Source organism: Sturnus vulgaris, chromosome 9 (assembly GCF_052056855.1).
Source record: "Sturnus vulgaris isolate bStuVul1 chromosome 9, bStuVul1.hap1, whole genome shotgun sequence".
In the NCBI taxonomy this organism is placed as follows: Eukaryota; Metazoa; Chordata; class Aves; order Passeriformes; family Sturnidae; genus Sturnus; species Sturnus vulgaris.
In genome coordinates, this window is record NC_142251.1 from 11,533,969 (window position 1) to 12,041,276 (window position 507,308).

Sequence of the window (507,308 nt, forward strand, 5' to 3'; positions counted from 1 at the left end):
AAACAACAGCTCCTGTCTGGCTAATGGAAACAGAGGCTCAGTGATTAAGTCACATGCTTTTTATCAGGCTGTGAGAAGGGAAGCTTAGGATATGCTAATCAAATAGAAACCAAGTAGTGTGACAGGTTCAGGAATTTGTCTGAGAAAAATCTGCTAGGTCTTTCGAGACTTGTGAAATATCATCTGTCCAGAGGACATTGTCCTACACGTAAAAAACCCAAATGGTATGTGATAGGTTTTCCCATACAAATGCCTTTAAAGAATGAGTTTGACCCTATCCAGAAAAACCTGGAGTTTTAGTTGGCCCAGTTAGCAAAGAAGTCATCTAAGGGGAAATCTTATTCAGATAGCCATATAGTCATTTTAAAAAGTGGGCTGTAGTTTTATAAGGGCATGAAATGCTTACCAGCTCCTTTAGGGAGGTACCAAAAGGAGAAACAGAACAATGTAGGTCAAGAGAGGATGAAAGCAGAAAATGTTTTTGCACCTTGGGAGAATTCAGAAGACCATTAGCACACAAAACCATAATCCAGTTAGAACTTAATTCTAAAACATTTATAGAGCGCATGTGTGGGAGTTTGACCTTGGTCTGCTTTTCCCAGTACAGAAGGGGCTTGTACATCTATTTTGCTTCCAGCAGGTCTGCTGAAGTTTAGTTGTAACACTCTGCTGTGACTGATGCTTAATGCTCCCCTATACAAGCAATGTTTTACTTGACTCTTAGCCACTAAAATCAAGTTCAAAATCCTCTTCAGCCTAGTCTGGCTGAAGAGACTACCTAGGCTACAAGGGTGACATAGGGGCATATTTTTAAGCATATCAGTCACCATTTAGAAATAATTTGCTATCTATATAGGCATATTAGGAAAAGATTCTTCTTTTTCAGTTTACTGCATTTCTCTAAACCACAATTATTAAAGCAGTGTGTTGTATGATTCTAGCACTCAATTTATCCTGACAGAGAGAGGGGAAAATTATACCACACGAGAGCCTAGCAAATTAAAATGGGTGTGTCTGAAAATTTTAGAGGGAACTGGTTTCTAAAATATTTACTAATTACATTAATTACATCCTCTTTCTGTGCAGGAAGCATCAAGATGATTATATGGGGAGGGTAGGAGGAAGAAAGGATGTTAAGCTAGCCCATTAATAGACCATTAACTTCTTCCTTTTGCTCTTGTGAAACCTATGCTCCATACAGATTAAAGGTGCAAAATGGGAAAAAAATAAAGAAACTTAATTCCATGTTCATGAACAATGCACTCAGCTGAAGTCTCCAAAATCATTGGAGCTCATGGAACCATCTATCTTGCCATGGTATTACCCTGGAAATGAGTCTAGTATTCCTGATGGTAATGCAGCTTACATCTTACCCAGCCCTGGCACCACCTTCTTCTATATAATATTATTAGGAGTATATAAAAGCACTCATCACTTTTCCACTACTCAGGATAGGAAATGAAACAGTAACATACTGGCTGTTTTAATAACGAATAGTTCCGTGCTCAACCAGTAGCTTAATCTTCCGATATATGTGAAATACTCCTCAGTGGGACAGTGTGTCATGCACTGACAACAAAAGATGAAAAATTTAGGGTTTTCCCCCCCTCATTATTAAAGAAATTACTCCCTGCATTTTCTGTGTATAAGTACTTTGCAGAATGACTTATTACGAGAATTTCACTGAAAAACTGAACTAACGGGATTGTGGATGTTGAAAAAAAGACAAAAAACCCCCCAATTTATCAAAGTAATTGGAGTTATGACATAAGGTTTGGACTTTATTCCAGATTTTGGGAGTTTGAAACTGGGCTGCCTTTTTTGTCCTGCTGAAATTATTGTAGCAGATGAGGCAACACATCTCTAGACAGGAGGCAGAGGCTTTACCAAGAGCTTCAGCTCGGATGTGCTTGAGTCAAAGGTTGCCCTTACAAGGTAATTGATTGTTAATCTGTGACTAGATACCTGCCTGGAATAACAATGACATTAGTCTTAAGAGCAGCAGTCCATTGTATGGACATAGGCAATTTAATACTGGAAAATAAAAGGCTGATGTTGAATTTTGCATCACAGTGACACCAAATTAGAATTCTAGCAGAAAAGGCTTACAGTTTGACCACCTCTTCTGAAACAGGACACATTCGTTTTCAAGAGAAAGACGAATACCTAGCATGAAGGCACAAAGATTAGTCTTACACTAACACAAATTTATTTTTATTTCTTTTGGCTCCTAAATCTCATTAAAAGGGCAGATTTCAGAAAAGTAGAAGTGTTCAGAGCACTGATTGTTTAATTAATGCTTCTAGTGGAAGAGTATAGGATCATGTAAGTCTACTCTATGCTGCAGCATTTCTGATCTTGCCAGGAGGGTATAATAACATAAGGCATCCTTGAACCACGTCAGTGTTGCTGCATCTTGTGGATTCTTTCCAGATTCAGTTCAGGAAGGTTTCTGACTGAAAGAGGCTGAACCTGGACACTTCAGGGCTTGCCCCTTCTCTTGGATTTGGTCTCGCAGATATTGAATTTCTAGCTGCTGCATTTCTATGATTTTTTCTCTTTCCACCTCTGGATTCAACCTCAGGACATCTGGGCTGGACAGAAGTTCACTGGAGGGAGCTAGAAGATAAAATAGAGAGGACATAATACAGTAACAAAGGTCCAGCTCATACAGTTCTTTAGTATGAACAAGGGAAAGCATCTTTCAGGGCTGAAGGAGTAGATCTAAATAGTAAGAATCTACAGGATTTAGCAGTTTCTACAATTAACATTAAAATGTAACAGGTACCACCAGGGAGACAAGCTAGAATGAAATACAGACAGTAATTGTTCACCAAGGACAAAAAGGGCTTCTGACCTCACTAGTAACAATATGGAAAAGACACAAGAACTATTCACCTGTGTCTTGAATTGCCTTTTTGTTCTTGTTTAGTCTCAGTGCTGACTGAAGGCTGTGCACCTGCGCATTGGCCACCCTCAGTTCTTGCCGTAAGTCGTTAATTTCCTTAATCAGACTCACATTTTCCTGCAAAAACAACATGCTCTGTAAGGAAAAGCACGGGTACTATCTGACTGGGCAATATGTATCTTCATATCTTTGAAAAAGACACTGGACAGTACAGAATCAGTATCCCAAGCAGAAGGTGCCAGGCAATCAGGAGAGTACACAACATTTCAGGTAACACCACAGTAGATGTGACACAGAACATGACAGTGTTCAAACCATGTTAGCTCAAGAAACTAATACTTGTTTTGCTTTTCTGACTGCAACTGCACTCCAAGGTATCTTCTTCCTTGCCAATTCCAAAGGGAAGCTCAGGGCCTTCCTAAACTGATCCAATTAATTCAGAATTAATGTGAAGAATTCCCATGTCTCCCTCCAGTGTGTATTATTTTGCTTTTCATTTGTCACCATATATTAGTTCACTTAAATTATATTTATCTCCTTGAAATCATTCAAAACCCTCTTCATTAGTTCTGACAGACATCATTTTTCCACGCATATATTAGGAAATATATAAAGCATGTGGAGACTGGAGATAACTTCTGCTAACATGCTGTTATAAGAAAAAGTTAGCAATGTATTAATCTTTTGTTCTTTTTTTGTATTAGTCAGTTTTCAGCCCATACAAGTTCAATCCTCCAATTTTTTAGTAGCCTACCATGAAGCATCTTGCTGAAGGAGCTGAGAAAATTCCAGTAAATATAATTTACCCATTGTTGCAACAGGTTTAAAGACTTCAGCAAAACCAGTATGGGTTAATACTAGTGAAGGATGATAACCCTGCTACTCATCATGTAGAAACAGGAGCACCATTAACTAAATATTTCTTCTCTGTATTCAAGAAAGTGAAGTGGAATTGTATATTTGCCTCTTACAAGGACAGTGAAAATCAATGACTAGGGCAATTGTTAAACAGCTGCCAGCATACTTGAACCAAGAATAGCAACTATTTCAGCTACCTGTGGTGTTTTTTCAGAACTTTTGGAACACAGTGGCAATATTTTAAAAATATAGATGGCAAAAAGACATATTTAGGGTACCTCACAATGCCAGTCTCAAGCAGTATGGAACCCACTAAAACAACAGGAGATAAGGATAAGGATGAATGAATTTTTCCCATGAAAATGGTGTCTTCAAATCTTGTTTTTTGCTTTTGTTTTAATGATTATTTTGGTTGATAGAGATAATTATGTTGCCACAAAAGATTGTGCGAAGCATATGACTCAGTTCCTTCGAGTATTCTTCTTAAAGTGTTGGCACCACACACCTGCAGGCTGGTCAGTAGTGAAGTACAAAGCTCACTGCACCTCCCAGTATGTGGCTGCACTCAGGGAGTTCAGGTTGGCAGCAATAGCTCAGGGCACGTGTGTGGCAAGATTATCAAGACTTCACACTAAGACAAGTACAGCAGCTGTGTTTTAGTTTCTTCTCAGCTAAAAATCACTGACTGGAGGAAGAGTGTGGGATTCAATAACATCTGAACTTGTTGGGCAAGAAGAGTCGCTCTTGCAGTGGTTATGTTGGACTATAAATGCAACAGCAGTTGGTGTGCTCAGGCAGCTCTGGAACTGTAATATTTTGTTGAGTCCGACTTGTCTAATTCAAGCCTTTAAATACAGATGAAATTTGACACTATGCATTTATTCCAGAGCTTGATCCCAAAAGAACACATGAAGAGAGTAACTTCCAATAGTCAGTCAAGGTAATTTTCTTTTGACCAGCTTTTGGGGTTGGGTCCTAGCATTTCCCTTTAGGTGTACTTTAGTCATGAGCATCTTCAAAAGTTCAGTCCAAGTGATTACTTGCTGCTGTCAAATGAAGATCTTGCTTTTGGTCTATCAGAAAATATAATACAAAGTATTTTTGTATGAAGCAATCTGGGCTATGTAGAAATGTCTTTGGTTTGTGTTTGGTTTGCTTGGTGCTGAAAGGCTGTTGGTTGACACTGATAATATTTTCCTGAAGAAGCCTTCTCTCCAGAGAGATTAGCCTTTAATTCAATATTTGCATTCTGACAGAACATTTGCACTGCAATGCAACGTCACAGAACGGATTAAAATAAATGTTCATGGGAAAACTCATTGTCACGGGATGTTATGGCAAAGAACCAATTGTTTCAGAAAAGGGACTGATCAAATGCATGGATAATGAGACCATCAGGCACAATGACACATCATATGGATGCAATCTACAGTCTAGGAAGTCCCTACAGTGCTGACTGTCAGAGACAGGTAGGACACATAGAAAATTTCATCCTATATGGACTTCAGTTTAAGCAGCACTACTTCAAGGTTATTCAGTGTCTCTGTTTTTATGTACCCAAAGAAGCCCTTACAAATGCAGAAGGCTGAAGGAAAAACTAATAGTTGAGTAACAGGCAACTTGTCAACTGGTAAGAATAATTAAATTATCTTGACAATTCTAATCATCTGTTGCAGCAGTCACTAGTGGAGTGTACCTATGAATAATCTCTCAAAGAGGAGGGCATAGCTCTGAAAATGTAAGCACAACTGAGGAATAATAGAGATACAGAGCTAGAAGACTGTTAAGATGTCATTTGCTTTTTCAAAGCAAATCCTCACAGAAGTTTCTCTAAACTAGTCTTAAAAGCCCCTGTGAAAGACTGGAAGGCCATGATAATTCCTGCTGGCTGTAAAATCTCATTAATCTACTGGACTTCAGAGAACTGCTTTTTCTTTGAAGAAACCAGGCTGGTTAGAATCTTTGATATCTTCATCTTCCAGATGTTTTATTAATTTGGTTTTAATCATCATTTCATGTTAGGCTTTCTGATCCAAGACATCAAGTATTATCATTATGAACACCATCTGTCACCCTATTCCAGTAAGGAAATTCTTCAGGTTATTTTCTGAACCCATCTCCTTTTGTGCCAAAGGAAACATCTAACTCACAGAAAGAGTAAAAAAAAATTAAAATAGCAGCAGGGAAGAAGATTGCTGCTGTCTAGCCCTGAAGAAGCAAATTATGAATAAATAGCAAACAACAGATGACTTAGGAGGGGACTGAGATTTAATGATCCTGAGGAAGCATAATAAAGTAACAATGCAGAAAGGGCTACTGAGGGGAAAAGGAAATGCTGACTGAGCAGAAGGAGATCATGTTAAGGAGAGACTAGAAAAGCTGTCCTTCTAGGATGTGTGGTGTGGGGCTCTAGGTCCTCCCACTCCAGATGAAAACAAATTGGATCTTTGACCCCAGAAGTCATGAGTTTACTTTGCTTAGTAAGAAACAAGGCTTCTGAGCAAGAGATCTTAGCACAAATAGACATATTCCCTACATATTTCTGAACTTCCTTGAAAATTTTGGATGTGAAAAGCAGAAAGTTCTTCTGAATTCACATCAATAGGCGTGGGACTATGTGACAAAGAAGGGATTTTATTTCTTCCTCCAAAATTACTTCCTAAACATTACATAGCAGATACAGCTTGACACCCAAACAAGGGCAAATTGACTATGATGGCAATTATAAATACTGTTTGAAATAAAAAATAAGTACATTAATTTCCTTAAAAACATCCATGCAGCAGAAGTTCCCCATCTCCTTTTAGGGAGTGGGAGATAAACAAAAGTATCTACAAAACAGCAGCCATTTCTGACTTCAGAGGTCTTGCTCTTTTTGTTTAGAAAAGTTAATAGAAGCGCTTGAAAAATTTAGGAATTTCTGGCAAGAAAGCCAAGCAAAACTATTTCAAAGTCCTAAGAAACCATAACAATAAGGTTATTAAAGTCTCTTTTGTGCAACCACTTCCTTTGTTCCCCCTCCATACCACAAGGAAAAGGCTTTTTACCTGTATGATGCGCAAGTAAGCAGTGTGGTGCATTTCCTTATCTTTCGTCACCTTCTTCCTTAAAACTGTCAAATTCCTCTCGTTATACTCTTGCTGTTTCTTTAACTGCTGCTGCAAATCTGCATCTTCTGCTTGAGCCCCCACCTGAGAAGGCACAACATATTGCCTCAGTAATTACACTACCAGACAAAGTCATGGGCAAGGAGAAGACAAAGGTCCCGACTCACCATGTCTGATTGATGCACATACTTGGTGTAGAGTTCACAGATACTATCTTTCATTTTTCTAGGATGGTGAATGAAGCTCACACAATGATGAAGATCTGCCTTAAATCGTTTGATGAGGGTTTCCATATCTTGTTTCTGCAAGAAGGATGCAGTCACATTCTTATTTGGTTCATCAGAACACTCCATCATGCGATTTTCTACAAAGTCTAGTAGAACTGGTGAAAACTCTCATATACTTTTTTTCCACGTAATTAAAAAAAATTCATTAAAAACTCACTGGGAATGTGAGCACTATATGTTGAACAGCAGTGATAGATCTTAGGAGTCGTAATAAGCCAAGATACTTTTATTATGTAATATCAGTGCCAGCCTCCAAAGATATCATCTGAAAAACAGAGTTGGAGGAGACCCACCACGATAATTGAGTCCAAGCCCTGCACAGGACATCCCCAGGAGCCACATGATGTGTCTGAGAGCATTGTCTAAATGCTGTCCTACCTTCTTATTTATAAACAACACACCAACAGTTAAGAAGAGAAGGCAAGGGACAAAACATATCAGATACATGCACAGCTTGCTGATTTCACATCAGGATTGCCTTCCCATTCTCTCTTGGTTTCTGCCAGGCCTCTCTACCTGCTTCCTCACTCATGCACCTCCTGCTAAGCTCCTCCACCTTCACCTGCCAGGCCCTTTTCCTCCCTCAAGTCTGGTTTGTTGTCAAACAAGGGGTCCTTGACTCCTCCATCGATGAGACCTTCCTTTATGTCATCCTACTAATGCCTAAGTGGTATCCTTCATGCTGCTCCTGTTTAGGCCAAGTGTCCCCACATTTCAGGCTTGGGCAGGAACAAGTAGTTCAGCATCCACCTCACTGTTCTGTTAAACTCAGGACAATATGTGTTGTCCTGGATTTTTTTTTTTTAATATCTGGATTTTTTAAAATATGAATGCTCTAAGGTGGTTGCAGGCTTGGAAGTTTTGTGTCTTTGTCCCCACTGAGCAGAGACTCTCTTGGTCCTTGGACACAGCACCCTTGAAGTAACTGTTTGCTCAGATAAATGCTTCACCAGTGTTTTGTCCCCACCGATGTCATTCTGTGGGACCTGCATGGTAGGAGTACCCCATACCTTTTCCATCTCTCTGTGCACCTCACGAGCAGTTGCCTTCTGTTTCTGTTGCAGTTGTGTGATATTCAGCTTCAGCTCTATGCTCTCCTTGCGGAATTGTTCCAGCTCCTCCTCCATCTGAAAGGAAGCAGGAGGAGGAAATCAGGGCTAAAAGAAGACGTGAAAAAACAGCACATAACAGGAAAACCAGAGACTTGAGGGAATAGGTCCCCCTTCAGGCTGAATGACAACATGAGAAACATCAATTTTGTAACAACACTGCCCTCTGTCAGAATATATAGAAACCACAGAAATGAATGTCCAACTGTTGAGTCACATTAATTTAAATTATGTGATACTTCTTAAATTACTTGAGCTGAACGGGAGCTCTGCCATTCCATCTGAATAAAAATGAATGAGATGGAAATGGACAGTCAATACTGGAAAGAGTAAGGGCAACAATAACTAGAACCTGATACTGAAAAGAAACAAATGGATTGAAAACTGTGGATACATATGCAGAACACACAGGAAAAACCAATAAGGATATTACATCATTTACTTATGGTGCAAGATGATGACCAGAAAAGATAACAGGGATTTCACCTTGCTAGTCTGAAGTACATACAAATTGTTCATTAGTTTGCATTTTATTTAAAAGACTATGTCACCATAGTCCTAGTTTGGCTGAGCTAAGGATACATCTATGCAGAGATCATACAAAGTTTTCTATCATAAGTAAGTTCCTTCAATGAATTTGCTACATGCTAAGTATGAATACATTCAAATTTCCCACGCATCAACTGATAAATATCATTTGTCCATGTACCTAAGCCCTAGCAGAGTTATGTTTGCATAAATCTGCAACATTTCTGAGAGAAGAAATGTACTCTCTTCCACCAGGTCAGTAAAAGGAGTGCCTTGCAAATGCTATAGGGTACATGGACGGCAACCACATAAGTATAAGATCTACTTTTAAGCAAAATCTAGAATTACATACAGAAACTTAAATAACTATGTTGATCACTGGTAGCCTGTGATAGAAAATTAAATAGCTATTGTGTACAGATATCTTTATTTAGCTGCACGAGTATTGAATAAGTGCTGTGTATCCTTGAAAGAAGTCAAGGAACAACCAGGGTGGAATCTTTCATGGACTTGTTGGGTCATCTTTGTATTTAGACAATAGGCTTAGTAGCAGAGGCCAAATGAGTGTTACTCACCTCACTGATCTGTTTCTTCATTGTCTCAATATCATTTTCACGTGACTCTATTTGCTTCTTAAACTCCTCTATTCTGTAACTCAGTACAAACTTGAAATTTTGCAGTTCCTGATTTTTCATTTTTAGATCATTTATATGCTTCTCCTGGAAGAAATAGGCAGAGATTTGAATCAGACTCAGCACTCAAACAGATCCCTAGGACAAGGAACAAATATGGCAGAGGCAAAACCAGCAGTCACAGATGTTGTGGAAGATTGTACTCCAGTTGCAGGTTAGACGGGAGGGGGCAAATAATGCTGAGCCATCTACAGATCCTAGAACAGGGGATAGGAAAGTCAATATCCTGAACTTGAGCTCCCCAAGAAAAGCTTAGAATGCCAACTAAAAACCAAAATCCCAAACTAGAGAGCTTAAATTCCTTAAGTTGAAATCAAGTTTCCAGTCATATGACACTCTCAAAAAATACTATTAAAATAAACATCTCTATTTAATTCAAGGAGGTGATTTTGACCTCATCCAATTGTCCACTTTCTCACCTTCTCTAGGATAGTTTCAGTTCTCTCTTTAATATCTGTCTTTAGTGCCAAGATGTCCTTTCTTAGTGATTTAATGATGTCTTGCAGCTTCTGCTGTTCCAGTCTCATTTCCTCAATATCCCTGTTTCGGTCCTTGAGCTCTTTCTGTAGGCTGTTCAACTAGAGAGGCAAAGTAAGAACTTAACAGTCTCCAAAAGCTGTGCACAACTTGGTCCTCCTATGCTATAGGATACCTTGTAGACAGTGTGGGATAAAGGATATCAAGATATGATGAAGGAGTAGCACATCACTTAAATACCTGTAACTCAAAAGCGGGTTGAGTATCTTCTTTTTTTTTAATGTATATTCTGACAAGAATACCAACTGCACTAGAAGGAAGGAAGAAAATTGCATCCAGCAGCAAGAAGAGTATGGATATTATACCTAAGCATCAGCTGCAGATAACATTCAATGCCACATATTTACAGACTAGATTAATGGACTAAATTGACATGCCATTAAACACATTCAATCTTCAGTTATAGGTTTTCTTGTGCAGGTCTGATACTAGCATAGAATGAAAGATACCCTTTTATTCATGACTCCTATTTCTCCTTTCAGTTGGATGTTGGACTCCTTTTCTTCCACGAGCTGTCTCTCATACTTGTCTTTGAGTTCCAAGATTTCTTTGTCTCCCTCTTCATAAATTAGTTTTTCCATTTCTTCATGTACTTCAATCTGCTTCCTCATATTCTCCTTTGCCTGCAGTTAAGGCAAACCAACATTAGAGAAGGCAAGAGTAAGAGACCAATAAAGGAGAAATACAAAAGGTTAATTGTAACTGTGTTTTTCCTAGGAGAATCTATGCTTCATGGAATATTCAATTGCAGAAATATCATCTACGATAACATTTTAGTGGATTAAAGTAACTTTAGAAACTGATAACATACACAATGAGGTTCTTCTATTTTCTTTTTAAAAAATAATTCTTAAGACTTGAAAGCTTCAAGTTAGGAATATGGCCCAAATACTAACATCAGCAAACTTGTTCTGGCTGCAGAAATCACAAACCAGTATCACTTAGGATCTTTAAAATTGCTGTTTCTGATGCATTAGGACCAATAAGCATTCAGGTTTGCCTCAGTCTCTGTATGCCTCTCTTCCTTCATTCTTTTCAAATTGGTATCACAATACAGGGCTGCAAATAGTAATGGTGATTGGATTTTATGACTCTAAATATATAAGTTATATATATATCAGTTATTTGGCTGCCTTTTGTCAAGCCAAGTCTTTGGCCTCAATGTGCAGGTGTTTTTTAAATATTCAGGATATTTATCTTTGTTCCTCAAATTATGCAGGTAAGAACCTCAAGGACTCAGGAATGTAATTCACCATTTTCAAAATGTTCTCTTCACTAGAACAACATGGTTGAATCTTTCTTTCTTCAATTAATGTAAATGTATCATCTAAGTCACATTAATAAACAGGAATTATAGGATGTAGGAGAAATGGAGATGAAGCTGAGAAAGCCCAAGGATATTAATCCCAGCAAGTTACTCAATGTATGAAACCCTAAAAAGTTGGTAACTCAGCTGGATCTTCCTTATCACTATTCTACCTGTCAAAATATTTTCCCATGGTTACAGGCAGATTAGGATTTGCATGGAAGATGCCAACCTCTCCTGTCCTAGGGAACATTTTATCACAGTTGAAGATAAACTTGGTCAACAAATCAAACTGCAAATCAATTTTCCTACCTCTTCCAACAGAACAGATTTATCTTTAAGTTTTTTCTTGTAATGTTCTTTTAGCTCCGCCACAGCCATGGTTTTGCTTTCCTCCAAACTGTGCAATTGTTTCTCGTATTCTTCCTCCATCTTCTGGGATTTCACCTGAAGCTCCTGGTATTTCTCATTTTCCATTGAGAGTTTCTGACTACTCTCAGATTCTTTTAACAGGAAACATATGGAATGGATAAAACTAATAGAAAAGAGGAGTGAATCCTATCCTTCTGCAGCTATCACTACTGTCTTTTTGGCAGCTGGTTGCAATAAATTGCAAGTAGAAGAATTTCACCACTTTCTTCATCAGATATACAGGGGCTTTAGACTCTGTAGCCATGCAAAACTGACAGCTTGGGATGACAACCATGGCAGAGCTGTATAAGCTCAACTACTACCAAGCATGAATAGGCAATGGACTCATTTATGGGGGAACTCTTTGGTACTAATTTGTAGTACTTTAATCTTGATTACAAATCTGGAGTCCAGGTATTTCCAGGCTGTGTGCACCTCCTTGCTGAATTGAATGACTGCACTGTTCTTGCACAGTGAGCTGTGCATAAATAAATAAATTACTAATCTCAAGAGCCAAACCTCTAAGATACAGGGCCCATGTGCATGTTCTCATCATGGGCATGTGTATGGTGCAGTTTAGACATACATTTGGTCTGCACCAAATACCTACATGACATACATCCATTTTTCTTTATACCTCTACTCGAGTAATCCCTCCCTGTCATATCATTTGCTATCAATAAAGCATTTCCCCCAGTTTCTAGTTACAAACACTTGTTAGAGTCTCACCTAGCTGTTGCACCTCCCTGGCCTGTTTCTCCATCAGCTCAGACAGTTGAACCTGGTGTTGTAGTTCCTGTTTTTCTTTCTCTTCCTGTAAAATCTGGGATAAAAAAAAAAAAAAAAGTTTTAATTTGAAACTAGACAAAGCAATGTCCAAATTGTGCTCTTGCTCCTGGTGAGGAATACATACACAACAGAAATACATTTGAAATCTCTCATCAAAATTGAGATGCCACGTGTCATTAAAATAAGTTTTTCCATATATTAGTTTGTTTTGACAAGTTAAACTAAGGAAAGCTACGGAAAAGCAGAAAACAGGGTTCATATAATACCAGGTACTGATCCTAATCTAAAAAGAAAAATTTGTGAGCTTGAAAAAGCCTCCACTCCTTTAAGTATGCCTGCCTGAGGAGAATTTGCAGTTCCATAAATTATTGTCCAGATATTAAAGTTCAAGCTGCTTCCTGTCTCACTTGAAGCAACATTGAGGTGCTAAAATGCTGACATTTTCATAGTATGACATAAACCTAAGCAAGAGTGAATTTTAGATGCCATTCTCTTGGAATGTCAGCCTGCCACTACAAATTACTTAATCTTCTAAAAAGGCACAAAGAACTGGAGCAAGAAAACAGCTGAGAAATTTCCCAGAGATGGTAGGAATTGTACCATAGTTACAATATTTTCATTTTCTTCTCACAACAACTGTATACGTCTTGCATAAGCAGAAATAATCCATTTGTCTGATGGATACAACTAGAAAGGTTAGTCCCAAGTCTAAAGCTGTCATTCAGTTTAATCTTAACATGCACTTGATACTTGAACAGGAAGTACAACTTGTCTGCCTAGAAAACTTTTATTCACCTTCAAAGGCATTTGTTTGCAAACCTATAATACAAAAATCCAAAGAATTTTTAGCGTAGCTGAGATTATTATAACTTTATAGCCAAGCACTACTTATCAAAAGATCTGAAGAACCACAGAAAAAAACCCAGCAGAGATAAAACAGAGGTAGAGGAATCCACAAGAGTTTAAATGGCTTTCTTGTACAAGCTTAGGTTCTACAAAAGAGAGGAAAAATAGAAAGGTTAAAATTCAGGTTATTTAGACAAAAAAAAAAAACAAACCACAATGAGACAAGCCAAAGAGTCTGAAAAAAATACTTGAAGAAAACATTAAAACACATAATTAAACCTCCTCAAAAAATGACTGTCAAAAACCTACTGGAACAATTGTAGGTGCAAAAGACAAGAGAGGTATAAAAAGAGCACTTGAAAATTACAAACCTGTAAAATACTACAACTAATAAGTAACTTGGCAAGCTTTCATACTGAACTCCTTTATGTGGACTCAAACAGAAATACTGCTTGAAGGTACTATGCACAACTCGACAAAATAAGCAGTAACAAATCACCAGAACAGGACAATATTCACCCAAAAGCTCAAAAAGAACATGAGGTTGACAAGATTGACTCATGTGATATATAATCCCTTACTTCGAGTTGTTTTACAGCCAGAGAAATTACTACTGGATCCCTTACCTTATACATCTAAAAGAAGTCCAGAAATATAACAAATTACAGGTCAGAAATTCAGTGTGTGCACCAGACAGATGGACAGAATAGCATTATCAGACACAGATAAATAAGACACAGGGAAGAATTATCACAGCCTTTGCTTTTCAGGGGAGTCCTGCTTCAGGACCACAAAGAAATCAATAAGCACATGAACAGAAGACATCCAGGGAATATATCTTACTTTTATTTTCAAAAAACATACAAGAAACCTCAGCAGACATTTTGAAAAATCTAGGCAGATTTTTAAGGACATAAAGAAGGCAGCATTAAGGAGAATGATTGTTAGTCCTGCAGCAGCTGCAGCCTTATATGGAAAGGAGCTTTTAAAGCACAGTGCCATTTCTACTACTGATCCTCAGTCTCAGGCACTATTTATTGTGCTGGTTTTATGTGAAGACACTTACAGGCTACCTAGAAGAACTCTTGCATCCCCTTGTACCTATAAGATACTTGACTCAAAGGTAGTTTCATGCTTTATAAATATCAAGAACATCTTAAGCTGAAAAGGAATGATTTCAGATGCTGTATGGCATTTCTATATACGTAATGGAAGGTTGAATTCAATTCTTCAGTGAAAGATTTCATAGTATTTGGTTCTGCAACATGAGTCATACCTGGTGTTTAGTTTTAAGGGAGTCTATTTCCTGAGTGAAATTCTCTTCCAATGCTTTTATTTTTCCTTCACAGTACAAGTCCTTGAGACGTAGCTCATAATCACTTTCTGTCTGTAGATCTTTCACACAAATCTGCAGGTCTAGTATTGCCTGACTCTGTTAGGACATGGATGAGAAAACAGTCTTAAGAGAGAGAATATTTGCCATTAGCAACAGCCTGCTAAGGATGTTTTATTTACATGGACATATTATGAACAACAGCCTTTACAGATAATCTTCAAACAGATGATCAAGAAGTTCTAGAAGTGAAGTTCCTTTGTTGTCTTACAAGATGGTTTATAGAAAAGCATCTTTTGACTTCTCTACTCCATTAAAAGTGTTTTCAAGAGATTGGGGAAAGTATTAGAGAAAAATCTAATCCACACTTGCTGTTCATGCAATGCTGTTTGCATATTGACAAGCCACTGCAGCAACTCGCTGTAAACTCTTTGACCAAAGCCATGCAAGCCATATAGGACTGACTGGTAACATGCATTATGCAAATGCAATTCACAGAAATCCTACTATTTATGTTCACAAGTTGCTCCTCCTACCTTCTCGTCTATATCTGATCTCATGATCAACACTTCCTCAGCATACTCAAGTTCCTGTTCTCTTTTCACTCCCCCACCTTCTTTATCATGCACTTTCCAGATAAATACACAGCCATCCTCTGAGGCAGTCAGTAGAAATTGGTCATCACTTGTTACTGTCATCTTAGAAGGAAGGGATGACAAGATAATAGATGAGACATGGAAGAATGGAGACAGTTTTATTTTACACCACATTTTTTTCCCCACCCACATACACTCTCCATTTCTACCCCAGAAAGTCAGCTGTGGAAATAATAACACAGTCCCACCATCAACATTTTGATTATGCCTCCTATTCCTGTTCCACCTTGGTTGAAACAACAAAGGGAAGGGAAAGAATATGTGTAGACATTGGACCTGCTTCGGGTCTCAAAGCCATAGGAAGATTTTTGAAAACCTGAAATAAAAAAGATCTTCTAGACAATTATAGCACAGACAGGCAATTTGTATGGCAATTCTGAAGGTCTCTAGGGTTTTTCTTTGAAAAGTTGCATGAGCTACAGGTGGCTAAATGTTTTCTTTTGAAACTACAACTAAGCTCACCAAGAACTATGTAGTAGTAACTGCTGTCACCTCCTTCAGACCTCCTGTGACTGTCTAATCTGGCATTGAGTACCTGGGAGCTGATACAGCTTGTAATTGAGGTGAAAGTAGAGTTACAGTAACTGAAGTTCATATTCTAATGTTGGACTGTGCAAGGACAAGTCAAGGTGCTGTAGTTGACAGTGATACTTACAATACAAAAATTATGACCCATTTAACAACACAGAATATGTGGCTTCCTGGAGAATGGGGACCTACCAAAGCACACTGAGGGAGCTGGCAGAAGTGCTCACTGAGCCCTTTCAGTCATATGGCAGCAGTACTGGCTCACTAGAGAAGTCTCAGCTGTCTGGAAATGGGCAAATGTGATGCCCCTCTACAAGTGGTGCAGTCACCATCCCTGGAGATATTTAAGAGATGTGTGGACGTGGTGCTTGAGGACATGGTTTACTGTGGATTTGGCAGTGCTAGGTTAACAGCTGCACTCGATGACCTAAATGATTCTATGACAAAATTATCTTCCTCTTTCTAGAAGAGCTGTATCAAAGTTCTCCGTCCAATATGCCATGTTTTGTAATCTGGTGCAAGCCACTTTTTAGCCAAAAGCTTATTCCCTGACATATCTAGAGACAGGACTTCTATGAATGCTGCAATATTCATTCTCCATGCGCAGACTCAGCCTAATTTTAACATATTATGCTATGAATTGTGAAGGAGAATCAGCCCTAAAGGAGCTATGTGCAGCTGGCACCTCAGGGAAAAGAAAGAACTCTGTGCTACCTTTGTAACAGCACCTGCATGTGCCTGGTACTCGCTGAAATCCTTCTTCAGAGTTAATGGGTACTTCATAGCTCGAATTGTCCCCAGGGATGTACCAACAAATATCGTGCGCCCGGAACGCGAGACAGCGACAGTCGTATAAACGACGTCAAAAGCAGGCACCTCGTGCTGGATCTAAAGCATAAAGCAACAGCACAAACCACCACACAAAACATGAATATTACATCAAGTATATGATTTCCAGTTGCATGGAGCAATTGTTATACCTCTGCCTGGGGTAGCACATAATGTAGTTCAAAGAATCTATATGCCTATAGAAGTACAGCATGAACAGTAATTAGTATTAAGTTTGATACAGGAAAAAAATTAGATTTAAAAGAAGTATTTAGATATAGAATCTCTATATTCATTATAGTTGCCAGTATTAAAATGTCAAGCCAAGTTATGTGTGATCTAAAAGATGTAATGGTTATCACATACAATTTACTACCTTTCTGGAAAAAAATGCATGTAGATACAGTGGTAAATGTGATACACTTGTATTTCAGCAGAATAGTTGATACAATATTGCCTAGTTAGCTTGTCAACTGGATTAGAAGATTTCTAGGTAAATCCAAGTAAAATTACAAAAAATAAAACTACAACAAAATCTCAGGTTTCGTTGTAAAGGACATAAGAACACAAAAGTGCCAGTAAATACCAGAGCTTTTAAAACCAGACCAATTCCTATTTACCAAATGGATGCTAAAGAAAGCAAAGAACCAGTACCCTCCCCAGAGAATGGAGCAAAATCCTGGAATTTGTTAGCTCACCGTAGACTCTGAAATTTCTTTGAGAGTTTGGTCAGATCCAACAGCAAAGATAATTTTGGCATCATAAGTCAGGGAAATGCTGCTGTAGATGCAGGTCTTGAGCACACACTCTGACTCCTTTTTACCTGTCAACAAATTCCACTCATACACAGCACCATGTGTGTCACAGGAGACGAATTTAGTGTCATCTGCACTCCATTTAATTGCATGTACCTGACAAAAGCAAAACACGCCAAGGAGCTTGATGTGTAGATTATAGACAGACAGCATGGAGTCATTGTACTGGTAAAGCCATGACAACTTCAGAATCACACTTCAAAGCCTTACTGAAAAACCTCTAGGTGTTTCTCAACCAATTATATTTTAGCATTAGAAAAAACCAAAAGCAGTAAGAACTATTTTATGAACACACTATCAGGGAAAAGTTAAATTCAATACAGAGTAGTAGATTTTATTTTTATATTATATTACTGGGATATTTTATTTTGTTCAGCCAGCTGCCAATCGTTCACCTCCAATTTAAGGGCAGACTTTTCAAATGTATCTAGTGCATGAACATTTTGCCTTCTGACTAATGAAAACTGAGTTTTCTATTTCTGTTTTTACGTTTTGGGGCCATCTCAAGATCCCAAATTGTACTTTACCTCTTCAAAATCAATTAGTTAATATATTAATAAGTTCTACTGTATAAGATTTGTTTACTAACCTTCCCAGTATGCCCTTTCAGATTAGTAACATTCTCAAAGGTGATGCTGGAATAAATTTGAATCACATTTCCATTAACTGCAGCAAAAAGATGGCCTCCATTACTGAATGAGCACTACAAAAAGAGCATAACCACCCATTACTGTAGATGGAATGGATAAAAACATTCATGCATTGAATTTCAATTACATCCTTTAAGATCAAATTGTTGCATGAAAAGAAAACTCCATTACATAATTAGCCACTTATAGTTTTCTTAATCAATGCTTTCCCCTGTAAAATTCAGTTCTCGAGTATTTTTGAGCAAATTATCCCTTCTGCTGCATTCCAGGCCCACACTTACACATCAGCCTCTGAGCCTGTTCCCCAATAGTCAGAATCAATTTCTCTAAGTTTGATATAGGACATCCTATATCCTACTAGGATGTACTGGAGAAGTTTTTATTTTCTGTCATATTCTTTACCACCCTGCTCCCCATAACCCCTCAATTTCATTTTTGCACCACTCCTTACCTCTCTACATTTTTTCACAGCAAACTCCTTGAAAACATGCATGTCCTCATACAGCAGACTTATAAATCGTAGTTTGTCAGAAAACCCAACCAAACAGAAAAAGCCAGTGGGATGAAGTGATACTGTGTATGCTTCCTCCTGATACTCCTTACACAGCTCCAAAGTGCTGAAAGAGAAAACCATTGAGCTGTATGGAATAGGACAAATTCCCCATTGCACACTTGACAGGATATTATCTGGCCCAGCAAGGACACCTGCAGCTAAAATCTGACTCTGCCTTGTCCTTGAGGAAGTGTGTTGTTATTTAGTTAAGTAATGATCACAGAGATGTTACAGGAAACAAAAGCAAATTTGACTTTCTGGTACACAGAGAAGGCGTGGAAGTGCAAGAGCAAATCCTTGTGTACTGTAATATAATGAAGAAGGTAAATGAATTGCTGATTGCAATCCTACACAAGCATCTCTTGAGATTTGTTTTCCCCACCAGGGAACCTCAAGATCTGGAGTCATTTTGCTTAAGAGCTATGCCTAAGAAGCAGGATATGGGACAAGAGTATCTTAAGACAAAGCTGAATGAAAGAGTTTTTTCCAAAATACAAGAAGTCACAAAAATACACAAAAATACATAAAAATAGCTTAATAGAAAAAGCTTTGTATTCTTTTGGCACCAGTTTTAAAATCACTGTATATTCACACTCCCCAAATCATGTCAGTAATACCATTTACATCCCACACCACACAATAATTTTACCAGAACAACATTCATTCATATGAGATTGCTGCTGCTGCCTCCTAAATACAATATACAAAAAAGTAAGAGGTAATTACAAATACAAACAATTCTTTACTTTGTCTTGTAATTCCAGATGCGGACAGATCTATCCAGGGAACATGTAGCAAGAACGGGTTTCCAAATACACATGTCCAGACCAGTGATTGAATTAGAATGCAATGGGAAATTCATATATGCAAAATAAGATGTCTTCTCCTGAGAAGGAATGAGAACATTAAGAAATCACAAAGATTTCATTGCAGGCAGTTAAGTCAGATAAAAAAAATCTATCATGGGTCTTTGCATACAGTTGTAGAATAGACTTGAGGGAACCATTTAATCCTTTCACTGAACTAGTCTGAACACAGCAATGTTTAAAACCTAACAATGTTGGTTTTAAGTTTATAATTAATAATCAAGAAAAGTGATGCAGGGCAGAGCAGTGAGAGCAGAACATAATTGTAGGTATATAAGAAAGGCAAGTTAGATAAATAAATAAAATTGGACCTACAAGAATTCAGTTAATACCTTCTGGTCATGCACATATTTTAAAAGAAGTCAAGTGCTGAGTGATGGAAAACTTCACTAGGATGTCCAGCTACCACATGCTGGAAGTGAAGCACCAATAAAGTTTTAGGCTGCATGTGGAAATAGGACCCCTAACTACAATCCCTCTTCCTGTAAAGATCTTTCTGTATACCTGTACACAGGTTATGTACTCAATTCCATATAAGTCTATTTCATGATAATACATTTTTCACTTGTCTTTGTATTATTTCATTCCTTCAGAATAGGGAAGGCTTTCCATTATGTTTGTATTTCACAAAGAGGTTTCACTTCTAGCTAGGACTTCAATAACTATCATTTTAGAGTTGAATGAGATTCCCATGGCTGTTCCAGCTTTATCATTGCAATAAAGTTTCTGCATATTACATTGGAGCAGGGACCATGCATTGAGGATACATTGAGGATATCTCAGTTAAAGCCTTAGTAAAGTGGTTCAGCAGTAACAGGCACCCTTAAATGGTCTTAAGTGTTCTCTATCGTTCTGCTGAATAGCATGAGGTATTCACAGGGAGGGACGCTTGAGCAAGGGGCTACAGAAATACTGCCCTCAGAGAAACACACCCAGCACTTCATATCTTGAATTTAAGGATTCATTTGAAGGATTTAATGAGAATTCATCACAGAAAACAACACCAACTAGCCTGTATAATTTCAATACTGGACATGAAATCTGTGGAATGTGCACTTACCCTTATAAGTTTGGTGGAGAACATAGTAAACATGTAGAGCTGATTTTTATTTGTGCTAACTACCATCGTTTCCTCAGAGGGGCTGAAGCATATACATGTAATGTCCTGTCTGCTTGACTTTTTTGGCTCAGTGCTGAACAGGTCCTGAGGAAGCTGAACAAGAAAAGCATCTCATGGGTGGTGCCAGGTTTCTATGATTTGGTAGTAGGTATGCATACACACAAACTTCTGTTGTAATGCTCCTCTAATAAGCACAGACATAATATCAGCAAGACTTGGATATTTAATAGCACATAACTACTGCAAGGCAGGAAGTAGAGAACAAGAGGACAGCCTAAAGGTATCTATAACATTACAGCTGAAATAAAGTATCAGGGGACATTTCAGCAGTAATCTGAAGTGTTGCACTAAACAAGAATTAAAATGGTAGTAGAAAAATATCAAGAAAAAAGCTAGAAAGTGTCAGAATGAGAACTGCCTAAAAACTGTGATTGCAGAAAAACAGTTCTTTGTAATGTATCATTTACGGTAGATAAGTCTTATTACAGGGTCTCATGCATAGGGAAAAGCTGACCTTTCAGAATGGGAGTATGAAGTCTTGACCAGCTCATTAGAGTTAAATATTCTTATGCAGATATTTCAGCAGGTCAACGCATACAGTTTACTATAGAACAGTTAGAAGGATTATTTAAGAATGCACATGTCTCATGACAGCTCTAATAAACACCTGAGGGGAGAAAAACTTCTCCTTGGAAAAAAAAAGCAGCCAAGTTCTTCAAAATTGATGTAAACTATCTCTTAGTCCCAAAAGTCTCCACAGATAAAGGTTTCTTAAAGGTTTCCTGAAATTTAGCAGCCTTAAAGCACATTTTATATGTGGGAAGGGAACATACAAAACTACCTTGCAAAAGGTCATCAGGCACTGACTTTCAGTTTGACCTTTGGCAACTCCTTTCAACATCACCAGGACAGTTAGCTAATCCTTACCATGCAATTTAGCAGTGTGCTAAAATTTATCATTAATAACTGAACCAGAAACACTCACAGTTCTCTAAACAGGGCTCTGCTGCATAATTACTTATAAAAACTTTTTTCCTCCTTACCCAGACTTCTTGACTCTCCTTGAAGACCTCCTTTTCCTTGGTCTTCTCAAACAGAAGAACAACTCCTGGGCTAGGTGAACATGCAAAGCCTTTGGAATATGCTGCAACTGCAGATATTTGGGGCAAAGAATGCTGCTGTAAACCATTATCTTCAAAGGCCAATCCACTAGAAACACCAGAAATGCAATTAAGAAATGCATAAAGACTTAAAAATAAAGAAGCACAAATAAAAAAATGCTAAGCAGCAACTGACATCATAAACTGGACAAGAAGGAATAACTAATCTGCAGGCAAAATCATGGAACTATTACTAATAATATTTAACAGATTTACCTTTCATATTCTTCTGTTGTTGTATCTTCTTTTAGTTCCCTGGGTGGTTTTCTATACTCCAAACTTGTCTGCCAGTGCAGCTCTCCAGTTTCAAACAAGGTAAGTTTGCCTGTGTCAGTGCCACATATAACTTCCTCCTTGGACAGCCAGGCATGGCACAAATAGTTTTCTGGTTCTCCCCTTTGTAAATTCATCTGCTTTAAATATCCTTCACTGTACTTGAAAAGTTTAAAAAAGCCATTTCCAGTGATACAAACCTGGGTATTGTCTTGAGGATTAAAGCTCACCTATGGAACAAAAAAGAGAGGAACTATTTTTTTCAACTATGTTCACAAATAAGCAAATATTTTACCTGTTCTGAAGAATTTCTATACCAGATACAGGAAAATAAACAAGGCAGAATGGTTCATAGAAACATACAGGAATACCAAAGAGAATAAGAATTAGCCACCATAACTACAATCTGCAGTTCTCCCCCTTTCAAAGAAGTGTCTATCAAAATTAAATTACAGAAGGCCAAAATAACTCTTTACTACTAATTAACAAATTTTTCCAGTAGCAAGCTTCCTGAAAAGTGGGACCATTTGTTCTCAAAAGGCCAGGAATAAATTCTTTATTCCTGTATTTCAGGCTACCACTATGCACATGAATTCATGTAATTAGGTGTTTGTTTGTGAAAATGATGGAATAGCCATTTCAATACTCAACATGAACGATACGAGAGGTAATTTGAAATAATTTTTATGCTTAAGGGGACTTTAGACAGCCAGAGTCTTTATACTGCCCTCTTTTTAAGAACTGAGCTCATGAATGAAGTAGTTCAGCCAACCACTACTTGTAGCCATACCCCAGAAAAAATGGCAGCTGGAATTCAACCAACACATGTACTGAAAGTATCTGACCTCTCTACATGGAAGACTCTAAAAAGGAGCACCCAAAGCTGGATGAAGAAATCATTTGTGTGGCATCAGTCTGCTCTTAGCCACTCTTCTCCTCTGACTTGAACACAGAAGACAGCAGGAAGAAAAAGGTGCACTGAGAGCTTCCAAGAAGTGTGTTACAACTACTGAGCACAGGCAATATATTTAGAGTGTGCTTTTGCAGGGACACAAGGGATACATTACACACTCACTGGCCTGTTGTACTGGCCCTGTAACATAGATCTCATGTGATATGAGAGAATCTCATGTGATACAACAGATACATTAGAATGTTCATTATGGGTCAATGCAAAACTTTATTTAGCCTAGAGTGCTATTGCTGAGGGAGGCCAACAGCAGATGTCAAGAAATGTCAGAGAAACTGTATGATATCTACGGTGTGGAGCCCTCTCCTCCTCTTGTCGTGGATAAAAGCCATGTGGCCACGGGAAAATGCACTGTGCAAGTCCTGAAGGATAAACCTATGTCCAACCTCGCGCCTGCTAGTTGTTGGGCTAAAGTTTGATCGTTTTATCCCCCTGTTTTGGAAAGTGAAGTATGCTCCCGAAGAAGCAGTCAGCTGCCAAGGGGAGTGTTAATAATGAGCCGCAGAGACGCTGGCACAGCGCGGACTCGGAAGTTTTGGAAGCAGGCGGAGCTGGAGCCGTTACCTGGCAGGGGCCGTCCCCCGCGGCCTGGACACGGACGGACGCCGCCAGCTGCTGCTTCTCCCAGAGCCAGCAGGCGAGGTGCCCCTCGGGGGGGGCCGTGGCAGCCGCCAGGAACCGGCTGTCGGGAGAGAAAGCGAGGGACACCGTCTGCCGCGCCGGCAGCTCGGCGGAGGCCAGCACCTTCCGCCGCCGCGCCCGCTCCGCCGTCAGCTCATAGACCGCCAGCACCGGCTGCTCCCCCGCCGCCTCCGACACCGCCAGGAACCGCCGGTCGGGGCTGACGGCCAGCGCCTGCACGCCCCGGCTCTTCTCCGTGCCTGCGGGGAGCAGAGCGGTCAGGGCGGGCCAGAGTCGGGACCGGGGTTGGGGTCGGGACCGGAGTCGGGGCCACCTGGGATGAAGTTGTGCCACTTATGCTCGAGGTGCAGCCGCAGGCAGCCCGCCCCCGCGGCGTGCAGCACCACCTGCTCCTCTAGGAAGCACACACCGCCGGCCACCCCCGGCCGGCAGCCGAACACGGCCACGGGCAGCACGGCCGCCCCCGCCATGCTGCCGCTAACGCTGTCGCCGTGGTGACCGCGGCCCCAGCGGCCCCAGCGGCCCCGGAAGCGGCGCGCACGAGGTCGGAAGCGGTGGTGGCGGCAGCGATGGCGGCAGCGGTGGCGCGGCGTGGCTCTTTCTCGGATTCCGGCTCGGACTCGGAGGATTCCTCGCTCTCGGACTCGGAGGTGAGTCCGTGGCCGCGGTGGCCAGGCCGGTGGGGAAGGGCCGCCTGGTGCCGGCGGCGCGGACTGATCGAACTCTCTCACAGCTCCAGGAGGCCTTCGCGAGGGGCGCGCTGAAGCCGGGGCTCAACGTGGTGCTGGAGGAGCAGCCGAAGCGGCGCAACGACACGGTGAGCCGGGGCTGCGGGACCAGGGGAGCCCTGCGGGGCGCAGGAGGCACGGCGGGGCTGCGGGGGTCGGGGCCGGGCGGACTCCGGTGTTCTGCGCTGCGGGGGGGTCGGGTGTGTCCCGGCCGCCCCGAGGAGCAGCCCGCGGTGTGACCCGGACCCTGAGCGGGCCAGCCGTGCGGATCGGTCCGGGCGGTGCTATGCTGAGCTCTGATTTTTCCACAGGACGGCCTGAAGCAGTGCCTGGCCGAATTCAGGCAGCAGCTCGCGTGGGTGGAAAGGCTGGACGTGACTCTGGGCCCGGTCGCGGATCCCGTTTCTCAGAATGCTTCTACGTCTGATGCCGTTGACCCTGAGAATGATTTCCAGAGAGAGATGAGTTTGTAAGTGTCGAAGGAGATTTCATGTGTGTTGCGTTTTTGGAGTTACGGTTCACCAGACTGCTACACTGGCTGTTACTGTGGGACTCTTGTCCATGTTATTGTACCTTCGCTGGCTCTGAATGTTTTCCAGAATAACTACAAACTAGTGCTATTATATTTAACTGCTGTGTGACTGAAAAGAAATAATTTCCCTCTTCATAGTAGACTTCACCCTTTGCTGAGAAGTTTATTTTAAAAGCTCCTTGGTAGAAGGACTAACTCTTTAACACAAGATACGGATTTTTCTTTGTGGATTTGTTTTGGTGCTCTTACAGTTCTCTTGTTTTGCTTTGCCTTTTATATTCCAACATAAAAAAAACTATAACTGGCAACAAGATAAGTGTGTATGTGCAAGATATAAATGTTAATATTGTATTGGCTCCTGAACTGCTTTCAGTAGCGCTGCATGTGCACAGAATGTTGATATAAATCCAGACTAATGCTTGCTAGGTCGCAGTATCAACCTGCTTGTGTGAGCAGTTTGTGTCAGCACTATGAGCTGCCTGCCATGCGGTGACAGGGCCGGTGTGGTGGCAGAGGCGGTGCAGTGACAGGGCCGGTGTGGTGACAGAGCCCACTGCAGTGACAGGGCCGGTGTGGTGGCAGAGGCGGTGCAGTGACAAGGCCAGTGCAGTGTGCAGTGACAGCTGGTGCTGTGCTCTCTCCCAGCTATCGGCAGGCACAGGCAGCTGTCCTGGAAGCCCTCCCTAGGCTGCGTAAGCTCCAGGTTCCTACGAGGAGGCCGGATGATTACTTTGCAGAGATGGCCAAATCAGACCAGCAGATGCAGAAGGTACGTGCAGTGAATGTCTTTCTTTCCTGTGTAATGTGTGCATTTTAGCCTGTGGTAGGCATTAAATTTAAGGTGTGATGTGTGAGTGCTGAACTTAATTTCTTTTCTGATTCCTATGGCAATGACTGGGTTTGAAACTTTGTGACAGGAGATTTCTTTTTGTTTAGGTATTTCGGTGCAATGTGGGGATTTTTATAGCAGGTTGTATGATAAAGTAGAAAAGCATGATTTATACTTTGTTTTGAATGTATTTAATATTAAAAAAAGAGACTTTTTTCGTAGTATGTGTAACAGTGGATATAAAGCTGCCTGTGTTTCTGCTCTTTATCATAAAACTTGCAGTTGAATGTGGTTTTAATGCAATCTTTTTTTCCTATTTAAGTATCACCTTTTGTTTATTGTCAGTGTGTTCTGGTTTTCTGTGATTTTAAACTGTATATTATTGAACGAATCTATTTTGGATAGAAAATTAGACTGGTGTAAGAAATAAGACTTTCACACATTTCCCTCTTGACTGTAGTCTTTGTTCAAAATGGAACTCTTTTTTGCTTTAGATTTGGAAAAAAGACTACATTGTATAAATTAAACAAACATGAGTTGGAGTCTGGTTTGAAGGTTCATGTATCATTGGCTCACTGTTTTGCTTTCTGATGGAACCTTTCTAGATAAGGTGAAAAACGATAATATAGCTCGCACTAAGGCTTAAGTCAGTCTTGCACATTACTGTTCTCTTCTTTAGCTGACTTTCATTTGAAGAATAATTTTTATCTCCTACTGGCGTCACTACACTGAATCATGAAGATCTGTGCTGAAATCCTTGTAATTCTTCATAAGACAGCAACTTTATATAAAAACCGTTTGTGAACAAGGAGGGAACAGAAAAGATGTTTTCTTCAGGACTGTTGACTTTTCTTCAGTGCTTTACTTTTAATAATGACACCCACATAGACTGACGAAATACTTTCAGTTCCATTAGAGCCCATTATAAGGCTTTGTCTTCTCTGTTTTCTGAGTTTTGTCCTTTTAACCAGATTTTGGCTGTAGATAAGTTCAGGAATTTCTGTAATAACTACTCCTTGCGCTGAAAGGATGGTATGCCTTATAGGCATTATCTGATTGAGAGATGTTTTCTTTTTTACTCTCATAGATGCTTCACAAATCCTGGCTTCAGGACTGTACAGAAATCATACAATTCTCTTTTTTTCTTTTGTTTTACTGATAAATTTTGCTTTTTCTATTCCCCAATTAGATTCGACAGAAACTTAAGAGTAAACAGGAAGCAATGGAAAGGTCTGAGAAAGCAAAACAACTTCGTGCAATGAGAAAATATGGCAAGAAGGTGAGGAGCTACAAAAGGGACATGTGCAAAAGGATCTGTGATAAGAGTTTAGAGCCTGAATGGGGAGCTGAAAGAGTGGGACCACAGGAGTCTGGCTAAAACACACAGAATCTGTCTAGTCTTCTGTCTAGCTGCTCTGAAGGAAAACAGAACAAAAGATAGGATAGCTTCAAAAAAAATATGGGACACTGCAAGGAACAACACTAATATTCTGCTTCTAATCTCAGGTGCAAGTTGAGATTCTTCAGAGGAGACAAAAGGAGAAGAAAAATATGTTGAATGCAGTCAAGAAATATCAGAAAGGTAAAGTCAACTTGTCTAAGAGAGCAAATGCGTAAAGGCACTAGTGGTGGGTGAGCAGTGTGGAGCAGTGTGATATGGTCACTGCCGCTCTAGTTCTGGACCTTGAGGTTGGAAAGCTGCTGCTGTGCAGAACTGTGTGCCAGTGGCAATGAAAAACCTCCCAAGCAGCTGTCCTTCAATGAGGGTGACCTGCTGCTATTACTTGCTTAGACTGAAAATCTGTGTTTTCTGAGGTGTAGCTGTGATGTCTTCACTCTTGCAGGTCTCTCTGACAAGCTGGACTTTCTAGATGAAGAGCAGACGTCATCTCAAGGGAATAAAAAAGGCAATGCAAGTCAACGGACAAAGAAGGGGTGAGACCAGAAATGAAAGCTAGTTAAACATAGAATGTGTGATTTTTTTCGGTCTTTTTAGAGGATAATTTTGGGGAACAAGAAAACTGTTCTGTTTAGTGTTAAAATAAGTCCAAGGTGGTTTTCTGTCCCTAAAGAGAAGAAAACTATGGCCAAAATGGAACAGAGATTGAAATGTGCTAATTTCTGCATCTTTGTTAAGATGGGAAAGGTTTATGATGGTTGATGGGAGACTGTGAGTATATATATGTGTATCTTGAGAGGCTTGTGAAACAAGGAATGTATGCAGTGATGCTGGTCGGTTGTTTTTCAGACCAAATGCCAAAAGACGATACAAAAATCAGAAGTTTGGTTTTGGTGGGAAGAAGAAGGGCTCAAAGTGGAACACAAAGGAGAGTTTTAATGATGTATCCAGCTTCCAGTCAAAAGTGGCTCACAACAAAGGCCTAGGAAAAGGAGGAAGAGGAGGAAAAGGAGGGAAAAAAGCCCTTAATGTAAGTAAAATGTTGCATGAAAATTATCCTGTTTGGATAGGAACTCAGGCCGTGTCTGGCAGGGAGAGACAAGTGCCTCCAGCACATGATGGGTGCCTCCAGCATCTGGAAGTGATGCCTGTCTTTGGGAGCTAAGCATAATTCGGTTACTAACAGTACTGGGGGCAGCTGGTTTGGTATCAGCAGGAAAACAAGAAGAGGAGTTAAAAAGTGATATTTGCTAACTGTGTGCCAAAACCTCCCTCTCCAGATGTTCTGACAAATACCCTCTCCTTGGTATGCTCCCCAAGCTATAGAGCTAGAACAAAGATGGGGACCATGAAAATAAAGATCTGAATCTGTCCTTTTTCTTCACAGAAGAGACCTGGAAAAAGAGCAAGGCAGAAAATGAAGAACCGAGCCCGCTAAGAGAACTGTGCTCCCCAGTGGGGTTCCTGTGTTTTTTTGTGTTGCAACATGTGTTTCTGCTGTCATCAAGCAGCTAACTGCAGAACAAGCTGGATGCCTTGCAGTGGCAAGGAAAAAAAGTCAGTGGAAAGCAGTGCCTTATCACTAATTTCTTCTCAGTGTATGTTTTGTTGAAGGATTGTTTTCTACTTAAACCTCTGGTGTGTGAACGCATTAAATGGTTTGCACAGAACTGTGTGTAACTCATGTTTAGCTGTTCAATGAGTGGTGGCTGGAGCCTGCCTTTTGTTCCCTTCATTCTGACAGCTTTTTCCACCATTGCTGTTAAGATGAAGTTGGTGACCTTGAGTTCTGGGTCATGTTGCCAATGTCAAAATAAGAAGTCTGAAGCTTTTTGAGATGCTAGAGTGTTTTTTTAGACTATTTGTATAGAAACAGCAATGAGACAAATACAGAGCCTTACAGATAGGTTTGTTTGTGCCACTGTTGTCAGGTTGCAAATCTGGACAGATGAAAGTTTTCTTTTTTCTATTGTCTTTCACTAGAAATCTGCCAGACTTGCTAGATAACAAGCAGGGCCTAACACATTAGATGTCATTAACATTCTGTCTGTGCTTTTCCCGCTGTACTATTCTTTAGACTTCTCTCCCCGTGGTGCAGGGTAGCCATGGACAGTAATCTCAGTTTTCCAGCGTGGGCAGTAGAATCTAATATCGCTGCGGTCCAAAGGAACCTGGGAAACAAAAATGACAATCATGTGCTTTGACTAAAATTATTATTAGTAGTAGTCCCTCCTGGGGAGAGTGATGCATGGTGTTCTGCTGCTGAGAAATGTCTAAATGATAGGAAGAGCAGGGTACCACTGTACTGTTCACTATTCTGTCATGGTCAAACCTGCCAAATAAAGAAAACTTAACAAATTGAACATCATGAGTTCTGACTCTAAAAATTGAACTTGTTTCCCTACACACAGGCAAGTTTAGTTGCCTCTACCCTGCCAGACTGATCCTACCAGCAGTTCCTTAATACCATAGAGCCCAGATGAGATGTCTGTCTCTACCCTTGTCATGAGTAACTAGTTTATTTGATGTATAATATGAAAAATCAATGAAGACTGTCTTATTTTCTTATTATCTTAGTTTTCTTTATAACAGGCCAAAATTTGCCTTTCCCAAAACACTAATCTGCAGTCACTCATCATCACAATTGTTTGTCAGATATGATTGATGTCTCAGCTTGTTAATCATATATTTCTTTTCCTCCTATTTATTCACACTTCCCCAGATGAATCCTCAGTGGTGTATCTGCTTTGGGTATACTTACATGATTATTAATTTTATGGTTCTGCTTGCAATTTGTTTGAAAGATGCTGTTCAGCAGCATGTTTCTTTGCACAGTACTTCTGTATGTCACTTCACATTGCTCACTACACCATTTCTCATGGCTGAATGCTTTAATAAACAGCCCTGAGTATATCTGTGGCATTTGGCAGTATGTTGTCACTGTCATTGTAGATGTTTTGCAGTCAGGTTTCTCAAGGGAAGTGTACCGCTTCTCTGTTCACAAGTCTATGCCAGTGTGAAGAGTCCTCTTAGGTGTAAATTTTAAAAGCTTTAAAAACTGTTCTGTGAACAGCTTTGCTCATTCCCTGTAATTCGTTTTCCATGTTTGTCACAAATTGTTTTTCTGTATGAGTATTTTTCAGTGTGGCAAGCTTAATATCTCTCAGTCCTGTAAAGAGCTGAATCTGTAAGCATCCTACTCACCAAAGGTGTTGCATGCCAGCCAATTTCTTGGCTTTCAGTTTGTGGCATTGAGTATTTCCTTCTTGGCACCTCTGCTGCACGGTGAAGAAGATTCAGAAATTCATCTGTTGTTTTAAGAGATACAAATACAAATGAAAGTGTGTTTAAAAATCAGCCACCTGTGGACATGTGTTAGAATGAGACATCTTAACACTGTCCGAGCAACAAGAGCACCACGGGTAGAGGCAGCCTCTGTGCTTCTGTGAATGATATTGTCAGAATGCGTGGTGATGTTTCTACTCGAATATTTCCTGAGGAAGTTTCAAGATTTGCCTGACAATAGTATCCTGTTAATTCTGCTATCCCTGTCTACTGTACTGCAGCATCTTACTTTTCCTATACCACATCTAGCACAAGCCAGTGCTCCATGACAGCTTTCAACTTTCTCAGTTGCCTGAGACCTGCAGCCTTTCCCTGGTTTGGTTTTCTACCCTCCCCAGTCCTTGAATAGAGCAGACCAACCTTATCTGACCCATTAATGTTTTTAGATAAAATTATCATTTTAGAAATAAGGGAGCAGCTGCCATATGGGCTCTTATTACCAGTGCTCTAAAGTAAGACTGGGCAGTCATTTCAGCAGTTTATCCTGCGTAGTGGTTAGGTAGAATCTGCAGTAGCAGGCAACATGTACATATAGAACATGATTATAGATATTTTTGTTTTCCCCTGAGGGGTTTAGATTCTCAACCAAAATTTTATAGTATGAATATAAGGAATTTTATATATTTTATAGTTTATATATATTTTAATAAAAAACAAAAATAAGAGCATAATTGCATGGATGCAAACTTTTGCTGAAAATGGAAGGTAATGAGAAAGAACCTTAAAGTGGAAAAAAACCTGCTTTACAAACAAAAATCATAAGTGAGTTTAACTTACATGGTCACAGAGGTGTTTCCACATGATATTTTAAGACTGATTACAATTATTAAATCTTACGTGTTAATGATTTGCTTATGTAGTTATCACAAGCTTTTCAGAGACTTCTTACCATTTACTGGCTCACGTATGTTCTCATGCCAAGACATTGGCTTCCTAGCAACCATGTGAACTGGAAAGAAATGAGACAGGTGAATGACTTCAATCACAGCCAGGTATAGAATATGTACTATTGAACTGCACGTGCACAGAAGAAAATGAGTACAAGTATTGATTAATGGCAAGTTCTAGGAAGGGCATGATAAAGTGTGATAAAGGCCCTTCAACAGGATGCTCCCTGTGCTCACCATATCAGTCCTACCCCACCCAAGGAGTGACCTACAGAGTGCCAAGTCTCAGGAAATTATTTTCCTTTGTTGTTTTATTGTAAAACCTAAACCTGAAAGAATCTACTCACATCACCTGCCTGTGCTAGCACAGACTGTGAATTGGCAGGTAGAAAGCGGATCAGGACCTGAAGGAACTTGGTGTAGCGTTGGGGCCTTCCACCCCAACTTGGTTCTGTATATACCCAGAATTTGTAAGTTCCACATCCTAAATAGTTGCCTCACTTCTACGTGGTTACTAACGGCACCATCTGGGCAAGTGGGTCGTGTCTTTGTTCCATCTCTGAGTGTGCAGACCGGTTCCTCAGGCAAAAGGAAAGTACACCAGTTGCCATTTCCCGCTTTACCCCTCTCACTGGCGCCTGCTGCCACACTTGGGTGCAGCTGCTTGTCCCCCACTACAATCCCCCCACGGCTTGTCTTGCCCCCGGGGCTTTAGCCAGTTCTGTGTGGCCGCGAGGCCTCACTGGGATGGTAGGGGTTCACGGTGTACTGCGTGAAGAGCAGCTTCCACTGGCGCTCCTTCTTGGCCCGCTCGGCGTGGAAGCGGTTCTGTAACGCGTCCGGCGGGTCCCTCTCGCCGCGCCGAGCGTCCATGGCCGCGCCGGCTCCGCGCGTCCCGCGGCCTTGGCAACGCCGGCCCGCTGCCGGCGAGCCCGCTGATTGGCCCGCCCGGCGCTCCGCCTCGCGCCCCACCCTTCCCGGCTCTTATTGGCGGCTGAGTTAAAACCCCCGGCGCCGATTGGCGGCGGCGCACGCGGCGCGTTTGAACGGCCGGCGGGGCGATGGAGGCGGCGGAGCTGCGCTGCACGGCGGCCGTGGAGCAGCCGCTGCCGGGGGGACTCGCCCCGCGCCGCCGCGTGATGCGGAACGCGACCGTGCTGCTGGGCCGCAACGAGCTGCGGGAGCCCGTGCTGCGGGTGGCCGGCGGCAGTGGCGCGGCGGCGGCGGTGCTGAGTTTCGTGCTGGCCGGGGACGCCGTGAGGCTCTTCACGCGGTTCGCGGGCGAGGGGCGAGCGGCGGTGCGGGTGGGGCCGGACGGCGCCCAGGTGCTGCTGTCCGACTGCCCCCCGGACGCGCTGCGCCGCTTCCTCCGCCTCCTGCGGCTCAAGGTGGCCGCCGGGCCGCGGGATGCGCCGCGCCGCCCCCGCCTGCTGGAGCGGCCGCCGCCGTCCTTCTCTGTCATCAGCCCGGTGCAGGAGCGGGACGTGCTGAGCGGCCCCGGCCGCCGCTGCGCCGGCGAAGAGCGGGGGGAGCGCCCCGCCGAGGTGAGTCCCGGGGCGAGGGGGCGGCTCCGGGGAGCGGCCCTGCCCTCACAGTTCACCCCCACCTGTCCCGCAGGTGTCCCGCGCGGAGAGGCGGCCCCCGGCGAGGCTCTCGGCGGAGCAGGAGGCAGTACTGGGCGCCGTGCGGAGCGGGAAGAGCATCTTCTTCACCGGCTCTGCAGGTGAGGGGCCCCGGAGACTGTCATCGGCTCCCCGGGGATAGTCCTGGCCATTGACCTGTTGCTTCTCCCTCGAAGGGACTGGGAAGTCGTTCTTGCTGAAGAGGATCGTGGGCTCCCTCCCTCCGAACATCACCTACGCTACAGCCAGCACGGGAGTGGCGGCTTGTCACATCGGTGGCACCACTCTCCACGCCTTTGCAGGTGATGGCCTGCCCGACAGAGAAGGGCTCGGAGCTCTTACTCCCTTCCCAAAGAATCAGAAACATCTTAAAGCATTGCTTTTTTTTGTCCTGTGACAGGGATCGGCTCTGGGAAGGCACCGCTGGAACAGTGCATTCAGCTGGCAGAGAGGCCAGGGGTGCGTCAGCATTGGCTGGCCTGCCAGCACTTAATTATTGATGAGATCTCCATGGTGGATGGCAAGTTCTTTGACAAGCTGGAGGCAGTGGCAAGGTGAGCAGTTATCAGGTCAAACTAGCATAAATTAATTTCCCTAAAGTTCCAGTCTGCTTATTTTCTTTAGTTTTGTGAATGGATACAAGGCAGCTGCTATAAGAAAGTATGAAATCATGGAATCTGGGACAATCTTTACCATGAAATAGGTTTTGGTCATGTCCACTCCTCAGTCACAGCTATGGCTGTTTGGGTTGTTCTCTGCATCTCCTGAGCTAAGTGTTGTCTATAGACCTGAGTCCAGAATATACAGCTGTGCCCAAAAGGTCTCTCTTGGCAGAGAGAGGTAGCTGTAGTATAACAGCCACTAAAGAACCAATACTGGTAATGACCTCTGGGGTAGATAAGCAAAGCAAATTTAATATCTTGTATTAGCATTGCCTAATTATTTGAGCTCTTCTGAAGCATCTGGGGATAAACATCTTTCACTGCAGGTTGTCTAGATTTGAATATATTGACAGATTAAGAAGTAACTTCCAGGACATGACTATATCCAGATTCTGGAGGACATTCAAAACTTCTCTTCTATCCTTTTCAGGGCAGTCAGAAAACGAGATGAGCCTTTTGGAGGAATTCAGCTAATTATCTGTGGGGATTTCTTACAGCTACCCCCAGTCTGCAAGGCTAATGAAGAAACCAAGTTCTGCTTCCAGGTACAAAACTGTTCCTAAACTCATTCTCATACTTAAAGTCTACCTCTTTAACAAGAGAATTTTTTTTTTCTTTTTTTCAGGCAAAAAGTTGGAGAAAATGCATCCACATAAACATGGAGCTGACTGAAGTGCGGAGACAGACTGACAAGACCTTTGTCTCACTCCTCAGTGCAATTCGTTTAGGCAGGTGAGAAGAAACTCATCTCTCTTTGTAATCCCTACTCCCCACTGATGGAGCAGAGGAAAGAGCAGTTTGTCACTTTTCTGTCCTCTGTCAGGAATGTGTAGCTGTGGGCAAAAGCTATAAATGCCTTCCTTAATGTAGACAGGTTTCATATATGCTGCTCTGGTAAGGAAGGACAGTTCCTAGGGTCCCTCTGCAAATTAATTCAAAGAATCCTGAGCTGGCAGTGGCCAGGGCAGGGCTGGGGCACACACTGGCTCTGTTCTCTGACTTTATCAGGCATCTTTCTCTGTCCTCTCTGGAGGCCTGTACCTTGCACAGACTGATCTAACTGTGTGGAGCTGACTGCTGCTCAAATCTGCTCCTGATCCCTTTAAAGAAGAATTTCCTTTTCCTGGGTACCAGGTGCACAGAGGAGGTTACCAGACAGCTGATGCAGACAGCCACTCACAGGTCTGAGCGTGATGGGATCCTGGCTACAAGGCTCTGCACCCATAAAGATGATGTGGAAGTAACCAATGAGAGACGCTTGCAACAGCTGCCAGGTGAACTTGGTGGAGAAAACTGCTGGCTTTGGGGCTGAGCTCTGCAAGGATGCAATGGGAGTACTGAGGTGTCAGGTGGAACTAGTGTTCTGTCGTGGACAGCAGCATCAGTTCAAGCTCTGTGTGTTGGAGTTAAGGTATCTAGGGAAAAAATTCAGTTTTTTTGTTTAAAAACCCATGATATCACTATTTGGTTTGTAAGAGATAGCAAACTCATTGCTTTTTATGAGGTAGGGTGGGTAATTTATTGCCTCCACATCCCTGCTTTTTCTTTCTATAGCATCTTAGGCCGTGCACTATGCAGCCATGACTTGAATTGAAGGCTATTTAATTTTTTGCCTCCCTTGCTGGCCCTTGGATTCTTCCTTAGTCTCTTTTGGAGATCTGGTGTTGGTAGTAAGTGAAACTGCTCAAAATGCTGTCTGCTCAGTTCTTATTTATTGCTGACCTTTCATTTCTGTGCCTTTTCATGCTCTGGAAGTTATATAGGGAAGAGAGGCAATAGTGAGCTTTCTGTTAGATATGACAAGGTTTGTGTGAGGATGTCTTAGGAGCAGAGCAGAATGGATATTAAAAGAGGCATTGCTGTTAGAAATATATGCTCAACCCCTGAAATGCTGTGTAAAATGTGTTCAACAGTTGTAAGTTCTGTCTTTCTTAACAGGAGAAGTGCATGTGTTTGAGGCTTTGGACAGTGACCCAATGCTAGTGAAGTTAATTGATGCTCAGTGTCCTGTGGGTGGTAGAGTTGAGCTAAAGCTCGGAGCTCAGGTAAGTGTGTATATACATGTGTGATAGACCAGATCAAATGGCATAAGAAAAACGGAGGAACATCAGAGAAATGTATAGAGTAGATTAATATATAGAATGCAAAATCAGTCTAGAATGGCTATGCCAGGGCAACAGAAGACTCTATCCCAATCTTTGTATTTTTACTGCTTAGAATCTTATGCAGACAGATGATGAGTTCAGGTCCATGTCTTGGGGACAATTGTGATTGCTGTGACTTTGACAGACATGCCCAATCAAATTTAGAAGATTTCCAGTAGCAGAGAACACAGAGGCAGTCCTTGCCTGCAGTCTCAGCTCCAGGTACAGCAGCCCTCCCCACCTGTAAAGGTATGGCACAGCTTGCCATATTTGCTGGACTGGGCACCTAGCTCTGAGCTAGGGCTGTCTGGAAAGGATGTAGGGTTGTACTTAATAGTAGCACTATTTGCTTTGAAAACTTGTTCCTTAGCTGTTCCCAGAATCTGTATGTGCATAGGCTGGTGATGCCTGGCAAAGGGAAAACTGCTCCCTGGATCTGAGCTCGCAACTGTGGACAGAAATAGCTCAAGTAAAGTGTTCAGTGCTGTAAAATGATGTAGTTAGGAATCCTAGGAAGGAAAGGGTGTGAAATCATTCCAATCAAATTGGAGATGGTGCTGCAATAGGCAGGACAGGATGATCTGGATAAATCAGTCTAATGTACTTATGCTTCCTGGCAAGAAGTTTAGCTGCAGGTAGCTGAATGGGCTGTAGAAGAAGTGCATTAAAGACTTTTCTTTTTCTCTGTAGGTGATGTTAGCAAAGAATTTGGATGTGTCTCAAGGGCTGGTGAATGGGGCACGAGGTGTTGTTGTAGGGTTTGAAAGTGAACAGAAGGGTAAGTAAGCCTTGTGATCTTTTATTGAAAGAAGTGGGAAAATAACAAAACAGTTTGTCCTTGGTGCGTAATGACTTCTTAATTTTATTTACAGCTTGGTAATAATTTGAGGGAAAGCAGAGAGATCCCTGCAAGCTTGGGGCTCTCATGACCTGTGATGTCATGCACTGCATCAGCTATAGCTATCTGTAGGCCTCTTGTGTTCTGTATTCTGTATGCAAATGTGTATGCTCATTTGAATTTCCTCTTTGTTCTGTTGAAGCAAGTTTTGATGGATTTTTGTTTTTCTCAAAGAATAATGTTCTGCTACCTACAAAATGTATTTTTCTCTGCATCTCAACTGGTAAAATACCTGCCTTTTATTTTCCTGCTTAAGTCGGTCAAACAAAATTTTAGGACATGCTATTAACTGTCTGTGGATTTAGGTTTAGTTTAGGCAGAAAAAAGGTGTTCTTAAGCTGCTGACATCCTGGCTGTTGAGTGTCAGGAATATATCCCTGTTTCTTTCCTGTTCCCATTCCTAAAGGTCTGCCTAAGGTGAGGTTTCTCTGTGGGGTCACACAGCTCATAAAAATGGAAAAATGGGTCATCAAAGGACCATCAGGAGTTCATCTGAGTCGTCAGCAATTACCTTTAAAATTGGCATGGGCCATTTCCATTCACAAGAGTCAGGTGGGTGTTCTTGTACAGCAGTCTATAGACTTTTACACCATTATAAACCTCATTTTCTGGGTGAGCTTGCATTGCTGGTGAAACAGGAGGGAAAGCTGAAAGGCCCTTGTTGGGGAGGGGAACTCCAGAATGTGTCTAGCTGCAGAGAGATAACATCTCTTTTGCTTGTGGGGCTGTCAGTACTACTGGGGTTTCCTTAAGGGCACTGCCATCTGCAGAGTTGGTGTTGGACTATAAAGCAGCATTATTTACCACTGTAGGCTGGTGAGGGTAGTGCTCCCCTGAGAGCATTAGGAACCCTGAGCTCTGCAGTGCAACTGGGGAAGCTGCTGGACACACAGCTGTACTCTGGGCTGGACTTGCCCTTTGGTGTGTGGTGGGGATTTTTTCAATATAACTTTCAATGTAACAGTGTAGTATTTTAAAAGTTCCTTGCTTTCCAGAAGACTTCATACTTGATAAGTACTGATCTTAGAGACCTGTGGATTTATTCCCATGCCACAGTTTAAACTAGGCTATGCTGTAAATTCTGCTGCACCTGGGACAACCCATGAGACAGGGCTGGCCAGGCCTTTCCCAAACTCTGTCAGGTCTGCCAGAAGACTGCTTGAGAATGGTGCCTGCTCCATTAACTACTAAGAGTGAAACCAGTAGGATTTCTCTACCTGCTGTGTTGATTAGATGGGATTTATGGAGTTTCACACAAGAGCCTCACTGGGTTTAGTTAGTGGATCCTACTATCTACTAGAAATTTTCTGACAGTGGGAAAATAATGCCTTTCTACTGATTCCCTCTTTTAAAATCAAAACCTATCACCAAAGATAGTACCTTGGACACTCACTGGGACATGACAATGTTCTTGTTTGTTTGCTCTGTAACAAAGTTCTCTGTGCCTTTGATAGGGCATGTCGTTGGACTATGTGGAAATCTCCCTGTCTCGTGTCTTTGAAAATGGGCAGGCTTATGTAGCCCTCTCCAGAGCCCGAAGCCTTGCAGGGCTCCGTGTTCTGGATTTTGACCCAAAAGCAGTGAGAGCTGACCCTGCTGTGCTGCAGTTCTACAGACAGCTGAGACGTCATCAGCTGCCAACCCAGGTAAAAAAAATCTCATGCTAGCAAAGCCTGCCTTGTGCAACCAGAATGAGAGATGTGGGCATCAAGATGTTTTTCTTTTTCTTCCTAAGCAGGATCAACACTTGTAGTAGCAGGAGAGATGAAACTGCAGAGAGGGCATATAACAGGGCAGCTCTTGGGGAGAATATATCCACTGTAACGTTGGGGTTGTGTAACACTACCTGGTCCTCTGGGTGAAAGGATGGGTTGGGATTTTTTGATCCTTCTCTTGCAGTAAGGAATGAAGTGGAAGTTGGCACAAAATAAATTTGTTTTTGTTTTTTTTTTTTTTTCTTCTCAAAGGGTTCACTACACACCTATTCAGATGCTGATGAGAAGGAGAACTGGAAATGCAACTGAGAATGCTCTTCTGGTTTCTGTGAGGTGTCAGCAGAGATTGTCTATGTTATCAAATATACACAACAACAAGATCACTGCATTTCAGCAAAGTCAAAGGAGATTTTTTAGATCTTTGCTTCATTCAGCTGACTGGATATGTAGAACTATCTCTACCTCACATTTCTGGAATTTGGACAGCTTCTGCACACCCCTTCTGAGCCCCCAGCCTTGAGTACTCCTGCGTTGCAAACACAACTCTAGCAAACAAAATGACTGAGCAAGGATGTATCTGAGGGATGTTTCTACAGTCTTATCTTGTCTGAGGGACCTTCCTACTGTTCTCTCCTGCCTGCTACTTGTATTTTATTCTCTGCACATATAGACTGAAACCTGTGTGCCTTTCTTCAAGTATTGAGAGATGGAAAGTGTGTGTCCTTTTTGCTTGGATGGATTGTTCACAGGAGCTGCTTACACAAGGCAAAACAGTGCTAAATATCTGGAATACTTGATTTGCCTGCAAGAGCAGAGCTATTCTTGCTGCCTGACGCCAGGAGGCTTTGCATAACTTCTTCCACAAGTAGAATTGTCAGAGTTGCACATTGCCTGTTGTGCTGATACATAGTATTTTTATTAGTCTGTTGCATACAATGAGAATTCTTTTTTAACCTTTTCAGATGAGCTGGCACTTTTTAAAAATAGGAGGAAGTCCTACATCTACCCATAATTATGGAACTATAAGAACTGTGAAGATTCATTACCCCATGAGCAAGAAGAAGGGGGTGAGAGGAGATGGGTGCTGGTGGGACCCCCTCCTGTCTAAACACGTGAGGCTCCCATTCAGATGGGAGTTTCTCCAGGAAAAAATATGTTTGACTAATAAGGTGGAAGTTGAGTGTGCAATAGAGTAATGGCTAAAGACATGTGAAGTGAGCTGTAACTTCACTTGTTTCAGCAAAAGCAGAGACGAGCAGAACTAATGAATTGTCTTCTTAATAAAGGAGAAGATTTGGTCTTTGTATTTTAGCACTTTGCTTAAAGCTAAAGTAACTTGTATATTTTAAAATGTTTTCCATATGGGAATAATATGAAATAACATCCAGCTGGAACTTGTCTCTTGCAGGGGAATTCTCTAAAAAAGCCTTTGCTGTGCAAGGAAGTTGAAGACTGTTTCTTGGCAGCTGCTCTCCTTAAAGCCAGGAAAGGATGTTGACTAGCCAGTGGTTAACAGAAAACAGACTTTGATAGGATTTAAAATGTATTTTTAAGGGTTTCTTTGTTATTTTTTTCTGGGCTTGAGAAGGTAGAGTCTTGGAGGAAACAAAAGTATAAGGCAGAAGTGTGACTATTATTCAGAGAGGTTCTTAATATATCAGCTCGTTGTTTCTTCAGAGAAGTTTGGTGGGGAGTGGATGGAAGTACCTGGAGGTGGAGCTGGAACCTATGGAAGGCAAATCCCAAACCCTGTGCTTGGCCAGGGGGCTGGTTTCAGTTAGCATTCTTGGGGGTTTTTAAAGATGACATGCTGCAGTATAATGAGGGCTTTGTGTTGCATTGGACTTTAAAGTGTGGAATCTGAAATACCCAGAATGTTGAAGTGAATTTTACTATTGGGGTAGACAGCCACGAAGAATATGCCAGGCAAGTCCAGTCATTGACAATACATTGATTTTTTTGACTGGTTATTTAAGAGCAATGAGATAATGCAGGTTCAAATCCTTTAATACGTCTTAAAAAGTTCCTGTACCCCTGTAATTGCAAGATAATTTAGAGTGTAAGAGTGGTGATCATGTACAATGCAAATAAATTTTCATGGACTTAAGGACTTTCTTATCTTTCCAGTTCAACTGGAGGGGGTGGGTTGATGCCAGTTTGAGATAATTTCATCTTTAGGTTCTGTTTAGCATTTTATCTATATATATTAATATATATTAATCAATACTTCATTTAGTATTAAATCTACTTGAAATATTATAAATACATTCTCAGTGATGGAACTGTGGAAGCAGAATCACTGTGGCATTGGAAGGCCTGTCAGCTGTTCCGAGGCCAAAAGGTGTCCATCTGTAAAATTTTCCAGCTAAAGCAGATCCAGGGATGTGTGCTGAGTTTGAAGGCTAAAAGAAGCAGTCAGGACAAATCTGAGCTGTCAATCCCTTCGGTCAGGATTATGATGAGGCCTTTTTAAAATTTAATAATGCTTTTCTATACATGACTAAAAACTCTTATTTAATTATACAATAAATATCCCTTCTTCCACACACTAATTTTTCTTACAGAGGTACTATCTAGAGCTAGGACTCAATACATCATCATAGGATTTAAAAAAAAAAAAATCACAACTTTTTATTGTGGCGATTGTACTGGAAGAAGAGAGATGCTCCTCCTCCTCTTGTCATTAGTCAGTCAAAAGAAGAAGACTCTGAAGACCCTGCAGCTTTTTAGGGGATGCTGCCCAAGGCCAGCCTCAGCATGTCTGGTGCTGCCCTAGCTTTTAGCTGCTGTGGAGAGGTAGACTCAGCAGGCTGGTATGGGAAGGTAGGCTCTAAGGATAGTGTAAAAAGAAATATTTCCCAATGAATTACAGCTGTACTGATTGCTGAGGAGTGGAAACAGCCTTGCCTGCCCAAGTTATAAAAGTGTGAGCTAGCTGCTCAAAACTAAGTTGCAGTTGGAGCTTGGGATGGAGTCTGCTGGCTGTGCTGTGAGGAGGAAGGGACAGGTGCTCTGTTAGGGACAGATGTAGTAAGAAGATGCTCTGTGAGTGACAGACAGGGTTAGGTGGTCATGCAGAAGGAAGAAGGAAACTGCCTGTAAGAAAAGGACTCAGAGTTGCCTGAAAGAAGGCATGAAAAGCTTTTAATGAAGGACTGAGTGGTGATGGTGTCAGTCCAGTCTGTCTCAACATAATTAATACAGGCTGGGTTTTTGCAGAGACAGTTCACGTAGTTCATGAGAGAGTAAGCACCGGTGCCATCCTCAGCTTGCACAGCCGAGAGCTTGTGCATGTGCCACGTCCTGCATGGATCCTCTCCAAGGTTCTGCTCCTTCATGGAAGAGCCTGCTTGGCCGCGGTGTCCCCGGGGCTGCAGCGGGACCGGGACCGTCTCCTCCCCTGCCCTCAGCGCTCCTTTCTCCCACCTTTTCCTCACACCTCGCAGTTCCCCCGCAGTCTGGAGCTGGCCAGGTTGGGCACGGGGCAGTCCCAAGCCCCTCTCATAGAGACCCCGGCCAGCCCCTGGGCTCGGACAGACGGAACACTGAGAACACCGAGAGCGGGGGTGTGAGCAGGGCCCCGCCGCCAGCCCTGCTGCAGGATGTGCTGGGCGGCGAGGGAAGGGCCCAGGACGGATGGCCCGGGAGGAGAGGGAAGGGCCCCAGGACGGATGGCCCGGGAGGAGAGGGAAGGGCCCCAGGACGGATGGCCCGGGAGGAGAGGGAAAGCCCCAGGACGGATGGCCCGGGAGGAGAGGGAAAGGCCCCAGGACCGATGGCCCGGGCGGCGAGCGAAGGCCGCAGGCGCTCCGGGAGGGGACAGGGACAGGAGGAGCTGGCCCAGGTGCCGGGACAGGCTCCATGAAGGCGCTGGGCTGTGGACTGATGTGATGGCTGGGTCCTATCCCTGTGGGAAAAGGCTTCCATGACTGTACTCCCATAAATACGGGAAATGAATATTGTCTCGTCACAAACTGAAGAGAAAGCATTTAAGCATTTAAACATCTGCCTTAACTGCAGCTATCGTTAAGTGAATTAAACTAAGAGTTTGATTCATAATTGGTATTTCTGTTACCACGAAGTACAGCCGTTCTCATTTTGAATACATTAAACCATAAGAAGCTGCTTTATACCAGCTAAAGCTCCATAATACATTTATGTATTATTGGAAGCATAATTCACAAACAGAGTGTTATTAAAACCTTACCAGCTTCCAGTTTAAATCTTTGTATGGTGATATAACACCCTTCTCGTTTTTATGTGGCCTTTTCATTATAATTAAACATGGATGTGTCCTCACAGTCTGTGCCCACAAGTCCTGTGAGCACAGGAAAGGCAGCAATATTCCTGTTGATCTTGGATGCTGTAATAAGATTGTGTCCAGGAATTAGACCTTCATATCCAGAATTGCTCTGAATGCATAAAAAAATGCTACTCTTAAGTAATGGAAATACAGTACATTATTGGTTGTGCTATGAATGCTAATAATGCCATTTTTCTTGTAGATATTACAAGTTTCTCATTTTATATTAGGCCACTCCGTGACATGTAATTGTCTTCTGCTGTTAAATCTAAGCAGTTCTATTACTAGCATGAGAAAAGACCTGAATTGCTAAAGATTGCATTTAGATGTGTAAAATTTCTATTTTACTGTTTCCCATATGACTATTTTATGCTTGTTTCTATTACAAATCATAAGACATTGTATGGAATATTTTAGCTGAGCTACTGACTAGTATATAATTTATGAAATCTGGTTATAGAGGCAAAAGAAGTTGATAGTAAATCTAAGAGTAGTTTTTCACTTACAGTTATTGAATACTGCACTATTTGATTTTTTTTTCTTTGAAATTTGTTACCGTGTTGGTACAGGGGGCTGTCAGATGTGACCAAGAATGTATGAGAGCCTTTCTGGGGTGGCAGCTGCATTGGCACCAACAGCTTCTTAACTGGTACCACATGTGGGCAACTAGGTTCTGAGGTAACACAGGCTTTTACTAAATTGTTTATTATAATATTTCTACAATGAGAGCTATGATAAAGATGCCTCTGACAGAAATTTAAGATTTTTAATTAAGTTTTTTTAATTGTTATATGGACTTCATAGGGTTTTTTCCCCTCTTATTTCTCAAAATATATGGGTTTTTTTGTCAACAAGTTGGTGAATGTGTACAGGAGCCATACCTCCCATCTACTGCTTCTTAAGCCACTGGCTATCAGTTTTCTGTAGGACATGTAATATTTTTTTTTTTCAAATTACTATAAACACCCTGAGAATTACAGGGGGATTTGCACAGACTTTCAGCTGGAACTTAGGAGCTAGTCCAGGTCTTTAGATTTTGGATTCTGTTTTGTTTATTGAAACATTTGTGATTCCCTCTAATCAAATATCAGATTAGAGAGGGCATAACATATTTGAAGACAATGCTAGACATTGAATTAAAAAGATAAGTAAAATTTCTTAAGATTATTCCAGTAGCTAATAATTCACAAAAAACAAGGCTGGACAAGTAAAGGCTGGACAAACTTACTGAATGTAACAAATCAAATATGAAAAACATTGATGTGAATTAATGAGAATAACTTGGATTAAAAAACAACTTTTACAGGTTGTGATTTATCTGGGAAGAGAGTGTGTAGTGACCAGCCTGTTTTTAAGTTGTTAATAAAAAAATTCCAGGTAAGTTACCTTTGTTTATGTTGGATTAATAGGACATCTTGTAATAAAATATTTTACTATAATAACACCAGGCGCTTTCAACTGACACTTGGAAATACAAAATAAATTTTAAAACCAGACCCTGAATCTTGAGCAATGAGCTAGTAATTAATTGCCAGAATGTCAATGCATAATGCAGAGGGATGTTACCAGATCTAATTTAATAATAAAGAAGGAAGCTTTGAAATTATTTGGGTTTTACCTGTTTCCTCTCCAGATGAGAGAGACCTTGCAGTAACTTTTACTTGTAAGGGTAGCAAGCTATGGCTATTTTAACATGAAAACCCCACTGAAAATATAGCAAATCAGATGGTTCATTCAGGTCAACATGACAAACTTTCATAAACTGTTGTCCCTTTGTCTTCATTAGCCGTAATTATTGCTGTCAGTCAGACTTTGGGACAAATACTACATGCCTTCCTTTTGTTTTAAAAATAAAGGATAAAAATGGCTCTGTAAAAACAATTTTAAGTTCATGTTCAAGAGACAGTTAATATTTTTGACAGATTGCTGTGAAATCTCGTGTGCTCTCAGATCTCAAGAAGTACAAGGTCAAAAATATTGTTTGTGATGGCCTATATATTTTAACAGAAATATTGTCAAAAGAAATTATAATCAAGTTTTGACACTTGTCCTGAAAATGTCAAGGCCTGCATAAAATGTAATACCTCAAACTTCAGGAAAAAAGTCATAAGTGTAATATTCATTCAGTAACTCTGTAGGGTATAGATCATGTTGCAGTACTCAGTTTTGAGATCAGGGTACTTATATGAGAAAGAGGTATCAGCCCCTTAACAACCTTTGCTATGGATTTCATGAGTTGTTCTTGAAAAAAAGAAAAAAGGAGAAAACCTCCCCAACCAAACTGAAAAAGTCCAACCCCCAAAAAAATATATTCAGCACTGTACGAAGAACTAACAGCTCCTGCAGCAGGGCACTGGGAGTGGGATATCAAGCTGAGGTGAAAACTATGTCAAAGACAGAAGATGAAGAGCTCTCATAGCATCTGAAGAATTCTGTTTAGAGCCAGAGAAATGGAATTTCATTAGGAATATGCCTGGCTCAAGACATGCAGGTGAAGTAAATATAGAATAGTTACCAAGTATTTATCCAGATTCACTAGTGCCTTTGAGTCTTTGGGAGAGTTGAGAGATCCAGTATAGTCCAAAAGCGTCAGAAAGAGCAGGAGGAGACACAAGATCATCCTTCAGCACCTTTGGTGTCGCTGTGGAATGGCAGCAGTATAAAAATAGAGGTGATGATGCCGAGGAAGGAGGGACAGGAGGCAAGGGCCATTCAGCAGCACTTGCAATGCTGTGCACAGAAGAGACATGGGCTCAAATTCAAGAGGAGCTGCTGGCTGTGTTCTCTGCTGCAGAAGAGTTTGTCAATTCACCTTGGGGCGCCAGGTGGGCAGCCTGTTCAGAAGCCATTGGGAAACATTATGGTGAAGTTGGTGCTGGGGGCACACAAATGACTACAACCCAATGACTACATCGCAGTCCAATGAGGAGAGGATGAGGTGCTCTGTAAAGAAGTTGTGGCTAGGACAGATACATGCAGACAAGTTTTTGGAACAGAGGAAAACCTAGCAGCGTGTTTCAGTATATCTTTTTTGACTCACATGAAGTATGTTTTGCTATGATGGACTCCTTGAAGAGGGGGAGGTGGGTGGAGAAGGCATTTCTAGGACATTTTAGAGATGACAAAAAATATGTGCTACATGTTAAGTATATAAAATACATGGGCTCATGATATATCCACAGGCTGGTTATATACGAATAGATTTCATCTCAAACAAGTGGAAAAAGACACAAAACCCCCTGTAAAACTTACCAAAAGGGAAGATATTTTATTTCCAGTGCTCAGTTGGTGAATCATATTTTGTCTTTACCTCTCAGTTCATAAAGACCTCGTCTTGCTCTCACTGAAGATACTTTCCAGAAATCAAGGTGAATTCTCTGCTTAGCCTGCTGACAGGGGAGAAAACTGCCTTATATCTCCTTTTTCCCCCCCTTCATTTAGAGTTTGGCTGGGGGTTCCTTATTTCAAAGGGAATTTACTTGTGCTAAACCACTAAATGTGTACGCTTTCTATAGTGAAATGAAAACCACATTTTTTTCTAGTATTTGTTTTGCATACTTTCCAATAACTGAGGGGGGGAAATGCTACCTAACACACATTTGAATAGAAAATGCTGCTCAGGAAATAGACTAAAACCCAGCCCTTTGTTGGAAGCGAAGTGAAGTTGGTCTGATGTAACTAAACACTCCAAAGTGAACAGTTCCTGTTCAGTTCATGTTTTCAGAAGTGTGGTGGGATTGTTTTCAGCCTCTGAAACATGCAGTTTCATTGAAGAGAAGATAATTGACAATAAAAGCTGGGGAAGAATGTTCATTCTCATCTTAAATGCTACGGAAGTGATATAACATCAGATGAAAACTGCACTGCCTACTCAGCAGGCTGGAAGCTGCTCTTATTTTCTATCTAACAAGATTTTTTAAAAAATCACTATACAGCTTATAAGTGGTATGCAGGCTTAATTGTTTCCTTATGCTTCATTCTGCAAATATACTAAACGATATCAATCAATTAGCTATTGGTGTGCCAGACGGTTTCTTAATGGGAAATGCCTGCTGTGTCTTAATTTTTGCCTTGAACAGGTATTTTCACAGAGCTAATTCATAATATCTTACAGACTCAGTATAATCCCAACTAAACATTTTGAGACTTAGTCCCATGACTGCCTCTTGGAGTTCTTGTGCCCAGGGGTTCCTCCACAACCTGCCAGGGAATATGACATGTACCTCGGCATGTGCAGATGCCACTGTGAGACAAGTCATGTGGAATGCCTGAAGGATGCAATAAATATTGCATGCAATGCAAATTCTGTTGACAGAGATATCAGAGGGAGGGTGAAATTCTTATCTGGCTGTTTGGAGGACTTTGTATGGAAATGAACCACTGGTAGTGCTCTAGGAATTGCCATATTCCATCAGAACATCGAGCTTGATTTCTTACCCTCAGCAATGCCTACTCTTTTATAATCTGGTTATGCAGAGAATGAAGGACTACCCTTCTACAAATATGCCAATCTAAGTCACTCAGAAAGCAGCTATACTTGTTCAGGGATGAGGAGAATATTCCTTGTTGATGATTTTCTTTTGCAAGCCCTGACCTTCTTCCCTGAAAGATAAGAGTACAGTATCCTCAAAACGTGTGCACGTTGACATGGCTACAACAGGTCTAATTACTGCACTTTAAAACAAATTCTGCAAATATGTCGTGTCCACTTTCTTTTAACTACAATTTGTAGAACTTGGTACCTGATCCATCTTATCTGGCATTTCCCCTGTACACCAGCTGAGGAAAAGCATACATTTCTCACATTTCTTTTTCAAGTGTGTCAGTTAAAACCCTTTCCTTCAGTTGCTTACTGTGACTGGTGTTTAGAAAAACATAAATTTTCTTGAGTTTGGCAGTTTCAGCAGCAGTCTGAGCTACTGGGCAAGATGGATCAGGCTTATAGGGACTGCAGCTGGGAGGCTGGATGAACGGGGTAAACTGTTATCTTCATTCAGACATAACCAGTATTTAGACATATATTTGGATATTTCAAACCAAGCAAGTGTAGCCTCAGTGTACTTTATCAATTTGCTGATTAGGTCCCCTGCAAAGTGTGACTGTTATGACTAAATGACACCCCCTGTAGACCTCAGTGGCAGCTTTGCACAAGGGTTTGCACACAGCTTTATGATCCACCATAAACATGAACCACATGCAAACTTCAATGGCACTGTTACGTTCTCCTTTAGCCTAAATAAATCTGTTCATTCTAAGTATCTTTACTTATGTTTGTTTTCTAATTATTCCTCTTCCTTCAATTTCTTACAAGGAACACTGAGGACCTATAGTCCATTTAATCCAAATTTATGCCAAAGCATATACAGATTTGTATGTATATTTTTAAGAGAATATCAGAATATAAGTTTTTTTTCCATGCAGTTTTCACTAACAGCTGTTGGAAAACAGTTATAGCCAGAGAAAATATATAAAGATATAAAACTCAGGGCACACTAAATGCAATGCTGATTAAATTCATAGCAAGATCATTTCCTGTTCAGCAAAGCTTGCTCAGCCAGCCAAGAAAAAACAAGAAGACAGATTTCCAACCTGCCTTTATTTTCAGTGCTCAAATCTTGTGCATTTCATCCTTAAGGTTCAACAGTGTGTTTACACTAAAGCTTTAGTAGGATCTGTATTATTGAAAGCCTGTCCTGGAGAGAAGCTCACAACACATTACCACAGAAATCACCCCTGGCAGAAGAAACCTAAATGCTGCTTAATTGCATAAATATAGGCAAAACTCAAGGCATCTACAGGCTGCAGCAGGGGTGGCTTAAAATAACATGTTCACAAATTGCTCAGCTCTGGTAACAACTGATAACAAGCATTAATGCATAACACAGCAAAGAAATTATATACATTTATATCTATTTCCTCTCTACAAAGAGCCATAAATGTTATTCTTTCAAAATGTGTAACTGCAATGTGTGAGACTTGACATTGGTGTGATGAGGTAAACTATTTAATTGGGTTTTTAGCATACTAGCAATGTACTTATCACAGTATTTGGCATTCAGACTAGGGAGCCATGAAAGATTATCTTTCCTGAAGAACTAGAAAGTGGCACCTCCTTTCCACTTGCTGTCCTCTAAGCCTCTTCTGAATGTCCTATTTACCTTTTAGAATCACCTTGTTTTTGTCTGTGTCCAGTTTCCAAGGGGAAGCTTGTCTTAGAGTTGTTCTTCCAGGTTAAATACATTGCCTCCATCTATTTCTCTAGCCAGATGAAAGCCAGTACTTATCTAAAGGTGTTTGGGGCTGTGTTAATTTGTGCTTTTTCTCTTTCTGCAGTACATTGCAGTTGCCTTCTGAATGCAGGCAATCAGGGTGGCTTTGGGAGTTTACTGCCTGAAAGATTTATGGTGTGGATCACACTGAAAGAAAAGGAAAAAAAGAAAAAAGCTTCATGTGGCTGTCCAGTGGTTCTCACAGGTTCTAGGAGAATCCTACTTTCCAGACGTGTATATTTAAACTTTCGTTATTAAGTAGGACAGGTCAAGACACTTTCATCTTAAAAATATTGGATGAGCTACAAAGTATCTCTCTCTCCCAGTTTTATGTTTTACATCCAACAGAATGAGGCTTTTAAAATTTTTTTACTGCTACATACTGGTGTGGTCCAGTTTACTCAGGCTCTCTGCATTTCCAGAGGCAGAAAAAATGGATCGCAATTGAGAAACAGCAGCAGGACACAGGTGAAGGCATTATCTACTGTTATGTAGTCTTGAGGATGAGGAAAAGTAAAGGAAAAGTTAAAAGAAGGTCAGCATTGAATCTTTCCAGCCTGACAAAACCGTCTGAAGTACTTTGCTTCATTTTCACATTTGTGGACATCATTGATTCAATCCAGAGCCTGCAGTTTGATACAAGTGGGAATGGGCTAATTTACAAACTCAAAGCACTTGTGACATGTTGCTGGTGTTTAATATACATATGCTCAATTCCTCCTCTTTGGCCACCAAAACCACAAAACCTTAGACACATTTCCTTGTTGGTTGTAAAGGGGAAAAAGTAGAGTGTGACATAGTTTTAGTATTTAACTATATAATGTGTATCACTAGGATCATCTTGATAGAGCTGTAGCTGTCAGTGGGTGAAGCAATTACTAAATGAGGGCACAGAAATAACCTTGAATCAAGATTCTGCAATAAACTGCCATATTCATGGGTACTAGAGAGAATATATTTTGTAGTAAAATATGATTTATTATATTTATGCAGATTTGGAAACTGCTGAACAGCTGGGCAGACAAGTCACAGGGTTGTGTATGTGGGTATCTGCTTATGCTTTACCTTCTGCAGGAATACAAGAATTCCTACACCAACCATTTGCAGAGATGGGTTCTACCAGCTGGAGAACATACTGGCCTTCCTTTAGGTACACCCATCAAGCATCTGTCTAGCAGTCACCTTAAAAACCCAGCTACTGCAACACTTACCACTTTTTCCCTCTTCACAGATATTTCTTACCCCTAGATTCTTAGAGTGCTGAGTTTTATGCCTTTCTGAGGAGTGGGACACAGATCAGATCTTTTTTACGTTGGGTTCAACTTGTTTTCCAAAAATCATTGACTCTTACTAGACAGTTATTGTCTTCCATACTTTCATCCCACTGGTCGGCTTTCTGCGCCTCTTTGATTTAAAGAGCCTGATCTTCTGATGTGCTGACCTCCTCTCATTCCACTTGGCTGCAGCTGGCATTGTGAGCACTGTACTACTGTAAATTAGTCTCCAAGTGTGCAACTGGTAGCATGTGTTCTTTGTAAGCACTGGCTCACTTGAGCTGAGCTGCTGCTTTAGTAGCTTTGAACTTTCTTAAGTCACTGAAGCACAAGTCATTTCCTATTGGAGTTCATGATTGTATGGGAAAATCTTTATCTTGTGAGAGACAAAGGGAAGGATGTACTAGGTTTGTGTTTTAAACTCTGTTTGCATGATGTCATGCACTGCTCACTAGTATCTGTATAGGTTTATTGAATTTTAATTCACAAAACTAGCTGGAATTGTAATCTTCTCCATCCTATGTTTTCCTAATATAATTTTCCTAACACATCCTGTTAGGCAGAACACTACCTTATATGACCTGCAACCTAAGGCTGACAAAGACACTTTCTAAATCATATTGGCTTAAATGTGTAACTGCTTATATGAACAGAAATCAATTACTTTCTGCAGTGGGCAGACCTAACACATCAAGACTGTTTCTGCAATTCTGTGGTCACACAGTTTTCAAGTTATTTAACCTTACCATCTCTAGAGCTGAGCTTCCCAAGCCAGATATGCAAGATTCCCAGGAAAATTCCCAGCTTGCTTGGAGAATCTCTTCTTTGCTATTTAAGACACTGAACTTTTGCCTCTACTCAGGCTGGTAACTGGTGATAGTCACAAGTGCTGGCTACAGCTGTGTGTGCTTGTTCCCAGAACACAGCAATGCATTACCAGCCTGCCTAACATTCTCATCAGCAAAGGCTGCTCATGAGCTATGCCAGCTAAGCCTGTTTGTCTCACCTATATTCCACTGTAATCCAGCTCCATTGTTTCTGCAGGAGTCAGTTGTTCTGGCATACTGCATAACCGCAGTATTTCAATCACATAGCACAGTGGATGTTAACTAATGGGATTTGACATTCTTTCAGGTGTTACTGAAACTGGATGGCCACAGCAAAATGGCTGTGGGGCAACTGTTTGTAGCCATATAAAAGAGATGCTGGGATGCACAGTAGCTGCAATGATTGCCTGCTTAGCATATACCAACATAATTCATCCTGATAGCTTTGTCCCACGGCCAAGACAGGCTAAATGATCTTGCAAACACTGCTCATAGAGAGAGATGGCACTGCAGTCCTCTAGCTGGGTCTGCTAGCAAGAACAAACCCTGTGTAGAAGATGGAGGAAGAAAAGCAACGTTTAATTGCCAACTCATCCTTCATATTTACTGTTTCACCTGGAAGCAGTGCCTTCTAATGGAACAAAGATATTTTCAGAACAGAATAAAACCAGCATGGACATGAATAGCTAAAAGGCGGGTTGAGGTTCCAATACCATAGAAACATATTAGAGGAGGCAGAAATGGAATATTTTTTTTCTTAGTCCCCCCACATCCTTTGTTTGCATTACAAGAGCTTTCCACTATAGTATTATGTGGCCTGTGATTATCTGTTGAAAGAAAAAGCTATGGAACACTTAAGTCACAACATAAAATCATTCACCAAGTACAGTGGTCATGCTATTTCTTGCTCTCCAAGACCGTGGTAGTAAATGAGAAAAAAACTTGGCACTTCTAAAGAATTTTAATATCATTTATGTGTTATAAAAACAATTAGTTAAGCTTCTTCAGGAAAAACATCTGTGCCTTTTGCCTCCCACATCTTTCCCTTTTGCAGTCAACTTTCCAACTCTGCAGATCTGGGAAATAATTTGTATGAAACAATTTGGGAGCGATTCTCTGACATAGCAGATACAACTGGCAGGAAGGGCAAAAAAAGATGTTGTTTATTTTTTCATTTACATTTTGGCTATTCAATTGATCAAGAGAAGAGAAGTTAGGGACTACTCCATTGTATGACTGTTTCTACAGTGATTTACTATAGGTGACCTTGTGGTTAAGAACAGCATTCATCACTGCAAATGCAGCCCCAGATGTGCCAGCCCTGAGTAGTAGCTGACCCTTTCTCTCTGCAGGAGGAACTGAGGAGCTTTGCTTAATCAGTCCTAAACAACTTTATAGAGGATACTTTCCTCCTGTGTGGTTGAAATATTTTTCCAGAGAGACATGTGAGGGAGGGAGGTGGTGGACTTGCCTGGTGCAGCAAAATTGCTTTTCCTAAACTTGGACAGATTATGAACTGGAAGAGTTTCTAACGATCTCTATAAGTAAGTGGTCAGCTGATGGCAATATCAGCATAGTTTGATTACCTAAATTAGATCCCAATTGCCCACCTTGGTTTTATAGCATCTACTTTAAAAACAAATTAAAGGTGAAATGAGATAGCAAGCAGAGTCCCAGCTGTAAGCTACAAATAGAGATCAATTTGAAGTATGTAATCTAACATGAAGGAAAGAAGAAGCCAATACATACCAAGAGAGCCAAGGAAAGGAAGCAAAAAGAACCTGACTGGAGAAAGTGACAAAAATGAATTGTTTGTATCAAATAAGAAGATTAACTCTAACTGGAGCTGGGAGATTATAGTTTGCACGGAATTAAGGCCTAGAGCTGTAGAGAGTTAGTTATCTGAATTCGGTTGTAGTAAACGAGTTATATGCCTAAATAACGTTGAAAACCAAGTCCTTTAAATGCTTCAATGTATATAGCTGTTACATAATTTGTAAACATCCCATAGTTATTAAAGAAGTGAGCAGGTAGAACAGTACAAATCCATTGGCTTTGCAGAACAGCTGGAGAGCAGAAGCTCTGATTGTGACAGTCACAGCTAGCCCAGGATTACCCAGGAAGGGCTGGGCTGGTTTATTTGCTGCCAGGCGCTTCCCCAGCAGGTTGATCTCCATGGCTGATGTAGCTCCAATCCAGGGGAGGGAGCTGCTTTCTACTCCAACAGCTTCTCACTCAGGGTTTGCACTGAGGAGACCAAGTTGAGCATTATGCTGGGTAAGTGTGGAAGGAGTAGGATGTGCTGATAAAAGTTGGTTTGCAAATGAAGCTGTGTTGGTGAGGTGTTGTTTAGGAGTGTTTTTTTCTTGAGACATTACGTGTGCAGTGCTGGCTTTCTACTACTAATACATTGCAGAATATCTTCACTTGTGTGGGCTATAGTGTCTCTCAAGCAGGCCTGGAGATTCATATGCGTGTTCGAGGTAATGAATGCATGTTGTATTTATTTCCCTTTTTAGGAATTATTTTTTCTTTGTATTATAAATCCTTTCACTTTGTTTTAAATCATTTTACTAATGTAGATCTTGAAGTGTCATGAGGATTAGCTTAAATATTTTTACTGAGCTTGCTTTGAAGATGTAGAATACTATTCAAGTGCCAAGATTTAAATATGGGCTGTGAAGAAAGTGCTTCTGATTGAATTTTTAGAGGCAGTGTGTTAGATAACGCTGAGTTTGTTATTTAAAGGTAAAATGAAAGCCATGGAGAACTGCAAAGTATGAATAGTAGAAAAAACTTCTTAATGACTTTATAGAAAACAGTATGTCTTTCTTTTATGGATGCTTAAAAGCCTTTGGGATTTGATATGGATTAGGATACTTAAAGAATTGTGATGGGAACGGCAGTCAAAGCCCATCTTTTGGCCTGAGACTATCTTGTGTTGCTATGGATGACAGAAATAATTTATGATTTTTTTTTTTCTTGTTTTAAATTTTGATCCATGTATGCAAAAATAGAATAAAGACACAAAGGTTTTACTATAGTGCTATGTGCCCTATACCCCCAGAGGACAAGGAAATAGAGATGAACAGGCCTTAGATGGAAGGGTTATAATTTTTCCTGTAAATGAAATATCATTCTGTAGAAGAATATGGCACAGATATTAATGGGTTAAAGTATTCTGCTAAATATGCTGTTAAGGCTCCAGGAGGGAAAAAAATCGCAGTTTAATTCCAGTTTTCTTCAGGGGGTACTAGTATATGTATTGTGGTGTATTCTATGCAGCAAATATAAAACTCATGTGGCAAATTTTCTTTCATTAATAAAAAATTCAGTGGAAACTTATTAATGTGCATATGGATTGATGTGTTTCTAGTTTTTCTCTTTAAACAGAGAACATTTTAAGGTCTGCCTGAAAAACATTAATGACTCTTTTGGAGAATATGCAGTAAATATTGAAAGTGTTTCCTCTGTTAGTGTCTTCTGCCACATTTCAGAAGGTTAAAAATTTCAACTATGAAATGCTGCCTTCTGTTTTGAGAAGGGCTTTTTTGTTTTTTCCCCCAAGAACTGACAATATTTTTGACTAATTGGAAATGAGTTTTTGTGTTCCCCAAGCAACCCGCAATATCAATTATTTGCATAGCCTTAGTCTTACTGTGTATCATCTGCTATTGTGTGTTCCCAGGAAGACAGTACTTCTTGGATGGGCTGGAACTTTTCCAAGAAGCCTAAGTGGTAGCTTATCTCAGTTTGATTCTGTGATTTACAAAATCAGCATAAAGATGGAAGCAAATCTATTTTCTATTTGTTTCAGCAAGCAGCTTTGTTTCACATAACAGTATGTTACCACACTTCATCTGACATAGAATAATCCTTGTAACACATTCTGAATAGGATGCTGGAAGGATGTTGTAAAAGAAAGGCAAAATATGTTCTCAAAGGGACCAGCACTTCTGAAGAGAATGAAAGGCCAATGAATAGTTCTTTAGAATTTCTGCTGCCTTTTCCTTCACCTTTCTCCTGAGATTTTACAAATATATTTTGACAGATTACAGCTGTCAGCACTGTAAAACACAGAATGCTTGTACCTTGCCAAAAATGTGATATCATAGCGCAGAAACTATCAATAATAAGGTGTATTTTCTATTTAAGAGGGCTCCCTAAATCATGACCAGGAGTGAAAAATCTAAATTCTTGATTCCCTGCAGGCCTAGGCAGAATTTAAGCATTATTTTTGTTGATTAGCTAAAGAAACTGATGTGTTATGTGAGAGTGTGCTGAATTTGGAGAACTTGTAACTGAGATAAGAAGGCTGCAGCATGAAAATATCCAGGGATGGCAGCAGTGGGTAGAGAGCCTTGTATTGGCCAGGAAAGACAGGTAGCAAAATCAGGAGAACTATAGACAACACGTATTTATTGTGTACTTGGTAAGCTTGGATCTTTATGCTGTGTTGGATATTTTTCCTACAGACAGATGGCTCAGACTCTCCTTTGGTTCACTGCAAGGTTTCAATTTGAAGTTATGGGTCAATATTGATCTCATTTGGCGTGCTTGGCATCTTGTGGGTAGGGGCACCCTTTGAGATTTTGGCAAGGGAAAGCTTTAGAAAAAGGTGATCAGTGTTGGAAGTCCATTTATGTACTGCCAAAAAGCTTATTCAGATGCTGCAGCAGTGACAAGAGGGTACCATTGTGGCAGATGGGCAGCAGTGAAACTGTGCTGAGGTTTTTTTCCCTAAGCTCTTGCCTGGCATTTATTACATTGATATTTGGGTGCTTCCCAGACATTAGATCACCTGTATGCAACATCCAGTGCTTTGCCAGCAGCAGCCAACAATTACAGCTCCTAGTGGAGGAGGAGGTGAACACTGCTCAAGCTTCACTGGTGCATGTGGGTGACTTCTCCACCCATTCTACTTTAGCTTCCCAGGGTAAAGCTGCAAACTTGCTTGATGATTCAAAACCCCTCACCTGCAGATGGATGCCTGCACTGCTGTCCACTGGTAACCCTGCCAGGGCCAAGCTGAGTGTGTGAGATGGAGATGCCCCCACAGAAGAACACGCTAGGGTTGTTATGCTCCCTCTGAAGGTTTGCAGAGGTCTCTTTGTCCCTAGCAGTTGTTCTGCAGCTGGCTATTGCACAGGAAGAAGGCAGCAATAACTTTTTCCCTTGTTTTTAATGGAACAGATTTTTACCAAAAGAATTGTAAGTATCTACCCTTGGCAGTGTGTGACCACAGAACGTGATTGTATGAGATCTTCATGGCTTATGAAGTCTTGTAGCAAGCTAAAGGCATCATTTTAGCTAAGGGTGGGGGGAGTCATTGAGTAAGTACAATGGAAGCACATTAAATTGTGCAATAATCGCTGTCCCCATCCACCTTCATTCTGGAGACTAACATCAGTCAATTCAAGGCTGCTTAACCCCTCAAAATAACAGAAAAACAAATAATTGATATAAAATATGATCATGAAATTCAGTAGTAGAAGAAAAAGTGTTAGGCTTTGCTTTCAGGTAAAAGTCACTTGATTACTGAGAAGAGCTATAATAGGTGAAGGCTTTAATCTTTCTAGAGACATAAATTCTGTCAACAGCTTCCCTATGAGGTTCTGAGTGTTAAGCTTGGGGAAAGAAAATCTGGAATTAACTCAATTAGTTATATAAGCATATGTGACTATTCTTTTCCTACAGGGAGTATGCTATAAATGGAGTTAATCCAAAATGGCTCAAGGGCTTTTTGGTTTGTTTTGCTTCTATCAGCTTGTAAGGGTCACTTGTGAGCTCACAGCTTCAGAGAACAATCACATGAAGGGGCTCTGGCAAACACTGGGAAGACACAAAACACAAATCTGAAAATGTTCATCAATGGCCATCTATTTCTCATCTGTTCCTTAGAAGGACAGGAATTTTCAACTGATTTGAAACGTCACTGATCAGGGTGTGTGAGGATCAGCTACGGGGCAAACAAATAGACAGTATTTTTCTCAAAAAACCTTCCCAGGGAGGATCACAAAAAGATAATTAATTCCAAAGGACAACAATTCCAGTGAGATAATTCACTTTTCTCATATGTATGTTATGAACTGCTGCCACAGCAGGACTGAGCGATATAAAGTCCAAATGACACGATAGATTACTTAGGGGAATTCTGAAAAATGAAATGGAAAACATATGGAGGCAATATGAATGTCTCCTTAGTGTGAGGATCCAGACTAGATCATTGCAAAGGGGTGGACCTCCTTCCTGTGATCTTGCATCATGTTTGGTTAGTCATAGACAGGAGTATTGCCATGATGCAATTTCTGCTCTGCAGAAAAGACAATCATTCTTCAGAAACTGAAGGATCCAATTTGAATCATGACTCTGACTATTGAAAGCTTATTTGTTTTAACCACATGCATTTTTCTGTGGTTTATCTCCTAATAACTGTGAATACTTTAGTGGAAAACATCAGTTGTTTCCAACAGTTAATTGAAGTGAGAAATTCAGACAGACAAAGCCATTCTATTATTTCATTCCAACAAGAAATGGTACATTGGCTCTTGGTCCATATTCAACATGCTACTGATATTTGCTCTAGGATGCCCAATGTCTATTAATCCTTTATTACTCTTCCTCTTCAGTCTGATTTCAAAGTAAGACAAGACAGGCCCAGGTGATCCTGGTCACCTCAGTGTGTCCCTGACAGTTTTTGCTTTATAATCTGATGATGTGGTCCATACCAATGAATGTCAATGTTTTTAAAAATTATTTTTATGTTTGGGGTTTTTGTAAAAATAAAAATACTTTGGTTGCCCCACAAGTAACATAGGAATATGAATGTAATCTGATTCAATTTGTTCTCTAGACTGGTGGAATTATTTGAAAATGTAAAAATATATAATGTCTGGCTAAGTTAGGCTGAGTTCAGATATTTTGTGCTAACAGAATACTGCACTTGAGACCACTGAAAAGGAGAGGAGAGCAGCAAGGTCAGAGAGGGCAAGTTGGAAAGCTCTGACTCGGAAAAGTAATTCAATCTTCTCACCTGGAGAGTCACTGTTAAGTACAAGCCACGAATTGCACTGTTGTAGTTCTGAATGGCATTTAAGAACTGCAGTGAGCTGTTGTACCAACCAAATACCATGAAGGGGAATGGAGGTCAGTGTATGTGCTTGGGTGCCTTTTGAATTTGTCACTTTAAGGTGTACATTCTCTGAATGCTGCTGCATGCATGCTCCCAAGCAAAAGCTTTCAGTGAGAATTGGAGGGCTCAATGTTAACATGTTGATTCTCCTATGTTTTTTTATGTTTCATTGCCCTCTGCTGAAATCTTGACCAAAATGTAACTTTTCTCCCATGGTAGTGATTTGCCTTTGAACCCCCAGGAGGAAGACCATGGCTGTAGGAACTTGAGCACTCTGTCTAATAGCACAGAGTAGCCCCACCACAAATAATCTGTCTTGGAGGTTGCTAGTGCCAGGCTCTACCATTGTTCTTGTGTTCTATTATTGCCAGAGTGCTGTTCGACTAAAAATGCTGTTTATTATCCTTTTGGGGAGGTTTCTTCTCTCTTAGTTTCCAAAACAAATCTAAGTGTTCACTATTTAAATTCTTACTTCATTAGGTAACTAAGCCATTAAAGTCTGAGAGACGAATACTATGAAACAGTTTTGAGGGCTAGTGTGAAGAAACTGAAATACATTCACAGCCACAGAAAAGGAGCTAATTATATGAGGACTTTATATACATGTGTGCACATGTATAGACATACATGTGTGCTCAAAACCAGACATATATATATGTACCCAATTAGCTGGTGGCTAATTATGTGTAGATCATTTAATAAACTCCACTCTTTTGGATCTGTCTCTTCTTCTGAGTAGCAGTGTCCATATAGGAACATCTGATGCAAAATTTGCTAATCTAAGGTGAAGAGACAAGCTCTTCTAGTTTGTCATGAAATGCACCTAGGAATATTTCTGTTGTATGATTCTTATCAGTGTTTCAAATACCAAGATATTTTTATTTAAAAAGGAAAAAAGGTTTATAGCATATTTTCTCCTATTATTCTCTTACTGCCTACAGAACAACACTGGTTGCAGTGGAAAATGCCCTTGTTTTTCTTTAAAATAAACAGTTCTATTTATAACTGATTATTGGTAGTACTATGTGCAAGAAGAAGGAAGCAAGGATCCTGTTAAGTGTGAGTATCATGGATAATCCCAATGAATAATACTGCATTAAAACTGGAGTACACTTGAGGCTAAAGCAGAATAATCTTCTAACAGGGTATTTGCTGCTCAAGACAAGTGGCTCTCCTGATGATAATATAATTAAGAGCTTTTTTTAATAACCAACCCTGCCAACTATACACTTAGTGAAACTACTGGCCCTAACACAAAAGGTGCTTTGATGTCTGTGTAAGTAGTTGCCACCATTCCTTGAATTGCTTTATGGTGCTGTGCAGGTAACCAGTTTGCAGCTCAGTCACTGTTGCTTTTCAGCCATGTCTTGAACACTCTGTCGAAAGTAACAGGCAACAGAACAGATTTGGCATAGAAGATGTTTAAATAACTTTTTCTTAGGAAAGAATTCTGTTCCAGCAGCGCAAACTGTTAGATTTGCTTGCACTTACCTCACTAAAAATGCAAGTACTTACTGTGAAAGGGGGGGGGTGACATGACCACCTAGTGGGGCTTGTTTTTTCAATGTGTAAATAATTTGCTTTTAGAGTAAGATGTTCCAGTACTTCCACTGCGTCCTGAAGTGAGAACTGAAAGAGCCAATATAAACCTGAACTCAGAGATTCAAGTTGTTTTGCGATTTTTTTTTTTTTTTGTGATTTCACCACATGCAGTATAATCAGTCACTATAGTTGGTGTCCTAAGCTCCTAAACTCTTTAAGAGCAGATCCTGGCTTCTGTGAATTATTTTATAGCACATTTAGGAACTTCCTGAGCAGTTCTTGGATTTTTCTTTCTCAGTGGGCTAAATCATAATACTGTTTACTTGCATTTCAGCCATGATAAGGAAACTTTCTGACTAGTCTTGGAATAGGTGAATTTAGACCATTCCTGTAAATAGATTAGTGTTTGAGAATAGTTTCCAGTGATTTTCACACATCATGGAAATTCTTCTGTAGTTTTAGAAAGCACTGCAAATATATGCTAAACACTTGAGCAAATGCCTCCTTGAAATAGTAATTAAATTAATATAGAAAATAAATTTAAACTTTAAAAACTTTAAATTTCCATCTATGTCATGACGAGAGCTGTGTGTTAACAGCCTTGTCTCGTGGTCTTCTCTCTCTCAGGTTCTTCCATGCAGACTTGCAGAGTCCTGACCCAGTTTTGTTTTGCCTCATTAAAGTTTATTTTTGTCAACTGTTGACTTTTTGTAGATTGTTGCTTGCTCCCCAGCTGATATTATTTCCTCTAACAACCCATCTCCCCTTGCTGTACCAAAATAATTTTTTTCCCAGCATTTACCTGGGTATACTGAATATGGTGCTACGAGGGTGATCTCTAAAACTATTCTAGTTTGGCTGTGGCCAACATCCTTCCTGCTGCTTTGAGCTGGCTTGGAGACAGGGAAGTAAGGATGAAGGAGAGCAGGAGGGGGAAGGTGGAAAGCTGGGGAGAATCCCACATATTTCTGCAGCTGTTCTCAAGGAGAGACAGGATACCATGATAAAACTCAAAAAGCTTTGTTCAAAGTACAGCAGAGCTCCTGTTTGAAATATATTTGGAGCTAAATTCTCCTGCCCCTCCAGTGAACTTACTCTGTATAGCAGTGTGTGTTTTGACTGGGCTAAAGAAAAGCTTCAAGCGATGCAAATAATGGCCTTCTGAAACCTGGATAGAAATAAACTGGGCACGCTCTAGAAATGTAAATGTCAGTAAAATCTCAAGTAGGTGTAAGAATCTGCTTTGAAAATTCACAGGTTTGCTCTCACTTAGCCAGGCCTTCTGTTGGGGAAGTTATGTTAAAGGAAGAGATTTTCACTTTAGCAAAACAATCTCCATCTCTGTTTGATAAAACAGAACTAAACACAAATCTGTCAGCTCTTTACCCAGCCCTGATGCCAGTCTGTTGAACTATGGCAGTCAATGGCCTGGTGCCTTTACCCTTCTAGTACAGGGCTGCTGTCATCTTGGAGGAATTCCTGATGCTTCACTTTGTGGGATTTTAAAATAGTAACCAGGGGAAGGAAGGAAATGCTCTTGAAGTTGCAATTGGGTAATTTTCTGATTGTCATTTTTCTTTATCATCCCACCATCTATTAATTATTCCAAGACCTTTAGTCCCAGCTGAAACCTTACTAATGTTACAGCCCTTAGCACACTACAACCACAGCAGCAAACTGCATGGCTCATAGAGGAGAGTGTGATGGCAAAGCCTGATGTCCTCAATGTTTCCAAAAGGGAAATCTTTACTGGTTGCTGTTATATTTGACTGATTTTTACAGGACCCTAGCAATGTGCAGTTCTCTTTATTCTTATCAGGGAAAGATAGAAAGATGTTAAATTGCAAAGCAAATTTCCAAGAATACAAAGGCTATGTCTGAGCTATGAGCTGAAAAAGCTGTCCCTCCTTCCTCCCACTTAACTTCTGACCCAGTTGCCTCTCACTTGTTCATGACTTCACCTAATAGTCAGGATTTTTTCTTCCTTCTAATGAAAACTCTCAAAAGATTTTGATTTATACCATTAAGGATGTAAATATCATGCTGGACAAATTTCAGTGGATCTGGCCATTTCTTCTGTGGCATCTGCTTCCAGAATGATAGTTCATTAAGGAGATTACAGGAGAGGATTAGTCCAATATAATAAAAGCTGCCTCTATCCCAACTCCAAAGCTATGCAAATCTACTTCAAGGGCCTTTAACTGCAAAAGATAACTTAATTTCAGATTAATGAAATGGAGGAACTCTGTGTCTGTAGATAGGTGTTGCATTTAGTGTGTCACAAAAAAAAATCTAGGCAATCCATATGCTCTGACACTTTCTAGTGCTAGCAGCCATCCTGTTTGTATCTGAACCCCTAAATTTGAATCAAACCACTCTTTAAAATCCTTCATGGACCTTGTCCTGACAGCTTGCTTCCATGACTGTTATACAAAATGCCGAAACAGGTGTAAAGTAAATCTTAGCTACTAATGTGTGTTTTTTTCAGTCAATGAAATCTGGTGCTGCAGCTTCTCCAAATGCTGTTCTAAATTTTATTAAAATGGAAAGCCAGACACAGTAAATTTATCTCCAACTATAAAGTATTTTCTTTATCATGTACTGCTACATTATAAAGAGACAACTCAGCTATGGGAAGAATTACGTCACATCTTGATAAGGAAAATCCTTATCAAGGTCTAAAAAACAATAAAAATGTTATAAATCTGTACTATTATGCTGTGCATAATAAATTACAAGTTATTTTTAAATTTGATGCTTTCTGGTGGATTAACAGAAATACTGTAGTTTTATTGAGATTAACACTAATTCTAGTAATATGTCTCTGGGGGAAAATGAAATGAATGTTACCCACCTGAGGACGATTAAAATGATTTTCTATCCAAAATGTTTTCTATTTAAAATATGTTTCTATCTATGCTTATTTTCCCGTCCTGGATGTCAACATGCAACATCACTTGTACTTGTGGTGCAAAAGAAATAGGTTGTTATGTGAGAGGAATGTTAAATTTGTCTTTACAAATGAGTTGTGGATCAGCCTGTAGATAAGGCTAGCACTGAGAGATAAAAGAAACAATGGGATGGATTCCACTGATTGATGAATGGAAAGAGATATTTGCCTTTACAAACAAACTGTAGGGCTGCTGATAAATGAAATTGGATATCGAAAGATGAAAGAAGCAACGGGGGGAAAACTATGAATTCTATAAGAATTAAAAATTAAAAGGGAGGGTTATACATTAGAGGGGAATTTCAGGTATCAGGCGTTCCGGGAAGTCTGTGCCTCTCAAGTACCTCAGCCAATGGGGAAAGAGAGAGGGAAATGCGGCCGGGAAAATAGGATAAAAAGGAGGCTGCGTCCTCCGAAAATTTGAGAGATCCCAGGGGAATGTCCCATGGCCTCTCCCTTTATTCGAATAAAGCAAAAAGGACTCCTCTGTCTCCTTTTTGGACATAAACCTCTGGTGTTTGTGGATTAATTTTCCTGACAATTTGGGGGCTCGTCCGGGATCTTTCCACCGTCCGGGGCGGCGGGCGGCGAGCGGAGCTGAAGGCGCGCCTCACCCAGTTTCGGTGATCAGCTCCCCTTGGTGCCGGCTGGCACCGGGCGATTGATTGGGTTCCCGAGACTGTCCAGGAGACAGACGAGTGGCGGACCAGGGGGGTCCGTGAAGAGTCCGCAGGGAAGGACTACTGAAAATCTCACCGGTGAGTAAAATGGGATCTTCGGGGAGCAAACCTGGGAGGGCACCCATGGAGGGTAGCACAGGTAAACCTGGGAGGGCACCCATGGAGGGTAGCACAGGTAAAACGGGGCACCCAGAGAGGGTTGGAAAGGTAAAGCCGCGAAGGGGCCCCGGCAAATGGGATGACGATCCCATAATACCCCCGGAGAGTCCCTTGGGGTGAATGCTGAGGTCTTGGGAAAGATTGTATATTCACCCAGAAGTAACTATGGAAATTATGGTAAAATATTGTTATTTTGTGTGGCCAGAGTATAAGTTGGCAAGGGGACTTATATGGCTACTTATGGAACAGATAAAATTCATTTGTGTCGAATTTTGTGAAGGTATTTAGAGGAAAGTGGTGAGGATTAGAATGTTTTTCAGCACCTTCCCCCGTCTTGTCCTCCAGTGTTGCCAGCTGCAGGTCGTCTGTATCCTCAACTTTCAGAGCAAGGGGATCAGGAAAATGTTATTCCTACAGCCCCACCTGAGAAGGATAATGGTGTAGGGGGAGGGGAGCAGCATGTTGTATCACCCCCCAGAACTAGAAGAGGAACTCAGTTTAGGGCATCAGAAGCCCCCCAAGAGACAGGGGTACACCAGATGCCACTCTGTCAAGTTCCTTTGGGGGGTCAAGGGGGAGGATTTGGGTTTGTAATTGTACCACTCACTACCCAGGATATAAGAGGGTTGAAAAAAGAATTACCCCCATATTTGGATGATCCCATAGGGGTGGGGGAAAAGATAGAGGAATATTTGGGAAATGCGGATTATACATGGAAGGATTGGGATTTTCTTTTGGGAATTTTGTTTGGGTCATCAGAGAAACGAATGATTTTGCAGAAAGCTCGGCAGCTGTGGGAGGATGAACACCCACAAGCAGCAGGGGGGGCTGGACCCAATGCACCTACGGTGGATGATGCCATCCCCCAGGCAGACCCCCAGTGGGACCCAAATAACCAGGCCAGTCTGGCTCGCCTTTTCGATTACCGTGCTTATTTGATCAGGGCAATCAAGTCTGCGGCTCCCAGAACTAACAACAGAGCTAAGGCTATGTCGTTAGAACAGGAGAAACAGGAAAGCCCTCATTGGTTGGAGAGGATTAGGGATGCCTTGAGGAAGCACGGGGGGATGGATCCTGAAGGGCCAGCCTTCAACACATTGCTTAAAGTACAATTTGTTACTAAAGCCTGGCCTGATATACGGAAGGGGTACAAAAAGATAAAAAGTGGCAAAATAAGCCTCTAAAGGAATTGGTTAGAAAACCGCAGCAGATATGTGTAAGAAGGGATGAGGAAAAGGCAGAAGCTAAAGCAAAGATGATGGCAGAGTTTTTGCAGCCCCAGAGGAATAAACCGCAGGGTCCAAGGGGTCCCCAGGGACAGAGGGGACGGGGTCGGCCACAAGGAAGTGGCAGAGGGATTCCCTCCTCGGCAGGGGACAGCCGACCCAAACAGCGGCTGGGGAAGAACCAGTGTGCTGTCTGCAGGGCAGAAGGGCATTGGAAAAACGAGTGTCCGCAAAAACAACTGGACCCTCAGGAGGAGGAAGTCCAGAGAATAAAAGAAATGGATTGTTAGGGGTGTCAGGGGCTCCTATTATACCAAAGACCCACCACTCAAGAGCCCTTAATAACTTTTAAGGTGGGTCCGGATCGAGAGGAGGTGTGTTTTTTGGTAGACACGGGGGCCTCTCGGTCCACCTTAAATTTTATACCTAAGGGGGGGAAATTGTCAAAAAGATCCTTGGTTATTCAAGGAGTAAGCGGGAAGGATGAGCGACTGCATTTTATTCAACCGCTGTTAATAGATGTGGGGGACAGATTTGAACTGCATTAATTCTTGTTTGTTCCTAATTGTGATTGTAATTTACTGGGAAGAGATTTGATGGCTAGAATGGGAATGCAAATTAGTATTGTACGAAGTGACACGGAGTCCGAAACTGTGATATCTTTGTGTAAAATGTCTGAAAAGGCTTATGCTAAAATAAATCCGAAGTATGGGCAGCTCCAGGGAAATATGGGAAACTGGACATAGAGCCTCTCCAAATTACTTTGAAGCAACCAGGACAAGTGGTGTCTAAAAAGCAATACCCTCTTTCAAGGGAGGGAAAGAAGGGGTTACAGCCTGTTATTGAGTCCCTGCTAAAAGCAGGTCTTTTAAACCCGTGTATGTCTCCCTATAACACCCCTATCCTGCCGGTTAAGAAACCGGATGGAACTTACAGAATGGTGCAGGATTTAAGAATAATAAATGAGATTTTCAAACCAAGGCATCCCACAGTTCCAGATCCATACACAATCCTAAATCAAATCCCTTCTTCACATCAGTATTATTCTGTACTGGATTTGAAGGATGCTTTCTGGGGGTGTCCAATCACAGAAGATAGTAAACAGTATTTTGCTTTTGAGTGGGAACAGGAGGAAGGAGGGAAAATGATAAAACAACAATTGACATGGACAGTACTCCCTCAAGGATATACAGAGTCACCAGTTCTGTTTGGGCAAGCTTTGCAGAAAATATTAAGAGAGTTTACTCCACCCTTAGGAGTCAAGTTGTTGCAGTATGTAGATGATTTGCTCTTATCAGGGGAACAGGAAAAGGTGGTTGAAGAGGCTACTGTAAAGCTGCTTAATTTTCTTGCAAAAAAGGGACTTAGAGTATCCAAAAAGAAAGCACAGTTGGTAGAAAAGAAGGTCAAATATTTGGGACACATTCTGTCCGAAGGGTTACGGTGTATTAATCCAGAAAGGATACAAGGGATTTTACAGGTACCATTACCCCAGACTAAAAAGGAGTTACGGCAGTTTTTAGGGTTGGTGGGGTACTGTAGAGCATGGATCGAGGAATTTTCTGTGGTGGCCAGACCTTTATATAACTTTTTAACTCAAAACAGTCCTAATGTTGTGGTATGGACACCAGAAGGAGAAAAAAGCTTTAAGAAATTAAAAGACAAATTGGTTAAGGCCCCAGTCTTGGCTCTTCCAGATGCAGAAAAAGAATTTCAGCTATATGTGGATGTCAAACAGGGTCATGCTAAAGGAATTTTGGTGCAAGAGCATAGGGGAACACGGAGGCCTGTTGCCTGTTTTTCTAAGTTGTTAGACCCGGTGCCAGAGGCTGGCCCCATTGTCTGCAGTACTTTGCAGCCACAGCTCTGATGGTGGCTGAGGCCCGAAAGCTGACAAGGGGAAGGTATCTCATTGTTAAAGTCCCACATCAGATTAAAGCTTTGTTAACTGAGAGAGCCTCTAAGTGGATGACGAGTGCTCGATTATTACAGTATGGATCTTGTTTAATGGAACAGGAGGATTTAGAATTTAAAGGTGGGGAAATTTTTAATCCAGCCTCTTATTTAAATGGCCCTGGAGAAAAGGGGGGCCAGAAAGAAATCCATGATTGTATCCAGGTTATAGACCTCCAGACACGGGCTAGGGAAGATCTACGGGATATTCCCTGGCCTGAGGGAGAGAATGTGTTCATTGATGGGTCCTCCAAGGTGGTAGAAGGGAAACGATTTACAGGATACTCTATCGTGAATGGGAAGCAATTAAGGGAAGGGGAGAGGTTACCACACACCTGGTCAGCTCAGACAGCAGAGCTGTACGCGCTTGTGAGAGCCTGTGAATTATACCAGGACAAGACAGTAAATATATTTACTGATTCTAAATATGCATATGGGGTAATACATGCATTTAGAAAACTATGGGAAGAAAGAGGTTTATTAAGCTGCAAAGGAAAGACATTAGCTCACGAGAACTTAATCTCTCGCCTATTGGAGGCAGTGAATTTACCAAAAAAGGTGGCGATAATCCACATTAAGGGGCATCAGGCAGGATGGTCGGAGGAGGCAATAGGAAACCGACTGGCTGATGAAGAAGCTCTCAAAGCTGCATTGTTGCCAGAAGTCTCTAAGATCCTGCCTTTGCTCCCAGTAACTGCACCGCTGCCAGAGAAACTCTCTTTTCCACCAGAGGAACTTGAGATAATTAAAAAAAGTGGGGCAGAGAAAAGAGAAAATAATTGGTTTACAAGGGATGGTAAGCAGTGGATACCAAAAGCTCTAGCCTTACAATTGTTAAAAGAACTTAATGAAGGGAGTCATTGGGGCTCCCGAGGACTGGCAGAAGCCTTCCTCAAAATGAACACTGCTGTTGGTCTCTTTAGCCTGGCAAAGCGAGCCACTGAAGGCTGTTTGACTTGTGCTAAAACCAACAACAAAGTTACAAAGAAACTGGCCAGGGGAGGGAGGCGTTGGGCAGTACGTCCCTTCCAGAGATGCCGGGTGGATTTTACTGAAATGCCTCGAGTGGCAAGATTTAAATATCTTCTGGTAATAGTATGTCAATTAACCGGGTAGCCAGAAGCATTTCCAACTGTGTCAGCAACTACAGGATCAGTTGTTAAAATATTTTTGGAACAAAAAAAATTCCAAGATAAGAGATGGTGGAAGTGATAGATTCAGATAGGGAAACTCATTTTACAGGAAAAATTCTTCAAGGAGTTATGACTGCTTTAGGAATACGGTGGAACCTCCATACCCCCTGGCACCCACAAAGTTCGGGCCAGGTTGAGAGGATGAATGGAGAAATAAAGAAACATCTCCTGAAGCTGGTAATAGAAACTAAGATGCCGTAGGTATGGCTCCTGCCCCCGGCTTTAGCAAGGATAAGAGCCAGACCCAGGGAAGATATTCAATTATCTCCCTTTGAATTGATCTTTGGAATTCCTTACCCTTGTAATTCTCAGCCGAGTGGGGGGATAAAGATAAATGATGTGTATTTAAAACAATATATGGCTCGGATACTGTCTCTTGTGAAATCTCTTTGACAGGAAGCTCAGCTGGCACAAACCTTGCCTTTGGACTTTTGCTGTTCACAACATCCAACCGGGAGACTGGGTCCTGGTTAAGGAGTGGGAAGAAGCACCACTGGTGGCCAAGTGGCGTGGACCTTTCCAGGTGTTGCTGACCACAGAAATAGCCGTCAAGACAGCTGAACACGGCTGGACCCATCACACTCGGGCCAAGGTCTCTGCAGCCCCAGAGATTTGGACATCTCAGCTGGAGGAGAAGGACGGGAAGCCGCGACTGACACTCCACAGGAGTGGACTGGAGCAGCAGCCAGTGCGTCGACATCGGGGGAAGCCTCGTGTGCCCACCCACAGAGTGCCTGCTGAAATAGTCTGTGTGGGCATCCCTCCTCTCAGATCTCCAGTCACTGGGGGCCAACCCTTGCTGTCATTGTTTTCTTTATATTAAGCCGTTTCTGTGCCTTCACTCGCCACAAGTGGTGTGAAAGACAACGTGAAAGTAAAAATTAAGTTAGGAAATTAGATTACACAATCAGAATGTTTCTCTTAATAATGTTACCTTTATATTATCAGTTAGGTTGGAGCCAAAAATGGGAAAATAATTGTTTTGACCTTAGGAGAAAAAGTAGCAAAAACCTTTATGGGAATGGGACATGTTTTCTTGGCTACCTGGTGGACTATAGGTTAAACAATTACTTTTTTTTCCTCTTATGTGCTGTAGCAACTCTAATCTTTTTACCATGCACAATCCCTTGCTTAGTACAACTTATTCAACATGTGATCAAAGGAATGCAGGTAATAGCCACGCCTACTGATCCAGAGATGGTTACAAAAGGACAGAAATTGATGTCACTCCAAATAATTACAAAACCAAAAAGAACTCAGGAACAAGAAATTAAGTCAATGATAGCTAAAGTTTGTAAAGACAATTATTAAAAATAAAAGAGGAGGGATTGAGAGGAATGTTAAATTTGTCTTTACAAATGAGTTGTGCATCAGCCTGTAGATAAGGCTAGCACTGAGAGATAAAAGAAACAATGGGATGGATTCCACTGATTGATGAATGGAAAGAGATATTTGCCTTTACAAACAAACTGTAGGGCTGCTGATAAATGAAATTGGATATCGAAAGATGAAAGAAGCAACGGGGGGAAAACTATGAATTCTATAAGAATTAAAAATTAAAAGGGAGGGTTATACATTAGAGGGGAATTTCAGGTATCAGGCGTTCCGGGAAGTCTGTGCCTCTCAAGTACCTCAGCCAATGGGGAAAGAGAGAGGGAAATGCGGCCGGGAAAATAGGATAAAAAGGAGGCTGCGTCCTCCGAAAATTTGAGAGATCCCAGGGGAATGTCCCATGGCCTCTCCCTTTATTCGAATAAAGCAAAAAGGACTCCTCTGTCTCCTTTTTGGACATAAACCTCTGGTGTTTGTGGATTAATTTTCCTGACATTATGTGACCTGCTAACACTGATGGTATGCTCTCAATAATAAGAATAGACAAAAAAAAATTAGATGCTCATAATCATCTAGAAAATATAGGGGCAGGAAGATCTTTACTTGTCGTGCACATAAATTTTAAAAATCTGCATTATGAACGCATTTCACTTAGATGTTCTCAAATTGGCTGGATCCAAGTTCTGATTCCTTTGCTCCTGACATGTAGGCTGTAATTATAGAGCAATATTAATAAACTTCTGGAGATATGGAATTTGCTTGCAGTGAAAACTTTGCAAAACCTGGTATTTTACACCAAAGGCCACTGTGTCCATAAAGTCTCTCACATGGCTTAGAGTGATCTATGGCAGGATTGCATTGCTCATAAGAAGGGTTTATTTAAAACAGTCAGACTACCAAATCTTAGTGTTTTGTCACTATAGTGAATGTGTGAATCTTCAACTTTCAGTTTGGGGAAGCTGTTAACAGAGGGCTTAATGACTTTTTGAAAATCAAAACCAACTTTGAGCAAAACATCAGGGCCACCAGAAGTTATAAAATATCAAAACAAACCACTTTTGTAATTTTCCAAGAACCACTGTATGGACTTTATTTGGACTGTTAAATGGACTTACTCTGACTGTTTCTGTTCCTTACATTATCAGGACTCTTAAAAAGTGTGGCAGCTTTAGGTTGTTTGGGTTTTTCTCTTCTGAAAAGTTAGCATAGCAATGGCATACATTCTTTCTCCAGTTTCTGAGAAAGAATACAGTGCTAGGATGACTGAAGTTGTATCCTGTTCAGTGGCTGCATTGGTGGATCCAGCACTCAGTAGTAACTAGACTGGAGTGTGCCACAGGACAGGATCCTCCTTTCTTTGCTGCTCCCACCAGTCAGGGAAAGGCTGTGCCTCGTATTGTAGGTCCAGAAGTGGCTGCTTTTGTGTGACTTGGTTTCTCAGGAGTGGGAGTCCTGGATGGTTCTGGAAGTTAGAAAACTTTACAGTAGTACATGACAGGGTTGCCAGTAATGGCAGGAGATGGAATTCGTGCCTCTGACTTCTGAGATACAGAAACAGTATTAAATAAGAAACGTAAACATTCAAAATTTTAAATGCCAATGGGATTACCTCTGCAGTCCTAATTATTAAAAATTATTTATTATCTAATATCTTAATTGTTGGTCTAATTATCTTCTAAACATAGTTTAAAATTATATGAATAATAACATGATTTTATTCTAGTGGTTCTGACTTGTTTATGTTCATGGGCTGGCCAGATGCAGGTGGAGAGCAGCTATTTAATATTCTGTTTGCTCTACCATGCCCCATTGTGGCTCTGTGCCACTGTTATTTCATGACAGTGAAAGCACTTCCTGAAGATAGGTTGCCTAATTTCCTAATGGACACTCTCATGCCATTCACTGTAATATGACACGTTGACATTAAAAATTATTACTGTTTTTAGGAAGGAAAGTGAGTCACAGGGAAAAGAATTAATGTGTCCTTTTATGCTGCTGTCCAACATTGGGTGCCTAAGATTTTTTTTTTTTGTTCATAGTGCTCAGCATTATGTATCAATTAATATGATCAAAATGTAACTCCTATTACCTTCAATTGCAGCTGCAAGTACCCACTGCATTGCTAAATAAGCCCTTGTGGTTTCAAATTCCAAATCCAGAAAATGAGGGAAAATAATATCAGTGCCTAGCTATTAAATCAAAGACCATTGCAGTGGATTTCTGTTAGAGACAAGTTCAAAATCCATAGCAGCTTTCAATGATTTAAATCATCAGACTTCTGCAGCTTTTCTTTAAAATGCATGGTATCATTTTTTCCAGTAAATGAAGCAGTGATCCTGTAGGAAACAGCATATTCATGTAATGCTGATTCAAACTCATCTTTTGGAAGTTTCATCTTTTGAACTAGAAAAAGTGGACAAATGGAAAAAAAACCCAAACCTCTCTTCCTCACTCCAACTAAAAAAATCCCAAACAAACCTAAAACCAAACAACAACCCCAAAACTTACTTTGGGGAAAGAAGGGTGTGATGATGTAATTGAACAATTCTCAGATCTGTACTCAGGCTGAATTCCTGTATTTCTTTAGTCTTGTGTTCAGTGCTGCAACTTTAACTTCAAGGTTACTATATGGTCCAACAAGGCAATATTCAAGTTCTTTAATTTATTAAACACGTTAAGATCCCCTTATACATGCATATTTTTATTTTCTCAGTCACAATTACACAGCAGTGTAGACTACTGTCAAAGGTGAAACTGCTGTCAGCTGTAAACTTGTAAAATTGTTAATTAAAACAATTGCATGGGGTAGATTTTGTTAAAAATTTTTATGAGAGTTGTCAGATTTTTCAAAATATGTAAAGGTGATTTCCTTGAGGACACATTTTAATAGTTTGAGATGGACTCATCAAAGTATGGAAATGCTTTGCTACTGGCATCTTTTATGGGTGAAAACAACTTCAATAACAAGATATTTTCTTCACTGTATAGCTGGTGGAGTGAAATCTGTTGGCATTAGGGCACAGCATAATGGCTGGTTAGATCCTCTGAAGGCTCCAAGGAGGGTGTGTATTTAACAGGGCAGTAGGGTAGAGGTTTATTTGGATTCAGAGGAGTAAAGCTCATGATTCCAGATCTATAAGCAGCTTTTGCTGTTGCTCACATGCCATGGCTAAGTAAGACATTAAATTTGCCAAGTACAGGATTTCACAGAGAGAATCTTAATGGAAAGAGTACAGTTAGATTTCAGTATAGTTCAATTGGTTTCATAATCAGGAATCAAGTACAGAATGAGGTTTAAAAACAGGAATAGGTTTTTTTTGTGACTGTCTGATCATCTTCTGTACAACTCCCCATATGACACCTCTGCTACCAAGAAAATGTTGCTTACTTTTGTGGTTGCACAAATCAAATTCTTTTCTGCATGTCTAAACATCATGGCCAAGACAGGAAAAAAAGATCTGTGAAAACCTTTTTTATATTCCTGAGATTATGGTAATCATGTTAAAGATAGATTTATAGCATGCTAAAATAATGCTAATTCATACCATTTCCTGAAACAAGACCATCAGTTACACTCGGGGCTAGTTTATATCCTGTTTTGTGATGGTGTGAGCAGGATGTTGCTGAACAGGGTGGCTTAGATCTGACATTGCTGGGGTTGAGACCCTCTAGGTGTTACTTGAGAGTGGTGTAAAAATCCACCCTTCCCTCCCCTGCCCTGCACCAAAATTAATTCATTCCTGAATTAATTATATTTGTCTTTTCTGCTGCACTTTTAAGCTTTTCCTTTCAAGTGCAAAGAAACATTAGATAAAGCCTTGGGAAGAGAGAGGGAGAGGTTTGTTTGTTTTTTTTTTAAAGACAAACCGTTTGGGTAATGACAGAGCTTAGCTCACAAAAGCAGGCTGGATCTTTGGAGGAACGAGGCAGAGTATGTCCCTTCCTCTTTAGTTCAGGAGAGGCATTTTCCTAAGCTGAAATGCTGCTTTTATATTTTGTTCTAATTTAAGGCCTTCCACGCCATGATTGAAGTTGTCACGGTTCTTTATCCTAAACTCCTTTTATGTTCACAGCTATATTCTCTGGGATAAAATCTCATTAGAGAATAAACTGACATGACCATATTGCAGTGTGAAACAGTATCAGATTTTTTCTGGTGTTAGTTACATCTCATAAAAACAGTTGGAGTGTAAAACATTGCTAGTAGAGCAAAGAATGTAAAAACTTTATAGTGGAGAAACCAAATACATCCTTTACTGAAGAATGTACAAGAAATGCCTATTGAACAACCATATCCTCTATTCAGCAGTTACCTGCAAATGACAGCACATTTTCAAACACATCATTTAGCTTTTGAACGCCCTTCAGAATATTACTGGTGGGTCTTCTTCTCCTGGAGACTGCAGCAAGTTATAAATTTGTTTATCGTACTATTTTTATACAGGCAAAACATCTGGTGGCATAAGCAGACACAGCACTCTGAAGAGTTACTTAGTCTGTTTTAATTAGAGGAAAGCTGTCTGGGACAGACACTGTTCTTCTCTAAGCATGTGGGGATTTTGTTTTTTGTTTTGGTTTTTTTTCCCTCTGCATTCAAAAAAATCCATTCTGTTAAAACACATTTAAAGAATAAATACAAATAACAGATGATATACACTTTTTCATTTATATAAAAAAAAAGCCAAACAATCTGTAGTTCAGTGTAAAATGATCACTGGTTACTAATCATCTTTGAAAACAGAAACCTGAAGCTCTCAGTTGAGTATGCATTGAAAAGAAAATGTCAACAGTCTGAAAAGATTACTGATTTGTAGGGTTTGCTTTTTTCTGCTTCCAGGAACTTCTACAGACCTTTGTGTTTTAATCTCTGATTATTCATGTATTGTTAGGTGTGGCCAACACTTGATTTTTTATTGGTTTTGGGGGTCTATTTTCGCTTTATTTTTTTTTGTTTATTTGTTGTTGTTTTTGTTGGTTTTGTTTGGTTGTTTTTTAAATATAATTTTTAGTTGAAAGAAAGGTGGGAAGCCTTGATTTGAGTGTTTGTCTGTGCATTAGAATGGGTCTGGGGGAACACCAGAACATGCAAGGTCTGCAAGTGCTGTGTGGCTGTGCTAAATTGTTTCCATGACACTGAGTAATAGTGAGGTGATGAGCTGAATTTTGAATAGCAGGAATGGTGCTGAGCAATCCTTGTCTCCTGCCAGTGAGACATGCAGAACTATTCCATGACTAAATTTTTTTTTTAATGGCTCTGGGTTGTCCTGCAGCTGAATAAGGTTCAGATGAATTGTGCTGAGAAGGAAGCTGGGCAGGGCAATATATACTGACTCTTTCAGCAACGTGCACATGGCAAGCTTGCTTTAAGCTGTAAGGATATTATGAAAAGTAACAGTGGAATTTAGGCAGTAACAAGCCTCACCTGTTCTCCTCAGCTTCTGCACTCCAGAATGCAGCAGAGGTTCACCTCTAAAATGAAGTACTCAGGCTTTATTAAGCCTTTTTTCTTACCTGGAAAATCAGCATCATTAAGAATTTTAAATTAAAATTCCATGTAGCATTTGGAAAATCTGGTAAGATTTCCTGTTCAAATCATAACCTGCTGATCTCATCCTCTACCTCTGCCATGGCATTGGACTGCTGGGTACCCTAAATTTCTTAGAGTGGTGAGTTACATGAGGTAAGGATAACTTGATACAGAAGGCTGGGAAGATGAGATCTCTGGATAACAGCAGAGAGGATCTGTTACTCTGCCACTGACTCGGGTTGCACCTGAAGGGTGAAAAATGCCACCTTGTATCATCCTTGTCTGATAAAATTTTGTAGTGGCAGCAAGTGTAAGAATAGGTTCTTCCTTTTTGGCACATTTTCACTACGTGAACAAGTGTCTGATTTCAATGATCAGTGAGACAATAGCTTTAAGACTTTCTCTAAGCCTGCACTTTTAAAATACAGATGTGCAACTAAAACATTAACTTACTGTTTAAATCTGCGAGGTTTTGGCTTTGAAGCTGTTACCACAGGTGAAAGTGCAGCTTCATCAGGCACTGAACAAACCAACAGTTCATGGCACAGCCTGCCCAGCAGAACTACCCACACTGGCATTACACACTCCTGCTTGGATGCTGCGATTGTGTAGCTGAAATAATCTCTGCAAATTAAGGTTTAACTAGCCTTCTCCACAAAGGATTGATTTCTTATGACAGAATTAGTTTTTAAGAATTAGAACTGAAAAGGACTGCTGCCCACACAACCATATTTTTCCCAAGGTTATGTCGCCATAGGAATTTATCAGAAGGGTTTGGACTAGACGGAAAACATGCAAGGTCTTTGTCCTCAGAAGTACAAGTAGTGACTTTGTGTGGCCTGTCACAATGACTCAGACTTGAAAAGCAGATTCACACTGCCTTTGACATCCCCACCAGGCAACAACAACCGTGTTAATTTTGGATAGAAAGCTGCAAGCACGACTGAAATTTATGTGAGCTATGTTTGGCCTAAAGCTGATTTCAAGAGTATCATAAGTTCAGGTGAAGCACTTCATGAGACTCGTGGAATGATGTGCTTACAATGGCTCTTTGCTTTTATAATTTGGTAGATGCCTTTCCTTGTGTAGTTTCTGAGGTGAAATTTGCTCAGTCTAAGGCTGGACTTTGTGTTGCTCTTTGTGGTGATGTCAGCTCTAGTCACACCTTCAGTTTTGTCCCAAGGAGAAAATAAAGTGAAATCTCATATCCCTCCTGAAAGAAAGAGGGAAGGATAGCTGTTGCTGATGTCTAGTAATGATGAAATATTTTTAATATCAATTTACGAAAAGTCTAAAAGTCAAAGTTCACCACATTTTGTCTGATGTGATGTTTAGAATCAAGGCATGTCAGAGATGCTTAAAACAAGACAACTACTCATGCCTCTGCCTTTCCCTAAGGAATATAATTCACTGGAAATCCCTCAATGCTTTGGACATGTTGAAATGGTTGACCTTTCCAGGATGGTTTCTCTCCAGTCTCATTCCTTTTATTCTTTACAGAACTGGTAAGGTAGAAGGTGGGAAGGGGGTGGAATATTTTTCATTTGAAGATGAAAACTTCTTCCATCCCCACCACACAGGTGAAAGGAATAGTTTCACTCCGTGGAAAACTAGATTCTTGACTGCTGGAGAGAAAAATACACAATTATTTTTTATTCAGGAAATAATGAACTATTTATTTATCTTACTCACTAAGAAAGCTTTATTACAAAACTCCTTATGAATAACTAGTACTTAAAAACCACAGGAATTGCTATCCAGAATGATCTAACACTGGTTGGTGGTAGCTTCTAATAAAAAAAGGTTGTAAGTCCCTCCTTTACCACCTTCTTCCACTGACTTGTCATTTAGATATTTCCTTAAATTAGTCAACACAGAAACTTCACGGAGTTCTTTTCCATTAGTCTTCCCAGCAATACTACAGTTTTCAGCTTAAGATTTGTAATTGAACAAGGAAGTGGATTTCCAGTGGTGAGAGGTGCTGAGGAGTTTGCAGGACCTGTGTAAGAGTTCAGCACTTTGGATGCTGATGCAAAGGCCAAACACACATTGACATCTCCTCTGGAAATGCACAGGAAGGCAGCTAAGGAGTGTGATCAGGAGAAATCCCCCCAGGCCCTTTCTGGGGGAGGATTTGCCCTGCATACAGATGAGAACATGTAGTTCCTTTAGTTTGGACCTACTTACTGTCTGAGGGATTGCACCTGCATAGGAGAGGCTTGCCAGGCAGGGAACAGTATTGGTTATTAAATGTTAAATGTGCAGCACAGCACTAACCCCTTCTGGCTGCCACACCTTGAGGGGCTCTGTGGTAAATGGTTCCCTTAACATGAACTGGAGAGTATTGCCTACCTGTAAACAGGTACCCTGAGTTGCTGCAGGGAGGATGAAGACACCCACTACAAGGAATTCATTAAGGGAGCCAGAGAGCCTTTGGTACCAAAGCAGCAGGAGTGAAGCAATGTGGCACAAAAGGAATACAGGGAAGGTGCCAAGTACAGAAAATGCAAAGGGTTCCAAGATGAAGTCATGAGAAGTACTGAGAAAGTGTAAAAAGGGAGAAAGAGACTGCAGGAGAAGTGACAAATATGAAGTAAAACCTTTATGATATACAGGGTATGTTATATAAGAGAAGAATTTGAGTTTGATGAGATTATGTTAATTGAAAGATTACTTCAACAGCTGAATGTATTCATCTGCACTTTACCCTATTATCTTAACAAGGTCCAAAGAAAGTTGCACAAGCAAAAAACCTCACAAACGAACCCAAGCTTTCCATTCCCTGTGATGGATGCCAGCTCTTTACTCCAAAGGGCGTGCACAGCACAATGCAAACGCCTCTCTTGGGATATTTGGGCCGGTTGCTAATAATGATTATTTCTCACAGGGCAGCAATTTAGACAAAGGGAAGCCTGCTGTACGGTGAAAAGGGCCGAACGTAAAACAACACTGCACTCTAACAAGCAGCGTAAGGATTTTTACAGCCCCAGTAACAGAGAGAGTTTGGACTCTTCTGCCCGACTGTGAGCAGCCGTCTCCGGAGCACACCGAGAGGGCTGCGCAGGGATTAATTATAAACACGGCACTTGATCCGCAGGCAGTGCAGAGCCCCTGCAAGGCACAGGGCGCTGCTCGTAGGTACAGAGCTGCCCGGGAGGGTCCCGGAGCCGCCGAGCACACGCTGGAGCCATGAATCAAACCCGGTCATGTGATGGAGGGGCGGCGCTGGGCTGGCTCCCAGCCAGTGGCAGGAGCCCATGGGTGGGACGAACCGGGCAGAAAAAGACTAATATGACTAACGGAGCCTGGATGCGTGGTACCTTTATTTGGATCTACAGGAATGTAGGCTCTAGCAGTTCTGCAGCTCTACCAGCCTCTTGCCTGACACTGGAACTGCTGCTCACAAAGTAGAATCCTGCTGCTCCTTGGTAGGAAGGATAGAGAAAGAACATGGCCTGCATTTTGAAGGTAAATCTCTATCTGTTGCTTGAATGCATTGTTAGATAGCCCCTCGCTGCTCAGAGGCATGGATTTGGTATAGTCCTATTGCATCGTCGTTGTCTTTTTGAAAACTGGCTTTGTTTGGTAAATGAATATGGAGAGATTCTGCAAGCACAGCTGTGCTCTGCTTTCCTCTGCCATTCTTTCTCATTTTTCCCTGCATTGTCAGAACTGTGAGCTAGCGGGAAGAGAAGTGTGTACCGAATAATGGGAGGGGGGAGACGGGCTCTGGTTTGTCTCAGCTGACTTGGTCTACACTGAATTCCTTCAGGAGCAATAGCATTTGGGCAACAGACTTCCAGTACAAAGGACAAAACGGGCAACTTATTTTCTTTTTCTAACCATGCAGCATTTACTGCTCTTAAAGCAACGGCTGCAGATGTCCACAGCTGTCCCAGTTGCTCCTTAAGCACACGCTCCCCTGCTGAATCCGCTCCAGATCCACATGCTCCACACAATCAAACTCAGTATTTAACCGCATTTTCTAATTAACAATCTATTTGATAGCGGGTTTCCCCCCTTCATGCCAGCAAATACAAGCATAAACTTACCGTGTGATCACATGCTTTCTCCAGCCTGCTTCCCTCACCGAGGTAAAAGTATTTGGAGCCCGCCTGCCATGGAGATGGAGGGAGCATCAGTGGCTGGGATTGAATGGGAGGGGAGGAGGCGGAAGTGCGGTCAGTGGAGAACAAGCCGCGTTTGTTTCCTTGCGGCGCTGTCACTTGCGGGGGTCACTCTCCTGTGCCCCGCTTCGGAGCGCTCCGCTTCAGCTCCGTTTGTTATCTGCCTTGCTGCTTTCTGTGCATACTTTGTGTATATTTGCGCTTTGTTTCTTTTAGCAACTAAAACTGATCTGTGAGTTCTTTGTTGTTTGCAATCTGATCTTCTAGCATAGAGTTGATTATCTCAAACTTTGCGATGGTCTGTCATAACAGTTGCTTTCAGTGTATTAACGAAGTGGATATATTGCAAAACTTTCAAACAGCTTCTGGATAATGAACATTTAGGTATCTCCATGAATCCAATCCTTAGCACTACTTTTGAGCATTTAACTTTGAAAAAAATCTTGTTATTTCGCGTCATTCTTTTCCTGATTCGTTCGTTCATTCATTCTCAGCTAGTGGTATGTGGATGTTTTTTTGAATTGTCTGTCTTGTAGGTTGTGGTAGCTTATGTTAATAAATATGGCAAAGTCTCCTGCGAGTGCAAAAACTTTGCTAAACTAGCAGATTCTGCTTGGAGCTAGATGGTAACAAACTCCTTTAGTCAGGCAGCAGTAGTGCAACTGAGAGTTGTGATTTGAGATGAGAAGATGTGAGCTCTGCGAATGGAGCCTGGTTTCACAAAGATGAGCATGTAAACTCCTCTTTAAACACTCCCTAAATGACTTAGGTTGGATCTGCCAGTGTTCCAGAAAACAGAATTTCTTTTTTTTAAGTCTGTGGCAAGATCAATGCAAAATTTTCCTTTTGGCCATAAGAGTTAAATAAGAACCTTTTACAAGAAAACTCCAGTTTCTCTTTTGCCCTCCTAATTGTTTCCTCTGGAGCCTGGTGACATAGCCTGCGACAAGCATGACTTAGAGTTTGAACTGTAATGTAATAAAAACCTTCTGTTTGCCTGGGCCAGGAACTCCATTTGATTGTTATTCTGATGATTAAATCAATAGTTTAATTGGTATTCCTTGACAGACAGCCCTCTTCCAGTTTAATTCCTAATCTTGTTAATACAGGCAGGTGCAAGGATAAAAAGTGAAACAGATCTGAGAAGATTAGCATTGCCACAAGGCAAGCTGGATTTTCTCAGACAAACATCCCACAGGAGTAATTTAAATGTCTAGCTCAAGATACTTACTTGTATATAAGTTTTTAATGTAATGTCTACAGCTTTTTTCCTAACAAGGAAATTCAAAATAATATGTATATTTTGACATGACACTAAGCTCCTTTCTTCCTGAAAATATAAACGTGTTAGCTACACACTTCTCCTTTCCCTAGGGTTTGTCCTGAGCTTGTGTGGAAACAGGAAAAAAAACCCCAGGAATGTGTAGATATAGAGTTGGAGTAAGTGGTGTCACAGTCGATGGGAAGCCAGAACAACTGTGCATCCTTTCCACTTCAGCCCTGAGTGTCTCTCTGACTCTGCCTTGTGACTTACCCTCCTCCCTTCCTAGATTTTTAACCTCCTGACAGTGCTGTTGAGATTTGTTGAATATTGGAGTTCCATATGATCGAGAGTTTAATAGAAATGCAGTTGGATAGAGGTGTCTATAAAGTGCAAAGAACAGGGATGGCAGTTAATAATTAACTGAAACTACTTAGAGTGGCTAAGAGTGTGTTAGAAGAGGTGCATCACCTTTAGATCTGAACATCTGCTTATGCTATGACTACTGCATGCAATAATCTCTGTGTGCAGCCTGTGCAAAAATGCTTTGGAAGGGGATTCTCCCTAAGGGTGCCTGCTGTCTCCCTGGTGTTTGTTGTGCACTCTTCCTAGGTAAGAGTGATGGGGCTGTTACTGATCGTGGCTCCAGAAGCTTGGTCAGTAGTGGGGCATTCTCAATAAAGCCGGTGAAATTAATATTTTGAGGCATTCTCTCTTTTGTTAAAGAAAAACAGGGAAAGATGCAAGTTCTGAAGTGCATGATGTGTTTTTATTTTCTCTGTCAAGACTTTAAAAATCACGGCAAATAGGTGAATCAAGTGTAGGCATTTTTTGGAAGCAAATAGTTGATCTTATGCTTTTTAGTATGGCAGCTGCATGTCACATTGCCAGCTACTAGATTAGCACTGATTACTAGTTATGCAGTCACTCTTGTCCCTAATGATATTGAAGTCCCTAAATTCCACTGTATCAGCCAGTGACTCTTGAAAATGAGGACAGATTTCACTCAGTAAATTACTTCATACTCCATTTCCTGCATAATTGAAACATAATACTTCAAAGTATGTGTCATTTTATGGTAAAACATGAATGATAACACTCTGTAAAACCATGATATCCCCCAGTCAAGACTGGCCCATGATATTTTAAAGCAAACAGGACAGGTAACTTAGTTTGCACATGCTGCAGTTTGCAGGAGATTGTCTTACCCTGTTCCCAAACTCTTCTTTTTGAATGGAAGTTTTGAAGAAGATGATGGAGATGGATTATGTTGTCACCTGAGTACAATTTTAACTGTGTAGGCTTAATGTGGTAGAGCTTAATAAACAAAATCTGTGTGTGATGGGCCTGTACAGTGAGGACTAAGAATGAAATCTAGGAAGACACTTCCTTCTGGTTTGTGTGCTATGTATTTACTGTGCAATGAACAACGAAGGTTTAATGTGCCTGGGGGCTGGATGTGACCTTCTATCAACAGGGGTTACAAACTTTCAGTGAAACTCTGTGGTTTGAATATTATTTGCATAATGTGAGGCAATGTTCTTATTACCACAGCTGATTGAGGGTCCTCTCAAAGTAAGCAGGTGGCCAATTAAAATTCATAGCCTCTTTAATATTTTAAAAATCTAATTTAAACATTGAAAGAACTGTTTTGCAAAGCATAACTTACAGGTTTCAAACCAAACTCTTCAGCACAGGCTTGTGACTCTTCTGCAGGATGCTGTCGAAAGTTGACAGTACCTGTGTGTTCTGCAGTTCTTTTACATGCTTCCTCTCCACTATCTACACTGGTTGAATTAAATTCACAGGTTGCATTTTCCCTTAATGCACATAGTGAACTGTTTTTGTCAGGAATTTTCTTTGAGAGTTTTTTCTCAGTGTTCAATGGCCTATGTCTGATTGGGGTCTTCAGACACTGCAGTAATACAGATAACATTATTATCTACAAGCATATGCTCCATCTGCACTTTTGAGACTAAAATAGCAAAGTTGATCTCATTACACTGAATTTTTCACCCTAGCAAGTAGCAGTTCAGGAGGGAGAGGCAGAAGGTCTGAAAGGATCTGATCTCAGTGTTTGGATGCTTGTAATCTTGGATTTTTAGTTATTAATTGGATTTTTTTTTTACCTCTAGGTACGTGACAATAAGTGTAGATATTTCCTCTCACGTTTCTATATCATCAAAGGCATGTTCTCTATTTTAGTCTGCTCTGTTGTGCAGGGTAGGCTGAATCTCACTATAATTCCATTCTCTACTAGAGATTTGCAGGATGCAAGCATTTCCATAGAGTTGACCTCTATATCCTGCTTGAATCAGGTCCAACATAATTCACATTCTGCCTTGACTGTTAAGTTGCCTGCAGCAATGTTTATGCATGGCACCCATCCGTTTTCCTGTGCTGAGAGTTGTGCTTGGATCCTGTTTGATTCTCATGCTGTGCTCTTTTTTCTGACTCAACAAGAGATGGAGACATCCTTGGAAAAGGAACAAGGGTGACCTCCCCTCCATGTGGGAGGATGCTGCACTGATGGGTCATTTCCCAGCATTTCCCAGCTGCAGGTTTGTAATGTGAGCTCTCTCCTCAGCCTGTCTTAACCTGATCAACAGTTCTGTGGGCTGCAGCATTTCTCTTATAACTGGAATAATTCCTAGGATTGTATGGTTGTATCTCTAGGGAGAGAAGTTGTAAATATGCAAAGGTGCCCCTTATGAGATGTGCCTAAATGAGCTGGAAACTAGTGGGTGGATGCAACAAGGAGTTAGAGAGAAGAATCAGGATTTCTGAGGTAATAACCAGGTTTTCTTTGTGGATCACTCCACATTTGTTATGGGTTAATGTTCCCATCCTTTTTCACCCCACCCAACAAAACTGGCTAACTTAATTTTTAATTTTTTCTAATGCTCCTTCTCCATTGGATATTTCTATTTTAAGTACATTTCTTACAATTATTCTGTTTCTAAATAAAATACTTTTTTTTTTAGTTTTTGGTGGTTCTACATTGTTTACCTCTAAATTGCTCCAAAGTAAATGAAGCTGCATTAATGAACCTCCCAATGTGCAGGGCTAGGATTTGCTGTATCATGGTCCAGTGGTGCTTAATTGCCATGTAAGATTTTATGGAGTGCAGTACATGGACTTTTGTAATTTGTTTTTTGTTATGTTCACTTCTTGAAAATATAAGGGAAATTAAATTCTTAGAAGTATAAAACCACTTTTCACTCTTGCTTGCAATGACCTTAAACTAATCATATTTTAAGGATAATCCATTAACCCCCTCCCAGAAAGAGACAGCATCTAGTCAGTCTAGTCGTGCAAGAAGACTTGCTTTGGTTGAATGAATTTGATTTTGATGCCCATGCAGCTGAACCAAGAAAACTTCCAATTTTCAGTGCACTTCAGTTGGTTTAAAACTGGAGATTTGTGTCTGACTTGGAAGTGTGAAAAGTAAAACCACAAAACCAGCATGAATTTATGATGGATCTTATACATTTTAGTAGTTATTTGATAAAGCAATAATGGGGAAAGGTTTTTGCCTTGCAGTTCATCTTTAAACAGTGAAGCATGTGTCACCCAGATGTTTTAGGCTGCCCCCCTACCAGAGGCACACTGGCTTTGTGTGCTGTTGGAGCAGCCTGGTTTAAGGAAATGTGTCCCTGCCCAAATTGCCCAGTCGATTCTGTGCTTCTGTGATTGTCAGGGGTAGAGAATCACATATTAAACGGACTTGTCTCAAATTTTTTTTTAATTTCGGTTTTGAAGTCCTGAATGCCACATAACTTGGCGTGTTAGAGTATGACATAAACCATCACAGAAAGCAGCAAATTGCTGTACTTTGACATAACATATTGAAATTCCTTGAGATAAAGGACAGATGTGCTATTGCCTATTTCTAGTGATATGGCAGCCAAAAGAAAATCACATCTTGTTTTCTTGCCAAACATTGATGATTAATTTAAGGGAGTGTGAAATGCAGCTAAAAGACCCCATATTTTAGGTTATAATCACATCTATCACAACATCTGTGTGGTTAATTTAAAAAGGCAGAGCTCTTAGCATTTTGTCTGTTCCTTTGCCATGTTTCATTCCAGCAGTATCTTATGTGCCTTCCAGAAGTGTAATTCTGGACACAGTGATCTTTCCAGGATTTGTTCTCTCATCTTTTCCCAGGAAAGCAGTATCTATGCAGCAAATTGACTTTTTTTTAAGAGGATTTTTTTTTCCTGTGGCTTAAAAAGGAAAAGAAGTTTTTTAGGAGAGGAAAGGTCAAATGCTTACACATGAAATGGAAAGTGAATTTCTTTATCTTCCTGATAGCTAATGGATAAATATAATTTTTGGACCAATCTGCTCCCTAGAGCAGCTTCTACCGTAATATAGAGAGCTATTTTGTGCAAGAAAAATTACTGATTCTAAATTTATTTTGTATTTTTAGTTTTACTTTCAGATATTAAACAGATAACTTTTTTTGTGGTTGTTACCCATGACACTTTCTTCTGCCTATCAGCTACTCCCCATCCATATCTGGATTCATAGCATAGAGGGTTGGAAGTGTGCACATACGTAACAAGAGGTGGAGGTGTGTTTTATCTTACTAGTGATTGAGACTTCTCTGACACCTCTGACCAGGAGCTAGGAGAAATTGATCTTTGTGGAGATCTGTAAACAAGGTGGGTAAAGGCAGCTCCGTTTATTGGATATATTCTCAATAAATAAGCAAAGCTCTGCCTTGGGCCTGTCATCCCTTAAAGCTGAGGGAGCAGCTGCCTTGCTGTTGTCAGCATCAAATACTCATATGGAATTAATTTGCTGTTGCTTTGGAGGAAAAGCTGCATCTACTGCATTTTTTTGTGGAGGTTCTTGTAAATAACCTGCAGACTCCTGAGAGAAGAATGGCCACTGCTCCTCCAGTGGCTTCACTGGTTTCTATGAATAGGAAGTATAAAAGGACAATGTGTGACTGTAATGTGTGTTGTGTTCCTGAATCTGTGGGCAGAATACATTATGGCTGGATGAGGTGAGAATTGCTTTGTGTGATCTCAGGAAATGTTAAATATTGAGCTGCCTGTTCTCTGTACTCCCGCCTGCCCCTTCAGGAACATCCTGTGCTTATGCAAATACTGCCTTTAGACGGTTACATACCTGCTTTTGATTGCAGTGCCCCAAGTTATATTGAGTAAGATATCCTTATGCTGGTGCATTCATATGCTTTCTGAGAGCTGTACAGGTATACTAATTAAAAAAAAATTAAGTCAGTCAACTAGCTAAAATTATGTTGTGAGTACAAAATTAATATTAATGGGATTTGTATTTAAAATAATGTCAGTTATTTTGGTTCTGATTATTTTACCAGAAGCACCTGAAAAACATGACAATTTTACGTTTCTGTATTTGAAAGTGGATAAAATACCATGCTGGATAGTCTTTTTCATATTTACTATTAAGAAGAGCAAAGGTGAGGCAGGAACTGAACTGAAAGGGTTTACAAGATGAGATCCAGAAGTGATGCTGTTCAGGAGCAATGGTTCATGTGATATAAAAGCAGTCCTGTTAAGCAGTTCTTGTTTACCTGCATAGCATGTCTGACATGTAAAATTAACATGGGAGCACTACACTTGCTAATAATTAAATGAAGCACTAGCTTCTTATGAAAGATGTTTTCAGCAATTTGCATTAACAATAGGCAGAGAAAAGCTGGCCTAGGCAGGTAGGATGACTGGTATGGAGAAGTTGGAAGTAATCAGAAAAAAACATGTTTATTTCATGAGAACAGCAATTTGTCTAGAAGATGTGCGAATGAATTATTTATAGTTCCTGTCTCTTCTAATGATGTGTTCCTTGCAATGTTGGTTTGGTGTAGGATTGGGTATCTTATGTCTCTCTCTTAAATTCTTTTCCTTAAAATTATATATAATCTCAATACTAGGAAAAGTTTGCCAGGGCTTTGGCAAAGAGAATGTCCCCCTGAGCATGCAACAAGATGAAACTTTGTTTCATGAGGTTTGGTGATTCAGTTCTAGATAGGAAATACCAGAAACCAAATACCAATTAATTTTTTTCTTCTAAGTTTCATAACCTTTTATTAGTTATCAGCTTTTAGTTTCCTCCAAATCTTTTGTTTAGCCAGATTTGAACATAATTATTTTCTTGGAATGATGGGCTGCCATTACATTTAAGAAATAAGAATGTGTATCTATTAACCCTTTAATATATACAGTGGTATTATTACTAGCTTGTAGAGTGCTTCTTGGTGTATTTTCAAAAATTATTATTACATTATTTTAAATTATATTACAAAATTATGTGCTTGTGCTTTATGTATGTGCTCATCAAAATTACTATGATCTGGCCCTTCTCCGTAGGTGGAAATCACTTTATCTTTTAGATTAATTCAAAAAGACTAGAGGCTTTTGTGTTTTGATGTGTTGCATTCTGCTGTGGGATGCAGTTACACCAGAATAAAGTTCCTATAAAATTTTGTTTGGTTTCATTTGTCAGAGGACTAAATATTTTAATTCCAGGTTATATGTGTTCACAATGGTGCTTATGTGATTATTGAAATTCCTTCTGGTTTTACTAAACTTTTCTACCTCAGACCTTTGAGCCATGTGGGTAAGTTATTTACAAGTTACTTCATGTCAGCTGATCTGTTATAGTTTTCCTGTGTTTACATTCAACTCTGAGAAGCTAGGCATGTTAAAATCAGCTGTTAACAGAAGAGAGCTTTCTATTAGTGCTTCTTGTGTGGAAACAAAAAACCCCATCATTTTAAAAAATGGAATGGAGAATGAGATTGAGTCATTCTGTGGGATCTTTGGGAGCTGTGGAATGTGGGGAAAAAACTAGTGGACGACACATCTTTAGTAACTGGGGAATGAAGTTTTGCCAAAAGAAAAGCTTTTGTAACTTTTTTTTCCGTATGATTACAGAGAAAATTTCAGACAGCTGTCTCCGTGTGTGTACCTATTCCTTTTCTGTCTTCTTTTCATTTTCTTCCATGGCGTATAAAAATATTTTTTAGAGAAGAAGTAATTTTACCCTGCTAAATGTTTTTCTTAAGAACGGCAGTGGGAAGAGAAAAGAATACTCCAAACCAGAGAAAAGAAATGGCACCTTTTGGGGACACTTCTTAAAGAGCATCCTTTCTTTAATGTTCGTGTTCTCTAAGCCAATGTTAAGTTCTCTGTACCTGTTACAGGGACCTGGAAATCTGTCTCTACAGTTCACAACTCTTATTATGAATTGAAGTTTATACTGTGTTTTTTTACTTTGTGTTTGCTGCCACTTGCCCATTCATATTTCATTAAACCGATTAAAGTATCTTAGTGGTTTTACCAGGTTATTTAAGGTGAAAACAGGGAACTGAGGACCTGGAAATGCCATCTTCCCCCATTCTAGCTACTCTTCCTGTTGGGAATCTTAAATATGGAGGCTCAGTCGCCTTGTCTGTGACTGCTGCCTTAACCAGAAGAACAGAAGAGCCAAGTGTGTAATCCAAGAGTCAGACAGTCAGCACATGGGCTGTGTCCTGTGGAGCAGCATGTCTCACATCTCACCCTCTGCTCATGGACTGGTGCCTCTGCAAGACATCTACAGCTGCTCACCTCCTCCTCCTCTGCAGTGCAGCACAGCAGTTATATAAACTAAAAGTACAACTGGATTGCAAGAACTCTTTTTTCTTTCTTGAGTGTTATTTTAAAGGTGAATTAGTTTCCTGAGTATTGCAGGGTTGCATTTGGCCCAGCTGAGAAGGTGGTGCAAGTATGAGAGAGTAGCCTAGAAGGGTTCAGGAAATCTTTGAGGTTCCTTCTACCAAAATACTCCTGCAAGAGTAGGAGCTCATACTCTTAGTAAAGATTGCTTGCCAATGTAGGCAATAAGCCCAGTTTGGATCTAGCCACCATTTAAATGGGACATTCTGTAGCAGAAATTCAGCTTTATTCTGTGTAGGCCCTGCTGCCCTGAGTTACACAGGAGGCAACTTTGCACAGTTTGATAAATTAGTGCCTGCTGAGTGCTGGAATATGGTTTTAGTGTGCCTAGAATGGAAAAGAGGGAGTGTTCCCTACTTAATGTGATCCTGATGGAGGTCACTGTTTGTCCTGGGCTTGTAGTACCTGTATAACCTTTCCCAGGTGAGCTGCTTCCACACTGTCCAGCTTTGCTATCTTTGGATAATGCCCCTGGGCCATCTCCCATGTCCATAGGTGCCACCACCTCCTCCCCTGCAGCCCTGCACAAATTCCAGGTACCATGAAATATTTGCATTCTTAACTTCCACACTTGACTGAATGTGAGCCTAATTTATTTAGGAAGCAGTAGTGTGTTCTAATAGCACAAATGCTGTAGTTTTAGATAGTAATTGTACTCAAGCAGCCTAATAGACAGTTAGTGACTCTGTCTGTTGAATCTATGCTTTTAGGCCCTTTATTTCTTCAGATACAGTCTCTTACTCAGCAAATGAGTGTATATATATCTGTATCCTTAAAATGTTTGTTGTGCTTTTATGCTTCCTATTTCTACAGATCATAGATTTTATTTCTATCACTGTGTCCCCCAGAAAAAAATTTTAAATTAAGAGAATGATTGAATGATTACCCATTATTGTGTCAGTCAGAGATCTTGGAGAGGCTATTTGAAGTCCACTCTACTTCAATATGTTGCAAAATGTGGCCAAACAAGACTAGACTTGTTGGATCCTACAAGAGCAAGAGACAACAGTGACTACTCTGTAGGTGTTCTTTATTGAAAGAGTGATGCTTGTCTGACAAATAAAAAATCATCTGAAATTTCTTGTGGTCTTGTGTTGTGCTGAATTCTGAAGACATTTTGTTTCCCTTGTTGTTTTAGTAAATGCCATTGGTATTCCAAGTTTGACCACTTGTTGGAAAGGCCATGTGTTAGTTCCTCTGCTATCTCCCATGGTTGCTCGTGCTTTTGAGACATGAGATGAAGCTCAGCTGGCATTTTATTAAAGCTTTACTTCCATGGTATTCTTTGCCTCTTGGTGAGGCTTGTAAAATGAGTGTTTCTGAAAATTCAGCTTTCGATATTTGCTGAAACTAATATTAAACTTGGTGGCACTTACGAATTAACAAGAAGATTGACTGTGCTTTTTTCTCCTCTGAAATCTTGCATGAGACCTTATTACCACTCCCCATTCATTGATTCCAGGGGGAGAAGCTGACTTTGGTGTACTTATTCTGAATGCAAACTGTGAGAGCTCTTAGAACTCCTCTATTTTGCCTTTTACCTCAGATTCTCAGTTTCAAATCTGCCTGAGGCCATTGCAGTGACGAACAATTGTACAGTGAAAAGCACATCCCCCAAAAGGCAGATAGCATGCAGGTCACAGATACTGTGGAAATGGATTATAACTTGTTTTTACCTTTAAAATCTGCAGGAAAACGTTATCAGTGACACTGAAAGGAAAATGGGATTTGACAGTGTTGCTCCTTTTTAGTTTTTTGATTTCTGCCACATCTTTCTCTCAATGGGAAGTCCTAAGCCCCTCATGAATAAGGCCAGAGTTGAATTTCCTTCTGCGTCTCAAGGCAAGGTACCATGGCTTGTCAGGATTTTGCTAATGGCACCATTAAGCAACCCTTGTGTTGGCAAAGTGTCTTGTGAAGCATTACATGAAAGTGCTATGGAAACCAAGCTATGGAAAAATGTCATCCATTTATGGAAATAAGCATTCTTGAAAGAAGGAAAATGGAAAACTCATCAGTATTTTAGATAAAACTAAGGAAGCCTGCTTGAGGGATGTCTGTGTGGAACTAAAATAAAACAAAAACCTGAACATTCAATTGATTTTAAAAATATTTACTGGGAGGAAATTTATTTTCTTTTATTTTCTTGTGCTAAATGGAAATGAGTTTTGTAATTGTTCAGTCTCCAGCTCTATGACTCTAGCAGCCTGAGATGTGTGATTGCTAGTCATATATTTCTTCAATTAGTAAAGTGTTCTGTAAACAACTGTGTAGTTTATTAGTTTTTTGTTTTATTGTTTATCAGCATTTTATTAATAACTACAAAAAAATCGCTGTTTTCATAGGATCATAGAACGGTTTGGGTTGGAAGGGACCATTAAAGGTTGTCTCATTTCTGGGATCAGAAATGTTATGGTAACATCGATCTAATGTTTCCCTTTAGTGGACATAGGATTGTTTTGGTTCAAAATAGTGTTTAATCATTTTATATAAAGGAGTTATGCTTTGTTTTTCAAATCAACACTTGTGACCTTTCATCCAAACATAAAGGGAAAAATTGCTTTACTTACATAGCACTAGCATTGCTTTACTTCATCTTTCCTACCATCTGTAGTTGGGAAAAAAGTGAGATCATGGGTATGGTATTCCAGGCAACTGGAAAGACTAAAGCTATTTTGCATACTTCTGTAACTACTAGACAGGCAGAGTACAGAGGAATGTAATTGGTAACCAACTCACTGTCTAGATGATGTTCTTTAATATGCCTCAGAGCAAAAAGCATAAATTATTTTTGTGCTTTAATAAGCATGTTTCCTTTCAGGAATTTAAAAATAAATTATAAATTCAGTAGGAAAAGTATTAAAAACTTCAGAGAATGAATCAGGTTTTGCTGATCTTCTGTGAAAAGTTCCTTCCTAATATTCCATTTATATGATTGCAGACTATGATAATAACTTAATTAGCGTGATACACGTACAGTTTTGTTATGTATATGTAATATACTTGCTTAATAATTTTGCTGGTTTTGTACTTCTATTAGGCATCTATTTTCCATGCAGTCCATGAGGAAAGGTAATGAAGTATAATAAAGGCTGTATCCAAAGCAGTGGAAGGAAGTAATTAAACCTAATTGAAGTAATTTCTTTGAACTATAATAGCAGATGCAAAGGATTAATTCAAAGCAGATTAAGGCCAATGCATGCTTTGAATTGCCAGCCTGCAGATAGATAAGTATTACTGTTATTTAAATGAAGTTATATGAAAGTATCTTCTGAAGGCTGAGTATGGGAATCAGGTCTAAAAATAGACAGTTGGGTTAGGTTTTGATAAGGAATGTCACTTCTATTTCCTAATTCATTACACTCTGCCAGTCAGAAATGAAATCTTGGAAATGCTATGTGCATCTTATCAAACAATTGCAATAGAACTGGGAATTAGCCTGGGCTATCCCTGAAGGTATTCTCTGAATGGCAACTTAATCATCAGCTGTGACAAGCCCTTGGCTGGAAATTACAAGAAAAACTACTTTAATGATTTGGAAGTAAAATTATGTTGTATTTAGAAACGTTACTTGAAAAGTTATAAATTTTCTTCTATCTTTGTACTGTTATATTCTAATGGATTTCACAGTCCGTTTTACATTAGAATTTTAAATTAGGCTTATTTGAACGATAAACAGGAAAACATATATTGCGTAGGGGACTGAATATGAAAATTTATATGAAAAGGAGGAACGATAAAGTTAGTTTTTACAGCACATTGCTTTATTTCTTTGCAGAACTGGTGCAAACAAGACAACCTTAAACATAAATCTGAAGTTTTGGTTTCTTACTCTCTAGAATTTTACAATTGGTAATTTCTTTCCAGCTGCACAATGATCCTAAATAAAATAGGATGTCAGGTATCTCAACTGACTAACTGATCAGTCAGACTCCCAAGTAGCTAGGTGTGAGCACATCCTTTTCTTCCCAGACCCACAATGTGGGGGAAAATAGGAGTGAGAGCTGTGAAAGACAATCATCCCTCTCTGAATTTGGCTGATGGGCTGAGTGTGGTGGTAGGAACTTAGGCAAAAGCAGGGGCAGTCTCTGACTGAATGTGGATGGGAGGTTTCTCCAGCACCGAAGTGGGAAATTGAGATAAGCCATACACAGACTGTAAGATGTCAACCATTAGGAGGAAATAACAGAATTGTAGTCTTTTTTTTTCTTCCCTATTTTAATCTGATTGTTGCTGTTGAAGCGCTAAACAAGTGTGGGCAACTACAGTAAGATTTACTGCAGAACTGTGAGAGGGACTGCGCTTTGAATGTTTTCTTGGTGTTAATTTGTAGCTTAGACTTTTGGTAATTGATGGCACAGGTGGGATTGCACGACACTGTATGCATAATGCCACAGACAGCATCAGCAGGGCTCCAGAACTCTTTTAATTGTGAGAGGAGAGAAAACTTGGCTTCTCCTTTATATGTTACAGCAGCGTTTGTTTTATGTGTGTTGGTTGACTAAATACGTCTCCAAATGTTTTGTTTTGTTTTGTTTTGCCTGTGGCAGTGCAGGGACAAGCCGTGCTCCATGGAGGCCATGGTGTGCAGCGAGAGCCCCGGGCCGTGCCAGGGCCAGGCCGCTGGGGCTGTGCTGGGGCTCTCTGGAAGCCAACAATGGGGAGCACCTGGGGAGCCTCAATAAATGAGGCTGCCCAAAGGCACTGCTCGTAATGACAGCCTGTCATCTGGCTTAATTAAGGCCTCTCTTCAAAAGAGAGGCTTTTAACCATGGATTTCTAGAGCTTGCCTCTTCCCTGGTAAGTGTAGGCACCCAGTGGAGATCAGGGCTCGCACCTGCTCTTTTCCTGGCCACAGGCCAAGAGTAATTCTGAAGTGTGGCAAAACAAATGGAACAGATTTGTTGGATCCAGTTTGTGCCCCTCAGTTTAGCAAGGACATTGAGATGCTCAGACACGTCCCAAGGAGGGCAACAAGGCTGGTGAGGGGTTTGGAACACAAGCCCTGTGAGGAACGACTGAGGGATCTCGGGTTGTCTAGCTGGGGTTCTTCCTCCTGGAAGAAAGAAGGCTCATGGCAAACCTTATCACTCTCTACAACTCCCTGAAAGGTGGTTGTAGCCAGGTGGAGGTTGGTCTCTTCTTGTTCTTGACAGAGCGAGAGGATACAGTCTTAAGCTGTGCCAGGCAAAGTTTAGGTTAGATGTCAGGAAAAAAATTCTTCACTGAAAGAGTGACTGGACACTGGAATCATCTGCCCAGGGAGGCAGTGGAGTCACTGTCCCTGGGCGTGTTTAAAAAGAGAGTGGACGTGGCACTCAGTGCCATGGTTTAGTTGAGGAGAAGGTGTTAGGTCATAGGTTGGACTTGATGATTTCAAAGGTTGTTTCCAACCTAGTTCATTCTGTGATTTTGTGATCAACTGCAATGGAAGTCTGTCCGCTGCCCCCATTCCCTAGAACAAATAGCAGGCATGTCTGTGTGTACGGGAAGTTGGGATGTGTGTGCCTTCTTTTAATAGGAACTAAAATTAAAAGTCCCCAAAGTCTGAGGTGTATTCATTGCAAAGGATAGTGGGAGGCAAATAACCACCCACTAGTGTCCTAGATGTTAGAAAAGAAAAATCTTGTGAGTCTGAAGCAACTGGGTTTGTGTAGCCTGGAAAAGCGAAGACCTGGGAAGCAGCTTTTGGCAGAGTGCTACCTCCAGAAAGATTAGAAGAGATGGAAGCAGGTTTTTCTCACAGGAACACAGGGAAACATCATGAGCTGCAACAAGGAAAATTCCAACTGAATATAAGGAGAAAAATACACAGCAAGACTGGAATATTACTGGCACAGGGGCCTGGCAAAAACAGCCTTGGAAATACTTGGAAATACTCGACATGATAAGGCCCTGAGCAATCTGATGTGACTTTGCGATTAGGTCTGCTTTAGGCAGAAGGTTTGGCAGGATGATCTCCAGAGGTGTCCCAGTCTTAATTATTCCTCAATTTTATGATTTCTTCAATGCTGCTGCTGCCATTCATAACGTTAATTGTAGTGTACCATATGTAGTGGATTTACTGAAGCATGTCTAATAGCTGTGTTAACAGAATCACCCTCACCTGTGGGCAGGCCAAGAATTTTTGGTTCTTTCATTAATCTTGCAGAGATACAGTGTTACCTCCAGAAGGTAAAAATGCTGGAAGTTTAATTTGCATGTGGAGGGGTAGATTGAAGAAATGGAAGCAGTTGCCCCTCTGTCATTAGTAGAGAAACCATTTACCAATTGGCTTAGGACACAAATTGCTCTTTGGCTATCATGAGTATGGCATCCTTGATCTTTCTTTAAGGTCTCTACAATTAAGTGCAAGCTTCTCCTGAAAGGAATTACAATTTGCATTACTCTTGAGAATTCTGCCAAATACAACCCTTCAAGCAAATTTTAATGTGACAGAGATTTTTGTCCTAGAGCCTAAATTTAATTCGTTCATGCATAATGCACTCAGTTGAGAATTTTCTGAAGTGGTGGAGTGTAATTCTTTCTGCCTATGTTCAATGAGACAGGAATATCTAGCTAAACTGATGAGCCTCTAGTAATGTGATGGTTTGTGAAAGAGTGAGTGCAAACTCAGTCCTTTTCAGCTTTTCTTTCTGCAGTTCACTGTCTCATCCTGCCCCATTTTTCCCAAAGGACGCTATTTAAAACCTTTATTCAGGGTTATTAACTTTTTCACCAAGAAGGTTAAGCTTGATGTAATTACACAAGAGAGGCTACCTGCAATGAGGTTTATAGCTTATTACTGGTATGAAATTCTGTAGAGGTTTTCTTTAATATTAGGGAAGAGTGAGGAAATGCTTGATATGTATGCTATTAATAGATATGAGTATGATAAATAGGAGTGATTTATTCCAGTTGTCTGTTTCTGCTGAAATCCATACCTTTCTTTGTTTCTCAAGGGTTGTAGTGCAGGCTCAGGAAACTCTGAGTTCTGCTTAAGCCAAGCTGTGCATGATAAGACTGTGTTATTTGAATTTCACAACATTGTATTTACTGGAATTGTCGAATGTACAATGTTGTTTGTGGATTATAACTGCTAGATGTGCCCAAACAAAGTCTTATGGGTTTCAGACAAGTTAGAGAAATGCTTTGCTTTGTTCTCATCTTAAATTTTTCTTGAGGATTATGATGCAAATATATTGTCAACTTTTTTTTTTCCTTCTATTTGCCATTTGTTCACCATAGCTTAAAATCAACTGTCTGCTTAAGTGCTTACTGGTAAAGTTGTAGAATGTTTGTTGGAATGAAAGGTCAGTCACTTGGTGTCTGAAGAATGAATTCAGTCTAACATGATGGTCACAATTCTTTGCTTCCGTGCGATTTTGGCTCTCTTGTAAGCAGCTGCCATTTGTCATCTGGAAGGCTTCAAATGACCATCCTCTGGCTAATATACTGCCATGTTTCATCTGTTTGGACTGAAACCTAAACTTAGTCCAGGTTCTCAGAGAAACTTTGTAAATGGTGGGAGTTGTATGCTTTGCATCCTCTGATTATGGAAGTAAATTATTTATTTTTGTTTTGGCACAAAGACAGAAATGAAACACACAAGTTCTAGAATTTATTACAAGATCCCACAGCCACAGAATCAATTTTATTACCGTTTTTGCAGACTCACTATCAGTGGCCAATTTGTGCAATTTAAAGAAGATTTGTTTGTAATACTGGCCTATAATGTGTGTTTGCATGCATATCCACATTCTAGTGGACAGATAGGAAGGGCCAATGTCACTACAGATTTTGTCTCTCATATCCCCTGTCTTTCTGGATGTTTCTGGCTTCTCAATGTTGTTTTCAGTTCCTAATTTTTTTTTTTTCTCTCAGAGATTCTCTAATACAGATACACTATTCTTAATATTTTCTGAATTAGACTGGAGGCCATAAGTGGATTACTATACTTGACTAGAATAAAGCTTAATTTTTAGCAGTTCAGGCCTTCATATTCAAGAGCAACAAAATACTCCAGATTTTTCAACTGAAAGGTTGGTGTTCCACGTTGGAGAAGCTGTGAATAAACACTACTTTCTTGCAGTTTGTTGGTTTAGTTGCTGTTCTGTGCTTAATGGATTTTCTGAATTTTTTCTTCTGTGGCTTAAGGAAAAACTCTTTGTTAGGTTTGCCCCCCTGGAGCAACAGTCAGAGATTTTTCTAGTCTTTTTCCTCACTCCAAAACCTTTCAAAACCTTTTAGTCAAGGATATAAATTAAAGGACAAGAGAAACTTGCTTTACTGACACCTAGATTGAACAATACTGTTATCTCCTGCAGCTCTTTCTGGTATTTCAAGGAATACTTACTAAAAAAAATAATCTGGCAAAATAATAAACAGAAACTGGACATAAGTCAGAATAATGTTCTGTAATTTATTGTCTCTCGTTTGGTTTTCATCTAAGCAAACATGGGTTTGATTCAATTTCCCAAGTGATTGTATTATGTGCAAGTCTTCCTTGGCTGTCAAGGACAGTATCTCAAAAGGGTCTTTTTGAATAATCTGCTCTTTTCTGAGCCATCTACTTAAATTTAGAATCTAGAAAAATAGGAGACTCTAGATAATTTATTTACATTTTTATTTTCTAATAGGACAAGGTATTTTTTTCACTGCAAACGGTTTAGCAACAACAGAAATTTCTGATCAGCTACAAGAATTTGAAGTTTTAGTCTCTTAGTTTGAATTCTTATTGTCTAGGCTTTTGCATATTTCTAAGAAACTTGTGCAAGGTCAGCTCTGACTGTACTCAGATGGGATTAATTAGCCTGCTTTCTGTGAGGCTTGACCTATACTGCCCAGAAGAAAGCAACTCACTTCTTTCTTAAGCTCTGCCTTTTAAAGGAGTATCATAACAAAGCAATATAGTAAGTTTAAAAATAATGAAAATTTGTGCTCTTAATGATTTATTCACAATTCTTGGTTCATCAGGATTGTCTTTCCTGCAGATACATGCAGGATTTTCAGTTTCAATCATGAGACTACTTGGTTATCCTGACATTGGGAATTGGATATGCCTTAAGCGTTTTAAACATACTTTTAGTCATGCAAGAATTTGAAGGCATTTTGTGTTATTTTGTTGCTCTTGAAGCAAACTATGTGCTCCAGAGGACAGAGTGGAAAAAAATTTTGAGATAGGAAAAGAATAGGGAGAGAATAGTGCTGGGACAGAGAAATAAATACAGCAAGTATTTTGAGCAGTACTGAGTCACCCTACAGAGGTGTTGACAACAGGCTTGCATGCTTCTGTAAGTCAGAACACATTTCCATGATATAAAAGATGCAGCATAGAGCTCCTTAAAAATGACTATTATGGCTTTGCATATTTTATTTGCTACCAATAACCAGATTTCTGGGTAAATAGGCACAACTTCATTAACAACAGCAAGGGTTCACTGGAGTAAGACTGAACAGAATTGAATTCTGCAGAGCTTCTGCTCTTATTGAAGCTTCAAGGTAGCAGCTAAGCTCTGCACAGCATTTCCAGGAAAAAAAACCACAGCTTAATTGAAATCAGATGCAGTGACAAAGCTGTGTCCCAAGGTCAAGGTGGGTGGTGGTCATCTGCCAGGAAATATAGCAGTGGTTACACCTGCATCTTTTATTTAGGGGCATGATGGATGTTTGAATAACGAAGAATCAAAATATTACATTCAAATCATAATTTAACAAAACAAACAAAAAAAGGTGTTTAATACTACCTTACTTGATGGGCATTTTTTTTTTCTGGTAAACTTTTTAAGCTTTGTGAAAGTGCTGGGATCTTGATGCTTTAACTGTGTCATATCAAAGGTACTGCACCAGCCTGCTTTCTCAAACTGAGTCCAAAGCTCTGCTCGCTTCTAAGGCATAAATACACTGTAGAAACAAAAGGTAAGCTTTGAAAATCTGCAAGGGAAACTAGCACGTCTTAAGGTGGTTGCCAGAGTTCAAAGACAAATAAGAACCAGCCCCCTGTTTTAAAGGGTCCTTCCAGGACCAGTGAAAACAGGGATTTTACTCTGGAAGTCCCCCAGGGCATGGTGTTCATGTGGTGTTTCTCTACCCTGCTGTTCAGTTCTGCTGGATATCCAGAGGAATGTCTTCTGTCTGAGGTCAGGATAGCCTATAAATTGTTAATACATTCATCATAAGCTATGAAGTAGTTACTGCAAAGAAGACTGGTGCTATTTCAACTGCTCTGAAAATGTGTTTGTTTTGAGGGCTGCATAACTTGGAATAAATGTTTCATTAAATGTGTTATGAATGATGTATTTAACAACTAGAGCAGGTCAATAATATTCAGAATTAAATTTAGTGGGTTTTTATTAAAGGTTGCCTGTTTCAGTGGTGAATAGTTTAGTAAGCATGTGATGCTATAAACAAATGCTTCATATGGTCTGTTACGAGTGCTTTATTAAATGGTTAGTCAATAGCTTCATTTACCAAATGAACTTAATTTATTATATTTATTTTTTCCTAAGGGTTTCGCAGTTCATTATAAATGATTTATGGAACATATGTAAAGCAGTTTAGTAAGCTATGTTCTGCTTCTTAAAATGAATGCATTGCTAGTAGAGCTTGGTACTGCTAACATTTTATAATTGTTTGAACAGTGTTTTTAAGTTACTAAAACATCATCATAAAACACAGGTTTGCTTTTTGGACTTTTTTTGCTTTTTTTTCAGTTCCTTGGAAGTCATTGTAGATGATGTTTAAAACATTTAGTCAGTCTGTAGTGTGGTGCTTTCTGTAGTTCACACTTACTGGTAAAAGCAGTTGTGGGGACTCATCCGTATACATTAGTACTGTTTTCTTAGGCAGCAACAATGAATTCAACGTGGCATGTGGAAAAAATGATACTAAAACCTTCTACATAGGAGCCATCATCTAGGAAAACAATGCATGTGGCACTCTGACGTTTTGAAAGTTATCATGTTTTATATTCCAGCCAAAGATGGTGCTTGATCTATTTGAAGACTGATACTTGAAGATGGATTGTTACCTTTCTCTGAGAATAATTTCCTTTCCTTTTTTTTTTGTCTAGCATACCTGTCAGCAAAGAAAACAGTTTTTCTGCTTTAGAGGCCAGAGCAGTCTTCAGTTAGAGAAAGAATAAATAGGGCATATTCTCATATTCAAGCTGATCTGCATGGTTGTGGTTAATATTACTGCTAGCTGGGCTGTGAATTTCCAAAAGAGCAAGTTTGTCTGGCAGAGCAACGTTGGTGAAGGAAACAAGAACTTGAAGCAGAAACAAAGTCAGAAATCCAAGGACAAGGTGGGGCTGGGAGCTGCACGGACTCTGCTTTGGGGCAAGGTCCTCATCCCATTCTAGCACTCATGTCTTTTTGTTTCCTTTTCCAGCAGTGTTGTGAATTAACAGGTTTAATTATTACATTTCTTGGCTGACCCTCAAACTATTTTGAGTCTCATCCAGTTGGTCTCATCACCTGCCAGTGTGTCTTTGTCTTGTGGAAGCTAAAGAAGTCTGATTAGAGCTCCATGAATGGGATTTGTATGTGGGAGTGACATCCGAGACAGCTTTTAAGCATACTGTGGATGCAAAAAGTATTTTTGTTGGCATCATAAAGCCTACTAAAGGCCTTGTCTGAGGCAAGGATATGGGACTACAGAGCTGAGTATGGATATTTATAAGCAGCCTACAAAGTAGAAGAAACCCCACACTTAATTTTGATTGCTGTTCTGTGAAATGGTGTATATCACACATGAATAATTCATAATTTAAAAGCTTAGCTGAAAATACCTTCAGAATGTGCAGCTGTGTGTGGATTGCGCCCCTGGTTGTTTAGTTGTTTGTTCTTTTTTTTTCTTTTTTATTTTCTTTTTTTTAAACAATATATGATGAAAATTAATTTGAAATTGTAGTATGGAAGCAGAAACAAATGTCAAAATATTTTTTCAAGGACTATATCTGGAGAGGGCATACAAAATTCTAAATGTAATACCACAGAAGAAATAAGAGTAAACATGAAAAATGCTTTCTCTATAACTGTGTCCTGGAAGCAGAGGTAGCAGATAGTGAGAGTGTTGGAAGCATCGTGTAGTGCACTGTTGTCATTACTGAGAAAGAGCATGGAAATACAGGAGGTTGTTCACTCCTTCAGATAAAAATGAAGATGCTTATATTGGCAGGGTATGTTCAAATGCAAAGCATAGGTGAGCAGGATGAATCCATTTCTGCACACCATTCCATGTCCAAGAAATGGCCTACAGCCCATAAATTTAAGCTGCTTGATGAGGTATTAGAGATTTTTGACTCTGTCTTGTGGTTTCTTAAAGCTCCAAAACCAAAAATACCCGTGTTCTTGTAGGCTGTCTTTCTGAACTTCTGTTCTCCTTTCAGTTTTCATTCATTTTTGCATTTCCCACAAGTAGTTGCTGTACAGTATTTTTAGTACAAATTTTCTGCACCCTTTGTTAAAGTAATGACTCGAATATGTTGTCCTGAAATCTACACATAGAAAAGTGCTTTAAGTAAAGGAACGTTGTAAAAGACTGGATTCCTTTCAGTTATTGAGTTCACAGAATCACAGAATAAACTGAGTTGGAATGGACCCACAAGGATCATTGACTTCTGACCCTGCACAGGACCATCCCCCAAATTCACACCATGTGCCCGAGAGCATTGTCCAAACTCTTCTTGAATTCTGTCAGGTTTGTGCTGTGACCACTGCCCTGGGGAGCTGTTCTAGGGTTCACCCACCTTTTGGGTGAAGAACCTTTTTCTAATATCCAACCTAAATCTCCCCTAACATAACTCAGGCCATTCCCTTGGGTCGTCTCACTGGCCCCCACGGAGAAAAGATCAGGTAGCTCAAGCTTGGAGGAGAAATGCTCTCTCCTGTTCAGACTTTTGAATTCTAGTTTGGCTGTACTATGATGTTATCTTATGAGCATTGTGAGCACACAGGAAATTATTAGACCTGTTGTTGTTTGTATTGGTTATAATTTGAATGAATCCTGTTCAGTTCTTTGTACACTAAAACAAAATGTCTGGCCTGACAGTTTGATACTGGGTCTGGTTGTACATGTGCAAGTCTGGCTTGTTCTGTCCTGACTCCCTTCCCTCTTCTGCTCTCGCTGGAATGTAAAGGCTGTTTAGGTGATTTAAGTGAATTCAGTCTTTAGGACTCCTTATTATATTTTAGTGTGTCAATTACTGACTGAATAGCTCAGTAATTTGGCTTTTTAAGGTCCAGAATTAATTTTGTCTCCTCTCCTCCCAGCTATTTTCTACTGCTGTTAGCAAAATCTGCTTGCTTTCTGATTCAGCAAATGGATGTGCAAAACCCAGAAATAATTTTCTCTTTGGATGGTGACAAGACAAATGCTGCACAATGTGTGTTGGCCATGACACATAAGGGCTTGAGCCCAGAGCTTGTGAAAGACAATGGGAAGAAGCTTATTGACTAGATTGAATCTTAATTCAATCCTCTTGCTAGCAGAAAAGGAAGCTCAATGGTATAAGAAATCTTGCATGTCTGATCTTGCATGAGAAAATATTTGTTCCTGATACATTAGGAGAGTCATCATCTTCTCAGCAGTGTCAACACAACTGTGTGCAATTCTTCTCAAGACATTGACATTATTTGGGTTAGATTTCACCTTGTGCCTGTTACTCATTTCTTCTGTGAATATTCTATTAACCCATCTCAGAAGCCTCGGATCCTTGTTTTATGCTCCTGCCTTGCTATCTCCCCTTTTTAAGATGGTATGGTGTTGACAGATCTTACAATGAGACTCTTATTTGCTACAGATTTATGTCTTGCAGCTGTTCTCATTCCCCGTTTGATTTTTTTTTTTTTTTTTCAGCCACTTTGCTCTTTTCCTCAGATCTGGTTTGTCTGTTGCTCTCCATATTTGTACCACAAACAGAATCCTGGTTTTTTTACAATAAGGTTGGTGATGAACTGGAGAAAAGGCTCTTTGATTCCTGATGGCAGAGGCCACACAGAAGCATGGTGGATATATGTGAAAGGTGCACATAGCACAGTGGTAAAATCTGCATTGTTCCAGTCTCTCCAGTCTCTGGTAGATGTGTGTCTGTGCCACAGGATCATCTCATCTGCCACAGGATGTCCCAGAAGATAGCTGGGAGTGGTGTCAATCTTTTTGGATTATATAGGACACATTTCATAGCAACTGCAGTCTCTGGGTTGTGTAGTTTGGCTTTTTTGTTTTTTCCCCCCTTCTATCCAGTAATCTGTTGGGCATTTTTGCCATACAGTCTTGATACCAGAGTGTGGATGGAAGGAGTTGTGGGGAGAGCAGGGGGATCAGGTTTTGGGTTTCTTTCCTTCTTTGTGAACCTGCTTTTGCCAGTTATACTTCTACTGCTGTTAGAAGAACTGAAATCCAGGTCCTGAATTTTAGAAATTAGGAATATTAACTGAAAATACTGATCAGTTGCAGAGACTGCTCTATGGATATGAGGGGTTTTTCTGTGGTTTTTTACTGTCCTTCCCCAGGGAGCCTTGTGAGAGGTGTAAGGAGGTGTCAGAGATAGTGGGTATCCAAGCCCAGCATGCACTGTTAATCAGGCAGCTGAAGAGGAGCCACATTCAGATTGCTGCCAGATGCTTTTCTCTGCACAGATTTTTCAGGCTGTGAAGCCAGGGCCCTGCCAGGACTGATAAGGCTAGGCATAAAGTATTGGAGATGGCAGGACGTTGGCCCAAAGGGTAACAGTACAAAAGCCTGTCCTGCTTGGGGTTTAAAATAATTTGCAGGATTGCTGGGACTCAGTCTCATTTCTGAAAAGCAGTTTAAGCATTCAGGCAGACAATAAGAAATATCCTTGGTGCCTGATTTCTATTTCTCTAATATCAGTGAGAATTTAGGTCATAGGACCTTGTGTGTAATCTGTAAGGCTCCCGAGTCCTCTGAGTTGCTTTTCAAGTATCTTACCTGAAGTGGTGTTTATTTTTGAAGGAGGTAGTTTAAACAGGTACTTGTAGATATGACTGAGCATTTTACAGCTGCTATGTGGGGTGCTCTGAGCAGTGAGATGTGGAGATCTGAACCTCCTGTTCCCATTTCTGTGCAGGTGCTGCAGGGCAACCAGCAAGGCATGGATGCCTTTCATGTTGTAAGCAGGTGCTTATGGAGTTTGATGCTCCAATCATCATAAGCACTTTAGAATATCATTGTAATAATAATGAGGGAAATTACACTAATTCACATACAAGGCTGTGAAAGGTGAGACCAAAGGCCTACTTGGCAGAAATAAAAGACCAAATCAATCATCAGATAGCTTTTCCCCTGCAGTCTTCCAGCTCAACCATCCAGGAGGACAGATCTCCTGAGTGAGCAGTTGTTTCTGTTTATTCCAGTCTGCACAGTCTGCTCATGAGCCCACAGAGTTTTATCACGTCCTGTGTCAACGACTGCCATGTGCACAGGAAACACCTCTAAATTCACTTGGTGCACCCCATTTCTGTTCTTGAAATGGACACTGAAAAACTATCCCTCCTTAGCCTCTTCATACCACTCTGAATACTTTTTCCCAGCTACTTGGAACATTGGGGAAGGAAGATACTCAGCATAGTTTCTCTGTTCAGTCTAGAGAAGTCTACCATTACCTAAAGAGAAGCTCCTCTTTCAGTAGAAGAGTTGTTTGCAAACTTTTACTTTTTTTGGTGGAAAATAGTACTATAGCATTCCATCTGATTAAATATGACACTCACCTGGGTAACATCTAGATATTATGTAGCTCCTCTTGTATTTAAAGAGGTTGATGCACTTTAAGGCCCCAAATGTGGCCCTTGGAGACAGGAAGTTTGTTGCTATGTAAGTAACCCATGTTCTCATTACTGACCATTAGGCTGGGAGATGGGAAGTCCTGCATTTTAATCCTTATTCAGGTTGTTTTCTTAAATGTAAGACAATCTGCTGGTATTCACTTTTCTCAATTAACACTCCCCACCCCAAATTGCTTAGAGAATAGTATGTTCTTTTATCATGAGAATCAACCAGGCAGCATTTTGTAAACACAGAACAGCATTCTTTAAGTAATTTTGATATTACTGATTCTTTGTTTTCTTTTTAAATAATACTGCTGTTAAACTGTCTTCATGTGTGTCTGCATTAAGACCTTGTAGTAAATAATAGAGAAAAGGCCATATATGATATTTAAATGTTAGAGAATTTTAAAAAAGTATTTTTCTGTTGAAAACTTGCAAGTAGTGTCTGTAACCTTCAAGCTGTCTTTTCAAGTCACATTTTGGCTAGGAAGATGAAATTGCGGCATCTAATGGATATAAATGCCTCAATATTGGGAATATTAAATAAAGAGATAAACATCAATATCTGTTGCATGTGAACAGTGGTTTATAGCCTCCCATTGTCTAGAAAATATATTTTCTTAACCCTTAAAATCTGACTTTTTGATCTTTTTCTAGGTATTCAAAAATCTTAAGCTTTCCAGACAGCAACTTAGATATTATTGGGCATATAAGGAAAATTAAACTCTGCTGTGAAACCACTTTTTATTACTAAACCCACTGGTACTAGATCACATCCCTGGAAGAAGAGTTTTGTTGATGAAAAATACAGTCCAGAAACAAGAATGATAGGAGTGTCTTTGAAATAATGAAGAAGGGTTGTAGTTAACAGATCCATCTATATATATTTTGAAGCTCCCTTGTCCACAAAAAAATAGTCTCCATTCCAGTTCAATAACGCTATATAGCTGTGCATTTATTTTAATGCCATGGCAAGTCTAGATTTATTAAAATAAAACTCTGGATCAAGGAGAGGCATCCTCCTTTCCAGTCTCTGTGGATGGGGTCAAGTGACTTGACCTTTTTTGTTCTTAAAATTTTATCTTATGTCCTTACTCGATGACAATGCTGAGCTGAAAAACACCCCCCACAAAATTGGAAAAGAACTCTCCCGAAACACTACTGCCAACATAAAAGCCCCCAAAACCCAACCCCCAAACAAGTATCTGAGAAGTTTTGAGAGAATAGTGGAAGATTAGTGTGAAAAATAATTGGTTTTTTACATCCTGCTAGTGAGCAAGTTGAAGATCTTTTTCATAGGGGTCCATACAGAATGGCATGATTTAAAATAGTATGGAACACATCAAAGTCTTTCTATCCCTTAAATGTCTACATTTTTCATTGCAAGTTATGACCTAGATTCTTCACTTCTTGCCTACAGCAAAGCTTTTTTCTGTGCCACATAAAATGAGGGTTTAAGAAAAGCTGCCCTGTAACCTGTCCTTGCAGTGCAGATCCCTTTTGGAGGAATTCTGGAAGTGTCACAGGCTGACTAATTGCTTCCAACTATTTGTAAGGCCAAGAGAGATCTGTCTGTAACAGCAGCTATTTTTTGTCCTAGTAGAAAGTTGCTAACTAAGTAAAATACTGGATCTAATTCTATTAATCTTGAAATAATGTCAGAGGTGGTCTTGGTGAAGCCTGTGATCACTGCAATAAATATTTACTTACAGCTCCAAGATGGCAGTGCGTATTTATTTATTTACCCTGCAGTCTCCTTTTTGTTTCTTGACAAATTCTCAAGGGCATTTGTTGCATGTAGGATTTGGAAGGAGGTTGTTTTCCAGATAACTCTTGTATTTGCACTTGGAAGCTTTAATATGACCTTTGTCCTAAGCAGGTCTTAAGCTTTTTCCATAATTCTTAACAATTGAATGTTTCATTCTTTGAAGCTCTCTGACTTCCATTCCATTCCATTTCACTGACCTAGATTTTGGTGGTTGGGATTGATTGCTGGGATGATCTAAGCTGCTGTCTACTAAAGCCTTAAATACTCTCCTTTGTAAGATGAGAAAATAATTTCTTAGCTTCTTATTTAGAGTGTAGTCAGGAGAAACAAATTCAGATTCGTTCTTAACTTCAATTTTTATGCCTGGGGAAGTGAGCCAGCTTGGATTTTGCTTAGAAAAGAAACAAATAAAAGTGTAAACTGGATTTGCTGAGGCAGTGGACCTACAAGAGATGAGACAGCTCTGTGCCTTGTGCTGCGGGACACCCAAGGCAATGGGAATTGTACTTCAGATAGCTGGTGACAGTGACACTGCTGGGCTTTAAAAATCTTTGGGGAAAAAGTGGTGGGTGCTGCTCATAATGTGCTGTCTGTCAGTCTCTGAAGTCCTGGAGGAACATTACTGTGGCTTTGGAGACAGTCCAGGAGTTCTGTATGTTTACATTTGTTTTGTCTTTTTCACTTATTTTATTTGCTTTTTTTTAATCCCACCTTCATTTTTCTTTTGCTTCTTGGTGTGGTTTTTTATTTTTTTTCCATCGTTCTTTTTTTTTTTTCCCACCGTGTCTTTTGTCCCAAGCTGTAAGCAAATCCAGGAAGGCATTATGGAGGTGTATTAAAATATTGCTGTGGCTATCGGATGACTAAATACTTCTGCAAATAAAATTTGAAAGTTTGGAGGACATAATTTACAGTTTTGTAAATGTATTGGAAAAAAGCAAAATGCTAAACTTGCTAATAAAAAACGAAGCTTCACTGTTTTTGACAGAAATAATTTACATATGCTATTATCTGCCTCTCAGTGTTCACACAGGGAACACTAATGTAAATATTACTGAGGTCTGCATGAGAACATGTAATAATGAAGGATGGATGTGTGTATGAGAGAAAGGGAGGTAAATATTTGGACTGATCCCAGCCCACTTGTGGCTTTCTTACAACACTGAGGATATGGACAGAGAGGAAAGACTATTGATGGGTTAACAACTATACACATGTTCCATTAGCATTCAGTCCTTTGTGGGATGAAAGGAATAGTGTCTTGGCTTATGGCCAACAGTTATCTGAAGAGTTTATGAAATTTCATGTTATTAAAGTAGGAATCTGGAAAAGCAGTGAATGGGTCTGGCGTATGGAGGCACTTGTAAAATAGATGACACCTTTTATTATAAATAGCTCTTGATACACCTTGGTGTTTATGTGAGTATTTTCTCTCTGGGAATCCCTCTGGTGATAGACATTCCCATATCACAACATATTGTGGGGAAGTTGTGCATTATTTTTCATTAGATCCAGCCCATATGCACTGGTGGCTGTAGCTAATCATTATTCCACATATTCATTCTGATGTAGAAGAGCCCATATTGAGTTGCAGTTGTCTTTCTTGTAATTTTCATGGTTAGTCTCTTGCATGAAAGGGTGCAGTAATTTTGTTTCGAGATTTGTTTTCATTGCCTTTTTACAGAAGTGAATGTCAAAGATGACAGAACTTGTATTTTCTGTTAGCCTTTCTTAACCCTTTGCCAGTGCTCTGCAGCATGACATTCCATTTAATTCTGTTGAGGATAATTAGTGCAGAGTTAGATGCTGCTTCATATTTGTTTTTATGAACAGTTTTGCCTTTTAAAAAGCTTTGTTCTGTAGAAGCCCCTTGAAGTATAAGGCAGAAATAAATGTGGTTGTCATTCAGTAGGACAATGTAGCAGTCTAACTTGTGTGTCTTAAGATTTTTCTTTAAGATATGAGGAATGATTGTTTATCACTTCTCTTTCACTTGTAATGGATGGTAAGATTTCTAGTAACAGTAGGTTCACAATCACATCAAGGGTTTTTTTAGTAGTTTTGTCAGCACAAATGCAGATCTAATTACATGAAGATTCACTTTTTGATACTTGTGAAAAGACAAACACGAGACAAAAAGCATTTATTTTTAGGAATAATAATTTATTAAGGGTGCTGGGAGCATACTAACCTGCTTTCAGGTTCCTCTGTTAAGTGTCTGTAAAGGAAAAGAGGTTGCCAGCACTATGAAGTCTCTTCAATCAAACCTGAAGTCTTGTGTAATTTAGAGCCTGCTGTTACGGGCATTTAATGTAATGGGGTGGTGGTAAGTATACTTTTGAATGACATCTGTTGCTAAAGACTTTGTAATTTTAGACTGAAATGTTTGTTGGGTCCTAATTTAGTTGCATTTTCAATTGTTTCTCCATTCATATGATAATCAAGCTTCCCAAGAGTTGCTAATTATTACTACTGTTGTTTAAAGAATACAGTGAGGAAAAGCCTGTCTGTGACCAGATGCTTTTAGAGATGTAAGCATTAAGATGATGAAGCTCACATAATTCACAGCCCATCATGTGCAGGGAAATGATTAGAAAGCAGCTAAGCCTGTCTTATCAACCTTCTGGCTAAAAGGAGAAAAAGTCTGTATTTGTAAGCAACATGATAACATTTTAACCGAGAGATGAATGTCAGCATTTCCATAAATCTCCAATTTAGAAAATTAAAATACTTTGGAGGACCATAAAGGGCTGAAGCTGACGTGTAGTTTCAGTTCTGTGCTGCTACAGAAGACAGGCTGTCAAGGACGTTCAGTTTAATTGCTAGGAGAAGGCAAGCGCAGAATTAAAAGAATGAGTAACTCTAGTGATGAGGATTTCATGTTCTATGTGGATTCAACTTGTAAACTCCTTTCCTCTCTCTGCCTTTTATCTTTCGACCTTCACTTCAGGTCCTTCCATCTGCCTCCTTCCCTATTTGTTTTTGCCACTTTCTCAGCAGCTCTGAGTTTGCTCTGCTTCTTGTGCTGACAGCAGCTCTAACAGGCAGCATGTGCGTTTTCCCTGGTAAATCTGGTTTTGCTCTGGCTCCTCGCATTTGAGGCTTTTAATGAGCACCTGCCAGTTTGCAATCTGAGGCATTAGTCAGTGTGTTACCTTCGGGCAAGTGTCTGAGATGCCTTTCAGTCTTCATCTTCCTCTTTGAGAAAAGATGCTTTGCTACTGACATTCCAGTGTAGATACACCATTATTTTCTGGAAATTTCCAATTGCTGACTGTCTGATTTGAAGATGGACAATGAAACACAAGCTGAGTCCCCTGCTTGCTCACCTCTCAATTCAAATTCCCTTTTTTCAGTTTTATCTTATCAGCTTCAAAGTGTCAGCTGATGTTTTCTTATTATTTTTATTAGGGTCTGGTATGTACCAGTGCTGCAGCCTGGAGGAAGTATCACTCCTGCAGCGCAGAGTAGGGAAACACCTGAGGAAACTATTTAGGAGATAAGGTAATAAGGAATAGATGATTTTGCACTGATTTGGCTTTGACTTTGCCTGCTCATGTGTCCGTGAGAACAGAAATCCAGTGAAACAGGTTGGAAGAAAAGAATTGCCTGTCAGAATCGGGCAGAGTTACAGGGTGATAAGAGGGAATGTAATTACATTGTTGCACTTTTGGAACTCCATCATGTTTCAGCATTGCACGCAGTGTCTGATCCTTCTCACACAAGAGGGCGCTCCGGGAATTTTAAAAGAAATATTGGGATCTGCTAGGACTCTTTACATGCGTGTGTATTTCAATGTGCCGTTTTCAAAGCGCTGGTGCTTTTACTGAGGTTCAGTCTCCGAGCCTTAGAAAGCAGTGTCTCCCTTCTATATTTACCCGCAGAGTAATTAATAGAAATAACTATTCTTATTATGACTTTTAGCCACTAAATCCACTCAGTGAGAAGGAATGATTGGCAATTAATGTGAACAGCATAACCATGCAGATTTTGTTAACAGCTATGTAAATAGTGGGTGTTTACTCTCGTGTAAGATGTAGTATTTGAGTAATGTCAGTCAGAATCTCGACATAGTTTTCATTTTCTGACAAAGCAAATCCGTGTATTTGAAAAGCACTATTATATTTCTAGTACCTGGAGAAAAAGACCTGCTTTTAGGCTAATGCAGAAAAAAGACACTGAAAAAACAGAATCTCCACAGAAAATCACAGTGGGAAGGTGATGCTGAGAGGATTTTTGTTTGTTATTGTGGGGGGTGGGTTTGTTGAGTTTTTGTTGCTTTTTTTGGTTTACACATTAAAGAAGTGTGTTCAGCCAAGATCACTGGCTTGGGTATAGTCAGAATAGGGTAGGACATCTGGCCTGTAGCTGAACTTGGAAGGCAACAATAAAGTGTGGTGATACACTTGTGAAAGGTGGAAATCCCATTTCTTACTGATCTTGTCTCATCTGTTGTCACTTAGGTCTGATGTCATTTCAATGCTCACTAGCCTGGAATGATGTGAAGCTGAAAGACAGGGTGGGTCAATTAGCATCACCCATTTCTTACCAGTTTCCATGCTAAGAAATGTTAAGTGTAGGTGAGAGAACAATGACTTTCTGGGAAAACAAATGTCTTTAAATCTGGTTCACATGTTTTTGGAGCTCATGAGGGCAGACTCTTCCACTTCTCCAGAAATGCACACTCTTTCCTATGAATGTGTTACCTCCTACCTACGCTGTTTTTAAAGAGAGAACACTTGCTTAGCAGAGCACAAGCCATAGTTAAGCACAGGTGTTAACTGCATTGCAAAACTAATGCATTCTCTTCTAAGCCTTTTGTGAGTATGGAGTCAGACAATATTTTTCTCCTAATGTCTGGGCGTGCAGATTTGTGCTCTGTCTTTTAGGACAGGAAACTGTGGAGGGAATGTGTCTCACCCTCACTTACCTTCCCAGTGAACTATTCTTTGTTTTGCAAAATTAACATGTAAACAACCATAAATAATACCACTACTAGTGCTACAGCTGTACAGTCCTGGTAAGTTTGAGGATATTTTTCAGTGTCTATTAATATGGATGATTGCTTTTAGGAAGGTATTTAACATTCAACCTCTATTTTTCCCTGATAATGAGTTATGTGGCCTAGTAAGCTAATGTGTTAAAGAGTATTTGCTGTTAATTCACTTGTTTTGCTTCTTATCTTCTGTCTTTCAGATTCAGTGACTGGCCTTGTTCTTCACCTGTTGATAGGCTTACAGGCCTGGACAGGACCTCTGTCATCACCCCTGTGATCTTGCCCAAAGGCAGGATCAGCTGTATTTGGTCCTTTGGGCTGGTGATTGTCTAACTAGTTCTTAACACCTTCAAAAAGCCAGACCTTGCAGGCTAAACTGCTGTATTTCATTACAGTCTGAAAATGTTGTCCTTATCGGTCTTGCTGAAACTTAATCCCTTTACTACTTGTACTTTTATGTATTTGAAGCATATCGTATTGTCATCTCTCCTTCGAATTAATGGAAGCATTTACCCTCGCCTTTCCCAGTATTTTTTTAGAATCTCTGGTCTGATCTTCTTCATTGCTTATCATTCTTTGGTTTCCCCATTGCGTTTCCATTTTTTTGATGTGTGATGCTCAGAAGTGAGAATGATATTTTAACTGATATTTTACAGTCTTGCAGTAGAACAAAAGTATTTGCAGAAGCTTCTGTATGGAGATCCTACGTGATGCTTACTCTATTTTTTCAAGACAGACAGAGGCATTTAAAGTTGCAAATTGCTCATTGAGTCTTTAATAGAAGTATATTTCAGTTTTGCAATTTTCATGCTCTTAATCAAACTTCCACTCTGATGAATCCAGTCTTATGTTTCCTTTATAAGCAGGTTAACTCCAGATTTTTCCATTGGTTACATGTGCTACTGTCATAGAAATCCAATTCTTCTGTTTCTTCTAAAATGAGGATATCAGAATCAACTTCGTATCATTTACTGTCAGGTTAATAATATCTTAATACTTTCAGTAGTTGCCACTCCTTCACAATGTAAATCAATCACTTTATTTAGTTTCAGTCTTTAATCCACCATGAATAGGAACTGTAAAATCCAGGACTTTGGTTTTTTCTCTCACTTTTTCTCTTGTAGTTAGCCTGGAAACTAGCAATAATAGTTTGAATTTCTCTCTTCTACTTATATTACACTCCTCAAAGTTTCCCTTTATCTTGACTGGGAAGAATTGAGTTAATGATTGGAATTTCTCTAGTATCTAGCCATCTTCTTCCCTTAACCTAAGTAATTAGATGTTATGTTCACATTTTGTTGTTCTACTCTTAGACTAGTGTTTTTCCCTTTTCAGTGCATTTTTGAGCATAGCACTAAGCACAAAGCATAGGTTTTTTGTTGTGTTGTTTTTTGCTTTTGTGTGTTTTTTTTTTTTATGAGGAGGTGGAATAGATTGAAGGCTTTCCAGCTTTTTGATCTGTCAGATCGAAGTGAGTCTTGTTAAAAAACAGCTTGCCTTTTCCTATTTGTTTTACATTATGTGCTTTTCACCATGAATTGTACCAGTTCTTTTTTGATTCACATTTCCTAAATCTCTATTTTATATTTTCTGATCTGAGGCCCAGGCAAGCACAACACATGAGAAACAATCAAAATGTTAATGTAATTTTCAATTACTTTAAGCCCAGCCCTAGTGCTCTCTTCCTAGAGAATGACCTTCATTTTTGTCCCTGCAGGGAAGAAATCTTCCTTAGGCAACTGTAGGCCATAATATGCTACTGTTTTTCAAGCAGAATTCCCCATTGATTTCTTCAGGGAGTTCCACTTAAAATGCGACATCACGGCAGAGCTCAGTCTAGTTACATATATCAAATGGAAGGATGCAGTTCACATACATTTTTGAATCCTGTGTCTAAGCTGCAGTGGCCACTAGAGGGAATGAGAGATCTCAGACGTTTACATTTCAAAAGAAACATTTTTTTCCTCTGGTTGTTTTTAGATTAATCTCTAAGAAATAACTGCTAATCTATATTAGCACTTTTTTTTTTTTTTTCAATTATAAGAAAATTATTAATGTGCGTTAATGTTTGTGATTCTTATCTCCACTGTGGGTTTTCTAGCTCTTCAACAAAAATCAAAAAATATTTGCAGATCATCAGTAAAAAAATTAAAATAATAGGGATTTTGATTAAAGAGATGTGGTTTTTTCCCCTCTCAGAGAGCTCTAGAGCTACTGGCAAAATACTGGATTAGTGTTGCAAACTGTCGGGGCCTTCACTTTCAATACTGTCAGACTGTTTATGCCAGCTACTAATGACTATAGAAGAGTAGGCATTTTATGTTACTGAAAAATCTAAATTGCATTCCAGACAGGTTGACACTGATGCTTCAAATTGTGGGTTTGCAAGATGATAATTCTGAATCTCAATAGAAAAGAGGTGTCAGATTCAGTTTTACTAAGGGACTGATTGTGCTTCGCATTTTAACTCTAGAATGCTACAGAAATAATCCACTCATTTTGGCTCTAAAAATATTTTCCCTTCACTTTTTTTCTGTCTGTAGGTAAATATGTAGTGTACATAAACAGATGTGTTCCTTTAAGTTTCTAGTTACCTATTCTCTGTAAGCATGACTTAATCTTACATAACCTTAATATTTTCTCTATTTTAGCTGTCGTTAATCCTGAATATGCATCAGGAATTGAGCATGAGGATGTTTGAAAGAAATTGGTGCCCCAAGAAATGGGGACTTCCTTTGGGGGGATAAAAAAAGGCACTTTCTGGATTGCCTTAAGATTCACTCAAATTTCTATGGTTCTTTGAAGAAACTGGGTGGAAACCTAGGAATGTTAGAGTAATTTAGTGTTTTTCATGTTTTTCCATAGAAGGTAACAGAAGCACATGTGAGTAGAAATGGCAAGGTAGTGTGAAGTTTGTCCTTCACATATCCAGAATGCTATTATGCGAAATGATTTAGGATCTTAAAAAAAAAAAGAAATTAAAAATCTGATATTATGTTCTCCCCCATTTGTTGAGGTTCATATGGATTCTAGTCCCAGGTGCTTCAAAGGACAGACATCCTGAGTGTGTAATACAGTTAACACAACAAGCCAAATTGTTTAAATACTCATTTTGAAGGGGAGGAGGATTGATATTGGTGAGAAAATCCTAATAATGAGAGCTTTTGGGGTGTTTTGATAGCAGCTAGTGTAATCATGAAAAGTGGTGAGCATGCTGTTATAGCCTTTTCAAGACGAATAATGTTACACTTAAAAAGAGGCTTAGGATGAATTTACTGATAAAGCAAGCTTTTATAAGGTCTTCTGTATATACAATACTTACTGGCACTCAACCAAATTATGCCCTAAATTAAATAACTTTAGGCTGTCTTATGACTTTCAAAATACAAACTAATTTAAGAGGAATAGATCTCAGTATCTTTTGTCTTGAAGTAACTCACCTAACCTCAGTATTTGTACAGTGTATATTTGGATCACTTGTGAATATTAACATGATCCAAGTGTTACCCTGTGCAAACATGTACTAAGGCAGTGTGAGGTATAGTCTGTAGTCTGATGGAACTTAAAATGCCAATTAAAAATGATGACTTATTTAATGCCAACAGGCCATACCCTGCAGTGCTTACTCAAGCAAAATTCTAATTGACTCTAGTGGGAGGTTTGCTGAAGTGAGAATGGCAGAGAGAGGAAGAGGCATAAGCAATGGCACGACCTCAAATATTACTCCAGGCATTATAAGGGGCAGCATTTTGTATTCCCTGGCACCAGTGATGAGCCTCTCTTGCTTACAGACAAAGATTGAAAGAACAGGGATTTCTCTGCCTATCTGGAGTTCCCTGCAATTGTAGCTCACTTTAGGGAATGTTTTTGGTGAGAGCTGGCTGTTCATTGAAAATTGCAGGTTTAATGAGAAAGAAATAACTCATGAGCTTGTATGTGTTTTCATGTGATGATGAAATGGGGGGTATGACATTATAGGGAGATGATATTAAAAAGTACCCACAAAAGGAAAACTTTACAAGAATCTGTTTATTTTTAAAAATTATCTAGAAACAAGATACTTCAAGAAAACAAAGTTGCAAACAAACAAAAAAATGTGATTTCCATCTCTCTTGGGCTGTATTTATGTTCTTCTGGTTCTCCATGTCCTGCTCCCAGCAGCCAGAAAAGCATCTGCATTTCCTTGTGAGTTACTAAGGTATAAGGAGTGTCATCCAAGTGATGTTCTGTTTGCTGTCCTCTGTCCACTGTTTGACAAGTACTTTGATGTGCTTTTTGAGCTGCAAATAAACTATCTGTTGAAGATTTTGGTTGCTACTACTTGAGATGTGTTCAATAGACAGACAAGTTGGAAGGTTTTTCTCTGGCTTTGTCACTGGACTTTTTCCTAAATGCTTTTGACAGTACCAAAAACCCTAGAGAGCAGACCTGATTGATTACTATTGACTGACAGATTAGTTGGTTTGTTTGGGTTTTTGCAGGTAGTAAGTTACTCTCTATTCAGTATGGACCTATAAATTACAGTGGTTTAGTTACCTTTATTTTTAATAATGCTTTAATTTAGTATGCTTCTTGCACAACTTTACTACTGCTGCATTTAAGTCAGCAGAACAACTTTATTGCAGATTGGTACACATTAAGAGGTGTGTGGTAAGATGTTAAAAATAGTTAAGACATTCTTCTAGAAGTTCTGAAACCTAAGACACGACAATTTAATAGACTTGACTTTTTATATCTACATATTTTTAAATGATAGAAGCTTAAATGTAGACATTTGTAATGGATTATATACCTTTCTAGTAGTCTTTGTTTTACCTTCTCCACTTTGTTCTCAGAAAACAGAAATGGCCTAAGGGAGCAATGAAAGCTGAGTATATATGGTTCTCTTGAACACCTTTGCCATTTATTGCCAGAAATACTGTGTTTTTCTACTAATTTACTATATCATTGTGAGCAAATGATGTCTTGCTCAGATTTACCATCTTTGTGACTTTATTTTTAAATTCTTGAAATTTGCTAATTATCCTGTGAGATAAGCAGATGATCTATTTAGGGAATAAAAAACTGCTATTGAAATGTAGCTGCTGTTCCAGCAGTGGAGATGCCAGCTGTTGCCTTGGTAGTAGAGGATTGAACCAGTGGGCATGGGCATGTCAAAGGGACAGGAAAGGCCCATGCTCAGTTGCAGGTTTGTTTTTTTTCTCCTTTTCTGATCTCCATACAAGAGGAGAAATAGCAACTCTGCATTGGAATGCTGAGCCTTACGTTTAGAGAAGGAGCAAATATGAATAACATCTCTGTTTTTATAGATGACATCTCCACCTCTGTGATATCTTTCTAGCACAAGAGTATTGAAGCTATCTGAAACTCATTTACCTTTGATAAATGTTGGGGGTTTTCCTCCTCTTTGTGATCTTATTTCTTAAATGACAGATATTTAAGAGGAGTGTTCAGTTGATTTAGAGCTCTTTACTCAATGCTATCTAAAACTATGCTTAAATCACTGGAAATTTTTGTAATAGATTTTTGACATCAGCAGTACTGTATTTTGTAAGAATTATACTCTAGTAAGACTTTGTGCTAGATCACTGCTACAAATGAGAAATGTGCAGTTACTGTAAATAGGCTTTTTTGGTAGTAGTGTGACACTTCATTGTCATAGTCCATTGTGACTGTGACAGTCGTCATGCTGCCATAGATCATGGTGACAGTAGTAAATAAACTGGACAATAACCCTGCACAGATTGTGCTTAAAATACAGTTCTCATTCTGATGTACCCCTGCTCCCAGACAGCTGCTTTAAATGGTGCCATGTATTATGCAAGTCTGTAACATATACCTGGCTACATTTAGATTCTAGTATTTAATATGATTAAAAACTAGTAATTTTAAAGGTATGTCTAAGCTTGTGATTATAGTTAGCTAATTGTTAATTAGTAATTTATTTTTCTGTTAAGAGGCTTTTTAAATAAAGGTGGTAGTTTGGTCTTGTTTTTCTTTTTAACTTGTGATAGGAAATTTTCATGGACTGTTGAGAATATTCTCCAAGTCTTGAGATATACTGCTTATGTTCTTTCATGGAGTTTCTTTCATAAGAAGAGGTTCAGGTTTTGAATTTTACAGTGTAATGAAATTTGACACCATCAATATACTGCACAAAAATACAGTGCCTTGCTGATCACTGAAAACAACAAATCCTACCTCACGTGGAAATTTAAGTTCACTTCAACATGTGAACAGACTCTCACCAACAGTTAGTAGTACTTACTCAGTATTTCCTTATCAAATGCCTTCTACTAAATAACTGCATGTCTTCTAGAAAAAGGAATGGTAAGGCAGTAATTGCATATAGGCCTTGGATTTAACGTGATGGTGGTGTTTTGTTCTGTCATAAGTGTGTGTCTTTTAACGTGAAGTTGTTAAGAGAGCTGACAGCTATTTAGGTGGCTCATAATAAGGGAATGTTTCATGTAACAGCTCTGGTTTTGTAGATCAATTTTTCTATTGAATTTTTGCATTCTGTATCTGAAAATTTAATTTATTGTATCAAAAACTGATTTAAATAGACTTGCAATTCAGGGCTGACTTTGATCTGTCTCTCACTAAAAAACCGAACAGCTTTATCTTTCTATCATTTTATTTCGCAGAAGTGTAATAGCTTCAAGTGCTTAAAATCCACAGTGATTTAAATATTCTCTTTATCCTTATCTTTTTTGTTGGTTCCTGTAATTTAACAGTGCAGGTGAAATGATAAAAACTGTGCAGACTTTAAAAAAATTTTTTTAATGGTTGACTTCATTGTAAAGTGTATGAGAATTTTTTTTTTTTGCCTGTGGCTATAGCCTTTAGTTTCACCTGATTTCCACTCGCGTGTTTTGTGGAGATTGTTCTTTGAATGCATGTTTAAATACTTAACCATGTACATGGGTGTCTGCAGGGCAGGTGACTGCTGCAGTCCTGCTGACTTTAGAGACCTCTAGGGATCCTAAAATCAAGGCCATTTAGAACTGTATTCCAGATCAGGAGCAGATGTTTCTGGGGGCTAAAATGTACCCACTTAAAGCATGATGATTGGCCAATACCTTATAAACAATTTTTTCCCCTTAAGGTTTGCTTCCTGGTAAATATCTTGTGTGTGGTCCTTATAAAGATGTATTGTTAACACAAATGGCTTTAAATGAGTTTGTTCTCCTGAAAGGCAGCCTGTTTCCAAGCCCTATGCCAACTGAAACATGACTTACTAATTATGACCAAGGGAGACCAAGCAAATAAAAGACTGAGCTGTGCTTGTGGCAGCCATTCATCGCACAAGAGGACACACATGGAATTTATTCTCATTATTACTTTCTCAGCCTGGACAGTGGTGACTCTTCTCTTTTGCTCTGGTTGTGCACTCTCGCTGTTTGAGCTGTCCTGTTGAACATCCTTTTGTTTCTTAGAGATTGTAAATGTTTGTTTTCTTGATTTGTTCAGTTTAAAGAATAATAATTATATTTGCTTTGTAGTAACTGTGCCAGCTAATCCATATTAAACAGTACAACTATACATGTAGACTAGTTTCCAAGGAAACATCATCCCCTCTCCTGCCTCTGAACCCCTCCTGGAACTTTAGAAAGTGAAGTGTCTTACTTTAATCACACCCTAGTTTTGCCATCCTAATCCTGAACTCATATTTCCAACAAAATTACAGCTTTTAAAATGTTTGCAGTGCTGTTGTGAAATTTATCATGCACCAAATGATTTAAGATTCTTAAATGGTATTGGAACAAATTACTGCCTTCATTATGACAGACAACAGATGAGTACATTACACTACTTAGTCTCAGCTTCTTTAACTAAAATACTGTGATTGTTTTCAATCCAGTAGTTCTGTAATTACTCTTTATTTATGTTCACTGTAAGAAGTAAGTTGGCATTTTTTAAGTCTCTTTAAATGGCACAATCAATATAAATCTTGTGCATTGTTGGGAAGATGATCAATTTCACTTATGTACCCATGTGAGTAGAATGGTGGTTTAGTTGGGTAAAATTTGGTAAGGATGCTTTCTTATTGTTTTGATTCTATTGCAGGATTTCATGAGGTAAATTTCAAGAAGTTGAGCATATTTACCAGAGTGCTGATAGGATCTAAGCTTGTAATTTGAAGTGTGTCAAATTACATCCATACTTTGATCACTGGATACCTGCTTTGGGTTACAGCTTAAGGAAAAGAAAAACAGAGTACTCAGCTGAAGAGAGGATTGACCAAGATTTGGATATGTTGGTGTGGAATTCTCCCTCCAAGGTTTACAAAGACCAGAACCTGCTGCTGCAGTTTCACACCTTCCAGAAGGGTGTCTGTCCATTGTTGTTCAACTTGCTTCCTGTTTCCAGGCTTCCCAACTGTGCTGTTTTGCTGCATGTGCTGGGTGGATTTTCTGGTGATCAGATGAAGTGAGGGAGGTGGTTTTCTCTGTGTTCATTGCTATGTTGACCAAATTCAGATTAATTTCATATCAGCTGCAAATAAATCAGAAAGTTTTGTCTATTGTACTGCCATCTAAGAGCCAGTAAAAACATGGTGTCCAGACAGCTTCTATATTTCATTGGTTTAAAAAAAGGCATAAAGTTAGTGCATTGATAAAGGATGATGCTTAAGAGAACTGTGTTCTGAATCTGGAACTGTGAAACAAAGAATTAGGAAAAGAAGATTTTTCAGATATTTTTGTATTTCTAACAAGGTGTTTGGAGCTACCAGCATATGCTTTGGCAAAGTGTCAGAATTTTATATATGAGAGATCAGATACTTTGTGCAGATGAGTATTTAATGACCTACTGCTGGTATTTTTTACTTTATCAGTGCTTTGCTTTTGAAGGGGTTCTCAGTGAAGTTGCACATGGGCACAGAGATGCAGGCACAGAGGCTGCCTGAAGCAGTTGAATCTGTGACCGACTGCTTGTGCTCCTTGGTGCATGGGATATGCTGGGCTGTGTTCCTGCTGGAGCCAGCTTCTGGGTGTGCCAGTGTGGGAGGATCTGGGGAAGAAGGGGATGCTATTCTCCTTGGATGCTGAAATGATCCTGTGCCATAAAAAGAAAAGTGTTTTCATAGTAGTATTGCTGAGGAGTGAGACTGGTACTTCATGTAAGCATGTCCTGTACAGACCAGAGAATGCAACTGAGAAATGTCGCATCTTTGCTGGCAGAAGTTTTCAGAAGTCTGGTAAAGTCAAACACACTTCTCCAAGGACTCTTTGCCATTGCTTTGAATTACTCCTAAGGAAATTACTTGAAGGGCTTAGAGAGCTGAGATGGTAAGGAGTGCACTGCAGAAATAATTGATCCTTCTGGTTTATTAGGTTGTGTCCCTGTTGTGGAAGTTTTGTCGATAACAATAGCACTGTAGAGATGTCTGTCTGCTGTTAGTCTGTAGCTAGATCAAACATTTCATGGGGTTCTAGCTATGTGATTTCTCCTTGAAGAAGGTGATGTATTATTTAATTCGTAACTAAGTCCTGGGACATCTTGAAGAACAGTTGTTATTTATCTTCCAGGCAAAAGTCCACTAGGTATGTACAACACTAGCTTGAGTGTGTGAAAATCTGGCTTGCTTACAGTTGATAATAATTTTGGAATATTTTCAGAGCAGAATTAAGCAATTAACTTTTAAATTTGATTTGAAAGTGTAGTGTGTTTGAAGCAAGCCTTTGAGTACAGTGTTTGCTGAGTTTGTGCTTGGGCTCTTACAGAATGATTTGTGTTTTATATTTTTTTAAAAACGCATTTGATTTTAGAACCAGCCTAGCAGAGTTGCTACCAATACTCCTGCTTTTTTCTCTAGGGGTAATAAAGACCTACCTATTTGCCTGGAATCAGTGCTGAGGTGTGTTACCATATAATTAGCAAGCAATCTTACTCAGGGTTGCTCTTTACAATTGTTTGGATGCTGGAGAATGATTCTGTGTTGACATTTTAAATGCTTCAGCCCCCCTATACAAAAATCTATTGCTGCAATTGGTAAGCTGGCTTTTCTGCATTAGTCACATTGTGTAAAGTAGTTTCTGATGGTTTCCTTTAGTCACCTTCATATGGTAAATTAAACCTTGAGTTCTAAGTATCTGATTGTACTGACCTTCACTTCAAGGAGGTTTTTTATTTAAGCTTTCAGCCTTCCGTCAGGCAGAAACACGATCGCCAGTAAAAATAAAATAAACACCTAGTCTTGCACCCTCTGCTTACTTGAACAGAAGTGTTCATAAACATATAGCTCTTAGTTGGGCAAATACAGGCAGCCTGCCGACTACATTTACATTTTAAAATTTACTGCAGTGAGGGTCATTCCAATTCAGAAGAGAGTATTTGGTAAATGAGTTGGCAAGCAGAATGGCTTTGTAGTGTTTAAAGGAGCTCTGCCAAGAATTGGCTGAAAAATGCTTGTTGTCTGGTTGCACCTATTGAAATGAGATGAGATTTGGATTTATTAGAATAAAATATGAGACTCTCTTAGTCAGTGAAGGAGCTGCCATACTCTAGCATGTAATTCTTTGTGATCTCTTGAAAATGCCAATGAAGGGAGAAGAAATTTGATGACCAATAGCAATCAATGAGAAAGTGTCTAGTGAGTGATACAGCCATAAATGACAGTTACTTTTAACTATGGAAGTTCTAAAACCCTTGTCCTGAAATGCCAGTTTAGTGTAGGCTATATAGCATATTCAAAATATGCTGTGAATAGGTCAGGACAATATGAAGGAAAATCACCCTGTAAATCAGGGCATCTAAATCTAGTGAGAGAGCTGGGAGTTTATTTCTCTCACTGTCAATCACACAATCATGGGATGCCAGTATTTGTACCCAAGTGTTTGTCTCTTCATCTTGTCTTCTGACATTCTCAGTGTTGAGTGCAACACATTCTTAGTATAGCTGGTTCTTCATTAGAGCAGTTGAGGAATGGGGCCTCTGACCCAATATTTGTATGACACTTGTACCAGTAATACAAAGAAACCCTTTGAGCTGTGTGCAGTTCAGATCTTGTAGGAAGTAGAGACTGGAGGTAATTATTTATATTTGCTTCAGATTAGCTGTCTCTTGCCCTTCCTAAAAGAGATAATCTTTGCCTGTTTTTTTCTTCTGTATGTGTATTTTACTTATTCTTTCCTACTGTTCTTTTCCTTTTAGCAAGTGGAAGAAAGAAAAAGCTTGGCTTTTTGAATGGAAACCTGCATAACATGGCTAAGGAGTGCACTCTTCTTGTAACTCGTGGTCTACATCCAGATTAATCACAGGGACCCTGGGGATAAAAATTCAAGGCTCTTCTGGACTACAGAAGATGGTGTGGTCCAGAGGTGAAAAACCTCCCCAGAAATTTCCTTGCCAGTCTTCTGCCACTGACAGTAAAGGAGATTTAGTTCTAATCTGGCACCACATTCTGTTTTGTTCTTAATGAGAATTTAGCCTCACATTTTGCTCTGGTTCAGAGATATTTCTATGGTCATACCGGCAAAATACGTAGCATAGTATTAAATTTTTAGTCAGGAGGATTTTTAAATTTATTTGTTAAAACAAAGTAGGACATGTTTATGAAAAGAGTTGATAAAAAACATGTTTTCTTAGCTGTATTGTCCAGTCCTCAGGATTTTTATGCTTGAAACAGTTGCAAGTTAATACCTGGCAGTAAATACTAAATCCTTGTGTGGTGACTGGCAGATTAAGCACCAGGGATTCCAGTGGAGATTAGACCACACATTTTGAAAGTGCAGATGTCAGTACTATTTTATGTCACAGTGCTGAGTTTAGCTGCCTTACATTTCGCATATAAACAGGGGCTATTATATCATCCTTTCATTTTTTTTTCTTTTTTTCTTTTCTATTTTTTGGTGTCCCATTTTCTCATTTTAGTTGCTTCACAGTGGCACTGTTCATCCTCATGGAGATCAAGTGATAACTGGTGCAGCACAAACATGAAAGGCAGTAAAAGCCCACTACATGAGTTAGACAGGTGGCCTTCTGGTAGAATCTCAAAGAGCTGGAGGATTCGAGAGGGAGTTGAAATCAGGCAATTTAGTGGCAGAATGAAAGTAGGGAAGCAGAGATGGAAAAACTAAATGAGACATGGCTTTAGGAAAGTTGTGGCATATGAATGTGATACTTTTCAGAGCTACCACCTTTCACCTGGGTTGCTTACAGTTTGCTAGATAATGTGTTTATGTATTAATATTAGATGCACTTTATGAGTATGCTTATGAATCCATGTAAAGTAAATAAAAGTAATAAAAGAAGTATTTCTGGCCTTGAAGCCTTAAAATGAATGTGGGGAGAAGCGAGCTGTGTGCATAAACCCAGCAAAGTGAGAGAATGGATTCACTTTCACCAAGTAAGAGTGCAGCCAATTCTAAACAGAACTATCCACGTATAACTGATCACCACCACTCACCAGTGTTGCAGGATCTGCTGAACAGGAACAAATGGTGCTAATGAGTCCAGTAATATTATCAACAGACCTGTTGTGTTGCATGCTTGTCATTAGTGACTCTGGTTAGCTTTCACTGCACTCAAGGGATGGAACAGTGCCCTAGGGAGACAGTGGCCTTGCATCACTGTGTTTAAGGAGAAATTGTGTCCTTCTCTTTAAATAACTATTTTCTCAGTTTTTGTCAGATGTTCTTTAATCTGTATGTATTGGAGGTGTGCAATTAAAGGTTCCTTGGCCTGTTTCTTTCCTCCAGTGAACCCTGAAAGAAACTAGCTTTTATTATGTAGAACTCTGCATTAATATGATGATTATATTCTATTATATTTCATACGTCAGCATTTCTGCTAATTGCCTGCCAGGAATGAATTCCTCTTCTGCACTCTGCCTGTTCTTCTTACGTATTTTGACTTTGGTGAAATCAGGGTTCCTTGGGAGCATCAAAACCAGGTTGTAGCTGACATCTGGATATGAAGTAGGTCAGGTCAGTGTAATCTCCAGGAAGCTGATGCAGAGAATTCCCTTGCCTCTCTCAACAGTGATTTGCTTTCAGACCTGTGATCATTCAGGTTTTTCCTCTGGCTTAGCCTGGCTGGAGCTCTGGGAGTGTTTTATCTTTGTGCTGCAGTGGTGTGGTTTGGGTTTTGGAGCTGTCTGGACTTTCTTGTGCTCATTAGCTCCTGGCCATTGCAAAGGCTTTGTGTAACACTGGTGCTTTGGCTTTTTCTGTTCTATAGTTACAACAGGCTAAGTATTTCACTCCTGAATTGAAGTACATGACTTTCAGCTTAATGGAAGTTATTTGGGTGAGACACAGATATGATACAGAGGTCAGAGTGGATCAGAGGTCAGAAAGGATGTGTGCTTTGCTATTCAGAAGGAATTTAACATTTTACAAGTCTGACTCTCAACCTTCAGGTAGCTGAAATTAGGATTAGTCTCCCTCAAGTGGGTCCCTTATGCTCAATCCTTGCCATGAGTTCAAGGACAAAGTTAAAGTTTTGCCCGTGTTTTCTCCAGACTGAGATGTCTTCAAAGAACTATTCTTCTCTCCCTGACTGCAAAGGAGAACAACTCTTCCAGCAACTTAGCCAAAAATATCTCCCAACCAAAGGAATAGGAAACCAAAGAGTTTGAAAAAGCTATTTAGCCTTTTCAAACAGACCATATTTTGCTTATTTCACATTGCTTCTGAAGTTGGACTTTTTTTTTCTTCTAGTTCTACAGAAGCAATTTTAAATGGATAATATCCAAATTACTTCAAAGGGAGGTGGGTCCTCTAATACTGCAATAATGTTGAAAGGATAGGAACCACAATAATTGCAAGTTCTGCTATGTTAAAGCTCTCAGATCTAGTACTCTCTTGCAGTTGTGCCATTTGCAGGAGCTGGAGGACTTCTTGGAATCTACTCTGCTTAAGCTTATGCTTCTGCCTAAACTAGTTTGGGTTCATTTGGGAAGTGTGGCAAGGGGATTCTTTTGCTCTATCTGGCCTTCCCAGACTCAAGGTTTCTTGCATAAAAAATGATATTTTAATATAATAAAAGAGCTCTGAAAAAAGACTCTAAATTTCTCCACTTGTGGGATGCAGTATTTATTTAATCTATTACTTAAAAAATGCACTAGATAGCTCTAGTGCTATGAGCACATTCTTGGTACACAGCCAGGCTTTCTGATTTCCCCACAACATTTACAAATGCACAGAGGAGATCTTTGCATGATTAATAATGGTTTTATCCAAGGCAGTGAAGTCCATTTTCATGTAAATCTTCTGTATTAGTGTTCTTTAATAATTAGTCAGAGATGTGAACAGAGCTGTGCTGACTGGTGAGTAATAAGCTGTAGCTGCTTAAGGAGACACGTGGGTCAGCAGGGACTGAAATGGGACCTCAGGCATGTAAAGCATGCTCTGTGTAGGTCATGGGAGAGGGATGGTAGCAGCAGAGGATGGAGCTGTGCTTGTGGAGCCCTGCTGCAGAGCCAGGTGTGGTGGCACAGCCACAGTGGTGACACACTGACTGGCAAGGCCCTTCCTGTTGAACCCTGGCTGGAGATGGATCCCTGCTGTACTGTTCCATGGATGCAGCCATACTGGGACACCCTCTTTTGGGAGCCTGTCCTACCCTTCTGATTCATCTGAAGAGGCAAAGCTGAAAAAAAAAGTGTCATTCATTTTGTCTTAATTACACTTTAAAAGTTCATCTGTATATTTATATAATAAACACAAGTCAAGGAAAGGTGAAAGAAATGGTGCTTTAATGGCAGAACGCCTATTGGATTTTGAAGATGTTAATCTTCTACTGCTAGTGACCTCAATTTTTTTTTTCTCTCAAGCAAGTCTGAATCTTTCCTTAGAGTTAAAAAAAAAAAAAAAATTCTTGATAGAATAAGATTTTAGAAAAATTTGCCATTTTCTTTTGAGGTCAACTGATCAAGTCTCAAGGGCATATTATGTCCTCTTCAGCATTCTTAGTTATGACTTGGTTTGTTATGAATAAATTAACATGGCTTCCTTTTTGGAAGATATCACAGCCCTCTGCAATTTGTTTATGAGTAAGTTAGCATCTGCTAAACAGATTTGCTCTGCAATTTGCCTTGAATGACTGTCTTTAAATGTGGCTGAAGTTAGGCCTAATAATCAGCTGAAGTTAAGGCTAATGTTCAACATAACCATGCAATCATAGGATCATTAAGGTTGGAAAAGATCTTTGAGGTCGTTGAGTCCAGCCTTTAGCTGATCACCACCGTGTCAATGGCATCATGGCACTCAGTGTCACATCTAGTCATTTCTTGAACATCTCCATGCCTTTAAACAAAGGAATGCAATATGTATGTATTTTTCTCCTAATTTTTGACTTCTCGTTTTGCTGCTTGTCAGTGTTGGAGTAATTTTACAATGTCTAACCATTTACCAGCAATCTGGAGGGTTTTTTTCTACACTGTGTTAATGTCTTTCCTTGTGCTTAGACTGGACACCATTGTGTGAGTTATATTTGTTCACTGGGCTCAGGTATCTTTTGTTGTGACTGAGGTCTGTGAGGCATCCATTGTTAGTATTACAAAAGATGTGTGAATTAGTATTTAGAGAATTTCTTGTCTCAGTGATAATTTCGCACTGAGATTCAGCTATCACCATATCTAATTGTGCCTTGTGCCATTACCTCATAGCTCAGGTATGCAGGGAAGGAAGGTCTTTGTGTTCTTGGGAACTTGTATTACTGGATAGCCTCATCTTTCCCAATAAAGGAAGTGCTGGATGTAAGACTGAGTCAACTCAGTCGTGCTGGATGGCAAGTCCATCCAGTTATGTATACTTGTCTTTTTTTCCCTTGAGATTACTTTTTTTTTTTTTTTAAAGCCACTCTCTGGTGATTTATGATCTTTTCGCTAGAGTGGCTTCTCGTCCTTGAACCAAACTTTTCATATGCCAACATTACTTTAAGACATTTCTTTTCAATCAGGTGTGTATTTTTTCCTCTGGTGATAGTGACCTTCACACACAAGGTACTGACTGTCCCTTTTATAGGAATGATCCTTCAAGCACCATCTCACTGTCCTCGTGTTATGTGATTTTCTTTTCGTTCACGTACTACTTCAAGGTGGGATGATTGGTAATAAGCTTCATGCTACCTCTGATGGCTGTATCAAGTTAAAAGAGACATATTCAACCTGCATCTTTATTTTGGCCTCATCTCTCATAAGAACACTTTGCTTGTTTTAGCATTGCCAGGAGCAGCCATCCATTTGTTTTAACTGAAGGCACTGATGGTGTTGTCTCTACTTTCTGAAACTTCACTCTGTGTGTTTATTCTTTGGTACTTTTGTATATAATTTTAATCTGTGTATTTCAGTTTCATGACCATTTAATTCAGTTTGTCTCACAGTAGCTTTACATGATTTTCTTGTGTAATTCTGAGGAAATTTGCATGATGTAGTAATTTTAATTGTTTGAACTTCGTGCACATGTATCTTTTTCTCTCTATCTAGTGTTTGCTCTGCAAACAGGGCACTGCATGAATGTTACTCATGCAAAATGTTGTCTCCTAAGCCACTGATCCCTGTTGCTACCTGCCTCAATACAGTGCATTATTTGCTTTTCTGGAAGCTGTGATATAATTATTCTCTGTACCTCAGTGCAAATGACCCTTTATACTAAACATTGCATTATTGTCTTGGATATTGCTCTTCTTGGTTTCCACACTTCTCTGTATTACGTTCATCCATGTTTTGTACTTTAGAATTTGCTTTTTCCTTGTTTTCTTACCTTCTGAGCTACTGCATGAGTGGACTCCAAGCCTGTGCCACACGTCATCTCTGTTTGGATGAGGTATTGCTCACTAGTTTTGCATCTATCTGTACATCTTTATAAGAGAGTTCCTGAGTATTCTTACTTGTTTCCTATATTTGTATTTCCCCTTATTAATCTATTGCATGTTAGTTTATCTTTATAAGATTTCATAATAACATGAATTGCCACTTCACACCTCTTGGCAACTGACCAATCTGCTTTTTCTCCAAATGCATTATTATGCTTTCTTGGTATATGACAGAAAATGTGGATTGAAAATGCTTCTAGAATTCTATATGTGCTCCTAGTTTGTGCTGAAAAATCCAAATGCTGTTTGTTGCCTGTGGCAGCCATTGCCCATTACAGATGACAATGTGACTGCTTTTATTCGAGTTTTCTCTGTCAAACTTCACTGCAATTTTTCATTGTGATCAGAAGGGTTTCCATTTTCTAACTAAATTCCTTTCATGTCAGTCTGCTCAGGGACAGGTCTCTGGTCCATTGTCATGATCACTGTTTGTTCTTTGTGTGTGTGTGCAGGAAGGAGATTCAGTATTTTTAGCTTCTGATATCAGGTATCTGAAGGGGCTAATTCCTTTCTGTCACCAAGTTCACTGCAGGAGAATAAATGGGGATGGAGCCAAGGAGTCCAACGTCAACTTTTTGCCTGTTGCTGTATTTCCCCATCTCCTCAAGCACTTTAAAAAGTCTAGATGTTGCCTCATATATAAATATGCCATAAAATCATAGCAGTGTAATCATAAAGCAAAAAGCTTGAGAAACTATTATTTTTCCTGTTGGGTTTGGCTTTTTTTTCTTTTTAGTTAATTCGTCTGAAAATGAGTTGGACAGAGACTGGTTACCTCATTAATGAACACTTGTATAATCCTTGGAAACTTCTGAACGAAAAGCTTGATTGAACTGCAGAATTGGTGGTAGTGATGACTGTTTATACTCATTTTCATTACTGCAGCTGCACGTGGTTTTCCCTCCTCACCTGTACTTCAGCACTTTCTCTTCTACACATAACAGTCTCAAAAGCTTGGATTTTAAAAAAGAATATAAATACCTTGCTTGGTGAGCCCAGTTGTCCATTAGCACATAGCTCTGTTCCCATAGCAGCACCAATCCCCAGCTCCACCATCACTGACTTTGGGGTCTTGGAGATACATTCCCACCCCTTTATCATATGTTAATGGACAGGTTTTGCAAGAATTGCTTCTTCTTTGCTGTATAATATAGTGGTTGAAGCTTATCACTATTGAACTACTGTTAGCCCTGAGCACCTTCTCTTAAATGATCTGCTTTCTTTTTGCATTTGATAAAATTTCCAGTGCTCACATATTTATGACCACTGAGTATTTTAAAAGTCAGATCTTCTTCTGCTCTTACTGGTTATCTGTAATGCTGATATCCCACTTGAAAATACTGATGCTAATTCCACAGAAGTGCTGGAACATGTATGTGTGGCCATCTCCAGAAAGGTCCAAGGTTTCCCAAGGAATTCACCTGAGTGAAAAGCTATTCAGGTGTCTCCTTGCTGTCAACCTTGCTCAGTTGCCTGATCCCCACTGTGTCCCACTGACGGGGCTGAGTCTGTGTAGATCCTCCTCTGCTTGTGGTCATGGACAGAAATGGGAACAGAAGAAATGTTTTTAATAAAAGTTTACTTTGCAACCTTTGGCTTGTTTTGAAATTTAAAAGTTAGTTATTTCCAAAAATAACTTCTTGTCTAATTAAGCTCTAACCTTAGAGTTCACCTCAGAGATGTTTCTTCTTTTTTCTGTTAAAAAAGAATTGGCTGAATTATGCTGTGATTTTCATCTTGGCAGTATTCTCAAAGATTCTTAATTGATCAGAGATGAACTTTTTTTCCCCTTCTGGAAATAGATCAAATTTTTTTTAATCAAGGAAATTCAATTTTGTTGTTCCTCTTTTTGATTTTTAAGAGAGCAGTTTCCATTAAATCAAGTTTGACTAAACTGTGATTCCCTAGGGCACATACATGACCTTCTGTGTTAGAATTACACTTGTGACTAGCCTTAGACTGAACCTGTTTGTGAAAAAAGTCTCTTCTGTATTCTGTGAGTGATCTGGGTATCAGATTTTCTGCCCTCCTAGATAGATATCCCTCTCATTTTAAATAATATCTTCAATACTGTGTTGGATATAAACTGGTCTTCTCTCTCACTGAAGATTCTTGCTTCAACCTAACTTTTAAAGTAAATACCTGTGTTTTGTAAAGATGTCTTAGTTAAAAAGCCTTATTGATGTGGCTGCAAAATTTGCACATAGGTAGAAGCATGTAAATGTCATTCATAATTCTGCATTTGTCCCACTACATGTACATGAAGAACTGTATTTTAAATATATTATTGTAATGCTCTGGATTATAAAGTGGAGCTTTCTAGTAATTTCATTATGCTAAGACTTTATCCATCTAAACTGAGGTGGTGGTAAAAACCATACAACCTTAAGAACCTAATTAAGGACAAGAACCTCTTGGTCTTGAAATAAAGAGCAAGGAGCACAGTGCTTGTTCTGGGGAGCTTAACAGCAAACTTTATATACATAATTCCATTAAAAAATGGATGTACATTGTAAAGTCACTATATGACTTTCTTAAAAAAATTCTCTTGAGAGGTATACAAATATTTCAAAGAGGAGGAGCTCTGTAATATATTTACTCTGGGGTTTTTTTGGTTGGTTTTTGGGGGGGTTGTTTAGTTTTGTTTTGCTTGATAGAGAAAAAAGTATTTTATGCCTACTAAAGAATATTCCCTGGACTTATACACTTAGTCCTGTGCAAGAATTGAAGACCTTATTTTCAGGTTTGTCTGTAGCTTGCTTATGTTGTCAGATGAGTTACACACTCTGACATCCCAAAGCATGCTGGCATAGGCAGGCTTTGGTTTGTACAAATGTCATTGTGTGCAACATTGAAAACTGCAGGTTTGGGTGGGTTTTTGTTAAAATTTCTGTGAATAAAGATGGCCTCTGGATTTCTGACAGAAAGCAGAAGAGCCAAAGGGGAGGCCAAGCATGGCCAAAATGATCTCACTATGACTGAAAGATGCAAAGATCTGACCCATCTTAATTATTGTGTGTGAGGGGTGGGTTGGGGTAGTTGAAGGGTGGTGTTTTGTGGTGTTTGACCTGAAAGCAATTAAAAGCTTTGGGGAAACTTAGAAAATAAATTTTGGCAACAACTTTTTGGGAACATTTGAAATCAACAAATTTTTAGCAGCTGTGTGAGGGGAAAAATAATCAAAACTGAAATAGTAGGGACCCAAATTAGTTTGCAGTGATGTGCACACAAGACAGAAATGTGCTTTGGAAATGTTGCATAGGAAGCAGATAGCTTTGGGACACCTAAGCTTTCATTCTTGAGAGGGAGAAGTCAAAGATGATCCCCCATTTGTTGGCCCAAGGATTACAACTGCAGTGATTATTTGCAGAAATATTTTGCTGTAGCAACCAAGATCTACTGATTATTGCTCACACATGTACTGTGGATTCAGAGAGCAAGATGAGCAAATCCTTGTTTTTCTTCTCAGCAGAAATGTCAGGGAACAAACATTGGCTACCTTTACCAGAATTTCTGCTAGCTAATATAAAAAGCTTTAAGGGAATTGGAAAGCTCTATAAAATAACTAAAAGGAAATGTTAGTGGGTTTGTTTGTTTTAAATAAGGCTTGTTTTATAGTTACTATATATGCCCATGCACCAGTATATTTTTTTTTTAAATTGCGCATAGCAAAGTTGGAAACTGTGTTCAAACAACATTATTCTGGTTGTACGTTTTATTGCCCTTCCATTTTCCTCTTCTGTTACTCACACTACAAAGAAAGAGATTATATTACTTAGTTGATGGCATGTAACACAGCTATTCATGGTGTGGAAGTTAAAGGTAATCCTAGAACTGATTTTTAGATCATCATCTTTGTTATTCAAGCAGTTTGTCTACAATAATGGACAATAGCATATTAGAAAAATGCTTAATTTTTCTTCAAAGTTTTAAAAAAGTATATAGTGCTTTTTCAATTAGCAGCAGGAAAGCAAATTATAGTTATATTAAACTGTCCATGCTATATAAATCACAAATCTTGTTAGCAAAGAATTAATATCAAAACTGGTAATTTAAAAATTGCCTTAAGCGCCAAATAAGGATTGGCTGTGTACATATTTTAATGGTATTGAAGGAGTGAAAATAGATCTCTCTAGAAGAGAACCTTTCTACTGGTAGTGAAATTAACTATCGGCTCTTTTATGAAGTAGCAGTGTCTGTCTTAGTTGTGTAATAGTGCTATAGAAAAGACTGGCTGTCTTTTCCTTGATTCATGGCACTGATTCTAGATTTTTAAAAAAATCTCTTTTTTAAAATAATGGAAAGACTGGATTGTATCACCAAAGGACATAGACATCCAGTTTTCTCACTTTTGTTGGCTGTTGAGGTACGGATGCATGAAAACTGCATGACTTCCCAGATGTGGATTAATAATAAGGAAGTCAAAGAGATTTTTTTTTCCCCCTCCAGCATATCAAATATGTTTGGTGTGTATCTGAGACAACAGACAAATTGCTGAGTTGCACGCTCCAAGACTTTCCTCCTGCTGGCTAATGAAGTAGAGCAAGACATAGAAGAAAAATACACCTTTTTTATTGGTTTGCTGTATCTCATTCATTATCTTGTAGATCCTTTCAGTGTACTACAACCTCAAAATGGAGCCTGTGCAAACAGTAAAATGTGGTTTGTGGTGTGTTCTAGTGTATGTTGTGTTCTAGGGGTTTTGGGTTTTTTTTATTTGTTTTTGTTCCTGGGAGGGCAGAAGAGTAGCATTATGCATATTATTAACACAATTTACAAACAGCCCACTTACAGTGATGACATTCCCTTCCAATATTCCCTTTATAGTTATACTCAGTCTTATTTTCTTGCTGGCCTCATGTCCATCCTTGTGTGCCCCTCACAATAGATGGAAAATACTATATGAAGAACACTTTTATCTTCAAAATTGGTTTACTTTAGTGTGAGTCTTAGCTTGTTGTATCCTCTTTCATCCAGGTCAGTTCATGCTTTTTTACTTGGATCAGTTCAGGCTCTCATATACTTTGAGGTCTCCAAAATAGCATTTTAAGACTGTCCTCACTCACTACTACTGGTAGCTTTGGTCTGAGAGAAATATGTTATGCAAATATTTTGCTGCTCTTTTCTAATAGTGCTGATAATTACTTAAAGACTCTTCCCAATTTGTTGCAGTTAAGCTTGATCAAAGACTGATATAAACAGACATTATGGCTGGGCACTTGTGTTTATTAATCTCTTATAGCTTAGAGGACTCAATTAGAAGAGGAGAACACATAATGATTGTATGCAATGCAGAAGAATAAACCAAATAATTTCTACAACCTCTTTAATTTTTAAGATACTTTCCATTTGGTTAACAGATGTGTTCTGTGTTCTTGAAGCTATTCCCCATTCTGTTTATACATTTTTAATGTTTCTGTAAGCCACGATGTGTAGGCATTAGATGCAAAATTCAAATTCATGTTCTGGTTGGCTTTAAAGAAAGAACTGCTATTTTTCATGTCTCTCTTTCTTTGTTGTTTTCATTCTACCTGTTTGTTTTGTCATTTGGAAGGTGTTTAATGCAGCCTTTGGAGGGATGAGAGATAGCTGTGAAGAAAGATTAACCTTACAGAGACTTGGACCTGTTTTCTTTGCCAGTGATAAGGAGGTCCATAACAGACTATTCCTGCTAGAATTTGTGAGGTTTAGTGGGGGACAACGAAAGGAAAAAAACATCTCCCTGATGCTGTATCGATCCCAGACAGTACAGAGTGTATGGTATTCCAGAGCAGAAACCATATTCTTAATAGATCCTTTGAGGAAAAAAATACATATTTAAAATTCCTTTTTATGTTATGCCTCGCATTTTCCTGTATACATGGCTATGAGGTATCAAATCAGCTCTTGGTATGAACTTATGGGATCCAGTAGAGCTTTCCTGATTCAGAATACAAGAAAAAAACAGTAATGTTGGAAAAGGCATAGATTCTTATACTTCTAAAGTAAGTGGATTTTGAATGCTAAATTAGGTTGGAACAGGATTAGCCTAATACGATTTTGACATATTCTGTAAAAAATGTTTAAACATCTATTTTCAATTGGGGAAGTTTAAATACAACTTACCTTTTTCTATTGTTACCTATTGTTGTGCTAGTTCATGTTCTCTGGAACCTTTGTGCTCCTCCCTGGCCTGCAGTAGGATTTCAGTGTTCTGTCCCCAGGTTCCCTGAGCATACACCAAGGTGGGATATGTAGGAGGCAGTTGCAAAACCTTCTGCAAAATAACGTGGGGGGGTTATTATTTGTTTTTTTGCGGGGAGGCAGAGGACGGGGACAATTAGTATAAAACTATTCTGGCCTGTGCTGTACCTGTTTTGTATGAATTTGTTCTCTTTGCTATCTGTAATGTTAAACACAAAGGCATGTCAACTACAAAATTTGACATCCCCACCAAGAATTCCACAAGCAGAACTGATCCTAGGATATATTGAGCTGTGATTATCACATTGTTTCATAGTAAACACTTCGGACCAAAAATATAAAGTTGTCTAACTCACAGAGACATGAACGGAACTTTAGTATTAAAACATTTTTCTTGGTCGGGATCCTTCTCTTTACTAGACAGCAAGTGTATAACTTCTAGTTTTGTAAGTTTTTTACTTTTAAATGTCAGAGCAAATGTTGATAAAGGATCCTCATTCGAACCACAGATAGTTTTCCTCCCTTTTTTTCCCCCTGAAATTCTCAGTACTAGGTCACTTCTAAAATATCATCAGCATTGCATTCCCACTGAGTGTCTCATCTTTTGGTCTACCTCCTGTATTTTGTTTCCAGTTGATGACAAGACCCAAAACTGAGCATAGGACATGGCCCCACATCCCTCCTCAGGCAGGGCTGCCCAGGGCTTGCAGGTCTGTGGTGTCACCTCCCAGCCCAGTAAGGGCTGTGCTTGGGTGTGAACAACAGAGCTGCCTGGGGTCTCTCCTGGGCAGCAAGAACTTGACATTGCACTCAGGCACTTCTCAACCACACTGCTCTCAGAAGTGGTCAGATCACATTGATTTTCTTTTCCAAGTTTCCCACCTTTCAGCGTGTGACTGTTCCTGGAACATCTAATGATGTGGAGCATGATTGATGAGTCCTCGCTAGAGCCATATTCCTGTGATGTAGATGATGAGAGCAAATTTCTTTATTGCTTTCTAACCTCATCTATGAACTCATCCCATAGAGCTACACTACTTGGGGTATGGTCTTTTTTTCCTAATTTTTTTCCCTTCTTGTTTTTTTCTCGAGTGGAGATGTCTTTGTGTAGTTGTGGCATTTTTTTGATTGTTTATTTTAATCTAGTCAGACTACCTAAAAGGAAAAACACATTGGAGATAGTTTAATGAAGGGATTTGAAAATTGCTAGAAAACATGGAGGAACTGAGTGTCTTTTGCTTTTTTGTAGGTCATCTGTTCTCCCAAGACACATGTGGCTATGTGTGTTTCTTCAGACGTGATTTGTTTTGAACTACTTTATAACTAAATTTACTGACAGCAGCAGCCACAACAATAAGTTGGCCTTGTAGATCATCAGTGTTATGACATGGTTATTTTATAGTCCCACAATAAGAAACTGAGGCAAGGAAATATGAATTGTACTGGCGAGGACAGACTGCCATTTGGTTACTGGTCTGCAGCTTGGGCTCATTGTCCCTTCTGAAGAACACTTGCATGGAAGTTACCCAGTGATCCTGTTTTATAAAACCTTGCTTAATTCTACTGAAGGTTAATAAAACCTTTCCTATTTGCTGATATGAAAAAAAAAAAGAAAAAAGAAAAGAAGGCATAACAGATGACTTTATTGGTACACATATATTATAGTTGCTTTGACATTTATGTTTTCCATAGTGATAGATGAATGATTTCTGTGCAAGTAAATCAATTGCACCAGAAGCAGTAGCACCAGGGTCTCCCTGGTCTAAAACAACAGACGTGTTGAAATATTTTGAAATACAATTTAACATGTTTCTCTTCTAGAAGAGTTCAGTGGAGTTTTTTCTCCTAAAAAACAAGTTTTGCAACCTGGTGTTTGATGTAAAAATTCATTCAAATTTCAAGGACCTGCTGACCTACTTGTGAAGAGTAAAGTAAGAAATTCGCTGATTTTCTTTCACCTATCTAGTGTTCACTTCTTTTCTAACCCCAATTTCTTCTGCCTATTTCTGAATATTGTAATCCAGAGTTCACTTCAACATTCAGTCAAATTGTAACTTGGAATGTTTTTCTGCCAGGAGATAGCAATCATTTGTTATTCTTATCATAGTTGTTTTCTTGGTAATGCATATTTAAAAATATTTTCTTGAAATCAGTTACAAAATGAAAAGGGAAATTGTGTCGAAAGGATGTTCTAAGAATCATAAAGATCTTAGAAATAATTAAGTAATTCAGTGATTAATTTCCTGACTGGCAGTCAGGAAAAAACATTAGTATGTGTTATGACAGAGTTGGTAGGAAAGGTATTTAAAGAGATTTTGAAAAATCTATACCAGTACTTTTGATGAAAAATTTTGCTTTCACACCACAATTTGAATAGAAAAACATTTACTTGTTTTTGCTGGCCCCCTGTGGATTCCCAAATGATTATTCCATCTTCCCTAACTGTGAAGCCTTATGAAATGCTATTATTATAACAATCTACTGTTACAAAATAGCAGTGACTAATATGTAAACTCAAGTGTGCAGTGAATTTATAGAATACACCAGTCTTAAGTCCTTAAGCTCAATGTGGTCTTTAGGGATTCTGTCCTTTGAGACAACAGTGGAATTAAACTGTATATAAAAATACCTAAAGCTCTGAGGTTCCTCTTCATCTGTCCTGAGTCAGGTGCTGAGTTTGGAATAGATCTTAATGGACTGATGTAATATTTCTGCTTTGGGAAGGTCTGTACTGAATGATGGGATTCAGTTGCTTCAATTGCTTCAACCTAGGTGTCTAATGCCATTTCACATGCTCTGGTACAGAAAAAATGTGTAGGCATGACACAGCCTTCTTGGAAAGCCAGCCAGAGACCAAGGCTTGTAAAATGGGGGTACACATGTGTGTTCAGGTAGCTGATGTTCAGCTGTGTTGTCCAGAGTGTTAGTCAGAACAAAGACTGTTAAGGGGAAGGAGCTGACCGAAAAATCAAAGCTGAGCAGTCAGCTTTGGTACAGTTGTAAAAACAGGCAGTGATCTCTCTGATCTGAGAAGATGAAAACCAGATTTTGATGCCTTCTCTGGAGGGGGAAAGGAAAGGGTAAAAGGACAAAGAAGGGCCTATAATAATTGTTTCTAAAAACATTTTTCTCATTGAAATGTTTTTTTATTCACCTTTTCTTAAGGTTTCCTGTATTAAAACATAGCTATGGGAAGAAAAATGCATGGAAATCAGGAGGAGTTCTGCTGATTTCAAGGAAGAAAGCTTTGATCACTAGATGAACTATCCACCTAGAAGAAGTCTGTCCCTTGCTCTTTGTGCCCTCATGAGGTATCTTTCATTGCCTCTGTTCCCATAAAACTGGAGGCTTTCAGATGAGACATTTACAAGTATATCTTTCTCTGTGTAGAACTGAGATGTCTATGCCACCTTTCTTTCAGGTAGTGTTTGTTTTGACACCTTTTTGCTCTGCTTTCTCCCACAGTGTGCTGGTTTGGGGCTCTGGGAGGTTAGTTTCTCTGTTCCAGAGATGTCTGGATTTCAATATGCTGTGAGAATATAGACTCTAAAGCAGTCGAAGTAAAGATAAATAAATCATAAATTAATGTATATTATTCATGTTGTTCTCTTGGAAGACTGCTCAATGATGCAAAGTTCTACTAGTGAGACTCTGCAGTGTTGAAGATTATGAGAATATCTGAATATCTGTCTAGCACATTTAAGTATGAGGTTTTAAATAACTATTTTCCACATTAGCTAAATGTTACCAATCAGGAAAGTGACATAAAAGAATAATTCTTAAGCTAATGCTCTTTGCAGTTTTCCCATGCATTCTGTATTACAGAAATTTCTTCAAAATAAGTACTGCAGCTTTCAAAAACTCTTGTTTTCAGACACGTTATATTCTGAATTAACCTTCTGCAAAATCTTTTGTCTCCTTAAAAGCAAGGGCAGTTCAGCTTTTTGTGTGGCCTGTTGTTCCAAGTGTGGCCTCACTGGTAGCCATAAGGCAGTTTCTGAAGGGAGCTGACACCAAAAGCAATGAGCTGCCTTGTGTCGTTCCTGTTATTTACAACCTCTAATTCAAGGCGTTGCAGTAAGAAAGTGAAACCATCATCTCAAATAGAATTTTACTTATTCCATCCTTAGAAGTGTCATTGACCTGTGGGGAAACTTTGGGATGCTCAGGCATTTGCAATACAACACACTCAAAGGCCAGAGTAGTAAAACGTATTATTAAATGTCAATGAATGCATTTAGGCATTGGAATGCAGAAAAGGTGTCTTGTTTTCCAGACTCAGATTGAAGAGAACAGAAAGCAGCACACAGATCTATGGCAGAGACGTAGATCAATGAAGGACACTTAAAAAAAATGTATACACCTGGAAATCCTTTAAAATGTCTTTTGGAGGACTGGAAGCGATAGTAATTAATTTTGCATTGACTGCTTGTAAAACATACACAATTAAGCAAGTGTCTTCAGCCCCTAGGTGATTAAGATTGAGGAACTGGAACAGGTATGAATACAGGGCCATTATCCTGTCAGCAGTGGCATGAGCAGAACCTGTGGAGGGTGTCCACATCAACACTGAGCTTGTGGGAGGAAATTACCAGTTACAGAACTGGAGCACAGTTCCATTTTTACTGAAACCTCCCAGGGGATTATATTTTGCCTCCTAAGGGATGAGTCTGGGGTTACAGATATGAGTTAGTTTTATTAATTGAACAGTAGCAAAAATAGTCTTGCGTTCTTACTTTGGGTAAGGTTTCAATAAAAAGGCTTATTTTGTATATTATTTGATGCCCAAAACATGCTAAGTGGAATGGTAAAAATAACTAGCAGTCACAGATTTGTAATGAGGCTAGATCTTGACACAGTAGGTAAGAATAGCTCCAGCAGAAGAGAGAATAATAGAGAATAAGGTTTTCAAACTACTCATTGGTCCATGAGGGTTTTTTTTTTTTGATGGAAGGATGAATGGCTTATATGTTATGTGGTGAACTAAGTCTTGGGATTTTAATGAGGTCCAGACTTTCTCAGACAGAGGAAGAGCAAAAGTTCTGATTTTGTTGTTATTTCTGGATCACTATTAATAGTGCAACATCCTAGCTAAAGACAAGACTAACTTCTAACAATGCTGCTGCTTTATTAGTAAAAAAGTTCGTGGTTTCATGATAGTGAATGGCAACCAAATTTTGTTGGTCAAGGTCTTAAATGCTATTTTCTCTGTTCTAACTCAACTTCTTTCTTAGATTCATGAATGTCATGCCAACTTCTTTCTTCAACTCTAATTTCTTCTTGATTTTTTTCCAAGGAGCACACTTGAGTAGGAACAGATGGCACCTGATACTGTCAAACATGAGGGCTTTTCTATAAGTGATTTATAGCTATGACTCTCTCTGTATTTTGAGCATGCATCTTTGCAATTTAGATATTATATAGATTAAGTGCTTTGCTTCAGGATCTGCTGCATGACCACGCTCTCTAGCCACTGTACAAGTTTGTGCAAGGATATAGTTGCTCTTTTGAAGTCAAAAAGTTTTTTGCTACACAAAGCTTGTTTCAGCAGAATGGAACATCATATGTCATGTAACACATAGGTGAATATTTGTCTTGGTTTATGCTGTTTTCACAGCTTTTGTAATCTTTTCACAGTTTAATTTTACCTTCACTGTCTAAAGCCATGTGACTCAGAAACAGTTGTGCCTGCACTAAATGGCTGAGTTAAAAGGCAGTATTAATGCTTGGGCAACTCACAGGGGTATATGCACATGTTCTTCTATTTGGATTGCATTAAATGAGTTTTCAGAACCATATGGCAACGTACCTTAACTATTCTTTCTGAAAGAGTCTAACTGTTGCAGCCTTCTGTTCTAATTAGTTACATCTTCTGAGCTTTACCAATTCACTGGAAAAACTCCACGCTTAATATTGCTTAAATTTTACCCAAATGCCTTTTGTTCTTGTGGGTGTATTTTAATACTGTGCGTGTGAAATGCAGTTAGCGTCTTAGTTACTTGTTTCACTTTTAATATCTCCCCAGACAATACATCACTATTTGGAAACTGTTACCATTGTTTATTACAGTGAGAAGTATTTCTCCTAAATAGCTGGCATTTGATGAGTTGTAGAAGTCATACAAATATTCCTTCTTTGAAATAACAAGGAGATTGCAGAGCTGCAGTGAAATGCATTATCTATATTCTTTCCACCCTCTTGGACACAGGAAAAAGTGTAACATGTGGGTTTCAAACAGGAGTGTGCTGGCCCATCATTTCCAGGTCTTGGAATATTCTTCTGGAATATGTTCGTTATAAGGGACTTCATGTTATATAAAGGATTTGTCAATTATTTAACTGCTTTTTAAAACAGTAAAATAATTCTTGCTAAATGAGTAAGTTATAATAGGGTTTTGCAAACACAGCAGTATGTTCTTGACCACTGAGCTGAAGTGCTGCATGCACTTTTCATTAGCAACTGGGATAATATTGGTGAGGTTAGTACTATTCAGTCTGTTAAAGGTGGAACTGTGTCTGCACTGTGTAAATTTGAAATTGCATCTTAAATAGGAGCATAAATTTGTTTTGTTATCCAAAACAGTTCAGAAAATGGAAGAAGCACTAAAAGTTGATTAGCATGAACATATGAAGACAGGTAACTCTTTTTTTAGAAATTTGTAGGCTCTTTGTGTGTAGAAAAGGGAAAATACCTTTTCATCAGGAAAAAGAAAACTCCATTCTCTTGTTCCCAAAGGCACTGTACAAGTAAGAATAATATAAGATGTAATATCAAATCAATCACATTTACATTTCAAAAGCTTCCTTTGTAAAAGTGCCCCAGAGGGCTGAATTCTGCTAATAAAAACACAAATAAAATAAAATATTTAACAAGCTATATTAGGCACAGGTAGGTTGTGCATGTTTTGTAAGTCTGACCTTAAAAATGAACAGGAAATCAGAATTTTTCAAAAAAAGTTTAAAAAAATCCAGTGTCTAAAGGTAGGGACCAAAGAATAAAAACAGAGCATGAAATCCATAATATCTGCTCATGATCAGAGAGGAAAGCCACTGAGGCTGAACAGATATTGGCCTGAACAAGAGAGAAAAAAATGCTCATGTGGGTGTGAAACTCCACAATACTGCATTGAAGAGTTGATGTGTTACCCGAAAAAATAAAAATAGAGCCTTCTTAATTGATTGCTTGATATGAGTCTAAAGTTGTAGGATCAGACACTCAGAATTCAAACAATTTTTAAAATTTATTCCCATATTGTCACAGCTTCGTTGTACTTTCAGTCAGGCTTTGAAAGGGAATGAATAAAGAGTGGAGATTTGTTTAAAACGGCTTGCAAGGGCAGGTGGCCTTGGATGGCCTTTGATCCAAGGACATCGTAAAAAAATGATTTTATCGTAATCATTTTCATGCTTTTCTTTAGCATCAAAATGGTTCCTTTTAAAGGGTTTGAGACAGGACAGACCCCTGTGTATACATTCGTGTATAATGTTACTGTCACTCCTTAACTTCTTCAGAGCCTTTTGGGTTGCTCTTCAGGTGACTTTATTTAAAGATATTTTTTTCCTTTTTATGTAGGAATGCAGTATTTTTTGCCCTGTATTTTTGCTAATAGATATTGTCCTGAATTGGACTAAAACTGTTGCTGCCAATGGGGAAGCAGAAGTTGCCCTTTGTCTGGGAATACCATTATGAAACAGAGATGCTCTTTTACAGAACAGATGGTAGAGTGATAGCAGCTTCCACTTCAAACACGAGCAGGCACAGGGTGCATGTGGGCAGAAGGTTTCGTTGCAAATGATTTTATGAAGCCCTGGATATACAGGTGAGAGAAGGTAGATGGGGTACTGGAGCAGTAAGAGAGGGCTGTATTAAAAGCATCGAATATTGTCACAAAATCCTTGGCATTCAAGTTAAGAGTAAAAACCAAAAAACCGTCTGAACTGTCAGCTAGAAAGAAGTTTGGTACTCTGTGAGTAAAAAAAATAAACCTCCTTTTACTTGAATTTCTGTTACACTCAAGGCAAATCTGTGTGTTTGGGGTTTTTTTGGGAGGGAGTTTGTTTTGTTTTATTGATTGGGAGAGTTCTTTTTTTTGCCTTTTTTTTTTTTTTTTAATTATCAGACAGAATTGCATGAGATACTTGGTTCTATTGTAAATTTCTCATCCTAATCAGAATAAACTGCAGCACTCCTGAGTTGGCTGATGAATTCTGTCAAAAAGGATTATCAGAAATATGAATTCTGATAATTTGCTGTTGTGTCTCAGTTGTTGCTGTAAACAAAACCCTTACACTTTCTCTGTGGAAGTATTTGGTTTCTGATAACAGGAAATGTATTTATGTAAAAATCTTTGTAGTGGCTTCTGACTTGTGCTGGTCCATGATAAAGCTTGGACTTGGTGGCTGTGTGGTGCCAGTGCTAATAGAGTCTGAGCACTTTAATTGTGACCTTTGCAGACATTCAAACACCCTTACATTGACTCATTTGTCCCATGGACATATTGCTACCTGACCCTCTTAATGAATCTCTCTGTTCTGGAAGCAATGAGAACAGACACCAACAGACTATCTAAAGTGAGTTTCTTGATGAGTAAAACGTCATTCCATCAGTAATGGAATTCACACAACATGCTTGCCTCAGGATGGGACTCTTTGTCATTGTATGTTTCCCTTCCTCCTTCCACACCACAATATCTCTTGCTTTTCTGGCTGTTTCCTTATAACCTTTCCAAAAGAGCATCTGCTTGCCATACTTCTGACATTTTCCTTGGTGTTGTCTAGTTCTTTTCCTTTGTAGCAGGGCTTTCTCAAATCAGTGCTATGAGATATCCTGAGCTCTAGGATGCCTGGGTAGTCTGTGTGTATTGGTATGGACCAGAAGTGCAATGGGTGTAGATAACTTTTGAGTACACCCTGTCAAGAAGATTTTAATGAAACTTACAGGGAAATGTGACTATTAAAAGTGGTGAATAGACAGGCAGGCTAGAGGCATCTGTGACTTCTTTTCTTAGATCAGCCAACTAAAAATAACAAATGAGAGGGACAATGCTGGAAAAATATTGGAATGCTGCTCACTAGTGGCCCTTCAGCTGAATCTCATTAGTGCAGACTCAATCAGTTCCTATTTGTTTCATGCAAGTATTAAATGCATTCTGTACTAGTCAAGGCTTTAGTGGCAGACCTGTTTTTGCAGCTGCTGGCTTCATAGCAAGGACAGATGTAGGTAGGGCTCACAAGTTTTCTTTGTGTTGAGGCCAACAGATCAGGTGTGAATGGAATGGCACACAGGGTGTCACAACAGGGACCTGGGGATGTTGATTGTCAGTCAGCTGAACATGAGCCAGTGTGCATCCAGGTGGCCAAGAAGGCCAATGGCATCCTGGCCTGTATCAGCAATAGTGTGGCCAGCAGGACCAGGGCAGGGGTTGTTCCCCTGTACTCAGCACTGGTGAGGCCACACCTCAAATCCTGTGCCCAGTTTTGGGTCCCTCACTACAAGAAAGACCTTGAGGGGCTGGAGAGGGTCCAGAGAAGGGATGAAGCTGATGAAGGGCCTGGAGGGTGAGTCCTGTGAGGAGTGGCTGGGGGGGTTGGATGTTTTTAAAAGTCATGACTGCACTTAGGGACATGATTTAATGGTGGACGTGATGGAGTCAGATAAGTGGTTGGTCCTGATGATCTTAAAGGTCTTTTCCAGCTGAGATGCTGATGTGATTCTGTAAACCAATTGGCAAATAATGGTTGTCCTTCTCTCCAGGCATCCCTTCCTTCTGCATGCATGTATTTCCTTCCCTGGTTTTTGATGATATGCTAAATTCACGTCAGCTTCTTTATTCCTCAAGCTAACTTTCAGTCTGGTTTGCTTTTTACCCTTTCTTTTATTTTCATGTACGTGCACAAATTCACAATAGACATGACCAGCAAATCTGTGTCCCCTCCTTCTGAAGATGATATTTCATTTGTATCATGACTTTGCCCCCAGGAGTTCTCACCCTTGTGTCACTGCTGTCAGCTCAAACACAAACCATTAGCAGTAGGGGGCTTTTTACCCTGGAGTGCTCTTTTGGTGTCCTACAGTATTTTAAACATCAACCTGTAGTTTGTCCATCCATATTTGGGTCTGTGGAATATGAAATGTTAAGGCCCATTAAGTTTTTGCAGCAATTGGATTTTTTTGCTGGAAGTGGTCCTGGGTATTTTAAGCAATATAAGGATGAGTATAAATTGAGTGGCATTTCAAAGTTTTCTTTCACTTGAACTCTCACTTGAATTGCAGTGAAGTTGTAGCAAAACATTTCATCTAATTGTTAAATAGTTCAGAGGCAGAGCTCGGTTTTAAATGAAATTTGCAGGATATGACAGCTCATAAAACAGTCTTAGTAGGGGTGAGGCATAGATTTCATTGGCAATCTTCCTATGATTTGTAAAAAATTCAGTCATTGGTTTTGAAACAATTAGAACCAATTGATCAGAAGTTATTGTCCACAAAAGACAGAGTTTTCTCTGAAATTTAATAAGAAAATTTAAAAAGTGTCAGATGATAGGGTTTCCTTCAATTTATCTTGCTTTATAGGAATATTACAGCCTTTCCCACTTCCCCTGCAATTTCTGTCTTGTAGTATGTATTTTCAAACCAATGAAGTTTTGGAACAGCTTTTAAAACTACAGTGATGAAAAGTGGTTTTGTGAGGTTAGAAGGGATGCCCAGCTGAGTCATCTCATTTCAGGGTGACGTCTTCAGAGTCAGCCTGCTGTGCTCACTTCGTGTTTGTAGATTAAATGCGTCTATACCATAAAAATACACACTATCAATTAGCAAAGCATTTCAGTCATTAGAGTTTCTACAAGGAAGGTGAATTGGTCTTTGACTTCTGAAATAAATGAGTTTATTTGCTTGATGGATACTGTTTTTTACTGGCAAACTCAAGCCTTTTTGAGGGAGAGCTGTCTTGAAGTATGGTCTGAAATATGTACACATTTTAATAGTGTGTTTTACCCATAGGTTGCTTTCTTTTTGCTTCAACTATCATGTTCATATGCATTAACTTGACATTTGTATCGAAATACTTTGTAACTCTGGAGAACATAGGATCAAGTGGATGGTGAAAAAACAAGATATGTAGATTTGGCCTGAACCTTGTCCTTGTTTTACACTTCTTTTCTGTGAACCATAGGCTTTTCTCATGGGCAGGATACAGGAGAAAAAACACTGGCACTATGTGCATCTTTAACAAACATAGAAGAAATCAAAATGAACATCTGAATGTTTTAGGGGGATGGAAATATATCCTTGCTTTTTCAATAAGGGATGCATTTGAGGTAATTTACTCTTATCTCAAGTAACGTGAAGTATGTGAAAGAGAAATGAAAGGATATTAATTTCAGAACTTATCTTTTATCTGCTAACAATATCCAAAGGTTTCTCTGAACAGTTGAAGTGTTAAGCAGTTCAGGAGCTTGCCTTGCTGTGTCTTTGCTAGGTAAATATAATTCGAGTATTTATGAAAGGAACATTACCCTGCACGATGTATTTTTACCCTCCTCTTTTCTGTTTATTTACCAGTCAATAGTGTTATTATAAAGCTGGGAATTCTTGCCCTTGAAAAGTATAAACTGTGTTTTAATTTTTTTGTCATCTTGCTGATAAAAACCTAGGGGATATTTCCCTGCAAATTTATAACAAGATGCTGTTTGAATTAAGTAATTTTAGACTCTAGGCCAAACCAGGTTTTAGTGAAGTGGGTACAGCTTTGGCAGAAGTGTACTGGTTCCATGATGGTTATGGCACATGCAGCTATTCTGAATATGGTGTAGATGGGCTCCAGGCAGAAACTTAGGAATATTTCCTCACTCCAAATCAGTATTCAGATTCTAAACTGCTTTGGCCCGAATTCAATCCATAGAATTTGAGAAACTGAGGACCCTGGATCCCTTATGGATCGTTCATTTGGGATTGTTTAAATCCTGCTGATAGTTGTAGTGTAGAGGCAATTTGCCAGTCTCAGTTTGGAGAAGACCAACAGGCACAGCAGAGTTGTGGGCAGGTCTGCAGCATTTGTCTTGCATTGAAACACAGATCCATCTCCAATTTCTATGATGTGCAGATGTACTTAGGAAATTTATTATTTGCCCTTTGAGTGCTCCATTTTTTGAGATGCTGGGAAAAAAGAAAGCTCAGTCATGTAGATTTAGTTTAAAAGCAGCATGTGTCTACAAATACCTGATTCTAGCTGCTCTGGGAAGAGTGCATGAGGTGCCTTTTGTGATTAAATCCAGCATAAACAGTGGAGAATGCTGAAACAGGGCTAATGGTAGCTATAACTGGGCTGCAGGAGAGCGTGTGGGAGTTGGAATCTGTTGCTAATGTGCAAGCTTTTGCTATAGGAGAGCAGATCATTCCCAAAGACAGATTATGATAGTGCATCTTAAGGCATCTAAATGCTTTTGAAATTTCTAATCCCAGCCTGTTTGCCAGAGTTTAGTGCTGTGTCAGGTTCAGCAGCACTCAGAGACAGCTAATAAGGGCTTTTATGCATAGCAGTGAACAGTTATTGAAATTTTAGTGGGACTTGTGTGTCAAGGGGGTGCAGTCTAGTCCCATTTCTATTTAAATCACAAGATAGGGAGTTAAGTGATATGGAGAGGGGTCTAATTTGCAGGAAGGGAAATGCCCTTCCTTGTCAGCAGAGCAGATGAATCATCTTTGCTCTGGGACTTACTGTGGTAATGTGATTAATACTATTTAGTCTGGAGAAATTTGTGCAGATGCATCAGTTTAAAGAAACAAAAAGCCTACCCTACCATCAGTACGTTTCTGAGTAATTTCTTTATTTTCTTTTTCACTCATCATCAGTTTGATGAATCTGAGAATCTGATACTGGTTTAAGAACACAAGAATTTGTGCATAGCAAGTTGGTATCTGGTTCACATAGCTGCAGTTTTTAGTATGTCCACAGGATTTAAATATAGCAAATAATTCTACATGGCTGCATGCCTTTCTGTTTTATGTTGCTCTGCCCCACATCACTGTATGCATTATATCCCTTTGATTTCTTAGCTTTCAGTAGTAAATTGATCAGGGTGCCAGTATGCCCAGCCCACAGTGCATGGCACACCATTTGGTTACCCTTTCCTTTTCAGAAGCTTCAGCAGAAATCATTGCCTTGGTAGTCTGCACTGCTGTTTGTATAGAGTACTGCCTGCTTTTGATTTTTAAGACTAAAGAACCAGAAGCTATGAGGGAGTTCTGTGACCAAAAACAAACATGAAAATTACTGCAAAGGCAATAGAGAGGTTGTGTTCTGAAAGTAACTAACAGAAGGTTGTTTCTTGCACCTTGACAATAATGATTTTTAAAGGAATGCTGAATCACTTTGCATAGATCCTCCAGGTTGTGAGAAGGACATGACACTTCATCCTCTTTGTGATTCACCAAATTTTAATTTACCAAAGGCAATTTACAACTTTGTTCACCTCCAGTGGAAACATATACAGTAAACATTGCACAGGATCTAATTCCCCACTGAGGAACAGACAGCCCCAGCAAGCAATATTCATCCCTGACATCCCACTTTCCTTCCAAATATAAGATGCTTCAACTGTGCTTTCTCTAACCTAAGTGCTGTGGCATTAAAGGAAACTCTAATGCTTATAGCTTCTTTCAGACAGCTGATGACAGCAAAAAAGGCCAAGTTTATTTAATGTGTCTCTTGACAAATAAAAAGTCAGTTTGAGCTCTCACCCAGAAATCTCCTTCTGCTGGTGACTTTGGAAGCAAAATTCTCCATCCATAAGCATGGTGGAGAAAATTGACTTCAAGACCTCTCTTTTAATTTGAAAACCACCTGAACAACAATCTGAAGGGGCAGTGAGACAATATTCTCCTCCTTCTTGTAGTCAGTGGCAGTGAAATCACCCAGCTGTGTTTTCCATTCCTATAAAAATAAACATCCTTTTGAAGTATCAATATATACCAAACATCTTCTTTCAGATCAGCCCCCTGTCCCAGCAGTTCTTTCTTTGTCTTGCCTCAGGTTCTGGTACCTGAAATAAATGAGTGATGCAAGTTGCAAATAACTGAGGTCCCCTGGCTTTCACTCAGGGCTATTTCCAGTGGGTGCTTGCTAGTCCCTAGGATACATGGAATCCTGATAGTACAGGGAGCTCTTTAAGGGATTAGGAGATCAACTAGATGAAGCTCATCAATAACACTATTTCCACCTTAGCCCCAGTGAAGCACACAAAAGCTCTCATTTTCCCTCTGAAGTGTCTCACAGCAAGGCTGCATGGTGCACACACACAGCTGATTCCCTGGGGAGGAGCTGAGACATGGGCAGCTGCAGGTAATACTGATTGTGCCTGTTAAAGTGCATCAGGACAGGATTTACTGTAGCGAGCACGCTGGGACAACCTGCAAGGAGCAGAGGGAAGGCAGGGCTTGTGTGTCACCTTCTCTCTGTACTAACTGGAGGGAACCTAATGGCTTGTGGAGAATGCTGGGAGAAAGTAATGAACTTTAAAAGCAGTGTCCTTGCTCTTCAACTAGCAGGTTTGGTTCTAGGGCATGTTGTAGTAGCTGAGAAGCAGAGCTTATGGCTATATAAATATGTAGATTAGTGGTTGCTCAAAGACCAAAGGAACTGATTTGAACCTGGTTCCTTCTGCATGACAGTATCTAACAATAAACTAACTCCACAGCATGCTGAAATCTGGTAACCTTAAACAAAAGCTAAGCATATATCTTTTGAGAGAATAGGCAGAAAGAAAAGGAGGCCTTGACAGGAGAAAAATAAGTAAAAAAGCAAAAATAAGACACAAGAGAATAAAAGCAGAAAGCATGAAACAAAGGCAAAACAAAATCCACTAATAAGAGAATTGTCAGACAGGAAAAAGAAATAGAGAACAAACAGAGAGCAAGACAGAAGTAATGAGACAGGGGGGAAATCGGATTCAAAATGAAATCTGGTAATAAAAGAACTGTCAGACATAAAACGAGCCAATATATGACAAAGGAAGAAAAAGCCAAGGAGATGGAGCAAGGCAATCTTTGAAGAATTAAGCTAACCAGATGTGGCCTCCAAAGGTAATTTGTAGAAAAGTTGATGTTACTCCTGATTTCTAATGAAAGCAGACTCTAAGAAACACATTTCTTTTATGCTCTAAGGAAAAAGGTGTTTGGCTTTCTTTTAAAAATAAGAAACTATGCAAGAGAGATCAGAGGGGTTTGCATTCCTTTTACAAAACTCTTTTGTAGGTAAGGCTGTGCTGAAAAACAGTATGAAACAAATAAACTGTAATGGATCCTGTGGTTTGTGTGTTGAATCTGGTGTGCTTAGTTATCCACCCTAATGCAGGTTCCTTGACCTAGCTGCATTGCCTTAGTTTCCCTCATTTCAAAATACAGACTGTAATAGAAACACACACATCACTAAAACTGGATTGGAACATAATTCAAAATGTTCATAAAGGTTTTCGTTGTAGGAAACATTTTCTACCTTGCCAGATAGAATCTAAGCTTTTCTTTGAAGACAAAGATGAAAAGAAGCCAGTGGAGGATATGTGAACCATTTTACTCAGGCACAATAAACTCATTGGCTTCAAGGGACCTAGGATTGAAAGGAGGACCACTGATTTAATAGGCTAGCTCAAGAAACCCAGAAGTCCACTTAAAATGCTTGTAATATTGGAATTCTTAAAACTTCTTATGTCCAAAGGAGTAAATACAATAAAAAATGAAATACACACATTGGCACTGCATGTCAGGTATGTGCTGCCTGCTTCACAACCCCTCCCTGCTTACCAGCTGGCTGTGGGAACAACAGCTTCATGCCTTCTGGAAGCTCATGGTGTCCTTTACTTACTGAATTTTGGGTCAGATACTAAAATGGGTTCAGCTGAGATGTTAGCAGCGTTTTCATTCTTGCATCTTGCAATGCTTGCTTGCTTGCTTTCCTCTTAAGACATCTGAGGATAGTTTCAGAAAGATACTTATATCTTGTGGTTGCTTTCCTTAACTTGTACAAAATGCAAAGCTTTTTCTTCCCATTTTGGGTGAGCAGTGAATTCTGGTCTGTGCTGATTTATCAGGTGGTACTTAGCAGGAGTTTTGCCAAACATTCCCTTGCTTGATGTGTAGTATTCCACTTGAAAACTGCTTATTTTATCTCATTTCTTTTTCTCAGTTAGATGACTAAAACTTCTCAAGTAGAAATAAAAACTAGTAATTAATAAAGCATATACGTATTTCCTCAGGTACCAGAACACAGATATTTGCAGAAAGTGTTGCTATTTGTCAGATATTTGGATAGAAATACCAGAAATAGCAACTAAATCACTAATACAGGCAAACCAAGGTCAGTACTGCTGCAGAAATGAGTCAACCCATGCCTTCCTGTGAACTTCAGTGACCCTTGGAGGAAGCTCTTTAGAGTTCTAGTGATGTTAAAAATAATAATTCATCCTATCTGCTTTTAGTTTTGAGGATAACATAGAAGAAGGTACCAACTCTGTGGATGTGACTTCTGGGTTTTTGCTTAGTTTGGTTTTTGTTTGTTTTTCCTTCTTTTCCATATATATATATATATATTTTAGAAGAAACTAATGCATTTTCTGTGTCTGTGGAAATGGAACACTTACACTGGGATATACTTGAAGCAGTATTTCTAGCCACATGTATGTAGCTATGTGAAAGTCAGTGGGAAGGTGACATTTGGAGAACTCTTCTGAGAGCACTCAGGGTACCAGTAGGGAATGAATAATAGAAGTGGTACTTGCAGAGTTTTCTCTTGTGAAATTTGCCATGTCCTGGGTTATCACATTTGATGCACTCAAAGTAGTAGGTTACCTCAAGGTACCTTACCATTGGCCAAATTTTAGGTTAATCTGCTTGAGTTTTGGGGGAAAGGGATGAGAGTAGTGGTGGTGGGGTGTTTATATTTAGTTGGTTGGAGAGAAAAAATTTAGAAATGTAGGTTGAAATATGATTCTTATAGGTAGATGTTGAAAGAGAAATTTCTTTATTCCTTGTCTGCATTATAGCCTTCAAGTGAAAGATTGTTTCACAGAACTCTTGTAAAAGCTTTAATATAGGAAATCTGGTCTCCACACAGAAGTTCTGGATCTCAGACAATTTCTCAGATGAAATTTATGTCGTATTTGGAGATGAAGTTAATAATTTATATAACTGTATTGGAATTAAGCTACTTAGGGTTTCTTGTGCTTATAGGGAAACTGCATGCAGAATGATGCCTTAAGGATTAAATTCTTGATGGTGGCAATAAATAATGCAGAAAATTCAAATATTGAATGCAGAGGAGACTTCAATCAGGCAGAGCCTTGCTGACATTTCTTTTCACACTACTCTGTTCACATTTTTTCTACTGTTGTTCCTGAAACCAGTGGCCTCCTATTGAGAATTGTATCGTGAGCCATATATACGCTTTGGTGTGGTTTAAAAATGAATACTCAACTTGAAAGCCAATTGAAAATGCAGGAGAGTGGAACCCAACAGGATCAGGTCCCAAGTGAATCTCTGTGCATTTCACTGAACAATTTCTACCCTGAGTTATCATGTAAATGATAATAAAATAGTGAAAGTCCTGTGGGATTTGAAATCAATAGCCAAGAGTAGAGCTACACATCTGTTGCATTTATTTTTAATTGTGTTAAAGAGGGAACTCTTTTATTAGATTTTTTCATCCAGCAAATGACACAGCTGCTTTAATAAACAGTCCAGCAAGAAAGTCATATAAAAGCATTAAGAGGAGCGTGCAAAGACAAGAGTTCAAAAGCTGAAACATCAAGCAGTGACGGAGTTGGTGAGCTGTGAAACCTTTAACTCTATTCTTTTGGGTTTCCTATATAATGGAACCACTCTACCTGTCAGCCATTATTATTAGCAACAAGAACTGCGCTCAAAGTCTGGAGTGTCTGTATAGAAACATGAAATAGGATTATTTTGTGTTCCTAATGAGTAGCGTGGGAAAAGCTTGGGCTTGCATGATGGATGATGTTCCCCCACTCACACACAGAGACTTTGGTAGCACAATTCCTGACTTTTTAATAAGTATATGTCTTCAGAACCTCTTTACTCTGTACCTGCAGGGGTAAAACTGTTGGCTAGGATTTAGAAAACGCTATAAAAAAGTGGATCATTGCATCGGGAGGTGGCAGCCATGGGAATGTAGAAGTCAGACATCCCTTCCCAGGTGTCCCAGGCTTGTCAGTGCCCTCCTCAGGGGATGTAAGGTCTTTTTTTCTTGCACCATGGGGGGAGGCCTCAGGGGAAGCCTTGAGCTTCTGTGCAGGACTTGAAGAGGCAAGCTGCAAGTGTACCAGAGCATTTTGTTTGTGTTGGGAAATGCTTGAACAGGTAGTCAATTAACAGGCGAGAGCTGTCTGCAGCTGCCATGGAAGATTCCGTCTGGCAAGTGCTATGGCTGCAAAAGGACTAATGGCTTTAATTTGGTGAGAGAAGGATTTCTGTTCCCTCTGAAGAGTGACAGTGGCAGAAAAGCCAAGGGACAAATTCTAGGCACTTCACAGCAAAATACTATTTGACTCTATTTTATAGAACAAAAAAAATGTATTTTTTTCAGTGGTAGAAACTGAGGAGACTGGGTATTTGTTAGAGTTTAAAAACATGTATTTTGCATAAGAATGCTAAAGTAACAAGTAAAAACGAGACAATTCAGAAGCAGTTATGAGCAAAGTGTCTGAAATAAAACTGCAGGAGAGCAGAAAGGAAATTAAATGCCAGGTTTCTGTGAAAGATGGACTATTCCCACTCCTGGGAATAGAATTTTTAAGGATTCTAAAATTATAGACTGACAATTCCTTATAGAAAGAAGACAATTTTTAAATTTTATTCATAAAGTTGGAAGTGAGATTTGCATGTGAAATAGCTAGAAAGTTCTCCATCTTAATCTGAATCAGAAGATTCTTTGCAGGAGTTAGTCATAGTAGAAACTGTTTTGAACAGGTCAGTGTAGAAGCAGATTCCCAGGCTCTATTACTGGGAAAGATATGTAGCTGGCATTTTATCAGCTACAATCAAAAGTAGCAAGGGGTAAAAAGATGCCTTAGTGGTTTTGTTGAAGCTCTGTATTTGAGTTGAAGCACTGTTTGTTTTTCAAGAACCAAAATATGATCTAGACTTGGAACAAGGATGCTATTCCATCGAGTGCAGGTGGGCTTACTGAGTGACAGCACTCGAGGAGCAGAACAGCCCTTTAAACAAATAATGGTGATGATGATGAGACCACTTTGGGAGCCTTAGAGCTGTTGTAAACCAGTGGAAATTGTGCCACAGAGTTCAAGCAATATAGTCTGCTGTGAAATTGCTGTGCACAGAGCACGGGCTGATCAGTGGAGCTGTGGCATTTCTTCCCAAGGGAAAGAACTCTCCAAAGGTAAGCCACTGAGAATGGAACAAAATGCCACTAACATGAAAGGTGTGAGAGCTGGAATCAAAGCAGGCTTTTCAGACAGACCACAGACACAATGGCAGAGGGAGAAGGTTTGCAGCTGGTTCTGTGCACGTTCCAAGAATGCTGACAGTGGAAATGCTTTCAGGGTTCTGTGTGCAGAGGGAGCATGTGGGAAACCTGAAGAGGCAGTGGAGGATAAACCTTCAATAGAAACACTGTCAGGAAGACTCCAGTGCCTCCAAGGTCCATGCTACTCAGAAAATCTGTGAGATTCATGAGAGCAAGGTTACTACAGCATCTGAGTTATAAGGACCAAGTTATTTTTATATTTGCCTCCCAATTAACAAACCCGGACTGGCTATGTTAGTGTAGTGTTCCATCACTGCAGTGGTCACTGCAATGGGATCACTGCCCAAGTCCAGAGAGATGTGAGAATCCAGGTGTGCTGATTTTTGTGTCAATGGCTAGATAGTGATTTCACCTGTTGACAGAAGAGTCAGGGAGTAGAAATTTGTCTTGGTATAACTTTGTTTTACGTTGGATATTATGGATTAAAAAGAAAGGGCTGTTTATTAGAGAAATAAGAATAAACTCTTTTTAAAACAGAAGGGTCATTTATTCAGTTTGCAGAAGGCTGTCAGATATCCAGCGTGGTGCATGTTTTGAAGGTCCATTATTGTCAGTTTTTCCAGTTAGATATTACAGAACAGTCCCATACATCCTTACAGTCCATGGTGCACCTGCAGATTGAGGGTCTACTCTGTGCTTGTCCATCCTGTGGTCAGTGTATTTGATAAAAACTTTTAAAATATTGAGAGATAATTGCAGTTGAGTAGCTTGGGTCATAGAAATGCTGTATTTGATATTTCCCCCCCTCAATCTATCTAATCCTTAAGCATGTTAAATGTGGTTGGCTTATGTGTAGATTTAGATGCCTCACCCCACCAATCAAGTTTAAATTTAATTAGCTCCAGCTATTCTAGTTAGGCTCCAAGTAGCAGGACACCAGGACACTGCATGACCCAGCTAATATAGTACTGTGTGAAGATGGTACGAGGTGATTGCTTGACCACACCCTCAGTGCTACAGAATTCCAAGCATCTCAGTTCAGTCAGTTGTAGTTCAGTATTATTTATGCCTGGTTTCCCCCCTCTTGCTTTCCCATATTTTCATTTCCTTATCACTGTCAAAATCTGACATTAACTTCTATGTGCACTCAGAATCACTGGGGCAGAAATATTCGACATGCTGATTGTAGAACACATTCCAGCATTATAGCAGAGACATGGATGCCAGGATAATCGAAATTTGAGAGGTGCAAGTACAGAATTCCTTCTCTACGTAAATAAAAAAACCAAAACTTCTTTAGTGATTTTTGTTGGAAATTGACTTCTATGTAGGCTGAAAGCTTGATTCAGTGTTCTTTGCTGAGAAAATTACAGCAAGTTATCTCACCATCTGTGGTACTCATGTGGATTCTTCAGGGGAATGGCACAGTGGTTATCAATCAAACTGCTTTATCAAACAGACCTCTGCACTCTGCACTATCAGAAGAGTCTGTTCACAGGACAAAACAGAGAAAAATTATATAATATATTACACTCCTCTATTTCTTTTTAAGAGGCTTGGCTGCTTGATTTACTGCTGTCCAGGAAGGCAGGTTTGCTGAATTCATGTGTGTACAACACTTGAGATGCACATTCTGTACAATACCCTCAGAAAATGCTTTCACTCCACAATGCCCTCCAGCAGTTGTACAAATCAGAAATGTAAGTCTGTAGGTTGTAATCCTTTAAGACAGCATTCTCAGTCTTTGGGGCTGAGATATAATCAGACAGCATTTCTGGAACATGCCAAACCGATCAGGAGCAGACATTTTTCCTACACATTGAATGGGTTTTTTTCAAGATGCTATCATTAAAATCTTATACCAAAATGTTAATTGAACGATATCAGATTCTTGCTTGCCTGCATTTCTTTTCCTTTCTTAAAATTGAGTTTAGGAATAAAAAATATTCTCAAGCCAGCTAGCCAGTGTCTGGGAACACAGAACAGTTGTCTCTAGTGAATTTTCTCTGTTTTTCTGTCATTAATTAAATATTTGACATTGTAGCATCCTCATTTCTCACTTGTTTGAACTGGATCAGCTTCCATTCTCAGAACATTTTGTTGCACCAATTCATTCTAATCACACTGCTGCCTTGAGTATGTATTTAATCACATCCCTGGGAATAGAAGCTGTGTAGTTCGATCCACATGTGTTGTACATCCCCAAATTTCACAACTTTGTTTTTGAGGTGGTTTTGTTTTGTTTTGTTTTTCTCACCTCCACCCCATTCCAGGCTTTTTCTATAAGCCTCCCATGCACATGAACCTCATGGCATGTGTTTTGCTCTTCATCTCTAGTGAGATGCCAACATAGCAAAATTGTCTGACAAGATACATTTTTGACTCCTTATCAATTTGTAACTTTTACCGTTGATATAAAAATAGCACAGTCCAATTAAGATCTGTGACTTACTGTATGTGCATCTTCCAGCCTCTCATTTAGTTCATGGGATTAAAAAACCTCAATTTTTTCTTAATCTTGAACTGAAAAGCAGAAATAGTTCAATTGGCTGGAGTGTGTGAGAGAAAATCAGGCTCTGTCAGTGCAGTGTGGTTGTGGAACTATTGTCATGTGATTAAACAAATATTTGCATTTTCTAGCGTGGTTGCATTAAAGCATCCTCTGAAGTGAATTTGAGGTATATGTGTATAATGGCACTTAGGGTTCTTATGACTTTAGCTGGTCAAGTCTGATGAGCTCCTGAAAGAGTTTTGGAATTTCTTTACAACACTGCTGGTACTTGAGTAAGCATGTTTTTCTCCATATGTGGTGATCTCATGTGCCCTTTATCCTCTTTATACTCTCCTGCTCCCCTGCTCTCTCTTTCTGTACTCATGCAAGATGGCAAACGATCTGTCTGGATCTATGTGCATGTGCTGTCCAGCCAGCAAAATGTCAAATAGAATGTTGAATAGCTGAGGTGTTCCTATCTGACCTCAAATGCTAGTTTTTTCTCCTGAGAATTTAATTAAGTCTGAGATAAAAGACCAGCCTAGCACTCCTGATCATTTTGTCAAAATTTGCAAGTACATATTAAGTATGGGCAGAAAGAAGGAATAGCAGATAGATAAGTTGCATTAAAATTATAACAAGAAAACCATTCTGTCCACAACCAATAACAAGGCCCCCACTACCCCAAATCCCCAATATTAGCATGTTTTCAGTAGTGAGTTCTTATATTAAAGATGTTTACTGCCTGTAGTTTTTACTTTTCATCTAACAGTGAACTACTTAATGCTTATATGCTTCCAACAAATGGAATGAAAATTGTGTAACATGCACTCATTTTTGGCAACAGTTCAAGTAATTTTTTTGCCTTGGAAGGATTAAATTCTCTCTTACTTCCTTTAAAATGTTCTGCTGGCCATACTGTTCAATATAGTTGCAATTGTGAATCCCCACATGGTCCTGGATTTGTTATAGAATTTACTAAAGCAAGCAGGATCCAGAATTAGAGTATTTCAGCCTACTTTATTAAATAAGTCCCTAACAGTCTTTGCAGTTACATTGTACTCAAGTACTAGAAAAAAAATTATTTGACACTGAGTTGGATCCTGTCTTAATGTTCCTGTGAAATGAAGAATGTCAAGAAATGCCTGGGAAGAACAGGTGGAGCTATGATAGAGCAAGGATGTTCTTTGTTATCCTCGCATTTGAAAGTAAATAAGAAAAATCCATACTTTACAAGCTGTTCAGTCTGTCCTTACTTACCACGTATTTTAAAATTGTGCTGTGCAAGCCCATAAGGAAATAACTGGAAGAACAGTCACAACTGAAGTTTATATAGCCATGCCTGTTTATCTGTCTGTCCAGTCCTCTGCTCCAAATAATTTCCACATTTCCTGGTTGTCTCAGAGCTACTCACATTCCTTTAAGTTTTGCGAGAAAGGATCTTTTTCACACAAAACTCCCAATGGAAGTTGAGGATCCAAAGCAAGCTCCCAGGCTGAGGAAAGGCAGACAAAGCTGAGCTGTAATACACACTCTACATACTCTGCCTGGCAGCAGCTGCCAGTTAATCAGTGCATATATAATTCGTTAATAACTGCAGTGTGTGGTCTCTGGCTTGGGGAGAGTGTCTTAGAGGACATATTTTCATTATTTCCATTATTCATGGAACATCTTGTAGTGCTAAATGATATACAAGCAGCGGGAAGATGGAAAACTCATCTCTGTTTGATCATAAACTGCAGAAACCTCCCGGGACTAATGAGTGTATTGCTGCTTCGTGCTCTCACCGAGGCCCAATGACAAACAGAACGTCCACAGCCAGATGCAGATGAGAACTCATCCATCTGTACTCTGCCTATCTTTGATCTGACATTACAATTAGGTAATTGCAAAGGGTGAGCAGTGTATGTGGGCACGCGTGTGCATACAAGGATATCTCAGCTCCGCTACTTGTTTCTTTAATTTACAAGCCACAGGAAACCGCAAGGATGTCTTAGTTCCATTAGTAACATTATCATTGCTGTTATATTCTGGACAAATGCACTGTTTGTAGTGATATGAAATCTTTCCCCTGAGACTCTCCTGTTTAAATATTCTCCTTTTGTTTGAAATAAGACACTTTAAGTTTCATTTTGCTTTTACTTCTGCCTCCTTCAGATGTTAAAGAATAAGGTATCGTATTAATTCTGTTTGTAGGAATTCATTCCACTCTCATAGGACCATAAATGCATTGTAAACTGCATGTGTTGGGGGGGGGTATCCTCCTTTGTTCTCTTTGTCACTGTGTACCAAACGGTTCTACTCCCAGAGAATGGAACGTTATGCCTACAATATTTTTATCACGCTATCTATAAAAGACAAACCATGAAAACAGTGCACCAGGAAGGTACAAGATCAGAATAAGAGCCAGTTGTTTTACAGCAGCAGTGTGCTGCTATCCTATGCCTTTTAGGTGTGTTTTCCAGCTCTCCTACCACTTCTGCTTCTGTTGAAAAATGACCTAGGGAACAAATCCGTATGGTCAGCTCCGGGTGATCAAAGCAGGAGAAAAATCAAAGAAAAAGCAATGAGGACATAAGTTTAAAAGAAAGGGATGAAAATGGGGAAGTATGGATAATGAGTTTCTTAACCTCATCTGAAAGCCCCAGTTTCAAATCTCTTTATACTGAGCAGTAGAAGTGGGCTATCAGCAATATGTGACATTTACTGGAACAGTCTCTAGTGAGCTCAGATGTCTCTCAGAAGTTAGGAGAAATTTTCTGGTTCTTTTGACAAGTTTAGGATCAGATTTCTGTAGTGGATGCTTGCTGTACCTGCAGATTCCTGCATGCAAGCAGGCTCCTGGGGTCACTGTGTGCTGCCAGTGGAGCCTGGGCAGAGACTGATCTTGCTCCCCTGCTGGTAGTGCTCCTCAACAGCTTCACAAATGAATGGCGTGGACACGGGACTGAGCAAGTTTGCAGATGGCACAAAACTGGCAGGAGCTACTGACTCCCTTAAGGCAGGGAGGCCCAGCAGAGAGACCATAACAAATTAAAGGACTGGGCAATCACTGACCTTATGAAGTTCAACAAGGAAAGGTGCTGGATTCTGCATCTGGGATGGGGCAACTCTGGATGTACAGACAGACTGGGGAATGAGAGGCTGGAGAGCAGTGCCATGGAAAGGGCACTGGGGTCCTGGTCGATGGCAAGTTGAACATGAATCAGCAGTGCCCTGGAGCCAGGAGGGCCAGCCCTGTCCTGGGGGCATCAGGGAAACATCATCAGTTGGACAAAGGAGGGATTGTCCCTCTCTGCTCTGCACTGGGGCAGCCTCACCTCGACTGCTGGGGCAGTTTTGGGTGCCACAGTGCAAGAAAGACATTGAATTATTAGAGAGTGTCCAAAGGAAGGCACAAGGATGTTGAAGGACTTTGAGGGGAGCTGTATGATGGGCAGCTGTGGTCACTTTGTTCACCCTGCAGAAGGGGAGAGTGAGGGGAGACCTCACTGCAGTTACAGTTTCCTTGTGAGAGGAAGAGGAGGGACAGACACAGATCTCTGCTCTGTGGTGACAGTGACAGGACCCGAGGGAATGGCCTGTAATTGTGTCAGGGGAGGTTTAGGTTGGATGTTAGAAAAAAGTTCTTTGCCCAGAGGGTGGTTGAGCAGTGGAACAGCTCCCCAGGGCAGTGGTCACAGCACCAAGCCTGGCAGAGCTCAAGAAGTATTTGGACAACACTCTTGGGCATATGGTGTGACTCTTGGAGATGGTCTTGTGCAGGGCCAACAGTTGGACTTAATGATCTTTCTGGGTCTTTTCTACCTCGACATACTTTCTGATTCTGTGATTTCTTCTTGAAAAGAAACTGTGCAACAAATAAAAGACATTTTCAGACACTTTTGTTCTCTTTATGTTGCTCACTCTCCATTCATCTCTTGGTGCCTCATGCTTAATAGCCTTGCTAATAAAAAAAGAAAATCAATTTCACTTCACTAGATTTCCCAGAGAGATAGCAGAAAGTATTATTGGTGGAATTTATTCTTGAAACTTGGTTATAAAAGAACTCCAGGCATTTCTGAGTGCTGCACCAAATACTTCTTACAGGGGATCAAGGGCCATGCTGTGTGGTCCTTCTTCCTGTGACCCTCTGGTGCAAACATTTCATTTTAATTCAGCACATTTAGCATCTGATAAATAGTTAATCAGAAACACACAGTATTTCCCCGAGAAGAGATGTTCTTGCTTAGTGCTATAAAATGTCATAAAATTATAGCTAAGGCAGTGGTGTTTTCATGTTGTGTTACTCAGTGTGCACTAACTAGAAGTTTAACTAGGGATTCAAGGAATGGGAAAAAGGTTCTTTTCCTTTCTTCTAGCCTTTCCTTGTTTAGCCACAATATTATAAACGTACATCTAGTCAGTTTGATCTTTCCTGACGCCTTGGGAAGCACAGCTTTAGGTTTTTCAGTTCAGTGATCTGCTTTTGTTCTGTGTGGTGTTGGTGTTAAAAGCTTAGATGTTAAAAACCAGCACGTACAGCAGAGCAGCACTTCCCATCCACCCCTTCTTACAAGGTGCTCTGTGAGTCTCTGTGCATGGGAAACTGTTCTGTCCTCCCTTCAGTTTTTGAAACAGAACATTTTGGTAGTCTCTCAATATATTTTAAAGATGTTTTACAGGTAAGAGCTCCATCCATCAACATGGAAAACATTTTACAATTTATTAGACTGTTCAGTGTGATATAGTTTATCAGAAAATACAGGGACTAATTTCTGTTGAAAATTTACATGTGAATACAAGATTCTAATCTAGATTACTTCTTATTCATTGTTTGGTGGATGCTATTCTGCCATAAAGACCTTATAATTAAATTTTTAAACCTAAGACCCAGGAATCAGATATATGTTTGGAAGAGATCTAATCCAAAATCTGTACAAATGGATTAGTCATGATGGAAGGGTGAGGAAAAGTAGCAAAATCATGCTGAGGTTTTTGTATTCATCTTCCTTACTGCATGTATTTACTGCTAGCTACTGCTTGGGGTTAAATATTTGCCCAAGGCCATACAGTTTTCCAGCAGAATAGGTAACAAATTAAATGGCTTGTAAGATATGCTCTTTAAACAAGGCTCCATTAGTTGAGTGGCACAGTCCTTCTCACCTTGAACTTTTGAAATTCAGAATTTTTTACTTATATCCACTTCTAGCTTGTGGTCATGTTAAGCAATAACACAGGCTATATATAACAACAGCAATCTACTTCGATCTTTTTTTCTTCTCTCCCTCTTGCAGCCCTCCAGGGTGTTGGAGTTCCCACAAGATGATGTATTCCTAGTTAGAATTTAAGTCTAGTGACTGGAAGTTCAAGGTTCACATCTGCTCAGAATAATATTCCTGGACTATTGCCTATTAATTATTCTCTTACAAAAGCTTTGCAAGCAAGTATCACGGGTCAGGATGATTTAAACTTCCTTGAAATTAATCTAATTAATAGATAATTTTACCATTGTACTTTCAAAAAGATGATAAAGTTCAACAATAATGGACTCTACTATGGATTTTTTTATCTATTAATATCATTATAGATCAAATTTGGTGATCAAATTAAATCATAGATGGGTATTAAAAACCTTTGATGAAATAGTAATTTTTAAAAATCTCATTCCAGTACTGTTGTAATGTGCTGTTTAGGAGGAATGAATTAAATGAATCAAACTGATCTTACACATTATTAGACAACAGCATGATAAAAAAAAAGGAAAAAAAAATCAAATTTTGCTTTCTTAGTTGTGTCACTGCCTTACCTGGTTTGATTCTAAGAGTAATTGACAAATTTAGAACTACTTTGCATTTTGAATTTGTGCCTTAGTGGACTATTATTGTATCATTTCTTTCCCTCTGATGCCATTTTTAATGGGCTTCTAGTTCAGCTTATTGAGCAAATCATTTACCCCTATATAATAGAATAACAACACTTTCCCCTAGTCAGCAGTGTGGTCTGCTGTGGTCTGCTTTTGCTGCAGGTGGCAAAGGGGGTCATTCAAGGTCTTTACTTTTTTCATGGTGCAGACTTGATTCTCTAACTTTGCTTGTGTACCATGACTGGGCTTGGGGGGGTTTTTGCCTCACAGTTGATTTGTCAAAACCTCTCTGGCATTCTTTCCTCCTTGCTCTCTGTGCAGTAAAATAGTCCAGCAATTTATAAATTATTTTTCTATGTATTAATATCACATATCTACATCTGTCCTGTGTTCAGGGAAGACAGAGAAAACTCAGAGAACTTTAACCAGTGCGGAGCTTTGCTGTAAGTTTTGGTATTCTTTGGCTCACCAAAGGGAAACACTTTGGGTGTATGAGAGAAGCTGCATTACTTCTTCTCTGAGTGTACAATAACAACAAGAAAAGACAGAAGTGAAAGATGAGCAGCAAATATCTTGCTGTACTTACTGTTATTTTATCGCCCCCAGTTTTATGATATCACAAAATCTTTTTCCTTTAAAGGATTGTGTCAGCTGCTGTCTCTTTGAGATGGCAGTATGAGGTTTTTAGGAGATGACAGCTTTAGTGTAGAAAGGCAGAAGGGTGAAATAAAATGTTTTTAATCCTAGTAGCTTGCTTCATCCTCTGATGCTTTGTGCACTTCTGCTCTTCACTGGACAACATATGACATGGTTGGTACAATCTCAGTCAAAGTTTGAGAGGCTGAATAATTCAGTGTCAAATTTTCTCTTACTTCTGTTTACAACCATAGTGAGTGTTCCTCTGTAAAGTGACCTGGCTGTGGCAGATTTTCTGTCATGGTAGAGCCTGGGCACAATGTGTTTCCTTGAGACACTTCCAAATATTGAGTTAAGGCTGACCATTGCAAACTATTTTTAAAGTAGTACCTAAGGGCTTAAAAATAGATTGAGATGCTATTTTCAAGACCCATTTCTGTAACTTCCCTGTCAGAAAGTGGAGAGTGCTTTCCAAAAATCTGACCCTGAACCCAACAGCTCCTGTTATTCTAGCTGCTGCAGCCTTTTCTGTCCTGCCTGGCGTGACAGAGACCACTTCTAAAAGTTGTTTTGTGAAAGCTTTCTTGGGGTCATTTGCCTCCTACAGCTGATTCCAAATTTAGAGTAACAGAAGACTATATGGATGTTCTGCAATGTTAAAAAAAAAGTTTAAAAAAGTCAATTAGACAAGCCCTAGAAAAACAGGATCAAGCAGCCATGGTGCTTGACATACTGACAGCTCATTAGCTAGAAGCAAATGACTTAGGACTCATTACGGGCGTGCTGATCACTCACCAAATTATCAGTAAACTAAATAAAATTGAACCATGAAATACCTTCAGTCAGGGAAATTTTGCAGCTGAACACACAGAGTGAGGTCCCTTTTAAAAGACTGAGTTTACTACCTGTGGTCAAGGAGGATGACCTGAAAGCAGAAGAGCAGAGGTTGAGAAGCTGATGTATCTGGAGAATGGGGGCCCTACTTTCTGGAAGATTGAAGAGTTTGGTTTAATTACTTTGCTAAATCCAGTTGAAAGAAGGTGTATCAAAGGTCTGTTTCTGAGAATGGACAGGACCAATTAGATACATTAAATGCAGTCTGTTGTTCAGAAAACTGCTTTTAATTTGTTCATTTAAATTAGTAGTTTCTAGGTAAATACTTCCAAAAAGGTGGTGCCCCCAGTAACCCCCTAAAGCACCTTCTTTCACTGTAGTGTTGTAAACTTACAGCTGTGCTTCTTGTCACAGGGGGCACTTTGCATGGCCTAAGTGGAACAGTAATTTCTTAATACAACTCCAATCAGAACATCTGGATCTCAATACCAAAGTCTTAAAATTATTAACAGGGCTGCTGACCATTACAGCAATCACAGGAGAGAAACCAAAGCCAAACAACTACAGGGGGCACATCCACCTGCTGCTCTGCAGAGGACTCTGTTTCCTGAAAGAGAATGGCTATTTAGTGGGATAAAAATAATTACTATGAGGTGAAAGATCTAGTCAGCTAGACAGAGGACTATGTATAAATGAAGAATAGTTAAGTACAAGATTCTTAAAAACAGTTATGAAAGGAGAAACTGACAGGGAGGTTTGACTTAAATGGGAAGTTGGGGCATAACTGCAAAAAAGGGATTAAAGAATTAAGTATTGCAGTTCCTTAAGGTAAGTAAAAGAGGAAAATTTGACAACAACAGTATTGTGGGGTAGTAAGAAGCTGCTGAAGTAGAGTCACTATCTGGCAAAATAGGGAGTACCGTGTGACTTTTTGGAGGATTAGAGTAACCAAGCATAGTCAGAGGATATAAAATTAGATGTTGTGGTACTCAGTGAGGTAGTAGCTTTCAGACAAAAGGAAATGGAGTAAGACAGGCTAAAATTTGACCAGTGACATTTGTGGTGAATGCTGAATAACTGAGAATGAGAAATTGAAAATATCAGGATTTAATGTCTTGAGCATTAAAATCTGAAGTTGGATCTCTCAGGCATTAACTTGTGGGAGTCCCAACAGACCTAAGGTTTCAACCAATTAAATCTATTTTCCACCATTCTGGGATTAGTTACATGTGCAGAAGCAAGGAAATTGTAGATAAATATTCTGATAACTCACCTTCTGTTTTTGATTTAATAAAAAAAGTACCAAAAAATCAAACAAAAAAGGGCATCATTAATTTTGGCACCTGAAATCAAATTATAAATGATCAGCTGATTAGTAATGTGCATTTTGTTCTTTTAACTTCTTCAGTAATGTATGAATGACACATTATATAACACTGAAAATGAATAAACCTGGAAATTAAATATGTTAGGATGCATCTTTGTGTTCCTCCCCTGACTGGTGGACAACTTGTCTCATTAATCTGTATAGTGGTGTTAATTTAAACAAACAGCATTATTTGTTGAGATTTATGGCTAGAAGACTTAGAGGTTCACTGAGAAAATCTTATGCTTTATTTATAAAATCTTATGTTTTATTTTCAGAGCACTGGGATAGATTTTATGACTTCTAGTGACTGGAACATATGATAAACTCTCATAACTTCTAATGACTGTACAAACTACTACAGACCCAAGTATTCTGACAGAGAATGTGGGCACAATGAAAGATGGTCAGTAACGTGTGGCCCCAGGCCAGTGGGGTGTTGTGTCCTGTGCAAATTCCTCCTCCTGTGCCTAAGCAGCACTGGGGTAAAGGTTGAGACAAAAACTGATAGAAGTGAAGACTTTTGAGGGGAAAAATTGGAAACAGTAAAAACAGTAAATGTAAGAGTAGCATTCCTGCATTCATTATACATTCTTTTTGAATATTGTAGATGCTGAAGTGTCTAGGGTCTATTTTTAGAAGTAATGGAGTATGATTCTGGTTATAACTGAACGTTAGGAAAACTCACCTTTGCCTAATACTTCCAAAGGGTCCTCGGGCACATTATTTAATCTCACCAGTGTCTCTGACAGCTTCCCTGCTGGAAAGGAAAGAAACCCTTCTGTAACCTCTGGGACACTGTGATGAGTTCATTAAAGTTTTGGTGGCCATATTCTACTGCTTTAGACTAGATTGGTGTTTAAGATAATTAAAAATAGATGGTCTCAGGACTGTTAGTGTGTGGGAGAGATTAATATCCTACAGAAGGATTGTGGGCAGAACCAGCTTCCTGCACCAACTGCAAAAAAGGAGATGAGAACTTGTTCATATCCAGGACGAGGCTTGCACAGCTGGCACCTGAGGAAGTTCCCCTGTGGCTGTGAGTGCAGAGGTGCAGTGTTGGGTCCCACAGATGTCAGCAAGAACATTCACAAGCTGAGTTTGGTGACACCAGACTTGGCTCAAGTGGGAGTTGAGGGATCTTGAGTTTGCAAATTCAGTAAACTATACAAAGGCCCTGGGAAAGAATTTTTTTAAATTATATTTTTCTTACTGTTCCTGTTCAAATTTATTTGTGCTTCTAGCTTTCTCTTGCTTCTTTAATCAATTAGAGATATCTTTATATGAAGGAGGGATAGAATTCCACAGTTGGCTTTGTTCAGTGCAAGTAGCTGGATATGCTGACATAGAACCAAGTACCTGGACAGTAGATTGTCTTACACAAAAATTAAACTCAGTTTGAATGTTTTGGAGGTTTGTTCTGCTTTTGTTTGTTTCTTGCATGCGAATGAGTAGAATGTGGATGCAGGGAATCAGGGGTTTGAGATAATTTCTGACACATTACAATCTCTCTATGTTTGATGGACTGAAGGATGGAAAACTGAGAGGTGCCCAATTGTGTTGCATTTCTTTCATCAAAATGTTCTAGATCAGCTCTGATAGAGTAGCTAGTAGTGGTTTCTTTTAAGTTTAAGAAAGCCACAAATAGGATATATTTGCATTTCCACATGTGGCATTTTTAGTTTTTAATATAGAATTGTGTCCAAATGTGTTTTTCTCTAAGCCTTATTAGACAGAGATTGATAATCTTCTGTATGAATTTTTCATGGGGTTTTTCTTGTGCATATGCTGGTTCAATGATGCATTTTCATATGAAACACATAAAGCTTTTTTAAGCAAAAATAAAACCATAGAAAATCCAAACCAGTTCAATTACACTTGCAGATTAAAATAAAGCTGTAATATATATCTATTGTATTGAAATGCTAACTCTATGAATTTTTGATCTGCTTTAAAAATGTAAAACTTGGATTTTATTAGATTAGCTGTGGAGTAATCTACACTGAATAAATCTGTCTTCCTTTCATGTGATTTGTCAGTGTTTGTAGTGGGTTTGTACACACAGCTTTCACCATTATTTTCCAGGCAATAAACGCAGCCATGCAGAAAAGCCACCCATAAATGTCAGAAAACAGAGATATTTTGTTGCATTCCAAGGGCTTTGAAGGTCAAGTTCAATTCAGTTAGCTCACCCAGCGTGAGAGGAACGTGATACAATGATGGAATGTGTGTTTGGGTAGGATATATATGTTACTGTCCCTGTACTATTCTATCAGGATAACAGATCAGTGAGAGATTAAACTTTACTGCTTGGAAGGATTTCTTTTGGAAAACTATCAATTTTTATGATTTTCTTTAGCTCCTATTGAGATGCTGTGCAGAAATAATGAATCCAAAGAATTTACAGCTTTTATCACAATGGAGATTGACTCCTGATTGTGGCTTTTGGGTGCTATTCCACTGCAGGTATCCCATTCAGCTGCATGTATTCACAAAATAAGTCTCAGATCATAGATTTTATTGTAAACATGAAATTGTATTTTGCCTCCTTCTGATGAAAAGAGGTTTGTATAAAACCAGTTTCCTAATTCCTAGAAGTGAAAGGTCAGCACAAAAGGCGAAGTTTTCCCATTCCAAGAAGTCTGTCCTGCCAAGTCCCACTGCAGCTCAGTGCTCTGTGGTTACCATGTACCATGAACCACTTTTTTTTCTTTTTATAAAGAGAAGACATGATCAATAAAGCTCATAATTAAGTTGAAGGCACTACCTTGATCAGTGCTTTTATTGAGTGTCAGTGCCCTGATTTAGGAGCTCCCCAATGAACAGAGGGATATGTCATCAGCTGCTTGAGCAGTATGGGAGCAGTCGCTGTGTTTTGTAACTGCAATGCTGCATGTTCTTTGCTATCTGGAGTCTCCTTTCAGGTGGCTTCTGATAACCTCTTGCTTATGTTATCCAAGGATGAATAATGAACAGAGTCCTACCTGTAGAAGGAATACAACTGTATTAAATGGGCAAGAAATTTTGTTTAAGTTCCTGCTGCTTTGCAGCATCTTCCCATGATGGTATGAGCAGAAGTAAATAAAGATCACATCAGTGAAAGAAATATCTCTGCCAAAAAATGTACAGGTCACTTGCCCCTCTGTGTTGGTACTGACACTGCATTGCTCAGTGCAGGCTGTCCGAAAAAAAGATTTAAAATGTCGGCCTGCCTCCTATTTTTCATTGGGATCATAAAATAGTTGGATGTGCTGCTAGGAACTTAGTGTTTAATGCAGTTGCTGTGCATCCTAAATGAAAAGCTCTCTTCCGTAGTGCTGTGATAATAATATGATCGTTAATGTTTCCAATAAAAGTGCCTGGCTGGGTTCTGCATGCCTTCATCCAAACACACCCTCTAAATCCCCTCCCTTTTCCATGTGGTCCTATGGCATATTGCTCTTGTGCTGGAACATGCACTCCTTAGAATGGATCCTAATGTGACCATCCCAGCAAATCCCCCATCCTCCATGTGCCTCCGTTTGCTCAGAGATTGGGTGCCCTGAAGGTCTGTAAGGCACAGGAATATTTTAAAGTCTCTCTTCAGAGAGGATTCTGCCATGCTAGTGTCCTGATTTTGGTTGGTGTTTTGTTTTTGTTTCCCAAACCCCTTTTTCTAAGCTTCCAATAAAGAAAACAGCATACAGAAAAGAACAAGAATTAAGCTGGGAGGGAGTTTTTTTTCCCCCTCACTGAAAGTAGCATGCTCCCAGCTATATGGCAGAAAATTTCAAATTCCCATTACAAAATAGCTGATCTCAGCTGAGACTTCTCTGTAATTAGGTCGTGCTTTTTATTGGCTATAAATGGTTAAGCCTGTTGGAATGGTAGTCAACGTGCCAGAAGCAGACAATGCTTGGAGGCATTGAATAATACATTTTGCTTTCCTGATGACGTGTGTGGCAGTTATGTATGGATGAAATAGGCTGGAACAGGTTTATCCGAAGTAAACAGGAGATTTCCATGTCTGATGGAAAACAGACAAATTGCCAAAAGAATTTAGAGCCCAAGTTTTCCTTGCTCTTTGTAAAAATCCATCCATAGAGGCTGCTCTTGCCTCCTGCCAATCCGGGACAACATTCCTACAGCTGTGCTGGAGAGTCTCTTGGTCAAATGTAAAAGGGAAAAAAAGAAAAAGGCAAAAAAGAGAAGAGACTACAAAAGATCTCCTGCAGCCTGGCTGAAGTGCATCATCTCTGCTTAGGAACAGCTTCTTTCTAATTCACAGTTACCCTCTTCTTTTTTTAAAGAAGACCAGTGTGTAAGAACTTATTTTTCTCCTTTCTAAACTTGGACCTTTGCCTGGTGAAGGAGCTGTCTATCACTTGAATATTTTTATGTTTCAGAGCAAAGCCAGCCTTTCATTCAGCCCGACCTTAAAGAGCCATATGGCTCCTGACACTAAACCAGGTTTGCATCCCTGCCTCTGGAACAAAGCATTCACCTGCACTGTGTTAGGGTGCCCTGGCTGCCTGAGGATGCAAGACTAAAATCAGTAATGATCCTCTGCTTCTGTTTTTCTTTTTGTACTTATGAACAGCAGGTGCATTGCACAGACTGGCAGAGAGAGCATCCAAAGGAACTTTCCAAAAGTGCTGTGCTCCCAAAGAATAGTGTGGGATGAAGCTGATGTGAAGGGTCCTGCCAAGTAACAGGCAGGGCAAGATCTCCTTTGTCTTCCAATGTTAAATGACTTTTAGAAGGAAACAGAGGCACGGTGTCAATTTTTTGTTAATTTCAAGTCCAGCGTGGCAGTCAGGGATCTTTACAGACGAAAATTCAATGGAGAAAGTCTGGGCTTGTCCAGATGGTGGTAGGCAATTACAATTCATTTGTGTGAATTTCTGGTTATGCAGTTTTTGCTCTGTAGCATAAACTTTCCCCACAGGCAGAAGTGAGCTGCAGGCAAGTGAAGGTTTCCAGCAAAAGGCATTTTCTTCACAGATGTGCAGCCTGAGAATATGGGGTTGTTACAACATTTTATTTACTTTCATTTCTTCTGCCTCTGGGCTGCTGTCAAGTGTTTAATTTTATTTGTCTGATTATTTTCTTTCTTATCTAGAAGTTAGTACTTCCAGAGGTTACATCCCAGTGTAGTATTTACTAAACATATAGGTATGTGATTAACATCCATTCCTCCTGCTGCATACCAATCATACTAATGATTTTACTGCTGCAAGCAAAAATTGAATTTATCTCACTATCACTTTAGAAGCCATCACATTACCTTTCCTGTGAGTTTTTGAAACAAGAAATTAATATTTCTGGTATTTCATGCAAAATAGTAAAGACATGTAAAAAGACTTTTAATAACTACATTTTTTTTTTTCAGATATAAAGATCTGCTGACTAGCAGTCTGCTGGTATTTTATTGTCTTTCTTGATGTATTTGAGGGGCTTTTTATTGTTGTTTTTCTACTGGTTTATACATTTTTAGTCTATTTCTGGTTGAAAGAATTAACTTTTTGAAAGGGTTTCTCATGAAAATGTTGGCAGCTATAGAGTGCCTTTCAGAATGTTTGTGAAAATCACTCAGTTAAGATTCAATCTTAGGATGTTGCTGATCATGAATCTTTATAAATTTCTATAGAGGAGAAAGAGAGGTCATCTAAATGAGGTGTATCTGGCAGGATAAGAGTTAATACTCACATATGGGTGGTTCTTTTTCTTTGAACTTTTCTCAGCAGGTGAAAAATAGCTACAATCAGGTACTACTTCAATAAGTAGTAACAACCAACTGCCAGGTTGAAAGATCACAAATTCTTGTACCAGCAGTTCTATTATAGGGAAGCGTATGTCAGCCTGTGTGTGTCAGAAAGCTTGCCAAGGTATTGATAAGAAGAGCTGGGCAATAATCCAGCAGCAGAAAAAAAAAATCACCATTTGAGAGCTGTACTGCAGAGGCTTTTCTTTTTTTTTTTTTCCTTTCTAATTCTACTTTATCATGCAGAGACTACATTAGTGTTTATATAATATGCATCTGCATCTACTTATGAAGTTCACCCTAGGTTGTGAAGGACATCAGTGAATCAGTAACTGGAGTTTTAGATTAAATATTCTTAACAGATCTTATAGAATGAAAAATCAACAACCTTATTTAAAGTGTGCTTTGCTGCCATGGGGATTTTATGGGGATAGATCTTTAAAATTACTGGACAGCTTTCAGCTGCAGTATAAAATCAAGTAGAAGACCAGCCAAAGGCATGCCTTGCTCAGAAGTTTACGTTGCTTTGGTGGAAGTGTGACCTTGTAGTGTGTCAGGCTGGGGCTCTGCTAATGATGTGTCTGTGCCTGGTGGAGTGGGGCTGTTTGCATAGGGAACCCTGGGCCAGGAGTAGACTGCTGGAGCAAGTAGATTCAGCTTTGAGTAAGCATGAAATGAATAGCAAGAACTGTAGGATATGGGGAGCTCAAAGTGCTGGAAAGCCTGAAGGGATAAGAATATCTCCAGTCAAATAAATGCTCCTTCTTATCAGGCTTTGAGTTTAGGGCAAGATAGAATAGTGACACAAAATAATTCCTGAAATCTGGCAATGCTTTGCAATTCGAAGGGCTCAGAATCACTGGGGCTTTTCAAATGTGGTAGCTTCTTGTGCATGATAGCATATGGAAGGTCTTCAAAATACTTCAATAATTACTCCTTGAAACTTGGAAGTTCTTCACCTTACATAATTCCATATTATTACCTAAATAAGTGTGCTCTTTCTGATAGGAATGCTGTGTGTAATAAAGTTGTGCAGTTACCTGAGACTAATAAAAGGGGTTTACATATAGGAGGATTATCTCTTATATAAGGTTTTTAATACAGACTGCTGCTGTTACATCAGTTATTTGGACTGTGCTGATTACTGTTTTGTTCATTGCTCAGGTCTTACCCCAGTAAGCCTGAACCCACTCTACATAGTTTTGGCTTTAATGAAAGATATGGTTGAATATGTTGAGCTGCTATGAACCTAGACACACCACCTGTGAAATGTGAATCATCATAAAAACTGAATTATGTAACAAGTTTTTAACAAATGACAACAACACAAGAGGTACAACGAGCTGTGTTTTGAGAGCCCTTGAGCTGTCTTAGCCATAGAAAAGGCCAGAGCTCCTGCAGAGAAGGTGTGCAAGAAGTAATGTGTCTTCTATTCATGCCTACTTAAACACCACAATCCTCAAACACAGGCCTGATTCAGGGTACCTTCTTATGAGAAACACTTCTCAGGATAAAACTCACGTTTCTTTCATTGTAACCACCTATTTTTAGGTACGCTGCATTTCCTGCGTTATTTCTTCATCACCGAACTTCATTTTTGCTTTATTTCTCAGCTTCCTGGCTGCTTACATTCCAGCTTAGCAACGATGTCCTTTTCCAGAAAAAAAAAAAAAAAAAAAAAAGATAGTGCTTTAATCTTAATCTGGTTTTTGAACACAAGCCAGATTTTACTGGTGATATAACCCCTACCAGCTTTGTTCTTCTCTCCTCCTGAGAGGGAAACACTAACAGCAATCTCCTGTGGAGTCTTTGAACCATATTCAGATTAACTTTCGCTTCTAGAAGAGAAGAAAGTAAATCTTCAGCTACTGATTTTATGCAAATTATGTTTGACACATGACTATTTCTAGAAAGATCTTTGCTATATAGTCTTACTCTCTTTGAAAACTTCTAGGACCCCTGCTTGACTATCTCTTCAGCAGTCTTGTTTCAGGACAAAAGAAATAGCTGGAAGGCATGTTTTTTTCAGTACCAGTGAAATCAGTAAGGTATACTGAACTAGAGTGCTGAAAGAATTTCATTTAATGCTCTGTTGTAATAGAAAGTAGCTTTTAAATGGGATGCTCAAGACTATAAAAGACAAAATTAAATAAAACTATTTTTTACATATAGTGGTCTACACAATGAAACAAATTCAGTAAGTGTAGCCATTATTGTTTTCAATTGCTGTTATACTTGAATAAAAACTGCAACCCTGCATCAGTCCTATAATGAAAGTAGTATGATGTGCAGAGATATTAAAAAGGTGATTGAGTTACTCACTGTGCCCATAAAGGTAGGTATTGTGAAAATAATACAATATTACTGCATATTGTGTCATCTAAGAGACCCAAAGCCCTCACATAAGTCTTTGCCTTTCATTTGTCCTTCCAAGCTTGGTGCTGCCATGCATCTATAAAATGAAAGAAAGAATGAATACTGAAGAAAATCAATTTATGAAAAAAGACTTATTTGCAATTACTGTTTGGGGCATGGTTCCTAGGGTTCTTTGCTGGAATCCTCCATAATATCAACTTTGTCTTTTAACAAATTCAGGCAGTTGTGATAGAGACAATAAGCCTGAAAAAGAAAATAGTTCTAGAATGAAAGTTTAGGAGTTGAGTAAAAATCATCTTCTGTTGAGTTCTTTGTGATCTTAGGGAAGTTGATTTCAACCTCAGTTTATGCAGCTGTGAAATGGGTTTTTACTGTGAAACTCACTAGGATGGGGATTTATTCCTGCTTGTGAAGTGGTTTGATGGTCTCTGCCATATAATGCATGCCAAGTGGCAGGGTGTTGTGCTCTGGCTAGAAAGTAGAATAAAGAAACGTGGTACAGATCTCAGTAAAATTTACAACTTAAGAAATTATCTTCCTATGCTGGAAGTATTTCCTTCCTCCCTCCCTCCCAGACAATTGTATACAACACAAAAAAAAATGTTTGTGTCTTATTATTCTGTCAGGCATTATTGAACTATAAAGAAAAGATCTTGTCATCTCACACTTCTTAACAAATTATGAAAGAAAAATATGACTAAAACTTGTTCAGACTATCAAGTTCCTGCCAAACTGAAACTAATGAATTACCCTGGCACTGGTAATTAGCCAAAACTAGATAATATGAAGTGTATAAATAGTGCTAGAGACCATGTTGCCAAATACATATATTTATACCCCTGAAAGTAGTTATTGTTTTATTCCCAAGAAGTTTTTAATTAAATTCTTTCCAGCAGAGTAGTATGACACTCCTGTTTATTATTTCAATTCTTACTTTAACAACCTAGATATAAATTGAATGTGATTCATGCCTACTGGTTATTGATTTTGATATACATACTAGACAGAATGAGCTTGGTGTCTGAGAAATAACTGACACCACAAGTGGGATGATGCTGTTGTGTGGGTTGAGTAAAAAGAAGAAACTGTTTAGTCCCTAGTGAGTGCTCCTGGCCCAATGGGGTCTGAGTATTGCAGTTCATGTACTCTGATCTCAAGTTTTTCCTCTTCTACCACTTTTTTTTTTTCTTTTTGAACTGGGAATGAACCCGTAGGTAGACATAGTCACATTATCAAACTCCTTCACTCTTCTGCTATAGGGTGCTGTATTCATGAGAAGGGTAATTTTGTTCTTGCCACTGCCATCTAGGCTAGTCAGGTACTATAGTGACTGAAATAAAATGTAACAAAAGCTGATATACCATGCCAGTCGTCCAGCTAAGAAACTCTTTAACATATGTCTTACTATGTACTCCTCACTGAATATGTGAAAAATGGGAAACATTTAAAAGATGTTTATGACTGAATATACATTTCTTATGTAAATGTTGTCAATATCAAAATGTTTACATTAGATTAGCTAAAAAAAAGAAAAATGATTAATTGGGATTTATGCACAGAATATGTCCATGTTAGAGAAACATTTCTTTTGTTAAGAGACAATTTGCATTCATGAGAACTGAAAATTAAGAAGGAGTAAGATTTGTTTCTCTGTAGACTTACTAATTAGTGTTGGTTTAGCTCTCCCAAATGGTAGGATGTGTGAGTATTTAAAATGTTAATGCAGACAAATTTTGAGACAAATTACAATTTGGTATTCATCCCTGTATATAGCTTCAGACTTTTCTGTCATATCCTAATGACATGTAGAATTCCTTGATTCTCAAATGCTAAATTTTAAGTTTTATCAGAGGACCAATAACAAAATCCATGTATCTGCAGTAAAGGAGATTTTACAAGAAGCAGTTAATGACAAATAGCACCTAGAGTTGGTTGTTTTGTTGTTGTTTTGTTTGTTTTTTTAATAGCAGGTGAAGAATATAGGAACTTAAGGGAACCAACGAACTTTTAGAAGTGCCCTGTAGAATTCTTATGGCCACCGAGTAGACTTCTTTACTTGGTGCTTTAAGAAGGCTAAAATTATGCAAACTATGTGCTTTGGTGTTTTTCAGTATTTTTACAGTGAAATTTATAGAGCCACTGAAATGCCAATTTGTAGCAATCTTTCCCACAGAGAATGCCTATTGTTGGATCTCATGCCTTCAACAAAAATTGCAGGAGAACTGAATACTTAATACAAACATCTTTCATACAAGTTGGTACATAATCATTGTGTTTGCATATGGCTAGATTTTTTTCCCAAAACCAGTTTCAACAGGTGCCTTAATTCTGTTCTGTTGTAAAAATTCCTTTCTCTCATTTGAATGTTTTTGTTAGTGCAGATTCTTTCTGGCTAAGCACAGAGAAAAATCTTTGCTGTTTTCCTTTTCAAACAATATTTTCCTACATTAAAAAGCCACAAAAGGTCACAACTTTTCTTTCCTCTGGTTATACAGTGCATTTAAAGAAAAGAAATATAAAAATCAGGTGACTACCTAGTGAATGCCAAGAAATTCAGCTACACAATCTGAATTCTTCTCAGGACAAGGGCTGTTCAGAAAAGCTCCCTGTGAGAAGCACATAAAGCTGATTGCACTGTTTTCAGGTTCAGAATAGATCTGCACAAAATAAAGGAAATAAAAAGTGATATTCAATAAACCAAGAAGACAGGATATGTGGAAATCAGGTAGTAGCATCATACAAGCAATCTTGCTTCCTGCTGTCAGTGTTTTGATTGAAACATGCTCATGTAGTGGAACGAGATCTAGATTCCCCTTTAAATGTTTGCAATACTTTAATTCTGATTTGCAATAAATAATATGACTAATCCATGCTCCCTCTCATTGCTTTATGATTATCACTACCACTGCACATCTTGGCTGCTCTTAGCACTTACAAGGCTCTGATATATAGCTAAATGTTTCTGACTCCATCTGCTACAAAGAGAAGTGACACAGAAGTGCTCCCCAGCCATTTTATTGCAATTTAATGTAAATCTGTTATAATGCAGATGATGAAAAGTGCAGTGGCTTCCATGAATTCTGAAAGCTGAGATTGGGTTGTGGCTGCTGCGCTGCCCTCTGAAGATTTGCTGGGTTTAATTTTACATTGCACAGCCATTAGCTGACTGAGGTTCCTCACTGAATCACGCTGCCACAATACTTCTTCATCCTCCTCTTCCTTTTCTCCTCGCAGTGACCTCTTTCACCCAAGTTTTTCAGCCCAGTCTCTCATTGCTTTTATCTTCTAAATTGTAACCTCCCAGTACATCAGAACACAGAGCCATGCAATTGACCCCTGCAATGGATTATTTTGTTAACTCTTGTTTGTGGGAATATCATAACATCCCTTCCAATTTGCTGTGGGCTCGTTGTGATTCTTGCTGTTGTGCAAAGAACAGATTTATCTTATCAGGTTGCAATGATAGTTTGCCTTTACCATGGCATCACGTGTGATCTTATTGCCATTGTGTAAAATAAGTGTTGTTAAATGTGTTCTGCGCTGGTTTGTTGATGGTATTTGTAGATGGGAATTGAGGTGATCACATTCTGTCATCCAGCATTAAGTGTAATTATACACTTATGTACACGCCCTTAGGCAAATGATATTTTCCCCCTGTATTTTCTGTAGATGTTACTGTTTGGAATCATAGAATTACCTTCAGTAGACTAATTAAACTGTGGCAAATTAGGTAAACCTAGAATGTAATTAAAGTACAGTAAAAACACCTGTAAATGATAATTGTTTCATTCCCTCAGGGAAAATGTGAAAATAATCTTTTTGATAGAGTAGCATATCTAGAATCTTTACACATGCCAACTGACATGTTTGTCCTCAAGTAATTTGTCTAGAAGTAATTGATTGCAGTATTTTTAAAAATAGCTAAAAATAAGAAAAACATCCTACTTCCTTACAAATTTTTCACCTACAGACTGAGGAGTTACCCAGAGAAAAAATTGTTATCTATGATTACATTCTCCAGTCCAACTGACTGAATGGTGTAGAGGCAGAAGGGAAGGACTACTTAGACACAGGCTTCAGACTGGTTGAATTAGTAACAATGAGGGTCATCTTGTCCAAAATAATAATGCCTTACTTTGTAAATTCATGAACCTGGAATAAAGCAGAATGTGGTGTTGACTTCACCAACAATTTATTTTAAAGTATTTAAAGTTAGAGCATGAATTTTGTTGCATGGAATAATCTCTAGTGATGGTAGTCTTCCAAGCAAACTTTGTGTATTGTCACTGCAGATGGTGTTTTCCTTTTGTGTATTGTCATCCCCAGAAAACTGATGATTTTGAGTGAAGACTTTGGTGTGGATGTTTACATAAAATCTTTATTCCTAATGCAAATAAAATTTAAAGTAGTTTTTTGAACCTTAAAAGGCTTGGGGGTTTTTTTCTGAGTGAAACTGACTCCTTTGCAACCAGTTCTAAAAGAAACTCTGCAAACCTCTGAAATGCAAATTTATTGAAATAAAACAACCCAGTCACCTGTCTCCTTGTGCTCTTGCAGCAAGGTGACTACCAGAGGAATAATTTCACATAAAGCTTTCTCAAGTGTTTTTCCTTCATCCTTCAATTGAAGGTATGTATTTTTTTATTAAAACTGATTCTCAATTTTAATAATTTATTTCCTTTCTTCTTTTCATTACAGAGAAAGTCCATTGTTGCTGTAAGTTTCATTGCAGCATTCCTCTGTCTGATCATTGTTCGTCTCACAAATGAAGTAACTTTCCCTTTGATCCTTAACTGCTTTGGACAAACCAGAGTCAAGTGGATCCCATTTTCTAATGGCCAAAGGCAGCCTCTGAAAACTCATTATGGATATATAAATGTGAAAACACAGGAGGTAAGACCTGATTTTTAACAGCCTGGCAAAATGGACCAGTAGATTTCATTTTCTCTGATCCCATCTAATGCTTTTTAACAATCTGCCCAGTGTAAAAACTGAACAATGGTGTTTCTGAGCAAAATGGCTATTTTAGAAGTCTGCTACCACTTAAACGACCTTTGAAATATTTAAAATTTCTGTCATGTCTGCAATGGAGAGGGCAGTGAACTGGCCTCAAAAACACCGTCAACTGAGTGAAAACTTATTTATTCAAACAAGAAAATATTTCAAATTAATTTCCATCCTTCAATCCCTCTAATGCAAAAGGAAATTTTCTTGTTTGTTGTAAAAAGGTCCTAAAAATCTTTCATTTTGCCTGGGCTTCCCAAAGAGCTTGTTTGTATGGGCATGAAAGAGGAGAAGGGAGAGATTTGTGAAATGAGCAAATGTGAGTCCAGTAACTGTATAAAGCGGGAGGTTTACTGGATTTTTCTGGAGGTGTTGCATTAATACTTGATAGCTATTTCAAAGCTAGGTATGTATTTGCATTCTGTACTTTAAAACTCACTAATATGTATCTGCTTTGCAAAATACTTGCTGTCTGATAAAAAATACTTGTCTTATGAAATTAGGTTTTACAGGGACTCCTGCTTTAAAGTGTCTTAGTTGTCAAAATTTCTACAGCCACTGTTGGGTTTTGGTGGTGGTGGTGCATTTTCTTCAGACTTCCCCGCCCTCTTTGTAATATTTGTAAAATGGAAACTTTTAAAATAAGGTAGCATAAAAAATGAACTCTTTCTATAGTTTGTGATCAGTTATAGCACTGTCAGTCATGAGAAATACTATCAGACTTTCACTAACTGCTAGTTATCTTTTTCTATAAAATTACAGTTATTAATGAGTGAAATACATTCACATAACATTTACAGAGAATGAAAATACTTTATCACTTCATTATATTTAGTCCCATAAGTGTATTGAACTAGTTAGTTATTATCCTTGCTTTAGTGGGCTAAATATGAAAATCAGAATGAGAGAGAGGTGGTTTTTAGGAGGCAGCTTCTTTTAAACATATATAGCTTTTAATCATTGTTCCCATAAGATGCAGCACTATTTTGGAGGCTAAAGTACATTATCTATGAAGCAGAAAAAGGACAAGCATCTGAAAGGAGAACTGTTCAGATGTGAATTGCAGTCCCAGTGAAAGGAATGGGAGGTGCTGTAGAGCTCAGAAGGGTTAAGGCTTCATCCCTCTAGAAATGAGAGGGCAGCGTGTTCTGCATGTCCATGGGTTGTTGCCACAGTGGCAGGCGTGGAATCTGAATGAGGCAGAGCTGCCACGGTCACTTGATCACTATCAGTCTGAGCTGATAACTGGAGAGGAGAGGAGCATGCTAATCCATTTTTATTCACCATTGCCTTCATCAGAGGTTAGAAGTGGTTTGTGCGGGCCTTAATTCATTCTTAAATTTGATAACACGCTTGGAAGTTCTAACAGTAAATGGAAATGAATGTCCTGAAACTGGTGACCGATATTGATTCATAAGACATTTGTCTTAATTTAGCTTAGGTCATAAGGACTCCTTAAACTTAGTCATTTTAGTTGTTTTCCCTGTTGTATTTGCAGATTACATTAATATTTGCCAATTAAAATTATAATGAAGAATCTGAACATGGCTTGCTTATTGTAAATGCACTAACTTTTGACTTAATTGTTCCCTGTGTGAGGGAACTTTTGTTGTGATGCTCATGTGAAAAGTTTTTGCATAGCTCATGTTCCTAACTCACACCCATAGCTTTCTCAGACTATAATTTTTAGGGTACATCTTGCTTTGTCAAATAAGCGTTCGTATACTATTTCTATGAATATAACCAGAAATTCTGAATTATTCATTTCTCTATTCCATCAAATACATTGCATTTCTGCTAATTTAATAAAATTAAGGTATTTTCCAGGGGTTTTTTTGTGCTGCTGTGGTATGTAAGATGTGCAGAAAAGTTTACTCTGTGAGATGAGCTATTGCCCCAAATATATGTGGCCAAGTTTTTTGTAAAATGGGATGATTTCTCATCAAGGACCAAATGGCATGAGGAAATAATTCTGCAATGAATTATCAGAAAATAAAGTGATGGAGGGAAGATAGGAGAGAAGGCTTTTAAAGATGTGAATTTTGGCTTCTTCTCTTTTATTGAGGGAATCTTTGCACCTGCTGAATGTGCTCTTAATTCTCCTGGAGTGTCCTTTGAATCCTATCTCCCCACTGGTGTCTCCTGCTGTCTGATAGCACTCCCTCCTGTTCCTCAGCCACTTCTAACATCCTTCTTTTCTTCACATTTGTTCTCTGTTCTCCTTTACTTGTTCCTCTCAGGCTGCACTCCAAGGTCTGGCTGCACGCCAACTCCTTAGTTGCAACTCCTTGTACTTAAATGTACAAGGTCAACAAACCAGAGGAATTAGGGTAATTTGCCACCAACCCAATCACTCATCTGAAGTGACAGGGAAGCTAGAAAATCTAGAATGAACTTCTCTGCCTTTTCTGTCTCTCTCTTACATATTTACTTTCTGAAGAAAAAGGAAAACCAAACCAAACCAAAAAAGGCCCAAGCTCCCAAACTTTTCTATAGCAATAAAACTTAGGAGGAGCTGATTTTTTGGGGGTAAGGCTGAGTGGGATGAGACTTGAAAAATCTTATGAGATGATGGAAAATCAATTACTTGGTTAAAGGGGTAGTGATCAATCATTTGTATTAAAAAAGATCAGGAAATATGATGATATGAATATTAGTGTTTATCCAAGTAAAAAACAATGATGTGGCTGTTGTTAGGTATGATCAGAATAAGGCTGTAAAGACTTTTTTCAAGGATGTTGTTGTGTATTTGACTTGACACTGTAATATTGTGGAATTTTTATTAGTAAAGAGTCTGAAAAAAAATTAAGATTACTAAAGCTAGATTGTGTTGGGGTATTTAATAGAAAATGCAAAGAGAGACATAACTTAATCTGCAATTAAGGCTGTACATAATACAGGGTTGTTGCTATGGTTTCCTTGATTTGTAGCCATAGCAACAGCTTTGGGAAAACTGTCTTTATGTACAGTAAATATATTAGATTTGAAATACAAATAGATGTGAAGTGTTGTATATACTGGGCCATTATGTCTAGACACATTTCAGTTTTACTTTGGAGATATTTCTAAAGTAGAGGATTCTTCACCTAGAAAATTTGCATCCAAAGCCCACCCTCACTCCCCTCAGTAGGAAAGGATCTTGTAGTAGCCTTCCATGGTGTGATCTTCTTTTCCCCTTTCAATATCCATATCCGAGGTGACTCCTTGAGATTTGTGGGAAACTATGCCTGTCTGTTTTGCAATATTGCTGTCTCACTCAGTACATGAATTTTGACCTTTCAGTGAGAAGGAGGTGTATGAACAAGATGACCTTTCTTTCCCTTATTTCCTCCACTTTGTGGAGGGTTTTTGGTGAGCAGTCCCATGAAATCTGTCTTTAGGAAATGTCATGCCTATCATGTGTTAGTTGTTTTTTTCCTATTCCTGGTGATTTTTTTCATCGAAAGTATTAATTTAATACAAGTCCACAGTGGTTACCCAATTGAAACCTATTGGAATAAACTTCACCCCCACCCATGTCAAGCTGATGTAATGACTCTTCTTGTATATCAAAAATGGGGAAGCAGATAAAAAGAAGCAGGTAGAAAAAATATAACCTTCCTCCTTCTTTCATACCACTCCTACTCTACAAAGAGTTCTGGCAAAATTAATGAACATCATGTATTTAAATTGCAGCATTATGACATCAATTTAAAATCCATTAGCAGTTTGAAACTTTATGCTAGGCAAGTCTAATGGTGTTCTTGGATATTTGATTGTGCTTCCTGAAAGGTGAATATTGAATAGATTTTTACTCTACCGTCAGTATTAAAATAATATAGCATTTTCCTACATACGTAAAATCTGAAATATAGCTGCAATAACACTTGAAGCATAATTATAAAAGTATATTCAAGTACTGAACAAAGATTAAAACTGTTCTTGGAAAAGGGTAAGTTCTGAGATGACCTAAAATCCCTACATTAAACTGCAACTGTGAGATCTAATGGCTTCCTCTAAATGAATTCTGAGGGAGCAAAGAGCCTGTGTGTCGTGAGCATTGAAGAATCTTGCATTACAGTGATGAGCACTAGATGAAAGGAATGTGCATTGTAGCACTTAAGACTTTTTAAAAATCCTGTCATAGCTGAAAAACTCATCAGTACTGTATTGATATTGAAGAAATACATTTGGATTATATTATCCCATACCATTTCATCCCTAACCTGAACAGACTTGGGTACAAGCATTAATTGCTCACCAGTTGTGGCACACACAGCTACAAACATCAGTGACTGGACTGCCTAAATCTGGTTCCTTTTTATTTCCTTTTTGCCAGAAGTTCTGTAGTAGAACTTGGCTGAAATGAGTGGAGGTTTCCACAAATGAAATGCCCCAGATATAAATACCCCAGATATGAATATTAAGGAGGCTACAGACCTTATGTGTTGTCCTTTTTATTATTCTCCTTTAAACACAATAAATTAGGTGCGCTTAAAAATCACCTGAAATACAGAGGAAAACTAATATAACATGCAGAAATATGGGTTGTGATGTGGTCTCTAGCTGTAAGATAAGGCACATACAATCTCAACAGTAGCAAAATAGTTGTCAACGTGTTATTAGATCATTAGATGGACTCACAGCAATCATGAGACACCACCTTCTTACAAAACATGAAAAACTAAATTAAAATTGCATAAAAAGCAAAGAATGGTATTTTTAAAATGTTTATATTTCCTCTCCTAATATGAGAAGTAAAAAAATTTTTTCAAAAAGACTGAAATAAGAAATATTATAAAAAATGGAAAGCTAGCAACCAACCTGGGAATATTTGTTCTGCCTGTTAGTAATGGATGAAAATGACACTATGAAGTGTCAGTGGAGGAGATTGGAGTGCTGTTGGAGTACAGCTTTGGGTTTCATGTCAGAAGGGAAGGTACCAGACTGTGAACTTGAACAGTGTGTTCAGCTAACTCCAGAGATACTTGTTTCATACTCTTCTTGGAAAAAACTGGATCCTAGAGAGGCTAAAAAGCTACATCAGCCAAAACTCCCTGTACCAGAAAGTTACTTTAGTATTTAGTTTATGATACATGGATGACTTCTATCCTGTCTTTTCCTTTGGGATCTTGTTCTATGTTGCAACTTAAGAATTTACAGGATATTTTGGCAATAAAGGGTCATTTGTTTCATAGTAATTTATCATTTATATCCCTTCTAAGACACATTTTTTTATGAGTTGCACAGTCACTCATTATTTCATCCTCAGAAATAATTTAATAATAATAATAATAATGAAAGTACAACCCAGTCATGCAGTATCTCCTGGATATATTTCTGCTTCCATTTTATAAATTTTCAGGAGCAATTTTCTTTGTAAGTATTGCACAAGGATTAGTTAAATAACACTTTAAATGGCAATCATGTTCTGTGTTAAACTTCTGAGAGATATTCATGTAGTGGGTTGATGGTTCCTGTCCCTCTGCCCCTGTTGGGTTTTCTGACTGTACCAGAGCTCCCATTCCTGGCTCTGGGAGCCATAGGCACACACTCGTAAATAAAATTCCTGCCAAGGGCTTTAATCACCAAATGAGCAACTCCAGGAGCACATCTATTATAGACATAGATCTCACTAAACACAAAGACGTCACCAGACTCCTCACTGCCCTCTTCCTCTTTCCAACCCTCTTTTGGCCTGGAAGAAGAGAGAATGATCCAAATAAGCTGCAAGGTCCACTTGAAACCACTCAGGCTGTTATGAACCTGCAGGAGAGAAGGGAGCACAGATAATGTGTGTTCTCAGTGGAGCAAATCCTGCCAGCTCAGCCATTTTCCTTCTGTATATATGGAATTAGCTTAGGTTTTTAAAGCTGCCACAACTCTGATGGTGTCTCATGAGGAAAAAGTCAAGTGCCAGGATAAATATATCAAGTATTCTATACAGAGGAATTAAATCTGCTCCACACAGAGCCTCAGTGTGATGAGTCAAGCAGTGCTGCCTGTGTGGCAGCTCTGCTTAAAAAAAAAAAAAATACTAAGGGGCTTGAGAAGAGATTACTATCAGCCAGTGAGCTGTGCCTTCAAAAGTCAATCCCTAAAGAACCTGGGCTGGTAGAAATAAATGTCTACGATGCAGTCGTGGGCTGGATTGATCTGTTGAATGCAGCTTATAGGTTATATTGCAGAAGGTTACTGGTATCAAAGATTTGCCATCCACCTTGGTTATATCTAATTTTCAGAGATTTCTTCCACGTTCTTGAGGCTTTATTTTTACTGCAGCTGAAGGGTAGGGTTATAGTAGCTAATGTTAGTCTCTCTATTGTGAAGATGCCAGTTGTGTTCTCTATGTGAAAATTGTGAACATCTCCCCAAATGAGAGACACAACATCTAGAAAATTGACTGGAGATCATCTGGAAAACAGAAGAAAAGCTGACTTTTGCAGTTAGCTAGCTTGATAGCCAAATTTCTGGAAGCAATGTTTTGTTTGAGTTTGAATGGCAAGTGGACTAGAAAATTGAATGGAGTATTCTTTGGACTGGTAAAGAAAAAAGCAGAGAGGTTTGGTGTCATGTCTTCTTGAGTGAGACCAAACCTCTGGGGAAAATAGGAAAGATGAAATGAGCAGATGACAGTGAGGCTTGTCAAAGAGAGGAAGGAGGAACTTACTAATTTTACTCTGGATGAGAACTTACTTTTGTTACTGTGACATGATTTCGGCTTTTGTCAGTAATAGTTGCCAAATGAAGGATGGGTTGTTTTGCATTAGTGGCAAGCAAGGTGTCTCCTTGGTGTTCCAGTTCATCAGCTGGGAGAGCAGTGCCCTACCATTTCCACCTGAATATTCTCCCACTACTGCTGTTTAAAAACGAGGATGCCTTTTGATAAAGAAGCCCAGTGTCACCCTCCTGAGTTTATACTTGGAGTCCATTTCTCACAGAGATTCAAGGTGTCTGTTGAAGCAGTGTCACTAGTTCTGGATTTACTGATGGTAGCTGAGGTACACTTTGTACTGGTCTATAAAATACACCACAGAGTAAAAAGAGTCACTAAAAATGGAATTTTGCTCTTATAATTGTTCCTACACAAGGGCTTCCTGCTGGCTGTGGCAGCCAGTGAGTTTAGCTCAAAGAGCTCCTGCCCAGCACAGCTATTCTGGCAGAGAGGCACAGCACAGAGCTGACCCAAAGCTATTAATATTTCCCTGCACACCAGCCACGCACAGGCGTGTGTGGGTGCTTGTGTAAACACAGCAGCTAGAACTCACTCAAGAGACAGACTCCTAACTCTGACAGCCATGCCAATTACTAGTTAGCTTTAAAGCCACAGCCATCTTCCTTGAAAGCCTTTGCTTTCCAAGTTTGCTCCCATGGCCATCTGTCACAGCCTGCGTTTGGCAGCTTCAGGTTCTGCTGTGAGGCTCTGCGGATTGAGCACAGAGTTTTGTCTTTTTTATTGTTCTCTGAGTGGGTGGAAAGTTTCTATCACATGAGCCTTTCCCCTTAGGCTTTTTGTTAGGAAAAAATGTGAACCTTAAATGCATATTTGAGCTGTTAATCTGGGCTATCTGCTCTCAAAACAGGATGGAACAGGTGGACTGCTGTAAGTGCTGCATAGAGAGAAATGAGCTCGGAGACCCTCTTGGAGCAGATGCAAATTGTACCAGCAATAATTGCTTTTCTTGGGTTAGTTGCTCTTATCTGGCTGAATACATTAGTCCATACCAAATATGTGTTATTTGGTCTGTAAGAGACCTGTATGAATGTTGTATCAAGCACCTCATGCCCATTAATGGCATTACTATGCTGGCAGTGTGTGCATCTTAGAGCTCTACTTAATAGACTTACAGTATCTGCTACAAGGAGCTACATTGTCTGTGGGTGTAGCTGTAAATGTTGTGTACTCATCACAAGTAATTTTGTAAATACCTCTTACCAATAAATTGTATTTCCCACCAATGATTTCCCAACAAATTGATTTTGATTTCCCACCAAATTTCCCACCAATGTTGGAAAGTTCATTGCAAATGGTGTCCATGCAGCTGCACCCTAAAAAGAAGACCAATTCAGTCTGGGGAGGGATGGGAGGGAGAAAAATGAAGTTCTTTGTTACTTGCAATATTTATTTCTTCCATCTTTATTTTTCTTTCTCTCTAATTGATATATTTTCCATATTGAGCTAGTCGGAGATTAAAGTAATCTCCTGTTTCCTGTCACTTAGAAAAGCAGTTGGCCCATTAGATGAATAAATACAGTGTTAAATGAAAATCCCCAGATGAGTGCAGAGAAATTACTACAGTGATTTTGGGATTGTCCTCTTAATAACAAGAGTTCATCCTCCTTTTTAATCCCCAACCCCAGGGATGCATTTACCTTTTCATACCAGTCAAGTCCTCTTTTCTGCAACTAATAGCTTCACTTTTTGAAGTACCACTCCTTGAATTTGTCTTTAAAAGTTTCTTGTAGTTAGGATCCAGAGTTTTGGATTTGAAATTTATGAAAATGCTACCAGTCTTAGATCAATATTTCTTCAGGGGATGGAACCTGCTTTGTTCCAGTTAGAAACTGAAAAGAGCACTCAAGGGTCTTATATTAGTATTACACCAGCCAAAGTGCAAGGTGGTTTGGGTTGATTTCCCTGGTTCTAATTCAGTGATGCTACCACCCTCCCTTCTTTCTGCCTGTTTCAGTGCTGGTACCTAGGATTCACATTTGTAAATAGAAAAATATAATTTCTGGAGTGCATCAAGTTGAAAAACTGTATTTCTAAGCTTTTACACAGATGCCTTCAGACTCCTAATGAAATGCCTGACTGCATGCACAGGACTCACTCCAATGTAGTTCCAGGGCAGTACATTGAAAGCTTAGATCAGCACTGGCAAATATCCTACAACAGAAATTAAATACCAAGGTGAAGGATAAAGTCTGGCCTTTAGGTAAAAACAACAACCCTGTATTTGATGACATACAGTGTCTTATGGAATTGATCAATGAATGACAGTTTTGTTCTCAGGTGTTTTTTGTGTAATTAATTTTATTGATTTATCAACATTTTCCAGCTTACAATACAGTTTCTTGTGTCATCTTATTCCTAACATGTAAAAGATTTGTAATGTCGATCCTATTTCCTATTAGCTCTTCTTTTTTAGAGCCAGTCTATGCAGTCCAAAACTGCTGATTTTTCTTCAGCTTCCCCTCCAGTTTGGCTTGCCCTTTACTGCCAAAAATTTCTTTTACTAGATCATCAGATTTCCTCTTCCCCCAAAATATATTACTATTTATGCTTTGAAGGCATAGATTGGAGATTTAGGAGATAAGAGGCTGTTCTTAAGCCTCCTACTGCTGCATTCTGCACAAGGTTTGATTCCTGATGGAGTCAAGATGTGGCCTAAAGATGAATGCATTGATCCAGTCCTCTGGTAGCAGGCTTTGGAAGAGCATCTGGGAAAAAGTTTCAAATCAGAAGAACCTGTGACAAAATTGTGTCTGAGGTGAGAGTTCTTTTTAAGTTTGTTTCTCATGTCCTAAATAGAATGACTTATTTTTCAAATGGAGTGAGCCCCAAAAAAGTTTATTTGAAGCCATGTCAGTGTTTCCCAAAGGCTGAGTATTGCCCTTTTCAGAGTTTCCAAAGCTGAACTGGCTCTTCAGTAAGAACCCAGAAAAATGCAATTTTTTCAGACACATAGCAGATGATGCTTCTTCGTTAATTGTCTCCATGGCAGACTTTCCAAGAGTCCCACAGGATGCCTTGAAGGTAGTGGGATCATCCTTTGGGATCCTCCATGCTAGTGAGGTCACTCTGGAGCTGTCATGTTCATTTCTGCTCCAGTTAGCCCTTGGTGTTGAATGTGCTTTGTCACCATCGGTATCAGTGACAATGGATGGAGCTGATGACATTATTGTAAGACAAATAATGATGATTAGTGTTGGTCTTTTACTCAGAATGGAGTGGGCAGAGGAACAGGCTGGAACTGTGATGAGCTTGCCTCAATTTCTGTTCCACTGCTGATGTGGACCAAAGTATTCTTCACTGCTTCAGGATCGTCATGTTTGTAAAGGATTCATGTTTATAAAGAGCAAGGAACATTTTTTGATCAACTTACTTGGGGTTGTGTTCAAAAATTAAAATTTTATAGTCATATTGACTGTCATAAAATGATTTTGGATCTACTATCCTGGGTTGATTATCCCTTATTACTATTGTATTACAGTAAGAACTCTATTGTCAGAGCAACAACAAAAATAATCTTTGCAGTGCACTAATGCTTCATTCTGATTGACAAAGGATGAGGCAATCCACGTACTGTGACAGCAGTGTTGGCATATATTATATAATGATATATAGCAACTTCCATAGACTGCCATTAATTTCTGCATGAATCCTGTCTGTCTTTGATAAGCATGTGTAACTCCTAATAAATTATTTTGGAGCTGAGCATAAGCATCAAGGAGAAAGGACTTTTGTAGGTATGGGGGCTGGTGATAACTGAAAATGAGAAGGCAAAACTGACAGATAATTGTAGATGAGAAGTAATTTTCAAGCAATAGACAGGGGTGATATTGTTTCCTGTTTAAAATTAGTTGCCACCTCTGCTGGCTGCAGCACAAGGTAAGTTCTGCTGTAAAATCTAAATCATTTGATCATTTGTTATGTATAGGCTGTTGATAATAACATAGGAACCAGCTCCCTCCACTTGCTCTTAAATGGCTTGCTCCCATTCAGTTGGGTGTTATCCACTCTTCATTTCCTGGGGAAGAAATGGCCCTCTGTGAGGCTGTTTATCTGAATGGCACAGAAATAATTTTCTGCAAACATAACTATTACCATAACAGAACCCTTAAAAAAAATTACAGTGACGCTCTGAGTTTTCTGAGATTAGTGTCTTCCTCTAAGGTCTCTATTTCCTCTGGTATTACTTCCAGTCCTGTTCACTGAAACTACAGTGCATGTCTGCCACAAATAGCATGAATAATGCATATCTTTTTCTGCTGCTTTCAGTGTGTGCTAAATAGTTGCAAATACAAAAAATAAAATCTAGAGCTGAAAGAAGCCAATTGGCCATTCATCATCCTGCTGGTACATGACTGACCCATATTCCATGTTATCTCGGGTTTTAACCTGCCTGTTGCTGTAACTGCAATCCTTGGGCTTTTACCCACATCCCTTAGAAGATCATGTGGTACCACTTGAGTAATTTCTGAGATTGAGATAGAGCAAATATTACAGCTATTTATATCTCTTTATTTCCTGGGGGTTTTTAAAAGATTTTTGATGTTTCTAGTTCTTATTTTCTTTTTTCTTCCAGTGTCTGCGGACACTTGTAGTTTCACCTTTATCACCATGTTATCAAGTGAAATGCTTCCTTATTTTTCCTAAATCATCCATAGAAAGAGCCCACTTTTTCCTCATTTCTTCCTGTTCAGTTTCCTAGGACTCAGTATGGGATCAGCTGTAATGGAAGAGAGGAGATGACATAACATGGTCCCTCTGTTTCTAGATATCAAATTACCATGGATTTATTTTTCCTAACATGTCTTGGATCTTTTTCCATGTGATGACTCATTTCATTGTTTTTCAGGATGATGCCCACCATGTTACTTTCCTCATGCTTGTGCATTCTTTCTGCAAATATAATTTATTTTCCACTGAAGACTGTTTGTTAAAATAAGGCAGATTTGGCAAGGAAAAGATCACAAATTTGATGTTGTATGAGGCCAATTAAAAAAGGTGTAGAACTAAAAGTGATTTTTTCGTTGGTTGTTTGGTTTGTGGTTTGCTGGGGTTTTCCTTCTTAGTTTGTTTCAGTTCATATCAGGAATCTTATAGTGGTGTAAGTTATTCTTGAAAATAGGATTTTGGTCATAATTTTTCCCATTCAGCCTGCAGTAGCATTCTTGCATTTTAGATGCCCTTGTTCATTAGAGGAACAGTTTTCATAATGGAATAACAGAATGGATGTGTTAAGAAATTGGAGGTTCATTTTATGTTCAGAATACTTAATTTGTATATACATTTGTATTTCTTGTACATTCAGATTAATTGTTCAATTATCTAGGAAGCTGTATTCTGAATTCCTGAAAATCTGTCTTTTTATCCGTCTTCAGTAAATGGAAAAATGCCTCCAGTAATTTCCCTTCACTCACTAAGCATGTCATTTTTCTTTGAAAAATCTAGTTTGTCTGGCAAGATCTTTATAAACATAAATATAATTTTAGCAACTACATATCACTGAGAGTCATTTCTATGTTAGATGCAAGTGAGTAGATATTATTGCATAATACATCTTAAAATGTGTTTGAATTTTTAAATTGTTAGAGGATTCATGAATGTAGCTTTTTTGCTCCTTACCTATATGAGTATCTACCTCTCTATACTACCATTAGTTATTTCTAGATGCAGTGAAGTATTTATCTACCTAAGGATATCCAAGAGTTCTTCTACTGTTTTGTATTTGAGATAGCATGATTTTTAAAAGTTCTTAACACAGCAGTGGTGTATATTATTTAATGATTGTGGTGATTTGAGAGGGCAAGGGTGTTTCTAGATTGCATGGCTAGGTTTGCTCCCAGTACCACTTGACGTGAAACCTCAGGTTCTCATGCTTTGTGGAACCTCTGTGTGTGTCTGCAAGATTCCTTTCCTGTTAAATAGGTACCTCTTTTGTCAGGTTCTCAGCCCAGAGCCTGTTACCTTTGCAAAGCACAGGTCACAGCTCCCTGCAATAGTTGTAAGAGCAAATCAGCTTACCCATGGGCTCAGTGGCATTTAAAGCTCCCATGTCTTGCCCCTCCATAACAGAACAGTACATGGCAATCAGTAGTATTTTTTTGGCTGTACTATAAATTCTATTGTGAAAGGATGCCCAGTTTGTCTTTGCAGCAGAAAATGGACTTGACATGAGCTTTGGTCCATAGGTAATAGGTTCTTGAAGGCTCAGAGTGTTCCTTTCAGCAAAATGCTAATCTAGTAAATTGGTACATTTAACAGTCATCTGGAAATGCACCCTTTTGTGTAATATGTAGTTGATTGTAACAATTATGGATGCTATTTAATGGTGCCATCCTTAAACTTTCCAGTGTGATACTACCTAGAGAATTTGTTACTGATGAAATCATTATAGTGTTGTAGAAGTGAAATAGGTTGCTGCTGAAATTACTCTCAAAATCTAATTGTAACTTCACTGGAATTTTTCCCATGATGGGTGTTAAGTATACGCATATTTCTTATTTTTATAGAAGCAGCAATTTTATTTGTAAGCTTAATTTTATTCCACTATCTACTATGTATGTATTACATTTTGCTTCTCATTTCCAGTTGTGGTCAAATACAACTTTAGTTCAATTTGACTTTTATCTGATATTATTTTATTTTTATTTCTCCTGTCCTGTGAATGAATAAGGCAACGTATTTCCTTTCTTGAGAATTCCCTAGGATTTCTCAAATTTACACAATGAAGAGCTCTATTTTATCAATATCTGAAATGATGCGAGCCCTCTCAGTTTCCTTGTGAGGGCTTCCTTGGAAAGCAAAACATGTTTTATAATTTCTGGTCTTCAAATCAGTTCAGATTCCTTTCTTTTTTTTTTTTTTTAATCATCTCTCTTTTTGTACCCAAAGTTTGCTTTATAGCTCGTCTTTGTTCCAGACAGTGTCTGATTTAAAAACAAAACAAACTGAAAAGAGAAATCTTCTTACTTGTTTGTAGTCCATGAGGAATAGATTAAATCCTTGATCACAGAGGGAGATTCAGTGACTTCCCAAGTTCCCAGGCACAGTAACCCTGCTTCCATGACACTCTCTTGGGTTACCTCTGTATTGTTTTAGCTCTTACTCAAAGATGTGATATTTCACTGCCTTCAGAGCAACAGCCTTGCATCCATCAGGAGCTGTGCCATTCTTTCTTTCTGCTCTTGATCTTACCATATAGATTGATCCTGTAAGAGATAAAAAATGCCCATGTCTGTTCATCAGATTCTGTCCTTGTAGTCACAAAGCCAGGGCACAGAGTGGGTAGGTGGCCACCAGCCTCCACTTTTGTCACTACCCATAGAATCCACTTGACTGCTCAGAGAAAAGTGATGCAGAAATAGCTTTTATTTCCCACGTTCAGGTTTCTTGCATTTCCCCTGTCTTCAGCAGCAGACTGAATGAAATGTACCTAATTTGGTAATTATTGTTGCAAATTTTCCATCAGAAAACTGGAAATTCATGAATCCATGGTTCTAAAAATGTACAAGATATGCTCCATCTGTACAAAATGTAATAATGTGTGTTTGAACTCTGTGCTCTCATTGTTCTTAGAAGTAGGCTGCCCTCTCTCCTAAACAAAGAAAGCTTTGCAGAGTAAGGAGGGAAATATTGCTGGCATGGTTTGAATAGCCCCAAGGATTTCTATTATTTCGTTTAACAATTCCTCCCAAAGATTCTCAGATACCCAAAGCAATTTTTTAGAAGCAAATATTTCTTAAAGCCATCGTGCTTATGTCCTGCCATTGAGAAAATTGCCATGGAACTGTTACCTTTCACCCAGGTGGTCCCCACTGATGGGCAGCAATGACCTTGCCCCGGTGTCTCATTGAACACACACAGCTCGAGCTGTGCAGAGACATCCCCCAAATCTCTGCTGCAGTGTCAGCATTGGACACAAGCCCATGTCTCAGTCAGAGATGTGAATCCCTGACCTTCCAGTGGAGAGGCAATAGTGCTGCCAGCTGTGTTATGCTGACAGGCAAAGGACTTGTTTTTGAGATCCAGAAGTGAAGAAATTGAGCTAAACACAGCACAGACTTCTAAATGTCGAAAAAAATGTAGCAATAAACCCAGATAATCTTACCTTCAGTTTCCAAATTATTTTGTTTTCCAGGTTGCTGAGAGTAATTTGCTTCATTACTGCAGTTCTGCAGCACGAGCTATTTAAATTTTATCCCAGAATGAGTTCTTTTAGCTGAATAAAAACCTTTTGAAAAAACCTGATTTATGTGACAGTCACAGCTTTAAATAGAGCAATTCTGGTTCAGTGGCAAAGCATTGGGGTCAAGGTCCGTGGTCCACGTTTTCTGAGTGCTGTGCATGGATTTGCATGCACACAGCTTACATTAGCACTAACACAATTTGTGCATGTGGCCCCTGTGCAGTAGTTTAGTATAGTAGCCCTCAGTAGAGCAGATATTTACAGCATTGAAGCTCATGTTGGGAAATATGAACAGCTGTGCTCCAAATAGAAAACACACATCTGAAGTAAGACAAGCATACTGAAAATTATGTCCTGGCAGTTAACATTTTTATTTATACACACTGCTAGGCAAAACTGAAAGGAAATATCGTTCTTTCAGGATTCATATGTTTTGCAGAGCTAATAGGAGAAAACACCTGTCATCAGGAAAGATTTTTCCTGATTATAAATTTTTTTGCTGCATTTCCTGTAAGTGTTGGTACAAAAGAAATATAATTAATAAGTAAAAGCTATGTCACTTGCTAATTATGTTTTACTAGCATTGAGATGGCCTCTCTATACTTTTGAATACTCAGCTGAAATCATTCCTCTAGAACATATATTTGCATAGCCTTTTAGATTTAAATATTTTGAATTTTCAATTCTAATATCTCAGCACCTGCTGTGCAGAGAAAGTGAGCACCTGAGACAGGCATTATCCATCATGCTGTTATGGGAACTTTATATTTACTTGCATAATGTCTAGAGCTGACTGGTAGCTAAATCCACAGCCAGTTAAGTTTGCAAAAAGAAGTTTCAATTAATTTTGAATTTGACTGATGGAGCACATGCCAATACCTCAGAGTTCCCCTGCTGGGCTTCCCTGGAGTTGTTCCCCTGCCTGTTTCCCAGTCCCTGCAGGGTCACACCTGCAGGGTTGGAGGCCTCATTCCACTGATCCCCATGTTCAGGGAGCAAATATGGCTCTTGCAGGAGGCATGAGAACTCTCTAACTAAATGGACCATGCTGAATACATCACCTTCACAATCAGTTACCTATGCAGAGGCGTTTTTTCAAAAACACTGACATAGCAAAGCAGTTCTGTTTTGCTGATTGGCCGTGAGACCTTAAGGTTGTAATTTACCTGAGACATAAAGCAGGGCAGGAGCAGGGCAGACCACAGCTCAGGGTTCCTGAGTCCAAAACTCCAGACTTTTATTTTGCCTTGCTTCTGGAGCAGTGGGCTTGCATGTCCAAGGAATAATTTGTATTGACAAATGGAAGACTGGTGGGTGAATGACACAAAAAACAGTTTAGAACACAGTCTTGATAAATACCACTTAATTAGTTTACATAATGAATTTTGGAACATGACTATCTGTTAGGCAAAAAATTTTGGATGCTTCTTTAATATGAATATTTTATTTCCTAATGTCATATTGGTTGGTCAGGGGGAAATATTTTCACTAGTGCTATTTCACTAGTGCATTATTTTCCCAATAACGATTATGACATTATAATTACAAAGGAAAAATAGTGTGGCTACTGAAGCAGAGAGTGGTGTTCTGCTGCTGCCATTACTGCTGTGTTAATTCCACTGAATGAAGTCTGTGTGGAGGATAGGCAGGCTCTGGCCGTGCTGTACAACACAGGTGTCACTCTCACGCTGTGGAAGGATTTCTTGGCTTTTTTTCTATCCTTTTGTACCTTTGAGGCTGACATAATACAATGCTAAGTTTGCCCAAAATCAAGATTCAGGAACTGGGGAATGGCATAAAATCACTTGTCCACTTTTGATTCAGAATTCTTTGATGTATTCATGGCTCTGCAGAGTGGGACAACTTCAGCCTCATTCGTTGTCCAGATTTTACCACTTTTAGTGCTGGGTGGAAATGTATAAAGAAATTGCTAGGACTACTGCCTCACTTGCTGAAGAAATGAAAAGGTGTGAAGGAGTCAGGACACTACAGGAATGGAAAGCAAGGCTGTGACAGTCAAATGTTAATGTTAGCTGCTATATTCTATTCTTGCCTCTGTTACAGAATTTCCATGTGATTCCAGTCTAATCAAGCCATGTTTTTACTAATTGTGTGTGTTTACTTTCTGAATGCTTAGTTTGAGACCCTTGGGTCTGATTTATGAAGCACAGAGATAGCTCAAGTCAATGAAACTATTTGAACATATAAATTACCAAAGAATTCTAATTGCTCCAGATTCTGTATGCCAGTGAGTGTATTCTTCTTAATTTAAATTATAAAATCAACTTAAATTTCTCAGACCCCTTTAGTTGAAGAGGACTAATACGATATTTTCCTGTCTCTCTTTAGAATGGTATTTGAGAAGGGAGGAGCTACTGAGAGTACTGAATGACAGCCCAGTCAGAAATTAAAAAGTCTCAGAGCTGGATGTGAATAATGGTCGATAAATGAGGCATGGGGACACATTGACTAATAACAAGAAAACAAAGCCATTGAGTTGCTGCTCATTATGTCAGTCAGTGCAGGCAGGGGTCCGGTGGAAAAAATAGTAGGTGGTTGGGTAATTAAAGATAGTATCATAATGCATGCACACAAGGTTGCCCAATTAGGGCTGCACAGCAACTCTAATTCTGACACTTCCCTAAATTTTCAGTGCTTGATTTTACACATTTAATGTTCCCTAGCATATTTTTGGTGTATTTACATATATACGCTCCCCCATTGCCTCCTTCATTGCCAAACTGTTAATTAGGTAGAACTACTGAGAAATGCAGCTGGATAAACAGGGCTTTGCAATGAACCTTGGATCTCATGCTGCAGAGCAGGAAACCTCAGGCTGCCAGAGCTTTGAAGGGCTTACATCAGTGGTAATGAATCTGTTTTGTTTGCTTAATTATTTTTGGAAGTTATGTTTTCAGTGCAGTCTGTTTTCTTACTCACTATGTGATGTAATTTCTAGACCTTTGTGGCTGATGTGGGTCTGGATGAAGCAACTTTTAATGAGACTTGTGTTCATAAGGCTCTCCTCCTGTGGGTGTGAGGAGTCTTTAGCTATGGCCCTCATTTAAAACAACAATTTTATTTCACCCACTTCTTTTGGAAAATTGTGATCTGCAGCTAGATACTTTGGTTTTCAAGTGCAGCTTTCTGCTTGGCATTACCTGCCTGTGTGAGGGGGAACTTTTCAGAATATCACAGAAGAATGATAAACACAAATGGAAAAATTGAGAGTCTGGGAAGGGAAAATGAGGGACAGGGAAGTAAATAAGATTTATTGAGACGTTTTGTCTTGTGCATGCAAATAAGTGATTTCACTGCTTCAGTGATGCTGTTCTCCTGAGCTATTCCACCACAAGTGCACTCTAAGTGTTCTACCTGATGTAGGACTCCAATATTCTGAAATATGGCCTCACTTGAGTATGAATATGGCCAAGGGTTGAGCTGCTTCCTGGCTGAGGAGAGATGTCCAGATGCCTCAGTTGCTGTTGTCAGACTCCAGGTCCCCTTCACCCACCTGGCAGAGCCCAGGGGCAGAAGGAGGGATATGGGCTGAGTGAGAGCCTCCATTCCTGAAGCACCTCCTGTGCACCAGCACCTCTCCACCTGCATGGGCTCTCCCTAAGAACTTGCAGAGTTAAAGCAGTCTTGTTTCCTGCTAAAACTGCATTCTTACATTTCTACTCATGCTAGAGCTGTCTTCATATCAAAGGGACTGCAGGTGTTGTTGGGTAATTTTCAGCATTAGTAATAGCATCAAAATAGAAATGCAGGTGATAGATTCAGGATTAGAAACCTGAAAAGCTGAGCTTCTTTTCACCTTGCTCTGTCTAGATACTCATAACTCAATTAGTTTATTTCCCTTTTCTAAGATTTTACCTGAAATAAAAAAGATGTCATTATGGTGACAAGAAACCACAAAGGAGGTGTCTACATTATGTGTCAAGCCATGACGACATTATCTTTAAAGCACTGTTTGTATATTTTTGCAAAATCGGTTCTTGGACTTGGAGTCAAATGTGCTATAATTAAACATTGATTCACAGGAAAGAAGGGATTTTTTTTTTCTCCTTTAAGGAAATGGATTTTAGGCAAGTAATGGAACAAAGGAAGCATAGTATAACTTTGGTTTTATGTCAGAAAATAAGCTGCAAGTGACCTTTTACTTGCACCTAGAACTTAATATTTCTTTTCCATCCATATTGTCTTTAGTTGTATCTTTTTCTTTTGATTGTTTAGCATTCAGAAATTCTAGTCTTTCACAAAATATCTAAAGTTGCAGTGAAAATAGATGGCTGACTCTGAAATTATATTGACTCTTTTATTGCAGTTTTCATACCGATTTTACCAGACTTTTACCAAACCTTCTATTCTTACAAACCTTTTTCTTTTAGAAACTGTATGGAAATAATTTGACAAGGACTTACATTATAGTACAGCCTCATATTATGAAGCTTTTTGGAATATTTTGTTGAGACTTAGGTTGGTATGGGCTCTGACAGTCATGGCATTTATGTAAACTACAAATATTTTTCAGAACCATTGTTAATTTGAGCTCCATGGCTGGATGTTGTGACCCATATTTTCTAGTTGAGGATTTGTAGAGTCACATTTTCCTGTCATTCCCTGTTCATGTGAATTAAAATCAGAAGCACAGAGAGCTGAGAGAGTCAGATGATAACAAACAAGGATGGTGGGTCAAGCCCAGTACTTATCTAGAATTTACAATATAATCTGCTGCTATCCTTAGGATTCTTCAAGAAGCTGGTCTTGTAGTGCCCAAATGCTTCCACCTTACATTGTTTAAAACTCACTGTCTCAGATGGACTAACTGCTTAGACAGACAGAAATGACCTCTGTGAAATCTTTATTTGTATCTCTGATACTTGTTTAGCAAAACACCTCAGCTCATGCCCAGCTCCAGATATATTTAACAGGGGCCCTTATCCCAAACCAGATAAAGACATTGATTTTTCATGTGTTTTGGAATGGATCCCAAAGCATTTAAGCACATGCTAAATTCTGCATTGGCTGAATTACCTCCAATTTGTAATAGATAAAAATTTTAAAGGGAGATAGTCAATGCATGTACACTGAAGGCAGTGAAGCTAGGAGACATTTACACTACATGAATTCTCTTTCCTTTTTTCTTTTTTTTTTTAACAATTTGCTTCTATCACAGGAACCCGTGATTTTGGTTGATTTCCTGCTGTATTTTTCATCCACAGTAAGCTTCCTTCTTGCAAATAGCAGCTGGGGATGTTCACTAAAGTATTTGTAACATGGTCCTGCTCTGTGATGGTTTCAGAAAGTGACACCAATTGAAAGTACGCTGTACAGTTGGCTTTAGTGTATAATTTATTGTAACCTTCAAATTCTTTCCTTGTTCTGGATATTGTACTGTTCACTCCTTTCTTTTATGATTCAGTCTATGTGATTTTTACTACCATTCCATCTCAAAAACTTGCACTTCACCATACCATTCTTTCTGAACCCCTTTGGAAAAAATGGGTTTAATCTTTCAAAATGAATCTGGATAAACGTGGTATTTACAAATTTTGATTCCTTGGTTTGTTTCCCAGAATGTAGGCTGATACCTATACATAATTTAAAATAAAAACAAAAAACAACAAAACCAAAGAAGAGCAACCAAACAAAATAACAGAAATCAATCTGAATGAACTGCTATTCCTCATTCTTCCTTGTTTTTGTGCAATTTGGTGTAATTATCTACACTGTGGATACAGAGGTGTTTGAGTTTTTGCAGTATAATACTTTGCTACTCTTGTGTAGTGACTGCACAGAGCTTGCTGGTATTTTGTCCCAAAGCTCTGATTTCAGCTCTCTGTAGTCTTGCATTTAAAAGCAGCCAATTGAGATCAGCTCCTGTAGACTTGAATCTTTGTCTTTAACTATCTGTGCAGATACAGCTTATTGCTAGTTTTATGCAATAAAAAGCAATAAAATACATTTTAGCAAAGACAAAAATATGTAGTGAAGGCTTTAAAAAAATCTACATGCTATTTGCATATCTAAGATATATATTGTCTGTCATTGACAGAAAATACATGTTATGGTGGAAATTACTCCATTAGGTGTAAGCAGGGCCCACTGGTTAACATGGAAGGTTGCAAGTTCATTTCTTGCTCCTTAGCAGAAAATTTTTACTATCCGTTTCTATTTTTATGTTTTACTCACGTTAGATGCCCTGATTTATTTTCTTTGTAATGGCAAAAAATGGTATAAAAAAAGCTCAAGTGGTTCTAGTAGGTACACATATGGCACTACACATTCTCTTCAGTAAAACCTTGGAATGTTCTGTTTATAGACATCCTTGTTTCCTTGTCTATGGAAAGATTTATAACCAGCTCTGTTTCTGTCTTTTTCAATGCCATGCTTTCCTACTTTAGAAATCAATCTGTTAGATGAAGCAGTATAAAATCAGTTTTTGAGATCCAGAAAAAAAATATGTCTAGCCTTACACCTTTTTCTTTGCTGAACAGCAAGAGAGTTTTTTTTATACATGGTTTCCCTCTTTAAAAAAAAACCCACAAAAACTCTCATGAGTGATCTTTCCCTTGAGCACAGCTCAGCTGGAGTTGATTGTTGTATTTGCCTCTGGGTTTGGAGGCTCTGGAGATCATCTACTCCAACCTTCATCCCCAAAGTAAAGCAGATAGCTCAAGGCTCTCTCCAGTTGTGCTTGAATGCCTCCATGGATGGTGACTTCCCAGCATCTTTGGGCAACCTTTTCCAATGCCCAGTCACCCTCACAATAGGAAAGTTTTTTGTATGTTTGACTGGAATTTCCTGTATTTTTGTTCATGCACATTCTGGCTTGGTCTGTTGCTGGGTATTGCTGAGAAGAGTTTGCTTTCACCTTAACTCTCACCCACCCTAGTCAGGTATTTATACCAAATCTTTGAACAGGACAAAGTCTTTCTCTTGGCATTTAATGTTGTCAATTCAGAATTTCTCCCCCGAGCCAGAATCCACAAGGTAAATATTGCTATATATTGCTAACTGTCTTTGAGACTTTGGCCCCTTATGTTCCCTGTCGTCCCTGCCTACCTTCTGCCTTATTAAACTTCTATTCCCATTCCTTCCTCCCTGCATCTGTCTGTGGATTCTCCTCATAGGAGAGAGCAAATGTTACACAGCACAAATAAAATAGCATAAAAAATGAATGTTGCCTCAAACTGCAATATTTTGGGATTGAGTGAAGATAAGCAATAGCTCACTCCGGGGATAATGCTACTGATTGTGAGAGGCCTATTCAGAAGGAAGTGCTATTTAAGGTGACACTATTAGGCTTAGAGTCCAAGGGAGTGGTCGTTACATGTCATTTGTTATCCATTTGCTCCAAGACTAGAAAAATTTATGTTTCTTTGAGAAATAACTTGGTATCAGAAGTAACCCCTTTGGCCACTCCACCAGTTCAGAAATGGCTATGGTTGCCAAAGTTCAGACTCCTAAATTTGAAAATGCACCCACAGACAGATCTTTTCTGCTCTCTGCTGTTTATTGCTTCTTCATGGGAGTGTTTCATTACCCTGCTAATTACCCTTCATCTGTACTTTTACATAGCCCTTTAACAATATCACCTGTTCACGATAAAGGTGTTTTTTAAAAATCCATCATGGTTTGAAGGATATCTGTATTCGTTATTATTTCTCATGTATCATGCTTTTGAGGAACAGAATTGATATTTTTGTGCTCAGCAAAAAGGACAAAAGTAAGAAGTACAGTTGTGTACCGGAAGCAGTATCTCCCTTCAGCAGTTTTTCAGCAGAAACTTGTGCAGTCTCTTACCTTCCTTTGTTTAGATCTCTCTGTGAATTGTAAATTCACAGTGAAGGTTTCTTATTTCTGCCACTGGCATAAATTACTTACCCAGAACTTCCCTTTTCCTTTGTCTGCGTTATCAGACTCATACAAACTTGGGTGTAGGTTTTGGATATTTTTTCTTTTTTTAATTGTCAGCGTTATAGATTCTGTTCATATGAATAGTGCTGCTGAAGATATAAGTAAATAAATAAAATAATGGTGTAAAGGTTGTGTCTTAGAGAAAATCTCAGCATGATTGTGCAGAACAGACTGACCTTGTTGTGCTATTACATTTAATGTTAACAAGCATAAAGTCAAAGACAGCACACACACACAAAAAAATGTGAATCCAATTCTCACATCCTAATGCCAATAATTGAATTATCACATCCCAATAACTAAAGCACATCAGCATTTACAGTCTTTCTGAAGCCTGCAGTTATTATTTTGCCTTATACCCTCTTCTTCCCGTTGTAGCTGAGCCCTGGCTGTGCAGCCTTGTTCACGTGGCTGTTTCCAGAGCTCTGTGTGAGTGCAGTATTTGCTTCCCATACAGGATCTGTTGTGAGCAGACTGATCTCTGTCACAGGGAGTCATTCAGTACTGTAACTGGTTTGCAAATGTGGAGTTCTCTGGACAAGTTCAGCTGTAGTGATGCATGTGAAAATCTGCTCTAGCACGATCTTTACACGTGCATTTCCTCACGTGCTGGGTTTTGTTTGATGATACACTGAAAGCCATGAGTCACAAGAACTCTGTGATGCAGGGGAGCATCAGAAATTCCACACAATACACTCGTGTTTTATCAAGGTTTGTTGCCTGTGGAACCCCACATCTATTTTTACAAGTTACTTGGTTAGCATATAAATTTGCAACAGCTTCAAACCAAGCAACACATGAAATGCAGATTTAACCTGTGGGTTTTTCCTGGGCTGTAGGGTCATTCACCTAGCAATGGCTTTAAAACATTCCTAAGTGCTTTTCTGTTGCCTACATTATCAAAGGTAGTAGCCACAAAATGGCATTTCTTTGCCATAGGATTTGTAGGGTGTCTCTGCAGTAAACAAACATATGCTTGCCTTCACAGGAGAATTCCACCAGGGAACTTTAGAGCACAGCAGGCTCATGCTCTGTAGTCAGAAACTTCCTGCAGAAGTTTCCTTTAGGGCTTCATTGCCCTTGAGTAATTTGTGGCATCTGATTCATTTTCCCCTGGCAGCTATGTATGAAGATGATGCTAACAATATGGCAAAGACTTTGGAAAAGTGTCAGGGAAGAGCTGATCAGAAACATGTGAAAATGCACACCCTCAGACTGACTTTAAAAACAACGGGTTTTTTGCACATATAGAAATTCTTATTCTTTAAATACCCATTTGACATCACAGTTAGTATAGATGTATCACTATTCCAAACTGTGATGTATATCAGGCAGCTTTTTTAAAAGTAACTCATACAAAATATTATTTATTTAAGCAACCTTGAAAGCAGGGTCTAATTGCTTATCATTTGACAGAGCTTACAATAGAAAAGAATTTGACATCCTTACAATGAATGGTACTTTATTCCACAATTACTCCTATTCTTTGTAATAAAAAAAAAAAAAGGGATGGCAAGTCTAGAGCTATCATAAACTATGAAGAAATACAGCTTCATATCTACTGTTGTCAAGAAAGAGGGCTTTTCTAGGAATGCTTCAGGTAACATTGGAATAGATTTATGGAAAGAAGGGTTGATTTCAATCCTTCTATTGCATTTAAGCAGGATTTCAGCATAAATCATAAAAGGCAATGGGCTAGCGAATATTTGTATTTCAGTTTCATTTTGCTGTAGCTTGAACTTGAAAATCAGAAGTGCATGACACTGTACTAAAACTACTGTTCATAATTAGAAAAATATTCTTGACTTTCTAAAATGTTACTTCTGCTGCTGCTGCATTAAGGATAACCAGATCTGTTCTCATTTTTCTGATATCTCTGTCTGGGGGTCAAGGTTTGCCAAATTGCAAGTTGCTTTACTACAGCATGAGTTTCATCCACGCACATATCTGCACTGGTACCTTTTTGTTAAAGGATACCTGGATAGCTGCTTTCCCGTGTAGTGCAGGGCACAGTGCTGAGGTGGAGACTGCAGCACAGAACATTGTCTTCTTTCTTTAGTGTTACCCAAGAAGGCTAAGTTGTGAAGTGCTGTGTGCACATCAACTTACTAAAATTCACAGAATTACAGAAAATAGGATAAGAAAGGACTTCTGGAGATAGCAAGTTTGTAATTGTGCCCCTGGCAAGATTGTTTATAACTGTTTTTATATAGAAAGCTGCTTAAAGTCTAGCTGAATCTATCCTTTGCAGCATATTTTATATATTTGGAAACATTTATCACAACTCCTCCATTTTCTCTTTTCTTCTCTGCACTAACCCAGTTCTTCCATTGCTGGTTAATTTTTGTATGGCATGGATTATTCTTTTGGCTTTTTCTGGCCTTTCAGCAGCAGATCCAAATCTGTGCTGAAGTCGAATGCCCAGACTGAATTTACTATCAGTGCTTCTGAATAGAGTGAAAAGATAATTTCAAAACCCTTTATGTATGTCTCAGGATTTTGTTTGCTTTTTCAGTTGCTAAAAGCTGTATTGATGATTTTGCTGCCACTGAGCACACATTTGTGGCTTGTAGCTCTGGAGATGACTGCCATTGTCACTGAAGGCTGCCCCACTTTAGGAAGTTAAAGCATCAATTAAATCAGCTAAACGTTTATATTGCTGACATCTGGCCAGCAGAACGGATGTATCTTTGTTGGAATAGAAATCCACAGAAATCAAAGGTTATGCTCAGAATAAGATTATAGCATCATAATCTCATTACTTGAATTGGGAGGGGGATGTTGAGATTAAAAACAGAGCAAAATGGAATGCAATATACACCAAAACTGATATTTGTTACAGAGAAAACGCAAATGGAAGAAATTAGAGGAGACATGCCTGATTTGAACTTCAAAACAGTGAAAATAGTATTTTGTTTCTATTTTTATTTCAAACCACATCCAAGAAAAGGAATAATGTAGATGGAGACAAAAAGAGTCTTCTAAGTGTTTTTCTTTTCAAACTTTTTCCTAGTGAGAGGTGGATGGCAGGGGATTTTATGCCCCAAACAGCACTTAAAAGTGCTTTTGCTTTTTTAATACTGTCCTTCGACTGAGAAAGGGATAGAAGGAAGCAGACAAGGTGCCCTGACACATCACTTCTAAGTGATTTCCCTCCCAAAAGTATTCAAAAGACTGATAGAAGATTTTTTTTCTGTTGTATATTTATTTTGTTCTGTGTCTTGGCAGAAATGAAGTGGAAAGATGAAGGGAGAGAGCTCTTGCTTGTGGAGCAGTATTAAATACCTGACTGTAGCTTTAGTTGTGAGGGTGATTGGAAAGGATAACCTTCTCTATTTGGCATGGCATTCTACAGAATTTTATTGTTATGTCTTATGTATTTCTTATGGTAAGTCTCTTGTTCCAAAGTATGCAGCTAAGCCTGGTCAGGGAGCAAATCCCTAGTCAAATTGTCTCATGCATAAAGAAAGACAGTTTGGAAGGCAGGAGTCATTAGAAGGAAAGGATTTTTCATTTTAGTTATGAAACTTAATTTGTTTTCACTGTCTTCCCTCCTTTGCATCTCTAAAATATTGATAGAGGTTATAATTTCTGACAGTGATGTTGATTGTGACATGTAAGTAGGATCCAACACCTGAAACTGGTAGTGTAATATCCTGACAGGGCCTATCACATGGAGACAAGATTGGAAGGTGCAGCTGGAAGAGTTTATAATTGGTATAAACGAGAATCTTGAGTCTGAACAGGCCTGAAATTGGAGGAAGTTCATATCTGCATGCAAGTTTCACAGCTCTCATCCAAGTTCTGACTTGCAGCAGTGGTGTTTCAAGGAGGATGGAGCAGCACTGTGTGATCACAGGGATAGGGGTGAGAAGGAAACCCTTCTTCAGCAATAGAGCAGAGTACCAAGCAAGCACATGGATTGTAATCCTGCCAGAAAATGGTTCTGTCTCCTGTTGCTTCATGGCAGATCCTGCCTTTCCTATTTTGGAGTGCTTTCCATCTCTGGCATTAGTGATGACTCCCATCAGACACCTGTGGTCTCAGGGCTGATGGCTGATTGATCATACATGCAAGGCAGAGAAACAGCCTCACAACCCTTTGATCAGTGTCCTTAAGTAGAGTATGTTTTATGCATTAAATTTGACTCAAGGATTTCAGAACCATGGACTGCTTTCTCTTTAACAAAAGTTTCACAGTATTTAAAAACGCAGGAAATTTTTTTGTACATGTCTGTACTTTGTCATTTTGGGGTTTCTTTCATAAACTTTTTTTCAAAAACAGTTGTTCTCACTTTTTCTTCAAGTTTTTTCAACTGCTGATAGTGTTCAAAATAGCTGTGCTATGTGGGATCAAAACAGTTTTGGTATTAAAATAAAGCACAATATTAACTCTTTTGTTTCAACAATAAAATGGGAAATAATAATTTTGGGAAAACAATTATTTATTATCGGATAGACAATACTCCTGGTTATCTCCACAGTTAATTATATTTTGATTTGAAATGCATGGATGTGGAAATAAACAGCAATGTATTTAATAGTAACTGTAGCTGGGTCACCCCAAATGGCATTTAATCCCCCACATCAAATGATTTGTGGGTAGTAAGGTGTCCTGGGAGTATCAAGGCAAGATAACAGCCACACTCTTCACATTTAACTTGTTAATCAACAGGTAAGAAGAAAAAAGATGTTGTGTCTGGTCTGGTATCCATAAGCAGCAGCCAGATGCTTTGCCCTTTCCAAATGTACTCTGAAGAAGAATGGAGCCCTGCTCTTGTTTTGCCCATTAGATAGCATTATCTCTGTGGAATGCCAATTCATATCTCCTTGTGCCGTGTGTGGTTCTCACATATGGGATTTTAATAACTTTCATGCTGTGCTATGAATTCATAAGCAGGGCTTACAGAGGAAAAGCACCACAGGACTTTATTTTTTAATTATTGTTCTTTTGAAAAAAGGGGTCTGCAGGATTTTTGCAAGGGTCTTGTGACAGAGTCAGCAATTGTTTTACTGCTGCAGTGAGGTTATTCCAAGAGGAAGGGATAGAGTATTTACCTGTGGTACACTTTTTCAGAATTGATTTTCAGTATCCTACATTTTGTAGCTGCTATAATTCTGCTGTTTTATAGATGGAATTTTGAAGGTCTGATGGTATAGGAGTTTCCCCCATTTTTCTGAAATATAAGGAGCATTTGATTTTTTAGAACATACCTCTCTCCTCTTCATCCCTCCCCCTGTCTCAGCCTGTGAAGCCGCAGTTTACTGCTCAGTGGACACTAGCACATGGCAGCAGTTTAGATTTCTGTTCTGAAAAAGACCTATTCATGTTGGATCAGTGGGTTTTTTCTTTCTCTTTACCCCTCTTCTCCCCGGAGTCCATTTGAGCCAAGACTTCTGCATCTCAGTTCCAGTACTGGTGAAGAAGACACCACTGTTAGTTAGTAGAGCTAAAAGGAGTAACAAAAACTCCCAGCACTGGTCTCCAGGCATGGCATGGTATTTATCACCTTCTATTCACTGCTAACAGCCTTAGAAAGTAGACCTGTGAGGAGGGCTCAATAAACTCAGCTTTCTCTACAAACACCTACAAAGTAATGAGTCTGAACTGTTGGGTACAGCCATTTTAGCAGTCCAGGTGCTGGTTCACACATGCCAGGAGGAAAATTGCACCATGTTGCCTGCCCATACCCTGTGCCCATACCCAGCTGGAAGGAGCCTGTGGTCGTTCTGGATTCCAGTCTTGTAACTGTGCCTAATAATATTTTATCTGGAATAAGATTTATTAGATGTAGGTTCTGTGCGGGATTCTCATAGGATATGCAGATCAAATCTTTAGCCCATTTTCATTTTAGGAATGTTTCTCTCTCATGCTGTATTTTGTATGATTTTGTGTGTGGCAGGCAGTAGAAAGAACCAAGAACAGGAAAGAAAAAAGGGGGTAATTTTTCACTAATTGTTCAATTTTCAATTTTTTTTTTCATTTTGAGTTCTTTTATTTCTAAAAAAGTTCCCCAGGACATTAAATAGTCCTCATTATTAAAAATGTGTGCTGTCTTTTTCATTAAAATTAATTGAGCTTCCCCTTGGTTCTTCATAGTGAAAGAACTATAGAATTACTGAAAAAATGTACATTGGCAATAACCTCTGGAGACCATCTTGTCCAATATCAACTATAAATAAGACTAACATCAAGGTTAGGTCAGGTCTGTGCCTCTTCAAGCTTTGAAATCTCTAGCAAAAGAGACTCTAGAATCTTTTGGGCACCTGTTTAAAAGCTTAATTGCCCTCTGTCGTAAAAGTGTGTTCCTTGAAAAAATGATTATTTTAAAATGAGATATATATAGCCCATCAGCTTTTTTTTTTTCTTCAGCTCATCTGCCTTGGTCATTTTTAGGCATGAGAACGCTGTGAATGTCTGACCCCATGTATGATGGGGTAGCTGAACACAGACACACAAACTTCTTTGTGCTGCATCTATAATTCTACAGTTGTATGACTCAGAGAAAGGGGATGCCAAAACTTGCACATTTGCTTTGTAAATATTTTCTTAGAGTTAAATTAATATGTAGTCTAGACTCTCCGTCTCTCTCACTTGCTCCTTTTGTGTTGTTAATACGTAAGTACATGTATGCACTTTTTAAAAAGTCACTAAGCAGACAAGAACATAGAACTAATATTGAGTATGGAAAAGTTTTCCATTGAATGCTGTTCACAGAAATGAAGAAATGTTATTTCTATGCTTTTCCTCAGCTGTAATCTGAACACCTGTTGTTTTCCTGTGGATGATTATTTTATGAAAATTTTACTTCAGTTGACTTTTTTTTTCTTACTCAGCTGCATCCTTGAGACCCTCACACCAGCTCTGTGGCAGTGAGGTGGAACTTACCCTCTCAATTTCCGATGTGCAGTTGTGAGTGTGGATAGCTTGAGGTGCAGCAGAGCCTGTAACATGGAGCAGCATTGCTCCAGAAGGAGGATGAAAGGAGATGCACAACTTGTTTGCTTAGAAGGCAGTTGGCAGTATTCCAGGGTCTCTTCTCTTTCTAGGCCCTTACCTGAGATGTATTTTGCTGTATTCATAGTCCAGCAAGCCACAGCAGGAGATGCTCTCAGAGGGCACTGATCTTCTTTCTCTTGTTGCTATCTCCAAGAACCTGTTTTGTCAGAGCCATAATAGTCATTGCTGTATCAGTGTGAGTTACAGAGCCACTGATGAGCTTAGGTGCTGACCTTTAAGATTGCTTTTCAAGAATCAAAGATCCTGCTGTCCTTGGAAACATGAGGAATCACAAGCTACATTAAAGCCAACAGTCTAAAAGAACAAACCAAAAAAACCTACACAAGCTCTGTGCACTCTCAAGCAGAGTGGAAATGCCAGCATGGAAGCTGACGTGGTCTCTAAGGCTTCCATCCCAGAGATAGACCTGCAGGAAATCGTTTCAGCAGGACCAGGGAAGTCCATCCAGCCCAGAACATCAGTATGTGTGCTCACACAGAGAAGGAGCACCATATTTTGGCTTATCTGAATAGATAATTTAAATCAGGAAAACACTCTCATCCTTTCCATGGGTTGGAGCAGAATCACAGCTGAAAGGCCTCTGCTGCTGCCCAGGCAAAGGAGTAGCACCATAATTTTGTAATCTTGTCCATCCATGACCTGCAAATCCAAATTTCTCTTCCCAAAATTCCTGTGTTAGGTGCAGTCTCCATGAAGTCTTCAGTCATGTCAGTGGGAGTTTTAACTCTAATGTAGGCAATGAATGGACCACATATTTACCCAGAAAGTCAGCATATAGGTACGTTGCAGTGGTATTTTTCTTTTGAAAATGTATGAAGGACTAAAATTTAATTTGTCTCTTAAAAATTTAAATTACAGATAGAAGAGCTATATGATTATAAATACCCACTTTAGAAGTAGTGTTGTTTATATCTTGCAACTATGTCACTGTCAGGCCAGACTATATAGTGGAGAAAAGACTGATAGGGTTTATTATTTTCATCTTTTTATAAGGTTTTGTTTTGCAGTTGCTTCTAGCATGTTTCACCTCATAAGTTACCAGCTCATTTGTGTGTGTTACCCAGCACCTCAGGCCTTGGTTTAGTTCTGAGCTCTGTGCTGAGGATGCACAGACCTGCACAGGGCTCTTGGCTTCAGGAAGATTTGGCAGAAGCCACTCAGCTCGGGGGCTTTTCTTCAGGAAAGGCTTTTAAGTGAGGGGTAACAGTGGGGCTGGTTTGGGATGTGGCAGGAGCAGAAGCTGTGCTGTCGAGCTCCATGAGTAAGGAGAACCAACACAGAAGGATCTTTGAATTATTTACAAGTCACTTAACCCCAGTGGTTTCCACTTGGTTTCTGCTTGCCGAGTTATTGCTGGTTGTTAGTCCATGGTACAAACTGCTGTCTGCAGGAAATCTGCACTGATTAAATGGTGGTTAGTGGACGTATGCACCAAGGCAATAATGCAAACAGAAGAGAGTATATGTACAGTGATCTTTTTCTTTTCAAACATACCTCTAACTTCAGAGTTTTAAAATAGGCAGCTATGCTTCAATAGCTTTCATTAATGACTTAAACGTAAAACACATCTACCTAATTATTTAAGCAGAACTTTCCAATCCAGTTTAAATTTTTGGCCTAGTGCCCATTGCCATAGTGTTTGAAATTTCGGATGTCTGACAAAATGATGATTTAACCTTGTATCTTTCTGCAACTGAAATTATTTTATGATCTTAAATAAAAGATATTTAAAGCAGTTAAATTTTTGGACTAGCACTTTCTAAGTGAAATTTTAACCCGAAATTACATTTTTAGAGAAAATTTTAAACATTTTTACACATGACAGTCATAGGGTGGTACTTCAAATATTGCCAATGTACCAGTGAAAGTAAATCAATGTGGCCAGAAGGAACTGTGTAGTCTCTTTTAGATAAGGCATCCTGCAATTAAAAACACTGGACTAAGAAAGCTTCTTAAGGCTTATTTTGTCAAATGAAAAATGCCACTGGTTTTAATGCTATTGTAATAAACCTTATTCTTATTCCTGGCATGGATATTATATATTTTTTAATTTCAGAAAAATGGATAATTAGCATTTTGGCTTATCACTTTCCTTCCATGCATACAAATAATTTGTCAGATAGACCACAAAGAGAGACAAAATTAAATAATAGGTCTAAACAGCATGGAACCAAAATAAATTAGAGGTTAGGCTTCCAGCCCGTTAGGTGAGTTTTCATGGGAAAGAAGGTGGGGAGGGGTTAATACAAGGAAGTTTTTCTGACATTTTTTGCTGCCTACCTTGATATTGTTTCCCCGTATCAAATCCCAAATAAATTGACCTGAAATAATATGCGAACTTCATATTAGAAATCCCCTCGTTTATTTGTGAGTCTAATTTTTTCAAATGTATTTAGATTAGAGGCCTAACAGGCATTACTGCATCTGTGATTCAGCCAACTAAGTTCCTAGATAATGGTCCATGATTAATGGTAAGTGCTGATAATAGGAGGTTATTAGAGAAAGCAAACTTGGAACAAATCTGCTGTATACATTATATACTTTACCGCCATCTGTGGGTATTTATAATAAATACAAATTAAAGTCAGCGGTTAGAGAAACGCATGTTTTCCATATATGAAAGTGAATTCCTTAGACGTAATCTTCCAGTAGGCATCTTCACTCTAGGAATTCCCATTATTTTTTTTTTGCAGAGATACTTACCTTTACTTGCAAAGAAAAAACAGCTTTTGTGGATAGAGTTAATTTGGCCTTGGTTGCTGTCAAGGATGTCTTTCTGGAGTCCACTGTGTAAGGAAGGATTATGTGTTACATGGTACCTCTGCTCTGCTGCCACACACCTTATTGGGTGTGAAAAATTGTTTTTGTCCTTTCATACTGAGATTCATTCACTATTCAGCCTGTGTGCTAAGAGGACGTTCCTCCCTTTCATGTCTCCTTGAGTTGTGACATTTTACCTCCTTGTGGTTTGTATTGTTTGCTGAGCAAATATGTCTGTATAGAGAAGAAACAGTTGTTACCTTCCTTATTGCTAAATGTAAAAAGCAGAAAAGAAATGTGATACATATAGAGAATTGCAGAAGATAAATTAGAGCTAAATATTATGGTACCAATAACCTGCTGAATCAACTGTCATGTTTTTCTGGTAGCAAATGTACTGTTGCAAATACAGTTCTGCAGCAGAGTGACCAAAGCTGTGCCATTGTTAGGATCAGCTTGTGTCGTGCTCTGAGTTGTTTATGCTGTTTGATGGACAGTGTCTGGTTTACATGGTGTTTTTCCAGTAACTTTTGTGCACAAAATTCAAGAGTCATCATGTAGTACTTAGGGCAGGTGAGCAATGTGGTGGATGTTAAGATAAATGACTTACTGTATTCAGCATTCAGCAGGCAGTATTTGGTTGGAAGAATTCCCGGCTTTTGAACTATTACAAAGTCATGATATTTTAAATCCTGTGTGTTTGTAAATGGGTGATAGATGAAGTGTCACAAACATTCTGGTTATTTATGGTGATCAGCTAAACCTCTGGGATGAAGTTAGGAATGCTGTAGAACTAATGTAGTTTGTTTGGTTTTCCATTTTGTACAGCTGTGAAGCTAATTTTTTCATAGACTGGTTTTCCAAGTGAATGCTATTTTAGTGCCTACTTTGTGAACTTGTCTATGTGGGGTGTGCATGATGGAGTTTCCCTCCCTTCCATAACAATTCAATCCTCAACAGTGTTTGACAGGAGCATTTCCACATGCTTGATATACTTGTATTTTTATGCTGATTTTTTTCTATCTATATGCCAAAGAGTATTCTGCTTTTCTTCCAGTTCAGAGGTGTTCGTTATGTTGATCTGAAGGTACAGACATCTGCATGCCTAGGGGTGCTGGTTACCTACAAACTATAGTACTGTATGCTGGACTGAACATATCCATTTTCATCTCTTTTCTGTTTCAGCAGTTGCAGTGTAAAGGACAAAAGCTTTTCTCTCTGACTATTCATTCCTAAATGATTTGATTGACATGTCTGATGAAGCTTTCTTCACAAGAGTTTGTTTATAACTTAACAAATATCTTTATGAGTTTTGGTTCTTCTTTGCTGGATTGTATTCCCAAACACAATGATTTATCTTCTCAGCAATATATCAGTATTTTGCTTTTTCTCAGATCCTTCTTCCCCTTACATATTTCCCTTTTAAGCACTAAATTACATTCTGTCCTTTCATAGGTGTCTGAAATTTTTTCTGTTCTCTCTTCTCTTCTGTGTGTTCTTTCCATTTATTTCCTCCCCCTTCTGTGACATGATCCATTCATGTAAATAAGAGCACGTCCCTTCTGCCATCCTGCCTAGGGACAGGACAGTTTGCCAGGCACCTGAGACACGAACAAAATGAGTGTTCTGCAGACTGACTGAGAGTGCACATGCAGGACAGGTCTTCACATCCTTCAGGAAATGCCTTAGGGCAAAACTTTGTTCACCTGCCACTCTCTCAGTGCCCAAAGTCCTCCAGAGCTGTTGACTATCAGTCCTCCAGAGCTCTGCCTCTCCTGGGTCCTTCTGCTGTACTTGAAGCCCTGAATCTGGCAGCTTCCTTCCTCCATCAACCCTCCATGCAAAGGCAGAACGGTTTCTCCTCTTCTTATTTACTCCCTGCCGCCTTTTTATTTTTAAGTCTTTTTTACCAATAGAGCTATAAAGAGTGTTCCAATAGTTTATTATTCCAGAAGAAAATACTAGTGTAGGCTTATTTAAAAGATGTCAGTTTCCATAAAGTTTTGGCTGGAAATCAGGAAAAATGAAAAAAAATGAAAGGGGCTGTTTTGTTAACGTGAGCTCCCATTCTTTTATTCTATTTTTTTTTAGGTAACAAAGCAAAATGTTCAATTGGAGGAGCATTTTAGCTCCGTTTTAGAAAATTACTTAAATACAATTTTTGAAAAATAGAAAGTTAAAATATCTTGATCAAGCTGGACATGGCTTTTATTCAATTTCAGTCAATTTTGTTTTATGAGATTATCATGAGGGGTATTATCTTTGACTTTTCAATTTTTCCCTTATAATGAAGTCGTGGAAAATACCTAAAATAGATAACAAGACCTGATTTTTATTCTTTATAGGTTATATACTCGAGTCTTTCTACTTAGAGTTTTCTCACTTATATTTGAGGCATTTGGTTTTTGGCTCCTGGTATCATGAGATACCAGGATAATTCTTGCTTTGTTTCAAAGCTGCTTATATTGTTCCCAATAGGAGCAGCAAAATCAACATTTTCTCTGCTCTGTGTCTTGAAAGAGGTAGGAGCTGGCATAGAGTTGTCTGGTGCTGTCTTACAAGTGAGAAAGATGACACTGCATCACTTTGCACTGTGGTTCGTGTTTGGAAGGTTTGAGTTTCTGGTTTGGCTTTTTTTTTTTTTTTTCCTTTCCATGAGAAACAAAACTAAAATGTTTCAAACATACACTTACTGGTTGAAAGTTGAGATGGGATGGGTGACACTGGCACACAAGTTTCAACCTCTGCCCAAAGTCCGAACTTCCTTTGTTTTTGAATACACAAGATACTTGTTCAAGCAATGGCTTGTACAGCCCCTTTAAGGAGCTGTAACAAGAGCTGCAAATCAAACAGTTCTGTAACAACTGGGTCAGTGTATATAGAAAGACTTTCAAATACGGTTATTTATTCAGTCTCCTGCTGTAAGATTAGCCCCATTATGTGCCTCCTATGCATTCCCTTCCAATTCATTCAATTTAAATAAAACTTTCTGCTAGAACTCATGTTTATATCAGTGACATTCATCTAAATAAAATATCCCAGGCACTTGAGTCTCAGGAACCGTCTTATGAAGAAGCAGATCATATTCTATTTGTTTGGAAATGTGATGCATGTTGACGTGGGCTTATTTCAAAATAATGTCAAAATGTTAAAATCTTTATGAAATCTTAACATTAAATTTTTATGAAGACAGAGATGGTTGCTGGGATGTGATTCTGAGGGCTAGGACCAAAATCAACTGCTGAAAGTAAAAAAAAAAAACCGCAATACTGCCATAGGGGGGAAGAGGGAACAAACACAAACTCAGGGTAATCAGACCTGTCTTTTTTATAATTTTTATCTTTTTTTTGCATGATGTTAGCAATATAATGTAAATTTTATACAGTGCTGTACTAATTTGGTAATTCTTGTTGGTTGAACACACAAATACTATCTTTTCTTTTAATGTGCTGAATTTTTTCTTAGAGAAGCTTGGCAAGTCTTTCCTCCCAGTCAGAGGTCTGAAGAAATTGAGTAAGTGTAGATAAAACTAGCCTGTTTAATCACTGAAACACAGGAAAAATTAAAATACATTTTTTGCTTGTAAAGTAGAGAAAAGCAATAAAAGCAATGCCAGACGGTTAATGCCTCTCTTGTACCTTTCATTTCAAAGACCTCAAAAGAACATCAAGAAGAATAAAGGCAAAATCTATTCCCTATTGGCATCATTATAAATATTGTATCCTCTAAAACTCTAAAGACATCCAAGAAGAGTAGAAGAATAAATGGCATTGAAATAAAGAAAGTCTCTCTGGAGCTTTGTTCAATCGGCTTTGTTAGAATTCACTCAAATAGGATGATTATAAGAAAAGATCTCATTTGTTTCAACATTTAAGGAGCAAATTAATATGTGGCAAGCTGCTAATAATTGCCTCATTATGTAGTGAATGGGCATTGCGTCCAATTTACAAAATTACAATCATATTGTTAAAGTAACAATTGAGAAAGTTTTGTCTGAGTTTCCCAACTATCTGCATGATTAGTTGTGGGATTCAGAGTGGAACAGAGTTGGTGGCTGGAGAGAGCACACCACCCATCTATAGTGCTAAGAAGCCTCAAGAAAAATTCAACATTTCATTAGCGGGAATTCCATCTGCAGAGGTCCTGAGCTGGATTTGGCCCAGCTGAGGAGTGAGTTTGGTAGTCTCTGCTGAGACCAGAGCGTGGCATGTGGCTGGTCTGGCCAGACATTATTTTGTGGTTCAGAGGCCTGGCCTGAGACTATCCCCATATGGACCTCAGCAGATGTGCAGGGCTGTGGCTGGGAAACTTGGTGATCCAACATCTGTGCCATCGGGAAACCCACCCATACAAATGGTTCTATAGCTGGAATTTCAGTTTCCTGATGGAGACATTGGAAATGGTGGGGGAATGTTCAAATTTGGAAAGTAAGCAATTTTCCAAATAATGAAATCCTGTGTAGAAGAAAATCATGTTTTGTGACCTACTTTAGTTGGATTTGCTTGTGACCTTTTCTAATTTTGGCTGATTTTGTTATTTAATGATTTGACCTTTGATTCTGTGAAGCCACTTCAGTGCTAAATGCAAAGAACTGTTAGATAAGTGACCTTTATTACACAGCTATTTCTCTTTGCTAGAGAAATGGCAGTGTTTTGCAAGTTCTAATTCACAGTTTTAATTATCTTTTCTATTGTCTGTAAGCTTGCACAGGAAATGGAAAGGTCAGACATTTCATTTTCTTTACTGATTAAAATATAAGTGTTCCTCAACAGTTATAATGTATCATTCAGAAAAAAGCTGGGACTGTTTGTCAGAACCATACCCAGCTGCTCTGCTGAGGATTTCTACATCTTTCTGTTCAGCAACAAAATGAGCCATTTTCTAGCAGCAATAATAGCCCAGCCCACTTGGTGTTTAAAGGTGAAATAAATGTCTAAGTACATGAAAAGAGAAGAAAAGATTAATGGTTCTTAATGTTTTTGTCTTTAAGTCATATATCTGTGATGGAAGGGAATGAAGATGTGAGAGGTGAACCTTGGCCTGATGTTCTGGGTCCACAGAGGATAAGCAGTAACAGCACAAGTCTCTGTGTGGTCCTGCCAGTCTGTTTCAATCCCACAGCTGCTGGACCATCTCTGCAGAGGAGAGGGCAGCCTGGGCTGCCTGGCAGACCCGTTTGTATTGTATGTGGATTCATGTGTGTTACTGGAGCCACCCTTCTCGTCTGTGACACAAACCAGCACCACAGATTGGTGGCCTGTCTCCATATGAGATTCAATGAGTGAATATTGATGTGTGTTTTCTCATATGTTGAGGGAGATATGATGCAAAAAAATAATGAAGGCAGTGGATGATTCTGGAGTCAGTAGAATATATATTATGGGTGTCTATCAGTCTCCTAACTCTGACTGGGGTGTCTGTTGGGAAACACGCATATTGGGACATGAAAAATCTCTCTACATTGTAAAAAATACTTATTGTGAGATAGAGCTGGGAGGGGGTTACCCTCTGACTCTGTTCAAGAAGAGCAGATTATATGTTGACCTAGTGCAGGCATTCAGTATTATGAAAGCACTTTTTAGATTGGAACAAGATAAATGAATCACAACAAAAGAGCTAGAAAACCAGGGGACACAGTTGCAGGAGTGAGTACTCGGCTTATTCAAGCAGAACAGTTGCACTCAGTGAATAGAAAATGTGCAAGGCATTTCTAACTAAGGTGAGAAAATCAAACAATTCCAAATTTAAGAAAGCAGCTCCATTTTAATGGAGAAGGAAGAATTTAGTGGAAAAAGCAACTCTGAGTATGAGACAAATTTAAATGGAACCAGATTCTTGACCAAATTGGCTTTTCCTATCTAGCAGTTTCATATTCAGCATTTGTTAGTTTGAAAGTTCACCCCGAAAGCTATAAATTAATCTACTGGGACTGTAACAATTCACTTCATGCTAGGATATGAGTTATGTGTGTGGATTTGTTTAGGTCACCCAGCCATGTCCTCATAATGTATCTTAGAGAGAACTTCTGTAAGTAAGCAGTAAACAGAAAGACTGCTATGTTCAGCTGCATCTCCTGGGATTTCATCCCTGCTGTCAGAGCCATGCAGGACAGCTCTCTAAAACTATAACAGCTATAAAAAATGCATGGTGTTCTGTGAAGGAAACATTGACAATGCTTTTGTATTCAATCAGGAATCTTTAGCTTCTGATGAAATGAGAAAATAATGTTTTCCTGAACCAGCCTCATAACGAAATCAAATCAATCACAATAGAGAAATCAAAGCTTTGAAATTGTGAGGTTTACTGCACAAGTCTTGCAGGATGCACCTTAATTCAGTACAATATTTGTCACCAAAAGATGAGATATTTTAGCTCTTACAGTTTGGCTCTCTTCAGATGTTTGTCTCTTGTCCTTGCATTATTGCCCCTTATCAAAGAATTTGGTTGTTTATCAGCAATAGCATCCTAGGGTTATAGTGGTCAAATGTAAGCACATCAACTAAATGAGGTGTGATTTTTGAAGAAAAATAACCACAAGCCTGATCAGAAAAGCACCCTAGCATCCTGTCAGAGTAAATGGCCAAAGAACGTGAAGGAAATTCTTCCTAAAAAATACTGAACTGATGTCACTGGCTCCCAGTTGTGAGCATGACAGAGGATCAAGTCTGTGACCATACAAAAAATTGTAGGTTATCTCTGACCTGGATGATCTTCTGTAGGGATTTTTTGATGGATCTAGTTTTCATTTGATTTTGATTTCTAACTGAACTCTTTATACAATACAATTTAAACAGAGGGCGTTTCCTTTTAGTCTGTAGGTACAAAAGAACGAAAAGATATTTACTCTTTATACTCTGACAAATGGAACATCGGATAGGTCCTTATATCTCTGTTAGATGATTTTTTCTATTTTCAATTCTTACTGAAGTAACAGCACCCTAGAACATGCTCAGGAAATACTGTCTTTGACTGTAGCTTTCTCAGGATTAAGTTCAGGTGTCACCAGTCCATCTGCCTCTCATTTCCATGGATCATAAGTGCTCTCTGGTGACAACAATATATTCCTCTATTCACATCCCCTGTCCAACTGCAGGATTTTCATACTATTATAGATTGCTTTTCAGCATTACATTTCTCATTCGACTTCTGTCAGAAATTTGGGAACTATTCATTCAGACACAAACACAGCTAATGCACAGTTAAACTTCAGCATTACTTTTTCAGCAGGTTTTTTCCTATTGCTCACACCTTGTTAAAAGAGAAACCATTGATTTAAATAGTGCTTTCTGCTGCTTCTTTATTTCCTTGTTTTTTAGTGAAAAGAGTAACATTTAGAGAAAGAAAAAGGAATGGTTATTTGTATAGCTGACTTTGCAAGGTGGGAACAAAGGCCTATTTCACTGAAAAGGTTTGCATTCAGAGCTTTGTACTGGGAGAGTTTTCAAGTAGCTCTGCCACATGAGGATTGTGGTTTTGTTTTTTTAAAGAGAAGCATTGCTATCTATTTGTTGTACTGTACCTGTTTTTCTTTTAACTGAATTTTCAGTCTTCGTGTTTTACAGAGAAAAACTTGCAATATATGCTATTGTTTCCTGTCTTCCAGCCTCTACAGCTTGACTGTGACCTCTGTGCTGTTGTTTCAAACTCGGGACAGATGGCTGGCCAGAGGGTGGGCACTGAGATAGACAAGTCCTCCTGCATATGGAGGATGAACAATGCTCCCACAAAGGGCTATGAGGAAGATGTTGGGAAGAGGACAACTGTAAGAGTGGTCTCTCACACAAGTGTGCCTCTCCTGCTCAAGAATCCCGAGTACTTTTTCAAAGAAACCAACAACACCGTTTACGTGGTCTGGGGTCCTTTTCGAAACATGAGGAGGGATGGCAATGGCATTGTGTACAACATGCTGAAGAAAACGGTTGACAGCTTCCCAGCTGCCAAAATCTACGTGACAACGGAGAAGCGCATGAGCTACTGCGATGCCGTGTTTAAGAAGGAGACAGGGAAGGACCGGTAAGTCTTACACATGAAGAACAATTATAATGTTTGACAAAAGGTGTGTGAGAAAGTCCATGTGGGATGTCAGCTACTAAATGAGTCCCCAGATATGTTTTTAATGGATTGTTATATGGGTTTGACTGCTCTAAGCATTGATGAGGCAGCAGCCAGGCCCCATTTACCCCACCTACGCTACCTTCTGTTCATTCCATTTCTGTTGGCTTGAATCCCAAAAATATTGGATGTCTTCCTGAAATGTTTTCAAAGCTGTGTGTTGTTTTCAGCTCAATTTACTATTGATTAAATTGACATTTTATTTGAAGAGGATAATCCTACACAAACAACATTTCCAAATGCACAACCTCAGGATAATTCTGGATATTGCCTTTTCTTTTTCTCTGCAGATAATTCTGTTGAGATTCACTGTAGCTTTGCTTCAGACCTCAGGGTTATGCATTATTTCTGTTTCTTGGTGAAAACAGGTTCTCAGAGATACTGGAATAGATTTAGGTTTTTACCAGTTTTATGCTGAAATTCTGTTTTCCATGCTTGATAATGGGTATTTATGCTACTCAAGTGAGGCTTTAAGAGGTGAAAGGGTGAGGGCCACTGTTTGGACTAGCATGTTCAAAGCAGAAACTGGATTTGTGGAATTAAGACCACAAATTTTGAGAATTTGTAACCAAGCTGCAGTAATTCAGATCATCTGGGTTTTGGCATGGAAGAGCACCTGTCATGCGTACTCACTTGAGCTAACTAAGAAGGAGTTTCCAGATCACTGCTGTGCCTTAATATTAATTTTTAAATTTGCACATCATGAATTTGAGGTTGGGAAGGACTGTTGTTAGTCTGACCTGATTAAAGATACAGATACTCACAAACAACTTAACGTAGTCTGAAATTTTGACTTAGCTTTTGAGGTAGGAAGGCTTGTTATGTCAAACATACTTGTTTCACTATGCTAGTAAACAGTCAGAACTTGGTGGCAGTTGGTTTTTCCTATTTTTCAAACTATTGGAACATAAAGAGGAGCCTGCCTCTGTTCACCAAGTGTTCATGTTGCTGCTGTGGTTCTGGAGTTGGAGGGAGCTCATATATATCATAAAGGTGTCAAGGTTATCATGGCTTCTTTAGTTTAACTGAACAAACTGATGAACAGGAGCTAATAAATACACAAAACCCATTCTTCAAAAATGACCTTTAATAATCCAAGTCATCCTGTTTACATATTAATCAAGCTAAATATGATCACGAGTACATTATTGCATTGCTGTACATAAATTTGTTTATATATATGAGTCAGTCAGGTCACAGCGACTTTGCAATACTTCATCAAAATCCCTATTGTGAGATTAGACCTTGAAAAAATCTCCACTTTTTCCTATGAAAAACAAAAAAATCTCATCATTCAATGTCAAAGTATCCCTTTCCCCAGCCTACTCTATTCCTCTTCAACAAATTAGCACGTCTCAAGTTTTTATAGTTACGCAATTAACACAATACAAATGCTTCTTTTCATGTCAAAAGCAGATTGAGCTTCTCTCAGTGCTTATAACAAAGTTCTTAAGCAGCCTAATGTCAAAGTCGTCCATGGTCTTTTTCCTTAAGTTTCACATTTCAGCAGCAATACATTTTTATGAGCCTGTCTCATGACCCAATCACGTTGTTTGTGCATGTGTGTCCCTTGGACACTAAGGGAAAAAAACTCACCACTTCTCACTGTGGCAACCAGGTAAGAGCCTTGTATCTACTGCAGCTTTCATTTTTAGCCCTAATTTTCCACATCAAATACTTAGTGATGTTTTTAACATCATTTAGTGCTTTTGTCAGCCAGAAACAAGGGAAATGATTGATGCATCACCAGCCAACACCTTCTGTATCTCAAGAAAACATCTTGCACTTCCCTATTAATCAGGGACTTCAGTTTGGAAACTGTTTCATTTTCTGTAACATCTTCAATTTGCAGGACCTGTCTTCTTTTTCTAGGGAGGGTCATGAGACTGTTAGAGGTATCTAGCATTTGTGGAAGCAGTAAATGGAGAGCACAGGAGACTTGTGGGTGATGAAAATACTTTCATACATTTTGCCAACTATTACAATGCTGAGACAGACTCAGGTGCCTCAGCCAAATATTCCTTCAGTTCCTCAGAGAAACATCAACCCTTGCTTGGAATATTAGATTGAACAGAGGTCTGGTTCGACATGTCTCCAGCAAAAAATTCTGGAAGGAAACCAATTTCAACTCATATTTTAAATTGTACTGAGTGGATTGAAGCTACATCTATTTTAGTTTAATCCTAAAATACTGTCTTTCCGTACAGTGTATGCTGCTAATGCATAGTAAGATTGCAACAGATTTCTAGTCTGTCGAGCCTTTAATGAGTTTTCTGTTTCTACTCTTTGATGTACAATCTTTTTAGGTAATTAGTGGGACTTTTCAGCAGTTTCATCCTTGTGATGCTCAAGTTTTTAAAGGATGTTGTGAGAAGCAGCTAACAGGTATGTGCTGCAGTCACTTCTCATGGGAGCTTTATCCCTGACTTCACTGGGTGCAGGTTCAAAACACAGCTTTGGTATTGACAAATGATTTATTACTGATGTGTGGAAGAAACAAGAATTGCCTCTAAGTAAATTCCAACAAACAGTGTTTTTTATTTTGTAATGCATTTTTGAATTCTACAGCAGTACAAAATACCCTCTAATATGGGCTATCTGCACTGGGTAATTAACCTTGCATGAGTGTTAAGAATCTGGGGAACATATGTTCTTTCTGAGAGTCTTTGTTAGTGAAGCAGTCGAGTTCAAGGTAGTGAATGCTCATCCACTTTGAATAATTGTTGTACATAAATAATATTCATTACCAGACATTCAAAATTTTTCATTAATGCGTTTTACTTGGTACTTCCCTAGAGGGAGCATAAAGCTGGCAGCTTCTTCCAGTACTTCACTAATGTGCTGGTGTATTATATATATTGACTCAAGTGAAAGGATTTAAAGAAATATTAGATAATTACTAAATGTGGCATCTTTGTATGTACCTCAATCCAGATAAGTGGCTCTAAAGCCATCTATATCTTTGCCATGCAATACAAATATAATGCAATATGATATAATAACATTTAATTGGTAATAACAGAGAAAACTGTAATCTTCATTAAAGCAGCAAAGCTAATTCTGGTCTGATAAAGTGCACTGAGCATCCCTAAATAGGTTTTAATTAGCTGGCACCAAAGCTGCACCACCCTTAGGGAGGGTAAAATTAATGAAAACTAGCAGCAAATAGATCAATGCTACTGGATGTTCTTGCCTTAGGTGAAGGTGATGAGAAAGAAAGGAGTGTCTTTTAAGGATCATTTAGAAAATAGTCTGCATTAAAAGTCATTTTCAACAAGCAATGCTAAAATAAATCTGTGCTGATATCAGTGGAGCAGTGTAATATTTTCTGGACTGCAGGCTCCATTTGTGATTATACTACAAGCATCTCCGGCTAACCCCTGAGCAGTGCCTGGGGGCTCAGCTGCACATCTCCCCTCGGGGCTGGCAGTGGGCTCAGACCACTCCTGTCCCACTGCACAATGTGTGAGGCATTCAGCCCCAGCAAACAGCCAGTGCTGATGTGCTGGTACTGCCCAAAGAACAGCTTAACTGCGTGTTTGCAGTCACTCTTTTAGTGAGTTACTACTGAAAAGAAAAAGCTAGTGCTGAACTCTGCTGAAGAAATGTACTCTGCATTCCCAGTAAGAGATGTGAGATGATTTTCTGAAACCCAGCTGCTGAGGAAATGTACTCTGAATTCCCAGTAAGAGATATGAGATGATTTTCTGAAACCCAGCCAGTTTGGTAGACAGAGGACTTTCCACGTACACTGTCTTAACTCTGACAATGCCCTTCCCAATATCCAATCAGTTCAATTCAACAAGATTTTTTAAGATTATTAGCTACACACAAACGCATCTTCAGGTGGCAGATTCACTGAGCCACATTTGCAGTCAAATTACTGTTTCTGAAAGACTACTGTCAATATCTTGGGCAATTCTGAAGAAACAAAATAGCTTTTGTGCTTCTCTTCCAGAAGTTCTTAGTTTTCTCAGTTTGTGCCAGATGGTGCTATATGTTAGGTTGTGAGAAAGCTGTTTTATCATTCAAGACAGACAGATGAATCATTCTGATCGCTGACTTCTGCATCAAGATTCAAAATTTGGGGTTGTGTTCACGTTGCCATTTTACTCAGTTCTGCTCACTAATTATTTATTACTTTTGTGATATATGAGATCTATATTATATCTCTGTCATTTAGAGCTAGCAAATTACATTCATCTGAAGTTTGGATTGACACTGTTAAGACAACTACAGTCATCACAGCTTCACCTCAGCTAATATGTGGTTTTTCATGTGTCTGACTAATCTACATGAAGCTATAGTCTAGTAAAAATGTCATTGAAATGAATACATGAAATTACATTCTCTGAGGTTCAAGTAGCTGCAAGTTGTATTGTTTTGTGATATTCTCTGTGAATTGAGGTAGTCAAGCTGTCAGTGTCCAGAATATCAGAGTTTTATGGTATGTTTCTAGTTGTTGGCTTGAATGAAATACTATAGTAATGATATTTTCATTTTTGAGCTTGCTTCCATATATATATATTGGTTTTTCTATCAAAGTTATTCAGAGAAAATATAAAAGATTAGCTACTGTTGCTTAAAATTTGCAGAAAGCAGTTTTTCATTGGGAAGCTGTGAGCATTGACACTGAGTTTGGCTCAGAGAGTTAAATTTTGGCACTTGGGAAGTACGCCCCTTCAGTACCTTGTATTGATGTGATTTTTCTAAAAAAAAATATAATTTCTGGAAGTTGAGGAAAAGTTCATTTCATTTTGAATAGAAAATGAGCAGAGTTAGGGAATATCAATGTCTTTAAATTACAGAACTTTAGGAAGAAAAGGATGAGAAAACTAATTCAGACTGACAGAGAAAATGTATAATGCCTGTTGGAACACTTTTAAGGACAAAGATTAATTGTAGTTTATATTTTGCTATAGTCTTAATCATGATAATGTAATTGCTGCTGCTGCACCAATAAAGTCAGCAAGAAGTTCTCAATTTCCCGTGAGCATCTCAGCAACCCCAAAAATACATGTTTGATATAGTGACTATTGTTCAAGTATTTGACAGTGGATCTTTCTTGAACTATTGCTTGGCACTTCCATTCTTTCTTTTTATAAAGTAATTCTTTCAAAAAATGCTAATAGATTTGTCCATCTTAATTCATAACGGGTTTAAATAGTTTCATTTTCAGTCAAGACTGCTTTATTACCTGAAAAAATAAGTGTCTAAAGCATGAAACCTTAATGAAATAAATAGATTTTTCATTATAAAACACTTAAAACCTCAGCATCTATTGCTGTCTGTGGTCAATCACCAGATGGTTAACAACTGTTTGGGGGTTTATATCCACTCTTCCATTTCCTGGTAAAACACCAGTTGTTCCTGAGTATTCTACATTTATTCCCTGCAGCCCATTAGTAACTGCATTTATATTCTTTATGAAGATTTTCCTAATTAAGATGAACACTTTTCTCTATTAGGCAGATGGAACTCAATAGAAGTCCATTCTTTATTAACATGCCAGTGAATGCTGCTGAAAGCACACCAGCACTTCTGTTAAGAAACACAGCTCCTACTACATTACACTAATTACACAGTAAAGTGAAACTTTATTAAAAAATATCAATATTAGCTATTATTTTGTGATAAAGCTGTGGCTGCATATAGATTGGTGTGAGCTTAGAGACCTATTGATTCTGCAGTGGTTGCTGACTATAGCCATGGAGTTGTTTCTTTTTAATTAATGATTAAAGACAAGGAATATATAATCAGGATCTACTCTATTGTGTATTTTCACATGTTCTTTGAATTTATCCATCTATTTCTTCTAATTTGAGTGCCACTGGATCTGTTTTCTGCTTCTGATGAGCTGTATGTTAAATCTTTATACAATGTTTGGTATAGCCCTAATTACATGCACACCATTTTCATCCTGTGCTTTAAATACTGTGCAGCTTTTATTGTTATGAGAGAATTGCTGATACCTCTCAGAAGGAACTGTGCATATGGATGGGATTCTGGAATTGATCCTTGAGGGTCCCTTCCAACTCATCATATCCTGTAATTCTGTGATTCTCACACCCCATGATCACCCACCTTTGGAAAGGATGATGTAACTCAGTGACTCATGCTGGCAATCCTGGTAGCATCCTGGACTGCAGGGCTTCCAGTTTTGCTGCTGATGGTGAGGATATTTTATGGTTGCAAAGGAAAAAGTATTGGAGACAAAAATTAGCAGAAGCATAGATTTTGAATGAAGCCTTTGGTGTTCATCTTCCATAGTTCAATGTTTTTCACTTTTCAGATCACAGTGTGTAAAATAGACCTTGATGTTCTTAAAGGTGCTTAAAATTTTGAAGGAATAGAAATAATTTTTTAAAAATTTAAAAATTAAAAAAAAAGAGATAATCTGTTTTTTTAAAATTCAGCCCTGCTGCCAGGTGAAGTAATTGTCTTGAAAAACACTGAGTGATTATCATTGAAGTCTGTACTTATTACCAGTTGTCACACAGCAATTCTTTTCTAAGAGACATTAAACAGATTAGAAGATAAATGTAATGTTGCTATTGCTTAAGTGTGATACCTGTTGATTATTGGTAACTCTGGGGTTTCTAATGGAAGCTCCCTAAAGAGATCTGAGCTGAATTTACAGTGCTAAGTAAAAAAAAAATACTGCAACCAAACTGCATGAGATGCACTGGGAGGTTTGTGCTACAGAGCTGCTGCTCAAGTGAGGATAGCAACTTTAGGAGACAAGGAATGACTTTACAATCATTTCTTGCTTTGGATAGAGAAGAGTTTCTGTACATCTGTCCACCCACTGGCTAGTCAAATTTTTTAGAAATTATTTTTATAAGAAAAGGTGTATGAGAACTCTCATACATATCTCCCTGAATGATATTTAGAAAAGGTTGTCATCTCAAAACTTTGTACAAGTAAACAACACAGCAAAAGAATATCTGTTTGAAAGTAGAAAAAGTTTAGCCTGAACTTATGGTCGAGTATTTTATCTTACCGTGTAGAAAGATTAGTAAACAAATTCAGCATGGAAAATTTAATTAGTAAGAAATCAAGCCTGTGTGAGACCTCACAGACATAGGTAGGAGGAAAACTAAGGGGAAATGGGAATTTTTGTGACTCATTATGTTAATTTACAACTCATTGTTAACTAGGTACTTGCTTGTGCACATCTTCAATATGTATTTTTACCCAGATGAAAACAAAGCAGATGTTTTACCTTTTTTTATTTCTCTGTCTGTTATCCCACATAAAGAGTTTGGGCTGCAATTTCAGAACAGTGAAGCTGTTCAAATATATGGATCTATAGCACATGCCTTTGAAGGTGACTCAGGATTCATAGCAGTGCTTCTCAGGGAACCTGATGTGCTATTGGGATATGCTACAACCTGTGTTTAGAAAACAATCACTCCTACACAGTTCCTGTGATACTCAACTTCTCTGAGCTTTTAACCGTGAGGCAACTCTGCATTTAAAGAGTAACATGCACAAGAGAAGCATGTACAATTTTTGTCAGAGAATCACATCTCAGCAGGTTTTGGAACTTCCAGCAGTCTGGAAAAACATAACTGTAACAGTGGGGATTTATTATGAATCTTCAGTCTTATGTCTTTAAACAGTTTGTGTGAAATCTCAGGTATTGACCAGCATAGGGCTTAGTTTGTGTGTGAAGGGAAATAATTTTTTATACAGATATTCAAAGATTCAGCCATTCTATTTTCAAGACTTTGTAAGAATTCCTGATTGTGGGAGCATTCAGTACATTTGGGACCACTTATCAGAGACACCACTCATCTCAGAACCTGAGCACCCTATCTGGTGCATTAGAATTCAGTAAACATGCAATTGCAGTAGAAGAAAAGGGTTTTGACTGCTCATATTTGTTCTTTACAAGTTTCTTGTTGGTATCCTGTCCTTATATTTGGAGGTTTTTTGTTGTTGTTGTTGTTTTTAAAATCAAGTCATCTCAGCATGCATATTCTCTCTGCTCTAGTCCTACAGGTTACAGAAAGGAGGCAAAAACTCCCTAATAACATTCTCTACATGATTCATTAAAACTTGCAAAGCACAGGATTTTCTGCAAAGCTTTAAAAATTATTGTAGATGATGTCACTAGTGTAGAAGAAGTCAGAGAAAGGAAAGAGTTAGCAGATGAAATTCTGAAAAACAAACAGCATGCTTTTATCTTAACAATAAAAACAGAGATAAATGTCAGAAATATGTGCTCTGTGATCAGTTTGCTCTCCATATGTTTCAGAATTTTCCTTGAATAATTTCATTAGATTTTCTAGTACTCTTGTCTCCAAAACGTGTCCTAAACATTTTCCATTCGAGCATTTCTGAAAAATGTTACAGGTATCACTTAAACCTCAAAATGTCTTTGTGAGGGAAAGGATATTTGTCCTCTTTTTACAACTTGACTTCTCTGATAGAAAAGGACACTAGGGGAAAGCAGAAGCTATTGCTGTGAAGAAATTCAGGTGCAAAGGGCATTTTGAACATCGTATGCTTACTATAATGGCATTTCTATCTCATACAGTCCTAATTTGGGTTGGAATGGTCTGGAAGTGCAGTATGGAACAGATTTCTGCTGCTCTATAACCTGTTTTCAGCCAAACATGGTAATGTTACAGCATTTCCTTCTATATTAAATTAGCAGTAGTCTCTTGACATTTTACAATCAATCAAAATAGTCGGAAAAATAATCTGAAGAGTATGTGCAAAGCAGTATTACTCTAAAAAAAGATTTTTAGTTTCATTTTTTCTAGTATTATTTCATGTATTATCAATATTCTCTGTCTATACATTTCAGCATTCTTTACACACATTTCTAGTCCTTTAGGAAATGTGACTAGTGTTGGTCAAGTGTAGCTTTTTCTTTTATCAAGGGAGAATTGTGTCTTTGCCAAAGCTCAGTGGTTGTGGATTTTTGCTCGCTCTGATTGTGCTGCTCTGATTTTATATAAGTGATGACACTGTTGAAATATGTTTCTTGTTTGGAGCAGAAGCAGGCAATGGTCCTTAACTCCTTGGGGCTAATTTCATGCTCTTAAATTGCCTTTACCTCCCCTTCCAAGAATGCACAGTGTTAGGGAGAGCTGGATTTCAGCATCACTGTACACAGTGTGCCAGGGACTCTCGGCTGCAGTGACATCCCAGAGCCTTCACAGTCCTAGAGGGATTTGAGTCTTGTTCATGGAGTGCCTCTTGGATATGAAACTTCATTTAACTTTACAGAGGACATCCCCAGGGTGGCCTCAAGCTTTATGTACTGCTTAGATCTGTCTAATCACTTCCTGCCAAGCTACACTGCTTTGCTTGGTTAGAAGGAAGGCAATGAATGGAGGAGTAGCTAAAGCCAGTTCAGTATTTATCAGTGGGAAATGTAGGATTTCAGGCACTATTTCTGGATATGGTTTAGGATGGTACTTGGAAATGATGCATTGAGGGAAGGCTTTTTCCAATTTGCCTTCCAAGCTCCTAATTTTGGATCACTTGGTGGTTTTCTTTAATTTTTTGAAATAATAACCAGTGGTATCATATAAATTTGATCAGTTTCAGGGTAGCACAAGCAAGAGAAGCTCCACATGTTTTCCTTAAACATCTTCAGTTTGCGTTCCAGGCCTGAGATTGGCGTGTAATAGCAACATTTCCTTCATTATTACTTTATGTTTTTCCTTGAGGCTATCACACTGATTTCAAAACCACAGTCATCGTTACGCTAAAACCTTGATATTAATACATTGGTCTTTGTGGGTAGATTATAATATGAAGTTTCAAAATAATTGCCCACTAATATGAGAGGTGGATGTATAGTATTCTATTGCTTGCAATGCAACCATTAAAATAACAATTACGTGATAATGAAAGGACTCATTATGCTTTAGTTTATCTTTGCATAAAGTTAATAGCTAATGAAAACAGGAAAGATTATATCTAATTACATTTTACAATACTTTTGCTCTTCCCATTAAGAGAGCACTTTGCACAGAATTGTAGATTGGCATGCCTCAGTAAAGTCTGTGTCCACTCTCTTTGTGCTTCAAATTACAACTGTTTTAAGACCAATGGTTGCATGTTCTTTTTTATCAAATGGTACACATATTCTTCACAAAGAACATTTTTGAAACTAAGTTATCAGAGGGAGTCAAATTTGCAACATGGCTGCGCTGAACATAAATGTAAAAATAAATTTCGTTTCTTCAGGTTTGAAGTGTTTGGAAAATGAAGGTAGCTTGACACTGAGTCAGTCAGTAGAATATTGTTTCTCTTTGGATGAATGAGAAATATCAAACGGGTATATAACCTACCATCTGTGTCAATTTTGATTCAGGATGGTCTACAAGGCATTGTCAGGCAGGTGAGCAAGTTCCTTTTCTATTGTATCCAGGGTGGAAGATGCAAGAACAAATAGCAAAACAGGGCTGTGGCATGGATAGAAAAATCTCTCATTTTCTATGTTGGGATACTAAGCTCTGAGTGGAGAGTGTTTAGTTCTGGAATACATAGATAGACCTCCCAAATGGCAAGAAGACTAATTAGAATTAAGACATTTTGGTGGTTTTCTATGCAGATCATATTACACTGATTTTTAAAGATGCAGCAGGATTATCTTCCACTTTTCAATATTTTGCATATTTTTTAAACATAATGATTTATTTGAATATTACCTTTAAATACCAAAATCATGGAGGTGGGAGTTATATAATCTAATCCATTTCACTCCAAAACAGAATTGAGAGATATGAACTAAGCAGTTGCAAATGAACTCAGCATTAAAAGTATAATTGCATTGATTTTACTAGGTATTATATGAAATTACATCAATGGGAAATGTCTTTGGTCTAATTGCATGATATTTAATTAATTTATGTTCCAGTGAGCTATATGGTGGGTTGAGTTTGTGAGCCACAGTGTTCGTGGTTTTAGGGTGTTCAGAGCCCAGTTACTGTCTGAGGCTCTGTTTGGCAGCTCAGTACATACTAAGGCACACATTGTCTGTGAGTCCAGAAGCCTGGTCCCAAGTAATTCCTGAAGCATTTCAACTTTCAAGCCTTCTCTTACAGCTGTCTCCAACTCTCCCATTTGGATTGCTAACTGAAATCACAAGCTGTAATGTCACTGTGTTTGGTCACAAACTCCTTAAATTCCATGCTTCTCCTACACTTCTCTTTCTGATCACAGAATCAGGATTGTTAGCGTTGGAAGGGATCTCTGGAGATCATCCAGTCCAACTCCATTGCTAAAGCAGGGTCACCAGAGCAGGCTATACTGCAACGCGCCCAGATCCGTTTGGAATATCCCCAGTGATGGAGACTCCACGTCTTCCCTGGGCAGCTGTTCCAGTGCTCTGCCACCCTCATTGTAAAGAAGTCCTTCCTCATGTTAACATGAAACTTCTTTTGTCTTAGTTTATAGCCATCGCTCCTTCCTCTGTCCTGATACTGTGTCTGCTGGACTCCACTGAAAAAAGTCCGGCACGGTCCTCTTGGACCCACCTTTGAGATATTTATATGCATGAATGAGATCCCTTCTCAGTCTTCTCTTGTACAGACTAAATAGGCCCAGCTCCCACAGTCTCTCGTCACAAGAGAGATGCTCCAGACCCCTCATCATCTTTGTGGCCTCTGCTGGACCTTCTCGAGTAGCTCCTTGTCTTTCTAGTACTGAGGAGCCAGAACTGGACACAGTATCCAGATGTGACCACACCGGGGCTAAGAAGAGGGGGAGGATCACTTCCCTCAACCTGCCGGCCACACTCTTCCCAATGGGGTACTTGTTTCTATATTACATGTTCCTTGCTTTTCTTGAAATATTTTTTTCCTTCTCTGACAATTTTTACAGATATTTTGGACATTTTTCCTCTTTGATTTCCTGCCTCATTGTTTGTAACGGCATCATCTACATAGCTTTCTTCTTTCAGCCTTTTGTCCTTTTATTGTGAAACATACTGCTTCGAACACACCTCCTGTTTTTGACACAATCTGTTTTAAAACAGCTCACAGACCTGCAAGGTATCTGATGAAGAGCAGCTTTTCCCTTTGTGCCCTTGCCCTTGTCCTTGTGATTCCTTATTCACTTGAATCCCGGTGCAGAACACCTGAAAGTCTGCAGGTACAGAGCTGCAGATCTCAACTCAGTACAGCCAGTTCTTAAAACAAAAACAAAATATCACAGTGGGGCGTAGAAGCTGTGCATGATTATTTATTGATGATTGTTGGTTACAGGAATTAAAACAGCAGGGAGCTCAGATTTTGATCAGAAACCAAGTGATTTTTCTGTACACTTTTTATTGTAAAATGTGAACATAATATAAACCCATTGTGCTCCTGCTGGTAATGCTAAGCCCTGGCCTGACCTGCTGTATGAGGAGTGCGTGTTCTCTGTCACACAGGTATGTAACTGGATATGTGAGCATTGATTAAGGTTTGAAGCTGTTATAAGGCAATTTTTATATATGTGAGTATCTTTGTGTCAGCTCTCTAGTGTGCCAACCACCCAGCACAATGTGATCTCCAAGTGAAAAGCAAAGGGATGTGGGGCTGGGCAGCCTTTCTGTGGGCTCCCAGCACAGGAGTGTTCACACTGAGCCTCTATTCGTGTGCTGGCAATGAGCAGAGTGCATGTGCTTTGCTTTTTGTAAGCACTTTTCTCTTACAACAGTACAAGATAGCCAGCCTGGCAGTGACTTTCAGCTCTACAGTTATAATTTATTTGGTTTTAGTTTTTGTAACATCACCAACTGCTAAGGGAATTGATTCTTAATACATTTCTAAATAAGTAAAACTAAAGTATAAATAAATTATGCCTGGTTTATTAGTCCAGGTGTTTTCAGCATTGCTGAAAGTGGTTTGATGACAGCCACCAGAACTAGCAGTGGAAAAAAACTTGATTTCACAGTGATTATTATCATTATAATAAACTATAATTGAAAGATTACAAAATTGATTCTTTTAAAAATTAATGTGGCATGAGTGAGTAGGCTCCATAGCATTCAGATTTTTTTAAGTGTTGCTTGGAAGAAAAGTGGCTTATTTTATTTCCTGGCAGAAAACTGCTGATTTTCAAACAATCACATTAGAGAAAACAGTCCCAGAGGGTTACAGGAGGCAACAGACCTGTGCCATTATGCTTTACCCTTTCCTGATGGGTTCGGAGAAGAGCCAGAAACAAAAAAAAGTTACATTCATTATTGAAAGAGCCTTGGGAAAATTTGTTTGGCCAAGCAATTTTGCATGAAACGAGTGAGGAAATATTTGACTGCAAAGAACATAAACTCCTTCCATCAATATGCAATTTTCTGGATCCATTTGTCCAAGTGATTATTAAGAACAGTTTCTAAATTTGCAGTGCTTTACAACTTCAAAGGGCTGTGAAAGCATCACCTAGTTAAATGGATGGAAGTGTTTTTTAATAAATAAAAAAAAAAAAAGACCAAAGTCAGTTGTAAGACAGTTTAAAGTGCAAAGTATTGAAAACAGCAGGAAACCTGAGGACCTGCAACAGCAATCATCTGTTCCAATCAGGAACATGGAAACCACAAATTTATCTTTGATGATTTCCTGTAAATATGCCCTTTGAGGACAGATTGCCCTGCCCAGTCTTGTGGAAAATGCTCAGAGTTACAGCTCTTCTCACTGCAACATATGGATCTCAGCAAGCTCTGCTTCTCCATTTCCGAAGTCATTCTTCAGATGGAAAAGTCTGAGCGAAAATGTACTGCTGCAAAAATGCTGGTTACTCTCCTTCCAGCCTGGTCAGCCTGACTGGAAAACATCTTTCTGAGTTGTTGTTTTTCTTCTTGGCCATTTTCTTCAGCAAGGTCTGCCCAGTTTTCCACACAAGTTGTCCTAGTGGAAATGGTTTTATTGATGTTTTCATTCACTTCAGAATGTCTCATATTTCCCTAGGACTCTGCAATGTAAATACTTTCCCCCAGATACGTGTGCTGAGGGCTGGGGAAGGTACATTTGGGTGTTTCTGAGTGCCCCCAGGGCCACTCTCTGCAAAGGACCCCCCTGCAGTGTGACAGTGCAGTCAGGGTGGCTGTTCAGCCTGCTGGGCTCACTGTGCAGATGGGGGGTCTGGGTTTCTTTCCTGCCGCCTCTCTGTGGCACTTCACTCCTGATGTTGTGTTACTGGGTCTGAACGCCTGGAATCTGGGCTGCAGCCAGCAGTGTTGCATCCTGGTAGCTTGGGGTTTCCAGTCAGTGCCACATCTCACATTTATGACACAGACATCAAAGAAGCCCAAGAAATTGAGGTTAGATGTGGCTTATTGTTTCCCCATATATATCCTGAAGAGAGAACATGCTATTCCATTTTAAAGCTGATGTTTATGCACCATTTCACATTGTCCAGATAGTTTGCAGTCTCTGAAGAGCATACATTTGGTATGTATGCTCTTACTTGATCACAACCTCCTACTACCCCTATGTAATGTTTTATTAAATAGAGAGACAGTTCCCAATCCCGTCTTTCTTCTCATGATTGAAGTCAGTGTTAGGTTTCATTAATATTGTTTAGCATTTCATAGTGCATATCATCCACAGACCTTAAAGCACTGCAGGACATTAAATCAGCTTTAATTTTCCCGTTTTCTTGATTGTAAAACTCATGCAGGGAGTCATTTGTCAAGCTGCATAGAGGTATCATCCTGCAAGTCTGTGGCTATGAAAATACCCCTCAGCCAGGGTTCCCAGTTGTCTCTGATGCACTACCCTGACATTCAGATGGCACAAGTGCAAGTTCATGCTTCACTGAAAGGGAGTCCTGCGTGACCAAGTGAAGACCAAGCACGTTTTTATAGGCAGAAAGAACTGAGATTTTTTCAAATAATTCACTAGAAATTCTATGTTTCCTAAATTTTTTATGACTAGACCAGCTCCTGTGTCCTGGCCTCTGTGCAAAGATGGGCTTGTATTGCTCAGCAGAGCCTTGTTTAAAGGTAACACTTTGCAGAAGGGAGGGATGATCATTAGATTTAGGAAGGAGTATTACAAGACATGTTGAAGCACTCCATATTCAAGAAGTTGTTTTCCTGCCACTTTCCAGCAGTTAACATTGCCCATCAAAGAAAATTGCTAAATAGCTCTGCTACATCATTCTTTATTTGCATTAGAAATGGCTCTAAGCAATAACAGGATTACAGCCAAAAAGTGCCAGCACTTTATCATTCATTTATTTGATTTAATATATAGAGGTACCTATTTGAAACAGCATTTACTTTTTTTGAGCTCATCATAAAACCCAGTCTGAATGGAAGTGTTTAAGGTAATGACGACTCCGATTAATTCTCTTAGAACAGCATGACTGGAATCAGATACACTACTTCTCTTTTCATTAGACATTTCTGAGCTGTTATGAGTGATCTTATAGCATGAAAGGAAAGAAATTAGCTGTATAAATCCCCATGTAAATAATCCACAAAATGCTGCTATTCTTCTTACTCAACCTGGTGAATGTAAGCTCGGAAGCCTTTGTGGTGGTGTCCAGACGGCATTAATAGAACCTGCTGCAAACTTTTTGTTTTAAAAAAGGCACAAAAGCCATGTAGTTGCTGTGTACTGCAGATTTCTCTTCACCTGCACTGTGAATTGAGTGGTGTTACTGCTTTCTCAGCCAGCCATTACCACCTTCTTCCCCTCTTCTCACTGCCACCAAATCCCTGTAAATCCAAGCCTGGCCTGAAAAGCAGATCTCTAATCTGTTTTTCAACATGCACATCCCTCACCAAAGTCAGGAGGTCAGACGTTGTGTTGCACTTTTGTTCACAGTCAGGATTGATATCTGGGATGCTGCATCAAGAACTCTCTTCTAAGTGAGAAATGTTTCAATTCATTCTAGGAAATTTGAGAGCTGGCAGCTAAGTTTTGCCAGTGTTTTGTTCCTGTTTAGATTTCTTGATCATCAGTAACTACTATTTATTATCAATGGGCATCGCTCAGATATAAGGAAAAACATTTTCCAAAGCACCTCCCTGACCAAATAGTCTGTATTACATCTGGAAATGAAACAATTCCCTGAGTAATTTAGGCATCTTGATTTTTTTTTCCCCCAACCAAAGTATCTGAAATTCCCATTTTCTTCTGAAAGCAGAACTGGAAACGCTACTGTAGTATGTTTACATTAGTTGAAGAAGCAGAGATTTTCTGGTAACATTTGTCTAAATTTCTTGTGCTGTTTTTCCTAAACATGATTATGATGTTCTGCATGATTGCTGGTGTTGCAGGTGTCTTAGCATTATACCATGGTAGTAGTAGTAACTAAAATAAAGGAGTGGGTAGGAAGGCAACGTGATAGAGAATCTCAGTGAAGAATTTTCTGCTTAAAGTCAGAGTTACAAAGTGCATGCTTTACTACTGAGGACCAAACCTATTGGTTCCAAATTAAAGGTTCACACAAGAGTTATATCTGCTGTGCCTAATCTGCAGTAATTGATTCTTCTAATTCCTAGAGGAGCCTTCTCCACTTAAAGTACAATTGAACTCCACATTACCTTAAAATGTTACAGTTTAAGAAGTTGTGTCAGCCTAGCACTGCACAGTACCAGGTGGGCTGCAGATGCAAGCAGAAACTTTAGACCTTTTTCACTTCTTTGTTTTTGTGCCCTTTGAATGCTAAACATTTGGATCAGCAGCCGTTCCCACCCTGTATTTCACACATGCTTTCATTTCTTACATGTCTGTGCCTGGCAACAGAAGAGGAGAATTCAAAATGGTGTGGTGTGTTTTCATTCAGACTGGCTTATGGGCTGGGTTTTCTTTTCTGCTTTCTCATCTGATTCTAAAAAAATCACCTGTAATCTCATGTAATATCAAGGCTAATAGAACAGCCTGATCTTCATTATTGTTTAAATAAATTTTCAGGAGAAAGATAGAATTCTGCTGAACCATTACCTTATCTATCAAAGGAAAATGTACTTATAAGCCACTGTGTGGAAGATTATATGAAGATAAGTTGTATTTTATCATGTGATCTGAACCATTATGGATTATAGAAGTACTGGCTTTCTAGAATCAGTTTTTAACATTTTTAGTGGCAATAAACGTAGTCATCAGTTCTACAAAAGTCTGGCTGTAACTAACAAACTGTCTGTATCTGTATTTGTAATGACTGTCTTGATAGTTTCACATATCAGTTCAATAAAACATCTTCCACTCAAGGGAGGCATTTGGGCAGGAATATCTCATGACATCCTTGCCATTCCCATTACCATCACTACACACTCAGAGTAATATATGTTTTAAAAATTGATTGAGTGTGTATTTACAACATAGATCATAGGACATGTTTTTTTAATGGTGAGAAACTCCCAATGAAGCATTCTGTGATCTGTAGCATTGATTTGGGTTCTTTGATTTTAATGCTACAGAATACAGTCATAAAATTTTTAGACCCTTAATGTCAGAGGATGCAGCTTCTTGACACAGAATGGTAATGTAAAAGGCAATAGCTACTGCAGGTAAGAGCTGATGAAAACCAAAGGCTTGCATTGAACATAGCTAACTAAATGAATTTGAATTCTTAACACATTAAATATAAGATCTGGAGAAGTGTATTGAAGTGACATAAGTCTGAGATGAAAAATCTCTAATGCAGGTGGACTTCCAGTGGGCCACTTTAGAAGTGTGGAGGATAAGCATTTGGTTTAGAGAATTTACTCTCCTCCCTTCAGGAAGTTTTCAGTAGGCATCTCTAAAAAGTATTTTTCTGAAAGAGTCATCTAAAGATGGATGAAGCAAATTTTCCACCCCTTCTCAGTTGACTAAAGATGATCTAGATGAGTGACCTAGATATTTAGCTCTTGGTTAGCAAAAGAAGGTGAGGTAAATCGTAGTTAAATATCTTATTATATGTTGTATCATCTGGTATTTACTGTTGTACTTAGTTCAGGGTTTTGGTAAAGGCATGACAGAGGTGATTTGTTTTTATAGCAAAAAGTTCAAATGCTTTGTCATACTCTGTTCAGTCTGGTTGCCACCCTGGTTCTTAAGAATTTTGTGTTTCTAGCAACATAAAGCTAGGTCTGAAATTTAATTCCACCCTGGGTCAGAGGTAAAAAGTGACAGGGAAAAATGAGTGAGAGAGGTACCAAAAAAGGAAGTTTTTCCAGATAGAAGGTGTTGGAATACCTGTGAGTATTTTTCCATAGATCCAGTTATAGTGAACCATGTTGGGAAGCTTTTAATTGTTACACAGAAGTCCTACAACCATCCAAGGTGTATTAGAGTTCACTTGGATATAGAAAAGTCTTGACATTTCTCAATGCAGTGAGATTACTGTCCAAAGTTATCTGGAATCCTTCCAGTGCAAAAATTGAGTTTAGAAAAGGCTGTAATTACGTTGTTCTAGTTCTGTATGACTAAACTCAGATGGAACAGTCAAGACAACAGAACTGTGGACTTGAGTGTGAGTGTGGTTGGCAGTTTTAGTTGACTGCCTTTTCTTACTAATTTCATTCCTCCCATTTGGCACATTAGCATTTGGTCTTCTACGTTCTTAGAACATTGTTTGGACACAGACTATTTTTCACTAAATTTTAATTTTCTTTTTTAAGAGAAAGGGGAAAAGCTAATTGTTTATGGGAATGCCTTTTCTTTGTTCCCGGTGTCTGCACTGAGAGATGTTTGTTTAGGAACACACATTGTAAGCCTTTAGCACACCGATAGGTTGGTAATTTGGCGATATTGGTGAGGACAGAGCTTACTTTCTCTGTAGCACTCTCTCCTGGCACTGTAATCTCCGCTGGGACATGCGGAGCTGCAGCTGGGTCAGACTTGCCCATGGGCTGTTGTGTGAGTGCTGAACGCTGAACACCTGGTTCCCCATGAGATGAGGGATAAAGGGCAGAGCAGTGAGCTCACTGGAGGAAATGATAGAAGAGAAACTCTTTTTGCAAAGGAATAAGATATCTTAAGCTGATGCTGGACTGTATTTACAGTGCCTGTTCAGACCTATGTCTCTGTGACTAACCTTTCATGGCACTGCCGGCCAGGAGTAAATCACCTTTCCCGTTGGTCGTGAGCAGATTTTAATTCTGGATGTAACTGTTCCAAATGTTTCCTGCTGCTGTTAACGAGAGTGCTCCCAGTGCTCCTGAGGCTGGGGCCTCAGGAAAGGCAGTAAATCCTAGTGAGGTTGCTGCCTTGGGCCCCACATCCCCCATCCCCTCACCAGGCAGAGCCAGTGCTGGGGTGCAGGAGCCAAGGGGAGAGCAGCTGCCCCACACTGGTGGGAATATTTGAATCTCCATCACCTTCCCATGCTTTGCAGAGCCAGGTGGTGCCACAGTGGTAGGATACTTGAGGATCCAGCTCTGGCAGGCTGTTCTTCATTGTTCCAGCTGTTCACAGCTGCTCTACGGCTGATTGAAAAGGCATTTACTCCCCTCATGTGAATAACCTTGAGGGATCAGAAAGTCAATTGTGCAAAGCACCTACCGTCAGTGCCAGGTCTGTGTCTGGGAGCCACTGCAAAGGCAACTGACATTTAGAAGAGCTTTTTGGTGGTGGTTTTGGGACTGACAGGTGGCTACAGCAACTCAGGAGAATTTATTGCTGGTGAGAGAGGTGCAGAGGTTACTTAGCACACAACCATTGGTATTTAAAAAGCTCTCTTTGCACCTCATTTTCAGAGCAATACTGAGCATACATCCCCTGTAGTTTCCAGTCTGTTAGTTCATCTGTGAATGAAGCAAATGTTACATTAATTGTAGTTCATTAGTTCCATCTGGTGCCGGGGTGGGGAATGGAGACCCTTTCTTACCTTACAAAGCATTATATACCTTTCCTGCCAAGCTGCTCTACTAAATAATAGTTAGAGCCTGAGGCTAAATAAATGTAAAGATTTGGAATTGCTTCTCCACTGGTCCTCTCATAGATATACACTTGGCTCCTAGATCTGGCTGCTGTCTAAAGAAATTAGACAGTATTTTAGTTAAAGCAGTAGTATGCCATATGCAAGGCCAGAGATGCTCTGTGTGATACCCACAAAATTTGGTACCTGTCTGCTTTTTTTTTTGTTCCCTTTAATCGATAAAAATACGATTTCACTCTAGTTCAAAGGAAATTGAATTTTCACATAGCAGGGGAAAACAAATACCCTCCAGCATTGCTATCAGTGAATTGGGGCACCAGATGTCTTTTAAACGGGTCCAGCATATTGTCTCTCCATTTCCAAGACACTCTTTTATGCTTCTATTTATTGTAGGCAATTATGCTTTGACCCAAAGACATAATCCTCGTGGAATTAAAAATCATGTGACCTCTTTTTATAAAAAAGCTGAGTCTGATTTTATGAAAAAGAAATGTAGAGAATGAATCTAGTGGGAAATTAGACAGTAGTATTTGATGACTGTAAATGTATTTATTTATAACAGCTAATCTTGGTGGAAATGAAGAAATAAGAAATAATTAACTTTACTATTTATAAAAGAGCCTCTTTTATCCACTGTGTAATGCAGTCACCTCCAGGATGAAACGCAATGTTTGCTAAAGAGCATACAGACATTTAAGAGAGAAAGAAAAGAGCAAATGTGTGTTTGACAGTGGGGAAAATGTAGCATGGAAGGAAAACATTTGCATGAAAATGTTGCTCCTTTTAGTTGAAGACATATTTTTAACTGGTTCTTGTAATTATTCAAACTGGAACTTGGTCATATAAGTAGAATGTTTCTGGCCTTGCAAAATGCACTCTGACATTTTTTAATAGCTTCAATACAGAAAAAAGCACTTTACAGTAAAAAAGAACACTTACTCTCAGAAAGATAAAGGGCTTCATTTTCCTTTCACAAAGACTACTTTTACTGATGATGTCACTGGAGTTATTGCAGACTTAGAACAGTGCAAGTGTGGGAGAAATCAGGATGATCACTCCAGCAGCACTGGGACAGGTAAGAGTGCTGCTCACTGAATTAACAGCTCTTTTCATAAGCCCAGAGAATGAAGGAGTAACAAAGAGGCTCCCTGGCTGTTGGTGAATTCCTGACCATGTGCAGTGTATCCTGGAGCTCCAGTTAAACCTTTATAAACCTCAAGAGAGAAAGAGAATGAATGATACGATAAAGAGCACTTTGCCAAACAAAATAGAAAGATCCACAGGATTGCTGCACTGTTACAAGTGTCAGCACACAATTAGGAGTCAGTTGATATATGCGAAATGTTTTACTGAGCTTGAGTGAAATTTACAGTTTTTTAACATGAGACCTATTGAGATATAACACACCATCTGTGATACATGTAGTCAAAAATTCTACTGCTCATGCTTGCTAAACTTTAATGAAATATATGCTATTTTACATATAGCTATTGCCCTCAAATCAATCCACATTCAGCCAGTAATATCTAACTTACATGCTGACTGAAAGTCAGAGGGACAGTCAGTCTTGATAAATTGAAAAAAGGCAGCAGAGTGATTTTGGTATCTTAGAATTGTTGATTAAATGTGTGAAGCTAACTAAGAAAATAATCTGCAGAGAGAGATGTTGTGATAGTGGTCACGTTGTGTCATTGATTTGTATTAAATGTTAGGGAGGAGAGAGAGACAACTTTGAAGATTTGCTTTTCATTATGGTATGAATTGATGTTCAGCTACTAAAATGAAATAGGTTTGCATAAGAGTTATGACTGTCAAAAACCATTTGGAATTTCATTTTGTGCAGAGAAATTAAAATTTTGAGTGATTATGTGAAAGACTCTTCTGAGGCAAGATTATAAAACCACATTTTTCCCTTGTTACTGGACTTTTTAGATTAGGTAAAATTCTTACTGTTTGTTTTATTTGATCTCAAATGCTTTTTTAGTGACTTGCTGAATTAATATCATATTAAATTCAAGAAACTATGGTGATGAAACAGTATGCTTCAGTATCTAACTGCATACAAAGATATTCAAAGTTATAGGTCATATAACTAATGCAAGTTAACCATCTGGGTGTATACATACAAGAAATATTTATTCTAGTTTCTAAAAACAGTGTAATTGAATAGATTGGGCAGATACACCATTAATTACATGCTTCAATACAGTCTGATCTGATATCAGGAGCAGAACACTCGAAATTCAGAATCTCTTGACATATTTCATTCATTTCCATAACAATCAACCACTCAAACCACTCAGTTTCGAAGGAAATAATGATACTGGAAAAGCACTGAGTTTCACAGTATGCTTTCAACATCCTGGGTTCAATTAAAATGGAAGAATATATTCTGAAATTACAAGACTTGTCCTTTGAACAAGAATCTGCAGATGAATGTGTATGATTCCCATTGGCATAAATTTCCCAGATCAGATTACCTAAACTTTGAAAAGCAGAACAATCTTGAGGGGTCTCAAAGATATGACTCTTAGATTTCACAGTGTTTTACAGCCCTTGAGTATTGCAAAGTGCTTGCTGGAGTTCTGGGCCTATTATTATAACTGCACTCTAGAAATAGAGAATGTGGCCATGCCACTTTATCCTCTTAGAAATGTTAGAACAATCAGATAATAGAATGCACTGCGAGATCCTAATGGACTTTGTAACCATGGATCTGAATGACTCACCAGTGGAGAGCTGTCAGATAGTGATGTACCACAGAAAAAGCATAAGTAAACTTTTGTGCATTTAGGGCTTTTAGGCTGGTTTTGCTCTGTTTGCAGCTATCATCTGTTTTAAAGGAAACAATAAACTAACAAAATTGCTCAGTTGATGACAGAATCTTTTTTTTTTTTTGCATGTTTATAATCAGATGTTGAGTTAAAAGCACAAAATGAGTGCAGTCCTTTGAATGGATGCCCTCTGAAATAAATGCACCTGAGTTTTCTTTTCAGAAGGGGTTTCTAGACATGTAATAACAAGCCTGGCATTTTCTCACTGGCATGCGAGGTCACAGCTTCAGTCAGCTGTCTTGCCTTCAAGTCCCAAAGTGTGTTGGTTTTCTTGCCTTTTGAACTTCGTCTCTTTGGTGCAGTCAGTACTGTTGGGAAGAACAGCAGATGCTGTGAGAAAGTGTCTGTTTGCACATGGTGCCTGTGCTCCTCATCACATCTGCACTGAACATGCTGGGAGCTTCTCCTCTGAGACCCTGTGTAGATTCTGGGCCGGGAACAGAAGCTTAGAAGTGTCACCAAGGGTCTTAATGCCATCATTCACAGTGTTCAAGGCTGGAGCTGAGGTGATGAGATTTAAGAATGATAAAACTGGAATTCTATTAATTTTTGCTCTTTTTCCTGAGCTTCTTGAATTTGTTTTCCAACTGCTCTTTGAAACCATGATGGCTAGGAAATTTCTTTGGATGCAGCAGAAGTGTCAAATGCTGCCAAGTCAATGGATTCCAAAAAGTGGGGCTCAAAGAATTGTAGATGATGTAAAATTTACATTAAAATTGTGAAATCTCACAGCCCTAGGGTCTTGCCATTCAAACAAAAGATATGTTTGGATGAAGTGTTCCTGTGTTTATGTAAAGTACTGTAGAGGATAAGACATCCTGGAAAATAATTTTGTTACATTTTTAACACATCAGCTCAGATTTGATTAACTTTCCTTTTTTTTTCCCTGTAGAGTCATTTGAGTTAAGGTTGCTGCTGGCTTTTCCCCTGGACTCCGAGCAGAGGCAATGAGTGAGGCAGGCACAGTCCTGTTGAGAGATCCTTGAACTATGCCAAAGGTTCAACTCCCCATGCTCTTCAGGCATGACTATGCAAATAAATGTACATTTCTTCCCCCAAGCTCACATCCCTTTCATTTGAACTGCAGCCTCTTGTAGGATTTGCTTTTTTGGCTTGCAGCCAATGTTATGTCCTGGAAGGCTGAGGAAGGTGTTACAAAGACAATTCAGCAAAAGGGAGCACTTCAATCCAAACATTGCAAACTTCCTCAGACAAAAATGGACTTTAAGTAGCTCCTCAACATGGTGCCCTCTCCACTCTGCCACACCAGTCACTAGTGATAATGCTTTATAGAAGAGGCTGATGCATTTGTTTCAGCACTCACCATCCACACATTTCACCATTTCCTTTTATCAGCGGCTCTGTTTAATAGCTGTGTACTCATGACAGTTTAAGTGATACTGGACCATTACTTTTCGATTATGGTCCAGGGACCTGATGAAAGAAGCTAAAGTGTTAAACCTAAGGAAGGGCAAATACATGCATGTATGCAGTGAAAAAGGCATTACAGCATCATATCCTAAAGACAAAAATAACCATAAACAAACATGAAATAGACCATATTATTTTTCACAGATTGTTCCAAGCAAAACATAGAAACCTGTATAAGAGGCTTTAAAAATATCCTGCTATTTTCTGAAAATCTTCAAATGCTCACTCTGGTTCTGTACTGCTGAGATACTGCATTGGTGGTGTTACTCTGGCATTACTAGGAAACCTTGGGGTAATTTTCCTTCCATACCTGCCTCCCAGGATGAATTGGTCCTTGCTGATAACACTGGAGACCACCTGAACTGAAAACCAACCTCCTATACTTTGAAAGACTACGTCTCAACATCTCCCATTGTCATTATGACACTTAACTTGAATTTCAGCTAAGGCAACCTACTGTGATTTTTATGTGTCTGTTTACAGCAAGATACTTCAAAAAGGCTGTCTGAAGTTAGCATCTTAAGTCTTCATATAGAAATGTAAAATATACCCCAGTTTTCCAAAGTACACATGCAGCACTTCCTGTATTTTAAAAACATGGTATTTTTTCCTTTTAGTGTCATTCAAAAATAAGATGAAAATTAGGATAATAATTATACAGCAGAATGCATTGATTGCCAGTGCCTGATGCTGGGTACTAGCAGAAATACACTTTTAAATATCCAAGCAATTAATTTGGAGATAGCATTTATTGATTGTGTAAGAAGTTCCTACAAGTCAATCTAAAATGTGTCATCCAAAGATGTATTGTTATAAATACAATAGTGAGCTTTGCACTGGATGTGCAATGAATGTAATGGGTTTTGAGTGCTCCCAATTGCATTATTTATGCATCAAGTCACCTTAGATTTTGCAAAGGTATTTTCCCTGGAGGACTGAAACCATGGCAAATAAAAGCCTGGTAAACCTGGCCTTTGCTAAGGTGACACAATGGGGAGGTCACTGGAGGTTTTTTTCCCTGTGTAGTTCTTTCATCTCCAGCTACAGGTTATCTGGGCCCCTCTCCCCACACAGATTGGCACAGCCCTACCCCAGCTGTCTCCTCTCTGGGGTAATCTCTACTTTCAAGCCTGTCAGACCTGGTTTAGAAAAGAGTGACTGCAACTGTGGCACAAAGAAATGGTGTGCAAATACCAATTAAAGCCTCGAGGCTTTGACTGGTGCTGCTGGAGAGCTGCCACTCTGTGTATTCAGTGCACCAAAAATTTGAGATTTCCTGTTACCCTTTCTAAGGTGAGGACTATCCTGCAGCTGGTGTTGCCACAATAGAATTGTGATTCTTGAGTTCATCAGGAAAGTCAGGTTTAGATTCCAGCCCTTTCCTCGCAAAAGTATTCCAGACTGTGAACGAATTTAACTGTGAATATTTATTTCCCTTACTGCTGTTGTAGCTCACTGCATTCCTGTACTGAAGAGTCTCCAGTTTGGGGAATGTTTGTGTTTATAGACTCTTGATGCACAGCTGAGAGCGAAGTATCAGCATTAGTGTCCACAATGAAAATGTATTTTGGGACAAAAATGCACACATATGGTGAGGGTTTTTTAACCTACATTACTATATGTAACTTTGCAGCTTAATTAATCAATTAGGTTTAGTGCATTTGTAATCAAGTCCAAGAGTGATTGATGCATGCCATATTAATTGCAACATTCACACAAAGCATGTCATATACACAGTCATTTTACAGCTGGATTTCACATTGGGTTGCTCATAAGCACTTAATGGCAGGAATATTTTAGACTTGCAATCAGGGAAATTGTATTACACAATATGTTTTATATGTTGTACACCCTGCTTAGATAATAACTCCTCCATCACTGATGTATCCTCTTGCTCCTCCCTCCTGGTTCGATCGTTGGCAAAGTAGTCCATTTTCAAAGGCTTTTCTCTGCTGTGGAACAAGAGGTATAATTAAATTGTATCCCAGTAGTGAAGGTTTCTAATGATGATGAGCCAAAACTAATTGTATTGATTTGTTTATTACTGGCTTAGGAAGCTCATCAAACAAATGGACTGAAACTATTTCCATATTCTTATCTATTTGGTAAATGACAAACAAATAACACTTCCATATGTCTGTTGTGTGGTGTCACGGCATTAATATTAATTCTGAAGATAACCTACCTTCCTGTGCTTGAGTCTATCCCTGGTGCAATTTTCTACAGCTAAGAAATGCCACATTTTTTTCCACATTTGTGTTCTGGCATGAGCAAACTGAGCATTTTCTTTCTTCTTCAATATGGATGTTCTAACTGCCAGAACTGGGGAGTAACAGGCTATGCCCAGAAAGCAGAAAGACTGGGGCAAAAGAAAGGAAACTGGTTTTATGTTCATGTCTCCCTTTGTTCTGCACATTTGTTCCTTGGCTTCTATGTTAAACAAAGCTGGATGAATAACATGAACTAAAAATGTCTATGAATATTCATTTTAATTTTTAAATTAATTTACTTCACACTCTCACATTAACTCTGCAAACAGTCAAGCAATCACATCTGGTATAAACATTTGCAGAAAGTAAATTTCGCTGTTTCCTGTAAGAGTTTTTGTAGAAGAAGAGTTTTGGTTTTGAGTGTGCAAAAATGTATTACTCTTCACCCAGACAAAATTGTGGGACAGACAAAAGTTTCTCTGTCCTCTATGAAAAATGACTTTTGTTGCATAATGACTTAAAGTGTTGGGCTTTTCATTACTAAATATTTGTGATCAAATTAGAGCAACAATCTGTCCAAGTTCATTTAAAGAGTTTCTGATCTAAAACCATTGAAGCCACCAATAGTCATTCGTTGGTTTGAGTGTGTTTTGGATCAGTCTCCTCATGGATGCAGTTGAGAACAACCAGAGCTAGAAAAAAAGGACTATGTTAATTGTATAAATTGCTATTTTAATTGAGTTTGAGGAACTGATTATATTGAGGCTGTGAGAATGTGAATTCCTCCACAGTGAAATGTTGACTTGGAGTATGTTTTGCTCTTAGACTAATGCAAGTGAAGTGGCCACCCTAATCAGTTTAGAGGCTGAATCTGCTTCCTGTGGAAGCAAAAGCAAGTGTTTTATTCTTAGAAGCTGCATAACACTAGATAAAATTGCTATTTATACATGTGGAACCATCCCATTTCTTTTCTGAAATACAGCGTCCTCTTACACTCCGCTGCATGTTTTCAATTACAAATGTTTGCCACATCTCACATCTCTCATATGCTGTAGCAGATGACACATTGTGGCAACTTTTGTTCAGCTGGCAGGTTTTGGTCCAAAGAGGATTCAGTGAAGTTGGAGGGTGAATTACCCTTACATCCCTGGAGAAGCTGATCCTGTCAGCTTGGCAGAGCATTGCTCGAACTGCTGCACTGCATATTATGTGTAGACTGTGGATAAGTTAATAACACTAGAAGCAGAGCTAAAGGTAGAGGGATTTATACACCACAGTTATTAAACTTTGACCTTTATGATGCTTTAAAATCATAAAACACTTTAAAATAGGTACAGGATAGCACTTCTGTTGGGCAAACTGCCTCTCAGTATAACACACAGAATTTATTTCAGCACATCTCTTCATATTCCAGTTTCTGTACGTAGCAGTTACAGACTGGTAGTGCTGCCTTTCTTCTGGTTATGTGTGCTGTGAAGATCTGCTGTTAGAGACAGAATCTGGTGTGCTATGAAGCATCACATCCTGCCTGTGCTGCCTCTCGTGCTCTCATTGCCCAGCTGTGGTGCTTTACAGGCTTCAGCATTAACCTCCGGCCCTGGAGCTGCTGAAAGGGGACCCAGCTGAGGCACCTGCTTTTTTTGTCAGCCACGATCTTGTAGAACAAGCATAAACAGAACTGAGAAGATTCAAAATACTACTTGGGAACTTTCATTAGGACACCTTGGCTTTCTTGCTTTCTCTGTATTCATTGAAGAGAAAGCCTCTTTTCACCTGGAATTCTTTTCAGAATCACTTCCAAGAGAGGTGATCACAGAGGGTTACTTAGGGGCTCTGAGTTGCCTTGTGAAGCTGACTCTCTTTGGTGGCTGTAGAAAACCTGGGGTAAAGTGTCTCAAGTTGTGTGAATGTCCTGTCTCTCCACGCTGTGCCTTGTGCTATAACTATAAGGCAGCTTTTATTCCCTATTTGTTGCACTGATATGCAAGGGAAGAAACACAGGCATCAGGAAGCAAAAAAGATTCAAAAAAGATCCATGACTTAAGCTTATCCCCTAATAAATAGCTCAAAGGTAAATATTTTTTAGTTAGGATTTAGATTTGGCTCATTTTAAAGATCCAAGACCATTTGCAAAATGTGAATGTTTCCTGGTTCAGGTCTCCTAAGTTGCTATCTTTCCTCATCTATGCATGGTTTACTGGCCCTGGGTGACAGAGTTCACCACCACCCTTGAAAGTTTACATTTACAGAGCTAAAAAAGGTGCTTTTTTGTGGCAACAAACACAGTACTTTTTTTCCCCAAGCTGTCTGAAAACCTGCCCATACATCCGTGTGCAAACCATTATTTTGTTTAATATTTACAAAACTTGTGGAAGTTTTTGCATTTAAAATGGAAGGTGAATCAGAGGTCTTAAGAGCACTAATGAGCCAGTCCTGAAGGAGCTATTTCCATATGTCATGTCATTTGACTGAAGTTTCAGTTCAAGAAAAACCATCTCTCAACCACTTAGTATTCAGACATTTGCATGTGCCCTCCAGTTTCTAAGTTTTGCTCCAAAAAGTCAGCTCCGTGGCTACTCCACACTTTAACAATACAAACTCTGACAATTCTATTTTTTCTTTCACTTTGCAGTAGTAAAAATATAAATGATGAGATTGGTCCCACGGGTATAAAGAACATGCATTGAGCACCAGAGTTCTAAAGCAATAGGAGAAGTGCTCTGCACCAGGACAGGAGCAGCCAGCACTTGCAAGGTCAGATTTTCTGCAGTCATTTAAAAAGGTCCAGTGGCATTTCATTGCAGAGCTATTAGAAGAGCATAAAGCAAAAACTTCAAACCCTTGAATAACCCATTTTTATTTTTTGCTTTCACTGTTTTATGCCTTTGCATTGCTTTCATGTTGCACAGATGTGAGCACTGGAGTGCAAAGCATTCTCAGAAGTACGTGTGGCTATTCACTGTGCCCACAGTACCTCAGAACAGAAGAAAAGTACTGGCAGTGTCTCCTTATAATACAGAAGAGCAAAAGAAAGAGAAGTTTGTCACCTGTCAAGGCTGTGTAGTGGTAATGACCCTCTCTGTGGTTCACTGGAGAGCAGCAGGTATTCCAGGGAGAAGCTATCCTGTAGAGCAGACATCCCCGTGGCTAAGATATCAGTTTCTTATGGTGCTTATTCCACATATATTCTGGGAAGAAAAACCTTGGAGGTGGGTTTTACTATCAGCAAAGGCTGACAGGGCTCCCATTAGGTAAGGGACTCTTCTACCTCCTGATGCACTAACAGCAAAGTAAACAATCTCCTGAATGCTTTTGAAAATCCTTTCTTTTGATGCTGGGATGTTTGTAAATATGCAAACAAAGAGGGATGAAAGAGGACCAGAAGTGTCAAGGGATTTTATTTATGAAGCTGTTGACAAATGCCTTTTGCCCTGTTTACTCACCTCTTCCCTTTAGGAGAAAGTAGATAATGCCAAGGATTTTTGTGAAACCAGCTGAAATTCTATTACAGCACCAAAGCCCAGAATTTTGGTTTTTTTTCAAATTTTGTTAAGATTGATATGCTGGACATGGGATAATGGAGGAGACATGAGAAAACAAGAGAGAGAAAAAAAAACTTGAAGTGGTCCTGAAGGCCAATTAGAGATGGTAGACAGTGTTTTCAGATTTAGATAGTCTGAAATTAAAGCAGTTCAAATTCATGGAAACCTGTGAAATGAAGGAATCTAAAGCCATTATATTTCCATTCTTTCTATCATAAAAATGAATCTTCAACTGGGCATATTACAGCTACTGTCAGTGGGAGCAATTCAGATTCCTGTACCCTGCAGATAAAGAACCCCAAATTGCCTCTTCCTAAATATATCCTCATGGACAGCTCAAAAGCTGGATGGCCTTTGTGAGGCTCTCAGGTGCAGTTTGCACAGTCACAGCTGCTGTACCAAGACCAGCAATGTTTCAGCATGCTTGAGTGCACATTCCCATGGGGAACACAGCGAGTCGTGCAGACAGTAGTGAGGGGCTTGAGGACAAGTCTGGTTTGGAGGTGACCTGTCCTTTTGCAAACCCAGGAGGATTTGCTTGCTTTCAGAGCTGTCTGTGAAAAACTGAAACCTCATTTGCCTGGTGAATCAGACAGTGATAATTCTTTCCCCGTGTAGCTTTCACTGACTTTTTCTGAGAAAGAGAACCTTCCTGTCGCAGAGGAGAAATCTTGGCCTCAAATCTCAGCTGCCTGGCTCTTCTCCTCTTTATTTTTCTTCTTGCCCAGCCTCCTCCCGACTATCCAGCTTTGCTGTTGCAGGTTGAATAATTCAGGTGGAATGAACAGTGAGTTGAAACAAGTGGACAGTGTTCCACCTCTTGTCCACTTAAGTTATTTGCAAACTCTCCTGAAATAGGACCTTTGCTCTGTGTCTTAAATGATTGCAGTGTTCCAAGTCGAGTTATGACTGTGTAGTACAGTAAGCAGCTGTGTTCAGTTTTAAATAACCAGGCATAAAATACATTAACAAATTTTCCTTACTGTATAACTGAACATGTAGTCTTTCATTTTAATTTCTATTTTGGCCTGACACTAATGAGTCATGTCATTGCATTGCACAAGCTTTTGTTAACTTTTTTTTTAATGCTTCTTCATTGCACTTCATATGATTGGCTGCTCCTATTAATTCCACTTGCAGTTCCAGTTACCAAGTTCATGTTAAGCCAAGGTACATGTTTGAGTGTCATAGACTCAATGTCTCATTTTCTAAAAATCTTAACTTCCCCCAAACTTCCATCAATAGCAACTTTGAAATCCATTTGCAATGTAAATGACTCCCAAGTATCCTGCTGTGTTCCAGAACGCTTCCTTCTTATTTAATTGCCGTAGACACTTTACTTACTAATTAAGCTTTATTGTTTACGATGTTGCATTTCATTAATAGTTGTGATAAAAATTGCATGTTCCAGCAGATATTTTGCATGTTAATGCCACTTGTGGGGTAGAATTCAGAATTGATGGGAAAGAGTTCATCTCAGAGGTTTCAGGGTTGTGGTCTTATGATGATAAAGTGAAACTGCCCCACAAACAATCTTGAAAAAAGAGGGTTCGTGTTTGAGTCTCATGTCCAGAGTCTTTCACTTCTCATGTGATGGAATTACTTAAAGGTTCTTTAATTGTAATGAAGAATACTGTAAATATCATCATCACTATAATTTACAGAAGTGCTTCAGTTTATGTACACGTATCTATGTTTATATGTATTTGAATGACAAAGTGAATGGTTAGGAAAATTTGGAACATAGTTTGAACTAGGAATTTTTTTAGGTTCAGGAGCTACAAAACGCAAAACCTGTAATTAAAGATATTAAGGAGAACTTAAGGCTGAAACAGGAAGGGAATGGGAAGTGTTTTAGATGGAGGACAGCCAAGAAGTCACTGAACAGATAATATATAATTCAGTTCTGTTCTGAGAAAGGTGCCTTAATTTCTGAATAGATGAGTTTTGCACCTCCCAGTCTTATGGATTCAGGGAAAGGATCATTTACATCCAGAAGCTCTGAAGTCACTCATGGGACCTCCCTGTCCCCACCATTTCATTTCCCTCCACAATACCAGTGTGGCCCATCAGCTTGAATTCTACCACTGGTGCTCCTGAAATAGCATCTGGCATGTGCTGGATAACCCAGAGAAAATGGTGCATTGCAGTGTCTGGTATCTGACAGTACAGAAAGCCACATTGATCCAAGTTACTTTTCACAGCACAGCATGATTACACCAGGATCTTGTCCCAGTGAAGCTGTTTGCTTCCCTGTGCTGAACAGAGGGTTTCTCCCTTCTCACTGATACTTCCCAAGAAGGAGCACAGGCAGAGGCTTCCCAGGACAACCAACCCTCAGTGTTGAATGCAATTACAACAGTTCTCTCATTTCCAAATTTCAGCTGCATCTGCATTTGTGTAATCAAGTTTGACAATCTCAGACATTATTTCTTAATGGAAATAAGGTTTTATTGCAAATACAACAGATAGAGTCCTCCGATTACCTGCCTGGCCCAAGTAAAGGTAAACAATGTGTTTAAGTGAGCCAACTTATTTTGTAACCTCATCCACTCATCCACACATCCACACCACTTGCTCACTAGTGGCACATTCAGCACCTTTAGCAAGATGCTGAACAGTCTTAACAAGAAGTTCCTTTTTCTGGATCCAGAGTAATTCTTCCAGGCTGAAGCTGTATTGAGCTGACCCGGTGAGCAGAGCAGCCCAGTGCTGGATGCTGCCAATCTGCAGGGTGTAGAATACAGGATTTATCCTGCAGCTGAGCAATAGCTGCCTTTCACGTCCCCATCTCTCCTGATGCAGCCCTTTCAGCTCATAGGGAAACTTTGGTCTCCTAATGACTTGCCAGACTGTGTGATTAAGAATGATTTCTTTTGTGCCGTAGCAGAAAAAGATTTCAAATAGATGTGATAATGGTATTGCATTCAGCATGTAAAGATCATTGAATATAAACGTGAAACAGAATGTACTTCTGTCTCACAGAAAATTGCATTTAGAACTTGTTGCCTACTTGGCTGCTTTTGTAATAATGCTTCAACCTCAGACCTTGGATCTCAATATAAATATGTTGGCGTTTCACACAAAGGAATCAGAGAACAGCTATTATCTCCCAAAAGCTGAGAAATTCTGGAAGGTGCATTAAGACATGATGGGATCCTTCCACTTGTGCTTCCCAGAAAGTCACAAAAGATACTGTTTTGGAAGAACTAATTTTTAAAGAACACTTTTAATAATAGGATTATGCCATGCTGGTTTTTGCACATGCTAGCAAGGCCACAGATCTGCTGTGAGAGGAAAGATGGAGAACTGGGAAGAGAATAAATGCTGGGTTAGAAGTTATGACTTGAGCATAGTCCAGAAGAGTTAGTGTCACCACAAATTCTTAATTACTTTTTATTTTTCAGCCATCATGTGTAAAACACAGTGAAAATAAAACTAGGATTTACACATTTTTACCAAAACTTAGATGTTCACTTCAGACTTTGACAGTGATGAGATTTCCCAATGTGCACTGCCATTTCTGTTCCCATGACTGCATGTTTTCCTTGTGAAAATCTTCCACTTAATAAATAGCTTTAGTTTTAAATTAATTCTGAGGTACAGCAACTTCACTGGTAGCTGCTGGGTAGTTATTACTTCAGAAGGTCAGGCCATTTGGATAGACATTTCTTGAATTGTTTTATTACTGTATAGACAGGAGATGTGGAACTTGTTTGCACTTCACTCCTCTAGCTGAAGTTAAATATATTTTGTATTGCATTGCTTTGTTCTACACAGGTGTAGCCTTAATTCAGAAAAACAGAAGAATACTGAGTATTAATCAGCCGTGTCAGTTTTCTGAAAGTAGCATGATTCTTATAGGTCGTATTTGCATTAAACTCAAAATAGTGCATAACAGAGATTAATACTGTTTTACTGAAAAAATAATAAATCAAAATTCAATCCTCATTTTTAAACTGAAACTTAAGGATTAAAAAATGGCCAATCACACAGCTTGTAGAGTTCTGCTTTGGAGATTATATTTATTAGTTTGCAGTGAGATTGAATTTTGGACCATGAATAATTGCCATAAAATGGAAACCACATTCTGGCTCTCTCTTTTTGTTCCAGCACATCGTCATCACTACCAGAAAGACACTTTGTGGGATATGAGCTGGCCTGACTATAGCTCTTCTCTTTCTGCTGGGAATTAAGAGTTCTACATCACTCTTTATATTCCACAAAGTTAGGGTGCTGGGCAGTTTGCCTTGTCAAGACTGGAATGCCACTCTGAAGTAATTTGGTGTGCTTGGCTTTTGTAGATTGCATCAGCTTCCTAATGAACATTTAAGGGGGGAAAAAGTCCAAACCCTTTTTTCTGTCTTAATGCAGACACTCTTGTTGCTAGCATAAGATGTGTTTTAAAGACTAGAAACATATATTATATACTGATTTTCTAAAGTTATTTTTTTAGTATAAAAAGACTGAACATAGAGAGCTGAAACAGAGGAAGCTTAAGCTGGGATAGCTGCATGTGGATGTCCTTATCCATGTATGTACCTAGTACTTGAAGATGTACTCTGCACTGCCTTGAGCTAAGGCAGCTTCCCAGTCTGAAACCCTGTTCTGATCAATTCAAATCCCTTTCCAATGCCCAGGCTAGTTCCAGATTCTCACACCAGCCATCCTCTGCCGCATCCCCTTGCTTGTAGTCACACTTCCAGCCTATTCCAAAGATTTCCAGAAGATCCTGTGGAATATATGGGTTGTCCTGAGTGTAGTTTCTCTCTTTAGGAAACAAAGTGCCTCATCTCTTTCATGCCACAAGCTGCCAGTGCCCCGGGTGCCCTGGTGCCCTCAAAGGCAGCTCCATGGGGTCACAGCCCAGCCATTGGGCTGGCAGCAGGAAACAGACGGGTTTAGACAGCATGAGAAGCGTGCAGTGATGCACAGTAACCTCCTGAATGCAAATACGTGTGACATTTCCATTTTTGCAGTTTTCGGGGGAAGCAGCAAGCCAGGTCATTGTAATGAATTGGTAAACATCACACTGTATTACACATGAAATTCATTTCCCAGAGCTCAGGAACAGGGTACTAATGCAATGCTCCCCACTATGGTGTTTGCTTTGTGATATTGGTTCAATGCTGTATTCTAAAATATTCGTATCCCAGTCATACCATACTACAGAGTTATTAGCCTAAATCTATGAAGACAAAAAAAGATGAGGAAGAAAGCTAATTTCACTTTTGGTTTTCAATTTTTATGCACTGTAACAGAATGTGAATAACCTCATTACTATACAAATTCTGTGTGTCACATAATGACCTCTATACTGAAGACCAAAGTTTGCATAATTGAGGAGAGACTCACCTACAACAGTGCTGGAATTCATTAGCATAAGGCTGAAATAATGCTAAGAAAATAGCATTTGATGTCACCTGTTTAAACTGAAGCACTGAAGGTATTTTCTTTCCTTTGGAATTCTTAAAGCTGTATGCTTATAATGGAGAATAAAACTTGTCCTACTGAGTCTGGTGAATAAGGAGAGATGGTTCTGTAACTCACTGGGTCTTTACATAACAAACAGGAAAGGGCTGTTCTTACGTGGCTTGGCAGTTTCTTGCAAAGATGGGTGAAGTACATGTTATCTAATAGGTTTATTTTTATAGGCAATGTGTTAATGTATTTCTCTTGACTTTTAAGTGTTCATCCTTCATGCTAGGTTCTCTGTGGTAATTAAAATATACCATAAATCACATCCACTGTAATTAACAAAATACACTGTAATTATCTGTTGATCTTTTGCGCCTATTAAATAACTACTGGGATGTTTCAAAGTTGAGTTATTTTTGTATTCCTTGAGATAAACCTACTGCAAAATGTTGATAATTCACTTAATATTGCAGCATAGATCAACTTTGGAGTGTTTCAAGTCTCCTCTCCTCACTGTAATGTTATGACAATTCTATTGGCTATCATTCTGTTAAAAATCACATTTATGAATGGCACCTGAATCCTGCCAGCTGATGACAGCATCCTGGGGTATGCAGTTATCGAGGTTCACTCTGCAGGCAGCTATTCCTTTCATCCTGCTCTTTGTCTTTACCATGACTACAGACAGAAATTTTACATGAATTGAGGGAATTCAAAACCTAAGTTGGAAAAAGGAACAACTCTTATCTGAAACCTGCAGGTGGTTAAACCTACTTCAGTGCAGCTGCTCAGAATGAAAGAGTTGTGAGCCCAGTGGTAATAAGCACAAACATAACAAAAACAATCCGAAAAATGGCAAAATAGTTCTGCTTACCTTCACTGAAGTTATAAGTATCCATGTATGAATATTTGTAATGTAGCCTTGGAACAAATGCACCAGGTCTTGCTTACTGCAATGTTTCCCAAACATTTCCCTTTTCAGAACTATTAATTCTAGCTAAAACACAGACATCTTTCCAGATTTTTTAATTTTAACAACTCTGTGGTTGTACAAGAACTATGAGGATGAAATTTGTTGTAGTGTTTTATTGGAAATTGAGGTGAGCCCAAGTGGAATTATGTAGGTGTCAGGGTTAATTTTCTTACTCTTCATAGAAAACGCATTACATCAGTTTCCTGGAAACTTGAATTTCCAGTGGTAGTAATATCTTGCAGCCGTGGTTGTGTGTAATGTAGCAGTGTTAAATTCTTGTCTTCAGAGATTTATGCAAGTTGTTATTTAAAAATAGAGATCTGGGAGTCACAGCTAGCTAATTAATCTCTACCAAGGAAAGCTAAGTGCTTGGCCTTTCAGGCATCCTGTGATGGCTGAGTAAGCTTGCAATCCCATAAAATTCTCACTTCTATATTGTTTGGCTTTTTCTTTTTTCACTCTTGTTGTTTTTATGTTTTGGTTTAGTTTGGTTTTTTATTTTTTTGTTATATAAAAATTAGATGCTGAACCAATCAGCTTATTGCAGACATAGTTTTCAAATATTTGCATGGATTTAGTCCAGAATTTGACATGAATTGGAAATAATCAGTATACTGCTCTCCACTGAAGATTTGTCAAGCATAAGCCTGTCAGGAATGTTACCAGCCAAGTATTGCTTTCAGATTGTATGTGATATTAATTTACCACTGCAGTAATTCAGACTTCTTACCTGATATTATTGTGTTTTTCTTTTGGTCTTATCAGGATGTTTTTTGACACCTATTGCCATACTGCAGTTACTTTTAACAACCCTATGGCCAAACCTGAAAGCTGACCAATTGTTAAAATAATAGAAAAATAAAAAAAAAAAAAGAGAAATGTAGTAATTCATACTTTCAGTAAATAGAAAAGGTAAAATCACATTACCATAATAACTTGATTGGAAAAAGTAATTTTCTCATAATGACTGATAGAGTGAATAGCAGTAGTCCCCAGTTCCCTGTAAACAGAAGTAGTAGGTAATCAAATGGCTCCAGTCCAACCAGCAGAATCTTATTGGTCCAAGATAATCCTTTGTAGGTTAATAAGCAACTAATTATTTTTAGAGTCATAACAGCATGCATGGGAATACTCCAATCTTCGTTTGGCTGCAGCCTGAATGACATGTAGTTTCTGGCACACCAGATTGGAGAAATGCAGTTCACAGGAATGACTGGATGTCATGATCTCCCTCACAGCCTCTTTATTCTGACAAACACATTATTATCCATTATTTGTTTAGGTATTAGTAACTCTAGTGAAGAATTAAATTATGTTATTTGAGATGTATGTATCTATGAATTGATGTTATCCATCTCTGTGGAGGCAAGAATTACAGACTTTAACAAAAGATTGTGTATAAAATTTTTAATATCTGTGCTAAAGTTTGAATTTCTGCAACAGCTGTAGGAAGGTTTAGGTCTAATTGTAGTCACATAAAGAAAGTAGGTATGAAAAGGAGGTGCATGTCAGATCACAGTTCCCTTCAGTGGAAGCAGGTGCCAGTCCCACACAAGGCAGTGGAGTTTGTGCTAAGGACCTGAAATTAAACTTAGGTAGCAAAGCACATGGGGCTTGTGTACAACGGTGAATCTGTGTCTAAAAGTCACTGATATTCTCTTACTTTTTGAGCTTCTTTCTTCTATGTATTTACACAAAAAAGTCTCCTCTTTAACCTCTGTCTTTGCCCAGCAGAAGTAGTATAAACACTGTAATATCCTGACATATTTTACATATTCGAGTATATTTACCTTTCAGGTAAAGACAAATACATTTGCTGGCCTCCATTCCCAGAACTGTTTGGAAATACAATATTCCTGGATCAGTAGGCAAGAAATAACAAACATCTCACACCAGTCAGCTTCTGATGCAGAAAAGATAGATGGTGATGCCCTTAATCAGTTTTATGTCTAGCAAACTCAAGTGGTAACCCCTCAATAATTGCTAATTTTTATTCCTGTATCTGAGCAGTATGTTTTGTTTATCTCACACATTGCCAGTCTTCCAGTATAAGACTGAGATGCTGTTATCTTAGTCAATTCAAATTATTTAAATGGTACAAATGGCTTGTTCTGACAAAGAACTGTGTGAAGACTTTTCTACCCATGCTGTATCACTGAGCAGTGCTAAGTGCAAATTACAGCCAACTTCCCCATTGAAAGATTATTTTGGTCAAGTAATTAGAAGCAATTGCTTGTATGTTTTTTCCTTAGTTAATGCTCAGTCTTAATAATTTTTGTGAAGTGTATTCCATATGACTTCTTTCCTGTATTTGAAATAAAAACTACTGAAGTCTTTTTTTGTTTCTGTCAGCAAGATTTGCCATTTGATCCAGAGCAGAATTCCTATTTCTTAGTGTCAAATGAAAGGAAGGAAATTGGTAAAGGTATTTATGGTCCTATAAGGTAGAAGTGAGAATAATTCTTGTTCTTGCAGAGTCTTTTTATGAGTATTCATAGACATTGTGCTAATTACAGAGTGGCCTTAACTGTCTGTAGGGAGGAATGAACTGATGCAGGTGTGAATAATGTCCTGTATCTGCTTATGGTGGTTTTAGTCCTACATGTCAAAGTTGATGGAAGAAAACTCCCTAACTCATATAGGAATTGGATTTGACTGTCCTTTCAATCCATGGAAAATAACTCAAACTGTGCTTCTAGAGTGTCCTACATTAGTATTTAGGAAGATTTCATTCCATCACCTATCCACATACCTTAATGACATCTTTACAATCTTCTTTTCAGCTTGTCTCCTATGGCAAATTCCATGTCAATATGGGCTAATGGGCTGATATCTAGGCTTATTTAATGAGTTCAACTGTAATAACACTTTTTCTGAAAAAAACAACCTGTGGAGGCAGCTGAGATGCTTGTCTTTTCTAAAGTACTAGAGGAGAACTGATGTGCTGCTGGCTGCCCAACATTGGCAGGTATATTGCCTTCTTTAATAATAAATCATGTTTCTGCCTTTCTGTGACATTTAGCTTTTATCTATTATAGCTAGTCCTTCTGGTGAAAACCCAGTCCAGAGTGGCCTCATGGGGAGAAATACTTAGTCCAGTAATTATGACTAAGGAGACTGACCTACCATTCCTTCTATTCTTCTTTTATTTCACTCTTTTCTCTTGAACATTTATGAAAAATCTTATGTAGCCTAATGTAAGTAACTCTCAGCCCAAAAGAGAAAGAAATGACTAAATACAGTAACCAGAAAATCCTTTACCAGGAGCATACATGTGCCTAAATGTTATTTAAATTCATATAATGAATCATGATGTCTTGATCTGCTAGTTTTAAATTATCTTGTGAAATTAAAACTTTTAAATTAATCTTGAGGAAGAGAGATACTGTAATTCCCAGAACTTCTTCCTGCCTGTGAATGCAGACAGTTTAGCCTGACCTCTGGTTACGTTTGTTTACTTTTTATTTGTGAGAAATGCAGGGAGGAGTGATACGAAACTCTCAGGAGTTCACTCCATGATTAACCGTGACGTAACTGACAGAGGAAAACAGCAACAATTCATGCAACCAGTAATTAATCTCCAGCTTTATGGCCTCATTTGCCAACTGTCTCCATATTTGACAGCGAAAGTGACTTGCAGAATGTTTAATTTCCACAGTGACAGCTAAGGTATGAAACCAGATTTGAAGATAAACATCTTCTGTGGCTTCTGCTTGCAAAAAGAGTAGCCAATTAAGTGTGCTTGCTTAGTCCTTGCAAATATTTGCCATAGGATTGGCATAGGAAATAGAACATTTTCCCTGTCTGGGCAGGAGCCCCATCTCACTGCAGGTATTTTAGTTTTCTCCATTCTCTTCTTTTACCTGTGTGTGTAAAAGGGCCAAATCACATGAGATGCTGACAATCTCCCAATAGGAACTGCATGCCCTAGCAGGATGTGGGCAGTTTGACATATCCCAGGAGACAATTCACACCTCTTGGGATTGGTAAAACAAGTAACTCAGAGATCAGGCAGTGAGCAGCTGCAGTGAATTCTTTCCAGAAGGATTTTCTTCATATTGTGATGGGAAATATTTTTATTTTTGTTGCTTTTGTGAACAGGCAAACTTGCCTATCTGACCCACATCACATACTGCTGACCTATAGGAGAAAATTTTTCCCCTCTGCTCTGCCCTGACAATTTGAGATTCTGTCCACGTTCTGCAGTCTCTGGACAAGTCAAATAATCTGCAAACAGACAGCTGCAGCCCAGACGGAGACAGGAATTTTACCATAAAAGGAGAAATTAAATTAGTGTCCTGCTCACCTGCATTTGATTTTTAAAGTAAATACATTTGATATGTTTCCTCTTTAGTACTACTGACTACTACTAGGCCAGTTTCCTGACACCACTCATATGAAACAATCAGGAATGTGGACTCTAGCATCTCTGTATGTAACAGGACTGTGATTGTCAGAATCTTCTTTTTTATTAAGTTGGAGCTGGTAAGGGCAAAAGATTTTTTTTCTTTCTGTAAGTTTTAATGTGCTTTTTTTTCCTGAACTTGTCATTTTTATTTGTCTGTGAGCTTTGTTTTGATTTTTCTTGAAGATTTCTAGTAACAATAATTGTTTGCAACAGGAAGATTCATGTGTACTGACTTCCATTTTAAACATCAGCTCCTATGCAATGAAAGGGGATTGCAATGTGGATGTGGGCAAAGAGGACTGATGCGTCCATACAGTGCACTTCTGCTCCAATGGTAAATATATTTTCATGATTAATCAAGAGACAGTAGAAGCCATTGTACTCTGTTAGGGTTTTGTTGATAGCTGCTCCCCAGAATACTGAAAAGATGCTATCAATACTCTTGACACCCTGCTTAATCAAGATGTGACCCTCCAATGCAACTAGACAGCATGCTTGTTTCAGAGCTGGAACAGTGCTGCAGTTAAGGGAGACGTGGTTGTTGTTATTTTTGGTTGTGGGATTTTTTTATAATTTCATTAAAATTTAATCAGTGTCATTAAATAATATTTAATGCCACTAAAGTGTTTTTGGCTACAAATAGGAAATCAATCAACTTGTGCTCTGAGTGGCCGTCAGCTGTGGAACTGCATAGGTACCTCAGGGGGAAGGGCTGCACCTTGCACAGCAAACAAAATCAGATCAATAATAGTATGTTTAGTTCAGTTCTTAAAATTGCTCTTGCTTGGAATGTGCCAACGGGCGCCTTCAATATCAGATACGTGGGCTTGGAACAAGAAGTTTTCGAGTGTGCCCTTAATGTTTGCAGCTTGCTAAGTATTTTTGTTCCTTAGGTGCTGGACATCAAAAGCCAAAATAATAAGAATAGAGGTTCCCCTGGGCAAGCTGGAAAGATATATCAAATATACAGCATGCTCTTAGCCTGGTGGTGGAATTAATCAGGGCTGCTCCTTGATGTGCTGCCCGGCTTGAGCAGTGGTCATCGTGGCTGGCTCGGTGCAGTCAGCCCTGTCTGTGTGCACAGATACACTGGTACGGGGCATCCTGAAAAACTGTGTGGCAATTGAGGTAGGCTTGGAGCTAAACCACACTCTGGCCTCTGTTACAGCCAGTCCCCAGTGGGTTAATGGAGTAGGACAGCTTCCTCTGAAGGATTTAGGATGATCTCATTAACTGCAGTGGATATTTGTTCACATTCCCTACCTGTGGGGGCAGTGGGAAAGGGATTACCATCAGTAGCCACTAGCAAAGGAGAGCTCTGCTGACTGTCAGTAATGTCTTTATAGGACTAGGGAAAACTGAGCAATTCTGTAAAATTTCACAGAATCCTGACCAGAGACTTGTGTCTTCCTTCAGAAAGTCCATGTGAGGTGAGTTTTCACATAAACTCAAATTATTTCAAACACTCCCGCTGGGTCTGGCCAGAATGCAATTGACGATTCCTTGCAGCTGTTTAATTCCAACATAATTGCCTTTGAGATTTCCTTCCTGATTTTTCTATGTAAGCTGCACTAAGCTATGTAGATAAGAAGCAAACTATACATTCTGTGTATAGGAGTAAATCCAAGACTATAACACAGATGGACAGAAGCAAGCAAAAGACTCAGTTCTTGTAATTTAAAATACATTGCAGTGTGAATCCCACTGAGTTGAAATATCTAATTTCCAAGAATTTCCTGGGGCAGGAAGCATGAGGCTGCTTTATTCCACACAGTCACATCAGTCTACAAATTAAAAACTAATGAAACATGTTTAGAACAATTACACACACCTTTACTGAGTTCTTCCCACAATAAATTGATGTAAGCCATGCAATGACTAGCAAGCAATTCTTGCTGACAGATATGATAATAGTTAAAATTGGTGCTACATAATTGTGCTGAAAACGTGCTTTTCCCCTCTGATCACACAAAGATGGCTTGATCAACCTTCTGTCATCCATAGGTGGCAGATGGAAGGAATTATTAAGTCTGTCCCTTTTGGATGTTGTTCCCCTTGATATTGAAGCCTGTCTTGCTCTATTTGCACTCTAACACCTTGCCATACCCACAGTACCAATTCCAATTGTTTTTTCAAATAGATCCTAAATTCTAAATGATACATCAAAATATTCTTGCCAGAGCCTTTGAGCACTCACCCTTTTGGAGCAGAGACATGGACTATACAAACCATTGCATTAAACATTTGGTCCCTGACAAGGTAGGTGTGGGAGCTGTTGAATACAATTTGAACAAACTAAGGAAGGAAGAAAGAGTGGAAGCTCCAGTCTGAAGGAGAAGGATTGTATTAGTGAGGGGGGAGAACTGAATACCCCACATCCACAACTGAGCCATATCTAATCTGTGAACTCCTCTAAGGAAAAGCAAGATGTTCACTGTGTGCAGCTGAAAGAGCTATTCAAACCATGCAGTACAAGCACGTTGCTCTGTTTTGTGAATTTAGCTCCTCGAACCATCTCCATCCCAGCATGAGAGAAGTCTGTAAGCTCAGTGCAATCGTATCATAATTTGGATCTCTACAGGAGACTGAACTCGCATCACCAGAATGCATCAAGCCAATGCATGTGTCAATGCACAGTTACATATACACACCATGGCTACAGGCCCATGGTGACATTTTTCAAACTAACATATTGACAGAGTGCCAGGATATTTTTTAAGCATATCCAGAAGGAAAAAGAGTATTACAATGAGGAAGAAAACCCAGCAGAATGCTGACACCCAAGTACATTACTTAGTGTGCAGTTGCATTAATGAACCATTACTTCAAATCCCAGGTTTGCCAATAGTGTCACTGTTCGTTTATCAAGGCAGAATCATCCTGGATGTGAACAGAATGCCTGTGTAATAGAGAACTTCTCAATCCTTCCATACCATACATTTCCTTGAGCCCATTACAAAAGATTTATTTTTAAATTGGAAATTTTTTTTTCAGCTGGGCAGAATGAGACTATTTGTTGAACAAATGGTGTTAAAATCCCCAAGGCTCTGACTTACTTCAATAACGACCAAGACTACAGCTTGAGCCAGCTGATGCTCTTTTAATGAGCGCTGCTTGTCAGAGGATCATATCTGCAAGTTGCTGTATAAAATAACCGTTTTCCATGAGTTCATAAAGCAGTCTCTCTTTTGAAATGGATGAAGTGTTGTACCAACCTCTGCAGCACGAAACAGGCTGAAAGGGGAAAAAAAAAATCCTAACCCAAAGTATTTGACAGGGTGTTTTTCTTCTCTTTTAAAAAAATTGTTTTTCCTGTTGATGACAGACAGCTTTGTGTTCGTACACAACAAGCTGAATTGGTTCAAGACAAAAATGCTGGAATATGAGCTTCAAAATGAATTTCAGCTTTGGCCTGATTGAATTAATACAAGCATGACAGGTTACTTATTTAGCAAAGTGGGTGGACAGTAAGATTAAGCCTTTTCCTGTGACAAGACGTCCCAAAAAAGTCTCTTGCTGTCCCTTGTAAGGCTTTTCAAGGCAAATCAAGAAGAGTCTCTTAGATAAATCCAAATGACAAGTTCAAAACATGTGAGTCCTTTCTTTAAGAAATATCACCTCCATAACAAGCCCAAGCTTATTAATGTTGTATTCAGACAAGCACAACCACTTTGTGATTTTGTTCAGTCCATGAACCTGATCATACCATGTAGCTACTGTACTGCTACTGCTGCCACTGGATTCAAAGCTAGGATCCCAAAGTTAAAGAACAGCATTTAGTGGCCCTGCCATCAACCTGTTCTTTTTAATGTATGTATTATTTATGGCTCCAGGTTAGGTTATACCCTTGAATATCACATTTCTCACCAGAAACAGCAATGAGTAATTGGGTACTGCAGGGTTTAATGTGCAATACTGAGTCATTTTGATTAGACCCATATTTTATCACTCATGCTATTAACATCAAAGATTTTTTAAACTACAATACTCCATGCACTTGGTATTAATTTGAATTAAGGAAATCAGGTTCTAACATGCTCATGTACCTTGAGATTTCTTTGTCTTGTGCATATCCAATCCACTTAGATCTGGTAAAATTCAGCTTGTACTTGTGTACAAACTAGCTCTGTCCTATGAAAACGAACCACTAAAGTTAACTCAGATTTGTTCAGAGCCTTGAACAATGTAAGTAATGAATCTTTCAGACAGTTAATTCGAGCTGAACAAAAATAGAATCCACTTAAATGTTATAACTGCTTGGATTGAATCTTACTAGCCTTGGTAGGTCTGAAGATCCAAGCCTCAGTGGATGAGATCTGCAAATCCCAGCTTTGATCTCAGCAGAGAGAGATATGATAACTTGGTCTCTGTTTATTCAATGAAATTACTGCCCTAGCTTACTTTCTGATCAGAAACATAAATATGTAATTCTATTTTGCTCTAAAAGGAATTTTTACATTTGTATACCTTTCTCCACTTTGCAGATCTTACATCCAGGCTGATAAAATCATGAAGCAGGAATAATAATGATTTCCTGCACAGAAAAATGTGTATGTTAGAGATGTTGGTTGAATGTTTCACCTCTATTAACCTCTCTTCCAAACCAGCAGAGAAGTGGGAATATTTACTTATCATACAAATTCAAACTAAGATGCTTTTCCTGTGAGCAAAAATTCTCACCAACTTTGTTTGCAAGGGTAAAGTCTTGTATGGTTTGCTGCATATGTTAACCTCACTCTAGTTTTTCAAATTCTATGATTCTGTGAAATTATTTGGCACTCTTAATATTGGGAATAGTAAGAAATAGTCTCACTGGTATTTAATTTTTAACTTCAAACCTGGTTAAACTTCTTTTCCTGTCCATCTGTCTCAAATTGTCACAGATTTTCCAATAGTAACTAAGCTGCTGTGTTACGATTCAGGCTCTATATGTGATATTTAGCATGCTGTGTCTCTTTGCTGTTCCAGGCTACACAGAAAGCAGCCTCTAGCATATTAAATGCCTGTTTCACCTGAAGTAAAAATGGGGGAGCATTTTAAAAGATAAGTTTTCCTTTGTCACATTCCTTGCTTGTACTATAGATTATCAGAGCCTTTCCCTCCTTACATGTAAGCAAAGACATATATAGAAAAATGAGTTCTTTGAACCACAGGAAGATTTTTCTTTGCTGTTCTATTAATATCTGACTGAAATAAAAAGGAAAAATTCTGAATAAATGACTACAGGCATCTTAAAACCTGTAAAATTATTTTTTCAACAGGGCTTTTACTTAAAAAATGGGATCTGAACATGTGTGTAATGGAGCCAGACTCACAGAGGAAAATTACAATTTCTATGTCTTGCACCTGTCAGGTTCCTTCAAGAGTCTAAAATGCATGTATTATTACTGATAATACTCCCAAATAGATTATCAAATTCTAATTTTCAGAACTAAATCTTAGAATCCTTTTGAAGTCCAAATTTAAAAGACGATCATGTGTTATCCATCAGAGGTCACTACCAACTAGATATGTTTGCAACAAATGCAGCTTTGGAGCATGGTAATGATAAGAAATATGAGAGAAACTATCTTCCACCACTGAACAAGGAGTGATAAGAGCATCAGAAGTAGTACTAGTCCTAAAACTTGCCTCTATGCTCCAGAGCTTTCACACTAAGCATTTGGAGATGATACTCCCAGCCTCACAGTAGGGAAACCTATGCTCAGATACTGGGAGCAGTGCTCAGAGCAGGTAGCAACCATATTGCCCTATATATCATGATTAATCCAGGACAAGGAACAGATGGCAGGAGAAGGAGATGGATTCCATGAATATGGAGTGGGTGGCAGTTGTAGCTGGTCCAAGCTTTGAGACCTGAGAGAGTAGTATTGGTAAATAGTGATAAATGTGAAGGGATTGTTTCCTGCATGTTACAAGTTACAGGAAGACAGAATGGAGTTGTCAGCTACCTGACAACTAATTTTTATACATGAGGGGTTTTTTTATGGCTGCTTTTATTCTGTGATCTGTTGTTTCATTTGTTTGTTTGCTGCCAGGCATTCACTGTGAGATTTCAGGATTCCCAGTTTATAAAGAGATAGCTTTGTGTAGGGAAAGCCTGGGAGACCAGGAAAGCTGTGGTTTCACAGTTAGAGAAGATGAATTCTCAACTAGTAGTTAATATTTAAGCCGTGATTTTCAGGAAAATGATCATAAGCAAATAACTTGCCTTTGAGTTTTGTCCCATGAAATTAATTGTTTGATGTTGAATCTGTATTGATGATTCCTTCTCCATAGTGCAGTTACTTTGTCTGGAGAAGGAATGCTTTGAAAGGTAGACAGAAGAGGAAAATACTCTGAAGGAAGTTGGACTGTTGGTCTCCTGAGACACCCAGTATATAGATTTTGTTGGCATGTGAAATGCACATCAGTCACAGCTCCATTTAGATCAAGTCTGGCTTCTCTCTGAGACTTAGTGTCATTGGCAGTGAGTAATACCTCTATGGAGAGATGACATGTTTCAGTAGAGATGCCAAGGTGTAAGCATGGATTAGTTCAAGTGACCTTTTCTTGGCAGATGACTTAGAAGGTGCAAAATGGCTCAGCAAATCCCGTGGGAATACATCTAGGTTTTTATTCCTTTGCCCTTACAAATTAATTAATTAATTGCTGTGTTTCATCCTTTTAATTGCTGTAATACTAATTTTTATTGCAGAAGAAACCAGAATGGTAATGATGTACAGTTTCATGAATATATTTTTTCCTTACTGTTTTCTTAGGAGAGTTTATCTCTGTACCTAATACATATTTTAGAGCATAATAGTTATACACTTTCAGAATATTTTTACTTCTCTTTGCAGGAAAAGAAAATGGGTTTCAGACTTTCTCACAGGAAAGCTATAAAATAATTTCTGCTTCATACTAAAGAAATATTTGCAATATTTACAACACTTGCACTATTTTTCTTCTGAATAATTTCTGTCTCTTGCTAGAATTTAGAAAAAAACTTAGTACTTTTTTTTCTTTCAGCAAGATATTGTTACTTCAGGTAATGAAGGCTTGAGGCATGAGGCTCATGCTCATTAGTGGGTGCCATATAGGTTAAATTTAGGATACTGTTTCTGTATGATATATAAATTCTGTAATGAAAATTGGTTATTTTATTTTGCCTTCACAGCTGATCCCTTGCCCTTTCTAGACTAGTTCATTTAAATTTTTTAAGATCTACTCAAACTTTTTTGAAAATAGCATTATGTAAAATATGGAGAACAAGAATTGCAAAATCCTCGGGAACATTAGATCAACTTATTGACAGGAGTTTTGCACCATTTTGGGAGATGGGGTTGAACAATATCTGTCTCTTTTCTGTTTCTTGTTTGTAGGAACCTGGATCCTGTGACAAGGCAGTCATTTTTTTGGCTGTTCTGTAGTACGGTTGCACTGGTTGGAGGAATATGCAGGGCTGGCTGAGAAAACAAACCTCTGTGAGAATTTGAGCCAATGAAGGATGGCACTCTGGGAAATCAGCTTCCCCATATTTCAAACCTGTGTTCAGAGAAAGGATAGTCTGCACAGCAAAAGAGGATTTGCTGGGGTTTAATCCTGTTTGAAATTCTGTACTTTGGAAAGTTGTCTATGCATTCAGACTAGGATGAAGGTTTTTCTTTGCATACAAAAACCAAGCATACATCCCACTTAGTTATGAGATTTAGAGGCAGAAACAAACAGGGATTTTCACTTTTTAGACGGACCTCCATTTGCTTTGCCATCACAATTATATGTTACTGGCACATTGCCCACCCATAAGGGAGTCATTCAAGAATTTTTAGGACAAATCCCACAGCAATAGTCATGTTGCCAGTGACTGTGTATGCCCTGTGGGCTATCCCATAACTTGTCTCTGTAACCTGTATTTGCCAAACAATTTGTCTTCCTGTTGTCCTGTAGTCTGTGGTGCATTGCAATTGATTGGCATTGCAATTGATTGAGAATTAGATTTATCTTTTGTCAATTTGCAGCTTACTCTGGGCTTGATTCTATGATTCTGGAGACAGTGAGAGCACAGCTATGTTATCCATGAGTAGGCAATTTGGATACCTGACACAGCTTCCATGTGCTTCAGTTATTAAGTCAGAATCACAAAATATTCTGAGTTGGAAGGGACTCTTAACATGAGTATCCCATCCAGGGATCAAACACACAACCTTGGCATTACCAGCACCATGCTCTAACCAACCAGTGCCTGCTGCATTCACAGGTGTGTCAATAGTTTAATAATTCTGTTTGCAGAAAGTTCCTTGAACAAAGACCAAAAGATTGTTTATTTTGGAGCACTCCAAAATGTGAAGTAATGTAATAACTCAATACAAATTCTGTGCAAATTCTAATTTTTACTTCTTGGGCAGTTGAAGCCCTCTATCCATAAAATCATTTGGATATAAGCACTGCACAGTTTAATGTCAGACCAAAAACCAAAAGAGATCACAAAGAACGTAAATAATTTTACTTCATTTTAATGGAATTTTGATTAAAATTAATTTGGATTTAAACTTTTTTCTTCTCTTACAAAGAGGAGGGAAAAAATTACTTTCTAGAATGTGCCTCTTCAACCTGCTGCTGCTGAATGAAAATCCATCTTAATGTAAACCTCCACCTAACCACTTTGTCAAATATCTTTTCTGCCTCTTTTCATTATTATTTTTGAACAAAGCTAAGCACCTAAGGCAAAGTACTGAAAAGCTCACAGCATTATTTGCTTAGGGAGGAGTGCTTTACTAGTGGTCTTGTCTCAGGTTGGCAATAGTCTGTTGCATTGTATAATATTTGAATAGTGAGGGTTTATAGCCACTGTTCAGGTAAATAACAATATCATGCCAGGTAAAAGATACAAAGAGGTGAATTGAATGATTTAATCATAGCTGAGTCTGCTACTCAGAGCTGAGCCTGCTCACTCCAGGCTCCTGGAGTGGCAAAGAAATTACCATTACAACAGTGATCTTTGTATATGAATATCAGGCATTCTTCAATCCAGGCTGGAAAAGATGTGGTTCCAGTAATTCTCTTTCTAGGCACAGGGCCATTTTGAAGCTATTTACTTGTCCATAATCAAAAGATGAGATATTTTGCTCTCTTCTGGTGGATTTATTTTTCTCTAAATTCCTATTAATAGAAATGCTGGGAAGCTGCTTTACCAGGACTCACGAATGCACACTCGAGGAGGGCCAAGATTCACATTCCTTGCCTCACTGCTTTGAGACACAGCCACTTCCTAACTGTGCTGTCCCTGCTGTTGTGTTTCCAGTGTCCAGGAGTTGGTCTATTTTGCTCAGAGCAGGTTAGAGACCTGCACCATGAGCTCCAGAATGGTGTGGGATCAACCACCTCCAGCTGTTTGGTGTTGACAAACAGCTGGAGCAGTACCATGTCTGATAAACATACCTGAGCTCATCTCAGGCAGGGTCTGACAGGCTGCTGAGCATGAGTGGAGGTGGTCCATGAGTTCAGCATAGATGGAACTGAGCTGCACAGATCTGGCTTTGTCCACACCATGTTTTGCTTTTCTGCTTGTTGATGATAATATTTGTCCTTCATTGCATAAAACTATGCGGGCTTGTTTACGTGCAGCATGAAGCTGCTTCAAAAGGAACATGTTGCCAATGTAGATTTCACCTCTGGATTGCTGTGTTTTTTCCCGTGGTTAATTTTCATACATTCATGCAGTTCAGAATCACATTCCATATGATTTATGCACTAGCAAAATAAGTTATCAAGAGAGGATGATCTTATATTTGTAATGCCTTCATTCCAGACTCTCTTCTTAAAGGGAAACTCCAGAAATCTGTAGGAAAGACAGTTTTAAGAATTGTTCCAGGGAGAAATGAGGTTTGACTTATGTGCTCATTTGCTGTGATACTTGAGGATTGAGGGAGATAATATCTAGCATCTTTTCAAACATTGCTCTGTACAAAATACTTCCACTCCAGCTTGTTTTCTTTTGCTTGCCTCTGTAAACTGTTTAAATATTATGGAGTCTGCCTATTCTACATTGTATTTTGCAAGTTAAAGGTGGCAAACTCATTCCACAGTTGGGGCAATAAAGTCGGATTTCAAACTAATCCTTTTCCTGCACTCTGAGAACTCAAATGAAAATACAAAGGTAAAAAAGAACAAAGCTTCTGTCGAGTTCAGAGAAGTGACAGCTCCCTGGTTGAAGAGCAGCTCTCTGGTTATACTTGTACAAGTAAATGGCAAACTTGAATTATCTCAGTTGAAGATGTTCTCTCCTCTCTCTCCACCTATGTTATTGTTCTCAAGCTTTTGAACAATTGCTGAAATCGATAAAATTTTTCATTTATATTCCTTCCCCCACAAGTGCCTTTTTATTTCTTACATCCTCTTAGGAACAAACTGAAGGAAAACAAAGTCATAATGTCACCACTAAAATCATTCGATGTTTACAAAGTCTGATATTCTAGTGTATTAACGAGTGTAACTGTGCTGCTTTGCCTTGTAAGGGTGAGGAGTGCTCTGATGGATGTGAGTGCAGTGTGTGTCTGTGGTATCTGTAAATCAGCTGGTGTAATCTGGGTGTTACATACGCATGCAGAGGCAGTGCATGACAAAATGTGTAATAATGAGTACTGCACAATGGAGGACGATACTACACAGCATAAAGATAAAGGATAATGACATTGCTCTCAAATAACAAACCCCTGAGCAATGCTGGCAAACCTATGAGGGGACGTAAGACATCTTCATTGTTTCATATGGTAATAATCTGTGTATGCACGTGGTTTTCATAATGATCCATGGATATGGAATATTATATGAGCCGTTCAAGAAGCAACTACCTGTTTATATTGAATAATTTCCATATGAATGGTTTAGGGTTGTGGGTTTTCTTGCTTTTCTTTTCTGAGATCTGCAGTTTCTAACACTGGCTTCTTATCACAAGCTTGCAGCCATACAGCCTGATCTCATCAGATCAAAGAAGTTAAATGTATTTAGATCTGGTCAATACTTAGGTGGGCAATTTCCAAGGTAATTCAAGAATGCATTGGGAAACTGTGTCATAGCAGAATTCCTCTCTTGCCAACATTGAACAAGCATCTCCTATACTTTTGAGGAGTTCACTTGATATATGGTTCTTCATCCTCATCCTAAATTGTCCTCTATCATTGCCATGTGCAAGTGGCTGCATTTGTCAGTGTGCTTGTATTCTACTAAAAACCTTTTGTGATGAAAGGTACTACATAAGCAATGGTGCTAGCTCATATTTTATATTTTATATTTTATATTTTATATTTTATATTTTATTGTTTATTGTTTATTGTTTATTGTTTATTGTTTATATTTTATATTTTATATTTTATATTTTTTTATATATATATAATAGTTTTATATTCTGTATTAGTTTTGTGCAGCCCTAGTTTAGTAAAACCCAACAAAATGTTATTTTTAAAGCACCATTTAGGTCAGCTTTTGACTGAAGAGTTCAGAGCACTGTTTCCTTGTCAGAAATATTTGAGCAGAATCAGAAGTGCTGGCATATACCTGTCAAAAGGACAAGATAAAGCAGAATTTCTGTTATCACATGTAAGATAAACAAGAATTACCATGTTTGGTGTCTTTTTATTTTTTCATAAGAATTAATTGATTTAATTGACTTACTGAACTTGAGAGGGAGCTGGACCTGGTCATTGCATCTTGATGTTTGCTTTCACTCTAAGCCAGTTGATGTAACATTTCTTTATATTTGTGTAACACCTATCTTTCTTGGAGGTTCTACCTCTCTTGGAGAAAATGTATGGGATATCTGTGCATGAGAACTGGGTATTATAATAGCTAAGAGCTATGATAAAGAATGCAAACTCACTTGTTCTCATCAAGCTGTAAGATAGCATCAGCACAAAATGAAACAAAAGGCTATTGAACCTATTGCCAGGAGAAAATGCAGATTAAATATAAATAAACACAAAGTACAAATGAAAGATCTGAATAGGCTTATATACTGAAAAAGAGGAAGCCCAACAAGCTTCTTTTCTGTTTAATGCCATACTCCAAAGATAAACATTACAGCTAAGATTTCAAGGAACAAAAAGTTGTGCTTTTATTCTGTATTTTTTTCCTGGCAAAGCCAAGGAACAAATTCCTTAACTGAATGCAAAGAATAAGACCTACAGCAAAAAATAACTAAACCACTGTTGCCATGATCATAATTGTCATCCTGTAAACACAACTGATTTTCTTGCTCTAAGACTCTCATGATGCACCATTGTGAAGGAAAACCACATTATACTCTCTGCTATTAGTTTGGGGATTCAGTCCATATACCATGTTAAAATGCTGATGCCTGTGCTCTGAGAACTTCCAGTGAATGCATGTCTTTGGAGCAAAGAGTAAAATGAAGTTAGGAGTCAACCATTCCTAAATCTCTTGTATTTATAGATAAAGCTGGATGTGTACATTTCTAGAAAGAGCAAAGGAATGAATTCTCTCTTTGTTGGTGGTGTTCCTTTCAGTTTGGAAAAAGAAATAGTCTCCTTAATATTCTGGATACTTCTCAATATGCACTTTTGCACTATTTCCTTCTTCTGGTCCTGTATGAGGATGCTCATTTCCAAAACCTTTAAAGCCTAGACAAGTTTCATTACTACTTTTAAAATCGGATTTAGGTAAGGAAGTCCAATTTATACGAGCTTGGAGAGGTTTTGTTAATACCAAGCATATCTGAATATGCCTGTCTTTGTACCTTTGCAGGATTTCATATTGCCTAATATAATGTTCGTCATGGTTTTAATTTTTCCTCAAAATGGATCTCTTTTATGTCTGCTATTTACCATCCTTGCCAGAGTCATTGAACATAAGAAATACAGTATCTACAAGATGCAGAACTGCTTTCTTCCTTGCGCTCATGTGATATGTAATGGATGTTTTTAAGAAAGGATCTTTACTCTGTGCTTTACCTATTCATGTGTAGGATTTTGATTTCATTTGAAATGAAAGGCGTAAACCTCAGATCTGAAAACTAATAGAATTTCTGCATTTACCTGCTGATCCATAGCCTTTAGGTTAGATTGTGTGTCAGCCAGCAGTCGGCTTGTTGAATGAAGCAATACTTTAAAACTAAAATGAAAAGATTTCTGTTATATGTAGCCTGACACCAGATATGAAGGCAGATTTCTGCTGGCTTATTATTGGAAATATTTTCCAGTATGTCTGATAAGCGAGACTGAACAAGCCATAGGAAGTAGACCTAATCAGATAATGCTGACTTGCAGACCAGAAAAAAAGAGAAATGTATTTTCCTAAGTGCTGTGCCTTCACTCGACAAGACTGAGGACAAAATGGTTGGTGTAATGGCAAAAGGCACTCAGAGAGCAGGGAGTAAACCTGCTGCTTCCTGGGGTGGCTGATGTGTCTGAGCCTTTTTTCTTGTGCACATTCATTGTCTGTGTTACGGAAGGTTTACATCTAAGTGCTTGAGTGCCTTGGCACCCTGGAGATGGGGCATGTAAAAAGGACTGGGAGAACATCAGACTGGATCACTCTGCATTTTTCAGTGGGTCTAGGTATGTATTTATTTGGAACTTCAGAGGAATTAAAAATAGACTTATGAGAGGGTCCCCCTGAAGGATCAATGCTGGGTTCTGCTCAGACTCTCAGTGCTGCAAATCCTTCCTGGAAATACACTTGAACACTGAGGATATTGACAGGACAAACAAATTCTCCATATGATTACAGGACCTTTGTGATGTTGCAGGATGGAGACAAAGGAGAATCTTATAGTAATTCTTAGAAAGATTTCCCAAAGAACTGAAGCAAAAGGATTCCTTTGTTATTTCCATGCCTAGGTATGAAGTTTGATAATTAACACAGAAAGATATTTAACACAACTTCAGATTCTTTTATGTCTTCAGATTGCATGTAAATAATAATTATACCAAATGCAAACATAGTGCCACATTAATATTGCATGGCAAATGTGCATACTTTTATTTGTTGGCCTGAAGACACTTTAAAAAATGTTGGAAGATCCTCTTTGTTCTAAAGGTTTTTCAAAACTGCTCAGCTCTTGGTTTTGTACCTTAAATGTCTCTGCTCAGGGAAAAATGAATTTATTTCGTAAAACCCACTCTGCACTGATTTTTCCAGGGAAAAGATTAAAGTTTTAAATGGATTGAGTGTCCCTGTAAGTATATTCATATTCATGTGTCCAGACTGAACATGCCATCTGTGGCTTCTGCTTTGTTTTTCTTACTGTATATTTGGAATTCAAAATAACATTTATTTCGTGAGGAAAAAATCAATAAATCATTTAAGTCGTCCTACACTTTGTATAACTAATTGTAATTAGTATAATGTCTTTGTTGGCAAGGGCTTATCAGGCACATAGCATGAAGAGGCAAAGAAAGAGCTTTATAAAGAATGATGTTGTTTTGTAAAGTTAATTGTGACACTATCTCTGCTATTGTATGTGATTGAACTCCTAATTTTTAATGTGATATTCCTTCCAGTAGTGTGGCTCCTACTGTTACCTGAGGTTCTCTGTAATGTAACCACAGAATAGATTTTAGTCAGTTCTAGATTTTGGTTTGGTGTCAAAAGGATGTAGTCTAGACTATAGTCAGCTAAATTGTGGCAAGCGGGTTGCAGTTTCTAGTTGTAATGAATTAGCTTGTTTTAATGTTTGTTATGCAAATCTTGTAGATAAGAATTTAATTAACAGTGATGTCCTGAATTTTGGTGCCAAAGGAGCAGCCACAGGCTCCTCTGATGGATCTTGTCACATGTGTGGCCTTCGAGGAGCTGCTTGCCTGCACAATTCCACGGCAACATTGCCAAGTCTTAACCAGTTGATACTGGGAATCGCTGGAAAGATCATGAAGTTACTGAGAGCAGTATAATGTGGAAGAGAAATGAGAACATTTATTTATAAAGCAAAGGACCACTGTCTCACTTCATGAATGTGTTCTAATAACTTGGGTTCACTGGAAATATATTCCTGATGCTAACTGAAGTTATCATGATTCTTGATACCTAGGCATTAGTTTAGACTGACAGTGAGCTGGCTAGATGATTGGTATGATGATTCTTCTGTTTATTATCCTCAAAAAGCTGGATTGTGAAAATTAACTAATTTGCTACTTCAGTTGATAGCAGAGAAGCTATAAAAATTCTGGTTTCAAGCATTTAACTGCCATTCTAATAAGTATGGAGATTTTCCTCAAAGCTTCCATTTGCATTATTAACCTCCTGCAGACTATTCAATGAATATTGAAATAATATATTCTGAAATTGTCCAGTGTTGAAGAAACTGTTCAGTGGGATAGTAGGAAATCAACTGTCACCTCTAGATCCTCTCCCTGTGAGCTTCTCTGTGGCAGTCTCCTGCTTTTCTGAACTGTTTGCTGTACCATGCTTTTTCTAAAGGCTGCCATCTGAGAAAAGAACTTGTGCCATTCCTTTTTCAGCCAAATATGTCTGCCTACAATCAAGGTGCTGCTTCCAATGTAGATATTTGAACCTGTGGCTGCAGGCATCTGGCCTTCAGAAGATCCTGCTGCATAAATGCAGTGACTGGGGGAGCAGAGGGGGAACGACAAAAGCCAATCCTGTGTATCCTCAGGATCTGGGACCCTGTATCTTAAGTGAGGCTTTAATTAGACTTGGACCTCTCCTGCCCACAGTGTGCATGAGCAAAAGCTGCCATTCAGAAAGCCACCTACTATGTAAGCCAAGCAGTGGAGGAGTTAGAGAAAGTTTCAGTAGCTCAGATGTGAGGATTATTTGCTTCTTTCATTATATGTGGACAGAGGTGAGTTAATTGAGAAAGCAGTGAAAGACTCAATCCATTTCAACTGAATATAGATTGTAAGCAAAACCCTAATATTGATACTAAGCCATAATATGATACCTATATATGTGTGTGTGCTTCATTAAAATATATGTCAAAAAAGAAAGATGAATATTTTGTTCCTTTTATTCTTTAAGGAAAAATTAATTTGGAGAAAGTTACAGTAGTAAAAGAAAAGGCAACATCTGTGTTAATTAGCAGTTAATCTTTGAAGCTTGACTGATGGGTTACATTATGGCCTCTTGCAATTGAATTAAAAGTCAGACCCACGCAAGTTCTATTTTTACCTCCTTTTTCCATATCAGAATAATTTGTCTGGATTTAATACTTCATTTTTGCTAAAAATATTGATGTTCCATAATCTAAAATGAACTTTTGGTTAGTACAAATAGGCAGTGTAGAGGAGAGCTCTGTGGCTCCAGATGCAATTCCAGAGAACTTGGCTTTATGGTGTGATGCAGTGTTAGGGATAAGGACAGGTACATTCTCCAAGGAATCTGTTTCTCTTGGGTGTTTGACAGTAAAGCTCTTTAGTTCACGAACTGCTGTGTGTGTACCATGCCTTTCACAGTAAGGATTCACAGTGCTACTGTAATGTAAATTATCAGTTAGTAATTTAGCAACAAATTAGGAATTAATTTTAGAATGCCTTAGAAACACTCTTCTGAATACCACAGCTGGGGCAGACAAGTTGTTGATAGAGGAATGCACGCTGATGAAGTGTAGAGTTTGAGTTCTCTTTTTCCACTGAATATTATCTGTTCAGACATAAAACTTAGAGTTAACATCCTGGCCCTCTGTAAGCTTTTTTTTTTTTTTTTGTATGGGCATCCATCCTGGTAAAAAGCAAAGTTCTCAGATAAATGTGAGATGTGTGGAGAACAATGTAACATCGCCTTCCCTTCCATGTCAGTATCAAAGAGGTAGTGCTTGAACTACCACAATGACTGCAGACTGTGGAGAATTTGAAAGGCTATCAGCTGATGTACATCAGTGTGGGTTCTGTCAGCTGAGTATCTGGTCCAGTGTTCTTGCCTCTTAAATGAACAGAGTTAGGGTACAATCTCGTGCCAGCTATTCTTTCATTTTCACCATAGCAATAAAAAAAATGTCTTTATAAAAGCCTCTGCTCACATCTCAGTGTCACAGAAATACAATGTACATCTTTACAAAGTTGTATCGTATTTTCGTTTTAAACATTAAAAAGATCCAACCTAATAGAAAATTTTTTTATGAAAAATTTAAGCTGCTTTCAGACAAGGTTAGATGAACTCCTTTTGGTATCTTGTATTGAGAAGGTAAGAGCTAATCAAGAAATTTCTTCTGTATTCACCTACAATACATTTCACTAAAATATGCAGCTAGGAATAGCGAGTGCCCTTTAATACCAAAAGAAAAGGGTGGGAAAGCCTCCTTAATTAAATCTCTTCAGGGATCCTGGATTAACTGCAGCTCTGTTTAGTTTATATCCTCTCTGTAGAAAAATGTGCAGACCCAAGACAGCAAATATTGATTTAAATGGAGATGCAGGGAAAAGGCCCGGTTGTCTTTTTTCTTCCACTTGGCATTGTTTTTCGTTTTGATTCATTTTTGGTTACAAAGGATGAAAATCTAAATCCTTCTCTACTCCCTTTCACGCTGTGTGAAAATATTAAACCAGGACTCAGCAAAGTGGTTGCAGCTAGTGGTGAAGAGAAGAGCACATAAAGCTGCCCTGCAGAGTCACCAGCCCTAAATCCTGTGCCAAGGTTTCAACTGTCACTCCCTTTGTCACAGCCACTAGGGATTGCAGTAAGTCTTTGTCCTAGCATAGTCCAATAAAAAGTGAGGAACAGTGGGACAGGGTTACACCATGGTGCCACAACCAGGGAAATTTTGGCATTACCTCCCCATTTGCTTCAACCACTGCAAGCATAAGTGATGGTCCTGTGGAGTGAGTGCTCTGCTGCCGTTGACCAGAAGAGTTGTATTCCCTGACAAACAGTCTTCCTAAGCATGGAATGCATTTCACTCGGGTGGTTTTTGAAGAGAAAAATGTCTGTGTAAAGATGCCAACAGCTTAGCCCTCAAACCTGCTTATGTGAATTTAGTTTTCCTTTGTTCTAAACGTAATTGCATGTTCATAATGGGTGACATTTCTGTGCATCCTGTCCTGAAACATGCATTTGTTCATCAACAAAATCCAAATGCAAATGGAGATGTGTGGAGCCGTGTGCTTCTCTTTCTGCACAGTGCAGCTCCAGCAGGTCGAGGTTTTGTGTGGCTGTGCATGAACTGCTCGACTTCAGACCCCAGGGGACAAGTGCAACCCAGGCACTCACAAAAGGCATCTTCTACTCAGAACTTGAGTGCATGCAGTAGCATGGGCTGTGACTCAGACCCTTCAGAAAGAATCTTGACTCAAGAGAAATCAAGAGAATACGTATTTCTGGAAATAGAAGGATTAGGGAAGAGAGTGGGGAAGGAAAAAAGTTGGGAATTGGGATTTATTGTAAACAGTTTGTACTGAGACCACAGTTCTTATTTGAAGTCTCAGTGCAACCTGTAGAAGCCCAGTAGCTGTAAGAAATTAATATACCAATTTGTGTTTTGTACAGGGATGCCATTCATCTTGAAGAGATGAGCACAGGTTTGAGAATGCATGAGGATCACTTTGAAATAATATATATGTGCAATATATAGGCTGAAGGGCAGAGTTTACAATTATAATTCTTTAGTTTTGTTTCTCTTCTGTGTGCTTTGCAGCAAGCTGGACCTCTATGATCACCCTTGATAAACAGGAATTCTGCTTTTATTCTCTGAGATCAGCAGCAGAGGCATCTGAAGGAGCCCTCTTTGCCTGGGTGAAATAACTTCCTTGTCTCATTGCCTGAGTTCACAAATGAACTGAGATGCGTCAAAGTCAGGTCAAGGAATCAGAAATAAGGAAACTACAGAAGCCTGGACAGCAGAAGTCAATTTTCTCAGGCTGCTGCCTTTTTTTCCCCCCCACTTTGTTTCAGGTTTCTATGAATGTATTGAATAGACAAAGAAAGAAAGGAAATAAATTAGTAAAATGTACACAACACAAAGATTGGAAATATATCCATAAATTAATACCCAAGCAGATGCCTCAGATATTTCAGTACTTGTTGTAACAGACTAGTTCTTATTTCTAATGTTGGTTTTGCCTGTCTTGCCCAAAATAATAAGTAAATAGTAAGTCAAATGGTTTTGGTGGTTTTTTTAATTAGATGCAATTAAATACAAAGCCATCATTTCTCTGCTCCTTTTTGTGATCACTCATAAGTGTCCTTCCTGTCTTTTTTTCAATGCCATCTTGACATAGGGTTTATTAATTGTTACATCTCTTTTTAAATCAGATTGTGGGGGGAGATTCTCGTGGTCTGGTTTGTGACCTGGGAGTACCCTTTGCTGCAGGTTTATTGCAAACTCAGATGAAATGGACTCTTGCCCCCATGTTCCATTGCTGCAGTATTAATATAAACAGAAAACCAATATTTCTAGAGATTAATTGAACAGTATGTCACCCAAATGCAGTTTATTTTCAGGATTCACAGTAAGGATGATCTACCAAGAGTTTGGGCTGGCTGGAGTGCATCACTTCTCCATACCCAGGTGCATCTTGGTGGGCACAGTCCCTGCCTGAATCTGGAATGTGGTCTGTGCTGTTCATAATGCATTCCACTTGTTTAAGTTTGCATAAAACGATACGTGATGGATAATAAAACATCTGTACACGTATAAATGTTTCACTTTTCAGAATGACCTGAAGCACAATGTGTGAGACAGTCTGCTCACTGCTAGAAAGGCACAACTGTTTATTATTAGATGTCCTGCACCATTATGGGATGCAAAGCAAACACGTGTACACTCTCACACACACACACATACAAAAGAATGGATAATTATGGTAAATGGCTGCCTAACAGGTATCTTTATAATGCAGAAATAGCAACCATATTTACCAGGTAAAATCAATTCTCTGTGCTTGCGTCTTTGCTCTTCTTCTGAGCTTTTTTCTGCAGAAAGAATGTAATAAAATAATCAGCAACAGAGCACTGTGTCTTAGAGAAAGCAGAAATAAATCCAGGCTAGGGCTGATATTCTTCAGCATTTAGTCTGGCCCTTCTCCTATACCAAAGGTACTTCCTTTGCTCCCCTCAAAAAACCAGCTCTCTGGCAAGAGGAGTGTATGTGCTCCTCAGGGGAGAGGTGAGAGACTTGCTGTTCTCTCAGTGGTGGGTGCATTTTTCTATCAGCTCATTCCAATCTGTCATTTACAAATCGACATCTGATGTCAAGAGAAAGGCATAGACCAAAACTGTGACTTGGGGAATGTGGGTGTTTAATTTGGCAAAGCAGAAGAGTTTTTTAGCAGCTGTACTCAGAGATGCTTCCTCAGAAGAAAAAAAAAAAAAGAAAAAAAAAAAAAAAAAGGAGAAGTCTCAGTCAACATAAGTACAATGGTAGCATTAATTTGGTTAGTATAGAATTAAGTAGTGGCTCACCAGTATGCACTGGCAGATAAATTTCCTGTACTTCTAGTTGTAAGGAAATATACCGTGATTCAGCAATGCAAAAACCCACAGAAACCCAGGGAGAAAAAAAGCTGGTTATCTTTAACTAGGGAGTGCAGAGGGGACATGGACCTTCCACCCTCATTGCCAAGGACCTGTCACAGGTGAGGGCAGGTGACAGAGTGCCAGGCAAAGCCAGAGTACCCTGAGCCCCTCCCACAGATATGAATAAGTACCAGAGACAATTCTACCTGAACTAGTCTAAGTTAATCCTGACATATTTTTGAAAATATTTCTGTTCATTTTGAATAATTTTAACAAGCCTTTTTGTTGGAAGGGCATCTCACATTATAAAGCCTCTACTCCATGTATTATAGGTCTCTTAGTTTGTTTAGACCAGTACTCTTATTTATACTTATTTATTAATCAAGAGGCCTGACAAGCTGCTGCAAATAAAGCTGCTGCTGATTCAGTAGTTTGGTAGGAGAGTCATCTGAGGATTAGATTCTATAAACAGCCCTTATGAAAAGATATATATTTTTTCTCAATTAATTGGCCTGGAGAATTTTGTCATTTCAATCTGTCATTGTTGAATTTTACTTTACTGCAATATTTTGTAATTAAGTCAGAAAGGAAAAGTGTCTATCTAATGCTTTTGGCAAGCTCTCTGTTAATTAATAGCTTTTTGAAGTACTAAATTTCCTTGGTTTTTATCTTAATTAACACTCTTAATTGACCTTCTGTGATCTCTAGTTTCTCCCAAAAGAATTTAAAAAATAGACTTCTAAGTTCTTTTCTGCAATCAGATTGACATGCAATTGCTTGTGTAGACATCTTCTCTGCCTTCACAAACGTTTTTTTAATTTTTATTTTTTACCACTGAAGTCCCCACTGGAAATTACAGTCCATTGAACCATAGAGCTAAAATTGATTGTGCACATAAAAAATCCTGGAACAACCGAATGAAGAAAAGAGCTTCCTGAAATTCTAAATGTGCTAAAATCAGAACTCAAGTGACAACAAAACTTCTGGCCCTGGATCACCAAGAAAATATTTTATGTTCCTCCATTTACCCCCAATGACAGAAAGAATGAGTTTTTCCTTCATTTAGCCTACATCAAAGCACAGTTATAAATGTCAAAGAAGATGAATTTTGGTTGCCAGCATTTTTAGGGTGCATTCTCTCTTCCATCTTCTTTATATCAATTATTCTTTTTGTGAAATAGTGGAAAGTTAAAGCTAAAGAGGCCTATCTAATTGCTTTTATTTTAAATTAATTTTTAATTAAGGCTTTATATGTCACATATTACAACTCTAGCAATCCTAAAACCGTTTTACTATTTTCTTCTGAAATACAGAATGCGAGTCTCTTTTGTAACATACTGTGAAAAACTGTAGTCAGTTCTTTCTGCTGGAGTTTATGGAAGACATTACTAAAAATGCAAATTCCATGTTTTAAGACTTGAAACTTTCAAGTAACTATTAATCTTGGAGCTTACTTTTATATTCTGAGATTAAATAATGGCATTTTAAGCACTTAAACCTTCACTAAGAGCAAGATAAGCAAGCATATACTTCGTTTCAAGCATTTTAACTAAGTTGATTCCACTGGTCTTTTCATGTCTTTAATGTTAAGCATATGCCTGTGTCCTTTTCTGACAGGGTGGATGGTATTTAGCAGAGTAAATTACAACCAATAACTATCATTTCTTTAAGAATACTAATAAAGTGTGAAGTATGCAAAATAAGCTTTCATTTTTAATGTAAACAAAGTAACTTTTTGTGAGCATTGCCTTTTTATTGCTACATTCAGCTGTAAATCATGTCTTGAAAGCAAAGCCATCTTTTTAAAACTGTATTTTGGAAAATAGTACGTTATTTTCTCCTGAGCTGTTGAGACAATTTTCTGTCCATATTTGGTACCACATTAATTTTATACTATTAAAAAAAAATATCTCTGGAAACATAGGAAACAATTTTGGAATTGTTGTACACACATACCACAATATATGTGCCTACTCTAGTTCTACAGATGATGTTTAACAAATTCTTGTTTAGCCTGTTTTGGGATTTATATCCTTCCTCCCCCAGATTTGTGTGGTTACATAGCCTTATGCTACACATAAATGGAGGATTTTTTTATTTCCTATGTGTAAAATTTGAAATTTGAGTGCAATTACAGTAACAAGAGGAACTCTTTTTCTAATGAGTCTCAAAAACCCCTGACCAAGAGACATGTAAAACTCTCCTGTAGAGATGGAAATTGAGTGCACAGTGTTAGCATAATAGCAAGGGCTGAGACATTGCTTTGCACTACAGTTTTATGGGATGATATTTTGAAAGGTATTCAGCAATTTATGGCTTTTTAAGGACAGCTAAAATTGTTTTCACATTTCTAATATTGCTTTCATTAGAATTTTGAAAGTATGTTTACGGTATCAGATTGAATTCTAAGGTGTTACTAAATCATCCACATCTCCACTGCTCAAGTATGCTCCCTCATATCCCTATGTATCTTCAGAGGAAAAAAATGGGATGAATATAAGTGCTTTAGTTTAAAGTGTATAATCTGTATTCTGTCATGTACTTCATCTCCCAGGGAAGGTACCTGGGAACTCACTCTGCTGTTTTTATTTATCCTGCCAGTGCAGTATATAGATGAGAGGACTAAGGTCCAATGGTGTTAAAACAAGACATGAAATATTGATTAATTCTTTTTTAAAATTCCTTTTTCCTCCTGAGTATAGCAAATTTCAGATGCTACTGTCAATATAGTGCTCTCCAATAAACCTCCATTATCGGAAGGGGCCTGATCTTCATCTTGTTCTTATAAATGGTTATTATGATTCTGAAATGCTTTGAAAGCTCAAGGCCAGTGTTTTCCTGGTGCAAGAGCAGAAAGCAAGTTAGGAGCAATGCAGAGTGTTATTTTGAAATAACGTGAATTGGATTGGGAATTCTTCCTGCTAGTAGCAGAACATTCTGGTTGAAGAGATGAAGATCCTGATGGGGCAGATAAAGAGCTGTACACTTTCGTGGCTATAAAGGTGTCAAAAAAAGCACAATTACAGTTGGTATCCACCTAATGAAAAATGGGTGTTTGACACCTTGCCTTTAGTTTCCACTTGTCTTCTGCAGTTTAAGTTATTTGTTTATTTCTTTATTTATTGTTTCCAATATGATCTTTACAAAAGAAGCTGAACAGATACTTAGCTGTTTCCCTAAGTGAAAGGATATTTCAGGAAAAGCAGGGATAGAAGTTCACACCAGGTCATCCCTGAAGGGTGACAGACAGGGGCAAGGAAGAGAATATTTAACTACTTTCAGTGTTCTTGGACTCAACTCTGGGAATTGAGGTAATTGTTTTTCACTAAAACAAAACAAAGGTTTATTTAAACTGGAGTGTACTGGAGTTTCTTTAGGAATGTAAAGCTCTTGGAGCTTTTCTACTATCCATAATAAAAGGTATTACACAGAGAAGGAATTTGAATCTCAGACCTGTGTGTGCCAGGTAATTGTCATGATAAAGGTTGTACAACTACTTTTTCACCCATTATCTTAAATAGTATTTAGTTCAGCTTGAGCAAGGAAGTAACACAGGATCTGTGCCAAAACCTACTGATTGGTATATTTATGCAGGAGGAGGGAGGCAGGAGGCTGGAGTACATTTTTGCTCTGAACCAGGATAAAACACCTGAGGTTGGTTCTTCTGTCTCACTGGGACGTTTGGCCTTATAGGCTGCATAAATTGCAATAGGGTTTTTTTTTCCCCACATGAAAATTTTATTCCTACCCCAGGATAAAATGTTTTCAGAAGATTTTGTTGATGGCAATAACTGATTTGCACATAGGCTTACTTGGGAGTTCTTTTACAGCAAAACTTAAATATGTGCAAATGTTAGGCAGCTTTAAGTTCGAATGGAGAACAGACTGCTCCCTGCCATACTCAAAAGCTGAAAGCTTACAGGTGTGGCAGAAAGCTCATATATCCCCTCCTCTCACTCTCACCCAGCTCTATTAAGGTGCTCTATTAAGATGGTTTTGTGAGTTTTGTGGTATCTGTCTTTGGAAACAGGGCATTTTTAAATAAAGGTAATTATTTTCACTGTTTTCAGTAAAAGTGAAAGCAATACATGCACAAAGCTGGACTTCAACCAGTTTGTAAGAAGCAAGGGCTGAGTGTGCTCTCACTGCTCATGAGGTTTGAAGGCAGTGAGTCTTGCATGCCTGGGCTCTCTGGGTAATTCCATTGACTCCCAGTCCCCCATTGGTAACCTTTGTGTGAGCAGAACCAGCAGGATTTGGTGTGTGGTTAACAATGCTCGTGTTTGCTCAAACAACCACTCTGTGAGCCAAATCCTTACACATGTAATTTTTCTCACTCATCCAGGTAATACCTCTGGGCTGATTGAATATATCTAGGCATTTGAGCAAGGACTGTCAATCTGGGCACTGTCCTCTGGTGGTTTTCTCTCTGCTATGTTAGCTGAAAAATGATGACACAAAATTATAAAAAGGGATATGCACAGAATTTTGGTTTTCAGAACCTTATATTAGATGGTTTTGTACCAAAATATCCTTGGAAGTTTCATTACTGTGTGAATTTTCAGGTCGAGATAGTCTGCTGCAGATTTTGATTTTGTTTGCAGAAGATGGTGCCTACTCACAGGCACACACCACAAATTCCAACAGTATTTTGTATTTTGGTAAACTTTATCTCATCTTATAAACTCCACTAATTGCTGTCTTTTGTATGTGAAAATAAATTATTTTCTGTTTTACTAGAGATGCATTGTTTGACTTCAGATATTTAACATGGTATTTTTTAATGTGGACAATAGCTGGAGGCCCCGAGCTGGGAAGAATGAGAGCATATCTATAAATAATTCAAAGTAATTCTATGGTTTTGACAGATTGTCAAGCTGCTTAATGCCTTTTGTTCCAGGCAATAAATTATATTCCTTTGATAAAGTGTTGATAATTTCTCATTGCAATTTGTTTTGTGTGTGTTTTATTTTTACAGAGTCCAGTCAGGTTCATATCTCAGCACGGGTTGGTTTACCTTAATTTTGGCTATGGATGCCTGCTATGGAATTCACGTCTATGGGATGATAAATGACACCTACTGCAAGTAAGATCATAGAAAATTATTTTCATGCCTCTACAATTCTGATGTCTTGTCAAAATTTCACGATTGATTTTAATACCGTAAATCCAAAAAATGGATCAGGCAGTCATTTCCTAGTGTTTTGCATTGATGTGACACTATTGTCAGCATATTCACTCCTGATATGGCATGTGCTGTTGATAAAATAAAAACATTTACAAAATCTAACATCAGATGTCATAAGGAACTATTTTTAATCAAATATCTTTTGCAGTGTCTGAGTTAGCTGGAAACAAAGTATGCTCATATTTTTTTGATAAAATGTACTTGCTTCCACTGCTAAAACAAATCTATAGGGGAAAAAACTAATACATTATTTTCTGAATACCAAATACCCCTTGAAGTGAAATAAAATGATTAGCCCAGGATAGTTACTGAAATTACATTTCACCACTGTTGAGCAACCTATTTGAACTTTCTAGGTTATATATGACTTGTTTTGAGTAGTAGAGGTTTCTAATTAGATAATAAAACAAGTCCTGTGAGCTTTATCACCATAAACTGACATAAATTCCAACCAACTACTGTTGGTGACCTTACAGTGACAGTGGATTAATCCTATTGTCAGAAGTATAACTCTAAACACAATTTTTACAAGTCCAAGTTAAATACTTTAATCTACTGTGCATGGTAGAAAAATATAAAATGAAACTATTCCTCATTCATTCAGAAAAGCAGGAAATGTCATGAACAAAATATGGTCCTAGTACATACACATCTATTCTTCTGTACCTAAGCTGGTCCAAGTCCTGCATGTAACCAGTCCAGTGGGTTATGAGCTCCTAAAGTCAAGCCTTTGTGCAGGTTCTCACTTTACATTCTGTGTCACTCCAGTGTGAGACTCATTCCTGGCAGAACCTAAAAAATGTCACAAACAACAGAATTTGAGTCACAGCTGTTTAATTAGGATATCTTAACATTAGAGGCTGACTTTTTAGAACTTGCAGATCTCACTGATTGAGTCATCCAGATGGAATGAACAGAATGAACATATGTTGTTCTTTGTTTATGAAAACACGCAGTAGGCACCCTGAGATGAGGGGTGGCAGGACTAAAGTCCTCAGAGGGCTCAGCCAAGCTGGCATTGCATAGCCCTGATGTAAAACCAGTCAACAGCATGATAGCACTGTTGGCAGCAGAGAAGGATGTCTCCTTAAAGCTGTGATTCTGACTGGATTACCTACTTATATTGGATGTTACTCTTATAACTGCCTTGTTCAGCCAGTTCAAGAAGCAGTTTCAACAGCTGGGACTATGCAGTGAGAAGTCTTTGCTTAGGGAGGGAACCTTGTGGGCTGAGTTCTCACAGGTTAAACAAAATGTGCAGAGCCCGTAAGAGCCAGCCCATCAGCTTCTTACTGATGGATGCTGAGAGACACACTGAGCTTCTTCTGCCTTAAGAATCCTAGTAATCACGATGTAATGAAAGCCCTTACAGTCTAGCAAAGGAGTTCAAGTGCTGACACGTGGAAAGGATTTCAGATCATTCATAGAATTGTTTATGTTGGGAAAGACCTTTAAGATCATGGAGTTTAATTGTTAACCCAGCACTGCCAAGTCTTCACTAAACTGTGTCCCAAGTGCCACATTTGCACATCTGTTAAATACATCCAGGGCTGGTGAGTCAACCACTTCCCTGGGCAGCCTGTTCCAATGCTTGACAACTCTTTTGGTGAAGAAATTTTTTAAAATATCCAATCTGCAGCTTGAGGCAATTTCCTCATGTCCTGTGACTTGTTCCTTGGGAGAAGAAACCGACTCTCTCATCATTACAAACCCCCCTTCAAGCAGTTGTAAAGAGTGATAAGGTCCCCCCAGGGCCTCGTTTTCTCCAGGATGAACACCCCCAGCTCCCTCAGTCATTCCTCATGGGAGTTGTGCCCCAGACCCTTCACCAGCTCCATTGTCCTTCTCTGGACTCACTCCAGCACCTCTGTGTCTGTCGTATAGTGAGAAGCACAAAACTGAACACAGGATTTGAGGTGTGGCCTCACCAATACTGAGAACAGGGCACAATCACTGCCCTGGTCCTGCTGGCCACACCATTGCTGACCCAAGCCAGGATGCTTGTATCTTGTATTCAGGTGTATTATATATTTATGTTTTTCTTGAAAATAGTGCTTAAACATATCTTTCTTCTCCCTAGGTCAGAAGGCTTTCGTAAAGTTCCTTACCACTATTACGAGCCAGGAAGAGATGAGTGTGAGGAATACTTTCTCCATGAAAATGCTCCATATGGAGGCCACAGGTTTATCACAGAAAAGAAAGTATTTGCTAAGTGGGCCAAGAAGCAGACAATAATATTTACACATCCCAACTGGACAGTGTCTTGATACTGGTTTACTTAACTCTCTCTTAACAGCATATTACAAAAACGTCTCAGTTTACAATAGTTTTGCTTACATCTGGCTGGCCTTTCTCAGCCTAGGTAACACTAAACTAAAAACCAGAAGACAAAGAGGGTGGTGGTTCAGCTGTTAAGCAAAATTAATCATCTGTGGAAGGCAGACACATTGTTTGTTATTTCTTAGGGTTTTAATCCACACTATGCACTTTATACTTTAACTGGATTTTACTTCAAGGCAGGAGCAGTTTAAGACAGATGAGATTTCCTATATATACAGGTGCACACAGATAACATGGTGGTCCTTTGAAAATTGTCCATCATCTCAGATATTTAAAATTATTATTTCTAGCTCATTTGCTGTACTGAAGCGCTAGTTCCATTTGTTGTATCAGTAGAAATTTTCGACAAGCAAAATGTGAGGAAAAATACAGACCTCCAAGGTCCATGAGTGAGTAAATTTAAAAAAACACCTGAATATATTGATCCACAATATATTGTGAGCACTTGCATATATGGTGAAATTAGAGATGAGCTAAGCATGGTTCTTGAACTGTACCCAACTCTTGAATGAGAAGATACTGTCTACTCAAGACTAATTCATAACTTCTGAAATGCAGCTTCCTTCCACCCTGGTCAGTCTGCACCATCTGGGACTATGTAGTTTGTGCTTTTTGAAGCTGTTGTCCCACAGTTCAGCTCCAGCAGAATGGCACTTGGCCAAATTGTGTTTTGCAGCCCATGGTGAACCTTTGGCTGTTGTACCAAGCCTGCTGTCAGTACCCAAGCTAGTGGGTGTAAAGTTGTCTCATGCATATCTCTACTTACTCCAGTTGTGCATTTGACTTGCTCCAACATCCAAATAACTGTTTTGACAGTATTTCCCATGCAGCCAACATAATTTACTTTAGATCTCCAGTTTCTCCATCTTTAAAAACAGGGATAGTATCTAACTCACATGGGAGTTGTGAGGATTAATTTGATTTAATTTAAACCACTTTCCTGATGCAGAATGCTCCAGATCATTTATTCTTAACACAAAAACAATAGTACCTGTCATTTATTCTTGTCTGTTGGGTATTTGAAGAAAGTGACAGTGTGTCTGGCTCTGATGGCAAATTGTTCTGTGCATCCGCTTTCCTACTGAGGATAATTTGTAATACTGAGTTCTATCAGCTTGCATTGCTTCAGATGAAGTTGAAAGAACTCCCCATCTCACAGTATTATCTGCACATTAAAAGGCAGTTCAAGAATCTTAAAATATACTCATCTCTAGTTTAAATATGCATTTCCAAGCTTACTGTCATGGAATGTTTTCAACTGCAGCAGACTCATTTGTAATATGACCATAATTCAACTACACATGTGAGTTTTATTTAAACAGTATTTAAACTAATGCTTTAAGTTTAGAATGTGTCCTATGAATATTTTAACATCTGGAATTCAGATTCAACACTGTAATAGCCAATACTGTGAACACTTGAAGGAATTACATGTGGAACATGTCACACAGGGTTTACTCATACTACTTAAACATTAACCAACAGGAAACTTTGTATGCTTTTGTAAATCAAGAAAAGGGGAAAGTAAAAAGCTATTTTTACATGTAAGTATTTGTATACTGACTATTTCCTATTGTATATTTGTATATATAAATCTATATTTTATATGTTCATTGCATATATATTCTCTCATCAAAAACTCCAACTCATAGGATGGGGAGGAAATCTCTTCACCTTATTCCTCCTCCTGATCATTGGTTTCTTGTTCCTGTTGGTAGGTGATTCTAGGGTATCATTTCTGTTGCCCCTTCTACTCTCAACCATAAATGCAGCTCTCTGATTTTATTTTTTATTATAGCTCAACTTTCACTGCTTACTTTAGTGCTCTAAGTATTCATTCTGGTTGTCAGACAAATGTTGGGGCTATGCTTATGATCTTGGATAAACATCTATATTGAAACACAAGCTTTGTCCCAGGCTTCTGGCATGACTTTATGTCTCACCTTCCTGATTGGAAAAGGAGAACAATAGTATTTTCCTACTCCCTTTCTTGACTGAATTTCTTGAAAGCTGTTGAGATGAATATTCCCATTTTCAACTTATTTGTATAATGCTTTGAAGAAAAGGTGCCCAAAGTGTCTGAAAATTACAGGCAATGCTGTGATATACAAGTAATTAAAAGTGGCTGTTTCTTGTCCCTGGAGTTTAAAATCTGTTGTAGGCTGATACAACATGGGATAAAATCAAAAAGGGAAAAAAGGTCATGGTTGGATGAAGAGCTGTACTAGCAAAACCAGATTTATCACCATATGATCTTTTCAGTTCAGATGGGTGGCTGGATATATGGAAAGCTAATAAAAAATTGTAAGGCAGGATTTGAAAAATGCAGGACATGCAGAATTAGGGAGAATGTTTCACACATATTTTACAGGGCAGCCTGGGAAATCCTCTCATTCCTTTAAGGGAAGAGGAACTGAAATGAAGAACATCAGCCAATTGAACTTGTATTCAGAAGGGTTTGGGGTTAATAGAAAACTGCTATGAAAGTGGAAGTTGTTGGGCTGGACAGACTTATATGGAACTGTCCTCCTGAAGCAGGGTGTTTCTCCCCAGTGAGCATAAGGATTCTGCCTGAGTTGTGTTCACCTTCAAGGTGGTTTTTAAGCTTGAGAAGTGTTTAAGATAATTAATACTTGCCAATTCACCATAAATGTGTTGTAAAATATGTGCTTCATTCCGAAGCTCTTTCAAGAGTGCCTGCATGCTGCATGAAACACTGTCACAAAGGACAGCTAAGAAAAATACAGCTCTAGGAACATCTAAATGTACACAAAATTAAGAACACAATTAGAGTTTGGCTGTCACAGAGCAAAGTAAAAATGTTGCTCTCTGCCTGGATTTGCACTAAGAGCAGATCACTTTAGAAACATTGCAGCAAGCTTCATTCATATTAGAGAAAATGAACATCAGTTCTCTTATTTAAATGAGCCTGTCTTTAGCATAAGTTAAATGCATATTTACATGATTTTTATTATATGAGTAAATAACTGTGACCACTATGTTAAAGATGATTCTGCAAAGAAATTACTTGGTTGAAATCTGTTAAAAACCAGCTGTGGTACTAAAGAAAGAATGTCAGTGCTTGGATGTGTATAAGGGATTTTGGTGATTCATCTTCTGAGAGCAGTTAAGAAATCAGCTGAGAATCACTTATTAATTCTTTAAGATAAAACTACTACAGTTTACCTGAATGTAATCATATCCTAATTGCTTATTCATTCAAGCAGTCCTATTTTAATCAACTACTCATGAGTATAAAACAAGCAGGGAGTTTACCTGAGGTATTCAAAATGCATTTTCACGTTGATGCTAATAGACGAATGCTTAAAAATAGTTTGGCCTCTTTTTTTTGCCATCAGTGAGCTGAGTAGTCATCAAAGGTTTCTTTTAGGGGGATTTAAATAAACTTATTTTCTAAAAAGAGGGGGAGAAAAGGTATAAATGGCTTTGTTTTAATAAACATTTAAATTTTAATATACTTTATGTTTTATGTTGCCTTCTGACTTTTTGTTTTCAAAATAGAAAGTTTTAAATAGGAGCAGAAATTTTCATTAAAAAATACCTTTTTGACTGGCTAATCACTATTTATACGTACTTGACTGAATAATTTAAAAAAAAAAGTGTTTTTTTCTTTCCAAATTGACATAACAGACTTCATCCCAACCTTTTAATCCCCATTAAATGTCCAGATCACATCCTTCTGCTTATCCAAGGCCTCTTCTCAGAAAGAAAAAAAATTAGTCTATATATCCAGCCAAATTCCCTTTCCATCTGGGCTGGGAGGCTCCATCTGCAGCCTACTCCTATCAGTTACATCAGTAAATGGGAAGGACTGATGGAGAGCTCTACTTTGGAGCAGATGGTGTTCCAACTTCTAAAAAATGCCCCTAAAGTGCTTTAGGCAAGGAGTACCCGTTGATCTCTCTTGGAAATACTTTACTAAAGTGTTCAGTTTCTTCAAATGCCTTTAGCTCCTGTGTAGAATAATTGTCCTACTCTCTCTAGTAGGAATTATCAGCAATGGGAAAGCATGCCCTTTACAGGAAAAAAAGGAGGCAAATTCTCTGTTGTTAAATATTTCCACATGAACACCACCAGGGATGAAGAAGTCAGCCTGACACAAATAATCTGAACACTCACTGATTTAGGAATCTCTGAGGACTGTGTTCAAAACTAATGGAAGTGGCTTTGGCAAGTTCATGAATACAGCACCTAGCCCAGTAAAACCTTTGCACTCCTGGGTGCTAAGGTAAGCAGTGCTTTGTCTGGGAAGTACCATGTGCACATGATGCTTTGCAGAATTAGTAAAGAGAAGCCCACCTGACTCTTGGAGGGCTGATGCTGATGGTCTTCCATTATTCACCTGCTTGTGAGCTGGACTGAAGTAGGACCCCACACAGAGATAGCTGGCAGCAGAGCACAGATGCTCAGCCAGAAGACTTGTCCAGGTAAGTAAGAATTAAGTAAGTAATCCCTGGTGAACTATAACTGGATGATGCTCTTAGTAAGCAGAAAATCAGAAGCACTTTACATATTGAAACTTATAATTTGCTGTCTTTTTTTCTGCATGTATGTCAGAAATAGTATGTCTTTAGTTCTGCTCAAGCAAGCCTGGGGTTTGTTCATGATGAACCTTAGGGTACCCACAGGAGTGAACCTCAGTGTTTGTATCACACAGGAGCTGTCTGTGAACATTGTGATGTACTGTGAGCAACAGTCGTGTATTTACTAAAAAAAGTCCTGTTTTTCCTGACTATATTTAGTTCCTTTGGGGAGGATATGTTTCGTTTTCAACAGATGTGTCTTGTTCTGTTCCCTCTTTCCTGAGAGGATGCACAGGAATGAAACTTAAACATAGAGGAGTGAAGCCAGCACCAGATTCATATATATTTTTCTGGCTATTGCTGTGATATATACAACTAAAGTCATAGGGAAGGGGAAGCTTTTTGTAAACCTTGTCTAAGGTTTACACAATCTACAGAAGTCTTGTGTGTCTGTTCTGGATTAGAGTCTCCTAGGCAAACCCTCTAAAAGAGGCTGAAGGAGAAAGAAAAGGTCTCTTTCCATTGAAAGACAGGACTTCTGTGGGAGCCATACTAATGTGTGTCACTACTCCTCCAGCTTTTGTGGGTCCCCACCCAGCTGCAGCTTCGGCTCTTTCCAGCCCCACTGGAGAAGAATTCTCCATCAGACTGATGCAGCCTGTGATCTACACAAAGCCTGCCCATCCTTCCCTTCTGTGGATCAGGAAAGTGCTGAATCTGCCCTGGGGGTGCAGTGTCAGAGCAGGGACACTTTCCAGTCAGCAGCGTGATTTGCTTAGGGCACAGTCTCACCTCAGGTGCTGAACTCAGTTTCTTGGAATGTGATGGGAAAGATATCACTGGGTTTTGTTATTGTCTGTATGATTAACTCACAGAGAGTTACTATTTTATGGGTGTCTTAAAGAGCTGATTTCGTGTCTTTTTTTGCATTGCTTGCTGCTAATTCTGGGAATTCCTCAAAATATGCAGCTGTCAACATCTGCCACTGCTGTTCTAATTTACTGGAAAGAGACTGTACACTTGAACTAAGGCATGTTCTTACCATGTATTATGCATGATAGCATGTTACATTTCATCCTCCACTATAATAAATAATGTAAGTTTTGTGTAAACTTAGCTCAAGCAGCAGAAGTAGTACTTTTTCTCATATAATGTGTTGCCCACAGCACTTGGCTGGAGCTCTGTAAGTGCCATTAACAGCTGGCAGCAAATAAACTGTTGAAACCAGTCAGGAAATTACTAAATTTGACATTTTTCACTGAAATACCAGAAATAGTTCAGCTTGCTTTTGTGAACCTACTCTGGCACTCATAATCACAATTCTGTGTTCTGTTCTAAGGAAATCTCACATCCTGAATATAACTTGGGAATGATTTTTTGACACAGATGTTGTTTAGAGGTTAGGAGGGCCATGATTCCAAAGTTTTTATATTTACAGTAGTATCTTTTTAATGGGAATTGAACGTGTAGAAGATTGGCTAAGATGCCTGCAGAGTTTTTAATAATTTTTCTACTGGAAAGAGTATTTCTGAAGATGACTGAAGGAAAAACAAATTGTGTGCCCACTGCTCTTTTGGCTAATCATCTTCACCCTCCTCATACACAGACACACACACACGTCTGCAAATACAATGAGTGTCTGTAGGGAAGGTTCCTTTTTTATCAGGTAGGGGCAAATAAGAACAACTAAGACTAATCTACATGGTAAATACAGCTTATAGTACTTGTTGATTAATGTTTATTCTGTGTATTTCCAAAGCCTGTGTCTGTGTTAGCAAAGAATTAGCTTAGCTGGATAGGATCTGTAGCCTGAAACTGTTGGTGCTAAGGACCTGATCTCCACACTTATCTCTAGTTTGATCCCAGGGGCTGAATGCCACTAGTGATTGGAGCACATCCTTTGTTTCCATCCAAAAGGAATCTGGTGCACATCCTCAGGAACACTACATCATGCAAACTAAAGCTCATTAAATGAGGCCACTGTACTGGACTACCCACAGGAAAGTAGAACTCCTGCTAGAACATTTTATAACTCAGGCTTTGCATGGGTATTTTTTTCCATGGGTATTTTTCTTTCAAATTTGAGATCTGATTCCTCCTGTCAGATCATGGGAATCAAGGGCTCCTGATTCTTCCTAAATTTACCATCGAAATGTGCTCCATAAGTCAGGAGTGTGATATAGGACAAAGTGATCCAGCATGGGTGCAGCATGCTAAGTGCTTTGTTTGATGAAGAGTTAATGTGATTCTGCTCGTGGATGTAATTTTATCCTGAACATGCTGGGTGCTTGCTAATGCATGCATTGTTTTTATGTACTGCAAGACACATAAAAATTCCCTTTATCATTTTCCCAGGGTTATTTTGTTCTTGTGGCCTTCCAGTTGTATCTGTATATGTGTGCATATATGCATTTATATACAGCGTGCAAGCATTCTTCTGTTCTTAAAACATTGCTACTATATGCTGCTAACATAAACTTTTTTAGGCAGTTCATGTTACACAATTTATTACTTGTATTCTTTGGTTGCCTTTTTGTAATGCTGACAAGTGTATTGATAGCAGATACCACTGTAGACTAAGAAAACTTTCATGTTGTTTATACTTACTTTGTATGTTTTGCCCTGTCTTTTCTTGCTGTATGTTACTTAGGTTTTGCTCCCATTTGGAGAATATGCTTCCATGTATTTGCAAAAAATTGTGCCTGGATTATTTTAAAACATGAATAAATGTATACAATTTTTCAATTGTCTGACATAATTTATGCATGATTTTGTGCAAAACACTTTTATTCTTGTTTATGTGTATGCCACTATAATAATATCTGACAGTTCACTGAACTCAAAGAAACAAAGATCTTTCTTTCTAATAAGTGTTATAAATCAGCTGTACACACTTTAAAGACATTTTAAGGCATCTGCCCTAAAAATATTCAGTAATATTGAGTTAACTGAGCCGCAAAACCTACACTTAAAATAACTCATGATTGTATTTCTGTGCGTTAAAACACATTGCAGGCACAAATGCACATTGTGGAAAAGGTCCATTGGATCCTGGTCATAAAGGGCATGTCCTTGCCACAGCATAGTGGTCTCGGGGTGAAGCCACTGAAACCCCAGGAGTGGACACTGAGCACATGCTTGAGAGAGCCGTGTAAGTCTGAAGGGCTGCGGGAGAGATGACATTTCAGGAAAAGGTGCAAAGCTCTACTTGCAACTGCAGTGTTGACAAGAGTGTGAGCAGGACCTACATAACTTTTGTTCCCCAGTGGACCCCATGGTGCTAAGGGAGGAAGGGAACTAGAAATCATTCAGCCTCTGGTCTCTAACTCCTGTTTTCCTGTTCCTAGCTAAGAACATGGTTAACAAGCAATAGCTTTGATCTGTAAATCTTAACTTGGTCTGTAGTAAATATATGTAGAGTAGCTGGGTTTGTGAAAGGACTGGAGATTTTAGGTTTATCTGTCAGCACTGGCATATGTAATGCAGCAGCTGTTACCACCTAATTTTGGGCCAGATTCTGGTATATACCGCTTAGAACTGGGATATTTTGTCAGCTACCAGAGTAAGGGAAACAAAAAAGTATTTCTGTGATAAGACTAAATAAAGGGGAAAAATGCTTTTCACATGCTCAGCTTTGAGAGTCCTTCAAGTCTGATATGCTGCCAAGGGGCTGGTTAAGAATTTGTGTGTTATTTTTCAGGCATACTCTCTGCATAAACTGTAATGTTCACTTCAGAACTATTACAATGTGAGCTCTGAATGCATATTAATAGCATATGACGTCATATGGATTCATTTCATCCTTTTTCCATGCAGGATGGTTGGATATATTACTCTTGAAGTAAATCCAGACATGATAGTAGTGACATGGGATGTGAATGTGAGTTTATTTGACTATTTGTCATAGGACCAGTTAATCAAGTAAAAAATAGTTTAATTGTTGAATTAGCCCTCTTAGAGCTTTCAAACCCCCATAAAATAGCCAGCCTAAACTCCTGAAGCTTTTTGCTCCTGTGGCTTTACATTTGGATCTTATTTTATTAGTTTGTACCAGATCATCCAGTAATACTTGTCAACATTCTCAGTGATATTTTCTTTTTATTACTGATTTCTTCCGTAATGACCAAGTCTTCTGTGAACCTTTGTGCTTTCCTCGAAATTACTGTTATCAGTTTTTCCTGACTATGAAGCAGTGTATGGCCAGAAGGCTATCCCAGCAGAATACCTGTTCTGTGATCATTCCCTATTTAAATTTCCATTTTGAAATGTCAGTTAACCAGTTTTCCATTCCTTTAATGTGAGACATGTCAATTATGTATTATCATGTTTTCTTAACTCAAATGTCACGAATATCACATCAAATGTCGTATAGAATCAAAGTGTATCAACAATGTCGTCTTTCACATGCACTCACAATTGGTAAAAAAGCCAGCAAATGTGTTTGGCAGTATCTATTTTCCATATTGCACTTAGATTGGCATTTAGCATATTTCTCCTCTTTAATTAGTTAGTAATTGAGTCCCCTGTCAGCCATTCCATTACTTTACTCCAGATCAATTTCAGACTGACAGGACTGTAATTATCTAGGTCATTAAGTTTATCCTTCTTAAATATTAACACAACATACGTTTTCTTCCAGCTTTCTGGAACCTTCCCAATTGTTCCAAGACTTAGCAAATAGCAGTAATAATAGAAGAGATTCTGCAGTCAGCTCTTGAACAGCTCTTGGATACAAGTTATCTGAAGTTTCCTACACTAGTGTTTCTTACTTTTCTTATTCTGTAGCTTCCATTTAATTTTTTGTTGGTTTTTTTGTCTGGGTGGTTGGTTTTGTTGTTTGTTGGTTGGTTGGTTGGTTGTTTGGTTGGTTTGCTTTTTTTGTTTTTGGCGTCTTTTTTGTTGCCTGGTAGTTTATCATCCTCATAGAGTATCATCAATTGTCTGTCTTTTCCTTAAATGCTGAACACAAATACTTATTGAACACTTCTTTCTTGTCTTCGTTACTCTTAACAAATCTTCCACTTCCATCTGATAAAGAATTGGTACCATTGTCAGGGTTCCTAAAGATTTTGAAAAATATTGTCCTTAATTCTCTGGCCATAAATTTCTCCTTACAACTTGGTTACACTCACTGGAGGAATTATATATGTAATGCCTTACTTCTACTCTAGATTCAGTGTTACTAACTTTCTTTTTTCATTTCATTGATTTACAATTAAGTAGAGGTTTTCATTAACCCTTTGATCTAGATATTTTTTGAACACATACAAATTTATTTCCTGATTTTTCAACTAATAAATGTTTGTATTCTCCTTGTGCCCATAAAGAGCAATCAAGTTATCATCATAGCCACTAATATTAATTTATTTCTCTTACCAAAAGCCTCTGATAATTTTTCATTATTTCTGAGATGCAATCTCACATAAAATTCCCATTCTTGGAGAGTTCTCCATTTTGGTTTAAGAAACATTCATATAGAATGTTCAATAATTCAGCAGAGGTACCATCATCATGAAACTTCAGGCATATGTCAGGCAGGCTGCAGTCTCAGATGATTGCACAGCCTTTTTGCTCCTACACATTACAGAAGGTGCAAAGGCATCCAGTCATCCTGCTGTCTTCTATGATTTGGTGATTTGCAGACAGCAGCTACTATCCCAGCTAGTGTTTTATCTGTTAGAGTATTGATCCATTGCATTCACATCATTTGCTTCTCAGCTGCCATTGTCCTGAAAACAGACTGTGGCTCTTACTGTGGAGTGCCACTCTTCTTCTCCTTCTCTCTACTTGATCTTTCCAAAAATAGTTTATAACCATTGATTTTAATGTGTCAGTTACACAGTTCTTACCATCTAATTTCAGTAATACCTGCTACACTGAATTTATAAATATGTAATTTTAATTCCTTTCATTTTTTACCCAGACTATCTGGCATTGTTTTATAGAAAATCCACTACTTTTACATTCTTCATGAATTTTGGTTATGCCATCTTAATTTCAACCAGAAAGACTGGGAGTTTTTGGTTGCTTTTTTTTTTAATCACTTCCTCCTTCAGTACTTATTTTTAGCCTCTTTCCTAGCAGGCTGTTTGCCTTTCCAGAGAACAGGAGACCACCTAAATGGTGCCATTCTTTGCACTTGCATCAAAAGACAGATGCTCCATGTTCAGAATCTTTTTTTTCCTGTCTTCCTTCATTCACCAGCCAAGTATAATATCCTGGAGGATCACACACACATTCTTCTTCTTAAGTAATGTTCAGGGTTCCCTGACCTTGTCTGAGATCTGTGGGACAATCCCTGTGCAGCAGAGCCACTGATGTGTACAGTCTTTCCAATCATCTTTCATCTCCAGCCTTCTCCCCGAATTGGTTGGGTTACACATGAACCCTAGCTGCCCTTTTCTGAAAAACACTTCTGCCTCTGGAGAATTCTGGAACTTGGGTGGGTGTGAATTGTAGATGGAGGGAAGCTGTCTGTTCAAAGGGAAGTGAAGGCTGTGTTTATGCATCTGCTCGGGCCCTTCTGTTTATTGCTGCACAGAGTAACCAAACCTCTGTGGGCTGCTCAGTCCCTGGGCTAGAAGCTCCCATCTCTCCCCAGGACTGGCAGAATTTGGGAACTAGGGAGTCTGGGTTCTGAGACTATGTATAAAGTGAGCAAAGGAACTGTCAAAAAATGGAACATCAAGATTTGTCTTGTTTTGTCATAAAATTGATCAAAAGCTGCATCTTATATGGGAGATTTAAATTACAATCAGCTAGCACTCCTCACTGGCAAAAGGAAAACATTCTACCTTAGAATTTCTGATTAACTCTTTTCCTGTCCAGAGGAGAGCTATCTAAATTAATTGTCTTTGACAGGTGAGGTCTGTCCTCATTTTGGTACAGGAGATAAGATACTGGTTACGACACAACTGGGTAGACTTGCACAGCTTTTTAATTACAAGAAAAGTACTTATCACAAATGTCTTGTAAACTGAGTGTCAACAGTGCTTGGATTGCAGCTGCCTTGGGGTTTGATGGCTTACCTCTAATAGACACAATGAAACATTATCCTGCATTCTGTGATCATCTTTGCATTCAACCTGTTTTTATAATGCCTTATAGTTCATCAAGCCTTACTGCATAGGCCTTAAAATAAGGCCAATCAAATCAATTTGGTCTCACATTGCCTTTTTTTTGTCAGCACTCTAGAAAAGATGCTCAGTTCATTGATCTGACACAAGTTGTATTGCTCCATCATCTTAGTGACCTGATTGATGAAATACACTTGATGTATGGTGATGTCACCGAGTAAAAAGTCTGATTGCTGCCTTGTCCTGTGTATTAGTTCTGCAGAACTAGGAAGGGAGCCAAGCAAATGCTTCCCCTGAACATATTGTATAGAAACTAAAAATCTTCCAGCACCTAATTTTGCAGGATAAATCCACATGGTACAGTACAAGCCCCATGCCATGCAGAGATATTCCTCCTGGCTCTGAGTGAACAAAATGTGCCTGCATAGAAATGGCAAATCGTTTGTTACATTTTTGCAAGGAAAAACATGAAAAAAAATCTGTCGGAGCACAGCCTTGCAGCTCCTGGTTTCTCTGGCCTGTGTTGGGAACAACAGGTTGAGTTACTTGGAATTGTGAATCACTTGGTATTGTGTTGATTAATTCACACACTCACATACACACACAAAATGGTATGGTAAAAATGTCATACACTAAAAGATCAAGTCACTGTCATGTACTTTTTTACTACAAGTGTTGTGGAAGGAAGGGCAGACAGCAAAGTTTATACTTGCACAACTGGCTAAAAGCTGTATACAGTAAGTACCTTGAGAACATCAAGTGATTGTGAAGGGAATTATGAACACTAAAATTATTTTATTTTTTTGTTATTTCTTCATGCTGTCTTGGAAAAGATCAGTTCTTTTCATCAGCATCTCAAAGATTCTTCTGCAAAAAAGTATGAAGCAGACTGACAAAGAATTTCTGAAAGTGGTTTCCATTACATGAAAAGAAGCAGTGGGAATTTAAGAAGGGCAGAGAAAAGAGTGAATATTTAAACTAAAACATTGAGACCTAAAATTCCAGCACTTTATGTGCTGTACTTCTCATTGGTATCAATGGGACCTCTTACTTAAAGCTTAGTACTGGATTCAGGAATTCTTCATATCTGCAAATGACACAGAAAAAAAAAAGAAGCCAGTAATTTTCTGGTGTGAAGGCTTTGTTTTATCTTTCATGATGCTTGAAATGGCAACCAGCTTTAGTGATGGTTCAAGTGTCAGAATTCACTTACCTTCTCCTCCCCAGCAAAAAGAGTACCAGGGAGTCAAATTGCATCATTTTTTGAGGGCAGCTTTGCAGTCCTTGGGAGTTTTAAAATGTGGAAAGTACTGTATTAATTTGAGTGTATGAGTAGTGAATGGGATAATTTAACAGCACCTTCCCCTCTCAAGTATTTCTTTTCTTGAATAGATTATTAGACAGTAAGGGTTGAGGATACAAGCCTTGAATCATGAAAGCGTGTGTACATCCTAAGGAGGTATTACAATGAATTATAAGCACTGGTAATAGTTTAGAATCCAAAGGGCTGGTGATCTTTGCTTTTAAAAACATGCCCTAAATGTTATCATTCTACAGCACGGTCTTCTCCACTCTATCTCCTAAATGCTTTTGGACACACAGACCATGGGATTAATTATATACTGCAAGCAACAATTCATGAATATTTAACACACTCATTTATACTTAATGAATAAATTTGCATTTTGACAGTGTTATTTAATGTGGTTTAAGGAAAAACTGCTCATTACCTTTCAATTTTGTAGATTAGGAGAATGTAATTGGAATGATAAGGTAGGAGAGAGGCTGCATGATTGTTTCACACGGTTTGTTCCCAGCGATTTGTTGATCAAAAAGGCTCAGTTTGGATTGTTCGGGGGAAGTTTCTCTCGGTTACTCCATCCCGCTGCCCTCGGGGAGGCTGCGGCTGCCCCGGCCCGGTCCGTGGGCTTTGGGCCGGGCATTTCCCCGAGGAGAGCCGAGGGAGCCCGCCCGGCCGGGGCGCTGCTGGAGGGGCAGAGGCTCCCTGGCAGCAGGACAGGCCCTTGTGGCGGGGCTGCCGTGAGTGCGCTGCAGCCCGGGGCATGGCAGCGGCTGCTCTGGAGAGAGCCCTGCCAGCCACCTGCACCCAGCCCCGGGAGAGCTCCAGCCGGCCCGGAGAGCTTCCCTGGGCAGGGCCGGGCCGGGCAGGAGGTGCCGGGGCGCGGGCCGGGCCCGACTGCGCTCGCTGTGCCCGCACTCGCCCTGCCCGCACTCGCACTAGCCCTGCCCTGCCCGCACTCGCCGTGCCCTGCCCGCACTCGCCGTGCCCGCACTAGCCCTGCCCTGCCCGCACTCGCCGTGCCCTGCCCGCACTGGCCGTGCCCTGCTCGCACTCGCCGTGCCCTGCCCGCACTCGCCGTGCCCTGCCCGCACTGGCCGTGCCCTGCTCGCACTGGCCGTGCCCTGCCCGCACTCGCCGTGCCCGCACTGGCCGTGCCCGATCGCCGCCGCCCCGCTCGGCCCCGCAGCCCCGGCAGGAGCGCTGCCCTGGGCGCGGTGCAGGGCTCGGAGCTCTCCCCCGTGACACATCGCACAGGGTTTTGTTGATTCGGCGTTTTTCCCCTGAGGACTTGGTCCTTTTGGGATCTCCCTGTAAAAAGAAAACAAACAAACAACCTCAAGCCCCCCAAACTCCGCAGTTGATCTTGCAACAAAACCTCGGAACAGACCTGTATATATTTCAGAAGTTCAAAAGTAGATGGAGGCAAAAATATAAATTCTTAATTTTTGTTCTTAATTTTAAAGCCTGTCTCATGATTTGTAGGAAGTGGAAGCAGTGAGGAGGAGGAACAGCTTACTTATTTTGGATTTGTTTTCTGTCAGCAGTCTTGATATGAAGACTGTCCCATTTAAATTTCATGGATTTTTCCCCGTTATTTTAATGAGGATAACTACAAAACCTTTGTACTTGGGTATCTTTCCTTTGCCTTTTAAGGCTGTATTTAATCAACTCAAATGTTTCCTTAGGCATAGAGATACTATAAAGATTTCTTAGCTAGTACAAATGAAATAATAAAAAAAAAATCAGAAGTTTAAAAATAATTTCCCAGGACTTGGTCTCATTTGTTTCTGTATCAGAACAACAATCGAAGAGAATATCCCTAGGTTCCTAGTCTTTAATACCAAAGGTTAATTTTTAAAACGGTTTTTAAATGGGTTACTATTTGCTTCTTTAGCAAAGTATATGCATTGTTTCTGTTTGTCAATTTGAAGTGCCATATGGTGGCAGATACTAATCCACAATATGTTACCATAGTTCTCTCTGATCTCTCTTGAAAAAAATATAATTACACCAATGGAGACTTGACCTTTCATTCGGCTTTAATGGACTGTTTTCCGAGCACATTTCTAATCAAAGAGAATTCAGTGAAATGTTATTTTCTAAGTTGGCTACATACATCTTGTCTGGGAAGGGAAAAATCTTCAGGCCAGAATTGGGTTGTTCACCAACTCCCCATTCAGCACAGAGAGTAATGACATCTTGATTCTCACAAGAGGGCTCTGGAAATGTCTTTGATGTTAAGCAAAACAGAGATTTGAAATGTAAAAATTGTGTTAATATCCTTCCACTCTGGGCAATGATGCATAAGCAAAGATAGTCCATCTTTGACATGCTCCTCATCCTGTGGGAATAGCCACACACAATATTAATAGAGGAGAATGTACCAGATAAAGCTTGGATCTGCATTTTGGTGTTAATTTCCCTTAAATTTTGTAAGGCTTGAAATCTTAGATACTGTTTTGACTGCATCCAGCAAGCTAAGAGCTCATGATTTGCACTCATATTCCCAAACTGCCTGGGCCTCCATCACTGTGCATCTCCAGATGAAGAATTATGTTTCAATCTCTCCGTGACTTAATTCTGTTTTTAATATATCAAAATAATCTAACCTCCTGGTGGGATATATGGGGCAAACCTAAGTGGTCTTCCTGCACATGTCTCCTTTTTATTTAATACAAAATGGGAAGGATTTGTGAGGGGCTGAAGCAGGTGTGTGCAGGCACAAGGTCAGTGGTTTCCCAGAGGAGTTGTGTGCCCATGGCTGTGTCTGCAGCTGCTGCTGATGGGCTGTCACAGGCTGGGATATGCAGGGACCACAAAGGACAATTGCAACACCACCCATTCCTCCTGACTGGAAACAGGTTCTTTTCCTATTTGGGAGGAGAGTTTGTAGCCCTGGTTAAAAGTTTTTGTTCCTGTTTTGGTCACCAAAATGGTTCCTAATGTTGGCAATGCATGAACAATAGAACTAAGGTTCATTATATTGTGTAATTTTTTTTGACACATGCGTTACCCTTTTGGTCTGGAATTTGATAGCCCCCAAAACAGTTTTCTGTCTGGAACACAGGATTGCTATCTTAGAATATTTCCTGAGATATTTGTTGCTGAAAGTGTGTGTTGCTTGTTGCCATTTTGATAAAGCAGGAAAGCAATAGAAGTCCTATCTTAAAAACTTGTCCCACTGGGAAATCTTGAGTTTGTGAATATGGTGACTGATTATATGCATCACAAAGCAAAAACGCATAATTGAACAGCAGCAACTCTCTGAAAATAATCTACTATTTCAAAGAGTTGAAGGCTCCAGTGTGACAAGTCACCAAGTATTTAAGCTCTCTTCCCGTGATCAGTCTACATGCTAGCTTGATAAAAGGTATTGGCTATGAATACATGAAAGAATATTTTTTATTCCTCCCATGCCCCACCTTTAAGTATGCATAGAGTCATGTTTGATGGAGCACAACAGGCACTGGATCAGATGTCATCAGGCCCCTGTAATACTTGCTGTTTATTTTACATTTTTTTCCCTCAGTATTAAAGGTTTAAAACTTCTGGGAACAAAAAGATGATTCAGGATAGATTAGGCTTGTCTTCTGACTTTGGTGATTCAAATTTACTTGCATAATTTAACTCAATAATGTTTTGCTTTATAATGCATGTGAACTGGGAAATGAACAAGTAAGGAATCTATCATTTTTCCTGAACTGTATTCCAAATTTACTTATTTCTGTTGAACAAATTTGTCAGTTGTATTCAGATGTTGGGAAATCCATATATGATGTTTGCTTTGGATTTTACAAAGCAGAGCTACTTACATCCAAGTTATGAAAAATTAGTACATTCATAATTTGTAATGTATAAGGAATAGTTAATATCCAACTTGTTGGCTATAGGAATCAAGCCTGGGGGCATATTTAATTGACTCAGAGTCAGACATATTTCTCCTGTGGGCAGAGAGGTAACTTTTCTGAGACACAGAAATCTCTCTCATTTGTATTTTGTGCCAAAGATCTTTAAGCCTCGTGAAAACCTTCCTCTCTGGAGCATTCTTCCTTCCACTACTGTATCTCCTCTTAACAAGGTATTGCTCTTCTGCTGTTAATGTTAATGAGAGTACTAAAATATCTTAATAAGAAAATGTTTGCATTAATAAAGACAGTGTCTTTGCTATTCAGGATCAGCCTGACTCCTTGTTCAGAGATTTCTATGGACAATTTTACAAATGACTGCATTTGGCCTCGCCCGAGTCTCTCTGGCAACTCTACAATTTCAGGGAACAGCATAAATACTGTAGTCAGGCTATTTGGGAAGATAACACAGTAAAAATTTTTACCAATGTATTATCTCAACCTAAAAATGTTGACACTTGAACAGAGCAAGTGATGTTACATTCATTTATAATGAATTAACTAGGCTTGCCTGAGCTTTTGAAGGTTATGTGGCTGCATTTATTGATCTCATTTCACTGGTATCAATAAGAGCTGAAGTTTCTTGTTACCCCATAAGGCCATTCATGGCATTGTCTCCCAGATTCATTTGAAGCTTTTTGTTTGATCTAAAAAGCTAAAAATTCTGCATGAATCTTTAGAAGAAGCTCTGTCTGATATGGTTGCTGTATTTATTGTCAGTGAAGGGACATTAGCTATAGCCTTATCACTAGTTCTGGGAGAAATGAAGTCTAGTTAGCAATGGATTTGTCCTTAATAATCTGCATTTCTCCATTGATTTTGCTCCACACTCACTATGTCCCTTAAAAACCTTCATACTCTGTGATATCCCTATGTCCTCTGTCTTTGTCCACACTGCCCCTAATGCCTCTCTTGCCCATCCCATGTATATTTCCAGAGAGGTTTTCTACTGTGGTCACTGAAGTTAAGGTGGCTTCAGAGCTCCTTCATATATTCTCTACCATCTTTTTTCCTCCCTGGTGATCCAAACAAAACATACTTTGGCTAGTTTAAAGTTATATGTTGACTTCTGGTCCAGCTAATAAATGTGTACCCACTCACTGTTTGCTGCTTTCTCCCTCTGAGCAAACTGAACAAAAAAGAGACAATTTAAACTGCTCCTGCCTTTCCATCATTTAAAGTTCTAGTAGGGGCTCTCTCATATTAGCTGGCTGTTGAGCTTCATGAAACTCATGTTTATATTTGAGACCTTTGTTTTTCTGTGAAATTAGTTTTAAATTACCCAGTGAAATCCAAAGTTACTTAATGGAAGTAGACAGGCATGCAAACAAGCAGTGTGTCTGTGATCACATGAGCTTTGTTTGCATTGGGACATTAGGCTAACACACAAATAAGTGGGAAGATTGAGGCAGTGATTTACTAATCCTGTGGGCAGCTTTGCTAACTTTCAGGACCAGTTATGAGGCAGATTGCTGTTTCCCCTTTGGTCACAGACATAGATGGGCTGAGAGGAGGCAGGAAGTGAAAACCTTGGAGGGTTTTATCACGTTTTGTTTTACATGTCTTTCTTGTTCCGATTTGATCATATGACAGATGGCAGTAATTTGATTTTTAAGAGGTTGTTTTGGTACCTGGAGAACTGGAGGCGCCTGTATTTTATGTGCTAGCACTAGAACAATAAATCAGAGGTAAGGACAGAAGCAAAGTATGCAGGGAGACATTGTGTAACAGAAAACTGTGGGAAGAGATTTGGAGAAGTCTGGATTGCCAGCTAATGGGGAGGAGAGGAAAGAAAAGAGCAGCCTGACCTTTCTGTGGTGCCCTTATAAGAGGTCAGAGGAATGAAACAATAATGGCAGCCTTCAGTCTTGAAAAGGGCAGCAGGAAGAGAAGGGCAGCAGCAGAACTCAGCTACCGCTGTATAGTCGATTAACATTTGCTGCTCACAATCTCATAATTTTTCACTGAGTAGGAGCCAGGATAAAAGCCATCCTACTTAGTGTGCATTTCACAGAGTGAAATCTAATTAGTTAAATGTTTAAAAGTTAATGAAGAATACGCAATGTCAGAAAATATGTTCTAGTGTAAGTGCAGCCCTCTCATACAAGCACTCGTGCTGTTGTAAACTCCGATTACATAAATAACACCTCAGTGCCGATGTTATAAAAGGCCATTGGCAAAGGGCCAGGAGGATGCCTTGCAAAAATGTCCAAAATTTTTTGCCATGCAAAAATTGCTTTAGGGGTTCAGCTCTGGTGTTAATGAAGGCTCCCCATAGACACATACGTGAAAGGATTTCTGGAGTTTGTGTGCCATTCACATCTATCACTGCAGAATGCTGGACAATAAACCTGAGAAGATGTTTTTATCTGGGCATGTGGGATGCATGCACTGCTTTGCTTTAGGACTGCTGCTCATACATAGGTGCAGTCGAGCTTGAAACACTTACCCGAGAAATCAAGGGGGGAAAAAACCTTGAGAATTGTCTGATGAGCTTCAGATAATCACTGGAGTTCCTGAGTTGTCCAGCTGAAAGTGCATTTATTTGACAGGAAAATGATGCTTGAATACAGAAGTTGGAATATTACATTTTGAGAGCTCTAATATCTCCAGATGAAAATTTCTGCTATAGGACTAAAATTCAATATTATGTAATATAATATTTTGCCTCTACACAGTGAAATTTCAGCACATTCATCTCTGGAAGAGTTTCCAGGAATTATTATGCTTCTCCAAGAGATGCACCAGAAATGAAAAAAAAAATAATCTTTGAATCAGACAAAGGCAAACCTGTTAAAAAGAAATATTGGGTGCAATAGTACCATAGAGAACAAGGCCAGATTGTGTGTGGGAGTACATCAGCATTACTCCATTGAAGACAAATGGATGATCTGGACTTAATGTTTAGTCCTACAGGATCTTAGGTATTTTCTTTCTGAGCCTCTGCACTTCTATCTGAAAGCTGCACCCTAGCAGAATCTAAATATTATTGTTTCAAATGTGTCCTCTTTTTACAATAAATATTCATGAAAATTAATTTAAAACTCTGGCTTGTCAAGATCTAAATACAACTAATATCCAGCTAGGATGCAGGCAAAGCACAAAGCCTTTTCTCATTATATGGTTATCAGAAATACTCTAAAAAAATACAGTAGGAAAGACATTCTTTGCTGTTTTGATCTATGAGTAATTATGTAAAATAGAAGGGGTTTTTTAGTGGGAGCTACAGAATAATAATTCTGTGACTTGAAGAGAAAGGAACAAAAGGTTGTAGTTGGAAAAATGATATTTTTTCTTGAAGAAAAAATGTGAAAGAAAAATCAACCTCCAGCAAAGGAGCTAGATGTGATTAGAAGATATAAAAGTGATTCCTAAAGAGTGAAAAGTAGAAACTTTTCTAAGTGGTGGCTGAAAAGTAGTGAAAGAACCAACTACCAAGCCTCTCTGGAGGAGTTGTTCATAGCAAAATGCTGAAGAAAAATGAGTATTCTACAGACTTGATGTCTAGTATGTATTCAGACTCAGACAAACATTCACATTTCACAGCCTTTGCAAGAGTAACTCCTGTGAATATTTTAACATTAACCTGGTGATCACCTGTTAAAGTTGTCACTGTTATCTTATTTCCTGCTCTCTGTGCTGTGTTGTTTTGTTTTTTTACCGGCAGCTGTGGTTAGTGTGAAGATCCTGGCAGATCAGTTAGGAATACTTCCTACTTCAAATATGGTTGAGTGGATTTGCCACTAAGAGAGAATCATAGGACTGATTTTGATTCAAATTTCATACCTTTTTACACTAAGTAGTGCATCAGAATCAGACTGGCTGCTGTGAGGTGGAGTCCAGGAAGGGTTCAGTGAGGTAACAAAATTGGGGTGTTTGCATGCCCACCAGTCCTTACCCCAGTGCAAGTTCCAGTATCTTTGTAAGGCTTCCACAGCTGGGTTTTGCCACAAGAACTGGTCCTGGTGCTGGGTCAGCAGTGAGCAGGGATTAGGGCACATTGTGGAAACTGAAAGCAACACAGAACTACTCCCTACTGCTCTCAGGTGAGTTAAATAGGAGCAGGATTAAGCCACATATGTGGGATGGCTGCAGATGCCCCTTTGTATCTGAACACCTAGCAATTTTTATGGGGTACCTAAGCAGCAGTAATGCTAGGCCTGTGATACTGGATGCAAAACCAGCTCGAAAGCTTTCAGAAATCATTGAACATAAAACATAGGAGACTCCCTTTCTCCTTTTTGGGGGTTCTGGAGAAGGATATAAGTACTGCAACTGTCTGTGGCCCCTGCTTTTTGTTAGACTGGTTTTGCTAAGAAAACAGAGTTTCTGAGCCCATTTTTTTTGTTTTAAAGATTTTGTCAGGTTTGGGATTTTAAAATGCGTTTTACTGGCACGGTTTACGAAGACTGGTAGAACACTAGTTACAAACACCTGAAGTTTACAGCATTTCTTCTGCTGTACCAAGAAACTCTGTGGACTTCATTTCAGAATTTACTCTTGGCTAGTCAAATAATTTGAGCAGTTTTTATCATTTGAGTGGGATATGAAATTAGAAAAGGAACAACTCATTGGCTGAATGAGTTTACTGAATGAATTTATTCGTGAAACCAGGTCCCTCCCACAAATCAGGTAAATATATTTTATTAGCACATTTGTTATTAGGCTATTGATATTTCTGTGGCTTCCTTATGGACTTTTTAGTGAATAATTAATGTTTGAATAGTGTGAATGAATGCCTAATCACATGGTATTATTCCTGTTCTTTGAGTAGATGCCCACAATGCTTTTAATCAGAAAATGAGTTTTGGTAGGGCCTGTTAGGCAATTACTGCCTTAAAAAAAAAAGGAGAGATGACTCTATAAAGGGGAAGGGCACAATATTCTGTTTATGTTCCTGAATATTGCACATGAAATAGCAAGGACTGCCTGCCTACCTCACTGTTAGCTTGTAGTAGTTGTATTTAAGTTATCTTTAGTTTTTCTCTCTTCAGTGCCCTTCCATGCTCTTCTTAGCCTTGCTCCTACAGAGAATTTCAGAGATAAAGGTTTAAACTTTTCTGACATAAGGTCTATTTGTGTGTGAATACACTTAGAGAGGGTCCATGAACACTGGTGTGAATGAGATAGATCTGTATAGACATTGAAATGCTCCTCAGAAGATAAAAGCAAAAAGCCATTTTCTTTTGTCCCTAGTCTCTGAGGCAGGATGAGCACACTCAGAACAGCCATGACAAGAGTATTTCTAAAATATTTTAATTTTTATTAAAATTAATTCATGAGGGCAGATTCTCAGCTGGTGTAAACTACCTATTTCATTCAATAATCCTGCTATGCTGATTTTCACTGAGAACCACATCTGTAATTTTCAGAATATCATCCTGCATGCTTCTTGCCCAGACTGCTGTCTCATAGGATGGTCAGATATGATGACAATGGATATGGTGTAAATAAGCAGAGACAGATCTCTGAAGAGATCATTTTGAAAGAGCCAGATGGCAACAACCACATTTATTTTTTTCCCCAGTGTCACAAATATGTTTTGCAGTAGGGTTGTGCTTTTTCATTCCAAATGAACCCAACCAAAACCCCATGTATCTTTTCCATGTATATTTCAGTTCCTCAGGGAGACATCTATGGGCACAATTATACAAAGTCCAAGCCTCATTTTACTGATTTACCATCCAGGAAATGCAGTGACATAACCAGATTGCTTATAATTGTGTTTTTTTAATTGGCTTCCTGAAACATTAAAAAAGAAACAGTGAAAAGCAGAGTTGCTGATACAGGGTCCCATGCATACCACTGCTTTGCATGAATAAGCCTCTGATTAATTCTGAGATCCCTTAAAACACATCTTAGTCATCCTAAAATCTAAACAACATTTCTGTGTTCAAATTTACATCCACATCACTCACTTAGTAGTTTGCTCTTGATATTTCTTCCACTTCTCTGCCAATTTTTTCCTGTTCTATCTTCTATCAGCTGGTAGAAGTTCATACCTTCCCCTCGATAATTCTATGCATAGGAGACAGTAGCTTTCAGATAAATAAAATCATTTTCTCTTCCCTTACTCCGTCTATAGCCAGCTGTAAACTTTTTTGTCTGTAGTGGAGGTAACACTGTTCTACCCAGAGCAGGTGTTCTTTTGGCACTAAGCAGCACACTTGAATCAAAAGACTCATTAACTGAGGTGTAAGCACACTGTATAAAATTCTGGATTCTGGATTTTTCAACTTCATACCAGACTGGGATCATACGTGTGCCTTTCCTACTTTTGCCAAGCTTTTACTAATGATCATTGAGAAATACAGTAAGGTCCAGCATTTTTCAGCCTAAGTCTTCACTGACTTGAGCATTTTTTACATAACAAGAATTGCTATTTATAATATTATAATGCAGAAGGGGAGAACTTCTGGAGGGCAGGTTCCCACTGAAGCACTGCTCCTGTTCAGAGGAGAGAGGAGACAAGCCCAGATTCCTTTCACCTGCCCCCTTTGGTGGTTATTTACATTGACGCTAAGGTGAGGCTACCCAGCTAACCTGCAGGAAGGATTCAGGATTGCTCTCACCCAGTCTCTGCTGTGAGAGATGCCTCTCCCCTGTCTGTGAAGTGTTTTGGAGGCTGTAATCTCTTTTGGGATGTTTGCTTTTTCCTCCTCCTGGCTGGGAGCTGGCATTCCCCTTTCATGAGGAGCTGTTTGGGGGTGGAGGGATGCAGTGTGATGGCAGAGAAGCAGGAAGGCTCAGGGCTGGCAGGTGCAGCCTCAGCCCGTCCTGTTCTCAGGCTCAGACTGAGCAATGCCCAAGCACGACCTGAGCTGGGTAGGAGATGCAGGGGGTAGAGCTGTCTGTGTGCCAGCTCTGTCAGGTGGTCACACTATCAGCTACCTGATCTTTCAATATGTGATACTGGCCTGGATGTGGTAGGCAGTGCACTGGGAAAACACAGGGAAATACATTTCTTTTTATTTTCAAACTCCTATCTGAATGGGGAGACAAGTGATTTGGGGAATTTTTTGCGTATTTTTATTTCTGCTCAGTTTAGGAAGTTTAGGGCCATTTTTGATCTGTCTTATGTCTGGGGACAGTAAAATAAAGGAAGCAATAAGCCTCTGTAAATGCAGTTTTCTGGAGGACAGGGGCAGTGCTACTGATTAGTGATAAGTGCACTATTGTTCTCTGATGTCTCTGTGAAGTGGAAGCACAAGTATTTTGCTCCCTGGTGATCACTCACTTGAGGATAACTTCGTAGGAATTTATGCTCAGCTGCATTCTGCCCTATTTCCGGGTATTTTTGGTACATCAAACCGGTGCCTTCAGCATGCTTGCCTTTGTACTTTGAATGGATTGTCATTTCAGAGATGACAAATCCTTTATACAAATTTGAAGGATAAAAACTCTGTATGGCTTTTATATTCAAATTTGTTTACAGAATGATATTTGCAGATAACTCTTTAACTCACCCTCTTTTTTATTTTTATTTTTTTTTAAGTAATGGTGTAGTCAGTATCTTGTTCTGTGCTTGAAGGTGTATTTCTTTATGTTCATTATTCATGATGGTTCTGGACTTATGCTGTGGGAATCTACTGCATTCAATAAATACCATTTCATAAAATTGATGGACTATAGCTGGCACAAGTTTATCTATAATATTTTCAAAGAGAATATATCATGTAATCAGCTTGTAAGATAAGTTTATAAGTTTTAAAACCCTTACAGATTTATTATGCATTTTCTGTTTGCATTGTTCTGTCACCTCCATGACCAAATGCCAGATGCCTCTTGGAGCTAGAATTTGATTCTGCTTTGCTGCTAACATGCAGCAAGCCCTCTTTAGGATTTCCTCTGCTGTGTGACCTTATACATTCTTCTGGAAAAATACAAAGCTTTCAATTCTTGTAATTATTGCATTCTAGCTTAATTCTTTCTGCTAGTTCTAACAAGGGAAACTTCTTCATCTTCTCTATCAAATACTTGTGATGCAATTTCAGTGCTGCACACTCATGTCTCTATATTGGCATCATTTATGGTGTAAAGGTGAATAAACACAACAACATATAGAAAAATTACAGAGAATTTTGAGAAACCCCAGGGTTTCAGTTTTGTATACACATAAAGGGGAAAATTACTGTTGTTATGATGGTCGAAGAATACAGATAAGGCAAGGTTTTGAGGAAAAAGCGATATATATTATTATAACAGCTATTACAATTTTTGAGGGGGGAAAAAGAACCTCAGTTGGCCTTGTGGACCCAAAGTTGGGCTGTTTGTCCCTACTGTGTTCACTTGTATAATAAGGGGTATCACCTCTTCCTAATGTGTCAAATTTACATTTTTCATAAAAGCTGACCTTGCTTTTGTATTCAGCAAGTAAAATTTTCTCATAGCCACCAGCATTTTTTTTTCTTTTGGAAAGTGTGCCTTATAATAATGAACTAAAAGCTACATAGCAAGGAGATTGTTATTATAGTGGACAACACAAACATGATGGCTTCTGCACTCATCACTGTAAAAGTAAATTGCAGATGGTGGGAAGTGCTGTGGTCATCTGATTACTTTAATGTAGTAATACATTAGCTTAATGTATTGAGGGTCAGGAAGTGTACATCTCAGTAGCACTAAACTGAAAATCTGCAGAATATAACAGAAACCAGCAACAAGTACAATAATTGATAATCATTAAGAAATTAATTTAGCCAAGGACAGCTATTTCTAGGCAGTAGTGAGGAGCAGAAGGCTTATAGACCTGTATGCAATTTTACAACCACCTTGTCTCAAGGAATGTTTTATTTGCCAAGTGCCACTTTTCCTGCAGACACAGTTACAATAGTTTCTCCTTATGCACATTGGTCACAGCATTCTCTCCATTAAGAATCAGAAATACAGGAAATGCAGGATCAGAGCAGATTCTTGAACACTGATGGTTAGTAATTTGGTGGTTTTGTAAGAATTTTCATTTCATTCAGATTATTTTGTTGGTCAGATTTTTAGATAGAGAAATATGGTCTGGATTCTGTGAGCACACAAATCTACTTGATATTTCACAAATGCTAGAATCTTTTAGGTTGTTCTTTGTTGGATATGAATTGGTTTTGCTAAGCTGTTCATTAAGAGATGTAAGAACATATGAGGCAAAGTACAAGATAATTAATTTGCTCTGCCCTGATTGCTCATACACTGGAAAGCCTAGCAACTTTGGTATGTTCCTGGGCTGATACTGAGGTAATAATCACAAGCCATGTTTGGCAAAGCATTTCTTAATCCTAGGAACATTTTTTTTTCTCAAAGACTTTAGAGCACTGGAAATCTGAAGATAAGAATTCTTTTTGGTCAATCTTGCTTCACCTTCGATTCTCATTCTGCTTGGCAACCTTGGTCCAAATAGATCTCTCCTGCCTTTTCTTCTTCCAGCTAGTTCTGCTTGCTAGTTGCAATAAAATGGATCTCTCTTCTCAGACAGCTCCTCAAGCTCAGGTAGAAGTGATCAGGTAGAATTGCAGCTTTCAAAGCAAACCAGAGGAGAATTTCACTTCTTCCCTATGCAGGTTACTTTGTGAAGACCATTCAAAGACTTTACTGACTCTCTTTCTTTGGAGATGAGACATACACAGCTGACATCCCACAATGACTCTCAAGTTTGCTGTGGTTTACATGGTTTCTCTCTCCTGTCACTGTACGGATGGTTTAGTCCTAAATGGAGCTTGTAATACAACAAGCCAGTGACAAAACATTTGCCTTTAGCTTTCACTACAGAGCTATCATCTTTCAAAATGGACAAGTCAGAAATACTGATCCCAATGACAGAGCACTCCTGAATGCTTTCCACAGTTAGCAATGCTTCTACTGAATTTCATTATTCTTCTTTAGTGACCCAGCAATAAAGAGAGCTTTAATTATTTCCATTGTAATCTGAAATATGGTGTGGCTGTCAACCAGCCTACATGATTGTTTAGTTTATGAGAGGTGAAGAGTTTTGCACTGTACATACAGTGCAGTGCTTTCCCATGATTTACAACTATATCATATGTGTATCTAGTTCTTATGGTGCTGTTAATTTCTGAACTGATCCTGAACTGAGCTAAAGAAGCCGAGCTTCCATCTCATTAGTTTCTTTTTTCCCTTTTTCTTTCTTTTAGCCAGCAAAAGAACAGCTAGTACAAAATACTGGTCAGAAACATTTCAGAAATGCAATATAGTTATATAGTCAATTTCCAAAGCAATATTTTTGAAGACTTTATACCTGTTTTTCTTCCCCTTTCTTGTCTACAGTCAAAAGGAAAGTGTATTACTGGATATTTAGTGCATTAATTTCTGTGGTATAATGCTACTTAGAAAGATGTGCAAGCAGCCTAAATTTGATGGGAATATGCAAATGTCATGCAATATGACAGCCTGTGGAAGAACACAGACAGTGGATCTCAGTTTTATAGCAAGATAGTTTGTTGTTTTTAATGAGGCCATTGGGCAGAATAAAAAGGGTGTGACTTTTTTTTTCACTCATTGTAAATATATTTCTCTGATCTTCCTTATTCTCTTATCTTTAGATGAGCTAGATTATAATAAGACCCCTCAGAATCCTTTGTATTTTTTGAGCCTTTCATATCTCTTATCTGGGAAATCATCTTTCTTCTTTTATAACAGACTTTCTAACATAGCTTTCTAGCAGGCCTGTTAAACTGCATTTTCAGATCTATTCTGTTTGTCCAGTAACTGAAAGAACCTGATCTGGTCACATTTCCCAGTAACTCTCCTACAGACTGAAAAGCATCTTGCCTCAGAACACTCCACTCATAACTCAGTATGCAGACATTACCACCTGCTTCCCTATTTCATCACTCGTTGGCAATTACATGACTCATGCATGCAAATTAGGGATAAACAATTCTCATGAAATTTGAGTTTACCCAAACTTCCCAAACATTTTCTGATGTTTGCAGATGTACTTTAAGTTTGTGAAACTTTGGGAGGCATGATTTGTTTTTTCTTTTAAACAACAGCTTCTTGGTGCTAGCTATGAAGATGCCAGTCTAGTTCTTAAGCATAGAAGGAATCTAAGCAAGTAATGCCCTTGTTGTATAAATAATATAGTCTAGTTGCACTCTCAAAAAATGCAGCCATGCATAGAATCCCATATTACTGTCTGAAAAAAATACACAGACAAATATTAAAAATATGTGAGCTAATTGTTCATATTTCTTTCCCCAAAGTAGTAAGAATTCAGAGGTTTATAATTTATTTCAATTAGGAATTTGATGCTGTGGTCTGGTGACAGGAAATGTTTAAGTTCTGATGGATCAGACCTGAGAGAGCCTGTCACACAGTCAGTGCCATTTGAGCTGATGTTTCCCACTGATCTTACTGAGTAGCTAATGGCAGGAAGATTGTGGATATTCTGCTCAGCCCATTTAAAACCTTTCTTCACTACCCACTGTTGTCTCCACAGACACACCTTTGGATGTATTTTTAGCCGTGTTGACAGACGTATCTCGCATTGTAGAGTTTCTGTCTTTCAACTTAGTGACATCTACATAGGTGTACACAAAGCAGCTTGGATCCAAAGCACCCCCTTGGTGTCACAGCAGGGATTCTTGGGGTGATCAGCACTGTCCTGCTTCCAGATCTGAGCTGTGGTGTCTGTGTGGTGCTGTACCAGCCTTGGATTGCAGTGATTCACAGAACTGTCCTGTATTTCACTGCACAGTTGCCCCAACACAGTAAGTGGAATTCCTTCCATTTTTTTGTGAAAAGAGAATGTTTCTTTGAGAAGAACCTCTTGGGGAAACAGGGCAAATCCTTGGTTAGCAAGCTCACATACTCTAGTAACATTTAATTTAAAAGTTTTGTAGACAGTCTACCACGTTATAAGAACGTATTTGGAGCAGACAGATGGAGCTAAATGAACCAGGAAAACCTACAGCTCATTTAAAAAGGTCTGCTGTAGCATGAGAATACAACAAACAAAAAAAAAGAAAGAAAAGGGAAGCTTTATAGGATAATCCTAAGTGTCTGTCCCTAGTGTATTGACTATCTGAATGGCAATTTTTAGAATTCAGGAATCAATTATATCAGCACATTCAAGAAGATTAAAAATTACCCAGTCTTGCTTTATCCTTTGCTATAGTCCTTATATTTTTTAACAGTGGCTTTCTGTACTATTTGAAAGATAATCATGCAAAAAAAGCACACATATTGTAAGAAGTTTCAGAAGGTATGAGAGCAAGGGCTTTCTCTCTGAAGGATAATGAGCAGAGGGGCACTCAGATGAATATGTACAGCTTGTAAAGAAAAAAGTACAAACTCCTCTCAGCAATTTCTGAGGAAAAAGGAAGTTAGTAAGAAAGGAAAATTGATATAAACATACTGTCTGACTCATACAAATGCTGAATACCAGCAATTAAAACATTTAAAAGATGGCACTGCATGTTAATGGTTCTTCAAAGACAGTGTCTATTCTTCTCCAGTCTTGTGTAATATGCATCATCTCTGAGAAGCTGAAAAGTTTGAAGGGAGGTGTTCTAAATACTGCTCCTCCTTCTGAATGAATCATTCCTCCCAGAGACAGTTAACTATTGCTATCTCTTTGCCATAAACCAAATGATAGCCTAAACTCAATTGTAATAGCAATGTGGTTTTCTGTAGCATCATTTCAAAGCAGAGAACCTGAGGATATGTTTATTTATTGCTTGGTGAACAAATATATTCTCAGCCGATGACAACTGAGGATAACATCCTGCTTTAATGGCACTTTTTCATGGTATGTTTTTTTCCACTTTCCTTCATACTCACCTTCTTGTATTTTCTATTTACTAGTTTCTGATATGCACATCAACACTAATCAAACAGGCTATGCTTTTAAAGCTTCATTTTTAGTCATGCTTGGGTTGAATGTGTGAAATCACCACCTTCCCAGCCAGAGACAGCACTGACACACTGCAGTCTGAAGAGAAGTCTAATGTTTGAGGCACTGACAAAACAGCCACTTGCACACTGCAAGATGTGACCATGATTTGCATGCTGATGCAATACATTGCTAGTGTGAGTATGGCCTGAAACCTCTACAGCAGTGTCTTGGGGAAGATGAAGGAAACAAGGAGGAAGTATATGTGGGAAAAGAGACATAATTTATAGTATCACAACTTTTTGTCTGGCAGGCATGCTTAAGAAGGGATGGTATGAGTGTCACTAACTTCAGGGTACACTTATAGGTAAATATAGTTTCTCTTTCAGGGGAATTATCATACTGTATTTTCTCACTTTATCATTCACGAGCCATCTATAAATACAGATATTTATATATTTTAGGAATACATAAACAGCCTGCATTTCAAAAGTAAATGAGTTCTGACTCTGGACAAGAAATACAGGGTCATGTTTACCTTAGAGCTCCTTAGAGTCTTGCCTTCTCTGCTGTCTCTAGAACATGTTTCTCCATAGCCTATATGGTCCCCACTCCTGAGCTTGAAGAACCTTCTGCTCTCAGTGATCTGGGGACTCATTTTCAGCACATGACACTTCCCGAGGAAAGTATACAGGGAATATGTGTATATTGAACCAGTTCCATAGAGTAACCAAAGCATGTAACAAAAGTACCACGGTGCAAGGGGCGCATTTGGTACACATTAAGAATAGCTTGGCTTTCATTTCATGTTGCATTTAGACAGACACTTTTTTAAGTCAGTAGGTCAATCTTCAACTCACCTTCTCATTCTCAAAATTAATTGCCATTCTAGGAAACAGAGCCAAAGCTCAAAGACACTTTTTCATACCCCTGTTCACACACTGGCCTTCAGCCTAAATCACCTACTGAATAATTTAGAGCAAACAGGAACATTTTTATGGTTCCTCATAGAAGTTTTTCAACTGCTTTGAGCAGCATAGCTACATAAAACAGGCAAAATTAAGTTCCCAGAACCTGAACCAAACAGACACCGATTGCTAATTGTCATGCTGTTTAAGCCAAAATTTAACCCATTTTTGTACATATTCATTTCCGTGATCTTAGCAAGCTAAGGGCCAAGCCCTTGACAAGAATTTTGTTAGTGCATAAGATTTTGATTATTTTGTTCCTGGCCTTAAAAAACCATTCATAAGGCACTATGATTTGTGTCTTTTAAGACTCTATTCCTCAATTTATTTGCTTTGCCTTTTAAAGTCAAGTCTCGGTTTCTTTCTAACCATCTGCACCAAATGATAAAATATGAGACCTGAGGCTCTTTCTTTGGTTACACTCTCTGCCATTCCAAGTTAAATCCATATTTAAGTTTTGAGCTCTTCTGTGGGAATGGCTGAGGGCTGAAGTGTGTTTAATAAATCTATCATGATACACTAAATGAAATAGAAAGCTGATGAACACAAACTGATTATTAGCTGGACTTAGGATGTACGACTTAAAAAACTTCCATGACCTAGTGTGGAACATTTAACTTCCACGTTGCTTAACACAGAGTCACCAGTTAAATCATTGTCCTGGGCAAGGTTGGCATGGCTGTCCTCTGAATGTGGACAAACATTTCCTGTATCTTGTACCAAAACTTTCACCAACTCCCCACCCTTAATTGTTGCCTCTGGCTATCTAAAGAAAACTAGTTTTAAGAATGATATACTGCTTCAATCAGACATTACAGTTCCATACAAGACAATTGAGGCTTTCCTCTGCAACCTTCCTGGTTTCACCTGGACCACTCTTTACTTCTTTCCATTCCCTTACACCCTCACTTAGATGTATACAGCTGAAAATTAAGCAAGCCAAATACGTTATATCTGAATCCCAATGTGGGAATTTTGTAAGGTGCCTAATGGGTCTGGCACCTAATCTGTCTTGATAAGTGACAACTAATACTTAATATTTCCACTCATGAAGAGTACCTACTTAGACGGTACCTTAAATTTTTGCATGCTGTTTATTTTTCACTTCTGTATGTTCTTAAACATCTTCCTCTGTCTGTTTGTTGACTGATAAATCTAGCTGTTATAGTCTCAGTGTAGACATCATTTATACCTAGAAAAGCATATCTGAAAATACATTACCTTTAAATACTAGGATCCATCACATCTGAGCTCCCATGTTTGATAGCCAAAAAGCTCCATTTCATTTCAGAAGAAAAATTGCTTCTGTCAAGGTAAACAGAATGCATTATACCCCTTTAATAACCATTTTTAAGCATGCTTCTGTATTACTTTTTCACAGCTGTATTGCAATAAGCCTTAGAGTAATTGCCAGTTCTTCTATCTAATAGGTTCATTATTCTTTTGCCATAATTGCAGCCATTAAACGTCCAATTGTTAAATTTCCACTCCTACATTTACTTAGTGTTACTTTTTATAATGGGCTGTGTCATTACAGCACCCCAGTGGCTACAGCTGTTGTTCAAAGTGTTCCTAAAAGTCAATGAGACCTGAGATATGTCTGTATTCTTGATTTTTCACAGATTCTCTGCACCACACTTTATCATTATTTTTTAGCTTTTAAAAAGATAGCTGCATTTAGATACCCTTTACTGAAAGTTTAAGAACCTGACCTATTCAAGAAGACATAAAACTATGACTTTAATATTTCTAAAGCACCATTTTTTCACTTTTATGGAATGATTCATATATAACAAGGTGATGGAGCAAAGATTTAACTAAGGGAAATTAACACTTATGGCTTAATAGCTTTTTGAGAGCACTGATTTATCTTTTGTCATGTTAAATTTGTTGGGCTTTTTCTTTGTTGTAAAAGAAGCCTAGCTCGTAGTGTTAGCTACAGCTGTGGTAATCAAACAACCTTTCCAGTGCCCCTTGCTTCATTACTTGGCATTTCTGGACGTTAATAAGTATGCTAGGGTTTACTTCTTATTTGTGTGAGAGAGACTTCTTGATTTAAAACGTTGCATGTAGACATGATAATGAAGTTTTATTTTAAAAAAATAACTAAAAACCATTAGGACTCCTCTTTGTTTTTTGTTTTTTTTGTTTTTTTTTTGTAAGACACTGGCATCTAGTTTGTGTGTGGTATCTGATCACAATTTGCTTTTTTAAAGTAACCCTGAAAAATGGCTTTGAGACACTGATACTAATACTTGCATTAGTTTTTGTTGCTGACAAGCATGGAGAAGCTGTCCTGGAAATTGCTGGTAACAACCATTGTCAGCCCCAATCAGTTTCCTGGGAAAGCTGACACATAATACCCAGTAACTATTTGTGAGGTTATCCAGCCTCTTTTTAGGACATAACTTCATGTCACTTTAAAACTTTCATAGGCGGTATGTCATTTTTATTACTTAGATTTCATCCTCCTCCATAAGGGCTTGATTAAAACTGCATTTGAAATGTATATCACATAAGGTTTTTTTATAGACCACATTTTCTTTCTTAACCTCGTTACCAAGCTGTAATTTTTTTCAGTGATTAACCTAAGATTGCAGCATTTCCTATCAGTATATGCAGTATCTCCTATCTTCTCCCTCACACATTATAATAAAAATAATATGATATGGAGTATGGTTGATGTATAGGAAAAAAATAGATTTTTATTTAAATACTTCTAAAGAGAAATATTTTTACCATCCAAATTCCTTCCCATATTGTAGAGCATACACTGAAGACAAAAACAAAAAGAAAAGAGGTCACAAAAAAAATCAGCTTGTTTTTTTCTGTGTGGAGGTAGACCTTACACAGAGGAAGGCAAAGAAAAACCTTCTGATCCCTACTTCTAAATTGCAGCTCAAATCTACATCATTATCAAAGAAGAAAGTTGTTACCTCATCATGTCTGTGTACATTACATGACATTTATCTGCTTGTTATCATGATGTTTCCACTGCGGAGGTAGTGAGTAATTAATTCTTTCAGGGCCTGGCACCAGATTGCAATTATGCTAGATATGCCAAGGTGTTGAAGATGCCATTCAGATGTTCTGTTCTCTTGTGGAGGGGTTCTTTTTGAGCAAGATAGATGTAGCAAATTTCTACTGTAATTGTCAGCTTTGCAGCTACAGAACAGGCTTGGCTTTCCAGGATCCCTGGATTATAAAATTCAAGGAGGCACAAAGGCTGAGAGAAAAAACCCACCAGCTAGTAATTTGACAAAAAAAAATACGATGGGATTAATGCTAATAAAAGCAAATAGGTAGAAGGAAATATTCAATTAATTGTACTGTTTTTAGCTCTTTGGGGCACTGGGTAGAAGGAAAACATATTCTTGATTTAAAATCCAAGTGTATCACAGTCAGCAGATTATCAGATTGTGAATTTCAGATGTTTTAACCAGATGTACAATTCATAAGTAAATCACAAGCCATTCTGCAAGCCATAACACTTAGTTAATAAATAGAGTTTGTAATTCACACAGGCTAGAAATAATTCCCATTTACATTTTTCATTAGAGTTGTTACAAGTATCATCATCTTCTTTTACCCACCAGCCATTATGGCTATAACAGCACAATTGTGCAGAAATCATCAATTCAACTCAGCACTGCTATCAAGAGGAGGCTGCAAATGCTGAAACTCCTCCTTGCTGGCTGTGCAGCCTACAAAACTGCCCATGCACCTCAGGCAATTCCTGACACCCTATAGAAGCTGTGGGAAGCCTGTGAGGCTGGGGAATAGTCTGCAGCACAATCTGAGAAATATGGCAAGGTTTTTGCACTGTTGCTTCATACATGAGTAAAAAGTTCAAGTTGTTTAAGGCTCAGGTTCATAGGTGAAATTTCACTAAAAAGAGTTAGGTAAGACCCTCCATAAACTGAATTTGAAGGCAAAGTGCTTTCCAAGGGCAGGAACAGACTGCTGTGTCACTGGGGCTTGAGTGCTGGATGGGGACTTGGAATATATCATGATCTCTAAAATGTGCTAGAAGTAATGTCAGAGGTAGGCTGTGTGCTGGCCAAGCTCTGTGTGGCTGCTTCTCAGCTTTCTGGAAAAGGTAAATGGGTTTTTCCTACCAGACAGTTACTCAAAGGCAGAGTTGAGCCTACTTTTATGGGGGCAAATAAAAGTACACATAGCAGGGATCTGAGAACATGGCACTGATGGAAGCCCAACACCATTTTTAAGGCTTAAAGAGCCAGAGAACCTTAAAAAGGTTCCCACTCCCCAGTATGCTGCATGTGAGTGGGAGAGGAGTGCATGTGTACAAAGGTGTTGTTATTTGAATGGTAAAGTTCTATAAAAACTCATGCTTGTTCATCCAACTGAAGTATCTGTGCAGTAAACAGGACCTTTATTTTCTGTCTGTTCTGCATGAACACCATCAGTTCCATTCCAGATGTAAAAGTATTTGTAGAAACAGAAAATATGGAAGAAACGTAGTTTAACTTTCAGATCCCAAATTATGGATTTGTTCACATTGTATTAATTACAAACAAGGCCAATCCTCGCATCTTCTAGACTATTAGTTGGAAAGAAAATTTCCTGTGGTTTGGGAGTAGAATGACTTTGATATGGTATCACTGATGTTGACTGTAACCCACAGTGGATCTGCCCTTTTTTTGTATTGGAGTAATCCCAAAGTCATTTCTACAGTGACTTTTTCTGACTGACTCTGCTTTTACTCATGCTATTGTATTCTTTTCTTTTCTCCCAATAGTACACCAGCATATCAGCTTGAGCTTGAAATAATAATAACATTTTAGATAGTTTATGACACAGCCTTAACCTTCTTTAATAGCAGTTTTGTGTATTCAATATTCTGCTGCTCTAGTCGGCTTGCAGTCTTTCAGAAGCACTGGTCACTAAATAAAATAAAGTTCATATTTATTGCTATGTGTCATCTAAAAGCAATCACTCAAAGCAAGAATTATAAGATCTTCTACAGATGAAAATGTTTTTGTGATGGAAGTTGGCAAGGCCAATCTGTTATCATGAGGCATGGAGAAGAAAGGCCAATGTTCTTGACTGTTTAGTGAATGCACTTATTTTCTTTTTGCAATTTTCATTATAGCAAATTGTTTGACCTAGCAGAGAGACACCTTCTCAAGGCTGGGATCATATTGTTTTGCTAGTATAATTCCATCACAGTCAACAATGGATATAAATGGAAAAATGAGGCAGAAAGGTACAACAGTATAGAATGATATGTCTTCAGATCAGTAATCAGTGTCTATTTAAAATAAAATAGAAATATATTAAATGACATGCTTTGACTCTATTTTATTAAGGTGAAGTGAAGTTTTATTACTAGTCTTATGATCAAATGAAGGAAAATAGGGGTAGTGAGAGCTATGCACAGGAGAATAAAGGCAAGCAGCTAAAAATCTGCTATATTAACCTAACAGTTTTTGACATTCTGTAAAGTCATTGAGATGTGATTTTTCATCCAAAGCTAAAAAGTTGCTATGATAGAATTAGTTAAATAAAGAAAGGAAATAGAAGTCCTAGATATTGCATACATCTCCATTGCAGGAGACAATTATGTTTGATTTTTTAGGAAAGTATAAAAGAATAAAAATGCTAATTTTTCTCATCTAAATTCTAGAGAATAAATAGAAAAATAGTAGCTAAAATAGTGAAAATTACTTGCAGAATAGTAACTTCTACAAATAAAAGCTCTGCTTTTTCCATTGCCTTGCCAATTCAATACAGTGGCATTTAACTGTTATATTCTTACTTTCTTTTTTAAATGGATTTGTTTCTTTTTTGTTCGATTTTTCAATGTAATGAAAATATCAAGCCTAAGGTCATTCTTTCTTCAATTTTTATAAGTTAGCAAACATTATTTTGCAGTATAAACCAGTATTTGAAGGACCATCAGCTCTTAATTTATGCTTTTGCAGCCTAGGACTCTCGTGTGGTTACACTGGACCAAATTTAACAGTACTGAAAGAGAAAAACAGACACAGGTTGATCTTATGAACTTTTAAAGATGTGAGGTGCTTGCTCATGTCTGTGGTTTCACAGAAGTTAAATTGAATTATGCAAATAAGACCACATGTGTACATGCTGTCAGGTTCCAGTTAATAAATGGTCTTACTCCTCTGTAATTTTCATGAACTGTACAAAAAAGATGCTTATGTAGACACTTCCTCAAAAATATGAATAAAATTTCGTATGAGATGAGCAAAATAGCACCATTTAATCTGGCTGTGAATGAAACTGCAAATACAGTGTTTCATTTTCTGAATTTTTGAACTGTTTTAATTATATTATGAATTTATCTCCATATGGTTGCTGACATGCATTGAAACAGTAGTTTTCAGCCATTTGAATTTATGATGTGCTGGTTTTTGGTGGGGCTTGACTCTAATGATTACATGAAGTGTCTGGCACCTGTGGAGCAATGGAGAGGAGCCCCCCATTTACACCCTCATGGCCAAAAGCCAAAGGTACAGTTACCTTAGTGCAAATTCAAATCAGACCCAGTACTTCCATGCACCTTTATTTTAGATCATTGCAGGTGTAAATATGTACCCATGTCATAAGAGAGTGGACAATTATTATAAAACTTGTGTAATATACGGCAGTGATTTCTGGAAGGAATCATTGCCCACGTACACACACACAGATACCCACAGGACTGTCTGCAAGCACCAGTGCCTTTCAGAGCTCCACCAGCAGAGATGCACAAGGTTTATGATCATCTTCAGCAGCTTGTGCCAGCTCTTGCATTGCTTCTCAAGCGTGTGACTCAGACATTCCCACAAGCACCTACCCAGCATCGTGCCCTGCCTCACGTGGCCTTTGGCTTCCTGAGAGATGCTGAGGGAACTGAATCTATTCTTTGGTCTTAGTTTCCTCTGGGTGTGCAAGATATGATAAGAAGAGGTGTGCCTTGCCACGTGTTAGGTCATGTTCAGACTTAGTTGTTGTTCCGACTGCTGCGAGCCAGCTCGGAGAAGTGGGAGGAAATTCTGCTGTGCCCTTTCTCTCACATCCCTGCATCAATTTGTTTTTGACTTGTCCTGCACTCAGAGGTGGTGGAACATAGAGTGGCAGTTGCTGCCTTGAAATAGTGAGGACTTAATAAAATAAGGTTATTTTATTTAGTCACTGCTTGCCAAGGTATTTCTTACAAATCCAAATTTTTTATTTTCATTTTACTGATGCATTTTAGAATGAGGTGAAGTTTCATTAGTTTGAGACCATGACAAATTCAACTGTTTAACTATCTGTTTTTTAAAAAGTTTTTCTGACTGACCTATGAGTTACAAATCAACTCAATCTTTCTTATTCTCTGTTTCATTTTTGAGCTTTATTGATAGTGATGACTCATGAAAAATACTTCACATATGTTAGTGGTTACTGGAATTGATAATATAGTTAGCAATGACTTGCCATAGCACTGGATAAAAATGATTTTATGGAAAATTCTCTGAGTGGGAGCTCATTGTTGACATACATAATGAAGTATCTGGCCATGTTTATTCCCTCTTCCAAAATTTTGAGAAGTCTGCTATATCTCATTTATAAAACACTTTAAATTATTATAAAACTTACATTTAATAAACAAAGGGGTTTTATCCATTTTCTGAACACTCTGAATTTAACAGGCTGACATCTGAGATTTACTAAAGAAACTTATTTAAGCTGCAAGAAGAAAATACTAATTCATATTTTCACTTTGGTTCACTTCAACACAATTAATTTCAATGTTAACCAACACAAAGATGCTCGTCCTGAAAACTTAAATATCCATGATCTCATGTCATTAGTCCATTACTGATCAGACTGTCTGAAGCCCAGATATTTTCTGTGTGATTCCTTCTGCATCATCTTGCTCTAAGACTGGGTAGACAAATAACAAACTGCAGGCACTCCAACAGAGCCCTTACATCAAAGATGTTACTCACCTGTAATAGTGACAACAATCAAGCTGACTGTGGTGGTTTTTTCAGTGTTTATTAGACTGTAAAGACTGTGAATATGCTTTTACCCAAATGTTAGTGAGGATTGCCTGTCATGTGCAACAGGCACAGTCCAGGTGAGTATACTCTCTGCTAATTTGCCATTATAAATTCCACTCTGAAAGCAGTCAGGTGAGTGAATATTTGGCTTATTTTAAATCAGTGTAAACTGTCAGTTATTGACAATATTTATCATCTATTTTAAGAGAAAATGTATTATCAAATGGGGTAATTAATTGTGGCTCCTCTATATCTTACAATTTTTGCAGAAATGTATTTATTTTAAGAACCAAACTAAATTTAAATTGCTGCATACTTCTGACATTCCCAATCCTACACTTTACAAAATTGGATTCAATTTTATCTTCCTTATAGGCTTTGAGAATATTTTAGAAGCTGCTTTACCATACTATTTTATCTTCATGAGGCTTTTTTGATCCAGCTCAAATTTTTCAAGACTGCATAGAAACTGTTTTTATAATAGTTTTGGGTGTATTGACAATTGTGACAGCAAGTGCTTGTGGCTGTGTAGCAATGGATGATAAAAGAGTAGTCTGGGCTTTCTCTGGAAGTTACCATTGAGAGCAGAGGAACTGTCAGAGCTTGAAGAGACAGAAGTCATGTCTGCACTACTGAGGTGCCAATTAGCCAACTTTGAACACGGTCCATTTGCCAGATTTTAGGGAGCGAGCGTTGCTGGTAGCTGGAAGCAAGAGGCAGGGAAAGCTATTACTGGTGTAACACATGGAAATATTCAATTGTTCTCTACAAGCTGTAACTTTTGTTTCATCAGCAAGTATGGAAGCAAACCTGGCCGGGCTTCCTGACTAACAACTGTAGCACAGCTCTCTTTCATCAGATTTTGATAACTTATTCAGAAACAGGTAGCAGTCTCTGGATTTTGACATTGTCAACTTAATATAACTTGATAAAAATCTCTGAAACAGATTAAAAGAACTCTGCTAAGTTTCAGCTTTTAAAATTTTCTTGGTGCTGTGTGTGAGTATCCTGGGGCACAATATAAATATTAATAATAATGTCTAAGGTAATGCTGATTTGTCTGCCAAAACAAAAAAATTCCATTCTTTATCTCTGTTTATGCTCACTATTTTCTCTGTCAATGGTGGTTGTTAAAGTACAGAAGCAGTCATGTACCTAATATTTCTCTGTTTAAGTTTTTTGGGAAAATGTCTGTCAATAAATTGTGTGAGCTTCTACAGAACTATAGCTGAACCTAGTTATTTAAAAATAAATCACAGGTTCGTTTTTTCCTTAAATCAATAAATATATATGGACTGCAGTAAAACATACACCTTTTCATAGTCTGATTTAGGTGTTAAAACCGGATATGAACAGTGTTTTTGAAAAAACACATTGTGGTAGAAAAAATGGAAATACTAAGAAGTGACTTCTTTCCTAGAAAAAGAGGATTTGTGTGTATTAGTCAAAGGACTAGTACTTTTCTCTTGTTTAACTAATTTTAGACATTCTCTAAGCCTCCTGTTTAAGTCCTACATCGACTACTTAAGTCATTGCTTCTTTTACCTAAGCCAAATCTTGAAGGCAATGAATATTTGCAAATGTTTAACTCTTGTTGAGAGTGGCCCAAGAGGCTGCAAGCTGTACCCAGACCAAAATAAAAGTGTTACCAAATCTTTGCATACTCATGTGGGGCCCATTCTCTCTCTCTTAGGGCTCATGTTAACCCTGGTAACTTATGTAGATTATCAGTTCCTTGGTCCTTGTCCCGTTTTTGCTTTACCTGACACTCTTAGGGTTCAATAATTAAAGCTATAACAAAAGAATACCAAAATACATGGCTCGCCCCAGCTGACCTCCATCTCACTTATAAGGCAAGATCACTTACAGGAGGAGGAAAGATGCATAGATTTAAAGTTCCATTTCTCATTTATTTGGTAGGATTTTTTTTTTATTTCAAGTTGCATCTTTCTATGATTCCTAGTAATCTAACTGAATCCAATCTAATTGTTTCATCCATGTGACCAGGACACTCCTTTTTTCCTTTAGTGACTTTCTCCCTTTTTGCTCCTCTGCTCAGACAAGAACACAACTAAAATTCCATTTGCTTCTTAACAGTAGTGAGCAATGATTATTCATTAAGTCTGAGAAATATCTTTAATAGCAGTTTTACCTGACTTGGCCACCTTTCACTGTCTTCTGGAAAGGTTTACTGGGAGATCCTATTTTTCAAACTCCATACTCCAAATTGAATCTGGAGTCTAGTTTTTGATAACGTTAAGTGAGATGAAAAGTTAGATACAAGTGAGATGACACTCTACCATGTGCTCAGAAAGTTCATGAAGATGACATCCATTTCCTGACTTTCATTGAGTTTCTCAAGTAAGTTCTGCTACTGATGACAGGGGGAGTTTCTTTCATTTCCAATAAACACATAAATTGGCCATAGACTTAGGAAGCTCCTTCTAATAGTCTGGTTATGTTTGGGGTTTTGCCTTCATTTTGTAATTCATTATTGCAATCCATTTTATAACTGAAAAAATTCACTTGTTCCTTGTCAAATGTAGATGCCTGTAGATGTTATACCATTCCCTATAGCCTTTCTCTAGCAAATATTAGCACTTCTTTAAATCTTTCTTCAAAAGCATCCTCTCTAATCTGCACACACCCTCTCAAGCTTTTTTTCTGAATTATGTTTAGTTCACTGGCACTTTCCAGAATTAGAGTGCCAAAACCTGCATACAGAACTCCATGTGCAGTGTCACCAAAGCCACAGGGAGAAAGATTATCACCTCATTGGGCTGTGATACAGTATTTCTACAACACAGAGCCAGTTACTGTTTTGGCTTCTTCAGCTCTTCACTGTAAGGTTTAATTTACCATGCTTGGCTCTCTCTTTAGACTTTCCAATGTGTTCTTTCTATGGAATTGCAGTGCATAACAAAGTGTGACTTGGATTTTTGGAGAAAGGATTTAATTCTTAATATTTTTACTCATATTTCTAACATTTAAAAGTTTTTTTTGTATGATTACTCTTTGACTGAAACATAAAACTGGCAAATTAATATGCAATTATATGCTCATATATGAAATAGATTAAATATTTATTTTCTACTTCCTTTAAATTGTCACTGCTAAAGCATTCTGGCCCCCTGTTTGTGGCAATTTTTGCTCGCTGTTGCTAAAACAGTGATGACATCTGAGATAATTTCAGTGCATTTTTAATGAGATTGTGTGAGAGATATTTTGTAAAGTCTGTTTATACATCAAACTCTAAAGACAAAACAAGTGCAATCCCAGAATAATCTTTGCTGTGTCCGGTTTTATAAGCATTTTGCTATTGATTGAGATTGTGAAACAGTGGATAAAAAAAAAATTCAATGTAGACCAGACCAAAAGGTTGGGAGGGTCTGTAAGGGGGAGATTAAAACTGAAAATGGTGATGCAAGAACATTGCCAAATGTTGGATAAACATTCTAAAATCAGTAAGGTGACATCCAATAGAGGCAGATCTCTAGATGGAAAAAACACCAACACACTGTGATGTGATGTGATTAGCTGTGCAAAATCACTGCAGATAATTATCTGGCCATAAACTGAATAGGAATCACTCCACAAATGTGATGCTGGATGAAACAGAAAGCAAATGTTACTCTGAAGTGTGGAACAGGAGTGTCATCTAATTATGCCGTGATATTTAGTACTGCTGGGGCTCTCCAGGACCACTGCACTCCTCTTGCAATCTCACACTTAAATGTGTGGACAGTTTGGAGAAAACGGAGAGAATGCCAGCAAGAACACAAGGCTTAGAAATGAAAGGCTGAGAGAATTGATTGCTAAAGAAGCAGCTGAATGTAATAATCACCTGCAAGAAATGTTGTCATGAAAAAGACAATGATGTGGGGGTTTTATTTCTCCATTTCTATTGACAATAAAGAAAAAAATTGATCTCTTTGAAACACATGTTTTTGTTCTGATGTTAGGAAATAATTTTGATTTATAAGAAAATAATTGGGAGCAGGCTACCTCTGGAAGTTTTGCAAGCTTTTGCAGAGGATTTTGGGAAAAGGAAATAGGCCAACTATTACCTATTCTGTCTCAGAGTAAGGAGAGCTCCTCTTAAGGCCTTGTCTAGCCCCCTATAATCATATATCTCCATGCACAGTTCTGTTGCCACCTCTTAGAATTAAAGCAATATAAACGGAGTCAGAGAGGACTGACTTGATACAAACTCCTTATTTTACAGCCCAGCCAGCCTCAGGATCTGTCTTGCAAATGTTAGTCTAGCTTGTTGTAGAAATAAATACACTGAAGTCAAGTTTCATTGATAACAATAGTTCATTGAAACTTTTTGGGTTCTGCAAACTTTCCCTGAAGTGAAGGTAGAGATCTGGGAAAAACATGCCTGTCTCCAGGTGAGTCAGCCCCAGGGAAGGGGGATAAAACTTTGGGCTCCTGAGCCAGGCATAGAGAAATAACAGATTTTCTTTGCTTCGTAACTATCCACACCACCTTCCCTTGTTTCTCTTTTTTACAGACCAAACTTGGAAAACAAGAAAAAAAAAAACACAAAATCCACAGTGTGGGCAGCTCAGCCATGTTTTGAATCATTAGTAAGATAATCTTCCTGATCATTTATTACCTGGTCTAATTTCTCATTAGTGTACTTTTTCTTTTTGATATCTTCAAATATTCTTTTATTCGTTATTTCTACTTTAACTAAAATTACCTCAGTGCACATTCACTTGCTCTTATCTTTGTCCAGCTCTCTGCTCGTTTATATAGCGTTCTTTCAATTTCCAGAACATTCTTGCTGCCCTCCATTCTTTGAGTAGGCATTTGGGAAGCTGTCTACTGGCTGCTTGGCATTTTCCTTCCTTTATCAGCAGGATTACATTGTATTCTGATGCCTTTCAGGAGTCTCAGCATCCTTGAACTTCAATATCTGCCACTCTAGGAATCCATTCTTTAGAATGCACCAAAAGACTAATGGGCACTACCAGGGAGCATCCCTATTATTTAAAATCAGCTCATAGTATGAAAAATTACAGTAATGAAGGTTAGATCCATACTGAACAGTCTTTGTCTAGAATCTTTACTTTTATGACTGATGAAATTGTCTCTTGTATGCCTTAATTTTCAGATTTAAACTCCATTATTTTGCCACTTTGCAAATATTAAGGAGCTATATCCAGGCCTTATACAGCCTTCTATATATATATTCAGGAACTATGACCAGCCCTAGAAATTATTACTTGTATATAGAGGGCAGGAGAGAGATACTCCAAAACCACACTGGAGCTCATTTTAGTTATCCCTGTTTTGTTGACATGGGTAATAGGATGTAAGTAAAAGTAGCATGAAGAATTACTCCTTTGGAAGCTGTCAAACAGAGAAGCTGAATCTCTCTTTGCATATTTCACACTCTTTCTAAAAGGAACAGCAACCAGAAAACCAAATGGAGAACCAAGGCTGGTCATTAATTCACATTAACCATCCAAAAGTGTCTGGTCAGCTTGCAGTGTTTCTGTATATGGTTACTATAACCCTCACTGGATCACTCCATTAGTGTTACAGGTTTTACCTCAATTCTGTGGCCACCTCTCAATAGTTCTGGAATGTCTCACAGCCATTAAATTTTTCTATCCACATACAATTCCCACAAAGCCACTGTTATTTCTGCTTTCCACATAGGAAAAGTGAGTGCCTGGTAAAAGTCATGTTTAAAGTCCTAAAGGCTTGCAGCAAATCCCATGTCTATAGGAACCCTAACATTATATGTTATTTTAGGTTATTGAGAGCAGAAATACCTGAAGATTGAATGAAATGAAATAACCTAGAAATAATTTATTTTTAAAATCATCATTGGCTATGGCCACTATGCATTCTACTCCTTTAGGAGCAGCAAGTGACTTCTGCTAAGTGTAATGAAACTGGAAAATAAAGTTTGACAAAATCAAAAATGTCCTCCTCAAATTTGAAACGCCGACTTTTTAGTGACTGCAGTCCCTTTAATCAAACAATGCCAGTGAGTTCTGCAGAAAACAGGACATAGACGTCCCAGCTAGTAAAACCTGGAATTTGTTGGTACAGTAGATGTGGCAGCTCATGACTGAGTGGTTTAAAATGTAAAGTTTTTATTTGTACTAGGGATCCATGAAAGGCAGCAAAAAGAGGTGGAACCCTAAGATGCAGAGGGATGTGTCATCAGGTACTGATGCAGTCATAGGTAGATGCAGGTAAATGGAACTCCTCTATTTTTAATTTAGAATGATTTGATAATACTTCTTACTACATCTGTGTTTACCATTATAACATTGTCTGCAAAATTAACACATATAGTACTTCTGGAAACTGGTATTTTACAGCTATTGCAGCCTTTACTTGCAAAACACAAGCCACTGGTTGAACTTGAAATATACTCCTTCAACCTTTGAATTTATGGAATATATTAAGCTGTAGAAATGTAAATTGGCATACAAGGGGAAACCTATTAGCTAGATTACATTCTTGATTTACAAAAGCAAAGAAAGAGTGACAAACAGCACAGATACTGCCTGTGCATTGTCTTATGGGAAGATCCCTCTGTGTTCAATAAGGGAAGTAATACCCCATCATCCACACTTCAACCAGTCCTTGAGGAACACGTTCCAGATAACAGAGCCAGAAAAAGCTCTGTAGATGAAAGCAGGAGATACTGGGCACAGACAAAGTCAGTCCATGAGCCATGGCATGCAGTGTTCAGAGAACAAAGCAGAGATTAGAAAATGCACTACAGAAATAAAGCAAAAAGCATATTAAATGGTTGTATGGAGTGAAGTGGACATGTAATAAAAAAATAAATTTGACCTCCTATAAAGGTCCTCTTTCTTCAGATTATCAATTTTGCTCTATTGATAACTATGTAGAAAGAAAAAGAGTAAGTACTGTCTTTATTGTATACTCTTGGTATGGTATAACAGTAAGGAAATTTCAGGTGTAGAATTTAAATGAAATATTTAATTTTCTTTGCACTGCAGTGACACTGGGACCACTTAGTCAAGCCAGACAAGTGAATAGTGGGAATTTCAGATCTGCATTTGCTCTTACATGTTTTACTTGTTCAGTCATCTTTAGTTTTCTTCCTCGGGCCTGATAGGATCCCAGATTTGGGCTCAGGCCACAGAATTGCAAAGAAAGTCGGCAAAAAGTACTGCAGTTGACTGCTTAGCAGCCAGGTGAAGTTGAGATTGATTTGTAGGAAATTTGAACTGTGTCTTACTACAGGAATAAGCAAAGTAAATGACTCATTCCTGTATTAAAGCAAGGTAACAACTGTGAAGATTGATACTTTTATTTTCCAAATCTCTTGACTGGACCCTAAGTCAATCCTACTAAACAGACAGCAAATATTTTAAGATCTGATTAGTGTGTAAGCTGATGGCTTTATTACCCTAAAACCTTTATGACCCATCTCTGCAGGCATGGTATGTTTTGATTTTTTCCTGGATTACAGTCTACAGTTGTTAGAGAATGAGTGACAGCTTAGAAAATCAAACCACCATTTTTTTGTACACACATATGTGTGTCTGTGTATGTATTTCTATCCATAAAGCCTTAGAAAATTCAAAAGCAACTTGAGCACCATGTTGATTGGGTCATATGGAGATTTTTATTCCAGCAAAATTCCTGTTTAGTTCAGAAAAATTAGAAAAGGATGGCAAAGACCTGTTCTTAATCATCAGAATGGCATTTTTTCTGTAGCAAATTATGTCCCTGGCTGGTCCACATACAAAATTCTTAGATATATATCCTATGTCTTTCTGCCAGGATCTGAGTCCAGAAAAAATCACAGCTGGCAAATGAGTAGAACTCAAAGTAACTTTCAAACGCTTTGTTTTAAACTAATTTATCACTATTTGGGAGCCAAAAGTAGCTTCAGCCTGTTGCTGCAGATCGAGGTCTGCCGAAGACTTTCATCAGGCTTGACTCTTAAGCACATCAGTCATCCTTTAGGTATAAACATGTCTGCTAAATTGCAGCAAGTAAAATATGTGTATTTGCCCTTGCAGGATGAGGGCTGTGGGTGAAACTTCACAAATTGTTTTGTCACCAAAGAGTTTCACAACTTGACTTCAAGTACCAAAAATTAATTAATTGACAGCATACGTTAATTGCAGGAAACTTTGCCCTTTACATAGACCTCAAAAACATCTTAAGCCAATGGGGTAAACAGTGTAGAAAGGATCCAAATTATTGCATCTGCATGCCATTCTTCAGTCATTTTTAAGCTCATCATTATTGCTTATTTATAAATCTCTAGAAATAGGTGTAGCCAATAGATTTGCTAATAGATCCTGAGCCAGTCACAAAATGGCAGGTTCTAATTAGACAGGGGTGGGGGAATGAGTCTGATGTTCTGCCAGAGCTCATTAAAACAGGTTGTGCACTCCAGTGCACAGAACATCACTCATGGCTGGTAACAGAAGAACATACTACTGGCTGCATAAGGAGGAGAACATGAAATTATTTTTCTAAAAAAAAAGGAGGAAAAAATGGAGAAGAAAGGAGAAGTAAAAAGAAGAGTGATTCTTCTTTTCAAGGACTAAGATAATGCTGTTCTAACCACATGTTGGTAAACTAAAATGTAATTGTGTTTTACCATTTATTAGCAGGTCAAAGGTTTACTGCTCAAAGGTGCCAAGGCCAGAGTCAGTGTCTGTACTGCCCAATGTGACTGGCATTTATTTGGCAAGGTGCACACATTTTTTGGCAGATCTGGTGGTTGCACTTGCCAATTATGTCCTATACATTCCTGTGCATTTATGTTTGACAGTATAAAAAGATGTGTGTAGTGTCATGAGCTGCCATTTCTCATAAAAGCTGATGCAGTTCTAGAAAGCATTTGATTTGGGGACAACTTTGATGCATTCTTACTCATCCTTGCTTTCCTAATGGCCAGTTTTTGACCCTGAAGGACACTTTTAATACGTAGATAACACAGATCAGCACTTGTCCCAGCAAGGTCAAACAAAATCCGAATTGTTATCTGGCAGCCTTGGCTTTGCTGTGTTTACTTCAGCCAGACAGAATGGACACCCTGCATGGGGTAGCAGAAGAGAGGGGGGGAAATGCTGTTGAATGCAGTAACAGACTCATGAAGCTTATTTTGCAAACAAATGTTCTGTAGTCCACAGAAAGGTAAAAAGCAGTGAAGCAGGAGCATGTACAGCAAAATAGCCTTAGGTGCATTGATACCCACTTTAAAAAAAAGGAAAAAAAAACCTGTGTAAAATACTAAGATATGGTGAAAAATGACAGCAGATGTAGTCTTGAAATTAAGGGTTAGGGTAAGCTGTTTAGTAACCAATTAACAAAATTAGTGTAATGAAGCTTTCTGTTAAAAATGCAAGAATATTTCCCTTCTGTTGAATCTCACTTAAGAGGAAGTTTTGGCAAGTCTGAAGGTTATTTCAGTCATAGTATGTCAGAACAGGAGGCCAAATTTCAGCACCTCTTCTGCACAGATCTTGAGAGAGAACATAGGTCCTTAAAGGTCTAACATTATGTGTTAAATACTTCTTGGCTTTCATAATTTTTGTCTTAGTATAAGATATTATTATTCTGTAAATCCTGTACCAAGTAAAATACCATTCTCATTTTTATAGGGCAGGTGAAAGGACTTATCCCCAGTTTGGTTAAACTGAAGAATTAAATAGAAATTCAGTTAGTAAATGGTATCTCCCATCAAACTAGATTTGTGATTCCTTGTTTGAATGCAATTCCGATATGCTATGGATGTATTGTGTCCATATTACATGAAAAATATTACCTCTGTTCATTGCTTATTGATCAGAGATAATAAAACTCCCTGGATCCAGATCTGGTTTCAGTTGTAATCCTATAAATCTAATGGAAAAGCAAAGCTGATAACTTTTCCCCTGTAGAAATGGGTGAATCCAGACTGAATCCCTGCCAGCCATTCCTAATCCAAATCATGAAGAAATGACCACATATTAACATGTCAGTGTAAGACTACACACTGAGGCAAGGTACGGATAGAAATGCTAATGAAAAATAACCCTTCTTTATTCTAGGGAATGCAAATAGCAGAATCATTTCTAAGGTTTGCTTTGGTAGCTGCTCTGGAGCTGGTGGCCATAGGTAGATGGACATTTGCTGAGAATCTGGGATAGAGATGCTCTCCTGTACCCAGTAATTTGGAACTGGACCTTACAAACCAAGACAAACATGGAAATCATGGATTTTTGGAAAGTTTTCAGCGCTTCTACTTCTACTGTTCTAGTGTATTCTCAGCTACAGTCGTAAGTATTTTCAATCTATGCCAATGCTTGGACAAGCTTTGCAAATGTGTGGAAAAGTTTTCATTACAAAATCCAGGGAATAACAGAGAAAGGACCTGGAAAAAGAGAATTTTCAGGCTCTGTGGTACATTATAACTGGTGAAATTGAGCAGTCAGCTGTGCTATCAACAGCTCTGGACTAAGATTTTGAGACATAGATCAAGACCAAGCTGATAACTTGCTTAAGCCATCATACAAATTCATAACCTAGAATAACCAAAACCTATAATTATTCCTGATACTAAATATAGAAATTAATGGTAAAGGTTGGGATTATGTCGAGGTCTCTACAATACTTCCTACATTTGCTGTCTTCCTTATGCAGAGTTTCTCTTTGTAAATGTATGAACAGGTGTTAAGATGAACCAGTAAAGAGTTTACAAGAATATTAATTGCTGCTTTGAAGTGTTATCTTTAGGGAAAGTAAATTAAAACATAAACAAAGCAAGTAATAAGTATGCTCCTGAGGCAATAGATAAGACTCACTCAGAGAAGTTTCAACACCAAATGACCCAGTATTTTACTGCCACCGAGGGAGCAGAAAGGCTGTCCTCTATCACAAGAGACCATTCCTGAAGTCAGTGATGTATTTAAAGTGGATACCAATTTCTTGTTGTTATGAAGTGGGAAGTTCAGAGCTTTTACACCAGTTCTTCACCTGAGGACTATCCTTTAATTAGCCCAATCTGCAAATGTCTGGCTAAATGGATGCTCTAGCTGTTTTGTAAAGTGTATCTGGAGGTCTGGCACACTCTTTGTGTGGTAAACTTGTCCAGCTGGCTATTTGAGAGTGTTTTCACCTGAGTAAACTCCTAGGATGCTCGGTTGCAACTCTGTCCCACCTGGGATAGCACTTGCAACCTTGAAGTTTACATGGCAGGTGAATGAAGTCTGGATAAAGGCAAGGAAATTAATCTTTCTTTGGCAAGAATAATTTTACCACCAAATTTATTGGTACAGAAAAGGTTTTTATCCAGTATATGTAAATCTGACTCTTTTCTTTTGATCACTGGTCTGTTTTGATCTTAGTTGTATGGCATGAGCCATTCAGAATTAAAGTGCATTTGGGTGTCAGTTATTGTGATGAATTCCAAATATATTCCAATATATTGGGAATATATATTGGAAGATATATTCTAATCTCTTGATTGCTTGCTAGGTTTTGGTCCTCTTCAGTCACTTTTGTTTCAGTTCTGGGATCTGACATTTCATATTAGTAAATGATGTTTGTGAGACAGTGGGCATTAATATCTGAGTGGGCAGGAGCTTTACTGACCCTGACATTTGATGAAAAGCTCATCTACCTACATAAATCAGCTTGGCTATTGGAAGACAGTGATGTGTTTATTTCTAAACAATAACATAAGCCAAACAGATACATCAGTAAAGGGAAAGAAAGAACATATCAACAGGAGTCTGAATGGAGACCAAACACTGATGAGAATGAAACCTTATCTCAGGATGCAGGAGTTGGCATTCCCTGCTGCCAACAGCTTTCACAAGCCAAAGAAGAGAGAGAAATGTTTTATAAAAATTATAAAGAAGTTGGGAGACCCCGTTAGATAACTATCCACCTACATGTAGCTGTCCCTGAAAAACCAAACAGCAGGAAAGAAATCCAATAAATGCTTATTCCTCAGTACAGCCAAATGTCAGCTGTGGGGCTTCAGTGAAATGAACAAGCTCTGTCCTGAGTAAATATATATATTAATAGCTTGGAGCTGCACTATCAAAGAAAAACAGCTGAACAGTGGAACAACAAAACAAAGAAGCTCTGAGGCCTTCCACTGCCTACAGCAATATGCAGTTCAAGATGAATACTCTGCTCATTTCCATTCTAAACTAAACTCTATCTTCAATGCCATCAATATTATCAGTGTCATTACTGCAACTGCAGTGTGAGTTTAATGCAATAGCTATTAATTAGACAATTTTGCCCTCCTCCAGCAACAACCCTAGTGCATCAGCTCCTAATGGAGTTTATCTTATAGTAGTTTGATTTGTCTCCGAGCAGCCTTTCTGAATTGTAAGTTACTGTACGGTAATTCAAAATGCAGAAAAGGTTATAGAATACCCTTCATACTTTACCAGCTCATCTGCTTCACAACATTACACAGCAGCAGCATAAACAGCCAACTCAATAATGAAGAATGCTGACATTAAAAACTAGCGCCCTACAATCACACACTCCACCTCTTTTCACTCCTCTCTTAGGGTCAGGAAGGTGAACAAAATTGGGAATGTCAAAGAGAGAGGGCAAACCAGTTAAAACTTCATTTTCAGAGGTAAGAACTTCTCATCCTTAGAACACCATCAGCTGTTCCATTTGTTTTGCACCACAATGGTTATCCTGTATAGCTTCAATACTTCTGGATTAGTGTAAATCTCATTGCTTCTTTTGTCAGCCTATATTTAGCATGTTATCTAACTTGCTGGTTGGAGTCTCTCCATTGGAACATGAAACAGCAGTAAGTTAATTTGCATTGTGGGAGCAGAGGTTGCTGCATCATCACTGCACAGGGAGTGATGCACATCTGCCTGTACTGACATTGTACTGACAGCGTTGGGCTCCCGCCTCCTTCAGTCATTGAGTAGAGATAGAACATGGAATACCTTTTCTTATCTACCTCTGTCTCTGGTCCTCTGTGTTTTCATAGCCTCCATCACAAACAGAGCTCAGCTGCTCAGCTTCAGCAAAAGGAAAAAAGAAAAACTCAGGGTATCTTCTGAAAACGCAGCTCCTTGAGTCTGTTGCAGAAATTAGCCACAAAATGTAAAAAACATTTCCAAACATTCCAAGCATCAGTCAGCTTCCTTTCCTAATCTGTGGAAATGACAGTTGTTTCCCACCAATTCATGAAAATGTAAACTGATATTTGCCTGTAATTTTGGAAAGGGACAGTGGGTTTTATTGATCATTGCTATTGTAATCCTTGTTGGTATTTTGAGTGAGTTTCTGCTTTTTCTCACAAACAAATTATCTAAAGTTTAAGAGCTAACCTATCAACCGAGGAAGTTTTGATATCTACATTCACATAAGTATACATAGATAGATATACACACATATGTTAGTGTGTATGTTAGAATCATCTGTTCCATGAAATTGCTATTTCCTGACTTTGGATTGGGGCATATTTTGAAGGAAAGCACATTCTGGTCAAATTTCATTTCAGTAATTAGTGAGAAATGTGGGGTTAGGGTTTTTTTAATGGAAAAGAAACTAAAATGGAACCTCATTTTTTGAAACTGCAAAATGGTTTGACTCATATTTGGTTCCAGTTTCTGCTTTTCAGGGTTATTGTAACCTGTAAACCAACATGTAACTAGATTGCAGGCATCTGATCCAGCAGCTTCTATGCAAGCAAACCCCCCACTGACTCCTGCTGACTTAAGGGAAGCATCTTATTGCTACTGGTGATGAGTTTGAGTTCCTACAAATGTGAAGCTTTAGGTCCAAATGTGCTGAGAGGCTTAAAAATATCCATGAACAGAACTATAGATAATCAGTGTTGCTGAAATGTCAGAGAAGTTACTCAAAAGTGTCATGATGCAGTTTCCTTATCACTGAAGCTATCCCTGAAAGGAAAGAGAACTACAGGGGCTTCCATAATCTTTTTATAAAATCATTATGGCTTCATCCCTTTAGAGCACTTGATACTCTTGGCTCCCTGGAGTGGAACAGGAATGAAGTGAGCAAGTGGGATACTTAGTCCTGAAATCTTTGATTTTGAGATTCAGTGCAAGTTCTGCCTGAGTGATTTATGAGGAAGATGTTAGGAAGGAGGCTTGAGGATTTAGCCCTATATGTCTCTCTGGTTTGGACTCACAAGTATTTAAAACTCCATTATTGTTTTAGTAAAGCTGTTTAAGAATTTGCTGAAAACACTGTCTCCCTTGATTCTTAATGTCTACAGGATATTTCTTATGATAAATATTAATAATTTTCAAGGACATGGATGAATGCATTTTTATAATTATCAAAACCCAGACATACTGGTTTAGTGTTTAAAATTAATTATAGTATGGAAACTAGCATTCCATAAGGGAATTATATTAACTCATCAGAATGAGTTCATTTTGCCTTTCAATTTACATTTGTTGAATTTTGTTTACTGATTTTGTATTTAACTTCTAAGCACTTACTGAAATCTCAGTTTTTGTAACTAGAGTGCCTTATTTCTAAATGTTTGACTTGACGTGTATTTAATTTAGATCACTGTGCATTTGAACCTGTAACAAGTACATAAATACAAATAACTTCAGAGGACAATATGAGTGACTAATTTTCAAAAAGTGCCTTCAGTTGCAACATTCTTTATGGCATGAGAATGGAAGATTAGTATTAAGCATTTTAGATTGTTTTTCCTTCAGGACACCTCAGTTTACCATGTTACTGAGAGACAAAGGTGAGCAAGAACAAATGGCAGTTACACAATGCTGATTTCAGGGTCCACTAAATGTCCCATCATCTTACCTGGTTCTCCTGTGTACTACAATAATTATTACATTCCACCCAAGAAATTATTTCATTGGCCAAGTGGTGTTACCAACAATCTTTCTCATAGTGGGAATGATGATCTGATTACACTTAATTGCAGAAGCCTGTGACAAATGGGAACCAGCTGCTTAGTGAGTTCCATCAGGTACCTCTCAGCATTTCACCTGGACTTTGCACGTTTCCCTGTTTCCACAGGGACTAATTCTAGCTTCCCAAATCTGTAGCACTGAGACTGGTGGGGGGTTCCAGGTTATGGTTCTGAGTGAGCTGGCAGTGGAAGGATCTCTGCCAATGCCTGTCCACAAGAAGTTCCAGGCTCATCTGGTGCATGAGAGAACAGCAACAGTAACTAGGGATGGGAAACAGGTAAGGGCTGGTGTGCACTGCAGAGTACCTGTGGGGTAGGATGTTCTCTCAGCGTTATTGATGCAGGAAAGCAGTACAAAAAAAGTCTTAAATATCACAGAAGAGGGTTCTTATATTTAATGTGGGGAAGCAGGAAGCCAAGGAATGGAGGAAGGACCTGGGCTGCAGTTGCTCACATGATGCCTGGTTCCACTGAAGGTATTTTCTTTTTGTTTGTAAAGCCAAAGGCTTATTCATCCTAATACTGCTGGTGTACTTCTGACTCTTTCAGAACACTGAAGAAACGTAATAAAGAAATTGTCTAGCCTTTTGAGAATTCATAAGGATTTGTCCTTTATCTTCATGGTGATATGTCTTACTGCAAGGGGAGGAGCCACTTTTTCTTACATCCTCCCTGTGATCACAGCATGGGAGAGCAGTCCATAATGCTTCTAAAGAATTCTTCCTTCATAAAGTCGTGTGAAAATCCAAGTCTGAAGTGAAGTCTGATTTTTCTCATTTGAAGCCCCACTGTACCCCATGTAGGTCATTGTGAAAGCCCTCAGACTTGTGAATTTTCAGTTTTGCTGTTAGTGAGGGACTCAGAGCAGTTCCACAGTTATCACTTTTTAGCTGAATCCTAATCTACTGCGTACTTTGGAAGTAGTTTAGAAACCATAGTTCCCTGCAGACTCTGTTTTAGAGTGCCTCCAAAGGGTTACTAATGTATAACAAAATGGGACACCATTTTAAGGGCAGTTCTCCAAATACAAGCTCTCAGCTCTAATGCAATCTACTTTAGAGTCTCCATCAATCTCCCCAATATTTTGAGTACTGGTTTGCTTCTAATAACAAAAATAGCACTGAAAGTGGGCACCCTTGACTAGTCTCCCTCGAAAGTCAAAATTGAGATAGTATTGCAACATTAGTATGCATCCTTGCTCAGAACAATATAACTGATGCAATACATTTACAACAAATTTTAAAATTTCCATCATAGTAAAGAGAAACTGTCATTCAATCCAGTGAAATGCTTTCTCAGCGTCAAAAGATGCTATTACCACAGGACTGGCATCATTTTTCATCTTAAAGAGGATATTAAACAAGCACAGCAAATTCGTGCAGGTGAGCCTACTGTACTAAACATAGAATAAAACCACGCATTGTTCAGGATGAATTATTTTAATGCTTATACTTTGAGTCAATTGGCCAATAACTTTGCCAATTTTTTAATACCTGCATTTAGGAATAAAATGGATCTATGTAACCTATATTGCTATATGTTTCAGTCTGTTTCAATGTTGCCAGAATCAGCAACCTGCAGTCAGGGAAGTATCTGCTGGTCAGCACCTGGTTTGCATAACGTAGCGTTACAAAGATGAAACAAACAGCCAACATCAGCTGCCAAAAAAAAAAAAAAAAGTTCCCCTTCTGAAATGTGAAGGCTAACCTTGTCTAATGATTACAAGATTTATGAACAATTCAATAGCAATAGACTATAAAAGTGATAGGTCAGGCCACGTGTACACAAAGACTAAGCAGCTTTGGGTGAGATAAAAGATAAAGCAAATATCCAGCTTAGATGCAGAGCTGTATTTTCAAGACACACCAGCATGCTGAGCAGTAGCATCTTTATACAGAAATACTTAGGTTTGAGTTTAGGAACATATTTTAATCACACAGGTTTGAATAAATAGCCTCCCTTTTCATGGATCTTGAGCTCCAGGCAGCAGGAAGGAAAGATGTTATTTCCCTTTACACCACTTCTTTATTAAGATTTATAAATGATATTTCACTTATATTAGGTATGGTCAGGGAGCATCCATTGCATACCATGCTTTCTGTGTACCATCTTCAACTTCTAAATCCTGATTAGCTGTCTTGGAATGTCAACAGCCACGGGCAGCTTTTGACTGCACAGATTTCTTTTCTATTTGTGTGAGTGAAAATGCAGATCAGACTTACTATTTTCATAATGTTTTGATTGACTTCCTGGCTGTCTGTGATGCTAAAACATTGTTTATCCCTGACCCTTCAAAGTGCTTCCCACTCTGCACTGTTTCTGTATTTGCTGCATATACTCTTTCCACCCTCTTCTAATCCCTTTCCCTTCCTTTCTCATCCTTCAAATATGTAAAGCTGTGAAGAGAGCAGTCTTTCTTCTGCATGTTAGTTAATAATATCCAGACTGTGAAACTAAAACTTACAGTACTGCATTTCTAATTAATCAGAAAGACATGCTGTAATAATATAGCTGGAGACAAGGAGCTCTGCTAGCAATCACTCAGTGCACCGTTGAAAAGCAGCTTGCCAAGCAGACCAATCATTAGCCAATTACATCATGGAGCTCTGTATGGAATGGATTTGGTACATATGTGGTAGAGCAGATGGTTGGGAAGATTAGCCAGGGAGGACCTGATCCAGCTGCTCAATGGCTGGACAAAAAAAAGTTTTTAAAAAAAAATTTAAAAGGGAAAAGAAAGGAACATAAGTGGTTTTAGTTGAAGATGAGGATGGGGGGGATTTGAGAATGGTTTCTGTCATGTGTTAGTTGTAGGTGTAATGTGTTAGAACACTTAGATTCCATTTGGTTGGAACAATTAGTACAGGTAATTTGAAAGCACTGCAGTGATCATGACTCCTGGTTCATGGTTTCTGGTTCAGGTCTGCATGGTTTCTTGTACATCCTTGTGCCTTGCTGTCTAGACAGGCAATACAAAGCAAAAAAGGTTGAGGGAAAGGAAATTGCAAACCAGAGTTGGACCATCTGCCTAAAACATTTGCTAATAGAAGCTGGCTCAGCTTCTCATGAAATGAGCTTGTGCATAGCCTGTATTTGTCTTCTGGTGAGAGTGAAGAAAAGTTTTTTCCAGTGCACATTAGTCTCCATGTGTCTCTTCAGCTTTTGATAACTGCTAATGGTAATTCAGGAAACACTGTGAAGTTTCATAACTTATGGTATCTAGAAATGTGCAGAATCAGAGTCAAGTAATGTTCTAAGCCAGTATTTGTGTGAGGTCACTTCTCACCCAATTCTGTCTGAAACTTCTTTCAAGCTGAGATGGAAGAGGTTGCTATTGCAGCAATCCTCAGGTGATGCTGAGAAATAAGAATTATTGGGTTTGAGAAGTCAAGAAGGTTCAAATTTCCAAAACAGCCTTCTAATTTTCAGTGCCCATCTTTAGGCTTTGTGGGTTTCAATACCCAAGGTACTGAATATTCACAGCTGTAAGGTGACAGCTTGGAGTTGAGTGAGCAACATTCCTTACCTTCCCTACATAACAGTCTTCTGGAAATAGGGATGAAGCTACATAGATTTAGTGAGGACTAGTTAGTGTGTAGACAATCCTTGAATACGAATAGTGCTCAGGAAAAAAAATTGAGGATCCAAAGAAATTTACAAAGTCAGTTTGATTTAAAAGATTGAGCCAGCTATACAAACAACACTGGTACATAATTCCTTCTCTCCTCACTTAGGAAGAAACACTGTCCATGTTTCCTTACTAGCAGGATATTAAAATATATACCAAAAAAAAAATCTCCAAAAGCAGTGACTGAACAAACACAGAGCAACTATTACATTATTTCATACTAATATATCATGCCCATTTATTCACTTCTCTGCTAAGCTTTGGTTCTTCTTTACCATTTGCAAGTTCTTGAACCACATCCCACAGTCCTTCAAGGCAGCAGACTGCTTGTGAGTTGGAGCTGATGTGCAGATGGACTCGAGCTCCTCTGCACAGGCTCCAGACTGGGTGATGTGAGCCAGCTTTGTCCCAGAAGGCTTTAGTCACAGTGATGTGGTTCTGTGCCCGAGTTAATGTGCCAGAATGTGCTTTCACATTCCAAGCTCCACGTTTTCCAGACCGATATTGCTTAGAAGCAGAGAAGCTCTCATTTATCAATGGGCAGAAACTGAACCCGCCAAAGTGGAGGAACCATTGCTGGAGAGTGACTCAGGATTGTGACAGAGATGAAGCGGTAGGAGACTGAGCAGAGGAAGCTCATACAATGAGCAAGAACAGCTTGTGTCACATTACCACCTGTTCCTTTGACATCTGAATTTATGGTGTAAAGCCTAAATGGCCTAAGGCCTCATTTATTTGAAGTCAGGATAGAAACAGGACATGCTCTACAGAGCTTAGATTCACGTTTCAAGTACCAAGTGCATGCAAAACCGAACAAATCTTATGGAATTTGAGGGCTTTTGGTAACAAAATTAGATACCACGAAAAACTATTGTAAAGGAAAATACATCAAATTAATCTCATCTAAACTAAAATAAACCATAAACAAAAAGGAAAAATAAAGTAAATAGATAAATATGAATGTTTGAGACCAAATGCAATTTCCACCAAGGAAGTAATCAGATGGCAGTAAAGTACTGTGGCAAAACACTAGTTAGTAAGTTCCTGGCCCTGTAGTTTATGGGAGAAGACAGATATATAATCATCACCTTGAATAAAATATATGTCATGATTGGGAAAAGTATAGGATTTTTTGAAGTTCTGTCACTTCAATAAAAACCACAAGGCAGGTCGGGATGACAAAGGCTAGGGAATGTGATAACATGTATTATTAGCCATTCAAAGAAAGAAGGGTACAGCTGCTGCAGAAAATGTTGGATCCAGCTCTGCAGCTGAGCTGAACTTGGTCCTCTGCCCTGAAGTGTTAGAAAAAAAAAATGAGTATATGTAGCCATGGATTTTCTCTAATCCATGATTTGAGGATGCCAGTAGACACCCAAGATATCTATCCTGTATGGAACAGAAAGGGCTTGTTTTCTGTATTTGTTTAAGAGTGACAAATATCAATAATATGGCAGATATGTTTAAACAAGGACACAGCACATAGTAAAGGAAAACAATCCATCTGTTTCAGCAGCTGGTTTCAAGCATCCAGTTAGGTACCTATTGCAGTGAAGAAACTCTCTCACTGTTTCAGGCTAATTCCTATAATACTCATTTATCCTGGCGAGAAGAGTTGTCTAGGGTGGTTTGCAGGACCTGATTTGGACACAGGAAATAATTTTATAGCTGCTCTGTACTCTCTTGTAGGTTTAGATTCCATATCCAATTGCAATTAACCAAGCAAGCAACATAAACATGATCACTGTTTCCATACCTTTCAAATGAATGCACTGCAGCCTGAAATCTCTGGTGTCTGGTAGCAGAGATCTGTCCCCATCTGGCTCTGCAAATGGCCAGAACCAACACTGCTTCATGCAGCTCACCTGAATGCAGAGATCCTCCTTCCATCTCTGTCAACTTCCTTGGGAAACAAGAGTACTCTGGACCTTTCAGCACTACAGTGAGTCCCCCAGGACTTTATTTATGTACCTGTTTCTGGAGTATGCTGGGTAAATAGAAGACATTTAAGACATTTGTACATTACAAAGGTAGCCACTACATAATTTCAGGAGCACACATGACTCAAGCATGAAATTGCTGAGCTATGACAGAAGTCACTGACAGCTACTCTCACACTGTACATTAACATTATTGCTCTGAATTAACACATGCACATATAGTGATATACTCTGTGAATAGTAAAGATGATTCCTCTAAACCTGTAGATAAGAACAGTAGCTATTACCAATGAAAGATCTGTATAGCTTGGTCACTGAAGGACTTAACTTGATTCTATGACTGTGCCTTTTCAGTTGGATGCTAGAGGATCCCCTGGTTGCCACAGTTGTTGTTCAGCCTGTCATCATAAGGGATGTTTGTGTTAGAAATAGCAGGAGCGTTTTCTATTGACTTTCTAATAATACATAAAGAACTGCAAACCAATCCATAATGAGCATTTATCCTTCTCTGCTTCCTTTTTTGCTTTAATGCTTCATGTCTGATATTTGCTTGGTAAGTTGTTTTTTTAAAAGTTTAGAAATTCTGTTTCATTTAACACATTCTTTTCCTGTTGGTGTAGTTTTTCTCTCCAAAGGAACAAACATATGTAGACTGAAAACTGAATCATTCAGGATCCTCTTAAGATCTCGTATATTACAGCAAAGATACCCCATATTTAAATTTTTCCAGTCTCTCACCAAATCATAGTAATGATGTCCTCAGTTACTTTGGTCTATGTGTTAAACCTGTGCTCTGCTTATAGGCAGTAAATATGCCTTCCTTCTTTTGTTTTGGTAGTGAATGGTAAAACAAAAGGCCACGAAGGAGTTCCTGATTGTGCCTGTTTTTCTTCCACAAGTGGTATTGGGTAAACTCCATCTCAAGCTTCCTCTGCTAATTTCTTAATCTTCAGAGTTTCTGACATTAGATGAGGAATTTTGAGCACACTGTATATTCCTGGATATGTCTTGTTTGACTTCTCCAAAAAAGTGATTAGAATGAAACACAGTGTTTCATGTGTGGTTTTAAAGTAGATGAGTCACTTCAGGTGAGCTAGACATTGTTTCTGAAACATCCAATACTTTCATTTAGATTAGGGAGAAAACTAAAAAATAAGAAGGAAAAACCCAGCAGATTCAGCAGATCTTATCTCACTTTTTCCCCCCTCCTGTTTTCATTTGCACTTCTATTTCCATGCAATATTTCATTTCTTTATGCATCTATCACCGTTTCCTTCTGTCAGAAGTTCAAAGGCAGCCTGCTTTCATAAAGGAGAGGCAGTATTGACTGATCTATAATATTGTTTCTACCTTTTTTGACCAATCCTCAATGCATATTTCCAGTTTTGAGAAGCACTTCATGAATCACTGGGCAGTTTGAAAAATCTATAGTGTAGGCTCATTACTTTGCTGGCTGCTGAATGTTTTCCATTGGTTGTGTTGCAAGGCAAAAATGCAGCCCTTTCCCTCAGGAAAAAGAGGTTAAAATTTCATATATACATAAATAATAAAACAACACATGGAGGTGATATCAGTGTGATGTATTTCATTTCCTATATACCTTTGACTGCCTTGCTGTCCATTAATCCACACAAGCTCCCATCATATTCCAACCTCCTTAGCACCTTTAGTCTTGCTTTTCTAGGTAGTCAGTCAAAAAAAGCTTGCTTCTTTCCTCTGAAATGTGGCACTCCCAGCCATCCTCCCAAATGTCACTGGCTGCAGGCCCAGGACAAGCAATATTCTGTTCTATGCTAGTGATCGTGGTTTAAGCTCAAACCTCATAAGGCTGCAGAAGTGGGAGCTTTATACTTCCAAGTGAGCTCCCTGCCCCAGCAAGCAGACAGATAAAATGGCTGTAGGAGTTTATTTCAGTAAGGCCAGGAGGCCCAGCTCCTGAGGAGACAGATCCAGGGCTTCACAGACAACAGAATATAATGGAAATGATAAAATGATGCAACTTACCAGGAGCCACTTTTAAATGAATTTTAAATATTTAAAAAATATTTTCCCACCTATGAAATCTTAGTAACTCATTCTGCATTTCAAAGGCATAAAGATATCAAAGTGGTCCTGATACAGTTAACCTCTCCCCTCCAATCTATTTTAAGCACTTCTATCACCAATATTTTTCTGAAAAACACCTTCATACACATAGTGTGATGGGAATGTATTTAAGTGCTTTCAGCACTCCTGCAGAGTGACATGCAGAATTCACCTAGAGTTTAACTACTTATATCACACCAGATCCCTTTTCTTCTCACTCTTTTGTGAAGGGTACTGGATAAACAAAAACTTCCTTTTTCTTATTCTCTTTAAAATTAGGCACTGATTTAAATCAGTTTTCTAAAATATTATCCTTTTTACTTCCCCAGCAAAGGAGCCACACTGCCATCAATGAGTCACAAAATAATTAAACATTTAAGACTGTCTGGGCTTTTGTTCTGAGGAGGTGACAAGGCTGAAGGGTAGCTGCAGCTTCCAGTTTAGAGACATTCTGTGTACTGACTGCATGTTCAAACACTCTGCCTCTGTCATGGTGGAAAGGAGACAGGGACAGTAAGATGACATAGGTAGTAGACAGTGCACTTAAGGAAAATAGCATTTGGCTCATCAACAGAAACACCAACCATTGGCCTCATCCCAAATTCCAATGAATATTTTGGCTACCAGTTGCTGAAGTGCACTGGCATAGAGGCTCCTCCACTTGAGTACTCATTGCAGACCGACCACCATGTGGAAAGTATGTTTATAATTGTGCATTATATTAAGGTGTAAATTATGCTATATAATCTCTATATGAACTTCATGAGAAATCAGCCATAGCTTGAAAGGGTTATTTTATATTTCTCTAAGGAAATCTGTGAAAGAGAAACTGGGCTAAAATGCATTATAAAAAGGTAGTTATTTCATACATCCAGACATCCCAGGGGAAGTTGCCGTTTGAGCAGTTTTATTTAAGAGTCAGTGAAAGAGCTCTGTTGCTCCAAGTCCATTGTCAGTTTTGAGAGGTTTGTCTCTCTCTGCACCACTACTTCTTACCCAGATTTCTCACTCTGCATGGATTTTGATGTTGTCATTAGCATCTTAGGTCCTCCTGAAGCTGCCACAAGCAGGTTTTTATTCTATATGGCTATTTTGTCAGTCTGTAGCTACAAGAAAGATGAAAATGAGAACGTTAAATTTGAAGAGGAGACAACCCCGACCATTCCATGCAGTCATACTTCGTTGAAAAGCCCTACTACCACTCTCCCAGTTTTTCTCCTGGGCTAGGGAAAGCAGCTGTTTATGTTTTAACTTGTCTTTGCTCCCAGCTCTAAGGAGGAATAGAAATGCATGGATTGTTCATTATCCCTTACATATAGAAAACAAATTGGTTGAAGCAGAAAGTCAAATGGACTTTAAGAAGTTTTCTGTATTGACTCATTTCCAAGTTGATTAAATGCTCGTAAGTGCAGCCTATGCTCTTCTCCTTGCAAACCTATATATTGGGTATACAGATTCATATTTACATGTATGCAGATTCCAATTGTGTTAAAAACCCCAAACCTCCAGATAGCTAAAACTATTAGTTCATAGGAATTTAAAATTAAATTAAATAGCTGGGCTGTTTTCCAGATGATTTTTAAAGTTCCTGTGCTTACACAAAAACCTCCGTAGGATTTACATTACACTACTGCATGTGTTTCAGTGAGCATTTGACTGCCAAGAATACGGTCTATGACCAAAATGGCAATCTAATTAAATATATGACAAGCAGAAAGCTGGACATTATTCAAGTCAAGCATTAAATTAGAAAATTTAGTTTGTCTACTTTATCAGTAGATTTTAAAATCAGCCTATTCTACCAAAACCCATAAGTTTAATGAATTTGGTCAGACATACTGTGTAACAGATGTCTAACATACAGCCATGAGCCTAAATCATAAAAATGATGCTTCACTTTGGCACGGCAAAATATATATGAAAGACTCAGAAAGGTCAGTCACCAGCAACCTGCTTGCTGTAGTTGAGAAACAGCACTGTAAAATGCATGAGCTGCCTTTTGTAGTCTCTTATAGGAAGCCTTGGAGAACCACAGATAACTTGCTTTTAGTGATTCATCAAGTTGGCCCTTTGTTTCACTAATTCGAGTGTCAGTGCAACCACATCATAAAGAATTGCCAATACCTGATTAGATTCTCCTTACATTGCTGTGTTTGTCTGAACAGCTAGTTCTGTTGAAACCAACCCTACAAACTGCAGAAACAGCAAGTGTGTGTTCAACTGGCATCTTCTGTGAAATGATAAACTGTGTTTACTGCGTTATCCACTGGTGAACCACACCTTCATGTTTCTTTTTCTTTTCTTAAAAGGCACTAATTACAGCATGCTGTGCCCATGCTAGAGATGGAATTTGTTTCACTGTTAGTCCTCCAATGAATTAACAAAGATAAAAAATGGATTTCAATGACAATTCCAGCCTTGAGAAAGGTGCTATTGTGACCATGGTTGAGTTACCCTGCTGATAGTTTTCTCCTTAATGTAATTTTTAATACTACATAGCTGTAGGTTAGATGTGAAGCCATATATTAGAGCTACCATTTCAATGAGTAGTTTCAAGTGAAATAACTTCATGATTAGGAGATAGATTTTTTTTTAAATGCTATCAGTCTAATAACTTCGCGAGAGATCAACCCTAAAATGGCTTGTTAAGAAGGGGCACATTTATAAACGTGTAATTCCCACAGCGAAAGATATGTTACCTGAGGTCTGATAAAGTTTTCACAACTGAATTGTACACTAACAACACAAAGAAAGAATAAAAAACTTTAGAAGGCTGCTCGAGAGTGGGAAAATGTCCGCCTTCAGAAACCAGAGAGATGGCATGGGGAGCAAGTCTGTAAGATTTGATTTATAAGACGAAGAAAGCTTCTGTCAAAAGGGTTTGAAACTGGTTGTTAGAGCTTAGGCAAGATTGTGTGAGGGGTATTGTCAGCACCGCACAAGGAGTTGAGGGCGTCGATTTTTTTTTTCCTAACGTGAATTTAAAGTATTGCCTGATCACTGCCAGCTCCAGGAAACCCAGATAGCGGTGGGAGAACAAGAAATTTTCCGCTAGGGAAAAATACAAATAATGTAACGTGAAGGTCGTGCTCCGGTACCACAAGCAGGACAGAGGCCTGGGCAGAGGGAGGGAGGAAGGCAAGGAGCTCCTGCCCCTGCCCCTGCCCCTGCTCCTGCTCCTGCTCCTGCTCCTGCTCCTGCTCGCTCGGGGCCAGAGAGGCGCCGCCCGCCCGGTGCCGCCCGGTGCCCGCCCGGTGCCGCCTCCCCGCGCCGCGGGCTCGCCAGCGGAGCAGCGCCCGAGCGGGAGGCAGAAGTTAACTTCCACCTGCCCTGAAGTCGCCGCTGCGCCGGCAGCAGGAGGCGGAGGCGGAGGCGGAGGCAGGCGGGGCAGCCGAGGACCCGGCTCTGGCAGGCTCCGAGGGTCCGGCCGAGTGTAATTCCCCCCTAATCCCCGCCACGGCGGCGCTTCCCTGGCCGAGCCATGTCTGCGGCTTCCCCGCCATGCCGAGCCTAGCGGGGAGCGGGAGGACTGGCGGCCGGGAGGCGCACAAAATGAAGACCCTGATGGTAAGTGCATTGTTGGCACGGCTCATCCCGGCTCCGGCGGCGGGGAGAGCAGGGGAGCGGCGCGCAGCGGAGCTGCCCCGGGCACCCTGCACACGCTCCAGCCTTAGCCGGGCTGCATCCCCGCGGCTCTCCGGGATCGCGCGAAGGCGACCGAACCTTGGTGGCGGCGGTCAAGAACTTTCCGCCTGCTTTCTTTTATTCGTGTTGTTCGTGGTTTGGGGGTTTTGTGCGTGTGTGCGTTTTAAGGAGCGTACAGAAAAGCGATCTGCTTAAAGAACGAAGCTGGAGGTAGCTGGGCGGGGGAAAGCGCTACAGTCCCCAACACTCGTTAAAATGCACGAATGAGATGCCCAAAGGGGGACGGCGGCACGGGAATGAGAGGCGCGGGGTAGCCGGGCGCACGGAGGGGAGAAGAGGCGAGGCAGCAGGGCTGGGGGAGAAGGAGGGAGGCACGGGAGCGGGCTGGCGAGGGGGCAGGAGAAGGACGGAGGGGCTTCCCCGGTTCTCCCCTCGCACTTCTGCCGGGTGTCTGGTGGGTGAAACTTGCAGGTGCGCCGGCGGGGAAGCGGCGCGCCCCGCCGGGCCCCGCGGCGGGGGGAGCCCGCTGAGCCGGCTCTCTCTGTGCCCCCCGCAGCGCCACGGGCTGGCCGTCTGCCTGGCGCTCACCACCATGTGCACCAGCTTGTTGCTCATGTACGGCGGCATCGGCATCGGCGGGGGCCACCCGGAGCCGCGGCGGCGGCAGCAGCAGGTGGCGGCGGTGCCCAGCCGCCCGCCGGAACGCGGCCAGCGCCACCCGGCTCTGCCCGTCGGGGCCGGCCTCCTGGAGGGCTACATCAGCGTCCTGGAGCACAAGGTGAGCCGCCGACCACGGGACCCCCCTCCCGGCCCCCGGGACAGCCGGGACCCTGCGCTGCCCCAGCCTCCCTCGGGGGACACCGATCCCCAACCTGCCCAGCTCTCCTTCCTGCCCCCCGGGAAATGCCCGGTTCCCCTCGGCGGGGTCGACTTGCCCTGCCTGGTTTGGCTTAAGCAGCCTCCGGGTGCCGTCGCTCCTGGCCGAGGGCAGGAATTAACCGGGGTCAGGAGCCGGGCTCCAGCCCGCGGTTGGGTATTTGAGCGGTGCTGCTTCTCTTCTCCCTTGCACAGCAGAAGAGGGGGGAGGGTGAAGTATTTTGTTTCTAATATTGTATGCTCTAGGAACAGTACAAATGTATGTTTATTATGATATTCGTAAGGGTTAAATAATGAGGTTTATTTACTGGAGGGCAAAGTCAATAGGTGTTTATTCTTAGCTCATTTTGTCATAGGAAAGAAAAAAAAGTCTCCCGCAGAAATGACCTTTTCATCCCCCTTCTGGGAAGCAGAAGTTGTCACCCATACTTTCCATTCTAGAAACTGGGGGCACTTCTTTAATGGAGAACAAAATTATGTCCCTCCCCTTGACAGAGGAATTACCAGGCTGTATTGTCAGACTAATACTTGTTTACCAGAGATAGGCAGACTAAGCTTTGATAGTTCACAGGACAGATGTAGTGACATAAAGTGAGCAAGGTGGCACATCCATGCCAAAGAGATACTCAAGCTTCAGCAATTTTCTCAGAAGGCAGATTCCTCTGCTTTTTGTTTGGTGTTTGTTTTGTTACTTTCACCTGGAAATTCCAAGGTCTTCCTCTTCCAAAACCCCAGATATTGTTTAGTGCACACACATCTTGCAGTAAAAATTTACTTTAAAAAATAAACAAGAGAAATGTGGATTCGCAACTTTCTTATGTTTTCACATCCAGACTGACAACCTTCTGAAAGATATGTTGTCAGACAAGTTACTGGGCTCAGTTTAAAGGTACTGTGTGAAGACTAATGACTTTGATATACAGAGATTTTTATTGTTCCTTCTGGCATAACTTTCTATGCAAGAGTTATCTGTAGGGCTCTTAGCACAGAAAAATTGCACATGATGGTGCCTTGTAGGCTTTATTTGCTTTCTTACATGGTTCTTCTGGAAATTCTCAAATGTAATTTCTATAGAAAAAGCAAGTTTGGCCATGGGCTTTCTTCTGCCTGACATGTACTTTTGTAATTCTTTTGTTCTTCTTGGACATGACTGTAGTGATAGGTATAGATATATGTGCACATGGTTTTTATATCCAGCAGTAATTGAAAAGACATCTATGGGTTTTTTGGGATGCATGTGTGAGTAGCCTTCTGATTCTGATAACATCTTGCACTGGTTTCTCCAGGCTTACAAACATCCCTCATTAATAAGCCATACTTAAAATCATTGTTCTGTTATTTTCCAGGGTAATTTTAGTATTTCCCTGTGTTTTAGAGAAAGATGGTCCTTTGGCTTTTTAATATATTGTAATATGGCCCAAACCCCACAGATACTCCATTTCTGAATTCCATTTCACGCAGCTCATGCATCACAGTATTAATCTGCTGAAGGTTTAGTAAATTTTCCACCTAACTTCTATGGGTCAAAAAGAATATTGTGCTATCCCTGCTGTGTTCCCAGCTTGCATTGTCTTATTTTAATGCACATGAGGTCATGCAGAGAGCTGTGCCACTGTGGTATACAGAGCAGTGAGGACACTACATTGCCATACGGAGACGGGGGAGCAAGGGACTTTGTCTCTTAATAGTGTATTTTTTTTTGTAATTTTATTTGGTAGTCAATGTACTTGTAACAGACTTACAATCCCAGAATACATTGGTTTCATGTGTAATGAAAAATGGAGAATGCAAAAAAATCACAGGAATTAGTGGTTTGGAAAAAGAAGGATGCAGGATTGGTGGTGGTGAGAATAGGGAGAGAGATAGCAAGAACTGAGGAATAGTGAGACATGTTCAGAGAACATGTGGTTTGGGTGGGACACTGGAAACTGCAGAGAAGACAACATGAATAGCAAGCGAAATGAGGGAATTGGGGAAGTTTTAAGGAACATGAAGAGAGCTGCAAGAAGAGAGCAAGGTAGAATTCTGTAGCTGTGAAAAGGGCATGGTATTTGAAAGACGGGGAGGTCTGGAAGGAGATGAGAACTATCTGTTGTTTGAGGACAACAGAGGTAAGGCAGGAATGAGTTCAGCAATGGTACATGTTGTTTTGATAGCACAGAGGTAATGGTGTGAAATGACAATGAATGGTAGATTTCTCACAGTATGGCTTCCTTAATTTCCCATATAGAATCTTGGAATTATCTATCAGGTTGAATGACGTGAAGCTGAATGACCATTATGCAAAATTCATCCTTGGTATGTGTTCATGCATGAATGACAGGTAGCAGTAGACTGAATGTCTGGATCATTCTTGTGCTTGTTTCTGGATCCCATAATTTGCTTTAACACGAGAATGTCCTTTCATGTGTTGTACCCATTCTGGTGCATTTAATGAGAGTAAGTATGCACATATATGTAGAAGCTGTAGGACAGGTATGGAAGTTTTTAATCCATAATCACAATGCGAGTATTGACACATCAGCTGTGTAAGTATGTGGTAGTAAAGATGTTTCTCTTCAGGGACAGAATTTAACAATTGTCCTCATTGTGAAATATCGTGTATTACAAATGATTGTCACTCCTAGCAATACAGCTCATTTAGTAGTGCCAGATGATCATGTATGGAGACTATTTGCCAGAAAATCTAGGCACTTAGTACTAAGTAACTATGATTTTGAAATATAGTCTGCAATATTATAATTACCAATTATTTTTCTCCTTTTATTTTATATTCAGTAAGAATTGCAGTTCCTCATCCATACTGTCAAGATAAGCAGGCAGTCTCTGTGAATACAGTAAAATATGTAATTTTTTTTACTAGGTGGAAGAGGTTTTCTGCAGGAGTTTCTAGTCTTTGCCTTTATCGTTTCTGCAACCCCATTTTTCCATGAGTCAAGCATCAGAGATCAGAAGCCCTGTACTTAGCTTTAGTAGCCTTTCCCAGTTTAGCAGTGTGTATATAATTTTTGTTGAGCTGAATTCTTGGAACAAAAAAAAATCAGAACTGCTGTGGATTCAGAGATGCAGGTGGGTTCTTGTCATTTCACCTTTGCATGTTGCAGAGTAGCAGCAGTTGACAACCATTGTTGATGGATATTTGAAATGAATAAATAGTATGTCTTTTTGTTCCCAATAGCCAGATGTATCCTAAAAAAAAAATCTCACATTTTGAACAGAAAATATGGTTTGCTGATAGTTATAGAGAGGTCAAGGACTGAAAGAAAGTGAAGTGACAGCTTCTACTTCTAGGAGCTGTTGCTTCCTACAGAGGCACATTGAGTGGAGCACTGCTTAGCTACTGCATCTGCTCTGCAGTTAGAAAGGACAAGAGTCCTGTCAAAGTGACATCTTTCATGAATTCTTTGAGTGTTATCCTGAAATTAAAGAGGTTTTATCACTGGCATTGAGGAAAGCAGAATTATGCTCTTCTGTAGGGAGGCATGAGGATAAGCCTTTCTGTTGATTTATCATAGTGCCAGCAAGAAATTACAATGCTAATATTTTTAAAGCAATTACTGCATACAAATAAGAGAAAGTTAATGAAAATAGGAAACCTAGTACTATTCCAGAACTTGAAAGAAATAAATATTTAACCATTATATTACAATTCTGAAATGAATGTGAGAACATGTCTCTGGATAGTTAAAAGGCTTTTTACCCAGTATTGACTCAACAGTTGCTGCTGCAAATAAGATATGAGTTTGTCACATATGTAATGGAATAATATTTCAAGCCATTGGGGATTTTGTTTCTTAGAAAATAAAAAAAAAATAAAATCAATCCTGCAGTCAAAATGTATGATTTATTAGAAACACTTTAAAATACCTTAAGAGCAAATTGAGATCAACATGATAATTTAAGTGATCACAGCGATTTCTTAATTTATGATAAAGTGAATTATCATATGCAAAGAAATCTTGGTAATCCCTCTAAATTAATGCAGATCGGAGACTAGTGTAGTTAATGAAGTGTTTTGAGAAAGAGTCATTCTGCAAATAGTGCTGCTGTAGCTCCTTAATCTCTGAGTTGCAAAAAGTTGCCCTTGGATAAAACTATTTTTTTGGGGATAGTAAACTTTGTGCACTTAAAATCAGGTGGGAATCTTGCCATGCTTGATATTATTTTTAGCAATTATTAAGTCAAATGACTTTGGAATTTTAATTTTTACCTCATTAAACCATTGACAGTTTGGGGCTGGATATTTTTGGAGGGCTTCACTAAACCAGCCTTCATAACTAAACATAGAAATGAGAATGAATCAAATTATTTTGAAGGTTTTAGTGTTTTTTAAATGGATTTTTCACAGAACTATAATACATATTACAGCAAAACAGCTTGTCTTGCCTGAGGTGGGTTCAAGTCCACAGAGTTAAGTAAACCACGTACCATGATTTCATTACATGTTCCTATTTGCCCCTGAAATTCTTACCTGCAAAGGAAAGAACACAAACTTTATTATGCAATTAAGGATTTGATGGAGTTTTTATTATATGAGAGATCCACAAGGGGGAGACTTTATTCTAGAATAACCTTGCTGGGGACACTTCCATGTGTCAGAGACCTAGGCAAGGTGGCAGTCCAAAATGCCCTTTGCTCAATGCTCTCTTGGCTTCCTGGCTTTTTGTATTTTTAGGTACCATAGTTACCTACCACTGATAAGCTGTAGGTTTATTTAAATCCTTATAAAGTTGGCATCTTAAAAAAGTGTATGGAATATAACTGACTATCCACACACAGAGCAGAGACAACTGTTTTTCCAGATCTACCCAGCTTTTCAATAATGACTGTCCTGTGCTTTACAATTTCTTACTTTTGAGCTACTGCAGTAGTGTGCTTTTTCTGGCTAACATTCATTTTGATGATCCTTTTCTAAAATGTTTAGCAGTTTCTGTGTGCACTAGCTGCTCACTGCTCACAGGACAGTACAGAGCCCACAGCAATCACAGCAAATTGTGGTACATTTTCCTGTTTTCCTGTTTTTGGAATGTCTGCAAGGAACCAGTAGTTCTAGCATGCCACTGCTTCTGCTTAGAATATCTTGAAATATTTTAAAATGTTTACATGTAGGTATCAGGTGCTGTGCAGTTTATACATTTATTTTATGAAAAAGGCTGTGTTCTGTAGTTGGACATATCTTTTGTAGAATTCTGACTCCAGTGCTTGAGGGAGAAATGTTAGCTAGGATCATAAGAAAAAGTCATATTTTACAATTAACAGTATTGCCTAATTCTTTCTAAAACTAGTGGTGTTAAAGATGAAATCTAACTAGGAGGGGTAGTGAGTCCAGGCAGAGGTCAGGATCTGTTGCTTTAAAAACTGTCTCAAAAGAGCACAGGTACTATTAAATATTGAAATGTCTCTGAAAATGAAAGATGCTTGGTATGCATCTAGTGCATGATGTTGTAAATGTTCATCAATGTAGCACGGTGGATAAAAACCTACCCAACCACAAACTAGCCATGTTCTGATCATTTCTTGGTGATAGAGAAGATAAAGGAGAGAAAATCATTGTTGTAATACTGAAAATAAGAGATGGTTTGGGAGTTTATACTAGGTGAAGATCTTGCCCTGTGTAATTTATGACACTATGTGATATAGCGTTGTTCTTTCATTGAAACTGAAGCAAAAATATTATTTCAGAGACTGCACCACAAGATATTGATGATTTATTTCAGTACAAACATAAATAGTAGATAGTCAGGTCGACAGTTGGAGCAGAATTGTGTTTTAATTTTCTCACATTTAAAAAAGTCACATCTCACCACAATATCTGATACCATGTATTGGTCATGATATTTTATCTTACTTTTGCAACTGACCAAGACAAAGTGTTTTTTGTGGTTTTGTTTTGTTTGTTGTTGTTTTTATTTGTTGGGTTTTTCTTTTTATTTTGTTTGCAGAAGAAAAACTGCAGAATCGTGAAGATGATAATTTTTGCACTTTTTTTTTTTTTACTGATTCTGGATTATATTAATTTTTCACGAATTATCCTGGTTTCTGAAAGGTGAAAAATGAGTAAATATTTTCTGTTTTATGAATATCATACACATAATATTTTCATGTCTGGATGCTGTCTGTTTCCCTCATCTGCTTACCTGTCTTTTGTGAACATACAAAATTCTTAATTCAGTGGATTTACAAAATACTTTCAAGCAGGAAATTGGTGACACTTTGCTGGTGAAGTTTGTTCATCTCTCATGCAAAGCCCCTTAATTTTTTTCTCTTCACTTTCAGCATTAATTTCAATGACCACATTTGCATTTTTAGTATGTGTTGAAGTATATTATATTTGATAACCATTTAAAGTTGCTATATTGTGCACTTCTTTTTCACATGATTTTTCACTCTGAGCATTTTAGGCTATTTTCATCTTCCTGTGAAGACAAAGTGTTCTTTTGAAGGTTTTTAATCCTTGGTGGAAGGAAGTCTGAACTAAATGAGATTTTCAATGACATGAAATGTAATTTTTGCTCACAGCTGATGGATATCTCTCAATAGAGTTCCTTAAATTCTCCCTTTCTGCTTGTCCTGGGGCATAAGTGGATATTGAGTGTCATCCTAACTATGTGATATCCTCAAACCAGTAGATTGCAGGTAGTTTCCTTTTGCCAGTGACCTTCCTTGTGAGCTGAACCTGTATTGCTCAGTAACGCTCCATGTGCACAGCCTTGATGCTGAGGTGGCCTTGATACGAAGAACTCAGTGCATTAATTGAACTTCTAATTAGGGCAATTATGATCAAATCAGCAGTCGTTTGGTGCTGATATAAGCAGATGTGACAGCACAAAAGCTACTTTGAAGGTGAGGTGAAGCATCATGGTATTTAACCTCACTCCATTTTAACTCATCCCTAAGCAATCTCCATTAGTCATCACCCTTTCTCTAATAGTTAAAACCTGAAGTGCTAAGACCAGGTTAACTACTGAAGGTTGCTGTCAGCTGGAAAAGCAAATATTTTCAGTTCAAAAACTGCTATTAATTTTTCTCTATTGTCATTCTGAAAATAGCCAAATGCAGTTAAAAATAGGAGTCACATAGGCAGTGAGGAAACGAGTCAAGGCTGAAACTTTGTGCCTTCAGTTTGCAACAGAAGTGCAAAATACAGATGGAGAAGTGGAGCTCTGAGGTGTCCCTCAATAGTCTATATGAAAGACAGAGCTGGGCACTGAGGAACATGTACACATTGCTGTAGAGAATCCAGCACATTTGAACTGAAGTTAGGCAAATCTGGTAACACTTTGTGCCTGGGCTGTATTCAGAGGGACACAGGAAGAAAGAGAAGCACAGTGTGTTTATTACATGCAGTAATGAATACTGAATCCTTACTGAAACCTTGTGAGCAAACTTCAGAATAAGACTGGGTTATTTTAAAACACAGAGAGGGAAAACGGATGCATTTAATAGATTAGTAGAGTATTTTTTCACAATGACAGTGTAGTACAAAGTGTTCATTTTCTAAGATAAGGGAACAGTAATGAGTTTATATGGTATACAAGCAGCATAGATCAGGTTTTCTTAATTCAGATTTAATAATGTGGACTGTTGTAAGTAACACAGAACAAGAATATATAAATGTGTGTCTTGATGCTGAATACAACATGTTAGGAATTCATTGCAGCTGTAGGAAAATTTCTATTATGGAATGGATGGCTTAGTTAGAAATAACCTGGAAAAGGAAAATGTTTCTCAATAAACATTCAGTACATTTGGAATATGCATTTTTGTTTAGCAAATAATATATTTTGAATTTAGTGTGTTATTAGCATCCTCAGGTATTGGCATGATGTTAATATTGCAGAAACAAAATACTCTGTAAATTTTGTACTGTTAAAATATATCTTGCCCACAGCTATAGCAGGTCATAAAACTAGATATAATAACACTCAGCAGAGCATCAGTCTAAGAGCTAGCTCTAAAGAAAAGAAAAATTCTGCGGTGCAAATTTGTGCAAATGTACATCTGTACCAAGCCTTGTGCACAGGAAAGTTAAAGGGACTCGTTATGTTTAAGAATTGGCTGGCTGATAAACAGGGTTCTAGAGACCACATTCATCACCACCTGTGGGCTGCTCACACGTTTGCTTGCATGAGGATAAAACCTTTTCTCCCAGGTTGAGATACCAGGCTGTGTTGTGCAGGCAGTGACATGAGTTACAGCCAGGCTCATTCCCTTCTAAACTTTCTTGCCTGCATTACTTCCTCTGTGGATAGACACTTTTGTTCCATTTCAATGAACTTCACTCTTGTGACATGTACAAAACAGCATCTGAGGAAGCACATAACTACAGAATCCTAGAACCCTACCATGGCTTGGCTTGGAATGGACCTTAAATATTTTTTTGTTTCACTCCCTGCCCCGCAGGGCAGGGACACTTCCCGCTAGACCAGGTTGTTCCAAGCCTTGTAGCACCTGGCCTTGAACACTTCCAGGGATGGGGCAACCACAGCTTCTCTGGACAGCCTGTGCCAGGGCCTCACCATGCTCACAGTGAAGAATTTTCTCCTAATATCCAGTCAACACCTATTCTCTTTCAGTTCAAAGCCATTCCCTCTTGTCACAGGATACAATGTTTTCTGCTTCAGCTCTACTGTATTTCATGTATAGTACACACCAAATTTAATAAAGCAAGGATGTAATAATCTGAGAGTATATTTTAAACAGCCACAGTTGACACAGACAGGAAGGTAGCATGTGGCTGTGGGCTGATGAAATGATGCAGAGATTCCAATGCTGGCAGAGGCTGGGGCAGTAAGTCTGCCTAGTGTCGTTTGAGACAGCCTTGTTAGCTTGAAACCAGAATAGTCACAACTGTATCTGAGCGAGTAAACCCTGTTCACATTTCTTCTGGAGCTGGGCTGGCTCTGCACTGTGCTTTCTGTAGCATTTGGAGGTCAAGATAGGTGGAAGCTCCATGGAGTGCCCGGGGAATAGTGGTAAAGACACGCCAACAACACATCTGCACAGTTCTCAAGTGAAGTGCCAAGGACCCAAATTGCATTTGGTATTCTAGCTTCAGCCAGAGTATTCTTTAGTTTTAGCCGTCGAAATTAGGTACAGCTTGTATTTGAAGAGTCTGAACCTTTGGCCGCAGCAAAGACGTTTAGAGAACATGGTTTCCAGGACTTGTCCATGGTCCTTATGAGAAAGCTTTTGGACAAACACGTGGAAGCAGTGCTTTCCCTTTATCCTCAGTCTGAGTGCAGAGCTCAGGGGCTCACAGGGAGTATGTGCTATTGTACAGCCTGTGCTGTCCCTTCCCTGCCCTCCTCCAGCTTTCAGTGTGGCATCTTTGGGTCAGTCCTTCTGACATTTGGCTTAATTTCATCCATGGAGATTAAAATAATGTCACATGTGCTCCTAAAATTGGTTGCTGTCCGTTTTAGTCCTAATGCTAGTGTAAAAGGGTTAGTTTTACACATCTCAGCATATTGGTTGACTCTAAAATAGAAACATAAAACCTCAAAATAGAGCCGGTGGTCTGAATGCAGCTGCCGAAGCAGTGCAGAGTTAGCACTGCCTGTCCTTGCTCAGCTCATCTGCCTGTGCCTGGAAAATTGCAGGTGAACTCCTGTTTTTAAAAAACAAGATATGACAAAACACTTCATTTCATTTAGGTGACTTCTTTCACAGAGTTTATATTCCATAAAATGGTCATGTTGATATTATTGATAACTATCTAAAATACATTTTATAAATAAAATACCTGTAACAAAGTCATTGCTCTTTCCATTTATCCAGCTATTTCTATATTCTCTTTGTAACACCACTCCAGATTTCCTTCTGTTTTTAATAGTGATTCATGAGCCTTACAAAGACTGAGACAGTTTGTTATAATATTGCTCACATTATCCATGAGAACTACCTCAGCCATGAATGGGACTGCACATAATACCCAGCCCTTCAGTGAGGTTTTCCCAGTGCCAGCTGACATGATGTCTAAGCATATGTCAGGATGGGATTTTGCCAGCAGACAGGAGCACGCTCTGCCCTCCCTTTGAGCTGCTCAGAGAGGCACAGGCTCTGCTCTGGCAGCAGAGCCACTGCAGTTTGCCTGTTGTTAAGCCAGAACTAATAAGCTTGACTGAAAGGCAGGGTTTACTGTGCTGGGCTCAATATACGTGGTGTGGTTATGTAGCTTTCACATGGAGCTTCTCTGAGTCCTGCAGTCGACTCCTGGGCAGCTCTGGTGTGTGCTTGGCTCTATGGAACATGGTCAGTATTTGCTTGCATCTCCCAGCAAAAAAATGCTGGTCTGTGTCCTAATGACTTCCTAACTCTGCTCCAGAGGAGATTTTCAGTCCACTGCCATGATTTTTTTGCCTTACATGACTGAGAATATACAGAGTAGTCTTGTCACTTAAATTTTGGTCATTAGTTTGCCACATGTTTAGTACACTTAACAGAAAAGTCTATTTTTCATAATTTCTTTCTTGTACTGTAGCCTAATATGATAGATGATGTTGTGGATCAAGTTTTCAAAGTTTGAAATGAGACACTAAATTTGGTTCACAGAGCATGATTTAGTAATCTGAATCACCACTTACAACAAAATCTGCTGTTTTCACTGGGCAGATACTTGCTGAAAAAAAGATTTTAATTTCTTTGCTTTACAAAATCATATTTGAGCACGAAGCTATGTGGTTTTTTGCTTGTAACATGGCTATTTCTGTATGCACAGGTTATTTAATTTGTAATGTTTGTGTTTTCATTTGTCTTTTCTTATATTCTTACCATGTATATATTGCTTTTGAAATATTGACAACTGTATCTTAATTTTGGTCAGTGAAGAATTTTTGCTGATAGGATATTTAGTAATGTCTTCACTAACAAGGGACTGGTTTGCCTTCGAGCCTCAGTGCTACTCTTGCCGTATGTACTTTTCATATTAATGGATTTAATTTGGATTTAATTTTATGAATAGCCAAAAGCTCTGGTTTTAACAAGTAGAATCAAAACTCGAGCTGCATTTTTCACTTTTTCTCTATCTGCTTTATGTCTCAGTAGCAGTGCAAAGAAGCAATGAACCTAGTTTTAGATATGCTGAATATTCTTTCTCAGGGGTAGTGTTGATGTGTCCCTGATGGTTTAAGGGCGTAATTGAGGTACTTTGTGCAGCTGGTACATGTGGAGGAGGGATATCAGGGCCAGGAGGGTATCTCTGGTATTAATGTGTCTGATTTCTTCCAGCACAGTGAACCCTTTTGATCTGTAGCAGTTTATGTAATACAAAACAGCTTTCAGGGTATCTTTAATTATGCCTGTGGACATTTTGGGATGGAAAGTGAAATGAGGCTTTGGAATCACCTTTCACTCCCAGCTGTGCTGATTTGAAGCTGGCACAGCTTGTTAACCTCCTGTAAGTGTAGGGATCATGTTCCTGCTCTCATGAAATGTGCAGCATCCTGGGCTTCAGTAGAAGGTGTGGGTGGCTCTCAGTCTTTCTGTCAGAGCTCTCAGTGCTGTCAGGATGGAAGAGCAATATATTCCATACACAGACATCCATAGAAACTGCAATAGCATGTATCTTCAGAGTGAGATTTGAGACACCTCACGGGATCTGCAGACCTGTCTTTGAGGTTTCATACTGCTAAGGAGCTCGGTGAGGCAGCTGCACTGGGTGCACCTGGAAATAGAGTGTATGCTAAAAAGAGACTGAGCCATTGTGCATCTATCAGTGCTCTCAGACAGACACATATAGAATAAATTGACTGATGATATGATGCATTAACTTTATTAAAAGTTTCTCAGAAATTATATTTTTTAATTATGCCACTTTCTAGGTATATTTTTCAGCGTGTTAGGAAGATGGCATATTATGTTTGTAGTGCATAATGTGAAAAAAATCATTTTAACATGAAAATTAATGTCCTAATATTTGAACTTTAAGGTATGCTGCTGAATTTTAACAGTATATAGCAAATAAAAAAAGAAGATTAATTCTTTTTGAAGGTGCAAGAGGTGATCTCATCCATGCCATACTAAGTCCAAGGATCTAACAGTTATTTAAGTTCTCAAAACTTCTTAAAATTGAATGCATTGTTCACAGCAAGTACATAAAAACCTTGTGACTGAGATCAGAGGTAAAAACAGCTGTAACAGAGCAGTGTGTAAGCCAGTTTAGCTAAAATTGAGTCCCTCATGATTGTGAATGATGAGGTTGCATCTGCTTGTCTTTCTTTTTTTTTTTAATTGCTTTGTTGTATACCAGTCCTTGCAAAGCACTGAGACTGGAATTCAAAATAGAAGCAATCTCTAAAAAATAGTTTCTCTTGGAAAACAGATAGATCTATCAAATTATTTTTTGCTTCATGTCCCATACTTGACATCAGTGAAACTACTGAAAATTACATTACAGTGTGTTTATTAAACTTGTGCTCCTATGCAGTAATACACATAAGACATCTTATACTGCCTTAAGGATTAAGTTAAGCTCCTTTGTCAAGCCTGTTGGTATGGCAGGACTGTTAATCTTTAACTGTCAGACTCTGGTTAGATCCTTCTTTAGGCTGAGGCCATGGCTAAGTGCAAAGAAATTAAAACAAATCAACTCCTGGTATTTATGCTTTCATGTTTTTGCACAGAGCAATCAATAAAATGAGAAGCTGGTTTAGACATACATATTTCTATAAGAAGATTGTATTTCAAGCTGTTATTTAGCAGCATCATATTTGCTTTATGTTTATGGTTGTGAAATATGAAGACAAAGTTGGCAGTGTTCAAAATACTAAATTCATGAAAGTAAGATCTGCTCAGGATGACAGCTCATTGAAAGGAGGACAGAGGATAATTTTGTGAACCTACATTTCCTAGCTAAAAATCCTTCTACAGTATGTCCATGTTTTATTGTTACGTCAGTAATTATTTCTTACATTTTCCTTTCAAATTACAACATGAAGTCACAAAAGAAGAAATGTACTATAATGGCAACATGACATGACAACACTTGAAACAAAACTATGAAAAAGAAGGTGAAGCTGGGAGACAAAGTTAAATTCATTGTGAAAGATAAAGGTTAACATTTTAGCCCTAAATGGGGACAAAACTGATTTTTTTTTTTTTTTAGGTAAGGAACCTAATATTGTGTTATAGGCATCAAATGTTTGTTTTTCACTGGGAATATCTGTACCATATAATTAATATTGTTCTTGCTAAAATTTGTGAAGAGGAATTTTTAAATAATTATCTGATAATAGCCAAGCAGTGTAGTTTGTGCAAATATTTGTCAATGAAGTGATGCAGGTTGTATGTTGAAGCAGTAGGTAAAATATACTGTAAAGGAGCTTTTGAGTGTGATAGGTGCTTAAATTGTACTTTTCTACTCGGGCTGTACTTTTTTTAGTAATAGGAAAAAAAGCCCTCAACAAATACAATTTTTTTACATACTCCTTCAAGTATAGTTTCAAGTGGCTGTTTTTGCATTTTATGCACATATAATCTTCCCATTTTTCTGAAACAAGAGATTCTTTCCCTCAAATCATTAAATAATAATTCTTTCTGCTTATGTATCACCTTGCTTCTGAGGATCTCCAAGTGCCTTAGAAGCATTACATGGAGACTCCTGCTATAAAGTACAGGAGTATTAATTCCTTATGACATAGGAGGATAGTGGCAGAAAAAAGTTGAAACCATAGTTTTGATCTTGAGTGTCTGAAGAGGGGTTTAATGTAGGAGTTTGGAAAGCTCTGGACTGCTGGAAACTGAGGGGACTCAGCCTTGGGATAGGCACACAAGCAATCACTTTGAGATACCTGACTTTCATGCATGGCTTGGAAGTTGAATTTCTGACCTCATTCTGTGTAGCACTGAAGTTGTGTACAGTGGATTGGGAGAGTGGTACACCTGAAATGGATTTGAGATGGCTGCTCTGCTTACAGAGCTGCCCAACACAAAAAACTGAAGTGTGATTTCAGCCAGCCCTTCTGCTTGTACAGGGCTTGTACAGGTGGGAGATGGTTTAGCCCAGGTAACCAAAGAGAACACGAATTGTGGGTTTCAGTTGCAGATCTTGGAAATGGTGTGTAGAGCATTTGAGTTCCTTCTCCAGGAGCTGTTATAGCACAGTTTTGAGTTGGAGCTCACAACTCTTTGGAGTTTTCCAAAGAACCTTCTGATCTGTTTTATGGAGCTGTGTAACTCCCCCGGTTTCGTCATAGGTGGCAGTGTTGGATGTCCTGCAAGGTTGCCAGATTTACCTGTCAGACACACAGAAGAGCGCTTCCTTAAATGCAGATTTGTGTGGTGGCTGAATGAGACTTTTGTAGACCACACTTTCAGGTTCTGGCTTTCAGGTTCTGTCGAAGTGTCATCAGCTATGTCTGAGACATTGAGATCCCATTCTAAATTAGTACACAGGCACTTAAATTAAAGCCTTGATTTTTAGAGCATATTGATTCACATACTCTTTGCAACAACTCTGGTGGCTTAGGGCAAGTTAACTCTTTAGGCATTAGAGCTGATGTGCACAGCAGGGCTGCACTTCACAGTGTTTTGGGCTCTAATAAACTTCAGTGGGGTATGCACAAACAGGCAATGAACAGCATTAAATAGGCACCCTCAGGTCCTTAGGGAAACAGTCTATTCATCATACTGGCACCAACTATTTATTTTACATTAATTTATTATGCCTTGAAATATTTGGTGTATATTTTACACGGTACTGTATCATGCATTTGGTATTTATCATATGACATTTTATGAAAAATATATTATGTTTAAAAATAAAATATGTGAATTTCATTGATGGGGAAAAGAATCATGATAACGCATTTCAGGCTTCTTTTTGCATATTCAAATAGTACCATCTTATTTAATTTAAAGCAAAAACAAAATCCTTTCCTGGCTCCAGATGACCAACAAATAGGATGATTTAAAAGATATTTGAATATAAATGTAGCCAGTAACTGACTGATAGTTTTGAAGTATGAAGTCTATCACACAGTCCTATGAAACAAGAGTAGTTTGGGAAGAGGAGGAAAGAATCCTGCCATATACCTGTTAAGACCATCTTTAAGCACAAAGATGGCAGTAGTGTTTAGGCTGCCAACTGAGTCCTTAACCTCTTCAGAAATGCTGATCTAGTGTTTCCTTGGACACTGAGTTGTGGCAAAATCACTTGGGTTGTGACTGTTTCTGATCTAGTAGATGAAAATAGTGTATCTCTTTAAATTCTGTAGACTGTAAGGGCATCCACTGTGTGCTCGGTCTTTAGATAGCCCTCAGTTTTCTTTGCCTAAAATTTGCAGATTCTAAAGAGCAAGTACGGAAATTATAAATACAAGAGTGCAGATACAAAAGGTTTCAATTATTTTATGTACAGCAGTAGTGAGATATGAGCAACTGCGTACAGAAATACAGGATTTATGAAGTATGACCTTTGAAAAAAATTGAGGTCTTCTTTCAGGCTTAACATTATGCAGCAAAAGATTAAATGGCTTCCATTTGCTTTGCTTTCTATGGATTAGGAATAAATATTTTTCTCTTCCCTTCCAAAGGGTAAAAATGAAGATAAGATAGTTCATTCTCCTCATTTAAACTAGAAAAGTTTGAGAAGAGAACTGCAAGTAGTGAATCATGTTATCATGGATAACAAAACTGCAATAAAAGCTGCTGTGCACTCTTTTCAGAGTGAGGGCATTCAGACCAGGCCATTCTGATTAGACACTGAGATCCATGTATTGCACAGTGTTGTAGCTTAAGGTGGATACATGACTCACAAATGATGAACCCTGGCAAATCATCCATCAAGTGATGTTGAGACTGTCAGGTAAAGCAGACTCAAATAACATTTTTTTTCTTTATTATAATCCATCACTTCTTGTTGTGTATCTCCTAACACTTTTATATTGACAGACATTCTTGTAACTTTTTTCCCCCTTTGTATTTCTTGGGAGAACAAAAGCATAACACTGGGCTATTCCCACATGTCTTTGCAGAACTAGTGGGAGACACACAAGGTCAGGAAATGCAATGAATGAAATACCACTATTCAAAGAACCCAGCCTTGCTTCTGCTAAAACTCTGTGGAATTCTCCCCTGGAAATCAGTGGAAGCAGGATTAGTGCCCAAGTCTGCAGCCCAATCAATTGTTATTAGCAGAGGCTGCCAGTGCTGCGGGTGCAGAGTGCAAGATGTTAAGCTGCTAATCACCTCTCCCATGCTGGCATACAGATATTTTCTGATTCTGCTGTGAACTGTTGAAGTCTATAGATCAATAAAAGTTGAAGACAGGAAGGGCAAGGGTCAGGACAACTCTGTCAGGTTCATACAGGTTAGGAAAAAGAGTGTGAGGCTGTGGTCAAGGGCAGCTGAGGGAGCTGAGTTGTTCAGCCTGGAGAAAAGGAGACTTGGTGGACACTATTGCATCTGAAAGGAAGTTGTAGACAGGTGAGAATTGGTCTCTTCTTCCAGGTAATAAATTTCTTCACTGAAAGGGTGGTCAAGCATTGGAACAAGTTGCCTGGGGAAGTGGTGGAGTCACCATCCCTGGAAGTGTTCAAAACACATGTGGATGTGGTGCTCAGGGACATGGCTCAGTGTTGAGGGTGACAGTGCTGGGTTAATGGTTGGACTCTTATTGGTCTTTTCCAGCCTTAATAATTCTTTGGTTCTGTGATGAGGGACACTGAATCTTTGTCTTCTTCTTGAAACTAGCACTGAGCTCAAGTTCCAGCAGTTCCCTGAAAGGCCAGGACTTCTTGCATAAACCACTGGCCTTTTTTCTTGATTATTTTTCTTAACTGACGCTGTTTTTCAGTTAATATAACTTTTTAATCAGTGAGCTAAGAGGGATAAAATAAAGTGACATGTTTTGCTGCTGGTTAGATGTTAATGTGAATCCTGATTTCCTTTTAAATGTTATTCTAAATCTGAGGAAATGGAGAAAAGCTCTTGTATGTATTAAAAGTCTAGGAAAACAAACAAAATAACATTTGGCTGATGAGTTTGAAGGATGTGTCACATGACTTGAAGCCGGAGCTATGGGTACAGAAACTGTTTATAAGTACAAAACTCTAGTGTTTTTGTATACTTTTATATGCTTTTTTGTGGGGAGATTTACTATTTTAAGTATAATCTTGTTTGTAAATATTACTACACTGTAAATGACTTTGGATTTTGTAGCTGAGACTGAAAGAGAAATTCAAATAGCAAAGTATTTCTGGAACTGGACTGTTACTCTTGTTCCTTATTGAGAGAGCAACTCCATGCCATCTCTAAATTTATTCTCTCCTTTTGGTAATATCATTTGCAATGGTAAACAAGGTAGTTCAATTCTGTACTGTTTCCTGCTGTCTATACTAATGGCTCAGGGAGAGGTTGGTGTGAAGCCGTTTTTTGACACTTCACAATATCTGCCCACTTGAACACTCCTATAGAGTATTTTACAAGTATGAAATACACTTAGTGTAAAATAGAACCAGGCTAACTAGTCCTATTTTGGAATCTTTAGATTAAAACCCCAGCCCTTCAAGTGACTCTCTGTGTCTGCATGTGCCTCAGGTTTCAGAGTGGATGCCCCCAGACAAGAAAATTCAGGCTCTGTGTCGTGAGGTGTTACGTGGTTTCCATACTAGAGCATATGGCTGATAACTTTGTCACAGGCATTAGCACCATGGTTTAGATATGGGTGAGCTCCATGTCTCCTTACCTTTGCTCAAACTCCCACTTCTAAAAGCTCAACTCTCATTCCTGCAGTGTATGTTGAGAAACAGTGAAGATATAAAACACATGCTATCAGCACCATCATCTGACCACAAATTCAAGAGACTCAGGAGGGCATTTTCCTGTCTTAAGCATTTTTCTAAACACTGTGGACATATTCTTCTAGGACACCTCCCATGAAATTATGTTTACCTAATGCTTTGTTTTGAAAGCATTTAAGATAGGCAAATTATAATTTGCCTTTAGTGAGTGATATTTGTCAGTTCATTTGTTTTCTTAGTACTGAAATGAAAACAATAGGACAGCATATGAGGAATGCTTTATTCAAGGCCATTTAAAAAGTGAACTGCTACAAACAGACCTCGCTGTTGTTCCTGGCAGTGGACTAGTGTTTGAGACCAAAGCCAGCTGGACACAGAGAATAAGATGTTTATTTATGATAACCTTACTCCTTTAAGCCTTCTTGCAGGGCAGATTCTGAGGTGCCAGGTGCTTTCAAATAGGGGCCAGGGAGGCACTGCCTTTCTGTTGATTGTTCTTTTACCTTGATGTACCTCGTACATGCAAAGCTCTTGCTTGAGTGCTCTGAGCCCTTAAGGTAACAAATGGATCAGTGTTGTGGTTCTCATTTTAAAGGCAGCTGTTTGCTGGGGGACTCTCTCTTTCCTAGCCCATGGCTGTCCAGGAGGATCCTGGCAGCTGGTCAAGAGGTACAGCCTGGTTAGTTGGCATAAGATTTACTCAGTTCACATCTGTACCCACACTTGCTGCACCTGCTGTATGTTTGCTGTGGTTGTTTGATGAAAGATAATAACAAATTCTTGTTTGTTTTAAGAGGCTGAGTTACAGCCATGAAATGGGATAGAGACTGAAATTAGATGTTATATTGGGGTTGCATGGCAAGGCTTTAGTAGCAGGGCTACTACAGGGGTGAGGCTCCTAAACACTTTCCTTGTGTGCAACAGAGTCAAGATGGACCTGCCACTGCCACATCAGTGACAGTGCCTGTGGGGTAACAGATTTAAGAAGGGGGGGAAAAGCCTGTGAAACAACCTATGCTGGAGAGAGGAATGAGAGTATGTGAGAGAAAGTGCTGTGCAGACACCAAGGCCAGTGAAGAAGGAGGGGAGGAGGAGCTCTGGGTGCCAGAACAGAGATTCCCCTGCAGCCTGTGGTGCTGCCCATGGTGAGGCAGCTGTGCCCTGCAGCCTTTGGAGATCCACAGTGGAGCAGAGATCCACCTGCAGCTCGGCTATGACCCAACACCAGGGCAGGGGGATGTCTGAAGGAGGCTGTGACTGTGCAAAACCTGTGCTAGACCAGGCTCCTGGCAGGACCTGTGAAGAGAGAGCCCCCCTGGAGCAGCTTTGCTGACAGGGCAAGTGACCATGGGGGTGACCCATGCTGGAGCAGCCTGTTCCTGAAGGACTGCACCCCGTGGAAGGGACCCACACTGGAACAGTTTGTGAAAAACTACAGCCTGTGGGAAGTAGTAGTTGGAGAAGTTCCTGGAGGATTGTCTCCCATGAGAGACAGCATATGCTGCAGCAGGGGAAGGAGCAGCAGAGACTGCCTGTGATGAACTGACTGCAGCCCCCATTCTCCATCTTCCTGTGCCACTGGGGAAGAGGAGGTGGAGAAAATCGTGAGTGAAGTTAACCTGGGAAGCAGGGATGAGTGAGGGTGTTTTAAGATTTAGCTTTCTTTCCCATTATCATGCTCTGATTTGATTGACAGCAAATTGAGCTAATTTCCCCAAGTCAAGTCTCTTTTGCCTGAGAAAGTAATGGGTGATCAATCTCTCCCTGTCTTTACCTCAACCCAGAAGCCTTTTGTTCTAGTTTCTTTTCCCTGTCCAGCTGATGGGGAGGAGGGGAGTGATGGAGCAACTTTGGTGTGCACTTGGTGTCCAGGCAGGGTCAACCCACCACAGATGTTTCCACTTTTGAGTTAAACAATTATCCTACAAAGTTGCATAACTAAACTGTTTCGGTCTGGCAGGAGGTGAAGAATCATAATCCTTGGGAAACTATCCACAGGGCGTCACAACTGTATTTTGCAAGTAGCTGACATGTACTTTTTTGTGGAATGATTCAGTGATGTTAATTTTTATTTTACCTTCTGCAGCATATTTAACTGTGAAAGTAGCATGCTTTCTTTAGTATTTAATCCAGTGACATCTGTGAAATCACCACTTTTGAAGATAGGAGCAAGGAAACACTAGATTCAATATTTTCTCATAGGTAAAGCTTATGGAAAGATTCATCAGTTGTGCCAGTCCAGATTTGTCTTTCAGAATGGTCCATCTTCTTATTTGCAGTAAAAATGAGTGTAGAGATGGAGTGTGATACAGATGGGATTTGTAATTCACCTGTAGTGAAATTGTGATATATGGTGGCTTTGGTTTAACAAAAGGAATGGTTTGTGCTTTGAACCCAATGATGACAATATAAATCAGCTTTTAGTTACATTGTAGCTGTTTTTACCTTACATTATTTTTGAGACACCAGTGCTGAAGTGGAACATAGTGTAACATTTGTTGTAAAGTCAGAGAAGCTCGCTCCTTGGTCTTCTTTTGGTAAAGGTTAAATCCTGTGTTGGAGAACAGCAGCACTTTCAAAAATCCCAATTGCACTTTCATATATCATCTCAGTGTGATTTTTTTTTTTTTTAAGTTCTTTTTCCTGTGTGTTATTTTCTCACCTCAGTGTGGTCTGTTACTGTGCATTCAAATGAAATACACTGTTAAGATGTATAACAGTTGAAAGCCTCTGCTCTAAAAAGTCCAGTGAGACACATTTTCTCTTTTACTAGTAGATAGTGATAACGTAAATCTCTAATCTCATTAGTTTGTAAAAAACACTCCATAGCCCTTGTGTACTTTAAAAAAGCAGGAGGTAGAAGAGACATGATTAAGTTTTTAAGAATTGTAAGGAAAATGTTTCTTTTGCAGCAAAAATACACTTTTATTAGTTCAGTACTAATGTTTTGGAAGACAAGAGGGAGAGTCTTTGATTCTGAAGTTAGTATGTTCATGTCCTGCATGGAAAAACTTAGTATTTACATTAGTATGTTTGTGACAGAACTACAAAATGGCATGTTGATATCTTTTACTATTTATAATTTACCTTTCTGTCAATATTATTTTTCTTGTTCATCTTATCACCCCGCATGACAGGACCAAGCAACTTTTGTTTATGATTATTCTCAAGTGTGTTTCATTATTCTTGGCACTTACAGACTCTATCAACTCTTCATAGACGTGTTTAGTAAATAGCATTATTTTATACAAACCTTTAAATTTGACCAAAATTCATTTATTTGATATTTTGATATAATTGTCTGGGCTTATGTTAGAAGATGAAGCGTGTGCTATAGAATCTAAATTCCAGGTTTTTGTAAGAAAATTGTTGATGATTTCAGTGTATGATTTAGATAAAAAAGTAAGTTTGGTAGGGGACAGACAAGATGCAAATGGTAAGAAAATAGTCATCAGATGAACTCTCCATGCATTTGTCATTCACCTGGGTAATTTTCTCCTTGTTTTTCTGTCCATCCTACATTCCTAAATGTACATTTACATTCTTAAATTTAAAATTTACATTAAAATTTACATTCTTAAGTGTAATTGTCAACTTAAATTTGCTTCTCGGGCCGTTTTGTTGAAAACATGGAAAAAGGCTAAAAGGTCAATCATATTTATCTTAATGCAAATTATTTTTAGTAATTGTATTTTCACTCCTCATTGATTCTAATAGGACATAATACAAGTGCTGTAAAATCAGTATAAAATACAAAGTACTATTTATAGCATTATGAAGTTAAAAAAAGAAATGAACATTAATGTTCATGTGATTTTTGTATTTATTTTTATTAGCTGTGCAGTATAATTTATCAGATATGGTACACTGAATCCCATTGAAATCAGTGAGAAATAGATATGTGACTATTCGCTGTGCTCACTGACTTTAATATTTTGGTTATTTAGAGCTGCTAAGTGTTTATTGTCAATATTCTGGCCCTTTTCTCCACCTCCTGGGAGGGGGTTCTCTGAAATTCAGTGCTTTTCCAAACCATCCTTCAGTAGTGCATCCTTAGCTCTGTCTTTTGGAATGTTAATGTCGAGTGCTTCCTTAGGGTTATCTTGGTTTTCATCCTGAATGTCAGGTAGCCTGATGTGGTGAACCCAACATTAGCATTCCAAGTATGTAGACAGAACTTTGATCTTGTACTTGATTAGAATTTATTAAATGAAAATGTCTTGTGTTAGATTCTGATGTCCTGGAGTCAGTACTAAATTCATCACTGACTTCTGTGGTGCATCTTAAGTAATAAACACTGAAATATATTCTGTGATTCTGTTATTGAGGGGAAAAAATATTCTTTCCTTTGGGACATACAGTCTCTTGTCTCAAGCAAGCTCGGAGATGCATTTACTTTTGCTTTGTTTCCCAAGAACTTCCAGTTCTGTAGAATTAAAAGCCATAGTCCTGCTAGCATATCAGCTGTTGAGCTGCTGGAATAATTGTAGTTGTATCAGGGTTTTATTTAGTAATGTATGTGACAGACATGAGAGGCTGTACTGTACATCTGCAGTCCTAAAACCAAAGGATGCTAAAGGATTGAGTTCCTCTAGCTTGAACTGTAATGGACTGATACCTATGGTACAATGCATTTATACTGGAGAGATATATGCAGGGTGATGGAGTCCTAGAATAATTTAGGTTGGAAAAATCTTCTCAGATCAAGTCCCACTGTTAACCCAGCACTGCCAAGTCCATATATGTGTGTATATATTCATGCATATATATATATATATATATATATACATATATATATATGTAGTGAGATCATATAACAGGTTTATTGTAAAATGCACACTGGAAACTATTTTGGTTCCTGGAATATGAGAAAAACTGAAACACGAAGGAACTTATGTCATGAATCTTAACACTTGGATTAGAAACTTGACTTGTTCACACACCATCTACTTGCAACTTTTAAGCTGAACTGATTAAACACCTGTCTCCCATCCTATACATTCATTAGCACAAAGTCTAGCTTTTTGAAATCATAAAAAAGTGGTTTGAGCTTTTCTTCTTTTTGGAATAAAATTCTATGGGTTTTTTAAAAATTATTTTTAAGATTCCAGTTTAAGTTCAACTGCTCTGAACAAGAAAAGTCCTTTTCCATGTTCCTTTGTGTTCTCGACAGGATTTCATTGGTGTTTTGCAAGTGTGTCTGAAGAGTTGGTGTGCCTTTGTATTAACACAGTTCTTGATATTTTCAGATAGAGTGTGATACAGGGTCTGGGTTTTTGCACAGATTTGGGGAACAGAGTATAACTCGAGCACTTCTTAATCAACAAGTCTAGTTTCATTACCTCTAATAGCTCATTTACCTACTGCTGGTTTTATGTTGTAGAAGAGTGTGACTGAAATTTTCCTCCCTGAAGCAGTGGTTTGAAAGTCAGAGAAGCAGCAGTGGCAGCAGCCACAGCCCTCTGTGCTTTTCATCCTGCTGGGTGCTGTGTCTGCAGTTCACCCTGCAGTCACCCTGTGTGGGGTTTGTGCTGTGTAGGGTTCATCCTGTGTGGGGTTTGTGCTGTGTAGGGTTCATCCTGTGTGGAGCTCATGCTCCAGCCACCTCCCTCGGGGGTTTCTCTCCTGTAAGCACCTTGTGCTGCATTATCTGGTTTGGTTGTCTGGTAGGTGCAATGAACTTTTGATCACCATCCTTTTTTAGCCAGGTTTTGATGTCAGGAAGAAAGCTGATGAATGCTTTTTTTTTTCTGATCCTCTCTGAGGAGTTATGTTTGAAGGACCGTGAATTGAAAAAATTCTCTTTAAAAATTATCTCATGTCGGTATCCATTATATTTTCTAGTACTCTCTTTGAGACTTCTGGATTTTGTCTACTCCATAAACACTACTCTTCATGAAATTTAACATTTTCTTGCCTTTAGCCCTTTAGCCCTGTCTTTTTTTTTTTTTTTTTGCTTTCTACTTTCTACTTCCTGCTTGCTTAGGTAATCCTGTTTTATATTTTGTTTTACTTCTACCTTTTGGTTTTCCCGGACTTCTGTTGTATCTTTGTGCTAAGTACACCTTGGAGGCTTATGGCACTAATCGGGGCTTATGATGCTTGTTTTCCTTATTACATATAATAAGGATCAATACCTCAGCTTGATTCCACCTAAGACTTCCATGTCTTTAAACAGGAATTAGGTTTGAGCCCCATAACCCTGCTAATGCAAGACGTCACATCTGTATTCCAGCTCGTGAGGACAGCTTTCCTGTTCAGGAGCAGATGGAGATTTGAGGAGTGCAGCTCCTCTGTGACCACGGTCAAATTACCTGAAACTCTGAGCCTAAAAGAGCCAGACCTCCCTGGAGTAAATCTAGTCAGGCATCCAGCCTGGAGCTGGGCAGAATTTCTCAATCCTATATTATTACACAGGTCTATCTTTAAATTGTGTTTCTGCAAATACGTTTATTTTGTCCTAGAAAGTCTTAATCCTAAAAAAGGAGGGGATTTAAATTTAAGAATTGAACAAATCTATGGTTAATTACAAACTACACTAATACAAGAAAAGATAAATTTAATACCATGTGCCCAAATCTTCATATTAGTTACTAATTTAAAGCTATCCTATACAGTCAGTTGTTTGCAGCTGTAAATATTCTTTGTTATTATGTATCAGGAGCTTTTATGGATAGCTGGTTTGACTGCTGTTGCAGATATGTTTTGATAACTATAAATATTTGTTTTTTCTTCGTAGGTGATTGCTTAGAGAGCAAAATTTGCCTTCTAAAATCCTAATGAAGTTAAGTATCATGAATAGTCCAGAATATAACAAATGTTATTTTAGCTATTTAATGGATAAATGAATACCCTGCACTTTTGCAATTTTTAATGGACATTCATAAATAAGCTATGGGAGAAATATAATCCCTTTAGCATTGCTGTATGTTGTCCTAAAATGAGGCTGAGGTTTGGTAACTGTAGTTTGTGGAGAAATTAATCATTTTGAGTATACAAAATCACTTTAATATGCAGTAGATTTCCTTGTGTTTTGAAGATCAAAGAAGGCATAAACATGAAAACAAATAGGATCTGTTTACTTATTTTGCTCTAAGATAAAGTGGAGTCCCGAGTGAATTTATTTTAATTATTGATTTCATGTCAAATAACTTGCATGACAAGAGTGTTTCTTCAGGTTTTTTTAGTGAATGGAATTGATCTGAATGTGTTGCATATAGTTCATATATTTTGTGTTTTCCAGTGAGCCATGTTATAATACTCGTGAGAGGATTAGTTTCTTTCATAATTCTCTTGTACTATTCTGTATATAAAGGGACCAGCCTTAAAACATTCTTTGATATCAGTGTATCTGGCTTCTTGTATGGACAACCTACCAGAAAGGAAAAACATTAAAAAAGATTTCAAGTTTTTGTTTTGGTTGGGTTTTGTTTTTTTTTTTTGTTTTTGTTTTTTTTAAATTGTAGATATTTCAAAACCAGATTTTTATATTTCATAAGACATATTTTTTATTTATGTAATTTTTATTTTTTAAAAAGCATTTTAGGAAAACCAAGTAACCCTGATATTGAGAGGAAAAGTATTTTCCTGGAAGCTTAGGTTTTACTTGTTTTTTGAAATCAACAATTTTCAAAGCAGAAGTGTTTTTGAAGGATTTCCTGTGAAGAGAATCTGTGTTCAAATTATAATCATCATCAGTATTTTTCCTTTTCTTCAAGAGGAATTGCTTAGTAATGACTATGGTGGGGTATGTTTGAGAGGTAGAGATGTGCCATCAAGAACTTGCATTCATTGTGCCAATCATTCATTGCCTTTCACTAAGTTTGACCATTAAATATATGTCACTGAATATTTACCTACATCTGTAAGCATTTTGGGCCAAGACTCACCTAGCTCCTTCCAAACAGTTCTTGACTCCTAGTGCCCTCACTGTATAATTTCAGATTCTTAAATGAAAATAAACTCCTGAAAACCCAAAACTTATTTTGTAGTCTGTAATGTTCAGTTATGAGGCAGCATCTGATGCAGTAATTCAAGTTCCAATGTTACAGTATGTCAGGGGTTCAGTGAATAATCAGGGCAAGTCACATTTCTCTGTACTAACAAATTGGGTGTTTTCAAGTGTACCATATTTTCAACTTGATAAATGTTTAATGATGACAGCATTTAATTATGTGTTCAAATTCCAAAGATTGTGTTTATCATGAATTATTTACTAGGGTGAAGATTTTATTCATTTTTTTTTTTGTTCAGTATGGATTACTTTAGGAAAAGGGACTTCAGAATTGATTTAATGCCTGTTTAATACCTAACTGACTTTGGCTTTCTGATGCTTCATAAACCATTTGATGGGGGCGGGGGCGGGGGAGGGAATGTTTAGTGTTTAAAATATTTAATCTTTATTTCCAGATCACAGGATTTCTGAGTTGAAAGGGACCCAAAAGGATCATCAAGTCCAACTCTTAAGTGAATGGCCCATTAAAAAGTTGAATCCCACCCCCATTTTCAGTTTCATGTTGTACCTTAAGATATGAGCATGCATGAATTTTTGTGCATTTATGGGGAAAGTCTTTTTGAGAAGGATGAGAATAAAGGATAGTATCTTTTGGAGCAGAGATCAGTTGATACTCTGTGTAAATCAGCATACACTCCATGAATCCTTCAAAGTATGTATTATAGAGTGATGATTTTTCTTTTTTCCCCAAGGATGGTTAAATTCTGCTTATTACATTTGGTCATATGGGTCAAGCTGGGCTGAGCTACCCTTTCTGTAGTTGTAGTAGATTGCTGTGAGTGTAATAAATTAGAGTTACTTTGGCCAGAGAGCTGGAAAGAAATGAGAACTGGGGTGTTGCTGGGGTAGGGTCCCTAGGGAATTGCAGTAGAGAACATTTTGTGTTACTGTGTATTTATTTTAAGGCACAAGTGGGGAACCAAGTCTCAATGTACTGGGAAGTCTATAAACATGTAATAAATAGATGAATTGCCAGACTTAAAGAATTTGAGGGCTAAGGCAGATGAAAGACAGTAGATGAGGCAAGAAGGTGCAAGGTAAAGCATAAATAACAGGTGACTGTAACAGTATACTTGTGTCTTGTGTGAGTGACAAAAGTATTGTAGATACTGATTGTCTTATATTGATACAGTTACACAGTAATTTAAATGATGTAACTGTATCAAACACCGGGGGAAAGTGAAAAAGAAAGCATCAGAAGATAAAATAAGTAACTGCCCTACCTACAAATGTCTGTGCTGATTATTTGTGCCTCTGCAGTGAAAGGTTCTTTCAGTATTGCAAAACGTGCTGAAGGTTCTGAGCTCCTGTAACCCAAAGTTATTTGTTTTTTAGTAGAATGGAGGTTCTCAGGATGAGTGTGAGGAGCCCTGCCTGTGTGTGTCACTCCTGGTTAGGCTGGGTGTGGTAGATAGAATAAAATGTTCTACAGTGTATAAAAATATCCTAGATGAGATTATTAACTACTTACTAGGCTGCAAAGGAAGGTTGAAATACTTCTTTAGAGCACTGATATCAAAGCAACATGTCTGATACATGTGAAATATCTACTGTGGGGATTATCTCATATACCAGGTGCCTTTTTCAGTTAATGTCTCACATCAGCCATCTTGTGTCCTTGTATTTGGTTGTGATCCATTAAGAATACAAAAACCCCATATTTTTTATACTACTTCAGCATTTGTAGAGGTGTCACTTCAAGCACACAGTGAGAGAAGTAGTTTTTGGAGTATGCATTTTAGTGGCATATGAATATTAAAGAATTTTGACATGATGCATTTAACTCTTGGAGTATGTTCTGAAGGAGCAAGCTTAATATTTAGAATAAGTTTTGAAAGAAAGATTCAGCCTCATTTGTGTTTGCTGTTGTGACACTGCTCATCAGCTGTGACACTGTGAGGTGCTTCAGCGTCTGTCAGACTTGTAATCTGATGAGCTATACTTGGAATAAACCTGAGTTGATGAAACAATCAGTGAGCCTTTGGCTCTCTCAGAACTGATTAGTGAAAATCTAGCTGGTCTTTGCTCATGTGACACATAACACTGTGCTCTGTGTACTAAGGCTGAACCATGGAGATTTTGCACCGTGCCTGACCATTACTTAATGCTAATAGCTGCTAAGGGCATGGTCACCTCATTAGAGAGAGCCTACATCCTTGCAAACATCAGAATTGTGATTATGTAAATACTTCAGTATTTGCTGACAGGCCGAGGAGTTTCTTATTGATATTCCAGACAGCTCTGGTCATTTTTCCATAGATATCAGTAGTGCAGTGACTGCTAAATGCAGAGAGATGATTGATTCAAATTTATGCATGTTAATTTTCAAACTTCTGTCTAGACTCCGTAAAATTAACCAGTCATCCATGGAGATACAACTGAATTTCAAGGTATTGCTGGCACAGTCTGACACGTGCTCATGTGACACCTGTGCAGAAAGCAGTGACTGCTTAGCTGAGGCGTGACACATACAATCCCCTCTGTGGAACATACTGCTCCCTGCATTTGGTCTGTAATAAATGCACTCAACGTGGTTCAGGGAAGCCTTCTACTGGGGAAGGATTTGTACAAACCCATTGATGTGATTATTCACATATATCAGATTATGGGATTGGTCCTGAAGTCTATGGGTTTATTTGAAAGTACAGTCAAGGTTTGTGGCTTTCATCTGCAAGCAAGCAAGAATACTACAAAATAAACTGATATACAGCAGTGTTACACTGAGTGACTTGATCCAAAATCTGTCTAATAATAATTCAGTGAAATTCCAGAATGTCTTTGGCAGTCTGCATTAGTATCAAGTAATTATCTCCAGCTAAGACAAAATGAAGGTCAAGACTGGTTCTGACTCTTAGGGTTAGGGTGTTGCTTGTGTTATTGAACATGTAAATTTAAAGCTGCATTAGGAAGAGATGAAAAACAAATCCTCCAAAGTGAATTACATAGTGACGCTTTTGAAAGACTGGTCTCAAGTTGTTTTTAGAAGTAAAGGAGGGTTACTGGCAATTAAATCTATGTTTGTTGGACAGACACAAGCTGCCATAAATTGGTATTAGTGGAATACTTCTTGTGTTGAGCTCAGTATCTCACATTTAAGGCTCCTAACTGGAAAGATCTCATTTCTTAGAAAATGATTACACTAGGTTTATAATTTGGCATTTTGTGAAACTCATCAAAATTTTACACATGGGAGAAAGATCACAGCCTGCTGTCTTAACCTGACATACTTTAGACTAGTAAAATAGTAAATGATGCCACTTGGTTAGCATGGCTTAGTCTAGCACTACCATCATGTAATCATTGCACTGAGGTGTGACAGGCAATGCCTTCTAAACGTTTGTCTGGTACCTCTAAATATTACAAATAGTACTTGACCTATGTGTCCTTTATCTGATGCCTAACTTCAGATCACTGGATATGAAGCTGGTGTTGCTGTGGATGTCATTCTGCAGCACAAACAGTTTCAAGGGCTTTCCTGCTCAGCCTTTCTTTCATGACAGGACCTTACCCCACACTTTGTCTTCTTCATGTGTGTTCTCCTCAAAACCTACAGACACTTTTTGCAGGGGTCACATAGCAGTTCTGCTTTTGCTTTGGAGAAGGATGTGAACTGCTCTTCCCACCCCTCCTGTGGCCCAGGAGCCCCATTTGAACCCAGCCCGAGGCCCAGGGACACCAACCCTGCAGGAGTGCCAGCCTGCAGCTGTGCCCAGTCCTCAGGATGGCATCCTGGCCTGGCCTCAGCACATCCCTGTCCCCATGGAGCTGCCTGTGCCCAGGGCTGTCCTATTCCCTGGCTGGAAAGCTGAGGCTGTGCCCTGCCAGCTCCATGGGGAGTGCCCAGTGCCTCTGCATCCCAGGGAGCTGCTGGACCTCGCTGGCACACAGGTGCCATGGTAGCGTGGTAGGATCAGCACCTGCTAGTTTTAATATAATTTAGTATTTCATGGGTTTAGGACCCTGATTTTACAGTGATATCAGTCTATTAGCCATCACCATGGGAAGGGATCAAGCTGCACAGAACAATATTAATCCTTGAAACAGTTTGAAAATGCTCAAAATTCTAATATAAGATTATTTTCTTCACTGAGGAGGGTGCAGCAAATCTCAGCTGATAGATTGTGTGACTAAGCCAATTTCTTTCCTGTGTGAATACATTAACTGTGATGATAATACCCTGAGAAATCCAGAGGGCCTGTTCTGCAAAAGCAGTTTGATGAAAATTTGCATTTATTTCAAACAGATTTCAGTGTCTATCTGTTTTAAAGATCTAGGTGAAAATATTTTAAAATCCACATCATGAAATAGGAATAATAGAATTTAACATTTTTTGACTGTGACTCTGTGTTAGGTGAATGTATTGGTTGGCTGTCCATCACTACTGTGATTTCTAGCTCTCTAAATCAGTATTCGTGTGGAGGTTTGTTGGAGTTAATCACTTTTTTATAATGACCCCTGTAAATCCAAATATAAAAATATATTCTCAGTTGTTTATAGTCATTTCTTCTAGCACAAGAGGAATGCTTTAGAGTACGAATTTGCATCAGAATAATTCATAAAGCAGTTTGTTTCAGGGCTGTTTATTCCCTTCTAAGCTCTCTCACAAAGTAGCCACAGTAGAATTATGAATATTGAGGTATTTTTTTGAATCACTTGTACAGTTGTCCCATGGGAGCAACTTGATCTTGGACAGGGATTTAGTAGATTGTGGGTGCAAGTTAGGGTTGCAGGAGGCATTGCCAAAGAATGCAGCTGGAGATAACAGTGCTCAATGCCAGGGACAAACGACACAAACACTGCCATGAGTTTCCAGTTGGTGAGGAGATCCAGGCAAAGTAAGATATTATGTGTGTTCATCCCAGCACATCACAGCTAGGAGGAGGAAAACCTCATGTAATGGAGTTGTTGGTGCCTCAGCAAAACGTTTCAAGTAGGTGGTGCCTGGAATCTGTCTGGACTGTGTCTACATCTACCCCCAGTAGAGGAAGGTATAGTATTTTCACAATAAAAACAGCTTTGGTTGTATTCAAGAGTTGTGTTGGTATTTCAGAGGAATGTGTGGTTAGCAGGTAGGATGGTTCTGTCAGTGTGAGTCATTTCAGTTTTACCAGCAGATTCTCCTGTCTGAGCAGCTGTCCTGCAGAGGTCTGTTGCTTTGCTTCTCAGACAGGTTTGCCATGTAAACATTTTGGTTCTTATCAGCCCTGTCAGGAAGCAGACAGTCTGCTGCTCTGTCTATACATTAAATTGTTTTCTGAAAATGGAAATATTTGGAACACAAATGCTGTGAACAAATATTCGAAGCAGCACAGTGATACAATGCAGCAAAAATAATGAAAATGCTAGGCTCAGTGTTGCAAAGTGATAACTCCATTGAAAGCACCTTGTGGTGGTGGGTGTATTTCTGTTTGCTATAATTACACAATGTGGAGAACTATTAATGGAAAGCATGTTTGTGCAAACCCTGAGGAGGACATCACTGAGATGCAGAGTTCCCTTTGTGTTCATGATGGCAAGCCTTTGATGTGCAAACAAAAGACAACTGCTTTTTTCAAATGCTTTTTTAATCAAGAACCCCATTTTGCCCTTTTCTGTCAAAACGTGCCCTCTTTTGTTGGGACTGGTCTGTGTGCACTTTTCATTCCATTATATTCACATTCCTAATGGAAATGGTTGTCTTCTGCCATGGGCATAGATGTATAGTGTCGAGATACATTATCCCAGAGATATCCTTTATTCTTGCTTTCTAAGAGTTGCTTATCGTGGAACAAACACCTTTGTACCTCTAAGTCTCCATCCACATTAAGACAATTGTACCACTTTAATTACACTTTTATAATTAAATGATATGACTTCTACACGTGCACTGTATTTCATTGAACACATTGCTTTTGAAGTGTTTTTTCAAGATATCTATCTTATTCCTAGCGTGTTTGTGTATAATCCTACCTCTCAGTCTCAGTAGTCTATTATGTGTATCTAGGTCCCTGATGGTGCATTGTATCCTCAAGTCATTTAGCCCTTTCTTGTTCTTAATGACATGACTGACCCCTTTGAGGCAATTCCCTGAAAGCAGATAACAGATTTTCCCCTGACCTTGACCACCAGCCTGACTGTTGTGTTCAGCTCTCCTGAGGGCACTGTTCTGTTTCCCTCAGGAATGTGAAAAAGTAATTTCCCCAGATAACAGCCAAAAAACCCAATTAAGCTTAGATTAAAGAAAAGGAGGATTTATTGGCATTTTATGGAATAGAGAGAAAAGGAAAATAAAAGATAGGAGATACTAAATTGCCTGAAATAGAGACTTAGACTGTCCAGTTTCTAGCATTACGCTTCAGTTTACTGAATAATTGGTGGAATTTTAGCTGGCTTTAGGCACACAAGAGTCAACCATTGTCCCTGTCACAGCCCAAAGCCATCTCTGTCTTTTTCTGTCAGAGCTGGAAAGCCTGTGACATGCTGTCTTTGAAACACTGTGTGAGGCTGGAAAACCCCCTCAGGGACTTGGTCTCTGAACTTAATGTGAAGGTGTCAGTAGTTACAAAGCATGTTTGTTTTCCCTGTGGGGTGCTAAAAGACATGCAGATTGGACTGAGATTGGACAAGATTTTAATTTCCATATTCCTGGTACATTGCATTTCAACACATGATTTTTTAACACCTTTTGTACAATGGATTTCACATCTCATTGTGATCTTCCAGAGGATCCATTGTCTTTTCATTACCTATTTGAATGAGACGCTAGATACTTCCTGTTTTGAAACACAAAAACATGAATTATTTGCATATTTTTAATTAACCCTCTCTTTGTATAGATTAAGATTGCCTTTAGTAACTGTCAGGTTTCTTGGCCAGCTGAATAAACAGCTTCTTGCAAGCATTTCAATTACTGCACTATTATATTGCTAATGAGTCTAAGCAACAGTTTCTTGGAGGCAATCTTAATTTAGCAATTTCATTCACAATTTTATACAGGTACAGTGTTCAAGCTATGTAATTATTGGTGCCATCTCAGCTTTAGAGGTGGATAGAGAATTAAAAGTCAGCATGACAAATACATCAGGTATAATTCAAATTCTGAAGCCATGTTGTAACTTATCTCAAGTTATTTTCATTCCACAGAGTCCCAAACTGTTTCCCAGTGTACACACAGAATGTACATTGAACAGACCATCCTGCCCTCAGAAGGCAGAGCCAAATGTGCAGTATTTGACTTGGGAAGGTTTAGTCATGGCCAGAACATGGTGAACCAGAACCAGGTGTACCATCTTCATCTCTGGGAGCAGAGAGGCCTTCAGGGCTTTTGTGGCTTTGTTGGGAGGGTTTCCTCATGGTAAATGGAGTGAGCCTTGCGAGGTGAAAGGTCGAGCTTGCCAGTCTTACCAGCATAGCCAAATTCTTGACAAATCCAGTGTTTATGTTGCAAATTTTGAAGTTTCAGCAGCATACAGAATGTTCTGTGAAGCTGAGGGTGATGGACAGCTGCAAAAGCAGTGGGATAAACAGCAGTAGGATGATTTGTAAATGAACCTTAGGTCTTTTGTAGTTAGAGAGAAGAAACATGATTAGAAATAATTCTCACTATACTGTTAAAACCAGAGCTCTGCTTTTTGGCCAGATAGTTCAAAGTCAGCTTTGGAGCTATTGTATTAGGAAAGCAACCAAAGAAATTCCAGGGTCAAATGTAAAACAGCATCAGGAAGGTCAGAGAAATGCATTTGCAAGTCAAGAAGACATTGAAGGGGATCTAATTATAGGCTTAATTGCTGTAGGTAATGACAATTCAAGCAACTATATTTAACATAGCCTGGATAGTATAACTGAGGTCATCCAACAGATGAATCAACAAATCCAAAGCAGATTTTCCGGAAACATTTAGAAAAAAAGGAAAAGTCCTAGACCCACTGAAACCAAGAGGACTTTTATCAGTGAGCCAGGTTTGCCAGCAGAGCCCAGGTTTCACCCTTAGCACAGAAAGGCTGTGGCTTTGCTTCAGTGTGATTATTCATAAATTTCTAGTAATGTACCTGCTTATCATTTTGCTGGAGCAATGCCCATAATACTCTGTGGAGTTTAGAGCTGGAAGTTGATTCAAGGAACTATGATCCTATTCCCAGACCCATTTCTGGCTTGCCTGGTGGCTTTGGCTGAGGAACGTGGGAATATTTTATGATTATTTGCTCCTTAGTCTCTTCACATGTAAACTACCAATCTGTCTTCATAAAAGCTTAGACGTCTATGATGAACAGTCCTGTGTAAGTCAGTGACTTGATGCTCAAGGAGGAGACAAACAAGGCCCAGTGAAGACTTGGCTTATGTGGGTGTCGTTAGTTGCATTCACTGCATTCCTACTTGTTCATATTTGTAGCTCACAAAAGTGGAAACAATGTGGTATTCATTCATGGTCTATAAAAGAAAATCACATTTTTATTCTTGCGTTTCAGTTGGTCTCATTTTTATGAACTTTGCAGTTGTGTTTCACTTGGGATGTATTTGGCTGCTTGACAAAGTGACTGGAGATTTATAATTCCTTATTAGTAACTCAGGGCTCTAAAGGGAATAACAGAGTACTTATTTACTTTTCTAGGTCAGACTCATGATGCAGGAATTTAATGAACTTCTGCTAAACAGGAATTGAGGCAGAATTAAAATTTCAGAGTGCATCTGTCCAATAAGGTTATTAATCTTATTTTCTATAGGTTAGATATTTTTTAGTTGCACACGGTGGTTTAGGCTGAATTTTTCTAAGTAATCAGCCAAGAATATGAGACTGTCATACAGAGCCTGGTATTAAGTCAATGCACTGATGTGATTTTGCTCTGAAATTGCATTATGTCAAATAACTATATTTATGTATCAATGTTTAGGGCAATGAGATCTCAGTTCACATGTGCTGAAAAAGAGTTTGTGATTCATGTTAGCAGCCTAACTATTGCTGCAATTCTGATGCCTCTCAAATGTTGTTTGTATCAATAAGGTGGGCACTTCTCTGTCAAGAATACATTGAAATCTATCTTCAGGAAGAAATTCAGTATTTATGCTTCCATGTTAGTGTGAAAGGAATATAATGTTTCATATTCTTACAGGGATAAACATTGGGATTTACTTGATTGTACAAAATTAATGATGGAGGTAAAGATGCATGAAAGGAAGAGAAAAGCATGTTACATAAATAGCCATGCTTTGCATTGGACTTGTGTGGCAGGAGATAACATCTCCTCTTAGAACATTCTGGAAGCTCTGTGAAAGTGGATAAAATAATAATATACTTAAACTGATACTGTTTAAGCTGTAGAGGTGTAACTGGGTATGGACAGAAAAATGCCAAATCTGCTTAGTTTATGTAGTATTCAGTAAATATTTATACATTAGCATAATACAGAATATAGTTATCTGGGGGAAAAAAACACAAAAAAACTTAAATACAAACCAAGAGATAATATAAAGCAACGAGGAAGGAGTTGTCTAAATATCTATCTTTATGTATATTCACAGCTCTGAAGAAACACCTTCCTTCACACTGTCCTGATTCTCGTCCTGAAATAAGTTTCTTTGCCCCTTTTTCAAAAATTGGAGAGCAAGTTAAACTTTGCAAGAATCCTCCGATTTGAAGTTAAACAGGGTTAAATCCTTCAGTTAAACAAGGAGCTCCTCTGCTTTGCCATGGAGAGTGGCCTGGTGGTTAGTGTGCTTAACAGGAGGCAAACCCTTTGTTCTTCCTGGGTGATTTCAGAAATGATTCACAATTCTTTCTCGAGGATTCAGCCCTAATCTTTAAACTACAAACTCATGAGGGGTCAGACTGCTTTGTGCTTGTGGTTGAAGCTGTGCCTGTAGGCACAGAGAGCCGAGCAAGGGGCAGTGTGAGCTGGGAAGAGCTGGGTTCACTCACTGCTCTGTCTGCATCTGACCAATGACCATTTTACAGAGCTGGTGAAAGCCCTCGGGGCATTGAGGAGCTTCTTGAGCCATCAGGCAAGCATCTCTGTTCGCCATCTCTTCTTACTCACTCTTTGGCTTATTTCTACATTAAGTAATGGAAAGGAGTATTGAACTTAAAATTCATTTTCTGCCTTACTCATCATCAACCAAGTGGCCAACTGGCAGAGTTTTGAATCCTAATTATGGTCTACATTGTAAGAGAGAAAGCACCTGGCATCCAAATATTGAGCTAGGCTCTAGGAGATATGGGAAGAAAACTAGGCTGTAAGAGATACAGCCATTTTATTAAACAAATCTGATGTGGAAGAGAGTGGGAGGAGGGATTTTTAAATTTGCTTTTCTGGTTTTGACCAGAGAATTACTTGGCTCAAAAGCAATAAACTACCATTATTCTTGTTAAAACCACTTAAGCAGAACTTCAAATAGCAAGATGAAGTTCCTATTTAGTAGTAGTCAAGTGAGGCTGTTCTCATGTGACAGCTAAGCAGAGAAGTGGATACAGGAAGTTTTCAAAGCATTATTGGTCAGCCTGATTTTGTAGCTGGTCAGTGGAAAGACTGGTTGCAGTTGTTTCTTTACCACAAAAAAAGACTAAAGCAGCAGGAAATTCTAGAGCTTTTGAGGGAAATGCCTCGTCCAAACGGCAGTGGAGGTTGTTGTCATCTGTAGGATGTGAATAATGGGAATAATGGGAATAACTTCTTGTGTGCTACTATTGATGGTGATGGGAGGACATCGGATCCCAGACCTATGCTAAGGAGCCATGTAGATGCTGAGACAGGAGAAAAGATGTGATCACAGCCAGGCACAGTTGTTTTAGAGGAGACAATAATATAGAAGGATTTGTAATGTAAATCTGGCAGAATTTGGCATGATTGAGGAAGTGATGCAACTTGCCTAGTAAAAAGTACTTTCTTTGCCATATAGCTGAATCTCTGCTAAGATTGCTTTTCCCTACATAAGGTACTTGTTTTGCTATAACAGTGACATATCTCTAGAATAAAAATTGCCTAAGAATGGAAAGGCTGACTACAGAGGAAAGTTCTCTCTCTTTCTCTTTGGGAGAGGTCAGTAGAGACAATGTGATAATAGCATTCCTATTCTTTTCATTGATACAGATTTTTTTTCCACTAAGATATATGAACTGCCTTGAAAACTGGGTCAGCCTAAATGCTGTCACAAGTGCTCATCACCAAGCATATATTGCTGCATACCTGTCACACTCTGCAGCTGGAACGAATTTCATGAAGAAACCAGGGTAAAAGGTGAAGCTCAGCAGGATTAGTGGCTGTGAAGGAATCACCCTTTTGCAGTTTTTCTGGTACAAAACAAAGAAAATGGGTGAAATTGTGCTTAATACTGATAAATACAAATAGTATTTGACTTTTCGTATTTAAATGGATATTTTTGTTAGTCAAATTTATTTGCAGACATTTGGTAAATGCAATGTAATTCCCATCGTAGATTGTTCTTACTGCTTAAGAGACTGAATTTTTTGACATATCTAGACATGGAAATTTACTGGGAATTGCTTGAAACCCTTTAGGGGTTGAAAGTTCTTTAAATGGAGTCAGTTTCAGTGTAATAATGCTTGTTGGTGGTAAATTAAAATATTACGTATTTTCTGCTCACCAGGGAAGAGCTTTTTAGAAGATGCTCTTTTTTTTATGCCAAAGTGAACTTACGTGGATGAAATCCACGGTGTCTGCTCATGGCATATCTTTGCTCCAGCAGCTCTTGATCATGGCTTATCATAGTTTAGGATCTGAGCTGGAGAACTCCAGGATCTCATTTGGGACTGTCCAGCAGTGCTGGGGAAAGGTCTGGATGTGGCTCTGTGCTGCATCTGAGCAGGGAGGTCAGGGCTCAGGTCTGCACTCTGCTCACCGTGTTAACATCAGCTGAAAGCATCCCGTGGGACAGATCACAGGCTTTCCTGTGGGGGGAAGAAAGTGGCAGGGAGCAATAGTTCAGGCTGCCTCTACAGCTGAAGCCTTGGAGTAAGTGATTCATCTGCATCCCTACCTGTTCAGTCCTTGGCTTTTTCCCTGACAATACCTTCGAGATGCCACAAGGCTGTGGTGGCTTTGTGATGCAAATCAGTCCTGCCAGGTCTAAGAAGGTAGCTCATTCACTCCCCATCAATTTTTAAGGCAGCCTTTAATGTCTCTCATTTGGCATAAGGATTTTGGCAAGTGTTTCAATCAGACAGTTACAATCTAACTCAAAATTTGTTTTAAAAAATTTTCAGTTCACATTGTTACTCTGAATTGTACATGAGTGCAAAGAGCTGGACTGAGAGACTGAAAAAGATACATTTTCTTTCCTGGGGTGAGAAGAAATTTTGCCTGCGAGAATGAGCTGAAGAGTTGCTGGGTTTTCCTGAGGAGGAAGGCAAGAGCAGAGAGGACAAAAACGGTCCAAGTGATCATTCTGTTGTTAGCAGGACGTGTGCCAGGTGACTCATTAGTGGCCAGTTCTCCAGAAGGGGAAGCAGCACAGTAGTCTTTTGCCAATAGGGGAAGAGTAAAGCAAATAGAGGCTCCAGTGCATCTGTTTGAGAGGGATGGAGTAGGAATAGATTTCCCAAAACTTAGGTGGCATGTCCTGGAGTTCAGGGATGGAGCCAGCAGCAGGGTGGGCAAGCAGAGAGGAGTTGCTGTGATGCTGCAGTCATGTTACCCTGCAGAAGCTTTGTGTATACAGGATATTCTCAGGCTTTGCTGCAGATGTGATTCCGGGGAGGATGTATTAAACTGAGGCAGGGGAAATGGTGGGCTTGATTGGTGGCACAGCACTGTTCTCCAAAACCCTGGCAGGAATCCTCACACTAAGAGGGTTAACAAGGAGAATATGGCACATTTCACAGTTAGGACTACTTAAAAACTCCTGGATAAAGAGTAGATACAGTTTAAACAGAAATATCTCAGTTGTGATATCTAGAGAAGCCTGAAGTGGGCATATGTGACCATTCTTCACACATTCCCTCGATAGCATATCTCTGTCTTTCTGAGAAACTTGTTCTTCTCTAATTCTGTCACCCCATGTGCTGGAGATTGAAGAAAAACACACAATATTATGAAATATATTTTAAAAATTTTGTAATTGGCAGTATGGTAAGAAGAGTAAACAGATCATCAGTCACGAAAGATACTACAAAAGTCATCAAAGACTATGATATGCAGCAATTAAGTTGGTGATGCCTGAGTCAAGAAAAGCCTTATGTAGCTGCTAGAAGGAAGGTTGGCTACTGAGGTGCTGTGATTTCTAGAGTTAAGTCATATGGCAAATAGAAAAGGAATAGAAAAAGAATATTAAGCCTTACAGAAAGCCCAGACGATTTCTAATACATCTTAAAATTCACATTCATGTTGTCAGTTTTTTATTTACTTCCTTCATATTTCAAAATTAATTTCAGGATGGTTCAAACGCATTCTTAATTTACCATCTTAACTTAGCACAAATTTACTTCAGTTATGGTTGTATCACTGCAATGGCCTGTACATGGTATAGAGATTTTAGCCTAGGAAAAATGATGTACTGGGGAGTAAGCAACCATGAAAGAAAGGAAAAAACACAGAAAAAATACTGAGTAGAGAAGCTTGGTGCAAAGGAAGTGGCCTGGATTGAAAAGAGAATTCATTGGTGCCAGCCTGCCTTTGAAAGCTTGCCAAAGTGCATTAGACAGTTGGAAACAGAGTTGTAAAGGGGAAATTTAATCTCCTTCCTAGAAGACAGCAAAATTTAACTGATGCTGGATAAAGGGGAACCTCCTGTGATGCTGTATGGCTAATTTTCAAGAGAATGTTTAATTCTTTCAGATATTGCAAGATGGCATTTACCACTCTACTAAATAGAAATTGCTGCTTGTGAAAATCAGTTTAGTATATGTTATTTTGTAGGGTGTGTTGGCATGTTAGGCAGTCCTGAAGATTCTTTATACACTTTGACCTGACCTGCTAAACAACTGCAAATTTTCCTTCATTCAGTGAGCTTTAGCTGAATAAAAAATCCTGCCAATACTCAATAAAGCAGTCAAATAAGAAGAGGCGTGGTATTAAGATAATACGGGAAATATTTTTAAGATAGAAGTATTCTGCCTGTAGTTCTGTTAATTTTATTCATGTATGCATAGTGCACAATTATGCATGTAAATTATGTATGTGTACATTATAGTGTAAAGGATTACATACACCCATGTGCATGGTATCTACCAAATCTTTACTCTGTAAATAATTTATGTTTATTGCCAAGTGGAATCAGAATTTTCCAGTCTTGGGGGAAAATAAAGTCTTGTTGGTCCATCATGTTGTCATTATCACTGATGCCTACTAACCAATTCCACAAATATGAAAGTCTAGATATCCTACCTCTTCTTTTGATAAGTTGTTTGATTCCTGGAGCTAATTTACTCAAGTTTGCATCTGTCTTTCTCAGACTTCATGTAGGATTTGCTCTGGGTGAGAAGAACAAAGAGAATACTGGTACTAGTTTGTGCTTTGGGCTAATTTGGAAGGAGTAGAATATTTTATATTTTGTATCCCACCTGCTGCTAGTCTTGCTGGTAGGGAGAAAGGAGGCATTTTTTTGCTGTGATACTCATATTGCTTAATTAATACTCACCAGAGCTAAGCCCTGTAAAAAAACACAGAAAAAAATATTTTTGGCTTGGGGGTTTTTTAGGTGAGTTTTTGTGTGGTGGATTTTGTTTGGTTGTTGGATGTTGCTTTTTTTTCATGGAAAGAAGAGAGGCTGGACAACTGCCATAAGTAATACTGGGAGAATGCAGTTTCTTCTGATCAAGACTGTCTGTTAACATTTTGTCTGCCTGTGGGCTTGGAGTTCGTCATTCCAGTCTTTCATTCAGGAGGGATGAACATGTTGTAAAATATTGTGAGATAATGTTGGATAATGGGTCGTCAAATAGAATTAAAAGGCATCATTCAGAACATACAAGGGAGCTGTTTTGACATGTGAAATGCACAGAACCAGGTTGCCTCAGACTATATTGATCAGCAAATAGTAAATACACCTGTAATTCACATTTCTGTGCCTGCACAGCACTTGCATAGCCTGTACTTCATAGGTGACACTGTTGAAGCAATTCAGGGTGATGATCATTCAAACAGACTGCCAGCATTGGGATGGCTCTGGTGTGACATTTTCTGCCAATTGAAAAACAAGACCTAGGACAGGGTACAGAGGAAGCCTTTTGTTGATACCAGGTTATGGCATTATGCTTTTAACCTGCTGTCAACCCAGAAGGAAAGATGAATCTGCTCTCTTTGGGTTGAGATGCCACTACCTGTCAAACCAGAAATGTCTTCCATTTATGCACATTAAAGTGAGCACTAAGCAGCACATGTCTTTATTAGGACTTTGCTATTCTTAAGTAGCAAAGGCTAGGATTTGTCACAACATAGCATGGAAAAAAATGAGTCATCCATCAAGTGGAGTAGGATAGGTCTTTTCCAACTTAATTGATTGTGTTATTCTGTGATTTTTCCCTTTCACATGGTTTCTCCATTCTTGCCTTGTAAGCCACTAGCCCTTTCCTTCATTTTCATACATTTGCAATTTCAGTTTGTTCATTTCCCTTTCTGGTTTTGCTCTTCATTTCTATATAGGGGGAAGTAGATATGAGAATTAGGGGAAAAAGTGGTGAGCACGCTCAAAGCCACAACAGAATGGTTTGGGGACAAGTGGTGTCTTTAGATATGGCTGTGGCATCTGGATACTTAGGAATTACATCCATGTGTGTGAACTAAAGTTAGAAATGCCAAAATACTTATAAAGGGTACAGTTTACAAGTCATGTATCGTTTTTGCACTGAATAACTGATTTGTCTTTGCAGTTAACACCATTTATGTCTGAAATAGAACAGTAAGTGCAGTGTCCCTGTTTGCTAGCACTTCAGGCTTGGGACTGTAATGTAAAGTATAATGTCAGGCAGTGCCTTGCTGAGCCTAATTTATGGCTTTGGAACAGCTTGTTATACACCCGGTGTGGGACTGGGTGATGGGAGTAAAGAAACCCCCACCTTTCCATGTGCCCTAACAGCAGATTGCCAGGTCTGCAGAGCTCTGCTGCATCAAAAGTAGATTAAATCTTTATTTAAGAAGCACAAGATGGTGATAGTGCTCTTAAACAGTAGCTGCTATTAAAATGTCAGCGTTGCTGTCACTCACCACCCAGCACCTGAGTTAGTGCTGCTTCTCCTGGTAGTGAGAATGGAAAATAGGTTGCTACTTACAGTGAACTATTGTGAATGAGGAGCACAGATCTAATCCTTTTTGATATGGCTTATTATTCATCTGTAAGATTAAAAATGTATGTTGTATTACTTCAGGGGTTGCACTGACCTCTAGATTTCATGCTCCTGGATTCTAATACTTCTTACGTACTGTTATGTTTTTAGTCCATATTTTGGCAATATCAAGGCTTACACATGAAAGAAAATGTAAAGTTACAGATAATATGGTGATGGTCAATTTTCTGAAAACTTTAGGGTTTTGTTTTGTGAGCATTGTGCAAAATGGCAGATATTGATATTTTAGCTAATTATTCAATCAAAGAGTTGGCAGGTCAGTCAGTGGGAACGATGTACAGTGGACTAGAATTGATCACACTTCATTTCCCATCAATTGGCAGAGCAAATGGTAGCTTGGATGATAAGTTAGGATCATTGCCAGTCGTTTCTTGGGCTCATGCCTTCCTTTATTTATTTTTTTTCCCCTCCAGACGAGACCCCCCCCAAACTATTTGATGAAAGTGAATGCCCTCTGATGTTGGTGAATAAAGCAATGCAGAGTTTTTGTAGCTTCTGAGGGATGTGAGACTATTTCTGGCTCCACAATTGATGCTACTGCATAGTCCTATAATCACCTAACCTTATTGAATTGTCCCCATGTGAAGATTTGATTTCAAATTTTGTAATCATTATACATCATTTATTTTCACATAGATTACAGGTTCATCTGTAAAGTGATGCAGTTTCACCCCAGAGCTCTTTGAATATTTGGCTTTTCATTTTAACTCTTTTAGGATATGCTTCTGACACTTCCAACTTTGGTGATTTACTGGTAATTAGTAGGGTTCCATGACACATTTATTGTAACCTTCCAAAGAGTGATGAATCACAAAGAAGTGGCTACAAAGAAGTGGTTCCCTAAGACTTTTATTTAATACAGAAACCTAGAGATAGATCCCATGAAGAGCTTTGGTGTGTAAAGCAGGACTTAACCCAGTTAAAGCTCTCCTCCTAAATCTAAATGTAAAGTTTCAGTTTAAAAAAATCTTTGCTTAGCTGCTGACTAACCCTGAAAGCACATAAATGAGCTTTGCTGTTTCCTCATTTGAATTTCAAGTGAACTGGATGCCTACATTTGTTTTTCTGCATCTGCCAGAATCTTTGCCTGAATCCTGTGTAAGGCTGCTCGAGAGCTGAAAATTAGAATTTCTTTTTCCCAAATGCTCTGCCAGGTTTGGCAGACCCAGCCTGCATTCCCAGAGCCATGGATGCCCTGTCCAAGGGACGCTGCCATTTACCCACGGGAGTTGTTTCTTCAGATCACTCCGGGCTGGGGGTAGCTCACGCTTGGTCTGGGGGTTCTGCATGTGTCCAGTTTCTAGGGTTGTGTTCTTTTGTTCCTGTCAAAAAGGTAACATACTGCTTAGCTTTTGGGATAAAGATTGATTCCTTTTTGAAAAGGTGAATGTTCAAAAATAATCTGTTTTGACAGGTCAAATGTTTTTGCATTAATAAGCTTTCTTTTGAAAATGCATTGCTTTAATTTGCTCTCCCAGGTGTCTGTTGGTCAATACTAATTGAAAAAAAATCGTATTTCTGATATGAAACCATCCACATGCTAAGTAAATATACATTGAACCAAAATAAGCTATTTTAATAACTTATTTTTAATTAAATGCAAATGTAGCATTCTTTGCAGTCTGTTAAAGCAAACATAACCCCCAGCACATTTAGCATGTTAAAAAGAAGATTTTTGCTGTGCTCATAGTATTACACAGTAATTAAAAAGGAAACCAGCTAAGCCTTTGGAACCTGTCCCCTTCTCTAAAGTGTAATTAATTTATGTTTAATTATAATAGTAGGGCTGTACCGTGATTATTATTTTTGAGGGGTAGAAATCTTGCACTGTTGCTTTTTTTTTCTCTGAGTGTGTGTTTCTGGAAGCAGAACACAGGACAGAAAGGGAAAGATTTGAACCGCACTCCAGCTGTAATTAAGTGCTGACACATCAGTGGCGTTTGGCTGCGTTTCTTCAAATGTGGGTTTCCAGGACAGAGGCTCCTCCCGGCTGTGCTGTGCTGTGCTGACATGAGCTGGGCTTTCTCCTGGGAGCCTTCTCCTCATTTCCTCCACGGATGTGCAAATCCGGGAAATAGGCAGGGCTGACACAGTGCAGACACTGCCCTGCCCAAGGTGAAATTCCCACTTTGTCCGCACTGGTTTTTAGGATGTCAGGCTGCCAGCTGTCCTCAGTGGCTGTCCCTTGTGAGGCTCTCCTGGTCTCCCGGTGCCTGTGGCTGAGCCAGGATTATGCTCTCGTGCCATCTCCTGGCAGATTGTCCCCGGTGTGCCCTGTCCTGTGCAGGTGTGTTTGTCACTGTGTGCCAGCCCTGTTTGTCACTGTGTGCCAGCCTGGAGATCAGTGTCACAGCCAGGAGCTGCAGGTGGCCTCCAGTGGGTTCTGAGGGTCCCCAGCAAAGGTACAGGGACACTGCACAGAGGACACTGCTCCTGCTGAGGCTGCTCCAGCCTGGGGGGACACAACTCGGGGCTCCGAGGGTGTGCCAGGAGTGGGCACCACCAGGACTGTGGGCATGTGGGCAGCAGATTCCCATACAAAAAACTGTTGTCACTCCAGTGTTTCACCCTTACAAGAAGACAATATTCTGCCCTCTGTCCTGACTGTTGAAATTGTGGCTCTAGAGAAGGTCTGAGTTTGTAGAACTGTGCTGTTCAGATGGGTGAGCCTTGTTTGAGGCAATAAAGCTGGAAAGATGAACTTACATGTCCAGTGCAGAAAAACTGCTTTAGAATATGCTATTGCTCTGAAAAACTGACAGAAGTTCATTCACATGAAAGAGGAATCCTGAGCTGCAGCCAGGTGTGGTACAGAGCCCTGAAAAGCAAACATTGGTTTAAATTTAAATTTAAAACTTCCTGCTGTCAGGTTATCAGTTAGATATCAAGGCATTCAGTATTGGTGGTTTTTAAACAATGAAAGACTGAGAGGTACTTCGAAGAAGTATCTGCAGTGTAGAACTTCTTGGTTGTGTTGCTGTGTTCTCCTTTTCATTCTTCCATCACCACCACCACTGTCACCCGTTTTATTATAGCAATTTGGGCTGAATTTGATGTGCATTCAGTGTCACTAAAGACAGCAGTGCTGTGCATCCACCTATCTTTTTTTTTGTTCCTGCCTTCTTTTGACTTCTCTTTGTGTCCTGTTCTGATTGTGAGATGGATCCAGTGAAATACACTCCAGCCCCCAACCCAGGAAGAAGTGAGCAAGCATTGTTCAATGCCACTGCCAGGTAAAATGCATTTAAATGACACACACCTCACATCCAAGAAGTACAATTTAGGACTAATAATGTAAAATAAAAAGCAGATAAAGTGTATAAAACACTCAGAAATCCCCTGTGACTCTGGGATTCCACATTTCACCTCTTTGCAGGAAAGTTTTGTTTCTGCTGCTGCTGAATGAGAGGTGATTCCTTTTTTCTTGATTTCTGTTTTAAACCTCCCTCTTGCATTTTTTCTGGCACACTTTCCTACATTTCAAATTCCTTGACCCAATGCATTATGTAGCTGTGATTTTAAGTTACATCATTTCGCCGGTTTCAGATCAGTTACATCTTTAAACAAGGAATATGTTACTGAAGAATGTTAACTTAGTGCTTGGGAATCATGCTTCACTCCAATTAATTGATGGTAAAGTATCAGTAAAAGCATTTGTATGCCACAGCCACAAGCCACTGCCCTAAACATCTGTGAAATACACAGATCTGGAAGTAGACTTCACTTCTACCAAGCTCAGCCCCTGCTCTTGCTGTGTTGTTAGCTGACTTGCTATCAGCTCTTCCCTGGCTCATTTTTCAAGGCTCCTCATTCTCATATGCCCTGCAGCTCAGGGTACCTTCTTCTGAGAGAGACCTTCCTTTCTCCCCAGCCAGCCTCTGCTAGTGCTTCCTCCAGAGATTCCAGTTAACCTCATCCTTTTCACTCACACAGAACATAGCTTTGACATTCTGCTGCAAACTGAAGAGCACCTCTTTGGAGAAGCAATGCCACACTGGCAGACAGAGTGGCAGCTCTTGTACTTGATTGTCTAATTAACCCTCACTGGCAGGTTCATTTCAGTGCTAAATGGTTCCATGTACAAAGTGTTTAATTTCATATTAACCTGCATGTAGACAAATAGACTCAATACAAACATCCTGATTGGATAAATGTGTTTATTTTTGTCTCCTGATCAGGACTATGGTAATAGTGAACAATTGGAGAGACCTATTTTGAATATGAGAGACACCTTTTAATAAAACCCCCAAAACTGAAAGAGCTGATCCTTGAATTAAAACATTTATTTTTCAAATGTAGCTGTAGTCCAAAATCAGTTAAAATTGTATGATACATAGTTGTAGATATATTGATGTTTGTATGTCTGTCTTCAAGATGTTTTCTTTGCATCTGGTTTTTGTTCAAAACTAAATATACAAATACTTTAGCACAAAACGCTCAAGAGAGAGTTGTCTGCATATGTGCATGGGAGAAATTTGCAGTGTGTTTCTGCAACCTGTCACTCCTAAGTTAAATGGATGTTTTGGCCACTTCAGCTGCCAGTACCTGTTTCCAGCATCTGTCTTTGGTGTCAGTATGCCAGTGATTGTGGAGGCTGCCCTGGGATCCTGCTGTGGAGGTGGTACAACTTTGTCTATTATTGAATCTGATACATCCTCAGAAAAACATTTTAGATTCAGATGCAGCATCCTCTGGGGGAAAAAAAGGGTTTGAATTTGCTTTCTTTAATTTTGTTCTCTAGTTTCTGGTGTGCTGTTAAGTCAGAGGGACAGAAGTAAGACGATATAGAACAGCCTGGTTTACATAAAACAAGCTGATGAAGATTACATGGAGCTACCACATGAGAATCAAAAGACCACAAGGCTGAACATTTTTGATAGATTTTGAAGGAAAGACATTTGAACAAAATTTTTTAACTAAGACCTTACAAAGGCATAAGGAGAGTTAGTTTTTATTTCACTTTACTTTAACCAGGTAGAGAAATAAAAGACAAAATATATTTTAGAAAAATTCTCTGTGGGGTCAGTAACTTTCTAATTAGAGATTTGGTCCTACATTTCATCTGGCCTGTTCTAGGGGCTAAGTTCTGTTAAAACTGGATACCATTGGAAAGGCTTATTTTGTCCTTGCAATGCCCATCACATTGTAGAGATAACAGTTGCAGTGGGTGTTTAGATGCATTTGGATGAGCCAGATAGGGCCACAGAAAAAAAAAGTGCTTGAATTTGAAAACTTAAGCACAAACTTTAAAGATCAGTGATGCTTGGCTTCAATGCTGGGTTAGATAAAAAAAGGGACCCTGTGAAGCTTGAGGCTCAAAAAATATCCTGCATAGCCATGACAGGTGCAGAGAGAGCATATGAGGGCATACTTCCATGAAGTATTTAAACTGGAAAGAACTGCCAAAACATACCAAAGCAAAGAAGAAAAGTTGATGTGAAAACATTCTGAAGCAAAAATCCAAACTGTCCAATACCTTTCCTGGAGATGGTTATAATTTCTGGTTTCCTGACACTTCAGTGATAACAATTTGCATAGTTAAGACACCATGCCTGTGGCTTTATTTCATTTTAGTACAAGTACTTTAGCTGCAGAACAAAAGTAAAGCAGTTTGATGTAATATGGATGTCTATTTGCTCTCCTTTTAAGATAAACATTAGGCAGTAACCATTTCTTTAGAACCTGTATATTGTTCATATGACACTCTCTCTTGTATAACAGTTCATGTTCATCAACATGATACATTCCTGCCTGATTTTCCAGTTCTGCCTTTCATTGAGGATATTCTTTTCTTTCTCTGATTGCTTTTTCTTCTGAGACCATTACTCTAGTTGATAGCTTCAGGTTATCATTGTATCCTATCTCCCTCTCCAATAAGCCTATGATTGATACTAATCTTCCTCATGGGACACATTTATAGGTTTCAGGATGGAAACTACTCTCTAAATCTTAGCTTTATATGTGCTGACAATTTGCAAGGTTGCACCTTATATTCACTTCAGGTGGCTTAGGGGGAAACATCAGCAGCTGGTAATCATGCTTCTAAAATAAGAAGAGAAATGTGCCCCATATACCAAAAGTTACCCTGTTCATCTCCTGTGCTGCTGCTCCTGCTCGTGTATTTTATGTAACTAGAATGGGCTCCGTTTCTATAGGCGGTCAATGTCCTGTAACCAAATTCATGCCTTTTCTTTCCAGTGAGAGAAGCCATATTTTAATTAATCTAATGGAAGCTTTGACTAGCAGGCAGTCCCCTGAAAACGAGTTAATGTGCTGGAAAACACTTCACACAAGCAGAAGACTCTTCATTGACTAATATGCTTAACGGTACTTTTTCTAAGAAAATTGCTCCAGTGAAAGCTTTGTGGAGTGCATTTGTTGGGTTTTTTCCCTCTTCACAATATAGCCTCCTGTTCAGAAATTTAATTAGATCTGTCTAAGGACCTTTTGAAAATAGCATTATTGTATTTTTCCTACAGGTTTTGCAGATGTCCCTCAGTAGGGTATCATGGCAAAAAAAGTATTCGATTCCTTGGCAGAATAAAACATAAGGTGCTGTGATCACTGGTGTGAGGAATGTGCTGGAGTTTGACTATTTCGCTGTCTTAACCAATATCTGAAGGCAGAGTCCAGTTATATAACTAACTCAGAGGAACCAATGGGAAATGACAATGCTAATGTTTCCACAATATTTGCATATTCAAGCTCCACAGCCCAAGAAACAAAGAGAAATAATAAGAAATTCATTTGTTTTATCTTTTATCTTTTTAAACAGACATGCATTTATCTTTATGAGCAGACTTGCCAGACCTTTTTTGAATTGCAAAGTTTCGCTGCAAATGCTTGTAATTTGGATTTGCATAAGGATTAACAATGTTGGGCAAGTGGTACCTCTGAACCCTTTCTGTTTACTTGTGCAATCTCAGTCACTGGAATATCCTTTTGAAGGCAATCAGTGCTTTTAGTTCAGTGGACAATACAGTTTGTTTTCATGGTGAATTCTCTAATGTTCCAAAAGTGTACTTCAACAAGAATTATAAATGTATTTGCTCTGAGGGCTTTTTCCCCTCTTTGACATCACTGTACCTGCATAAAGTGCTCTTATCTAGCATAAGGGCTAAAGAATCAAAAACTTGAGGGAGAAGTCTGAGCTGGCATGCAGAGAGTAGAAATTAAGCTACACTCCCTGTATGAATACACACATGCAAATGTCATGGTCAAAGCAAAATAATCTTTTAGATCTGAACTTGGCACCACAAAATCAAAACTCACAGAGACTTCAAAAGGGCATTTACCTCAGCAAGTTGAAAACTCTTCTCATCCTTTAGGTGTTTCAGTTTGGGTTTTTTTCTCCAGCTTTTTATACACAGAAGTGTTGCCTACAACGTTCCAATATGCATCTGAATGACTTCTACTGTTCAGAGAAGACTGGCTTGATAGCATCATTTCATAGATGGGACTTGAAAAATAGAAAGCTTTTTTGGCTTGTATGTGCTTGGGTTTTTGTTTGTTTGTTTTAGTTTTGTTTTTAATTTTTTATTCCTTTCATAGTATTATGAAAGCACTGTTCCATAAATATATTACAAACCAAAAATAATCAGGAACCTGCATTATATCTCCCAGAATCCTTGCATTGTGGAAATCACTTCAGAAGTGCACAGCTGTGCTTCACTAACAAGACAGCTTGAGTCCCACAGCTTGCTGCACTGGCTTACAGAACACAAGTTACTTGGTAAATGTGAGGCCTCAGGGGTTCTATTTTATTTTAAGGTGGTTGTTGGGAATCTCTCAAAAAAGAGCAGATTTGGCCTTGCAGTTTTTCAGTCTTTTAGGGAAAATACTAAGGAAGGAGGCACATTGATAGAAACAATACATGTAGCTTGTCGTGAGGGATGGACACAATGGCATGAGAAGCTTTCCACTTGGGGCAGTGCTGAATGACAGAGGCTCACCAGAGCTGGAGCATTCAGCTGTTTGTGATGTGCCAGCAATGGGCTGGGCATGGCTGGAGCTCCTGCAGAGCTTGGGATATAGTTGTGACAGGGGGATTATCCTCCAGGCCTCTGGGAGGAGAGCACTAGGAAGGAGCAGACAGCCTGATGGAGCAGTGGTTCCAAGCCAGCAGCTTGTGAGAAACCTGAGAGCTGATCAGAGCTACAAGAAAGTGAAAAAAATTGAAGCTGCCAGGACAAAATATTGTATCACTTGCAAAGCCTTAATTATTTAGTGTTTTTGCTGGTGGCTGATGACCCAGGAATCAAGAGCAAGCCAGAAGTAATGAATTGCACTGAACATGGTGTGAACTCACGGTTCATTAGCGTCACGTAGGAAATGTTGATTAAGTTCTGTGCACAAGACAAGGAATATAAAAAGCAAATACTGAGGTAACATAAAGTGAGTGTCACAAGCTCTTGTGCTTAGGCCAGGCACAATGGCCACCAGGTAGGGGAGACATGAAACTCCTTCCAGAGAAATCACCTACTTTGTAACAAACAGAGAAAGCAAGGCTGCTCTGGAATAAGGTCACTTTCTCCTGAACCAGTAAGACTGGCTCTTACAGGGTTTATGTGTGCTTTTTCAACCATTAACATACTGAATTCAACCGTATTAATTCAGTTGAAAATGGGAACAGATTTGCTTTCCTGTACATCAATCTTATTTGTACCACTGCTTTTAGTTGTGCAGTCAGTGTGGGAGCTGTTGCAGAGAGGCTGTAGGTTCAGTAAGACAGTGCAGGTGGTTCAGAGAGGAGCAGCTCTGTAGCCTCTCATTCCAGCTCTGGCAAATGCTGGCCAACAATAGAGGTGCTGCAGTGCAAAAGAAACATTTTGCACTTTGTCTTAAGTGCTTCGCTAAAGGTCATCCATCCAAAACGAATTTTGGTATTCTTTAACCTTTCATGGTATCTCTTGTTTCTCAATACACTTTGAAGTCATCTGTGATATTTCCAGATGTACCCATGAAGAATGCTGGTGTTCATGAACTGAGAGGTGGTCTTCTGCTGAACTCAGGAGTGAGCTGTTCTCACTCCAGGTCTTTTTTTGTTGTTTTGGTTTGGTGTTTGGTTTGATTTGATTTTGTTTTTGTTGCTGTGGCCAGGTCATCATTGCCAAGATAAAATACTCTAGCTTTTATTTATAGAACAGAAATTTTTACGTGACTGATAATGGAGTGATCTGAACCCAGGGGTCTTGAAAGTAGGTCATTAAGTACTCAGTATAAGAAAAAGTGTGTTTTACAGTGTTCGTGATGTTACTAGAGAGAGCTGTCTTCTTTTCTAAATCTTGGCTTTAAAATCAAAAGACTTCTATAAGCAAAAAAAGTTATTTGATTTCATCACAAAGAAAATAATTATATCTGAGAATAACATATTTTGTATCAAGAACATTTTTCAATTTATTCTCGAGCACTTGAGCACTAAAGTGTCTGAAAATAACATTTTTCAATGATTGGACAATATAGATTTTAAAGTCAATAACAAAGAAAATTACCTCAAATTGGAAAATACAGAAACAACTGTGGCATTGTTTTTTGTTTCATTAACCAAATCAGGCATTTGTGATAGAGCAGCAGCACTTCTGGGCTAATCTCTGGGAGTTGCCAGGAGTCAGTTTGGCCTGTGGGAATGCTCGTAGCTGTGCAAAGCTGCACTTACTCGTGGGCACAAAGGTGCTGTTATGGGGCTTACCCCATGACAAAGTTCCCCTGCTGCCTTCATTCCCTTGGGATAGCCTTGAAAAGCACCAGCTGATTTGCCATCTTCTGGGGCTCTACTCTGTGAACTTGTTGTACTGTAACCTCTGTTTTCCCTCTCTCCATGCCTGTCTTGGGATGACTGGAATTGAGAGGTGATTTGGGCAATTTTTTTGGACAGTGCTTGGCTCATGTGCTGTCCAAGTGCCCGACCTGTGTTGTAGCAGTAGCCATGTGCTCTGCCCTGTCACAAAGGTGCTGTCCGTGGAGTTCAGGCACACATGAACTATGGCTGCTTATTAGCAATGGGCACCATTCAATGTCAGCAGCTTTTACATGCATGATATGTTACACTACAAAGTAATTAACAAAGATGCCATAAAACTTGCCTACCTCTCACCCCATCCATTTTGAAGCAAGGCTCCTGAAATATAACTCATATTTCATGGGGTTTGCTTTTTTTTTCACTTAGCTTTTTTTTTTCCAAAATATCACTGTAATAATTACTGTTTTCTGTGGAGCTAATGTTCTTCTGGTTTAATGGCCCCTGGTTATTCTCAGGCCATCAACTTTTTCCAGCTGGTCATCAATCCCAAAGAACTGCCTTGTGCCTCCATTATTATTGCTTAAGTAGATGACATTTCTGGTGCCACTGCTGCCTCCCAATGAGATGATATTACAGCCAATGGCTTTTTTTCTCCCCTTGCTTTCACTGTTGTCAAAGCATTATAAACAGCTGGTGTGAGAATGTTGTGGCTGTTCACCGTGAATTCCTCTGACAATTTTTAGGTGTGAGTTTTGTAGACTTCAGCTGAAAGAATTTGAGTGAGGCAACTGAAAATTACTTGCCTAGAGCAGCTACAAGGGCTCAGCACCCATGCATCATTCAGGAAGTGGCTAGGCAATACCTGACTATTTCACTCTAAAGACTTTTTCCCAGAAGGAACATGTTTCAAACAAGACCTGGGACAGATGTTCTGGGGAGTGTTAATGCTCATTATGTAGCCTCAGACCTCTCTCCAGGTTTGCATAGCTCTGCTGATGGCTGCCCTCTTTCCTAACAATTGATGGATTCTGTGGCAGACTTTTTAAAAAGAAACAAGGAAGTTGTAGCTCAGTAGGGTAGAAACCAGCAGAGATTGTTTAGGTGAAAATGCCTTGCTATGTGGATATTCAAAACTGTGTGAGTTAACATTGGTGCTGACTACATTTCCTTTAACCTCATTAGCACCTCGTCTTGCTTTCCCAAGCATGGTGGTGGAGCAGCTAGTTCACCTTAGAGCCTTTCACTATGCAATTCATCACAGTGGCAGATGAAAGCTTAAAGGAAAATGCATGTTAATACCGCATTAGGAACCTTGGCTCGCTAAGGCATGAACATTTTCACCCATACCATTAGCTCTGGATTATAGTCCACAGATGTGAAAGAGACTTTGTTTACTGGGGGAGATGGAGATACAAGGCTTACTGGTTGAATCACTGTGCAAATTGTATACTTCTTATTTTTTCTTTAATTAAAAAGCATTAAGCATTCATGAGCTAGTCTCACAGAAGAAAGAATCTCAGCCTGTAATTGTAACCACTTAGTACCTTCAAAATTAAAACCAAGTTACTACAGTAAAACACTCCCATCAAGTACTCAGACAGGAGTTTTCGAACAGGAGCCTGAGATTGTGTCAAGCCTACATCATGTGTCCTTTTCAACTTTAGAGCTTTAAGCTGTGCCTCACTGCAGACTGATTTAGTCATTGGATTCCTGTATACGCGTAGATCAGAATGATCAAGCAACTGCAGTTCAGTCTCTGTGCCAGGGGTTTTTCTGATGGGATTTTTGGTTGGGCTGGTCATTGTTGTTTATTTGCTTTGTTGTTGTTGTTTGTTGTTTTTCAAAGACACTAAGATACACACCAAGTGCAAGATACTATTTCCTGGAGGCTACCAAGGCACACCCTCAAACAATCTTTATTTATCTCACAGTTTATCGTATTCTTGTTAGAAAGTAGCACTTTGGGAATACTCTTAATGCTTGCCCCTTTTAGTTCTCATGCTGAGCAGTAGATAGTGACATGCTCCTCTATAATTGATACCTGTGGTGGTGGCATACTTCAGTAACATGATTTATCATGCATTTTCATTTTCATGAAAGCTTGTTTTACTCTTCTGCTTCCATTCGGTCAGCACTCACTGTACAGGCACCTCCCATTCCATTTTACTGTAACTTTCAAACATGACCTGACAAGGTAGCAAAGGTTCAGTGCACTAACTCACTGCCATGTAAAATACACACAGACATTACTGACCAGCTCTGGCTGTTGAACCATAAAGGAGGCAGAGAGCACTGCAGTGGTTGTGGCACAACTTGCAAATAGCATGGAAGGATTGGGCCAGGGTATCAATCTCTTCCATTAGCAAAATGTCCTGACCCCAGGGGTTAAAAGCTATTCACACGTGAATTTATGAAGACTTAGGATTTATGATTTCCTGGGAAAAAAAAAGGAAGTGGAAGAACAAAAAATAACTACAGCTGTTACAGCAAGTGGAAGGAGTACAATCCTAGACAGTTGGGAAGAGTAGAGAAGCTGTTGTGATTTCTGTTTATGAAGCAGCAGTGGACTTAGCTCTACATAGGAACTCCAAGGGCTGTACTTCTGCACCATATTCCCCCCAAAAAATGTACAGGTAATGGGTCCCCAGCTATTTGGGAAGACTGCCAGGAGAGAATGATGAACATTGAGGTTTTTGCTGTGAAATATGCCATGGATGTGTAAAACACAGCTGTGTTGTGAAAGGGAAGATGTCTGCAGCTAACTGTGAAGGGTGTATGTCTTTGCAGCCGCTAAAGATGCACTGCAGGAGCTGTGCACTGGTCACCAGCTCTGGACACCTGCTGGGGAGCAGACAAGGGGACAGGATCGACGAGAGCGAGTGTGTCATACGGATGAACGACGCACCCACGCGGGGCTACGGAAAAGACGTCGGGAACAAGACCAGCCTCCGGGTCATTGCACACTCCAGCATTCAGAGGATTTTACGAAATCGCAACGAACTCCTAAATATGAGCCATGGTGCTGTGTTCATCTTCTGGGGCCCAAGCAGCTACATGAGGAGAGATGGCAAAGGCTTGGTGTACAACAACCTGCAGCTGATGAACCAGATACTGCCTCAGTTAAAAGTGTATATGATTTCTCGCCACAAGATGCTACAATTTGATGACCTTTTTAAACGGGAGACTGGAAAAGACAGGTGAGAACTTACATGGATACACCTGGGGATGTCACAGAGTAGTGAAATAATGCAGTTTATATATACCAATTTCAGATCTGCTCACAGGAACAATCCTGCCCATTAAATCCTCTGCCTCATGAGTTTTAATGTGGCATGACATGCCAAATAACATCACTGGTAACATAAGTAAAAAATACACATCAAAATGATTTGTATGGAGTATTGCCTCATCAGCCTAGAATACCAGAGTCTGGATGTACTATTTATAGAGTCGAAGAGGCAGGAGCTGTTTAAATCTCACTTTGGGGTAATATACCTTAAAGTTTTTTTCACTGATTCTGAAAAATTAGAATGGATAGGTTATGCTTTCTTATAGAGGAAATGCCACCATTCAGTGAATTATAATAGCTGTTTATTGAATTTAAGCATTCTTGGAACATTGCAGCTGTAAAGCTTCTTGTAAAACAAATAAACATTAGTCATACATTAGGTGCTTCAGAACAGTTCATCTTACATTTGCAACTGGAAAATGGAAAGTTATTATGATAGTTACATCTTTATGAGACTGTTTATGAGACTTGTAGGCTGATCTTCAAATCAAATTTGTAGTAAGTGACCCACTGCAGTACTTGAGTATTTTTACATATAGTGTTTGAAAATGGGCATTCAAACCAAAGACTTCTCAGCATGAAAGGCATTTATTTTTAATGAAGTTATATTTCTTTACTTATTAAATGTGCTGCTGTTAAAATGGCACAGGGTCCCCATTTAGATACAAATGAAGAGGTAGGTTTATTGTGCAGTAACTCTCAGTCAGATGTGCTACCTTAAAAATGCAAAACATACACACCAAAGTTTGAGCAGGGATTGATTCTCTTGTGGACTCGAGCACAGATTTCATTTTCTGGGCTACATGAGAAAGGCAGAATCAATGTTCAAGGAAATTGTATCCTCTTAGCTGAAGGCAACATTTGTTTGGCATTTGCTGCCTTTGTTACACCTCACATGGTTTGCTTGCAGGAGTTCGTGGCTGACTCAGGCTCAAACCAGATCACAGAGTAACTTGGTCAGTTTTGTAACATTAAAGGTTCTTCTTTTCATCTTCCAATTGGTCTGTTTGGGTCTCTGCTGGAACAAGAAGGATAACAAGAGGAGATATCCTGCCAGTTGTGATGTGTTTGTCTTTTCCAGAGTAAAGCAAAGTGAGAAGATTAATTAAGCATTTGAGCCCTTCAAGATATGTGCAGAGGGTTATCTGTGTGTTAAGTATTTACAAAGGCATGAAAGTCAGCAAAGCTGGAATTGCAGTGTGACGTGGCCACCATGAGCCCCAGGAGGAGGCCCTGGACATGAGAAATGCACGCTGCCACCTCCTTTCCTGGATTATGCTTTTGGTGATCCAGGGTAGGATCATGTGCTGTCCCCAGTTCTGTGGAACAGTTTCCATCCCTGCTTCACTCTCAGAACTTCAGTTCTGCCATGGGGAGCCAGGGTCCCCTTCCTTCCCTGACATTGCCAGGATCCTGTTCTTTTTCTGAACATGCTGTGCAATTTCAGGCAAGCTGCTCTTTCTGGTTCTGCATCACCCATCCAGAGCCAGAGGCCTGTAAGTGAATATAATGAAAGCATTTCTTTTTCTGCACAGGCATAGGGCTCAGCTCCTGAAATATTCTCAAGGCATTTGAGCCATTAATGACATTGTAACAAGTTTATAGTGAACTCAGTCATGGGCACCCTGAACTCCCAGTGTGAATCAAGGGCACTCAGATGCCAGCAAAATTCAGCCTGAGGAACAGGCCCTGTTGATTTTAATAAACTGCATGCTCTGCTGTGTATGAACCACTCCTTTAGAGGGCACAGACAGCATACTTGAAGGGCTAAGAAGATTAAAACAGGAGATGAAAATAAATGAATAAGGAAGATGAAAAGAAACATGGGTAGGAAATAATTTGTAAGGGAGAAAATTCAGGTACCCGTGGGGGCAGGAGCAGAACATTGTATAGCCCAGAATGCTGCTGCTCCCTTGGGAGGTTTCTACTGAGCTCTTGACATTAGTGCCTGCAAAAAACAAAGGAGGGAGAGAGAAGCATGATTGCAAGGTTGCAATAATCAGACTATTCATTTCTGTCTTGAAAATGATGAGAAAAAAAAGGTAATTGGATGTATTGTGCTTTCTGGAAAAAAATTATTTTTAAATTAAAAAAAAAACTTCAGAAAACATTGCCAGTTAAATAGCATGGTGAAAGACAAAGGCTACAGAGCAATATACTTGGCATTATAAAGTAACTGTACTTGAAAATAACTTTATAATTGAATAAGGGTACATTAAGAAAATACGATTCAGAACCAATATTATAGTAATTAGATAAAAGCAGCATAAATGAAATAACTGCAGGAAGAGTATTTCCATAGAGATTATAAATGAGATTTTGGTGGAGCAGAAAGGCCTTTAATTGTAATTTAGTGTGCACTACAGACTTATCAGCACAGTATGTTAGTTCATCATATAAAAGAATATCTGATAATTTCCCCTAATAAGCACATGACAGTTCTTCATATTCTCTCATTACTGCTGATTAGGTATAAAAATAGTATTCTTCTGTTGGACTCTTGCTCAGATCGTTTATGAAATGCAAGACACTGTAACCCTGTTTCTGTGTTGCTGTCCTACAGACATGGTATTTAAAGAGGGCAGAGTAGTACTTGAATGAATTTTTCAATCTTTTATTTGATTATTCAGCTTCTAAGCCAGTTTAGTTACATTCAGTTGTTCTGTTTATTGAAAGCACGAAATGACAGCATGAGCAGAAAGCAAGCTAACCCAGCAGAGAGCTTAGCTGGGTGTCCTGAGCTGTGCAAAGCTTTGGTCATGGTCTGGCTGCAATTGCTGCCTCGCTTTTGGAATGGCAGTGTTGGGCACCTGCAACAGTGGACTTGTGCAAGCCCCAGAGCACTCTCAGCCTGAACATGTTCCTGAATTATCTAGTGATTCAAAGTATAGAAACCCTCAGGTAGCAGAGAAGCAAATTTGTTAGGCTTTTCCCTACCATTCTCTTTCCTAATAATTTTGAGCTAAAAATTCTTACTATTTTATATTGTTGCTGTGCCTGAAGGCCTCCACTGAGCTTATGACCCAGCTGTGACATTGTGACAAACTGCACCACCACCCCCAAGCATCAGTGCACAGTCAGAAAATAAATAAGGCCCCATAATTGGAAATAATGAGATGCTTATAACATGTCATTCTCCAAATGCTAGCTTAGCTTGAAAGCCTGTGTGTCAGGAGCAATAAAAATGTGTTTCAGGAGTTTATACGTTACCAGGTGATCTACTAAGGACAGGACAAATTACCTAGGTTCCCCAGCATCCTCCAGGTATATTTAGTCAAAGAATTCCCTTATGTTTGGAAGTGTCTTTTAAGCAGCTGGCACAGACACCACCACGGTTTTTTTCCTTGTAGTAGTCTGATTCCCCGAGGAAATGGGAAACCTTGGTACAAGGCATTCCTCAATCTGACAGTGCTCAAAACATCTCCTCCTACTGCCCTGTAGGTGACCTACTTGGAACCAGCTTGTTTAGCATTAGCTTGGGAAGCTGCGTGGTGGCTCCTGTCAGCTGAATTCGATGTTAGTGATTGCTGGCATTTGCTTGCAGTGGCTTTTGTGGCCTCGGGTCCCTCTTCCAAGACTGTTTCACATCCTGCCATCACTGGGTAAACTGTAAAAGATGGCCTTGGAACTTGGACCTGGGATTCCCTGAAGACTTCTCTGAAGAGAACGTCATGTTTTCTGCTGTACTTTTTTGGGAGGCTGTGACAAAGTTTCAGAGTTATCTGGCACAGACAGGTGTGGGGGAATGGGATTAATGTAGGTCCCACGTTAGTAGATTCAGGTAGAGTGCCCAGCCTTCCCAGAGCCTGCACTTGCTCCCTCGGTGCCTCAGCTTCAGTAGGAGATGAAGGGGGAGGCTGTCACTGTGACAGGCTGTCAGCAGGAATCTGAGCACTCTTTGGGCTGCAGGTAACACAAGCTTGAACTTCTTCCAGTGGGATTTTCCTAGCTGGGTGAGGAGCCATTAGGGAGAACTCCTGTCTTCTTTAACAGAGAGACCTTTGAAAGGTCCTTTGAGTGAACTTGAAAGGAGACCTTTGAGTGAACTTCTCCCTGGAGCAAACACCAAACTTTCTGTGCCTCTGTGTCTAAGAGGGTTGCCAGTCCCTACATATGCCCTTGTGACACCTTTAAGATGATTTATTTTGGCATTTTCTTTCTGGCATTTCCTTGATCCTCCCATTCTGAGAGTGCCAGCTCTCCCACAACACAGAGCCACTGCAGGAACTTAGAAAAGGACTGAGAATTCCAGTGCATGTGCCAGGCATCCAATAACCATCACAGAACCCAGCTCTTAGAATCTAAACAGCACTGCCAAGCACCAGAGGAACAGGAAGCATTACTGTTGCCACTTTGCAGATAAGAACCTGTGATACAGCAGAACTTAAACACAGCTTGGAAATCCCTTACATCTGTGAGCAGTTACAGGGTGGTATCTCCTACTTTGCATAATTAATACTGGGATCAGCTGAGCTTCTTTTAAAGCCGTGTCCCAGCCTGCAGTGAAGGCAGGGCTCCCTGCCAGCATTGTCATTCCCATTCTAAGGCTCCCCTCGGGCAGGGATGGCAACAGGGGTGGCTCCTAGGATGAAGATTTCCCACTCTGGCTATTGGACAGTCATATCTGCAACCAGCTAAAGAGTTTCCTACCAGCAGTCACAGTGGGGCTGGGAGCTTCTAGAAAACAAATCAAAAAGTCAGCTAAATATTAACGTTGCTGTGCCTAAAATTAATTACAATGAGGAAAATTTCTGCCCAGATTATTCCACTGACAGGAGCCTCCAGAAAAATTATTAAAAGATGGACCAGCAAAGTAGTCTTGGTTACCTAGTTTTTAAAGCCTTTTACAAGAATGAAGAAAATGCTGAGAAATTGCTTCAGAATGAATGAATAAATAAATAAATCTCAAGAATTATTTGCCAGCTTAGAAACTTAATTATGTTTTTGCTTTCAGGAAGATATCCAACACTTGGCTTAGCACGGGCTGGTTCACAATGACTATCGCATTAGAGCTCTGTGACAGGATAAATGTTTATGGCATGGTGCCACCGGATTTCTGCAGGTAGGATTTATTTTGGAACCATTATTAGCCAACAAAGTTAATGTTACAGATAGATATCTGAATCTTTTAATCTTTTTCCTCTGCAACAAGTCTTCAATCCTCTTAAAGCAATTAATTAAGATGTCCCATGATCTCATTCGGAAAACAACAAACAGCGTTTAATTATGTTACATAAAATATTTTAAAATTTTGTTTGTACTGTGGGAGAATTAATCCATCTTGTTGCTTTCTTTTAGTCTCTGAATATTTATCAGCTAAAAGTAATGCAATAATTGGCATGAAATTAATCTGAAGAACGAAATACTGGAAAACATTACTTTTAATTTGTTTTTTGAGTTCTCCCCAAATTAATAGAAGAACAGTGTTCTCACAGTGACTAGTTTCTAAATTGAACTTTCTGTGCAACTCAACATTATTGTACCTCTGTCACATGAATGCCAATCTTGCAGCTTCCTAAATAATCCCCATGAAACCCCCGCCTGTGACTTTGGAGCAGAGAATCAGTGCTGTCATCACCCATCTTGGGCGTGGCAGGGGGTTGGGTCACACGAGGCAGAAGCAGCACAAGTTGTGTCAGTGGAAGCTGCTGTGTAAAGGATCTGCTTGTGCACCTTCTCCAGCTGGGTTGTGCCTCCAGCCGTGTTCAGGACACAGGTCCTGGTTAAGGTTTTCCCACTGTGGATCAGTGACAGAGGGAGAGTCTTCAGAACTTCTAGTGCTAGACAAAGTAACATTAGCCACAAGATACCAGTATGAGTACAAACAAATTTGTACTACATCAGCAATCTTGATGCTGACATAAATCTTGCCTACCCACCCAGCACTAGCCCAGCACTGAGTGGTTCCTGCCCACAGCCAGTGCTGATCCCATTTATCCTGCTGGGTGACCTGGGAAGAGCTGCAGCCAGTCTGGAACGAGGCTTCGATATTTCATCACCTCACAAACCCCTTCTACCAAGAAGTACTTGCTTAAATTTTCTATTGCAAATGCAGTGATCTCTCTCAAGTCTGGTTTATTGGGTAATTCTGGATGCCTTTCAGGGGCAGGGAGGGCAAGGCTGCAGTGCTGGGTTAGTCTCAAAGAATGAGACTGCTTTGACTTTCCTCTGAGCATTTAAAAGGGATCAGGAATCTGCATTTGTCTTGGGCACACTGCGGAATTCCCTGAAGAAATCACAGCATAAAATGTCAGCACTAAACTCCACTTTGTGAGAATTTCTACAAACTATAACAAAATACTGATGATAAATGCTGTGGTGTACTGCCAGACTTCATCATGAATTCTCCAAGGAAAATAGCAAACTAGATCAGATATGCCAGACAACACAAATACCTTCCACAGCACACATATCATTCCTCTGTCATTTCAGTTGGCCAACACATACTACTTCAGTTTCTGTCAGTGGCTGGTCTGTCTTACTCCAGAAGTGGCTGTGTTCCAGTGGCACATGGAAGTAATTCTTAAAATGATGATCTAAAAATACATAAGACAGCATTTCACTGCAAAATAACGTGTAATCATGACTTTTAAGACAGAGTCAGAATTGTTTAGATACTTATTAAGAAAACCCAACTAAACCCAAACAAACTGTTTTGAGAGAGACTAAAAATGTCACTGAGAACATATGAAAGGATTTCATAGAATCAGTACACTAAAATCACACGGACTTAAATTATAACACAAGAAAGGCTGTAGATCAATCCTACCAGTGAAAGATGTAATTGTTCTTACAGCTTGCATTAAAAAAATCTTAACATAAAGGTATGCACACCTGGTTGTAAAAAGGGAAAAGGTCGTTTCCTAATCAAAGTAATATGAAATGTCTTTACTTCAGCTTGATTCCCCAGGTGATAAAGGAGAAAACTGTAGTTATCAGGCCTGGAAGAAGCTGTCCATGAAGACCTATGAAAAGAGTTTCTTGCCATAAATAGAGTTAACCTTCTTAGCTGGTGGCTCTTCAGCCACTCATTAAGAAGTTAAAACAGTGCTTCCTTTCAAAGAAATAAGACAACAGAACAGAATAGCAGAAAGAAAGAAATATTCTGTAATTGTAAGCCATATTTCCTGGTTTTCAGTCAGACAGAATAAGAATCTACCGTTAAAATAAAAAAAAATCTAAACAAAGAAATCCCAACAAAACAACAAAAATGTGTGTGTGCTAGATGGTGTGCATATCCTACTTGCTGTGTGACTAAAGAAACATTAAGATTGAAAAAAAAACCCCAAAAAATCTTCTGTCTCTTCAGAATTAATATCACCAAATTTATAACTTCAGCAGATAGATACCCATTCATTTTTAAGTATTAATTTGTGGAATAAGTAATGAGTGTGGTGATCACTGTCATGGAACTAAATTAGTGTCACATCTGTAACGTGAAGGACACCTCAAAGGTACCATGAATCTCATGCTGTTGATTCTGCTACAAATTATTGGATTAAGGTCATTAACCAAATTGCTTTGCACCCGTGCAGGAAAAATAGTCCAGTGAAGGAGTCTGGAGCACAGACTAAAAGATTTGTCACTATTATTTGGAACAAGGTGTTTTAGATTCATTTACTTTCACTGGACACTGAGTTTCATAGCTGAACTGGACTTGGTGTCCTGATTATTATAAATTTCTGGTACTTTACAGTGAAGCTATAAATAATTTCAAACCCCTTTGCTTGCTACAGATTTATGTTGTATTAAGGGTTAATGGCCTGATATTGCTCTCATGATGTCTTGCACATTCTGTAATAAGATGAAAGCTTGTATTTCCATGCACATTGCAAACATTTTTGTAAATTGTGCACATCTCTCAGTCTTCTGTCCCAAGACACACAAGCCATCTTGCTCTATTTTTTCCAGTGCCCAGGAATCCAATCCAAGCCTTTCCTGGATGGGAAGCACTTCCCTCTCAGAACTCCCTTTGGCAGCCTGTTGCATGCACAGGACTCACTCCTGCACTGGGACATGCAGGATTCTCCTCTTGCCTTCCTGCAGCAGCAGCCTGACAATGGTGCCCAGATACCACGACAATTCCTGAAGGCACTGCAGCGCCTCTGCTTCCCTTTGTGGGTGCTCACAGCAGGGCTGGGAAGGACAAGACAACCCTTAATGAGTTTGTAGGAATTCCAGCCTCTGTCCGTGGCATTATGGGCAGCAGGGACAGAAAGGCTGGTTCCCTGCAGGTCTCAGGGTACTCCTGTACACAAGGAAAACTTAAGGGGTTAGTGAGATGAACCCTCTTTAACTCTTTTCCTCTTCATGGGTCTTCTGGAACTCCCAGAAATTTAAAACTCAGTTCTGAGCCTTATTTTAACTAATATGAATAATTTTTGTTCCAGTTATTGAACCAGATAATTTTCCTATAAGAATCCTCATTTGACTGCCAGACCATTTTCCATGATAATTCACCTGAAAATTGGTATTTGAAATTCTTTAGTGTTTTCTTACCTCTCTCTCTTTCTCTCTCTCCACTTTCAGTTTCTTTAAATCAAATGCAAAGCAGAAGTTTTTGCTGGTTACATTTCCTGGAGCTTAGGAGAGAGCCTGTAAGCTGTATGTGAGCTAGTCCGGCTCTTCCATATGTCTGTCTCATTAGCTTAATATCAAAATGCATACATGGTTTGGAAAACAGGACTAATTATGAAGGTCAGGGAAAGGAGATCCTGGGAATAGAAGGCAAAAAAAAATTATCTAGAAATCTTCATAGTCCTGACACAGCACCTTGCCCATCACTCAACATATAAATGACACTTTCTTTACTCACACGTCATAATATGAATTATTTTACAAAGTGTGTGAGTACCTATAGTTTTAGAGGGTTGATTTATTAGGGCTCTTCATTTCTAAGGAAAGAAGCTGACCAGAATGTGGTATGGGCTGGCCTGGTTTCCCTGCCTTGTTTCTTTTGTGCTCTACTTCCAGCTTTTGCTGTAGGTGTATACCATCTGTGAGACAGTGTGCACTCAAGTGGCAAACAGAAGCTGACTGACAGGGGTACAAGCACTTCCACGGGTGCTGTGCTGGCAGGTGATCAGGCAGGAAGCACAGGATATTGTACAGAGGAACTTCACAAGATGCCTCCCAGCTGTGATATTAATATGCATGCAGAGTCTGACAAAATACTGATTAATGTCCAGTATCAGTCAGTGATAAAACAGCATCTGTTTTAATGTTAATAAATGAGGTGGCAAGCAATTTCCGTATAGAAATTACTCATGCATTTCATTTGCTGGTGACACAAGCTAATTGCAGAGTTAGAAGATAACGCTGCACAGTTAATTTGGGTTATGGTGTACTCAAGCCAGAGTTCAAATCCAAAGCTTACTAGTATGCAATCTGGGGGAATCCAGAACTCCCATGAAATGAGGTGGTCTTCCATGTGTAAATACCTTTCAGAATTCCCAAACTAAATGACAGCTTTTGGAATTTAGCCTTAAAATCTCCATCAGCTGCAGAGCAGTCCTAGAGAGTCTGTAGCCAGCAGCCCCCAGTCCTGCCCTGATCTCACCCCCAGTTCAGAGCTGAGCCCCACAGGCTGCCTGGGCTGAGCTCCTGCCTCTCTCACCTGCCAGGCCCTGTGCACCAGGTGCTGCTGGGCTGTTCCTGGTGGGATGGTGCACAGCATGCAGTGACCTGGTACAGCCTGGCAGGAGCTAAGGACATCCATTTAGGATACACTGGTACTAGTTCAGAGCCTTCGATGGAATGTGGAATCTCACAAAAACACCTTGGCTGGAGGTGTCAGGACCAGCAGCCTCACAGGCTCACTTTGCCCTGTTAAGTGGGGCTGCATTTTTCCCAAGTCTGTTGGAGATATGATTTCAAGTTAACTAATCCTAACTTTAAAGCATAAATTTATACCAAGCAGTACAGGTGTACTGTTGAGGACCCAAGAGTAAAATCCAACTTTAGTGCAAGAGGGAAGAGCAGTCTGAATGAGAGGAAGAGGCCTATTTCTTTAGTAGTTCTTAAGAAAAATACATCACATGAAAATGTATCCTATTAGATTTATAGTAACCATTTTAATGATTCATTTAAGGGACAATAAAAGAGCCAATGTATCAAAAAAATGAAAAATTAATTGAAGATTGAATTCTAATAGTTGTAGTTTAGAAATAATAAATTTTGACATGAAGGACAGATTTAGATTACAAATACATTTTCTGTAGGTGAAGCGATGAAAGATTTTGTTTCACTCTTATGTATTCCAGTGAGAATATATTTAATAAGTTTATAATCCATCTTCTTCTAGAAATGTAATTTTATTGTTGTTCTGGTCTTTTAAGATTGATCACCATGTTGTGTTACAAGGAAGCCAGATTGATCAAATTAAAATGTTAATCTAAGGCACAAATGGAAAGCAGCAGCAATATCATACATTAGCTCTGCATATACAATGGATAATGGCAAAATAAGAAAAATTAGAAAATTGCATAGGTGACAGAATTACATAGTAAAAAAAAATTACCAGCACAGACTACTGACAGATTGTGGATGCATTCAATTGAAAGTGACCTTAAATATTAGCTCTTCAAAATGAAAATAATCAACTGTATATTAGAGCTGACAGCCCTGAATCTATATCAGATTTCTTGCTCTGTGTTAGGGTCCTGATCAGCTCAGGCTGTAACACAGAGCAGCTCCAAGGCTTCACTAAATGCTGATATTGGGAAATTTTCTGCCACAGCAAAATAGCTGGTAGCAACCAGGGAGAGGGTACAATTGGGTTATTCTGTCTGAGACAGCTTGCTCCCTTAGTATTTATGACACGGAGAGCTGTGTGAGTTCCTGTCAGCCCAAAGCACCCATGCCCAAAGTAAGAAATCATCATGGGTACAGGTTAATGCAGAGATTAAAACAAAAGGAGAATGAATTGCTCTGGCTTATTATAATACAGATCTGCCATTTACAGAATGTTACATGGAAACATTGAGGTCAGAACTGCTAAAATGAACTTTATCCTAAGTATCTAATTGGTGTTTGGCATATCCAATGTGTCACCACGAGTCACCCTTCTCCCACTGGGAAATGTGAACAGGTTCGCGAGGTCAGATGGATACTATGGATGAACTGTTTTAATTTTTAGCTTAGATACATGAAAGCTGCTGTTGTAAAATAAAGAACTCATTTGTGCATCAGACATTTGATTAAAAAGCCAGCAGCAGCAGCCTGTACCACTGACCTGGCATGCTGACACTCATTGAAGTTGTGCTCTTGGAACCTTGCACAGTGTGCTGGGAACGTTCAGCTGAGCTGATGTGACACGGATAACCACCTCCATCTATCATCTTCTCTTTTTTCCCCCGTTCAGTAAATACCTCTGCAAGACCTTTTACAAATTGCAATCTAGATTTAAATCTCTTTTTAGCAGTTTGCTTCAAATTTCATAGTAGTAACACAGCCCTGCAGCACTCTCCCTTGTTTCTGAGCTACTGCTGTCCTTCATTTAACTGAGAGGAAGAGGATTAAAGGAGAGCAAAAGAAAAAGCAAAGAAAACACCTTTGCCCCATTCTGATGTGTTAGATATGCAAGAAAAAAATCAGCTACATAGTTTAACTGGGAGAAAAAGCGGATTTGAACTCATCAGTTCATTAAAGATAGCATCTTTTCAATCAACGAAAAAGAACATCTTGGGCTTCCATCTCTTTTCTTTTTTCCACAGGGATCCTAATCATCTTTCAGTACCTTATCACTACTATGAACCTCTGGGACCAGACGAGTGCACAATGTACATTTCCCACGAGCGGGGCCGCAAGGGCAGCCACCACCGCTTCATCACCGAGAAGCGCGTCTTCGAGAACTGGGCACGGACATTCGACATCCACTTCTTCCAGCCAGACTGGAAACCCGAGCCGCTCGCTGGAACCCACCCCGCGCCCAAAGCGCTGGCCTGAGCGATGGCAGAGCCCCCCACAGTCACCCCCCAGAGCAGCCTTGCACCTTGTGCCCAGCACGGCAGCCTGGAGGAGAAGGGTAACAGGGTCTGCAGCTGGCGGCCACAGCAGCGGTCAGGAAGCTGGCATGGAGGAGCAGCACACACCAAGAGAACTTTCTGTTAAACTCTATGAACCCAGTCTGTCGCCTTTTGGGGCCATCTGACTTCTGTGTGTGTTCGTGATTCGTGAAACACAACCTGAGTGTCATTAAGGGATGGTTAATTCATTATGGCTTTTCTAAGTACGATGCCACTGAATTTTCATAGTGAAAACTTTCTGTATTTATTTAATGGAGGTTTTTATGCAACCTAGGCCAGTATTTTTCTAATTCACAGTTATGTGGTTGTTTATCTTTCATAATATTTTAAATCCAAAATTAATATTGCTGATGGTTTGAAAGGCCTAGATTTTTATTTATAAAACTTGTTTGAAATATATAATTCTATATAGCATGTAATTAATATCTGATCGGGAAATGTTGGATTTCTTCTAAGAATTTTGGGCTCTATTCCAGCCTAAAGCCTTTAACACCAAGAGTGGTCCCATGTGCAGATCCAACTCACTTTACATTCTGACATCTTATGTTAACACAAAAATGGTAGTGAAAATTCTGTTTGATATTAATGTGCATTTGCTGCTGTGCTATCAAGCTGCTGTTTTTTAAATGGGGGTGGGAGGAAGGAGGGCAAACAAAATTTATCCAAAAAAAGCCAATCCCCCCCACTGGCCATGGTAGCAGCTTCTCAGTGAAGGCAAGCTAAGGCTGGGGGGGTTGTGTTCTGTTTTGCCTCTTGTACTCCTACAAGAGGCTGCCAGCAACCCTCCTGAGGCAACAGACTACGAACCAGGCCACAGCTGCTCAACACAATGCGACCAAATTTCTGGAATGAAGAAGGTAAACTACTACAATACCAGTCATAGTAGCCAGAAAGATCACCTGCAAAAAATCTCTGCCTTCCACTGTAGCAAGATCATCACCGATCTCAGAGATTCTGGATCACACTGAAGCTGGGATGTAAAAAGCATTCCATGAGTACAAAATTGTCCTCCTGAAAGGAGTAAGGTTAAAGTCTGCTTTTTTTTCCATGAAGTACCTGTCTGTGCATAGTGAGTCCCTGCAAGACAAAGGGGAAGGACAATGCTCATGCTGTGTATGGAACCTCACAGTGGGAATTACTGGGTTACATGTGGCTTGTGAATAAAGAAGATTTCAGTTACAGTATTGCTTTTCTTTTTGCTTCACAAATACTAAATCTGCAATTTTTTCAAAGTAATCAGTAACTATTGCATGAAACATACCTCAGGTGATGAAAGGTGTCTCCTATTAGACAAGTGCAAAAGCTAGAACAAAGATACTACCTTTAAACACCTAAATCCAAGAAGCTGAACCTCAGAGGCGAGACACAGAACTGGGACCAAACACTTAAACCCCCTCATAACCCATGGTCTTCCTCTTTCCAAAACTGGATAGCAATAGCTGCAGCTGCCCCACAGATACCCTGATTCTCTGGGGACAAAGTGAACTGTCCTGACAGGGGCAAACTGGTGTCACCTCTGTAACACTGCCTGGATCTGAAGTGCAAGTCTCCGAGAGCCACTGTCCTGCTGCAGCCCTGCCCACTATCAAAAAGTAAGAATCTATAATGTATTTTGCCTTAAAAGCTTTATTTTGGTGTTCTTCCTGGTACACACTTCTCAGCTTTGAATGCCAAGTGCTTGTTACCTTTCTCTTGTCAGCTGGTGTTAAACTCTCCTTTCACTGATGGTGTTTTATTCCTTCCACTTGATTTCACTGCATTCTATAAAAAACAGAATGGATTTTGAACTAATGGCAGTTTGAACATCCCTTTCAACATGTGTACTGGGGTATGTATCCAGCATATATTGCTCCAGTTGATGAAATCTGTCAAACTGATTTACAGATAATTTCTAATGTGACTGCAAGACATGGTACAGATCACAGTAGGTCCTCTGATGCTATCGTCTCTGTTTTATTACTGATACAATAATAAAAAGATCTTGTCATTTTAAACTAGAGCTCTTAGTTTTTCCATCAGTCAAGGGCTGCAAGATGTGTATGTTATATGTTTAGCTATGTTATTGTTAAAATCAGATCATTTAAACATAAGAGTTCACTGGTCTACTTCTAGTATGCTGCAGAAACAGAGACTTGCCAGACCCCATTGTGCTCCACAGGCTCTTTCCCTGTCTACAAGACTGCTCAATGTCAACTAGATATGGGGAAGCATTAATATGAAGAAACATGGAATAAACTATAAGGACACTGAATCTCCTAACAGAGCCAAGCTAAGCATTGTAGTTCAATCTAAGTATGTAGTTAAGCATGTAGTGTGTAGCTGAGCATGTAGTTCATCCAAGTTCATCCAAGGAACTCATTCTTTGTCCAGTTTCCGTTAATAACTGTGTGTTCTTGCTGCCCTCATACACATATTTTAAACAAAACAAACCCAAACTCACTTTAGTCTCATCAATCTCCTGTGAAGTTTCAGCAAGGTCCCCCATCTAATTACAAAAAGTATGAAGGAGTATTTTCTAAGTTACACCTGTATATATAAAAAGAAATTTGATGAAGTCAAGGAGACAGCAAGTTTTAAATAGATCACACAGATTCACATGGAACATAAATTGAGTCCAAAAAGCACAAGTTATAAGACTGCAAAAGAAATGTAAATAACTATTGAAGCACTGCAATTTTAATTAACAAATCATTGATGTATTTCTCTATAAATGCACCATTTTTGAACTACAGAATCCTGCTGCATTTCAGCCTGATGTAAGGTTTTATGGCCTAGTTATAAACCAAACAGACTTATGACAGAAAATCATGTCAGCCTAGGGATAAGTAGTGCAGACTTGGCATTGCTGCCATTCTCTGCTTTATGCTGTCATCTCACACTCTTCACTATAATTTGATCAATTCATGATCTGCATTGCATCATTTCACATATTAAAAGCTGTTGCAAAACAGTGTTTACATACATCAGCATTTTCAAGATCTATGTTAGTTTAGTTCTGGACTCCTTGCATACCTTTAGGCTTTTACACTTGCGTTTGTCAGAGGAGATATTTTTCATCTTGAAGAACTGTAGCTCTAACGCCATGATACATGCAACTGGAATTGAGAATGATAAAGAAACATCTCTGCAACTAAGAACAAAAAAATATCACATCTGCTTTGTGATCTGTTGGCTCAATGGTGACAGCACTGTGGTACAAAGCAAAACCATGATGCATGTGGAGAAACCTTCCATCCAAAGTGTTAAAGACCTCAGAAAGTTAACACTTTATTCTTCATAAGGAAACTGAGGAAAGGGGAGGTTAAGAAACCGAGACCAAGTTACAGCCTTGGAACAAGATTTGGGAGAGTTTCAGGTCTGCTGACTGGCAGCCCTGGCTCCATCCAGCAGAACACACAGTGGTGCTGCCACATACATTCATACAGGGCAGTAAACTAATAAAATCCTGGAGCTGCTTACCTGGGACTTGTCCTGCTGTATTTTCTGGCAAACTTCAAAGGAAACTAAGTGATTTTTACTCAAAATACCTCTAAGGTTGCAAGGAAACAGTAAGATAAAAATAGCTGGAAAAGCATTGGGGAGTGGGGTGAGGGGAATCTAAACAGTTAGGAATAAAATGTGCCTTGTACTGTCTAGCTTTATTCCCCTGGAATATGAAGCTCAAACTTAGGCTGGAACTGACAGAGAGAATGTCCTGGCTCAATAGCAATGGCTGTCTTGCATAGATATCTTTGCAGCATTCTGTAAGTTGATCATAGGTGCCAAAAAACTCTTCGAAAAATGCTGATAATAATTTCTGTAATGAAAGTTAAATATTTTATCTGATGCAAGGAGGCACAATTTCTAATTCAATTTAAAAATATAGCTTAGGGATTAAAAAAATAATAAGCAGTTAAACAGTCAAAGAGTACTTGTAAGGCAGCAAAAGGAAAATCCTCACCCTATAGAACCTATCTGAACATAGGAAAATAAGGCTAAGATGATACAGCATCATCTTAAGGGTGCAAGCAGAATTCCATAGGAAAAATGTCACAATATATTTTTCTATATTTTTCTGTGCTATTTCCTTGGTTTCTACCATAGGCCATTTCTAGATGCAGGACACAGGACCTAGACTTTAAATAAAGCATTTAAATTAATAGATTAAAAAAATACGAAAAAATGTACCCAGTGAACATCACCTTGTACACTAAAGTCCAGTTCCAGCCTTGCCATACTCTGTAAGTGCCAGTCCCACCATGAGATCTAACACAGGAACTGCATTCTCACTACACTGAAAGCAATGCCAGAGCATCCAGCACGGATGGAGAGCAAGACTGGACCCTTTTAAGTAGACACAAAAATCATCTTAGTAATTTCGTTTCTGAGAACAAGTTTGTCTTCTTTAGGACATCTCTAGTGCTATTTAAATTTGCCAGTTTCTTTACACAGCCAGACAGGTGTGGAGATAACATAAGTAGTTTTTAGGACACCAGCTGCCTCCTGAAGTACAGGGAAGATAAATGGAGTCATTCATATTTAAGAAGGTATAAAGTTTTAGGACTTTGCTGACTTTGGCTGCCAGGTCAGTTGGAGCCTACCATGATCCAAACACACAGCATGGTGAGAGTCTGTTAACAGCCAAACAAAGGAAATTCTGAAGGGAACCACTTGGTATGACTTCGTTTAAGGCAAGATCTTAGGTTAGGTTTATGATTTAACACAAAGGCAAAAGAAGTGAACAGATTTATAGCCTATGAGGATATGCTTCCCCATTGCATCCTTGCTGCACACAAGGCCAAAACTGAAAGTGGTTACTGATATTCACTGGGACTGCCAGTTTGTGTTGGAGAAACATTCTCACGACACCATTATTATTTTTACAGCTATAAATAAAATAATGCAGTAAAAATAATTTTTGTGGCTGTACGTGTATAGATGTGCATTACATTAAACACTGAAAAGCTCTTCCTCATCACTCCACTGCAAATGATGTGCAGAGAAGGAGCAGGTTAAAGAAACTAGCAATAACAGCAAGTGCAGAAAGCCTTCTACATTTATATATAAAAATATAAATACAGGGACCACTCCAGAGAAGAGTGTGTAAAAAACTGCACAAAATACAAACATACATTGCAATGATACACTGATGACCCCATTTGATCCTAATTGCCATTCTATATGCATTATAAAGGGGACCCTAAAATCATCACAATTTGAGCCGTAATATTTTCAGGTACAAACTTAACCTGGACAGGAAAACTAGTACAGAAACAGTAATTTAATGAAAATCAAACATAATCTAATGTTCAGTGAGGCTCTTTGCTGGTAAATATCAAAGCATCTGACAAAGGAAATAAGTACCACTGTATTGGAGCTGGATATAAAGGACAGAGCCTAAGTTTAACATACTCACTACATGCACAGCCAGTGGGCCTAGTCAAACATTTAATACAAGAGCATTATTCCAGTGAGCCAGGCCAAGAAAGGAAATCTATTTGCTATTTCAGATTAGTCAGTTTTGTCACAGGGACTAGTATGACATGCCATGAATCTCCCAAACAGCTTGGTGGCCTGGTCTCTGCTGAGCTGTCACCAAAGCCATGTCAACAGCAGTGTGAAAAATGGCACTTCATGGTGAGGACCCCCTAGGCTGATCTTTCCCATTACATTGTCCAAACAGTTTGCGTCTTGTGAGGTTTGTTTTTTTCAAGGGATTGTTGTAAACAACGTCACCAAAATAATTTAGGCCAATACAATTTGCATGTCTATTAAGCCTGTTGGCCAAAGCAGCCAAACTGGCTCAGTATCAGCCAAGGCTTCACTGCTATTCTCACACAGACCTGAAAAGAAAGAAAGGAAAAAAAAGTTAAATCTATAATCTGCATGGGGAAGAAGACATGGCACAATCTAACATTAATAGATGTACATCCTTGAATGAAAACCTTAAACATTATCAATTTAATCATTGAATCAGGCAGAAATCCTCATTAGGGCAAAAAAAATAACTTGGTCTTAAAGAACTTGCAAGTGAATTGAATTCTAAGAAATTATGATTTCAGAGTATGTAATGCAGCCTATGCAAGTTTTCATTACAAAACACAGACACAATCAAGATACATTTCCTGAAAGCTTTTTAAAGTTCATAGAAAGAGGGAAAGCAGAAATAAATTAGAGTAATATAAACGTCTATGAGAAATTTTCTCAATTTTTTTAATTTGCCTTTCACCACTTAAGAAATACAAAAAGCTATTATGCTCATTATTGTACAGAGTTAAGAGTTGTTGTGGTACATGTAATTCTTTTGTGGAATACTTCTTCAGGACAGCTATTGGTATTGAACCCAAACTTTCTTCTCTGTCAGCTCCAGCCTGAGTTTGATATTCACATGGTTGAGAAGACACTTTCATTATATACACTGCTTTTTTCTGCAGTTCATAACTTTATGGATAGATTAGTCTCTTGGGTGAAATATTTTATGCTTGTCTCAATCCAAAGGTGAATTAGTCTGGGAGCATGAAAATTCTACCAGGTCACACAGAGCTCTGTAACACAGAGCTGAAGATCTGTACATCAGGACACAGAGCTTTCCTGTCACAACCCCTGTCCCATACTGTACCATTTACAAAGCTTGTCCTCTCTTCAAATACCTCAAACTCTCTGAAATGCACCATTCTCACTTTGTGGATTGCCTTCCACTTCATCTATTTTTATCAAGTCCAAATAATCCTGACCACATAAAAGCTTTTGACTTCACAATGCAAAGTACTGGATGAAATCTTTGCATTTACCAGAAACTAGCAGCATCTCATTTCCTCAGCTATACTGAATGGATAATTAGGGAAGCCTTCAGATCAGAAACTTCCTTTTTATTCCTTCCTTCTAAGCATCCATCAGAGAAGAGAAAGCAGCAGTTTTCTAACATCAAAAACCCCCTTAATGACATGCTGGCAGTATCAGGATTGCCAGGGCTGCAGACTTCTGCCCTGCCTCAGCTGGTCCTTCCAGTCCCTCTCACAGGAGAACAGAGCAATACCTCCCTGTTCTTATCACTGCACAAATCCTCTCCACCCAGGATAAATTCACAGCTGAACCCAGCCTTAGCCCCTTTGCAAATCACTGATTTAGTGCAACTGAGCCCTGCTCCAGCATGCAATGACGCTCCTCTGAAGGCAGATTGGACCACAAGTTCCAGTATATTCTGTGCATGTGGTAGCTGAGAATAAAAATCCCTGACTCCTGAAACAAGAGACAGAAATGGGCTCAATATGCAGACACTCAGCAAGAGAATTAGACCCAGATTACATTGGCTTTTCTATAATCCAAAACAGATACCAGCTTTCAGGAGGAAAAAGCAATCAAAAGGAAAAGGCCCTCCACCCTCTAGAAGAGACACACCATCACCAATGATGTTTGTACAGATACCTGTGAACAGCCTCTGGTATTTGCTTATGCCAAGAGAACAGCATTTCATCATAACAGCCATTAACATGAAAACACTCAGCTGGCATAAACCAAGAAACACTGATTGTCTACGCCCTGCTCAGGTTTCTTTCTCCACTCATTTTTTGTAGGAACCTCACTTTTCAGTCTGTGACAGAAGCACAGCTTAGTCACACATTGTGTCAGCCTTTGGGCTTGGTCACAGGCACTCCAGGGGACAGGAGAGCACCTGGATGTGACTACAACCCTACTGGGCACCTACTTTTTCTTAATTCAGTAATAAAAATGCATTTTAAGATGTGATCCTGAAAGAGAGCTGAAAAAGTGAAATGACCAACATCTATTTTTTCTGAACAATATCTTAAAACCCCATTGCAGGACCTGTCAATGCAGTTGCACAGTACAGGGTGCAGACAGGAATACACTGAGTTTTGCAGACATGGTTCACAGATTTATCCAAGCAGAGTCACAAAATGGTGAAATTCAATTCTGTTCAAAAGGTTCCCATGCAAAGAAGCATCAAGAAACTGCCATGTGGCTTGTCTTCTGGATTCCATTAAAAAGATCATCTGTGCACCTTGGAGGAAGCATCTATACTGCAAAGCACACTTGGCCTGCAGAACACAAATGGTTTGTGACTGAGGGTGACATGGCTGGCTCCCAGAGCCCACATTCTAAACTGAGCTTGAAGGCCTCCCTGGGAAAATGGAAAGATTACTAACTTTAAATAAAAAATAAATATACAACACACATTTACAGACAACTCTGTGACATTCCTGTACTTGCTTTCAGACTGTAAATGTTCAAGGAATAAAAACTATCACAGCATAGGAAACACTGTCTCATAGGTGTAGCATAGGCAACTTCATGGTGTCTCAGAATGATCCATTTCAACTCCTCACTTCTTTGCATACAAAAAATGTTAAAAATGCCTGAAGCATAGTTTGCTGCATTCCAGTCAAACTGTTGTTCTCACTTCAATTTAATCACCTTCACATGCATACTTACTGAGTGTCTCTATTCATAAATTGCATTTTAATAACCCACCTAATTGCCTCCTTTTCCCTAAGCAGATAAGCTTTTAAAAAGACAGAATCTTTGGTATCTTCTGCTACTGGCAAAATTCAGCTGAGTTCTGTAGATATTTCTATCACTTCCTGCAAAAGGTGGCTGAAAGAGGGAAAGAGAAAAATTGAATAAGGCCTGAGGAATCCAAATAAGTGTAACTGCAACTGAACCAAGGCACAAAGCTCTGTCAACTTCACTTTATACACTTTTTAAAGTATGGCAAAACTTGCCTATAAAATAGATATTTGATTGAAATATTTACAACAATTGAAAAATAGTTGGATTAGGAAAGGAAAGCTAAGCAAATCCTCTGTGGAATTCTGTAGGATTAATTTCTATTCTGCATCTACACATTTCTACACAGTCTGTGCACAGCAGATTTTACTTGATTGTTGTATTAGAAATTGCTGAGGGGGAAAAAAAGGCTGATTTTATAAAAAGTCACCATTATATCAGATTTTGGATATGAGGTCATTGCTTTTGAAGGACATTATCCAAGAAAACAACCCCCAAACCAAACACACTGTGAGTAAGTCCAGACATCCAGCACCAGGAATGCTACTCAGACCTATCCCACAGAGTGTTTCTCTTTCCCATAAATTGCATTGTTGTTGGCAGGGAGGATCTGTGCACCAGTTACATAAAAGCTTCTGATCAGCACACTGGAAAGACATGTCCAGTATTATCTACCCCACAATATCAGTTTACAGAACTACAGGGACAGTAGGAACGCTTTCGTTTTAATCCCTACTCCTGGGCATTAAGCCTCTGCTACTGAAAACAATTCCAGCTCTTCACCAAGAAATGCCACGAAGAGGTGGAGTAGGCAAATATTTACCTTCCCATAATGGATCATTTTGTACCTTCAAGCCTAGTAAATCTTTGGACATAAAATCCCAAGGCTTTAGTTCTCGAGCTGCACCACCCTGCTGCTTTCCCTGTTCTCTGGAAGCCTCAGTGGCTCCTCCACAGCCCTCCCAGGCTCTGACACCTCCTCTCACCTGAGGCTGGGATGCCACAACCATGCTGCAAGAGAAAAGGGACAAAAATATTTATGCACTCAGATTTATATGTGCAATAGGAAATGCTCAGAACCATATTCTAAGAAAAATATACCGACTCTGATATTATGTGTGATTATAAATAATTCCTAATAACTTCTAGAGATATGTGTCTAGTACTTACACCGTGGCTGCATCAGGTAAGCTTTATTTTGATTAAGGTAGAGAACAAGTTCCAAAAGCACAGGGCAAAAGCTTCTCCTCGCTGACAGATGCGTTTCTACACAGGCACAGATTTGCTCTTCTCTTTACAAATATCACTATATTATACAGACAAACCCTTTTAGCATACATTCATCAGTAAATGTCCAGGAAGAACAAATCAATATGCCAAACCAGAATTTATAAAACAAAAGCAACAAAGCACATTTTCTAAGGGCTCAGAAACTACAGAATACAATGGTACAATTTATAATGTTTTTCATCCTGATGCCAGAATTGATTTTCTTCGGTGCAAGAATCCAGTACACTGAAAATTCTGAAAGCATTCAAGTCCATATTGTATGCAGTGAAAATACAACACCTATGAAGGGTTTCTAATGGACATGGTGAAGTCCTTTCATGTTTTTTGGCCGCCTTTTTAAGTAGGTTCAGCAAGGTCATAATTTTCTTTTCACTTTTACTAACTCGTAAAATTCTAGACTCAAAACTGCCTAAGGTGAAAGGACTGATCTAAGGGTTGCATTTGACAGGGAAGAAAAAAGAATAAGAAAAAAGAAATCAATATATTTCAGAGTATTTTTATTTTTGTGAAGAAAGAAGAAACATGCCATACTAAAGTCTGCAAAGTGGGTCAGGTTTTTATTGACAAAACGACATCTTAAATAACATTCTCCACAATGTCCAGTTCTTTAGTAATAGGTGACTTCTTCTAAGATGTACTTCAAAGAATTTGCCCATTTACAATCCAGAAGCAATCACAGAAATCCTGTTACTGGGTTTAGGTCCTGCCTTTTTTAAAGTTTAACCAGAAAGAAAATATGCTCAGAAAACCATTAAAATATGTTTAAATCAAGATAAAGTGAAATAACAGTAACATTAAAACCATTCGTTAGAATCTTTCCAGAAAAAGGGTCAGAAGAGATGGCTTCAAAAGAACCTTTAGAAGTGAGATGTAAACAGTGTTTCAACAGAACCATAATCCACATGCAGAGAACACAGGTGGCACCCACGAACCCAAAGTAGCAGCCAATGCAAGTATCTTGTTTGCTCCAGTTCAGAAGACATGTTTCATGTGCTTGATTCCATATGTTTTGAAGAAAACCATGATGATCAGTGCCCAGAGCCCTAAAATAAATCCTCCAGGAGGATGCCAATCCTTTTGTTTTGGTTTCTGGAAAAAAAGAAAAAACAAAAAGAGAATAAAAAATTGTACTTAGTTCACACAAAAAGCAGTTCACTGTGTTTATCAAGTGCAAAAAAAATCCTTGTAGTAGAACAAAATACCAATAGGCTGTATTTCTTCATGAAGTAGAAGCATCTTTTTGATGTGCTGGGGAGGCTAATGGGAGACATTAGCAGGGAGGGTAAGTACCACAAAAAGGCCACTAGAACTGTTCCTGAGACACCACTTTGCCTGTGTGTATTGGTATTGTGGGACATGTTCCAACTCATTTATTTGGACAGATTTTCTTATATTTGGTCTCGTTTTAATAGAGGAGAAGAATTCTCTAAGTATGAAAAATAGCTCATACAAGTGAAAATGTGAAAGAGAAAAGAGTGTTGTTTTTCCACTATCTGTTTTCTACAGCTGCTTTTGCACTCAGAATTATGTGAATAAACGGATATCTGACCAAGTAACAAGCGAAGACTCATCATTACAGCAATATCATAAAACAAAATAGGATGGTTTTCAATGTCAATCACATTTCCCAGGGGCCTCATTGAATCTAACTGCCTTTCCCTAATGTAGAAATATATTCTGCAATTCAAAATTCTGTCCCTCGTCAACAAATTTTTCATCTTCAGTAAAACGTCATACACTGCAACTGAAGACCTTTTCTGTCTCACATGTAGCAGCCAGACGAGATAAAACTTGCCTGTCTTCTTCCTCCCCTTATTAAACCAAAAATTCAGATACTCCACAGTCAGAGAATAGAGAAATGGATTGTAGAAGATAAGAGCTGCCATGTACCCCAAGATCTGTCACTGGGGCTAAAAATAAGGTGACTATATGAATGCAAAATTTTAGTTAAGACTGACATGACAAAAATACCAGAATCATAGTATTTAGAAGAATAACCCAATCTCTCAGGCCTGTGCCTGCTCTTGCCCTCAGCAGGTAGGTTTTACAGATCTTCTAGCTAGACAGAGATGATTTACTATTACGATAATAAATACTGAAGCGCTTGCTGAGATTTTTATTCCTGCCTTGCTGAAAGATTTGCACCATTTTGTCCTTGTGTAGAATGAGACACAAGGGGCACAGACCATTTTGATTTTGTTGCATTTAAGTCAAATTTGAAATTCTCTTTCTGCGAAGTGAATAACTGTATAAAAGATGTTGCTGTTTTAATTTCAGCATCAATCCACACAGAGAAGCTTGTTGTTCTCTGCTAAATGTACCGGGGAGGCTGGTGAACTTTAATGCAAGAAGGAACAATTTGCAGTGCCTGTTCTTTCAAAACAGCTTTCCCATCAACAAAAAACATTTGTTGATTGCTCAGCTCCCACGTTATAAACCCCACACTCTTAGCTTTAGGACTTTTTTGTAAGTACTGTGCCGGCAATTAAAAAGTAGAACAAATAGTCACATCACTTGAGACACCCAAAGAACTTGGCGGTCTGAAATATTAATGATTTTACTCTGATACAGGAATCACAAAACCAGCATTATAAATTACATCAACCACAACAAAAGCAAAGATGTGAGCAGAGCAGGTGTCTCTGCATGCAAAGCACTGAATTCCCTGAGCAGCACTCGTCAGCTGCAGCGTGTGCTGTTGGTGATCTGCCACCTCGCTGATATTCACAACTGCACATCTCCACATAAACATCTCTGAAAATCAACTCTGCCTGTTCAAAGGCTGCCAGCATACCTCGCTTCTGAGAGTAACAGCACATGACACTTCTCCACACAAAGGGACTTTCTTGTTTAAATCTTCCTAATTAACCCGTAACTTCGTATGCATATTGCAGTGCCTGTTCCATCAATCTCTTTGTACTATCAATCTTTCCCTTCTTGGATCTCAGACAAGTATCTTACCACAAAGTGGCACCTGACCCTTCAAGACAAATGACTTCAATTTGCAGCCAGTGACACTAAAAGCCTCTCTTTCCTATTTTGTATAGAACACGTAATTTAATTTCTTTAAAGAATTTATATGAATAAATATTTATAAGGTGATCTATGAGTATGGTTTTACATTTTGTCATGTCTTGTACTGAAGTCTCCATGGAATTGTGCAAGGGAAGAGAGGCCAGTGCAGCAGTGGCTCTGCACTGGGAAATCAAGGACATATATATAGTCAGTTTAAAGTCATGGGATGCAATATTAAAATGTAAAGGATTAAAACCATGAAGGCATGACAAAAATTATATGAGGCTGTACAAGAGCTATATACTCAGTAATCTTAAAAATAAATTATCCTAAAGAGAAATATTTACAGACTCAGAAACTGAAATCTACATGTAAATATTAAACCACAATAAAAGGGCAAAAATATGCGACTCTGTTGAATATCTGTAAGTCAATATCTCTAAATGGTTAATTGAGCACGAAATCATACTGAAATAGGCCAGTATTTTCCATAAGGACATCAAAACCTTATGAATATCTAAAATGGGATTACACAGATTCCCATTTAAATCTACGAAGTATACCTGCAAGAGCTGAAATACCTAATTTCGTTTAAATTAACTTGCTCATAGATTCCCAAGAGAGTTCACCACTAAATTAAAAATATAATTAGTTGTCAAGCTAACAAGTTCATCTTTCTAAAATCCTAACAAATACAACACAGAAAGCATTGATGGTGGCCTGGAGCAGCCATGGCCAGAGCTGAACGAGCCAAGGAGGGATGGGATCCCTCCCAAAAACACACCAGTGCTCACCCATGCTGCTGCAGGAGCTGCTGTGGCTATTTTGTGTAGGCAGAAGGGGAAGAGTCACAGAGATTTCTCCTAATGGGAAAGACTAGCATAGTAAGAAAGAATTCACTTTAATAGCAAATGAAAATCCTTTTTAGATCCACATACTGGAAAAAGGCTTAGAAAAGCCAGAATTTCTTTCTACGCTTATACCAGTTCTGTGGCCACAAGCCTAGATAAATGATCTCTTTATATCAATTTTAGGATTGATCAGAAAGCATTAATGTAAGTAAAGTTTTTCACAGATTCAAAAAAAAAATTTCAGTAGTTCTATGACTATTACCTAGTTCAGAATCTTATTTCAGCAAATTTCTGCGAGATTCAGGTAATTTTTACACATCAGGCATTTTCTCACTTGAAAGAAAATGCTAAATGGACCAAACCCATGTTAAGTGTCACAGTATTTTGATCTGCAATTTATTATCTATCACTATTATGTTCCAAACTGATGTGACAATGTGTACTACAGACTGATTGCACTACCTACAAATTACACAAAACTTGTTCATATTTGAGACTGCTCTGGAGGAGCAGAGGCAGCACTGGTTTTTGCTCAAATTATTCTCAATTTCATTGTAGTACCCACCTAAGAACTGCTTCTGTAACTGACATTTTTAGGTATTGTGATTTACACCACAACACAATGCCATTACAAACACACTCTTTATTCCTACAATAATAGCAGTAACACATAGGTGAAATGCACGTTCAGAATGGTACAATCTGTCATGAACAAATACATTTAGCAGCTTAAGGACGAGTCATTATGGAATTGCAGGAGATTCCAAATTAAAAAGACAGGTAGCTAAGCAACAGCAAGCCTCCTCCTGTGAACAGTTTTTTGCTGTACGTTCTCTAGTTCTGGTAGACTCATTATCCTGTGGAACTTAAAAACAGTTAACAGAGAGTTGCTCCAAGTACTGTAATTAAGCAGAGGATAAAACAGTGTATTTTCAAACTGGATGGGTCTATAGGGATCTGAATGGAAAGTGTCCAAGACTTCCAATGAAGGTGTTTCATAAACCATGCAATACATGTTACTCCAATTAAAATGAGCTTTATGAAAAAAATAATTTTAAAAAGCTGAAGTGGTAATTAGAGGAAGAATGGTTTAATTTTAAAATGTTACATCACAACAGAAATAAGATTTAAAACATCACATATTAACATTTCATGTGGACAACATTGTCTAAAACTTATCTATACGGATAAACTTTTCCACACCAGAAGCTTGTCGGATTATAAAATCCAATAGTTTTCCAACAGAACTCTGTCTTTAGTGTTCTCAATAGGCACAAAAATATTGGTACAGTAAGCTTTGGGTTAAACTCACAATCCACATCTGAATAGTGGCAGCACAGAAAGCTGGGCAAACAGACAGGAATTAAGTAATTCCCAAATGAAACAGGAATACACAAATTCTTCAATCTCCTCCAGGAGAGGAGGGCTTTAAGAAAGGGTGCAAAAGCTTAGAAATGAATGTGCACATCATCGTTATTGCAGGGGATGTTCTCCCCAACCTGAGGCAGATGGTGTGTGTTTGTACCAGGAGTGCAAAATATCCCTGTGCAACTGCACAAAAATAACACATCAGAAGCGCTGTGTGCCAGCGAGTCCATTAAAGTGGCAGCTATTGGATTTCAAATTAATCCCTGTTTAATTCTCACTGCAGTTTCAGTGCTGAGAGTCCTAGACCCAGTCCTGGCCTATTTATTGCAGCACACGTGGTATAAAACATCCGAGACAGCAGCAGCTACAGGCAGGAGAGAGGCTGTGCACATCCTCTGTGGGCTTCCCCACCTCCCCTAGTCCTGGGGGCCAGCAAACACTCACAGGGGAGTGAGGCACACTTGTCTGTGCAGTGCCTGCATTCACTGGAGTGAATTTCATGTATTTTGGGGGGTGAATTTCCAAATTTCTTCTTGGTCATTCTCCATTTAAATGAATCTTTCTTTTTCTTCCACTGCATACCAAAGGTTTTATTTCTCGTTCCTCAAGGTACCAAATTTTATGTGAGGGTCTGTTGTAAAGACCAGTATAGAAACGTGAAAAAAAGATCCGTGCCTCAAAACAAGTCTTTGAAATTCAAGGTGAACCTCAAATTCAAAACTAGAGCAATCCACCTGCTTCTCATCTCAGAAAACTAATATCAAACTGAAGGAAATTCCTTCGAAAAACTAAATTCTGCTGCTACACAGTGCACTGTGCCAAGAGCACACTGTGTATTTCCTCGAGGCACTCCAACAACTCAGGTATACTTGCAATTTAGAATTTCAAACTGGGTAATCCTTTCCATTCTTACGATAAAGCACACAACAAAGTTTACTTTCAGAATGAATTTATATGTATCACAAGCAAATCACAGCAAAAAGTATGTCCTCAAAGCTTTCAGTAGAAGTCAATGCTTCTAATTTGTTGGGTACAGTTTGGATATTGGGGTCCTCACAGGGGAGTGGGGGAAATCAAATAACTCCAGCCATCAAGTAATAGTTTAATCCTTTCTGTGCCCATAGCAAGATTGAAGTCATAAGAGAATTCCAGCATAAACGGTGCCTGTTAATCTGCAAAACAATTTCAAGTACTTTTGTCTAATCTCCTGGCTTGTATTTATTAACTACAGTACCATGATTACTGATATCTCCAGTATTAATAAAATAAGGAAGAAAGTTCATTCATCAACAACAAAAATTCACAAAGAGTATAGGAAAAAACAGCAGCTAAACTAAATTAACATCAATACCAACAACTGCATTTTAATATTTACTTTGTATAATCATTGTAATAGGAACAATACTGTTATGACAGCTTTACTTTTTCATTTCCTTCTAAAATTCATAATCTATAATGACTTTTTAAAAATTCTACTTATTACTGCCTACTTTCACTGTTATCTCTTAGCATTTCACAGCATTGTAAAGTGCTTTTAGTGGTTTAACAATTATTCACTAATCTTCCAGCCTGTGATACAATACATAATATACAACTTCTAATCAGAGGAGCCTTGGCAGTACCTGGGCAGTTGAATTCCCAGACAAGCCAGTGCTCAGGTGAGTGATGCTCACCCAGCAAACACAACAGGGATTGCACCAGGGGGACACCAAACACAGGTGTGGGAATTGCTACATCCAGAAAGAACAGAGAGAACAGACAGAGACCATTCCTGCCTGTCCTCAATAGCCTGGCACGGGGCTGAGCTCTCACCTGCTCTGCTGACACTGAGCTACATATTAGAACTCACAAATGCTTTAGAGGAGATGAGAAAAGTCAGATTAGGTTGTATTTAGGAAAAAAAAAAAAAGTGCAACTGCCTCTATTTAAGGTATGCTACGCAAATTGTTCTTTATATTTTAATCAAATTCGTACCAGCCATGATCATGATTTTCCACAAAAGGACACCTAAGTCAACAGCAAATATATGAATTACATTTGCAAACACAAAGGTTCATGCCAACTGAAGCATGCAAAAATACCACATGAGCAGCTTAATTAAGTAGACTTGGTATTCAAAACTCAGTCACCTCTACTTAGAGAAGCATGGTTCTTTTTTAATAGGTTTTAATAATTAATACGTTTGTATTTAATTAATTTAAACAAGAGGAGGATTATTAGCAAAAACAAAACAAAAGGCAAGAATTTAGTGCTCAGTGTCACACCACAAATGGAAAGATAAAACTCCTTGAGGTCCTTACAACGGAGGGAGTCAGAAAATGACAAAAACACACACTGGTGAGGCAGACCTCAGCAGAAAGAAACCTCGAGAAATCATCAGAAATAAAAGCAACTCGCTGCCACTGAAACTCTGGGTTAAGCAGACAGAGACAGCAGAGAACAAAGGAGGTGAAGGCTGCTAGAGGGACAAGAATATTTTGTATTCACAAAAATACAGTGGTGTAAATAGGGCCAAGCTATTCTCAGGGCACTTTTTCCAAGAGCGGGTACTGCTCATCTTCTCCTGGAAAAAGATTAACCCAGTCTTCTACTGTGCAGGTCTTGTTCACACAAATGTAACATTGCACTGCCAGTGGGATCAGACCAGAGCCAACCTCTCAGCTCTGCAGAGCCAAGGCCCCCATCAAGTACAAGCCTCATCCAGCCCAGCCTTTCTGAGGAGCACAGCACTCCTACTTCCTCCTGGGCACTCTGGCTTGGGTTTCCCTTAGCATCTTTCTGAACCACAAGGTGTGTCCACTCAAATGCTTTTAAATCAATTTTTCTAAGGAAGGTTTTATTCCAAATCTTGTAAAATTAATTGTACGCTCAAAACTTTCATTATGAAGTGTAATTTTGATCATTCAAATTCAAGCAAAGTTTTTTTCTGTTTACACAGAGAAACCATGATGTTAATAAATTATTATGCTGTTTCTTTCAAAATAGTAGTGATGGTTCCAATCACACTTTTTTTCCTGCACGTCCTGTAAGTATCTATTCATTTACTGCCAGGTGACAGGCTGTATTAACAGCAGATGTTAGAGTGCATTAGTTCTCATACCGAGTATGCCACACTGAGTACAAGATCTAATCAAATACTTCAACAGTTACATTTGAAATCCCAGTAAGTATTCCTTATACACATAGTTTTAAATGTCCATTTCTCAAATCTCTATAGCTATAATTTAAAATGTTCTCTGTTACCATAAGCTCTGTCCTCATTATATGCATGTGCAGTAAAGCTCCACATTTTCTAGCTCCAGCTTGCACAACTTGAAACAGCATTACACTGAAGAGGCAGGCATGACAAAATGAATGGAGGGAGAAGCAGGGCTGAGGCAAAAGCTGCCTTCACACTTATAAGAGCAAGATCAAGTATGGCTGTACTTTTACTGCAATACATTTTTATTTTCAGTGGGAAACCAGTAAATAACAGCTGGAGACAGGCTGGTTTGTTCCCCACCACCACCCAGCTTTTAAAGGTGATTCTGTATTCAGTAGTTTTGTACTCATAAACCAAACAAGTGTTCTTACCCAAGTTTATGTTGTATGTACTCTCCAATGGGATCAGGAAAAGAGGAAAAGGGAAGACCTGTTCTGAAATATCAACCCAATACTTTGCTGCTGGAGAAAACAAATCATAAAACATGGACACAGCAATCATACAGGCACTTATTTAGTGGCTGCACATAATTACACCTACACAAAAAAGTCACTTCTGTTACATTTGGTACATCAAAGGACAAGGAGTCCCAGAGAGCAGATCCATTCTGCACAGAGTTTTTGTAGACATTAAAAAAGAATAGTAGATTTATGGTACCATAAATAATAACTGTTCCCATGGAACATTTCCATGACACAGGTCATCAGTCAAATATTATGTGGGGCTCACAAAGAGCATCTCCCCGGAAGAATGAATGAGTGTAGCTGAGGACACTCCCTCTGAACACCCTCACAAATCACCACATGTAACAGGTACAGAATCAACAGCTTCCCAAAGGGTCTTTCAAAGGATGAAATCACACATGGTTTTATCCAGGAGGAAACCAGCTGCACCTTTCCTGCCTCCATCTACACTAACCACAGGTTACTGCTCAATTGTCCTGCTGTCATTCAGTCCCCTCTAAGCTCCACTCATCACCCGTTTGTCAGCCACGTATTTGTAGATGGGCTTGCATGTTAAGCACTCCTGCAAAGAGAAATCACTGGCTGATTCACAGGAACGCCCTTCACTACAGAAGGAATCACCTGCACATGGCTGAATCACAACTCCATGCAGAGAATTTGCACAGGAACGATGATGCAGGATGCTTGACTGTCCAACAGCATGAACACAACTGCTCCATTACCAGAGTCTTCATTCATTTACCCCTTCCATTCATTCTTCAAATGGAAATGATTTCATCAAATTTCAACCCTCTGAATTATTTAGGAAAACAATTCTAGACAGAGCACTAGAGAGCAGCCTGCCAATATCTCTGTCTGTGGCCATTCATCAGTCCTGTCAAGAGCTCGTGAGTTACATTTCTGTGCTCCTCACAGCATGCTACTGAAGAGTAAACAAAACATAATTAACACAAAAAAATCACCAATAACACCTAGGATTACAGGGTTAAGTGGGATAAATGTGCAAATATATTTGGAACTAACAGTGCCTTCCCCTGAGGAAAAGTGTTCAGAAAGGTATTTACTGTCACAGCACTACAAAATACATCAAGATTGATAACATTTATATTTTTTCTTTATCAATGTGAGCTTATTGGTAACAGCTACTTTTTATGCTGCATAAGCTCAGAAGAAATACAGTGGATAGAAGAAAAAAAATCTCACAAAACTCCTACTGCTAATTTTACTACTCACTGGAATACCATTTAAATAAACACTGTCTATCAGGGAAGCTTCCATATGTAAACAATAAAAAAGTCATGATTAATAAGCACTGTACAAGGTTATGTGAGAAATGAAAATGTTACACAACACTGAACAGACACCACAAAATGGAATTAAATCTTGCATCTTGGACAACATACTATAAAATACCTCAGTAATCTGCTTTATACAGGAAGGTCCCAATCCTGCACATATTTAGTGACAGGTAACACAAACTGGGTCAAAAATTCAGTCAAATTGCACACGTGCTTATACACACACCAATACTGTGCAACATTAAGCAATAAAATAATAATAATGACTATGAAATACATTTCCCTTTGCCTAAAAATCTTACAGCATCCTCTCCTTTCCTCTACCCAACACACATCCATGCTCACACTTGTCTTTTTCCTGCCATTATTATTCCAGGGACACAAATAAAACCCATCAGAAACCAGAGATCTCATTTAACAGCCACAGTGGCTGCTGACCCTCTTCTCCAGCCTTATCTCACCAAAACTGCAGGCCCATCACTTCACTTTGAGTCAGGTAATTCCCAAACACAGCTTTGGGGAGAGAAGGGCTAAGGAATAACCAGACCCTCTAAGGTTTGTGAAGAGTGGGAAGTGGGATTTGACAGAAGCCATCCAGCAGCACCAGAGAAGTGCTGAAGCAGAATGTGCCTCCCTCCTGCAATACAGCAAATCTCTGTCCTTTCACCGGTCTCTACTGCAGACAAAGCCAGAAAAAATCTCAACAAGTTGGGCATTAATCAACAGCAATTTGGGGATGCCAAAGGCAGCATTTTCATAGCCCAAACAGGCCTCTACAGAACCATCAGCTGCAAGGCAGGAAAGGGACCCTTTTCTCTGCACATAAAACAGCGTCTTACTGATCAATGACCAGTAAAGAGCATTGCTTACTTTACATTTGCCAGTAAGTCTCATTCCAAATGCAAAGCCTGGTCCACTAAGGACTCCTCCTATGGAACAGCAAAACTGATCACTAAATGAAAGTAAACTCTGGAATGGTATTCCTGCTGTTAATAGTGTATTCAACAAAAGAGATTTAATTTACTATTAAAAGGATTTGATACATCAGTCTTCTGTTACCTAGGGAAGTCCTAAAATTTATTCTAGGTCAAACATAAATTTTGAATTACTCCACCATAGAAGTTTATCAATTGTTCTGATACAGACAAGGTTTATATTTTTTTAATTTAAGAAAGATTAAAAAAATAAAAGTAGCAGTAGCTCTTCATTTCATGATATCTTCAGCTCTTACTATACATTAAAATACAATGAATAAAGTAATTTCTTTTAAATGTAGACTTATAATGCTACTGTTCACAATAATAATAATAATAGTAATAAACATGATGGTCTCTACAACCCCAGAGTTCTGCTGCCAGGAATTATGCTTTCTCACTGCGGTTTTTGCGGCTTAATTGTCTTCATGTAATATTGATACCTGGTACTTGGATGTAATTAAGAATAGGGGAACCATTCTTAGAGCACTTTTCCAATCCATCAGGTAAATTTTCTCACTATGATATGAAAATTTTCATCTACTTAATTAGCACACCTACTCCTTCCATGCCTAAGTGCACCTAAGCTGTGTTTTATGATGGCCCAAGGAAAGGAAAAAGAAACCACAACACATCAATTATGCCTCTACTCAGTTGTACAACTATTTTAAAATGTGTGAACAGTTAAGACAAAATTGAAAAATTACCATAATAGGCTTTTGACACTTCCCCGCTTAAGCAAAAATTAATTCTAACTCCCTGTTTTTATGCAAAGCCTTTATAATTTCTCTATTCTCGAGTTCCCACGAGAGAGAACACAATTCTTTCAAGTACAAGTATGTGAGGCTTGCCATCTTCTCTTTTTAGTTATGCAGTTTATTTGATGGAAGTCTAAACTGCTAAGCCTCCCTTTGTGCTTAATATAAGCCATCCTCAATGGAAATACAAGTTAATTTAAGTAAAATGAAGTTTTAGGAAGGATGCATCCTCTTGCCCAGAAAGCCTCACTGAATCAAAGCTTTTTTAAATGCAGCATCTGTTTCCTGAATTGGTCTAGAATCTGTAATAAAAATAAACTAAAAAGCAGAAAAATTTTTAAAATGTACTTTTACATATAAAACATCATAAACATAAAAACAGACAAATGGAGCAGCTTACTTCTCATTTTACTGAGTTTTGCAGCCTCACCTTGTATTGTGCATGAAGACACTCTTGCAACATAATGAATAAGCATGTTTTAAGCATCATCTGTTTTATTAATGGTGACTATTATTAAAACCTCCTGCTTGTACATCAGCTGTATTGTATTGCTGGGACACACTGCCATACACACTAAGCTGTGTGGATCACATCCTAAATCCACTGTTATTCTACAGCACTGCTTAGCCCTAAAACACTCCTGAAGTATTTGTACATCACACGCTTTGCTTCAGCAGCACAGGGTCTATTCTGATGCCTACAAACCTATTAAGGTCACAGACAGCTTGTGCAGATACTTAGTCTATTCCCATGAGAGGCAGAGGTATATTATTTGCATAGCATTATGTACTGAAAAACCTATTCAGTTATCCCCACTGGAGACAACTCACCTCACTGCCCTAAATAGCATTCGCTTTTCCAATATTTGAAGGAACAGCAAGTAAATGGGATCCAGTGCAGACAAATCCAAAAAGATTCAGAATATCTAAGAATTTCAATTTATAAATAACAAATGTGAATGAATGCAGACCAATAGATCACATAAAAATATAATGGAAGCAAGGAAAAAAGTGAATTATATGCCTAAGAGAGGACTAAAATGTTGAGAGTGAAAATGGCTGAAGAGATAATTTTAGGAAAAAAGCTTACATTAGCCAAGCTTATTATGACCACAAAGGAGAGGAAAGAGTCTCAAAGCACAGAACTCACTTAAAAATAGCCTCCTTACATTTGCAGTGACAGCAGCAGCTCTAATATCATCGAAGTGATACTGGTATTTTACCTATAGCAGGGTGCAACAGTTCACATGATGTCAGTAACTGAGACCCATGGGACCTGTACATGTTGATTCTTCAGTACCAGCTGCAATACTGTGAATATTTGCTGTAATTACAAATATGTTCTAACATGCCCTAACTGTCCTCCTTGGTTTTATTCCCCCCATAACTACCATGTTTTGAATAAACATCTCTCAGCCTCTGCTCAAACCCTTTTTCTACTTATCCTTCCTGATGTCAATACAGCCACAAAGAAGGGAGAATATAAATAAAGTATCTGTGTGCCTTGTGCAGAAAGTCAGAAGAGATTAACATAATGGTCCTTTACAGCCTTAGTCTGCAAATCAGAACCCCTCGCTGTTAACCTTGGTTTGCTTTTTGCCAACCTGCTATGTGAAGTTTACTTCAAGCTGTAGGCATTTTTGAATCTGTCTGTTTCTGTAAAGCTCTGAACACAGATAAAGCACAAGAGAAACAGTAACCATTGCCTTGAAATCAAAGTTGGGAGCGGGTCGTGAAGAACAACAGAAGGGGATCATGGCACAATCAGTCCCGTGCCAAAACAAAGACACAGAAACATCAATAGTGCATATTGAAAGGTTTGTGCACACAGGATCTTCAAACACATGGCTGCTTCAGCTGAAAAGAAGCAAATCAATTTTTTGAGTATAAGGAATGTAATAATTTTTTGAGTCCATGGCCATACCATTACTACCAACTCTTGAAATGCAGTTATTTGAAGTTCACATGGGTAAACCACAGAGATCTACAGCACTCCATAAAGCCTGTCATGTTACAGTCATTTCCTGAACATCTTCCTTCATTTTACATCTTAAATAGTGCTTATTAAAAAGAAACGGTTACAGGAATTACCTCTTAAAGAAGCTGCAAATCCAGAGCAGCACCTCTAACAATTATAGCTGCTATAGAGCCAGGGTATCTTTTCATATATTTTTTAATAGTACATCTGACAATTCTATATGCTGGTGGGTATGAAACTGATGTCTCATAATCCACAAAATGGATGAGGCTACAGTCACATATAAAGCCTCATATTAGCAGTATTCTCAAGGGCAAACTGAGCACTCCCATGATATGCACAAAAGCCTCGAATTCATTTTCATTTTAACTTTCCACAGTAACAGCTATTTTTACTCTCATCTGCTCATGAGAAATATAAAGAAAAACTTTCAGGAATACAAGTACACTTTATCAGTTTTAGCTGATACTACCTATCCTAGTTGGCTTTAGAAATTCTGTAGTCACATACTCAGTCAGGATGAAAAATGCCCTTCTTTTCTCAAGCAGTACTTTGCACCATTGCTGTGCTTAATGAGCACAGGACTCTACCAGGACTGGTGAGTGGAGTGTGGCCACTTGAGGGGCAGCCCCTTAAATTGCTCCAAGCTGTCTGTCAAACTCATCCCCCATCCTGTGCCAAAGAAAAATAAAGATAAAATGTCAATCTGTACATGTCAGGGTTTCACAGGCTGGGAAAGAGAAAACTGACATGACCTCCAAAGACTGACAGATCAGAGTTAAAACTTCCTTGTCCAAACTGCAGGATGTGGACAGCCTAAAACAGTCATTTTGAAAACACTGCATCAGTTACATCCACGCCTGCTGCTGCAACTCCCTGAAGAGGAGACTGGTTTGGAGGGAGAGCACGGGCTGGGGGTTGCTGTCACCTTGCTGGGAGCCATTTCTGTGAAGAGGGGATAAAGTCACATTCCAAGACGTGACAGCAGAGACTGGATTCTACTGATGCCCAGAGCTCATAATGTACATGCACATCAAACAGAACATTTTGATAAGTGCTCAGTGAACTGTTTTAATAGTGTGTAAGAGGAAAAACAGGTCATTCTTCAATTGATTTTTAAATGTACTTTGGTTTCATTTTTTAAAAATGCAAGGAAGTAAAGTTGCATGCTTTAATGCATAAACAGGGAAGAACGGGTGGAACATGCATGCAACAGTTCTGGCAAGAAGAAGCTACCAAACACCATCTCAAATATCTCTGTGATGCTGGAACAGGTAAAATTTCCCCTTCTTGGCTTACAGAAAATATTCAGTGTGTTATTTCTAGTATGAAACAAGAACCACAAGAACCACACTGAAGACTGTTCAGGTTCCTCATGCAATATACCTTTCAATGCATTTAGTTATTCAATCCATTGTATTCAGCTATAATTGGAAAAATCTAATACTACACTCAGTTCCCTTGTAATGCTTGGTCAGCAACAAAAAGCACTCATGGTTCTTTTCTGGCTCTGCTGAGCAGTGTTGTGTGCAGACAAAGGAAGTGCTCCCCATGCATTAATACTTTGGCACTCCAGCCCTACAGAAATGAAGTTCCCCATAATTGCTGCTAAATTTTTAAGATTTGGGGGGCAGCATTTGAAAGAAAAATAATTCTAAGGTACTTATCTTTGTTCTGTCTTGAAGACTAAGAGGAGATTCCATGTAATATTTCAACAACAAAGAGATAAACCAGCAGAACTTCCCCTGTGGTTGAGAAACAATAAAATAATGGTCCTGGATAGGCAGAGAGTGATCACCCACAAGAGTCCTTTAATGGGAAGATGGAAGAGAAGAGACTGCTTTACTACATCTCTGCTTCTGAGAGGGAAGATCATGATCAGATGAAAAACATAACAAAACAGAAGCAGCTGTGTCTTGTCAGTAAAAACAAATGATCAGTAAATTTATGCTAACTCCACATTATGGTATTCTGTGACTGGAAAAAACTGATGAGAAAAACAACAGCAAACTTTAAAAATTTTATTTTTTCTATTTTACAAAAATACTTCATGCTGTACTCAGATATGTTGTATTTCAGGAATGTTATGAAATTTCATGTGGCTAATGAGCTGTGTAATTTCTGAAGAAGAAAGGAAGAGACACAACCTTACTGTTTGTGTCAACTACTGGATTACATTTGAAGGTACTGAGTACCATTGCTGACTGTGCAGTAGTTCACTAGATGAAAAAAAGCCTGAAAAATCTCTGGTTTAATGGTTTGCTAGTAAAAGATCTGTACCATCTATAACCAAGTCAAGATTGTGTTTGATGATTTCTTGCAGTGAGTCAGAGAAACAGGGGACTGTCATTCTTAATACATTACATGACTCATACACAAAACAAGACTCTGCTACTCAACTTTTTAAATCAAACTTAGTATTACAAGAAATCTTAGGGAGTGAACTTCAAAGCATCTATATGCACCAAGTAGCATAAGGTGTTGGCAGGAATACCTCTACTGCTCTATGACATATTTGGTTTGGTTGGCAAAAGTGTGCAGTAATAACTGTTTTCCTTTTTGTCCTTTGAGCACCGAGTTTTCTACTAGGCAGCATTCAATTTAAAGAAAGCCCAAAAGATTTAAATAATCTCTAACTTAAGCAGCAGTAAGACAAGTCTATATACTGTTTACAGTTTAGGGAAAAAGCAAGTTCTTATGTGCAGGATGATGTCCAGTCATGATTCCACTTGAGACCACTTCCATTACAGTTATAAAATGTAGCCAAATCACCTCTAGGTTAAACAATTAATGAAGGTATGTTTAATACAGAAAAGAAATTGAAAAAACCCAAACATAGTAGACATGTTAATTTCCAACTCCCATACATCCCAAGTGCCCTAGGTGAAGAAAAGCTGGTTCAGCAGAAGGGTACAGAACACGTGGGTTTAGCTCTGCACAGAACCCCTGAGCCCCAAAATCCACTTCAGGTGAGAATGTCAACATATTTCCATGACATGCATCAGAAACAGCTTTTCTCACCTGTAGTCTGGACCAGACAGATGTGAGCACTGGCAGGACAGGCTGCTGTTCTCCAGACACTCCAAAACGGCCACAGGAAGTGGCCATGCTAAGGGGACAACACTTGTCTTCAGCACGTTGCTCAGGACTGCAGTGGTAAAGCCTGACCAAGCAGGTGTCCTAGGGCAGGCTGACATGTCACAAGGCTTTTTGGTGGGAGGCCAAGTGATGTATTTTGTTCAAATACAACTGGACTCTGAAGTCAGTGTACTTTTTAATATTTGGTATGAAAAATTCAATTTTCAATCATCCTGACAAAATCCATTTTTTACAAAGAAAAGCATCCCTGCCTGAGCAGACCTGTGTCTGTGCTAGCAGCTGCAGCAGAACCTGGACCTTTTGGTGAAAGGTTGTATTTTATCTCTGACATCATCCAGCTGAATACCATGACCAGAGTTCTAAAAAGCAAGCTATGCTTCAAAGTTATTTTCAAACACAGCCACATGAATGGATTTTCAAAGAATGTATAAATAGCTGTGTCTAAAACTTTACAGAGCTTTACACAAATGTGAGACATCTAAGTATTACAAGTTGCTTTTGAACCTCTTAGCCTGTAAAAACACAGTAAAATGCAAGTATCACTTATCAAAGTACTTTAAAATTCTAAATAAATTAATATTCATGAACAAAACCTACTGTCTGCAACAAAAATTAAAATAAAAATCTGGGTTACTGTTGTGCTATTAAACACCTCGCAAACTTAACCGAAGTTCTGAACACTAATGGCTTTGTACAACATTTATAGGAACCAAGACTCCACCATCAGGACAGAAGCAGAATGGGAGTGAGGGGAACTCCTGAAATGTATAAACTGCCAAAGGGCAGCTACAAGGCAATGGGCAAGGCACCAGTGTGATCTCTGAATTTTAAAGTTATGTTTTCAAGACTGTATCAGCATGTGATGGGTTACTTTTCATATTGAACGTTTCAAAAAACCATAAACCACATAAAACCATTTTAATGTTTGTGAAAACATTTTAAGTCTGAGAGCTAAAACTGTTGTGTTATAGATAATAAAAAGATACTTCAGAAAAAAATCTATACAACAATGTATGTTCTATTTTCTTAATACTGTTTCAACAATTTCTGGCAAATGCTACTAAAGAAAACCTCTGTCAATTAAATCAGCATGAAACCAGAATAACATCAACAAATGCAATAAACTAACAGCCCTCTACAATGTGAGAATGAGGCCCTGAGAATGAACAAAAAATTGATCTTCAAAACAAAAGGATTTTATTTGGGGGGAGGGTGGGGTGAGTCATGACTACAAACTGGTTAGAGAAGCACAGACATGATGGAAACAAAGGCCTTCCTGCAAGACTTACTGCAGACCTGCAACCCTTCAGTATCCCTTGATGGCCATCAGTCTGCACATTTTTAACTCTAGAGATCCCCTCCCATCATCTTTCATAAATTTCCTATTTAATTTCCTCATGGTGACTGCAGCCAACACCCCCAGAGCAGACTGGATGGAGCAGCTCCCTAAAGCTCCCCGAGGCTGAAGTGAGCCAAGCTCCGGGTGCTGGACCAGACCCTGGAACAGAGACCTTTCCCCAGCAGCTGAGCACAGCTCCCACTCATCTCCTGGCACTACTGAAGGCATTTCCCACTGAGGCTTTTCATGGAGAGGCAACAGAAAAGCACAGGTTAAAACTTCTACAAACCAAACAAACAAACCAAAAGGAAACTCAATCAAATTTAATTGGATATTTCAGATAACATTCCCCCCATGAAAAAATACCTAAGGAACTCCTTATTTTTAAGTAAACCTGCAACTGTAAACCATGTCAGATTTCAAGTAAATTGTGCAATTTCCACTACCAGCTGTAAGTCACTCTCCTGAAATACCATCCTGGTTTAACAGCATGTTCATATATCTGCTTAATAGCTTGAAATGGACTAAAATAAGTATGCAAGTTGATCATGGTCTGAATTTGCTATTTCATTTTGTTTTCAATTATAACACCATCAGGAGATCTGGTGTTTATCTGCTGAAATGTGCCTTTCATCAATAAAACATTCTTCCATCAGTAAGACACCTGTAACAATTTAAGAGTCTTCAATATCCTAAATCCTGGTTAGGCCAAATATGTTAACACACAATGACATTCCAAGCACAAGCACTGGCAGTGAAGTTAGGTACTTTTATTGAAATGATTTGCTGAACTGCAAGGACAGCAATGAATATCATTTATGATAAATGGAAACAATCTTCTCAAATGCAGTTTGCCCTGGTTTTCCAACAGACCTGTTTTGACTAAAGACATGTACAAAATTAAAGTAATCTCTCCTTTTTCTCCTCTTTCTGGTTTGGGTTTTGGTTTGGGGTTTTTTTTGGTTTTATTCTAAGTAGCATAAACTTAGTGTAAGTAGTGGTATTGTATGCATGGCTGTACAGAGATAATCTCATTAAAAAGGTTGTCTCATGTGGGCATTACTCTGAAAGCTCAACTTTTACAAGTCTATATTAATGCCTGCATTCCTCTACCAAGCACTAGAGGCTTTTTATTTCAGTTAAAAGCATAAGGAGCATTTCAGTAGTGTTCAGGAGAATAAATCTACAGTGAAAGTTGGATAATACTAGTGGCTATGTCAGCTAACAAGTATAATTAAAATGTATCTTATACATTATACTGATTTAGGATAGCTGTCCACCACTGTGAAATTTTAATGTATATTTATGCTATAAATACACAGCACTGATGCTATTATGTATGTCTAGAGCATGTATGTATGCATTTGGATAAAGCACCACAACACCACAAATACTAGTCACTGTTTTTACTCCTGTCACTTTTTTACTTTCTTATAATTTCCTTATTTTTTCTTAGAGAAAAAAAAAAAACAAAAAACTTGTTCATATAAACTTGTCCCAGTTGTGCCAGGTCCCTCAGAAAGGGTACAAGGGGTTGTGTGCAGAGCTAACTCAGCAGGATGCTGGTGCAGTGATGCTCAGCTGGTCACAGGCTCAGACAGGGCATCAGCCTCACACAAAGCCAGGGCATGGTGCCAAACTCCCTGTCACCACAGCTAAACAATGCTCCTTTCATTTGGCTTCTCTGCATCCAAGGCATTTATAGTTCTGTTGGGTCTGTTCTGCTGCCTTGTGCAGACCCCAGCTCTGTATTACTGGCAAGTTTAGCAAACAGATAAGGGCACATAAACCCAGCTTTTTGCCTTTCCACAGCACAATATTCTACTGGAGTGTAACACACGCTGGCCAAATGAACACACCGTGGTTATTATCCACCTAATGCTGGAAAAATATTGCTATGACATTTTGTCTGCTCGACCATTTTAAAGGTTAATTCTGTTTTGTATTTGAGATTTTTCTCTAGGTGAGCCATTCCATGCACTTTCTATTTACTGATTCCAAACAACCCCCAAACTGTTTCATTGCTCACTCTCACTGTTAAGAACATATTGACTGGCTGCCTGCTCTGCTGTTTAATTCATTTATGCTGAGAGTCAGGCATGAAGACAGAATTTTAAATGTGACATTTGCAGGCTGTTGGGTCATCTGAAGCTCTGACAACACCAGGGAGTTCCTGACATACAAACTGGTCCTGATTTCCAATCTTCCATGTTCTGAACACATCAGAAATTCTTCCCGAAGGTGCAGATTTCAGCCAAAAGTTTTAAAATCCCTTGTGTTTACAACTTGCAGGAAAGGCTTGTACACTTTAAAGTTTTAAAATAAAGCTTATGTTTCCCTTAAGGTAAAACCATACTGCCTGCAGCATGAGACTCAATGCTTTAAAATACTTATTGACAAAGGTATTTGGGAAGATCTACGATAATAATTAATACACATAAAATTGTTTGCAAAATTCTATTAAGGGACTTAGTGGACTTTTATTTGTTCCTGTTGATCTTCAAGCATTTAAAAACAGCTGAGTCTGAAACCACAGCTTTATCTAACATTGCCTATCTGGCTTAGTGATACTCTGACAGTATCAAGTCCCAGTTTTCAGTCTGGAAGTTTTCCTTATGTCAAGGCAGTGAATGGACTGCACCATTTTGTCTCCCAGCATGAACTATAATTATCTTCCCCAATTTTCAGGTCAGTTATTCTGAGCATACTTGATTACCTAAAAGATATGGCCAAGATACCATTAGGAAAACAGTAACGTGACCTGTTTGGTCCTGACTTAAGAAAACCATTGTTACTTGTCCCTGAAGCAGGACTCACATCTACAGATTTTAACAAGTATTTATTTTATTTTGAGAAAATTCAAAATGACTGAAACAGAAGAGGTAATTTTGCTTCTTTTAAGAGATTCCCAAGAAGGGAGAGGCTAAGTCTCCCCAGTCATGTTGACACAAGTTTTATGTTATTTGGCCATAAGCTTTTCACACAACAGGCAGAGCCCTCTGTGGCTGACAGCAAAGGATGAGGAGACACTGAATGCAGACTGGGTACCTGATCTATCAACAGGATGAATTGAGAAATAGGCCTTGAACTCTGAGAAAAGAGCAAGAAGGATTCCCTTCTTCTGCACAGAAGAGATCTCTTCCTCCTCCTTACCATGAACTGGGGGAGACATGTTACAATAAAAACTTCAATTCTACCTTGTATGTTCACATCGTCCCTCATCTGTTTATTTAAATGAATAACATGGTATTGTATTTAAATAAAGACAAAGTTAGACGACACAATCAAGGAAAAAGATAAACCTTTTTTTTTCAATTGTGCAAAACAAAAAGCAAACAAAAAGCCCCGTTCAAAGCAGAAAGCATGATGACACTGCTATAGTTAGAAATAAAAACTGTGCTAATTCAGAAGTGTATTAGAAGAGATTGTTTTCTCTGCTCAACTCATCGTGACAATTATTCCACAGTAATGACTCCATACTTTGGCTGCTTTTTCAGGAAGGGGAATATGATTTAGGTCAAGATGCAAATTCAGAGAAATTAATGGATTTTTTTTTCTTTTCTATCAGCAGACACACAACAATTTTAACAAGTAGCTCTGAAGTGTTAACCATGTCATACAGCAAGCATCTTTTCATTGCCATGTTCAGAATGAGACTTTTATAATTTAACAGTTGTCATCTGAACAAGAGTATCTTGTTTATACATACTTCCAGCATGAGGACATTAATTCTGTGTGACCTAGAAAAGCAGTTTTAAGTATTACAGATGTTCTTTATTTTCAAAGGAATTTTTAAAATAGAAAGACTTACCTGGTGTATTATCTGAGCTACAGGAAGTTGTTCAGCATATTTTAGTGGCTCTGTTGCCAACTCCTCCTCCGGAAACCTAGGAAGAAAGTAAGGTCACATTTGTCAAAGGTAGTACAATGTTTACCAAATTAAATTAATGAAATTAAGTGTTTCAGGATACTGTTTTGCTTAACCTGAAGAAAAAGTGAATTTTATTACAGTAATGGAATGTATTTCTTATTAAGTTGAGTGAAAGAACAAATTTATAGTAAACAAAAATGTGCATAACATTGTGCATTTTTTCCCTGACAAAAAGCAGCAGAAACCTAAGAAAACCTTTAAATTTTATTTTAGGTGAACAAGGACCAGTGACAGCTGGATTGAAATCCCCATGGAAAAACAGTCTTATGCATTTACAGAGCAGATTCAGCACTGTTAACAATACAAGCTTCTTCACTCAATCCTGCCAACATAATTCAAACATAACCATCTCAAAAGGCAGGAGGGATTATTCACCATTTGCCATTTTTGCTGCAAATGCACAGCAGTGTTTAGGTGTGGTAAAAGTTCATCACCACAAATATTCATGCATTTGCCAGCACAGCTGTATGTACTCCTTGTTGCCAAAAAGCTAGTGTGCAAAAAAAAAACTTCAAAGTGAATACTTCACAAAGAATATATATCATAACCCTTTAAACTTTGAATAAACTGTGGTTGCAGCTGAAAAATCAGAATCCATAAGCAGTCTCTTAAAATATTTAAATGATAGTAAATTAATATGAAAGCATGTTATAAACCCTTCAACCATGCTGCTTTCATCTGCTGGAACTGCACAGCATGTGCTACATTTTCAAAGTATCACTCAAGTTTTTCATCAGCCATTCTTCTATTTTTCTGAAGAGCTCTGAATATAGGAATTTGAGCACTATGACAAGAATTAAAGGGGGAAAAAAAAGATCCTGACAAAAACAAGGCCCTTCTCTAAAGATGATGCAGAATTATTTTCCGACAAAAACTGTGGCCAAGACATTATTTTTCAGGCTCAAATCTTATACCTATTCTAGTCAAAAAGGATCCACACCTGCTGGGTTAACTGACCTGCAGACCAGCTGCCAGGTAGGAGTCAGAAACTACAGACTTAGTGTCTGCACTGGGAGTCAACAGGCTTTGGAAAAAGAGAGGACAAAGTGCACAACTCTTCCCTTTTTCACTACTGAATTTCTGCTGTGGTTTGAAAGGCTTTAAGCTCAAAAAAAAGTCTGAATATCCAGAAATTTGTAATGAACAGAGTATGAAAGTATAAAAGTCTTACTTTATAAGGAATTTAAAAGCAGAGAACAAAAGAAACACAGCAATAGTTCAAATATCATAGTGACAGCCTGCCTAGAACCGTTAAATGTGCTTAAGAAAAATTAAATAAGCAGGCACTGAACTACTGAAGCTGGTCTGCAGATAGAGCTCTTTACCAATACGGCTTTTAGAGTTTTTGCATTATTATGACAATGATGAATTCGTATTTTAACATGAAATACACTCCTGTTTAGTCCAGCACAACCACCAGAGCTTAGAGGGGGCTCAGCAACTCCACCACAGTGTGCAGAAGGAATCTTTCCACTCAATTCCTCCCTACTTTCTATCATTGGTCCTGATTGGCAAACACACCACAGTCAGTGTGAACCGGAGATTACTTCTGTTCTGCTGGGAGCCTGTTAGCTGACACAACACCTTGATTTATGGATCCCAGCTACCTAAACCCATTTTTTAGCCATAGTTCTAGATATGAAACAACTGCACACACAACTCAATATTCATCAATATCTTGAACGCTTATCTGTACAGTTCTTACAGAGAAACTGCAAATCTGGGGAAATAAAAAAAGAGTATCTCAAGTCCCAAAATTAAACACTTGAAGCTGAAAGTAACAGCTAAAATTACTATAAACTGAATGTTAGCAGAAATGAAAAAAAAAAAAGAGCTTGTCTCTCTGTTGTGTCAAGGACCTTGTACATTTGGCAATTTTTCTGTCTAGACAGAATCAGCATTTCCTTGCATTGTCAAACATACTCCTTGTTAACTTTCAGCAGGAAAAACAAGGCTTTCCTTCAAATGACAAAGGATTAAAAAATAGAAAGAAAAATTATCAAGATAATTTTAAGCCATAGGAAGCCTAACTAAAAAAAAAGAAGAAGGGGAGAGTAGTACAGGCATTTTAAAGTAATTAGATTTAAATTGAAATTACGCTGATAGGATCCTTTCAACATCAAGAAAGACATCTTATTTTTTCTAATTTACTTTCTGAAAAAAAAAACAAAAACAAACAAATCACTTTAACTACACTAAATTTTATATATAAATAAATTGTAAGATATAGATTAGGTAGGTGGACATTCTAATGTATTTAAATAAATATCTACATTTATATAATCACACTATAAAATGTTTACATACACACAAGTGTTTTGGAAGAGAAGTTCAGAATTGTTTTCTCAAAATTTTTGCTGTAATGCCACGAACTTTATGTATATGTATATGTATTTAGTGATGCACTGTCATGTCTACAAAAGAGTTTTGATTCTTCTCTCCTGCAGATAAGCCTAAAATCCCCTGTAAGTGAGCACAAAGGGTGTATTTTAACCAGTCATTTCTGTAAGAACAGAGACAGCTCATGGCCCTCATGGCCAGTAAGATCAAACTCCGTGACACAGCTCACAAATGGCTGAATTCTCTCCTGCAAAGCAGGGGCTGCATCCCAAACTGGCTGCTCCAGGCAGGTGCTGAGCCTTGAACCACTCACAGACACTGTCCAGCTGGGATGAGCCACACTGACAATGACACATGATGTGACAGCAGGACAGGACATCAGCCTGACTCACAGACACAGCTGCAGCCTCATCCTGCCTTTGAGGAAATTCTCTTGGTTACCTTGGCCAGTTCTGCCATGGATCAAAGAAAGCCAATCAGGGCAGTTTGTACCCAGGAGAAAGAAACCTGCTGCAAAACTGCTCCTTCATCTTAGCCCTACAAATAGCAGCCCACCAGCACTCCTGGAGTGGCAGAATGTCCTGTAAAAGACAGTCCTCTTCAAAAAGGTATAAGGGATAGAAAGGCCCAGGGAGGAGAAACAGATCAACACAGAAGAGGATGTTCTCCTTCCTCCTCTATTGCAAGGTAGAGGAAGAGAACACGTCAGGATAAAGATGATCTCCAATACAATTCTTCTGACCTTGTCTCTCCCTTTTACAGAGGGAAACAAGCAAATTGGTTACTCCTTCCAGAGATAATTTCCAGATGCCTGGGGAGGCATTCCCTTTTGCTCCAAACTAGTTATGTCAGGAAAAAAATCCAAATACAAAAACCATCTCAGCTGATGGAATTTGTGCTCAAATCACATATGGCAATTTGAGGCTGTAATTTCTCTAAATTAGTTGGCCTCACTGTGTTTAGTTCATTCATATTTGACACTTAAACCTTTATAAAATTAAGGGCTAATTTGCTGTAATACAGTTTTCTTTGTATGTTTAATTTCTTTCAAAACAATTCTATTACAGAAACAAAAGTAGTTTTTCATGAATTAATTTTCCAGTAAGAAACAGTCCTTTCTGTCTCAATTGAGCATGACAGCAGAATGCTGCCAACAGTGGCAAAGCAAGCTAACACAGTGGCATATCAGCATATACAGCATCATGCCTGACAGCTGGTAATGCAAAGCATAAGGAGATCTTGATTTTCAGGAAGAAGAGTAGAAAGAAATGTAAAATCAAAAGAGAAGTGGGAAGCAGTAAGAGATAGCAGAAAAGGAGGGTCTTGAAAAATTCAATTTAAAAGCTATTTTTATACTGCAACTGCTCTTAGATGAAGGAAAGTGAGCATGAAACAGAAACTGTGGAAACTGAATCTAAATCCAGTAAAACGTGTCAAGATATTTGGTGATATATCTTATTTGTTATTTGTATTTGCATGCTCACTCTTAAGGGAGAAAGTCAACGTGGGCTAAAGAAAAATAAATTCCAAGCATGAGGAGGTGGCATATTCTCCCACAAGTGCTAATCCAGCCCATGGCCTTCTACACAGAATAGCTGCAGTGGTTTTAGGGCAGAGATGCATTTTATCTTGTGCAAATAGTACAAAAATAAAGGGGGGAAAAAGTACAACGTGATCACAAACTGGTTTGCTCATGGCAGAAATGGGCTGTTAAAATATTTAAGAGACAGGAATGTCTATGGAACATAAAACCTGTTAATATAAACATTCACTAATTTTAACAGGCAACAGGACTAAGGCTAGTATTTCTTCCTTCTCATATATTCTCTAGACTTGATGGCTTAGACAAGCCACAGAATTTCACACTTATGACCCACGTACTGCATCTCTTTTGAAACTCTTGTTCCTTGATGGTAAGTCCTAATAAGGAACCAATTCTCTTGGAAGCTATACAAACTGGAAGTCAGAGTGTGAACAAGGTACAAAAGGCTATCAGAAACAAAAATCCATGAGAAGAAAGAGTTTGGGGATCACCATCTTTCTTTTCTGTAGACATAAACAATTTGTACTGCTCAAGTGCTGCCTGACTTGTCTGAGACATGACTTCTGAATAATGTGAATGAAAATGCTGGAATGGGCTGTCCCACTTGTAGAAGTAGCTCTGAGCAGAAACATTGCAACTGCTCGGACAGTCAGCATGAGCCCAAGGGATGCAAGTAACACAGCAGTGCCCACACCTGATACCCAAGACTGAAAGGCTGAAATTATTAATCTAAACCTGTGTGTAGCACTGATAGCTTTATTGACTGTAAATACATGAACCCACTTGCATCTGGCAATAAAAAGAAAACAAAATACCAGAGCTTTATGCACCACATCAGAAAAAGTTATTAGCTTTGCTATTAAAGAGAGGCTGAAATGGGCTATGTCGGGTTTGAGTGAATAGTTTTTAAAATTGGCCATTAAGAAATTTATCTACCATATCCATAGTACAGAAGATTAAGAATTAGACCTTGGATTGATGCCAGGTACTTGATCTATCTGTTAAATCCTAACTTCATGCATATTTAAGAATTGGGTGTGTTTAAACAACAGAAGCACTAAGGTACATGGAAAACACCAGTGCTTGAAAAAGTGAAATCATGCTTAACTCCACTCTTGTCTCAAAAGTGTGCTCCTCAATGCTTTTCTCATCAAGAGAATGCCAGATTTGTCTACATGAATGTTTACCACATGGATAGTCACAAAGAAGAAAAGCAAATACTTGAAAGCATTCCAGGGAACTTCCTCACAATGTCTCCTTCCTGGCACAGTTTCTTTAATTAAAGGGTCAAAACTCAGTGTACATTTTGTCACTGCAATGTTTGCTCAGGTCAGTGTAGATGTCTCCCTCTCAAGACCTGAAGTTCAAACAACTTCCTTCACTACCCTAGTCCTGGGCTTTGGGAGGCTGGACTGGGGGCTGACTTTGGGGGACCTTGCAGGGCTGTCTCACAACACTAACACTCCTCTTTGCCCTTCAGTGCTGTGCAGTCTGAACACCACTGGATGGGAAAATCACTACTGCACATCCAAAGACAAGGAGAGGAGGGAGCTGTGGTGGAAATGTACAGGCATTGCACAGGTACAGCCAAGATTCTCATCCTCAAATGCTGTGACTTCCACTCAGTAATGCTTGCAGCACCTACTGCAGCAGAAGGCAGACTATCAAAGACAGCTTCAAAGGAAGATTACACAAAAATGAACAACAGAATATGGAGATAAAGGAAAAAAATTAATTGACAGCAAAAATATCTTGGATGTGATGAAAAACTAAATCAGTGTTAGACACAATCAGTTTTATAATTTTTTGAAGAAGGAAGCTACTGACTTGCATTGTGAAGAAAAATTAACTACTTCAGCTTGCTGGCCTTTACAGAGAGATATTCCTGTGGAATAACGCAGCAAAACACCTTACAGATCAGAAATGCAAAATACTTTCTGTAATCTGCTCATTTCTTTTCAAATAAATGTGAAAGATTTGGACCCAAACTAGTCACACAGACTTATTCCTGGAGTTTAAAAAATACCTGAAGTCTGTGAATGCACAGCACTTTCTCTTGGACCTGATCACAAAAAGGTCTGCTGGTGTTCCCAGAGTCTGCCAGACACATTGAGTTCATAAACGGAATAAAAATTGACAGCAACAAATGTTTCCTCTGTCTTTCTGTGATCCACACAATTTCTTATGTGAAGAATTTCATGTGATTAACCTTTGTCAAGCTACATATTCTTAGCCATCCTAAGATCTTAAAAAGAGGTAACAGAAATCTATAGTGTGTTTTAACACAGTATTGTCTCTCTCCTCTTTTCTAGCCAATGAGTTCTGTCAAAAAATATTGCTGAAGGGATTCCTGTTCTGCCTGCTCCTATTTTTATTCTGAGGCAAAACATAGGGAAGGAATTATAAAGGAAATTAGCTTAAGTAAGCAGAACTGACTTTCCTGCTACTGGAAATCACATGACCTATAGGGCTTCATTTTGTTATCTCAACTATTCCCCATTTTAGGTAAATTAGAAAATCTCTTTTGAATTAATTTAAAACTTCCACACGATGATGCTGCTAAAGCACAAAATGCTAATCAAAAGTTGGAGATAAAAAGACCCACTAAGTCTCTTCTCTATCACTGAAAATCACCATTTGAGTCCACAGCTAAAAGTAGGTGCTCATTGCTTAATGCTAATTCATTCTCACAATACGCAGGTTTTGTGGGGGAGAAAAAAAAAAAAAAAAAAAAGAGTACAAGTATCAAATTTTGCAAACTTGGGGCATGTTTATAAAGACAAGTCGAGCAATATCAGAGGAGCTTCTATTGATGCTTCAAACCAGTCAAAAGAGAACATTGGTCCTCACTGAGCAAATGCTTGATCCAATTTGAAGTGTGTATGTGTTGTCCTTAAGAACCAAGGCTGGAAATCTTGAATCCATTCCCTCCTAATTGCATGGGAAATATTTCCAAGAGTGGTTAAAAACCACACAGGTTATTAATTATCACTCTATGTCTGGAAACCCATGACTGAATTTCACAGGAATCTCAAAGAAGAAAATCCAAATCCTCCCATGCCGCCACATCACACACCCAGTTTAAATACTGCTACCAGTACATGCTGGAATGATACTTTCAGCTGGATAAAGCAGCTTTGTTCATTTGTCACAAATGAAAGTTTATCCACAGTGCCTGATTTTTAAGTAGACCAATTCAATATCACCTGCCAGTGGTGCTGTAAGTCAGGAAAATCAGTAGGAAGATGTTTTTAAATCAAAGAATTAACCCAGCAATGTGCCAGGATAGCAATTCTATTATTTAGTGGCCACAATCAGTCTTTATAGACAAATTAATTTTACATTTAATACTACTGTTCCTTCCTGCATATATTCAAACTAAACAATGTATTTGTTTTATGTGTATTGTTGCACTTTTCAACAAGTACCTTCTAAAAACCCCATAATACACATAGTTTAAGTCCCAATATTTCTACACCTACAGTATATATTTCTATTTTTTCAGTTCATGAGTCACATAATGTACTATCCAGTTATAATTCCTCATGAGACTGCTTAGTTCAGTACACGAATCTGTCAAAGTTGCATGCTCTCTGCCTGTTCTCTGCCCAAAACCATCCTCAGACCTTCTACCTTACCCCTTCATTTCAAGATCCAGTTCTGATTTTTTGACCCTTTACTCCAGTCTATCAAGGGAGGTAAACACACAGAATTACAGAAATCTTGTTTCTAAGGTACTTTAAGAGACCATCTGGTTCAGCCTCCTCAACAGGAGGCCAGGTCAGCCCCAGCTTTGTCCAGCTGAATCTTCACAATTCCACAACCTCTCTGTGCTAACTCACCCTTCTTTGCAAACATTTCTCCTCATGCACAACCTGAACCTCCCAAGCCACAACCTACTGGCTGCCAATGCCTCTTGCTACCACAAGAAGAGTTCACCTTAAACACCTCTGTGACTGCATTCCAAACTGCCTTTTAAGGACAAGCAAGGCCAAATCTCTCAACCACCTCTCTCACAGGGTGTGTGCCCTCTGCCCTGACCATCTTGGCAACCCTTCTCAAAATCTTTATTGAAGGAGAAAGCCAAATGCCAGACAGTGTTTCAGGTAGGGCTTCAGCAGCATCAAAGAGAAATGAGAACATTAAATGATAATGCTCAATCTGCTGATCAGACTTCTCAGGCAGCTCAGCAGGCAGCTTGTCTTATTGATGGTGATGGCACTGGTGCCCATCACCACTCCAGGTCCTTTACAGCAGGGCTGCTGATCCACCTGTCAGATCCCAGCCTCTATGGATAGGATGTTACAAAGGAAGGCACCAACTGTACTTCTATCTACAAGTGCATAAAAAAGCATGTACTGGTACCAGATTTTCTTGAAACATGCTATAACGCAGGTACTCGGAAAATTAATCATAAAAATTACAGTTCTGGGCTTTTGAGAAATGGTTTACTGTGCAATCATGTCTCTCCTGAATACTAGATGTTGCTTTTGATCTTTTTTGCAACAACATGATCAGTAACACATTTCCATAATGCAGACAACCAAGATACACCAACAACTGCAGAACACTATACTACAAAATTTAATCAACTGTTTTCCCCTTTTTCACCAGCACTGTTCTTCTCTGTAGCCAACTCTAAGGGTCCTAAGAGTGCCCACAGCAGACAGAATCGAGTAGCATTCCAGTCAGCCAGCAGTAAATGCTTTATTCTCCTGTCAATGCGTGTACTTATGTAACAATATATTGCTAACCACTTTAGAAGGGCTTTGCTTCATAGAAAGCTGCATAGAATGTATGCAGCTCTTAAGCTTTTTATCAGTCTTATCTCTGGGACCATGATTTTCTTTTATTTATAGATGACTTGTGCACTACCTTTGTCTGCATTCTGGTTTGTTTGTTCTTGTTAATGGCAGATGAAACCTCCAGTTCAAATACAAACACTTAGACATTAAATTCTCTGAGGCCAAGGTACTGCAGGTTACTGAATCTGCTGATGTTGAACAAAGAATCTATTAATGTTTGATCCCTTAAAGCAGTCATCCTTTTTCTTCATATTATATTTTATGGTTTGTCTTTCCATAGTATTAGAACCAAAATTGCCTCCTCACCACCACAGACTACTGTATACTAACCAGAGTGTTCTATATGAAGTTCAGTGACTTTACAAACTTCATAGCCCTTAAGCCAATACAATTTAAGTGGTCCCAGGAACAAAAGCAGAAGCAGCAAATCATACTTATCCTGGGTCAAGCACATGGCATGCCACTTGCCAGCCTCCTAATAGGCACACAAATTTGGGCACTCCCCTGCCTATTCAGTCAGGCCACAAGGTCTGAGGCCTGAGGGACAGAAACAGGGACTTTATGTCCTTGTGTTCAGTTCAGTGCTGTACTAATTCCAGTATCTGTCAGCTATACCTACACAAGACATATATCTGGATTTGCAAGTTATTCCTAGCTGCAAAGCCAAGCAATAGGCTGGAAAAGCCAAACTTCTAATATTCACAGGTGGCTTCTAATCCAAATACTTGAAACAAAATCTGGCATCTCAGACACCTGCCAAGTGCAGATTTCTCATTACCTCAGCCCTCCTTGCTGGGAAGGGACAGGTGCAGTGGCTCAGAGTGTGCCACAGGCTATCAGCACCCTTTGTCTCTGCAGTCCCCAGGGACAAGGCTAGAGCAGGAACACAAACAGCTCTGAGGGCTACAGGCATGTCCCTCCCCCTTCTTTCTTCTCAGTTACCTTAAATTCTCTGTACAGATTTATTTGTCTTTTTGCAAGAGTAAAGAGATAAAACCATTTTAATAGGGAAAAGCTTATTTACAAAGTTTGCTTTTATTTACATATCAATTCTGCAGCATGGTAAATGCCAAGCAATGTTTAAGCAATCATCAAAGACCTTCTTTATAATGCAATAAAGCAAAAGCTACTTCTATGAAATGTAAGTTCCTAAAAAATTAATTAGCACATTTTTCAACAACACCTATATGGGTTGGACCTAGCTGCAAGTAAAAACATGTTAGTTGAATTATTACACTAACAAAAATGTGTCATGAAGACTAATATTAAATAGTTATTTTTGAAAATGGGACTTCAACTTTTAAAATTAAACCTTTAATATTCAGTCATGCCCAAACTTAAGCTGACCATGACTTTCTAAGACTGTCTTATGAAAGTGGAGTACATACAACAAATGGGTTCACCTGGCTTTACTTTCAAAAATAAAACAGAAAAAATAGCAAGTTCACTCTTTTGTCAGAGGATTGTTCCATGTTATTTCTTTTTAAACAAATGCAAGGGCTTACACAAAAATTATTTATAACTTCAACTAAGATTGGAGGCCTAGTATTTTTTAACCTAATAATCTCAGCCTTTATCTCATTCTTGTGGTAGGTTCTTCCATTATTTATAAGCAATTTTCTGCAAACCTTTATATTCTACAGAACATTGCATCAGTAAATCTGAATGTTTAGTCTACATTATCAGTAACATAACAGATAACAGCAGCAAGAGGCTGTGTAAAGCAGAAAAGATCACAATACCTATCTCTCAGTTTTTAGAATTTCAGCCTTTCAGGGCACCTTATATAAAAGAACAAACTCTCCAGTGCTTTTACAAGGTCTTTCACAATCCCAAACATAGATATGGGTGGCTGTATGTGTAGGCATGTATGCATAAAAGGCAACTTTGAAACGAAGGCAAAAATTAAAAGCTCATTTAGCAGAGATAATGAAGCCAGATTTCTCTTCTGACACCTTCAAATGGAATAAGTAACAGTTAGAGAAACAATGGAACAACTCCAATTACACAGTAATATGCTTAAGAAAAAATTCCAAATTAAGAGAAACACAAAACAGGCAAGAGCTGAAAGATTTCATTCTGAAGAATTTTACATGCTACATTATCAAATATATGAAGTCTAGTAAAGAATTTACATTCTGTCTTGTACCTTTTAACTTCATGTTTTACATGTTTTATGGAAAACAACTTCCTTTTTAAATCACCCATTTCCTCCCATATTTTCATGAATGTTCAATGTACCTGTTAAGAAAACTGAGTACTTTAAATGGGAACACAATGGTGTAAGGTGTATAAATTTCTGGTAGATGCTCATTGCTCAGCTACAGTGGATCCTCACTCATGAGTGGGACTCTCACACACTACTACAATATAAGTAACCAAAACTATTGGCACTGGATTTTTGTACAGCAGGAATATTGAAGTATTTTAATAGACACACCACATGGCCCTTCTAATTGCATCACCATATAGTTCTACTCTGGCTTTGGACTTAATAATAGCCAAAAGTGCATGATGGCAATTAAGTAAGCTGGTGCTCTGCCCAAGGAAACTAAGAAAAAAAAATGTATTTCTGCATTTTAAGACTAATATCTCTATTGCAGTTTTTCTATGTGTACTCTCTAGAGGCTATACAGTACAACAGAATCTGACTGCAGAACAGAGTTTGTGTTGACTGTTTGTGGTTATTGCATGTATTCTTTATGGCTGCTGGTCAACTGAGATTTCATGGGCATAAGCTTTTTATACTTTAATGTCCTATTTCCTAGAAAAAGAAACCCATCAAAAAAAACCCACAAAAACCCCCAATGAAAACACCAACCCCAAACCCCACTTCTGCTGCATTTGTCAACACTCAGACAAATGCAGCAAACACACCCATCCCAACTGATGAATACCTAAGTCACTCTGAAATGAAAAGTTTCCATTTCAGTAAATGTACTGCACAGTAATACACTGAACCTTCACTAGAGAGCTGCTCAGTGACTGCAGTTACTGCCTTATTACAGAGTCCCGGGCTGCAAGGCGATGATGCAGTATTTACTGATGCACTGTGTTCACAGAGGGAGCAGGCCTGGCACAAGGCACCGAGGGGAAGCAGCAGCAGCAGCAGCAGAGTGTGGCTGTGTCGGGCTGACTGCTGAGCAGCCCCCAGCACTCACTGCAGCCCCTGCCCTTTAGCACAGGCACGGCTCTGCTGCCCTCGGGCAGCGCTGCAGCGCCGCTGCATTCCCACAAGAGCTGCCTGCAGTCTACAGGGAAGCCATATAAACTCTGCTAAAATACCATTACTGACAAGAAAACGAGAGTGCTGATGGCTCTCCACAGGTAGAAATTCCTGGGGTCTTCCACTTATCTCAAGAACGTGTGGTTTCTTGTTATTCAAAAACTTTTGAATACTCATCTTCTGGCTGTAAAAATATGTTGACCATGTATGGGCCACTGCATCTTCAGTAAAACCACCACTGCACAAATGGAGAGCAAAGGATATTGAAAGGACTGAATTTAAGACAATGGCATAGCCAAGCACAACACGAACTGGTAAGGTTATATTATAGTCACCTCAGGAGTACAATGAAAAAGTACAATGAAGGTCTGGAGTTTTGTTTTGTGGTTGTTTGTTTATTTCTAAATAAAACATAATAGAACTACTGATCTCTTTGACATACACATTAACCCTTACAGACCAACCACATACATGATATATCAAAACTATTTTCTACTGAAACCTTATTCAATCCACTGTAAAATGACAGTACCTTACTGTACATTACTGTTTGAAATCTTCTCCCTGAACAAACAAATATGTACAAACTGTATGTACACAGCAGAGTTATGAAGGTAAGCAAACTCAAAGTGAAACACAGGATAAACTGCAACAAGAGAGATCCTGAGAGGGAATACTCCAAACAGATGCCACGTCTGGAAATGCCTCAGTCAACTCGTAGGAGGGCTGCTTTGTGGAAAAGACCAGGCTAAGACAGCATTAAATATTAAATTTTAGTAACTATTGTACAAAACCAAAAATGAAAAAAACCCAAACAAACAACCAAATAATGTATTTTATATTGGTGAAAGACACCCTTTCCTCAAGTTTATTCATCTGGAGGGAAGTATTTTGCAAGGTAGTTTATTTACTTGCACCACCTAGTGGGGTTTAGTTTCATCTACCAAAATAGTCAGAGGTCAGTCAATGTGCTCCTACCTCATGACATTAGTGACAGACAGCATTTTCTCACAATATAATATTTCAAGCCTCCACAACCCACTAATTGCACTATACTGCTAAGTTTCCACACATCCATAAAAACACAGCACAAAAAATGCAAGACAGAAATATCTATTGTGCTTGTATTAAGTTCTGCAGGAACTTAACAGAGATGTCACAGAAAACTGTTTCATACAGTGGTGTTTATGAGTTTCGAATTCAAAGTACATGTCAACAGTACCTTGCCAGAGCATACCATACATAAACTCCAGGGTCTGAACAGATTGTTAAGTGGTAACAAGGCCACACACTGAGATTTGGAAGATTTCTGCAGGACTTTTGAATGAAACCCCCAGCAGAGGCAGGCACAGAGTGCAAAGGGTTCTGCCTGCAGGAATGGGGGCTCACAGGCAGCAGTAACCACTTGTGACACAGTCCATTTGCAGCAGAACAAACACCACCACTGCCTCTGTCCTGGCTCCAGGCTGTTCCACCATAGTTTGTGCTCATTACCTGACTGCTTTATAACCCATTGCCCCAGCACAGAACTACTACATGAAGTCCAGCCACACTGGAAAAGTTTATCAGGTGAAACGCCAACTTGATAATAGACAACAATAAATTAAATATTGCCATGTAAGGCTTGTATTGAAACACTAAACTGACCTTGTCCAGAATGTATCCTTTTCCTAGTTATTCCTAAGGAAGAACTCCCATACTGGAGTAAGAAGTCTGTTGCATTTGATCTGGAGCAGAAGTCGTGCTATAGAGGTACTACAGAATGTTTTTAGATGAGGCAACTAAACAAGAGATCATTGTCAAAGTGTCTCTAAATCTTCCACGTGAATTTTGCAGAGAAAGGAACCTAAGCTTTTACAGAAATTCACACCACCTCTTTCTTACAAAATTCATTATTTCATGATTTCAACCTAATCAGTTTCAGTTCTCACTTCCATACAGACGTGTATTTGTAACTCTGAAAACAGCAGAGGAGAAAAAACGCTCTAGCCACTTTACAGAACTCATCGCAAATGTTTCATTTGGATGCATGGGAAGACTTTGGGTAATGATGCAAGACTTTTTACCCTTCTATAAACTTCCATATGAGACCAGAGGAGAGGAAGATACTTTTGTTTTGCAGTGGTTTATAAAATAACCAAAATCTGTTTGCTCAGAAACAATGCCTTTTTTTCCAAAAGAAACAGATGCCAGTAACAACTGCTCCGACATGCACGCAAAGCCCCAGGCTACAGCTCTGTCTAGGACAGTTAAGAACCATCTCCTACTACACACAGAATCAACTTCTAACAACGGGAGAGGATAACACAGCAACACAGTCCTTTGAAGAGAAGGCAAGAATTGAATCAGACTGTATTATAAAGAAAGGATTCAGTGTTTATTGTTTCCTTTCTCATACTCAAACTTTTAGATTGTTTTAGTCCTCATATGAAGTAGTTTTTCAGGACAGAATACTATAGTGATTTTTTCCTTAGTTTTCTTATTTGGTTAAGGTTCCAATATGGGCCATTTTGTTCTATGAGGACTAAGATCAAATTTAAGACAACAGCTACACAGGAATTAGGAAACAAAAGATGCATGTCATTTTATTCCATGTACATTTGATGCTCACCCACATAAATCTAATTCTGCACAGCTGTGAAGCAATATATGGGCAAAACACAAGACTTCTTACCCAATACCAACGCACTGCAGAATGCTGACTCCATTCAAAAAGACAAAAAAGACAAAAGAAGTATGAAAGCTCAGCCTTTAAGTAAATTACTGATATCAGAATATAGATTCAGATACAAAGGTACAGGTGACAGACTGTACCCATTATTTTAAGTAAAGGTGCTATGAATAGGCAGCTCACAACCCTAAACTTATAAATGTAGCTGCTTCCTGAAATGTTTATGTCCATGAATTCTAAAGCTGCCTTTGCCACTCCAGTCCTGAAGGGCAGTGCTGTGTGATCAGTTGACCCCATGAAGAACTCACAGTAGTGCCACTGTGGGACCACATTTATTAGTAGGACTTTTGGTCATGTTTATATCATAAAGAACATTTTAAGAGCCCACTCTTCTGCACAGATTAACACTGCAGTTGCTCAGAAAACTATCTGCAGAGAAAAAAGAAAGCAAAAAAAACCCCAACAAACAAGAACTCATAAAACTTTCAATAATTTTTAACCAAATTCATAAAAGTATGTCCTTAATAGAGTCTAATGGGGACTAAACACTAAAACTTTATCAACAGTCGTCCTGTTTTTAAATAAAGACAAGCTGCTGCTTATCAGGGATTTCTAAGATAAAAGATGAGCAGTAATCATATTTGCCTTAAATTTCGTTTTTATTTTTAATGTTTTATGAAATGGCCCTCATATTTTCTGTTACATTTCTGCTCTTTTTACTCAGCTATTTTCTAAAGCACTGGTGGTTGCTATGGTAACTTTGGCTTTCTCCCCTCAATGTTCATGCAGGTTTTCATCAAACCCAATGACTTTTTTTTTAATCTTATCTGCTCTGTAACAATAGTGCTTTGACTAAGGTGCTGGATACTGTACCAGATGAGAATCCTGGTATTTCACAACAGCAAATGAAAAAATGGTAAGTTTTGCTAAATTCTGAAAACTAGCAATTAAAGTGGGAGTTTTTAGGGGGCTGGTTTGTTTGTTTTTAAATGTCTGAGTACATTTCTTTTTTCCTTTTAATATTCATATTATGCAGGTGAGAGAGAAAGCTAATTTTTAAAAATAGCAATGCTTGAGGAACAGAAGACCTTGTGTGGAAACTTTTTGAAAGAAAAGTAATCACTGCTGTTTCACACAGTAAGACTAAGCAGAACACCACTAAACTAAATGAGCACTGTGTAATTCACTGCATTTCCACTATGGATTAACACTGGCCCAAATGTACCTGTCACAGAAAAAAACATTTGCAGTCACTTTAATAGAGTATTTCTTAAGATCAGCACAAGTCTGTTACCAAGCTGATGTATAAGCTACAAGAAACAAACTGCATATGCCAACAAACAGATGACATATATGCAAAGGTTTGAGCCATTTCCAAACACTCTTCCCTAAGATTCTAGTTAAAATCTATTTTTCCAAGAATATACAAGTTTAGGGCTAAATTTTTCAATGCGGATTTGGTCTTAAAGGTTTGCTTTTCCTTTATAAATTCAAAGGAGATGCACTCTTGATATTTTCTACAGGACAAGGTTATCTTTTTCTGCTCCAGATAGTAAGAATCTCTCAGGAGAACTTACCATCTTGTGTATTACTCATCAAAAGTAATACACACAGCCATTCAATCAGACTGAGCTGATTAAATGACACAAAATTAAATAAAAATACAGGACTGAACATTCAAAAAAAAAATCCACACCAAATTTGGGGAATAAAGAGATTAACTACTTCACTCACTAAATGAGGTCCAAAAGTAGCATTACTGGACAAAAGTTTAATCCAAGATAATTGCCTGAACCTGGCCCCCGACTTTGTAATGTTTACAGGCAGGGCTGTGCTGGAGACAGTTTGATCCAGTTCAGCAGAGTGGGCTATTGAAATAACCCTTGCTAGAATTAATTACCTTTAACGGTGCCATTTTCTTAAGCAGTATCAAAAACATGAGCAAAAAGAAAAAGGCTTTACAAGCTAAGACAATTACTGTTTCATAGAATTCAACTCCAAAAATGATTTTGTATTGCTTTCTCTGGGGATGGGTTGCATTCAATACCCGTTTGCCTCAATAACAATTCATCTTTTTGTCTTTTACTATGGTTATGGAAATTTGCCTTAATTTCAGGTTTTATAATCACAAGCACATTATGTTTTTTGACTTGAGTAGATGATTAACATGCATATTCCTGTTATTTCTGATTATATTGATTTCCTGACTCCCTCCTCTCCTATTAACATTTTTCAATTCAGTATGTAAGTAGCATACTTAAAAATTACACTTCTATTTTACAAGGACAGGTGAAAATAAATAATCTACAATTTGCTTCACTTCATTTCAGCAATTTTGTTTCTTTTCAAATTTCTGGTGAAGTTAGCTTTATTATATAATTATTCTTTTTACAATTCTAATTAAATTCAACAAAATAATCTGATTAGTAGATAAGCACAGTAGGCATAAAATGCATTAATACATTAATTATTCCCCATTTCAATTTATGTTACCCTAGTTTTACTGAGACTTCTGTTTGTTACCATGTGCAGGTTGCATATTCATTTGGCACATTAAAGATGGTTGGATTTCCTCAGTGGGTGGGATCTCCTTTCCAATGATATCTGTATCAGCCACAATTTCTACAGCTTTCTCTTATGCTCACAGCAAGATACAGGCAACAGCCACATAGCAATTAGGTCTCTTCCATAGCTGCTTTTTATGATATAATTACCAAGATGTAAAATGAGCTTCCCCTCCCCCCACTTTTTCTTTCCAGTTTCAATGTATCTCATAAAGGACTTAATTTTACATCCAGAGAAAGCAGAAAGAAACAGTTAGAAACCAGGTAGAAACAATTACCTAGGCTAGCTAAAAACTCAGCTAAGTACCTCATGGCTGACGTACTACCATAAATAAATATCCCATCAAACTATTACTAATCACTATAATTCTAAGACCTCTTTTGCATCTATTATTTTCATCCATAAAACTTACATAAATGTACACAAAATTCAACGCAGTGATAATGATAATCTTTTAAGAACTGCACTGTTATTTTAAATGTTTTGTATTTACTATTATCTGAATCTAACAACAGTCATAATATGGCACAGAATTAACAACTGGCTCATGCAAACTCTCCCACAGTGTTAAAGAAATAATTATGTTTGTACAAAATCTCAATAGTGCAATATAATAAGAATTTTGTGATAAGAATGGGATCCCTCTGTTTGTAGAATATGTACAGTTACATACAAAAACTACATCTTTTTCTCCCACACTCCACCACCAACTGGAAATGTGTCCTCATCCATGACCTTTCCACAGCTTCCAGTTGCTGGAAGCATCCCCAAGAAAGACAACTGGAGAAGCTCTTTTCATGACACAGCTGCTCATTAGTAACTGAACAGACACATCACATCAATACAACAATTATTACTATAAAATATTTAGAGTGACACTGATGTAAACCATCTTTGAATCTATGGCATGAGAAGTCTTCCTGCCACAGCTAGCTAATATTTTCTCTTGTCCTTCCTAAATTACTTTATAAACCCACAGATTAAAAAACAGCCTAATATTTTTCAGTAGTGCCATTAGATTTGCAAATCACATTGAAATATTCTGATTTAAGGCCAATTTTCTATCTAACCACATTTTTTGTGTGCAGACACAGTTTCCAGTTTTAAAACATTACAGCAGAGTTTTACAGATATGTCATATATTTTTATGGAGACATTCGTAAAAGCTCCTAAGCATCTAATAAGATAGAAGCCAGCTCAGAATATTTTGTAATAAAGTACCTGTTAATAAAAACTGTATCAGAGGGAAACCACACACAAAGGAAAAAGGAACTAGGGCACTCTCTCTGACAGCTGAGGAAGAAACAGAGGTTACGTCCTCTATGGCTGAGATTTAGAGCAGTTTCACTTAGTGGCTGTTCTGCTCCAATTCCCCAGTTAAAATTTAGACCTACAGCAAGAAGTCTTCATTCCTATTTTATTCTAGCAGGAAGTCATGGTTCAGACTCTTAAGTAACCAAGAGAAAAAAAAATACTAGCCAGTGGGGAACTGTGAAGCTTAAATATTATGTTACAGTTAAATTGAGATAAACCTAGGAGTAACTACAGGGTTCACTATATTCTCCCAAAATAAAGAGCTATAAATTGTTAACTATTCAGAGGTGTAACTTTTGTCCTACTATTTCAAACACAAAACTACTACTGAAATTTTAGAGCATATCTATGATAATATTTCTCACTTGCAGATAACACAGGACCAGGAATCATCTAGGAATACAAGTAACCCTTTCTGATTTTTATCTCACTCAAATTATTCAATACAATTGTAATATTATATGCACCTGTCAATTTTAAATAACTACTGTGGAACAAGAAGAAAAACATACTCTTATCTACTCCTTTCACAGTTTACACTTAGCTATCTTTCTCATTGCATAGAAGATCTAACCATTCCTATCCTTCAGAGTGCTGTGCTGCATGAAAGAAAATTCAGATGGATAATCTGCAAGCCAGATTTGGCCCCAGTTTTGGAAAGCTTCTGCCAGCAGAACAGTGGCCCCAGACTGCAGTTCCAGGAACATATTGGCACCAAGCAGCCCCAGCCTCCTGTCCCTCTGAGAGCCCAGATGGGGTCTGAGCAAACTGCAGAGAGTGGTGCTGTCCAGCAGGAGAGCCCAGGCACAGATCAGCTCTGCACCCCCATGCCATGGTGCCCTCAGTGAGCAGCACACACACCAGCAGGGAATCCCCTCCCAGCCAGGGCGTGACCAGAGCATCAGGGAACAGCTCCGGTGCAGCCACGGAATCTGGGAGATGCATTTCAGCGGCTGCTCTGACAGCCAGCTTGGCTTTCCTAAGCACCATAAATGCACCCAGCTTTGGCTTAAGAACATTCAGTGTTGAGGACAGCAAAGCCACTTTCAGTAATGGTTAACTTGATGAGGGTACTCAGATTCCTGATGTTAAATGTGAATTCAAACGTTTTTCAGAATAAGTACAAGTGGTAACCCACTTCTACAAAGTACCCTTCTACACATTCTGAAGCTGTATGAATCCAGGCATCTGTCATTTATCACTGACTGCTGAAAACCCAATAATCTAATGAACATTTTTTAAATAGAGATACGAAACATAAAAAAGAGTGAAAACATAACATCAATTTAAAGATTATCATCTGTTGAAGATTAATCTGAAAGATTAGCAAAGCTTTTCCTTATCCTTCAATCAGTGTCTAAAATTATACCAATACATTACCAGTACTATTTAGTCTCTTCCTCTACATCTGGTCCCTCCAGAACTGATTTTTTGGTATGCTTTTCACATAGCAGTTACACGGAGAATTACACAGAAAATACCACTTTAAAACTAAAAATTCAGCAACAGAAGTCGCAGGAGGAAGGTGCAACATTTTTAATTGTTTCAGTTTCTGATAAACCATTCCCTTAGTAGAGGAGTAAACTGGTACATCAGCTACATTTCAGCAACTTTTTTTAACCAGTACGATGAAAAATTTTAAATGGCTATCATATAATTCAAGGAATTTATGCTAAAGCAACTGTGAATACCAAATGCTCAACAATTATTCTTCCCTTCCCTACAGGAAAGGAGATTCCAGCCTCCCTTGTGGTCTCGCCTTCTCTTGGGAACTACTGGACTGCACTACTCTTGTCTCAACACGGGGCTGGGGAGGGAAGAAGCCACCTTCTCCCTCTCCAAACCTGCTTCTAAATTCTCATTCCTGCCTGTCACCAAAATGCTTTTCAAGTAATGCAGTGCTCTCACTAATTTCATGTGGTATGTACAAAGTGAAAGGGGAATTCCCTAAACAATCTCATGGTTTCAATCTATATATTTTGGGAGCCCACTGATTTGAACCATTTCTGCACCCTTAAGAAACATAAATATATTTTGGTTACATTAAAAAATAGTAATTTCAGTTTGCAATAAATTCTGGTGCTACATTACAGAATATGAACACATCTTCACACTTATACACAGAGTAGCAACTCCCAGTTCACTTTGTGAAAGAGAAATACTGCCTGTCTTTATGCTCCAAATTAGCTCTGATCTCTAGGCAGATGACGGAGGGTTTCAACCTTTACAGTTCTTTTTCAACATCACATACACTTGTGCCCAATTTAACTGGCAGAGCAGAGGTGGGTAAAAGCTGAACATCCACAGTTGCCACCCCAGGAATCTCCAAATAGTAATCTGGAGCCAAATGAATTAAGTTTACTAGGATTCAAAAGATACAACATATCTGACCCCTGAAAAGGTAATCCTCCAGCTCCCTATGTATCCTGCTTTCATCCTTTTGTTTTTCTTGGTCCACTTCAAAGGATACAAAAGACTTTATTGTGCTTCATTACTTCTTGTTTGTTTCTCCTAGTATTTACCAATAACAAACCCTTTTTGCAATCAAGTCTTCTGCCTGCAAAAATGCTGAATAAATCCCATTTTGCAGTAAATTCTTTGTCTGCTGTATTACTGTCTTTTTCTGAAAGATCAATCTCACAACAAAGATAATATTTTGCCGTCCTACAAATTTTATAAAATAATCTTAACAGTAGCTTGGACACTTTGGTAGATGTACTCAGCATCTGTTTCTATAGATTTCTGATACTCTTGACCAAACACATAAAACAATCTCATTTTGTAAAGTAATATTAAACAGTGCTCAGCAAGCCATCTTTAAATCCAGTGCTTTATGTGATCAGAATCGCCTTTTGTAATCACCTCTAGTTTTCTTTCCATGCTTTGATGCAACTGTGGCTTTCTTGCTCCCCTGATATCAGAAATTCACACTGGTCTATTCAAAGACCCAGCTGGATGGAAAAGAGATGCCTGGCAATAACGGAATACCTTTTTTTTTGGAGTTCAGCTCTTCTTTCACAACTTACATTGCACTTCTTTGCTAGAGATCTAGGTCTCAGAATGCCCACTGTGCAGCATAACTTCTCTGAGTGTAGTAGAGCCTTCAGAAACAAGCATCAGGGACACATCTCAATCTTCCAGACCATCATGCAGCTCAGCAAAACCAACAACAGGCCTTCATTTCAGTGATAAATGTAACAGCTCTATGATGAGAGCTTTGGGCCAGCAACCACCTGACTTGAGCAAGGTCCCTCCTACTGGGAGGGCTGGAAGATGCAGACAGAGATCAGTTTATGGTCTTTTAACCATTGTTATATAAACATGTTGTGAAGGCAGACTGCCCCTTTCCCTGCACAGCTTTGGGCAAGACATGAATTTTCAGTGGCAGAAATCTCTGACCATCCAGGTCATCCCTCAGGCGCTCAAAAACATCAAGTGCAAGATTCTTCACAATATGGAAGCAGGTAAAGACTAAAAGCATTTGCATATGGCTTAATACTATGTTTTTAAAAAGCAGTAATGCTGTTTGAACCTTGGAAACTTAGTAGTTATGTACCCAGATTAATTTCTAGGAATGTCAATGTGAACTTGGCCTCCAAGTTCCAAAGACCTAAGAGTCCCCACAATCACTGCTTCCAGATGCCTGCTTCCCTTCACCCCTGTTTTTTTTCACTCTGCTAGAAATCACACAAGCAGGGTATTCCAACAAACATCAATGGCAGTTCTGGTACTTCTGACATGAACAAATAATAGTAACACAGTTTTATTGAAATTCCCATGTTATCTCACAGTGCTGAAAACATGCCAAAATTACATGAAAATATTTCCTAGTCAGACTCATGCCAAATACCACATCTGTTTTCATGGTCTTCTTCAGCAGCAACACAGAACACACAGCTACAGAAATACTGCTAGGAACAGACATTAATTTTTATTTAGCACCTGGGCAGCAAAGCAAGAAGATCAAGCCAGGACCTCCATATAAATAGCACTAGAAAGAATAACAGGCACTTCAGGAGACTGCAATTATAAAGCAGTCTGCTCAACTGCAAAAATAATAGCAAGTAAAGATCACACAGGGAGGAGAGATGAAGAAGGAATAATGAAACAAAGTATGAATTTTACATAGGAAAGGTATAAAAAGGAATGGATAAAGGAAAACAAAATAAAAACCCTATATCAAATATCCTGTGATAGCTAGACATTCTCAAGCTACATGATATTAAAACCTACTAGATATACTTAAGCCCTCCCATTAAATCTGTCAGGCAACAATTTTAGACTGCCTAAACTATATGTGCCCAAGTCAACTGGCATATCCAAGTCACTTGTGAAGAATGTAAAGGTACTGAACTTGATTCAAAAGCTGAATCCAATAAAATATTGCCATTGACTTGCATGTGCTTTATGGTACCTCTACCAACCAAGAGGTTTCTCTGTCTATTAAAATTATACATAGAAATAACTAACCATATATAGGTTCAAAAAAGCAGTGTTGTACTGAAAATGTGAAATGATAGAAGCAGAACCTAGTACCAACAGTTGAAGGTTTCTCATAGAAAAAATGCAGAAGGCCACACAAAACAAAAATTTGGAGGAAGAGGGGGGAAAAATCATCAAAGAAAATCTGAGTAAAGAGTATAGTTTTGAAACAAAACTTTATTATTATTATTATTATTATTATTATTATTATTATTATTATTATTATTATTATTAAAAAAATATTATCAAAAAAACCCCAAAATCTGTCAAAATGCATGGTCAAAAATCCTTTCAAGACAACAAAAATAAATTGTTCAAAGCTGCTTTTTAAAATACTTTGCTAAACAGGGACTGTAATTACCAAGCATAGCACTTTAGTGTATTTAAAGCCTACCCAACACAATTTATAGCTGCAGCTCCTTTTGCTACTGTCAGTCATCCTTATTTATTTTATACCAACATTATACTAGTGAGATTGTGCCCTCCTATGTAATTTTTCCTTCTATAGTCTTCATACTAATTTCAGTTGTATTACCTTGAAAAGTTCTTTTACACTGGCAGGTATAGGAGTGTGTGCACATGCCTATGTATATATTCACCTATCTTAATGCAAGTGAAGAAACCCCAAATATATTTACAAAACACTTTAGGAAATCCAGTAATAATATTTAACAGCAAGTATTGGTTCACCCATCTTCTTTAATTACTTGTAGGCTATTATAAAGCACATGGATTGCAAGATCCAAACTTACCACTAAAACAGAATAAACTTGTAAGACATTAGAGGAAAATACAGTATGTGTGTAACTGATTAGTGTTCTTCATGGGAAAAATTATGAAACCCATCTGAGGATGTTTGTGGACCTAGAAGTAACAGCTTCTTAATCCCACTGGCAATTAATTCTGATGAGTAGAGATCTGCTAAATTCTCAAGGTTTTTTCCTACTTTTACATAACTCTGAAACTGAAACACTTTACATCTCTACCAGGTTGTAGCTCAGTAAGAAAAGTGGAAAATAAGACAAAAACCTCCCATTATCCCGTCGAATTTCCACCAAACAAGGACCAGGTTGAACTCCCTGTTTCCACCCATGTCTGATTCCTAAGGGATCCCGCAGAGTGGGGCGTGGGGCGGGCACGGCGGGGTCTCGGCCCCGGTCATAGCCCCAGTCACAGCTCCAGTCCCAGCCCGGTCACTGTCCCAGCCCCAGCCCCGATCCCCGGTCACTGTCCCAGCCCTGGTCCTGGTCTCTGTCCCAGCCCTGGTCCCGGCCACTGTCTCGGTCCCGGTCCCGGTCCCAGCCCCGCCCGCGGCGCTCCCGCTCCGGCGCGCTGGCGCCACCTGCCGGCCGCGGGCCCGCCCGGCGCTGCCCGCCCCGCGGAGCGCGGGACCCCGGCAGGAACCGGGACCCTGAGCTGGCAGAATCGGTCCTAAAAGTGACTTAGGAAATGTCAAAGAACTACAGACTGAACGGGCATCTCGGAACAAACCCAGACACCCTTCTTTTAAGAAAAGCCCACTGAGCTGAGCAGCATCTACTTGTCAGATAAACAAATTACCTATTGGTTCATAAAGGCTTCAGGATCACACAACAGCAGCTTTAATTATTAAGCACATCAAATTGAAAATAGCTGGTGGAAAAGAAGAAAGGACAGGAAAGAGACACCAACACACACACAGAAGATAGACTAAGAGAACATTAGCTAGTAATATTCTGCAAATGAACCAATTACTCATAATTAGCCTGTTACACAAGCATCCCTCCTAACACAAGTGACCAATCTATTTGTTTTTAGGAAAACAGTCACTGGCAGTAGTACCACAATTCTTCACAACAGAGGTATTAAATACAATGCCTAATTCTCAAAAGCAATGAAACCAGGATGATTTTATATGATGCTGCCTTTAATTCACTTCTTACTGCCCTCAAGGGAAATATTCATCCCAATTTTTACCAACACCTTCTGCTGACACAGGTCTTTTCCTCATGACAAGAACTGAAAAGGAGAAAGTGTTCCAACTGGCCAGAGAGTTACAGTGCAAGTTTAAAAGACACACTCCTAATTTATTAGATGTTCTAAAACCTGCAAGTCTCCTCCTCCAAAGAAGCAAGATTTCTCCTACTCCCTAATGCTGACTTTTTGCACTTGCATGGGGATTTAGACAAAACATAACCACCTGAAGCCTCAGAACCCCTAGACTGTCAGATTTTCTGCTAAAATTGGCAGCTACACATCCTGTCAGGACTGAGGCAGCTGCAGAACAAGCCCTTTGAAGTGAACACAGCTTAGAGTGAAACAGCTCAGAAAAAAGGAAATAGCAGAGGAACCTTCTCTTTATTTTTTAAAGCCTTTACTCGCAAATATTCACCTACCACTACGTGGATAGAAAGCAAGCCTCTTCTCTTGGTTAATTAGTAGTTGTTCTCTGTATGAGTTCAGCCCAAGCCAGAGGAAACTTCAAAGGCCTCACTCGTCAAATGTCACGGCATGAGCTCCACGAGAAGCTGCCAGTTCTGATCTGGTTGCACAGCTATGGCTCATGCTGGGCTTGGGAGAGGATCTGTACAAGCAAGTAATTGCTAAGCAATTGTGTAACAAAAGAACAAACTTCTGTTTGAAAGATTTGGCAAAATCACAGCAGTGAGCAAGATGAGAACTTGAACAGTCTGCCAGCAGTACAATCCTGACACATGTTCATGCCTCACACGACAGCGTCTTCTTTACCCACAATCTGTGTAATCAGTGGTTTACCTCTGCTGTTCATTGGGCTTTTAACGTCCTTATCTGCACGTGTGACACCTGCAGCTTTTAAACAAACAAATCAGATCTAACCCAGACTACTTAAGACTGTGTCAGAGTTGAGGCCTGGATTTCATTTTCTCCTTATGCTCTGTAACACAAACATCCTGTAGCATTCTACTGCCACCAGTATGTAAAAGAAGAAAAAAGGTAATCAAGCTAACATTGAGGGAAGAATAAAACAGAGGACATGATTCATAAAGGAATGAAGCCTCAAGACTTCATCAAATATTAAATCAATAACATCTTCACACTCAGTAACCAATGTAATACAAATTTTGATGTACTGGTAGTCTATACTTGTGATCTATCAGATACCTGTTGGTCAATAAATCCTACAAACTCTCAAGGGCCTAAGTTCAATTCTCTATTACTTCCTTCTGCTTCATCAGGGCTTTTAAAACAATGTTGGGTATGAACAAGATTAGTCACAACTATTTTGGAAGGATTATTTCACTGTTAATAAGCTTGGTTTAGTTCTCTCCCAATGAAATAAAAAAGAATAAATCAGGCTGTGATAGCCTCATCCTTCCCCAGCTGTTTTACCTGAGAGTGTCAACAGCCATTGTATTCCCAAAAAGCACAGAATGGATTAACTGACACTGAGAGGGTTAAGAATAAGCACTCACATTCTTTCATTCAGGAGTCATTCTTACATTATTTTGGGACAATCAGTTGTAGCACCTATTCAAAAATCACGTAATTCGTGTTCTGCCTTCTCGACACCCACAGAAATAGTTGTGTGTAACGTTCATAACAATCTTTTTAAAAAATCAGAGTAACTAGTTCTTGTAGATCAGATGCTCCAAAACTGCATTTTTAAAAAGCATTAACAGTTTCATTTAATAAATTCACTTCAAGCTGTAATTCTTAAATTTGTTGTAGCTATACAGAGCTGTCATTCCAAGAGGTACTGACCTCAGAATTCTGCTTAAGGAATTTATTAAGCACTGCATATCACTGTCCGTTAGAGCTATACTACAAGTTTTCAGTATTTTTTTAACAAATTCCATACTTTCTCCTTCATTAAAAACATATTGCCTATAAACTCTAACAAGACACTGAGAACTTAAGTACTTTTTTATAAAATTGTATAAAGAACTATGAAACCAGCCATTAAACCAGCATGTCCCCTTCTCTTCCAATTTCAGACTTAAGTGAAATTGCCATGATAATATAATACAGCTTTCATTATATATCAGAACATTTCACAAGGATAATATTCCTCTCTGTGCATGAGTGCCCCTTTCTCAGCATGCTTCCATGTGTGTAGTCCAGTAGTGTCAGGCATCAAAAATCTCTCCAGTACTGACACCAAACTAACACACACACAAATAAAAGCTGAAAATTCCAGCCAGTCATTTCCTGTTTTAGAATGGTAAAGTCCTTCAAAATCTGTTTCTCTTTTCAATTGTCCACAAATTAGAAAGCCACACAGGTAAGTTTTCATCATGGTTTTTGACTAGTAAAATGTCTGTTACTCACCAAGAGCTTTCTCATTCTTCAGTGAAAAAACAAATTTAGTGTCACTAAGTACTGTTCTATACTAAGGAATCACAAAACTAGTTTAAGATTTATATGGTATGTACTAATGCATATGATCCAGATAGAAACACAGTACGAAAGTAAAATATGAAATACACTAAACCTTGTAGGAGATTTATAATGACAAGGACCAGAGTTACTGTTGTCTTTAAAATACATAAAACTGCTATCCACTGGCTTAAGCAATAGTAAACAACAAGGCAGACAAGAATTTACATAAATTTATGTCTTAAAAAGTATTTACTCCCTGATATACCACAATATTTAAACCCTTTGTTCCCCCCTCCTATGGGGCAGTATCATCAAGAATAAGACACAACAGAAATGGAAGTACAATGCTAAATAAACCCTACAGAACAAGCACATCTTCCTTTACATCTTCCCAATAGGTGGCAACAGAATCCCAAAAATACAAAGAAGTTTATACTTCTTTCTTCATCCACAAAGTAATAGAAGCCTTGTTACAACTTCAATCAATGAACTTGCACCAGTAATTTTAATCAAATGAATCACTGTATCTCAGGAACAGAAATTCTCAGGACAGAATAATGTCAAAGGCCAGAGAATTCAGAGAACTGAAACAAAGCATTTATTAAAAAGCAAATTGTTACTGAACATCTAACTTAGTGGCTTATACTCAGAGCTTTTCTGGGGAGATGAAACTACCACAAGCAGGAATTACAGTAACAAAATTTTTGAGCACTAAAGAAGAAATGTTAGGGAAGAAAGAAAATTCTAAATTACTTCTGTTGTTATTGACATCACACCTCGGTCTTAAGCAGCATTTTTTTACAGGGGTGAGGAAAAGGAGTGGGCACTTTTAAACAAAGTCTTCAGCTGACAACTTTATCACAGTCCGAGGTCCATATTAACTCCCTGACTCCTTGTAAGAAACGACGGGAGGTCAGAGTTCTTTTTCCTTGGCAGTTACACAACTACTTTGTTTCTGTGGCACAAGGCTATGGAGATCAGGTCTAAACAATGACTACTTACTTGCTTTCAAACCCAGCCACGTCCCTGTCCAAGGAAAGCGCCTCTGTGGTGATCTCCACCTTCCTGACGCTGCCGAAGAAATCCGTGATCAGAACGTTCTGAGGGTCTCGCTGGAACAGGTCGGTGCGGTGCCCAGGGGTGGAAACACACAGGCTTTTTGGGCAGACCTGAAACTGGAAACCAAGGTGGACAATCACATCCTGTCCCTCATTCAACAGTCTCTACATACACCATCCAAAATGAAACTACTATTAGAAAGAACGATAAATGATGCATATAACTTGCAGTAATTTCAGTACAATCTTCATAGCTGAAAAAAATGGTTGAAAAAATGCATTAAAATGTATAAACATCTTGATTAACCATTTCTGAAAACCTTTTTCCTTACAATAAAGCCATTGGAGTTTAAAAATGCTCCTGTGAAAGCCAACAATCAATTACATCTAACTGATAAATGCACAAATACATTGTTGAATATAGATGCAGGAATGCTGCTATAACCCTCCAGAAGTCACAAGTGGGCATAAATTCTTCATATTTACCAAAGGGAGGCATGTACAATTAAACAAGCTTTGATAAGTAGCTATGTTGAAGGCTTCATAAAGAAGCAAAAATTTACACTTTCATAGGAAAAAAAAGAAAATATCCATCAGTCTGGTTTCAAATTTATGGCCTACAAATTAATGCATAGGATCACCAGATATCAAAAGTGCTTTATTTTCATTAAGTTCACAGACATCTTGTGACACGCAGAAACTAGCTAATACCTCATTATTTATTTTACCCATGTATTTTGTCTACATATCAGATCCCCTATATCTCTCACATGCTGCAACACCTGAAAGACGAAAGCAGCACTAACAAAAGCAGAAGGAACAGTGACAGATTTGTTGCAACATTTAGAACACCTGGCAATACAGGATGCCTATTAAGTAACAAGTTTGTTATGTACCCAGCAGACACTCAGGGCAATACAAATGCATGTTGGACACGAAGCCTTTTTGCACAACTCCTACCACACTTGCCACTAGACACATCACCTGGTAACAGTGCAGGTTATGTGAGTCCTTCACATTCCAGCCACACAGAACATTTTACACAGGAGATTAAACATACAGGACTAAGAATGTCACACGGGCACTCATCTTCCTTAATCTTAAGTTTTCCAAGTGATTTTCACAAACAGGTCCATCAACCATAGGATCTAGATCTCATACACCTAAAATACACCATGAGGCAGCTTTCACAAGGCTGCATCCTTATGACAAAACCACAGGTCCCTATCAGCTCAGTGCAAATACAAGTTGAATTATCCCAGATTACGACTGACAAATAACTGAGTTTCAGGCCATACTTCCCAGCAGAAATACTCTGCTCAGCCTGACACAAAATGCACAGGCTTTTGTTACTCATTCTCTTTGGACAACAGAGTCCTACATTACAAAAAGTTTCCCAGAGAGGAAATAATCTATCTGGCTAAGTTAAGTACATTTTTTCCTATATTAATTTTTCCAAATGCTTTTAATTTTTTTTTCAAACATCCCCCAACTTTGTTATCTTATCTTTTATAACAACAATTTAACTCTTTTATGACAAATGACACCTCATTTAGAAATTTATCTGAATCTTATTTTAAAAGTTAAAATGTATGACATTTCAATGTAGTCTTTATTTTCAGGGAATTGTGATCAAACCTAAAGTCAGTCATTTGCACAGCTTTATGCTATCCCTTAGCAACACAGATGGAGCAGGTGGGGAGTAGGTGGAGTGGATTATGAAAAACGATGTATCATTCTTTGCAGGAATGCAATATCCAAATCTTAGGTGGATGTGAAGAGAAGCTGTTTCAAGAGTGATTAGAGAAAAGTAAAGAGGTAACAGGATAGAAGTAGTTTAACAAATACACAGTACTTCGAAAAGAGAAGACATTTGACATATCAGAAAATCAAAAACCTAAAGATCATTTAATTTTAAAGCTAGGTTGTGAGTAACGTAAGTTACCTTGATCTTGGAAAGCATTAATTTAAATTAAAAAAATAAGAGCTGGATAGAGTACCTCATTGCCAGAGTACCTCCTGCAATTGTTGGCAAAAAACCCCCAGGCTTATATCCTTATCACGGACTAACCATATGTCACTGTGGAACTCTTAGATGAAGCTTTGAAAAGCACTGACTCAAAGTCAAGTGGTTGCATTTCCTAAAATGGTGCAGATTATGACTCAGTACCTGATCACACAATGGTCTGGGTTGGAAGAGACCTTAAAGATCATCTAGTTCCATTCTCCTGCCAAGGGCAGGGACATCTGCTAGGCCTTGAAGTCCCATCCAACCTGGCCTTGAACAAATGATCACAAATCATGATGTATTTGTGTCCCTTCTCTTGCACTCCCCGAGCATCAATCAGCAGATCCATGGATGATACAATGACTTACATGATGTTAGGAATTTACCAGTATGGGTAACTTCCTTCAGCTCTTCCTGAATATTTGGCATAAGTAAAAACACTGTTAGGTATCTTCTCCAAAGAGCTCAAAAAGTAAACTACCTGGCCAGCTAACAAATTTCCACACTCTTCAAAACAATCAGATTAACATCCTGCTGGCCAGACCACCTATACCACTTCCCAAAGAGTGTCTTGCACAGCAGAAAGCACTGTTCCTTTTTATGACCTTTTACTACTTAAACGAATTAATTTTCTGGTTTACAGCGACATTTGAATGAACAAGCTAGACAAAGATACTTAGTCTTATTAATACTTAATAAAGAACTTGCATATTTTTCTTTATCAAGATTTATTTTAGTTACCTGCATCCCATAATTAGAAAGTATTAAATTATAGGGCAGAATTTCATTCCCATAGAGTCTTAGCTACTGAATCAATTCTGTATCAACATAAAATCTGCCAAGTGTGGGTTGTTTAGAGAGAATTTTAGCACACATGTAGCAGTCAGGCTAACACCATCCTCTGTAGACAGAGAGTGGCATAAAACTTTTGAGCAGCTGCTCCTTTTACAGAAATGAATCTATGACAATGTGTTCTGTAAGTGCTGGCTCTGAGATTACTGATGTGGCACAGCAGGATTTACAGCTACAAGCCACTGAAGTATAACCCATGACTACAAAGAAACTAGCATTAGAGCAAGTATAAAGGGTTAATAGAGCAAATAAAACATGGTTACATTTTATGTCATCTCACCAGTGCATACATCTCACTGCTAGAGAGGCATTTTCATAAATTTTGTCATATGTTACCTGGTTGGCTTTTTCTTTTTCTTCTGCTTCATACCTGAAATCTACAATGTTTGGCTCAGCTATACTTAAAGTCCAAACACTGATGGATTTGTACCTATCTTGCTCTGGAATCCAAGCAGATATACAGATAAATTAGTCTCTGCAGGCATTTGTGAGTGCACTGTTAGAATTTTACTGTTTAATCACCTTTGGAAAACAACATCAATGCCTGCTTTTCCACATCTGCAAATTGTCTACTATCCTGGTTTTGGAAGCTTCCTGCTAAAATATTTCACATGCAAATGCTTCATTCTATTGATATGAATATTTAATGAATACTTTATTCTCTTTTCAGTGAAAAATACAAAATATAGCTAATTTTGTTTATTTTTTTCTGGAGTCAGCAAAGCACTTTCAAATGAGGACAATCCTTGAAGTGTTACACAACTACATTTAACAATGGCAGAAAAACCTCCCTCCAAAGCTGCTTCCGAGAGAAACAGCAGGAGCATAAAAAGCATTTGAAGAACCCTACAGACAAAATAGATTAGTTTTGGAACTATTAAAGTCATTAGCATATTCATGAATGTTGAGTATTCTACTTACTAGGTCATTCATATTTGTCTGACTGGCTGGATGAATTTCTTCCAAGAACTCTAACACATAGAATGTGTATCTGTCCATGAGATGAACACCAATCCCCAGGTCAGGCTGATGCTTTAAAAACAACACACAGTAGTTACTGGACATTTGCAGGAGAGGGAACAGAATGTAACAGCATGTTACAAAAGTTAAGCATAATTTTTTTTGTTCTTAGGCAAATTATGCAAAGAAAATGGCTAGCTGTGAAAAAACTTACTGCTGATAAGCTGAACAATGCAGTTTATCTATAAACTATATCCTGGTAATATCTGTGTTTACCAAAAAGCAGGGAACCCCTTCTTAATGGTCCAGTGCAGATCTGTGGACTTTGAAAACAGGGCTGGGAGAACCAGTGTATCTTACAGCAGTGTGTGGGTTCAGGTAATCCTGACCAGCTGCTTTTGGTCTGGCTGGGATCTCTCCTATGGCTCCTTCTGTAATTCAGCTGGGATATAATTACAGCAGGTGAAGGTTAGCATTTTGTTTTGCTTTATATCAAATATAGCAAGTCCTAGATTGAATTGCTCACACACATCTCTCAGCAATCTTCCCATAAGATTCCTTGCTATCCTAGGCAATGCATGAACTGGCCAGCAAGCACTGAGATCCATCATTAGCCTGGTGCTTTGGGACAGCACACAAAATCAAGCAGGAACAGTACACTTACAAGTTTTGTCAAACCCCCAGAAAATACCTTATACATTCAGCAATTAGGAGAAGGGAAATCTTTAGTTAAAAGCCAGCAGGAATTGTGCTTTTAATTCAGGCATTCTGAAAACTGTCTTCAGGAACACATAAATGTACTTACTGATAAAGAATCTTCTCCTACTTGGCTGCTAGCCAAGGCCATTATATTGGGTGAATAAAATCGTTCATACATGGAGGCTCCTTGACAAGTATCAATAATAAACAACAATTCATTGTACCTGAAAGAAAGAAAACAGCCTCCTTACCCTTTTCTACTTAAACACTACATACATACTTTGCTTTTTAGTTACCAGGGCAGCTGCTCAGAACCTAAGGAACAAAAGCTCACCTTGATCGATTTTGGGATGAGAGTCTGCCCAAAGCAATACATTTGAGCAGCTCTAACTGCAGGAAGCTGAAAGCAAAAACTAAAACTCTGCTTTCTGAATGCAAATTCTTACACAATTTTATGGACAACCGACATCATCACTGCTGCAGGTAAGCAAGGCCTACCAGTAAGACACAATTAAGAGTATGTTCAGGATATTCAATATTCAATGTCTACATAATGCTTATTTCTTACCTCCTTTTCTGCCACATTTGTTCAAAGGCATCAGCAAGCTCTACATTTGTGATTTCTTCAGAATCTTGAAATTTTAGGAAACCATTTCCACCATGGCCTGACAGAAAAACCAGAAGTTAGGCAAGGATGTAGGTTAAAGGAAGATATACAACCTAGTTGATCATTTTTCTAAAACAAGGTAAACACAATTCTCTTTCTTGAAAGACAGTCCAACAAAATAAAATATTAGTACAGTAAAAACAATACACATACACCATTTCAACTGGAAATTACACTGGATTAGTACTGCTTTACAGGTAGATTTTCTTAATTAGAATGACATGCTAAAACCAGAAAAAAATCTTTTGGTCGATCCTTTTGTGGATTTGGACTACTGATGCTTTCAACAAACCCATCCAACTGAGCAAGCATCAATAAATTGTACATAGAGACCTGCAATTACCTGTCATATATATTAGAATATTGCTTCTGTCATCAGAAAGAAGTCGTTTAGACCGTGGTGTGCTTGGTGGGATTCTTCCTGTTAAAACACGCAAGAAATTTTCGACAGTAACCTAAGAATAGAAACATAAAGTAATTTTCTAAAGATAAAAATATGATCAGCTACAGGCTGGGTTACAGAAATTAAATAATGGAACACTAAAATATGCAGAATACCTAACCAGACATAGTATGGCATGGTATAAACTGCAGAAACATTTTCTGTGCAAGGTTTTACTTCAGGTTAAGAATCACATGGTACCTTTTACTTCACTAACATCAGCCTGTTGCTTAATTATATCCAATAAATCTACCACCATTATAATTTTTAACTACAGTTACATTGATCTAAAAACCTGTCAGCATATAGCCTCATTGTACCAAAGCTGCTCCTGTACTCACAAAATGCTCCAACATTAGTGTGTGTTACCACGGAAAAATAAAAGTTTAAATTCCCTCTGCAACTCAGGAAAGAAAAAACACAATCAATTCAATTACATAAGTCTGAGTGATAAGATACATCTGAGTGGTGACTGCAAGACATCCTACAAAACACCACTTCCTCTTAAAGTACACGTGCACCGCTCAAATGCCAGCAACAAATCCATAGCCAGGAAAAAACAGGATAAAAATAATGTAGCTCTATTCCATTTATGTGTCTTCACTTCTTTGTATAAAGCTTCAAAGAAATAAAACATCTACTACATACTTAAATACAATCCAATAAACCTTTAGCAATAATTTCACAGCACTATTAAACCAAGAAACTGACGAGTAATTTTGTCTCAACTGGTAAAGGCACTGCCTGGTATGAAGGAATATTATATGAAAACAAAGGTGACAAAATGCAGATTTTTATACAGTAATTGCTTTGCAGTAATGATTAAGTTATGGCTTTTGTTTTATTTTAGAAGCACATGTTTAAGATTAGGAATTGAAGTACATCAACCTAATAACCAATTCACTTGCATACCAAAATTTTCACAGCAATTTTTGGGTTGGCAAGATGAGACACTGAACAGTCATTTCCAGAGAAATTTCAGTAATGTGATTCTATTCCATTATTTAAAATAGATACACTAAACATGTTTCTAGTATAACGAACTTCAAATACAAACTCAAATATTAAGGAGGGTAGGGGTATAGATTTTAGACTCATCAGCTCATATTAAAAGCCCAGCCCAAAACAGTAATATGAACAGAAAGACTTCCTCAGACTTCACAGATGCTGCATAAATCTTTAAACTAACACTAAAAAATAAAGACTCCGTGTTTTCTTAAAACACAGTTACCTCATAGCTTCTGTAATCCACTTCCACATCATCTCCATAGACATTGAGCTCCATGTTTTTATGACTAAACACAGTAGCAGGTTTGGGATTTCTGGGATTACATGCCATATCATCTGCCAGCATCAAAACAATGTGACTGTGGAATATAAGAAAAAAAATATTTCAGTCATTCTACTTTACATAACAGTCAAAGAGAAATTATAACAACACTATTCAACAATTACAACAATAGCTTGGATCATTAAAAAGACTCCTAGAATTGCAAGTGAAACTTTGCATAGTTATACCCTATTTCCTTATGAGCATCCTCAGTATCATGAAGATATCACACACAGAATGCAGCTGGCTGTCATTTATTTACAGGACTAAATCAGGCCAAAGATGACCATGAGAGTATTTGACATCAGCAACTTTAGTATACAGGCTTACCTGGACCTAGGGGGCCAGAGTTCTTAATTTAAAAATTCAGAGATTTTTAAAAGGCACTAAAAACAACCAACTCCAAGAATCATGATAAATGGTTATGTTTTAGATTTGATTTTGAGCTTTATTGGAAATTTTTGTTTGGTTGGTTGGGTTTTTTTTGTCTTGTCAGTATTTTGAAAGAAGTCTTGTAGCAAAGAAAGAAAAACAGATAAAGTAAGCTTGTCTAATGAAAAACCACACTCAAATTCACATAAAAATTGTAAATACTAAATAAAGAGGCTCTCGTTCTCTCTCTCTAGGTCTTCTCCAATGTCTTGGAGAGTATTCTTGACTGTAGTCTAAAGCATTGCTGGTTTTTGAGATTAATTCCAGATCTTCAGATATGGATAAGAAATGGATCTTGCTACTGAACACAGCAATCTCAGTCCCACCACAGTTCTTGCAGCATTTCTAAAACTCACACATATTTCGACTTTAATGGTGAAGACGGATGCAAAGAAGATGAAAGTTCTCAGGTAAGGGCAGGACTAGTGACAGAATTTCTGAGGCAGTGCTGAGGGCACCTGTGCTTCAAAGGCTGCACAGGAGAGGGGACAGCTGCTCCTGAACGACATGCACAAGAACAAAAAGAATCTTTCTGTGCCTTTCAGCCCACAGCACTTCCCCAGTGCCTTCCTTTGGATTTATAATCCCCAAATGCATCTAAAAATTGAGTTTCAAAATCCGCTCTTTCAAAAACCAGACAGACAAACTTTTTTCTTTCTTTTTTTCTTTTTTATATAATAAACACAGGGAACAGGATGATACTGCCAGTGCATTCATGGCTGAGTGGGAGTTAACTGGGCACTCCAATTGTGCAGTTTTGGACGTGGATAAAAAATGCCATACTAATTCAATCCATCATAATATGTATTTTGCAGGGATGAAGCAGGCCACGCTTCTTTAGGCAGACATGCTGGAAAAACTACCAGTTTTCTAAACTACAATTAAAAAACAGGACCACAAGGAATTCTTTAGGAGCCTATGGTACATATAGCTTATTACACAATGGATGCTGGTGCCTTAAATTCACTTCCACAGGTCTGATAGAAGTAAATTACATTCTGAAAAAGCTGGAGGGAACACCCCTAGAACTTCCAGTAGGAACACAAAGAATAGATACTTCAGAACCTTCCTACTCCTCTTGTCAAAAAAGAGATATGTTATAACCCTTGTGCTATCACTAGAAAAACACAACTCGTATGGACCAAAAAACTAGTTTCTCAAAAAAAAAAAAAAAGCAAAATGCATTTTTTCAAGGCAACTGCCAATATATAGGAGCTGCTCCTACAGTTCATAGCCTTTAAAGACTCAGTGTAGTTATAGATGTGGAAGTCTAACATCCTAGTACAGTGACAGTTACCAGCATCTCCAGACTAAAAGGAAATTAAAGTACAGCAAGACTCATCTCTCACAGTAGTACTGTCATTGCTGAGTGCATTTAGCAATTTTCACATTACATTTTCACCAATTTGCTGAATGGTACATTTTAATGGCTAGATCTAATTAGCCTGTTCCAAATGGAAATTTTATTATGCAACTTGTTGCTTTTCCTTTGGAACAACATTGCAGCACTTTTCACCACACTGATGTGCTTGCATTCTTCCTTTTTACTTTTATCCAGTTAAACTGGGAAGAAAAATATATTTCCATAATACTCAGACAGCAAGAGAACTTTAGTAGCACATTTGCAAGAACTGGATTCACCAAGATCCCCTCACCTATCAGGAATGCCCAGTCTCTTGACACTTCTGTACACTGAAAGGGTATTTGCCACATGACGATAATTAAACCAGAATCGAGATGTACACACCTTGAAAGGAAAAAAAAAGCATATTAAATAGTGTAAAGAAATAAAATGGCCTGACACATTGCATCAGAAGAAAGTGATTACAGGAATATTAAAAAGTAACACATCAGAAAGTATATAGTACACCAAGATACTCATTATTTAATGATGCAAATCTTAGTTATACCAAAGCACCTGACAGCACTTCAACCTTCTCTGCTTTACTGCTTAAAAAACTAGTAGCAATTGTTAGAAAACTTAACAATGAACCGCTCAGAAAGTAAACCCAGCAGAAAATCTGTTCAGCACAGAAAGCATATGTCCTTGTACCTAGTTTTCTAGCTTTCTTTGTGTGTTTTTATGGGTACTAATAAAAGCAGCTAGTTGTTAATAATATTAAAATAGTATGTAATGTTTTATTAGTTTCAAGTTTGTACATTGTAGAATATAGAAATTATTCCTTCGATTAGTTACTGTTAACTCTCCTTTTATATTGCTCAGTTTTAGTATCTGGAAAACAAACAGCTGGTACTGAGTAATTACAATAGTGTTCTGAAACAAATTAGTCATTAAAACCTGAATTGTGATTAAGAACTAATTGTGCAGCATGATTCAAAGCTAATAAAAGTTACATGGCAAAGAAAAAAAGAATTAGGGTAAGAACAGTTAATCTAAACACTGTTGCCTGAATTGATTTTATTCCCAGCCTGTTATCACAAGTTAACAGATTGAATAAGAACAAAAATGAAATATAAATTCTGCCTTTCTGGTCAAAGAGACAGACTTCCCTGGTATCAGAATTACACCTTTTTTTCAATATGTAGTATGGTAATTTACCTATTTTAATGTTTTCAGAACTTTTGTTTTATGAATCCTGCCATGCAGCTAGACACACTGTTTGAAATTCTGTCATATTGAAAAGATAATTTCATTATAGCGTAATAAATTTGCAGACACAGTTTAAAATTTATTAATTTCCAAATGAATAATTTCCATTTCTTTCAAATGAGCACAACTCTTGAATGACTGTTGCAATTATGGCACCTGATGAAAAACTGTCAACTTTATTAGAGGAAAACAACCTGAAACATGCTTACCAAAACCGCCCAATTATTTGTATGTCCACTTCTAAAAAACTGCTCTGCTTGATCCTGAAGGATGAAAAAAAATTTAGATTTTTCAGCAATAAGAAATAAATGACCACTCAATAGTTTTGTGATTTCCACCATAGTGTTCAATGCATATGTTTACCACACATTAATACTGAATAAACCTTAGAAAAGCTAGAAGAGATATTTTTCTTAACATTTGTACATTTCATGTGAATTAACTGCTCCAGATCTTTCCCTGAAACTTGCTACAGAACAAAGAGGAACTATTAGTCACTTGCACCTTAGTTAACCAAAAGCCCACACACCTCTATGCCAAAGGACACTCCAAGAACAAAATAATAAGATTTATTGACCTACACTTTCATCCTTAATGAGAAAAGAGGCTTGGATTCAATTCAATTCAATTTTCAAAAGCAGGTAAGAGAATCTGAGGTTTTAACCCACTTTAAGGCCAAGGTGGTTACATTTATCTTCCAAAATCAGGATCTATGACAGCAACCTTTTGTATAATCTGTGTTCTTCATAGTTCCCACTTTCCTTTGCAGATGAGAGGCCCTTTCTCCTTCACAGAGAGCATAAATCAGGACACAAAAAGGGGCTAAGATTACCTCTGCAGAGGTAAGAGAGTTAGTCTGTCATGGGGCAACAAGCCAAATCTGCTGACTCTTAAATCAGACTCTATTAACTCTGAGGAGTTCTGGGATGATGCTTGTGGTCTTACACAAAACACAGGATAAAAGAAATAGTGCCGTACTTCAAGCAGCAAACAACTTGTAGTTTAATTAGTCATCCAGAGACTGTAAGAATATTTCTATTGTTCGGGGTGCGGGGGTTGTTTGGTCCTAGTTGTAATTAATTTCAAGCATAACAACTTGTTAATAACGCAAAATTCAAAAGCAAAAAACACTCCAGATGTAGCGTGGGCACAGTGCATTAAGCTAATTGATGAAACATGAAATTACTCCCACCTGACAAACCCACTGGCACCTGCCGTGTGCGAGCGCCTCGCACCTGCGGGATGGGGAGCCCGGGCCATCGGACACCCGCGACAAGTTACAGTGCGTGGCCAAGGAGAAACTCAACGTCAGAAACCCGCAAGAGGATGAAAAGTCGGGGGGTTTATAACTTTCACGATCTCGCACACAGCACACGCGCCAGCCGGGCCGCCCAGCACCGGCGCCCTCGGCGCACAAAGCCCCGCGGTTCTACCCCGGGGCCGGGAACGGCTCCGTCCGCCGGGGAGGCAGCGCTGGGGACCGCGGCTCAGTATTGGTGCCCGTCCTGCGCGCCGCCAGCGCCTCCGGACAGCTCCGCGGGCGCGCTCCCTGCGTGCGGAGGGGAGGCGGTGCGGGCGCCGGCAGCGCCCAGCCCGAGGCGCCGCCCGCCCGCTCTCAGGCCCCGCCGCTGCTCCCCCAGCCCCGTACCTGGAGGCCGCCGGCCAGCGCCGCCCCACAGCAGCCCAACAGGAGCAGCAGCGCGGCGGCGGAGCGGCCCCGGGAGGCGCCGGGCACGGCGGCCGCCATCTCTGCCCGCCTCCTGCGCGGGCCCCGCCGCGGCTGCCGGAAGGGGGGCGGCGGCCTGTGCGCAAGTTCCGCTGCCCGCGGCTCTGCCCTGCCCGCTGCCGGCTCTGCTCCCGGTTCTGCCCTGCCCGCTCCCGGCTCTGCTCCCGGTTCTGCCCTGCCCGCTGCCGGCTCTGCCCTGCCCGCTCCCGGCCCTGCAGCAGCGGGGCCGCTGCTCTGAGCGCGCCGGGCGCTTGGGCACGCACAGCGCTGTCTCGGCTTCCCGGCTCTGGAGAGCCCGCTGCTGTCCGGTCTGGCAGAGCAGAGGTGGCAATGACAGCAAAGATGGCAATGGCAGCAAAGGTGGCAGTGGCAGCAGATCTGGCGCTTTGCCTTGGGCACACGAGTTCACCGTGGCTCCGTCATGAGCTGGTGCTGGAAAGCACCGGGCGCGCACCTCGCCTGTGGCTTGGTTGGCTCCTGCGGTGTAACAGCAGCCGTATCTCTCAGCCACCTTCCAAAAATTTCGTGAAATCCTGGGCTCCGTTGGGGTCACTAAGAGGGCAGGGCATGGCGAGCTGGGAGCCGAGGTTGTCATCAGGTCTTGATGGCCACAGGGCTGCCTTGGAGTGGAGAGAAATCACCTTTGGCAAGGGAGGGACTGGGATCTAAAGGTAGATTTATTTTTTTTTCCCCATGAAGCCTTGCTATAGCTTTGCCTGTAGTGCATGAATCCCTCAGAGCTGACACATCATCAAATTTTTATTTCAATGTACTGAACCACTTGGTATGATTCTTTTATTTCCACTATTTCATCTTGTCACTGCCTTGTTCAATTGCCTGATGCCTTCCATTAGTAAAGATGCAGAATCTGTCCTGAACCATGGAAGCTATTTCCTGCTCCATGTACTTGTCACCAGTAATGACTTTCTCAGACAGGAACACATTTTCATGTATTGATGCTGGAATTTCAATAGCATCACGTTTGCTGTTTTAAAGCATCACTGGTTTCCTAGACAAAAATAATCACCTGTTATTAGATGGTACTTACTCCCTTCGGAATGCCACAGCCACAAGCTCCTGCTGTGCCTGAACCTGTCTCCTGTGTGAGCCTATTGTGAACTTACTGAGAAGTGCTGTATTTGTCAGTGTCTCTTGGTGCCTGCTTGTAAGCTGCACTGTTTTATCTTCTTCCAGAAAGCTAAATTAATTTAGGGCCAAGCTTAGGCTTTTTTCTTGCCCTTTCAAATGCTTCCACTTAGATCTCTTGGTCATTCGCAGATGTGGTCAAGATGTGTCAGTAATTCTAGATGGTAGGCAAGGATAATACTAAAGGATCTCTCCTAGCATGTACTCATGCAGTCTGGTAAACTGATGAGTTGATTTCATGTGCCTCGACTCAGATAGCACCTCATTACCTTTCTGCTCCCATGTGGAGGTGGCCAGAAAACATGTGACAGAAGGTCTGAACTTCTTTCAGTTAAGCTTATTTCCTTGCTCCTTGCATTTATTACAAATATTCATCCTTTGGTAACATGCACCTTTTCACACAGAAATAATGCCAGCAGCTGTATCCTGATGATGCATCTTTGAACCAGACATGAGTCCTGATGTTTATGCCACGTGAAAAGTTAGGTCAAATATAGCCAAAAGATGACTTTTAGCTTACCAAGAAACATTCCTGACGTGAGAAGTAATAAACATCTTTTCTGTGAATAAAATCTAAAAATCATCCTGTTTGCTTACAAACTCCTGAACCTCCTGAAATTTGTATCAGAGGTTACTGTAATTTTTGCATTATCTGGAATGCTAGACTTTATAGTTTTAATAGCATTCTTTAAAGGTCATTGCGTATGATTTGCTACTTCAGAAAATAAAGTGAAAAAGTGGAGAAAACCCTCATGTGGCATTGGAATGATACAAACTCAGGTTAAGAAAGCAGCAAATTTTCCTTATGTGAAAGATCAGTTGTATTTCTCATGGTTACATGTAGTTGGATTTGCAATCACCGGGAAGGTTCAGCTGGCTCCGGATGTAAAAGTGTAGATGCAAACTCCGGGTTCTTGTGTCCTCTGGTGTCATCTGCAGTGTGTGAGCAGTGTTTGGATCAGCTACAGCCACACTGCAGGGGGTTCTCTTTAATTGTAAATGTTCAGTCCTATTGCTGCCTTTCCATACCAGGGCAGAGTGTTAAGGCAAACTCAGTTGCACAAGCTCTTTGGAATATTCCAAAAGAATGCCCATTATTCCCTCTAATTTATATTCTGTGTAATACAGTGCATCACCTTCTTAGGTCTGTCTCTGGTTTGCCTTCTGAATTCCCTTAGCCTGCTAGAGTGTATTTTCTAATGGATCTATTTCTCCTTCTGCTTCTGGCTTTTATTTCTTTACAGGCTCAATCTTTCTAGGCTTTAGTATTCATCAGACATGTATGAGTGTGCCAGTGCTTCAGGCATTATTCCTGGAGGTGGTATCACTTCTCTTTTTTTTTCTCCAGTAAGACAGTACCAACAGCTTTGTCCTCATTTTTTTCATCTTTATTCCCTTAGGCAGCTCTCAGTACATGCTTCCATGTCTCTACAGGATTTCTTTTCTGTCTAGAAGTAAAGCTCTATGCTGTCTGTTTCTGTTTCTTCATTCTGCGTTGTTTCCATGCTAATAACAGTACTTTTCATACTCTGTGTCTTTAGCTTGACCTTTGTAACAATGTGTCTTGTACTTCATGTGACTAATTAGAAAAGACACCAAATGTGTATCCCAAAATGATTAGTAATTAAAACAACTGTTTAAAAATCTGCTGTAACTGCAGCTGATATTCACATTGGTGCACATCTTGGTGCCCTTCCAGATTCTTTCCTCCTCCAGCAGGTTGCTCAGGCCCTAATCCTCTAATCTATATCATCTAGAAATTGCCCTTTATGAACCATCTGCCAGCTTGCTCCTGTCCAGCATGGAGCAAACAAGCCTCGCCTTCCACTAAGGAGGAGCAGAAATCCCAAGTGTAACCCCATAAGCTCCTAAAACAGGGATTCATGATATCAGAGCTCGCCTGACACGTTCTGATCGTGAACTTGATTTTTTTCTATATCAAAAATACCAATTAAATACCATATTTTTTTGGTATTAACCTTGATTGTATTATCTATTTCTATCATAGTGTATCTTTTCCTTCTTCTATACTCTTGATCACTGTTCTGTGTCTGCTTTCCTGTTTGTATTAGACTTGCATGTACTGTCTGATAATTGTCTACTGTGTAAGAGAAAAATCTTTCACTGTATTTATTATGCTTCCAAAAGAAAAATTAAAATAAGCTCTTACAATGACATAAGTCAATGAGAGTGATTCTTAAGGAATCACCAAGAACAGCTCGATGCCACTATCCCACTTAAAAATGCAGATTTATTGCTTTCTTCATTTTGCCTGTCAATACAATAGATTAAAAAAAATGCCAAAATATGTTTACTGTCATTTGGTATCAGCTGATAAAATGGCAACAGAAATTATTGACTGATCTCACTCATTTGGGTTTTCCCCCCCTTCTGTTAATGGAAGACTGGCTTGACTACAGAATGTTCGTATTTTGAAAAGATTTACAATAGAAAATTAATACTGGTATAAAATAGGTAAAATTAATATGGTGAAAGTAATAGATACAGAACTTCCAGAGGAAAATCGTTTGAAAGAAGTCTTGTTTCTAATTTCACTGAGCTGAAACAGTTGTACTCAAGGGTGTTTGTCAATAGATTCCTCTTTGTATTCTGGCTAAGCACAGTAGACCATACATTTCTGTTCATCCATAGCATCAAGTGGCTTAACTCTACACTGGAATCAAACTAGACAGTATTTGTTACTGTTATTTACAAAGTGGGATACAGACATCATGTTTTACAGGCCTGAGTTCAGAACAGAACACATGCAGAAACCTTGAAGCCTACAATGAAATTCAGTTGACATTTGTTCTTAATGAATTAAGCATCTACCTTGTTATCAGTTCTGTTCTATCATTAATGATGTAAATACTACCAGGTGTCGAATTTCCATACTGTTGTATTGTGTAATAAACCAGTATTTCATCTTCAGAAGACATGAAGTTACCAACCATTCCAAGAGTTTATTCTGCTGGTAAAAAAAAGGTAAAATATGAGAAAACAAAGCATGGAAAAGCAGTGGCAGCTTATTGAGATAGTTTATTAGGTGCATTACATTTAATCTTTGTGCATCAGTATCTTTCTCAATAAGAAAAGCTGAAAATATATTCTCAAATCATTATTAAAAGAGCAAAACTGTGAAAAAGACAGCAGTAACCATCCCCCCCAATGTATTATCTATTTAAAACATCATTTAAAATTATCCTCCCCATCGTATTTTTTTGTTAGTATTTCAAAAGGGTTCATTCTCAAATAGAAAATTCATGGGCTTCTTAATTAGGAATAAGATAAGAATCTTAATTAAATTACCCTAAATAAAGCTAAGTTTAGAACTACTTTTACCTTTGACTTCAAGCAGTGGATAGAACATTGTGTATTTTAGAATTGTTAAGAAGTCATCACTTTTATTCTACTGCCAGTTCTGACATCTCTATGATAAATCTCTCCTGTGTCCTGAACACACCGAGTGTCTCAGGAAAGTCCTCCCTGTAGGGATTGAGCTGAAGTGGACTCAGCTCTGCTAGTTAAATTAACTCAAATAAAGGGCAGTGTTGCTGATAGACTCATTTTAGCTCCCAAACCAATACTTAAAACTATTGTGTGTACTCAAACTACTCTTCAGCCTGCAATCTAAATATAACCTTTTGTCCTTCAAGTAATTGTCTTCATTTGCAAGCAAGCGGTTTTGTATTCCATTGAGGACAACTCATCAGCTATATGAGAAAACAAACAAAACATTTGAAAAAAAAAAGGCTGAATGTGCATCAGCTTTACCTGGAAAAAGTTAATATTATGAAAATCTGATTAGAAATAAGATCTACAGTGAGCCCTGAGTCAACTTTATAAAAGGTTACTCATATGCCAAGTAAAATAACATTGAATAATGTTAAATATTTGTACAGTGACTAAAACTGAATCCAGTGTATTGCTAGGAAAGGTTATGCAGATCAATGTGTGATGGGGACTGAAATGTCATTAAACCTGGTTAGTGGAAGAGTGACTTGAGAAGCAAAATTTAAGACAAATCCAAAAACAGGCCATAAAGGAATTTAAAGAAATATTCTGAATGAAAGGAATAACTTAATATTTTAAAATGTAAGTATATGTTGTTGTTGTTGTTGTTGTTGTTAAGGTTTATCCAGGAGATTTGGGGAATAGTAGATTGAAGCAGCCCAACAAATTTTTAGACAAAACCTCACTGGTACTTTTTAGAGCAGCTGATTGACAGCAGATCAGCAAACTATAATAATTTCCTGGTCTACTCAAATTGTTTAAAGCAGAGAGATCATTTTGCTCTCTCTTTAGCTTCATTTACCAGGATTGTGTAAAAGCTGCTGTGGATCAGGTGGAAAGTGCTCATGCAGAACTAAGCATGGAGTATCCTTCAACAAACTACAAGTTCTAACTCCATGCTCTTGGAAATTAAAAATATCTCTTTCTGTGAGCTCATTTACCGAAACTCTTCCCAAGCACAAGTGCCAGAATGACTTCAAAAATTGAAATCCTAGTGCTTGGCAGACAGATTTTGCTACAAATTATTATATTACAATATTATAAAAATGAAAGTATTTTTGAAATTTCTGTCGTGCAGGTCAGTAAAAAGCCTTTGCACCATGACAGTGCTGGCACCCAGTGCAAGGTGGAATTTTACTGTAAAAATTAAATGAGCTATTACTAAGCAGAAAGTCTGGGAAAAAACAGTATATTCAGCAAGAAAGTAAATCAGTGACTTGTCAACCCACCAAATACTTTCTTAAAAGCCAAATTGTGTGGCCTAAGTTAATGAGAATATTGTGCAACCTGAGGAGAACTGCCCACACAAGAAAGAATTGTTGTGAAATCTATGAAAGTTTTTCTATATTGTTTTGCAATTCATGCATAAAGAATTCAAACCCCTCGTTTTTACCTTTTATCTTTGTGCTAAGGTGTGTATCCTGATGAGATTTTTCTAACTGAAAGAGATCATCAAGAAAAAAACCTAGCAATAATTGGAATTACCAATACATGAATATGTGCCTGTCATTTCTATGTATATATGACATAGGTGACCTGAACTATTTATTTTTCCTTCTAAATATCTATATTACATGAAAATGTAAAAGCTACATTTACTGCAGTTAATGACCTTTTACATTTTAAGGCAGGCATTTGAATTTACATGTTCATTCAAGGTGAATGATTTTTACATGGAGAAAAGACACCAATCAGTCACAATCAGTTTCAATTAATCAGTGCCTTAATGGATTTGCATTTGCAAAAGTATTATCTCAGCAAAAATCACCACCTTGAACTTGAACTCTCTCAGTTATCAAGGATTTCCTTAAACAAATTTTCTCTCATTATAATATTATGTAAATGCTAAAAAAAACCCCTTGCATTTTAGCTACATGTGCATATTAAATATATATCTCAAAAAATAGTAATACATCTCTTTACCAGGTACAGAAATGTAAGGATTCCAGACCTGGGTTTCACAAACAGAACAATCTAAGACTATTCTTTTCAGAATGATGGCATGGGAATCATTATATGAGGTCAAGGGTACATAACTTTCCTTGCTCCTTAGCTTTAGAATAAAGATGGTAATCATTTGACATTGTTAAATGTAAAAGTAATTAATGCTTTTTAGCTGTACAGCACCTCTTACAGAAAGATCTCAAGGCAGTGTTAATTTCATGTTATCTTGAACCTGGATACTTCAAACACTATTCAAAAATTTGAGTTGTTGCTAATTTGTATTCATTTTTGCTTTCATCTGATTCTGTTTGCCTGCATATTTCCACAAGATTAGGAAAATAGTTTAATTTTTTTAAATTGCTATATATTACTATGTTGTAAGAAGTATTTTAAATACAGATTCTTTTCCATGGATTGATTTTTGTCACATAGGAGACTGAACATATTTTGCCTTCTTTATATCCTCATCTAGGAACCACAAGAGGATGAACTATCTTTTCAATTTCCTTCAGTAATTCTGTATCTAGTTATGATGGTCTAAAAAAGCCATATTTGTTGTCAAATCCTTTTGTGAAATAAATTAATCTTCATTCATTATGCTATTTATTGCCTGTGAATTCTAGAGACAAAATATATTTTCTCTCTCATAGAAGAGCCTCATATATTCATAAATCAAAAATTTGCTTTGGAAAGGAAGTATGTCTGTGTGTGTATTGGTAAAATTGAATGGTAAAACCAGGATATTTTCTCCAGAAATTGCTCATATTTCAATAAAAGAAGTCAGCTAGGGAAGCTGTACATTCTGCCTCTGCAGGTCATGTTTCCTTTTTCTCTAGCTCAGAGGCTGATAGAGTAAGGTTCCAGTAGAAAGCCAGTAATCAGTAATTTTCAATCAATGTATATAGAAAAATGTCAGCTACACTACAGGGTAATTCAAAAAACTATTTCCAAAACTGATTTAGAGGTGATTTAGCTGTATATTATAAAGAAGGGAGTAATTTAAGGGTTCTTTGAATATTCAAGTCTTGTCCAAATAATACCAACTCAGCTGCAAGCCAATGACCACTTTGTCAAATACACAAGAGTTAAAATAGGGTTTTTTTTAAAGTCCTGAACAATTTTTAATAATAACAACACAGTTATTGTGTGAGTTTCTCACTTGTACAGCTGTGTCATTTTATAGTAACTTGCCTCTGCTGATAAGGAGTTCACACAGGAGCAGAACTTTATAAGTTCTCTTGAAAACAGTGATCCTTAATTAACTTTTCCTGACCCCTGCCTTGTGTCATGACTCCAACAACCAGCCAAGGTGGATTTGCTTTCCAGAGCACAATTGCCTAGTCTCTTACAAGGTATTAGTAGGGCAGAGCCAAGGGTCCTGTGCAGCTCTGCAGTTCAACTATTTCATTTTATTGGGTAGCATGACAAGAAAAAGAAAGGTCTTGGTGATTCAACAAGTGATGAAGATTATTAGTAATTTCCAGTGTTATAAACTACATGGTGTTAGGTTCTATCAAATACTAAGCTGAATTTTTTTCTTCCATTTAGCCAAAAGTTTTCAACCCATGCCATGTTGAACCTGAGTTCAAGTTCAACTCTCATGTGATAGTTCCATCAACAGTTATCTTTGCTAATAAGCCATCTGGCAGGGTGTCAGCTTCTATGGAAAACAGGTGTGTGATCCAATTCTCATTTGTTATACTGTCAAGAAAGCATTCACTGAAGTTGGTGACTAAATTCAGGCAATGTTCTTGTACGTCAGCAGAAAGACAGGATGAATTTCAAATTAACATTAAAACATTTCTATGGTTAAAACATTTTCCAGTTTCTCTCACGTCTCTCAACTCACCCCATTGTATCTTCAGGTGCAATTTCTTTATCTTGCCTACATTCTACGTTCTGACTTGTATCTAATTATTACATAATGTGTGTATTTTAATCTCTAGATACTGCATTCTATTCATTGCAATGCAGGAACAAGAAGTTAAAGGGATGAGTTCAAGAACATTAGATCATTAAAAGATAACTTAGGCAAAATTATAATCCTCCCCCCTGCCCAAAATGTGTTCCTTACAGTAGAATTCAGAGTTGTGAGCCAATACCTGCCAAAGTTATAGCCTTTCTGGGTCTAGAAAAGAGCGTTTGGACAGTCATTCCCCACTTTATTATGGAATATAAAATACAAAGGGAGTTTTAGCTCTAGGAAAACTAACAAGAAGAAGTAAACACCAGTGGCTGACCAACATTTTGACAGCTACTGCTCTGTGCTGAATACTGGATATACACTGAATATGAAAATACAAAACTACTTTTTTACCAGAATACTACAGTTATCACCACGGTCACTTTTGAAAACAGAACATGCCAACATTTTTCCATTGTGAATTCTAATTATTAAAAATTGCCATGTCATAAAATGAGATTTTTTTTTTCTTAAGATTTATTTTATTTTTGGCATACATGTACCAACCATGTACCTGACCAAAATTAATGATCCTTATTTTTGAGTAGTGAAAAAAAATCTGCATTTATAGATGCCTTTCATACAAGAAAATAGCCCATCCAGGAATCCTTCTTGACCCTAGGTAAGAACAAATTTTATCAAATGAAATTATACTTTTTTCCCTTTGACTTGAAATCACAATGTTTTGAGCCACTGTAAAGATATAAGCATGAAAAAATGTTGAAGTTTTCTCAGTGTGAGCAATTCTTGAAACCATTATGTGACTTTTCTTAGCCCTTCATACAGGAAGTTGGTATTACTTGCAATTCATTTAGCTTTCTGTTAAAAAAAATAGTCAAGATGCTTATCTTTTCAAGAGCTGTACTTTGTGGAAGATGATTTTCAAGTAGGGAAGATTTTCACTGCATGACTGAATAACAAGTTATAGAAATAATGTCGTAAGGCACTGGTCTATTTAACCAATGAAATAAAACCCAAATGCCAAGTAACAGGAATTTGTACTTCCTAACAGTCTTGAGCTCCATAGTGTTCCCAAGATGAGGTCTATAGCTGTGCTTGAATTCTTTTCTGTTCCCACTACCACCACCCACCAGTCATTATCCAGTTCAAGCCTGTTTTATTGACTGAATTTTGCTGTAGTTTTTGTGTTTTGTTTTGGTGGTTTTTTCTACAGCTACACAAATTCCCATAGCTCATAAAGAATAAGCTAGATGAACAGAAATTATTAACAGGGGACAATACATAGATTAGAACCTTAAAATCTGTGGTTGGATCCTTAGGACTGTATTGGAAAAAAACCACACCACATTTGTAAGGTTTTGAAATTTCAGTATCCACTGATTTGGAGTATTTATTAATTGGTTACTGAAATATGGTTATTGAAGAATATAAAATAATCCTCCCGAAGAGCAATTTCTGTAACTCTGTGGGGAGAGGGAGAGATTCAGTTTAACTGATGTAAAATAAAAGCAAAACCATCAGGAAGCTGTAATGGATCAGTGTGTAAGCACTCAATCTGTGTTTTCCCCATAGCAAACAAGTGTCTGAGGGACAAGGAAAACCTCTACAGGACCTCCTGCTTTTCATCTCTCAGAGATTATCTGAGGTAACAACCTTGAATTTAGTAAGTTACATAATGCTGTACAATATCTTCATAGTATCTAACTATTATAAGCCAAATCAAGGATAAAAAAATACAAAAAATATGCATTATAATTGGGAATTATTTAAGAAATGTTAACAAGACAGAAAAAAAGCAGCAAGTTGCCTGTAAGAGTGCTCAGGGCTTTTGCACCACTAATTAGTGGTTTGTCTCAGTCTCGTGTGTTTCTGTTCACAGCCAGGATTATTAGAAAGGCAATCGAGCCGGATTCTCGTGTTCGGACTTGGATGTTTATTATATCTTATCAAAATTTACAGAAAGCACAGCAGCACTTCTAGCTCCTTGCTAGAAGTAGGAAAAATGGCTCCAAGCTGGGCCTGTTTCAAGGCCTTTTAAAGCTAAACAGACCAATAAAATTTAAGACCTATATTATTTATACTTTTGACCCAATAATAGATTCCCATGACTCTCAGAGTGACTTTAGACTGACCAATCCAAAGATAACTACCTAAGTTCCATGAAAAAGAAGGAAGATGAACAAGAAGACACCACCCAAAATTCTCCATCTTGTCCCATATCCATCCTATACATAAAACCCCCAAATTTAAAACCCATCACCCACTGAAAATACACACATCTAACCCACTACACATTTCTAACTTATTATTTATATTTACAAATCTTCTCCAAGGTTTCAGGTCCAGTGCAGTGCTTTGCAGGGGAGTCTGTGCCTGGAAGCACAGAGAGCTCAAAAACTCCAGTTTCCTGAGATCCAACAGTTGCCTTGAAAATAAAGATACATAAGAATAAGAAAAACATCTATTGCAAATACTAGAAGCTGCAAGAAATACATGTGAGAGATTTAAGAGCTGTTAAAAACATGAGAAGGGAAACAAAATGACATAAAATCCAATGGTCAGAGGGATGCAACAGCATTCAAAAGAGTTGTTTTTCTGAAGAAGGAAAAATCATCCTTACAACATTTGTGCAATATGCGTGCATAGATTTACCAAAAGCAATTTAAAGACTTCACTAAATATTTCTGTTCTGTATATAAATGATCAGATGATGTAATTATACCACAGCATGATAATGAAACATTCTCCATTAGAACTGTAGTCAAGTAAGTTTTATAAATAGTAGTCACTAAAAAAAACTGAGTAAATCTGCATATTTGGGTAAGTTGTATCAGAGTTTTAAAACAGCTGGAAATGACAGGAACGGGAAAAACTGGAAAGAGACTCTAAGAACTCTTGAAATATTTACATTCTGGGAATATGCTAGACCAGTACTTTCTAAGTGTGGTGGCATAGGGAATTATAGCCCTGGCCATCTAATATGGAACTTAGTAAACAAACACTGGTAAGAACATACTGCAGTATAGTTTGTATGAAATTTAATTAATGCCTGTCAGTGCTAGTTTCTGATAAAAAGATCATCTCAGATCTATGTACAAATACTTGTTCAAGAAGGTTCCTTTTGGCTGATGAAGAAAAGAAGTGCTGATCTGATGCCATTTACTTACTGCTACAAGATATTTTCTTTAAGAAACCTGAGTGAATCAAAATTAATGTGTATATATATTTAATGACTAATTGACTGGCCTCAAAAATGAAGTGTGAATGGGAAATACTAAGTGAGTTTCTGTTTTGGTCCCATAGGAACTGTGTTTTGGCCATGTGCTGTATAAAGTTTGCAGTTATTACCAAAACCAAAGAAAATCACTGGTACCAGTGGCAGGTAGCAAAGACTGGGGCAGTGGGAACTCCCAGAGGGGACAGCTCACTGGTACCGAGCATGCTGATTTCCTGGTAAACTGGATGCAAGCAAATATAGGAAGTCACACATCAAAGAATGAAGTGCAGGTGTTGATGTTCCAGCAGAGGAACCTGTGAGAGGAAAGAGTGGAAAGCAGAGCTGCTGGGAATCTGCCAGCTATCCAGCTCAGGGTGAGCCCTGTTGCAACACCACAGCAGGGCACAAATTCAGTCTGGCAGTGGGAAAAAATGAGGGCAGTGAGGGTGTCACAGGCAGGCTGGAAGAGCAGAACAATGTGTCCTGTTTGATACCTCTACACGCCACTCAAGTGGCGAGAAGTTTAATTGGAGAGTTCAGGAAACGGTCACAAGAATGATTATACTGTAATGGGAAAATAAAAACTACAGCTATTTAGTTTATCATAACAAAGAGGGATTTGATCATAGCATTTTTCTAATTTTTTTTTCTCAGCAGATTGAAATATGCATCCTCAAACTTTTAAGTGGCACGATCTTCTTTCTTCCCTCTCAATGTTCTATACATCTTGGTGTCCTCAAAATTTACATAAAATGTTAATTCTGGGAATTATTGAAATCTAGATCCAGAAATCAGATTTTTCTTGGTTGATTTTTCACTACTTTTCAATTAGTGATTTAATTCACTTAAGTAACATGTTCAGGTACCAGTAGAAAAGAAAAAAGGTCTATCAGAGCGGAAAAGAAAGGTGGGAGAAACATCAGGTTTAATAAAAACAGTTACCGCTGTAGCAAAAGACTTTGGAAAAAGATTCATCATAAAAATGAAAATATCATTTTAGCAGCCTTGGATTAATTTATATTACACTAAATGCAATACAGGGCTGCAAGTAAGTTCCAAATTTACATTAAAATGCATACCATTTCTAGATCAGAAGCATATAATTCAGCATATTCTATTAAAAAGGCTGCACATAACTGGTTTACTTACAGAATCTACACATTCAAACTGTCTGCATATCAGCCTGTATAAGCACATCAATCCAAGGACATTGGTTCTGATTTAATAAAGTCGTCTAGCAGAGCAGCAACTTGTGTGACAAATCCAGCCACTAGTGCTTGAACAGGCACTAGACGAAAAAAATAAACATTTATAAAATACTGGGGTATTCTGAAGTGATTTTTGAAAACACAGAACCTAATTAAGGTTTGACTGAAGGCTATGGGTGTTGTGTAATTGGTTTAACCAAGAAGAATGGAAGGCCCAGAACACCATATTCGAGCTGATCCCTGAAAATACTGATTCATCTTAGTGCAGCTTCATGTAGCTCCTGGAAGAAACAAGAATGAGAATGGAATCTGCCCAAAGGTATAGGATCCATAAGAAGTTTTCTAGATGAATTTTCAGAAATGTTATCATTTTGATAGCAAAATTTTGTTCTTTCTATTGTATCTTCTTGCCCTCCAGAAAAGGTAGTAAAAAACCAAAGTGATCCTTCTGCCTCAACCAATATCCTGAAGAGCTGCTTGCACCTTCAAGAATGGGCAGTGCCCTGGAGCTGAAATGAATTCCCATTCCTTTGAGCATTTTCACATCCTGTGTTATTTTCTAAGGCAGTAAGACCACTCCACTCCCACCTGCACTCTTTATCAGACACACAGCAAAGAGCTCACCTTCAAACAGCTCCCTTTATGTTGCCTGCACACCAAATAACCCAGCTTTTTGTGCCCCTTTGGCTCAACTCTGCTTAATCCTTCACTGCCAATGTTCTTCAGAGCCTTTGAGAAGCTTCCACCTGCGACCCTGCTGCAATAAGGGGATTCTTCTGACAGCAAACACATAAAGAATTGCTTCTAGAAGGAGGTACTGTATTATTATTAGATCCAAAAATATCCTTTCCAGATACATTTCACACATTCAGTCTGATAGATTTCCTAAATGGCTGTATTTGTTCTGAGGTGGTAATTTCTGCAACACAGAATTTGATTTTGTGCAACAAAACAACGTTTTGAAAATAATGAAGATGTGCATAATAATAATGCATAATTTTATAGCAGGACAGTTATTTCTGTTATTTTATTTTCTGTTAGCATTATCTAACTGAGCAAAATGCCTGGAAGCCTACAGTAAAAAAAAAACAATAAGTAGGACAGGACTTTACACAAACATGTTTCACATTCCTGAGGAAAATGCCATGAAAATCATGTGAAAGGAAGTATTTTTCTCTTGCCAAACCAGGACATTGGATGAGATACTAGTTTATCCATAAATGTTGAGTATATAAAAATATATACTCCAGAAGCCTATAGATGGAATTTATCCAAGACAATGACAATATGGATGAAATATTTTTTGTATCAAGAAACAAATAAAAAAAATTGCACCCACAAAATGCCAAAACCACAGCTCTGTCTTCCTAAATAGAATGGCATCTTCTATTAGCCCTCCTTAGCAAAGACCTTATTTTAAGAAAATATCTGTTTAATTTAATTCCATCTTCCTTTTGTCAACCTTCATTTAAGGTCTTTTTAAAGCAATTATGTCTCATCCCTTTTTATTAGGACATTGGAGCCTACTCAGTTTACTCAATCAAAATTAAGGCACTGTGCTTTCCAATTAATTTACATTTGGATGAATTAAAATTTTAGCAGAAGAAAGTAGGGTTAAAGCCACATTTATGGGATTTTATGGGAGGATGAGAAAAACTGCAGAATGCTGATTAAACTCTTCAGTGAAGACCAAAGTCTTCCTTGAACATATGGGAAGTGTCAATTCAGTGACTGCAGCTTCTCTAAGTAGACATCACTGGATTCATAGAAACTGGAGCTGGAAAGGCTCTTAAGCCAAACTGCAGAGACATTTTAGCTGTGGTTTTCCAGTAGCTTTGCACAGAAACGGGTTTGCCAAGAGAGTTGTGTGTGCCCCAACCCTGGAAGTGTCCAAGGCCAGGCTGGATGGGGCTCTGAGCAACCTGATTTTTGAGTGGCATCCCTGTCCATTGCAGGGGGGCAGAACTAGGTTATCTAGGGCCCCTTCCAACCCAAACCATTCTATGAACCTATGGGCCATCCATCAGTCAATTGCTGTGAAGGGATGTTAGTTGCTGCCCTTTATGTGGTAGCTGCTGGGAATATTTGGATGACTTGGAAAACCAACCAGTCCAATTTGTCATTAGAAGATCATGGGACTGCCTTCTGGGCAGCATTTAGCAGTTCGTGGAATGAACAAGGACTGGAAGCTTCTCTGTGAGAAAGAAAAGTGTCTACATAGAAAGCTGGAGGCTGGGCTGAGGGAAACGAGGGCAGTTCAACTACAGAAACAGCCAAACAAGGAACATGGGAGGAACAGCTAAGAGGGAGACACCTGTCAAACTGATACTGATCCACAAATCATATACAAGGGGGAGAAGCTTCTTAAAAGACACCTGAGAAGACCTGTCCATATTCCCATTTATGTCTGAAAAATAGGGATGTACATAGAGAAAGCAGTTGTTCAGTGTTGTTTATAAGCTTGCAGTTATGTAACCTATTGTGTTAGGGTGTGCTTCAGTGCAACTACAAGGATATTCTGTTAGGAAAGATAATGAAGTTAAAAACTAATTGGAAAATCAGACTTGATACAGGACACTTCAGCAACTGAAATACTCTGCTCTGACTTCCAGTGTTCCACAGAGTATCACAGAAGCTACCCCTAACTTAACACTTCCCAGAATACATCTAGAATAATGCACCCGGTTTTGGGCTCACCAGTAAAAGAGAGATGTTAACATATTGGACTGAGTTTGATCCTTGTACTGGCCATTCATTTACAAGTCAATATATTCTGTGACTTTGAGTTGAGTGG

At 38.8% G+C, this 507,308-nt stretch overlaps 7 protein-coding genes and 1 long non-coding RNA gene across 9 annotated transcripts; 4 read left to right on the top strand and 4 right to left on the bottom strand.

Moving 5' to 3' along the window:
- Positions 1–2,186: 2,186 nt before the first annotated feature.
- CFAP57 (cilia and flagella associated protein 57) lies at positions 2,187–24,242 on the bottom strand. The gene is given in 23 exon segments (XM_014872148.2): positions 2,187–2,481; positions 2,483–2,619; positions 2,899–3,025; positions 6,814–6,957; positions 7,041–7,175; positions 8,171–8,287; positions 9,373–9,516; positions 9,909–10,067; positions 10,476–10,649; positions 11,645–11,835; positions 12,473–12,566; positions 14,655–14,810; positions 15,248–15,409; positions 16,610–16,783; positions 17,422–17,634; positions 18,128–18,241; positions 18,640–18,805; positions 19,488–19,627; positions 20,668–20,820; positions 21,771–21,936; positions 22,104–22,390; positions 23,695–24,011; positions 24,053–24,242. Coding segments are annotated over 23 exon segments (3,741 nt in total). The 3' UTR covers positions 2,187–2,400.
- A 38-nt stretch (positions 24,243–24,280) lies between these two features.
- EBNA1BP2 (EBNA1 binding protein 2) lies at positions 24,281–29,623 on the top strand. Its single transcript, XM_014872151.2, has 9 exons — positions 24,281–24,422; positions 24,506–24,589; positions 24,812–24,969; positions 25,678–25,801; positions 27,051–27,140; positions 27,368–27,443; positions 27,706–27,796; positions 28,110–28,290; positions 28,648–29,623. The coding sequence occupies exons 1-9, from the start codon at positions 24,342–24,344 to the stop codon at positions 28,696–28,698; spliced, it is 936 nt and encodes a 311-aa protein (XP_014727637.1). The 5' UTR covers positions 24,281–24,341; the 3' UTR covers positions 28,699–29,623.
- On the bottom strand, positions 29,048–32,365 carry CFAP144 (cilia and flagella associated protein 144). The gene is made up of 4 exons (XM_014872152.2): positions 32,236–32,365; positions 31,495–31,554; positions 30,465–30,568; positions 29,048–29,431 (listed from the first exon to the last, which is right to left on the bottom strand). The coding sequence occupies exons 1-4, from the start codon at positions 32,363–32,365 to the stop codon at positions 29,327–29,329; spliced, it is 399 nt and encodes a 132-aa protein (XP_014727638.1). The 3' UTR covers positions 29,048–29,326.
- A 188-nt stretch (positions 32,366–32,553) lies between these two features.
- On the top strand, positions 32,554–40,622 carry PIF1 (PIF1 5'-to-3' DNA helicase). The gene is made up of 12 exons (XM_014872215.2): positions 32,554–33,036; positions 33,110–33,215; positions 33,291–33,416; positions 33,515–33,668; positions 34,207–34,321; positions 34,402–34,508; positions 34,911–35,050; positions 35,715–35,821; positions 36,611–36,698; positions 37,225–37,370; positions 38,273–38,464; positions 38,786–40,622. The coding sequence occupies exons 1-12, from the start codon at positions 32,554–32,556 to the stop codon at positions 38,840–38,842; spliced, it is 1,821 nt and encodes a 606-aa protein (XP_014727701.2). The 3' UTR covers positions 38,843–40,622.
- Positions 40,623–73,500: 32,878 nt separating this feature from the next.
- On the bottom strand, positions 73,501–79,078 carry LOC148222809 (uncharacterized). Its single transcript, XR_015805370.1, has 2 exons — positions 78,953–79,078; positions 73,501–76,525 (listed from the first exon to the last, which is right to left on the bottom strand). It is a non-coding gene; the product is annotated as an uncharacterized LOC148222809 (long non-coding RNA).
- On the top strand, positions 78,147–293,902 carry ST6GALNAC3 (ST6 N-acetylgalactosaminide alpha-2,6-sialyltransferase 3). Its single transcript, XM_088169819.1, has 5 exons — positions 78,147–78,368; positions 177,023–177,217; positions 217,529–217,938; positions 284,059–284,166; positions 286,349–293,902. The coding sequence occupies exons 1-5, from the start codon at positions 78,351–78,353 to the stop codon at positions 286,533–286,535; spliced, it is 918 nt and encodes a 305-aa protein (XP_088025945.1). The 5' UTR covers positions 78,147–78,350; the 3' UTR covers positions 286,536–293,902.
- Positions 293,903–351,112: 57,210 nt separating this feature from the next.
- Positions 351,113–421,415, top strand: ST6GALNAC5 (ST6 N-acetylgalactosaminide alpha-2,6-sialyltransferase 5). Its single transcript, XM_014872212.2, has 5 exons — positions 351,113–351,388; positions 352,023–352,244; positions 406,894–407,303; positions 412,350–412,457; positions 419,110–421,415. Exons 1-5 carry the CDS (start codon positions 351,323–351,325, stop codon positions 419,339–419,341), a joined length of 1,038 nt encoding a protein of 345 aa, XP_014727698.2. The 5' UTR covers positions 351,113–351,322; the 3' UTR covers positions 419,342–421,415.
- Positions 421,416–429,696: 8,281 nt separating this feature from the next.
- PIGK (phosphatidylinositol glycan anchor biosynthesis class K) lies at positions 429,697–492,172 on the bottom strand. Of its 2 annotated transcripts, none has more exons than XM_088169820.1 (11): positions 492,017–492,172; positions 490,046–490,099; positions 488,881–488,972; positions 486,695–486,830; positions 485,365–485,476; positions 484,923–485,019; positions 484,461–484,578; positions 483,617–483,727; positions 479,780–479,952; positions 451,374–451,449; positions 429,697–430,305 (listed from the first exon to the last, which is right to left on the bottom strand). In XM_088169820.1, exons 1-11 carry the CDS (start codon positions 492,155–492,157, stop codon positions 430,189–430,191), a joined length of 1,227 nt encoding a protein of 408 aa, XP_088025946.1. In that variant the 5' UTR covers positions 492,158–492,172; the 3' UTR covers positions 429,697–430,188. The 2 variants fall into 2 exon arrangements, with proteins under 2 accessions (XP_088025946.1, XP_014727639.1); XM_014872153.2 differs by lacking the exon at positions 492,017–492,172 and adding an exon at positions 491,485–491,636.
- Between the last annotated feature and the right edge of the window lie 15,136 nt (positions 492,173–507,308).

Excerpts from the sequence above, each read along its gene's own strand:
- EBNA1BP2 (XM_014872151.2), top strand. The coding sequence starts at position 24,342 with ATGGCGGCAGCGGTGGCGCGGCGTGGCTCTTTCTCGGATTCCGGCTCG. Across the intron at positions 24,423-24,505 it reads CCTCGCTCTCGGACTCGGAG|CTCCAGGAGGCCTTCGCGAG; the intron begins GTGAGTCCGTGG and ends ACTCTCTCACAG. Across the intron at positions 27,141-27,367 it reads TGAGAAAATATGGCAAGAAG|GTGCAAGTTGAGATTCTTCA; the intron begins GTGAGGAGCTAC and ends TTCTAATCTCAG.
- CFAP144 (XM_014872152.2), bottom strand. The coding sequence starts at position 32,365 with ATGGACGCTCGGCGCGGCGAGAGGGACCCGCCGGACGCGTTACAGAAC. Across the intron at positions 30,569-31,494 it reads CATACGTGAGCCAGTAAATG|ATGAATTTCTGAATCTTCTT; the intron begins GTAAGAAGTCTC and ends TTAAAACAACAG. Across the intron at positions 29,432-30,464 it reads GCTGGCATGCAACACCTTTG|GTTCCTTTGGACCGCAGCGA; the intron begins GTGAGTAGGATG and ends TTTGTTTCCCAG.
- PIF1 (XM_014872215.2), top strand. The coding sequence starts at position 32,554 with ATGGAGGCGGCGGAGCTGCGCTGCACGGCGGCCGTGGAGCAGCCGCTG. Across the intron at positions 33,417-33,514 it reads CACTCTCCACGCCTTTGCAG|GGATCGGCTCTGGGAAGGCA; the intron begins GTGATGGCCTGC and ends GTCCTGTGACAG. Across the intron at positions 34,509-34,910 it reads AGTGCAATTCGTTTAGGCAG|GTGCACAGAGGAGGTTACCA; the intron begins GTGAGAAGAAAC and ends CCTGGGTACCAG.
- ST6GALNAC3 (XM_088169819.1), top strand. Across the intron at positions 217,939-284,058 it reads AAGGAGACAGGGAAGGACCG|AGTCCAGTCAGGTTCATATC; the intron begins GTAAGTCTTACA and ends TTATTTTTACAG. Across the intron at positions 284,167-286,348 it reads ATAAATGACACCTACTGCAA|GTCAGAAGGCTTTCGTAAAG; the intron begins GTAAGATCATAG and ends TCTTCTCCCTAG.
- ST6GALNAC5 (XM_014872212.2), top strand. The coding sequence starts at position 351,323 with ATGCCGAGCCTAGCGGGGAGCGGGAGGACTGGCGGCCGGGAGGCGCAC. Across the intron at positions 351,389-352,022 it reads ACAAAATGAAGACCCTGATG|CGCCACGGGCTGGCCGTCTG; the intron begins GTAAGTGCATTG and ends TGCCCCCCGCAG. Across the intron at positions 412,458-419,109 it reads GTGCCACCGGATTTCTGCAG|GGATCCTAATCATCTTTCAG; the intron begins GTAGGATTTATT and ends TTTTTTCCACAG.
- PIGK (XM_088169820.1), bottom strand. The coding sequence starts at position 492,157 with ATGACAACCTCGGCTCCCAGCTCGCCATGCCCTGCCCTCTTAGTGACC. Across the intron at positions 484,579-484,922 it reads CAAATGTGGCAGAAAAGGAG|GTACAATGAATTGTTGTTTA; the intron begins GTAAGAAATAAG and ends TCTTTCTTTCAG. Across the intron at positions 479,953-483,616 it reads AGACAAATATGAATGACCTA|TTTCAGGTCTGCCCAAAAAG; the intron begins GTAAGTAGAATA and ends CTTGGTTTCCAG.